The sequence below is a fragment of the Muntiacus reevesi genome, chromosome 1, assembly GCF_963930625.1.
Source record: "Muntiacus reevesi chromosome 1, mMunRee1.1, whole genome shotgun sequence".
Classification (NCBI taxonomy): Eukaryota; Metazoa; Chordata; class Mammalia; order Artiodactyla; family Cervidae; genus Muntiacus; species Muntiacus reevesi.
The window spans coordinates 152,630,783-153,143,167 of record NC_089249.1 but is presented as its reverse complement, the minus strand read 5'-3'; the positions used below and the strand labels follow the sequence as shown (position 1 = coordinate 153,143,167).

General features: G+C 38.7%; 9 protein-coding genes, 1 long non-coding RNA gene, 1 other non-coding gene and 2 pseudogenes across 23 annotated transcripts; 7 read left to right on the top strand and 6 right to left on the bottom strand.

Annotated features, from left to right (window-relative positions):
• Nucleotides 1-19,208: 19,208 nt before the first annotated feature.
• On the bottom strand, nt 19,209-49,941 carry TXNDC12 (thioredoxin domain containing 12). The gene is made up of 7 exons (XM_065913294.1): nt 49,701-49,941; nt 34,383-34,443; nt 25,909-25,961; nt 25,046-25,119; nt 23,011-23,080; nt 22,148-22,231; nt 19,209-20,060 (listed from the first exon to the last, which is right to left on the bottom strand). The coding sequence occupies exons 1-7, from the start codon at nt 49,795-49,797 to the stop codon at nt 19,981-19,983; spliced, it is 519 nt and encodes a 172-aa protein (XP_065769366.1). The 5' UTR covers nt 49,798-49,941; the 3' UTR covers nt 19,209-19,980.
• KTI12 (KTI12 chromatin associated homolog) lies at nt 28,873-30,634 on the bottom strand. Its single transcript, XM_065929051.1, has one exon. It carries the CDS (start codon nt 30,574-30,576, stop codon nt 29,392-29,394), a length of 1,185 nt encoding a protein of 394 aa, XP_065785123.1. The 5' UTR covers nt 30,577-30,634; the 3' UTR covers nt 28,873-29,391.
• LOC136164278 (large ribosomal subunit protein eL31-like) lies at nt 36,109-36,492 on the top strand (annotated as a pseudogene).
• Nucleotides 49,942-51,027: 1,086 nt separating the features above from the next.
• On the top strand, nt 51,028-73,126 carry BTF3L4 (basic transcription factor 3 like 4). 2 transcript variants are annotated; one of them, XM_065913303.1, is made up of 6 exons: nt 51,064-51,150; nt 54,336-54,402; nt 57,957-58,070; nt 70,949-71,150; nt 72,004-72,063; nt 72,592-73,126. In XM_065913303.1, exons 2-6 carry the CDS (start codon nt 54,349-54,351, stop codon nt 72,636-72,638), a joined length of 477 nt encoding a protein of 158 aa, XP_065769375.1. In that variant the 5' UTR covers nt 51,064-51,150; nt 54,336-54,348; the 3' UTR covers nt 72,639-73,126. The 2 variants fall into 2 exon arrangements, with proteins under 2 accessions (XP_065769383.1, XP_065769375.1); XM_065913311.1 differs by lacking the exon at nt 54,336-54,402 and having other exon boundaries at nt 51,028-51,150.
• Nucleotides 73,127-74,388: 1,262 nt separating this feature from the next.
• On the bottom strand, nt 74,389-74,804 carry LOC136151881 (mitochondrial import receptor subunit TOM7 homolog). The gene has a single exon (XM_065913321.1). The coding sequence runs from the start codon at nt 74,778-74,780 to the stop codon at nt 74,613-74,615; it is 168 nt and encodes a 55-aa protein (XP_065769393.1). The 5' UTR covers nt 74,781-74,804; the 3' UTR covers nt 74,389-74,612.
• Nucleotides 74,805-121,091: 46,287 nt separating this feature from the next.
• On the top strand, nt 121,092-302,057 carry ZFYVE9 (zinc finger FYVE-type containing 9). Of its 3 annotated transcripts, none has more exons than XM_065913216.1 (19): nt 121,092-121,418; nt 191,474-191,579; nt 204,147-204,252; nt 207,755-209,850; nt 233,160-233,259; nt 235,678-235,854; nt 237,609-237,670; nt 242,678-242,798; nt 247,303-247,425; nt 248,996-249,151; nt 255,813-256,037; nt 257,126-257,208; nt 266,803-266,907; nt 289,995-290,145; nt 292,248-292,328; nt 294,622-294,784; nt 297,670-297,775; nt 300,161-300,337; nt 301,782-302,057. In XM_065913216.1, the coding sequence occupies exons 3-19, from the start codon at nt 204,183-204,185 to the stop codon at nt 301,941-301,943; spliced, it is 4,158 nt and encodes a 1,385-aa protein (XP_065769288.1). In that variant the 5' UTR covers nt 121,092-121,418; nt 191,474-191,579; nt 204,147-204,182; the 3' UTR covers nt 301,944-302,057. The 3 variants fall into 3 exon arrangements, with proteins under 3 accessions (XP_065769288.1, XP_065769279.1, XP_065769296.1); XM_065913207.1 differs by having other exon boundaries at nt 237,501-237,670; XM_065913224.1 differs by lacking the exon at nt 235,678-235,854 and having other exon boundaries at nt 237,501-237,670.
• On the top strand, nt 162,125-162,265 carry LOC136156550 (U2 spliceosomal RNA; annotated as a pseudogene).
• Nucleotides 302,058-302,821: 764 nt separating the features above from the next.
• CC2D1B (coiled-coil and C2 domain containing 1B) lies at nt 302,822-321,118 on the bottom strand. Of its 3 annotated transcripts, none has more exons than XM_065913124.1 (25): nt 320,982-321,118; nt 319,332-319,418; nt 317,996-318,140; nt 316,840-316,943; nt 316,311-316,469; nt 315,745-315,870; nt 315,382-315,541; nt 314,986-315,167; nt 314,754-314,829; nt 314,546-314,656; nt 314,337-314,467; nt 314,055-314,127; nt 313,719-313,855; nt 313,176-313,293; nt 312,926-313,098; nt 312,421-312,546; nt 311,824-311,882; nt 311,620-311,736; nt 311,174-311,247; nt 310,984-311,042; nt 310,734-310,785; nt 310,174-310,273; nt 309,923-310,013; nt 308,676-308,805; nt 302,822-306,265 (listed from the first exon to the last, which is right to left on the bottom strand). In XM_065913124.1, the coding sequence occupies exons 2-24, from the start codon at nt 319,395-319,397 to the stop codon at nt 308,677-308,679; spliced, it is 2,568 nt and encodes an 855-aa protein (XP_065769196.1). In that variant the 5' UTR covers nt 319,398-319,418; nt 320,982-321,118; the 3' UTR covers nt 302,822-306,265; nt 308,676. The 3 variants fall into 3 exon arrangements, with proteins under 3 accessions (XP_065769196.1, XP_065769203.1, XP_065769188.1); XM_065913131.1 differs by having other exon boundaries at nt 302,822-303,152; XM_065913116.1 differs by adding an exon at nt 320,619-320,825 and having other exon boundaries at nt 302,822-308,805; nt 320,982-321,092.
• A 1,694-nt stretch (nt 321,119-322,812) lies between these two features.
• On the bottom strand, nt 322,813-358,732 carry ORC1 (origin recognition complex subunit 1). Of its 2 annotated transcripts, none has more exons than XM_065913254.1 (18): nt 357,986-358,732; nt 353,619-353,693; nt 352,846-352,945; nt 351,930-352,057; nt 350,155-350,333; nt 348,668-348,986; nt 344,123-344,492; nt 342,897-342,998; nt 340,792-340,987; nt 335,487-335,584; nt 334,590-334,691; nt 334,018-334,189; nt 333,212-333,319; nt 332,801-332,950; nt 331,997-332,116; nt 327,380-327,549; nt 326,336-326,423; nt 322,813-324,533 (listed from the first exon to the last, which is right to left on the bottom strand). In XM_065913254.1, exons 3-18 carry the CDS (start codon nt 352,938-352,940, stop codon nt 324,339-324,341), a joined length of 2,592 nt encoding a protein of 863 aa, XP_065769326.1. In that variant the 5' UTR covers nt 352,941-352,945; nt 353,619-353,693; nt 357,986-358,732; the 3' UTR covers nt 322,813-324,338. The 2 variants fall into 2 exon arrangements, with proteins under 2 accessions (XP_065769326.1, XP_065769318.1); XM_065913246.1 differs by having other exon boundaries at nt 358,594-358,732.
• Nucleotides 358,733-359,087: 355 nt separating this feature from the next.
• Nucleotides 359,088-380,308, top strand: PRPF38A (pre-mRNA processing factor 38A). Its single transcript, XM_065913107.1, has 10 exons — nt 359,088-359,222; nt 360,723-360,882; nt 362,410-362,531; nt 364,552-364,637; nt 371,882-371,992; nt 374,378-374,490; nt 375,093-375,119; nt 375,231-375,328; nt 375,747-375,795; nt 376,667-380,308. The coding sequence occupies exons 1-10, from the start codon at nt 359,093-359,095 to the stop codon at nt 376,707-376,709; spliced, it is 939 nt and encodes a 312-aa protein (XP_065769179.1). The 5' UTR covers nt 359,088-359,092; the 3' UTR covers nt 376,710-380,308.
• Nucleotides 380,309-382,799: 2,491 nt separating this feature from the next.
• TRNAE-CUC (transfer RNA glutamic acid (anticodon CUC)) lies at nt 382,800-382,872 on the top strand. Its single transcript has one exon. It is a non-coding gene; the product is annotated as a tRNA-Glu (tRNA).
• A 149-nt stretch (nt 382,873-383,021) lies between these two features.
• TUT4 (terminal uridylyl transferase 4) lies at nt 383,022-502,119 on the bottom strand. Of its 7 annotated transcripts, none has more exons than XM_065913178.1 (30): nt 501,952-502,119; nt 481,294-482,169; nt 477,184-477,347; nt 469,884-470,000; nt 450,443-450,620; nt 448,787-448,875; nt 447,416-447,467; nt 445,163-445,232; nt 443,640-443,766; nt 437,449-437,568; nt 437,069-437,281; nt 433,923-434,097; nt 431,191-431,891; nt 429,089-429,239; nt 425,678-425,764; nt 420,878-420,981; nt 418,140-418,197; nt 417,955-418,058; nt 417,572-417,661; nt 412,301-412,414; nt 407,168-407,245; nt 406,851-407,028; nt 406,303-406,350; nt 406,132-406,214; nt 394,076-394,191; nt 392,956-393,179; nt 391,996-392,096; nt 388,994-389,441; nt 384,589-384,747; nt 383,022-383,742 (listed from the first exon to the last, which is right to left on the bottom strand). In XM_065913178.1, the coding sequence occupies exons 2-30, from the start codon at nt 482,078-482,080 to the stop codon at nt 383,675-383,677; spliced, it is 5,004 nt and encodes a 1,667-aa protein (XP_065769250.1). In that variant the 5' UTR covers nt 482,081-482,169; nt 501,952-502,119; the 3' UTR covers nt 383,022-383,674. The 7 variants fall into 7 exon arrangements, with proteins under 7 accessions (XP_065769250.1, XP_065769215.1, XP_065769242.1 ...); XM_065913143.1 differs by having other exon boundaries at nt 383,022-383,653; XM_065913170.1 differs by having other exon boundaries at nt 383,022-383,653; nt 389,012-389,441.
• Nucleotides 502,120-504,689: 2,570 nt separating this feature from the next.
• Nucleotides 504,690-508,532, top strand: LOC136164269 (uncharacterized). The gene is made up of 3 exons (XR_010662328.1): nt 504,690-507,109; nt 507,618-507,694; nt 508,459-508,532. It is a non-coding gene; the product is annotated as an uncharacterized lncRNA (long non-coding RNA).
• The last annotated feature ends 3,853 nt before the right edge of the window (nt 508,533-512,385 follow it).

The following is a 512,385-nucleotide window of genomic DNA, read 5'->3' as shown; positions in this document are numbered from 1 at the left end:
AGGTGGAAGCGAAGCCAGAAACCTGGGCATTGTTGTATACCCTATGCACTCCTTCAGACCCTATATCCCATACGCCTGGTAATAACGCCTCCATAAAGGTATCCCATGGAGAAGGGAATGGCAACCCACTCCAGTATTCTTGCCGGGAAAATCCCATGGACAGAGGAGCCGGGCAGGCTACAGTCCCTGGGGTCGCAAAGAGTCGGACACTACTGAGTGACTTTCACTTCACTTCACTTCACTTCAAGGTATCCTATCCCTTTCCTTCCTCTCTATCGCTCTCACCTTTGTTCAGGCCTCATCACTTCTTGCTTGAACTAAAGCAACAGCCTCCCAGTGGGTCTCCCTGCCTCCACTCTTCAATCTACCGTCTTCATCAGGAGGTTGAGTGATTGTTCTATATGTCACCATGTTACCTTCAACCCTGATGAAACAAACAAACATTTCCAATGGCTCTCCATTACCAGCAGTAGCCTGGAGTGAGAAAATGTTCTTTCCTTGTCAATAGACAGTCCCAACTCTGCCAGAGAAGGCAGGTGTAACAGGTAAATAGCATCCCATCCTTCCATACAGACCTGGACTTCAAGTTTTCCTGAGGTCACAGGAACCAGCTGCCACGTTTGGTTTAGAATTATAATCCCTCCCCATGGTCGTCCCCCTTCTCAAATCTTAGAGGTTTATTGTTGTTGTTCAGTCGCTCAGTCATGTCCAACTCTCTGCAACCCCATTAACAACAGCTTGCCAGGCTTCCGTGTCTTCACTATCTCCCAGAGCTTGCTCAAACTCATGTCTACAGAGTTGGTGATGCCATCCAACCATCTCATCCTCTGTCGTCCCCTTCGCCTCGTGCCCTCCATCTTTCCCAGCAACAGGGTCTTTTCCAATGAGTCAGGTCTACACATCAGGTGGCCAAAGTATTGGAGTTTCAGCTTCAGCATCAGTCCTTCCAATGAATATTCAGGGTTGATTTCCTTTAGGACTAACTTGTTTGATCTCTTTACTGTCCAAGGGACTCTCAAGAGTCTTCTCCAGCTCCACAGTTCGAAAGCACCAATCCTTTGGCACTTGGCTGTCTTTATGGCCCAACTCTCACATCTGTACAGAACTACTGGAAAAACCATAGCTTTGACTATACAGACCTTTGTCAGCAAAGTGATTTATATATATATGTAACTGAATCACTTTGCTGTACACTTGAAACTAACACAATGTTATAAATTAACTGTACATCAATTTAAGAAAAAAATCTTAGACAACAGAGTCAGATATCAGAACATTTTTTCCCTACATTCCATTATGACTTTATCTACAATTTGTCTCTCTGGGCCAAGGAGCCACCCAAAAGACAGTCCCTCTGGTTGTTGGACTTCTCTCTCAGACTCATCTTTGAGCTCTTCTGAGCTTCTCCACCCCCTCCCTTTCACTCACCTTCCCACCATCCATGTCCTGACAGCCCTTCCCACTGTGCTGTCTAGAATCCTGTTCTTTCACCAGCAAACTTTCCTACACCCTCTGCTTCTTCAGAGCATACTCAGGTTACTTCTTTGCCTTTATTAATGCTTGACACTCCTCCAGGACTTCTCTTGCAGCCTTCTGCAGGAAGGCTTCTCACTTCCCTCCTCTCTGCACACCACAGAACCAAGAGGTGGGGTTGGCATTGCCACTTCCACCCTTGTACAAAAATTCCTTCTCCTTTGGTCTCTGGACACACCACCTTCCATCTCTCCTATCAATGACATCACTGACCCCCCAGTTGCTCCTCTGTATTGAAGATTCCAACCTCTGACTCGTGGTCATTCACATTAGCTCGGTCCTTACACCCTCCCGGTGTTTTTGGTAGCCATGTGGCTTCCTGATCCTTCAGTCCTTGGTCTCCTCTTCACTTTCCCTCCTATGGTCATACCTTGAACTTAACACAAAACTAGTGCCTCTGTGATCTTACAATCAAACATCCTGTGCTGCCTGCTACCTCACTGTCTTACTTGAGTTTTCTCATTTTCAAAATGCGTGTCATGATAATGACTACTCATTCTTCACAGGAATAATGACATAACACCAAAAAACCCCCCTTTGGAGTTGAGAAACAATAGGAGAACAGATGGTATTGGTTTACATCGCCTCAGATCTTATCATCACTTTCTCTTTCTTCCCTTGCATGTAGTAAAGTGGACAGAGCACACACTTAGAACCAGACTGATGTAGTTTTTAATACTTGTTCTACACACTTACTTCCTGTGTGACCTTATGTAAATTATCTCATTTTTCTGACACATGCACCTCATTGTTATTTGTAGAAATAGTAATAACGCTGTGAAGATCAAATAAGAAAATGGGATAGCTACTGGAAAGCACTTGACTCAGTGTCAGGGACATAGTAAGCCCTCAATAAATAGGAAACATTTTGGTTATAACAGAACAAAAAACACTCTTTTTTAACCACAACTGTCTTCCAAGAAGGATAAACTTTAATGTACAGAGGTCCTTTTGTCCTACTTAGGGCCTTAAGAAGTGTGGATATGTAAGTGTGAGAGGAAAAGGGAGACACTAACTTACTCAGTGCAAAAAGGAAAGGAATTTGGAATTTACTTAGCAAAATGGGTGGGGGAAGTAATAAAGAGAGCTGGGAAGGGGAAAGGAAACAAATGAGTAAGAAAATCAGTGTAAGGGTAGGTGTTGCATGGATAAAAGGGTCAGAAGTAACCTTCCCATGGTAGGTAGATGGAGAGTGTAAACAGAGGGTTTTTAAGCACTGGAATGCATTAAATGGGAGAAGTTGTTACACATATAATGTAACCATCTTCTGTGACTCTCAACACTTCACAAAGGCCATTACACTCAGGAATGGTTACCGAGAGAGAAGAGTTGTATGAATAAGTGAGTAGGAAAATTGAGCAATGGGCTTTGTTTTTCTGAGTTGAAAAGGAGAGTAGAAGAAGAGACTATGGGAGCACTAAGTCCTTGTGGAATTTGCAGAAAACTTCAGGATGTCTTCCAAAAGACAAGGGCAATAAAATGTAAAAACTGAGGTTCAGACTCATTACATTTAGATCTTAAAGGGGCAAGGAGGTCATATCTGACATTTGGGCTATATCATTTGTGCCTCTCTATTGATTATCAAATGATTACCAGAGAGAATACAGAACAAATCGTATTATACTGGGCTGTCTCCACTTCTAGATCTAAATGCCAAGTAAGAATAGGAAGAAAGACAAAATTCTACCTTTTGCCTGGGACCAGACTGGCTAACAATCATAATCAATTAAGGCTTTAAAATATACTGGATTCACTCATATCTTTGTCTCGTTTAGTCCTCAGTGCAATCATGCAAGGTATGGATTGCCATCCTCTTTCTATAAATGAGGAAATAGAAGTCAGAATACTTAAATGACTTTCCAGGGTCACACATCTGATAAATGGAAGAACTAGATCTGAACCAGGTCTGTCTGACTCCAAGTCAAGAGCTCTTTCTACTAGATTGCAGAATCATGGTTGCTCGGTGAACACCATTGTGGTTAAGAGTCCTACGAACAAAATTTCCTTATATCTTTTCTAGTTGTCAGAGTAGTCAGCCTTCTCTAGCTCCCAATTTGCACATGACATATACAAGTGATGCTTTTTATTGAATGAGAATCAATCACTTAGCTTCATTTTACATCAACTATACTTCAATTTCAAAAAGAAAGAAAGGAAAAAAGAAAAGGTGAGAAGGTAGTAGCCTAAGTGTGGATGTCACTTGGAATGTTCAAGTCTTTACAAGGTTCAGATCTGTACCCCAGTGTGAGTCCCTCATAGCCAGCCTAGAAATGTAGATCTGTTGGCAAGTCAAGTGTTTTTCTCTGACCTCTTCAGCAGGTTGCCTCATATAACAGAGAACCTGGTGCAGGTGCCTAGAAGTCACCAGAATGTGTAAAGCAGCTCTAGAAACAAGATTCATGAGAGGAATGGTGGAAGAGAGGGCTAGAAAGAGAAGCAGAGGCTGGCTGGTCTGAGGCCTTAGAAATCACATTATTGGGAATTTACTTTGCAAGCAAAAGGTTTGAAGCAATGGAGTAACCTGGTTATTTATACATGTATGAAAGACAGCTCTGGGGCTTTGTGGGTTGCTCAGAGGTAAAGAATCTGCCTACCAAAGCCAGAGATGCAGGTTTAATCCCTGAGTCAGGAAGATCCCCTGGAGGAGGAAATGGCAACCCACTCCACTATGCTTACCTGGAGAATCCCATGGGCAGAGGAGCCTGTCAGGCAATAGTCCATGGGGTCTCAAAGAGTCAGACGTGACTGAGTACACACACACACTTGCACAGGCTGCAAATTACATTAGAAAAAAAGAAAAGAAAGATAGCTCTGACTGTGGTGGGTGTGATAGATAGAGTGGGAAGGGTAGGGGGCAGGGAGAAAGGAGAGAGGGAACCCAGTTAGAGATTGCTGTAATAATCCAGGTGAGAGATGAAGAGGACCAGAACTCATGTCAAGGCATGGGGAAAGTGGAAAGTAGAGGGATCCGATGTGTATTTAGGACCTGGTGGAAGATTAAATATAAGATGTTGGGGAAAAAGGGAATCAGCAGAAACAACCAGGTAGGCAGTGAAGCCAGTCACTGGTAATGGGAGTGGAGAAGATCCTTCAAGTTATGTATTCCTGCATAACAATCACTCCCAAAAGTTCAGTGGGTTAAAACAGCAATAGTTTATTATTTCTCACAATTCTGTGGGTGGCTGGATGGGTTCATTCGCAGATTTTTATTAATATCTCAGATCGTTTGTGAGCAGTGTTCAGCTGGAAGGTCACCCCTAGGTCTGGCAGTTGGTGCTGGCTGAGGGCTGAGTGCCATCGTTCTTTCCCACGAGGCTTCTAATCCACTGGCAGGCCAGGCCAGTTCACATGGTGGTCTCGGGGCAGTGTTCCAAAAGAGCAAAGCGGAAGATACAATTTATTGAGGTCTAGCCTCAGAAACTGCAAAACATCCCATATGCTGCATTCTATTGGCCAAATCAAGTCACAAGCCTGGCCCAGATTCAAAGGGCTTTGACTGAGAAGAGCAAAGTCACTTTACAAAGAGGCATGAATAGAGATGGGAGGAATCTGTGGCCTTTAACCAGTCTACCACAGGGATGGGAACAGATTTGGATAATGAGAAAAAATGGTTAAGTATTTCAAACACCACTTCTTGCACTAATCAGCTGTTCTTTCTGCTCTGTGCCTCAGCTTTTTCATTTGTAAAATAAATGAAAATGTGCAATGAGGACACCGCCCCATCACCAGGGCACACTGCTGTCCCCATGGGTGGAAGCACACACACACACACACACACACAAAGCTTTCATCATGTGAACGGTCAGAACCCAGGTCCCACCCACCACCCCTCTCTCTTGCCCATCCTACCAATCCTTCACCAAAACCTATCTGTACTACTTCCTGAGAGTGCTCCATTCCATCCCTTCCTTGCCACTGCATGGCCACAGCCTTCTCACTGTCCTAGACTCACAAGAGCCTCCAAACTTCTCATGTAACCACACTCCAACACTGCAGCAGAGGACTCTTCCTAACCCAGCTTAAATCTGTTTAATATGCACATATGGCTTCTTGTGATCTGGCCCCTATGACCTCCTAGGCTCATTTGTGGACACTCTCCCATCTCGCCCTAAGCTCCAGCAACATTAAATTACTTTTAGTTTCCAGAGTGTGACCTGTTCCATAACATTGCCTTGAATTTGTCTTAGTTTCTCCCAGTACCTTGAATTCACTCATTCATTCACTCCCTCACCCACACAGCAAATAGTCCTTGATCCAAGATACTCAGGGTCCATGCAAGATAGCAGGTTTTAAGACCCACTGACCTGAGTTCACAAAGGCATAGGCCAAGCTGCAACCCAACATGATCTCCTAGATCATTCTTAGAAGGGGTTAGGGATATTTGCTGAATAGATAGGCATATAGATAGTCACAAAAGATTTCTCACATCTACCATCTCATTCAAATTTCATGAAGCGGGGATTGATTCATACCATCCTGGATGAGAGGAAGAACTAAGTAGCTGACGCTTTCTTAGCTACTGAAAGTAGGGAAAGCCAAGATTAAAATCAGCCACATTTGGCAAGACGTGGCTATTTTCTCACTGTGGAACACATCAATGGGGAGGAGCCTAAGCGTTAGACCCCATGCTGGGATGCAGCGTTGAGACTTAAGCTGAGTCTTCATGGATAAGTAGGAGTTAAACTCAGGGAGAAAGAACCCAGGCAGAAGGGTCAGCCTTGAGCCAAGGCCCAAAGGTATGAAATCATATGAAGGCTTCAGGGAACTTCAGGGATTGTAAGTCTCTGGAAGCACAGACATGATGAGCAAAGTACAGGTGATGAATGAGGTAGGAGGGTAAGTCAGAGCCAGAGGTGAGCCAGGGCCTGGGGAGCCATCCTGAGGATGATGGACTCAAAGATCAGGGCAAGGTGGAGCTGTTACATTGCTTTCTCCAGAGGGGACATTTGGTCCACTTTACACTTTAGAAAGAACTCAGCTTGGAGGATAATTACTTTATAATACAGTAATGGTTTTTAGAAAGAACTCAGTTTATACAGTGGAAATGGATCAGAGGTTCCAAAATACAGAGGACAAGGAGACCAGAGAGAAAGCTGGTGCAGTGACTTCAAAAGAAATTATGAGAGGACTTCCCTGATGATCCAGTGGTTAAGACTCCACACTTCCACTGGAGGCGGCACAGACTCCATTCCCGGCTGGGGAGCTAAGATCCTACATGCCATGTGGTGTGACCAGAAAAAGAGAGAGAGATAATGAGCTTGAGCTGGGAGATGCAGTGGGACATAAAAGGATGAAAAAGACAAGATTTGGCAACTCATTGGATATAGATGGGGGAAAAAGAAATGGAGGCAACTAGGGGAGTTTTGTGACTTGGGTGGTGCCATTCCCTATGAGAATGGGAAGAGAAATGACAGACACATGGGAAGTGGGGTCCAGAAGAAGGAGAACAAAAGCCCAGTGGTAAAAGCAGCAACTGAACTGGAAATGATTATTCATAAACATCTTCATAAGTTTTATTTAGTTTTAAGCATGCCAACCAGAGGATCAGATGGTTGGATGGCATCACCAACTCAATGAACATGAGTTTGAACAAACTCCAGGAAATAGTGAAGGACAGGCAAGCCTGATGTGCTGCAGTCCATGGGGTCACAAAGAATCAGACGTGACTTAGGGACAGAATAACAACAATCAGCATCTCAGGCAGGCCTTTCCCATGAAGCCCAGAAGCAGAATCTAGCACTGTCAACTCCCTCATCTCTGCCTCCCTTGCCCTATGGCCCTTCCTTTCCCTAGCTGTTAGAGAATACTTAGCCCATAATTGACACAGTCAATGACTAGACAGCATCCTGTTACCAGGGATTTGGCTCAAAATCTAATTAAGATTTTACTGAGGAGCTAAATGAACCTCAGATCATCCCTCCCCCACCATCCAACATGGGCGCACCCTCTGTAGCCTTGGGATGCTCACTTCCAAGGATGTGAAGACAATCTCCTTCAAGGAAGACTGCTTTGTCTTTGGACAACTCTTGTTGTGAAAAATCCTCTTCTTTACTGACATCTTCCTGTTCACATCTTTCATTCTCTGCAACTAGTTCTTCATCATTATGCATTCATTCATTCTTTCTACAAAGATTGGTTTGTATGTGCTAACACTTAAGTGTTTCTGGCACAGAGTACACAAATGTGAACTAAACAGACAGAACCCTTGCTCATATGGAGGTTATGAATCCTAGAAGGACAGACAAACAGTAAATAAGGAAATAAAATCTAACATAATTCAGTTAGTGATGAGCACATTTAAGGAAATAGTCCAACAAGGTGATGGGATAGAAAATGACTGGCTGGGGGTGGTTTAGTCTCTGAGTCTTGCCCGATTCTTGTGACCCCATGGACTATAGCTTGCTTAGCTCCTCTGCTCATGGGATTTCCCAGGCAAGAATTTCCCAGGCAAGAAATTGCAACTGGGTTGCAATTTCCTTCTCCAAGGGATATTCCTGACCCAGGGATCTAACCTGCATCCCCTGTATTGGCAGGCAGATTCTCTATGCTGAGCCACCAGGAAAGCCCGAAAGTGACTAGGGGAGGGGCTATTTTAGAAAGAATGTCTCTCTAAGGAAGTGACATTTGAGTTAAGACCTGATGGAAGAGGAGTCAGCCCATTTTAGGGATGAGGCACTTAAGGGGCAGAGGACAGAAGATTCTCCAAGAGTGAGACCATGGCTAACTGGTCTCACCAGAGCCTCCCCCTCTTGCAGAGTGCTTATATGGCAGTGGCATTGGCTCATTTATGGTCAGTGGCCGGTGGTTCTCGTGCCCACAAGCACACCCTAGGGACAAAAAAATCCCCCTCAGTCTCATCAGTTATTACTCACGACTGACCAGTCTTCTTTCTGAAACATTTCTGTTAAATAAGGGATTTAATTAAAATGAACTCAAAGGCTTTCTAAGATGACCAGTGTGGAATAATCAAAAGGACACACACTTTGGAATCAGAGAGTTTGTTGTTGATGTTGTTTAGTTGCTAAGTCAGTCTGACTCTTTTGTGACACCATGGACTGTAGTTCAAATCCAACTTTCACCATTTGCTAATATGTGATTGAAGTACTGTTGATCATACAGGTTGCTGATCTGTAAAATGGGGGTCAGAATTATTTCATTGGCTCCTTAAAAGAGTTCAATCAAAAAATGATAGTGTATGTAATTTAGGGGGTGCTCAATAGGATATTCAGTAACATCAGGTACTTTTAGGGATCTGACAACTCTTACACTAGGTATATCGTGCTTGCCAGTGACTTTTCTCATCAAATACATGTCTATGGAACTTAAGAACAGTTCCCACTTTCTTAGAAGCTATAAAATGTCAGGTTGCCTCTCTATTCTTGGGAAAATATCTACATCCTCTTTCTCAGAGGGCTTGCTGAAGTACTACTCAGACTGCCGTCTGACCATTTGCAAAAGTCCAGTCTCATACTCCCCCTTGTGCTTTAAAAGGGAAATGCATTCTCTCAGGACTGATCAGTCTTTAGTCAGGCCTGAATATAGGGGCTGAAAGAAAGGGGATTAACATTTGGTAAGCACTTAACTTAAGGAAACTTAAGCAGTTAAGGAAAGATATACCCATCTGAATGCAGAGTTCCAAAGAATAGTAAGGAGAGATAAGAAAGCCTTCCTCAGTGTACAATGCAAAGAAATAGAGGAAAACAATAGAATGAGAAATACTAAACATCTCTTCAAGAAAATTAGAGATACCAAGGGAATATTTCATGCAAAGACGGACACAATAAATTACAGAAGTGGTATGGACCTAACAGAAGCAGAAGATATTAAAAAGAGGTGGCAAGAATACCTCGAAGAACTATACAAAAAAGATCTTAATGACCCAGATAACCATGACGGTTTGATCACTCACCTAAAGCCAGACATCCTGGAGTACAAAGTCAAGTGGACCTTCGGAAGCATCACTATGAACAAAGCTAGTGGAGGTGATAAAATTCTAGTTGAGCTATTTCAAATCCTAAAAGATGATGCTTTAAAGTGCTGCACTCAACGTGCCAGCAACTTTGGAAAACACATCAGTGGCCACAGGACTGGAAAAGATCAGTTTTCATCCCAATCCCAAAGTAGGGCAATGCCAAAGAATGTTCAAACTACCACACAATTGCACTCATTTCACATGCTAGCAAAGTAATGCTCAAAATTCTCCAGGCCTTGCTTCCTGGACAGACCTAAACAAAGAACTGAAAAAATCAGTGATGTTTATTCATGATAGGATAAAATGCAACCTTATTAACAAATTCAACCAAGTCCTTTTCTCTCTACATTTATCTCCCACCACCAACCCCCTTGATCCTTGTTCCTGGATATGCAGAATGACTTACAACTTCCAGAACATGCTTTATCACTCAGCATTTTGCATAGGCCTTTGTTTCTACATTGAGTGCCTTCCTGAATACTCCTCCTTTATAAAGAAGACTCCTCCCTACTCATCCCTGTATCTATCTCATTCTTTCTTGGAGGGAATTTAATCACTCCCTCCTTTGTACTACTTCTGGACCTTAGGATTGCAGTTGGTACATGATAGCTAAAGTAAAATGCTCAGCCCTAGGAAATTGGGCCCACGCTTTAATACAAGTATTCATTTATGGTATACTCATGGATTAAGGAGCCTGGCAGGCTGCAGCCCATGAGAGTTGCAGAAGAGTCAGACACCACTTAGCGACTGAGCACACATGCACAGGCATAGCTAAAGGTTCTGAGCACTGAGACTTCCTTAGTGGTTAAAACTCCATGCTCCCAATGTGGAGAGCCAGGGTTCAATCCCTGGTCAGGAAACTAGATCCTGTGCATGCGTGCTAAGTCGCTTCAGTCGTGTCCGACTCTTTGCAACCCTATGAACTGTAGTCTGCCAGACTCCTCTGTCAGTGAGATTCTCCAGGCAAGAATACTGGAGTAGGCTGCCATGCTCTCCTCCAAGGGATCTTCCTGACCCAGGGATCGAATCCATGACTCTTAGGTCTACCTGCATTGGCAGGGGTTCTTTAGCACCAGCACCACCTGGGAAATCCAGATCCTGTGTGCCACAACTAAAACCCCGTGCAGCCAAATAAAAATAAAACAAAGATACTGAGCACTAGAAATACAATAATAAGCAAGTCAGATACAGTCCCCAGTCTCACAAAACTTACACTCTGATAAGGAAGGCAGACATTCACAACTAACCACATCAGTAATTATCATTGTCATCATTGTTTTGAAGGGAAAGTGATGAGAGATATAAAAGAAAGAGCTGTATTGGTGCCGTGATCATGGAATATTTCACAAAGCAACGTTTAGGTGGGATTTCTGAACAATGAGTTGGGCAAATATATGGGGAAGGACACTCCAAATAAAGGGAAAGGCATGTGTAAAGATCATTGAGTAACTTGGAAAAATGGAAAGAAAACCAATATGGCTGGAATTTGTGATAGAATGAGAGAATGACATGCAGTGCAGCTGGAGAGAGACTTGGGAGCCAAATTATACCACCCATTTAAACAACATTATTGATTTTGGACTTTGTCCTGGAACTAATGGAGGAGAGTCAGCAAAGAGTATCAAGCATGAAAAATGAAACAATTAGAACTCTGTTAGAAAGAGAGCAGTCCCTGTGGAGAACATCTGGAGGGAGGGGCAAGGATGGATGCAAGGAAACCACCTAAATAGCTATTCATTTATTCAGCCATCTCAGTAATATTTATTGAATGCCTACCACATGCCAGATTCTGTCCTAGGCCTTGAGAATACAGCAGTTGACAAGATGGATAAAAGCCCTACCTTTTACGATGGATAGTACGTAAACGTCTAGGTGACAAATGATGGTCATTTAGATGATGGTGGTGATGACAGGGATGAAGAAGAGTGTGTTAGTCAGCTTGGGCTGCCATCATCCAGAACCACAGACTATGTGGGTTAACAACAGATTTGTTTCCTCACAGTTCTGAAGGCTGCAAGTCTGAGATCAGGATTGATTTCTTAAGGTCTCTCTGCTTAGCTTATAGAGAACCGTCTTCTCCCTGTATCTTCACGTGCTCCCTGTGTGTATCTGTGTCCTAACCTCTTCCTCTGAGAATATCAGTCATATTGGACTAGAATCTGCCCATATGACCTCATTTTAACTTAATTACTTCTCTAAAGGTCCTATCTCCAAATACAGTCACCTCCAGAGGTTGGGGGTTAGGTCTTCAACATATTAACTTGGAGGTAGATACGATTCAGGCTATGACAAGGATTTAAAAAATATCTAGGAAAACGAATGAACAATAATTGATGATTAAGGAGTAAGAGAGAAGGAGATGTCAAGGATGGATCTCAGGTTGCATGTGTGTTCGGTCCCTAAGTCATGTTGGACTCTTGTGACCTCATGTACTGTAGCCGGTCAGGCTTCTCTGTCCATGGGATTCTTCAGTCAAGAATATTGGAGTGGGTTGCCATTTCCTTCTCCAGGGTTTCAGGTTTCTGGCATGGAAAATAATAGGGTGATGCTATTGACTTATTTGATAAGGAACACTGAAAGAAAGTTCACTGTTCACCAGGATCCATTTCCTGTTTTTTAGTTTTTTAGTAGTTGTGGTTCTCTTGGAGTCCTGAAGCAAAGTACAAAAATACATAGTTTGGCCAGCAGCATATCACAATGTTTATTGGCACATGATATCAAATACAGGGTGGAGGGATAGGATCATCCCTGCAAGTCTGAATGAGAAAGAGCTTTCAAAGATGACTTTATCAGTCAAACTTTGCTCATTCACTTCCAATCTCGTATCTCCTACCGTTATCTTAGCAGGAACCATTTAGGTGGAGTTGCCAAAGCCAAAGTGTAACACGTAGAATGTTAAGGGAGAATGAGGTGAGGAAAGCTTGACCATATGTGTGCTGAGTCTCTTCAGTCGTGTCTGACTCTTTGCAACCTACGGACTGTAACCTGTCAGCTCCTTTTGTCCATGGGATTCTCCAAGCAAGAATACTGGAGTGGGTTGCCATTTTTTCTCCAGGGGATCTTTCCAACCCAAGGATGGAACCCAGATCTCTTATGTCTCCTGCACTGGCAGGTGGGTTCTTTACCACTAGCACCCCCTGGGAAGTGGATCAGGCTAAATAGCACATAAGTCCACAGATGGTTTGTTTTTAGATAAGAAATACCAATGCTTATTTACGTTTGCTCAGGAATAACCCAAGAGGGATAGAGAGATTAATTATATAAGAGAGAAAAGGGAACATTTACAGAAAAAAAAAGAAGTCTGAAGAAAGGGAGGGGATGACTCCAGAACTCAATGGAAGGATTAGCCTCTGAAAAGTAGAAATTAGGCTTCCCAGGTGGCGCTAATGGTAAAAAATCTGCCTACCGATGCAGGAGAAGCAAGAGACCCAGGTTCAATCCCTCTATCAGGAGGATCCCCTGAAGTAGGCAATGGCACCCCACTCCAGTGTTCTTGCTTGGAAAATTCCATGGGCAGAGGAGCCTTTTGTGCTTTAGTCCATGGGGTTGTAAGGAGTTGGACACTACTGAGCGAATGAGCACAGGACAGAAGTAGAAATTATCTCTTTCACTGGAATAAAAGGGTAGGATAAAAGGATGAGACAGATGCAGGGAAGGTGTGTAGATTTACCAGTAAAAAGTTGAGGGAGTTATATTAGAAGATCTGGATAAGGTTAAAGTGTAAGGGAAGATACTGATCAGTTAGGTTGAAAGGATCAACAGTTGATTGGAATCAGAGAATATTTCTGAATTCAGGGTTTCAAAGGTAAAAGAGTTTTGAGTGATAACACGATGAGACCATTGGAGTGGGTGGGTGGCTGAAATAGAGTGGAGATTATTGATGATAAGGAGGTCAAATAAACAAGAGGCCAAGGTATTAGATGATGTTTTTTCATGGATTTTCATGGCAAGTAATGGGAAGCCAAACTTCAATTGACTTAAATTATTGGGATATCAGCTCATATATCTTGAAGTGCATGAAGGGGAATTTCAAGGTCGAGTGAATCCACTGCTCCAACCATGTTTCACTTCAATTTTCTCAATATTTCATTCCCTTCAGGTGTTGGTTTCACACTCCATCTAGTAGCAACTAAGAATATCCTGTGAGACCTCTCAGAGCTTCTAAAATATTAACTTGAGTTATAAATCATTCCAAGAGATAAGTTGTTATCCAAACTTATTTAATCATGGACAGTCTTTCTAGGGGCACTAGTGTTGCATGGAATATACCTTGGGAAATGCCGCTATAACCTTGTTAAGCAACAGTTATTGACTCCAACGGTGGCTAGCCACAGAAGCTTATACTCTGATTTATGTAAGAAATAAAAAAGAATTTGTTAAACGACACTGACTAGATCACAAACTACCTGGGGAGGCTGGAGTACCAGGCTTGGGAGTATATATTGAAGACTTGCTGGGGAAGACAAAATTGCTGTCACCACTAAGCCCTACATTTGTACTGCTGACACCACTGGCCTCCAACACTGGACACTCTATGGGCACTGTAACCACCACTGTCCCAAGAACTCAGTCTTCCTGCAAATGATGTTATTTTGTGCTGCATGAAAGTGTACCTGATTGGGCGAGCTGGGGTCATTTGCCTATAGTCTAGCTGCAAAGGAGGCTGGGAAAGCAATTACCTGGTATTTCCAACTTCTAAAATGGAAAGGGTCCCATCTCCCTCCAAAACTTAAAAGGTAAAGGATTTTTAGAACCTAAGAAAGACAATTTAATGCAATAGCTAAAAATAATTTTTAAATATCTATATAATATACTAATTTCTTTGCCCAACCTGAACTATATTATTTCCCACCTAGTCATATTTAAACTTAAAAAAAAAACCTCAATATAATGCAACTCAAAATACAATTACCCACTCACCAAAAGCAGTACAACCCAAAGTCTCATCATTTACTACATCCAATTACAAATGTATAACTTCTAAGTGATATTTTTGAAATATCATTTAGATATGACATCTTCTCTAAAATATGTGTGTATGTATGCATGCATGAATGTACATATTTGGCCACGTTAGGTCTCAGTTGCATCAAGTGGGATCTTTAGTTGCGGCATGTGAACTCTTAGTTGTGACACGTGGGGTCTACTTTCCTGACCAGGGATCAACCTCAGGCTCCCAGCATTGGGAATGCAGAGTCTTAGCTACTAGACCACCAGGGAAGTCCCCTGTATATATGATATCTTAATTAGGAAGTTCACCACTATAGTAAGCTAGGTCCTGTTGTAGATAATAGGAATCATGCTAGCTATTTTAATCAGAAAGCATTTAATATAGGGAATTAGTTACTGAAATGATCAGAGGAACACACATTAGCCTGGTCCCCAAGGAAGGACTCCAGGGACATCTGTCCTGACATGGGAAATGAAAGTTGACATCAATCTGGAAGGTCGAGAATCAGGAATCTGCTCTCCAAGTTTCTGGTTTTGGAATCATACCATCTTGGCCATCACATAATCTTAGCCATCATCTGGAATTAAGGAAGCCGTTGTCCTCCTGGAACACACTATGATAGCTATTAATACCACCTGAGATCAGGAAGCTGCTGCCAGAATAGTTGACTCCGGGGCCACGTCACACCTGCAAGGTCACACCAGCAAAATGGAGGCCTGACACTCTGCAACTCTTCCCCAGCAGTTCCATCTTCAGATCTCACATACAAGCATCACTGTAAAGTGTGTTCACTGCTCAGAAACTACTGAGTGAGACAGCATGATGGCAAGTAGGGCGGTCAGCAAGTGGTACAGATGGTGGTACCAAAGCAGGAACTTGGTGGAAGGGAATTCCAGATTAGGATTCCAATAGAGTCAGATCACTGCTTCATCTGAGATCAGAGGGATCCAGTGTAATTAATCTGACATGAGCAGGAATTCCCTGGCAGTCCAGCAGTTAGGAGTCAGTGCTTTCACTTCCAGGGGCCCAGGCTCAATCTCTGGTCAGGGAACTTTAATCCCACAAGCCGAGCAACCTGCCTCCCCACCCATAAACAAAGCAGAACAACCAAAACCTGACAGGAGGTACCTTGCTGGAGTGTCTGGATTGTGTCGCCAAGTCTAGAGATTCACAGTTGTTTCCTGCAACTGACAATTTGGGCACTCAGCAGTGACAGGTGGAAGCTTATCCTTGCAGAGGTTGTATAACTGTGATCCGTGGCCCTGATGCTCATGGCCTAGGATGGCAGGGGAGAGCTGCCCAATGAAGGGAACAGAAGCGGTGCTGAGGAACTGCAAGAGCCACCTAGAAGGGCCTTACTGACAAGATAAAGGGGCCACGTGCATGGACTGAATAGTGGAAGCTGATAAGAAAATAGACATCCCAGTAGATGCCTTCATGGAAAGATGTGCCAAGACCAGGTAGGGTGCATTATACCTCAGAAGATGCTAGCCTGAGCACTGTCTCTTATCTGAGGTCATGATATCATATAATTCTCTGAGACTTAATGCTATCCAGGCGAAGAGGAAAAAGAAATCCTGAAGTTGACCCAGTTTAAACCTCAAATAACCTAAAAAACCTTGAACCTGACTTTAAGAGGTTTCGCTGTCTTCATGCAGAATGACAGTTTAAAGCGGGATTGTTATTGGAATATACAATTGTTTCTCTTTTTTTGTAATTGTATTTTTTTGTAATTGTATTAGTTGGTTTGAAGATTTATACTTGCTACACAGCCCTAGTCATTGATGCAGTCCTTGAGTTGGTTGACTTGAATACAAATTACCTAGTATGGTGCAGTAGTTAAAGGCATAGATACAGGGGCCAAATTGCTCACATTCAAATCCCAACTCTGATCCCAGTAGCTTAGGTGAATTACTTACCCACTGTGTGCCTCCATATCCATATCTATTATTTTATAAAGCACAGAGGATGATGGAAATAGAACCAAATCCATCAGTTTATTGTTAGGATAAAATGAATTAATGTGACTGGAGGATTTAAAACAGTTCCTAGCACACAGTGCTATATAAATATTTGCACCTTCAGATGAATGTTTGAAACCTTTAATCTTGAAACTTCTATGGTTGCATGACCCCTGAAAGAATTTTGGAAAACTATGTACTTTCAAGTTGACATCTAAAAGCATCACCATTTAAATAATTGCAAAGGACATAATTTTTACTGTACTGTAAATATTAACATTTAGAAAAAGTTGTTATGTCACTTTTTAAAAATATATCCATTAGAGCCTAAGTACCACAGAAATTTTATATCCACTTACCCACTTAATTTTTTTCCACCTTATTCACTTAAAATTAATAGATGGACAGGCTCTTAACAATTGGGAATTTTACATCATTCTTCTTTTTGAATTTGTATTTCACTCTATCCACAGAATTATAAACTAACATAATGTATTTATTGGAGTAGGAAATGGCAGTCCACTCCAGTATTCTTGCCTGGAAAATTCCATGGACAGAGGAGCCTGGTGGGCTGTAATCCATGAGGTCACGAAGAGTTGGACATGACTGTGTGACTGAGCACACACAAAGGACTTATATGCTTAAAACTCTCTTACTGACCATCACCATGTCATACCTCTCAGTAGTAAATATATATATTTAACTGGAATTAAAATGCTAAAATTTCCTTTGGCTATAAGAATCTAAGATATGTTAGACAATTTTTGTGCCCTACTTTACAACCTCGATCTTTTTCCCGCTTTGGCAGTCACTGTGGTAACCAGCTACATTTGGAGGTTGAGGATACCACCATAAAGCTGCATTCCCTTATCTCTTGATTTATGCTTCCATGGCTCTTTGTCGCCTCTGTGTCTGTTCTTCCAGGAAATTAGCTCCTCGGTGCAACGCTGGACCAATGAGGTAACCAGCTCAATAATATACTCTATGTTGGTTCTCCCTCCTGTGCTTCACTTTTACCAGTCCCTCAGGCCCGTTCCTTAGAATCTCTTCCTAAAATATATTACCTGTATAGGCCTTATCTCAGGCCCTGATTTTAGGGGAACTTAAGCTAAAATCCCAGAGTTAAAATTTTTCTTCCAGATTCAGCTATTGTTACAAGAATTATTATTAGTATGTCAATCAAAACCACACACATTACAAATTATAATAACACTAAAGTTTTATTAAAACTTTAATAAAACTACATCTCAGTGACATGACTTTTTAAATATGTCATCATGTATCTGCGGGAAGAACATTACTTACAGTTATAATGAGACAGGATTCAGCATTAACTCTTTTTTATATCGAGTATTTGCAAAATGTTAAAAAAAGTTTCAAACCGATTCTAAGCATATGCAAAAGTTTTAGCTTATTAATAAGGACCAGCAAGATGACAAAACCAATTCAAAGTTGAAATATGATTATTAAATCAGATACAAAACTGGTTAATCATTTGCTTATTAGTTTTCTGCAAGTTAACATATAGCTCAATAAAGTAGTAAAATGTCTGAACCCTAATTCATAGTAAATTAAGGACTTCCCTGGTCGTTCAGTGGTTAAGAATCTGCCTTGCAGTGAAGGGTTGAGAGTTCGATCCCTAGTCGGCAAACTAAGAGCTCACATACTAACAGAGCAACTAAGCCCGAATGCCGCAAAGAAAAGATCCAGCATGATGCAATGAGGATCCCTTGTCCCACAGCTAAGACCTGACACAGCCAAGTAAATAGATATTTTAAAAAACAGTAAATCAAACTAAGCTATATTCTCTCAGAAAGTCAGTTAACCTTTTAGGCAGACTTGTTACAACAATGCTGTGTGCTTGCCTGCTCAGTCACTAAGTCACGTCTCTTTTGTGACCCATGTAGCCTGCCAGGCTTCTCTGTCTGTGGGCTTTTCCAGGCAAGAACACTGGAGTGGGTTGCCATTTTGTAAAATTCTCCGACTTATTCATTTAATAAATATTTATTACCTAAATATCTCCTTTGTGTCAGACATTTCAAGAATCTTGTCATATACTCCGAATAACACTGAAGTACTTGCCCTCCTGCAGCTTACATTCTCAAAGAAAGAGGTAGAGAATGAACTTGTAACTTCAGCATGGTTATGAACAGTGCCTCTGTCACTCTCAGTGTTCCAGTGGAGGTGATACCTTATAAGATCCCTCTTTTTATACTGCTGAAATAATATACAGGGTAAAGAGAAAGAGAGTGTGGGGGAGGGTAGGCTGTTACTACTAATAAAGTCAGTGAAGCTTTAATGAGAAATGATGGTGCAAACCCTGTAGATGGCACAGGGAAGAGTGGCCCAGGCAAACGCAACAGCAAATGTAGACTCTGATGCAGGGAGGCCCCAATATTTTCTGTTAACACTATTTTCTTGAAGGAGGCAGGAAAGGCTTTAAGCAGGGGAATGACAAGGTTGCATCTGTGTTTTAGAAAGATTACTCTGCGGGAAGTTAAGGAGGATGGATGTCAGGAGAGAATATCGGAGACAAGTAGTCAAGTCACAGGCTGTAACAGTAAACAGGAAGTGGAAAAGGCCTGTCCTGTACAAACAGTGACAGTGAGGATGGAGGGAATTTGGGTATTTGAAAAGTAGAAGAGACGAGTTCTGATGTCCATGAGAATGTGGGAGATGCAGGTGTGGGAACAGCCCTAGATAGAGCTCCTGGATTAGGCCTGAAGCTAAGTTTTCTTCCTGAAGTGCTTTCCCCTCCATTCCCCAATAAGAAAAAGGCCATCACAACACATTTACTTTTAAAGTTTCATTAAAGTTTAATGGAACAATTAATATTTTTTCTTTGTTGTTAATCCCAGTACAAAAATACAGTTGACAACTTGACAAAAATGGCTCCATCTAGGGCTAGAAGATTTCTTCAACAGTTAACGGGGGGAAAGAAAGCATGCTTCCAGCTGGGGCCAGTCCAGAGCACACAGCCATTCCTGCACACGCATGCGCGCAGACAGGGAAGCCAAGCCAGAAAAGAGGAAGGAAGTTGCAGGCATTCAGGAAGAAGCCCAAGATTATTCCCAGGAGAAAAAGAAGAGACAGGCTGAGCTCCTTGGTGGGGCAGAATTACAGCTTTACATTTAGAATTTGTTGTCTTAAATGACAAGCTCCTTCCGCAATTTTTAACATTATAGAGAAGATGCTTCTGGTCTCTTTTCACCACCAAGGTGAGTTAAGCAGGAGGAATGGAAAGATTCAAATACTGCAGTGTGAGGAGTAAATCTCCAAATGGCTCAAGTTTTATGTCAAAAGGTGTCATTCTTTACCTTCAATGACAAAGAGATATTTAGGTGAGAGGGGACAGGACAAGGAAGTCTGCCACACTCTGCTGGATCACAAACATGGAGACCAGTTTCTGGCAGCAGAACTCTTCCAACAGTGAGAGGGCCCCTTCCCATGTGGGAAGGAGCAAGGTTTCCTGATCCATTCAATTGTTCTGATTCCTCAGTATTCCCTTCCCTGCTGCTTTCTTCCAGAACAATAACTTTGAGGAAAGAAGGGATGCATTCATGTTACAACTCATCTTCCAGATGTTTCTCTCTGAAGGCATCACCCGTCAGCCTTTCCTGAGCTTCCTTCATCCCCTGAACAACTGTGAAATAAAACATTGAGGGGAAAAGTATGAAGCAGGTTTTTCATATCTGACAATCAACACATAATTTTACATTTTAGGAAACATGTAAGAGGAGCACAGGATCTGGATTTAAGATCTAATTCTGGATTTCGGCCCAGGAGGGTCTCCTGAATTTGTTTTCTCATCTATAAATAAGGTGATGTTACTAACTTCAAACAGATTATAAAAATTAAATGAGAGAATGAATAATAAATATCCTTTGCAAACTATGAGGTCCCACAAAAATGTTATTTAACAGTTACTTTGGCTTACCCTCCAGGATTAGAGTTGAACCCCTGTCATAAGCTGGAAATACACACGACACTAAGGGGATAGAAAGCATCTTCCTATCATCTCCATCACCTGTTCAGGATGAATGCTGCATTTATTTCATTTTCTGTGGGGGTTACACTGCTATGTGAACAAGTATGTGTGCTTAGAGGGAGAATGGCCTTCACGGAAAGAGGTGGTCATGTCCCGGACCAATTATGTATGGAAGAAGTCAAGTTCTCAGGCAAAAGAGAAACCTGGAAGGCAGGCCCTGGGTAGACAGGAGATGAATCTTCTTGTCTGTCTCAGGAATCAAGGAGGGAAGCTGGGTATAGGCTCCCTGTACAATGGCAGGCCAGGTGTTAGGGTTGAGCCACAGTCTGTGGATCTCAGAAAACATAGCAGGTAGTAAAGTTTGTTACACCCCTTTAGTTTTGCCCAAGCATTTAGTAAAGCCAGGTTTGAATATTTCAGCCTCATGTCAGCTGAGCCATGGGGAATTCAGGTAAGGGTTCTGTGTCCATATCTGGACTAATATATTAAAGGATGATGCCCATGTCAAGACGGCAGGGGTAACTGCATGAAATTCTAAAAGGAAGGTGAATTTCAAGGGTCAAGAGTTGGGGACCTAAAGTTCAGTTGCCCTTCTCCATGTGGAAAACTTCCCTCCAATACCAGCCTCCAGGGATGTGCTTTTGGGTAGGGAAGATAACATTCTCCTTACCCATGGGAAGGAGAGGATAACCTCTCCAGATCTTTTCTCTCCCTATTCTGAGAAATAAGAGTGCTGAGGACTCAAAACATAAAATGATCAACAAACTGGCAGCATGGCAAAGGAAGACACACGGCAACCCTGGCAACCCAAGAAATAACCCTCTTTTACAGATGGCAGGGAGAATTCAGAAGGAAAACAGTGACAGTATGTGGCATGAATTCCAACTTCTGCCTCTAGAATGGCTGCACTCAGGATTAGAGAACAAAAAAGCATGACTGACTTATTATTTAAATCTTCCCTCACATGTTTGTGCTGACGCTGTTCCCTCTGCCTTAAATAATGCTTTGCACATTCTTCAAGACTCAATCCAGTTATCATCCCCTCTAGCATGACTCCTGCACTCTCCATGTTGGGCTACATCACACACACACACACACACACACACACACACACACACACACACACACACACACACACACACACACACACACACACACACACACACACACACACACACACACACACACACTTACTTTTCCCTTGCTTCCTTAGTTTGAAATGTCCTCTTCATATCTGACCACACACACACACACACACTTTTCCCTTGCTTCCTTAGTTTGAAATGTCCTCTTCATATCTGACCAAAGAGACAAATTCTTATCCATCTAGATCAAGTTAGTTCACTATCTATGAAACCTTTCAGAATTGATCATCTAACAGCATTCCCCTTCCCTTGAATTCTTACAAGAATAGTGTTAATGCAGTGAAAAAAACCAAGTTGTAGACTGAAATCCTGGCTCTGTGACTTATTAACTGTGAGTCCAAGGGCAAGCAACTGTTTCTGGAAGCCTCAGTTCTCCAGTTTCCTGGGGGTCAGTTAGCTTCCTACTGGATTGTAAGCAGCTAGAAGAGGGGCTCGCTCTTCTCTTTCTTCTATATCCTACACAGCACCTAGCCAAAAGCTAGATGCAGAAGATGCTTAGTTCACCTGCTGAATTAGTTTCCTATAAAACCTTGCATGTGGTTCATTCCAGTTAAATCTAGCAGCAACCCTCCCTCTTCTCTCTCAACATAACCATACCTTGCTCAGCACTGATGTAGAAATACTTGTAGCTGGGGTTTCCATTCTCATTGATGATTTCAGGACGTACTTTGCCACTGGGATCTATTGTAGACAAAATGGCAATAACTACAACAGACAGGTACTTCAAGCATTATATGATATACTAGGGCTTCTGGAAAACGAGACCCGCCCATCTTTGCAGCCCATAACTCACCACCCTCCCCCTGTGTTTCACATCGCAATCAAAATGAATCCCTTGGAATTCCCTGGACACAACCCACCCCCACCCCCACCCATGCCAATATGCTGTTCCATCTTTCTGGCATGTTCCTTTTCTGCTTGATGATAGTGGGATCCTAGATTTTTATTTGTATTCCCCGTAGAATCTAGCAGAATGCTGATCAAAGGCAAGGTGGTCATTAAATCTCTCCCAGGAAACTGTTTCTGAAAAGATATTTGCCTGGTTATGGTATCCCACTGCCTCGTGCTACAGGGCAAGGGTGGGAAGTATGGCTTCTCTCAGCCCCTGTAGAGACTAACTTGTGGCTGACAGTGCTTAACTTGTGGCTGATGCACAGATGATTGCTAAACGAATAAACAAATGATCAGTACTCTCCCACTGCTCACAAAAGCAGTTAGTTCGGGTGGGTGGGGGGCGCCAGGGGGGGTTGTTTTATTGTTTATTACAAAAGCAGCTAGTTAATGGGAAAAGTTTGCCTTCAGACCTGAGGCTCTGGCATTTTAGAATCCATCACTCCCTTTTGAAAATGGCTTTTGTTTTTAACCATAACAACATAATTTCACTAGGTGGAGTCAGTGTCTTGATGCAGTTCTCTCTCCTTCTGTACCATGGATCCCCAGATTAAGACCTTTCACCTTACCCAGGAATAGGATTCGTGGAATATAACCCCCATCAGGGCTAAAATCTTCATCTTTGGGCTCCTCTTCATCCTATTAATTGTAAACCTCAAGTCAGATCAAGTTCCTTCTCTCCTCAAAACCTTTCAGTGGCTTCCTCTCCCACTCAGGGTAAGTCCTTGAAGTGGCCTGAGAGGCCCTACATGACCTCCTACCTGGGCACTTCTCTAACGTCACATCCCACCCCTTGTTTAGTTTTTCCCAAACACACTAAGTTGCCTGTTGTTGCTATCATTAAACAAGCCAGGCATGCTCCCCACTCAGGCTTTTGGACTTATTCTTACCCTCTGCCTGGACATACTTCCCCCTTCATCCAGGTGGCTCACTCCCTTTTCTGCTTCAAATCTTTGCTGAAATGCCATCTTCTTTTCTAATCACCTAATTAAAACTGCAAATTGTCCCCTCTAGTCTTCATTTTTAGCCACAGGATCTACCACCATCTGACATATTTTATTTTACTTATTTGTCTGCCTCCCCATATTCAAGTTCTCATATGTAATTTAATGCCAGCAAAGAAATTTGTTTGTTTTGTTCATTGCTTATTCCCAATACCTACATCACTGACTTGCACAGTTTTTCTTGAATGCATGAATTGGTAAGATTAACATTTTAGTACAATTGTGAAGTTACCGTCCTCCTAGGAGACATGACCACACAGCTAGCTTTCTTTTTAAGAAACCTCTCAAGTTGGGGAATGCTAATTGAACACATTTGTGTTTTCTTTGAATGGTGATTCTAACTTACCACAGAAAATGGTGAGGAGTTCAGATAGATAGGAATCAATAGTAACTTTGTCATTTATGGTGTGATTCCCATTTCAGAAGTTATACCAAAGAATATAACTTTGCCTTCAGTGAGGTGTGTTAGCATTCAGGCTATCTACTAGCTTCATTTTTATTTTTTAAAATTATTTATTTATTTTTGGCTGTGCTGGATCTTCATTGCTGCGTGGGCTTTTCTGTAATTGTTGTGAGCAGGGGCTATTCTCTAGCTGCGGTGCGCAGGCTTCTCATTGTGGTGGCTTCTCTTGTTGCAGAGCACAGACTCTAGAGTGTCTGGGTTTCAGTAGTTGTGGCACATGGGCTCAGGAGTTTTGATTTCTGGGCTCTAGAGTACAGGCTCAGTAGTTGTACTGCATGGGCTTAGTTGCTCTGCAGCACGTAGGATCTTCCTGGATCAGGGATCAACCTGTGTCTCCTGCATTGGCAGGTGGATTCTTTACCACTTAGCCACCAGGGAAACCCCTATCCACCAGCTTTATAAGCAATCCTTTAGCTACCTCAACATTAACTGTTAATGTGTTCAGATTTACAGTCTTGTGTTCAAATAAACATCATTTTACAGAAACATAGGGCTAGGAGGATCATCACAGAGCATCCAAGAATCCCACATTTGAAGAGTACAGCCTAAGAGGCAGTACAAGTAGATCACAGTACCTATTCTTATCACTTACTCGGCTCTATGATCTTGACTAAATCACCTAACTCCTTCAGGTCTAAGACGCTCTATGTGTAAAATGGGAATGGTATCAATGGCCTAAAAATCCCTTTTAACTCCAAGGTCTGATATTCTGGCTTGGGATTCTAAGACCTCTGGCCAAAGTGAAGTACAAAAAAGATATCTAACCAAGAAAAAGGAGGCTGTACATATAAGCCCAGCACAGAGTAGGATTTCAACTGAATCCTATTTTTCAGGGAATTGAGGCCTGCATGTATGACTACATCTTTAGTTATACAAGGATGTAAAACCATCACATAATCACAAATTAAAAATGAAAGAATCTTAAAAGTTAGTCATTTTAACCAATCTTTCTTCTCCTACTTCCTGTCACAAATGTACCTTATCTGATACAAGTCTTAGTATTAGAGTTCAGAAGAAAAGCACATACATACAAGTAGATAACTCTGCTGAGTAAGATTTTATACCATCAATGATGTTAACTCTAAAACAGTGAAGACTTAAAATCACAGCAGAAAGGAGAAACTCTGGAATTCTTACCTCAAGATTTACCATAACAAAATTATGGGAAAGTTCTGAAATTTCTGTAGATTCTGCAAATTTGGGCTTTAAAGCTGCGGGTGGGGAGGAACAGAAGAAAACATCATTGTCATATCCAAACCTTAATTTGCTGAGATGATTCATGTAACTGACAGTTTTTCTAATCTTAAGACCTAGAAATCGGATCTGAATTCTGGTCCTGCTTCTGCCATTGACTTGCATAGCTGTGTATCCTTAAGTGATTAACTTCATTTCTGTGAAACTTTCATCTCATTTATAAAAAACAGATAATGAACACTGATGAAAAAATTACCACTATTTGCTTTTTTACATATTTCAATAACATCTACTTAAGAACAGATGTAATAAAGACAATAAAGGAACAATACTCTACCATTAATGCACATGTATTACTAAACTAATAATTTACACTAATTTTGTGCTTTTTCCAACAAGATTTTATTAAGTATAGCATACCAAACAAAAGAAGAAATCCGCCTGAGAAGTTGCAGGGTGGTATAACAGAGAACACATGCTACATAGTAAGAAAACCTTACTAACTCAGTTCCCACCTCCTCCAGGAAGACTTTGCTAACCACGCCTCATATCTCTTTTTGTATATACAACTGTTAATACAACTACTGTAGCACTTAATCCCATAATCTATATAACCATATCTTAATTGCCACATCCTTCAATCCCTTGCAAATACTACTGTCAATTTCTTGAGAGCAGGGAATGTGTTCCATGTATTTCTTTGGTACTCCTACAAGCAATAAACAGTACTGAGCTAAAGTCAGTGCTAATAGTTTTAAAATGTTAACATTTGAGAACACATCTGAGGTTTGATCATTTCCACCTACCTTTGCAAGCTCCACACCAGGACTTATGGATAATCACCATCAGGGGCAATCCACTTAAAAACAAAATAAACAAATTATAATCTAGTAATTCCACTTTTTGAAAGGCACTCTAATAAAATGACCAACCAATGAAGACAAAGATTAATGTACAAGGATGTTCATGTAGCATAATTTCAATAAAAAGAAATTTAAGACAATCTATTCAATAATACTGAACTATTATAACAAAATTATTGCTAAGTTCTGATGTTCCAGTAAATTGTGCAAATTTGGGCTTTAAAGCTATGGAGAAGAGATTAAAAAAAGAAAAAAACAAATTACAACACTTTCAAATGTTACAGTTATATAACCACTAAAATGGCAACTAAATTTTTCATTGGTACACTGTTAAAATAAAATCTAGAACACAAAATTATTATCTGTGTTGTTGTTTTGTCGCTAAGCCATGTCCAAATCTTTGCAACACCATAAATTGCAGCACACTAGGCTTCCCTGTCCTTCACTATCTCCAGGAGTTTACTCATACTCATGTTCATTGAGTCGATGATGCTATCCAACCATCTCATCCTGTCACTCCCTTCTCCTCCTGCCCTCAATCTTTCCCAGCATCAGGGTCTTTTCCAATGAGCTGACTCTTCGCATCAGGTGGCCAAAATACTGGGGCTCTAGCCTCAGCATCAATCCTAACAATGAATATTCAGAACTGATTTCCTTTAGGATTGACTGGTTTGACGATCTTGCTGTCCAAGGGACTCTCAAGAGTCTTCTCTGTGACATGTCACAGGAAAAAAAAAAAAGAGTCTTCTCCAACACCACAATCTGAAAGCATCAGCCTTCTTTACGGTCCAACTCTCACATCCATACATGACTACGGGAAAAACTATAGCTTTGACTGTGGACCTTTGTCAGCAAAGTGATGTCTCTGCTTTTTAATGAGCTGTCTAGGTTTGTCACAGCTTTCCTTCCAAGAAGCAAGCATCTTTTAATTTCATCGCTGCAGTCACTGTTCAGTGTTTGTGGAGCCCCCCAAAATTATTACCTATAGTTTCAATTATACAAACATGTAGAAAATAAAGGAAATGTTTCAAAACTTAAGTTACCTCTAGATGATGGGATTGTGGATTTTACTACACTTTTTCTGTATTTTTCAACTTTTCTAGAATTAAGTGTAATTTTTTTTGGTGGGGGCAGACCTGTGGGATCTTAGTTCCCTGACCAGGGACTGAACCTGGGCCCCAACAGTGAAGGCATCAAGTCCTAACCACTGGAATGCCAAGGAATTCCCAATTAAGTATAATTCTTTTATCATCAGGGAGGAAAAAGCTTTTTCTTTTATAAAATAATAAGCACCATATTCCACCTGAGTCAGTCTTGGCCAGCTGAAGCTCCAATACTCTCAAGGCTCAAATGCCAACTTGTAGAAGGGTCCTATGTCAGCAGCCACTGGCTTTCTCCATCATCCACCCCCATGTCACCACATCATCACAGGCGTATAATACTATCAGAACATTCAGCACACTGAACTGTATCTATTATTTACTCATCTCCCCTCACTGGCCTTAGAGCTTCCTAAGGCAGGGCCTCTTAGCTGTCTCTATATACTCTACAACTAGCACAGTATTATCGGTAGCCAAAACGTATATAGTGTTTACTATGTACCAGGCACTACTCTACAGCAGACTGGTTCCAAATTGTGAAAAGAGTAGTCAAGTCTGTATATTGTCACCCTGCTTATTTAACTTATATGCAGAGTACATCATGAGAAACGCTGGGCTGGAAGAAGCACAAGCTGGAATGAAGACTGCTGGAAGAAATATCGATAACCTCAGATATGCAGATGACACCACCCTTATGGCAGAAAGTAAAGAAGAACTAAAGAGTCTCTTGATGAAAGTGAAAGAGGAGAGTGAAAAAGTTGGCTTAAAACTCAACATTCAAAAAAACAAAGGTCATGGCTTCTGGTCCCATCACATCATGGCAAAAAGATAGGGAAACAATGGAAACAGTGAATGACTATTTTTTTTGGGCTCCAAAATCACTGGAGATGGTGACTGCAGTCATGAAATTAAAAGACGTTTGCTCCTTGGAAGAAAAGCTATGACCAAACTAGACAGCATGGTAAAAAGCAGACATTACTTTGCCGACAAAAGTCCATCTAGTCAAAGCTATGGTTTTTCTAGTAGTCATGTATGGATGTGAGAATTGGACTATAAAGAAAGCTGAGCGCCGAAGAATTGATGCTTTTGAACTGTGGTGTTGGAGAAGACTCTTGAGAGTCCCTTGGACTGCAAGGAGATCAAACCAATCAATTCTAAAGGAATCAGTCCTGAATTTTCATTGGAAGGACTGATGCTGAAGCTGCAACTCCAAAACTTTGGCCACCTGAGGCAAAGAACTGACTCACTGGGAAAAACCCCTGATGCTGGGCAAGATTGAAGGCAGGAGGAGAAGGGGATGACAGAGGATGGGATGCTTGGATGGCATCACCGACTCAATGCACATCAGTTTGAGCAAGCTCTTGGAGTTGGTGATGGACAGGGAAGCCTGGCGTGCTGCAGTCCATGGGGTTGCAGAGAATTGAACAACTAATCATCTGTTTACTACTAATTTCTCAAGGGCAAAGATTATCTAAACCATCTTTCAAAAATATAAGCACTTATCTATTATTTGTTTAATGAGATAAATGAAAGACAAGCTTAAAGGGTTTTTGCTTTGAAGAACAGAATGAAGCACCCAGTTAGGGAAGTTGTCATGATAGTGACTCCATGTTAAGAACAAGACATTGAGACTCACTGAGCACTAGCAAAGTACTTTTGATAGAAGGCATAGAGGAATACATACATTTGTATCTAAAATGTTACATTAAGTAAATTATATGAAGAATATAAAACTACATTAAGAGAAAGAGATGCCAGCACATTATCTTTTTATAAATGATTTTTATTAAATGAAATAATCTAGTGGTTTTCTCTTTCAATTCCACTAGAACCAAAGCTTCCCAAGGATAGAAACCAGTGGATCTGTGACCCCGGGCCCCAGGTCAGAGACTAGCCAAATGTAGGCAAAGTACTTGAAAAACTGTGGTATGAAAAAAGGGCCAGCACAGATGCAGAATTGTGCTATGTTCAGTTCTGTTCACAATTATTATAAAATAATTCATCCATCCCATCTGCTCTCCCACACTCCAGATGCAAGAAATCAGTGGTGTGTGACAGACCAAATAGAACTCAATCTATGCAAGCTCTGTCCACTTGAGTTGTCCTTTAGAGAAATTTGCCTAGATCCTCAGACAGTTCTCCATTCTCTAGTATCAAGTTTGCTTTAAACTCAAGGCCTGGCAGAGGGATCCAGGAGGTATGAGTGAATCAGTCACAACAGCTCTAGCACCACACGTCAATATATTCTGCAGAACTTTATTCTTCCCAGAGAAATGCTGTAGTGGTTAGACAAGAAACCGCGGTTTTCCCCCCTCACTTGTTCCGGTTAGTGCAGGCTCTGGCTCAGATACTGTAGAAACATGTTGGCCAGTTGAGGCAGGTTCTCATTGTTCGGATGCATTTTGGTGTAGGAAATAAACTGACGACGGAGGCGACTCAATTCTGCCATGGTCAAAGGCCTGGTAAACTGCAGGTGCTCTGTGGTGCCAGGAAGCTTAAGCAAGTCTCCGGGGACTGCACTCTTCTGCGCTTCCATCAGTCCTGCCAGCACCTGGCTGGTGACCTGGTCCAACTGGTGCAGAAAGCTGCTGGAGGCAAGTGGTTGGGACTGTGTAGACTGATGGGGTGGAGGGGCCCGGTTCTCAAACAGGGCAGCTCTGATCTCTGCCAGGGGCAACGGTTCCTCTAAGCCCACCAAGGTGAACAGGGGTCGGTCCCAGCGGTTCCGAGAGTCGGGAGCTTCGAAGCGCAGCGCTAAGGCTTCCAAAAGTTCGGGAGGGTAAAAAGCACCAGACACATGCTCGGCATATTCCGAAGCCACAAGAGCTGGAAAATCTGCCGCCCTGGTTTCCTTTTCCTCGGATTCCATAGGTACTTCTGCCTGGGCTCGCCTATTTACTACAGAGGCCGCTGCCTGTGGTTCCCCGAGGATATCGGTGCCCACCGCCAGAGGTCTCCCTCCCTCCTCAGCTCGCGGTCTCCAACTCACACTGACATTCGGGTTCGGATTCTCCACGGCGCCTGCCAGCTGCAGTCCCCCACTCAGACTGCCTGGTCGAACGCAGTAGACGAGGCAGAGCGGAGTGCGCGCCGCCCGCGCCAAGCAGTACAGCTCATAACGGAAGCCCTTGATGTAGTTCAGCGAGTCGAGGATGACCACGTCCTGGCGACTCAGGCGCCGCTCCACAGCCGCTCGCAGGGCCCCACGCAAGGCCTTCTCACGAGCTGAATCGCCATACACTGTTGCGTCCTCCGCGCCCAGCACCGCCGCATCGTCCACCACATGCACCGCGCGGCCCTCACCCGCCAGGGCAGCGCGGAGCTCCTCCACGCGCCGGCTCTTGCCGCTGTACGGCAGCCCGCAAAACACCACCAGCGGCATCCTTCCAGGGCGCGGCCATGTGCAAACGCGCCGCGTCAACTTCCGGGTTGCCGGCCGCTCTGACGCAAACCGGAAATGAAAGCGGTACTTCCTGTATCTCTTTACTCTTACAGGACCTCTTGTTGCCATGGAAACAGGCGCTCCAGGCCAACTAGAACCAGGTCCTGCTCTCTGCAAAAGGAGCTGGAGCTTAGAATGGCATCAGTTATCTATGTAAAATGTTTTAGGTCTCGAGAATGTGACCTCCTGATGGCCAATGACTGTGTCCATCAATTTACAGTGGGGGCCTTAAACAGCATTCAATATTGCTCAGACATCAATGCAAAGAAATAGTGGAAAACAATTGAATGGGAAAGACTAGAAATCTCTTCTAGAAAATTAGAGATACCAAGGGATCAGTTCATGCAAAGATGGGCTCAATACAGGACAGAAATGATATGGACCTGACAGAACCAGAAGATATTAAGAAGAGATGGCAAGAATATACAGAAGAACTGTACAAAAAAGATCTTCACGACCTAGATAACCACGATGGTGTGATCACTCACCTAGAGCCAGATATCCTGGAATGTGAAGTCAAGTGGGCCTTAGGAAGCATCACTAGGAACAAAGCTAGTGGAGGTGATGCAATTCCAGTTGAGCTATTTCAACTCCTAAAAGATGATGCTGTAAAGTGCTGCACTCAATATGTCAGCAAATTTGGAAGACTCAGCAGTGGCCACAGGACTGGAAAAGGTCCGTTTTCATTCCAATCTCAAAGAAAGGCAATGCCAAAGAATGCTCAAACTACCGCACAATTGCACTCATCTCACATGCTAGTAAAGTAATGCTCAAAATTCTCCAAGCCAGGCTTCAACAGTACATGAACCATGAACTTCCAGATATTCAAGCTGGATTTAGAAAAGGCAGAGGAACCAGAGATCAAATTGTCAACATCTGCTGGATTATCAAAAAAGCAAGAGAATTCCAGAAAAACATCTACTTCTGCTTTATTGACTATGCCAAAGCCTTCGACTGTGTGGATAACAATAAACTGTGGAAAATTCTGAAAGAGATGGGAATACCAGACCACCTGATCTGCCTCTTGAGAAATCTGTATGCAGATCAGGAAGAAACAGTTAGAACTGGACATGGAAAAACCGACTGGTTCCAAATAGGAAAAGGAGTACGTCAAGGCTGTATATTGTCACCCTGCTTATTTAACTTATATGCAGAGTACATCATGAGAAATGCTGGGCTGGAGGAAGCACAAGCTGGAATCAAGATTGCCAGGAGAAATATCAATAACCTCAGATATGCAGATGACACCACCTTTATGGCAGAAAGTGAAGAGGAACTAACCTCTTGATGAAAATGAAAGAGGAGAGTGAAAAAGTTGGCTTAAAACTCAACATTCAGAAAACTAAGATCATGGCATCTGGTCCCATCACTTCATGGCAAATAGATGGGGAAACAGTGGGAACAGTGGCTGACTTTATTTTTGGGGGCTCCAAACTCACTGCAGATGGTGACTGCAGCCATGAAATTAAAAGACGTTTTCTCCTTGGAAGAAAAGCTATGACCAACCTAGACAGCATATTAAAAAGCAGAGACATTACTTTGCCAACAAAGGTCCGTCTAGTCAAGGTTATAGTTTTTCTAGTGGTCATGTATGAATGTGAGAGTTGGACTATAAAGAAAGCTGAGCGCTGAAGAATTGATGCTTTTGAACTGTAGTGTTGAAGAAGACAATCTTGAGAGTCCATTAGACTGCACGGAGATCCAACTAGTCCATCCTAAAGGAAATCAGTCCTAAATATTCATTGGAAGGTCTGATGCTGAAGCTGAAACTCCAATACTCTGGCCACCTGATGCAAAGAACAAACTCATTGGAAAAGACCCTGATGCTGGGAAAGAGTGAAGGTGGGAAGAGAAGGGGATGACAGAGGATGAGATGGCTGGATGGCCTCACTGACGGGATGGACATGAGTTTGAATAGGTTCCAGGAGTTGGCGATGGATTGGGAAGCCTGGTGTGCTACAGTCCATGGGGTCACAAAGAGTTGGGCACAACTGAGCAACTGAACTGCACTTATTGCAAAACAATCAACATTGTATATAGTGTATAGAGGACAATTCACAAATACTAGTTCCCCTTCATTCCTTATGGGCAGTGACATTCAGTAACTGTTTATTCAATAACAATTTCAATCATTCAGTATCTTCACAAATATGAATACAGAGATGAACATAGAAGTTTCCCCACAGGCGATCCAAGGGTCTGAATGGGAAAAGTCAGGCACCTACAAGCTGAATAATACACACGCTAATGGATAGAGGTAGGCTGGGTTGTAAAAGTACAGAAGAAAAAAACATACTGCCCCAAAAAATTGCTGAAAACTTTTAGAAGTAGTCATTTGATTTAGAACTTGAAAAACGAATAGGAATTTTTCTCCTTGGTAAGGATGCCAGATAAAATATAGGATGCCTAGGGCTTCTTTGGCAGTCCAGTGGTGAAGACTCCGAACTTCCACTGCAGAGGGCATGGGTTTGATCCTGGTCAGGGTGCAAGATGTGGCATATATATACACACACATATGTCGCATGTATATACATATATATATATATATATATATACACACAAATATATCATATATATATACACACACACAGAAGATGCCTAATTAAGTTTGAATTTCAGATAATTAATACATATTGTTTTTAAAATAAGTATGTCTCAAATATAACTTGGAGCATATTTAAAATTACTTATTGTTGGGAATTTGCTGTTATGACTCGGGGAACTCAAACTGGGGCTCTGTAACAACGTAGAGGAGTGGAAAAGGGTGGGAGGTGGGAGGAAGGTCAAGAGGGAGAGGACATATGTACACCTATGGCGAATTCATGCTGATGTATGGCAGAAATCAAACCAATATTGTAAAGCAATTATGCTTCAATTAAAAATAAATTTTAAAATAAATGAACAAAATTACTTTTTATCTGAAATTCAAATTTAACTGGGCATCCTTTAAAAATTTTTTTTATTGAAGTATAGTTGCTTTACAATGTTGTGTTAGTTTCTACTGTACAGCAAAGTGAATCACCTATAGATATACATACACCCCCTCATTGCTGGATTTCCTTCCCATTTAGGTCACCACAGAGCACTCAGTAGCGTTTCCTAAATTGGACAGTAGGTTCTCATTAGTTATCTATCTTATAAATAGTATCAATAATGTATTTATGTCAACCTCAATCTCCCAATTCATCCCACCACCCCTCATCCCCTTGGTGTTCATAAGATTATAGTCATCCTCCATTTGTATTTGCTAAATTTGGCAACCCCACCTCTGCAGAAGATATGAGTCTCAGAACCATGAAGCTATAGGATCTGTTCTAGCAAAAGCAAGCATTATCATTTGGTAGGTGCAGAAGTATGAGTGTTTCTATGCAAGGATGTGTGTGTATAAAGTAAATGCAAACATACTGGATTTTTGTATCTCTCTAGTATAGTATAGCAGAGAATGTGCATTTCCTCCTCCATTTGTATGTTTCCTGTGCATAGACTACACATACTTGGAACTTAAGACTATTCAATTGAGACTATAAGGCAGTATGTTTTACTGGCTGAGTGTAGGATTTGAAGTGTCTGGGTACAGATCTTGGCTCTACCACTTAACTAGCTATATGATTATGTAACTGCTCTGTGCCTTAGTCTGCTCATCTATAAAATGAAGATAACAACAGTACCAACCTCAGAAGAGTTATTTTTAGAATTAAATGAGTTAATTCACATAATAAATGTCTGGTGCATAGTAAGCACTTAAAAATGTTAGCTACTTTTGTTGTTGTTATGCAACTACTCCACCGCTTTGCCTTGGCATAACCCTTCACCTGAAATTAATGGTAAGTTGATGGCTGGAAAGTGTTATAGATAAGCAAAACCGTATCTTGTACCTGGCAGCTGCTTCCTTCTTCCCATCTTCTAGGGTCCTCCAATGAATGTGATCTCCAAAACCTGGAAGGAAAGAGCCTCATAAATATTCACACATGAACAAAGGGCAAAGACCCATGAAAGAAATGTAGCATATTCACAAGATACTCATTAAAAAAGGCTTTCCTTTGTCAAGAGCATGGTGTTCAAGTCTCAACTCCACCGCTTTCTAGGTGTATAGAACCATGGACAGTCCCATACCTCAAGTCTCAGTTTTCATACCAGCAAGATGGAGATAACGTCACCTAATTCAGTTTTTAAGGAGATTAAATTATTAATGGCTATGAAAAGCTTTGTAAACTAACAGAGTATGCAAATAATACTATAAGAAGGAATGAGAATTTTCCACAGTTATCATAAAGCAGGTCCTAACAAATCATTGTTAGTTGGAGTCAACACAGCAGTATAGTTTAAAGAGTCAGAAAGACATTAAATGTGTGAATTTTGTAAATGACGTAAGTTCTTGGAAGTCCCAATTTCTTCATCTATAAAATCAAGAATAATACCCATACCTCCAAGTGGTGGTGTAAGGATTTTAAGACATTATATTTTGAGACAATATAAAGTTATTCTTGTTATTATTCCCCACACTTCAGCTAGAGTGATCTTTTAAAAATCACATCTTTGCTTGGTAAAATATCTTTCAGAGGCGTTTCAAAGCCCTAAAAGGAAGGTCAAACTCTTATAGCAGGGTTTCTGAAGCAGAATATGGCTCCTATCCACCTCTCCAGGCTCACTTTTCATACTTTTCTTAAAATCTTACACAAAAAACTAATTTTCAAGAGCAGTTCTCTCAGGATTACTTGAGATGCTGTCTCACAGGCTTGAAGTCCTAAAAATTCCCACCAAATAAAACATAACTCTCAAAAAAAAGAAAAACTAATTTTCATTTCCTTAAACACAATATGCACTCTCTCTCCCTTTCAGCCTTCATAATCACTGCTTCCCTTGCCTTTCCTCCCATTGTCACCTCCAATTCATTCTTCAGGTATGAAACGAGCAGGCATTCCTTCTGGGAAACCTTCTCTGACTCCCCAAGCACTCTATTCTTGCCCCATCACAGCACTTCCCAGGCTGAATTGTAAATGTTTATGTGTGTCTGCCTCCTGGGCTGGGACCGTATCTGTCTTAGTCCCTCCTGTTTCCCTAGCATTTCGCACTACACAGGGTTTCCCTGGTGACTCAGACAGTTAAGAATCTGCCTGCAATGCAGGAGCCCTGGGTTTGATCCCTGTGTGGGAAAGATTCCCTAGAGTAGGAAAGGTCAGCCCACTCCAGTGTTCTTGCCAGTAGACTCTCATGGACAGAGGAGCCTGGCAAGCTACAGTCCATGGGGTCGCAAAGAGGTGGACGTAACTAAGCGACTAACATTTTCATTTTTCATGGCTATAGTAAGTGCTCCACAAAATATTTATTGATCAGATGAATATTGTTTAGGCCATTTCACATAAATGACTTAATTTTGCATCTTGAAAATGGTGACCCTAACAATGCTAGCTGTTATTTATTGACCAATTTACACATGTCCTGCATAACACACATTATCTTATTTATTTTATTTTTTATTTTTTTATGTTATCTTATTTAAATTTATTCTTAACAATAACCCTTACCCTGAACCTCTCTATATTTCCATTAAAATAGACATAATAATAGCTGTATCTTGCCTTTCCAACCCTGGCCGGCACGATGGCTCCTGCATAGAAGGATGGTGAGAAGGGCTGGGCCACTATCAACAGAGGTGGTAACTAGAGAATACACTGTGAACATTCACAAGCATCCATGGAGTGGGTTTCAGGAAGCGTGCCCCTCAGGCACTCAAAAGAAAGCTGGAAATTCACCATGAAGGAGATGGGAACTCCAGATGTATGCATTGACACTAGGCTCAACAAAGTTGTCCGGGCCAAAAGAATAAGTAATGTCCCATACTGTACCCATGTGCCTACCTGCACAGGGTTGTCCAGGAAATGTAATGAAGATGAAGATTCACCAAACAAGCTCTATATGTTGTTTACCTATGTACCTGTCACCACTTTCAAAGATCTACAAACAGTTAATGTAGATGAGAACTAACTGCTAATGGTTCTATAAAGTTATAGAACCTCAAAAACAAAACAAAAAAAACCAATAGAAAACCTGTATCTCGTAAGATTTTTGTTGAACATTAAATCACATATTATATATATATAAATCTTAACACAGTGCTTAGCAGATTGAAAATGATCAGTAAATAGCACCTTTTGTCATTCTTTATAGTTGAGACTTTTGAGACTCAGAATACACAGCCTATCAGCTTAGTTCAGTTCAGTCGCTCAGTCATGTCCAACTCTTTGTGACCCCATGAATCGCAGCACGCCAGGCCTCCCTGTCCATCACAGACTCCCAGACCCAAACCCATGCCCATCAAGTCGGTGATACCATCCAGCCATCTCATCCTCTGTTGTCCCCTTATCCTCCTGCCCCCAATCACTCCCAGCATCAGGGTCTTTTCCAATGAGTCAACTCTTCGCAGGAGGTGGCCAAAGTATTGGAGTTTCAGCTTCAGCATCAGTCCTTCCAATGAACACCCAGGACTGAACTCCTTTAGGATGGACTGGTTGGATCTCCTTGCAGTCCAAGGGACTCTCAAGAGTTTTCTCCAACACTACAGTTCAAAAGCATCAATTTTTTGGCCTATACCAGGTCACATAACTGATAAATGGCCAAGTGGGGGTTTTACGTTCAATTTTATGACTTTTGGTTACTATACATACTGTCCTTGAGGCCTTTCTTTCCCAGAAATTTCCATCAGTTTAGCACAGGGAAATAAACAGCTTATCCAGATTAGCACTGAGAGGCAGTATCCAAACTAACCATCACTTTTCATTCCAAACAGCAAGGGATACCGGCCAAGGGAAAATGTGTCACTTGCCTACAGCCCAAAGTCTAATCCTAGAGAGAGAATGACCAAGTTGACAGTGAAACTGGGAAGATGCCCAGGAGAACTGGAAGGCGCCTTACTATGACCATCATCATGCTACCCGTCAAAACCTAAACTCAGGCAACAGAACACTGCTTAGGAGAGATGCCTAACTAGACAGCCTGGAGGGATATCCACCTACAAAACAATGAAATCCTACATAAAACAGACTTTCCAAAAGGCAGTCACTGGGTTCAAAGTAATAGACACAAACACAAAATAAGCTTAAATCAGACAAGGAACAATGAGCAACGAGCAAAAGGCAAGGCTAACCTGAAAGCAAATGTCCATCATCATGTGGCAAGATGGAGGAGATGAATCTGAGACTCCATTTTAACCCAGCTGTCAAAAGCAACTAGAGTGATTCCAGGGAAGTAATTACTAGCCCCTGGTTTCCAGATGAATCAAATGCCAAACCTTCCTAGAGGAAAGCATTGCTAATGTTAGGCCTCCAGGATAATTTATACAAATAACCATTATGAGCTCACAATCATAGATCACGAAACCTGTAAGCAAAGAAGTCACCACAAGTAAGAGTTAGCAGAAGCAACAAATAGATAAGAGGACTTCCGATATTAGAACGATCAGGCATAGGATACAAAAATAACTACTATATAAACATTTAAAGAAATAATATATGGCAAGACAAAAATATGCATATAACAAAACACAAAATAGGCAAAACTGTAAAGGCACCAAATAGAATTTTTTTTTAACTAACGTGATTTTTGAAATACAAAATCAATGAATATTCAGTGATACACAGAAATGAGTCATTAAGTCATAAAAAGACATAAAAGAGCCGACTTCCCTGGTGGCTCACACGGTAAAGTGTCTTCCTGCACTCGGGTTCGATCCCTGGGTCGAGAAGATCTCCTGGAGAAGGAGACGGCAACCCACTCCAGTATTCTTGCCTAGAAAATCCCATGGATGGAGGAGCCTGGTAGGCTACAGTCCCTGGGGTCGCAAAGAGTCAGACATGACTGAGCGACTCCACTTTCAAAGTGCGTACTGGTAAGTGAAAGATGCCAATCTAAAAAGGCTCCATAATGTAGGATTCCAATTATATATGACTGGTGTCTGGAAAAGGCAAAACCATGGAGACAGTAGAAGACCACACTAACGCGGGGGAAACTGGGATAGGGAGAGGTGGAGTGGTAAGGGTTCACACGGGAACTCTGCACTTTCTGCTCAATTTTTCTACAGATCTTAAATTGTTCAAAAATAAACTCCACTAATGAAAAAACAATTCAATGGCTAGGTTAAAATAGCAAATTAGAGACAGGTGGAAAAGTGGATCAGACGTTATCCAGAATATAGCACAGAGATAAGAAGAGGGAAAATGTAAAATAAATAGACAGTAGATTAAGAAAAGATCGGTATATACAAAATCGGAGTCTCAGAATGCAAAATTGAAGGAAAAAACCTTATCTGAAGAGATAATATACTGGAGTGGGAACTGGATGCCTGAAAAACAAGAGTGGAAGGAAAAATATACCTCTTAGAAGTATTAAACCATGATAATGTATCATATCTACTTAAAAACACATTTGCATTTTTTAGAAAGAAAAAAAGATGAATGATAGCATTTTCAAGAACCAAGATAAAACATGAACCTGCAGATAGTAAGAAGCACAATGTATAACTGACAAATTACAAAAACAAAACACCCACATATAAATCGTAGTGAAACTGCAGAACAAAATATTAAGATCTTAAAAACATTTCAAATAGAAATGACATAGTTCCATTAAAAGATCGACAATTTGACAGTAACAGATTGGAAATCAGAAGATGGCAAAACATCACTTTCAACATGCTGGAAGAAAATATCTCTAAATTTAGAATTATGTACCTAGCAAAACTATCTTTCAAGAAAAAGGGCAACATAGACATTTTTAGATAAACTGAGGTATTTTTCTACCATCAGGTAATCACCACTCATTATTTCAGTAAGTATTTATTGAGCAGTATTATGTAGTGGTTAAGAGCATGGACTATGGACTTAGACTCTCTGGCTTTGATTCCTCTAGTTCTGTAGCTAACTAGCTGTGTGATTTTGGGCAAGTTACTTAAACCCAATCTCGTCGGCTGTAAATGAGAGTAACAATAGCACCTACCTGGTTGGGCTGCTTTGAGGATTAAATAAGTCAATACATTAAGATCTTAAAATACACAAAAGATCTTGAATTGCCAAAACAATATGAGAAAAAGGAACGAAGCTGGAGGCATCCTGTTCTCTGACTTCAGACTATACTGCAAAGCTAGTCATGAGAACAGCACAGTAATGGCACAAAAACAGATACACAGATCAATGGAACAGAATAGAAAGCCCAGAAATAAACCCACATTCTTATGGTCAATTAATCTATGACAAAGGAGGCAAAGTATACAAAAAAGAAAAGACAGTTTCTTCAATAAGTAGTATGAGGAAAACTGGACAGTTACATGCAAAAGAATGAAATTACAACATTTTCTCATACTACATACAAAATTAAATTCAAAAGGGATTAAAGACTTAAATAATAGACCTGAAACCAGAAAACTCCTAGAAGACAGCATAGGCAGAACACCTTTGACACAAATCACAGCAATATTGTTCTGTATCTGTCTCCTAAGGTGAAAGGAACAAAAGCAAAAAGAAACAAATGGTACCCAATTAAACTTAAATGCTTTTGCACAGGAAAGGAAACCATAGACAAAACAATAAGACATCCTACTGAAAGGGGAAAAAAATGTTTGCAAATGATATGACCAATAAGAGGGTTAACAACCAAAAATACACAAACAGCTCATACAGTTCAATATCAAAAAACCAAACAACCCAATCAAAAAGTGGACACAGATATTTTTGCTAAGAAAACAATAGAAATTACCAACTGGCATATGAAAAAATACTCAAAATCAAGAGAATGCAAATCAGAGCCACAATGAGATATCACCCCATACCTTTCAAAATGGTTATCTTGAAAAAGACAAGAAATAATAGATATTAGAGACTAGGTGGAGAAAAGGAACCCGTTGCACACTGTTAGTGGGGATATAAACTGGCACAGTCACTGTGGAACATAGCTTGGAGGTCCCTTAAAAAACTAAAAATAGAACTACTATATGACAGCAATTTCACTCAGGAATATACATCTGGAAAAAACTGAAAACTAATTTGAAAAGATACACATACCCCAATGTACACAGCAGCTTCCCAAGTAGTGCCAGTGGTAAAGTGGTGTCTCCTACATTGCTATACCGGCAATGTAGGAGACATAAGAAACACTGGATCAGGAAGATTCCATGGAGGAGGAAATGGCAACCCACTCTAGTATTCTTGCCTGGGAAATCCCACGGACAGAGGAGCCTGGTGGGCTACAGTATGTGGGGTCACAAAGAGTTGGACGCGACTGAAGCAACTTAGCATGCACTCAGTGTTGACAGCAGCATTACTTACAATAGCTATGATATGAAAATAACCTAAGTATCTATCAACAGATAAGTGGATAAAGAAGATGGGTATATATAGGGGAATCTGCTGGCGGTCCAGTGGTTAGGACTTGGCACCTTCACATGTGGTGGCCGGGGTTCAATCCCTGGTCAGGGAACTAAGATTCACAAGCCACATAGTGTGGCCAAAAAACCCAAAATGGTGTGTATATACATATATACAATGGAATATTCCTCAGTCATAAAAAAAGAATGAAATTTTGTCATTTGCACCAATATGGACAGACCTGAAGGATATCAAGCTAAGTGAAATAAGTCAAAGACAAATATTATGTTTTCGTTCATACATGGAATATAAAAACTAAAAGAAATGAATGAACATAACAACAACAACAAAGAATTTAGAACAGAGTCTGGGACTGAAGATTTGCTACAAGTATTTGCTATTAACATACCAAGCAGTATTTTAAGCACTTCACCAATATAGATCCTCATAACAACCCTAGAGATAGGTACTCACTAACCCCATTTTATAGATGAGAAAACTGAGGCAAAAAGTTTACATAACTTTCCCAAGTTCACACAGCTAATGAGTATCAGATTTGGAATATGAACCTACACACTTAGGGTCCAGACTCCTTGCTCGAAAGCACTAAACAATGCTGTCCTTCACAATAGGAGGTAAGGACAAAAAGCAAGGGAAGGAGCAGGCAGTACAGGACCTGATAGGCTACTATAAAGACTCTGGCTTCTAGAAACTTTTAGAGGGTTTTGAGCATAGTAACATGATGTGATTTGTAATTTAACAAAACTGCTCTGGTTTCTGTGCTGAAAGCAGATTATAGCGGGTGTTACCTGTTGAACTGTGTGTCTCTAATCCCCAGTGCCTCAGATTGTGACCTAATATGGAAACAGGGTCTTTACAGAGGTAATCAAGTTAAAATGAGGTCATCACGGTGGGGCCTAATCCAATATGACTGCTGTCCACGTTAAAAAAAGGGAAAGTGGACACAGACATATACACAGGGAGAACACATCCATCTCTAAGAGGCCTGGTACAGATCCTTCTCTCGGCCTTCAGGAGGAACCAATACTGCCAGAACCTTGATTTCAAACTCCTAGTCTCTAGAACTATGAGACAAAAAATTTCTGTTGTTTAAGTCACTCAGCTTGTGTTACTTTGTTATTGCAGCCTTAGTAAACTAATGCAGAAAAGGCAAAAGCAAAAGAGACTAGGAAAGTGGTTATTGCAATAATTCAGGCATGTGATAACAGTGGTTTGGACTAGCTGTGACAGTAGAGGAAACAGATACTATCAGATTCTGGACATATTTTGAAGGTAAAGTTGAAAGGATTTTGTCCTGGGTATTGGGTAGAAGTTAATGATGACTCTAAGGTTTTTTGGCCTGAGCAACTAGAAGAATGGAGTTCTCATTCTTCTAGATGAGAACTAGATGAGATGGGGAAGAGAGTAGGTGGACTAAGTTTTTGAAAGAAACATTAAAGTGCCTGGATATGGATACGTTCATCTTGAGATGCTTGAAGTGAAGTGAAGTGAAGTCGCTCAGTCCTGTCCAACTCTTTGCGACCCCACACACTATAGCTTAACCAAGCTCCTCTGTCCATGGGATTTTCCAGGCAAGAGTACTGGAGTGGGTTGCCATTTCCTTCTCCAGAGGATCTTCCTGACCCAGGGTTCGAACCCAGGTCTCCCGCATTACTGTAGGCAGACACTTTACTGTCTGAGCTACCAGGGAAGTCCAACTTGAGATGCTTACTAGACATCAAAACAGAGATGCTGAATAAGCAACTAAATATCTGAGCCTGGAATTCAAGGGTTAGTTATCAGCATGCAGAAGTTACTTAAAGCTTAACAGTGAATGGATCACCAAGGGAGTGAGTGTAGATAAAGAGGGAGTTCAGGAACCCTGGAGCACTACCAGATAAGGGAGATAAAGAACCAACCAAAGACCAGCTGGTGACAAAGAACTGCCACCAGCAGCACATGGAATTCCAGAAGTGTTTCCAGGATGTTTCAAGAAGGAAGGATGATCCACTGATTCCAATGCTCCTACTAAATCAGAGACTTCTGGATTTGGCAAGTGGAGAACAATGCAGACCTTGACAAGCCCAGTTTCAGTAGGAGTGAGAATGAAAAGATGATTAGAGCAAATTCAAGACAGCCCAGCGGAAGAATTAGGGAAGAAGCACACACAACTCTCTCAAAGAATTTTGCTGCACAGGGGCAATTGCTAGAGGGTGCTGTGAGTTCATGAAGGGTTTGTATTCAATACAGAGGAAAGGATAGGATGTTGAAAGCTGATAGAAATGACATAATAAAGGTAGGAAAATTGAGGATACAGGACTAAAAGGGAGAGTCAAAAATACTGAGTAGGTGAAAGGAGATGGGATTTCCTACTCAAGTAAAAGGACTAGCCTTTGCTAGGAGCACTGATAGTTTATCTAGTAAAGACAGAAAAGGAAGAACATATGGACACTGGTGCTAGAAGGTGGGTAAAATCAGTAAAATCATGGTGACAATTTTTGACAGATCTCTTTCAAGTCCTTCAACCTTCTGTTAAACAGGAAGCATGGTGACTGGCTGAAACCAAGGATTGTGGAGAAAGTACTACTTTTGAAGCGAAAAAAGTAAATATGAGATAGTCCTCTAGGAGAGAACCAGAGAAACTAAAAGGATACTAAAGGGCAAGTTTCAGGAAAGAAGTGATTCCATAATAAAGCCTACCTACAAGGAACAGTGAGCCAATTAACTGGTAAACATGTAGATAGATCTAAATACATTTGTATAAAAATTTTAATGCTCAATTTATAGTTAAAAAAAACAGAGAGAACTAAAGTGTTGGACAACATAGCTTATAAAGAAAGAGGAAGTGACTGAAATTAGAATGCTCTAAGGTCCACTAACCATTGGGGGTGTTAAGATATTAATGTTAGATTTTGTTGTTAAATATGTGAGTAAAATTCCAGAAGTAACCACTAAAAGAAAAGGGTGCCAACTTCCAAACTAAATAAAGGCAATAAAGCAATACAAGAAAACCAGCAAATATTCAACCCCCAAAGAAAGGGAGAAAAAGAATAGAAAAAAGCAGTAGCAATAGAAAATTGGATGAGAGAAATAAGACCAGCTCTGTCAATAATCACTACAAATATAAGTGAACAAAACTTGCCAGGTAAAGTTAAAGAAAGAAATTGTCAGATTTTGGTTTTAAAAAAAAAAATCCTCTATGATGTTTACAAGAGCACCTAAAACAGAAGGACTTGTAAAAGTCAAAAGTAAAATGACTGAAAACTTCATCCCAGACAGACGAAAACTATGTCCCAGACAGACATCAGGCAAAACAAAATTAGGCAAGCCAGATTACTATCAAGCAAAATAAAATTTCTCCATAAACATGGACTACTCAGAAGCTAGCTGACAAAGCATACAGTCATAGGTTATAGCTAAGAGAGACCCTAGGGTTGGGGCGTCCCTGGAGGCTCAGATGGTGAAGAATCTGCCTGCAATGCAGGAGACCCGAGTTTAATCCCTGGGTTGGGAAGGCCTCTGGAGAAGGAAATGGCAACCCACTCCAGTATTCTTGCCTGGAGAATTCCATGGACAAAGGAGCCTGGCAGGCTACTGTCCATGGGGTTGCAAGAGTTGGACACAACTTAGTGATTAAACCAAGGGCAGTGCTGTTTAATTGATCTTTCTCCAATGATGGAAATTTCTATATCTGCACTGTTCAATATGGTAGCTACAAACTGTTGAGTACCTGAAACACGGCTAATGCAACACAGAAGCTGGACTTTTTAAGTTTAATTTTGATTAATTTAAAATTTGAGTGGTAAGGGCCTAGCACTATTTCATTGGACAGCACAAAGTTGCAGATCAGTCCAATCCTCTCACATTACAAAGGCCTGGAAAAGGGAAGAGGCTACCAGAGACCACAAAGGAAGCCACAACCAAAATTTAGTCTGATTCATAATTAAAATGCTTTCCCAGAGCCCAACACTTCCCTGGCTGCCTTAGTGCATTGTTCCCAAGCATAATTCTAGAGGTGTAATTTGAAACAGTTCACTATGTGTAAAAAATTTCTTTGAAAATTCATATTAAAAAGTAAATTAGAATTTTTCATAAGTAATAATCACCGCCATCATGTTTTGAGTGCTTACTCTATGAAATAATGACAATAATATGTTGTGTGTTAGCTGCTCAGTTAATTCTAACTCTTTGTGGCCCCATGGACTATAGCCTGCCAGGCTCCTCTGTCCATGGAATTCTCAGGCAAGAATTCTGGAGTGGGTAGGCATTCCTTTTTCCAGGGGATCTTCCCGATGCAGGAATTGAGCCTAGGTCTCCCGCATTGCAGGTCTATTCCTTACCTTCTGAGCTAATAGGGAAGCCCCGATTATGATAATATAATATTAGTAATGACTAACACTTATGTGGCATTTACTATATGCCTGGCATTGTTTTTCATGCTTTTACATGTATTAAATTATTTAATCCTTACACTTATGAGGTAGAAACTCAATTGTCTTCATTTTACAGACAAGGAAGGTGAAGTGAAATAGCTTGCTAGTAAATGCCATAGCTGGGATTAGAACCCACGTGGTGGAGTTTCTGAGTCTGTAGTTTACTCACCATACTTCACTAACTCTCCCGCAAAGATAAACATGAATAAATGAATAAAGGAACGTGGCTTTCCCAAAGCGGAAGGAAAACACAGACTTCAGGTCTGGAAAACCTGGGTCCTTATGTTTCCCTTCAAAAATAACTTGAAAACTTGAAAAGGCACAGTGCTTACCTTGTTGCTATACCTACTCCCTGACACCACCCACACTCACACCCATGCCAGCATGGAACATAAGAAGACAGTCCAACTTCCTCAAGTATCACCTGCACAGCCACTTTATTTATGCCAGTTATCTACAGGGTGAGCTGGAAGTTCCCACATTAGCAGCTCCTTCCCTAACACATTAATTTAAAAGGTGGGCGAGGAAGGAGAGTGACTGTTTCCAAACACAGGATTTACATCAGAATTCCCAAGTCCTTCAGGCTAAAACTGTTTTCCTGAGGGTAAGCTAAGGACATCAGAAAAGTATTATCCACCCTTTTGCAGCTGACAGAACAAAAGGTTAAGTGTCAGAACTGGCAGTCAAGCCTCTGAAACAGGAACACTGTACCTGAGAGGTAGAATAACACCATGGCTAAATAAAGTCTGTATGCATCAAACAAGTCCTAATTCAGCCACTTGCTGTTTTCATGTATGTGAAATATGCCTAACAAAAATATCTGTCTCTTAGGCTTGCTGTGAATGTGAATAGGATACAGTATGGAAAGTAAACACTCCATATGTGTCAATGCCAAATGGTCATTTCAGAGACTTGACAAAGTCATCCATTTCTGTTTCAGGCAGGAGAGTGCATGAACCACCCCCATTGATAACTTTCCCTTTTCTCCTTCAAAGGAGTCTCTGCACTCATAGCAGGAGAGGTGTACTGTTGAGGACAAAAGCTCTGAAATCTGCATCTCAGCTGGTCCACTTACTAGCTATGTGACTCCTGCATCCCATTCTAGGCTCTTCATCTGTGTAATGGGTAATGTAATAGATAAATGATTACATCCTTTATCTACCTCAGTGGCTTATTATGAGGATTTAACCAGTCAATACATGAAAAATACACAGAACGGTTCTTGGAATATAGCAAAATGTACAGTAAATGTTAATTACTACACTTCTTCCCACAGGTGGTATGTTCCAAATGCTGAGCACACAGAGAACAAGATTATTTCAGAACTCTGAGATATTAGAGCTGGAAGGACTCTTAGGAATCATTTCTAGTCCAACTTTCTCATTTAATAAATAATCCCCAGGGAAGCCAAGAGCTGGCTATATAGCCTGACCAGGATTAAAACTCAGGCTTCCTGATTCCTATCCAGCGCTCACACCACATCACTGTACTTCCTCTCTGCAAACTATCAGGGCATCATCTGGAAAGAGTCAAATCTACTTAAACTTCTGGGAAGAAATCTTACTTATCACTGCTCCGGGTAGCACTTTTCTGGGAGGTGGAGTGGGTGAACTATAATCTGTTTTCCAAGAATCCATACCCAGGAGATACCAAAAAAAAAAAAAGTTAGTTTGATATCTTATTAATTCCTTTCAGGTCAGGAACAAGTCAATATTTTTCCTTGGGTAAATATAGTAATAAGCATTAAATAAATACTTTCTAAGTTTGTGACACAATATTAAATGCCTTTTTTTTCATTTAATCCTCACAGCCCCTGCACCACCAAGTTGCCCTTGTATGTACTCCTACCTTTACCTGACATTTCCTTGCTGACAGTACATCCCAGTGTACGGCTTATTTGTGCTGATAGTCTTCAGACTGTGAGCTGAAAAAAGACAGGGACCCCAACGATCGTGTGTACCATTCATTTCTTCTTTCAGCAAATATTCCTGAGCATGAATAAGACAGAAATAGTCCTAACTTACTGGGTAGACCATACTTTCCAAAGATGATTGCAGTAATATCTCCCATTCCACAAGCTCTTTTTACAACGTGACCTCACCATTCCTCCTGTGGGGGATGGAAAGGAGGTAGTTAATGTCCCTTCCCCTTGAACAGGCCAGTAGAGTACAGCGGAAGTGATGCTTCATGACTTTCATGGTTAGATGACAAAAATGCCATGTATTTTCACCTTGTTCTCTTAGGGTGCTCACTCTTGGAATCCAGCTGTCATACGGTGAGGAAGCTCACACTAGCCCATGAAGACGATGCACGTGGAGAAGTAACCAGTTCAGCTGAGGCCCCAGACTTGGAACCAAGGGATACACAAGGGGTACACTGTGCCTTGTTTGACTTTCTGGCCCACAGAATCGTGAGCATAATAGAATGATTTCTTTACACCACTTAATTTGGGGTGGTTTATTATGCAGCAATGGTAAATGGAACAACCACACAGAGCTTAACATCTAACAAGGAATACTGAATATGTGACTCCAAGATATTGCCTACACCTAACACATGCTTTTGAACTGTGGTGTTGGAGAAGACTCTTGAGAGTCCCTTGGACTGCAAGGAGATCCAACCAGTCCATCCTAAAGGAGATCAGTCCTGGGTGTTCATTGGAAGGACTGATGCTGAAGTTGAAACTCCAGTACTTTGGCCACCTCATGCGAAGAGTTGACTCATTGGAAAAGACCTTGATGCTGGGAGGGATTGGGGGCAGGAGGAGAAGGGGGCGACAGAGGATGAGATGGCTGGATGGCATCACTGACTCGATGGGCATGAGTTAGAGTAAACTCCGGGAGTTGGTGATGGACAGGGAGGCCTGGCGTGCTGCGATTCATGGGATCGCAAAGAGTCGGACATGACTGAGCAACTGAACTGAACTGAACACAGTTAACTGGAATAACAACTGGGTAATTATTTGTTGCATGTGTGAGATAGCTGTTATTATGCCCCTTTGGCACATGAGGAATTGAGCTTTGAGAAGTTTTAGCAACTTGCCCTAGGTCTCTCAACTGGTTTGTGGCAGAGTAAATTAAAACTCAAATCTAAACCCATTCCTAATACTACATGCTAATGTCTCCTTCACTACTTACAATTTTACATGAATTTTACAGTAATCTGCTTTAAAATGGGACTGTCAGTACTTAAAACATTTTGGCCCAACAGAATTCCCTGTGGTTTTATCACTGAGATGGAAACCCACATATCACCTTCTCAGAGAAGCCTCCCCTGACCTTCCTAGCTCAAGTAATGTCAGCTCCCTCATCCTTTCTCAGTCTTTCTACTCCATCAGTTTCCAGAACTCATCCCTAGCTGAAATTATCTTGTCTATTAATTTGTTCATGTACCTACTCTCTTGTCTCTCTGAATTGAAAATAAACTTCATGAGAGCAGGAACCTTGTGTGTCCTGTTCACTCCTATATCCCTGGTGCCTAGGATCATGCCAGGAATATGGTAGGTAATCAAAAATTATTTACTGAATGAAGGCATGACTGCATTCAGGTGCACTGAATGTCCACCCAATCTCATCACCCACCAATAAATGTGCAAATAGGGAGGATAAAACACAATTTAGAACAGCAGGGCTGTAGTAAAGACATTTCATACAGTTAAGGTCAGTACAAAAACAAACAAAAAAGGAAGGGAAAGAAAATACACACTACCACACAACCACCTAGAAAAAGCATAAACCCTGAGTTCCAATAAAGATGTAGACAATGGCATGGATGGAGTATGGGGGTCACACCTCTTGTTCTCCATTCATAACGACTGTCCCCTCACTCTTCAAAAAAATCAGTTTCTTCAGACACACTCACTGAACCACACCAAGGACAATTTTTGATGACTGTCTAACATCAGACCTGTGACCCTTCATCCAGTCCTTCCTTTGTATCAGTCACTGCTCCCTGGGATGCAGGTGCTGTTCCCTACAAGGTAAGGAGGCAGTAACCTAGCTCTTCAGGGAAGAGGTGGGAGGGAAATCTTCAGACCCAGGGCAAAGGTCCAAATATGCAGGTCCCCAAAGGTCCTATTTCTCCCGGGAGGGAAGGAAACAGTGCCCGAGGACCTACCAGGTGTTAGGCAGTATGCTGCTCTCTTAAACATGTTTTTCGAAATATAAAAGCCATTTCTTATCCCAACCCAAGAATTTAGGGAGGCCTCAAATAAAAGTTCCCCATCTCAACATTCCCCAGACCACTACTCCTTACCCCAAACTCCAGGAGCAGTTGGAGAGGATATAAAGAAATCTAGCGTGGCCAAAGAGACAGAACGGGAAAGGAATCGTATTAGGACAAGAAGAGGGTTGTATTGGGCTAGGGCCCAGGATAAGTAAAGATTAAGAAAAGAATGCAGTCTGACCCTTTCCAAGCCCATTAGGTCCACCAGAAGAGGTGACGAGGAGCAGGAAACTGAAGCCCAGCAAACAGGTGGCCCCGAGACGAGGCCGCAGCTCCATCGTGGTGGGTGCGCGGAGCCGCTAGGCAGAGCGGACGTAGAGCCGACGGAGTCCTAGAAGGTCCGAGCGGTTTCCCAAGTGCGGATCAGCCCAGCCGCTCGCGTTCCCAGATTTTTTTTTTTTTTTTTTCTCCTCACTAACCCTGAAGGAAGTGATGTTAGACGGATGTGGGTGGTGCCTCCCGGGTCCGGTTTGGGACGGAGTGAGACTTTAAAGGTGCAGATCACGTAGAAGGTTGCGGGAGTTGCTTTGGGGTGCTATTTGCTTCGCCCCGGGTTCTAGACATTTAGTCCGAGGACCAAGAAAGAAAAGATGGGCCGAGATAGTGGGGGTGGGGAGGAGGCTCGGGAGAACCGTTGCTGGTTAAGTTCCCCAGCAAGCTAGCCCCTCCCCCTCAAGAACCACTGCACTTAACATTCACTACGCAAATTACTGATCGGTGAAGTCAGCCGCTCCCAACCGTGGGCGGGTTGCCCATTGGCTCCGAATCCCCCTTTCCCCACCGCAAAAAAAAAAAAAAAAAAAGAAGAAGAAGAAAGGCAGACCACTGGACTTCATTCTCGGGTTACTGCTCAGGTCTGGCACAGGTCTGCCAAACCTGTTTTGCGGTGCACGGTCTCGTGCCTGCAAGAATGCCCCTTCCTGCTAGAGAAGAAGCACTGGACTTTATTATCCTTTGTAACCTAAATTCTTCCTCTCAGGGATGATGCAACCAACTGACGCAAGCTCCGAGAAAACCAAACTTGGAATCTCTCATTGCAAAACTGACCTAGCTCTTCAGGGCGCCAGGTCATAATTCACTGCAGGTACTTAGAAGTGCAAAGCTTCTTCTTAAATCTACTTGTTTTTGTTGTTTTAAACTGGGTTATTTCTGTTTTCCTCTCTGATGCATAGCAAGGTCCCGTCTCTCCTCCGGAATGGAGGCTAATTGAGTCCCCACACTAGTGAGTTCGCCCTAGTTAAGTTTGGCAGTGCGTGTGCGTACTTAATGCCTAGTGAAAAGACAACCGGCAAAAGGACAAACCTAAACAAAAATACACACCTCCCCTTTATCAGGTTCCCTACAAATTGCAGGCACGGACACAATGGAACTCCGGGGGGACTGCAAGCTCCAGAATGCAGCGCGGCCACCTGCACCTGCCGCGTTTCTATTGGGAGGCGCAGAGCGGCTTGGCCTTTGTAGTTCGTATATGCGCTCCCAGGATAGGCTGCTCTGGTGAGAGAGGCGGGGCAGGATGTGTCACGTGGGTCCCACTCCCGCCGCCGCGGCCGCCTTCGTCTTTCTCTGTCTCGACTGAGGCAGCCATCTTGCTCTTGCCGCGTGCTGGTGTTGGAGGACCCTCCTTGCTTCAGGTGAGACCCCCGGCGGTCCCGCCACTCCACGGCCATAGGCCGCTGCGCACGGTCTCCCCCCGCCCTCTTCTTCCGACACCCGCCAACCGCTTGGGCTGCCACTTCCGCCGTGGCGCGCCGAGTGGGGGCGGAAGCGGCTGGCTTGGCCTGTCGGTTACCGGCGGCGCAGCTGGGGGTCTGCACCTGAGGGAAGGTCCCCAGCACCACCGCTTTCCGTGGGGGCGAGCGGGCCAGCGCTGTTGCCGCCCAGATCAAGTCCCAGGAGGCAGGCGGTCCCCCGCCTCTGTTCTGTTACTCCTCATTATTCACAACAATAACGCTGTGAGCTTTATACCACCTATCTGCTGTCATCTGATTTGATCCTCCCACTCGACAGCTAAGGAAACTGAGGCTAGCAAGCCCCGCCCCCAGGCTCTGGAGATCGTATTCCGTTGCATTGCTCTTCACCTTGTAATGGCAGGATTTGTTTACAAGGCTGCCACCCTCTCTTAAACATTGCCTTGCCCATCATTCTAGCCCTATCACACTGCCTGGTGCATAGTAGGCTGTCAAGAAGTTGATGATTGACCGACAGGCAGTGTTACACTTCTAGTGAATGGTGGTTTCAACTTCCATTCCCACGGCCTTTCACTGTACCAGCTCTGTCCCTTGAGTGGTAACAATAGTTACCAGTTTTTGAATATCTGCTGTAAGCCATACCCTGTGCTTGATAACTTAATCTTTAACTCTGAAAACAAAAAATACTGTGAAGTATGTGGTGTTACACTTTTTCTAATACTGAAGGAATACAAGTTCAGAGAAGTAAAATATGTTTCTGAAGCTCTATGTAGTAGACCCTTTATCCTTCCGATTCCAAAGCCTGTGCCTCTCTTTGAGGCCACATAATAAAAAGTCAGGGTTAAAGATTGAATTTATTTTATCTCTTGTGTAAAAATGAGGTGTGCGTAAGTGCCTACTCTAATGCTTAAAACTTAGGCACTCAGTAAATGTTGGTTATAACCTCATTATTTGCACCATTTCTTGCATCCTTGAGGAAAAGACTAAAAGATCCTAGGATCCCCAAGGAAGAACTCACGAATCATGGTCTTAAGAAGTTACTTCTCCCTTCTGGGCCTAGGAGGACTTTTATTTCCAACTGTTAAATTGGAAGGAATGTGAACTGTTTTGTGTATTTCTGATTTAAACCCTGCTCCTGCTTTCAAGTATTTCAGATGGCATCCTATACAGGACAGAAATAACAGGTACAATAAAAAGAAAGGTTGATTGAGGAACAGGGAGTTAAAGCAGGTGATCTTTGAGGTCTATTCCAGATTCTGAGCTTGACATCTCTTCTCTCATAAACTGAATCCAGTCCACTTTCTTACTTGAATTCCATGCACCCCAACCTGGTAGTAGACAAAAAACCACTTTTTTTCTTTCCCTCCCAACTTTGAACTTCCAGCCTCCCTAGAATGCTTTTTCTCTGAGGTACTCCTTAAGAACAAGTTTTTGATTATACTTATTACCTAGAATGGACTCTGTTCTTGTTTGTACATTGATTTAAAGAGTTAATCTTGTTCTGGCTTTGTTTCAGACAGATCAGGGCTCTATTTTGACTTGCATCTCTTCCATCTCTTCTCTTGGGGATTGATACTTCAGAATGCAGAATAGTCCCAAAAAGTTTATCTTGTATCTGGTTCTAATATTTTCATTTATCCCCTTTTTTAATAAAAAATTCCTTAGGCTCTTTGTTAGTTTGCTACACCTTCATGGCCGCATTACTTTGAGAACAGTGAATTTTGGTCCTTTTCTATAGAAACTGACTGTAGAGATTGGGATTTACATCAGCAAATTTAAGTCAGTGTCAGATTTAAGTGTCAGTGTCAGATTTAAGTTGAGATTGCCACACACTTAAGCTTTTTGATTTTGTACTCTATTCACACTCCTATAAAAGAATTTTTTTAACTGCTTGAGCATTGTGATAGTTCTGAGTAAAGATTGAAGAATTGTAAATTCTAAATGTTATTTAGGAACTTGACTTCGCCCTTAAAGCAGAAAGATACACAGGTTTGTATCTTAAGTACAGTGTCAGAATACAGAATGATTAGTACTTACCTAATCTTTGATTCTTTCATCTCTAAAATGAAGAAAGCAATATCTTTTTCATCTGGAAGATGTTAAGTTTAGAGAATCAACCAAAAAGTTTTGACAACAGCCTTACCCTTTATTCCCTCTGCTGTATCTCAGTAGTGATCTGTTGATCTAAGAACAAGTAAAATAAGACTTTTAACATTGGCTTTTATTTGTTTATATAGTATGGAATGTTATGACCCATTATAAACTGAAGAACTTTTTTTTCCTTAGTAGGAAAGGGCTGAGCAGACTAGGATTCTTGACTTTATAATGAACTTAGAGTTTTCAAAATCAAGATTAGCCTTTAAAAGTTTATTTTTAAGATTCCCCTCTTCCCTGCAAAATTTCGTATTAATGTAGCAGAGATAGGTTTTTGTCAAATTGTGCAAGGAGGCATTTTACCTTATGTGCAAGACTGTCTTGACAGTTATGACATACTATGTTAGTGCGAGGTGTTGAACGAACTCTGTAGAAAGTGCTGCAGAAGCACCGAATGTCTGAAAATCTGGTTCTCTTTTCCTATTATTAACATACCACCTAACCTTGAATATAGGATGCCATGACTACCTCATATCTTGACAGCTAGATAGCCTGTTGAATTTTTTTCTTTGTCCAGATTTTTCTTTCTTCTTCTATGATTTAAAAAAATAATACAGAATATGATTTGAGAGAAAAAAAAAGTTGTGCTAATTTGCTAACAGCTCTCTTCTGTAAAAATCTGTGGGGAAGAAACTGGTGTACCTACAGAGATTTTAGAATTGGTTAGGTTTTATTGAGTACCAAAGTACCGAATTACACTTTTAAGGAGGGATCTTCAAATAAGTAACTTTGAATCTCAATTCTGTTTTCTGTTTGTATATACAGCTCCCTCTTGGTATTTCTTAATTTTGGTTCTTTTGCTATCTGACTTATGAAGCTAGAAAAAATTGTTAATATTTTTAAAAATATAGACAATATTATCGTGGTGGTGCATATTACAGGTTCAGTGAACCAGAAGGTACTGTTGTATAAACAGTTATTTTGTTTTGGTAAATAAAACAGTGACTTTAACAAATTTATTTTTCCCCCCCTAGATTTACCAACAGCATGAATCAAGAAAAGTTAGCCAAACTTCAGGCTCAGGTCCGGATAGGGGGCAAGGTGAGTGTGGCATAAGAAAAATTGATAGGAGAATGTGTTATTACCAGATAGTATTATTATTTTGGATTTGTGGTCATTGAAAATCTAAAATTTTTTAAATTAATCAAGATTAAACCACATTCCAATTTGAAAATAACTTGTCTAGATCTAAAATAGGTAATTAGAAGATATCTCTCTGATGGGTACAATTGAAATAGCCACCTTTGACACTTTTTAACATTCTGGTGGTTAAATGATATGAACAAATTATTTAATCTTGCTAAGCTTCCATTTTTGCATCTGTAAAATAAAAATGATCCTACGTAAGATGCTTCTAAATATTAGAGTAATATTTTTAAAACACCTCAAACAGTGTCTGACACAGACTAGACACTTACTAAAAGACAGCTATTATTATGTTAGACCCACCCTCAGATATTCCTGGATATTGAGGTTACCTTATCTTCACTTGATACCCCTACTGCTTCAGTTAGGTTTACAATGGGAGATGCAAAAGCTAATGGTACCTTTGTTCATTGCTAGGTTTTCCTCCCAAATTGTTACTTGTTTTTCTGTGCTGGTGAATGTGAACATGAGCATTCTTATTCCATGTACTTTGAAACTTAAGGGAGAGTTAGTTCTGATCACTGAAAATCTTTGATTCCCTTCAGTTCCAACCCTGGGCTCAAGGAGAATATTCTACCTTTATCTCTGCTCAATACAATCTTTGTAAAAGGAAAAGCAAGAATAGTATTTACCTCAGACCTAGGGAGGGGATAGGTGGGACAGTGTGTAGCAGCCCCACTCTGTCATTTACTCTGATAATAATTGTAGCTCCTGGGGATAGGAACAGGAGAGGGGGAAGGGAAGAAACAACTAGTATTAATACTTTCTCCTGCTTTCTTAGTAATAACAGTTGTCTGACTCCAGAGTCATAGCAACAAATTCATGTAGCTTAAGTACTAGTCACATTGTAGCAGGAAGTAATGTAATGTATCAGTGCAAAAATTAGGACTATTCAAGAAACACATACCTGGAAGAGCTTGATGCAGCACATCACTATTGTATATTTTAAGCCAGAAGGTTGGCACAGTCAGCCAGCTAGTTTATTGAGCAACTGCTATGGGCCAAGCACACAGTAGATAAATAAGTCAAGGTTTCCTGCTCTTGATACAGTTCAGCTTGGAAGGGAGATGCACTCACAATTACACTGCTACTGCTGCTAAGTCACTTCAGTCGTGTCCGACTCTGCGAGCCCATAGACGGCAGCCCACCAGGCTCCCCCATCCCTGGGATTCTCCAGGCAAGAATACTGAAGTGAGTTGCCATTTCCTTCTCCAATGCATGAAAGTGAAAAATGAAAGTGAAGTCACTCAGTCGTGTCCGACTCTTAGCGACCCCATGGACTGCAGCCTACCAGACTCCTCCGTCCATGGGATTTTCCAAGCAAGAGTACTGGAGTGGGGTGCCATTGCCTTCTCTGCACAATTACACTACAGAATAGTAAATATTAAAATGAAGTTTAAGGTGCACCTGAGTCAAGGAAGTCATCACTGAGCAGAGATTTGAAGAATAAACAACAGGTATGAGAACAAGTAGATAGGGTAAAGGGGGAGATTGTTATTCTCACACATGCAAATGCATATAGGATGCTAAGATGCTTAGTGGATGGCATGATGCTTAGTGGAATGGCTTGCTTTAATTTGTTACAACTAGAGTTTATAATGGATAAAGAATGGCAGCAAATGAAACAGGTAATGTAGAGTCAGATCATAGTTTTGTGTGTCATACTAAGGAGATTAGGATTTTATCCCATAGGCAAGGTCAACTACTGAAGAATTTTAAGAAAAAACAGTGATTTTAAAAAGTAGATACTGGCATTGTGGAAAATGAAATAAAACAAGTTGGCATAGAGAAGAAGCTACAGCTTGTAGTATGTGGGACACAAATTTAGGGGTTGTATATGACACAACTTAATGATGGATAGAATGTGGGGAACAGAGGTGAGAGAGGAGTCTAGGATGGCCTCCAAATTTCTAGTTTTAGAGCTATGAAAATTAGGAAGTATAGGGAGAATATTTTGGTGGGCTGATGAGCTTATAGACAAGTTGATTTTAAGGTACATAAGGATCATTTAAGTTGTAACCAGCAAGCAGTTGAATCCAGAACACTTCACAGATTAATGGCCATCTATCTTAATAGTCTCTCTTAGTCCATCCCTTAACTTGATTTCATCACAACCTCTATTGCTACTCATGGGGCTCTCTTCCACTCCCACCGGAGTTTCTGAGACTAAGCCCCCTGCCTACCCTTTATAAGGCTGATTTCCTGAGTAGTGTTGGCTCAGGAGTTTAATTCATTGTCTTAAATAGTTTTTCAATGGAAAAAATTATTTAGAGTTTCAAAATATCCATTTAGAAGTGAAGTTTTCCTATCTCAGTAAATAGTATAATTTTCAACCCATTTGCTCAGGTCAAAATTCTAAACATCATTCTAGATTCCGTTTTTCCCTCATATCCCATATTTAGTCCATCAGCAAGTCCTTTTGGTTCTTCTGACTATCTTAGCCCTATCTCCACTGCCACAACCCTCATCTCTCGTCAGGACTTCTACAGTAGCTTCCTGACTGATCTCATTATAGTTCATTTTCCACAGCAACCTCAGTCATCTTTTAGAATCATAAATCAGAACAAACCATTCTCGTGCTTAAAACCTTCCAGTAGCTTCCTATTGCAGTTGATATAAAGCCCAGTTCCTGCTCATGGCACATTAGGCTACGTGATCTGGCCCTTATCAGTCTTTCTGATTTCATTTTCCTCTACCTTTCCCATTATTTATTCTAGTCATACTGGTCTGCTCTGTCTAGAAATGACAGGTTCACTCTTGTTTCATTTTTCTTGGATCCCTCTTCCTGTAAATCTTTTCATAAGTCTCAGCTCATACGCCACCTCTTCAGAGGGACCTTCCCTGAGCATTCTAATAGTGCTTTGCCCTGACCCAGTATTCTTGTTGCTATGTTATTTTTTTTTCTTAATACATATATCCTGTTTGAAATAATCTAATCTGTTTATATATTGATTTTTCCTTCCCATTGTAATGTATGCTCCTTGAAGTAAGAACTTGATCTTTTTCATTCCTAGGTTCTAGGACTCTAGAACACTCACATAATAGGCATTTACCTGTTAGGTCATCATCTCCAAAGTTTCAGAATATCTTTAGAGGGTGGTAGATAGTATAAAAACCTTTCCTTATATTGTTGGAAAGTTGAAGTAAAGCATACTTCAGGTTATTTTGAAGTTAAAAATTTTTTGTTAGAAAACACTTGAAACAATGTGTTAAAATGACAGAGGCTAGATATTGGAAAGAATGAGAAAAATTGGCTAGAAACTAACCTTCAAAAATCTGAGTTAGGCTGACAGTCACAACTCTGTGACTATGAGAAGTCTTTTTAACCATTACTATTAAGTCTGCAATTTTTTATATGAGGTTTAGGAAGAATATTATGGAGAGGAAGACAGGTGATTACAATCATCAAATGCATGGCATGCTAATACTTTTGTTTGGTTATCTTTCAGGGTACAGCTCGCAGAAAGAAGAAGGTGGTACATAGAACAGCTACAGCTGATGACAAAAAACTTCAGAGTTCTCTAAAAAAACTGGCTGTGAATAATATAGCTGGTATTGAAGAGGTATGATCACTTTGAAAATTGTTATGTGGATAAACAGAACATTCACAAATGATTATCCAGACTTTCAAATGTAATATATCAGCTTAGATGAATCGTATACTCACTTTTTGAAGGACTGGAGCTATTGAATTTGCCTACTGTATAAAATTGGATTGTCAAAAAATGATTTTACTAGATGGTTAAGGAATTCCATTATACTTTTCAGACTCAAAGAACTAGGTTGGCCAAAAAGTTCGTTCAGGTTTTTCCGTACTGTCCTACCGGAAAACCTGTACGAACTTTTTGCCAACCTAATATTTGCATATATGACAAAATTATGGACCTACTCTTTAATTTTAATGTAAAATAAGATTTTTTTCCTAATAATACAGAAATAAGGAAACCCAAAGATTTATTCCAATAAGGTGGACTTTTTTCCCATAAGAGTACCTTTCTGCTCTTCACAGACTCTCAAATTATTACTCAGAAAGCTCTCACAGTAGCTTTACATGAATTGCATTTCTTATTAGACCATTTAAAAAACTATTAATTTTAAAATTATTTTGATGATACTACTTTTCTCAGATTGGAAGCCAAAGATTGATATGCAAGAAAAATCATCATAACACCAACTATTTGTGATCTGTTACCATCTAGATCTACTTCTACCTGATGATTCCATTTTTGATAATAGTGTTTAAATTTTAACTACTATCAGATTTCATTACATCATTACCAGGTGTAGTACTACCTCACAAGTCTTAGTAGATTGTTAATGCACATGTGCTGTAAAATGTAGATCAGAAACAATGCAGGAGGTGAGGATCACTATTAAAGAAATAGAAGAGTAACAAAGAAAAGGCAGTGAAATGGCAAAGTGCCACATATTCTTTCCATCACGGATATATGAACAAATAAATACATTGTTTAAATCTACTTTATACTTTCAAAATTAATGTACTGATAAAATAGTAGGGAAGGTAAGTCACATGTATCTTTTTTCCTTATAGCTTGATATGGCTCTGCATTCTTACTCTGATAAGTCTTAAAACTTTATTTGCAAGTCTTGAAATTAAGCATTTAAAATGCTTTTTTTTCCCCTGAGCTATTAAAAGCTTTCATATATTTTCATTGACCTAAAATAATTTCCAGAGAGAGCATTCTCTATCTGGGACATAATTGAGAAAAAGCAAATCTAAGCTTCTCTTTAAAAATTACAGCTTCACTAAAAAAAAAAAGTTGCAATAATGGACATGAACTCTGATAATATTAAACCTAACCTACTAATAAGTGTTTAGGCAATCTTATATCTTTGCCTATCTTTCTACCCTTCCAACTCCTACCCCTCCCCACTCAATCTCAACACTATTGACACTTTGAACCAAGTAATTCTTTATTGTGAAAGCTGTCCTATGGATTCTAGGATGTTTGGCAGTATTCTTGGAGTCTCCCCACTAGATCTTCAGTTACGACAACCAAAAATGTCTCCAGACTTTGATGCAGGTCCTTTGGGGGGCAAATCACCCTTTGTTGAAAACACTTCTTTAGAGAGAGGAAAAGATTTTATTTACCTCCTTGAAGTATAGATTTTATCTCCAAGGACATGCTTTTCTAAATGTTTGATTTTGTTCAGATTTGGAAAACTCTCTGGCTCTTATAATTAATAAAACTTTTAGTGTTTTATAGTGAAATAAGAAACCAGTCAGTTAGCAGTCTTTGATCTCTTCTGAATATAATCAAACCTAATTATAATGCTGTGCTGAGGTCATAGTACTTTTGTAGTTCAGATTATCATACTGAATATTTAATGGTAGTGAATATCTGCTGTATGCCAAGCATTTTGCTAGGCAGTGGTGCATAAGGTATTATTCATAGTCTCTGTCCTTTAGAGCCTAACATCTAGTAGGGAAACTAATTAGTCAGCTTAGCCAGATAAACAAAATATGTATTATGCATTTCAGCTCCACGGTATCTCTTTGAATTAGTTATTGTTGGTTACAGATAAGAAAGTTGAGACTTAAGAGAGTCAGGTACCTGCTCAAGATCACATAGCTGGTAAGTGTTGAATTCCAGATTTGAGCTAAGTATGTCAAAACGAGAGTTCATTTTATTCATTGATTTATCTTGCTTTGGTCTTCTTAGTTTCACTTAGGCCCACTCTTGACCTTTCCCTCTCCTCCTGCCCCTCTTTCCTCTCCGTTCTTCCAAAGTCCCACCAAAGAAAGGGGCAGTACCTGCCTTGTCCTGTATTATTGAGTACCTGCCATGCAGAATTCATTACTTACACCATCATAGAGAAATTCCCAAAAGTATTTCTAAGGACATTGCTTTTTCTCCTTTTCAGGTATTAATGTAGGTGTTATTTTGTCCCAGAAGTCTTCCTGGTAGCACACATACACATTTATGCAAAGAGAGGTTAGATGCCTTTCTTACGTACCTCCATAATGCCCTGTATTTAATTTTATTACAGCATATATTAAACTATATTGTTAATTCATTTTTGTTGGTGTTGCCAATGCAATTCTGTTTGGGGAGTCATAGCTCCAAAATGTTGTGCAGAAAATTAATGGTACATATAGGCATATACCGATGCAATGGACGTGAACTTGGCAAACTTAGGGAGATAGTGAGGTTCAGGGAGGCCTGGTGTGCTGCAGTCCATGGGGTCACAAAGAGTCAGACACAACTGGATGACTGGAAACAACAGCAACAGTAGACATGTACACACTCTTGTTGCACCCCTACCTCCCTATGGGTACACAAGTGACGTCTTCCAGTCCTCACAGACTAGTTATACAGAGAAAATACAGATAAAGAAAATTAACAACATGAAGTAACAGCTATAAAATTTCTGAATGGTTTAGCCTAAAATGGGAAGTTTTACTTTTTTCCTTCTTTCCCTCTTTTCTAAAATTGATTTTTTGAGAACCAAGATATTTGTACTTTATATAACACTTTGCAGACCTAAAATAATTTTATTTAGGCATATCTAGTATATAATCTGGTTTGCCTCAAACATTACATTTGTGTTACTATAATTAAACAGTTTTTTTCTTCAAGAAAATGATGACACACACTTTAAAACTTTAAAAACAGAAAAAAGAAACTACTACCTTAAATGTATACATGAAAACATGCAGTTTTCAGAAACATTAAAATAGGAAAAAATATATATGTCTTAGAATAAACACATTAATTACAGTTTGGGCTGTTTTGAACTTTTTCAAAGTGCTAAACTCTGGAATATACTATCTTCTGGAGTTTTGACAGTTTAAGGAAAGTAGATAAAAACTTTTGAAAAGAGCAGATAGGAATGGTAAGAGAAGATAGCAATGGTAACATTTTTAAGACAAAAATAACATTACTATGTTTTCTATCTTTTGACCTTCAAAACATCAAACCAGTAGAAAGTAATCAGTTTGGTGGCTTGGGCACAGAGAGATCAGTGGTGGGTTTCAAAAACTCATTGCACTTTTGCCTAGTAAAATTCTAACCATACTTTCTCGGCCTTCAGTATTGGCAGTTATTTTTTCCTCTCCTAATGCTTAATTTATGTCCTCTTCAAATATGTAAAAGCTAAAGGACTGTTTGAATTAAGAGGGACTTCACTGATCTTTATATATTAATTAGTTGTTGATTTGAGGTAATAAGTTTAATTGTATGTAGATTTCTTTTACCTGTCACCAAAGACAGAAATCCAAAGCTGTCAGAAAGGGGCAGGGGAGTGTCAAAGACTGTTTCATACAAAAAAGCCAAGTAACCAGGTTTTAGGAAGGAATGCCTATGTGAACTCTGAGAGTATAATCCAGAACTCAGTTCCTGAAAAATTCTTACGTTCTATGGCAGTTGAAGATACTTAGATGTACTGCTTCTTTGGTAATCTGATGGAATATAGAGATGGTGTTGTCACCCTGGTGATAACATGAATCTATCAAAAGTAGAATCTGTTTTCTTTTCTCAGAGACCATTGATTTTATCTGATGTATTTGGTAAGAAATGTCACCAAAAATCTGCTTCTCTGGTTCAGATGGTTTAGTTGCTTCATGGAGTTTTACTGTTATCTTCAGAGGACAGCTTCTATCTTAATTAAGGTATACTTTTGTCTCTGTGAAACCTTCCTTTCCTTCCAGGCATAATAATCAACACTTTCTCTGTCCTTCCACTCCCCTTAACTTAAGTTGCTCTGCTAGAATATGTTTATTATTACAACCTCATATTGTAAGGTATGATTACTTTCTTATTAACCAAGTAGTCTGTTTGCCGTAGTCTCTTGATTACAAGAGTCTTGACAGCCGGAACTGTGTTTATTCATCATTTATAGTCTATAGCATGCTGACTCCCATGGACATCCCAAGTTTTTTGGGGCCTGTTAAATGTAAGAGATATTGATTATTCTAGGTGAAATTGTTTAGCAAGAAGTTAGTCTTAGAGAGCTGGAGCTCAGGAGAAAACTTAGGACTGGGAATTTAAATTTTGTAATTGTACACATAAGTTTTACTGTTCATGTTTTCCTTTTCTTGAACCACTTGTACAGCAAAAGGACTTAAAGTTCCTAAAGTTACTGGTTGACCCTTACTGTAGTTCCTTCTTCCTTCAACCTAGAGCGTCAGGTGCAATGGGTGTACAGCTCTGAGTGCAGGAGAATTAAAGAGGAGCACTCTGTCCCATCAACCTTATTATTACATGGCAGTCTTAGTTTCTTTAGATATCTTGCTTTTTTTTTCAGCCATGCTGCCAGCAGGTGAGGTCTTAGTTCACTAAGCAGGGATCGAACCCATACCCCTCAGTGGAGCATGGAGTCTTAACAATGGGACTACAAGGGAAGTCCCAGATACCCTGCTTTTTTGGTTTTATGTTTTTCCACATTTTTATGTGGAAATAAACATAGCATAAAATCTGCCATTTTAACCTTCTTCTCCGTTCCCTATGTGCAAATCCTTTTTTAACCATTTAAAATTAAAAAAAAAATTTTAGTTAACTATTTAAAATTGTTTAACCATTTAAAAAATTGAATTATAGTAACTTACAACATTGTCTTAGTTTCAAATGTACACCAGAGTGATTCAGTCATATATATAATGACTGAATTACTTTACTTAATTTGATAATTTCTAGGTCTATCTATATTGCTGCAGATGGCATTGTTTCATCCTTTTTATGGCTGAGTAATATTCCATTGTGTGTATATTCCACACCTTCTTTATCTGCTCATCTGTTGATAGATGTTTAGGTTGTTTCCATGTCTTGACTCTGGTAAATTGTGTTCCTTTGAACATTGGGATACATGTATCTTTTCAAATTAGAGTTTTGTCCAGATATATGTCCAGGAATGGGATTACTGGATCATATGGTAACTATTTTTAGTTTTTTGAGAAAGCTCTGTACTGTTCTCCTTAGGGGATGCACCAATTTACACTCCCATGTAGGAGGGTTCCCTTTTTCTCTACAGCCTCTCCAGCATTTATTATTTGTAGGCTTTTTAATGATGGCTTATGCTGGCTTCATTGTAGTTTTAACTTGCATTTCTCTAATATTTAGCAATATTGAACATCTTTCCATGTGCCTTCTGGCCATCTATATATCTTTGAAGAAATGTCTATTTAGCTCTTCTGTCCATTTGTTGATTAGGTTATTTAGTTTTTGTTTTGGTTTTGATATTGAGCTATATATTTTGGAAACTGATCCCTTGTTGATAACATTTGCAAATATTTTCTCCCATTGAGTAGGTTGCCTTTTCATTTTGTTTATGGTTTCCTTTGCTGTGCAAAAGTTTTTGAGTTTAATTAGGTCTCATTTGTTTATTTTTGTTTTTATTTCCATTACTCTAGGAGACAGATCCAAACAAATAATGCTGAAATTACGTTGAGGAGTGTTCTACCTGTGTTTTCCTCTAGGGTTATATAGTATCCAGTCTTACATTTAGATCTTTAATCCATTTTGAGTTTATTTTTCTATATGGTGTTCTTTTACATGTAGATGTCCGGTTTTCCCACTGTCTTTTTTCCCATTGTATATTTTTGCCTTCTTTGTCATAGGTTAATTAACCATAAGTGTGTGGGTTTATTTCTGGATTTCCGATTCTCTTTCATTGATTTGTGTGTCTGTTTTCTTGCCGGTATCATGCAGTTTTTTTTTTTTTAATGGCTGCACTTGGTTTTCGTTCTATGTGTAGGCTTTCTCTAGTTGCAGTGAGCAGGGGCTACTCTGTGTTTGCGGGGCACTGGCTTCTCATTGTGGTGGCTTCTTTGTTGTGGAGCATGGGCTGTAGGTGCACAGACTTCAGTAGTTGTGGCGCATGGGCTCAGTCATTGCAGCTCATGGGCTCCAGAGTATGGGCTCAATAGTTGTGGTACATGGGTTTTGTTGCCCTGTGTCATGTGGGATCTTCCTGGACCAGGGATCCAACCAGTGTCCCTTGCATTATGAGGCAAATTCTTAACCACTGGACCACCAGGGAAACCCAGTATCAACTGTTTTGATTACTGTAGCTTTGTAATGTAGTCTGAAGTCAAGGAGCTTGATTCCTCCAGCTCCATTCTTCTTTCTCAAGATTGTTTTGACTATTCAGGATCTTTAATTCCCATACAAATTAAAAATTTTTTTGTTCCAGTTCCATGGAAAATACCATTGTTAATTTGATAGGGATTGTGTTGAATCTATAGATTGCCTTGGGTGATGTGGTCATTTTGACAATTATGGCCTCCCAATCCAAGAATATGATATCTTCCCATCTGTTTGTGTTATCTTCCATTTCTTTCATTAGCATCATAATAGTTTTTAGAGTATAGATCTTTTGCCTCCCTAGGGAGGTTTATTCCTAGGTATTTTATTCTTTTTGATGTGATAGTAAATGGGATTGTTTCCTTAATTTCTCTTTCTGATATTTCATATTAGTGTATAGAAATGCAACAGATTTCTGTATATTAATTTTGTATCCTGCAACTTTAGCAAATTCATTGATGAGCTCTAGTAATTTTTCAGTGACATCTTTAGGATTTTCTCTGAATACTACTGTCATGTCATCAGCAAACAGTGACAGTTTTATGACTTTTTTTCCATTTTGGATTCCTTTTTTTTCTCTCTTTCTTCTCTGATTGCTGTGGCTGGGACTTCCAAAACTATGTTGAATAAAAATGGTGAGACTGAGTATCCCTTTCTTGTTCCTGATTTTAAAGGAAATGCTTTCACCTTTTCACCATTGAGTATGATGTTAACTGTGCGTTTATCATATGTGGCCTTTACTATGTTGCAGTAAGTCACCTATATGCCCACATTCTGGAGAGTTTTCAATGTAAATGGATGTTGAATTTTATCAGGAGCTTTTTCAGCATCTGTTGAGATGTCCTATGGTTTTTATTCCTCAGTTTGTTAATATGGACTGCCAGGGAATGCCCTACCCTTTTTTCTTTTTTCTTTTTTTTTCCTTTTTTCTTTTACAGATGATTTCACCTGTTATCCTGCTTCCTCTTCATCATCATTTCACTGATACTCTGTAGCATTTGCCAACACTCTCCTTAAAATTTTGTGCTTTGCTTCTTGCCCTTTCTCCTCCTTTGTTTTATCCTTATTTCTTTTGGTGTCTCCTTTTCTTTCCCACCTACTGAAACTATTATTTCCACAAAATTTTGTCTTTACTATATTTGCTTCATTAGTTCTCAGATTGGTCTTGGGACCACTTTTTTTCAGAATCATATAGGTTGCTTTTAAAAGTTCAGACTCATCAGTCCACTGGAGAACTCCAGAGTTAGATTTCCATTTTAAGCATTTGTAAGTATACAATTCAGTGACATTAATTATACTCACAGTGTTTTACAACCAGCACCTTTGTCTATTTCCACAATTTTTCATAATCCCAAATAGAAACTCTGTACCTGGGGACTTGCCTGGTGGTCCAGTGGCTGGGACTCTGCAGTCCCAATGCAGGGGGCCTGGGTTCGATCCCTGGTTGGGGAACTAGATCCCACATGCGGCAACTACAGATTCCACATGCTGCAACGGAGACTTGGCACAGCTCAATAAATAGATTTTTTTTTAAAAAAAGAAGAAACCCTGTACCCATTAGAAGTAATAACTCCTCATTCCTCTTTCTCCCAGCCTCTGATAATTTCTAACCTACTTTTTCTTTGTACTTACCTGTTACAGATATTTCATGTAAGTGGAATCTTAAAATAGTTGTCCTTTCATGTCTGTCTGACTTCACTTAGCTTGTTTTCAAGATTTATGCGTGTTTAATGTGTATCAGAACTTTACTCCTTTTATTGCTTCATAATATTCTATTCTGTGGGTAATACCACATATTATCCACTTGTTTATTGAGAAACATCTTTTGGTTTTAAAACAGCTTCCTCCCCAGTTATAACTTTTACAGAAAGTTAGGGGTATACATAAAATATGAAAAAATATTAATATTCAATCATAACTCCATTACTCAGAAATAATTATTAGTTGTGTCTTTATTATTATTATTATTATTGTCTTTCTTTCCCACCTTTATATGCATATATACTTAACATATCTGAGACTACAGCTAGATGTACAATTTAAAACCCTTCCATTTTTGAATAGTATTATAAAAATTGTTTCCTGTCAGTAAAAAACTCTTAAGCATCAGTCTAAGTGTCTGTATATATTCCAATATATGAACATAGCATATTTTAACATTTTTTCTTATTTATTATGCATTATAATGCTGTGATAGTAAAGAATCCCATATTAGACTCATATATACATAAATATTTATCTTCATTTCTGATTTCCTCCAGACAGATTCTTGGAAATGTAGTTACTGACTGAAAGATCATTAGTATTTTTAGAACTCTTCATCCATATTGCCAAATTGATTTTCAGAAAGGGTATGCCATTTTACACTATCTACAGCATAGCTACAGAGAATCCATCTCATCAGATTCTTGCCACTAGAGCATAAGGGAAAATGATCCCAGTGTTATCATATAGTCTAATGATATCTGTTAACTTTCACTCTTATCAATAATAGGTTATGCCTCATACTAGCCAGAAATAAGCAGGAGTTTAAAAGGATTCAATGTGAAAGATGCTGACTTATGGGAATGCAGAGGCCATAATCTTCAAAATCTGACATCCTTTAGCCTTACAAAATCCAGACACTTATGTGCCTTATTCTTAAAATGTTTATTATTTCACCTCCATTAAAATATAACAGGAAGACAATAGAAGATTAATTTTCTGATAAACATTTAAGTACCACTACATGTAAGAAGGAGTAGCAATAAAACTTGATATTAAGACAGCTGTCAATTATGAACTGCAGCTAACTGGCCTAATGGGGACTTGGAGACACACACACAAAAAATCACATAGCAGAATTTAAATTTCCTCTCTGAATTGAGAGGGCAGTTACCAGCAAGAGCTGTGGGGTCAATTATAACTTTGTAAGCTTCTTTATAGCCACAAAAACTTACCCACTGTGTAGTTAAGCATCTTGAAGGCTGCTGTGGTTAATGTATGTACCCTATTCAAAGGTTAGCAGTGGCAGGGGTTACTAAGGTTTTGATAGTGTAATTGGGCCATCCAGCAGTTGCCTGGATTCTGTAGAGCATTTGGGCTCACTCAGAAAGAGAAGAACAGTAGGAAAAGACAGGCCTAAAAATAGCCCCAGAGGTTCTGGGAATCTCCATTGGAGGAACTACTGTTGCTATTTCTAAACCTTAACATGACCCCTCATCTAGCATTTGAGGTATTGAGGTCTGATAGCATCCATGATTTCAGAATAAGCTGTATAAGAGGTGTTGATTCATTCAACAAATTTGAGTGACTGTTATGTGCTGACACTTGAGGGAATGCTGTGTCTCATAAGACAGTGACCTCTAATCTCAAGGAATTCCTCTTCTAGTAAGGTCAAAGATTACAATCACAATTATACTACAAGATAATTTTGTATAGTATCAGTTTTCATGAAGTCAGAAGGTACATAAACCACCTTAAGTTTTCACGTGTCTTGGATAAATGGGAACTTGCAATGTGGAGAAGCAGGAAAATGTTCTTCTGAACAGGGAAAACAGCATATGTAAATACACTATACATGGGAGGACGTAGTAGTTTCTGGTAACTTCAAAACATGTCAGTATTATTAGAGTGAAAAATAAGAGCAAGGGCATCTAGAGTTCTGAACTGGGGTCAAAAAAAAAAAAAAGCCTCTTCCTCTATAATTCAAGTAGCATTCTTTACCTCAGCTACCTGTTAAGTGGAAAAAGCACTGTGACATAAAGGGGATACTTGATTGATTGAAAAAGGGACCTGAGAGCTGGTATGGTATCTAGTTTAACAGTCAGTTCCTTGTCCTTATACTATATATAGGTTGTATGATTTAACGTAGACCAAACAGCAGTAAAATCATTGGAGAAAGTGAGGTCTTCATATGAAATGCATACAGTTTGCTTTGTTAATTCAACAAATTCCTTATCCTTCCTTTTGCCTCTAAAAGAGTTGGGAAGAGTTGTTCATCTTGCTTGCTCAATAATTAATCCTTTGATAGTTCTAATAACCTGTATCTAGGAGCCTTATATAACCATGTTATTTGCTCAGTAGAGGGGAAGGAATGTTAGACTGAAATAAAAGATTCTGGCCTTTGTAACCTCTAGTATTTCATTCTATCTACTCTAAAATTAAATTCTCCACCTGTTTCTGGACCTTTCTATTCATGGAGTTACATCTTTTACACAACCTCATTTAAAACAACCATTAATAAATTTCTATTTTACAATCTGACATGGAATAGATATGGCATATATTATTCATATATCTGCTGTTACTTAACCTGTACTCTGAGATCAATAATTCTCTGACAAGCTTTTATGGTGCCACACAATTAAATTTTTATAGACAAATATGTGTTTAAGAATGTGAATGACATCATAGAAAAGAAACTAAATATAAAGTTGGGAAACCTAGGTTTAAGTTCTGAGTTTGCACATAATCGGTTATTTGTCCTTGGGTATATTGCTTACTGAACAACAGTATTGCTTAACCAAGAACTCTTATCATTAGTATTTATTTCTTTAACAAGAGATTTGAACTAGGAGACCTCTAAGTTCAACAAATGTATGGCCTGACTTTTCTTGAGCAATACTGATTTTAAATCTCTTGTGACTGTAATGTTTGTAAATAAAATAAATCTCATATTCCAATGTTGAGACACTTTTCACCCCTGGTAGTGTTATAGAAGTCATTTATTAAGTTAAGTGATGGGTCTTGATTTGGAAAAACATAGTCCTACCATATCTTTATTCTTTTCCCATACTAAAATTATGTAATTCTGGGACAGATCCAGAAAACCATCCCATTTCACATCTACTGTGCCACTGCTGCCTTCTCACGCCGTTCCTCTCATACTTTAAGCTACTTTTCCATTGAACTTTTCTACCTACACAATAATTATCTTCAGAAGTACACAGTTTATTTTTTTCTAAAGTTAACATAAATTAATTTTAACTCATGATTTTTGTTCAGTTGGATTGAATGCTTACTCTGTATAGTATTTGTGGGATTTAGTTACAGTTTTCTAGGGGACTTGCCTTTATTTTCTCTGTGTTCCAGGTCTTGCCTGAAATTTAGAAGCCCCTTTCTTCCCCTTCCTTTCTGGTGCTGTGTGTCAGTGGTGGTGATCACCTCTGAGGAAGAAAAGCCCTCTTCCACTGACCATGGAGAACACTCAGCATCTCTGCTTGATTGTGACAAGGGCAGTTTTTGGATGGACCATGAAATGCTTCTAAAGTAGCCAAGAATTAACTCTCCTAATCTTTTTGTTTAATAAGCATGTTACCACCAAGGTAACTTACCCAGTGAAGTCAACTGCATAGTGTAATCACATTATTTACACATTTAACTTACATGCAGATATAATACATAGGACTCTACTAAAACACAGCAAGAGTGAGAGAGAAAAATAACATTTTACATAGTGCACACACATTCAACCTTCCTTTTCAGTGAGTCCCAGGCAATGGATGAGATTAAATCTGAAGCGGTTCATATTGAAGAAAGCTATTGAAAGAATATGGAGATGAATTTAAGGGTTTCCTAGTAACTGATAAATGTTCAGATGGCTAGACAACTGAGTGGGAGAACTTCTTGTCATTTACAAGGGTTATTGAAGGTTGTTGAGAAGCTTTACTTAAAAGGATTAGAGGAACTGACAAAATCTCCTACAAAGAATGACATGAGGAAAACAAGTTGAAACTTTTGTAAATTTACTAGGTATTCAAGAGTAAAACCCTGATTGATTAAATTTCTGAGTGTTCTTTATGGGTTTTCAGTGGTTATTTTTACGGTACACTATTATCTCCTTACCACCTGTTCCATAAGTAAGATGCTAACTATTGTACAGATACAGTAGTATCTGTATGGATTTAGTTTGATAGTGTAAATTGAGTAACGGGTAATTTCACTAAGAAGCCAATTCTTGGCTGATAACTCCCTTTTTTAAAAAATGTGGGCATGATCTTCCTTCTCATAGTAGAAATCTTTGAATTTAAAATCTAGATTCTAGGGAATCCCCTGGCAGTCCAGCAGCTAGGACATGGCATTTTCACTGTTTTGGACCCAGGTTCATTCCCTAGTCAGGGAACTAAGATCTTGCAAGCCATGTGGCACGTCCAATAATAATAACAAAATAATAGAATCTAGATTCTATAATAAAGTGATTATTTCTTTACCATCCTAGTAATTTGTGCCATAAACACCATTTTACTTCGTTGCTAGGGTGTTTTTCCACCCAAATTCACTGCTTAGATAATTATTACATCGGGATTGCAGAACCACCTACCAGGTAAAAAACAAGAATTGTTTTTAATTGTTTTTTAAACAGATTTTTTTGAGTTGTACCAAATATGTGAAATACATTTTTTTCTGTGATCATACAGGTGAACATGATTAAAGATGATGGGACAGTTATTCATTTCAACAATCCCAAAGTCCAAGCTTCCCTTTCTGCCAACACCTTTGCAATTACCGGCCATGCAGAAGCCAAACCAATCACAGAAATGCTTCCTGGAATATTAAGTCAGCTTGGTGCTGACAGCTTAACAAGTCTTAGGAAGTTAGCTGAACAGTTCCCTCGGCAAGGTGAGTATTTCAGTTTAGTGCCTTTTCCCCTTCTCATCTTACTTAAAGAACCTAATGATTTAAAGGTATCTATGTCATGCTGAAAGGATTTGCCTGCTCATAAATTTTGCTTTTATAATGTTACTTGTATGCTTCATAAATTTTTGAGTTTGTTCCTTTAATGATTAATGCAGTGCAGTCTATAGACTCTTCGGATACATTTGGTAGTAATATAGAGAGTTGGGAGGTAATTACCTAAAAGGAAAGTACCAGGATCTGCAGGCTATTTTATAAATAGTTGATTTGGTATTTACTTCTGACTAATAACAAGAAGATAGTGATATCACAGAACTGTATTTTCATTTAATATTGTTGATTATACTACAAATGCAGCAACTGTTAGTTCTGAATGTCCAAGATAGTCCTGGTTTCAAATTTGTCTTGTCATTCTTGAAAATCAGAGCCTTTTATTTCAGTGTTCATTCTACAAAGCTCAATACTTTTATGCCAAATGAGATAGAAAAAAATCTTGAATGTTGAATTTTTTATTTGAAGAATATGGAATTTGGAGAAGAAATTTAACTATAGTGTTTTTATTTAAACTCGCCTAAATTATTCCATTTTGCAAGGTGTACCTTCACTACACATTGAGATTGCCAACCATATTTAGTATATATCTAAAGAAGTAAAACTTCTATTAATTTTTGTTTTAAATAGAAATGGCATTTAGATTAGACAATATTTAGCTTCTCCTGAACAGCTATGTAAGATTTGTTTCTATAAACTGTGTAGACAGGCAAAAAAGATAAGCATTGTAAGTGTTGCATGAAGGTCTTTGTTCTCAGTGACTAATTTTAAAGTAAACTTTTTGTAGTGCTGGATAGCAAAACCCCAAAACCAGAAGACATTGATGAGGAGGAGGATGATGTTCCAGGTAAGTGACCTTTCTTTAGTTTTAAGACTTCTAGCATCCTGTTTATCTCATTTAATTCACTGTGATGATATTTCAGTTTTTTGTTGATGGTGAGCTTGTGAATTTAAATGGATTCATAATGATGTGCATTCAGGCTAATGAAAAAACCCTCCTGTTTAGAATGTGGAATCAGAAATCGTCACACAAAGCTCTGCTGCATTTACTGAGTTAGAATATACCTTTATTAAATTGGAATCACTGTGATTATAAATTTACGTTATAGCATTTCTGTAGGAATTATGATTGACATATGAAAACGCTGTTCACCTTAGTAGTTTGCTTAGGCAAAAAAGGATTAACATTTCCTTAAGGTTTCTATTTTAAGCAGAAATTGAACCATTATTAGTGAAATGCCCCCAATTCGTTTCCGCCTCTTGTCCTGTGTCTTTTCAGGCTAATTCTGGTAGCAGTATTTGTTGAGCCAGAAGATAGGGATTGCATTTACATTTTTTTGTATATTTAACTCATTAACTTTTTTTTTTTTTTCAGATCTTGTAGAAAATTTTGATGAGGCATCAAAGAATGAAGCTAACTAAGATCTTTTCTGATTTTTGGAAGCTGGCATGGACTAGATTTAACAAATCAGCTATGTGGTTCCAAAGTTTTACAGACACGGAGAACATCAACTGTTACTAGTTCAGTAATATAAATATTTTGTATATTAATAATGCTGTTTATTCAGCAATTTTTGGTCATTTAATTTTGCATTTTGCACTTCCTCCCAGGATCTATTCTTTTGGTCAAAATATGAAGTGTTGGTGCAGTTTGAGGGTCTTTTGGTTTTTGATTCATGGTTTTTTTTGTTTTTTGTTGGGGTACTTTAGGTGTGTGTATGTGTGTATGTGTGTGTTTGGGTATGTGTGTATACAGTGGAGAGCAAATTGGAAAACAGTTTTATTTATCCTCCTCCTTACCCCAGTAGAAATAAAACAAATCTTTACATTTGTTACTTTTTATTTTTTGTAATGATGCACAGAATTAATAAAAAGTGAGGGTCTTGGATTTCAAATCTGAGAAGATTTTACCCTTGGAGGTTTTGGTTTTAATTTGCTTGGTTAACATATTTCTCATATATTTTTCTGGGCTTAAAATGTCTTGAGATATTTTGCCACCAGCTACAGGCTGGCATGATGGGTAGCATATCTTTGGTGCAGTTGCCTTAGATTCACTTACCTAGTTAGACCCAGAAGAATTTCTTCTACTAGCTTTCTTTCTGAATGCCTTGTTTCCTCTCCCCTCGGTCTCCAAATGGCCTGGTCAGCCTGTAGCAATGCTCTTCCTCATCTTCCATCTAGCTTGAGAAGGATGTTCTCCGTATAGAGTTAAGTGAGTGCCTAATCCCTCTTTTTGTAAGATGGTTTCTTCATCTTTGAGAAACAACAGCTCCGTCTTCAACTTTTTAATTTTTTTGATTTTACAGTTTGGTAGATTTCAAACTGGAATAGCTAGCATGTGCTTGCTAAATAATTTTATGCCAGCCTTATCCTGTGTTCTAGCTGTTCTTAATAGCAGGTGCAAAAATGCCTCTTTTTCAGCAAGGTTGAAGTTGGGAATGTTCTTTCGAATCAGAAAAAATAGGCCATAGACTCATTCCCCAGCACAAACGCGCATTCTGTGAAATGGTACTGGCCCCAGGAGGACTTCTCCAACCGTTCCTCTACTTTTGGCCTTGAACCTACCTCTGGATTGGATCTTACTATTGTAGCTGCTCACAGCATCCTCCTGCATGCTTAGGTAATGCTTTGGGGGAATACTGATAAAACACAGTATTTATTTTTTTCACCTCCTTTCAGAGGACTTGGAGGTAAGTTGCATTCATTCACTGAAGCTTCCTTCCCTCTTGCTGTCTGATGATAAACGCTTGCACTTTGTTATATCAGCTTTTGTTAGAGCCAATATTTAAGAATAAGATTTAGAAAATCTGTCATGACCCATCATCAAACTATGGCTTAACCTTGCAGCATATCAAATCTTGTTTCAAGCTAGATATCTTTATTTGATATCTCTAGTGCAAGACCAACAATATATCAAGAGCTCTATAGACACAAAGGCAAGGCTCTTGTGTTTTTTTCCATCCAGACACCTCAATTTATTTTATACATTTGTTGCTTTTTCCTGTTATGTTTTATATAATATATGGACTTAACTACAAAATAAAATAACAGTAATAAAATAACAAAAGAGGATAATACTTCCTCTTGTGCTTCTCTTTTTGTTGTCTATACAATTTCCTCCTTTTGTATTTCCTCTCTGCTCCTCACCCCAAAATGAATTGCAATCTAGTCATTTTTTTTTTCATTGTTAAAAACATTTATTTTAATACAGTCTATCATAAATAAGTCAGTAGAGGTTCCACTCTGCCACAGATGTATCTGAGAAGTAAGAGCCCTGTGCCATCCAATTGGTGACCGTCTGAACGATGTCCCATCTTTTATCCCAGCCAGAGAGCACACCTTCCATGTTGTTCCTCTGCATTGACTGCTTCCAAAACCAGATGACCAAACAGTCCTTTATCCCCAAAGTAAGCTCAAAACAGTTGGTTCAGGCATTCCAGGATCTGCACCCCTCTTAAATCCCAGGTAAATCACGAGAGGAATAAAACCCCAGCGGATGGCAAATTGTCCTCCCTTGAAAAGCTGCTGCAGCCTCTGCTTGGCCTCTTTGCTCAGCTTCACCATTGCGACAGGGCTGGCGACAACCGTTAGTCATTTTTTTATATACTGCTTCCTACATTGTTAGATCAGCAGGTCTACATAGTCTCCATAGTCCAGAATGGTGTTCTTTTGACTTTCCCTAAAGGGTACATTGTGGGGGCAAAGAGAGTTAAAGGGATTTCAAGTGGTTAAGAACACAGAAGAGATGGGTAGTATAGCAAATGGTTGGGGGGTGGGGAGGTCTCATTTGGAATTCAGGAGAATTAGGTCCTAGTCCAAACTGTGGCATTAACCATATGACCTTGGGCAGATTCCCTAACCTAACAACTTTGAAATTCATCTGCAGTCAAATGAGATGTTTCTGAATTAGTATTTCTTATGTTGCTATAGTTTTGTGAATCTCATTTCTGAAAATCCTCAAGTAGGTGTTTTATCATCTTTTCAGAGTTGTCTTTGTATCAATACCCATAGAAGTGTTTTGTATATATATACTTCCTCTTTTACATTTTGATCACATTTTAACTACTCACCCAGAGGAGCTCTCCTCAGTATTTCCTTTCATCCTGTTGACAATTCTTAATGGCTGGCCTCTCATGTGTAATGAGCCAATATTCTTTTTGTTTTATATTTTCATACCTTCACTTTTTCTGGACAAAGCATACTGAGATCCTGATTCAACCCAAAGAAATGTTCCTGCCTTCAGAGTGAGTAGGTATAGGTAAGAATGTTGATGGAACTTCTGTAAATTGTAGTGTTCTTGGCATAAATATGAATTATATAGTTTTTTTTAAATATATGAAGTAGTTATTCAGCGTTTACTTTTTACTAAGTTTATGTGTTTACTGACAAGATAACTATAGAATTTTCTGGGGAAATTCACCTTAAAATTTTGGGATAATTCAAGAAATGTCTGCAGAGAGTTGATTGATAATCTTGGTTTTTGTGGTTAGTCCTTACAGTTTTTATAAAGGTCCTTATTTATGTTTTGGGGAAGCCCAAAGTAAATAATTGGAACCTTATATTTGTTTTACCCCTGTTAAGTAATGGCTTAAGAATACATCAAGCATCTTGATTTGTTGTTAAGTAACTAGTGTTTATGGGATTCCATTAAATTAATTTTAATAAGCTTACCAGGTTCTTGTGAAAACCCACATTGGGATGTGTTTGATTTGTTTCTTTCAACTCAGTGTTTAATCCTAAGTGTGTTATATATCCACAAATAAAATATTACGATAAAGACATATCAATAGTATGGGATAGTAGAAGATGTACAGCTTTTTAGATGGAGGTCAGTTCCATTGCCTGCTATGTTATATATTATCTTTTCAATAAGACTGCTGTAATGCACAGCTCTAGGGGTCACCATTCATATTTGTTGTGTTCCAGTGGTTGCCATTTTCATAGAGTATAATGTAACTAGTGCCCCTATATTAGTATAATGATGGCCTTGCTCTCTGAGCCTGTCTCCTCCCCTGTAAATGGTCTCTGAGTCAAACAGGGTTCCTTAGAACCCTCTAAATGATTAAGGTGAAGATGAAAGATTATTATAAAGTGTGTTATCTCCCAAGCCATGGCAGAAAGGAGCTTATGGTTCTAGGCATAGCAAGGCCCCATCCTGCACTGCCCCCCTCCCATTCAGGCTGCATTGCTCTGCCACACAGTTTGCCTAGATTATTATAGCCTCCTTATTGGGCTGGCTTATGAGTCACTTGCTCCAATCCATCCTTTAGAACCTAAATTTCATATCTGAGCATGACAGCCTTACATTTGTGACCATCATACCACTCTGTTTCAAGCTTTCATTGCTTTGCACATGTTTTTAGTGTAGTATAATATTGAGATTGATTCTCTTCATACTTCTCCCGTCTAGACTGTGAGCACTTTGATGGCAGATGCTGTGTCATACGTCTTTATTCCAGTATCTTGCATAGTGACAACATGTAGTCTACTTACAGTCATAATAACCAACACTTATTGAATCCAGAGTTATCTCATTTAACTCTCACACTCCCACTCTCAGTGGGGCAGATGTTATGGTCTAAAGCAGAACAAAAATGGTGTTGAGAAGTACCAATGCAACTAATTGGTGAGAGAACCAGAATTCTAATCTAGAGCTGTCAAATTCCAGGGTTTAAATTCTAAATATCACCCCACATCACTCAATGCTTATTGAAATGAAAAGTATGTATATGTGGCCTCTTGATAGAAATCTTCATTAAATATCACTCAATATTAGCCTGGAAGTCAAACCTTAAGGATTACTCAGTAAGTTTGAGAGGTTTTTTCTTTTTTAACAAGTAGGATTCATAGTTTTTGTATATATTCAGGAGTTAACTTTTACAAACTTAATAATTAGATATTCTGCATACCTGGGACGGAATCTTTGGTCATGGTATTTGGGCCAGAATTCTTAGGTTGCATATGTTGATTTCCTTGGTACTGGTGTTTCTTCTCAAAGATTTGCCTCCTCTTAGGGATACCTTATCAAAGAAAACTATAAACTTGAACGAGGTAGTGATGAGTTTATCCTGCAGTAACACCTTTTTTTAAAATGTGTCTAAGAAATCAAACTAGCCCACCAAAAAACACTAATTAATAAATTCGGGAAAGCTTCAGGATACAAAATCAACACACAAAAATTAGTTGCTTTTCTATACACTGACAATGAACAGTCTAAAAAGTAGATTAAGAAAGTAATTCTGTTCACAACAGGATCAAAAAAGAACAAAATACTTAGAAATAAACTTTACCAAGAAGGCAAAAGACTTGTACACTGAAAGCTACAAAACATTGCTGAGAAATTAGGACATAAATAAACAAACTGACATACCATGTTAATGGATTGTTGTTCAGTCTCTAAGTCGTGTCCAACTCATTGCAGCCCCATGGAATGCAGTATGCCAGGCTTCCCTGTCCTTCACTATCACCTGGAGTTTGCTCAAACTCATGTCCATTGAGGTAGTGATGCCATCTAACCACCTCATCCTCTGTTGCCCCCTTCTCCTGTCCTCAGTCTTTCCCAGCATCAAGATCTTTCTGAATGAGTTGACTCTTCACATCAGGTGGCCAAAGTATTGGAGCTTCAGCTTCAGTATCAGTCCTTCTAATGACTATTCAGGGTTGATTTCCTTTAGGAGTGACTGGGTTGATCTCCTTGCAGTTCAACAGACTCTAATGGATTCATGGATTGGAAGACATACTGTTAAGATGTAAATACTACCCAGAGAGATCTACTGAGTCAGTGCAATCCCTGTCAAAACCCCAATGAAGTTTTTTGCAGAAATAGAAAAACTCAGGACTTCCCTGAATGTCCAGTGGCTAGGACTCCATGCTCCTGATGCAGGGTACCTGGGTTCAAACCCTGATCAGGAAACTAGATCCTGCATGCCACAGCTAAAGAACCTGTTGTGGACACGAAGACCTGGTGTAGCCAAATAAATTTTTTAAAATAGAAATATTAAAAAAAAAAAAATAGAAATATTAATTCTAACTTTTGGTGGGGATGTAAATTGGTGTGATCCTGTGGAAAACAGTATGGCAGTTCCTTAAAAAAACTATTCTACCATGTGATCCAACAACTCCACTCCTGGAATATATTTGAAGAAAAAAAAAAGAAACTAATTCAAAAAGATACATATACCCCAGTGGTCATAGCAGCACTATTTACAATAGCCAAGACATGGAAACAACCCAAGTGCCCATCAGCAGATGATTGGGTTAAGAGGATGTGATACAAATACAATGGAATATTAGCCATAAAAAAGAATGAAATGTTGTCATTTGCAGCAACATGGATGGGCCTCAAGAATATGCTTAGTGAAATAAGAGAAAGACCTGCTATATTACATCACCTATGTATGGAATCTTAAAAATAATACAAGTGAATCTATATACAAAATAGAAACAGTCTCATGAATGAAGACAAACCTTGCCAGAGGGGAGTGGGAGTATTAGGAGTATGAGATTAATGGACACAGGACTTCCCTGGTGGCGTAGTGGTAAAGAATCTACCTGTCAATGCAGGAGATGTGGATTCAGTCCCTGGTCCAAGAAGATCCCACATGCCATAGAGTAACTAAGTCCACAGACCACAGCTACTGTGTTCTAGGGCCTGAGAGCCACAACTGTTGAACCCTTGTGTTGCAACTATATCTAAAATAGATAAGCAACTATAACTAACTATAAATAACTATAAGCAACTATACCTACAATAGATAATGCAAAAGAATGAAGTTATACTCTTACTTTACACCATAGGTGGCTCAGACAGTAAAGAGTCTGTCTGCAGTGCAGGAGCCCCAGGTTCAATCCCTGGGTCAGTAAGATCCCCTGGAGAAGGAAATGGCAACCCACTCCAGTATTCTTGCCTGGAAAATCCCATGGACAGAGGAACCTGGCAGCCCGCAGTCCATGGGGTTGCAAATAGTCAGCTATGACTGAGTGACTTCACATAAACCATAGCCAAAAGTTAACTAAAAAAGCACAGACGAAAAAGTAAAAAATAAATTTAACTACATCGAAATTAAAAATTTGTGTATCAAATTAACTACAAAAGAATGAAAAAGCAGCCCACAGACTGGGAGATAATATTTGAAAATCAAATATCTGGTAAGGGTATGTACAATACCAACTGAACAAAAAAAAAACAGCCTAATTGAAAACTGAGCAAAAGATTTTAATAGACATTTCTCCAAAGATATACAAATAGCCAATAAACTGAAAAGATGTTCAACGCCATTATTCATTAGGGAAATGCAAATCAAAGCCACAGTCAGCTTCCACTTCACACCTATCAAGATGACTATTAAATGTTGGCAAGGATGTGGAGAAATTAGAACCCTTGGGCAATGGTGGTGGTAATGTAAAATGGGGCAGCCATTGAGGAAGACAATATAGTGGCTCGTCAAAAAATTACATACCAAATGGTCCAGCAATTCCACTTCTAGGTATGTGCCCCAAATCTGAGATACAGAGACTCAAACATATTTATAGAGCTAAGTTCATAACAGCGTTGTTTACAATAGCCAAAAAAGTAGGAACAACACAAATGTCTTATCAACAGAAGTGACCAACAGAATGTCTATACATACAACAGAATATTATTGAGCCTTAAAAAAGAACCTAATTCTTATACGTGTTTAAAAAAGAAATGAACCTGGAAATCATGTTTAATGAAATAAAGCAGACACAAAACTACAAATATTATAGATTCCATTTGTGTAAGTTGTCTTAGAATAGTCAAATTTAGAGAGACTGAACAGTGAATACTAACGGTTGGGAGGAGGCAGAAGTGGGATATGTCTGTGCTAAGTCACTTCAGTTGTGTCCAACTCTGTGTGATCCTATGGACTGTAGCCTGCCACGTTCCTCTGTCCATGGGATTCTCCAGGCAAGAATACTGGAGTGGGTTGCTGTGCCCTTTTCCAGGTGATCTTCCCAACTCAAGGGTTGAACCCGTGTCTCTCAACGTCTCCTGCATTGGCAGTCAGGTTCTTTACCACTAGCACCACCTGGGAAATCCCACAGGAAATGGGGAGTTACTGATTATTGAGTACAGAGTTTTAGCTCAAGATGATGAAAAAGTTCTAGAGATGGATAGTAGTGGTGGTTGCAGTAAATGAATATACTTAATGCCACTGAAAATGTATACTCAAAAGTGGTTAAAATGGTAAATTTTATATTGTGTATATTTTACCACACACACAAAAATCAAACTGTCAGCAATGCCTCTCAGTATTCTTAAGAGGTCAGCCAACAGTCGGTAAGTGTATCCCATCACAAAACTGTTCACCTCAGCATCAAGTTGATCCAGGGCACAGTGTTGAGAGCCCTTGGAAAAAAGTTTTGAAGGGTCAAGGATGGATAGGAGCCAATCCCTGCCTCCATGGTACTTAATTAAGTTAGAAAAAGAGTGAACAAAAAAATAAAAGATCAAGCATCCAACAAATTCAACTGCATCCAACAAATTCTGGTAAATTCTCTTTTCATTTTTATTGTTACAAATTTTTTCTAATTTTCCTTGTTATGGCTTCTTAGATACACCCATCCTTTAAAAGTGGACATTTAATTTCCAAATACATGGGGTTTTTTAAGTATCTTTGATATTAATTTCTCATTTAAATGCTTTCTTCTCTGCAATCACCCTCTGTGTTTTTTCAGTCTTCTAACTTTCTTGAGGCTGTCAGTGGCTAAGCTAGATATCTCTCTTGGTAAATGACACATTGCACTTCAAAAAATATGGGTTATTTTCAAATATCTTTTGATGTTGATTTCTAACATAATTCCACAGTGATAAGAGTACAGACTCTATAATTTCAATATCTTTAGACCTTGAAATTTTTGTACCTTGTTCTATGTTCCTAGGTATGTTCCAGTGTCTCCTACTTTATAGTCTATGGAAACTTGAATAGAATTTGTATTGTATCCTACTGTTGTGTGAAAACTATAAATCTTAATTATGCTGAATTGGTTCATGGTGCTTTTCATGTCTGCTGTATCCTACTTTTCTGTCTTAATTTTTGAGAGTTTGATTTTAAAATTCCAACTAAAAATCTTAATTTATCTACTTAAAGATAGCTTTCATAGTGTAACTAACTATATGTAACTTTGTTGTATATTTTCTGAGTCTCCTATAAATATGTTGCCATACTTTAAAAAACAAGAAAGAGAAAAAATAAAATAGGCCATGGACCAGGTAAGTACTGTAGATTCTGTTTAAGTGTCACAGAAAAAGAGGCTATTCATCCCATTGTTATGTTTTTCTGAACAAGATTGTTAACACAAGCCCAGTTCATACCCCTACTGAAATTATTTTACATCCACAGATCCTGCTTAAACCCAAGCAGCCATGTTTTCAGGGTGACTTCACTAAGGTTAGAACATGATCCAAGATCCAACCCATATATTAAATTCTGTCAACCCATTTATTTCTAAGGATTTTGTATTTTAAAAAAGATTGAGTCAAAGAGAATGAAATATGAAGGGTCAAGAACGATAGCGCTAAAACACTAATGTTGGGTCATGAGCAAGCAGTGGGAGCTGGTAAGAATAATATGGAATGAAGAATGAATGAAGTGGAAATGACAGCTTCAGAAAATGGCTTCAAAATTCTTGTCCCTATGATGCCCAACTATCCTTTTTCTGGCCCTGGGTTACTAACTTGCCAGTGAGTTTTTTGTGTTCTTAAAACATCCCCCTTGGGGACTTCATTGGTAGCCCAGTGCTTAAGACTCCACACTTCTACAGGGTGCACAGGTTCCATCTCTGGTTGGGGAACAAAGATCCAGCATGCCTCATGTTGTGGCCAAATAAACAAACACCTCCTTCTGCCACCATTACTGTTTGCTTAAGTTAGCTTGAGTGTTGTTTGCAACTAAATGATGCTAGAGAGAGAACATTTGAATTTCCTCTATAAGAATCTCTCGATTATAGATGAAAAGGATCACTTTGGAGAGCTGCTTGTCACTGGAGGGCTTCAAACGGGAATTTAATGTTTATTGAAGGAGTTGGAATAGATCAAGGTATTTTCAGACTATTCGATCACTGGAAGTAGTGTGAAGGTATATGATAGAGTGGTTAAAGAGGATTTTAAGTGCCTGCAGTACTTCTACTTTCAAGTCTTAGCTCTAACATTTCATCTCTGTCTTGGATGACTTAGCTTCCTAAACCTCAGTTTTCTCATATGGGGAGAGATAACATCTTGTAGAATTGTTGGGGAAAATAAATGTATATGAAGTATGTGGAACTCAATAATTGAGTTTTTATTGTTACAGCGTGACTGATGTGGCTTGTTCAAATCAAATCATGATGATCTTGGCCCAATTCATGGTAGATTTTTAGCTAATAGAATTGTTCTCAAGTTTTTCACGTTTGGCCCTACTTTGTTACTACCTGAATCCTAGGAAAGGCCAGGGTAGAGGAAATAGATGAATCAAATGGCATGCAAATAGTAAGAGTAAAATTACACAGCTACTTGGGAACAGGGAATAGGTTTTATTACATCTCTGTGCTTTCAGTGTCCAGGACAGGACTTGGCATATGTTAAGCACATGTTAAATAAACTAAGCATTAGTTCACTAGCGTGTGAGATGAGTGGAATTGTGCAGTAGTCTGAGCATTCTTTGGCATTGCCTTTTTTGGGCATAGGAATGAAAACTGACCTTTTCCAGTCCCATGGCCACTGCTGAGATTTCCAAATTTGCTGGCATATTGAGTGCAGCACTTTCACAGCCTCATCTTTCAGCATTTGAAATAGCTCAATTGGAATTCCATCACCTCCATTAGAGATCAAATTGCCAACATCCGCTGGATCATCAAAAAAGCAAGAGAATTCCAGAAAAACATCTATTTCTGCTTTATTGACTATGCCAAAGCCTTTGTTTGGATCACAATAAACTATGGAAAATTCTGAAAGAGATGGGAATACCAGACCACCAGACCTGCCACTTGAGAAACCTGTATGCTTGTCAGGAAGCAACAGTTAGAACTGGACATGGAACAACAGACTGGTTCCAAATAGGAAAAGGAGTACGTCAAGGCTGCATATTATCACCCTGCTTATTTAACTTATATGCAGAGTACATCATGAGAAACACTGGGCTGGGTGAAGCACAAGCTGGAATCAAGACTGCTGGGAGAAATATCAATAACCTCAGATATGCAGATGACACCACCCTTATGGCAGAAAGTGAAGAACTAAAGAGCCTCTTGATGAAAATGAAAGAGGAGAGTGAAAAAGTTGGCTTAAAGCTCAACATTCAGAAAACTAAGGTCATGGCATCCGGTCCCATCACTTCATGGCAAATAGATGGGGAAACTGTAAACAGTGGCAGACTTTATTTTTCTGGGCTCCAAAATCACTGTAGATGATGATTGCAGCCATGAAATTGAAAGACACATACTCCTTGGAGAGAAAGTTATGACCAATCTAGACAGCATATTAAAAAGCAGAGACATTACTTTGCCATCAAAGGTCCGTCTAGTCAAGGCTATGATTTTTCCAATGGTCATATATGCATGTGAAAGTTGGACTATAAAGAAAGCTGAGCACCGAAGAATTGATGCTTTTGAACTGTGGTGTTGGAGAAGACTCTTGAGAGTCCCTTGGACTGCAAGGAGATCCAACCAGTCCATCCTAAAGGAGATCAATCCTGGGTGCTCATTGGAAGGACTGATGTTGAAGTTGACACTCCAATACTTTGTCCACCTGATGCAAGGAGCTGATTCATTAGAAAAGACCCTGATGCTCAGAAAGATTGAGGGCAGAAGGAGAAGGTGACAACAGAGGATGAGATGGCTGGATGGCACCACTGACTCGATGGACATAGGTTTGGGTGGACTCTGGGAGTTGGTGATGGACAGGGAGTCCTGGTGGCTGCGGTTCATGGGGTTGCAAAGAGTCGGACATGACTGAGCAACTGAACTGAACTGAACTGAAGTAAACTAAAATCAACTAAATTTAGAAGTGTGTGAAAGTCCATATGTTTAATCCAAGTGGTGACCAGGGGTTTCATACAGTGTCATTCTCTGTCCCAGATAGCTCAATTATTATGAGATCTGTTGTGATAGAGCCCAAGCAGCAGTGGTGTTCATAAATCGGTTTTGATCTTTCAGTCCTTTCTTCTGGGTCCCCATCAAAAGTACCAACCTGCACAGTTAGGCCACTCAAGATGGTGGTTCTCTTGTTCTCTGTAATACCCTGCTCAACCAGTGCTTACTTCACCTGAACCTATTCACATGATTGATCTTCCTACATACTTGCCCCAGGTCCCAGCTATGGCTTGTTGTAGCTTTGGATCAAAACTCTCCATTTTGCTTATCAAAGGTGTGATTAAGGGCATACCTTTCTGTTGCTTTCCCTGGTAACTGAAAAGCCAACCTGACATCAATTTCCCCTATAACTGGCAACCTCCCTCTCCTGCCAGAAATGAAGACTGCTGCCATGTCCTGTCTGCTGCACACAGTGGGGTGCTGCTCCAGGACCTTGCTTCAGACATGTAAGTTCCCCCATTCATTAAACTGTTGAAGTCTCTGTTGCTGACTTTGGTCTTGAAGTTGGACAAGTACAGGGCTTTCAGGCTTGTGGGATGGAAACCAACAAACCTGTACCTGCTGATAAATGGATCTTTGCAGTGTTTCCAAGTGTAGAATATGCTGCCTCCAAAACCCAAAGAGGCTTACCAAATATACTTCCTTCTTGGTGTTTAACAGGTTCATTGTGCAAATGGCTTTTTTTTTTCCAGATGTGGAAACAATGTGCTGGATTGTTCCAGATAATTCAAACTGTAAAAACTTCACTGATGTGGTTGAACTCTAAATATTTATATAGTTTCTCCCCCACATTCTAGAGTAGCATATGCCTTACTAAGGCATCCAGGATATTTGCCTCTTACTTCTATCACATCTGATGATATTGATATACTGGATCAATACGATGTTCTGCAAAACTTTCAGACAGTTCATATGCCTTTGGACTACAATATGACAGAGACTAGGACACTGATGGATGACCGTGAATGTACAGTTGCCCATCCTGTGTGATCCTCTTTCTATACGGGTGTGGAAAAGAACACAGTTTCTAGATGGATGTTTACACACCATGTACTATAGGCTCTGTTAAGCGCCTCTAGAAAGACATCACATCTGACGCAGCAAGTGTAGTTGGAGCCAAAGCTTGATTAAGTTTGCATTGTTTATCTTCTGCCTTGATCCATCAGTTTTTGCAGAGGTCAGACTGGTGAATTAAACAGGAATATGACAGGGACCATCATTCTGGTATTCTTTAAAGTTTTGAGGGAGGTAATAAACTCTTCCATTTCCCTAAAATGTGGCAGATTTTTTATTTATTATTTTGACCATTGTTGAGGAGCAGCTTCAGGGGCTTCCACTTGGCCTTTCTTATTACCACGTAGCAGCTCTTATTCTATAGGTCAAGAAACTAATGTGAGGATTCTGTTGTTTCTATGTACACTCATTCAAATTATACATCCAGGAACAGGAGAAATAACTGGGTAGATCCATGCACCTAGTGGAACCACTGTGAGACAGACCTGGCCCAAGACTTCATTTATTATCTAACTCATATATATGCTCCTAGTCCAATGAGGAAACAATGCTAATACTTTATGTCCCCAGGTATCAGTGGTAATTTGGACCCTCTATCCAACAACCCTAGAAATATCTGGGTATTTTCCTAACTTCAGTATAGAGTTTTCTGAATAAATGGCAATAGACTCCTGTGGGGAAGGACTGCAGGAATCACTAGTATGTATACTTGCTGTGGTTTCATAGGGTCCTTCCTCATGGGAATCTGGTCTTCTTCAATCAATAACTTCTAGGTTTGATAATAGGCAAAGATTTGTGACTATCTATCTCCAGTAGAGCAGCAGAGCCTAGCCTTCTCGTCCATTTTTTTTCTAAATAATTAAAAAATTTTAATTGTGGTAAGAAGCACACAACATATAATTTGCCATCTTAACCATTTTTAAGAGTACAGTTCAGTAGTATTCAGATTATTCACATTGTTGTGCAACAGATCTCTAGAGTTTAAACATCTTGCCAAACAAACTATCCATTAAACAACTCCTCATTTTCCCCTTCTTTTTAGTTATATACAAGGGGCATTCCATCTACCTTGGCCCTAAGGACACCATGTTCTTTTTCTTTTATTGCTGTGATACCTAGCTTGCAAGATCTTAGATCTCCATCCAGGGATTGAACCTGAACCTCCAGTAGTAGAAGCTTCAGAGTCCTAAGCACTGAATGGCCAAGAAATTCCCGAATGTGATGTTCTTTGAACCATTGCCAAAATCGTATTGGCCAGACCCTCCTGGTTACCATTCTAACATTATGCCCCACCCTTCTTCAGGTGGTTAAGGACTGCCACCTAAGTCAATTCACTTCAGTCGCTCAGTCATGTCCGACTCTTTGCAACCCAAGGGACCGCAGCACACCAGGACTCCCTGTCCATCACCAACTCCCAGAGTTTACCAAAACTCATGTCCATTGAGTCAGTGATGCCATCCAACCATCTCATCCTCTGTTGTCCCCTTCTCCTTCTGCCCTCAATCTTTCCCAGCATCAGGGTCTTTTCTAATGAATCAGCTCCTTGTATCAGGTGGACAAAGTATTGGAGTTTCAACTTCAACATCAGTCCTTCCAATGAGCACCCAGGACTGATCTCCTTTAGGATGGACTGGTTGGATCTCCTTGCAGTCCAAGGGACTCTCAAGAGTCTTCTCCAACACCACAGTTCAAGAGCATCAATTCTTCGGTGCTCAGCTTTCTTTATAGTCCAAATCTCACATCTATACATGACTACTGGAAAAACCATAGCTTTGACTAGATGGACCTTTGTTGGCAAAGTAATGTCTCTGCTTTTTAATATGCTGTCTAGATTGGTCATAACTTTCTTACCAAGGAGTACGCGTCTTTTAATTTCATGGCTGCAATCATCATCTACAGTGATTTTGGAGCCCCAAAAAATAAAGTCTGCCACTGTTTACACAGTTTCACCATCTATTTGCCATTAAGTGATGGGACCGGATGCCATGACCTTAGTTTTCTGAATGTTGAACTTTAAGCCAACTTTTTCACTCTCCTCTTTCACTTTCATCAAGAGACTCTTTAGTTCTTCTTCACTTTCTTCCATAAGGGTGGTGTGTCATCTGCGTATCTGAAGTTATTGATATTTCTCCCAGGAGTCTTGATTCCAGCTTGTGCTTCACCCAGCCCAGTGTTTCTCATGATGTACTCTGCATATAAGTTAAATAAGCAGTGTGACAATATGCAGCCTTGACGTACTCCTTTCCTGATTTGGAACCAGTCTGTTGTTCCATGTCCAGTTCTAATTGTTGCTTCCTGACCAGGATACAGGTTTCTCAAGTGGCAGGTCTGGTGGTCTGGTATTCCCATCTCTTTCAGAATTTTCCATAGTTTATTGTGATCCACACAGTCAAAGGCTTTGGCATAGTCAATAAAGCAGAAATAGATGTTTTTCTGGAATTCTCTTGCTTTTTCGGTGATCCAGCGGATTTTGGCAATTTGATCTCTCGTTCCTCTGCCTTTTCTAAATCCAGCTTGAACATCTGGAGTGCATGGTTCATGTATTGCTGAAGCCTGGCTTGGAGAATTTTCAGCATTACTTTACTAGCGTGTGAGATAAGTGCAATTGTGTGGTGGTTTCAGCATTTTTTTGTCGTTGCCTTTCTTTGGGATTGGAATGAAAACTGACCTTTTCCAGTCCTGTGGCCACTGCTGAGTTTTCCAAATTTGCTGACATATTGAGTGCAGCACTTTCACAGCATCATCTTTTAGGAGTTGAAATAGCTCAATTGGAATTCCATCACCTCCACTAGTTTGTTCATAGTGATGCTTCCTAAGGCCCACTTGACTTCACATTCCAGGATATCTGGCTCTAGGTGAGTGAGCACACCATCATGATTACCAGGGTCGTGAAGATCTTTTTTGTACAGTTCTTCTGTGTATTCTTGCCAGCTCTTCTTAATATCTTCTGTTTCTGTCAGGTCCATATCATTTCTGTCCTTTATTGAGCCCATCTTTGCACGAAATATTCCTTGGTATCTCTAATTTTCTTGAAGAAATCTCTAGTCTTTCCCATTCTATTACTTTCCTCTGTTTCTTTGCACTGATCACTGAGGAAGGCTTTCTTATCTCTCCTGGCTATTCTTTGGAACTCTGCATTCAAATGGGCATATCTTTTTCTCCTTTGCTTTTTGCTTCTCTTCTTTTCACAGCTATTTGTAAGGCCTCCTCAGACAGCCATTTTGCCTTTTTGCATTTCTTTTTCTTGGGGATAGTCTTGATTCCTGTCTCCTGTACAGTGTCACATACCTCCATCCATAGTTCATCAGGCACTCTGTCTATCAGATCTAGTCCCTTAAATCTATTTCTCACTTCCACTGTATAATCATAAAGGATTTGATTTAGGTCATAACTGAATCATCTAGTGGTTTTCCCCACTTTCTTCAATTTAAGTCTGAATTTGGCAATGAGGAGTTCATGATCTGAGCCACAGTCAGCTCCTGGTCTTGTTTTTGCTGACTGTATAGAGCTTCTCCATCTTTAGCCAGCCTTAAATTTCACCCCACATATCCAGTCCTCAGGCACACTTTCCTGGTAATTGCCATACATGTAAGTCAGGTCCTGTAGCTATCTGGGGATATAATCTTGCCTACTTGGGCTATTTGATCCTAGGTATGAGTCTGGGGTCAGGAGGAGAAATCAGAGTAGGTCCTAAGGAGTACTTATATTGTCTTCTAAGGTACCTACAAAGTTGGGAGACATGGGCCTTTATCTTCCTACCTGGGCCAGAGGATTCAGAGGAATCTTGGGGTTCAGGCATCCCAAATGAATCTACCTAGATATCTTCACCACAGATCTTAAGGTCCTACTTCCCTTCCATCAAGACTCAACTCTTATAAGGAGACTTTCTTACGCTGAGAATTTGGCCTTTTCTAAAATTCTCTCTTTCTTAAAATTCTGCCTGATAATTAACTAACTCTGATCACTGACTGCAAGAGATGAGGGTCTCTTTAAAAGCTAACAGTGAGTTCCTTTGCTTTAAATTGTTGGTTAATGGATCTTAGGTCATTTTCTTTTATCAGTCTTTCATCAGACTCTTAGCAACAGTCACCCACTTCCACAATCCTTATAGTTGTTATTTCTCATATATTTGTTAAATGTCTTAGACATCGCTCCACTTAGACTGAGCATCCCCTTCCTTCCACCTATGCATGCTGTCGCTTCAGTTGTGTCCGACTCTTTGCAACCCCAAGGACCATAGCACGGCAGGCTCCTCTGTCCATGGGATTCTCTAGGTAAGAATGCTGGAGTGGGTTGCCATGCCCTCCTCCTGCCATGCCATGCCCTCCTTCCTGACCCAGGGATGGAACCTGGGGCTCTTCCATCTCCTGCATTGGCAGGCGGGTTCTTTACCACTAGTGCCACCTGGGAAGCCCTCCTTCCTCCTCCTGTATTCCACCCCAATTGACTACAGATGAAAATCTTTGCTGGGAAAGATTGAAGGCGGGAGGAAAAGGGAACAATAGAGGATGAGATGGTTGAATGGCATCAGCGACTTGATGGAGATAAGTTTGAGTAAGCTCTGGGAGTTGGTGATGGACAGGGAAGCCTGGCATGCTGCAGTCCATGGGGTCACAAAGAGTCAGACACAACTGAGCGACTGAACTGAACTGATGCCAGGAAATCTCGTACTCCATCTGCCACATTGCCATCCAATCCTTGTGTCATCCAACTTCAGAATCAACATCCATCCCTAGAATCTGCTTTCTAGGACTACTCTTGGCTCCAAATCTCTTAGGTTAGGTTCTCTAGAAGCAGAACATGAGGGATTTGCTAAAGGAAAAGAGAGAGAGAAGCAGCATAGGAGAGGGAAGAAAAACTAAAGAAGGATGTGGATTCAAAGACTGGCATTGTTCTAATTCCACAGAGAAACTCTGAAATAAGAACTGTGCCCCATTAGTCTTTTGAGGCAAAGGATTATGTCACTCATTGACAGTTCTCCCCACTTCCTTTACCTCCAAGAGAGATGGCTCCTTGCTTGAAAACAAGTTCCAGAAAGGGGACAACCATGAGTTGTTATCAGCCACCACTGGCAGGAGCTGGAGGATGGTTGCATCAACTGGTGAAAAAAGGATTTGAGTTGGTACTAACACCTCATAAAAAGTATGTAGTTTTCTTGAGCCATGGAGACCTGCATATATTTAGCACTCATATTATCTTCAAATAATAATAATATATATTTACAGTCCCTTATCTACAAGTCCAAAACCCCAACTAAATTCAAGACAGTTTGAGAGAAAGGTATATTTTTAATAAACTTGGTTAAAATGCTGCAGAAATATAAAAGTGTTCTATTATAAGGTATTGCCTCAGATTTAGCTGGAGTGTTACTTATAAGACATATGTCCCATATTACAATTTTTTATCCCAGAATACTAATTCTGAAAAAAATCTGGCTCCGAGCACTTTACATATGAAATTATGGACCTGTGGTTACCATTTGTCAAGGTGTTAGCATTACATCTGTCAAAAGTAATCCTTAACAACCCTGAAATGGAGACTTCCCCATTTTTCAGATGAGGGATCAGAGACACAGAAAGGTTAACTCACTCATCCAAGGTCACAAACTAGCTAGTAGAAAAGTCAGATCTGTGAGACTTTAAAGTCTGCTCCTTCCCACTACACTATGGCATCTGCTAGTGACTATCATTTCTAGTTTATGTAATATTAGCTGTCAGTAATCTGTGATGTATTGCAAAGAGCACTGTGAGTTCTAGCAGTTCTACTACCTGAACATATTTCCCTAGATTTGATGATTTTAATGATCTTTTCTCCCTCCAGGGATTTCTATAAATTGTTAGCACACTGCCATAGGTGGATTTCTATCATTACTATTTAACATTTATGGAGAGTTCTGTGCTTTAGCTTTGCACCAAAATGATAGTTGTCTATTTTACTTACTAGCATTTATTCCTCTGACAGAATAATTTGCATGGGATTAGAAAAGGACTGCTTATAAATACATCATTGTTGTCGTTGTTCAGTCGCTCAGTCATGTCCAACGACCCTTTGCGACTCCATGGACTGCAGCACACCAGGCTTCCCTGTCCTTCATTTCCCAGAGCTTGCTCAGACTCATGTCCATTGAGTCAGTGATGCCAACCAACCATCGCATCCTCTGTCATCCCCTTCTCCTCCTGCCTTCAATCTTTCCCATCAGGGTCTTTACTAATGAGTTGACTCTTGGCATCAGGTGGCCAAAGTATTGGAGCTTCAGCTTCAGAATCAGTCCTTCCAATAAATATTCAGGATTGATCTCCTTTAGGATTGACTGGTTTGATCTTCTTGCAGTCCAAGGGACTTCAAGAGTCTTCAACACCATAATTCAAAAGCATAAATTCTACACTCAGCCTTCTTTATGGTACATCATGGTCAGGTGAAAGGAAAACTTGTTTGGGAGTCAGATATAAATTCAAATCTAGTTTTTGCTGCTTCATTCATTCATTCGAGCTTCAGGCTTCTATTTTGACTGTCAGGCTTCTACTATGACTGAAATCTCTAAGGTGGATTTTTGGCAAAACATGTACCAAGCAATAAAAGAAATCAAAGTTCCCTTATGTAGATAACAAAAAATGTTTGTGAAAGTGTAATTTTTTTTCTTTCACAAAATGAGTATAAGAACATTCATATCTGGTATATCCTTTGTGGACTGACTGATCGCCAAGTTCAGGTTATCTTGATGGTGACTGTATCCAGGGAGCCAGAATCTAGGCCAAAGGTTAATTTCCCAATGTTCATTTTATATAATTAAGTCTTAAAGTGACGTTGGGATATCTTTCCCACACACAGCTCCTGGAGCAAGTGGGACAGTAAATAGGACACAGAGATGGCTCTGTGTCGCATGGCTTCCTTTGTAAGGCTCTGTGCTATCTGCCAGAGGCAATTCTTTCCTACACCGGGGGCCACCCAGCCCTGACATTCATAAAGGGTACAAGAGTATTTTTACCTTGCCACCTGTATTATTTTATCTTTTTTAAAAAACATTCTTGGAGGATTATTTTTTTAATCTATGTATTTTTAACTAGACGATAATTACTTTACAATGAGAGTTGCATTGGTTTCTGCCATACATCAACATGAATCAGTCATAGTATTTTACCTTTTATCTTATTTTTTTCCCCCTCAGAGGCTTGAGGTATATTTTGGGCAATAATGAAGAACAATGAAACTCATTTGGCAACTGGCTTGAGATTCATTTCCTCAACCTTATTGCCTGGGTGGCGCTAGTGGTAAAGAACCTGCCTGCCAATGCAGGAAACATAAGAGATCCAGGTTCCATTCCTGAGTTGGGAAGATCCCCTTGAGGAGTGCATGGCAGCCCACTTCAGTATTCTTGCCTGGAAAATCCCATAGACAGAGGAGCCTGGCAGGCCACAGTCCATAGGGTCGCAAAGCGTCAGATGCAACTAATGCAACTTAGCACACATGCACAATAAAATACATAGAACCAAAACTCAAGGCAGGGACTTGTGGTTCAGTGGTTATTATTACATGCTCCCAATGCAGGGGGCCAGGATTCAATTCCTGGTCAGGAAATTAGATCCCACATGCTGCTCCTAAAAGACCCTGCATGCTACTAGGACTTTCCAGATGGCGTTAGTGGTAAAGAACCTGCCTGCCAATGAAGGAGCATAAGAGACTTGGGTTCGATTCCTGGGTCGGGAAGATCCCCCGGAGGAGGGCATGGCAATCCACTCCAGCATTCTTACCTGGAGAATCTATCTAATGGACAGAGGAGCCTGGTGGGTTACAGTCCACAGGGTCACAAAGAGTTGAACACAACTGAAATGACTTAGCACTCACACACCCTGCTACTAAAGACCCCATATGCCAAAACTAAGACCCAGCACAGCCAAATAAATTCAAACAAAACACCCCCAAGGCATAAGAATGTGAAGTTTTCCATAGCTTTGGTTGTGTTCTGTTCACCAAGACATCATCCAATCATGATCCTAATTTATATATCTTTTTATATCACTGATGAGCTTGTTCAATGGATTAGAAGAACTTAATTCTGGCTAATTTCAACTCTCAAGTTTGCATATACTGGTCTCCAAGTGTAGTGGGAATTCCTAATAATGTGCTTTTACAGCCTTGAGAAATTTCACAGAAATAGCACTTGGAAAAACAGTATAAGTTAAGAAGCTGTGTTATGATTATTCTTCATGTTTTTCTTAGAATAATAACCTTGTTACAAACCCCAAGGCCAGACCCAGAAGGGATTATCATTGGGATCATGAAAGCATGGATTTTGGAAAACAGGGTCAGGTATGAACACTGCCTTTGCGCTTGCTGATTGTTCCCGAGACTTTCCCAGTGAGGAACGGCTTGGGGTAAAAACAAGGAGAGCTGGACTATGTCAGTGTAGGGTCTTGGGAAAGAAAGACCAAAGAAAGTTTTGTAGTCTGCAATTAGAAATAAAAAGCTGGACTCAGAGTGGACTCTGCACCTCAGTCCAATAGAGACTGTGGGTACCCTGACCCATTGCACGGATTTAGTGTTCTGTTTTCATACTCGTTGCTCACTCCTGGACCTTTAGGGCAACATCCAAGTACTGTTTCGGAGGCAAAATGGGAAGTGGCACTAATAGCCCATCTGCACACACACCCTCACCAACCCTGACTCCAGTTTTTCTCCTTCATTCTATATAGAACACTTTTTAAGAGCTAGGAATTCTCCCCTTCTGGATGGCTTTGTTGGTTGGAGTCCTCCTGGAAGCAAGACAGAGATAAAATGCAATAAATCTATTGGGGGTAACATCTGTGGAAGATAAGCAGAGGAGCAGGAGTAGAAAGTGAATGAGGGTCAGACCTTTTACAATCTGTCTTTCTGAGTCATTTTCCTTCCAAAATATTCAGCCAATATCTGGATTTAAATATACTAATCATGAACTCCAGCATTAAAAAGGCATATACTCACCATGTTTAAGTGAGTAAATCCCGTTTTCCAAGGCGGTTATTGGTGTGGGTCTTCAAAGAATCCAAGATGGGATTATCATACACAAGTTTTATTAGGGGAGATTCCTCTGTAAAAGTGAACAGGTAGGAAACTGGGACAGGCTGGGATTGCTGTCAGACTACCATATAAATCTGACCCTAAGTGAAAGAGAGAAGAAGAAAAGACTGGGTGCGAGCATCCCAGACTTCCCTACAGTTAGGGAAAGGTTTGGCAAAGCCATATGGAATCCCCAAGTCAAAATCAGTGATCAGAGGAGTCCTATGTCTTTCAGATACAGATCTGCCTTTGTATTCTGTCATACTCAGTAACTGGGTCAGCCCCTGGAAGGCAAAGACTCCGTACAAATGTGGCAATGGATTTCACAATTCAGCAACTGGAGTCTTGGTCAATTACCCTCTCTGGTTGAAATTCTCCAAGTCACATTCTCATGGCTACCACCTGAATATACTCATAAAAATATTTTGTAATGCATACATACAAGGGTAGCCATCAGCTTTACTTTTTAAAAATCATCATCGAGGGTGAAATTGGATAGCTTTACACCAATCATTCTATTTAATTGCAACAACAACTTTGAGATAGATACTAATATTATCTTTGTTTTATTGATGAGGAAAATATGGACCAGCAAGGTTGGAGAACTTGTCCAAGATCACACAGTTTGCAAGTGTCCTGGTTGGAATTTAAACACAAATAGATTTGTCTAACTCTAAAGCCAGTGTGACAGGCATTGTGTTTGGGCCTGAGTTAGTGAACAAGATAAAAGTCAACCTTCAGAGAGTTTACAGTGCCAATAATCCTTCTCTGCTCCCTAGTCTTCATAGCTATAATTTATTGATTATTTCTCTGTGCTAGTCACTATGCTCAGTGCCTTACAGACATTAGTTTCCTTAGTCCTCAACACACTTCCTGTTGAATGAAGTTTAGAAAAGTCATAGCTATAAACTATAGCTGATATTTATTGAGCTCTCACGACAACCTTATGTAGTAGGTGCTCTTTTTATTTTCATTTTACAGATGAGAAAACTGAATTAAAGCACCATTGGTTTAATAGCTTCCCCAAGGTGGAGTGGTGGAGTCAAACCAAGGTACACTGGTCTCAGAGCTTGTTTACTTACCTACTATGCTAAACTGCCCAATGACAGGAGAGCTGGATTTGCATCTCTAGTCTGTTTGACTGACTCCAAATAATTGTCTGCCCAAATGATATATTGCTCCGCTACTTAATTGTTCCCCATTCACTTACACTTTTTTTTTCTTTTGGATCATGCACTTCCTCAGCACACTCACTGAGCACCTACTCACATGCTACATGCTGTGGCTGCTGCTCATGTGTTCAGTCGTGTCGGACCCTTTGCGACCCGATGGACTGGAGCCCACCAGGCTCCTCTGTCCATGGGATTCTCCAGGCAAGAATACTGGAGTGGGTTGCCATTTCCTCCTCCAGGGGATCTTCCTGACCCAAGGATTGAACTCGAGTCTCCTGCATTGGCAGGAGGATTCTTTACCACTGAGCCACCTGGGAAGCCCCCATAAGCTACATATATGTACTATATGTGACATACCCAAACAAAGAAGGATTTTGGAGCCATTAAAAAAAAAAAAGTAAAGAAGGGACTTCCCTAGTGGTCCAATGGCTAAGACTCCACACTCCAAATCCAGGGGTCCCGAGTTTGATCCCTGGTCAAGGAACTAGATCAGAGCCTACATGTCACAACTAAGGATCCTGCATGACGCAATGAAGATCCTATATGCTGCAACTGAGACCCGGCATAGCCAAGTAAATTAAACAAATAAATATACAATTTTGTTTAAAAAAAACAGAAGAGCTTATTATGATACAGTATAATCTCCGGGATATATTGTTAAGTGAAAAAAAGCAAAGTACAGAAGAGTATTGTTGGCCCTCCCTAATCTTATAAGAAGGAAGGGAACCATGAAACAAATGGTCTGAACTCTTAAAAAATGTCAGTGTGATGAGCAACCAAAAAAAAAAAAATTAAGAGGTAAATATGAAAAGACAATAAAGAGACTTGACAAACTAAATGCAACTTGTCATTCCCCAATAGGTTCCTGGATCTGGGGAGGGAAGAGTTATAAAGTGTTAAGTCCGGAACTATAAAGGGTCTGAAGTATTTCCCTACTTTCAGTTTTATACACATACACATACACATACACACACACACACACACACACAGACAGGAACATGATACCTCTGGATATGGATCAGAAATAGAACTGTTTTTACTGACATAACAATCTTAGCACCAGTTTTCTATGTCCTGTTTTCCCATGGGGTGACAGAAAGAGAGCCTGATGTAACCTGTACATACAGTGCAGTTTGTACTATGTAAGAGAGACTTCAAAATTATGAATCCTAGAGCTTATCTAGCATGGCCTTCACAGCTGCCCATCCTTCCCTCCAGAAGTGAAGAGAGATCTTGGCTCTGGAATGCAATAAATCCTATTTAGGGAGAGGTTGGAGTGATCACTAACTTTCTGGAAAAAAGAACTATGAGGAGAGAGAAAACTTTAATTCCCCAGAAGTCTCTATCTTCAGGGTTGCTATTCAATCATCCTTTAACCCAGGTTGCCAAAATTTGTTTTCTCAGCCCTAACCATGCAGAAATGTGAAAATATTTGTGGAGAGGTTGTTTCTTAACCTAAGGGACTTAGTGGGACAAGGAGTGAAATTTGTATTTGAACTATATATTTGACAAAAATTTGGAATGAACGTTAAATTTCCTGAAATGGATAATTGTATTATGATCTATTTTAAAATGTCCTTTTTCTTAGGAGTAAAGGGTCATGATGTCTGCAACTTCCATGCAGTTAAAAAATTTATACAAAGCAATAAGTCAAAATGTTGATTATTAAACCTAGGAAGTTGAGTTCATGGATATTTATTTAAACTTTCTGTATGTATGAGTTTTTCTACAAAAAGAAGTTTGGGGGGGGGGGGAGACATAATTTCTATTCTCATGGAGCTCAAAGATTAAAGGAGAGGATCAGTAAATGTAAGTAAATTTGATGGGTGAAACATGGGAAGGATTCCTAACTCTAAAACCCAACCTTTCCATCTATGCTTATGTTGCTATTTATCTTTCTTCCCAGCTAAATTTTTGTAAGGTATATGTAAGCAGAGACATCTTTCCTACACTAGTCTAATTAGTATTCACTTAGGCTCTAAGCCTGTTCAATATATTTCTATTGAGTGAATCTTTCCTATTAACAACACTTCAGTGCTTCACCATAACCTAGAGGCAATTAGCCTGGCACTACAAATCCTTTACTCAGCCTCATCAACGAATGGGTCTTTCAAAATATTGTTCCCTCTCATGCTTCCATACTTTTATAATTTTTCCTTCCTCTTCTGAAATGCTCTTTCCCTTCTCTGATTGCCAGATGCATCCTACTATTATTCAGGAGTTAGCCGAAATGCCACTTACTCTGTGTTTTCATAACACTTTGTATGTGACTCTGAGCATATCATCACTATCATCATCATCATTATAGCATCCCCCATGCCTCTTTACACACACACATACACATACACACACAAAATTATGGATATTCTGAATCCTTAGACAACCCCTGAGGAAGGAATCATTATCCACTTTGTATAGAAGAAGAGACTAGTTCAAAGATATAAAGGGGTTTGCTTAGTTGCATAACCACTAAGTTAATGAGCCTGCTTTCCAAACCCAGGTGTGTCTAATGCCAAAGCTATTATAATTGTTTTTTCCACATAATTTCCTCAGAGGAAACTACTTGTGATTTCTTTTTATTTCCCCAGGGCTTACAATGTAACTGGTGAGTAGTAGACACTCCATAATATATCTTTGTGGAAAATTGTTGGTGCACACCATGTTAGATCCTACTTCCATAAGCTCTTAGTATTTTCCCACCTAAATACCCTACCAGCCCTCTGCCTATTTAAATTCTATCTATCCTTTGAAATGCCTACTCTGTGGATCCCTCCAATTGTTGCAGTCTACACGTAGCTCTTTCATCTGTTTCAATATTGCCAGCCTACATATTTTTGCCCTGGATTACATTCTACCCTGCATTGGACTTGTATTGTCTTATTCATGGCTAGCTTCTCAGGACAAGGACAGAATCTGCTCTTTGAAATGCCTCAGAGCACATAACACAGGTCTAATCACTAGGCTCTTTGCTTAGAAGACTTCTTTCATCTACAGCCAAATAGCCTTCAGTAACATTGGGAGGTTACATTCAGTTCTACACATATCTGAAAGTGGCAGTTGAACTCCTACTCTCTGAATAAGATCCTTCCCTCATTAGACAGAAAACTGACTTTTGTGGAGGCACAATCCTGTTATTAACATAGGATAAGGATTGAAAACTAACTATATCGAATCCACCATCGGAAGTTCAAGTTCTACTTTAAGTTCCAGAATCCTTCAATTCTAGATTGTTCTACTGAAATCCCCAAGTTCTATTTTGTGAACTCCAAATTCTAACACTGGACTTCTAGGCCTACTCCAAGCATATCTGATTCTACTAATGCAAATCATACTCTACTATCATTCCATAAAATTAATCCATCGAACTATAGATTCTACTCTGGGAACCCAGTTTATGTTTAGAATTCCAGATTGTATTCTGTGAGTCCTATGTTCTCCCCCTGGGCAAACAGATTCCAGTATTAAATAAAGCCTAAGATGCTGCTTTTGGAATTATAGCATCTATTTTGGCAATACTAGATTCTATTCCTTAGATTCTAGATTTAAATATTCCAGTAATCCCAGAGTCTCTTGTCAAGGCCCAAGATTCTAACATTAGAATTCCAGGTTCTATTCTTTGAATCACATATCCTACTTTAGGAATGTGATATTGTACTCTCTGAACTCAAGATCTTTTTAAAAATAGGTTTATTTATTTATTTTTATTTTTTGGCTGTGGTGGGTCATCATTTGCTGCATGCAGGCTTTGTCGAGTTGCAGAGAGCAAGGGCTACTCTCTAGTTGCAGTGCATGGGCTTCTCATTGTGGTGGCTTCTCTTGTTGCAGAGGACAGGCTGTCGGTGCACGGGCTTCAGTAGTTTCCACACGTGGCCCAGTAGTTGTGGTGTACGGGCCTATTTGCACTATGACACGTGGAATCTTCCCAGGCCAGGGATGCAACCTGTGTCCCTTGCATTACAAGGCCGATCTTTAACCTATGAACCACCAGTGAAACCCTGAACTCAAGATCTTAATATTGGACTTTACATTCTACTACTTCAACTTAAGATTTCATTATTTGAATCTCAATTTCTAATCTTGGAACTCAAGGATCCACTAATTTTGGATTCTGCCATTAAAACCCTAGGTCTACTGTCTCCCCAGAAAAATTTAAACGTTAAAACTCAAGGTTCTACTCTCAGAAACTAAAATTATACTATAGAAACATTACTTGCAGAATAGATTCCATTATCAGGATTAAAGCTGAAGGTTCAGAGCTGAGTCTGAAATTCTGGTTGTAAAATTTTGAACTCCAATTATTGAGATTAAATTGAGGTCTTCATTTGAAGCTCTAAATTCAGGATGAAATCATTTATGTTTTATTCAGTTTTTATTGCATGAGTCCCTTAGTCTACCATTGGACATAAAAATCACTCAAGATGCTGTTATTGGCATAATTTCTATTAGGGTAACTCAAGTTTCTATTTGTTAAACCTCAGGTTTTACTAATAGAATTTAAAGTTCTTCTAAACTCTAGAATCTAGACGTAATCTCAAAATACTTAAAAGCATGAGCTCTAGAGGCATACTTGCTTATGGTCAGATACCATCTTTGTGCTTCCCAGGTGTGACCTTTGGAAAATTATTTAACCTGTCTATGCCTCAGTTTCCTCATTTGTAAAATAGGGATGATAATAATAGTACTCAGCTGACAGGTTTTTTGTGAGCATTCACATGTAATAACAACAACAACAATAACAATACAGGTAAAGGACTTAGAACAATGCTTGGCACATGTGTCTGTGTGCTGCTCCGTCATGTCTGACTCTTTGTGACCCGATGACTGTGGCTCCCCAGGCTCTGCTGTCCATGGGATTTTCCAGGCAAGAATACTGGAGTGGGTTGCCATTTCCTTCTCCAGGGGATCTTCCCGACCCAAGGATGGAACCCAGATCTCCTGCATTGGCAGGTGGATTCTCTACCAACTGCACTACCCGGGAAGCCCAATAATAACAATGACAATGATCATACAGATAAAGGACTTAGAACAATGCTTGGCACATAGTAAGCACTTAATTAGCATTAGCCATTAGCATTATTACTATTGAAGGCTGATTCTAATACTAATCTAATGTGCTAGATTTCAATTTTGGAATTTCATAATTCAATATTATACCTTAGGTTCCACCAGGACACCTCAAGATTCTCTATTGGAATGCAACATGTGCTCTCTGAACCCTGTATTCTGTGCTTGGATTTCAAGCAAAGACTTCAAACTTCAATACTGTGTTATCGGAACTTAAAGTTCCAATCTCAAAGACCAAGATTCTAATAATATTGTAAATTCCATATTCTATTCTTGGAACCCCACATTCAAGTTAGGAACCATCAGTTTCTTTCTCTGAAATTGAAATTCTGCTACTGGATCTCTAGATTTTACTCTCATAACTGGAGTTTTGTTTTATTTTTTTTCCAGAGATTTTACTATTAGAACTCCAGGCTCCAGATTCAAAGTCTGAGACTTGAGTACTGAATTCCTGTACCTACTATTGAAACTTCAAGTTCTATTCTCTGAACCTGGGCATTCTACAGTTAGAACTCAACTGCTATTTGGAAACCCAAAATTCTACTACTGGAAGAATAGGGTTTCTTCTTGGAACTTGAATCTACAATTAGATTCCAAAATCACAATCAGAAATTCTACTTCTGGGGAATTCCCTGGTGGTACAGTGGTTAGGACTCAACGCATTCACAATGGTGTCCTGGGTTCAACCCCTGGTCAGGGAACTAAAATTCTGCAAGCTCTGTGCAGTGCAGCTGGAAAGAAAAAAGGAAAAAGAAATTCTACTCTGAAATTTCAATAATAGCAACCTAGGGTTCTATACAGGAACACAAGTTCTAACTTGCAAATTTTATACTTTATTTTTGACCTTTCAGTTCTATCAAAGTCTGAGATTCTAATACTGAACTCCAGGTACCAAATCTGGAATTTCAGATTTTACTACTTTACTCCAGATTTCATTCTTACGACCCCAGATTTGACTCTTGGTTTTCTAGCTCTCTCTAGAGGATGCCATGAAATGTTTCTTGAGAATTTTCTAGGCATTCTTACTTGACTCTACACTGTCCTGAACTGTACTGTCAAATTAGAATTCCTGGGATAACAAATCCCCTAATGAATAGAGTCCTCTGGCAATGGCTACCACAACAAAGAACTAGTTTAGCCTATGGAAAAATTCAGTTAATGACACTTGCTATAGTTCCTTTTCCTTCCCCTATCTGCCATCTCATCTTTGTGGCTCTTCTTCAGGTCCCCTGGCTTAAAACTCAACATTAAAAAAAACTAACATCATGGCATCCGGTCCCATCACTTCATTGCAAATAGATGGGGAAACAATGGAAACAGTGACAGACTATTTTCTTGGGCTCCAAAACCACTGCAGAGGGTGACTGAAGCCATAAAATTAAAAGATGCTTGCTCCTTGGAAGAAAGTTGCGATAAACCTAGACAGCATATTAAAAAGCAGAGACATTACTTTGCCAACAAAGGTCTGTCTAGTCAAAGCTATGGTTTTTCTAGTGGTCATGTATGGATGTGAGAGTTTTACCATAAAGAAAGCTGAAAAAGCAGAGACATTACTTTGCCAACAAAGGTCTGTCTAGTCAAAGCTATGGTTTTTCTAGTGGTCATGTATGGATGTGAGAGTTTTACCATAAAGAAAGCTGAGTCCTGAAAAATTGATGCTTTTGAACTTTGGTGTTGGAGAAGACTCTTGAGAGTCCCTTGGACTGCAAGGAGATCAAACTAGTCAATCCTAAAGGAAATTAACCCTGAATATTCTTGGAAGGACTGATTCTGAAGCTGAAGCTCCAATACTTTGGCCACCTGATGTGAAGAGCTGACTTATTAGAAAAGATCCTGATGCTGGGAAAGACTGAAGGCAGGAGGACAAGGGGACCTCAGAGGATGAGACGGTTGAATGGCATTACTGACTTGATGGACATGAGTTTGAGCAAGCTCTGGGAATTGGTGATAGACAGAGAAGCCTGGCATTCTGTAGTCCATGGGGTCTCGAAGAGTCATCGGATACAACTGAACAACTGAACTGAACTTCAGGTCCCCATTGCCCTGTGCACTCACTGCATCCATCCAGCCCACTTAGGTCAAGTGGTTTTGAAGAATGTATTTTAAACTTTTTACACTGAAGTCAAACGAATTAAAGTACTTAATACATCCCCCCATCCCTACCCTCCATTTAAATATTTAACATTTAAAATCTCAACCAAAGAGATGAAGCTCCTAAAGTAATACTACACACATTTTCAAAAAAGGAGGGAGGTAATTTGGAAGGAAAATCAGAGTCTCTGGTGGACCCTTGAAATCAACTTACCTAATTGATTGATTGGTCTTTCCAGGCGGTGTTAGAGGTAAAGAACCCTCCTGCCAATGCAGGAGATAAGTGGCAGCCCACTCCAGTACTCTTACCTGGAAAATTCCATGGACAGAGAAGCCTGGCGGGCTACAGTCCATGGGGCCACAAAGAGTCAGACATAACTTAGTGACTGAAATTGATTGATAATGAAAAGATTCTGGGATTTGGGAAAGCTCCCTTATTTCTCACTTCATTTTTAAAGTGGGAATTAAAAATTCATGTAGATAATATACATAAAGTGCTTTATGAACTTTACCCAAGTATTAGTTGCTGCTGTCCGTTTTGTAAAGAACACTTCCTTGACTGCCTTGATAGTGACTACTGTGCCACCTGGTGGACATGGCTTGAATTACACCATTGTTTTTCTAAGTGTCACTCGACAATCACTCTAGATTTTCTTTGGTACACTCGAAGATCCTTAAGATTAAAAAATATATATATATATATTCCCTTGATTGGTTTCACTGAATTTATAATAAATGATTTAAGATTAATGAGTTCAACAAATATCTGCTGAACTTTTATCAAGTGGATAGGGCTAAGGACACAAAGAGGGAGAAGTCCTAATGCCTACCACCAAGGGAATGAGAGATATGCCAGTGTATTAGGGAAGACATCACAAAATAGGTGATCTCCTACCTACTCTGTGCCAGGGAACTGAATCGTGGGAACTAAGAAGTGCTGATCCCACACGAGTAGAACTAGCAAGCCCCTCAGAAGTTATGTTTAGTACCCTCACTGTGCAGATAAGGAAACAGGCCCAGAGAGAAGCAGTAATTTGCCCAAGGGTCACAATGTATTAAAAAGCAGAGACATCACTTTGCTGACAGTATAGTCCATATAGTCAAAGATCCATCTAGTCAAAACTATGGTTTTTCCAGTGGTTATATATGGATGTGAGAGTTGGACCATAAAAAAGGCTGAGCACCAAAGAATTGATGCTTTCAAATTGTAGTGTTGGGGAAGACTTGAGAGTCCCCTGACCACAAGGAGATCAAAGTAGTCAATCCTAAAGGAAATCAACCTTGAATATTCATTGGGAGGATTGATGCTGAAGTTCCAATTCTTCGGCCACCTGATGCAAAGAGCTGACTCATTGAAAAAAACCCTGATGCTGGGTAATAATGAGGGCAAGAGGAGAAGATGACAGAGGATGAGATGGTTGGATGGCATCATTGACTCGATGGACATGAGTTTGAGCAAACTCAGGGAGATAGTGAAGGACAGGGAAGTCTGGAATGCTGCAGTTTATGGAATTGCAACGAGTTGGACAAGACTTAGCAACTGAACAACATATAGCAGTGAGGCAGACTTTAGGGACCCTGACTAACTGGGATTTGCTTCTCTTTAATTCATGACAGAATATTCTTTCCTAAAAGCATGCATTTAAGAGTAGAGATCACCTGGAGAAGGAAGGGGACAGAGAGGGAGGAATAGGAGTCTCGACTCCTGAGGACAATCTGACCCTCTCTCCAGCTTTTCTGGGAGGTGGTTTGTTCGGGGACTTAAGAGGTTGTTAGTGGGAAGACAATAGTTTCTGACAGGAAACTCCTAGGAGCAGAAATGAGATTTGCCTCCCTTCCTCTACTCAAAATTCCTTTACTCACATGGAATTCATTTGATATGGTATATTCCAATATTGTTGGGCCCATCAAAGAAATAGCAGAGTCCAATTCTGTGAAAACTGTAGGCTGGGAGTCAGACGACCTGGTTCTACCTCCACTCTGACACTATCATTCTGGATGATACTTGCAAGCTCCTCCTTTTCTCTGAACTTTAATATTTAGTTTTCTCATCTGTGCAGTGGGATATTTGTACCCAACCACCTGTAAGGAGTCTTTCAATCTGCAATCATATTTTTTTTTAATTGTTAAACATTTTAATTAATTAATTCATTTATCTTTATTGGATATAATTGCTTCACAATGTTGTGTTAGTTTCTGCTTTACAACAAAGCGAGTTGGCTATATGTATACATATATCCCCTCCGTCTTGAGAACGACATCTTTCTAGGGCTTCAATTTTTCATGTTGCCCAATAGGAAGCTCCCTACTAACTGGCATCAAGGGGTTCTGATGGCCTGGTCCTGTGCTGAGTCAAACACAGTTTTCTAGTTGACATAACCTCCTCTAACCATAGCAGTTCCGTACTAGACTGATCTCTTTCATCTGAAAAAAGAAAAAGCCTTTTAGACAGGAGCTTTATCATGCTAATCACTCTGACACCAACTCTGGTTTCCTTACTCAGCATAATGAAAGTGAAAGTGAAAGTTGCTCAGTTGAGTCTGTCTCTCTGCGACCCCATGGACTACACAGTCCATGGAATTCTGCAGGCTGGAATACTGGAGTGGGTAACCTTTCCCTTCTCCAGGGGATCTTCCGAACCCAGGGATCGAACCCAGGTCTCCTGCATTGCAGGCGGATTCTTTACCAACTGAGCGAATGTGAGATGATCATTATTACACAGAGGGAAGGATGATATGGAAGCTGAACCTCTCTGAATCTCAGCTTCTTTATCTATAAAATTTTAAAAAATTCTGTAAAATACCTACATCATGCAGCTGTTGTGAGGCCTAAATGAGAGAGTATATTTGACAGTAACAGGCATGTATTTCAAATTCATCCATCTTGTTTGGATTTCCGAGACTCCTGTTCCCAGTTTCAAATATTGTTTCTACAATTCCAGTGCCTCTCAGCAGTCAGTGATATTTTAAACATAAGTTGGGTCATATCCCTCCCCTGGTTGAGAACCCTTCAAGGCTTCCCACTGTCCATAAGATGAAACCCCAACTCCTTATCATGAGCGACACGTCCTTTGTGATCTGACGTTTGCTTCTTTCTGGTCTCACCTCTTGCCACTCACTCCTTTCTCTGGCCACTCCAGCCACACTGGCCAACTCAGGTTCCCAGGTCATTGTGCACATGGCTTCCTGGTTAACTGCTCCTGCAGGTCCCAACATATATGCCGCTTCCTCAGTAACAGTTTCCTGGGCCCTCCTGAATAACGGTTTCTCAAAGATCTTTTTGCCCCAGTTCTTCTCTCTCCTAACAATCCAATTTTTATTACAAATGACTAACTAGTAATAATCCTCTGAATATTTCTAGGCCTGTGCTGTGGTACTTTTACACCATGGAAGACAACTCAATTGTGTGTCAGTATATTTGGGCTCCAGTCCTAAAATTTGTTTCATGAACATGAGCACCCTGTCTCTTGGAGCCTCATTTCCTCATCTATAAAATAGGTTTACTAATCCCCTACCCTACTCACCATACAGGGCTATTAAGGGGCTTAAACAGGATGGTGCATGTACAAAGGCCTTGCAAATTGTAAAGGGCTGTATTTAAAAGTAAAGGTCTATTATTATTAATAATCCTCTCAGGAGAGACTCTGGGTAAATAAGATAATACTGAAGTAATATTCCAAGTGATTGAGGCCAAGGAGAGAGCTTTGGCCTTGAGGCCATGTTTGAACCTGATCCTCTCCCCTGGGGCCAGGTCTCTTGTTTAATCCCTTATTGAAGAGAGAAGCCTGAATATCTCCCCAGTCTCTTGAATGCCTCAGGGTGTAAGGAGAGAAAAGTCCAAAAATAAGACATGGCTTGTTTGCCTGCCCTATTGCTGTCTGCCAGGATAGGGAGAGGCAACTGGCAGGTCTCTTCTTGTGTCCTAATTCTCGTGCCTCCTTCCCCTAGGGGAGGTACACAGCATTATTAGGACTCTGGAGAAAAAGGGCTTTCTTATTAGCTAAACTGATGACAACTGTTTTATACACCTTCGCTGCCCACAGTCACTCTGCCATGCCATGGAAAATATATTTTCCTGGATACCCAGGGATGTGGTGTCAAAGTGTAAAAGAACAGTACATGATTCAAAGGTTGACCATCCATTCATTCACTTGTCTGTAACCTTGGGCAGGTCCTGGGTCTCATGTCCCTAAATTGTAAAATGATAATAGATTATAGGATCATTGGTGTCCTTTCTAGCCTGTGGTGTGCTGGATAAAGTCCAATTTATCTATTTTTTTCCTTGGACTGCTTGTACTTTTGGTGTTACAGTTACGCAGTGTTAGTCACTCAGTCGTAGATGTAAATCTTTGTGACCTTGAGTTACGGGGTGATGTCTTAAATATACAAGGTCTCAAAGATTTATATCTATGTTTGCTTCTGAGAGTTTTATAGTTTTAGGTTTTACATATAGGTCTTTGTTCCATTTTGAGTTCATTTTGTATGTGATGTGAGGTAGGGTCTGACTTCATTCCTTTTCATGTGGATATCTAGTTGTCCCAGCACCATATGTTCAAAGGCTATTCTTTTCTTGTTGAGTGGTATAGCACATTATAATTTAAAACATTCAAAACATTGAGAATTAAAGTGTTTTGTTTCTTTGTAAAAAATTATTAAGAGTAATTTAAACAGTGCTTGCCTTCCTGTTTTATAACTTAAAATATGAGTGAGCAACTTTTTTATAAGTAGAACATGGTCCTACTTCTTTCTAAGTTTGGATTTACTTTCAACATTTCATTCTTTGTACTTTCAACATTGTAAAGTATCTCTAAACTTTTTAAAGTGAAGTTTTTTGCCAGGGTTACTTTCTCTAAGACATCTTCAGTCTTTCCCTCACAACCACTTTCCTCAATGCTATCAATAAGTTTCTCTGGGGACACACACATCTAGTGCCTTGTAAATAAAAGAAGTATCAGTATTTCCATGCTCAACTATTTCTTCTATAATTCCACTTATGTTCAATTAAAGTTTCACTTTTGGTCTTATTCTTTGTTACCTTGCTTCATTTTTTTTTTCCGGTTAATTCCCTTTTTTAATTATTAATTTCTGTTTTTTTGATTATTGATTTCTGTAAAATGTCTTGTGGGTTTTGTCATTAGTAAAAGAGACAATACAATACACACTTTTTTGTCTGTGTAAGAACTGAATAACAATGGCTGTACAGTGATCAATTCCCAACACTTTGAAAGAAATGATGTGATTGATCACAAGTCATAAAGTGCATCTGTTATTTATATAGTGATTTGTGAACCAAAGAGACAGCAGCAAAGTTTGTACTTCCTGCAATTACTTGCAGTTAATATACTGTGATAAATGAAATGTGAACTGTCCTGATGGACTGATGTTATTTAACTAAACTGTGGGAACTAAAATTTGCACATTTCAGAACTTTGCAAAGCAAGCTGCCTGTATGGATTACTCTAACATCATGCTTATATAACTTTTCAAAATGGCCACATTTAACAACTAGCTCACATAGTTTCTTAAAATTTAACAACTGGCTCTCATGAGCCAATAAAGCTGGCTCCACCCCATCACTGTTTTCAGCTTTTATATTCCTCAGCTGTATGAATCTAATCCTTCCTTTCCTCAGCCAAAACACATATTAACACATACATAAGGTGTGGTGTGGTTTAGTTGCTCAGTTTCCGACTCTTTGCAACCCCATGGACTGTAGCCTGCCAGGCTCCTCTATCTGTGGGATTCTCCAGGCGAGTATACTGCAGTGGGTTGCCATTTCCTTCTCCAGGGGATCGTCCCAATGCAGGGATAGAACCTGGCTCACCTACACTGCAGGCAGATTCTTGTTATTTTTGGAAATTTTTTTTTGTTTGTTTTTTGTTTTTCTTTTTATTTTGATTTTTTGCAGGCAGATTCTTTACTGACTGAGCCACCAGGGAAGCCCAACACACACATATAAATACACTTAAAACTAAGTAAAATGGCCTTTTTTTCCAACTCTGTATCCCTATAACTTCTGGATCATAGTTAAAAATCAGTGTTTGTAGGACTGAGGTGAATTCATATGAGAACACAGACGTTATTCGCTCATATGCACAACGGGGGTGTAGCATGCTCAAATAAAATAAACCTTGTGAGTCATCAGGCTATCATGGATACTGACTACTTGGCTGGTCTACTCTGCTGCAAAATGTTTTTTCTTTATTTGATTTTCTGACAGTGAGAGGATACATGTACATTGGAAAGAAAAGGAAGGGGTATAAAGAAACTATTAACTCTCTTCTGGAGCTGATAGAGATAGGAAACAGTGTTTGAGGTTCAAAAGATGAGAAAAGACAAGGGAAGATAATTTACCTTGAGTGTTTACCACATACTTGGCACTTTCTTGATGACGCTTTCAACCACATACTATACAAATGAGTAAAATAAGACTCAGAGTAAGTGGCTACCTTCAGTCAAATAGCCTGAAGTCAGTGGAACTGTGATTTAAACTCAGATTTGCCAATTCCAAAGTGCAGGTTCTTTCCACGATACTATACTATCTCTGTACATGGCCAGTAGTATGGGATAGGCTGGTATGCTGAAGCAGCCCTGATTGAACTGGACACCCTGAGGTAAGGCCCAGAGATTCAAAGGCCTAAATAACAATTTTCTTCTTCAGTCCAGTCCATGTTTACATCATTAGAACCCAGGTGTCCAGTCTTTAACCCAGGCTCTTTCCATTGTACATACCTGCCATGTTGCCTCATATGTAATCCTTATGAAAGACACATAATAAACATTCCCCAATCTCAAATGTATCTCCAATATTTCTTTCTAGGACCAGAGAATGGTAGTGTGAGTCATCACAGGCAGAGGCTTAATAATTATGCTTAGGGAAACACACTCTTGTGTTGTTATTCAGTTAAATTTGACTCACAGGAAGATATTTCACTCACATTATAAATGTTTCCAGTGGTTTTCCTCTGGTGGTTGGTGCACATTCCCAATCTGAGTGTGGGAGGAGGTGTGGTGGTGCTGAAGCAACAGGGAACATTGTAGTCAGATGGACCAGACTTGGTCTGCCACTTACAGTCACCTGGAACAAGTAACCTCAGTTTCTTAATTTGTCAACATGTTGAAACAGCAGTCATCATTTTTTTTCTCTCAAGCCCGCTATTTCCCCACAGTTGTCACCCAGTCTGATAGCCATAGACCGACCACCCAGTTGCCAAAGTCAGAAATCTGAGTCACCATTGACTTCTCCCTCTTTTTCACACACCAATCCAATCATGAGTTTGATCATTTTGCCTTGTGAAATCTCCATTCTCCCTACTCTACCTTAATTCAGGTCACCATCGCTTTTGCCTAGATTATTGAAATAGTGAAAGTGAAAGTGAAAGTGAAGTCGCTCAGTCGTGTCCGACTCTTTGCCACCGGTGGACCCACCAGGCTCCTCCGTCCATGGGATTCTCCAGGCAAGAAAACTGGAGTGGGTTGCCATTTCCTTCTCCAGGGGATCTTCCCGACCCAGGGATTGAACCCAGGTATCCTGCATTGCAGGCAGACGCTTTAACCTCTGAGTCACCAGATTATTGCAATAGACACTTATAAATGGCTTCCATGTCTCCAAATTTGTATCCTCTAATCTATTTTCCTTTTATTTACCTTAGTATTTATTTTGGGGGATGTGCTGGGTCTTCGTTGCTGCCCACAGGCTCTCTCCAGGTGCAGCAAGCAGGGGCTACTCTCTCTCTAGTTGCGGTACACGGGCTTCTCACTGCAGTTGCAGAGCATGGGCTCTAGGGTGCTCAAGCTCCGCAGCTGTGGTGTACGCACTTAGCTGCCCTGTGGCACATGGAAACCTCCTGCACCAGGGATCAAGCCCGTCTCTGCATTGGCCAGTGGATTCTTAACCACTGGACCAACAAGGAAGTCCCTAATCTATTTTCTACACAGTGTATAGAGTGATCTTCTGTAAAATCAGACCTACTAATCCCACTGACAGCTTAAAAGCTCTAATGGCTTTCCCTCACTCATAATAAATGCAGAGTCCTTGATATTGACTATAAAGCCTTTCCTGACTTTGCTTCTGCTCTGGCTGTCATCCCTCCCCAACCCTGTCCACTCTGCCTCAGACAAAACTGTCTCTTAGTTCTTCAGACACACATTTTCTCTTGCCCCCAGCATGTCGCACATTCTACTCCTGCTGCCTGAAGCACATCTTCCCTAATTACCCACTTCGTGCCCCTCCACCCAATTTACCTAGCTAAGTTCTAGCCATTCTTCATGTCTCCATTTAGGTACTATTTCCTCTAAAAAAATCTTGCCCAATCTTGCCCAAAAATCTTACTAAGTTTTAGTAAGATGCCCTGCTTTTTGTTTCTATATAACACACTGTGCTTACCCTCTAAAATTCTAATTGCCTATTTTCTCATCTGCCTCTAACAATCGTCTAAACTTAAGGGCAGAGATAATATCTTGTTTACCATAGAACATAGTATCTCATACATAGAAGTGTTCAATAAATATCTGATCAACTGAATGAATTAATGAATTGTTCAATGCTCTCACTGCCTAGATTCCTGGCTCTGTACCCTAGATTTTAGGATCTGTTTCTAGTCCTCTTTTCTGACTCAGGTGCCCTATGTCTCTTCTTGTCCAAGGAGTTGGAATATCCAAGGAATTAGGATATTCCAAGGAATCCTGGGTAACTGGGCTGATCAACCCTGACCACAACTCACACTTGCCAAGAGAGACTCAGATAAAAACAAGTTACCATAAATGAGTGCCTACTATATGCCAATCCTTGCAAGTATAGCAGACATTAGCCTCATTTTATTGATGAAAAAAATGGTCCTGTGTTCATTGTTGCTGTTCAGTTGCTAAGTTGTGTCTGACTCTTTGCGTCCCCATGGACTGCAGCATACCAGGCTTCCCTGTCCTTCACTATCTCCTAGAGTTTGCTCAAACTCATGTCCATCGAGTCAGTGATGCTATCTAACCATCTCATTCTCTGCCACCCTCTTCTCCTTTTGCCTTCAATCTTTCCCAGCATCAGAGTCTTTTCCAATGAGTTGGCTTTTCACATCAGGTGGCCAAAGTATTGCAGCATCAGCTTCAACATCAGTCTTTCCAATGAATATTCAGGGTTGATTTCCTTTAAGATTACTGGTTTGATCTCCTTGCAATCCAAGGGACTCTCAAGAGTCTTCTCCAGCACCACAATTCATAAGCATCAATTCTTTGGTACTCAGCCTTCTTTTGGTCCAACTCTCTGATTTGTACATGAATACAGAAAAAGCTTTGACGATATGCACCCTTGTTGGCAAAGTAATGTCTCTGCTTTTAAATATGCTCTCTAGGTTTGTCATAGCTTTCAAGGAGCAAGTGTCTTTAAATTTTATGGCTGCAGTCACTGTCCACAGTGATTTTGGAGTCCAAGAAAATAAAACCTGTCACTGCTTCCACTTTTTCCCCATTTACCCAGAATTTGAACCCAGATCTGTCTTGTTCCAACGCTTTTTGTACAACAGATCATTTAAAGTGTTATTCTTTTATTGTAATCTCTTACTGTATCAGATTTGACAGAAAAATACATGTGTTCCCTAGTGGTTCAGTGGTTAAGAATCTGTCTGCCAATGCAAGAGATGTGGGTTTGATCCCTGGGTTGTGAAGATCCCCTGCAGAAGGGAATGGCAACCCACTCCACTATTCTTGCCTGGAGAATCCCATGGACAGAGGAGCCTGGCAGGCTACAGTCCATGCGGTTGCAAAGAGATGGGCATGACTGAGTACAAATGCAACATTGGTAGGGGAGACAGACACTGGTAGCACTGAGGCACAACCCTTTGGTAGGGTAATTTGGTGCTATCTTTTTTTTCAAATTATTTTTTATTGATGTATAGTTGCTTTACATTGTTGTGATAGTTTCTGCTGGACAACAAGGTGAATCAGCTAAATGTACACATACATTCTCCGTTTTGGATTCCCTTCCCATTTAGGTCACCATAGAGGATTGAGTTCCCTGTGTTATACAATAGACTCTCATTAGTTTTCTATTTTACACACAGTTGTGTATATATGTCAGTTCCGATCTCCCAATTCATCCCACTTTCCCACCCCATCCCTGTATCCATATGTCCTTTCTCTGTGTCTGTCTTTACTTCTGCTTTGCAAATAAGTTCAATTGTATCATTTGTCTAGATTCCACATGTAAGCAATATTATACAATGTTTGTTTTTCTCTTTCTAACTTACTTCACTTTGTATGACAGTTTCCAGGTCCATCCATGTCTCTGTAAATCGCACAGTTTTCATGGTTGAGTAATAGGTGCTATCTAATAAAACTACATGTGCATTTATCTCTTGAGCCAGACATATCAATTCTTCTAAGAATTTCCCCTGAAGATACATCTACATTATAAAAACATAGATGAACAAAATTATTTGTTGTAACATTGTTTGTAATGCAAAATACTGGAAACAACATAAATCCCCACATGTAGGAGAAAGTGTAGAATAAACTATGGGCGAATAAACTATAGACATGGTTCTCAAACATTTTGGTAACAGATCCCCTTGACTCCCTTATAAATTATGGAAGACTGCAGAAATCTTTTGTCTGTGTGGATACCTGTTAATATTTATCATCTTAGAAATTAAAATGGAGAAAATAATTTAAAGAATTATTCATTTATTTAAAATAACAGTGAACTCATTATATGTTAACATAAGCAACTTATTTTAATGAAAAAATAATTGTATTTTTCACAACAAAAATATATTATGAAAACTGGCATTATTTACATTTTTGTAAATTCCACCCCTGCCCCCAACCAGAGTACCCATCCCCCTGCAGTGGAAGCTCAGAGTCCTAACCACCAGACTGCCAGAGAATTTCCTTTAAATCTCTTTAAAATCAGTCAATTAGAAGACAGCTGGATTAAAATATCTACTTCTGCACTCAATCTCTTGGGATATGTTTAGTTGATGTTTGTGAAGAAAATCTGTCCTTAAAGGATACATAGTTAGAAAAGTGAGGAGTACATTAACAGTCATTTCAGATAACAGTGGATATTTTCTTTGACACTACTTTAAAACTTGGCAAGTGGTAATTTCTTTTATATAACATATACATATATATATACACATATACATATATATGTATGAAAAGTGAAAGTATTAGTCACTCAGTTGTGTCCAATTTTCCAGGAGCACATCGACTGCAGCCCTTCAGGCTCCTCTGTCCATGGAATTCTCCAGGCAAGAACATTAGAGTGGGTAGCCATTCCCTTCTCCAGAGGATCCTCCCAACCCAGCGACTGAACCTGGGTCCCCTGCATTGCAGGCAGATTCTTTATCGTCTAGTCACCAGGGAAGCCCATTCATGTGAAGAACAAAATATTTATATATACATATATATATATATATATATATATATATATGTATATTTTTTATTTGGTTGTACCACGTCTTAGTTGTGGCATGCAGGATCTTTTAGTTGTAGCATGTGGGATCTAGTTCCCTGATCAGAGATCAAACCTGGGCCCTCTGTATTGGGAGCCCGACCACCAGCAAAGTCCCGACAAGTACTAATTTATTAATGGTTAGCTACAATATGGAATCTGAAACCATATCAACTAATTTTTTGCATTCGTTTCCATTAAAATTTTTTGGTCTATATTACACTTTAACAGGATATTTTACCCACATATGTATTTGTAACATCATGCATTGGTCATCTGAAAAAAAATACTAGTACACTGAGTTATATAGACCTTCCAAATGTTGACATATTTCATTACACAATTAAAAAAAAAAACTCTACAACATTTGTTAATAATCACCCATCTCTTCAGAAAAGTTTGGGAAGCTGTCAAGTTTATGTTAGTGGAAAGCTTGAATTTTATCCTTGGCAACAAATACTGTTAGTTCCTTTCCTTGAAGTGACAAGCTCACTTCAGCCATTTTCTAGAAAATGACTGCCAAATTCCCAAGTCTGAATACCAGAGTTAATCTGTTCTTTAAAATAAAAATGAGGTTCAAGTAAAAGCGGAGTGGGTGTGTTTGTATGTTTTCTAGCTCTACTTACTGAGAGAGCCTAGAAGCAATGGCATCATAGTGGCAGTGAGCATACCTACCACCTAGATTCTTAATTTCTAAATACCTTCTTTCACTAAATAGAACTAAGGTTTTTAGAGGAAATGGGTGTTTCCAGGGCTGGGACTAGGAAAGCCCAAGGCCAGACTGGGTTATATATAGTGCCAGAAAGTAAAGTAAATGCTTAGAAGACGATGGAAAGATGATAAACGAACACAGAAGCCAACCAAATCTGAAATAATTTTTCCATTAAAATAAACAGTGAAGGTAATGATTATAAAATTCATAGAGTAAAATAAAAATTGATGAGCTTATTCTGGTATAAATCAACAATTTGATTGATAAACGGGGGAGAACCAAAAAGCTCGCCCATACTGTAGGGAGGCAAATAAAAAAATGTACTGGGAATGATAATGATGGAATTAGAAATTTGGCAATGATTAAATTAGTAACTGTTTCAAGTAAGAGTTATCAACACATGTTAAAATTTGTAATCTCTCTAAAAGATATTTATTAATTACAAAGAGCAAAATAGTTACTGACGCAGGATAAACCTGGCAGATACCATCTTAATCAATCAAGTGATCATCACTAGTCATCAGTTCAGTTGCTCAGTTGTGTCTGATGACTCTTTGCGACCCCATGGACTGCAGCATGCCAGGCTTCCCTGTCCATCACCAACTCCCAAGCTTGCTCAAACTCATGGCCATCAAGTCGGTGATGCCATCCAACCATCTCACTCTCTGAGGTTCCCGTCTCCTCCTGCCTTCAATCTTCCCCAGCATTAGGGTCTTTCCCAGTGAGTCAGTTCTTTGCATCAGGTGGCCAAAGTATTGGAGCTTCAGCTTCAGCATCAGTCCTTCCAACGAATATTCAGTACTGATTTCCTTTGGGATTGACTGGTTTGATCTTCTTGCTTTCCAAGGGACTCTCAAGAGTCTTCTCCAACACCACAATTCAAAAGCATCAATTCTCTGGCGCTCAGCTTTCTTTATGGTCCAACTCTCACATCCATACATGACTACTGGAAAAACCATAGCTTTAACTAGATGGATGTTTGTCAGCAAAGTAATGTCCCTGCTTTTTAATATGCTCTCCAGTTTGGTCATAGCTTTTCTTCCAAGGAGCAAGCATCTTTTAATTGCATGGCTGAGTCACTCTCTGCAGTCATTTTGGAGCCCAAGAAAATAAAGTCTGTAACTGTTTCCATTGTTTCCCCATCTATTTGTCATGAAGTGATGGGACCAGATGCCATGATCTTTGTTTTTTGAATGTTGAGTTTTAAGCCAGCGTTTTCACTCTTTCACTTTATAAGGGTGGTATCATCTGCATATCTGAGGTTATTGATATTTCTCCCTGCAATCTTGATTCCAACTTGTGCTTCATCCAGCCTAGCATTTCACATGATGTATTCTGCATATAAGTTAAATAAACAGGGTGAAATATAGTCTTGACGTACTCCTTTCCCAGTTTTCAACCAGCCTCTTGTTCCATGTCTGGTTCTCACTGTTGCTTCTTGACCTGCATATAGATTTCTTAGGAGGGAAAGGTAGTAAGTGAACAAAACTGCTATTACTACCAGTGATGGGATGTACAGTTAGCATATGACTTCTAACATGATGCATTGAGAAGGACACAACATCAATTCTCTAGTACTCCTGCCAAAAATGCATAATCTGAATCTAATCAAGAAGAAATAGCAAGCTAAAATTGAGGGATACTTTACAAAATAAATGGCATATATTCTGTAAAAATGTCAAGGTCATTAAAAACAAAGACTGATAAAGAGTTCCAGATGAAAGAATATTAAAAAAATTTGACACTAATTATAATGTGTGATCCTGCACTGAATCCTGGGCCAGAAAAAAATTATTTTATTTTTCTATAAAGAATACTAGTGGGACAACTGGCAAAATGAATAGAGTCATAGATTAAGTCACAGTGTTGTATCAATATTTTCTGATTTTGATAATTGTATTGTGATATCTGTACTATTTTGGGGAAATACACTTAAAATATTTAGGAATAAATGGATCAGAAAATAATTATAAAACTTACTTTAAATATATTTATATCCATCTCTCTGTAGAATATGAGAATAGGAGTCCTGGGTTCGATCCCTGGATTGAGAAGATACCTGGCGGAAGGCATAGCAACCCATTCCAGTATTCTTGCCTGGAGAATCCCATGGAGAGAGAAGCCTGGCAGGCCACAGTCCATAGGGTAGCAAAGAGTCAGACATGGCTAAAGCGACTTAGCACCCATGCAAAATAAAATATATAGAACCAAAACCCAAGGCAGGGACTTGTGGTTCAGTGGTTAAGATTACATGCTCCCAATGCAGGGGGCCAGGGTTCAATATCTGGTTAGGAAATTAGATCCCACACGTTGCCCCTAAAAGACCCCGTATGCTACTAGGGCTTCCCAGATGGCCTTAGTCGTAAAGAACCTGCCTGCTAATGAAGGAGACATAAGAGACCCAGGTTCGATTCCTGGGTCGGGAAGACCCCCTGAAGGAGGGCATGGCAACCCACTCCAGTATTCTTGCCTGGAGTATCCCCATGGACAGAGGAGCCTGGCGGGATACAGTCCATGGGGTCGCAAAGAGTCAGACAAGACTAACCAACAAAGCACAGCACAGCACAAGGGTGAAAGATATATGGGATCTTTTTTGGTAGTATTTTTGCAACTTTCTTTAAATATAAAATTATTTCAAAACAAAAAGTTAAAAAAATCTCACAAACATACATTTTGTATTACTTCTTCTAAATATTACATGTTTCAGAAATATATAGAAAAATGATTGGCATCATCAATGGTCTTTTTTTAACACTTCATTTGATATTGAATCACAAGCAGTATTAAATGTCTTTTAAAACTCTTCAAAAATGCAATTAGTAGATGCATGATATTTGTATTGAGATACTGTAATTTTATTTAAGGTTTTCCTTACATTTTTGTGTCATAAACCTACAGTAAAATCTATAATAAATACCTTTTTGCACATATCTTTCTTCAAATATTTGATTACTTCCTTAATGTACTTATTCGGAAAATGGGAACTGCTTTGCTCCTTTTGAAATGACTCAAGTGACATAACCCAAATGTTCCCAATTTTCTTTTTTGCGTTGCTTTACTGACCTGACTTCTGGTTTCTTCTAGGGCTCTCCTGTTTGGTAACAAGTAACTCTGAATTTTGGTTTGAACCTTGGACAGAGAAGCCTGGTGTGCTGCAGTTCTTGGGATCACAGAGTCAGACATGACTGGACAGAACAATAATATCCCCTGAGATGTACTCTGCGCTGAGACTGGTTATGGGAACACAGAAATGAATGAAACATTCACAATCTGATAGGGAAAACATACAAGCAAACAGATATTGACAGTGTAGTAAAGCGTACTTATAAATTGGAAAGCACAACGATTATCAAAAACACAGAAGACATTTTGCGTTCTTTAAACAAACATTTATACAGTAATACTCCTGTACACAAGTATAATATTACTTTCTCCTTCTTCCTTCCCTTCTTTCTTTGTATTCAGTGCAGCTACAGAAGCGGAACTGGAGAGAAGGAGAGAAAGTCAATGATTAAGTAACAGATAGAGGGACTTCCCCCGTGGTTCACTGCAGAGGGTGTGGGTTTCATCCTTGCTCAGGAAACGAAGATTCCTCATGCCACATGGTGAAAAAATTAAAGTTAAAAAAAAAGTATAATTTATCAGGTGTAGTGACCAGTTGTCCAGGACAGAGACACAAAAGTTAATGACGATTCCTATGCCATTCACCAAGCCAGAAAATGAATACCTTTTTGTTCTGAATTTTCTTTTCTCAGCCTATAATTGGCAAATAAAAGGACTGAATTTTAAAGAACAAATTTTAAGGAGCAAGGAAAATTTTGTTTGGGGTGCTATACTTTAAACTCACTTGAAACCATTCTTAGAAATAAGGGCTTTCTATAGGCTGTATGAGGTATAAAAGCAAAAGTGTGTTTACCAGGCTGGGAATAAGGAGGTATTTTACTGTCACTGGATAGGAGTGGGAATCAATGAAAAATTGAGGGTAGGGTAACCAAATCAATTGACAGCAGGTCAATGTAGATTAAAATGAAAGAGATTTACAGTAGAGAAGAGAACAGATGAAAGACATTTCAGAAGCAGAGAGCAGATTGGGTAGGAAGCATTGAAACCATGGAATAAAAGTGTAGATGAAAGGATTTAAAATGGACTACTATAATCAGAGAAATGGTAGTGATGATCAGGGCAGCCTCTTTGAGCAACATAATTTGAATAGAAGGGGAGAAAGTGTGAAGCAAGAGGAAATTGGTCCTGGGAACAAATGAATCATCTTCGCGTAGTACCTACACCCTGTGTAGCATGATTATTCATAAACAAATGCAGATTTCCTGCTGGTGGTAGTGAACTAGGCTTGAAAAGCACAGTGCTAATGTTAGGTTGCCAAACTAATCTTAATTAAAGAGCCCATTTCTCTAGATTGAAAAGTTTTAGCAACTGTCGTAGCCTTACAGCATTTTCAGAATATTGCAGAAAAGACTGTTAGAGCATCAGATGATACCTGAAGAAGGAATTTCGGGGTCTACTTCCAACTTTTCCTTACACTGGATGTATTTCACATGTAAAATGGTGGTAGTGTAATACTTAATTCACAGAGCTGTTGTGAGAATGAATCACAGTTTCCTTCTGAGCCCCAGTTTCTCTTGTTATAAAAAGGGGATAGTGACTTTTTTGCAATGTGACTCAGAAGTAGGTGGCAAAGGCACATGCTGGAACAGCTTTCATTGATTGGAAGAGAGCTGTTAGGTTATATTTTCTCTGAGGTGGCTGCTCAATTATTATTTGAAAGTTCCCAGAGACTTTATATAATTTTCTCATTAAGATTTATTATTCTTAGGACATAACCTAAGGTAAGGTGAGATTGCCTTATAATCTTTTTTCATACAGAAAAATATACTGGTTCTATGCTGATATCTGCCATGCAACAGAACATCAAATGATCCAGTATACTGGCTCTATTAGCCTTCTGTGGAGGGATGTTATATAAATTCAACAGTGAAATTTAGGGAGATTTTACCCAGTCCAAGAATGTTGCATCTTTTTTTTATACACCCAAGAAAGACTGCAAAGGTGTTTTGGAACCAATCATAGTAGGAACTAACATTTATTGAGTATCTTTCATGGGCTAGTTCCTTTACATAAATTCTGTCTAAGCTTCACAACAACCAGCAAGGTAGGCATCAGAAAACCAAGTTTCTGAAACATTATATAATTCGTACAGGGTCATAAAGTTACACGTGACAGAACTGCAATGGGCAGTATCAGGACCTGTCTGCCATCAAAGTCCCTACTTGTTCCACTATACCACTTTATGCAAAATGATCTATTTGGAAAAATTGGGGACCAGAGGATTTAAAGAATTTCTCAGTTTCCCTATTTTCCTTCTGATAGTTTTTTCGTTTGTTTTTGGTTCTGATGTTTGCACCCTAGAGTTTGAGTGGGATCGAATGTGGGGTGTCTGCAAACAGAACAATTCCACAGCCCTTCCACAGTCCCGGCTATGTAACAATTTCCTTCCTACAAAACCTCACCTGGGATTTGGCAGGGGTTGCGGGAGGAAGAGCAGAGACGGAGGCTGGGGAGTAGGTTAGTTAGAATAGATGGATAGTTCTTCTCTTACCTTTAAGTTACTTATGAATTTCCGGACAACTCATTGGTTAACTCTTCTCTTGCTCTGGATATTATTGTTTTCTATTGTGGGGGAGGTTGGGGGTTAAGGGTTTGGAATCTGAAGGAAATTCCTCAGATGATCTGCCACTAGATCGAAAATAAATTAAGGTCAAAGACAATTCCTTCGTGTGTTTTGGGAGAGGACTGGGTGGAGGTGGGGTTGTGGGGAGGGAGGTTGATTCTGGGTCACTTCTTATATCCAGACACACTGAAGGGATTAGGAGGGATCCCCCTTGAATCACGAGAGATGAAAACGAGAAGACCGCCTCACATTCCCGCTCTCAGGTGAAGGTCCGAGTGCCAGGATTGTTCACGTACCTTCTGGAGAGAAGGAAAAGGTGCAAAGATGCTCAGGGCCTGAAGATTGGGAAGTGGGGAGGGGACCCATCAAGCTCGGTGGGGACCGAGGGGCTTCCGGCTCCCGGGAGGCGTCTTCGGGGGCGGGCCGGGGACCCGAGGGCGGCGCAGGGAGCACCCGGCCCCCGCCAACCTCAGGCCGCGCTCCCTCGCGTTCCCTACCGCTCGTGCCCGGGCGGCCGCCGCAGTCCCGGCGCCGTAGCCGGGCGTGGGGTCCAGGGGGCGCTGTGGCCCAGCGGCGCTGGCGGCAGGAGCGGCCACGGCGACGCTGGAGGCTTCGCGGAGGATCCCCGCCTGCAGCACCTCGGTCGTCCCGACGCAGCCTTGCGCCCCCGGCCCGGCTCGGCGGCGCTCCTGCGGGATCCGCGTGGCTGCGGCGGCCGGGGAGCCCGATGCGGTCTGGCGGGCGCCGGGCCTCAGCAACAGCGGCGACCGCAGCCCCTGTAGGAGTGGGAGGCTTCGCGGCGGCGCCTGGGGCCGGGCCGGTGCCCTCCGGAGGAGGCTGTCGGCTCAGGGACGACCCCCCCGGCCATGCTGAGGCGGCAGCGGCCGCTGCTCGAGGTGAGTGTGGCGCGGCGCGGTCCCGGGCTCGCTGGCCTTCGGCCGCCCAGGAGGGCCCTGGCGGCAAGTCCTCGGGCCGGGCGGACGGGGCGTCCTGTCGCGGCGGCCGCCTCCCCACCCCGCGGCTGGTGGAGGGGGGGTGGGCGGCTCAGCCCTTCCTCCTCGCGTCCCCCGAGAAGCTGGAGGCGCGTGGGGGGCGACTAGGCCCCGCGACGCCGGGAAGCCCTCGCTCCGGCCTGGGCAGCGGGGCGGCCGGGTGTGTGGAGCCGGGGGCTGGCAGGGTCGCTGGCAACCTTTGGATTGGCCGCGGGCCCGGGAAAGCGCAGCCTCTCACCCAGGGCCCCGCACGTACATCCCGGAGGGAGGCAGAGGACGCCTGTTTGCGAACAGCCTGGGCTTCTCCGCGCCCGGTGCTAAGTCCCGCAGAGTCCCGGGGGGAGGGGCGGGAGGGCAGGGTGAGAGAGCCCGCGCCGAAAGTGCGGGGCCCCGAAAGCCCTTGGAACTCCTGGAGTGTCATTCCCCCACCTGACTGGGCTGAAAACGACCGTTTGCGTCTTATTTGAGGTGAAATTTCATCACCTACCGGGAGCTCATCTCTGCCTTCTTCTGTTACATTTTGCTCCTGAGCGTGGTCTGCCTTGGAGAAAGCCCCATTCCAGCTTTGCGATGTTAAGTTTCCTAGATAAATACTCACAATTAGAAAAACATCTTTTTTTTTTTTCCTTTTTAACAAAGGTCTGACCCCCCATCCCCACCCCTGCCATAAGAGAGAGTAAAGATTTTAATGCCTCAGTCCTCGTTACAAAATAGTCTCCCTAAATAGATCCATAGGATGAATGACAAGAGGATTTTAAAGTCATGCTAACTATCCTAATAACAGATACCTGATAGAAATAGGACATATTCTAAATTTTAGTAGGTAAGTGATTTGCCCTAGTATTAATGTAAAAAGAAAAGTTAGTGATCATGATTTGATACCTTAGTCAGGTATTTGAGTATTTATAGTTAATGATAAACGTGGTTCGGATTATTGTTTTCTATTATGCATGTGAAGTTGTAGAATTAAGTGCTTATAAAACTTATAGCCCTGAAAAAAATATGCTTATTGTAGAAAATTCAGAAAGTACACAGAGGTGCGTGCCAACCCTCAGTAAATATTTAATAATGGGGGCAAATTCATCCATAATCTGACAGAACATTTTGATGGTCATTTAAAGTTTAAAAATGGGCTTGTATTATGGGTGATTTTCAAGTGATTATTTCTGTGTTAGGTTCAGAGTTAACCGTTCCATTTTACTGTTGCCAGCCATTTGTATTAGACCTGTAAACATGTTTTACTAAATTACATTGCAGTCATAGTTGATTTCCTCAATTAAAACAATTTAACATAGCTAACTACCTAAAAGACCCCTAATTTACCTCCTGTGCAGTGTGTGAAGCTCCAGGTGGAAGGAGGTTTTGTGTGTTAAATGCTTTTGTTAAATATGTTAAATAACCTATCCTATTAGATGCCGTAGTCTAGTATTGTTTTTGGAAGATTTTTGCTTAAATATAACTGTAAAAAAATGGCCTTCATTAAAACATTTTGGGGAGGTAGATTAAGTTTAAACAAATCAAATTCATTTCTTAATGTGTCTCTAAAGACTACCAACATTATAATCAGCTAAGAGTGCTTATTAAAATATGCAGATTGCTGGCCCCTTGAATCAGAATTTTTAGAGATGGTGATGATCCAAGAGCTTAATTTTTATCAAGCTAGTCAGTTCTTAGTCCTTCTAAAGTTTAAGTATCACTGGTAAAATTAATTAACCTTGTCAAGCTGAATGAAGGTATCTGTTTTCTAGCAAGTCTATAAGTCTTAAGTGGCAGTACAGTCATTTCTCATAGCAACAGATCATTCATTATGTCATACATGATGTGGTGTTATACTCTTAGAAAAACAATACTTTGAGGGACAGCTGATTCAATCAAACACATTTTGAGAGCCTTTTCTGGTAGCTGTGGTGTTACTTCAGAAGGATACCTGCCTACTTACCTTGGCTCTTAATCTTGGATTTCAATGTCATTGTCTGTAAAATACAGATAGTTATTATACTTATGCAAGGCTTTTAGGGTAAATGCGTTTGGAAAAGTTTTGTAACCTGTAAAGATCTTTATAAAATTTTAGCTACCAATATTAAGTGTGAGGTCCTGTCTTTGGTGTTCTAAGAAACAGGAAATGACCAAGGTCTCTGTGAGCAACTAGGTAATTGTGGAAGCAGGACATGTTTAATTAAATGTTATAAGGCAGAACCAGACAAGTGTAATCTGGGGGAACATGCTGGATCTCTCTTTAAAGCTTCTGTGTTTAATCCAGTAGCTTGCCCTTTACAGATATTAATAATTTTTATATATGTTCATTCCTTCTTCTATTTCCTGATTCAGTGTTTTATTTTTTAAGGAAAAAATCATATATGTTACTTGTGAGCAATAATTTTACATTAGCTCCTTTAGAAAGATGGTGTGTGTGTGTGTGGGAGGTTCAAGAGGCAGGGAATATATATTACATGATTCTTTGGTGTGTTTATGAGTGAGTGAGTGATAGTCGCTCAGTCGTGTCTGACTCTTTCCAACCACATGGACTGTAGCCTGCCAGGTTGCTTTGTCCATGGAGTTCTCCAGGCAACAATATTCAAGTGGGTTGCCATTTCCTTCTTCAAAAAGAAAAATTAAAAAGAAGATGTGAGTGCAGTTGATCCCATTTCTTCCTCTGTTACATTCCATTCAATAAACTTTTGTTTGGCACTTTTTTGGTACTGGCCACAGACTAGTGGCACAGACACAAGGCTTATTTAAAAGATAACTGCTTGAATTTTAACTTAAATTCTCATGTTCCTAAATGGTGTGTTTTCTGGTTGTTAATTGCATGATGTGGTGCAGAGCATGGAGTCAGATGTGAGTAGGAATCCTTTCTGCCGTGTTACTACACCCTAGAGCAATGTGACATTTAGATCCTGAGTTTTTTCTTATGTGCTGCTGGACTAACAGTACCCCTTAGTACTCAGGCATTCCGTGAGATGAAAGTGATCAAAAGCAGTTAGTTCAGTGTCTGTCACATAGAAGGTGCTCAATAAATATTTAATTCCTTTCCTTATTTTGGGGAAAACGAGAACAAAACCAGGCATTGGAATTTCTGTGTGCCTTAAAACTTGGTAGCTTTAATTTTTTAGAGAATGCGTTTACTTTTGGACTTTAAAAACAAAATTTTTTTTGATGGAAAACTATTTTGATTTTAACTATTACACATATTTTCCATTTCATTTTTAGCTAACAAATTAACTATTCCCTGTGTTTAGCTAAAAATTAGCCATTCTCTGTGAAAATATATACATGTTACATTTTCAGAATTTTGTTGATTTTCAGTTATTCATATTCAGAGTTTTGCATGATCTTTGGTTTTACTTGCATTATATAGAACAATATTCTTAGTATATAATAATTAGTGAGAGGTACATAGTTGCAGTTACTGAATAGAAATAGTTCTTATACTTTGTTTTCAAAAAGCAGCATCAGTTTATTGATGAATCTTCAAAACAGACTTTTCCTTACATACTGCTGTAGATTAGAACTAGATTTTTGTAACAAGTCAGATATGGGGTCCAGTCTTTTCTTATAACCCATTAACCCTGGACAAGTTTCTTACCCCTTATAAGCCTCAATTTATTCTCCTAGAAAATAAAGCTGATAATGCCCACCTTATAGGATTATAGCAAGGATTAAACAATATAATGTGTAAGTCAGAGCTGTAATTCAATCCCATGAGTCCTGGTAAATCAGTGTTACCCTGGAAGTGGAAAATATACTTCTTGTTTACGTCTGTTTGAAAGAACTTGAAAGGTGATTATTTATAGAGTTTACTATAAGAAAATAAAATCAATATAGTCAATATGTAGCTATTAGATGTTGCTAAATTAGGGAGAAGCTAAAGTATCAGAGTTAGTATATTAATTGTGTAGTTAGTGGAATGTCTTATACTTTATAATACTGTCAGTCTTATTTAATAAAATAATTTAAATGTTGTGTGTGCATGTGTGTGTGTGTTCAGTCACTAAGTCGTGTCCAACTCTTTGTGACCCCATGGACTGTAGCCTGCCAGGATCTTCTGTCCATGTGATAGCCCAGGCAAGAATAATGGAGTGGGTTGCCATTTCCTTCTTCAGGGAATCTTCCTGACCCAGGGATCGAACCCACGTCTCCTGCTTGGGCGGGTGGATTCTTTACCACTGAGCCACATTGTTTTTGCTAAGTTGTGTCCGACTCTGCTGTCCCGTGAGCTTCAGCATGCCAGGCTTCCCTGTCCATCACTGTTTCCTGGGGTTTGCTCAAACTCGTGTCCGTTGAGTCAGTGATGCAATCCAGCCATCTCGTGTTCTGCCGCCCCCCTCTCCTCTTGCCCTCAGTCTTTCCCAGCATCAGGGTCTTTTCCAGTGAGTCAGCTCTTCGCATCAGGTGGCCAGAGTATTGGAGCTTCAGCTTTAGCATCAGTCCTTCCAATGAATATTCAGGATTGATCTCCTTTAGGATTTACTGGTTTGATCTCCTTGCTGTCCAAGGGACTCGCAGGAGTCTTTTCCAGCATTGAAGTTAGAAAGCATCAATTCTTTGGCGCTCAGTCTTCTTTATGGTCCAGCTCTCACATCCATACATGACTACTGGAATACCATAGTTTTGACTATCTGGACCTTTGTCAGCAAAGTGATGTCTCTGCTTTTTAATATGCTATCTAGGTTTGTGATAGCTTTTCTTCCAAGGAACAAATGTCTTTTAATTTCGTGGCTGCAGTTACTGTCTGCAGTGATTTTGAAGCCCAAGAAAATAAAATCTGTCACTGCTTGCATTTTTTCCTCCTTCTATTTGCCATTAGAGTGGTATCATCTGCGTATCTGAAGTTGTTGATATTTCTTCTGGCATTTTTGTTTCCAGCTTGTGATTTATTCAGTTCAGCATTTCACATGATGTACTCTGCATATAAGTTAAATAAACAGGATGACAATATACAGCTTTGATGTACTCCTTTCCCAGTTTTGAACCTGTTTGTTGTTCCGTGTAAGGTTCTAATTCTGTCACTGTTTCCATTGGAAGAAAAGCCATGACAAACCTAGATAGTATATTAAAAAGCAGAGACATTACTTCACTGACAAAGGTCCGTCTAGTCAAAGCTATGGTTTTTCCAGTAGTCATATATGGATTGTGAGAGTTGGACCATAAAGAAAGCTGAATACTGAAGAATTGATGCTTTTAAACTGTGGTGTTGGAGAAGACTCTTGAGAGTCCCTTGGACAGCAAGGAGATCCAATCAGTCCATCCTAAAGGAAATCAGTCCTGAATATTCATTGGAAGGACTGATGCTGAAGCTCTAATACTTTGGCCACCTGATGCGAAGAACTGACTCATTGGAAAAGACCCTGATGTTGGGAAAGACTGAAGGCAGGAGGAGAAAGGGACAATAGAGGATGAGATGGTTGGATGGCATCACTGACTCAATGGCCATGAGTTTGAGCAAGCTCCGGGAGTTGATGATGGACAGGGAAGCCTGCCGTGCTGCAGTCCATGGGGTTGCAAAGAATTGGACGTGACTGAGCTGAAGAATATTCCACAGTTTGTTGTGATCCACACAGTGAAGGATCCACACTATGCTAAAGTCATAGTCAATGAAGCAGACATAGATGTTTTTGTGGAATTTCCTTGCTTTCTTTATGATACAACAATTGTTAGCAGTTTGATCTCTGGTTCCTCTGCCTTTTTTAAACCCTTGTATATCTGGAAGTTCTTGGTTCACGTACTGATGAAGCCTAGCTTGAAGGATTTTGAGCATAATTTTACTGGCATGTGAAATGAACACAATTATTCGGTAGTTTGAACATTCTTTGGTATTGCCCTTCTTTGGGATTGGAATGAAAACTGACTTTTTCCAGTCCTGTGGCCACTGCTGAGTTTTCCAAATTTACTGCCATATTGAGTGCAGCATTTTAACAACATCATCTTTTAGGATTTGAAATAGCTGGAATTCCGTCAGCTCCACTAGCTTTGTTTGTAGTAGTTTTTCCTTAGACCCACTTGACTTCACATTCCAGGATGTCTGGCTCTAGGTGAGTGACCACACCCATCGTGGTTATCCTGGTCATTAAGACTTTATTGTATAGTTCTTCTATATATTCTTGCCACATCTTCTTAATATCTTCAACTTCTATTAGGTCCTTGCCACTTCTGTCCTTTGTTGTGTCCTTCCTTGTGTGAAATATTCCCTTGATATTTCTAATTTTCTTGAAGAGATCTCTAGTCTTTCCCATTCTATTATTTTTCTCTATTTCTTTGCATTGTTCAGTTAAGACCTTCTTATCTCTCCTTCCTATTCTCTGGAACTCTGCATTCAATTGGGTATATCTTTCCCTTTCTCCCTTTCTTTTCACTTTTCTTCTTTCCTCAGCATATTTGTAAAGCCTCCTCAGGCAACCACTTTGCCTTCTTGCATCTTTTCTTCCTTTGGGATTTTTGTGGTCATTGCCTCTTGTACAGAGTTATGAACTTCTGTCTATAGTTCTTCAGGTACTCTGACTACCAGATCTAATCCCTTGAATCTACTAGTCACCTTCACTGTCTGTTTATAAGGGATTTGATTTAGGTATACCCGAATGACCTTGTAGTTTTCCCTACTTTATTCATTTTAAACCTGAATTTTGCAATAAGGACTCATGATCTGAGCTATAATCAGCTCCAGCTTGTTTTTGCTGACTCTGTAGAGCTTCACCATCTCCGGCTGCAGAGGATATAATCAATCTGATTTCGGTATTGACTATCTGATGATGTCCATGTGTAGAGTTGTCTCTTGCATTCCCTATGACCAATGTGTTTTCTTGGCAAAACTCTGTTAGCCTTTGCCCTGCTTCATTTTGTACTCCAAGGCCAAATTTGCCTTGGTATCTCTTGACTTCCTGCTTTTGCATTCCAATCCCCTATGATAAAAAGGACACTTTTTTTTTTTTTGGTGTTATATCTAGAAGGTTTTATAGATCTTCGTAGAAGTGGTCAATTTCAACTTATTCAGCATCAGTGTTTAGGACGTAGACTTGGGTTACTGGGATGTTGAATGGTTTGCCTTGGAAACAAACTGAGATCATTCTGTTGTTTTGAGATTGCACCCAAGTGCTGCCATTTCCGACTCTTTTGTTGACTATCAAGTCTATTCCATTTCTTCTAAGAGATTCTTGCCACAGTAGTAGATATAATAGTCATCTGAATTAAATTTTCCCGTTCCCATTCATTTTAGTTCACTGACTCCTAAGATGTCAGTGTTTACTCTTGCCATCTCCTGCTTGATCATGTCCAATTTACCTTGATTCATGGACCTAACTTTCCAGGTTCCTATGCAGTGTTGTTACTTACAGCATTGAACTTTACTTTCACCACCAGACACATCCACAAGTGTACATCGTTTCTTCTTTGGCCCAGCTTCTTCTTTCTTTCTGGAGTTATTAGTAGTTGCTCTCTGCTCTTCCCAAGTAGCATATTGGACACCTTCCAACCTGGGGGAGCTCCTCTTCTGGTGTCATATCTTTTTGCCTTTTTATATTGTTCATGGGGTTCTTGGGGCAAGAATACTGGAGTGGTTTGCCATTTCCTTCTTCAGTGGACCATGTTTTGTCAGAACTCTTCACTGTAACCCATCCGTCTTGAGTGGCTCTGCAAGGCATGGTTCATAGCTTCATTGAGTTACACAAGCCCCTTCGCCACAACAAGGCTGTGATCCATGCAGGGGTTTATGGATAATACCAGTTTAATTTATCCATTCAGTTTGGGTTGTTTCAGCTTTTTCACTATCATGAATTATGTTGCTTTGGATATTTTATGTGGTTTCATTTCTCTTGGGCATATACTTAGAAGTGAAATTGCCAGGGTCAAATGGTAACTATTTAAACCTTTTTGAGGAACTGCACCATTTTACATTACCACAGATTCTTCACATCCTCAAAACACTTGTTATCTGTCTTTTAAATTACTGTATAGCCATCCTAGTGGGTGTGAAGTGGTAAGATAAGGCTTTATTTGAGATTTGTAACTTTTATTTACAGTCATTAGGTAAGTTGTTGAAACTTAATTGCAGATAAATTGCCAGATTCTTCGATGAGAAGGGGTTTTTGGCTTGAGGATGAATGGCATGAACTTTTTAGTTTCATGTTTAGTAAACGGTGAGCTGGTTAACCACACTGGGTGGTGATGAAGATAGTGGTATGGGGACTTCAACTAAAAGATTGAATTCTAAGAATTTTTGTCAGTAAAATGCAGTTGTAACCTTAGGTTTAGTTTTCTGCTAACTGCTAAAATATTTCTTAAAAGTTAAGAGTACAGTTGCAAATTTACCTACTACGTTTCTAAGCACTCAGTTCTGACAGGTTTTAAGGATTGTCATTACCTCCCCATGAGATGTAATTCTGCATAAATACAGATTAGTCAAAAATACATGTGAAGTAATTGGCCTCCAACTAATAAAATAAAATTTAAAAAAAATACAAATTATTTACAGCAAAGTTCTTTATACTTGTATGTAGGATGGCCCCCTATTGTTTGTTCCCATTCAGGGAAAAGGTTATTAAAACCTTTTCTGTGAGGTTTTGTAGGACACAGTTCAAAGTCAGCAGTAATGACTTGATTATGTTTCTAAAGTTTTTTCAAACTAGTTAGGAAATTCTCCAGGGAACCATTGTTTGAGTAAACAGAATGCATGTCTACATACAGTGGATCACCTTCAGTATTTTCCCATTTGATTATGATCACTGTTAGATCTTTTAATGCTAACTTTGAACTGAGTGAGCTGAAAGTTATACAAGATTATATAACTGGTTTTTACACAGTCTTATAGTTGCTTTGGATGCCATAATTTCTATATAGTTATTAAAAAAAACAGTAGTTCTGAAGTCTTTTGCTGGGATTAATGAAAATGTAAACATTTCTGTAATATAGTTCTTCTTTAACCTCTCATGGTAGGGTTTGGTAGCTTATCTGCCAGAATTCATTTTATTTAAATGAAGAAAGATAAATGGTAAATGTTTACATTATTTTTTTAAACCTCAGCAGAGCCTATCTTAGAATTCCCTTTTAAAATAAAGAACAAGCAGTATCAGAATTTTGTGAAAATATTCCCTTAAACTTTATGTAAACATTAGTCTCCATTTCTCATTTTAAATTGAGAGAAACAATCTGTAATTATTTGAAGTAAAACACTGCCACTTTGAGAAAAAATTTTTAAACTTCAGAACTTCATCATTTAGACCATCTTGTGATTCTGGTGATATAATAGCTGTCCATGGTTTTTTGTTTGTTTGTTTTTAAATTAGTAGCTAAGTTAAATTATTTTTGAGATTATTCTGAGGTCACTCTTAGAAATTTTTGCTCAGAGGTTAAAAAGAAAGATTGAAATTCTTTATTCTGGCACAGCCCTTCATGGTCTGCTTCCAACCTGATCATTCCTTACTCTTATTTCTGCTTACCCCATTATCCAGTGTTCCCAGGTTAACAAAATTTTCCTTGATTTCTTTTGCCTTTTATTACTTATTTGTGTAATGAACAAAAATTTTGTCAACAGTGTGCTATCTTTCTAATAGGTGTTTCATGTCTGTTATTTACAATTCTTTTTTTTTTTTTTTTTTTTTAGAATTCTTAGAATGATCCTGTAATATCCATGGTGTCATGGATGTTCTACAACTGAAGAAACTGAGGCTTAGAGTTTTATTGACTTTCCTAAGCCCACATCCACGGTTCAGACCATATAACTGACTACAGAGTTCAGTCTTTTTCATCAAGTGAACTTCCACATGTGTTCTGTATTTGTTTTATCCTAAGATTTTCCATACTGCTTAAGGGAGTATTCAAATTAGGAGAACACAACTTTAGTTGATTGATTTTGGTGGCTATTTGCCTTTGAAGTGTGCTACTGGCACGTAGCTATTTGTATTCATTTTTAAAAATGTATATATGCATGTATTTGGGGAATTTCTGCTTTCATACACTTATTTTTGAAGTAGATAATGTGCCTGCTTTGTGATTAGTAGATAAGTATAACTGACCTCTGGACCTCATTTCTCTGATCTGAAATTGAGTGATGGGCTAGATGTTAAAGCCGTTTCCACACTTAATAGTCTGTTCAATATTTCTAAAGAAGAGCTCAATGAAAAGATAGTTGGTATGTGAACAACTCTAGACAATGGTGACTAAATGTCATTAATGAAGTAACAGGATGGGTGGCAGTGGTCTATTGGTAGTGGCTGAGGAAGATAGGAGAATCAAGGTCAAGGGACTCTGATTTACAGAGATGTTTTCCCTGAATGATTAAAGAGAATGTCGTTCTGAATAAAAACACAGAAACTCTGGAAATTAGCTGGGTGAATAGTTTGTGGCTAAGGTCTCTTCCCTCTCTACCTATTATTCCCCTTCTTTTGCCCCCTCCCCCCTTTTTTTGTTGTTGTTTTTTTATTCTTTTTTGGCTGTGCCTTGCAGCTTGTGGGATCTTAGTTCCCCAGTTAGGGGTCAAACCCACACCCTTGGCAGTGAAAGCAGTGAGTCCTCACCACAGGACTGCCGGGGAATTCCCTCCCTCTTCTGCCCTTTCTTGTGATGTTTATATTTGTGGAAAGTGCATGTCAAACTGTGTTATGTGAAAATAACCAGGTCACCACTAGCACACTTGAAATAATTAAAACTTTCATATTGCTCATAAAGTGGGAATTCAGTAATTAAAATGTGGACCCATTATTGTGGATCTTAAGATAATTTGTTTATAAAGCAAAGTAGGGTGTGTTTTGCATTCAAAAAGGATGGAATGCATTTTAGTGACAACTTTTATACAGCCTACCCACCCTGAAGGTATTAGATATGCTAATATTGACATGTAGATAATCAGGTAATGTTTTGGCTGGCTGGAAAATTGTTACCCAGCTAGAAAACTATCATGCTTTTCCTTGTCAGCTTCTGGAGTCTTTGAATCAGTGAATCTTGACTTAGCAAAGAAATAATCCTAGACCAAGAGCAAGGAAGTGTTCTTTAGTCAACTACATTTTTTTTTCCCCAGCATACTAGATCCCTCAGAGATTTGTAACTGCACATTAGTATTTTAAAAACTGAAGAGTAAAAGTAAAGAATTTGTTTCACTTTATTTAGTGGTCTGTTACCCAGACTAATTGACTGTGGAACCATTTTTTCCACATGATACTTAGTAGTAAAGCTTTCACTGATCTAGATCAACTTTTATCTGCTTTGTAAAGCCTCACTCTTCACAATATCCATGGCGATTTCAACCCTCTGGTGATTGGCTCTGATTATTTCTGAAGGACTTCATTCTGTTGTTGGTTACTGCTGATTATTAGAAAATTTCTTTTATAATTAAGATCTGCTTTTCTTTAGTATCTATCCTTTTTTTGTTTACCTCTAAAATTATACAGGATAAACATTTGCTCTCATTTTAATATCTGAAGATGACAAGATAATTTCTTCTCTTCCCTGGTATAGTGATTCAAAGCTCTCAATGCCTGGGTTCATATTTTAGTTTCACTGTTTTTGCTTTGTGATCTTGCACAAGTCATCATCTCTGTGCCTCACTTTCCTCATCCTTAAAAAGGAAATAGCAGTAATACTTTAGTAGGCTAAATGGGATAATCCATATAAAGAGCTAATTGCATAGTGTGTTGGTTTGGTCCCCTGGGAATCACTGAGATGGACGCCCATGACGGGAAAGGGAGAGGAAACTGAACTGACCAAGGAGAGCCTCAATCTATGATGCAGATCTGGGCAGGGGTTGGGGGGGGTGGGGGCAGAAACTCAGTCAACTCAGTAAGAAACTCAAGAGCAAAAACTTCTTAATAGAAGAAATGTCTAGGTTCTAGAATACCCACTGTGTTTAGTCACTGGCTAGGAGCTGCCCAGGCTTCCCTGGTGGGTTAGCAGTAAAGAATCTGCCTGCCAATGCAGGAAATGCGAGTTCAATCCCTGGGTGGGGAAGATCCCCTGGAAAAGGAAATGGCAGCCTACTCCAGTGCTCTTGCCTCGGAAAACCATGGACTGGGGAGCCTAGCAGAATACAGTCCATGGGGTTGCAAAGAATCGAACTGAACAACAAGGAACTGCCCAAGAAGAGTATGGCCTCCACTGGAAAGCTGAGATGAATTCTGATATGCTGCAGCTGGAGGCTGTTAGCTAATTGTACCCTTTGCCTGTGAAAGCAAGTTATTTTTTGAAGGGAGAGGCAAGTGAATGTTATAGTCCTTTTTTTTTTTTATGTTTATTTATTTAATTTAATTAATTTATTTATTTATTTAATTTTATTTTGTTAGTTGGAGGCTAATTACTTCACAACATTTCAGTGGGTTTTGTCATACATTGACATGAATCAGCCATAGAGTTACACGTATTCCCTATCCCGATCCCCCCTCCCACCTCCCGGTATAGTCCTTTTTTATGTTGTATCGATCTATGTCTCTAAACATTTTCTGAGAGCATCTCCTCCCTTTTCCATGGCCTTCTCTTCCTGATGGGAAAGTTAGAAGAAGTAGGACAGTGAGACAGGCTTCAGCCTCCTTCTCTGTAGCTGGTCTTAGGGTCACAGTGGTTCTCATTGTCTCCTCCACTATCTAGTCTGAATTCTTGCCATCAGCTATCATTTCTGAAGGTCTTGGTGGTTTATCTAGTGATATGACCCAAACCTTTCTGAAGAGTCTGAAAACCATACTCTTCTAAGGGTGAAGTGGTTGTGTTTTTCCATTCACAGTCCCAATTGGGCAGGGGAGTATCAAGTGGTACCCTGTAGATCATCTGAATTCCACACATACTTCTTGATCCCATTATGTAACAGCAGCCCTACTTCTCCTGAGGATGAGGTTTAATTAGCTCTGCCATGGTAGTGATTCTTCTTGTCTCCTGGTCCCTGGTCACACAGAGTCCCAAATGCTCAGGTATGATCATTGATATATCTCCTGGCAAGTGTGCCCAGGACCTCTAACTCTGTAGAGCCCAGTGTTTGGGAATCCACTGGAGACCTCCAGTGGATCACTGGGGATGATGGTAAGTGGGTGGTCATTTTGGCTTCTACCTTTTGGTTCTTGAATCTATGGGTTCTTAGACCCAACTGGAAACATAGCTTTGAATCAGTACATATACTGCATGCTAGAGGATAGCACACCATTCTTGCCTCTGAGCTGCTACACTGGCTGTGTCCTTAGTGGGTCATTCCAATAATCTGTAAGCCTGGCTGCCTTTTTGTGATAAGACCACTTGGTCCCATGGATATGGGCCCACTGCCATATTTCCTTCATGATGAAGTGGTTCCCTTGGTTGGATGCTCCATTATGTGGGATTCCATGTTTGTGGGTCAAGTACTCTCTAAGTTCTTTTTTAGTCGTGTGGCTGGAGCTCTGTTGGCAGGAAACACAAACCCATACCTGGAATAAGTATCTTTTGAATACTCGTGAGGATCAGTCACTGGCCCTTTCAAGAGGGAGTAGCACAAGTGGTGAGCTTGTCATCTAGAGCCAGTTGGTCAGCGTGAGGTATAGTGCTGTACTGGGGGCTCGGTGTTGGTCTCTGTTGCTCGTAGGTTGAATATTCAGAGTCGGCAGTAGCCTGATTAAGCCTTGGTAAGTGGGAGTCCATGCCTCCTCCTCCGCATCCGTCTTCACTTCTGTTAGAGTGGCTTCTCTGTTCCTGTCTCCATGTGCCAGTTCTGGGGTGGCTAATGTCAGCTGCCTGAGTCATTTTGTCTGCTTGGTTGCTTGCCTCTTCTGCGTTGGATGCTTTCTGGTGGACATTAACACCTGGAGAAGATTTTCACACTTTATGTTCACTCCCATATATTAATTCATTTGTCTCCACTCACATCTTTTTGCATCCATTATACAGTCTTTTTCCTTAAAGACCCCAACCAGGTACTTACTCCATTTGCATTGCTCATAAGTCTGTATATTCTCGTCTCAGGCCACTTTTCTTTTTGCACAAAGTGTATCAAAGCTAAATCTTAGGGAGACTTTCCCTTTCCACTATCAAGGTCACCCCTAAGTGTAGCTGTAATGAAGCTATTGGGTTTTTGTTTTGTTTTTTAATTTTTATTTATTTATTTGGCTGCATGGGGTCTTAGTTGTAGCATGTGGGATCTAGTTCCCTGACCAGGAATCAAACCCAGGCCTCCTGCATTGGGAGCATGAAGTCTTAGCCACTGGACCACCACGGAAGTCTCTGAAGCCTTTTTTTTTTTTTTTCCCAGTGTGCATTCACATACTCACCTGACCTGTTGTAAGCGAAACTTTGCTTATGTCCTCCTTAAGTTTATTTCATGCTGCTGCTGCTTAGTTACTTCAGGTCATGTCTGACTCTGTGCGACCCTCTGGACTATAGCCCACCAGGCTTCTCTGTCCATGGAATTCTCCAGGTAAGAGTACTGGAGTGGCCATGCCCTCCTCCAGGGGATCTTCCCAACCCAGGGATCGAACCGGAGTCTCCTGCATTGCAGTTAGATTCTTTACCACTGAGCCACCAGGGAAGCCCCAAGTTGGTTTCATAGGATCCCCCAAACAGTTATAGATGTGAGCTGAAGAAGGGTGCTGGCACAGCTGTGGTAGATGTCAGGGAAGTCTTGCCTGCCTACTTAGATAGCTTACTTGCGCCCTTTGGTTCTACTTGGGTTTGATTTTTGTTATACTATTTCTGCCTCATAATGGATTGTTGCTGAGCTCATTTGACTTTACGACTTGGAGAGCTTCCTGTTGAACCCTGCTTATGGGCAGTTCTGGACAGACGGTGCCCAATGGTCAAGTGTTCTATCTCTTCCAGAGCCCAGTAGCACACCAGAAACTGTTTTTCTAATAGCATGGCTTTTCTGCAGAACTCCAGGGGCCTGCATTGTATCTCTCCCACTGGGGCTTGCTATATAAATGCTATACTGCAACTTTCCCCACCATTTATACCTCCAGTGGCATAGGAACTCCTTGCTCTACAACAGAGTTGTTTATGCCACTCAAAGCTGACAGCCTTTCATACTACTCTGTACATGGGCCAGAGCAGTGTATAGAATGTGTTGTATCTAGAATCTGAAGAAATCTATCAGACCTTATGCTTCCCTTTCTTTTTTTTTTTAAAATAGTGGAGATACAAGGTGCAGCAGTTTGTCTTTTGCTTTGGGGAAGTGGGTGTTGGCATAACCTTAACCATTGGATTCCCAAAACTTCATTGAAATTGCAGACTCCTGAATATTTGTAGTTTTTCTCTCATCCTTTGGATATATCTCCTTGGGAATGCTAGCCATCTCTTGTTCATCTTGCATGAACAACATCATATCGTTGATTTAAAAGGTTAGTGGTCTGTTCTGAGTTCAGGTCTCTTCAGACTATATTATGACAAGGTATGACAGTTAATACAACCCTGAGGCAAAACTGAGTGTATCCTGTTGTTCCTCCACATGAAAGGAACTGTTTCTAATTGGGATAGAAAAGAACTCATTAGCCAAATCAGTGACTGCATGACATGTTGTTGTTGTTTGGTCACTAAGTCATGTCCAGCTCTTTTGTGACCCCATGGACTATAGTCTGCCAGGTTCCTCTGTCCATGGGCTTTCCCAGGCTAGAATACTGGAGTGGGTCCCCGTTTCCTTCTGCAGGGGATCTTCCCAACCTAGGGATGGAACCTCCATGTCCTGCATTGGCAGGTGGATTCTTTACCACTGAACCACGAGGGAACCTCATGTGCCGTGTACCTGAGGCTTCTATCTGCTGTAGCAAACATTACGTCCTACATGGTGGCTGCGGGCTTCCACAGTGGCTCAGTGGTACAGAATCCACCTGCAGTGCAGGAGATGCAGGAGACACAGGTTCGATCCCTGGGTTGGGAAGATTGCTTGGAGTAGGAGATGGCAACCCACTCCAGTATTCTTGCCTGGAAAATCCCTTGGACAGAGGAGCCTGGGGAACGATAGTCCTTAGCGTTGCAAAGAGTTGGACACAACTGAGCATAGCAACATGATAGCTATGGCCATGGCTACTACTTGGTTGAACTTGCGTTAGTCTCTAGTTCTCTAGGATCCAGCCAGTTTCTACACAGAACAGACTGGTGAATTAAACGTATGAAAGGGACCACTACCCCTGTGTCTTTCAGACCCTTAAGGGTGGCATTAATATCTGCCATTCCTCTTACCTCCACCCCAACACAATATTTTTTTGATTTACTCTTTTGGCCAAGAAGTAGGGAGACATTTTAAAATCTCATTTGGCTTTGAACTGCTAAGTATGCCAATCCCATTTATATGTTCAGGGCCTGGGAAAATAACTGCTGGGTGGGTCAGTGGACCCACTGTAAACTCTTCTTTGGCCAGGATTCTATTAATTGCTTAGTTCCTATATTCCTTCCCCTGTAGTCGAGCCATGATGTTCCAACGATGTTCCAGGTTTCCAGATATCAACACTAACTTAGACTCTGTGGCCTGTAGTTCTTCAAATGCCTAGGTATTTTCCTTCTCCCACTATACCTATATAGTCACCTGAGTAAATAGTCATAGATCCTTTTGGGGAAATATATATATATAATATTTGTTTCAGGGTCTTACTCCTGGGGACCCAGCCATCTCTTTAAATCTGTGGGTCTGGATCTGAAAACTGACTCAGGTCCAGGAATTAGGCAAGGAATAGTAGCTATTTATTGAGGCAGGCACTCTCAGTTTTGTTTTTATCTGTTCTTGCTTGCTTTGATTGTGAATGTAGTAATAAGCAGAACTGTTGTTGATTGCCTGTTTTGCTCTTGTGACACCAAGTTTTGCTAACTATCTCCACAGCTCCCTGTGGATTAGGCTTTATTGACTGTCTCCTACCTTGCAAGTTACGATGATAGTGTGGTCCACTAGCTTCTGGTTTTTAGTGCTACCACCTGACCGCTGTTGCTTCCGAACCCCATCATTGCCTTCATCCATGAACCAGTTTCCATGACAGCCTCTACTCTAGAGGAGAGCCACCCCTTCTCAGTGATGCTAATGCTAGTCTCACCCGTGTATTCTAGTGGCCTTGGTCAGTGGTGTGTCTAATGGACCATCTTATGGAACATAACTGGTGATTCTTCTGACCTCACATAATATATCCACTCCAGCATTCCCCCCTTTCTGGAGCCTTTTAATCCCATCATCCATTCTCTGCCATGTTAATTCAGGCATTTGAACTTCATTCAGTGTGGGCTATTTTTTCCAGGCTTCTAGGAGTCACTAGTAGTGAGTTAGTGATTAGTGAAATAGCCCAGTCTTGTCCCACTCTTTGCGACCCCGTGGACTGTAGCCTACCAGGCTCCTCCCTCCATGGGATTCTCCAGGCAAGAATACTGGAGTGGGTTGCCATTTCCTTCCCCAGGGGATCTTCCCGACCCAGGGATCGAACCCAGGTCTCCCACATTGCAGGCAGAGGCTTTAACTGCTGAGCCACCAGGGAATTGTCACAGTGGTAATCCCCATATTCTGCGACAGTGGCTCTCCTCCTAACCAGACTTTATCTTACTCAGTCATGTTTGACCTCCTTGATTAAATACTCTCAAAATCCATCACCGTGGGTATCCCCACTGATCCAGCTGGTATAGGCTGGCTAATTCTTGTAGCACCTTTGGGGTGTTGTCTCTCTTCTCTCTTATCAAGCCCAAGATGTCCTTAACAAGATTAACATCAATTATTATCATGGCAACCAGGAATGGAGGTGGGTGGCAGATTTTGAGGGGAGCTCTTGTTGCCTTGCAGGAGAGAGACCTCTGAAGTGTGTTCCTTTAGAGGGGGAAGTGCCAGAGTCAAAGTCTTTGGAGGCAACCATCTCGTTTATCCCTTCACCATCTATCAGGCCTCCATGTTTTCCAAACCAGGGCCTTGACCTTAAGCATAGCAAACTTGCCCTGAATGAGATTCAGTCCTCTTTGAAGCCTTGCAGCCTTTAATTATCTCTTTCTGCTCTTCACTGTAAATGATAAGGACTTCTTTGTGAGCTACCAGAGAGCCACACTTAATTTCCAGTAGTCAGTTGCCCATGCTAGCAAGTCAGTGCCACGTAATAGCCAGCCAATTCCATTGTTCTTATTCGTATTGTTCCCCTTAAACTTTTCAGTCATCACAGTTATTACACCAGATGGAATATTCCTCTTTGGAAACATTTTCCCAAGAAAGTTTTAGCATTTTCCGAGGAAAGTTTTAACATTTGGGCCATTAGCTTGTTCCAGGGACTGCCCATGCCTCACACATCAACTGGTTGAGATCCTTATTGCCAGCAGGAAGTGATCTAGTTTCCAAACCCCATTTCTTACCTTCTGCTTTCTCAGTCCATTTCTGGTACCAGCTGTGCCAGTTGGAGTTCTGGAAGTGAACGTCAAGACAGAGTTAGGAATACAAGAGGTATAAGGGAGAGGGGTTCCCTGGTGGCTCAGTTGGTAAAGAATCCTCCTGCAATGCGGGAGACCTGGGTTTGACCCCTGGGTTGGGAAGATCCCCTGGAGGAGGGAACGGCTACTCACTCCAGTATTATGGCCTGGAGAATTCCATGAACTGTATAGTCCATGTGGTTGCAAAGAGTCGGACACGACTGAGCTACTTTCACAAGGGAGAGGGAGAGGACTCGTATGAAAGGCCAGAGGGAGGAAACAGAATTGGCAGGAAGAGCCTCAGTGTGATTCTGATCTGACAGAGTCTCAGACCCAGTGAGGGCTCCATCAAATATTCTTCATTAGAGGGTCCTGTATTTGACAGAAATGTCCAGGCTTTAGTGCTGTGCTATGATCAACTATCCAGGAAGAGAGTGGTCTTAGCTTGAGAGCTAGGGATCCTCAAGGGACTGTAGCTGGAAACTGCCATGTGACTTCTAGGCTATGCTATCAGTTATTGGAGGGCTGGAAGCATATCTTGTAGTATTTAACCCATCTCCTCTGAATCTCCTTCTGCTATTCACACTCTTTGTTATTCCCTCTTTTCTTTGAAGTATGTTCCATGGAATAAGGGGCTAGTTGAGTCTGCATGTCAAATGATTGTGCAGATGCTTTCATAAGACAACCATTACACTTTGGTGTGCAGCACAAGTGCCTTATTCATACTTACCATTTTTTTACACAGAACATTAAAAAGACATTTACTCAAGAGTTGATTTAACAAAATTAATAATTTTTATTGCTTCATTAATCATGGCATTTTTATTATTTTTTTAAATTGAGAGTACATGGCAGTGAAGAATATGACTACTAAAACAATTTGGTGTTGCTGCCTTGATTCTCGCCCAAGTGCAGACAGCTCTTCCCACTTCTGCTTTTGCCCCTCACAAATATGTCCACCAGTGCAAATGTCAGTACAGTGAAAAAGGCATTCTAAGCTGTTATATCTTAGTGTTATTATGAAAATATGTGTGTGCTTAGTCGCTCAGTCATGTTCGAGTCTTTGCCACCCCATGGACTGTAGCCCTCCAGGCTCTTCTGGTCATGGAATTCTTCAGGCAAGAATACTGGAGCAGGTAGCCATTCACTTCTCCAGGGGATCTTCCCAAGCCAGGGATTGAACCTGGGTCTCATGTATTGCATGCACATTCTTTACCGTCTGAGCACAAGGGAAGCCCATTATGAATTTTATTTTTAATTGAGGGGTATAAACATTATATTAGTTTCAGGTGTATAACAGAATGATTCAGTATATGTATGAAAATAGTTTTGACCTCATATACTTTCTGGAAGATCTCCTGGAGTCTGTGGACTGTGCTTTAAGAACTTACTCAACTCATCCCATATTGTGTTTAGATGCCTTCAGGCAGCCCGAACTTTGCTTATAAGATTACCTAGCTTGTTTTTAAACTTCCATAAATTCAACAGCATTGTTAGATAAAGTCCACTGAGTATTTGACTGACTTAATCAGTCAAGTCAATTTTAGAAGTCAGAGAGTACTTAAGAGATTTTCTAGGCTAGTTTCTTCTTTGGATAGATGAGTGAACTGAGATCTAGGTTAGTACTTTTGTCTTTTAAGCTATTAATTTTATTTATTTAAATTGATTAAATTCTTGAATAGCCTTTCTCAGGACCAATTTTGTTACACGTTTGTCTAGATAGAGTACTTTCAATTTTTAAGATATTCTAATTACACATGAAACTTTAAAAAATAACAGAAGACCAGCCTAGACAAGTCAACATGCGTACCTTGAAAAGAATAATTTATGCAGCAGGCTTGTTCCTCAGATTCCACATTTATCTCAAATATCTCTTTCAATCTTTCTTACTTTCTCTCTGCTGAACTAAATGCTGTGTCTCTGTATACTCATCTCTCATGGAAAATATTGTTGTTAGCCCCCTGATCCCCATTGGGCTGGAAATTTCTTATTTTCAGAGTTCTTAGAATAACTGTTGAGCATACATAGTAGGTGATCTGTAAATTTTTTTTTTTTTTCTTTTGGCTGCACCATGTCGCTTATGTGATCTTAGTTCCCTGACCAATGATCGAACCTGGCACTTGGCAGTGAAAACATGGAGTCCTAACCACTGGTGGAGAATTCCTAAATATATTATTTTAAAAAAATTATTTACTTATTTACTTGGCTGTGCTGGGTCTTCATTGCTGTGCGTGGGCTTTCTCTAGTTGGGGAAAGCAGGGGCTACTCTTCAGTTGCAGAACACGGGCTTCTCATTGCAGTGGCTTCTCTTGATGCAGAACACAGGCTCTGAAGTAGTTGCAGCTTGCAGACTCTAGAGTGCAGGCTCAATAGTTGGGGCATATGGGCTTAGTTACTCTGCAGCATGTGAAATCTTCCCGAATCAGGATTCAAACCCATGTCCCCTGCACTGGCAGGCAGATTCTTAATGACTGGATCATCAGGGAAGTCCTAAATATATTCTTGAATAGACACATGCTTGGGTGAATTCACAGACTGGCCAAAAAGATAGACTTTCCTTTTTGTTCATGTATAAATTTACCAGTGTCCAAGGGAAAGAAATACCTTAAACCTGCAGATATACCACTCTTACTGTGGATGAGTTGCAGCAGTCTTTGAGTTTATGAGCTTTATTTTCAGTATTTAGGTGCAGTAGTAGTCGTCCCCCCCCCCCCCACACACACTTTGAAGCTTCATTATGACATATATTTGTTGAGGTATCTCCCCTCAACCTCCATATTTGTTATACTGGATGTTTCAAAGACAGAACTGATGCATACCAGTGTCTTCCTTAATAGTTATGAGTTGTCTTTTATTGTGAAGGTTAATCAGAAGATGTGTTTTAAGTTTTTGAAAATTGTGAACATACTTTCAAAATTCCTTTATTGTTATATGCTTTCCCTCTTCTGTTGCTCTTTCAGCTTTGTCTTTAATACAAGTTCTTCAGAGCTTTTCCTTTTTAAACAATTCTTAAAAGATAGTTAAAGTATGGGTGGATGGGGCTGCAGATAGGACGTCATGAAGTTTTACAAACTCATGCAACTGTTGGTAATTTAATACAGGTTTTATCTTTGGGAGAATACCTTTCTAGCTGCCAACTTTAAGTTAGGTTATTTTATTTTTCTGTTTGTCCTTTTGGTGTTTCTTTAATGACAAGTGTGGATGCTCCCTAACATGGGGTTCCTATTTTAGATTGCTTAGGATGGTGTTGGAGAGAGTGTTACTTTTGCTCAAATATTTTTTGTAGTATTTTAGAAGCAACAATAAACAGGTCAACATGACATTTTTGTTTAAGGAAAATACTTTTGAAGTCAGTTTACAAAAACATTTTTTTTTGTCCTGCTCAAAAATAAATTCTTTCTTTACTGTCTAGGAAGATTATCACTGATAATGACCCCTTAGATTTAAATAGTTACTAATGTTCAGTATAAAATAATTGATAAAATGCTTTATAAATCAATTGACATACTATTTTTTTGTTTTGAGCAACTAGAAGCTTTTAGGTTTGTTTCCTTGTAGTATAGCACCACATGTCCGTCCCCAGATTTATGCTCCCCCTAAGAAGTGTTTGATATTTTAATCATCTGCTTGTCCATTTAGGAGATAATAATTGTACTTTACAGAATGCTTTCTTTTTTGATTTTCATAGCAGTCAAATAAATGGTTAGGGCAGATAATTTTATTATAAAGAATTAAAAAACAAGGTAAAAATAAGTCAAGCAACTTTTGTAAGGTCACACCATGCTAAAAGATTGTAAACTCATGCATAGAGTTTTTGAAAATTGTGAACATACTTTCAGAATTCCTTTATTGTTAGGAGCTTTCCCTCTTCTGTTATTCTTTCAACTTTGTTTTCAATACAGGTTTATCAGAGTTATTCCTTTTTAAGCAATTCTTAAGAGACGGTTAAAGTATGGGGCTGCAGATAGGACATCATGGAGTTTTACGAACTCATGCAACTCAGAATAAGGTTGGAAACTTACTCTGACAGAATTCTCAATGCTTAGTGGAGGTTGTTATTGTTGTTTAGTTGCTAAGTCGTGTCTAACTCTTTGTGACCCCATGGACTGTTGTCCACCAGACATCTCTGTCCGTGGGATTTCCCAGGCAAGAATACTGGAGTGGGTTCCTTTTCCAGGGAATCTTCCCAACCAGGGATTAAACCCACATCTCCTGCATGGCAGGCAGTTTCTTTACCACTGAGCCACCAGGGAAGCTCTTAGTGTAGGTACTTTTTGTGAAATTACAAACTGGGAAATGTTGTTCAGGAATGTCTAAAATTCCTTTGCTTAGCTCTGTTAGACAATTAGTACTAGTTCTTGATAAATCAAACAAATAAAATATGCTGTTTTTGAGTTGGAGGTTTTAATATAGAGCTTTGCTAAACACTTTAAAATCCTTTGTTAAAAATAAAATTGCTTAATTTTTTCAGCATTTATCATAGTTGGCATTTGATGACTGTTTTAAAGAATATGATTTCATTAAAAGTAATAGTTTTATCTTTAAAAAATGGGCAAAAAAGGAACCTACTTCAACATAATAAAAGCCATATATGATAAACCCACAATAAATATTATTCTCAATGGTGAAAAACTGAAAGCATTTCCTTGACGATCAAGAATAAGACAAAGGTGCTCAGTCTCACCACTGTTATTCAGCATAGTTTTGGAAGTCCTAGCCATGGCAATCAGAGAAAAAAAGAAATGAATCCAAACTGAAAAAGAATAAGTAAAACTCTCAGTTTGCAGGTGACATGGCACTATATATAGAAAACCCTAAAGATACTATCAGAAAATTACTAAAGCTAATCAGTCACAGAACAAAATCAATACACAGAAATCACTTGTATTCCTATGCACTAACAATGAAAAATCAGAAAGAAAAACTAAGGAATCAGCCCCATTTACCACTGCAACAAAAAGAATAAAATACCTAGGAATAAATCTACCTAAGGAGACAAAAGAGCTGTATACAGAAAACTGTAAGAAACTGATGAAAGAAATCAAAGACAGCATAAATAAACAGAGAGATATTCCATGTTCCTGGGTTGGAAGAATCAAATATTGTGAAAATGACTATACTGCCAGAAATAATGCAGATTCAGTGCATTCCCTATCAAATTACCAACGGCATTTTTCACAGAACTAGATATGCAGATGACACCACCCTTATGGTAGAAAGTGAAGAAGAACTAAAGAGCCTCTTGATGAAACAGAAAGAGGAGAATGAAAAGGTTGGCTTAAAGCTCAGCATTCAGAAAACTAAGATCATGGCATCCGGTCCCATCACTTCATGGCAGATAGATAGGGAAACAGTGGAAACAGTGGCTGACTTTATTTTTCTGGGCTCCAAAATCACTGCAGATGGTGATTGCAGCCATGAAATTAAAAGACACTTATTCCTTGGAAGGAAAGTTATGACCAACCTAGACAGCATATTGAAAAGCAGAGACATTACTTTGCCAACAAAGGTCCATCTAGTCAAGGCTATGGTTTTTCCAGTGGTCATGTGTGGATGTGAGAGTTGGACTATAAAGAAGGCTGAGTGCCGAAGAATGGATGCTTTTGAACTGTGGTACTGGAGAAGACTCTGGAGAGTCCCTTGGACTGCAAGGAGATCCAACCAGTCCACCCTAAAGGAGATCAGTCCTGGGTGTTCATTAGTAGGACTGATGTTGAATCTGAAACTCCAATACTTTGACCATTTGATATGAAGAGCTGACTCATTTGAAAAGACCCTGATGCTGGGAAAGATTGAGGGCAGGAGGAGAAGGTGATGACAGAGGATGAGATGGTTGGATGGCATCACTGACTCAATGGACATGGGTTTGGGTGAACTCCAGGAGTTGGTGATGGACAGGGAGGCTTGGCGTGCTGCAGTTCATGGGGTTTCAAAGAGTTGGCCATGATTGAGCGACTGAACTAAACTGAGAACAAAGAATTTCACAATTTGCATAGAAATACAAAAGACCCCGAGTAGCCAAACAATCTTTAGAAGGAAGAATGGAGCTGGAGGAATCAACTTTTCTGACTTTAGACTATACTACAAAGCTACGGTCATCAAGACAATATGGTACTCACACAAAAAGAGAAATAAAGACCAGTGGAACTAGATAGAAAACCCAGAGATAAAAACACATCTGTGGGCACCTTGTGTTTGACAAAGGAGGCAAGAATATACAGTGGAGAAGATAGTCTCTTCAGTAAGTGATGCTGGGAAAACTGGACAGTGTAAAAGAAGGAAATTGGAACATTTCCTAACACCATACACAAAGATAATCTCAAAATAGATTAAGGACCTAAATGTAAGATCAGAAACTATAAAGCTCTTAGAGGAAAACATAGGCAGAACACTCTGTGACATAAATCACAGCAAGTTCCTCTATGACCCACCTCCTAGAGTAATGGAAATAAAAATAAACAAATGGGACCAAATTAAACTCAAAAGCTTTTGTACACAAAGGAAACTGTAAACACCATGAAACAATCCTTAGAATGAGAGAAAGTAATAGCAAATGAAACAACTGATAAAGAATTAATCTCCACAGTATACAAGTAACTGGTACAACTCAATACCAGAAAAACAAACACCCCTGTCAAAAAGTGGGTCGAAGATCTAAACAGACATTTCTCCAAAGAAGACATACAGATGGCTAATAGATGAAAAGATGGTCAACATTGCTCATTATTAGAAGAATGCAAATCAAAACTTCAATGAGATATCACCTCACATTGGTCAGAATGGCCATCATCAAAAAAATCTACAAACATAAATGCTGGAGTGTGGTGCTGGAGAAGACTCTTGAGAGTCCCTTGGACTACAAGGAGATCAAACCAGTCAATCCTAAAGGAAATCAGTCCTGAATATTCATTGGGAGGACTGATTCTGAAGCTGACGCTCCAGTACTTTGGCCACCTGATGTGAAGAGCTGGCTCATTGGAAAAGACCCGGATGCTGGGAAAGATGCAGGAGGAAAAGAGGGAAACAGAGGATGAAATGGTTGGATGGCATCACTGACTCAATGGACATGAGTTTGAGCAGGCTCCGGGAGATGGTGAAGGACAGGGAAGCCTGGTGTGCTGCCGTCAGTGGGGTCGCAAAGAGTTGGACACAACTGAGCAACTGAACAACAAATGCTGGAGAGGGTGTGAAAAAAAGGGAACCCTTTTGTACTGTTGATGGGATTGTAAATTGATACAGCCACTATGGAAGACAGTAAGGAGATTCCTTAAAAAACTAGAAATAAAATTACCATACAACCCAACAATCCCACCGCTGGGCATATCCTCTGAGAAGACCATAATGGAAAAAGACACATGTACCTCAGTATTCATCGCAGTATTATTTACAATAGCTAGGGCTTGCGAGTGAGAGTCAATTTTTAGGTAGCTTGGTAAGAAGCCCAGGGTCCCCAGGAGGAGAAAGGGGTCTGGAGTTCTCAAGGAGGGTAAAAGGACAAACTTTTTTCCTACATTCCTTAGTGTTAGTCACATAAAATGTTTTTTTTTTTTTTCTTTAAGCCCAGAACTGATGATTACACAACAAAACAACTCAGCTTAAACACTGTACTAAGGATTATATAACAACATGTATCATGCTTGAGGACATGTTTCTTCTCCTTGAGAACTTTTTGACTAATCCTGTTATTTTACAATGTGGGAGTGGGTTTGATAAGATTTTTACAACCTTGAGACATTCTTTTGATTTACTGTAATAACCAACTGAAAAAGCTCCCTTTTCAGTATATAGCTCCCTTGCTAAGACTAGTGAGTGGGGCACTCGCCATCCCCCTTCTGATGTTTATGTCAGAAACTTGCTCTGTCCCTTTTTGTAATTTAATAAAACTCTACTATACAAAAGGTCTTGAGTGATCAAGCCCTAGTGCCTGGTCCCTGGTCCTGAAGCTGAATCTTCTTTGGAGATCATGAATCTGAGAACCTAGATGTCCATTGACACATGAGTGGATAAAGAAACTGGTACATAAATACAACGGAATATTACTCAGCATAAAAAGAAACACATTTGAGTCAGTTTTAATGAGGTGGATGAACCTAGAGCCTATTATACAGAGTGAAGTAAGTCAGAAAGAGAAGAACAAATATCACATATTAACATATGTATGGAATCCAGAGAGACGGTACTGATGAACCTATTTGCAGGGCAAGAATGGAGATGTAGACATAGAGAACAGACTTGTGAACCTGGAAGGGGGAAGAGAGGGTGGGACAAGTGGAGAGAGTAGCATGAAAACATATACTTTGCATATGTAAAACAGATAGCCAGTGGGAATTTGCCGAATGAGCAAGGAGTGAGTGCAAATCTGGTGCTCTCTGACAATCTCTAGGGGTGGAATGGGGTGGGAGGTCGGAGGGAGATTCAAGAGGGAAGGGACATATGTATACATATGGTTGATTCATGTTGGTATGTGGCAGAAACCAACACAATATTGTAAAGCAATTATCCTTCAACTAAAAATGAAAAAAAGAGTTTTGGAGTTTTGTACAAAAATTTGGTCTTGTAGCTCTTATAATGAGAGTACTTTGTTGAAAGAATACTGGTTGTTAATTTTTCCATCTTACAATTGAAGATTTTCCATCTTATAATTGAAGATTGACAATGGCTTTTATGTGGTAGATTGATGGACATGACAGAGCATGCATATTACGATCAGGCAGGTTAAAAATAATACTTATTTCTAGTTTTGTTTAAAAAGTAGCTTTATTGAGAGATTTCCCCCATGGTCCAGTGACTAAGACTTTGCACTCCCAATGCATGGGGCCCAGGTTCAATCCCTGGTCACGGAACTAGATCCCACATGCCAAAACCAAAGATCCTGTATGCTGCAATGACGATCAAAGGTCCCAGATGCCACGGCTAATACCCAGCACAGCCAAATAATAAATAAATATTTTAAAAACAGCTTTATTGATTTATAATACACATAGCATAAAATTCACCTGTTTAAAATACACAGTTCAGTGGTGAGAGTCATACAACTATTCAGTTCAGTTCAGTTCAGTTCAGTCGCTCAGTTGTGTCTGACTCTTTGCGAGCCCATGAATCTCAGCACGCCAGGCCTCCCTGTCCATTACCAACTCCCAGAGTTTACTAAAACTCATGTCCATCGAGTTGGTGATGCCATCCAGCCATCTCATCCTCTGTTGTCCCCTTCTCCTCCTGCCTCCAATCCCTCCCAGCCTCATGGTCTTTTCCAATGAGTCAACTCTTCACATGAGGTGGCCAAAGTATTGGAGTTTCAGCTTCATTATCAGTTTTTCCAGTGAACACCCAGGACTGATCTCCTTTAGGATGGACTGGCTGGATCTCCGTGCAGTCCAAGGGACTCTCCAGAGTCTCCTCCAACACCACAGTTCAAAAGCATCCATTCTTCGGCGCTCAACCTTCTTCACAGTCCAACTCTCACATCCATACATGACCACTGGGAAAACCATAGCCTTGACTAGACGGACCTTTGTTGGCAAAGTAATGTCTCTGCTTTTCAATATGCTGTCTAGGTTGGTCATAACTTTCCTTCCAAGGAATAAGTGTCTTTTAATTTCATGGCTGCAGTCACCATCTGCAGTGATTTTGGAGCCCAAAAGAATAAATTCTGACACTGCTTCCACTGTTTCCCCATCTAGTTCCCATGAGATGATGGGACCAGATGCCATGATCTTAGTTTTCTGAATGCTGAGTTTAAGCCAACCTTTTCACTCTCCTCTTTCACTTTCATCAGGAGGCTTTTTAATTCTTCACTTTCTGCCATAAGGGTGGTGTCATCTGCATATCTGAGGTTATTGTTATTTCTCCTGGCAGTCTTGATTCCAGCTTGTGCTTCTTCTAGCCCATTGTTTCTCATGATGTACTCTGCATCTAAGTTAAATAAGCAGGGTGATAGTATACAGCCTTGACGTACCCCTTTTCCTATTTGGAACCAGTCTGTTGGTCTGTGTCCAGTTCTAACTGTTACTTCCTGACCTGCATACAAGTTTCTCAAGAGGCAGGTCGGGTGGTCTGGTATTCCCATCTCCTTCAGAATTTTCCACAGTTTATTGTGATCCACACAGTCAAAGGCTTTGGCATAGTCAATAAAGCAGAAATAGATGTTTTTCTGGAACTCTCTTGGTTTTTCAGTGATCCAGAGGATGTTGGCAATTTGCTATCTGGTTCCTCTGCCTTTTCTAAAACCAGCTTGAACATCTGGAAGTTCATGGTTCACATATTGGTGAAGACTGGCTTGGTTAATTTTGAGCATTACTTTACTAGTGTGTGAAATGAATGCTATTACCATTGTTTAATTTTAGAACAGTTTCATCACCTCCATAGGAACCCCTTTCCTATTAACACCCATTCTCTATTTCCTTTTATCACCCTTTTTCATTAGCCAACCACTAATGTATTTTTTGTCTCTATGGATTCCTTTTCTGGATATTTCATGTAAGTGGCATCTGGCTTCTTTCACTTGGCAAAGTATTTCCAGGGTTCATTCATTTGTGTATCACTACTTCATTTCTTCTTATTACTGAATAATACACTATTGCATATACCACATTTTATTTATCCATTTGTCAGTTAATAGATGTTTGAATTGTTAACACTTTTTGGTTATTGTACACAGAGCTGCTGTGAGCATTTTTGTATAAGTTTTTATGTAGTCATATTCTCTTGAGTGTTTACCTAGGAGTGAAATTGTTGGGATGTTTGGTTATCTCTATGTTCATCTTTTTGAGGAACTGCCAAACTGGTTTACAAAGCTATTGTACCACTTTACCTTCCTGTCAGCAATGTATCAGGGTTCCAGTTGTGTTTTTCTTTTTGTTTTTCATCTTACCAACACTTGCTGTTGTTTTGTCTCTTTGATTACTTTGTCAACAAGGGTCCGTCTAATGAAAGCTATGGTTTTTCCAGTAGTCATGTATGGATGTGAAAAAGAAAGTGAAGTCCGACTCTTTGCAACCTCATGAACTGTAGCCTACCAGGCTCCTCCATCCCTGGGATTTTCCAGGCAAGAGTACTGGAGTGGGTTGCCATTTCCTTCTCCAGGGGATCTTCCCAACCCAGGGATCGAACCCAGGTCTTCCCCATTGCAGGCTGACGCTTTACTGTCTGAGCCACCAGGGAAGCCCCAGGTTGAGAGTTGGACCATAAAGAAAGCTGAGCGCCAGAGAATTGATGCTCTTGAACTGTGGTGTAGGAGAAGACTCTTGGGAGTCCCTTGGACTGCACCGAGATCAAACCAGTCAATCCTAAAGGAGATCAGTCCTGAGTATTCATTAGAAGGACTGAGGCTGAAGTTGAAAGTCCAGTACTTTGCCACCTGATGGGAAGAACTGACTCCTTGGAAAAGACACTGATGCTGGGCAAGAGTGAAGGTAGGAAGAGAAGGGGATAGCAGAGGATGAGATGGTTGGATGGCATCAGCGACTTGATGGACTTGAGTTTGAGCAAGCTCCCAGAGTTGGTGATGGACAGGGAAGCTTGGCGTGCTACAGTCAATGGGGTTGCAAAGAATTGGACATGACTGAGCAACTGAACTGAACTGATCCTAATGGTTGTGCAGCAATATCTCATTATCATTTTGATTTGCATTTCCCTGGCAACTAATGACTTCAACCTCTTTTCTTGTGCTTATTGGTCATTTCTGTATCTGCTTTGGAGAAATATCTTGTCAAATTCTTTGCTGGTTTTTAATTGGGTTATTTGTTTATTTTTGGCTGTAAGAATTAAAAAAAAAATGCATGTCTTTATATATTCTGTAAGTCTATTAGATTACAAGTATTTTCTCCCACTTTGTGGGTTGTCTTTTTTACTTTCATGATGATATCCTTTGAGGCAGAAAAGTTTTTAAATTTTGATGAATATTAATTAATGTAGTTTTTTCTTTTGTTTCTTGTTCTCTTGGTGTCATATCTAAGAAATCATTGCTGAAACCAAGGTCCTAAAGATTTGCTTTTGTGTTTCTTTTGAGAGTTTTAGCTCTTAGGGTTTGTCATAGAGGGCATTTATCAGGTTGAGTAAGTTCTCTTATGTCTTAAGTTTGTTGGGTGTTCTGATAAGATTAGGGTGTGTTCAGTGCTTACCCTCATTTCATCTGGTCTCAGGTAATCTTTTGATGAGTTTCTCAGGTTTGTTTAATATGGCCTTGGTAGTCTTCTCTGGAATGGATGTTGACATCTATTTGTTGGGCATTTTAGTTCTATAAGGAATTTAAAGATATTGTTATGTATATCCCTTGAGACAGAACCAGGACCCTGACCCAAGGCTGCACTATTGCTTCTTGGCTGCTCCTCCCTTGTTTCTGCATCTCCTTCTGTGAGAAACATGCTCACCAGCGCAAAACCAAGGAATGGACTCAGAGACAGGAAGCAAAGCAAAAGGAGACTTTTAATGAAGGTCTTACAAGATCAGGAGTCTGATGGGCACGCACACCCAGGACAGTTACAACCAGCAACTTATTCTCTAGCTCACAAGTCCCTCCTGTAGTTACTCACTGGCTGAGTACTATGGAGTGAACAATCTTCCTGGACGTCCGCTGAAGTTTATTCCCTTCCTCTTTATGGGCTGGCCCCTCCCTGACATCTTTTTTCCCTGTTTGCTGTGCACTTCAGTGCAATTCAGTCGCTCAGTCACGTCCGACTTTGTGACCCCATGGACCGCCACATGCCAGGGTTCCCTGTCCATTACCATCTCCCAAAGCTTACTCAAACTCATGTCCATCGAGTTGCTGATGCCATCCAACCATCTCATCCTCTGTCCTCCCCTTCTCCTCCTGCCTTCAATCTTTCCCAACATCAGGGTCTTTTCCAGTGAGTCAGTTCTTTGCATCAGGTGGCCAAAATATTGGAGTTTCAACATTAGCATCAGTCCTTCCAATGAATTTTCAGGACTGATTTTCTTTAGGATGTACTGGTTGTATCTCTTTGCAGTTCAAGGGACTCTCAAGAGTCTTCTCGAACACCATAGTTCAAAAGCATCAATTCTTTGGCACTCAGCTTACTTTATAGTCCAACTCTCACATCCGTACATAACTATTGGAAAAACCATAGCTTTGAATAGACAGAGCTTTGTTGTCAAAGTAATGTCTCTGCTTTTTAATATGCTGTCTAAGTTGGTCATAGATTTTCTTCCAAGGAACATGCGTCTTTTAATTTCATGGCTACAGTCACCATCTGCAGTGATTTTGGAGCCCAAGAAAATAAAGTTAAGTACAGAATAGACTTTAGAACTCTGTGGGAGAAGGTGAGCGTGGGATGTTTCGAAAGAACAGCATGTATATTATCTGTGGTGAAACAGACCACCAGCCCAGGTGGGATGCATGAGTCAAGTGCTCGGGCCTGGTGGGCTGGGAAGACCCAGAGGAATCGGGTGGAGAGGGAGGTGGGATGGGGGACCGGGATGGGGAATACGTGTAACTCTATGGCTGATTCATATCAATGTATGACAAAACCCACTGAAAAAAAAAAAAAAAAGAAAGAAAAGAAAGTTATTCACTGTTTCCATTGTTTTCCCATCTATTTGTCATGAAATGATGGGCCTGGATGCCATAATCTTATTTTTCAGAGTGTTGAGTTTTAAGTTAACTTTTTCACTCTCTTCTTTCATTTTCATCAAGAGGATCTTTAGTTCTTCTTTGCTTTCTGCCATAAGGGTGGTATCATCTGCATTTCTGAGGTTATTGCTATTTCTCCCAGAAATCTTGATTCCAATTTGTGCTTCATCCAGTCCAGCATTTCTCATGATGTACTCTGCATCTAAGTTAAATAAGCAGGGTGACAATGTACAGCATTGACGTACTCCTTTCCCGATTTTGAACCAGTCTGTTGTTCCAGTTCTGTTCAGTTCTAACTGTTGCTTCTTGACCTGCATACAGATTTCTCAGGAGGCAGGTGAGGTGGTCTGGTAGTCTCATCTCTTTAAGAATTTTCCACAGTTTGTTGTGATCCACACAGTCAGAGGCTTTACTGTAGTCAGTAAAGCAGAAGTATATGTTTTTCTGGAACTCTCTTGCTGTTTCAGTGATCCAGTGGATGTTGCAATTTGATCTCTGTTTCCTCTACCTTTTCTAGACCCAGCTTGAACATCTGGAAGTTCTTTGTTCATGTACTGTTGAAGCCTGGCTTGGAGAATTTTGAGCATTACTTTGCTAGCGTGTGAGATGAGTGCAATTGTGCGGTAGTTTGAGCGTTCTTTGGCATTGCCTTTCTTTGGGATTGGAATGAAAACTGACCTTTTCCAGTCCTGTGGCCACTGACAAGTTTTCCAAATTTGCTATCATTTTGAGTGTAGCACTTTCACAGCATCATCTTTTAGGATTTGAAATAGCTCAACTGGAATTCCATCATCTCCACTAGCTTTGTTCGTAGTGATGCTTCCTAAGGCCCACTTGACTTCTCATTTCAGGATGTCTGTCTCTAGGTGAGTGATCACACCATTGTGGTTATCTGGGCCATAAAGATCTTTTTTTGTATTGTTCTTCTGTGTACTCTTGCCAACTTTCTTAATATCTTCTGCTTCTGTTAGGTTCATACCATTTCTGCCCTTTATTGTGCCCATCTTTGCATGAAATGTTCCCTTGGTATCTCTGATTTTCTTGAGGAGATCTCTAGTCTTTCGCATTCTATTATTTTCCTCTATTTGTTTGCACTGATCACTGAGGAAGACTTTCTTATCTCTCCTTGCTATTCTTTGGAACTCTGCATTCAAATGGGTATGTTTTTCCTTTTCTCCTTTGCCTTTAGCTTCTTCTGTTCTAATGTTTTGAATTCACGAATAGAATGAGCCCCTGGGAAGCCCTAGGCATCCCACCTTCCCTTTGTTTGCCTGGACTACAAAACTGGAGTTCCAGTTTTGTAACTCCTAGGGTTGCTACATTAGCAACAAATCATTAGAGAGAGGCAAGTATTGGTTTGAAAATGTATGAATGCTTTATTCAGGAGGCTGACAACTGGGGGAGAAGGCGAACTCCAAAACCAATTCTGAAGATTCTGCTCAACCATCAAAGGTTTTAAAAGGAGAATCATTTGGGGAGGGGGTCAGAGCCTTTATTATCTTCTACTGTGTACAGACTTACTTCTGATTGGTTGGTGGTGAGGTAACAGAGTGGTGTTCCAGGAATCTCGTGTTTAGCGTGAAGTTGCCATCCACCACCTGTATGGGGGCTTTCGTTCCTACAGAAGAACTTGAAGGCATTGTTATATATATGTTCCTTGAGGAGGACCCAGGACTCTGCGCCACAGCTGCACTATTGCTTCTTGACTGCTCCTTTTCCTTCTGCCCTTCCTTCCCGATAAGCAACTGTTTGAATCTGCCCTTTGGAACTCAGGGAAGGCCAGGGAGGCTGAATGAAACCTCTTTCCTACAAACAAGAGATGGGAGACCCTTTTGAAAGGATTTGTATCCGAGAGGGCCCCACAGGGTCATGCTCTGTTTATTATCTTTATTATTTCCTTCCTTCTGCTTGCTTTGGGTTTAGTTTGCTTCCCCCCCACCCTTGTTTTATTTTTAGTTTCTAAAGGTAGAAAGTTACTACTTGTAATTTTGCTTTCTTTTTTTTAAAGTAGATGTTTATAACTATAAAATTTCCTCTAAGCATTGCTTTCACTGTACCCCATAAGTTTTGGTATGTTGTATTTGCAATCTTAAAGTATTTTCATTTCACCTCAAAGTATTTTGTAATATTCCTTGTGATTTATAATTTCACATGTTTATTCAGTGTGTTGTTTAGTTTTCATATATTTTGGAATTTCCTTTGTTATTGATTTCTAATTTCATTCCATTGTGGTCAGAAAGCATACTTTGTGTGATTTCAGTCCTTAATGTATTGAGGCTTGTTTTATGGCTTAACATGCTCTCTCCTAATCATGTGCACTTGGGAAGAATGTATGTCCTGCTGTTGTTGGATGGAGTGTTCTGTAGATGTCTGTTAGGTCTAAGTGGCATACAGTGTTCATGTGTTCGTTTTCTTTACTAATCTTCTCCCTAGCTGTTTTATCCACAATTGAAAGTGGAGTAGTGAAACATACAACTCTTATTGTTGAATTGTCTATTTCTTACTTCTGTCAGTTTATGCTTCATGTACTTTGGCGCTCTGTTGTTAGGTGCCCTAGCTTTAATTCTGCTGCATGATGTGAATTGGATGCTATGTATGTGGACACTGTTGATAACTCAATAAACTTTATTCCCATTTTATGTCCAATAAATTGAATTTGTTTTGATATGGCTTTGATGCTAAAATGATTATGACTAGTAGTAAGTTATTTTGTCTTGGTTTCCCAGGTGGTGCAGTGGTAAAGAATATGCCTGCCAATGTGGGGGACACAAGAGACGGGTTTGATCCCTGGGTCAAGAAGATCCCCTGGAGAAGGAAATGGCAACCCACTCCAATATTCTTATTCTTGCCTGGAAAAGTCCATGGACTGAGGAGCCTGGTGGACAGTCCATAGGCTCACAGAATTGGACATGGCTGAGCATAGGAGATTATTTTGTCCGGGTTACATAAAGATGCACTTGTGTCTGAGAAGACTTAACTTTACTAGGGCAGTAGTTCATTTTAAGGGTGTATGTATGTGTGAGTTAGAGTGAACTGAAGCAGTTTAAACGTGGCAGAGATAAAGTATTTAGTAATGACTTTGCCAGTACTGATTTTTTTTCCTAAACAACTTTTTATTTAAGTATAGCTGATTTATAGTGTTAATGTTAGTTCTAGGTATACAACATAGTGATGCAGTTTCAAAATGTGTGTGTATGTATATATATATATTTTGTTTTGTTTTGTTTTTCAGATTCTCTCCATTATGGGTTATTATAAGATAGTAAATATATTTCCCTGTTCTATACGGTAGATTCTTTTTGTTTATTTGTTTTATATATTGCAGTGTGTATCTGTTCATCTCAAGCTTCTAATTTATCCCTCCTGCTCCTTACCCTTTTGGTAACCATAAGTTTGTTTTCTATGTCTGTGAGTCTATTTCTGTTTTATAAATAAGTTCATTTGTATCATTTTTTGATTCCATATATGTGATTTCATATGATATTTATCTTTCTCTGTCTAATTGAAAGTGAAGTTGCTCAGTCGTATCCAACTCTTTGCGACCCCATGAAGACTACCAGGCTTCTCCGTCCATGGGATTTTCCAGGCAAGAGTACCGGAGTGGGTTGCCATTTCCTTCTCCAGGGGCTCTTCCTGTACTAATTTTTAGTGAGATTAGAGGACAGATGATAGTATAATGTTCCTGACTATCTCTAGAATAATTTGAGTCAGTACCATTATTATTAAACTACTAAGAGTATCTACTTTTTATACAACCAGGTCCTAAAGTATATCTGGCTTTGGAGGAAGAAGGAAATAGAAAAGTATCTTTTATGTTACATCTTTTGATATAAGTGGTATTGCTCTCACTTTACAAATGAGCAAACTGAAACTCAGAGATTTATTAATTTGATGAAGGCACTGGTAGGTGCTCTTTTCATTTTCTTTTGTTCTTTTAGTTGTCCCTTCAACAAATATGCCAGGCTTTGGAGATGCAGCCGTGACCCAGTCAGACATCATCCTTGCTCTCATGAAGTGAATTGTCTGGTGGAATTGTTTTAGTGTAGTCTTTGAGTCCTATTTCTTATAGTAGTGACATATATTTGTAGAGCACTTTATAAAATATTTCTGCATTTTAATCTAATTTTATAACTCTTATTGCAGTCTTGTGGCCCAGGTGGGTTAGATATAGTATTGCTGTTATTCCCATTTGAAAACTTAAGGAAACTGAGACTTAGGGATATTTAGGTGATGTAGTAAATGGCTGAGTTAATACGCAGACCCAGATCGTCTGGCTCCAAGGATCCTGCACTTCTTCCATTATGCCACATTGTCTCACTGTTTCGCGTGAGACTACAAGCCTAGATCACCAAGAGTGATATTCCGGAAAATAATCAGCCTAAGAGCACTTAGCGAAGCAGAGCTCTGTCAGGCAGGGCATGTGGGAAGAGGAATCAGGAGACCCAAACAGCTGTGTCTAGTGCACTGGACTGGACTTATTTCTAAGTAACACATTGAGAAAGAATGATTTGGAGAGAGACTAAAGCTTGAGAAACCTTGCACAGACGTGGTCTCAGCAGCACCTACCTGGACTCACGGCATGGTAGCTGCCAGGGACGGTTTTTTTTTCCCTAGAACAAAGACTTGAAACAGATGGTGAATTCAAGAAGTGCCCTAAACAACACTAGAGTCCTAAACAACAGCTCCATACAGAGCTATCTACAGCTGCAAATCAGAGAATAATCTTTATATGAGGAAGGGATTGTTTGTTTGTCATTGATTACCTCAGCTGCTTTCACACAGGTTCAGAGATAGCAGTCTCTTCAGTAAAAACATTTGAGTACTTCCTCTGTGTAAAAAGACTATTAGGCATTGTGGGAGTGATACCAACATAGGTATGATGCCCTCCTTGCCCACAAGGAGCTTGTAACCTAGTAAGGTTTTTGCATTCATTCAAACAATATGTGTTTATCCAGAGTTCATTATGTGTCAGGCCCTGTACCACATGTTAAGGAAACAAGAGTAGATAAGATAGAAACCATCCCTTTGCCTTTAGCTTTTACTTTCCATTGCCTGGAGAGTATTCCTTACCTCCTGCCCCTGAATCTAAGCACTCAGAAATCTTTTTAAAGTAGAGAGCAGAACGTGAAATTCTCTTAGCAAAATAGTAGTCAGCACTGCTATTCTTGTAACTTGGCCACAAATAGAACCCGATAGCTTATGGGTCAGAGCTTAGGTGTTGTGCTATGAAATATTTGCATCACATTTAGTGTCACATTAAGAAAAGTACAAAACATCCCAATAGAAAAAATGGATAAGAGATTTGAACAGATCATAGAATAGAAACTAAAAAAGATAAAACATATGTCAGTCTTACCAGTAATCAGATAAATGGCAATTAAATAGTAAAATAATGTTTTTGCCTCTCTCATTGGCAAAAAAGTAAAAGTTGGTTAGAGCAAATTTAAGCAATAACTACAAGAGAACTTCACTGAATACTTTCTCTGTGGCAGGCACAACAGTCTTTACAATAATCCTAGTGAGGTGGGTACTATTATTATTATTGTTCTATTGTTAAAGTACTTGAGGCACAAGGATAGAGAAACTTGTCCAAGGTCAGACATTTAGTACTTACTAAGCCCAAATTTGAAATCAGGCAACCTATATCTAGAGCCTTGCTCTTTTTTAAAAAACTTATTTTAATTGAAGGATAATTGTTTTACAGTGTTGTATTGGCTTCTGCTGTACAAGAGTGTGAATCAGCCATAAAGATACATTTGAGCCCCTCCCTCTTTCTAGAGCCTGAATTCTTAATCACCAAAGTGGTGCCTTTGTCTGAATTGGTTACCATTATACTATATGCTCAGCCTCTGGAAATGTCTGCCACATAAGCTCTTAACTATTTGTTGAATGAATTCTTAAAATGAAAATGTATTAGGCATATCATTTTGGAGGGTAGTTTATGAATAGCAAAGAAGACACATACTAATAACTCAATAATCCTATTTCTTAATGTGTATCTTAAAAAAAACATGTGTATAAGGAGGCATGTCCATGGCAGCATTCTTGGTACTTGTTGAAAAATAGGAGAAAATGTAAGTGCTCATCAGTGCTATAAATAACTAATAACTAATGTATAACTCTATATAATTGTTAAACAGCTAAATAAGCTATGAAATAGGACTATTTTAGAATTCTATATGCATAGTTAAATGAAGTATGATGTGGTAAGTTATCTAGGATATATTATGGAATGAGAAAAGCAAGTTACAGAACTTTTACTGCCAAAATAGATTCTAGACAATGAAAGAGTGAAACAAACAAAAATAGCCATGAAAATAGCAGGGAAAACATATGTTAACATTTTTATAATATTGGAATGAGAAAGGCTTTTCTAAGTATGATGTGAAAAACCTTAAAGGAAACTGATGAATTTGATTTACAAAAAAATGGATGACTTCCAAGTAGAAAAAAAAGAATAAGCATTAAACTGAAATAAAGATCCTAGTAAAGTGGATAAACAGGAGCCTATTATACAGAATGAAGTTAGTCAGAAAAAACCCAAATATCGTATGTTAATGCATTTAGAAATATGGTACTGATGAAGCTATCTGCAGGGCAGTATTGAAGATGCAGACAGAGGACAAGCTTGTAGACACAGTGAGGGAAGAAGTGGGGGATGGACTGACAGAATAGCATTGAGACGTATACATTACCGTGGGTAAACCTACAGAGCCAGTAGAGATGTGCTGTGTGACATAGCACGCTCAAATCTGGTGCTCTGTGACAGCCTCCAGGGATGGGATGGGGTGAGGTGTGAGGGAAGCTCAGGAGGAAGAGGACGTAGGCATACTTATGGCTGATTCACGTTGCTCTGTGACAGAAACCAACACAGTATTTACGGCAGTTATCCTCCAATTAAAGATAAATTAAAAAACTCCACAAACATTGTGTGTGTCTGTGTGTGTATATTGTGTGTGTGTGTGTGTGTGGTGTGTGTGTGTGTGTGTGTGTGTGTGTGTGTGTGTGTGTGTGTATAGGCTTCCCTGGTGGCTTAGATGGTAAGGAATCTACCAGTAGTATGGGAGATCCAGGTTTGGTCCCTGGGTCAGGAAGATCTCCTGGAGGAGGAAATGGCTACCCACTCCAATATTCTTGCCTGAAGAATCCCGTGGACAGAGGAGCCTGGAGGGCTACAGTCCATGGGGTCGTGAAGACTTGGACATGACTGAGTGACTAACCCAACCTATATGTATATATAGACAAAAAGGCCAATTAGCATATGACAGATAAATAGATGTTCAGCTTTTACTCATACTTAAAAATACAAATTAGAAGGATGTCCCTGGTAGCCCAGTTGTTGAGAGTTTGCTTTCTCTGGTCTGGGAAGATTCCACATGCCACAGGGCAACTGAGCCTATGAGCTGCAGCTGCTGAAACCCACATGCCTAGAGCCTGTGCTCTGCAACAAGAAAAGCCATCACAGTGAGAAGCCCACACTCGCACAACCAGAGAAAGCCCACAGGTAGCAAAAAAGACTCAGTGCAACCAAAAATAAAAAATTAATTTAAAAAATACTAAGTGAAATATCAGGTCCCATTGCTTCTACCTGTGAAATTGGCGAAGATTGATAATAGTAATGATGAACTTATAGAAAGAATTTTACATAGAAATAGAAATAAGCCCAGCATATTTGGAAATTTTGGCAACATTTATTAAAATTTAGTCTGTGTAATACTTTTGTCTAAAATTCCACTTGTAGGGGTTTATTGTATATTAAAGTGTAAATGTATGTGTACAAAGATATTCATTATATTGTATATAGCTATAAAATATGGAGACAATCTAGACGTCTGTTGAAAGGGATGAGAGTTAAATTTTAATACATGTAATGGAGTGCTATTCAGCTGTTTTAAAAGACTGTGGCAAACCTCGGTGTATACTGCCCCATTTTACACTGCTTTGTGCAGTGCTGACTGATTATAATGCTACATTAAATAACCTTTGTGTGAATATAGTCCAACAGTAGGCCTGTGTGTATTTTAAAAATCCATTATAGTAACCCACTGATATATATCTCTTTTTCCTTGCTCTGCTCTCAGTACTATTACCTGTAGTGGGAGCATTAAGTAATTCAGACATATTATGGCCTAATATTTAGATGTTATTAAACTAGAGTTTCTCTTTCTTTTATTAGCAAAACGAATAAGGACAACTTATAGCTCACGATAGCATTTTTATACTGTAAGTACTTCTAAATGCCAAAAAGCGAAGTGAAAGAGGAATGTTGTTTCCAAATATATACATAACTGGTGGCTAAGACTCTGGGATATGAAACCAGGATGCCTGGGTTCAAATTCTGGCTTTGTTACTGTGTATGACTTTGTGCAAGTTATTTAGCTTCTTTTTGCCTTCATTTCCTCATTATTCATCCAACAAATATTTGAGTGCTTTCCATATGCCAGACACTATTCTGGATGCCAATGATAAAACAAGGAGGATTAAGACATTCTCTACCTTCTTGTGGTATATGTACATTCTGAAGGACTCAATTCTATACCTTACTATTTAGTGTTCATAAGAGGATTAAGGGTTTAATACCTCTAAATCACTTGCAGTAATGTCTGGTACATAGCAAATGGACAATAAATAATGTTGTTCATCCTTCCCAAATAAATAGGTACATGGAATGTAATTTATTAAGTATTTTATGAAAATTTTTGTTAAATAAAATGACATTCAAAGATTTATAATAATCGCTTCTCGGCCTTTTGGCTAAGATCAAGTGTAAAGATTTATAAAACACTATTTCAGTATATCCTTATATTTGTCCGCATGCTAGTTAGTCACATACATTTTTAGTCACTGAACTCTAGCCTGACAGATCGTACTGTCCACTACCGGCCACTGAACTTTACCTTATACCGTATACCATGTTGCAAAAGCTCTTAGCCCAAGAGTGTTCTCCTACTCTATTTTGAGTGTACACAATGTTGAAGTGCAAAATTGTCAGTAGTTCTTTTAAGGAATCTTGATGGAGATGCTACAAAATCAAGAGAGTAAATATCAAAAAGCTATTAACATTGGTAAATTGAAGGTCATCATAAATATCAGTGAAGCCTGGGATGATTGACTAATAATTGTATAACATCTACTAGGAGAAATTATATGTTATATTTATTGTGAATATACAAAATTTCAGCATATAATCTTTTTGTTGTTGTTCAGTGGCTCAGTTGTGTCCAACTCTGCGACCTCATAGACTGCAGCATGCCAGGCTTCCCTGTCCTTCACTGTCTCCCAGATCTTGCTCAAACGCACGTCCTTTGAGTTGGTGATGCCATCCAGCCATCTCGTCCTCTGTCGTCCCCTTCTCCTCCTACCCTTCAGTCTTTCACAGCATCAGGGTCTTTTCTAATGATTGGCTCTTGGCATCAGGTGGCCAGAGTATTGGAGCTTCAGCTTCAGCATCAGTCCTTCCAGTGAATATTCAGGGTTGATTTCCTTTAGGATTGACTGGTTTGATCTCCTTGCAGTCTAAGGGACTCTCAAGAGTCTTCTCCAACACAACAGTTCAGGAGTATCAATTCTTCGGCGCTCAGCCTTCTTTATGATCCAGTTGTCACATCCATATAAGACTACTGGAAAAACCGTAGCTTTGACTATATGGGCGTTTGTCAGCAAAGTAATGCCTCTGCTTTTTAATATGCTGTCTAGGTTTGTCATTGCTTTTCTCCCAAAGAGCAAGCGTCTTTTAATTTCATGGCTGCAGTCACCATTTGCAGTGATTTTGGAGCCCAAGAAAATAAAGTCTGTCACTGTTCCCACTGTTTCCCCATCTACTTGCCATGAATTGATAGGACTTAATGCCATGGTCTTAGTTTTTTCAGTATTGAGTTTTAAGCCAGCTTTTTCACTCTCCTCTTTCACCTTCATCAAGAGGCTCTTTAGTTCCTCTTTGCTTTCTGCCATAAGGGTGGTGTCATGTGCATATCTGAGGTTATTGATATTTCTCCTGGCAGTCTTGATGCCAGCTCATGCTTTATCCAGCCCAGCATTTCGCATAATATACTCTGCATAAACGTTAAATAAGCAGGATGACAATATACAGCCTTGATGTACTCTTTTCCTGATTTTGAATCAGCCGTCGTTCCTAATGTTGCTCTAATTGTTCCTTCTTGACCTGCATACAGGTTTCTCAGGAGACAAGTAAGATGGTCTGGTATTCCCATCTCTTTAAGAATTTTCCACAGTTTGTTGTGATCCACACAAAGGCTTCAACGTAGTCGATGAAGCAGAAGTAGATGTTTTTCTGGAATTCTCATGCTGTTTCTGTGATCTAACTGATGTTGACAATTTGATCTCTGGTTCCTCTGCCTTTTCTAAATCCAACTTGACCATCTGGAAGTTCTCAGTTCACATAGTGTTGAAGTCTAGCTTGGAGAATTTTGAGCATTACTTTGCTAACATGTGAGATGAGTGCAATTTTGTGGTAGTTTGGGCATTCTTTGGCATTGCCTTTCTTTGGGATTGGAATGAAAACTGACCTTTTCCAGTCCTGTGGCTGCTGCTGCGTTTTACCAGATTTGCTGGTATATTGAGTGCAGCACTTTCACAGCATCATCTTTTAGGATTTGACATAGCTTAGCTGGAATTCCATCACCTCCACTAGCTTTGTTCGTAGTGATGCTTCCTAAGGCCCACTTGACTTCGCTCTCCAAGATGTCTGGCTCTAGGTGAGTGATCACATCCTCGTGGTTATTTGTGTCTTTAAGATCATTTTTGTATAGTTCTTCTGTGTTTTCTTGCCACTTCTTCTTAACATCTTCTGCTTCTGTTAGGTCCATACTGTTTCTGTCCTTTTTTGTGCCCATCTTTGCATGAAATATTCCCTTGGTATCTCTAATTTTCTTGAAGAAATCTTTAGTCTTTCCTATTCTATTGTTTTCCTTTATTTCTTTGCATTGTTTACTTAGGAAGACTTTCTTATCTCTCCTTGCTATTGTTTGAAACTCTACATTCAGATGGGTGTATCTTTCCTTTTCTCTTTTGCCTTTTGCATCTCTTCTTTTCTCAGCTATTTGTAATGCCTCCTCAGACAACCATTTTGCCTTTTTGCATTTCTTTTTCTTGAGGATGGTTTTGATCACCACCTCCTGTACATTTTTACAAACCCCATTCATAGTTCTTCATGTACTCTATCAGATCTAATCCCTTGAATCTATTTGTCATTTCCACTGTATAATCGTAAGGGATTTGATTTAGGTTATACCTGAATGGCCTGGTGAATCATACTTGAATCATAGAACAAATATTTATTTATTTATTGCTTTCTCTCTATTATGTTAAATCCTTTCAGTTCTTTAGTGAACTACATAGTCATGGAACCTACCCTCATATAGCTGATATTTCACAATATTACAGAAATAATTATAGGGTTATGAGAGAGCAATGCAGGAAATCTAGTCTGAGGAATCACAGGAGATCTTCCTTGTGGAACTGAGATTTAATCAGAGACCTGAAGGTTGAGTGAGTTTTTATTAGCCAGGAGAGAGTTACAAGAAATGGGTGAGAAACAGTAATGCAAGGAGAAGGGATAGAATCAAAAAAGAACCAGAAGTGGAAAGGACATAGTACTCTTGAAGAATAGGAGGATGTCAGCGTGGGTGGAGAGAAGTAAATGGAAGGGGATGTGGCAAAAGAATAAGCTGCACAGTTAGGCAAGGATTAAGCTATGCAGACCTTATAAAGTCAGAGTAAGGAGCTTTGATATTGTTGTAAGTGCAACAAGAAACAGTTGAAGAATTTCAAGTTGAAGAATCACTTGATTAAACTTTAAATTGAGGTATAATTGATGTATAACATTTTATTAGTTTCAGTATACAGTATAATGATTGGATATTTGTTTGTAGTAGTGTGAATAATCACCACAATAAGCCAAGTTAACATGTAGCTGAAAAAATTTTTTTATTTTGATTAAGCACTTTTAAGATCTGCTGTCTTCAGAAGTACAGAACAGACTTTTGAACTCTGTGGGAGAAGGTGAGGGTGGGATGTTTCGAAAGAACAGCATGTATATTATCTATGGTGAAACAGACCACCAGCCCAGGTGGGATGCATGAATCAAGTGCTCGGGCCTGGTGGGCTGGGAAGACCCAAAGGAGTGGGGTGGAGAGGGAGGTGGGAGGGGGGATCGGGATGGGGAATACGTTTAACTCTATGGCTGATTCATATCAATGTATGACAAAACCCACTGAAAAATAAAAAAAAGAAAAAAAAAGGTCTGCTGTCTTAACAACTTTGAAATATGCAGTATAGTAATATTAACTATAGTCACTACAGTGTACATTATGTCCCATGACATTTATTTTATACCTGGAAGTTTGTGCCTTTTGATCCCTTCACCCATTTCACCACTCTCCATCCCCTCACCTCTGGCAATCACCAATTTGCTATGAGTGTGATGGTTTTTTTTTTAAATTCTGCATATAAGTGAGATCATACAGTGTTCATCTTTCTCTGACTTATTTCACTTAGCAAAATGCTCTCAACGTCCATCCATGTTGGTGTAAATGGCAAAATTTATTTTTTATGGCTGAATAATATGCCATTGTCTATACTACATTTTCTTTATCTGTTTATTCACTGGACACTTGGATTATTTCCCAATAGTTTTATTTTTAATTTTTTGAGCAACCGCCATACTGTTTTCTGTGGTGGCTGCACCAATTTATGTCACCACCAACAGTGCGCAGGGTTCACTTTTCTCCAAGTCCTTGCCAACAGTTATTATCTCTTGTCTTTTTGATAGTAGCCATTCTTACAGATGTGAGGTGCTATCATTGTGGTTTTGATTTGTATTTCTTTGATAATTTGTCATATTAAGCACCTTTCCATGTACTTGTTGGCTGTAAATATGTCATCTTTGGAAAAATATCTATTTAGACCTCTGTCCATTTTTAAATTAGATTTTTGTTTTCTTGCTATTGAGTTGTGTGAATTCTTTATTTATTTTGGATATTAAACCCCTGTTAGATATATGGTTTATAGGTATTTTCTCCATTTTTTACAAGCATTTTCATTTTTTTTGATGATTCCCTTTGCTATTCAGAAACTTTGTGGTTTGATTTAGGCCCAGTTGTTTATTTTTGCCTTCGTTACATTGTTTTGGAGTCAGATCCAAAAAATCATCAAGGCAAATGTCAAGGAGTCTACTATTTATGTTTTCTTGTAGGAATTTTATGATTTCAGGTCTTACTATTCAAGTCTTTAATCCATTTTGAGTTAATTTCAGTATATACTGTAAGAATAGTTAGATTCTTTTGCACGTAGCTGTCCAACTTTCCCTATTTTATTTATAAGAGAGATTATCCTTTCCCTGTTGTATATTCTTGCATCCTTTGTTATATTAATTGACTATATATTATATGCATTTATATATACATGGGTTTATTTCTGGGCACTGTTTCTGTTCCATTGACCTATGTGTGTTTTTGTGCCAATACCATACTGCTTTTTTTTTTTTACCATACTGCTTTGATTACTATAGCTTTGTAATATAATTTTAGTGTGATGCCTCCAGCTTTGTTATTCTTTATCACAATTGCTTTGGCTATTTGGGATCTTTTGAGGTTCCATCCAGATTTTAGGATTGTTTGTTCTATTTCTGTGAAAAATGTTGGAATTTTGGTTTTGATTGCTTTGAATCTGTAGAATGCTTTGAGTAGTATGTAAATTTAAACAATATTAATTCTTGTAATCCATGAACACAGAATATCTTTCTGCTTGTTTATGTCTTCCTCAACTTCTTTCACCAGTATCTTAGACTTCTCAGTTACAAATCTTTCACCTCCTTGGTTAAATTTATTCCTAGGTATTTTAATCTTTTTGATGCAATTATGAGTGGAATTGTGTTCTTAATTTCTCTTTCTGATAGTTGATTAGTGTATAGAAATGCAGCACATTTTTGTATATTGATTTTGTATTTTTCAACTTTACTAAATTTATTTATTCTAAGTTTTTTCGTGAAGTCTTTAGGATTTTCTGTACTGTATATAATATAATGTCATCTGCAAATAGTGGCAGTTTTACTCTTTCCTTTCCAATTTTGATGCTTTTTATTTCTTTTTATTGCCTGAATGTTCTGGCTGGGCTTTCCAATACTGTGTTGAATAAAATTGGTGAAAGTTAACATCTTTGTCTAGTTCATGATCTTAAAAGAAAACTCTCAGTTTTTCACCACTAAGTATGATATTAGCTATGCACTTGTTATGTATAGCCTTTAATTATGCTGAGGTACATTCTCTCTATTCCCACTCATTTGAGATTTTTTATTATGAATAGGTATTGAATTTTGTCAGATGGTTTTCTGCATCTATTGAGATGATCATATGATTTTTATCCTTCATTTTGCTAGCATGGTATATATCACCTTGATTTGCAGGTGTTAAACCATCCTTGCATCCCTGGAATAAATCCCACTTAATTGTAATGTGTGAGCCTTTTAATATATCATTGAATTGGTTTGCTGATATTTTGTTGAGGATTTTTGCATCTGTGTTTATCAGGGATGTTTGTCTGTAATTTTCTTTTCTTGTGATGTGCGGTCTGGTTTTGATATCAGGGTAATTCTGGCCTTGTAAAAGACATTCCCTCCTTTTCTGTTTTCTCAAAGAGCTTGAGAAGGGTTGGTGTTAATTCTTCTTTAAATGTTGCTGAGATTGGACTTTGTTGTTTGGAGTAGTGTTATTACTGATTTAATCTTCTTACTGGTAATCACTCTACTCGGATTTTGTATTTCTTCATGATTTAGTCTCATAAAGTTGTATGATTCTAGTAATTTGTTCATTTTTTTCTAGGTTGTTTAATTTGCTGGTGTATAATTGTTTACAGTCAGCTCTTTTGATTCTTTTTATTTTTGTGATACATTGTTAACATGTCGTCTTTCATTTCTGATTTTGCTTATTTGAGTCCACTTTTTTTCTTGGTGAGTCTAGCTTAAAGTTTATATTTTCAAAAACCTGGCTTTAGTTTCATTGATATTTTCTATTGTAGTGTCTATTTCTTTCTTTCTTTTTTTTTTTAATATTATTTTATTAGTTGGAGGCCAATCACTTTACAACATTTCAGTGGGTTTTGTCATACATTGACATGAATCAGCCATATAGTTACATGTATTCCCCATCCCGATCCCCCCTCCCACCTCCCTCCCCACCCGACTCCTCAGGGTCCTCCCAGTGCACCAGGCCCGAGCACCTGACTCATGTATCCCACCTGGGCTGGTGGTCCGTTTCACCATAGATAATATACATGCTGTTCTTTCAAAACATCCCACCCTCACGTTCTCCCCCAGAGTTCAAAAGTCTGTTCTGTATTTCTGTGTCTCTTTTTCTGTTTTGCATATAGGGTTATCGCCACCATCTATCTAAATTCCGTATATATGTGTTAGTATACTGTAATGTTCTTTATCTTTCTGACTTACTTCACTCTGTATAATGGGCTCCAGTTTCATCCATCTCATTAGAACTGATTCAAATGAATTCTTTTTAACGGCTGAGTAATATTCCATGGTGTATATGTACCACAGCTTCCTTATCCATTCGTCTGCTGATGGGCATCTGGGTTGCTTCCATGTCCTGGCTATTATAAACAGTGCTGCGATGAACAGTGGGGTGCACGTGTCTCTTTCAGATCTGGTTTCCTCAGTGTGTATGCCTAGAAGTGGTATTGCTGGGTCATATGGCAGTTCTATTTCCAGTTTTTTAAGAAATCTCCACACTGTTTTCCATAGTGGCTGTACTAGTTTGCATTCCCACCAACAGTGTAAGAGGGCTCCCTTTTCTCCACACCCTCTCCAGCATTTATTGCTTGTAGACTTTTGGATAGCAGCCATCCTGACTGGCGTGTAATGGTACCTCATTGTGGTTTTGATTTGCATTTCTCTGATGATGAGTGATGTTGAGCATCTTTTCATGTGTTTGTTAGCCATCTGTATGTCTTCTTTGGAGAAATGTCTGTTTAGTTCTTTGGCCCATTTTTTGATTGGGTCGTTTATTTTTCTGGAATTGAGCTTCAGGAGTTGCTTGTATATTTTTGAGATTAATCCTTTGTCTGTTTCCTCATTTGTTATTATTTTCTCCCAATCTGAGGGCTGTCTTTTCACCTTACTTATAGTTTCCTTTGTTGTGCAAAAGCTTTTAATTTTCATTAGGTCCCATTTGTTTATTTTTGCTTTTATTTCCAATATTCTGGGAGGTGGGTCATAGAAGATCTTGCTGTGATTTATGTCGGAGAGTGTTTTGCCTATGTTCTCCTCTAGGAGTTTTATAGTTTCTGGTCTTACATTTAGATCTTTAATCCATTTTGAGTTTATTTTTGTGTATGGTGTTAGAAAGTGTTCTAGTTTCATTCTTTTACAAGTGGTTGACCAGTTTTTTTGTAGTGTCTATTTCATTTATTTTCACTCTAATCTTTCTTATTTCCTTCCTTTTACTAACTTTGGGCTATTTCTGTTCTTTTTCTAGTTTCCTAGGGAAGTGTAAAGTTAGGTTGTTTATTTGAGATTTTTCTTAGTTTTAGGTAGGCATTTTTTGTTATAAACTTCCCTCTTTGAAATGTTTTTCCTGCATCCCATTAATTTTGGCATGTTGTATTTCCATTTTCATTTGTCCTAAGGTATTTTTAAAAATATATTTTTTAAGTTCTCTTTTGATTTCCTTGTTGGCCCCTAATTAGACCTTTTTAAAAGATTACTTTAGCTGCTGAGTGAAGGATGGATTGGGGTAAGTGACAAAGGTACTATGAGATGATCATTGAAGAGATTATTTCTGTAATCCAGATATGGTATAATAGTGACTCAGACCCAAGTAGTGGTTGTTGATAGAGAAAGTGTATTTTTATCAATTTTAGGACATGATTGAATGTTGATGATGACCATCATGGAGAGAGAGAGATGGAGAACAACTATGTCCTGAGCATCTGGGTAATTGATGATAGAAAAAACAGAGAAGCAGCAGCATTGATTATTGTGAGACTAGATGTGCATATTAAGTTTGAGATGTCTGTGAGACACAAAGACTTAAATAAGCACTTTATATATAGATTTAGAACCCAGAAAAGAGGTCTGAAGTAGAGAAAAGGATATTAGGACTTGTTAACAGATAGTGTTTGAGGCAATTGTAGTAGAATTCTCTTGGAAAAGAATATAAATCAAGAAAGAAGAGGGCTAAGTATAGAACTTTGAGGAATTTCAGCATTTTATTGTTATTTAGTTGCTAAGTCATGTCTGACTCTTTTGTGGCCCCATGGACTGTAGCTTGCCAGGCTCCTCTGTCCTTGGGATTTTCTAGTCCAGAATAGTGGAGTGGGTTGCCATTTCCTTCTCTAGGGGATCTTCTGAGCCAAAGATCGAACCTGTGTCTCCTGCATTGGCAGGCAGATTATTTACCACTGAGCCACCAGGGAAAGCCCCATTTCAACATTTAAGATTGGGTAAAGGTGAAGGAGTCAGGGATGAAAGTGTGAGGGAGATATCAAAGAAGTAGGAGAAAATAAAAAATTTTAGTGTCACATAAGTCATGGAAGAATGGTTTCATCAAGAAGGAGGATGTGATCTACTACAATTGAGGGTTGCTAAGATGGGAAAAGAAGCCGGAAAAGAGTGGGGCATGCATGCCAGGTGAAGGGGAGACATTGAGAGTAGACAAATCTTTGAGAAAATACCTCTCCTGGGACTTCCCTTGCAGTCCAGTGGTTAAGATTCTGTGCTCCCAATGCAGGGGACATGGGTTTGATCCTTGGTCAGGGAACTAAGATCCTGTATGCCACACAGCAAGACCAAAAAAAAAAAAACGATAAAAAGAAAATAGTCCTTTTGAATGTGAAGGGTTAACTATTTGAAATTCGAGGTATAGTGAAATATCTAAATGGGGAAGGATTGTATGTTGGGTGGGTGAAGCAGCTGTGTCCCTGGAATTTGAGTGAGAGATGAGGGTTAGAGAAATCGGAGAGCCATTCACATGGTAGTTGAAGGCTTTGGAAGAAAAGGGGGCCAAAGATAAAACTGGGAGATCATGTGTAGCTAGAGATTTTCTTTGGATTGTTATTAAGTAGTGTTGTCCTGTTCCCAGTACAAGTAATCTGAGCATGGGCTTGTTTCCTCCAACTCAGTTATCCATGCTTTGGCTGATACAACTAAGTTTTGCTTTTCTTAAGTTTGACATTGTTAAAAGTAAGATACAGAGCTCTAAATTGCTTCCCTTCAAGGTTGTCAAGACAGGTACAGCATAGGATTTCATTTTACTGCAGATGTTAGGGTAAACATTTTATGAACCTACCTATTTGGCTAGGTTTTCAATAGTTGGTAGTTTGTACATGAAATACATAACTTGTAGTGAGTAGGTTAATGGTGAGTCGTAACTGTTCTTTACACAAACTCTTGTTATTACTTTTGGTACATACAATTTGTGCTGTACAAATTATATCTCCTTGTCAATCTTTTTCCTGAAGTGATCTAAAAAAATAAGACCCTTCCCCAGTGAATTTATCTCTTTTATTATCTACTGTAGCTCATAGAATTTCTAAGCTAGTGTCTGATCTTTGAAATTTTAGATATGTGATTAAGGTTGAAACTCTGTTTTTTTAAAGATTTTTTTCTTTTGATGTGGACCATTTAAAAAAGTCTTTATTGAATTTTTTACAACTTTGCTTCCGTTTTATGTCTTGACTGTGAGGCATGTAGGATTTTAGTCCCTGGCCAGGGATCAGTCTGTACCCCCTGGATTGGGAGGTGAAGTCCTAACCACTGGGAAGCTTCACAACTCTGATTTTGATGTCATTTGTCTCAGTTTATATCATTCTGTGCAGATGTATTTGTTAAGATATTTGTTGTAAGTTAAAGCAACCAATTAGAACTTACTTATGGAGAATTTTATAAGGGTACTAGCATATCTCACAGAAAGGCAGGGATTGCAGTTGTCTCTTAGGAATAGCATAGGAGTCTGTAATTCGTTAGTTTAGTCCAAGAGCCCACACCATATTAATAAAGTGGTTAAATTGATTAGTTTCCCAAGAATATGGCTTTTTATCTTGCAATAAAAATTTATGTGTGTGTATGGAATGAGAGACAGGCAATCCTAGAGTTCTAACGACAAAGATAATACAATAGGTACCTACTACCTATTTAAAAATTAAAGATATGGACTTGAACTACTGTAGTGTTCATTAGTGGTTCTAGTCATGGACCATCTATTCGCTACTTATATATATATATGTTGTATATCTGAATAATATACACAAATTTGTTTTTATGTCTTGAGTCTTATTACTCTAGACTTGAGAATTATGCGTGTTACTTGTTTCAGTGGCAATCTCAGATCAGTTTTTGTTCTAGAGGTTTCAGTGAGTGTGTATATTTGATACATCTGTTACCATGTTTTCCAATATTTGTTCAACTCTGTTTTTTTTTTCCCCAGTGTGTACTAGGTGAAAGCAACTACCAGGTCCTAATAGCTCTTGACCAAGAATTCAATGTTTGTGAAAGATGCCAGGTTGATATCCTGGAAATTGAAACCCTGTGTGAATGTGATATAGCAATAATGTCAACTTCCCACATCTTCCTCTCTTAATGTACTTTGGTCTTGATCTTGCAGGAATAAAGCTCTTCTCAAAGATTATCTCATTCCTTTTTCTGCCACTGTGAGTGAGATTGTTTAAAGCATGTTTTTATAGGATCAAATATACTTAGCCTCTTCAGAAAGTTGAATAGTCAAGTTACTTTTTGTTCCTGTGTTTCTTTTCATTGTTCAAACTTGAATCCTTCACTTAAGACCAGTGCCTCTGATGGATTACTAATTGTATAAACAGACTAGTCCACTGTTGGCTTTATGGTTCATATCACATTCTGGTTTTCTGTTGTAATTCTTTCACACAAATTGCATTTTGATGATGAATAGTAATAGCAACCACTCATTGAACACTTAACATATGAGACCTAGGGAAGGCACTTTATATATAAATACTTTCTTCATTTTTAAAACTGTCCAGGCAAGATTAGTGTTCATACAAAGTATAAAGAAACTAAGACTCAGAAAGTTTAAGTAAATTGCTCAAAGCAACAACAGTTGTTAGATGCTGCTGCTGCTGCTGCTGCCGCTAAGTCACTTCAATCGTGTCTGATTCTGTGCGACCCCATAGACAGCAGCTACCAGGCTCCTCTGTCCCTGGGATTCTCCAGACAAGAATACTGGAGTGGGTTGCCATTTCCTTCTCCAATGCGTGCATGCATACTAAGTCGCTTCAGTCGTGTCGAACTCTGTGCGACCCCATGGGCAGCAGCCCACCAGGCTCCTCCATCCACAGGACTCTTCAGGCAAGAATACTGGAGTGGGTTGCCATTTCCTTCTCCTTCTTAGATGCTAGAGCATGAATTCAGACTTGGATTTGCCAGAGTCCTGCGCTAGTGTTCTTTCACCAAACTCCAGTGATGCTCATAAAAATGTTCATTTGATGATTAAACATCAGAGAAGCAAGTCTGTTACTTATTGGTAATCATTGATTTGAAATTCCAGTCCCAGTTTTCTAGATATTCCATTGCTGTATTTATGGATACTCTTGAATCACACTTTTTTTTTTTTAAGGTGAGTCATCAAACTAATAGAAGCTATTTGAAGTTGTGACTAGGATAGAAAGCCCTGATAAAACGTAGTTTAAGTTTGAACTTCATTATGTAAACTAATAATTTTATGTTGGCGTTAGTGAACTTTAAAATGGTAATTACATTAGAGCCCTAGCAGTCTTAGCACAACTCTTGGGATCCTTTGTGGGTGGAAGTACTTTAAAAGTTTGCTTTTTGGTTATTTTACTTTGGATCACTAGTAAGTTAGTGAGCACTTATTCTGTGCCACATATTGTCACACACACACACACACAGACAGAGAAAATATAGTGATCAATGCGTCAGAAGCAGTCTCTTTTCTGTAAAACCTCAGTAGCCTGGAAAGAGGAGATAAACAGTTAAAAAAATTCATAATTCATATGAGTGCAGTGATAGAGGAAATGAAGATATATGAAAAGAAGAAGCTCTTGTCCTAGACCTAGAGCAGAAGGACTTCATGGAAGATATGATGTTTAGGGTAGGAAAAGGAGGATAAGCAGGAATTAGTTGAGTAATAGTGGTGGGTGCAGAGTATTCTGGGCCTAAATATTAATATGTGAAGACCTGTTTTTTTCCTCAGTAGTTTGGAGATATAATTCACATATCATAAAATTCTCTCTTTTAAAATTCACATTCAGTGGTTTTCAGTTATATTCAGAGTTTTCCAACCATCACTACTACCTAATTCCAGAACATTTTCATCACCTCCAAAAGAAACACCATACCCATTAACATTCACTCCCTATTCCCTCCTCTCCCTGGCCCCTGGCAACTACTAATCTACTTTCTGTCTCTAAAGAGTTGCCTGTTCTTGACATTTCATATAAATAGAACCATACAATATGTGGTCTTTTGTGACTGGTTTCTTTCACTTAGCATAAGGTGTTCAAGGTTCATCCATATTGTAGAATGTATCGGTATGAAGGCCTGTTTTGAGAAATGGAGATGAGCAGTATCGAGAATCTAAAGTTCGGTTGATCAGGATGATCAGTGCATAGAGCAAGGATTTAAAACTAAAGAGAATGTTTCATACTAGAGAGGTAGGCAGAAACCAACTCAACAAAGCTGTGTTACAGAGGTATGGGCTTTATCCTGAGGGCGGTAAGATACCATTGAGTATGAAAATAACATCATCAAATTTGTGTTTTCTATTTGTGTAGAGGATAAGCTGGATGGACACAAAATGGGGGCCAGGGAGATTAGTTAGGTTTCTTGCAGAAATCTGAGCAACAGAAAGATGTTGATCGTGTGGGATATGGCCTGGGAATGGAGAGCAGTAGATAGATATGAGAGGTTTAAAAGGCAGGATTGGCAATACTTGGTGTTAGAGTGGATGTAAAGGTGAGGGAAGAGAGGTAGAATCTAGAACGGCACTGAAGTTTTAGGGTTGGTGGGCCAGGTAGATTGTGATTCATAGATTAATTAAGGAACTGGCTAGGTAGATAAATTCCCAGGGTGCCAATCTATGAGAAGTACTAAAGTAGCACTGGAAAGCTAAAGAGATGAAAAAATGCATTTATGAGAACTCTTGTGGAGGAAAACTTTGGTAAGCTTCTAGAGAAGGAGATAAGACTCCCCTCTCTCACCTGCCTTCTTGTTTGAGTAATGAATGAGATGTTTTCTAAACTACTCTTGAGAATCCCAAAGGCTTTTTTATTGAGTGGCATATGTAAATTTGGAACTAGAGCTAAAAATAGGCCAGTAGTGGAGAGGCTGCCATCAGGGGTCTTCTTTTTTGCCTGTTCTTACGTTTCTTACCCTTTTTTCTTGGATTTTTCATATGAGATTGGATTGAAGAGTGTCAAATTACTTACTATTGTTTATATCTATTGTTATGTAATAATTTGCACAAAAACATAATGTCTCACCCCAATAATGTAATTCTCTCTTGTGATTCTAGGGATTGATTGGACTAGCTAAGTGGTTCTCTTTTAAGGGTCTTTATGAAATTGTAGTCAGATAGTGACTGGGGCTAGGGCCATCTTGAGGTTTGCTCATTCACATATGGGAAGGTTCATGGGCCAAATCACCTACGTGTAGCCTTTCCCCTGGGCTCTCTCAGGATAACTGGATTCAAAGACTGAGTGTCCCAAGAAGAACAGGCAGGAACTCTATTACTCTCCCCCCACCCCCCCAGTTCTGATTTCTTTTATTTAAAGGAATAGCAATTTTTAAAACTTTTAATTTTGTATTGGAGTATAGCCAGTTAACAATGTTGTAACAGTTTTAGGTGGAGAGCAAAGGGACTCAGCCGTATCTATTATATTTTATGACCTAGGTTTAGAAGTTGTCTCCCTCCTGTTTTACTCTGTTAGTTGAAGCAGTCATGAAAGTTTACCTCTGTGTAGAGGAAGGGGATATAGATTTTACTGTTCTTGAAAGAAGATTATGTGGGATGGAATGGCTACTGCAGCAGCCATCTTGGTAATTTTTGTTTTTTGAGCTGTACTAACGGACTTGTAGGATCTTAGTTCCTGGTCCAGGGATTGAACCAGGACCCTCAATAGTGAAAGCATGGAGTCCTAACACTGGACTTCCAGGGAATTCCCCATCTTTGGAAATATAATATGTCATACCTACGGTGTGGACCTAATAGAAGCAGACGATATTAAGAAAAGGTGACAAGAATACACAGAAGAACTATACAAAAAAGATCTTAATGACCTGGGTAACCATGATGGTGTGATCACTCACCTAGAGCCAGACATCCTGGAGTGTAAAGTCAGTGGCCTTTAGGAAGCATCACTATGAACAAAGCTAGTGGAGGTGGTGGAATTCCAGTTGACCTATGTCAAACCCTAAAAGATGAAGCTGTGAAAGTGCTGCACTCAATATGCCAGCAAATTTGAAAAACTCATCAGTGACCACAGTACTGGAAAAGGCCAGTCTTCATTCCAATTGCAAAGAAGGGATATCCCAAAGAATGTTCAAACTAATGCACAGTTGCACTCATTTCACATGCTAGCAAAGTAATGCTCAAAATCCTTCAAGCTAGGCTTAAGCAATACATGAACTGAGAATTTCCAGATGTTCAAGCTGGATTTAGGAAAGGCAGATGAACCAGAGATCAAATTGCCAACATCTGTTGGATCATACAAAAAGCAAGAGAATTCCAGAAAAGCATCTACTTCTGCTTGGTTACTTCCTTGACTACATTAAAGCCCTTGACTGTGTGTATGACAACAAACTGTGGAAAATTCTTAAAGAGGTGGGAATACCAGACCAGCTTACCTGCCTCCAGAGAAACCTGTATGCAAGTCAAGAAGCAACAGTTAGAACTGGACATGGAACAATGGACTGGTTCAAAATTGGGAAAGGAGTACATCGGGGCTGTACATTGTCACCCTGCTTACTTAACTTCTATGCAGAGTACATCATGTGAAATACTGGGCTGGATGAAGCACATGCTGGAATCAAGATTGCTGGGAGAAACATCAATAATCTTAGATATGCAGATGATACCACCCTTATGGTAGAAAGCGAAGAGGAACTAAAGAGCCTCTTGAAGGTGGAAGAGGAGAGTGAAAAAACTGGCTTACAGCTCAACATTAAAAAAACTAAGATCATGGCATTCAGTCCCTTCATGGCAAACAGATGGGGAAACAGGAGAAACAGTGAATGACTTTATTTTCTTGGACTCCAAAATCACTGTGGACGGTTACTACAGCTATGAAATTAAAAGATGCTTGCTCCTTGGAAGAAAAGCAATGACAAACCTAGACAGCATATTAAAAAGCAGAGGCATTACTTTGCCTACAAAGGTCCACATATAGTCAAAGCTGTGGTTTCTCCAGTAGTCATGTATATAAGAGCTGGACAGTATAAAAGGCTGAGTGCAAAGAAATTATGCCTTTGAACTGTGGTGCCGGAGAAGACTCTTGAGAGTCACTTGGACAGCACGGAGATCAAACTAGTCATTCCTAAAGGAAATGAACCCTGAATATTCATTGGAGGGACTAGTGCTGAAGCTGAAGCTCCAATACTTTGGCTACTTGATGTGCAGAGCCCATTCATTGGAAAAGACCAGATGCTGGAAAAGATTGAAGGCAGGAAGAGAAGGGGAGGACAGAGGATAAGATGGTTGGATGGCATCGCCGATTCGATGGATATGAGTTTGAGCAAACTCTAGGAGATAGTGAAGGAAGCTTGGCATGCAGCAGTACATGGGGTCACAAAGAGTCGGACACAACTGAGCAACTGAACCCCACCATCATCTTCCTTGAGAGCCCTGCCCAGACTGAGATAGGAAACCAAGAATGAGGACTTTGGGATGTTAAATGTAATTTTGTATATATTGAGTTAGGCTGTTTGTCAGACTTCTTGGTGGAAATATTATTAAGAAGTTTGGATGTTAAGCAGATACTGAATTTGTTCTGAGATGAATAGTATTAACCAGAGACAAGACAGGAAATAATATTTAACTGAGAATGTTTTCTAGTTTATTCTTTTTCTTTTTTTAAATGTATGGCCAGGATTTTGGAAATTATTACCTTAATCTCTTATGTTGTAAACAAGCCCACATCATAGTTTCCTGTAAGTTGCTTGTATTTTATATTTTAAACATCATCTTTATTCTTGTCATTTTTCATTATAGGTTTTTTTTTTTTTTTTAAATCTTGGTTTCTTAATTTTAGATGATTCTTCTTTTACTTCCCCTATATTATAATTAAAATTTTAGTCATCTGTTGTACATCCCAGGGAGATAATCTTTTAAAATACTTGTCTTTCCTGCTTCCTTCCTTTTTCAGTTTTCATATTTAAAAGTAAAAATTTTAGTAGTTTGGTTTTTATTTGTTGAAATTCATGAATGTGCCATTCTCTTCCCTTTTATTAAGAAATAATACACATTCATCTGAGAAAAATTTGGGTTATAGATAAACTTGAAGAAAATAATAATCACCCAAACATTATTGAGACTATTACATTTTAGTGTATATATATTTAAAGACTTTTATGTTTTTCCCCAAATGTGGAGTCTTACAATTTGTACCATTTTATAAATTGATACTTCTATTTGACATTTAGATTTTTCTCACTATACACTGGGTTAAAACATCATCTCACAGTTAACATGTTGTCAGTTCAGTTCAGTCGCTCAGTCGTCTCTGACTCTTTGCGACCCCATGAACTGCAGCACGCCAGGCCTCCCTGTCCATGACCAACTCCTAGAGTTTACCCAAACTTATGTCCATTGAGTAGGTGATGCCATCCAACCATCTCATCCTCTGTCGTCCCCTTCTCCTCCTGCCCTCAATCTTTCCCAGCATCAGGGTCTTTTCATATGAGTCAGCTCTTTGCATCAGATGGCCAAAGTATTGGAGTTTCAGCTTCAACATCAGTCCTACCAGTGAACACCCAGGACTGATTTCCTTTAGGATGGACTGGTTGGATCTCCCTGCAGTCCAAGGGACTCTCAAGAGTCTTCTCCAGTACCACAGTTCAAAAGCATCAATTCTTCGGTGCTCAGCTTTCTTTATAGTCCAACTCTCACATCCATACATGACTACTAGAAAAACCATAGCCTTGACTAGATGGACCTTTGTTGACAAAGTAATGTCTTTGCTCTTTAATATGCTGTTTAGGTTGATCATAACTTTCCTTCCAAGTAGTAAGCGTCTGTTAAAGTTTCATGGCTGCAATCATCATCTGCCGTGATTATGGAGCCCCCAAAATGAAGTCAGCCACTGTTTCCTCATCTATTTGCCATGAATCAGATGCCGTGATCTTAGTTTTCTGAATGCTGAGCTTTAAGCCAACTTTTTCACTCTCCTCTTTCACTTTCATCAAGAGGCTCTTTAGTTCTTCACTTTCTGCCATAAGGGTGGTGTCATCTGCATATCTGAGGTTATTGATATTTCTCCTGGCAATCTTGATTCCAGCTTGTGCTTCTTCCAGCCCAGCGTTTCTCATGATGTACTCTGCATAGAAGTTAAATAAGCAGGGTGACAATATACAACCTTGACGTACTCCTTTTCCTATTTGGAACCAGTCTGTTGTTCCATGTCCAGTTCTAACTGTTGCTTCCTGACCTGCATATAGGTTTCTTAAGAGGCAGGTCAGGTGGTCTGGTATTCCCATCTCTTTCAGAATTTTCCAGTTTGTTGTGATCCACACAGTCAAAGGCTGTCGCATAGTCAATAAAGCAGAAGTAAATGTTTTACTGGAACTCTCTTGCTTTTTCGATAATCCAGCAGATGTTGGCAATTTGATCTCTGGTTCCTCTGCCTTTTCTAAAACCAGCTTGAACATCTGGAAGTTCATGGTTCACATATTGCTGAAGCCTGACTTGGAGAATTTTGAGCATTACTTTACTAGCATGTGAAATGAGTGCAATTGTGTGGTAGTTTGAGCATTCTTTGGCATTGCCTTTCTTTGGGATTGGAATGAAAACTGACCTTTTCCAGTCCTGTGGCTACTGCTGAGTTTTCCAAGTTTGCTGACATATTGAGTGCAGCACTTTCCCAACATCATCTTTCAGGATTTGAAATAGCTCACCTGGAATCCCATCACCTCCACTAGCTTTGTTCGTAGCAATGCTTTCTAAGACCCACTTGACTTCACATTCTAGGATGTCTGGCTCTAGGTGAGTGATCACACCATCATGATTACCAGGGTCATGAAGATCTTTTTTGTACAGTTCTGCTGTGTATTCTTACCACCTCTTCTTAATAACTTCTGCTTCTCTTAAGTCCCTCCCATTTCTGTCCTTTATTGTGCCCATCTTTGCATGAAATGTTCCCTTGGTATCTCTAATTTTCTTGAAGAGATCTCTAGTCTTTCCCATTCTATTGTTTTCCTCTATTTCTTTGCACTGATTGCTGAAGAAGGCTTTCTTATCTCTCCTTGCTATTCTTTGGAACTCTGCATTCACATGGGTATATCTTTCCTTTTCTCCTTTGCTTTTCGCTTCTCTTCTTTTCACAGCTATTTGTAAGGCCTCCTCAGACAGCCATTTTGCCTTTTTGCATTTCTTTTTCTTGGGGATGGTTTTGATCCCTGTCTCCTGTATGATGTCATGAACCTCTATCCATAGTTCATCAGGCATTCTGTCTATCAGATCTAGTCCCTTAAATCTATTTCTCACTTGGACTGAAAAATCATAAAGGATTTGATTTAGGTCATCCCTGAATGGTCTAGTGGTTTTCCCCACTTTTTTCAATTTAAGTCTCAATTTGGCAATAAGGAGTTCATGATCTGAGCCTCAGTCAGCTCCCAATCTTGTTTTTGCTGTCTGTGTAGAGCTTCTCCATCTTTGGCTGCAAAGAATATAAGCAGTCTGATACCAGTGTTGGCCATCTGGCAATGTCCATGTGTAGAGTCTTCTGTTGTGTTGTTGGAAGAGGGTATTTGCTATGACCAGTGCATTCTCTTGGCAAAACTCTATTAGCCTTTGCCCTGCTTCATTCTGTACTCCAAGGTCAAATTTACCTGTTACTCCAGGTGTTTCTTGACTTCCTACTTTTGCATTCCAGTCCCCTATAATGAAAAGGACATCTTATGCGTGTTAGTTCTAAAAGGTCTTGTAGGTCTTCATAGAACCGTTCAAGTTCACCTTCTTCAGCGTTACTGGTCGCGGCATAAACTTGGATTACCATGATATTGAATGGTTTGCCTTGGAAACGAAAAGAGATCATTCTGTCATTTTTGAAGTCACATCCAAGTACTGCATTTTGGACTGTTTTGTTGACTATGATAGGTACTCCATTTCTTCTAAGGGATTCCTGCCCACAGTAGTAGATAATAATGGTCATCTGAGTTATATTCACCCATTCCAGTCCATTTTAGTTCGCTGATTCCTAGAATGTTGACGTTCATTCTTGCCATCTTCTGTTTGACCACTTCCAGTTTGCCTTGATGCATGAACCTAACATTCCAGGTTCCTATGCAATATTGCTCTTTCCAGCCTCAGACCTTGCTTCTATCCCCTGTCACATCCAAAACTGGGTGTTGTTTTTGCTTTGGCTCCTTCCCTTCATTCTTTCTGGAGTTATTTCTCCACTGTTCTCCAGTAGCATATTGGGTACCTTTCGACCTGGGGAGTTCATCTTTCAGTGTCCTATCTTTTTGCCTTTTCATGCTGTTCATGTGGTTTTCAAGGCAAGAAGACTGAAGTGGTTTGCCATTCTTTTCTCCAGTAGACCACATTCTGTCAGACCTCTCCACCATGACCCATCTGTTTTGGGTGGCCCCACACACCATGGCTTAGTTTCAATGAGTTAGACAAGACTGTAGTCCATGTGATCAGACTGGCTAGTTTTTTGTGATTTTGGTTTCAATCTGTCTGCCCTCTGATGCCCTCTCTCAGTGCCTACCATCTTATTTGAGATTCTCTTACCTTGGACGTGGGGTATCTCCTCACGGCCGCCGCTCCTGACCTTGGATGTGGAGTATCCCCTCTCGGATGCCGCTTCTGAGCCTGGACGTGGGGTGTCTCCTCTTGGCCGTCCCTCCTGACCTTGGACATGGGTATCTCCTCTCGGCCGCTCCTGGGTCGTGCAGCTGCTGCTTCTGTTTTATATCCTTTCTATTTATTTCCTTAAGATAAGTGTCAAGAAGGGTAATTGTTATGTCAAATGGCCTATGTTTGTTTACTAACATTAACATTTCCCAATTATTTAAATCCCTGACACTTTTTCTCTCTCCTACTAGAAAATTTCTGTTTTTTGTTTCTCTCTTATATTTGCTTACTGGCCCTCTCTCTTCCAACACACAGATATTCATAAATATTTATTTCTTAGGAAGAAATCTTCATCATGAAGTTGATTGGTTAAGTATGAACATTATTAGTTTCGTTTGATTTACTTCTTCATGAGACATTTATTGAACACTATGGGCTTCTCAAGTGGCTCAGTAGTAAAGAATCTGTCTGCAAGAGATGTAGGTTCGATCCCTGGGTCTGGAAGATGCCCTGGAGAAGGAAATGACAACCCACTCCAGTATTCTTGCCTGGGAAATCTCATGAACAGAGGTGGGCTGCAGTCCCTGAGGTCACAAAGAGCCAGACAGGACTGAGCAAGAGCATGCATGCATATGTTCCATGCCCTGGCTTAAAGAGAATGAAGACATAGTCCTTTTCTCAGTGAATTCACAGTCCAATGGGGAAGACAGACAGGATTACTCACAATGTAAACTAATTTGGTCTGTGCTGCCATTAGTAAAGAGATGCATGACAAGAACGTGGGTGACTCTTCTAAAACAGTAGAGAATCGAGGATGGCTTCCCAGGTTTAGCTGAAGTGAATTGAACCTTGGTAATGCAAGTTAGGCAAAGCAAGAGTAGTTCAACATAGGTATAGAACATGCAATGATAAAGAAGCTTGGTAGAGTGTCTCACAAGAAATATTGGTAGTTTGGTATGATTGGAGCTTGGAAAGTAGTGAAAGACCAAGTTCTGAAGGGATCTCTATGCCATGTTAAAAAACTATACTTCATTTTTGGGGGAAAGGAGGAAGAGGATCCATTCAGTTAGCTAGGAAAGTACAATCAATCTGGCTAGTATATATGGTAGCAGATGAAGACCTATCACTGTGACATCCAGAGATATGTCCATTAAATAGGTGAGATGGAGAACTATCTAAGTATTTTTAAGCAGAAAAATAGCATGACCTGATTTTCTTTTAAAAAGTTACTTTGCTAAGACTATGGATCGATATATTTTCTAGACAAAAGGAGATAGTGACGTTCGTTTGGAAACTATACTGAACCATTCTGGATGAGAACTAACGAGGGCCTAAACTAAGGCAGTTGTAGAAATAGAAGGAGGGGGATACAGTTAGGAGCCATTGATTTGGAATCTTTGCCGTGCTGTACTTAATTAATTATGCCATGTATTTAACACCTACTTTATGACAAGCACGGTGCTGAAGTGTTGGTATAAAAGGATGAATAAAGAGGTCTCCCTTTCTTGAGTGGTTTTTTGTTCAGTGGGGTGTAACAGGTTTATAAAGAGAGAAATTACCATGTAATGTGAAAAGTGTTATTGATAGAAATGTATTGTGAGAATGTAGAGTTAAGTGACTGTTAATGTCACGTTGGGAGGTGACATTGAACAGAATATTGAAGGATACATTTTTTTATCCAGAATAAAAAAGATACACTTTTTTCTGTGTATATTGAAATGTATTTAAAGCACTTTATACTGTATTTTATACTGTATATCTGTGCATTTACTGAATTTCTTTTGTTCCTTCCAAAAAGCCATTCTGTGATGCCATAAGTCAGTGCACTAATATTTGCACTTTAGGGGTCCTAGAAGGAGAAGAGAGAGAGAAACAGCCTGAAAGATAGTAGCTGAAAACTTCCCAAACTTGGGACAGAGAACAGTCACCTGAGTATATATAGAATCTCGTATACGGTGAATCCAAAGAGGAACACATCAAGACATATTGTATTAAAATGACAAAAAATTAAAGAGAGAATATTAAAAGCAGCAAGGGAAAAGCAAAAAGTAACATACAAGGAAACTCCCAATAAGGCCATCAGTTTCAGCAGAAACTGTAGGCTAGAAGGGAGTGGCAGGATATATTCAAAGTGATGAAAGGGGAAAGCTTAAAATCAATAATAATACTTTACTGGGAGAGATCAAAAGCTTTATGGACAAGAAAAAGTTAAAAGAGTTCAGCACCACCAGACCAGCTTTGCAACAAATGTTAAAGCAACTTCTCCAGGAGAAAGAAACTAGAAAGTTATGAAATGAAAAGACTCACCATCAAAGGCAGACATACAGTAAAAGTAGTGTATCATGCACACACGAAACTAGTAGGGAGGTTAAGCGACAAACACAGTAAAATCATCTGTATCCACAATAAACCATTGTGGTTTATACTAATCAATTTGATGTAAAACGTGATATCAAATACAGTAATTGTGAAGGGCAGAGAATACAAATGCGTACTATTTTTTTTTCCATAATAGTAAAAGATGTTTATCAGTTTTCACAATCAGTAGCCAGACAAGAAATAAAAGATAATTGCAGTTGCAAGCCATAATGGGAACATGATTAACCTAACAGTATAAAATAATTACATACAGTTTGGGGGAGGGTCAAGCAGAGTGATGTGATAAGTAGAAGTGCATACATGACATGTTTGCATCTGCCCAGCCAGTCTATGTCTTTTGGTTGGTGCATTTAATCCACTTACATTATTGATATGTATAATCAAATAAGCAACCTAACCATATATCTAAAAGTAACTAGAGAAAGAACAAACAAAATCAAAATTAGTAAAGGGAAAGAAAGTATAAAGTTCAGAGCAGAAGTAAATGAAATAGAGACGAAGAAAACAGTAGAACAGATCAAGGAAAGTAAAAGTTGGTTCTTTGAAAAGATAAGACTGATAAAGCTTTAGCTAGACTCATCAAGAAAAAAAGGGGAAAGGGCTCAAATTGATTAAGTTAGAAACTAAAAAGGAGAAGCCACAGCAGACACACAAAAAAATACAAAGGATTGTAAGAGACTATTATAAGCATCTATATGCCAATAAAATGGACAACCTGAAAGAAATGGACAAATTCTTAGAAAGGTACCATTTCCCAACACTGAACCAAAAAGAACTAGAAAATATGAACAGACCAGTCACAAGTACTGAAATTGGAACTGTGATTTAAAAACTCCCAACAAACAAAAGTCCAGGACCAGATGGCTTCACAGATGAATTCTATAAAAAATTTAGAGAAAAGCTAATACCTGTCCTGAAATTGTTCCAGAAAATTGCAGGGGAAAGAACACTTGTAGACTCATTCTGTAAGGCCACCATCACCCTAATACCAAAACCAGACAATGACATCATAAAAAAGGAAAATTACAGACCAACAGCACTATGATGAACATAAGTGCCAAAGCCCTCAACAAAATGCTGGCAAACTAAAATCAAATAAGGCATTAGAATGATCATGTACCATGATCAAGTGGGATTTATCCCAGTGACATAGGGATTTTTCCATATCTGCAGATCAGTCACTGTAATACACCACATTAACAAATTGAGGAGTAAAAAGCATATACTCATCTCAATAGATGCAGAAAAAGCTTCAGATGAAATTCAGTGTTCATTTATGTTAAAAAAAAAAAAAAAAACAACTCTCCAGAAACAGGCATTGAGGAACATACCTCAACATGATATAGGCCATATCTGACAAATCCACAGCTAACATTATACTTAATGGTAAAAAGCTGAAACCATTTCCTCTAAGATCAGGAACATCTGAAACTGAGGATGCCCAGTCTCACCATTCTTATCCAACATAGTTTGGAAGTCCTACCCATAGCAGTCAGAGAAGAAAAAGAAAAGGAATAGAAAGTGGAAAGGAAGAAGTGAAACTGTCACTGTTCAAATGACATGATACTATACACAGAATATCCTAAAAACACCACCAGAAAATTACTAGAGCTCATCAGCGAATTCAGTAAAGTTGCAAGATATAAAATAAATACATAGAAATCTGTTGCATTTCTGTACACTAACAACGAAATAGCAGGAAGAAAAATTCAGGAAATGATCCCATACCCACTCCAGTATTCTTGGGCTTCCCTTGTGGCTCAGCTGGTAAAGAGTCCACCTACAATGCGGGAGACCTGGGTTTGATCCCTGGGTTGGGGAGATCCCCTGGAGAAGGAAAACGCTACCCACTCTAGTATTCTGGCCTGGAGAATTCCATGGACTATAGAGTCCATGGGGTCACAAAGAGTCAGACATGACTGAAAGACTTTCACTATCAGCATTGTATCAGAGAGAATAGAATACCTAGGTATAAACCTTCTGGAGGAAGCAGAAGACCTGCACTTGGAAAACTGTGAGATACTGGTGAAAGAAATTGGAGACAACATAAAGAGATGGAAACATATATTGTATTTGGGGATTGGAATGATCGATATTGTTAAAATGATTATACCACCGAAGGCAATCTGTAGTTTCAGTGCAATCCATATCAAAATACCGATGGCATTTTTCACAGAACTAAAACAAATAATTTTTAAAATTGTATGGAAACACAAAAGAACCTGAATAGCCAAAACAATCTTGAAAAAGAAGAATGGAGCCGGTGGAATCAGTGTCCCTGATTTCAGACTATACTACAAAGCTGTGGTAACCGAAACAATGGAAACTGGCACAGAAACAGACTTATAGATCAATGAAACAAGATGGAAAGCCCAGAAATAAACCCATGCACATATGATCAGTTAATCTATGACAAAGGAGGCAAGAATATACAGTGGAGAAGACAGGCTCTTCAGTAAATGATGCTGGAAATATTGGACAGCTACATGTAAAAGAATGAAATTAGAACATTCTCTAATACCATATACAAAAATAAACTTAAAATAGATTAATGACTTAAATGCAAGACTGGATATTATAAAATTCCTAGAGGAAAGCATAGGCAGAACATTCTTTGACGTAAATTGCAACAATATTTTTTTGGATCCATCTCCTAAAGTAAAGGAAACAAAAGTGAATAGGATCTAATTAAGATTAAAAGCTTTTGCACAGCAAGGGAAACCATCAACAAAATGAAAAGACAACCTACTGAATGGGTGAAAGTACAAATCGCTCATAAAATTTAGCATCATATAAACAACCTGATTTAAAAACGGGCAGAAGAATTGAATGGATAGACATTTTCCAAAGTGGAAATACAGATAGCCAACAGGCACATGAAAAGATGCTCAACATCATTAATCATCAGGAAATGCAAATAAAAACCATACTGTGATACCACCTCACATTCTGAGTTTGTGTGTCTTTTTAACCTATGATGCAAGTCCAATAAGATTATGTAACTCTCAAAAATCATAGGTTTGTCAGAATCACTGTTATTGAAAAGACACAAATAATATGTGTTGGAGAGGGTGTGGAGGAGGAGGAACCCTTCTACACTGTTGGTGGGAATGTTAATTGGTACCACCACTGTGAAAACAGTATGGAGTTTTCTCAAAGAACTAGAGATAGAATTTCCATATGACTCAGCAGTTCCACTCTTAGTTATATATATGAAAAAGCCAAAAACACTATTTCAAAAAGATACACGCACCCCAATGTTCATAGCAGTGTTATTTACAATTGCCAAGATGTAAAACAACCTGAGTGTGCATCAGTAGATAAATGCATAAAGAACATGTGGTAAGATGTACATTGGAATACTACTCAGTCATAAAAAAAAGAATGAAATCTTGCCATTTACAGCAACATGGATGGACTTGGAGTATGTTATACTAAGTGAAATAAGTCAGAGAAAGATATTATAGGTTACTACTTATATATAGAATCTAAGAAACATAGCAAATTAGCAAGTATAACAAAAACAGAAACACAGAATAAACTTGTGGTTCCCAGGGGGAGAGAGACAGGGGCAATGTAGAGGTAGGGAAGTGGGAGGTATTAATACATACTATTGAGTATAAGATAGGTTCAAGGATGTATTGTACAACATGGAGAATATAGCTGATATTTTGTAATAACTATAAATGGAAAGTAGGCTTTAAAAATTATCTAAATTAAAAAATAGAATAAATTAAAAAATAAACTATAAAAAAGAGGAAAAAAAAGAAAAAAAAGAGGAAAAGTAAAGAAAGGTTTTAAAACAAAGACTATAAATTACCTGCAGCAGGAGCTTTGATGAGAACAAGTGTGTACCACCATAGAACCTTAGACAATCTTGTGATGTGGAGTCTTTAGGGACCTCTAAAAGCTTAGGTGAGGTGTGGTGTTGAAAACAGGTTTGGTTGGAAGTCTGTGTTAGGAGTGGTTAATTTTGCAGGTATTCCACCTTATCTTTTGTGGTCAAGTAACTTTCCTTCTTGCTCCTGCAGGAGACTAGAGGTTTATCTTCTGGTAGAATTGAATTGTGAAAGCTTTCAACTCAAGGATTTAGGGCATATCAGAAAGATGAAGATGAGATATAGGGTTGAAAGTAGATTAACTAAGGAAAATGTACTGTGAAGTCATAAATGTGAAGTTGAGAGGAGTCACCATCTCGTGTGGGTTTTCCTTTAGCCTTGTTTAAGCTGGTTAGGGGAACATATGGAGTAGGTAGATAGTTGAATTTAACCAGGCTTGAGATTTTACCAACTGAGGCTAGATCAGAGGGATCCAGAAGCAAAACCTATATTTGAGACAGTTACATCATATTATTGGACTTGCCTCACACATTAAAATAGACACAAATACTCAGAATTTGACTTTGAATTTAGATATTTCTTTTTTTTAAATTTTAGCTAGTTATTAGAAGTACTTTGGTCTCATTCTCATTTTGACCTTGGAACTTCTATCCTATATAGCTCTTACATACTTCTGGTATGATTTTGTCCTTTATTTGATAGATGGAAGTTGTTTCTTAACATCGATAGCTCTTCTCATTTAGAGTATGTAGCATGTATATATTTTTCCAAGTTCTCAAGACAGGAAATTTTTTCATCCGTGATTTTCATTCCACTTTTTAGAATTGTTCCCTGGAAACTTGAATTCCCAGCGTTTTAGAATCAGTTCAGTTCAGTCACTCAGTCGTGTCCGACTCTTTGTGACCCCATGGACTACAGCATGCTAGGCTTCCCTGTCCATCACCAACTCCTGGAGCTTACTCAAACTCATGTCCATTGAGTTGGTGATGCCAGCCAACCATCTCATCCTCTGTCTTTTCCTCCTGCCTCCAATCTTTCCCAGCATCAGAGTCTTTTCCAATGAGTCAGTTCTTCGCATTAGGTGGCCAAAGTATTGGAATTTCAGCTTCACCATCATTCCTTCCAATGAATATTCAGGACTGATTTCCTTTAGGATGGACTGGTTGGATCTCCTTGCAGTCCAGGGGACTCTCCAAGAGTCTTCTCCAACACCACAGTTCAGAAGCATTGATTCTTCAGCGCTCAGCTTTCTTAATAGTCCAACTCTCACATCCATACATGAGTATTGGAAAAACCATAGCCTTGACTAGACTTTGTTGGCTAGGTTCTTTGTTGGCAAAGTAATGTCTTCGCTTTTTAATATGCTGTCCAGGTTGGACATAGCTTTCCTTCCAAGGAGCAAACATCTTTTAATTTCATGGCTGCAGTCACCATCTGCAGTGATTTTGGAAGCCAAGAAAGTAAAATCTCTCACTGTTTCCATGTTTCCCCATCTATTTGCCATGGAGTGATCAGACCGGATGCCATGGTCTTAGTTTTCTGAATGTTGAGTTTTAAGCCAACTTTTTCCACTCTCTTTCACTTCCATCAAAAGGCTCTTATATAGTTCTTCTTCATTTTTTGCCATAAAGGTGGTGTTGTCTGCATATCTGAGGTTATTGATCTTTCTCCCAGCAATCTTGATTCCAGCTTATGCTTCATCCAGTCCGGCATTTCTCATGATGTACTCTGCATAGAAGTTAAATAAGCAGGGTGACAGTATACAGCTTTGACGTACTCCTTTCCCAATTTGGAACCAGTCTGTTCTAACCGTTGCGTCTTGATCTGCATATAGATTTCTCACGAGGCAGATTAGGTGGTCTGGTATTCCCATCTCTTTCAGAATTTTCCACAGTTTGTTGTGATCCACAAAGTCAAAGACTTACACTTTGACCTTCTAGAATACTTATTATTTTAGTAACCATATCATTTTCACATCAGATAGGATAATTACATTTGTAATAATGTCAGAAGAATTTCTTTTATTGCCAGATAACTTTAAAATTAAGTGATGTTTACTAGATCATGTCTAAGATACTCTTCTATTTTGAAGCTGTTTTGATCATAGGTTAGGTAGTTTATAGAGATAATATGAGATACTTAGTTTTATTCTGATTAGTTTCAACTGCTAATCAGTTGTTTCTAAGCAGCAGAGAAGGGCTGAAATCATAAGGGACTCCATTTGGAGGAGAAACAGTTGTTTGGCATTAAAAAATCTTAACAGAAATCTTTTGATCTCAGTTTAAGAATTCTGTACGTGTAGGAAAAAAATCACTAACAGAGGACTTTCCTGTGAAGCAGCAGTTTTGTTAGCTTTGGATCTGTGGAAGGCCTATTGAAATATAAATAAAGAGTGTTTTTATGAATTATCATAGTCATTGGATAAAAAGTACCTGCCTTTGATCTCTCATTTTGTATTACTCATTGAAAATAAGAAGTGTGTGGAAATTTTTAACTATTCCTTGAAACATTTAACTTTGGGCCTTTTTAGACAATATGATGTGTCTGCTGCTGCATTCCATGCTGGCCAGGTCTTTGAATCTGAAGATATAATTGGAGTAGCTTTAATTTGTCTAACTATGATAGATTGATTGGAGAAGGAAATGGCAACCCACTCCAGTGTTCTTGCCTGGAGAATCCCAGGGACGGGGGAGCCTGGTGGGCTGCCGTCTATGGGGTCGCACAGAGTCGGACACGACTGAAGCGACTTAGCAGCAGCAGCATGATAGACTGATATGAAGAAAATTGGGGCTTATTGCTTTAGCAGATGTAATGAGCAATGTGTTTTTTCTTTAGGATCAAACAGAACATACTGAAACAGCAGGACTGGCTGGTAGTGCAGCAAGCATCATGAGTAAACACATAGAAGTTCGTTCCTTATCACGTGTGTAAGGGAAAAAAGGTAAGCAATCTAGTGATCTTATTTCTTTTGAGAGCTTGAACTTGGGAAAACAAATAGCTTTATAGAAACTAATGCTCATGAATATATGTTCTAATTGCTTCATTTATGACACTGCCTCTTATTAAATCAGGAATATTGCTTTTTTTTACAAAAAAGATTTGGCTTAAGTCCAAGGAAAAAGAGGATGTTTTAAAATTCCTATTGAATTACATCAAAATGCTAATTTCTGTGCCAGTGCTTGGCTTCTTCCTTTTAGAGTCAACTTCTACCTTGAGCATAGAAAGGTAATTTCAGCATGACAAAGAGCATGGACTTGAGCAATATTATTAAGAGGAAATCTACCCAATTAATTGGTATATCTACCCAATTAATGTTATGAATACTTCTTAGCTAATCACACAAGTGCTAAATAGTTAAATCTTACTTTAGGATAAGGAATCAGAAATACAGATTTAATTACATTATTTTATTTTGTATGTTTAGATTAGTTCTGAAGAGAAGTCATTTCCAGCAGAAAATTGGAAGTATTTTATTAATTCTGATAGAGCAATGCTTCTTAATCATTGACATTTTTCTGACTAGGAATCTTCTTTGTTTTCTTTCAAGTCTTATGATTATTTAATGCGTAGAACATGGTGGTGGGAAGGGAAGGTATGTGGGTGAGATTGATTTCAGAGACTGATTATGCCATTCCCTATTGGAGTGTTGTGTGCTCTGGTTGAGTGCTCTGATTTTCCATGTACGCTTCAAGGATAGAGGCGTGGGTCTGACAGTGTGTGGCAGACTGAGTTCTTAAGGCACCTAGCGGTAGTACTTTCCTCACCAAAGCTTCTGGACTTGGAGTTGGCTAGGTATTTCTTGTCCCCTAGCTTTCTCACATATGAGTGTGAGAAAAGAGTGCTTCTGTCTGCCTTCATCTGGCAAAATCTTATTTTTCAGGCATCTCCTCTTTAGGAAGTTTTCAACCCATTGCAAAGACCATTAATGATAATAAATAATAATTAGCAATAATAAATTATTGGAGTATTTCTTACAGTAGCCCATCCTACCCCAAATAATATACCCCTGCTCTAGTCTGATTTGGAGCCCCATCTTCTTTGGCTCCATTGTAAAAGCAGGAGGATAAAGGGAAATCCTATATATTAAAGAGAGGCCCTTCCCATCTTCTGTTCTTCTTTCAGACAGTGATTACCTGGTGTTACATCTCTGCACCCCCTTATAGGAGATTATATGACTCTTCTTGGGAGTCCAAAGAAAAGACCTAGATATGCTGACATTTGGAGGTCTCTCAGTGAAATAGCTTTGTTCCCCCCCAATCACCGTGCAGTGGAAGCCTTCCAGCTGAGAAGCCACACATTCAGAGCTTCCAGTTGGCTTTTGGTACTTCATTTGTTCAATGTGAGGCATTTGAGGAAAGCATCCAATGTGAAAGACAGAGATCAAAACACAAAACAGGAACTTGGAGGAAATAGTATTGGAAACAGAAGGTTTAGGAAAAAGAAAAAAAGTCAGACCAAATTGTAGGTAATTATATTAAAGAAGTAAGAAAAGAATTATATCCATGAAGTAAGATCAAGATGTCATAAAAAGGATCAGAAAAAGAAAGTACCCTGGAAATTTAAAATATCATAGTTTTAGTGCATTTAAATTAAAAAAAAAACTTTCTCAGGTTTATAGAAAATTTGCAAGTATAGTACAGAGAATTTTTTTCTTTGAACCATTTGAGAGTAAGTTGCTAGCTGCATCCCCTACTGTGTTTGAAACTGTGCCCTTCAAAAAAGGATTTTGTACATAACTATAACACAGCCATCAAATTAGGGAATGAACTTTGATGCATTACCACCATCCAGTTGTCAGATCTTTCTCATTTTGCCAGATGTGCAAATAATGTCCTTTTTGGGGAGTACTGAGTTTGGGATCACATGTTTCATTTAGTTGGGAAGCCAGCCAGTGTTTCATGCAGTTTCAATCTGACCTCCCCACCCTGTTGTGGGAGTAAGCAAGGGTGTGCGTGCTCCCCCCTGTGCTTCCCACAGCCCTTCTGTTAGTACCACTGGCCCTTCAACCAGCCAAGGGGACTTGTCTTCCTGGTGTCGAACCCCTGGCTGCGGCTCCCAGTGTGTGGCTTCAGTGGCTCACTCCCCAGGGAGTTTCTCCACCCGTGAAATCCCCTTCCTCTTCTGAGTCCCCTCCCGAGCACACAGGCCCCAGCCTGATCACTCTTCTTCCTTTCCTACCTGATTCCATGTGGATGTTTCCTATAACCTTGATTGTACAAGAGTCTTTCTGCCAGTCTCCAGTTAGTGTTCAATGAGATGGTTCCACATGGAGATGTATTTTTGATGTGTTTTTGGAGGGAGGTGAGTTCCACTCTTTTCCTGCTCCACTACCTTGATCTCTCTTCAGTAAACTTTATTTTTTAAAGAACAGTTTTAGGTTCAGAGAAAAATTGAGCAGAAAATACAGGGAGTTTCCATATACCTCATTTCGCTCTATCCCACCCCCCCAAATTCTCTCCCAACCTCCCCTAGTGTGGACATTGCTGTTTCTTTTTATTGCGATCTATCAGGGAGCATGAAGTTTGTTTGTCCTATTACTGATGATGTTCATTCACTCTGATCACTCATGTAAGGTGACATCTGCCAAGATTTGCCTCTGAAGTGACTCCTTTTTTTTTGTAATTAGTATTTTTGTGTTTCAAATTTTTAGTTTCAAATACCCCATTCCTCATTACAGTTGGAATTCATTCATTTATGTTGTAAAGACTCATGGCTTTCTTTTTTTAATCCAATGGTTATAATCTGTTGCTACCATTGTTTACTTTGATGTTTCGAATGTCCCTGGTTAGGTCAGTGGAAGCTCCTTCAAGCTGGTTTCTGTGTCCTTTGATATGTCCCCATCATTTTTGGACACTTTTTTCTTTTTTGTTTAATTGAAATGTAATTCACATACCATACCATAAAATTAACCCTTTTAAAAATATATAGTTCAGTGGTTTCTATATATTTGCAGAGTCTTGAAGTCATCACCACTATCTAATTCCAGAACATTTTCATCACTCCAAAAAGAAATTTTGTATCTGTTAGCAGTTACTCCCATTTCCCTCCAATTCCTCCCAGCTGCTGGCAACCCACTAATTTACTTTTTGTTTCTGTGCCTATTTTGGACATTTCATATAAATGGAATCCTGTAATCTGTAGGTTTTTGTGTCTGCTTGTTTCAGTTACCATGATATTTTCAAGCTTCATCTATGTTATAGCATATGGCAATAATTTATCCATTTAAATTATCATACACTATTATATTTTGTTAATATATAATACTACATTTTATTTATCCATTTATCAATTAATAGATCTTTGGATCATTTTCACCTCTTGGTGTTATGAATAATATGGTTCTGAGCATTCACAGATAAGTTTTTGTGTGAATATATGTTTTCATTTCTCTTGGGAATAAGCCTAGGAGTGGAATAGCTATGCCATGTGGTTAATTCCTTTTAAGTTTTTGAGGAACTGCCGAACTGTTTTCCAAAGTTGCCACACCGTTTTACTTTCTTCCCAGCTATGTGTGAGGGTTCATGTTTCTCTCCATCCTCATCAAAGTTCTTATATTTTTTCTACTTCAACTTTAGAATCAGGCATTTTTCCATGGAGCCCTTGCTCTTTTTAGTGAATAACAATATTTACAAATCAAATCTGGTGCTAGGTATGCTCATTGCTACATGGAGTGGAGGTGGGGATCTGCTGCTCCAAGGTTCTTTGAATATATGTGTACACACACACTTAGATCTGTGTTTATTGCCATGAATACAAAAACTGTGTTTACTTGTTACTATAAGTATGCTTATTGAAATCCATGAGCTCAAACTGACAACTCAGATTCCAAACCAACACTGCAGGGTTCTTTGTATTTTTCTCTTTTTCCACATTTACATTGCAGGGTTCTTTCTAGTTCTCTGTTTTCCCCTATTTTAACCCCTTCTCCACCAATGAGAAACCTTCCTCCTAATACCCTTTGCATCATCGCTTCTCTGATCCATCCCTCTGCATGTAATCTGGGCCCTGTCACTGTCTCCTCCCTTTGGTCCTTCTAGTCCTGCTCAGACTGTGAGCTGCCACCCTGGACTGCCCTCTTATATCTCCTCCTCACCCTTCCTGCATGTGAAGCCATCCTACCCACTGTGCTGTCTCCCTGCCAGACCATCCCCTTCATGTGGGCGCCTTCCTCACCTCTCTGGGACTCTTAACAACTCACGCTGGGCTGTGCTGCATGGGCAGTTTCCTTCCTTCTTGGGGCTGTGACACGTTATGCTGGGCCACCCCTATGTAAGGGCATCTGCTTTGCCACACGTGGGCTCTGACTCCCCCCATACACAGACGCCCTCTTCATCTGCTGCTTATTTATTGAATTGTTAATAATTTTTTCCTTTTATTTTTATTTTTTCAAGTTTTTATTTTAAAGTCACTATAAATTCACAGGACATTGCAAAAATAGTATAGTTTTTTGTGTATCCTTCATTTACAGTTTTTCTCATTTGCTACATTTATGCAACTAGAGAAAATGTAAAATCCAGGAAATTAGTATTTTATTTGTCCATTCATCAGTTGATGGATATTTTGGTTGTTTCTACCCTTTTGCTCTTATGAATAATGCTGCTGTGTGCATATTCATGAGTGTATATAGTTCTGTCCCATTTATCACAGGCAGATTTGTATAACCACCAGTTCAATTTAAGATACAGCACGGTTCTATCACCACAGTTATCTCCCTTGTGCTTCTCCTTTATGGTCATGTGAATTCTTCTCTCACCACTGTCACATATTTAATGACTTCTTAAAATTAAAAACATTATTACGAGTCACAGGAAGAGAAGAGCTGAGCAAGGATAGAAATAAACTATGTTTTGGATAGCAGCCATCCTGACTGGCGTGTAATGGTACCTCATTGTGGTTTTGATTTGCATTTCTCTGATGATGAGTGATGTTGAGCATCTTTTCATGTGTTTGTTAGCCATCTGTATGTCTTCTTTGGAGAAATGTCTGTTTAGTTCTTTGGCCCATTTTTTGATTGGGTCGTTTATTTTTCTGGAATTGAGCTTCAGGAGTTGCTTGTATATTTTTGAGATTAATCCTTTGTCTGTTTCCTCATTTGTTATTATTTTCTCCCAATCTGAGGGCTGTCTTTTCACCTTACTTATAGTTTCCTTTGTTGTGCAAAAGCTTTTAATTTTCATTAGGTCCCATTTGTTTATTTTTGCTTTTATTTCCAATATTCTGGGAGGTGAGTCATAGAAGATCTTGCTGTGATTTATGTCGGAGAGTGTTTTGCCTATGTTCTCCTCTAGGAGTTTTATAGTTTCTGGTCTTACATTTAGATCTTTAATCCATTTTGAGTTTATTTTTGTGTATGGTGTTAGGAAGTGTTCTAGTTTCATTCTTTTACAAGTGGTTGACCAGTTTTCCCAGCACCACTTGTTAAAGAGATTGTCTTTTTTCCATTGTATATCCTTGCCTCCTTTGTCAAAGATGAGGTGTCCATAGGTTCGTGGATTTATCTCTGGGCTTTCTATTCTGTTCCATTGATCTATGTTTCTGTCTTTGTGCCAGTACCATACTGTCTTGATGGCTGCTATCCAAAAGTCTACAAGCAATAAATGCTGGAGAGGGTGTGGAGAAAAGGGAACCCTCTTACACTGTTGGTGGGAATGCAAACTAGTACAGCCAATATGGAAAACAGTGTGGAGATTTCTTAAAAAACTGGAAATAGAACTGCCATATGACCCAGCAATACCACTTCTGGGCATACACACTGAGGAATCCAGATCTGAAAGAGACACGTGCACCCCAATGTTCATTGCAGCACTGTTTATAATAGCCAGGACATGGAAGCAGCCTAGATGCCCATCAGCAGATGAATGGATAAGGAAGCTGTGGTACATATACACCGTGGAATATTACTCAGCCGTTAAAAAGAATTCATTTGAATCAGTTCTAATGAGATGGATGAAACTGGAGCCCATTATACAGAGTGAAGTAAGCCAGAAAGATAAAAGAACATTACAGTATACTAACACATATATACGGAATTTAGATAGATGGTAACGATACCCCTATATGCAAAACAGAAAAAGAGACACAGAAGTACAGAACAGACTTTTGAACTCTGGGGGAGAACGTGAGGGTGGGATGTTTTGAAAGAACAGCATGTATATTATCTATGGTGAAACAGACCACCAGCCCAGGTGGGATGCATGAGTCAGGTGCTCGGGCCTGGTGCACTGGGAGGACCCTGAGGAGTCGGGTGGAGAGGGAGGTGGGAGCGGGGATCGGGATGGGGAATACGTGTAACTATATGGCTGATTCATGTCAATGTATGACAAAACCCACTGAAATGTTGTGAAGTGATTGGCCTCCAACTAATAAAATAATATTTAAAAAATAAAAAAATAAAAAAAGATCCATCTAATAAAAAAAAAAAAAAAAGAAATAAACTATGTTTATGTTATGTTCATGAATGGGGAAACTTAGTAACATTACCAATCCTGAGGGAGGGGCAGGCTACGAATTCTAATTTCTGAAGATTGATTTTTATTGGCATTTTTTTCCATCGGGCACCATTGCTGAGTCTTGGGGTCACTTGGGGCAGTTTTTCCTTCAGCTCCTGGCTTTATGCAGAGAGCCCAGTCTGGTCCTCTGTAATGCAGAAACTTCTAGAAGTTTACAGCCAATGGTTCCCATCCTACTTTCTAGCTTTCAAATCCTGGGTCTGAAGGTTGCTGTCTAGTTTTGTAACCCCTGTGACTGCCACCCTTCAGTTCTCACTCATTGCTGTGGCTTGATCTCTTCTTTGTTAATGGCGTATTTCTCTTTCTTGGTTTTGAATTTCACTATATAAACTCTTTAAAAATAGTGTGTTTTATCTAGAATTTCTGTATTCAAAGTAGAAAGGAATGTTTTCCACCACAAGCTCAGTACACATTTTTTCCTTTTCTTTTGAAAAATTTCAAGCCTGTAGAAAAGTTGAAAGAATAGTATAGTGAAGAATATACAATGAAAGAATAGTACAAGAAATATCCATCACCAGGTTCATCAATTTCTACTATTTTGCCTTTTTGTTGGCCCTTTTCTCCTCTCCCCCTCACCCTTGCCACTCACTCACACTGACATTCACATATTTTTTTTTCTGAATTATTTGCAAGTTAGTTGCAAATAACATAACACCTTTTTTCCCCAAATAGATACAGTAGGTGTCTCCTAAGAGTAAAGACATTCTCCTACAAAATTTAAATACTTATCACATTCAGGAAAATGATTATTTATTCATTGTATCACTAATGTATAGTCCAAGTTCCCCTGATTATCCCCTAAATGTCATTTTTTTGCTGTGTATTTTATACGTATATTTCCTTGATCCAGTTAGTATTCACGCATAACATTTGGCTCTTTCATTTCTTTAGTCTGTCTTAATTCAGAATTGAATACACTGAATTTTTTGGAGAATTCAGGACAGTTGTCTTAGAATGCCTCACATTCTATATTTGTCTAATTTTTCATGATTCAACTCACGTTGAACAATTTGAGAAAGAATACTTTGTAGGTAAATGTTTTAAATTTATCGTATTGCATCAGGAGATGCGTACTGTCGGCTTGTTAAACTGTTGGTGATGCTGAACTTGTTCATTTGGTTAAGGGAGTGATTGCTGCATCTTTTCACTGTAAATGTACATTTTCTCCCTTGGGAGTAACAAATCGTCTATAGAATGATATTTTGGGGCATTGTGAAAATTTTCTCCCCCACTATTTACCTAAAGGTTTTAGGCATCCATTTTTGATGCTTGACGGAATCAATAGTTACAATTGGAGTTCAATACAATTTCTTGAATGGCTGTTTATACTGTTCATTTATTTATTTCACAGGTGTTTATGAAATAGGTGCCACATTAGGCTCTGTGACAGTCACATGGTGAACACTGTTTAGTGGGTGTCTTGGAGTTATAGCTCAGGGATGGAGCATTTGACCGCAGTTTAGTGGGTGCCTTGTGGTGTCTGCAGTGTGGTAGGAGAGACTGACATTAATCAAATAATCACACCAATGTGTATTTATAATAAGACTGTGATAATTATTATAAAGGGAAAGGTAAGGGTGCTTTGAGAGATTGATTATAAGGAGAGACCACCTTTTCTAGGGATTCAGGGAAGACTTCTTGTGAAAGTAGTATTTGAGCTAAGAACTAAAGATGTAGAGTTGACCAAAAAGTTCCTTCAGGTTTTAAGTAAAAAAAGAAGACACATTTGCATTTTCACCAGGAAATTTATTGAGTAACATATTCACTGTTTAGTTTTATTACCCTTTGCCATTTTTCTGGCAACTTCATAATTCCATCTTCTCAAAACTTTATCTCTTTGAGTAAGGAACTGTTCCAGGTGCCTTTTATGCTCTTCTGGGGAATTAAAATTTTTTCCATTAAGAAAGTTATGTAAAGACCGAAATAAATAGAAATACAAAGGTGCAATATCTGATGAATACGGCAGGTGAATCAGAACTTCCCAGCCAAGCTGTAACAGTTTTTGCCTTGCTCAGTTGTGTCCAACTCTTTGTGACCCCATGGACTGCAGCATGCCAGGCTTCTCTGTCCTTCACCATCTCCTAGAGCTTGCTCAAACTTCTGTGCATTGAGTTGGTGATGCCATCCGACCATCTTGTCCTCTGTTGTCCCCTTCTCCTCTTGCCTTCAGTCTTTCCCAGCATCAGGTTCTTTTCTAATGAGTTGGCTCTTCACATCAGGTGGCCAAGGTGTTGGAGCTTTAGCTTCAGCATCAGTCCTTCCAGTGAATATTCAGGATTGATTTCCTTTAGGATTGACTGGTTTGATCTCCTTGCAGTCCAGGGGACTCTCAAGAGTCTTCTCCAACACCACACTTCAAAAGCATCAATTCTTCAGCACTCAGCCTTCTTTATGGTTCAACTCTCACATCCATACATGACTATTGGAGAAACCATGACTCTGACTATATGGACCTTTGTTGGCAAAGTGAGGTCTCTGTTTTTTAATAATGCTGTCTAGGTTTGTCATAGCTTTTCTCCCAAGGAATAAGTGTCCTTGCTCCTAGTTTTTGCCTAGTCATCAAAGAAACATTCACTCTTATGTTGTCCTGATGGAAGATTACGTGTTTTGTGTTGACTAATTCTGGGTGTTTTTCATTGAGTGCCGCTTTGATTTGGTCCAAATGGGAACAGTACTTGTTGGAATTCATTGTTTGGTTTTCTGGAAGGAGTAGAAGATTCCCTTCCAATCCCACTATATACACAATATCACTTTCTTTGGATGAAAACCATCTTTGGTGTGGTTAATGGTCCATTTCTCTTGCCCCACGATCTCTTCCATTCCATATTATTGTACAGTATTCACTTTTCATCACCCGTCACTATTTGTTTTAAGACCATAACGTTTTATGTTTTAAGTAGAGAATCACACACAGAAGTACAGTCAAGAAAGTTTTCATTTACCTTACGTGGAACCCAAACATTAAAGTGATTAACATAACCAAGCTGGTGCAAATTATTTTCAAGGCTTTATTTGGATATTTTGAATATGTTGGTTTATCTCCTGTATGGTATTAACATTTGTTGGTCTCAGTTAATGCCTCGTTTTGGTTGACATTAGCTTCAACTGATCTACCCGACTGTGGAGCACCATCCAGCGAGAAAGCTCCAGCCCGAAACTTCACCGACCACTTCTGATATGATTGATCAGTCATAGCATCTTCTCTGTATACTGCACAAATCTTTTTTTGCATTTCAGTTGTGTTTTTATCTTTCTTGAAATAATAAAGCATAGTATGCCAAAAATGTTACTTTTTTCCTTCCATCTTCAATGTTAGAATGTCTACACAAAAATTCACCAATTTTGATGTTTTTTTAAAGTGCACTGTGATATGACAGCTGTCACAATACAATTTAACAAAATTGTTTTAAATGAAGTTAAAGACAACTAAGTGCTACTAGAGCCATCTTAGAGAAAAAACTGAAAAAACGTTTTGGCCCACTATTTTGGCAAGGAGTGTGTGTATTGGAGACAGATAAAAGGTCTCAGAGAGAAAAGGACCATGAGACATTGAAGAAATGTATATTCAAGTAGTGTTCCAGCACAAAGCATAGCACATAATAGATGCTCAGTAAATATTAGTGGAAGGAGGATAGGGCTGAAAATTAGCCTGTGTAATCACTGTTGCTAGATATTTTATAATAAAAGGATCAACTCCAAGGCTTAAAAACTTAAATAATTACTGATGAAGCATTTATCATGTGCGAGACAGTATTTTAAATGTGTTATCTATGTTAATTTATTTAATCTTTAGGTATGTACTGTTATTACTCAATTTTGCAGATGAAAATTAAGTCACAGGTAAATTGAATACTGGACTTCCCAGGTGGCTCAGTGGTAAAGAATCGGGAATCAGCTTGCCACTGCAGGAGACGCAGGAGATGTGATTTCAATCCTTCGGTCAGACAGATCCCCTGGAGAAGGAAATGGCAACCCACTCCAGTATTCTTGCCTCGGAAATTCCATGGATATTGGAGGCTGGCGGGCTGCAGTCTACGGGATCAAAAAGAGTCGGACACAACTGAACAACTGAGCATGCACGCAGGCACGAGTTGAATAACTTCCCTAAGGTCAAGTAGTTAGTAAGGTCAAGTGGAATTAGAAACTAGGATTAGAAGTTGAATGGTCTAGTCCTAGAGTTTATGTTCTTGTCCATTATGCTGTAATTCTTACCATTGCTTAAAGTATAAATAATACTTTTCTCAAATTTACATTCCGGGGCTTCCATAATATAATACCTATCACTACAGCTGTGTCCTGCTGTTGTTACCCATGTAAATAAATCTTTGTTCCAATTTCACTGATTCCTCAATAATTGCCCATTCTTAGTATGTCTCTCCTTGTTTGAAATTTCACTTGTGCATCTTCCCGTGTAGAAGACTATTACAATTTTGTCCATCCTTCCAGACCCAGCTCAGATCCATAAATTATGCCTTCCTTGACCATCCAGACTGATCAGCTGGTCCATTTCTTGAACTTTTATAGTACTTACTCTGTAATACTTACCTGTTAATTTTGACAGATTAACCGTTTAGTTTCTTGTGCTGTGTTGTTATTAAAATTGTTTTGATTACTATTTAAATTTCCTCATTTATCACTGTTTATCATTAAGTAAATGATAAGATTCTTGATGTTAGGGATCGTATCTGAGACTTCAGTTGATCCCAGTACCCTGCATACAGTAGATGCACTGTAAATATGTTGATCTGATTGTTTCTGTGTCTTAGCTATTATAAATAATGCTGCAATGAACATGGAGGTGCACTCTCTTCCAGCTAGCAATTTTATTTTCTTTGGATGTATGCCCGGTGATGAAATTACTGGATTATATGGTGGTTATAGTTTTAATTTCTTAAGGAGCTTCCATACTTTCTGTAGTGTCTGTATCAGTTGCATTTCCACCAATAGTACACAAGGATTCTCTCTTCTCCACATTCTCACCAACACTTATTATTTGTTTTCTTTTTTGATGATAGCCATTCTGACAGGTGTGATGATATCTTTGTGGTTTTGATTTGCATTTCCCTGATGATTGGTGATGTTGAGCAGTTTTTCATGTACATGTTGGCCATCTTATGTCTTCTTTGGAAAAATATCTTTTCAGATCCTCTGCCCACTTTTAAATGCGGTTGTTTATTTTTTTGATGTTGAGTTATATGAGTTCTTTGTACAATTTTGGATATTTACCCCTTGGTGGATGTATCATTTTCTAGATCTTCTCCCATTCAACAGTCAGCCTTTTTGTTTTGTTGATAGTTTCTTTTGCTGGGCAAAGTCTCTTTAGTTTGATGTAGTTCCATTTGTTTATATTCGCTTTTGTTTCTCTTGGCTAAAGGGCCATATCCAAAGGAATATTGTTAAGGCTGATGTCAAAGAGCATATTACCTATGTTTTCTTTTAGTTTTATGGTTTCAGGTCTTATATTCAAGTATTTTTTTCTATTTTGAGTTTATTTTTGTATATGGTAAGAGATAGTAGTCCAGTTTGATTCTTTTGCATGTAGCTGTCCAACACCATTTATTGAAGAGCTGTCTTTTCCCCATTCCCTTTGTTATAGGTTAACTGTCCATATAAGTGTGGGTTTTTTTCTGAGTTCTGTGTTCTGTTTCATTGATCTATGTGTCTGTTTTTGTGTGAGTACTATACTGTTATAATTACTGTAGCTTTGTAGTATAGTTTGGCATCACAGAGTATATTATGGGGTGGTTTTTAAATAGTGATCTAATCAATCACCTTATTAGTAATTGGTTTGTTCATATTTTCTATTTTTTATGATTTCGTGTTGGTAGGATGTATGTGGCTAGGACTTTATTCATTTATTATGAGTTGTCCAATTTATTAGAATATACTTATTCATAGTAGTCTGTTGTGATCCTTTGTATTTCTGTTTTATCAGTTGTAATATCTATAAATTATATTTTAATAATTGGGAGTATAATAAAATTTGATTTTTTTTCTAGATTTAAATAAGTCTCTTGAGTGGTGTTTTCTCACCGATGGAGAATTACTTCCAAGCAGAAGCTTACAACCTGGACAAGGTGTTAGATGAATTTGAACAAAACGAAGGTGAGAATTTAGTTTGGTGACACTATTTGAATGTATGTATGATATAGAAAATATCAGATTATAAGAGGATGCAGTACTAAAACAGAGAAAGTTGGGTCCAATGCCTTATTGATGAGAGTATTATATATTAATATTCAGAGGAAGAACTAACATTTTTTCAGCCATAACTATGTGCCAGATACTAAGCTAACCCATAAGCCTAGGCTAACTCCTGATTCATGTAAATTTGAAACTTATTATTTTGGGATTTTATTAGATGTATGTAGTTGGGCTTTATAAACATGAAGTGGAAAGTGTATTGTCCTTTCAGTTTGGATCATTTATACAAGTATCTTCTCACTCTCTTCTCTGGTTTCTTCCCTGCTTGTATCACAGTTTTTTTGTCATCTACACAAATGTTACACTTAATCATGTGAATACTGTCTCTAGAATACCACTGGCTCTCATTAACAAATATATAGTTCTTTACCTTGGTCTCTTTGCAACTTCTGTAGGTTCTAGTAGAATATTTTCTATATATTTGATGTGCAAAATATTCCTGTTGAGTAAGTAAAAGTTGTCACTTTAGTTGAAATATAGTGTTTGCTTACCAAAAATAACTCCTTTAAAAGGAGAATGATTTCAGAAGCCAGATTTTTTGCAACTATGCTGATCATTTGTTTTGAACTTTTTCTTTTTTTTAATTTTTGGTTGCTCTGAGTCTTCATTGCTGTGTGTGGACTTTCTTTAGTTGCGGCGAACAGGGGCTACTCTTCACTGCTACTCTTCACTACTCTTCACTCACAACAACTCTCTTGTTGAGGAGTGCAGGCTCTAGGCATGTGAGCTTCAGTAGTTTCAGCATGCAGGCTCTGTAGTTATGGCGCATGGGCCCAGTCTCTCTGCAGCATGTGGAATGCTTCTGGACCAGGAATTGAATTCATGCTCCCCGCATTGGCAAGCAGACTCCCATCTACTGTACCACCTGTTTTGACTTGTTTTTTAAAATCTCAGTTGTTGTTGTTTAGTCATTCAGTCGTGTCCGACTTTTTGTGACCCCATGGACTATAGCATGCCAGGCTTCCCTGTCCTTCACTGTCTCCCGGAGTTTGCTCAAATTCATGTCCATTATGTCGGTGATGCCATCCAACCATCTCATCTTCTGTTACCCCATTCTCTGCTTGCCCTCAGTCTTTCCCAGCATCAGGGTCTTTTCCAATGAGTTGGCTCTTTGCATCAGGTAGCCAAAGTATTGGAGCTTCAGCTTTGGTGTTAGTGAATATTCGAGGTTGATTTTCTTTAGGATTGACTGGTTTTATCTCCTTGCTGTCCAAGGGACTTTCAAGAGTCTTCTCCAGCATCACAATTCAAAAGCATCAATTCTTCAGTGATCAGCCTTCTTTATGGTCCAACTTTCACATCCATACATGACTACTGGAAAAACCATAGCTCTGACTATCTGTACCTTTGTTGGGAAAGTTAAATAGCTCTTTTAAATTTCATCACCTCACTAGCTTTGCTTGTAGTTATACTTCCTAAGACCCATTTGACTTCATACTCCAGGATGTCTGGCTCTAGATGAGTGACCCCACCATCATGATTATTCCAATCATTATGATCTTTTGCCACCTCTTAATCTCTTAAAAGAAGTACAAGTTACCAAATCTCAAGTCTCTGCCAGCACACATTTGGGGAACTCAGGATTTAACATTTAGCAGTCAGAGCATATTCCCATTCTGCATGCAATCTGAATTTTTTTGGGCTTTTGCAATCTGACCTTTCTAGCTTCTTTTCACTACATTCTTACACTAATTCTTTTTTCTTTTTTCACCTCAAACTGATTTACTTAATTGCTCTTTCAGATCCTTGTGCTTGGGGCTATACTTTTCCTTTTTTCTCTTTTATATATGTCCTGTTTCCAAGTTTATGTAAAATTGTCTTTGAAGCCCAGCACACATCCTCTTGCTTCCGTGAATGCAAGTTTGCTGCATCAACCTGTAAAATAGCTTCTTACTAAATTTATTTTCTACTACTACATAATAGTTTTCAAACACTTAATCTGTCATATACTGCTAGTTAGATATTCATGTTTGCTTTATTTATTTCTCATTTTTCCAGCTATATTATGTACTTTTTGGAGGCCAGAGCTATCTTTTTAATCTCATATTCCTCAACCTCAATGCTTTTACTGTGGTATCACTTAGCATGTTTGTATTGTGTACCTACTGCATATTTATCAGCATGTTTTTATTGTGTACCTATTACATATCAAGTGTTCTGTAAGGCTAGGGATAACACTGATGGGAAGAAATGGTTTCTGCCTGAAAATGTCAGGTAAATCATTACATTTCAGTGTAATAAATGCTTTGATAGAGATATGAACAAAGTGCCAAGGAAACCTTAAAGATTAATGTTGCTACTGAGAGGAAGGGGCTTCCCTGAGAGCAAATCGTATCTATGTAATTTCAGGGCTGTGACTATCAGATTTACTCTATAGGAAGAAAGCAGGAAAGGCAGTCATTGCAGAGTGCTTGGTTTCTTACTTCTCTAATTAGACATACACATAGCACATAACTTGGGAAAGTAGCTATCATGGTTATGATCTATTAAAAAATAAACATTGAATGAAATTTTGATTATTGATAGAGTATTAAAAACATTGATTTCATATGGGAAATGCATAATTTCTGCCAAATTTCCTCAGTATAATTAATGAACCTCAGAAATAATGTATTGTAACATTGTTAAAAGCAGAATTTCACATACTGTAGAAACTTTTAAACTTGTTGCAGACAAATTTCAAATATATACAAAAGTAAATAGAGTAGTATAATAAATTCCCCTGTACTCATTACACAACTTCAGTAGTGATTGACATGCTGCCATTTTTCATTTATATATCTTCATTTATTCCTCACTCCCTGCTTCATTGTTGTTGTTGTTGTTGTTTTTTTACAGATTTTTAAAGGTAAAATTTATACATTAAATGTATAGATCTTAAATGTACAGTTTTGACCAAGAGATATATCTGTATAACCCACATCTTAGTCATGATGTAGATTATATAACTTTCTGTCTCCACAGAAAATTTGTTTCCTTTCCACTCAATTACTATATCCTCATCACTGTTCTGATTTGTTTTTCACTTTAGATTAGCCCCTACCCCATACTGTGCTTAGCCTATCCAAGGCCTACCTGATTACTGTGCTCCCCTGCTCAGCTCAAAGGACAGCCCGCCAATCGCTTTAATTATGTTAACTAGATTGAGGTAGAATTCTTTCATTGTTTGAAATGTTCTGAGGTATTACCGTTTGGTGATATATAACTCAGGGAACTGTCTTAAATGTTTTCTCTTATCCTTAGCTAAAAATCAGAAACTTCATATCCTGGGAATATTCTCTTTTCACATATCCTAGGTAACCGATTTTACTTTCAGAGAATATTTGCAAGTGTATTTCAATAACTTAGTCCTAACCTTATCAGTGTTACCAACAAACTTACTGTAATTATTTATTTTTTTCAGATGAAACCGTTTCTCCTATTTTATTGGATACAAAGTGGAATAAGATTCTAGATCCCCCTTCTCGTCAACTGTCATTTAACTCTGCACTGACCAGTGTGAATGAACCTACAGTTTCTGAGTCACAGCCACAACTGAAAGTCTTCTCTCTGGCTCATTCAGCTCCTCCTAACACAGAGGGAGAGGACCACTGTGCTAATGGACAAGACTGTAGTCTGAATCCTGAGATCAACACAATGTGGATTGATGAAAATGCGGTCACAGAAGACCAGTTAATTAAGAGGAACTGTAATCGAGATGATCAATGCAGTACTGTCGAAGTGGGAGAGAAGAAATGTGGAAACCTAGCTTGTCTGCCAGATGAGAAGAACGTTCTTGTTGTAGCTGTCATGCATAACTGTGATAAGAGGACATTACAAAGCAGTTTGCAGGATTGTAATAATTATAATAGTCAGTCCCTCAAGAATGCTTTTAGCTGTTCACTGGATAATGAAAACAGACAAACTGATCAATTTAGTTTTAGTATGAATGGGTCCACTGAAAAAGATATGAACTCAGAGAAACAAATGGATCCATTGACTAGACCAAATGCAGAGGGGGATTCTGATAAGTATATATGTACTACTTCTGATAATCTAGCCAGTGTTTGTTCCCCTTCACAGCTACAGGATGATGAAAATATAGATAGAGACCCCTCCATGTCTGTGATTACAAGCTTAACACTAGATTCAGTAATCTCATCCCAGCGAACAGAGGAAGGTCCTGCTATAAAGCAAGAGGACTGTACCCCAGATAAGATTCTCACTGGCAAAACCAGCTCTCCTAGGACAGACCTGGGGAGTCCAAACTCCTTTTCTCACTCGAGTGAGGAGATTTTGATGAAAAAAGAACCAGCAGAGGAGAGGACAGCCGAAGAATCCGCCCAGCCTGCTTCACCTTTACTTCTCAAAGCTGACTTGCCTAATGGGTCTGGTAGGGATGATAACTCTGAACAGGTTTCAGCTTGTCTTGTGCCCAGTGAAGTTAGAGCTGATGACAAGGAAGGTTGTAAACATGAAGAAATTCTTGGCACTAAAGAACTTCTTAATATGACAGAGCATTTCTCTGAATCTCAGGAGATGACTAACTGGAAATTGACTCAACCAAACAAGATGAATGACAGCCAAGTGAAAAAAGAAAATGAGAAGTTCCTGCGGGTGAATCAGCCTGAAGACACCTGTGATGACAGTGGAGAGTGTGATAGAATGGCTGAAGCAGGTCTAGATTTAGAAGGAACTTGCATGAATGAAAGTGAAGGATGTGATTTCTCCACTGTTAGGGATACACCAGCAGCAAGTTCACTGTCTAATTGTTGTGATTCCTATGGAATGCAGAGCCCGGCTGTTTGTTTTGTTCCAAAGACTCTACCCTCCAAAGAAGATTCCGTAACAGAAGAAAAGGAAATAGAGGAGAGCAAGTCGGAATGCTACTCAAATATTTATGAACAGAGAGGAAATGAAGCCACAGAAGGGAGTGGACTACTTTTAAACAGCACTGGTGACCTAACGAAGAAAAACTATTTACACAATTTCTGTAGCCAGGTTCCATCAGTGCTTGGGCAATCTTCACCCAAGATAGTAGCAAACCTGCAGTCTATCAGTGTTCCTTTTGGTGGTGCAAGACCCAAGCAACCTTCTAATCTTAAACTTCAAATTCCAAAGCCATTATCAGACCATTTGCAAAATGACCTTCCTGCGAACAGTGGAAATACCACAAAAAACAAAAATGATGTTCTTGGGAAAGCAAAATTAGGGGAAAACTCAGCAACCAATGTATGCAATGCCTCTTCGGGAAACATCTCTATTGCTGATACAAATGGGGACCATTTAGAAAGTTATGAATCTGGGATATCCAGTAGACCGTGCCTTGCATTAGCTCCAGAAAGCCCAGATAATGATCTCAGAGCTGGTCAGTTTGGAATTTCTGCTAGAAAGCCATTTACCACTCTGGGGGAAGTGGCTCCAGTGTGGGTACCAGATTCTCAGGCTCCAAACTGCATGAAATGTGAAGCCAGGTTTACATTCACCAAAAGGAGGCATCATTGCAGAGCATGTGGGAAGGTAAGCTGTGTGTGTCAGAAATCTGGCATGTGCATTTTACAACGCTCAAGTTGTAAGTTTATTAAAACTTAATAAAGGTAATATAAGGGAGCATGCTTAAGGCTGAGATGAGATTACAAATAGCTTTTGAATATACAGTTCTAGTAAATTTCCAAATGAAAAATGGCCTCGCTGATTCTTAGTGTTTATATAATTTTCTTGTTGTTGTGAAGATTTAAGCCAAATCAATTTTCATAAAGAGATGAAAACTGCAGAAGTGGTAACTTTGATTTCTATGTTGATACTTTGCTTAATGGAATAGCTTGAAACGAGGAAGTTATTCTTTTGAATAAGATTTTAAGAAATTTAAGAAATGTTTATAATTGAGGTCAATATTTTTTAATTCTTGAGTAAATTGAATGTTATACTTAGAATCCCTCCCAGTTTTTGCTATAGAACTTTTGCCATTGTACTAGACATTCTGGAACTTTCTGTACACATATTTTTGTCTTTTCCCCCTATATAACTTTGACTCAAAAGACTTGAAAGCTATTGATCCTTGTGACAATGTAATAAGGGTAATTGATATTCCTTAGTTCTCCCAAAATTCTGTTAGCTAGTGACACATCAATATACTAGTGTTTCTTTAAGCAAGAACTATAAACAAGGAGGAAATAGGGTTTTGTATTTTTTAAAGAAATGTAAGGTTTGGTGTCAGGTCTGGATTTGAACCTCAGCTTTATCACTATTAACTGTATAACTTTATTAAGCTTTGTGTGCATGCTGAGTTGCTTCAGTTGTGTCTGACTCTGTGTGACCCTGTGGACTGTAGCCTGCCAGGCTCCTCTGTCCATGGGATTCTCCAGGCAAGAATACTGGAGTGTGTTGCCATTTCTTTCTCCAGGGGAATCTTCCCAACCAGGGATCAAACCCATGTCTCTTAGGTCTCCTGTATTGACAGGCAGGTTCTTTACCACTAGTGCCATGTGCCAAGTTTGTCATAAGAAAACAAACCAAAAGATAACTTTCATTGGGCTGCTCTGAAGATTAAATGAAATTACATGTAATAGTAAGTGCTCAGTAAATGACCTCTGTTTCTCTTCTTGCCTGATTTACTGGTCTGTCTTAATTAGATTGCCATTAACTTCAAGGGACAGACTATCTGGCTCTCAGTGACTCAAACAAAAATAACATTTATTTCCCATAACAAGAAGACTGAAAATAGAGACTTTGCTGTGTCTGGGTGTAGAGTCAGGGTTACTGAAGTTCTCTTGGTCTTCCCTTCATGGTCTCAATATAATGTGGCACAACTTTAAGCACCAAGTCCAACCGGACGACTTCCTAAGTACAGAGAAGCTGGTCAGTGGCAAAAAAGCCCATCTCTCTTGCCACCCTCTCATCAGGGAGGAAAGAACCCCCAGCAACTTCTTGCACTTTATTGGCCACTTCTAGACCACAGGTCCAGTTTAGACCAATGACTGACAGCAGGGGACAGAAGTGCCAGGATTGGCAAAGATCAATCCTGGCTCAGCCCCAGGGGGTGATATGGCAGCATTAGCTCCAGAAAGCTCAGATAATGAAAAGGATATCAAAAAATACAAAATCCCATTTCCTCCTTGTTCTCGCTTTAAAAAACCTAGTATGTTGATGTGTTACTAGCTAACAGAATTTTGAGATAACTAAGGGATATCAATTATCCTTATAACATCACAAGGATCAATAGCCTTCAACTCTTTTTTGAGTCATAGTTATATGGGGGGAAGACAAAAATATGTGTACAGAAAGTTCCAGAATGTCTAGTACAATGGCACAGGAAAAGGGGAAGAATGGTTCTTGGGTGGACATTCAACAAGGGCTACTATAAAGTCATAGAACAAGTGAACCAAATAATGGGGAGCAGAAAGTTGTTAAAATTGTGACTAGTCTGTTAGTCTCTGATTATTAAAATTTGAAGAAAATAATGTGTCTAACTCCTAAATATTTTGCAGTCTGAAGTAAACCTGTGGTCAGTAGCCTGAACAGTTAGTTTTTTGTTAGGGGATTAGAGGCATCATTTTTTTTGTTTCTGTTCTATGTTTTGCTTACTGTGTGTAACACTTTGTGAAAATTTTGCTTTCTTAAGCAAATAATAAAAATGCTTTTGTTCTAGGCCAGCATATTCAGATGTAATGACGAAATAGGTAACTTAGGTGGATTCAGAAAGAAAATGGTGGCATAAAAATGCACATAAACTGAAAAATTACATGGAATTTTTGCTGAGTAGAATTTGTAGAGTTTATAAATTTATCATTCATATGGACTATGGATTCATATTCCATATTTTTTTCTTTCCATCTCCATTTTTCTCATGGATATTCTGAGGATTGTTGAGATAATGTCTGTGAAAATCCTTGAGCGTCTCAGAAGAAAGGGGCTTATAAATGTGGGTATAGTTTTTCTAGACAGTAAATTAATCAAATGATACTTGGAAGATAGCTGGAAAAATACCCTAAGCAATGTGATTTTGTAAAATAGTGTTTACTGTTGAAAAAAGAAATTTAGTTTGTACCATTCTAATATTTCTACTATCCAGTAATTTCCAATACTTTTTAAACTTAATATCTATAGGCAATAAATTTTCCTTATTGTAACAAGCATATATTAAGCATCTACTATATGAAAGTTTCTGGGCTAAGTGCTGGAGATTCGAAGATAGAATGTATGACCTCATAAGAGCTTATAATCAGAAGGATTGATTTCAGTGAGTGAGGAGTATCTGGATTTCCTGTAGTTTTGTAAAAATCCTAAAAAAAAAAATAGTGAACTGCTGTTCTGAGTAGAAAATTGAACCTTCCCATACAATTTATAATACAGTATTTTAAGAGCCAGTTGTGTATGTTTTATATTCATTCTCATTTAATTCCTATCACCATCTTGTAGAATGGGTGGTTAATTTTTTTCTACTTGACAGATCAAGAATTAGAGTCTCAGAGAGGTCAAGGAAGATATCCAAGGTCACGTGGCTTGAAAGTGCCAGAGCCTCCTTTGGAGGAAAAGCTAGGACTCTTTCCTTCCGTCATAGCTGCTTCTCCTAGCATGTCTCCTCATTTATAATAGCAGTATGAACAAAATGCTTTAGGAACAGTAAGAAAGGGGAGCTTAATTTTTCCAAGAATGGAAGAAGGAGTCAGGAAAATTGTAATATAAAAAGCAACCATTTGGGCCTTCTCTGGTGGTCCAGTGGTTAAGACTCCTCTCTGTTTCTGCTGCAGGGGTCTTGGGTTCCGTCCCTGGTGGAGGAACTAAGATCCCTCGTGCTAATCCCGCATGCTGCCCGGTGAGCATACTGCCCCCCACCCCGCTTGTGCCCCCTGCTAAAAGATAAAATGACTATTTGGAGAAGGAGATAAGAAAATGGATATAATTTATGGATCAAAATTCTAAAGTACGTGAAGAGACTGGGATCACAGCAGAGCACAGGTGGAGAATTAGCAATAGGAAAAGGGAAATCGTTTTACAGAAGAATGGGCTGTGATAAAAATACACTTGAATATAGAAGGAGCTAATAGAAAATTGTGGGAAATTATTTAGCAAAGCTTAGGGCATATATTCAGCTCTTGATGAGTAGTATTACAGATATTGTTACATTTATCTTGATATATTATCATTAAGAAGAATATAATTATATTGAATTTAGGAAGGTATTAAAATGTTGCAGTTTATTTCTGAATTGTTATAGTGGACATCAAAACACCTGGATTCCATTCTTGTCTTCATTGTTAATTGGAAAACTATGTCATGCTCTAAAATGCTTAGCAAATGGGTTTTGTTTTATGATTTCACACAATATTTATTCATATAATTGTTCCATGCTATAGCAGCTCAATCTCTACTTCTCCTGTATGATAAGTGATAAATTACAGAATAGAAAGAATACAGAAGAGAGTTTCCTGCTGGTCCAGTGCTTAGGACTTGGGGCTTTCACTGCTGTGGCCCCAGGTTCAATCCCTGGTTGGGAAACTAAGATCCTGAGAGCTCTGCAGTGAGACCAAAAAAAAAAAGAGTATAGAGAATTCCTTCCCTGAAAAGTGCCCTCTAAGTTCAAATGATCATTGTTATTATGTACCTATATTTATTTCCTATGGGAAACACTGAATCTAGTAGATCATGGTTATTCATCCTCTGTCATCTTCCATTTGCCATAAATATTTTGCCCCTTTTTTATTTGATTATTTGACTTGAAAGGCCTGAAGGAAGCTATTGAGTTTAAGAGTACAGGAAAGAGTTTTTTGAAAGTGGAAAAGAATTTCTAGAAGAAAAAAGTTTTTTATCTTTTATTTGGTCATCCACAAGGTTTTATCACACTTTATCCATTACCATCAGTTATCTGGCTGGTTGTTATTTATGAGATGCTAACTGCTTAATGACTGTTCTATCTACTGAAATAGACATAAAAATAGCCTTTAAAAGTTCTTGAACTGATCCTCACAATGTAGATAACTGTATATTTGTGTAGGACAGTATGCAAGATGAGAATAACATTTTTTTTTTTCAAACTTCTACTGTATGCTAGGTTTATTTGGTCTAAACTAAACACAGTTCTCTGAGGTACAGTTAAAGGGGAGAAAAGTGCCTCAGAAAGTAGAGTTTATAAGCAAGAGTGCATGAATTTTAACACAGATTTATTCAGTTCCAAAGCCCCTTGCTCTTTTTACCACACTGGACATAATAGCAAAATTTATCTGTATTTGGATTGCTTACTAGAAATAAAAATCATTGTCTTTGGGTGAACATTAGTTTTGGATAGTGGTAAAGGACTGGGAATTTGAAAGGAAGACAAAAATGCTAAGTGATTGGTGCTATCAGTGGATGGGAGAGTATAGCAAAGACAGCAGGATTTTAGGTTTTACTTCACTGTTAGGTCTTGGACTACAAATTAGGAAAAGAACAATGTGGGTGCCAGGTCATAGAATGAGGAGAGATATACCACTCCAGTTTACTCACTACTTTTTCCACATTAATTGACTTTAACAGTATAACTCAGAATTGATGGATTTTTACTGTGTTTGGATAGATGGTGGTTTGAATAGACAGACCACAGAAGAGAGCTGTAGGAGGGGTGGTATGGAACGAGCCCTGGAATGGGTATGAACCAGCTCTGGGCTTATGTTTCCTCTGCTGTAAAAGGAGGGGATTGCATGGATTTTATTTCCTTGCAGCTCTGAAATCTTGTGTGAACTTCTGTGTTTAAAAAAGAAAGAAAAGGAAATGATAAGGTTTGTGCTAGCACTGATTTATCTCTGTAAAGTTATTATTAAACATACTTGATTAGCCAAGGTCACTTTGTGGGAAAAATATGCCATTAAATATTTTGTAATGTGCTGTGCTAGAAGTGTGTTTTCTGGAAGTCATCTTAGTTTGATTGGAATGCTGCTTATTACAGTACCACTTAATGGGCTAGGGATTGTTTTTTGCAATTACAGTTATTTTTTATTCATTTCCAATAGTACTAATCCTTTTACATGCAAATGACCATTGCATATAGTTTAAAGCAGATAGGTTAATGACATGTATAATGTCAAAATGGCATTTTGAAAACTGATTGAGATTATTTTTAATATTGTTCTAGAAAGGTACCTCCCTCTACACACTGGGGATTATAGGTATTTAATGTATACAGGACATTTCTAAATGTAATTATAAAATGTTATGTTTTGCATAAATTTATATTTATGAAAGTGATTTCATATATAATGAACATTTCTAAATATAATTATAAAATTTTATGTTTTACATAAATTTATATAACATAAATATGTTTATATAATTTATGTTTATGTATAAAATGGCAATCTACAGTTAGTATTTAATGCCATACTTTGAATTACTGTTCCACAGTAGTTATGAGTAATTTTGCCTATAAATATATATAAAACAATTATATAATAATATTTTGATATTTATGTCTTTATAGCATATTTTTAGTTTAAGTGAAAAATATTTTAAAGAATTAAAATAATTTTTCAAATTTGAAATTGAAAATAAAATACATTTTTAGTTGAGAAGAAGAGGCCTGGTACTATTTTTGTTTTAACCAACGTAATAGTTATATATTAAAGATGGCAATCTTCTACCTACTTTTACAAATCCCAAGTCTCTAATTCAACTCCCTGGAAATACCCACTTTAAGAAATTAAGAGCCTGTTTCTTAAGTTAAAGTATAGTTGGTTTACAATATTACATTAGTTTCAAATGTACAATATAGTGATTCAGTATTTTAATATATTATACTTTTTTTGTTTTCTGACTGAACCATACAACTTGTGGGATCTTAGTTCCTCAAACATGGATTGAAACCACACCCTTGACAGTGAAAGTGTAGAGTCCTAACCACTGGACTGCCAGGGAATTCCCTATATTCTATTTTAAATTATTCTAAAATAATGACTGTGTTTCTCTGTACTGTATAATGCCTCCTTGTAGCTTATTTATTTTATGCATCAGTTCAGTTCAGTTCAGTTCAGTCACTCAGTCATGGCCGACTCTTTGTAACCCCATGAATTGCAGCTCGCCAGGCCTCCCTGTCCATCACCAATTCCCAGAGTCTACCCAAACTCATGCCCTTCGAGTCGGTGATGCCATCCAGCCATCTCATCCTCTGTCGTCCCCTTCTCCTCCTGCCTCCAATCCCTCCCAGCATCAGTGTCTTTTCCAGTGAGTCAACTCTCCGCATGAGTGGCCAAAGTATTGGAGTTTCAGCTTCAGCTTCAGTCCTTCCAATGAGCACCCAGGACTGATCTGCTTTAGGATGGACTGGTTGGATCTCCTTGCAGTCCAAGGGACTCTCAAGAGTCTTCTCCAACACCACAGTTCAAAAGTATCAGTTTTTCGGCACTCAGCTTTCTTCACAGTTCAACTCTCACATCCATACATGACCACTAGAAAAACCATAGCCTTGACTAGACAGTCCTTTGTTGGCCAAGTAATGTCTCTGCTTTTTAACATGCTATCTAGGTTGGTCATAACTTTCCTTCCAAGGAGTAAGCGTCTTTTAATTTCATGGCTGCAATCACCATCCACAGTGATTTTGGAGCCCCAAAAAATAAAGTCCATTGCTTCCACTATTTCCCCATCTATTTGCCATGAAGTGATGGGGCCAGACGCCATGATCTTAGTTTTCTGAATGTTGAGCTTTAAGCCACCTTTTTCACTCTCCTCTTTCACTTTCATCAGGAGGCTTTTTAATTCTTCACTTTCTGCCATAAGGGTGGTGTCATCTGCATATCTGAGGTTATTGATATTTCTCCCGGCAATCTCGATTCCAGCTTGTGCTTCTTCCAGCCCAACATTTCTCGTGATGTACTCTGCATAGAAGTTAAATAAGCAGGGTGACAATATACAGCCTTGATGTACTCCTTTTCATATTTTTTTTTTTCCTTTTCCTATTTGAAACCAGTCTGTTGTTCCATGTCCACTTCTAACTGTTGCTTCCTGACCTACATATAGGTTTCTCAAGATGCAGGTCAGGTGGTCTAGTATTGCCATCTCTTTCAGAATTTTCCACAGTTTTTTTTTTTCCCCCACAGTTTATTGTGATCCACACAGTCAAAGGCTTTGGCATAGTCAATAAAGCAGAAATAGATGTTTTTGTGGAATTCTCTTGTTTTTTCGATAATCCAGCGGATGTTGACAATTTGATCTCTGGTTCCTCTCCCTTTTCTAAAACCAGCTTGAACATCTGGAAGTTCACGGTTCACATATTGCTGAAGCCTGGCTTGGAGAATTTTGAGCATTACTTTACTAGTGTGTGAGATGAGTGCAATTGTGCGGTAGTTTGAGCATTTTTGGGGATTGCCTTTTTTTGGGATTGGAATGAAAACTGACCTTTTCCAGTCTTGTGGCCACTGCTGAGTTTTCCAAATTTGCTGGCATATCGAGTGCAGCACTTTCACAGCATCATCTTTCAGGATTTGAAATAGCTCAACTGGAATTCCACCACCTCCACTATCTTTGTTGGTAGTGATGCTTTCTAAGGCCCACTTGACTTAACATTCCAGGATGTCTGGCTCTAGGTGAGTGATCACACCAAAGTGACTATTTGTGTGGTGAAGATCTTTTTTGTACAGTTCTTCTGTGTATTCTTGCCACCTCTTCTTAATATCTTCTGCTTCTGTTAGGTCCATACCATTTCTGTCCTTTATCGAACCCATCTTTGCATGAAATGTTCCCTTGGTATCTCTAATTTTCTTGAAGAGATCTCTAGTCTTGCCCATTCTGTTACCTCTCAATCCTCTATTCCTATCTTGCCCCTCCCCTTCCCTCTCCTCAGTGCTAACCACTAGTTTGTTCTCCTTATCTGAGTCTGTTTTGTCATATTCATTTGTTTTATATTTTAGATTTCATATATAGAGTTTTGTCTTTCTCTAACTCTTCACTAAGCATACTCTGTAGGTCCATCCATGCTGTTGTAAATGGCAGAATTTAATTCTTTTTAGTGGCTGAGTGATATTCCAGTGTGTGTGTGTGCGCGTGCGTGTGCGCCCATCCGTGCATGCACATGCACACGTGTGCTGCATATTCTTTGTCCATTCTTCTGTTGATGAACATTTAGGTTGTTTCCTTATCTTGGCTCTTGTAAATAGTGCCATGATGAACATAGGAGTCCATATCATTTTCAGTTACTGTTTTCATATTCTTTGGCTGAATGATCAGAATTGGGATAGCTGGATAATACGTTAGTTCTGTGCTTAATTTTTTGAGAGATTTCCATATTGTTTTCCATCGTGGCTATACCAATTTACATTCCCACCAGTGGTTTATGAGGGTTCCCTCCCATGTCCTTGCTGACATTGTTATTTGTGGACTTCTTGATGATAGCCATTCTGAAAGGTGTGAAGGTGATACCACATTATGGTTTTGCTTTGCATTTTCCTGATGATTAGTGATGTTGAGCATCTTCTCATGTGGCTCTTGGCCATCTGTGTGTCTTCTTTGGAAGCATGTTCATGTGTTCTGCCCATTTTTAAATTTGGTTGTTTATTTTTTTGATACTAAATTGTTTGAGTTCTTTGTGTATTTTGAATATTAATCCCTTACTGATCATATAACTTGCAAATGTTTTCTCCCATTTTGTAGGTTGTTTCTTTGCTTTGTTGATGGTTTTCTTTGCTGTACAAAAGCTTTTAAGTTTAATTAGATGCAATTTATATATTTTTTATTTTTTTCCCTTTGTCTTAGAAGATAGACCCAAAAAATATCAATACAGTTTGTGTTAAAGAGTGTTTTCTATGTTTTCTTGAAGTCTTATACTTTCCAGTCTAACATTTAGGTCTTTAATCCATTTTCTTTTTGTAAGTGGTATGAAAAAATATTCTAATTTTATTTTGTAAAATAAATGTAGCTGTCCAGTTATCCAGCATCACTTATTGAAGAGACTATTTTTTCTCCTTTGTATATCTTGCTTCCTTTGCTATAGGTTAATTGATGTAAGTGTATGGGTTTATTTCTGGACTCTATTCTGTGTTGATTTGTGTGTTTTTTTTGTGCCAGTACTATGCTATTTTTTTAAAAAAACTTTTGATTTTGTATCGGGGTATAGCCAGTTAACAATGTTGGAATAGTTTCAGGTGAACAGCAAAGGGATTCAGTCACACATATACATGTATTGATTGTCCCCAAACTTCCTTTCCATCCAGGATGCCACATAACATTGAGCAGAGTTCCATGAGCTGTGCAGTAGGTCCTTGTTGGATATCCATTTTAAATGTAGCAGTGTAGTACAATGCTATTTTTATGACTGTAGCTTTGTAGTTTAGTCTGAAGTCAGGGAGTGTGCTAGCCCCAGCCTTGTTCATTTTTCTTAAGATTGGTTTGGCAAATCAGAATTTTTTGTGGTTCCATGTAAATTTTAGGCTTGTTCTAATTTGGTGAAAAATGTCATGGTTATTTTGATAGGGATGGCATTAAATCTGTAGATTGCTTTGGGTAGTACAGTATTTATCAGTATTACTTCTTCTGATTCATTTCTTCAGTGTTTCAATTCATTTCTTCAATATCATCTTCAATTTCCTTCATCAGCGTTTCATGGTTTTTAGAGTCTTTTACCTCCTTGGTAAGTTAATCCTAGGTATCTATTGTTTTTGATGGCATTTTAAGCAAGATTATTTTATTGCTTTTTCTCTCTGGTAGTTCATTATTAGTTTATAGAAAAGCAACAGATTTCTGTACATTAATCTCATATCCTGCAACTTTACTAAGCTCATTTATTCTAATAGTTTTTCAGTGGAGACTTTAGGGTTTTTCTATATGTAGAGTCATGTCATCTACTAATAATGACAGTTTTACTTTTTCCTTTTTAATTTGGATTCATCTTATTTCTTTTTCTTGTCTGAATACTGTGGCTAGGACTTCCCATACTATGTTAAATAAAAGTGATTGAGAGTGGGCATCCTTTGTCTTGTTCCTGATTTTAGAAGAAAAGCTTTTAGCTTTTCACCATTGAATATGATGTTAGTTATGGTCATGGGCTTCCCTGATGGCTCAGTGGTAAAGAATCCACCTTTAGTGCCGGATACTTTGGGATTTGTTTGTTCTTCTTTTTCTAATTGTTTTAGATTGTAGTTTAGTTTGTTTGAGGTTTTTCTCATTTCTTTAGATAGGCCCGTATCACCATAAACTTGCCTCCTAGAACTGCTGTTGCTGCATCTCAAAGATTTTGGAATGTTGTGTTTCCACTTCATCTGTCTAGGCTGTTTTCTGATTTTCTGTGTGATTTCTTCATTGATTCATTGGTTTTTCAGTAATGTGCTGTTTAGTCTCCACATGTTTGTTTTTCCAATTTTTCTTTCTGTAGCTGATTTCTAGTTTCATACCATTATGATTGGAAAAATGCTTGAAGTCATTTCTTTTTTTTTTTTTTTTTTGAAGTCATTTCTATCTTACATTTGTTGAGACTTGTTTTGTGACCTGGAATATAATCTGTCCTGGAGAACCACACTTGAAAATAATGTGTTTCTGCTTTTATGGATTGGATGCCCTGTAGTTGTTTGTTAAGTTCAAATAGTAAGACTGATGCTTGCTTATTGAATAGACTTTTCTTTTTTTATAGCAGAAAAATTGGGCAGAAAGCACACCTCCCCTCAAGTGGACCTCATTATTGACATCTTGTACTAGAGTAGTACATTTGTTGCAATTAATGAACCAATATTGATACATTATTTTATTAACAATAATCATATAAAAGAAATACACTCCAACTAATAAAAATAAATGAAAAAAAAGTCAATCTGAAAAAAAAATACATACTACAGTTTTTGTTAGCATTTGCTCGTTGAATTTTACAGTTCTATTGGTTTGATAAATGCATGTTATTACCTTATTATTATCATATAGAATGGTTATACCACACTGAAAGTCCCTTGTGCCCTGCTTATGTATCCCTCCCTTACTTTATCTGAACCCTGGCAGCTACTGATCTTGGCCCTGTAGTTTTTGCTTTTCCAGAATGTCTTTTATCATTAGTTGGTATTGTATATTATGTTGGTTTTCAAACTGGTATCTTTGACTTAGAAATACACATTTAAGATTCTTCCCTTTTTAAAAAATTAAGTATAATTGACATATAAGGATGTATTACTTTCAGGTATACAACATAATGATTAGGTATTTGTATGTGTTGTGAAATGATCACTGTAATAAGTCCAGTTAACATCTGTACCATACATAGTTATAAAATTTTCTTATGATGAGAACTTTTAAGATTACACTCATAGCAACTTTCAAATTTGCAATATAGTATTATTAACAATAGATGGGATGACAGGCACTACACCCTATGATTTATGTAGTTTATAACTTCAAATTTGTGTCTTTTGAGCATCTCATCTCTTTCACATATATTGCCACAAGACTATTCTCTGATTTAACGAGCTCATTATTTGTTGTTTTGTTTGGATAGTTTTTAGATTCCACATATAAGTAAGCTCGTCCAGTATTTGTCTATCTCTGACTTATTTCACTAGCATAATTCCCTCTAGTTGCATCCATGTTGTTGCACATGTAAAGATTTTATTCTTTTTTGTGCTGAGTAATAGTCCATCATGTGTGTGTATATACATATACATACAAATATACATACCAGAATTTCTTTATTCATTTATCTGTTAATGGATACCTAGGTTGTTTCCATATACTGACTATTGTAAATAATGTTGTAGTGAACATGGTGGTACAGGTATCTATTTGAGTTATTGATGTTGTTTTCTTTGGTTAAATAACTAAATGTGGAATTGCTGGGTCATACGATAGTTGTATTTTTAATTTTTTGAGCATCCTGTATACTGTTTTCTGTAGTGGCTGCACCAGTTTTCATTCCCACCAACAGTGCACAGGGCTCTCTCTTCACATCCTTCCCAACATTTGTTATTTGTTGTCTTTTTGATAGTAACCATTCTGACAGGTATGAATTGATATTTCATTGTGGTTTGATTTGCATTTCCTGATAACTAGGGAGCATCTTTTCATATACATGTTGGCCATTCTTATGTCGTCTTTGGAGAAATGTCTGTTCATGTCTTTTACCCATTTTTAATTGGATTGTGTATTTTCCTCCTATTGAGCTGTATGAGTTCTTTGTACATTTGCAATATTAACCCCTTATCAAATACATGACTTGAAAATATTTTCTCATTTTCCATATTGTCTTTTCATTTTGTTGATGGTTTCCTTTACTGTGTAGAAGCTTTCTAGCCTGATGTAGTTCCACTTGTTTATTTTTACTTTTTTGGTCATTGCGAAGACCAGAGTCAAGGAAACTCCATGTCTTTTTGTGACATGATGACTCATTTCTTTTTATTGCTGTGTAGTGATCTGTTGTATAGGTACACCACAAGTTTGTTTATTCATTCAGCTATTGAAAGGCATCTTGGTTGATCTAGTTTTTGACAATTATAAGTAAAGATGTTATAAATATTTGTGTGCAGGTTTTGACTAGATGTAAGTTTTTCATTTGTATAAATATACAGGAGCATGATTACTGCAGGGCATGGTAAGCCTGTGTTTCTCTTCATAAGTGTTAGTAGCTCAGTCATGTCTGACTCTTTGCGACCTCATGGACTGTAGCCCACCAGGCTCCTCTGTCCATGGAATTCTTCAGGCAAGAGTACTGGAGTGGGTAGCCATTCCCCTTTCCAGGGGATCTTTCTGACCCAGGAATCAAACCCCGATCTCCAACATTGCAGGCAGATTCCTTACCATCTGAGCCACCAGAGAAGCGCTTCTCTTCATAAAAAACTGCCAAATTGTCTTCCAAGGGGGCTGTGCCATTTTTGCATTCCCATCAGCAGTTGAATGAAAATTCTTGTTGCTCCACATCCTCACCAGCATTTGGTCTTGTCAGTTTTGGATTTTTAGACCTTTTAATTAATTTATTTATTTGGCCCTGGTGTGTGGCTTGTGGGATGTTAGTTCCCCAACAAGGGATTGAATCTGGGCCATTGGCAATGAGAGCTTGGAGTCCTAACTGCCAGACAGGCTGGGAAATCCCAAATTTTAGACATTTTAATAGATGTAGTATCTCATTTTTGTTTTAATTTGCAACTCTAATGACATGATACTGAACATCTTTTCTTACACCTGTTTCCCATCTGTGTAGCTTCTTTGGTAAAGTGTCTATTTAAATCTTTTGCCTATCTTTTAATTGGGTTGTTTGTTTTCTTTTTAAAAATAATTTTATTTATTTTTTGCTCTGCTAAATCTTTGCTGCTATGAGAGCATCTTCCTAGTTGTAGTGAATGGGGGCTACTCTTTAGTTGTGATGCACGGGCTTCTCCTTGTGGTGGCTTCTCATTGCAGAGCACGGGCTCTAGGCACGTGGACTTTAGTGGTTGTGGCATGTGGGCTCAGTAGTTACAGCTCCTGGGCACTAGAGCACAGACTTAGTGGTTGTGCCACGTGGGTTTAGTTGCTCTGCAGCACGTAGGATCTTCCTGGACCAGGGATCAAACCTGTGTCCCTTCATTGGCAGTCAGACCGTTTACCACTGAGCCATCAGGGCAATCCCATTTTCTATTTGCTTATTTGTTAATGGGAAACCATAGATATAAGAGTAAGAAACAGATGCTTTAAATAGAATATTGCATAGTAAGTTAGTTTCCCTCATACTCTGCCTGAAAACCTGCCTGTCCTATCTTTTCACTGACATTATGAGTTTAACTGTTCTGGTGTGGTAAAACCAGATCAAGCATGCTGGTTTCATCTTGAGTTCTAATGAAGCTAGGAAATGTTTTCCATTGAAAAGACTGTGAGGACTAAAAGTCAGCCTCACCCATGTCATAGCACTTATCATACAGTATTGTCTTTGTCCTTCTCAAGACCCCATTGGTCTGTAAGGATCTTGTGATTATGATTCTTTTTGTATCCCCAGCATTTGGTGAAGTACCTGCTACCTACAAAGTGCTCAGTGGATGTTTGTTAATGAATAAATGAATCCCAGACAATTATTTTATTCGATAAACACCGAGTGTCTGTGCGGGGTGCTGGTTTATACTAATGACATTGTGATCTGTATTATCATGTAAAGATTAGTGGGAATAGCCAAAAGCAAGCAAACAGAATTGCAGATTGTGATGAGGCCTATTTAGGAAATTAACAAGGAGGGATACTGTATAAAAGGGGAGGAAGGTCTGGGTAGTCCTCTGAGAAGTGGCATTTTAGGTGATATATGAAATTTGAGGAGTCAATCATCAGAACAGGGAGCAGAATGCTTTAGGAAGAGTGAACATTACAGACACAGTCTGTGAGGTAGGAAAGCACCTCGTCAAGAAACTGAAAGGAATACAGTGTGGTTAAAGTACAACAAGTAAAAGAAACCGCCTAAAAAGAGCTTAGAGAGGGACTCGGGGAATAGATCATTGGGCTTTGCAGGTTATGTAGGGAACTCGGTGAGAAGCTATGGGGATGCATGAGCTCACCTAGGGAAGAGTGGACAGAGGGAAGAGAAGGGGCCCAGGGCTGAGCCACTGAGGTCAAGTGGAGAAGAAAGACTCAGTACACGTGCCTGAGAAAGAGTGGCCAAAGAGACAGGTGGGAAACAAAGAAAATGTGTTGTCTTGAAAGTCAAAAGAAGAATGTAGTTTGTCAAAGAATGGGGACTATCACCTATGTAAAATGCTGATCAAGGTCAATAAGATGTGGACAGAAAAAGGACCATTATACTTGACTACAGTAGGGTCACTTTAGCTGTCTTGACAGAGAATGCTTTCTTCTGTTCTGTCAATGCAGAAGCAGAATGGGTCAAAAATGGGGAATTGGTTGAAAATGGAATAAGAAGTGAAGGGACTGAGAGATCCTTTTTAGATTTTACTGTTAAGGGAGAACAGAAAAGATTGGAGCAATTATTAAATGAAGGTGGTGATTATGGGTGAATTTTTTTAAGGATGGAAGATTCTACTGTATTTATATAACATCATGAATGATCTTCTAGACAAGTTGTTTTAGAAGAAAAAGGGTATTAATCAAAGGAAGAGAAAAAATTTTGAGAATGCCAAAGAGATGACATCTGTGCATTTATTGAGTGTTAGGTTTTCAATGAGGGTAAGAAAGAGAAGATAGGGAATTTTTTTTGTATTTAGGTAAATTTTTGTATTTAGTGGTGAAAGCATTAAGAAATTTCTAAATCCTTGGCTCATATTTCACATAGAAAATATAAACATTGAGAGAAAGTGAAATAGGGATAGATTATGAAGGTTTCAGAACATTGTTAGTTATTTTGGAGTGGGAAAGTAAAGCTTAGTAGAAAATTGAAATTTTCATAGCCCTGTAAGACTTGGCGTTAAACTTTCAGCTAATTGTACTGGTCCAATCCATTCTTGGGATAGGGTTAGAATTTGTCTTTGGAGACCTTTTTAACTTGTTACATTGTCTTTGCAATAAAAACACTTTCTATTGAAAAAGCAAGGGAAGTCCTAAGGGGCCCATCTATGTTGCCATTTGTTATCTATTTCCATTTATTTGTTTACTCATTAATTCGTTCAGTGAGCATTATTTATTGCTTACTGTTCTGTTTTTAATTAAAGAGAGGCAAAAACAGTATAAGAATAGTCACTATATTAAAACATACTGCTCATATTTCTGTAGATGACAAAGTTTCAGTATATGAAATATAATAAGTAACAACAATTACAAAGTTGCAGATGCTTTTCAGATTGATGATGATGGTGGTAGTGATGGCGAGGAGAATGAGATAATGTTCTCATTTAATATTTATTGAATGTTGACCACGTGCCAGACACTTCTAAATGCTGATTATATGATCTTATTTAGTACATGTTAACTCTTTAGGAGATAGCTAGTGTTATAATCCATATTTTGCAATAGGTTTAAAATGATTAACTTGTTCAAAATCACACAGCAAATAACTGTTTGAGTTAGGATTCTAACTCAGACTTGCAGAGTCCAAACTCCAAAGCAATTTGCAATGGTTTTAGGAAAAAACAGAATAAGAGAATGGTGAAATTGAAGTCCTTAGTTCTAGGGCCACTTCTCTAGCAACACCTGGACTATGACCACACAGTTCCTGGGCAGCCAGCTAAGAGGGAATCAGAAGGGAGTTAACATTTATTTAGTACATGCTCAGTATTTTGTTTATTATCTAATTTAATCTTTCTAGTAAACCTGTGTAAATGGTGATATTATCCCTACCTTACAGTTGAAGAAACTAAGTGGAACTAGAAACCAACCAAGGCTTTTTTTGGCTGTATAACTCATGCTTTTTCCCCATAAATGTGATGGAGAGGGTAAAAATTAAAAGCCCAATAGGTTTATTGCATAGACATCACCTGTACCTTTGAGCATTTAAAGGTAATAATTTTTGTCCATTGTTGTTCCTTTTTTCTCTGTTTTTCCCTGCAGAGTTGAGTGACAGTAGTATCAATACAAAAATAAAACACTTCCCCTCAAAAAAAAAAAAAAAACCTATTAAACTTAATACATTATACTTTATACACTTTTATACTTAATTCAAAAAGAAGGGTGAAGAAACCCTGATTTGTATTTTTCTAGATGGTAATTTGTTATTTTAAATAAAAGTATACATTAAGTAGCAAATTACTTTTGAATAGCTTGACTTACAGTAAGTTTTGTTTATCAGTGAGGATTTTGGTGGTGAATACAGCATAACCTTTATAAGACCCTGAATTAAAAGAACTTTAAAGTAATCTGTTGGCTTACAACCTCAGAGATCAATTTCTCAAGATTTTTTTGTCCTCTGGTCTTAAAACATATTCATTTGGTTATGCTTCTTGGGAAGCAGAGAGGTAGTTAATTTCTCAAACTGCAATTGTGTTGAATTGTGGTGTTAAGAGCATTGTAATGACCTGTTGTTTTTCAGTCATTAAGTTGTGTCTGACTTTGCGACCCCATGGATTGCATCATGTCAGGTTTCCCTATCCTTCAGTATCTCCGGGGGCTTGCTCAGACTCATGTCCGTGAAATCAGTGATGTCATCCAACCATCTCATCCTCTGTCATCCCCTTCTCCACCTGCCCTCAGTCTTTCCCAGCATCAGGGTCTTTTCCAGCGAGTAAGCTCTTTGCATCAGCTGACTAAAGTGTTAGAGTTTTAGTATCAGTTCTTCCAATGAATATTCAGGATTAATTTCCTTTAGGATGGACTGGTTTGATCTCCTTTCAGTCCAAGGGACTCTCAAGAGTCTTCTCCAACACCACAGTTCAAAAGCATCGATTCTTTGGTTCTCAGTCTTCTTTATGGTCCAACTCTCACATCTGTACATGACTACTGGAAAAATCGTAACTTGACTATATGGACGGCAAAGTGATGTCTCTGCTTTTTAATATGCTGTCTAGGTTTGTCAGCTTTTCTTCCAAAGATCAAGTGTCTTTTAATTTGTAGCTGCAGTCACTATCCACAGTGGTTTTGGAGACCAAGAAAATAAAATCTGTCACTGTTTCTACTTTTTCCCTATCTGTTTGCCATAAAGTGATGGGACTGGATGCCATGATATTAGTTTTTTGAACTTTGAGTTTTAAGCCAACTTTTTCACTCACCTCTATTCATCCTCATCAAGAGGTTCTTTAGTTCCTCTTTGCTTTCTGCCATTAAAGTAGTATCATCTGCATATCTGAGGTTGTTGAGATTTCTCCTGGCAGTCTTGATTGTCTGGCTAGTGATTCATCCAACCTGGCATTTCCTATGATGTACTCTACGTAAAGAAGTTAAATAAGCAGGTTGACAGTATACAGCCTTGATGTACTCCTTTCCCAATTTTGAACCAGTCTGTTGTTCCATGCCCAGTTCTAACTGTTGCTTCTTGACCTGCATACAGGTTTCTCAGGAGACAGGTAAAGTGGTCTGGTATTCTGTTTAAGAATTTTTCACGGTTGGTTGTGATCCTCAGAGTCAGAGGCTTTAGCTTACTTAGAGAAGTAGAAGATGTTTTTTTGGAATTCTCTTGCTTTGTCTATGATCCAAAAGATGTTGGCAATTTGTACTCTGATTCCTTTGCTTTTTCTAAATCCAGCTTGTAGATCTGGAAGTTCTTGGTTCACGTGCTGTTGAAGCCAAGCTTAAAGGATTTTGAAAATTACCTTGCTAGCATGTGAAATGAGTGCAATTGTACGGTACTCTGAACATTCTTTTGCATTGCCTTTCTTTGGGATTGGAATGAAAACTGACCTTTTCCAGTCCTGTAGCCACTGGATGAGTTTTCCATTTTTGCTGGCATATTGAGTGCAGCACCTTAAAAGCATCATCTTTTAGGATTTTAAATAGCTCTGCTGGAATTCCAGCACCTCCACTAGCTTTGTCTGTAGTAATGCTTCCTAAGGCCTGTTTGACTTCACACTGCATGTCTGGCTATAGAATAGTAACCACATCATTGTAGTTATCTGGGTCATTAAGACTTTTTTGTATAGTTTTTCTGTGTATCTGTGCCACCTCTTCTTAATCTCTTCTGCTTCTGTTAGGTCCTTGCCATCTGTGTTCTTTACTGTGCCCATCTTTGCATGAATTATTCCCTTGGTATCTCCAAGTTTCTTAAAGAAATCTCTTGTCTTTCCCCTTCTGTTGTTTTCCTCTATTTCTTTACATTGCTCCCTTAAGAATACTTTCTTATCTCTCCTTGCTGTTCTCTGGAACTCTGCATTAAGTTGGGTATATCTTTCCCTTTCTTCTTTGTCTTTCACATCTCTTCTTTTCTCAGCTATTTGTAAGGCCTCCTCAGAGAACCACTTTGTGTTCTTGCATTTTTTTTTCTTTGGGATGGTTTTGGTAACTGCCTCCAATAAAATGTTTCGAACCTATTATGTAGCTTACTAGCTGTATGGCAGAGTAGTTTTACTTCACATTTATTTAACTGTTAATTATGAATGAATGCTTTCATAGAATTTATGAGTTTAGATGAGATAATACATGTATGTTAAGTGCCTAGTATTCCTGTGAACTTGAGCAAGTCATTTAACAATCCAAATTTAGTTTCCTCTGATAGAAAATAAGGTAATATATCCCCAGTTCTCCCTATATCACAGAGTTATTTTGATAATGGGAAGCCTCTGAAAATGTAAATTGGTAATCATGGTAACTAGGTAGATTAATTATACCTAGTAGAAGAAGAGGTGATTGCTCTCACTTTGTCTTTGTCTTTGTCTCATTTTGTCATCTCTTGTTTCAGTTATGTAAGATACAGGATACTTATTGGCCATAAAAACGGGATTGGTAAAATTTGCACTGCTGGGAACACCTTTCTGCCTGTATGAAGTTCTCTCTGATAGGGATTAATGAGTTCTCAAGAAAATAAATCTTAACAGGGAGCTAAGGATATTCTTGTTGCCTGGTATGGAAGGGAGAAGAAAGTAAGATTGTCGGGAACCAACCCTGGAAAGTGGAAATAAGGTGCTGGAAATTGGGAAGGCCAATTTTTGGTGGCCTAGTTTGATTCCCTGTAGCTGGGGCTGTGCTTACTTTTATGGTTGAACTGTGTATTTTGATCTTTCCTGGCTTGCATAGCAAACCAGTGAAAGCAGCTGGTATGATTATTATTCCACACATAAGGGTAGTAAAAAAAACAGAAGTGAAAGCCCAGAATTCTCAGTCTTTGTTTATTTCACCTGCTATATTGCCTCTTCAAACAGAAATAGCAGATGTTACTAATCTAAACACCCATGTTATGTGTTTGTGGATAGGAATTTTGCCTAAGAACAGCTTAGATTTTTTTTTTTTCCTCCTATATATTTGCTTCCCTGGTGGCTCACCAGTAAAGAATCTGCCTGCAGTGCAGGAGATGGAGATGCGGGTTTGATCCCTGGGTCAGGAAGATCCTCTGGAGGAGGGTATGGCAACCCACTCCAGTATTTTTGCCAGGAAAATCCCATGGACAGAGGAGCCTGGCAGGCTACAGTCCATGGAGTCACACAGAGAGAATGCACTGGTCATAGTAAACACCCTTTTTCAACAATACAAAAGATGACTTTACACTTGGATATCACCAAATGGTCAGTACTGAAATCAGATTGGTTACATTCTTTGTAGCTAAAGATGGGAAAGCTGTATATAGTCAGCGAAAACAAGACCTGAAGCTGACTTTTGGCTCAAATCATTAGCTCCTTATAGCAAAATTAAGGTTTAAATTGAAGAAATTAGGGAAAACCACTAGGCCATTCATGTATGACCTAAATCAAATCCCTGATGATAATATACTGGAGATGACGAATAGATTCAAGGTATTAGATCTGGTAGACAGAGTGCCTGAAGAACTGTAGACGGAGGTTCATAACACTGTACAGGAGGTGATGACCGAAACCATCCCAAAGAAAAAGAAATGCAAGAAGGCAAAGTGGTTGTCTAAGGAGGCTTTACAAATAGCTGAGGAAAGAAAAGATGTGAAAAGTAAGGGAGAAAGGGAAATGTATAACCAACTGAATGCAGAGTTCCAGACAATAGCAAGGAGAGACAAGAAGGCCTTCTTCAATGAACAATACAAAGAAATAGAGGAAGACAGCAGAAGGGGAAAGACTAGAGATCTCTTCAAGAAAATTGGAAATATCAAAGGAACATTTCATCCAAAGATGGGCACAATCAAGGACTGAAATGAAAGAAGCAGAAGAGATTAAGACGAGATGGCAAGACTACGCAGAAGAACTATACCAAAAAAAGATTTTAAATACCTGGATGATCACGATGGTGTGGTCACTCACCCAGAGCTAGACATTCTGGAGTGTGAAGTCATGTGGGCCTTAGGAAGCACTGCTGCCAGTAAAGCTAGTGGCAGTGCTGGAATTCCAGCAGAGCTATTTAAAATCCTAAAAGATGATGCTATTAAAGTGCTGGAGGAGGACATGGCGACCCACTCCAGTATTCTTGCCTGGAGAATCTGCATGAACAGAGAGGCTTGGCAGGCTGCAGTTCTGGGGTTGCAAAGAATCAGACAGGACAGAGCAACTAAGCACACAGCCCAGGAAGCATTACCACGAACAAAGCTAGTGGAGGGGCTGGAATTCCTGCAGAGCTACTTAAAATCCTAAAAGATGATGCTCTTAAAGTACTACACTCATTATGCCAGCAAATTTGGAAAATGCAGCAGTGACCACAGGACTGGAAAAATCAATCTTCAATACTAAAGAATGTCCAGACTACAGGCCAGTTGCACTCATCTCGCATGCCAGTAAGGTTATGCTCAAAATCCTTCAAGTTAGGCTTCAGTAGTACATGAACCAAGAACTACCAGATATTCAAGCTAGACTTAGAAAAGACAGAGGAACCAGAGATCAAATTTCCAGCATTTGCTGGATCATAGAGAAAGCAAGAGAATTCCAGAAAAGCATCTACCTCTGTTTCATTGACTATGCTAAAGCCTTCAGCTGTGGATCATAACAAGCTGTGGAAAACTCTTCAAGAGATGGAAATACCAGACCATCTTACCTGTCTCCTGAGAAACCTGTATGTGAGTCAAGAAGCAACAGTTAGAACATTATGTGGAAGGAAGACTGGTTCGAAATTGAGAAAGGAGTACAACAAGGTTGTTTGTTGTCACCCCGTTTATTTAACTTGTTTGCATAGCACATTATGTGAAGTGCCAGGTTGGATGAGTTATAAGCTGGAATCAAGATAGCTGGGGAAAATATCAATAATCTCAGATATGCAGATAATATGACTTTAATGGCTGAAAGAGAAGAGGAACTAAAGAGTCTCTTGATGAGGGTGAAAGAGGAGAGTGAAAAAGCCAGCTTAAAACTCAATATTAAAAAAGTTAAGATCATGGCACCTGGTCCAATTACTTCTTGGCAAATAGAAGGGGAAAAGGTGGAAGTAATGACAGATTTTCTCTTCTTGGGCTCTAAAATCACTACAGATGGTGACTGCAACCATGAAATTAGAAGACGATTGCTTCTTGTCAGGAAAGCGAAGGGCTTCCCAGGTGGCACTAGTGGTAAAGAACCTGTCTCCCGTTGCAGGAGACTAAGAGACCTGGGTTCAATCCCTGGGTTGGGAAGATCCCCTGGAGAAGGGCATGGCAATACACTCCAGTATTCTTGCCTGGAGAATCCCATGGACAGAGGAGCCTGGCAGGCTACAGTCCATGGGGTCGCAAAGAGTCGGACACCACTTGGTGGCTGAACAACAGCAATATTGACTCTTTTTTTTTTTCAATATTGACTCTTAAAACAGAAATAACAGATGTTACTGGTCTAAACACCCATGTTGTATGATATTTTGAACAGAAATTTTGCCTAGAGACAGCTTAGATTTTTTCCCCTGCTATGTATTTGCTTCCCTGGTGTCTCAGCGGTCAAGGATCCTCCTGCAGTGCAGGAGACACGGGAGATGCGGGTTCTGTCCCTGAGTTGGACATGACTAAAGTGACTGGGCATGTATATATTTGCTATATAGTCTTGGCTAAAATTTTTGTTCTCAATCAGCAATTTAGCTTTCCTTATTTTTGACAGACATGTTCATCTCTTTCTTGTTTTTGAATAGGGTCTCACACCCGGCTTTCACAATTGCATTTTCCTTTGAAGTTTTTAGGACTTCCTTGGTGGCTCAGACAGTAAAATGTCTGCCTACAATGTGGGAGACCTGGGTTCAATCTCTGGGTTGGGAAGATCCTCTGCAGAAGGAAATGGTAACCCACTCCAGTACTCTTGCCTGGAAAATCCCATGGATGAAGGAGTCTTGTAGACTACAGTCCATAGGGTCACAAAGAGTCGGCATGACTGAGTGACTTCACTTTGCAGTTTTTAGTGTTGTATTAATATGGTTTCCTGACACAGTGTTGATCAGTATTGGTTTACTTCTTTTATACTGTGATCCTAAGTAAATTTAGTATGTTCTTTTTCCTGCAGGTTTTTTGTGCTTCCTGCTGTAGCCTGAAATGTAAACTGTTATACATGGATAGAAAGGAAGCTAGAGTATGTGTAATCTGCCATTCAGTGCTAATGAATGGTAAGTATTAAAGCAGGTTGAATTCACAGTTACTGAGACAGAACAAGAGAATGCCAATGAAAAAACTCCTGATTTTTCCTGCCTTGCTCTTCAAGTTGCTCACCTTCTCAAATGTCGTAACTTCAACAGAAAATTTTGAAAATATCTTAGTATTTCAGAATTCCTGTGCCTAGTTTAATGAGTAATTGCTAAATTCAGGTAAGTTTTGCAGGAAGAATGGAAATTTTTGTGGAAATCTGGTGCTACATGACTGTTCACGTTCCTGTGAAGGAAGTAACTGGAATGGGAGGGGGAGGGCACTATTGACCACTAAGTTGATGAAATATTGGAACTGGGCTGAGGTTTTCCTTTCGAGGGAAGAATTCTCTTTCTAGGGAATACCTTAATGACTGAATATATTCTTATTAACACCTTGGTTCACTCATCTTGTGAAAAGTAAATATTTTTAGCATCTAGGATCAAAGAAAATTTCATTTTTCTATCATGTATCACCTTAGTACCACTTAGATTTGTTATGAGGATATTGATTTTGAATTTACTTATATGTTAAAAGAATATGGCCAGGAAAAGGTAAATATAGCTTATCCTGTGTTCACGTTTTGCAGGACTGGAAATAAATCCAAGGGCATTTTAGTTAAAACCGAACAAACCAACCAACCCCAGAGTATTCTTGTAAAAAGATAAGATAAAATTGATCAGGCTATTTGGTGTTTTCTCTTTGAGTGCGTCTCTGTACAGTTGCTAGAACAGTTGCTAATAGACGTGAAATGCTGGAGTTAGATGCCAGTGCTGCCTCTGCCGGGATAGTGTGTCTCCTGGAGGCTGAAGCTTATCTGCTCAAAGCCCCTCCTGCTGTCTGTGTCTGCCTTGCTCATAGTGATGTTTTCCTGTTGCTGGCTTATTAACCTGTTGCATGTTATTTAATCTGATCTTTTCTGATTTCCTATGATCCACCCGGTTTCCTCCCATTTCTGAATTCTTATAATTTTGATCAAATATGAATTCATTCTCTTTACTCTTAAGGGTCATTTTTCAGATGGTGGTTATTTCACTCAGTGATCATTTCATTTTCAGATGTTTATTCACAGATAATAGCATGCTGCTTAATTACAGTACCCAGTACCTCTTTTATTTGATGAGGTCTTCCAACTTGATAGCTTGTTTTTTTAACTTGGCATAGCTAAAGATGAAGGAAATGGCAGAGGATTCATATGGAATACTTACTTTTTTAATTAAGCCAAGGATGCCCTTAACAGGGGATCCTAAATTCTTCTTTTCCTGGTTTTTCCAGCATCTTTCCTCTCGCATGGCTTAGCCTGGTCTTTTACTGAATATTTAATTTGATGCTTTTCAGTGTTCCCTGTCCCTTTTTCCCTTTCTCCTTTTCTCTTCCTTCCCTCTTCCTGCCAGTGCTTTCAAAGGAACATAACTGTTGTTTCTAGCTTTGTCCTGCAGTTTGGAGGCAACATGTATTCAAAATCTTATGGATCATTCTTTGATGCAGAATGATATTTTTTTTTAAATGCTCCAAAAATTGGGTGATTTTATTCCTGAGCGTGTGATATTACCTGAACCTAGATAATACAATTTATATATTTCATTTCTGTAGCATCTTTCATCCTATTTACTTTGAAGACAATAGTTGATATGTCAGTATTTAGTTAGTAAAATTATGGAGTATACAGAACCTTAACACATTTGTGATCATTCGTACTGGTTGATGGCACTTATATGATATTGGCACATTTTCATGTTCAAATGGGTCCTGTGCTTTTGAGACACACCAGAGATGTGAAATGGTTGTTCTTGCTGTATACTTTTACACAGGGTAATGATTGCACAAAAGCAAAATTCACAGAAATGTTGAGATGCTTTCTTCTGAACTTTAGGCTTCAGAATTTTTCAAATGAGATTTTACTTCAGCTGAGAAGAGCCTAAAAATCTAGAAATGAAACAAAAAACATCATACAACAGAGTTTTGGTCTTTTAGCCCCTGAGTTTTTTTTTTTTTTTTTAATGCATTAAATATTAAACCTGCCCCACCACCAGAAATGTCTAAATGCTATCCCAATTTTAAATTTTTAATAAGTTTAAAATTATTTTACTCCCTCTTAAGGGAATGTGTGGTCCCTTTTAAAGGAGCCGGGAGCCTATCATTAACCTCAAGACTGGTCTGCTATCAGGCTGTATCAGAAGTATCATGTAATTCTTATTTGTTGCTTCCAAATAGCTTACTTAACTACATGGTCTCCTTTACTGAATAAAATCATCTATCTCCTTAATACCTTTATTAGCTGGAAGAGAGACATACTATGAGTGTTAATGAGGAGGAACTACATTATTTATCCAATATTGTGGAGGTCTTGATGTCCATATTTTGCAATCCATTCACATTGATTGTGTCTGTATTTGCTTTAGCTCAAGCCTGGGAGAACATGATGAGTGCCTCAAGCCAGAGCCCTAACCCTAACAATCCTGCTGAATACTGTTCTACTATCCCTCCCTTGCAGCAAGCTCAGGCCTCAGGAGCCCTGAGCTCTCCACCTCCCACTGTGATGGTACCTGTGGGAGTTTTAAAGCACCCTGGAGCAGAAGGTAGGGGATCATGTGCTATTCTCTCTCTTTTTCCTCACCAAGTTCCTCTGAAAAGGTGCTGATGTGATTTTACATCACAAGTCTTTAACACACTGCAGATAAGTCCCTTTGGGTGGTTATTAAAGTGGAAGAACAAGGTGAGAAATGTCTTGAGACAATTTCTGGGCAAATAAGGAATAATATTGTATTGCCTGATATTTTGGAGGCACCTCTAAAAATATGCCAATACCCTCTCCCACTTAAGAATGGAGTAATTACTTTGTTTTTTCTTGAAGAGTTGAAGAATTTGAAGTCAGCCTGAAAAATTTTAGCCTCATGCCTACCTTAATATTCTTTGTAGGACTTTAAGAAGTGATAAAAATGAGAATTCTTTTTTTCTGAGCAGCCCATTCTAGTATCGATTTTTGGAATATATATTGCCATTTTAAAAACTCTACCCATATAAAAATATGAAAATACTGTGTTAGGTGCACAGATCTTTATAAAATCCAAAACTTTAATTCTGATGATATCCTATGATAGGTGGAAAATTATAGACTCAACTTATTTTAGTTTGTTATATCTTTATGATAATAGTATTATTAGATGAAAGGCACTTTGTTACGTTCAGGGGATTATGAATAGCAAAAATAGCAATTACTTATTTCTTTAAAATGATCTTGTCAATGAATCTCCCTTGGTAATTAAACTCTGTCTTCTTTCATTAATTTTATAACTTTTTTGTCTAGCAATATTCCCTTCCCCTTGCTAAATAGCCCTCCTCTCCTTTTGAAGACCAAAAACTTCTATTGACATTATCATACTTTTCCCCATTTCCTCCTCTTTTCAGATCATCCCTTAGTCATTCTCCTTGTGTTTTTATGAGCTCAGGTTTTCTTTCTTAAAATCTTTATCCTCTTTACTTCTTTTGTTGTTTTTGTTGTTCTTCCCTTGTCTCTCTTTGTTTTCACTGTTTGAATTGATTTTCAAAACTGGATTTGAAGAGATCATTTTTCTGGACTTCGTTTTCCAGCTTTTCTCCATCCTTTTACTAAAATGCAGACTACTTTCACACTGCCAGATCAGTCTTTTTCTTTCTCAGCAACACTTCAGCCAAAGATCTGGTCAGTTTGCTTCCCAGTTCTTTCATATCTGTGCCAACTCTTCTTTTATTAGTTAATGATTCTTCAATATTCTTTAGGGCATCTTTTGCCGTTTCAAAATGCTGTATCACTTTTCCAGATAGATACTTTATTCCTACAGAAACTTCATACTTTCTGGAGATGTGGATGTCTATTTCTAGATATTTTCCCCCTGATGTTTATTTCCTATGCACTTCAAACATTTTCCTTAGTTTATCTGTTTGTGTTAACAGGACAGAGTATGTGACTCATAGGCATATTTAATATTTTAAAGCAAAGTGTTTTAAATCTTTAAGACTATGTTTAAAGATTATAGAATTAAGGGATTATATAAGTAAGGAATATATTTAAATTTGTATTTTATTAACTGATAACCACTTTTATGCAGTCACAATTATGTTTATAATTATAAAATGCTAAATAGTGGTTTCTTTGTACATCTGAAATTGGTGACCTTCTCTTCTTGGTGTTAGAAACCCTACCAATGTCACAGTGATGCCTGTTTTATTTTTCTGGCTCCTCAAGTGGCTCAGCCCAGAGAGCAGAGGCGAGTTTGGTTTGCTGATGGGATCTTGCCTAATGGAGAAGTTGCTGATGCAGCCAAATTAACCATGAATGGAACTTCCTCTGCAGGAACCCTGGCTGTGGCACACGACCCAGTCAAGCCAGCAACTACCAGTCCTCTACCAGCAGAGGTAAGAAAATAAAACAACTAAAAGTGAGTACTTTCTTTTCTCAGCGTTGTGCTGCCTCTGTCTTGCCTTTTTCTGGATTAAGTGACCTTTCTGTGGAACCCTATAGACTTTTGATACAGTTTCGTACATGTGTGTGTGCCTGCTTCTGTTGTGCATTTAGGGGTGAAATAAATGTGGCAAAATCAGTTGGTTTTGTTGCTCTATATTTGCAAGTTTTTTCAGGAGAAAGATTCTTATAAAGGTTGTTCTTGGGTGAGCTCAGCCTACCACTGTTGCTAGAGGTTGTGCTGGAGGGAATCTTGGTCCCTTGATACATATATACATGTGTGTTCAGTCACTCAGCCATGTCTGACACTGCGACCCCGTGGACTGTAGCCTGCCGGGGTCCTCTGTCCATGGAATTCTCCAGGTAAGAATACTGGAGGTGGTTGCCTTGTCCTCCTCCAGGGGATCTTCCCGATCCAGTGATCGAACCTGCATCTCTTGCATTGCAGGCAGATTCTTTTGCTGTCAAGGCACCAGGAAAACCCTGGTCCCGTGATACACAAGCTTTTTAAAAGCATATCCCCCAGGTTCTGTGATAGCCTCCAAGAAATTGCCCTGGTGAGGAAGGGCCAGGAAATAGGAAGATGGCTGAGGAATTAACCTGTCCTTTGTCTTCGGTCTGAGTATCTCTACTTTTTTCTGGTCTACCTGTAGTGTTTCCATGTAAGATTTTTTAAAAGGGATTCTAAAGCTTAAAAATAAGTTGAAAAATCCACTGACTTAATGGTTGAAAGATTAGTTTATCTGAGGAAACGAGCTCATACTGTATGGTCACATTTACTTTGTCTCTATAGGATATACTGGTCACAATTTGGGGGTTTATTTTCAGAATGGGACAAATACCATCTTCATTATTTTTGAGTCTGTGAAAGAATAGAGCCACCTAGGACCATAATTAGAAAGTATCCACATAGGATTGTTTATACAGTGGGTCCCGATCTTATTACTATTTGCCCATTTAATATGGTAGTCAAGATTATAATAAGGTGATTAATTCCAGCTATGTGTGTTTGTCTTTCTTTTTTTAAAATAAAGTAAGAGGATCAGAATTTGGATAATGTTGCTGCTTTTCAAGTTTTTATGGTTACTGTTTATTTATATTTATGTTCTATAATATTTTTCTAGAAATTTACATGATTTTTTGATTTGGTTGTAGTTGAAATTACATGTTGTTAAGATTAAATTTATTGATATACAGAGCTAAATTTCCTTTTTGATGAAAGTACAGTAAACCATATCACTGTCTTCAAGTATTTCTGTTTTGGGGAATTTTTCTATGGCTTCAGAGGACAATAGCAAGAACTAGGACTGATTCTTCTTTGTATCTAATCAATGACTGTCTAGAAAATTTATTTTTTCTCCAATTGTTGATGTGGAAAAATTTCAACCCACAGAAGAGTTGCAGGAATAGTACAGCGGATGCTTATATACTCTTCATCCATATTCACCTGTTGTTGCCATTTTGCCACATTTACTTTACCTCTACACACACACATCCTTTTTTTTTGAGGAACCATTTGAGGATTAGTAACAGTTTGTCACTTTAATACTTCACCTTATGTTTCCTGAGAACAAGTCATTTTTTTTTTTACTTAAGTACAATTACATAAGAAACAAATTTAACACATAATTCTATTATCAAACATATCGTTTATATTCAGATTTCTCCAGTTGTTCCATGATGTTCTTATTCTTTCCTTTATACATACATATGTGTATATATTTTATATATATAATTTTTATTAAAATATTTTTAAAAAAATTAGGATTCCATCAAGGATCACAGTTCTGTTTAGTTATGTTTCTTTGATTTTCTTTCATTGAGAACAGTTTTCCCACTTTTTTTTTTGTCTTTCACATCATTAATATTTTTGAAGCATGTAGGCCATATTTGGCATAAAATCCTTAATTTGTGTTTGTTTTTGCCCTCATAAGTAGTTTCAGATTAAATATTTTCAGCAAGAATGATACTATCATAAGTGATGGTCATTTTTTACTGGAACACATCAAGAAGTATCAGTTTGATAAATGGTTAAATTGATGTTTCTTGTGTATGTCCACTGCAAAAGTAGCTTTTCCTCTTTGCAGCTAAAAAGTAAAATGAGGGTGATACTTTGGGACTCTGGGTGTTCTGTTCTCCTATAGTCTTTCAAGGTTTTACTGCCCTTTGAGACAGTCTTACCTGAATCAGCAATAACTGTAGTGATTATACAGTAAAGATTATAGTGTTTTTCTTTCTATGAAACTTATATGATAGGTTCTTAAAACATAAAATTTTTGAATGAATGAGCTAGCTCTAGTGAATGACTGTTTTAGTGAAACAAAACTCAGGTCATTAAGAGAAACTAAAGCAAGTTAGTTATTTTATTTCTGTGCTCTCACATTGTTCAATACTCTATTTTAATGTTTGTCTGATAAAATGAAGGGAAACAAATTCTTTAAGGCCAGAGTTGAATATACTTTTTTCATTTTTATGATCTAGTAGAGTGCCTGGCACTTATTTAAAATATGCTCAGGAAATGAAACAAATTTCTTTTCATAGATATTTAAGTAGAGGCCAGATGACTACTACTTATAATATTAAAAGGTAGATTTATGCATCATTAAATAACAAGTTGGATTAGGTTACTTTGTTTCCTGTATTAATCCTTTAGATCAATGATGTTTAGCCAATAAAATTTTCCAAATTTCATTATAGGGTGGTGTCCTGAGAACACTCCAAAATTTTTAGCAAAAACCCACTAAAAACTTATAGTCCTAAATTATAGTTAATATAGACAAAAATATGTTAACACCTGGATGTTTTTTTAATAATTTTAATCTTTATTTAAGTATTTTATATATATATATAGTGAAGTACTTAAGGAGCATTAATCTTTAGGAAAACATTGATGAACATACACATATGTGTGTGTATCTCTGTATATACATATAGACACACACACACATGTAACCACCTCCCAGGTAAAGATACACATATTTCTGTCACCGTAGAAGTTTCCTTTATGCCCTTTTTCTGTCACTACCTCCCCTCTTCCCCCCCTCCCCGCCCCGGAAAAATAAACATTATTCTGACTTGTATCACCATAGATTTGTTTTGCCTGTTTTTGGATTTCATATAAATGGAAAAATATAGTATATAATGTTTTGTGTCTAGCTTCTTAAACTCTAATTAATGAGATTTATTCATGGTGTGTGCATCAAAAGTAAATATTTTTTATTGCTGAGTAATGTTCCATCATATAGCTATGCCATAGTTTATCTGTTTTCCTATAATGGGCATTTGGATTGTTTCCATATTTGGGCTATTTGAGTAAAGCTGCTATAAGCATTTTTAAACATGTTAAACAATTTTTATATGCTTTTTCTTTAACTCTTTTAAAGCTTTCTTTTTTAACAGTTGAAGTATTATTGATTCACAGTGTTGTATTATATATAGCAAAGTGTACAAAGTGTACAACAAAGTGATTCATTTGTGCTTATTATATATTTATATATTCTTTTTCATATTCTTTTCCATTATAGATTATTACAAGATACTGACTATACAGTAGGAACTTGCTGTTTGTCTATTTTACATAAACTAGTGTGTATATGTTAATCCCAAACTCCTAATTTATCACCTCCACCTTTCCCCTTTAGGGAAGGTTTGTTTTCTAAGTCTGTGACTCTATTTCTGGTTTATAAATAAGTTTATTTGTATTACTTTTTTTTAGATTCCGTATATAAATATGTGACTTTTGTCTTTCTCACTTACTTCGTTTAGTATGATAATGTCTAGGTCTATCCAAGTTGCTACAAATGGCATTATTTCATTCTTTTTTTATGGCTGAGTAATATTCCTGTGTGGGTGTGTATGTGTGTGTGTGTGTGTGTACACACGTGCGCATGTGTGCATGATTCTTTGAGACCCCATGTACTATAGCCCACCAGACTCCTCTGTCCATGGGATTTCCCAGGCAAGAATACTGAAGTGGGTTGCCATTTCCTCCTGCAGGGATCTCCCTGACCCAGGGATCGAACCTGGGTCTCTCATGTCTCCTGCACTGGCAGGTGGATTCTTCACAACTAGCACCACCTGGGAAGCCGTGTGTGTGTGTGTGTGTGTGTGTGTGTGTGTGTGTGTGTGTGTGTACATCTGTATCTTCTCTATCCATTCATCTGTTAGATGGATGCTTAGGTTGCTTCTGTGTCATGTCTTGGCTACTGTAAATAGTGCATAAAGCTTCTGTTTCTTGCTTAAGTTGTGAAGAATATAGAGAGTAGAGCATCATTTTAATAGCTCTTTGAGCATATTCTATTAAATTGTTAATTAAGTGGTTTAAACCCACTCAAGATGTATTCTGCAACATTATACTTTATTAAGTTTAGTTAATGTGACCTTCATATTGATTCAAAGAAAAAAGAACTTGAAGTTTAATTTCATTACAAAGTAAATGAAAACTGTATGTTATCAAAGTTAATTTTTTATAGTACAATATATATAACATAAAATTTGCCTTTTTAGCCATTTTAAATTACATTTACATTGTTGTATAACCATCACCCCAATTCTCAAAGTTACTTTGAAAAAGCCTATCATTAAGACTTTAAGTAGATCCAAATGTGTAAATGTTCAGACAGTATGAGATAATATTGAAATTTTGTTTCTGTTGCCACTGCTGGTTTAAAAAATATTTTTCTTTTATGGTAAAAGAAACCTTGGTTAAGGAAGCTTTCTCTCATTACTAAGATTTGATGATGCCAAAAGGAGAAACTATACAACAGTAAACATTTTCACATTTTCATTTATAGTTTAAGCCCAGTCCTTGAGACCCACAGGTTAATGAGTATCTTATGTGCTATGTTTCAAAAAGTATGAATTTGAAGTTTTCACTTAAATTCCCATTTGTAGTCTTGACTATATCCTGCCAAATTCTTGAACTCTCTGTAATGCTGTCTATGCCAATTTACTTTTCCTAGACGAATATTTCTCTATTCTCTGGAAGTATAACTCAGGTCGGAAGTCCTGTTGGCAGCGCGATGAACCTTATTCCTGAAGATGGTCTTCCTCCCATTCTCATCTCCACTGGGGTAAAAGGAGGTATGTGGACTTAGATGTTTAAACAGGGATAGTTATACATGCAAAATGTTGCCTTCCAATTAAGGGAATGAGAGAGAATTCAAGTAATAACCTCCTTTCTCTTTTCTAGCAACAAAAAAGTGATTATTAAGTGCCATGAAAAGCACTGTCGCTGTTAGTGATTGTTTTAGAGAATATATTTTATAGTATAATTTCATTTGTTGAAAGGATATATTATTTTTAATTGTAATGTAAATGTAGCTTATTGGCAGTTCTTTCTTTGTATTCCAAAGCATATAATACTCTGTGAAGGGTTGCTCATAGTTCTAGGATTGACCCACGTTATAGTCAGTATATTCATTTAACTTTTTGTTTTGAGTAGAATACATATTCAGAAATGTATATATAATAAGTGGAGAGCACAGAACATAAGTAGCAATTTTCTGTTAAAAAATATTTTTAGTGAGCCCTGGTAAGAAGCAAAGTTACTACTCAGTCAAAAGAATGCTTTTCTTTATGTGAAAATTTCTTGTTGATAGATCCAGATCAGCATCCAGTCAGTACATTTTCAGGAGATGGTTTTTTCCAATAATCTTTCCTCACTTTTGTCCTAGTCTTTTACCTTGTCTCCTTGCCTTCAGTTTTCCTCACCTTTATTTAATCTTGCACATTGGTGCCAGTTATCTTTTATTTTTTTAAGTACAGTTGATTTACAATGGGTTAATTTCTGGTGTGCAGCAAAGTAATTCAGTTATACATGTGTTTGTGTGTATATATATATGTATGTGTGTGTGAGCGTGTGTATATATATACACACACACACACACACATATATATACTTTCTGATATATTTTCCATTATGATTTGTAACAAGACATTGAATATAGTACCCTGTGCTATACAGTAGGACCTTGTTTTTTTATCCATTCTCTATATAATAGTTTGCATCTGCTAGTCCCAAACTCCCAGTCCAACCCTCCCCCACACTCCCATTTCCCTCGGCAATGACAAATCTATTTTCTATGTCTGTGAGTCTGTTTCTGTTTTGTAGAGAATCTACGTATAAGTGATATCATATGCTATTTGGTTTTCTCTTTCTGACTTGCTTCGCTTAATATAGTAATCTCTAGGTCCATTCGTGTAACTGCAATGGCATTATTTCACGTTTTTTTTTTAATGGCTTAGTAATATTGCATTGTATATATACACACCATATCTTCTTTATCTGTTCATTTGTCAATGGACATTTAGGTTGTTTCCATGTCTTGGCTATTTTAAATGTTGCTACTCTGAACAGAGGGGTGCGTGCATTTTTTCAAATTATAGTTTTGTCCAGGTATATACCCAGAAGTTGAACTGCTAGATTATGTGGCAAGTCTATTTTTAGTTTTTTGAGGAATCTCCATAGTGTTCTACATAATAGCTTCACCAATTTACATTCCCACCAACAGTGTAGGAAGGTTCCCTTTTCCCCACAGCCTCTCCAGGATTTGTTATATGTAGACTTTTTAGTGATAGCAATTCTGACTGGTATGAGGTAGTACTTCATTGTAGTTTTGATTTGCATTTTTCTATGAGTGATGTTGAGCATCTTTTCTTTCATGTGCCTGTTGGCCATCTGTATGTCTTCTTTGGAGAAATGTCTCTTTAGGTTTTCTGCTCACTTTTGATTGGATTATTTTTTGTTACTGAGATGTGTGAGCTGTTTGTATATTTTGGAAATTAAGCTCTTGTTGGTTGCATCATTTGCAAATATTTTCTCCTAGTCTGTAGATTTCCTTTTCATTTTGTTTATGGTTTTCTTTGTGATGCAAAAGCTTATAATCTTGCATAGGTCCAGTTATCTTTTTAAACATAGATATTATCATATACTATTCTTGCTTAGAAAATTCAACAGGTTCCCAGTGCCTTCCATATAAATTACTTCCTTTGACATATAGTGTTCCTGGTAACCTTATCTCAATTTATCTATTTCCAGCCAGCACCCTAGTACTTTACAGGCATACTACAGATTATTTGCTGTTTTCTGAATGTTCACATTTCATACTTCATTCTTTTTCTTATGGTGTGCAATAGTGGGAAGAACATGGACTTAATTAAGAGCTGGAAAAGCCCGAGTTTTAATTCCAGTACCAGTCCATTCTAGCTCTATGATCCAGTGAAAGACGCTCATTCCTGTCTTACTCTTTGCAACCCCATGGACTATACAGTCCATGGAATTCTCCAGACTGGAATTCTCCAGGCCAGAATACTGGAGTGGGTATCCATTCCCTTCTCCAGGGGAATCTTCCCAACCCAGGGATCAAACCCAGGTCTCCTGCATTGCAGGATGATTCTTTACCAACTGAGCCACCAGGGAATCCCAAGAATACTGGAGTGGGTAGCCTATCCCTTCTCCAGCAGGTCTTCCTGACCCAGGAATCGAACCAGGTCTCCTGCATTGCCGGTGGATTGTTTATCTGCTGAGCTACCAGGGAAGCCCTTATGATCCAGGGGGCAAGTCATTTATCTCTCTGAATCCTTTTCCTACTTTTTTGTTTTCTTTTAAATTATGTAACTATACCTACTTAAGTATCATTATGAATATTAAATTAGATTTCATACCTGAAAATATAAGAAAATTAGTACAAAGTAGGCATGTAATAAATATTTTCATTATTTTCCTTTCTTCTCTCTAGAATAGAATACCCTGCTATATGCCAGTCTCCTTGAATAACTCCTCAATCTTTCAAAATCCATATTAATGGAAAACTTCTCTGAATCCTACGTTGGATGTCTTTGTAGTAGTGTTTTACATCCTCATCTCTGTTTAAATAGAAATTCTTATAGACTATTACTATACTAACACATTTATCACTGTAATTTACATACTGTATAGGTCTGATTCTTTCACCTAAACCATGAGTTCCTTCAGTCTGAATTCATGTTTGTGTCTTCTGTTCCTGTGATGGTGCTGGGCTGAATGTATCATACTGTCAAATCCAGCTTGTATCTCAGATGCTTCAACAATGAACTTTCACATAAAGTTAAGCGTTCTTTTGATTGGATAATGCTTCTTTACTAGAGCCATCTAAAAATATTCTTTTGTAAGTAAATTTGCCACTTAGGTTTCAAATTTGGGTTATTTTAATAAATCTTAAATTAATAAGAAATTAACTTGGCTTCTGTTGTTAATTAAGATTGTGTTTTCATTAAAAGTTACATCCATTAAATCTAATTGTCAAAGCCTCTCTTGCCAAGAAGCAGCAACTAGTTATGTGTATTCACTTCCTTAAACCATATTACTATCTCTGAGCAGAATTTTGCTATTTTGTATTCCAGTGGAAAAAAATTTTTAAAAATTTAAGTCACTTAATGTTTCTCTTTTCAATAAATATTTTCATTGATAGGATATACATTTCCAAAATACATTTTCGCTTCTATTGGTTAGTGAGAAATGGTGTTACTTTGTTCTATCTTGCTATCCCTCAGTGCATTTTATATAAGACCAAACAATATGGACTTCCCTGGTGGCTCAGACGGTAAAGCATCTGTCTACAATGCAGGAGACCTGGGTTCAAACCCTGGGTCGGGAAGATTCCCTGGAGAAGGAAATGGCAACCCACTCCAGTACTCTTGCCTAGAAAATCCCATGGACGGAGGAGCCTGGTGCAGGCTACTGTCTATGGGGTCGCAAAGAGTCGGACACGACTGAGTGACTTCATTTTCACTGAACAATATGCAGCGTTTAGAATTTTTCATTCTGTCCCCCTGTTTGTAGATTCTGCAATAGTTATCACCCAGGGTTTTGACTTCAAGCTGAGAGGACTACCATCATTCAAAATGGTGTGGCTGAATTTTACATAATATGCTTGCAAAGATTAAATGGGGAGGGTTCTGTGCAGCCTCAAGTATTAACTTGTCATGCTCAGAATCTGATATGTGGTTTCCTGCTGATTTTGGTGATATGTATACTAATCTCTTTCTTGACTTATTCTTAGAGGCATTTTTTTTCATAAAACCAGTCACTTATGATACTTTACTTTCTAGGTGCATTTTTAAAGTTTGACTTTTAATGGTAAAAAATCTCAACAATACAAAAGCATATAGAGTGAGAAGTAGGATTCCCCTCTGTTTCAACTCCTATACATCCTTTCCAGCGGTAACTAGTATATTACCACTTCCTTGTGTATCACAGATTATTTTATATTTTGATCTTAGAACATGTCATATGCGAAATTCTTATTATGATGGTTGGAGGATTTTTGTTAAATCAAAGGGTTGTTTTTAGACTGTGATATAAACCATTGTGTGGAGACGTCTAAGCAGAGGATAACTGTGTTACCATCCAAACTGGACTGGATCACTTTTGCGAATGAAAGGGGCGCTAGTAATATGACACTAGGGTAGCAGATATAAACCTGTATTTGCCTATCTGTAAATCAGTTGCTTTTTTCCTATGAATGATGAGGCCGTTCCTCTGTCAGATTTCTCTCTTGATTTGTCTCTTTAACCAGTCTCTTAACATTGTTTTCTCCCTTTACAGACTATGCTGTGGAAGAGAAACCATCACAGATTTCAGTAATGCAGCAGTTGGAGGATGGTGGCCCTGACCCACTTGTATTTGTTTTAAATGCAAATTTGTTGTCAATGGTTAAAATTGTAAATTGTAAGTTGAAAATTTGTTTTTTTTTTTTAATTAAAATGAGGTACTGAGTCATAGATAATAAAGCTTTTAGATTCATTACACACAAGTAATTTTAATGAAAGAAATCCTTAATGAAAACTGGTTGCTCAAGAAGTACATCTTAATGAAAACTGGGTACCGAAGAAGTTGGTTTGTATAAAATTATATATCGTTGAGGACAACTGTGGGACTGAGACTCTTGTTTTTAGTCAAAGGAGTGAGATAAGTGAATTCTCCATGGAGGAAAGCCAAACGGAACTTCTGAGTTAAGTTCTTCCTAAGATGGGTATACTAAGTCACAACTCACCACTCGGATAACTAGAGGTAGATAAATTATCCAGAGGGATCAATTTGTACATGCTAGGTTTAAATCTCAGAAACATTTAATCATGGTGCAAAACCTTATTTGGGAGTAGTGTTAACTAACACGTAGTAAAACTTCAGTGTATCACAAGTTAGGATTCAGAAGAAACTTCTCAATTCTTGGTGCTAGCTTCTTAGGCAACAGAATGAGAGAGAGGACAGTAACTTCAAATCTTGGTTCCAGTATCATACTGGAAAACGGAGAATTCATTTATCCTGGATAAATGTTAATAGGCAGAGTTTTGGAGAGACAAAGAAAGCATTGGGGAACAGTCCTCCAGTCTCACTGTGTATTTGTCTTAAGTTGTCCTTGAAAACCAGAATCACCAACATACTAAATTCTTTAGAGGTTCTATATACATGAAATGCAGTTCTGGTTTGTTTGCTAATCACACCCTTGTGTGTTTCGCTAGTCACTAATGCTTGCCACCTTTCCTTCTAGGATCAAATTTTTAAATAATTTGCTTGTAATTTCAATTTACCATATCTAGTTTATATACTTAGAAAATAGCTAGTCTAGAATTCCTTAAGTATGCACCATCTTAATATAGTTGGATTGGGCACCTTTTGTTTGGTATATAAAGAAACAATTCCCAGAGGGAAAGAAAGATCTTTTATTAGTGTTGATTTATATCATGATATCCATAATTTTATTTGAACCCTCTTTCAATTCCATTGAGAATCTTGTGTTGAAGTACAAATAATAAAAGTATGATGGACTGAACATTGTTTTGAGCTACATATAGCTTGTGTTGTTGTGACTCTGCATAGCCTTAAAGTGAAGAAGTGGAAGTAATTAGTCCAGAAAAGCTATCTATTTCACCACTTTTTACAGGATGAAGTCAGTTAAAGTTCTCTTGCTGGTTATCTGGAACTTTCTTCCAGGAAAGACTATAAATAGCTAGACTCTTTCAATCACAGTTTAAATTCAGTAAGTGTACATCAAAATATATTTTCTTTAGGCCACAGCCTGAATCCAATCTAAGTGTTTGCTCAGAGTCAGAGGCACTGGTATGTTTTATTTTCTGCAAAAGTCCTTTGGCTCAGTAGTGGCAGTTCACAGTTGAATTATACAAAGTCAGTGAGATCTGTTTTATTCTTTGGTGTGTTAAAACAGAGTTCTGTGCATTTCTTAAGAGTAAGGATTGAGAAGAAGGTCTTCATTTGTATATTTTTATTTAATCTGTAGATGTGAACAGGAAGTGCTGGTGTTTCACAACAAAGGGAATGCATGCAGTTGGTCAGTCTGAGATAGTCATTCTTCTGCAATGTCTACCAGATGAAAAGTGTTTGCCAAAGGATATCTTCAACCATTTTGTGCAGCTTTATCGGGATGCTCTGGCAGGTGGGAATACTGTATGAGTTTGTCTGCACCCTTTATAGTTGATAAGAAATTCTGCACTCAGATGCAAAATAATAGTCTTTAATTTGGAAGCCTGGCATTGGACTTTGGAATTATTGGCAAGTTAGAACTTGGCATGGTTTGAGGAGGTTATAAATTTTAATACTTTATCTGGTGTAGTTATTATTTTACAAAGACTGTAATCAGAGTTGTAAGGTAATCCACTGACCACAATGATGTAAGAATATTTTCCTTTGATTGGTTTAGGACATGGTATTGTTACCTGGTAGAAGGAAGGATAATGATAACTTGCTAACTTGTTTAATAATATTCATATAATCATAATATAGATATTCATTTAATTTTCAAGTTTCAAAAACCACTAGCATGAATGACTTTATTATGATTTCACAGTAAATTATAAATATTACTAACTGTAACAATATGAAAGTAAATGCATAGCTATTAGAAGTTCAAAAGACTAAATATACTAATATAAAGACATACTATTAAAAATTGGGAGAGAGGGAATATTTTTAAGTATATTAATAGGATAGAAGTTTTTTTTAAAATGTGCATAATACTTTATGTGCTATGTCTATTTTACTATGAATCCCATATTTAGATAATCAAGGTAGAAGTTTAGTATATTATTTCACTGTGATATTTTAAAAATAAATGGACACATTATAAGTGTTCTAAGATGATCCTGATTCATTATTTTTCTTCTCTTATGGTACATTGTGTGGAATTGGCAAGTTATATGTTAAATTTCCCTTCAGTGTAAAAACCTTAAACACTCTATCTCCAGCTTAGTGATTTCTCTGCTATATGTCACTCAAAAGACTGCAGAAGCCCTTATATGAACTGTTTTTATAATTCTTTTATGAATTTTTAATCTAAACTACATGTATTAATAATAATGTATATATGTATATGTGTATTTATATATGTTTCTCTTTTAGTGTATATAAAATTTTTGGTCACACATCACTGCTTATCCTTTCCACGGTGAAGGGGAAAATGGTGGTTTGTGAGAAGTGATATTCTGAGAGTTTCAGGATGCCTACTGGTTATTGCAGGGCATGGGAAAGTTATTTCTCCCCGTCTCTCCTCCCTTCCTCCATGTCTTATTGTTATGTTTTATAAACAGACACTCAGAACATGAATTTGAATGAAACAGGAATTATATGTACCAGATTATTTTTTCTGGAGTTAGTCTTCAGTTATTTCCCTCTTTTACTCAAAAACCTTTCTTGGCTTCATGTTACCTTTAGAATAAACTGTGTACTCTGACATTCAGTGCTGTACATATCTGATCCTCTATTTTCAATCTCATTTCCCACTAGTAATCTCCTCATACTACCATTGAAGTCAAACTAAACATTTCTTGGTTTGTTATGTCTTGGGTTGGCCAAAAAATTTGTTTGGGTTTTACAGAAACCTGGCTTAAAACTCAGCATTCAAAAAACTAAGATCATGGCATCTGGTCCCATCACTTCATGGCAATTATATAGGGGAAAAAGTGGAAACAGTAACAGATTTTATTTTCTTAGGCTCTAAAATCACTGTGGACAGTGACTGTAGCCACGAAATTAAAAGATGCTTGTTCCTAGGAAAATAGGATATATGTCATAGAATCTATGACAGACCTAGACAGTGTATTAAAAAGCAGAGATATCAGTGTTGGACAAAGGTCTGCATGGTCAAAGCTGTGGTTTTTCCAGTAGTTATGTTCAGGTGTGAAAGGTGGACCATAAAGACGACTGAGCACTGAAGAACTGATGCTTTTGAAGTGTGTTGTTGGAGAAGACTTTTGAGAGTCCCTTGGACAGCAAGGATATCCAACTAGTCAGTCCTAAAGGAAATCAAGCCTGAATATTCATTGGAAGGACTGATGCTGAAGCTGAAGCTGCACTATTTCGGTGAAGAGCTGACTCAATGGAAAAGACCCTGATGCTGGGAAAGATTGAGGGCAGATGGAGATGGGGGTGACAGAGGATGAGATGGTTGGATGGCGCATCGATTCAATGGACACGAGTTTGAACAAACTCTGGGAGATAGTGAAGGAAAGGGAAGCCTGGCGTACTGCAGTTCATGGGGTTGCAAACAGTCGGACACAACTTAGTGACTGACCAACAGCAACCAGTATTCTTGCTGGGAAATCCCATGGACTGAGGAACCTGGCAGGCAGTATAGTCCGTGGGGTTGCAAAAGAGTCAGACACAGCTTAGTGACTAAACAGCAACAATGCTTAGGAGAAGAATTGCTTTTCTATAGGGTATGGATATCTTCAACATTATTAGGTGATGTTAAACTGTTTCCCAGAGAGGTTTACCAGTTTATATCTATCTGTGCCCATCTCCAGTGTATAAAAGTTGTCAACACTTGGTATTATCAGAGTTTTAATTTTTGCCATTCTGGTGGATATAAAATAATATCTCACTCTGAATTGCATTTCACTGACTATTAATGAGACTGAGCATATTATCATGTATTTATTGGCCATGTATAGTTTTTCTTCTGTGACAGATACATCCTTTTTATGTCTCACTCCTGTTTCTGTTGCGTTAGCATTTTCTTTGGGATTCCTTTAATTTTTTCAACATAAGTGTTAACTATAACCATTTTCTGACAGAGTTAAATTCAGTATGTATTAGTTTTTTATTACTATATTCCTAAGCCACAAACTTAGTGGCTTAAAGCAACACACATTTTTTAATCCCAGTTTCCATAGGTTAGAAGTCCAGGCACAACTTAGGTGAATCTTCATCTCAGGGTTGCCTTAAGGTGTTAGCTATGCTGGGCTTCTCATTTGGAACCCAAGGTCCTCAGGTTGTTGGCAGAATTCACTTTCTTACAAATACCCATTTTCTTATTACTACTGGTTGGAAAGTACTCTTGGCTCCTCAAGGCTGCCTGCAGCTCCTTGCCTCATAGATAATTTACCACATGAGTGTTTCCTTTCCTTCAGGTCAGCAGGAGTATGTCTCTGCTTTGAATCTCTGACCCCTAGACCTAGATTTAAAGAGCTTATGTCAGGCCAACTCTGATAATCTCCCTGTTGATTAACTCAAAGTTTATTGATTAGTAACCTAATCATGGGAGTGACACCCAATATAGTAATAGGTGTTATCCCCACGGAAAGGTAGGGAATTAAACAAGGTGTGAACAGGAGGAAACTGACAGTTCTGCCTCAGAGCATTTCAGTCCTTCCAAACATGACACAGACCTCAGCATACTTCACTCATACTCACAACATTTGTTGTAGTTTGTTTTACCTTTTGTAAAAGAAAAAAAAATTACTTGTATTCAATTATATTCAGTTTTTAATTCCAGTGTTAAAAATCAAGATTGATTTTCAGTTCAATCAAAATTATTAAATTTACCACTATATTTTCTTGTTATCTGCTATTTTAATATCCCATGTTTCCATTAGGACTTGCTTTTCTTGCTGAAATACATCTCTTAATTAGTTCTGTTGATGACGGTGTATGGTTGTTAAGCTCCATTAGTCTTTGTATGTCTGAAATGTTTTTATTTTTCCATCATTCTTGAATAATTAGTTGGCTACAGAATTCTAGGTTAACAGATTTTTTCCGCTCCCTTCCTTCTTTCGTTCATTGCTTCATTTCACCTTCCCTTACCAAGTACTTTGAAGGTATTACTTCACTGTCTTCTGGCATTTTCTGCAATCTGAAAGAAAGTGAAAGTGTTAGTCTCTCAGTCTTCTCCTACTCTTTGCAGGCTCCTCTGTTACTGGAATTCTCCAGGTGAGACTACTGGAGTGGGATGCCTTTTCCTATTCCAGAGGATCTTCCTGCCCCAGAGGTTGAATCTGGGTCTACTGCATTGCAGGCAGATTCTTTGCCATCTGAACTACCAGAGAAGACCTGCAATCTAGCTGCTTTTTTTGAGCTACATATGTTATGAATTCTTAGTTCCCCTACCAGGGACCAAACCCTTGGCCTGTACAGTGTAAGGGGAGCATCCTAATCAGTGGACTGCCAAAGAATTCCCCCTTTCTTCTTTTTTAATAAATAATTATTTGTCTTTCCTCTTTGGCTTTTAGAACTGTCTCTTTCTCTTTGATTTTCTGTAAGTTCACTACTAAAGTTCTCTGAGTTTTTTTTAGTCAAGTATATGAGGTATAATTTCTATACAGTAACATGCCTTTTTAGACATATATTACTGTATATAAATACACATAGTTCATTGAATCTAGGACAAACCAATAAAGTCCGGTAACAGCTACTGGTATCAAATATATAATATTTTCATTATCTTTAAACCCTGCCTCATGTCCCTTTGTATTTAATCCCCTCACTTTACCCTCTGCTCCTGGCAACTAGTAATTTGATTTCTGTCCCTATAGCTTTGCATTTTTGAGAAAGTTATATCAATGAAATCTCACTGTTGTGTTTGGCTTAGTGCAGTGCTTTTGAGATTTGTCTGTATGGTTGAATGGATGCTGTTGTTGTTCAGTGGTTCAGTCGTGTCTGACTCTGCGACCCCATGGACTGCAGCACGCCAGGCTTCCCTGTCCTTTAGCATCTCCCAGAGCTTGCTCAAACTCATGTCCATTGAGTTGGTGATGCCATCCAACCATCTCGTCCTCTGTCATCCCCCTTTCCTCCTGCCTTCAATCTTTCCCAGTATCAGAGTCTTTTCTAATGAGTCAGCTGTTCACATCAGTTGGTCAAAGTATTGGCACTTCCGCTTCAGCATCAGTCCCTCTAGTGAATATTCAGGATTGATTTCCTCTAGGATTGACTGGTTTGATCTCCTTGCAGTCCAGGGGACTCTCAAGAGTCTTCCAGTACCACAGTTCAAAAGCATCAATTCTTCGGCACTCAGCCTTCTTTATAGTCCGACTCACATCTATACAGGACTAGTGGAAAAACCATATCTTTGACTATATAGATCTTTGTAGGCAAAGAAATGTCTCTGCTTTTTAATATTCTGTCTAGGTTTGTCATTGCTTTTCTTTCAAGGAGCAGGCGTCTTTTGATTTCATGTCTGTAGTCATCATCCATAGTGATTTTGGAGCCCAAGAAAATAAAGTGTGTCACTGTTTCCCCATCTAGTTAACATTTTTGAGAACATGCTGTGTGCAAGATGTTATTTGGCATTTTACATATATTCTATCATTTATTCACATCAAGTCTGAAATTTAGTGTAATCTTCCCTATTGTCACAGATGTTGAGATTCACAGAAATTAGGTAACTTGCCCCCAATCTCGTAATAGTAAATGCTCAAGCTAGTGTTCAAACCCATGTCTCTGTGACTTCAAAATCTGTGATTTTTTTTTTCCAAAATAACATTTTCCTTCCTTGATATGGGGATTATTCTGTTCTTATAGATCTGGCCCAGCAGTTTAAATGTGCAGCCAGATTTGGTTAACCCTGGGGAAAAAGTTGTTGTTCAGTTGCTTACTCATGTCTGACTCTTTGTGACCCCATGGACTGCAGCATGCCAGGCTTCCCTGTCCTTCACCATCTCCTGGAATTTGCTCAAACTCATGTCCATTGATTTGATGATGCCATCCAACCATCTCCTCCTCTGTCACCCTCTTCTCTTTCTGCCCTCAGTCTTTCCCAGCTTCAGGGTCTTTTCCAATGAGACAAAGGTACTACCTCGAAGGTATTTGGAAGATGATGATGCGCAGGTGAATGTGACTTTCAGCCATAAAGCTTCTCTGGATTTTGTGGGGTGGTATTCTCTCCACTTGTGGTCCCTGCTGTCAGTATAGCTTCCACTTCTCTCAAGGATCCTATGTTCCATCACTGAACTGTTCTGCAAATAGACTCTTAGTTTCCAAGGAAAGTAAGCATTAACTTGTCTGATGGCAGTTTCTCTACTTGCTGTTATTTCAGAGGTATCAAAGGAAGTTTTCACATGTCTCAGAATAAATCTTCTGTTAATTGAACAGCTCTTATCAGGAAGTTCTTTTGTAATTCTAAACTGAGGAAACTGTCTCCTTAAGGAAGGGTGATTTGTTACTATTTCATTCAAAAAATACTTGAATTAGAAAGTGCTTAGTTAAGAGCATTTGCAAGTAAAAGAAAAAAACCTGCCTGATATGAGATCAAATAAGCCCTCGGTTGTTTCTGTTTCACATTTATCTCAACTGTTAATAAAATTAGAATAAATCCAATCTGTCATTCTAGTTTCTCCATAAATTTTCTTCCCTTAAGTGTCTCTTATGTATCTGTACTTAATGTCTTCATTAATTATATTCATGAATTGAATTTATTTACTCAATGGGACTATAAACTGTGTGAGAGCAGGTACCTAATCCTAATACTTTTTCATGACCTTTGAGGTAATAATTCTGATCCTGAGATCTCTAAAGTAATTCATACAGTAAGTTATATAATCTAAAGCAAGGTATCAATATCTTTTGATGTCTTTTAGCCAGACAAACTAGAGTGTGCTAATAATACAAGGTATTTTATGCTCACCAGAAGCCCTCATCAAATTGAAAAACAAATTTTCGTTTAATAAGTACCATTTATTTAAAAAACAACTTTATAAATGTGTGTCTTTCATAGTGAAAGGTTGGGAATTAATGTTTGGTAATGTCTGGCCCAGTGCTGATAATAATGATTATTAAAATATGATTGTTTTATTGATAGTAATTAATGTACTTTTTTGTTTTAGGGAATGTTGTAGGCAACTTGGGACATTCCTTCTTCAGTCAAAGTTTCCTTGGCAGTAAAGAACATGGTGGATTCTTATATGTGACATCTACCTACCAGTCACTTCAAGACCTAGTACTCCCAACCCCACCTTACTTGTTTGGGATTCTCATTCAGAAATGGGAAACTCCTTGGGCTAAAGTGTTTCCCATCCGACTAATGTTGAGACTTGGAGCTGAATATCGACGTAAGTAAAAAATACCCTCTTCTAAACCATATGACCAAGACCAAGACGTAAAAACTAAACAATAAAGTTTAGAGATAGTTTTGAGATATTCAGAGCCCCATGGTGATACAATTAAACAGAAGTAGTCTTTTAAAATAACTAAGCTAAATATGGTCAGTGTCTCTACTTTTCTTTGAGACCTCCTCCAGGGATTTTCTGGACCCATGTCTCTTGCATTGCTTTGGCTGTAATGGGAAGGACTCAAAATAACAAGTGAGGATGTTAGTGATTATTTATTGCCTTGTAAACGTACTGATTTTATAGGTTAATTTATAGGTTTTATACAGGATCATCTTCAGAAAAAGTGATTATCAGCTTAACAAGTAACTGTATTTTTTATAGTATCCATATATAGTGAGCATATTTTTTGTCACTTGCTTGGAAAATAGTTATGACAAATTATATTTTATATAATGTAACAGACTGGAAGCTAGTGGTATAGAGAGAACTCTCAGCTGGTGAAGTAAGCAATAAAAGAGCCTCTGTGCCCATGGTTGTAGCAGTGCAACTAAGCTGCTATTGTTTTTAAAGACATTGAGGCCTGAATGCAAGCCTTATTTTAAACTTCATATCAAAGTTGCCCTGGTCTAGGAATCAGACCACTGGAATAGGTTTGTAACTTTGCCACTTACTAGCTCTATTACTTTGAGTAAAGTTGTATAAGTTGCTGTCAGTTTCTTTGCCTTTTCTGTTGCATGGCATTATTAAGAGGATGGTATTATGAATCAGCAAAATAAAGTAAGGAAAGGAAAGGATTAAATTTAGAGGAAACAACATTTGTGTCTCCCTGGCTTGCACAGACAGTTGAAACCATAAAGTTCAAAGAGACAGCTAGGATCACCTGGTGTTTGGCTTATCTAAGGAGTGTCCTGATTCAGACATGTCTAAGAGTGAACCCTTTTAAAAAAGACCCCCTAACCACAGAGGAAGGAATTCAGTGCTCTAATGAGTAACTACAATTATATTTTGAGAACTTTATGAAACTTGATATCTCTTTTACCAAAATTATAAGCTGCCAAACTTAGTCTGTTGATTTCTCATTTGCATAGTTTATCCATGCCCACTGTTCAGCGTCAGATTTCGGAAGCCTTTGTTCGGAGAGACTGGGCATACCATCATGAATCTTCTTGCAGTAAGTTGAGAATTATTATTTTATTGTTCTTCACTGGGATTTGTATGGGAGAAGGAAGCAGATTTTATTATTTTGTTCATACCTTGCTGCTTCAGGGAAGTGAAGATTTATGCTAAAAGAAAAGAACAGAACATGTATATTCTTTGGAAACTACTTGGAGCTTTGGAATGAAATAGTACTGGATTCTGGCTCTTAGTTGTACACTTACTAAGCGTCCTTGCAGGATTATTGTGAGGAGTAGTGCATACTTAAAGCACCCAGCATTATGTCTTGTTTTAATTTTAAGCCTGGCATCCTAGAGATTTCCCCTGTGTCCATGTAGCTTACAGTTTAGCCAAAGATTGATCAGACATTGTATTCACATACCTCAAGCCAGTAAGGCATCTATACTTTCTCGATGTGTGGACTGGGATTCAAATATTATTCCTTTATTTTCCACTGGACTCTCTCATATCTCCTTGGCACATGCATAAGCTCTGACCCTGTTGACCAAGGATTAGTTGGCTTGGGCCCACTAAGGTCTCTGCTGCACATGTGCACAGACTAAGGTCAGTCCTCGGTATGTATGTGGAGAATTTATGAAATTCCCTGTGGCTGTCTCATTCCCAGAACTCCTTGTTAAATTTCTGGCTAGTCTGCCTGCTTATTACTTGCTCCAGATAGACTAGCAGCCTCTGGGTAACAGAGCCACTGGTCTTTTTTCACTAGTCACTAAGATTACCGCTTTAACTGAGACACTCCAAATCAAGCAAGATTCTACAAGAAGCAAAGCTTACTGTTTTCACAAACTACCTTGCCTTAGTTGAACTACAGGGCAAAGTTAGGGGCAGCCCCAGGCCAGAAGATCACAGACTCAACTCTATTCTTCTTTCTTGAAGTTCAGTATTTTTCCTGAAGGAGCACATCTCAGTGTGTTGTGTGCTTTTAGCCTGAGTCAAGGGCACTGAAATGGTTGGGTTTTGATTTCTTTTTTAAATAAATTTATCTAACTTTATTGCTTTTGGGGGACTTGATTTATTACTCTGTCATGGAATTGTTGTTATAGTTTCAGTTATCTTTTAAAGTGATTTAAACACTGAGAAAGATTCTTGCAGGTCTACTCATGTAGCTGCCGTTTGCAGTGCTCTCCATTCCTTTGTGTAAATCTGTATTTCCACCTGGTGTCCTCCTACCTGAAAGATTTCCTCTAATGTTTCTTATAGTGTGGATTGACTGGTAATGAATTCTTTTAGCATCTGTGTTTCTTACAAAGTCCTTTGTATTTGAAAGAAGACACTTTTGCCGGATGTAAATTCTAGACTGACGGTTTTATTCTTTGAAAATTTTAAAAATTTACTCTATTGCTTTCTGGTTTGCATTTTTTTCTGATGAGAAATATGTTTCCCATCTTGCCTTTCTTTGTTCCTCTCTACAGCGATTTGTATGATATCTGGAATGAAAATGTAAGAAGCATTTTTTTCCCCTCCAAATTGAGTAGAAATACTGAGAAACAAGAGCAGATATTGACATCAATAGACAAATACTTCAGACGTAGAGCCATTTTTGTAGTATACTACCTAATTATGTTAAGATACTTTCTGTCCTTCAGCCATGACAAAGAAACTTTTAAGCTATCACCAGTAGGACATTTAACTGTTATTTCACTATTTATGATGAGATTCTGCAAATAGTATCTGACATTTATATGATTCTTTGTAACTCAAAATGCTTTATATTATTTTGCCACCACAATAGTTCTACAAGTTAGTAGGGATGCATATTATTTGCATTTTAAAGATTCAGCAACCTAAGCTTAGAAATTGTATAACAAATTGTAAAGCCAGGGTTTGCATCTTCCTGCTCCATCCTCCTTGCTCTTTCTGCTACATATCTCAAAAATATACAAGCAACTCCTGCAGCTCAATTCCAGAAAAATAAATGACTCGATCAAAAAATGGGCCAAAGAACTAAACAGACATTTCTCCAAAGAAGACATACAGATGGCTAACAAACACATGAAAAGATGCTCAACGTCACTCATTATCAGAGAAATACATACTCCTTGTGTTTTCAATCAGCACTCTTAGATGCAAACACTTGTGAGAACAAGCTTCTAGATTTAAAGCAAACTTGCTTTATAGTATTTATTGAATTTAGAGTGGATCAGATCATTACATTTTTCTCAATATTCTAGCCAAATAAAGCTATATTTCAAATATATGTTGAAAGTAGTACTATTAAATTTGTTTTGAAATGTAGTTATTAGTGTCTCTAAACACTGAACAAAATAGTCTATCAATCAATCTCGAATTATGTTAACATTAACTGGCTCAGAGTACAGAAAAAACAGTTGTAATGCAAATTACCTATTCAAACTGTAGGGTTGAGAATAAAATAGTGGATAATATATGGTGGCCATTATAAGTGGAAGAGGGCTTTCCTGGTGGCTCAGTAGTGAAGAGTTCACTTACCAGTGCAAGAGACACAGGTTCAGTCTTGGGTCAGGAAGATCCCCTGGAGAAGAAAACAACCTACTCCAGTATTCTTGCCTGGAAAATCGCATGGACAGAGGAGCCTAGCGGGCTACAGTCCATCAGGTCTCAAGAGTAGGACATTACTTAGCGACTGAAACAACAACCACAGTGATTTTTAGTGACTTTGGACATTATTTGGAATTAAGCTAAACCTCACAGATTAAGGACACATTTCTTCATAAGACTGCCATTACTTCAGATGCTAGCTGTAAATTCAAAGGTCCCCAGACCTCCTACAGTTGGCACTAACTAGATACAAATGTGGGAGATCCCACTAACCCATCAGGTTTGATGATTCACTAGAATGATTCACAGAACTCAGCAAAGTACTATGCAGTTGACCCTTGAACAACATGGGCTTGAACTGCTCAGATCCACTTATGTGGATTTTTTTTTTCCAGTAAATTTGTACTACACAGTCCATGGTTACTAGAACCTGCAGATTACAGAACTGTAGTTCAGAGAGCTGAGTGTAATGTTGTACATCGATTTTTGACTGTGCAGGGGTTGACTCCCCTAACCCGCATGTTATTCAAGAGCCAGCTGTACTTAAGATAGAGTTTTATTTTAACAGTGGAGATATAATCAGGAGCAGCCACCAGTAGAGACACATAGTGCGGGGTCTGGGAGTTGTTCCAAACAAGTAACTTTTGTGTCTTGAGTTTTTATTGGAGATTCCTTACTATTCCTGATTGATTGAATCATTGGCTATGTGATTGAACTCAATCTTCAGCCCCACTTCAGCATTCCCCAAAAGTCAGGCAGGTATTGTGTACCTCAAAGCCCCAACCTCTCATCATGTGGTTGATGTTTCTGAAATGGCCAGTTACCACCCTGAGTCATCTTGTTAGCCTGAATATCATCAAGTTGACACCGACTGTCAAATGACATAGACATAGAGCCCACCAGGAATAAGAAGAGCACTCACATCACTCAGGAAATTCCAAGGGTTTAGGGGCTATGTCCCAGGAACCAGGGGCAAAGGTCAGCCAAATTCTTTATTATACAGTAAGACTCTACTCAATGCCCATGAATGCCCAAGAGGTCTTTCCATCTGAATTTTGGGAATAGGCATTATTCCCAGACCTGTGTATCAGATAATGCTCCCAATGATCACTTCAGGCATTTCTTTCACTGGCCTCAGGTTTCCTCACACTTATTAGCTAATGAGAGCACTGCTAAATACGTGATGTGACCTGCAAACCTTTGGAGTCCTGTCGGCAGTTTTCTCCTCTCTGTCCTGTCGACTCTAACTACCTACCTTCGTTTTTCAGTTTTCTCTCCTCAGGAACTCTGCCAGCCTCTGCCGGGGTTCCCCTTTCCTGCATCTGAGCTTGGAAGCTCTCCTGAAGCGTGACCTGAAATTCGCTCTCTTGAAAATCATTGTTCCATATGTTTTGTGTGGTCTTCGGTTGTTTAAGACATGAGGCTAATCCAGTCTCCTTTCCTCTACATTGGGCAGAAATGAAAATTTCTAAGTTATATTTTAATGTATAATATCTCTCTATATTCTTCTACTCCAGCCCCCACCCCTTTGTCCCTCCTTGGTAATTTTAGTTTTTAGTCTCATTTTTTTGCAAGATAATTTTTCTTTCAGGTTGTATTCTGTTTTGGAATGAAAAGGAGATATTTGTCCTGTAATCTAGCAACAGCAGCCTAAGGTTTCTATGGTCTCTATCATTTCATTTATACAAACATTTGTTGAATTATCTCCTGAAGCATCTCACTCCACATCATCACTTTCTCTCTAGATTATCAGGATCCTGCAGTCTACTGATTTCAAGAAACCTTTTCACTATTTCTCACTCCTGTTGCTTTTCTGTTTTTGTATATTTTGATTCCATAGTTTCATCATCAAATCACTTTTTTACATAATTCTAGTTCCTTTTTCTCTTTTACTGTGTGTTGTGGTAGCCTGGCAAAATGTAAACCATGCTTAAATCTACCTCTTTCTTTAAAACTTAAAAAAATTTTATGTATGGTAAAAGCCACCTTTTTTTGAGTACATTTCCAAGAGTTTTCACACATGTAATGGTTATGTTACAACCACTCTCACAATTGAAATACAGAACAGTTCTGTCACTCCAGAATATTTGCTGGTGCACTTCTAATGTCTGGTAATCATTGATACTTTGTCCCTGTAGTTTTAGTTTTTTCAGACTGTCCTGTAAGGGAAATTATACAGTATGTAGCCTTCTCAGTCTGGCTTCTTTTACTTATCTTAATGCATTTGAGATTAATCTATGTTATATGTATTGTTGGGAAGGAAATAAAATCTTTCTCGTCCACTCATCTCAGGTTCTTTGGCTGAGGTCCTCTAAACTAGACTGGCCAAAGACTGATTAACAAGAGGCATATTTAGCTGTGGTATACTCTGGTAACCTTCAGTTATCAATAGATGATTGATTTTTATTGCTGAGTAGGGTTGTGTTGTATGTGTGAACTATAGTTTATTCCTTCACCTGTTGATGGATATCTGGGTTTCTAGTTTCTTGCAACTGAATAAAACTGCTATAAATATAAACATTCATGTATTAAATTCTGTGTGAATGTTTAGTTTTCATTTATCTAGGAGTGGAAGAGTTGAGCCATGTTGTATGTTTAGCTGTATGTATGTATGTATGAGCCATGTATGTATGTATGTTGTATGTATATTATGAAAGTGAAAGTCAGTCAGTCGTGTTCGACTCTTTGCAACTCCATGAACTATACAGTCCATGGAATTTTCCAGGCCAGAATACTGGAGTGGGTAGCCTTTCCCTCCTCTAGGGGATCTTTCCAACCCAGGGATTGAACCCAGGTCTCCTGCGTTGCAGGCGGATTCTTTACCAGCTGAACCACAAGAGAAGCACAAGAATACTGGAGTGGGTAGCCTCTCCCTTCTTCAGGGTTCTTCCCGACCCAGGGATCGAACCGGGGTCTCCTGCATTTCAGTTGGATTCTTTACCAACTGAGCTATCAGGGTTTAACATTATAAGGAACTGTAAAATTGTTTTCCAAAATGCCTGCAATGTTTTGCGTTCATCAGGTACAAAAGTCTTTTTTTTTTTTGGTCAACACTTGTTCCTGCCTTAGTTTTTAATTTTTGCGATTCTAATAGAAGTCTAATGGTTTTAATTTTTGTGACTTTAATTTTTATGTTTCCAATGATGAGTGATTTAGAGCATCTTTTAATTTGCTTATTTTGTCTTCTTTATGTCTTTAATGAATGTTCAAATTTTTGCCCATTTAAAAGATATGGTTTTTGTTTTCTTATTGTTGAATTTTGAGAGTATTTCATGTATTCTGAATGTAAGTCCTTTGGTAGATTTATATAATTTTAAAATGTTTTCTTTCAATCTGTAGATCATCTTTTCATTTTTTAAAATAATGTCATTAATAGAACCAAAGTTTTTAATTTTGTTGAAGTCCAGTTTGTTAATTTTTTATGGGGCAGTCTGTTTATATCATATCTAAGAACTTATTGACTAAAACTTAAATCACAAACATTTTCCGCTATGCTTTCTTCAAAAGTTTATGGTTTTATGTTTTACGTAGAGATTTGTGATCCATTTTTAGTTAATTTTTGTTTGTGAGGCATTCCTTGAAGTTCTTTTTTTCCCCATTTGTATGTCCAGTCATTTCAGTATCACTTGTCATTTACTTGCCTTAACATCTTTCAGTCAGTTCAGTCGCTCAGTCGTGTCCAACTTTTTGCGACCCCATGGACTGCATGCAGCATGCCAGGCTTCCCTGTCCATCACCAACTCCCGGAGCTTGCTCAAGCTTGCTCAAACTCATGTCCATAGAGCTGGTGATACCATCCACCCATTTCATCCTCTACTGTCCCCTTCTCCCGCCTTCAATCTTTCCCAGCATCAGGGTCTTTCCCAGTGAGTCAGTTCTTCCCATCAGATGGCCAAAGTATTAGAGTTTCAGCTTCAGCATCAGTCCTTCCAGTGAATATTCAGGACTGATTTCCTTTAAGATTGACTGGTTGGATCTCCTTGCAGTCCAAGGGACTCTCAAGAGTCTTCTCCAACACCACAGTTCAAAAGCATCAATTCTTCAACATTCAGCTTTCTTATGGTCCAGCTCTCATATCCATAATGACTACTGGAAGAAACCATAATTTGACTAGATGGACATTTGTCAGCAAAATAATGTCTCTGCTTTTTAATATGCTGTCTAGGTTGGTCATAGGTTTTCTTCCAAGAAGCAAGGGTCTTTTAATTTCATGGCTGCAATCATCACCATCTACAGTGATTTTGGAGCCCCCCAAAGTAGTCTGTCACTGTTTCCATTTTTTCCCCATCTACTTGCCATGAAGTGATGGGACCAGATGCCATGATCTTAGTTTTCTGAATGTTGAGTTTTAAGCCAACTTTTTCACTCTCCTCTTTCACTTTCATCAAGAGGCTCTTTAGTTCTTCTTTGCTTTCTGCCATAAAGGTGGTGTCACCTGCATTTCTGAGGTTATTGATATTTCTCCCGGCAGTCTTGATTCCAACTTGTACTTCACCAAGCCTGGCATTTCGCCTAATGTACTCTACATATAAGTTAAATAAGCAGGGTGACAATATACAGCCTTGATATACTCCTTTCCCGGTTTGGAACCAGTCTGTTGTTCCATGTCCAGTTCTAACTGTTGCTTCTTGACTTGCATACAGATTTCTCATGAGGCAGGTCTGGTGTTCTGGTATTCCCATCTCTTTCAGAATTTTCCACAGTTTGTTGTGATCCACACAGTCAATGCTTTGGCGTAATCAATAAAGCAGAAGTAGATGTTTTTCTGGAACTCTCTTGCTTTTTCGATGATCCAGCAGATGTTGGCAATTTGACCTCTTGTTCCTCTGCCTTTTCTAAATCCAACCTGAACATATGGAAGTTCACAGTTCACATACTGTTGAAGCCTGGCTTGGAGAATTTTGAGCATTACTTTGCTAGCGTGTGAGATGAGTGCAGTTGTGCAGTGAGCATTCTTTGGGATTTCCTTTCTTTGGGATTGGAATGAAAACTGACCTTTCCAGTCGTGTGGCCACTGCTGAGTTTTCCAAATTTGCTGGCATATTGAGTGCAACACTCACAGCATCATCTTTTAGGATTTGAAAAGCTCAACTGTAATTCTATCACCTCCGCTAGCTTTGTTCATAGTGATGCTTCCTAAGGTCCACTTGACTTCACATTCCAGGATGTCTGGCTCTAGGTGAGTGATCACACCATCATGGTTATCTGGATCATGAAGATCTTTTTTGTACAGTTCTTCTGTGTATTCTTGCCACCTCTTCTTAATATCTTCTGCTTCTGTTAGGTCCATACTGTTTCTGCCCTTTATTGTGCCCATCTTTGCATGAAAAGTTCCCTTGGTATCTAATTTTCTTGAAGAGATCTCTAGTCTTTCCCATTCTATTGTTTTCCTCTATTTTTTTTTTTTTTTGCTTTGGTTCTGAGGAAGGCTTTCTTATCTCTCCTTGCTGTTCTTTGGAACTCTGCATTCAGATGGTTATATCTTTCCTTTTCTCTTTTTCCGTTAGCTTCTCTTCTTTTCTCAGCTACCTGTAAGGGCTCCTCAGACAACCATTTTGCCTTTTTGCATTTCTTTTTCTTGGGGATGGTCTTGGTCACTGCCTCCTGTACAGTGTCATGAACCTCCATCCATAGTTCTTGAGGCACTCTGTCTATCAGATTTAATCCCTTGAATCTATGTGTCACTTCCATTATATAATCGTAAGGGATTTGATTTCGGCCATACGTGAAAAGTCAATTGATTTTACCAGTGCAGATCTGACTCTTCCTTCATTCTTAACTTCCATCCAAGTTAGATATGAGTGAAGACAAAAAGAGCAGCATACTCATGGGTCTCATTTTATTCATGACCAGTACCATTAAGGAAGCTCTTGAACCTACCCAGCAATCCTTCCTGGTCCCTAATACATTCCTAACTCCCCATATGACTTTTTGTATGTGATTTCTTCTCTAATTTCCTGTGCTGCCTCTCCTTTCCTCAGTTTCAGCTGATGACATAACCCCAATTTCTCTGAATAAATAAAAGCAATCAGAAGATAGTTTTCACACAGTTCCATCCAACAACTTACTAGCATCTACACATTTTCTATTCTTAGTTTCCCGGACACCATTCTTTCTCAATTCTTTTCCTGCAGTCTTCTGACTTGCCACCTTCCCCTTCCCATCATATTCTGTATCTCAGTTGGTGGCAGTTCCTGTCTTCCACTTGCCCAAGCCATACCGTTCAGAATCATCTTTAACTCTTTTTTTTTTTTTTTTTTCACATTCCATATTCAACCTAAGGGCAAATATTGTCTGTTTTCCCTTTAAATATATCTAGAATCTGATAACTTCTGACTACCTTTTGAGCTGTTAAAATTTTGGCTCAAGTTATCACTGTCTCTTGCCTGGATTATTTTTATTGTGTTTATCTGATCTCCTTTCTTCTATTCTTGCTCCTTTCCCATCTGTTCTTTACAGAGGAGAAAGTTAGAGAGATCCATTACAGTAGGTCGAAAGCCTTCTCAAAGTAGAGGTCAAGGTCCTTGTGACCTCCAGGACCCTGTGAAATCCAGCTCTGTGCTGTCACTCTGACCTCAGCTCCTGCCACTTCTTGCTCACGTTGCTTCAGCCACACTGGGTGTGGTGTATGTGTGTGTTTTAGTGTATAAGTGTTCACTGAGTTCCCATCATGTTCCAGGCATTTGGGATATAACGAGAACAAAACAAGTGATCATCTCTGCTGTCTTGGAGCTTACCTCACAGGGAGAAGACAGTTAACAAATAAATACAGAAAATGTCAGGTGCTGATAAAGCAGGATAAACATTTATATATTTGTTTAATGTTATATATAGAAGTATATGAAACTTCTTAATCTGCTTCCTTGTGAGAGTTTACAGACTAACTGGAGAGCTAGAATACACACAGTGGGGCTTTCATCATGCATTTTCTTATTATTTAAGTGAGTGAATTTATTTATTTAATTCAAAAGTATTTAATTTTGGCATAACTTTTCCTTTGTGCTAATTTTATTACTGTTAATCAGATCCTGCTGTTGATGAATTCTTTATTCCACTTCAATCTGCTTTTGCCCAGGACTTTAGAAATTACCAGTATACATTGCCAGTAGTTCAAGGTTTGGTGGTTGATATGGAAGTTCGGAAAACCAGCATCAAAATTCCCAGCAACAGATACAATGAGGTAAGACTTACTGTGATTTTTTTAATAATTGAACATTATGAATGAAGATGAAAAATACATGATTGCATGTAAAATTTTAATTTATTGGCAGTAAAATCAGTTCATAATATTATATGAATTAGATCAGTGATAGAGAATTTCATAACAGAAAGGAAGATGTTAAATTTGTCTTACTTTTTGGTTGCGTCATTTGTTGTTTTTTGACCTTTTGGTGCTGACAATCAGTAGCAGATTTGCATTTTGATTGAGGTATAAAATTCACTTTATAATATTAGTGGTGGGATCTTTTGATTTTTCCCTCTTTTGGTAAGTATATATTATTGACTACCCTTAATGTTTAAGCATAGCTCACCTGTGTAAGTCCCAAAATGATTTTTAAGTAAAATTTTGAACGCAAATGATTGCATCTTGAATTAAGCTGTATTTTGTAACTAAAATGAAATTGTGCATACTACACATATATTAACAGAGTTATGTAAGCACTGTTCTTGCCTATTTGCCAAGTGAAGTACTACTTGAATTTTAAAATTTCTTAAAATCAATTCTGAAGTGCAGACTAGTAATCACCGTGATTTAAAAGAGGAATTTCAAAACTTAGTTTGATATGTTAAAATTTGTTGTTTTACTAGGCAGGGTGGTAACTCCCCAATTACATCTTGTACTCTTTCTGGTATAAAATAATTTCTTCCTTCATTCTCTTACTTCCCCTTATTCCTTTCTTTTTTCCTTTCCCATTCTGCCATTTATTCACTTAGTTGTTTGTACATTCAGTAAACATTATTTTTGTATTTGATATACACTTAAAATCACAGAAATGTCTTACTGGACTTATAAGCTCAGGGCTCAGTATTATTATGTGGGAAAGACATATTTGAAGAAAACATTTACATCATGCTTTCTGTCCGATGGCTTTTTTCAGGACACTAGAAAATAGCAGTGAGAAAGAGTGCTTAATTTTTTCTGGGTACAATTAGCTGTTGGATAGTCCTACCTTGAAACTATACCAAACTACATAGAGTCAAATTTTTAAAGAGAACTATTTTTATGTAATTTGTACCCTAAGTAGTTTTTTAAGCTATGCTTTGAAAACTTGTTTTATTTCTCATTGAAGTGTTATTATCTATTTCACAGATATTTATTAAATATATTCTGTGATATGAAATACAAAGATGAATTAGACATCATGAATGCTTCTGGGAGTTCATTGTCCAGAAATGAGATGCTGACACGCATTGCTATGCCTGGTGCTTGCACGGTGATGCTCTGTGTTTGGTAATTGGAACTATTTATACAGGCATATCTGTGAAAGCCGTGTTGTTGTGGTTTAGTTGCCCAGTGGTATCCAACTCTTTGCAACCTCATGGACTATAACCTGCCAGGCTCCCCTGTCCATGGGATTTCCCAGGCAGGGATACTAAAGTGGGTTGCCATTTCCTTCTCTAGGGGATCTTCCCGACCCAGGGATTGAACCTGCATCTCCTGCATTGACAGGAGGATTCTTGACCACTGAGCCAGCCAAGAAGCCGTAAAAGCTATGAGGCCCCCATAACTATTTCAATACTTGACTAAGGACATTCATGACAGCTTCCATTCATATTATCTGTCTTTATCTGAATTCTGCCTCCTAACTTTATGGTTGTGAAGTTTCAAAAATTTTTGTTCAAAAGCAGTAACTATATTTCTTGTAATTTATTATATTTAATTTTCAGTAAAGTTTACCAATTATATATCACTTATTTTCCTTACTTGATTTAGCAGATTCACTTCTCTTCTAATTCAATTTTTGTTTTAACTCAGTGTAATTTTATTTCACGATCTTGGACAGTTGTGTCTATTAGTTGGAAAAGTAATTTCATACACAGTATTTCATTGTATGTTGTTGTTGTTTAACTGCTAAATTGTATCTGACTCTTTTGCGACCCCATGGACTGTGACCCACCAGGCTCCTGTGTTCCGCTTTTTCACTCTCCTCTTTCACCCTCAAGAAGGCTCTTTAGTTCCTTTTCACTTTCTGCCATTAAAGTAGTATCATCTGCATATGTAAGGTTGTTGATATTTCTCCCAGCAGTCTTGATTCCAGCTTGTGAGTCATCCATCCTGGCATTTCACATGGTGTACTCTGCATAGAAGTTAAATAAGCAGGGTGACAATATACAACCTTTCTCAATTTTGAAGCAGTCCATTGTTCTGTGTCCGGTTCTAACTGTTGCTTCTTGACCTGCATACAGGTTTCTTGGGAGGGAGGTAAGGTAGTCTGGTATTCCCATCTCTTTAAGAATTTTCCATATGTTGTGATTCACACAGTCAAAGGTTTTCTTATAGTCAATGAAGCAGAAGTGTATGGTTTTTCTGGAATTCCCTTGCTTTCTCTATAATATAATGGATGTTGGCAATTTGATCTCTGGTTCCCCTGCCTTTTCTAAATCTAGCTTGTATATCTGAAATTTCTTGGTTCACATACTGCTGAAGCCTAGCTTGAAGGATTTTGAGCATTATCTTGCTAGCATGTGAAGTGAGTGCAATTGTATGGTAGTTTGAACATCCTTTGTCATTGCCCTTCTTTGGGATTGGAGTGAAAACTGACCTTTTCCAGTCTTGTGGCCACTGGTGAGTTTTCCAAATTTACTGACATACTGAGTATAGCACTTTCACAGCATCATCTTTTTGGATTTGAAATAACTCAGCTGAAATTCCATCACCTCCACTAGCTTTGTTCGTAATAATGTTTCCTAAGGCCCACTTGACTTCACACTCCAGGATGTATAGCTCTAGGTGAGTGACCACACCATCATGGTTATCTCATCATTAGGCCCTTTTTTATATAGTTCTTCTGTGTATTCTTGCCACCTCTTCTTAATCTCTTCTGCTTCTCTTAGGTCCTTAATGTTTCTGTCCTTTATTGTGCCCATCCTAGCATGAAATGTTCCCTTGTTATCTCTGATTTTCTTGGGGAGATCTCTAGACTTTCCCATTCTATTGTTTTCCTCTGTTTTTTTTTTGCATTGTTCACTTAAGAAGCGCCCCCCACCTTTTTTTTTAAATCCTAGCTATTCTCTGACACTCTGTATTCAGTTGGATATATCTTTCCCTTTCTACCTTGCCTTTTGCTTCTAATATGATAATTTGTAAAAGAGATTTTATAGGTTTTAAAGCAAAAACATGACTTAACCAAAGTAAAATTTTAGAAAACTGAGTTTTGGTAGCTTATATGTAAATTATCGAGAGAGGAGGACTTCTAAGTGTCAACTAAAAAAAACAAACACAACATAAAAGTTGAGAATTATATTTTATTCAGTGGCCTTATTGAGAATACAGCCCAGGAGACAGCCTCTCAGATACTTCTGAGGGACTGTTCCAAAGAGGTAAGGGAGGAGGAGCCAGGACATGTAGGAATTTTTGCTGGGAAAAAATTGAACATCAAAAGATTACTGCTAAGTGTGAAAAATCCAGACATCTCAGGTTAATGATTTTAGTTCTTTCTAAGTATGGAAAGATGTAAGAGTCGGAGTTCACTGAAATTATTCCTTAGATATGCATTTGAGCCATCTTGGGTCAGTATCCTGTCTTTCTCCATCCTGATATCCCCTTATCATGGACTGTTGATGTTGGCTATAGTGGTGATGAATTGATGGCTGGCAACATTCGTTGTTTACCAGAATGACAGGCAGCATGCTTTGTTTACTGAAATGTCAGACAACGTTTTTTTCCATATAAGGAAAGACTTTAAGCTTAGAAAGCTAGAAGGTAGTGTTTCTGAAGTAGTAATTTTAATAAATGAAGTAGTCACTGTATATAAATTTTCTAATTTCCTTCATCAAGGCTATTCAACATCTTTGTTGGTCTAGGTAAAGTTACTCATGTTCTTATGAGACATTATCTTGATCACTGTGTTAGGTAATATCTATTGAGGGTATATTATGTATCAGGCATTATTTTAAGCATATATGTATCTTCATGCTACCTCTATGAAATGAGTAGGGTAAGTCCCTTGTTACAGGTAAGGATATTAAGGCACAGAGCTAGCAAGTGTTGGAGCTAGAATCAAACCCAGGCACTCTAATTTCAGTGTCCCTGTTCTTAAACACTATCCTAAACTGATTTTCATAGACATCAGTTTAATTATTATTTCTGATTGTAGGGCTGATTTTAGAGTCTTTGCAGAGGTAAAGCCCCAATCCAGTATGACCTGTTGTTTAGTCACTCAGTCGTGTCCGACTCTTTGCGACCCCATGAACTGTAGCCTGCTAGGCTCCTCTGTCCATGAAGATTCTCCAGGCAAGAATACTGGAGTGGGTTGCCATGCCCTCCTCTAGGGGATCTTCCCAACCCAGGGATCGAACCCAGGTCTCCTGCATTGCAGGTGGATTCTTTACCGTCTGAGTATAAGAAGGGGAAATTTGGACCTAGACATGTATAAAGAGAAGATGACAGGAAAAGACATAAGGAGAAGATGGCTATCTACAAGACAGGAGAGAGTTCTGAAACAAATCTTTCCTTTTGCAGTCCTCAAATGGAACCAGTACTATTGACATCTTGATTTGGGATTTCTAGCCTCCAGCATTGTGAGACAATAAATTTCTGTTGTTTAAGCCACCACTTAAAGCCATCACAACTTGTTTAAGCTGCTATTTTTTTATAGCAGCACTTGCACACACTAACATACCAGTGTACCTTAAATAGCTAAACATCATGACAAAATATGTGAGGGGAAAAAAGCAAAAACCTAAGAACAATGGGATAGAGAAGGTGAGTCCTATGATTACCCTACCTTACTGTCTGGAGTTAGTTTCCAGGCCATAGTGCAGTTAGAGGGAAGTTAACCTGATCCTAGAGGTCTAGAGGCTCCCTGAGTTGAAGAGAATGTAGAGGCCATCATGGCTAGAATTTACAAGACAGATTATGGAAATAAAAGAGCTCTGGAGATCTGTAAGAAGTTCCTATTGGGTCTTCAGCTGACTACTATTCAATGCATGTATGTGAGAAAAACACTGGAGAGGAGCAGCTAGAACACTTCTCAAAGTTCTAGGAATAGTTTATATTCTTACCATCTAGAGTAAGAAAGGGACAAATAATTTCTAGTGATCAAAGTTGTTCATAAATTTAGTCTGCTCTGATCCTACCTAGCAAGCTTAAAATAAAACTGCAACAAGATGAGGGCCTGTACATTCTAAGGCAAGACATGGAAAATATAAAAAACCCAAATCAAACTTCAAGAAACAAAAATGACAATGAGATGAAAAATACACTGGATGAGAATAATGGCAGATCAGACACTGCTGAAAAAAATTAATAAACCTAAAAACAGAATAGAACCATCCAAGGTGAAACACAAAGATAAAAGGCTGGAAAATGAAATGAATGGAGTATCATTGAGATGTGAGAAATGTTGGATGGCTTAACTCTGTAATTGAAGTCCCCAAGAGAACAGAGAAGTGGGTTGACAGAAAAGGTATTTGAAGAATCAGTGAAGAAAAATTTTGTAAATTTAGTGAGAAGTATAATCATATAGATTCAAGAAGTTCAATGAACTCCAGCTGCAGGATGAAAAGTATTAACATTATAACATTAAGGAATGTTATAATCATCATCATCAAATTGCTTAACACCAGAGGTAAAGAATCTTAAAGGCAACTAGAGAAAGAAAAATCCACTTTATGTACTGAGCAATGGGTATAAGAATGACTGTAGACGTATCATTCAAACAGTGCACAAAATCCTTAAGGTACTAAAAAAAAGATAACCTATCAACCTATAGATTAAAACACCTAAAATAAAATACCCAGGAATAAATTTAAACCAAGGATATAAAGATCAGTACTCTTAAAACCATAAAACATTGATGAAGAAAATTGAAGATGATACCAAGGAATAGAAAGATATTCCAGATTTATGGATTAGCAGAATTAATACTGTTAAAATCCATACTACCAAGAGCGATCTATAGATCTAATGCAATTCTTACCAAAATACTCATGACATTTTTCACAGAACTAGAAGAAATAATCCTAAATCTTATATGGAATCACAGAAGACGTTAAGTTGCCATCCAATCTTGAGGGGGAAAAAAAAAGGACAAAGCTAGAGGTACAATACTTTTTGACTTCAGACTATAGTACAAAGCTGCAGTCATCAAAATAGAATGGTACTGGCTCAGAAAGAGATAAAGATCAATGGAATCAAATAGAGAGCTCAGAAATAAACCCACATACTTATGTTCAATTAACCTACAATGAAGGAGGCATGATATTTACTGGAGAGAACAGTCTGTCTTCAATAAGTAGTGCTCAGAAAACTGAACAGCAGCTTGTAAAAGAATGAAATTAGAACATTGTCTCACACCATATACAAAAATAAACTCAAAATGGATTAAAGACCTAAATGTAAGACCTGAGACCATAAAACTCCTGGAAGAAAACATAGGCTGAACACTAATTTACAGAAAGTGTAGCAATATTTTCTTAGACCTATCTCCTAAGGCAAAAGAAGTAAAAGTAAAAATAAATGGGACCTAGTTAAATGTAAGAGGTTTTTTAATAGCAGAGAAAACTATCTCCAAAATGAAAAAACAACCCCCTGAATAGGAAAACACTGCTGCTGTTGCTGAAACTCCAGTACTTTGGCCACCTCATGCGAAGAGTTAACTCATTGGAAAAGACCCTGATGCTGAAAGGGATTGGGGGCAGGAGGAGAAGGGGACGACAGAGGATGAGATGGGTGGATGGCATCACTGACTCGATGGACATGGGTTTGAGTAAACTCTGGGAGTTTGTGATGGACAGGGAGGCCTGGCGTGCTGCGATTCATGGGGTCGCAAAGAGTCGGATACGACTGAGCGACTGAACTGAACTGAATAGGAAAAAATATTTGCTAATGATATGACTGATAAAGGGTTAATATCCAAAATAGATACATGGCTCACACAACTCAATATTAGAAAGGCAAACAACTTGGGGGGCTTCCCTGGTGGTCCAGTGGCTAAGACTCCATGCTTCCAATGCAGGGGATCTGGGTTTGATCCCTGGTCAGAGAATTAGGTCCCACATGCTACAACTAAGACCTGGTATAGCCAAATGAATAAAGTAATTAAAGAATAATAACAAATAACTTGATTAAAAAATGGTCAGAAGAGAATGCTCTGGAAGTCCAGTGGTTAGGACTCAGCACTCTCACTGCCTAGGTCTGGGTTTGATCCCTGGCCAGGGAACTAAGATCCTGCAAGCTGCACGATGTAGCAAAAAAATAAAGAAGATATGAATAGATGTTCCAAAGAAAGTATACAAATCGCCAACAGGCACATGAAAAGTTTCTCAACATTTCTAATCATCACAGAAATGCAAATCAAAACCTCAGTGAAGAACCACCTCACACTTGTCAGAATGACTATCATCAAAATGTCTATAAATAACAAATGTGGCAAAGCTGTGGAGAAAGGAGGATCCTAGTACAGAGGGGATTCCTGTTAGGGGGCTTGTAAGTTGGTACAGCTACTATGGAAAATATTATGGAGGTTCCTAAAAAAACTAAATATAGAATTATCATATGATTCAGCAGTTCCACTCTTGGGTATATATTTGAAGAAAAAAGAGTAATTTGAAAATGTACATGGACCCCAATGTTGATAGAAGCATAATTTACAAAAACCAAGATATAGAAGCAGCCTAAGTGTCCATCAACAGATGAATGGTATATGTGTATGTATGTATACACACACACGCTTGCATGTGCAATGGAGTGTTACTCAACCAAAAAAAAGAATTTACAACAAAATGAATGGACCTAGAGGATATTAAGCTCACTGAAATAAGTCAGACAAAGACAAATACTGTAATGTTATCACTTACTTGTGGAATCTAAAAGAATAAAACAAGTGAGCATAATGAAATAGACTCACAGATGTAGAAAATAAATTAGTGGTTACCAGTGGGGAGAGGGAAATGAAGAGCAGCAAGATATGCATAGGGGAATAAGGAGGTACAAACTTGTGTCTATAAAATAAATAAGCTAGAAGGGTATGTTATACAGCCCAGGGAAGTATAGTTGTTATTTTATAAACTTTAAATGCAGTATAATCTATAAAAATATTGAATCACTGTGTTGTACACATGAAATTAGTATTGTAAATCACCCATATTTCACTTAAAAATAGTGAAAACACAAAGTCCCATTATGAGGTATGAGAGAAGGGGTATCATTACAGGCTCTATAAATAGTAGAAAAACAATGGAGCATAGTATGAATGCATTTATACTAATACATGTCCAACTTGGACAAAATGGACAAATTCTTTGAACGTTGACTTTCATACCTCTCTCAAGAAAAAATAGGTAACTTGAATAGCCCTGCATACATTGAAAGAATTGAATTTATTATTGTAAACCTCTTCACAAGGAAAAGCCCAGGTCTAGATATGTTCACTGGTGATTGTTACAAAAGGAAGGACAAAATAACACCAATTCTATACAAACTCTTAATAAATAGATGAGGAGGCTTTAATTCCACTAGTATCAAAATCAGAAAAAATTTTCAAGAAATGAAAACTGCAGACCTATATCCCTCATAGTTGGCTGCATAAATACATAACAAGTTTTTAGTATATCCAATTCAATAATATACAAAAATTAAGATACTTCATGACTAAATGGGATTTATTCCAAGAATGCTAAATTAATTTAACATTAAAAAATCAATCTGTAACTCAGCATATTAATAGGATAGAAAGGAAAAGCATGTTAAAATAAAAAGCTACAGAAATCTCATCTCTCTATATATATACATATATATGTGTGTATATATATATCAGCAGTTTAAAATAGAAGTTTTGCAGTCTAATAAAGAGAATTTATGAAAGACCTAAAATTAATATGTCCAATGGTGACTGATTGATTGGTTCTTTAAGATGAGGAACAAGGAGATGATGTCTATTCTTGGTTTTGTTAAACATTTCAGTGGATCTTCTAGCCAATGTAATAAGGGGGGAAAAAACAAAATCAGAGGAATACAGTTGGAAAAAAAAATGTCTTTATTCATGGATAACATGATTATCTATGTGGGAAATCCTGGAGTAGTGTGTGCATGCTCAGTCGTGTTCAACTCGTTGCAGACCCATGGACTGGTAGCCCACCAGGCTCCTCTGTTCATGGGATTTCCCAGGCAAGGATACCGGAGTGGATTGCCATTTTCTACTTCAAGGGATCTTCCTGACCAAGGGATCAAACCCCAGTCTCTTGTGTCTTCTGCATTGGCAGGTGGATTCTTTACCTCTTCTTCACCTAAGGAGTTTACAAAATAGTACTAAATCTAATCAATCAGTTTATCAGAGTTACAAGATCATTGTGTAAAAATCAATTGTATTTCTGTATACTAACAATCAGAAGTTGGAATTTAAAAACTATACAATAGCATCATAAATGTGATGTATTTAGGGGTGAATTTAACAGATTATCAGCAGTCCCTCTATGCTGAAAATTACAGAACATTGCTAAGAGAAACTGAAGACCCAAATAAATACTATGAGGTATACTATGTTTTTGAGTCAGAAGATGCAATATTGTTAAGATGTCATTTGTCCCCAGATTGATTCATAGCTTCAGTACAATCCCAGTAAACATACCAGCAAGCTATTTTAAAATAGAAATTGAGACACTGATTCTAAAATGTATATGGATATTCAAGAGACCCAGAATAGCTGAGACAACTTTGAAAAAGAACGTAATTCTAAGACTTACACTACCTGATGCTTAAGGCTTATTTTAAAGATATATTAATCAGGACAGCATTATTTTAGTGTAATATGTATGTCTAGATCGGTAGAACAGAGTTGAATGATTTCAAGTGCTGTCTATAAGGGTATATACACATACCAAAATTTGTCAGATTACACACTTTAAATGTGTACATTTTGTCACTTATTTTAAATACAGCTAAAAAATATCACAAAATCTTTCAGGAAATGTAATGGACAGTCAAACTTTCATCACATCACTGGGGGAATAGAGCCAAAGAGGTAGCCTCATGTCAGAGTTTCAAGCAAAAAGGAACAAAATTGTGTTGATTCTTTACTAAAAACCAGAGAGAAATAATGTTGGTTGTGATATAATATAAGAATGTATGAAACTGTATATCTATGCAATCCCCAACTTGTATACTTTAGGCTGAATGGCATCTTGAGATTCTTTTTCCCTGAACAGTTCTAAAATAGGAATTTCCGTTTATTTTAGTTCAAAGCTACATATATCCTTCAGAGAATTGTGAAGTTACAAAAGCATAATTTTAAAGGTTCATTGTAGCACAAGCACGAACAGATGGTCCTAAAATCTGCTGGAGGAGTGTTTTATTTTTTGGCCTTCAAGGAATACATTTCTTTTCTCTTAGGGAGAAGGAACTGATAGTCTTCTTTTCAAAAGAATGAAGGGAGTTGGTGAAAGGTGCTCTGGAAAATGGGGCCAAGGAAAGAGGTGCTGTTCCATTGACTGTTAGCATAGCTGTTCCTCGTGTTATACGTGGAAGGCAGTGTTTAACCTCAGGTTGAATGAAAATGTAAGGATCCCCCAGGAGCCCTGGCTGTTACTCTCCAGTGACTGCAGCAGGAGCTGAACACTGCGTGTTCACAGTAAGATTGTCTTTACCCCTCCTCCCCCATGTCCCTGCATGCCCAGTGATAGGGGTGAGCCGTGGCTTCAGAACGTTATTTCTAGCTAAACCCCTGGGTTTCCCTATCTCCTAGCTCTCCCAAGGTTGCTGCTACTTTTAACGTTGAGGCCACCAGCTCTAATCTCATTGTGATTCAAGTACCCTAAGAAACCCTGGTCTCCCTCCACATCCCTCATCTCCCCAAATTTAATTTCTGTCTCTGTACATCCACCTTTCTGACCCCATTTTTCACTCATCTTGAAAAACTCAAAGGCTCAGTCTCTGTAAGTTTTATTTGTCTCTGTCCACTTCCTTGTTGATCTAGCCAGTCCCTTGGTTTTAAATACAGTCTCCTGATATCTTCCAGATATCTTCCTTCAACCTGACTCTTCCCTGTTTTATAGACTTGAGTGTCTTTTTTAAAAATTAATTAATTTGTATATTTACTTATTTTGTTGGCCATGCCACATGGCTTGCAGGAGTATCTCAGTTCCCTGACCAGGGATTGAACCCATGCCATGGCAGTGAAAGCCTGGAATCATAACTACCAGGCCGCCAGAGAAGCCCTCAACTTGAGTTTCTTATTGCTTACTTTGACATCTCTAGTTTTTTTAGGCATCTTAAGCTTAGCATGTTCAATTCTGAACTCCTGATCTTCCCTCAGAATTTCCTCTTGCAGTCTTCCCTAAATTAATGGCAGTGCCATCCTTCCATTTACCAGGCCCAAAACTTTGGAGTTGTCTTTAAGTCTTCTTTCATATCCTAAGTCGAACCTGTTGTTCTATGTTCTGCTGGCTCTACCTATCTAGAACCCAGCCACCTCTCAACCCTTGGGCCAGTCTTGGTCAAAGGTAATCTTGGATTTGTGCGGTAGTCTCCTAACTGGTCTTTGTCGGCAGCCTTTCCCGCATCCGTTTATTCTCAACACAGCAGCCCAAGTGATCCTGTTAAAACTAAGTCAAATCATGTCACTCTTCTGCTCAAAATTCTTCAAAGATCTTTCATCCAGATCAGAACTATACCTGAAGTCTTCTATACCATACGTTCCCCTTAACCCACTACCTGTTTAACCTTACTTCTTATACTTCTCCCTTTTCAGTCACACTGTCCCTGATTAATGTTCCTTGAAATTGCCTGGCTTGCTAACATGCTGCAACTACACAGCCATTGAAGCAGCTGTTCTAGGTGCCTGTAGGGCTCCAGGCTCTTCCTTGGATAGTCCCATGGCTTTCCCTCTCTTTTCAGTAAGAGCTCTCCTAAGTATCCAGTATTAAGTGGCACTTGCCAGTACTGCTAGTCATCCTGCATGCCTTATTTTTCTATATAGCACTTATCAGTGTCTAGCATTTAATGTATTTTACTTTTTCCCCTGCCCCTTTGCACACAAGAACATGAGTTCTGTGAGGTGAGATTGTTCAGTACTGAATAAACCGAGTACTGACGCAATGCCTGGTACACATTAGATGCTCATTTGCTACACAAATGAGTGAAGGTTCGTGGTTCATGATCTGTAGACCCATAGGCCTGGAAGGTGGCTGCTAGCTTCTCCACACAAGGGAACCGCAGCTGATTAGAAGGACAAATATTTGTATCTTCCCTGCAGCCATGAAATTAAAAGACACTTACTCCTTGGAAGGAAAGTTATGACCAACCTGGATAGCATATTAAAAAGCAGAGACATTACTTTGTCAACAAAGGTCTGTCTAGTCAAGGTTATGGTTTTTCCAGTGGTCATGTATGGGTGTGAGAGTTGGACTATAAAGAAAGCTGAGTGCCGAAGAATTGATGCTTTTGAACTGTGGTGTTGGAGTAGACTCTTGAGAGTCCCTTGAACTGCAAGGAGATCCACCCAGTCAATTCTAAAGGAGATCAGTCCTGAGTGTTCATTGGAAGGACTGATGTTGAGGCTGAAACTCCAGTATTTTGGCCACCTGATGCGAAGAGCTGACTCATTTGAAAAGACCCTGATGCTGGGAAAGATTGAAGGCAGGAGGAGAAGGGGATGACAGAGGCTGAGATGGTTGGATGGCATCACCAACTCAATGGACATGAGTTTGGGTAAACTCCGGTAATTGGTGATGGACAGGGAGGCCTGGCATGCTGGAGTTCATGGGGTTGCAAAGAGTCGGACATGACTGAGCAACTGAACTGAAACATCTCCAGGAAAGGACATTCCTCCACCTGTTCTATTGTCATTCAACTCAGTGTTGCTTTCTCAGTTCTGTGTCTCTTCCTTCACTCATGCTTTTTTTCTTTATCCAAAGTGTTCTTCCTCTGTACGTGATTTCATAGCCAATTCAAATGTTAAACCCTTTAGGAAACCTTAATTCTCCATTCTCCAAACAGTATCACTCCTTTTTGCCTTCCTCTGTTTCTCATCTTTCTTTTCTCTTTTCTTTTTTGACCTGCAGCGCTTGCAGGATCTCAGTTCCCTCACCAGGGATCAAACTCAGGCCCCAGCAGTAAAAGCACTGAGTCCTAATCACTTTACCAGAAGGGAATTCCTCTAGAACTGTATTCTTTAATGATGTTTGTGATTGTATGAATGTTAGATTCTGGGGGTGGGAAACACATGGGAAAAAAGCTCTTGTATGTTTCACCTGGTATGCTAAAATGATTCTTTTAAGATAAGAGCACATAGAATTTAGCTCAATGCCTGGCTCATGGTTGGCGCTTCGTATATGTTCTGTGTTTTGCACGTACTGTTGTTATAGAAATTGTCTCCCTGCCTTTTATCAGTATGTCATTGTCACTAATTTGTGAGCTCTTAGAAGGTCTGAATCCCGTTATCTCATAAGATATACTCAATGGAATTATTTGCTGCTGACGAAGATCGCTTTGCTGTTTTATATGCAGAGCAGAGGAGACAAGCATACAAATTTTATTTAACAAATACTTAAACTTATTATGCTCTTGGTGCTGTTCTAAGCACTTTATTAATATTTATTTAATCCTCATAGCTTATAAAATAGTTACTTTTATTATCCCATTTTATAGAAGAGGAAATTGAGATACAGAGAAATCATGTAACTTGCCCAATGTCATACAGCTAGTTAGTAACTAGGCCAGAATTGTACTATAGGCAGTCTGGCTTGAATCCTTGATATTAATCAGATCCAGAGCTGGATGTGGATGATGCCATATAAGAAATACAAAAAATGTGTTATGGCAGTTCAAAAAAGGGGGTGGTCACATTAGTTCTGATGGGGAATTAAAGAAGGCTACTGGTAGGAACTGGTGTTTTTACTAAATCTTAACTTGGGATCAGCTTTTTTCAGCTGCTTGGATATGTGAGAAGAAAAGGTAGGGTGGTGGTGGTGGTAAAGTTGCTAAGTCATATCCGACTCTTGTGACTCCATGGACTGTAGCCTGCCAGGCTCCTCTGTCCATGGGATTCTCCAGGCAAGAATACTGCAGTGGGTTGCCATTTACTTCTCCAGGGGATCTTCCTGACCCAGGAATTGAACCCAGGTCTCCTGCATTGCAGGAGGATTCTTAACCACCTGAGCTACAAAGGAGGCCCAAAAGGAGGGTAAATAAGAGCAAATTCCTCAACTCAGAGATGGGAAATGGTAAGACAGCCAGAGGCAGTCCTCCTTGCAAGGATCCAGTAGGAAGGGAGGTGAAGCACGAGAGCTGGTTTGGAGTTAGAGCATAGGACACTTAGGATCTGAGTGGAGGACAAGTGGGGAAGAAGTGATCAGAGCCGTGCCTTTGGTAAATAGGGAAGCATTCAGTCAATCTGAGAAAGAAAAGAAAATTTTATTTGAGCCAAATTGAGGATTATAGCCTGGAAAAGCATCTCAGAAAGCTCTGAGAACTGTTAACACCCGTTAGAAGTCAGTGCACAGTTATATGTTTTTTGAGACAAAGTGCTATACATTACATGATGTATTATATTAACAGTTGACACAATCCACATCTGCTAGAAATGACCCCCTTACAAGATCCAGAGGAAATGTTATCAAAAGTGGTCTTGTTGGAGCTTGGAGAATGTTGCTTTCATGGTTGAGCAGGTATTTCTGCCAATGGGGAGGCCTGGTGGATGCATAATGCAGATACACAACGCACAGTAGAAGTGGGGAGAGAAGGCCAAAAAGCAGAGAAAAATTTTTTTATGTTTAAAATTTTTCTTATCTTACCATTAAATATGAATTTTTTTTCACATGTAGAATGAATCAGTGCTGCTAGAGATTGACTCTAGGTAAAACAGTTATAAAGTTGTTAAATGTCCAGAAAAGAGGTAACTGGTCTTGAACGACAGTAACAATAGTAATAAATCAACAGATATTACAGAATTTGAGTTGACAGAGCAGAGAAGTGGCTCAACTAAAGTGGAAAACCAATTATTTATATCATCGTATGACAAGTGTAAGTTTACTTTATGTTCAGTAAGATCTTTTGAATATTTGGGAAATTCTCTCTTTGGTATAAATGAACATGGTTTTAAGAAAACAAACCAACCAACCCTGTTCATTCATTTCTAAAGAAATACGAAGTTTTAAGAAAATCTCATTAGCTTTGAAATTGACATCCAGGAAAATGATTTTGTTAGAGGCTAGCTAATTTATTCAGAATATCTAAATGGAAAACTTTTTATATTTTTTCATGAGGCCATTTGGCTTGTGGAATCCCTGACTCCCTGACCAGGGGCTGAACCTGGACCCAGCAGTGAAAACTCTGAAACAGTGAAAACCTGGGTCACCAGGAAATTCTTTTTTTTTTTTTTTTTGAAATTCTTGAAAATATTCTTAATCTGCTCAATGTAAGCAAAATTAGAAATTTTGCTTTAGCCTAATGATTTGGAAGAAATGGCGGATATAATATTTTTTAGAATTCTGTATATGATTGTATCCATTTCTTTCATGTGATATAAATGTAAATTGTAACTGAGAACCTAAATTGGTCTATCTACTGACTTCTTCAAGAAGGAATCTTCTGACTTACCTTATTTGCAAAAACTTATTTAGAAGTATTTTTTAGAAAACCTTGATAGAACTAGTTTGTTTTATTGGGTTGATAAAAGTTAGTGTGAGAGGAATTTTTAATTATTGTTTGGATGCCTCTGGCAATACAGCTGTATATTAGAATATTAACTTTGCAAGAGTTATAAACATAACAAAGTCAAAGCAGAAGATGATGGTATCTTGGCATTGTAATGGTACAGTACCTAGAAATAAATTTACCAAGGATATAAAAGACTTGAAACCTTAAAACTATAAAATCTGTTGAAAGAACTTGAAGAAGACCTAAATAAATGGGACGACATCTCATGTTCATGTATTGGAAGACTGAAAGTTGTTAACATGCTAATACTACTCAAAGTGATCTACAGATCCAGAACAAGCCCTATGAGAATTCCAATGGGGACTTCCCTGGTGGTCCAGTGGATAAGAATCCATCTGGCAGTGCAGGGGAAACAGGTTCAGTCCCTGATCCAGGAGGATTCCCCATACATAGCACAGAGCAAGGAAGCCCCTGTGCCATAACTACGGAGCCTGCAGAGCCTGAGCTCATGAGCCCATGAGCCACAACTAATGAGCCCTCATGCTGCAACTGCTGAAGCCTGTGAGCCTAGAGCCTGTGCGCGCCAACAAGAGAAGCCACTGCAATGAGACGCCTGTGCACCACAGTGAAGAGCAGCCCCTGCTTACAACAACCAGAGAAAACCCTGCACAGAGCAGCGAAGACCCAGCGCAGCCAGAAAAATAAAATAAATTTTTTTCTTTAAATTTCAATGGCCTTTTATAGAATTGGAAAGCCAATACTCAAGTTCATTTGAAATTGCAAGGGACTCAGAAGCCAAAATCTTGTAAAAGAACAAAATTGGAGGCTTCACACTTGCCAGTTTCAAAACTTACTTCAAGGCTACAGTAATCAAAAGTGTGGTATTGGCATGAAATAGAATTAAGGTCCCAGAAATAAATTCATACATTTAATGGCCAGTTGCTTTTGACAAGGGTGCCAAGACTGTTTAATGATGAAAGAATAGTCTTCAACAAATGGTACTGGGACAACTAGATATCCACATGTAAAAAGAATTAAGTTGTCCCCTTACTTCAAATCATAAAGTTTAACTCAAAATAGATCAATGACCTGAATATAAGAGCTAAATTCATACAGCTCTTAGAGAAAAACATGAGGGTAAGTTTTCATGACCTTAGATTTGGCAGTGGGTTTTTAAATATGCATAAACAACAAAAGAAAAAAATACATAAATTGGAGTTAAGAAAAAGTAAAACCTTTTGTGCATCCAAGGATATTAACAGGAAAGTGGAAAAGACAACCAATACAATGGGAGAAAATATTTGCAGTCCATTTAGCTGATATAAAGATCTGTTCTCTAGGTCTAGAATAAAGAAATCTTACAACTCAACAACAGAAGAGAAACAGTCCAATTTAAAAATGAGCAAAAGACATGAAGAGACATTTCTCCAGAAAAGATACACAAATGGCCAACAAGCACTTGAAAGATGCTTAACATGTTGGTGATGCCATCCAACCATCTCATCCTCTGTTGTCTCCTTACCCTCCCACCTTCAATCTTTCCCAGCATCAGGGTCTTTTCAAATGAGTCAGCTCTTCGCATCAAAGCATTGGAGTTTCAGCTTCAGCATCAGTCCTTTCAATGAACACCCAAGACTGATCTCCTTAGGATTGACTGGTTGGATCTCCTTGCAGTCCAAGGGACTCTCAAATGTCTCCAACACCACAGTTCAAAAGCATCAATTCTTTGGCGCTCAACATTCTTCACAGTCCAACTCTCACATCCATACATGACCGCTGGAAAAACCATAACCTTGACTAGACAGACCTTTGTTGACAAAGTAATGTCTCTGCTTTTTAATATGCTGTCTAGGTTGGTCATAACTTTCCTTCCAAGGAGTAAGCATATTTTAATTTCATGGCTGCAATCACCATCTGCAGTGATTTTGGAGCCCCCCAAAATAAAGTCAGCCACTGTTTCCATTGTTTCCCCATCTATTTGCCATGAAGTAATTTGACCGGATCCAACCAGTCCATCCTAAGGAGATCAGTCCTGGGTGTTCATTGGAAAGACTGATGCTGAAGCTGAAACTCCAGTACTTTGACCACCTCATGCGAAGAGTTGACTCATTGGAAAAGACCCTGATGCTGGGAGGGATTGCGAGCAGGAGGAGAAGGGGGCGACAGAGGATGAGATGGCTGGATGGCATCACCCACTCAATGGGCATGAGTTTGAGTAGACTCTGGGAGTTTGTGATGGACAGGGAGGCCTGGCGTGCTGCGATTCATGGGGTCGCAAAGAGTTGGACACGACTGAGCGACTGGACTGAACTGAACTGAATGCGACGAGATGCCATGATCTTAGTTTTCTGAATGTTGAGTTTTAAGCCAACTTTTTCACTCTCCTCTTTCACTTTCATCAAGAGGCTCTTTATAAAGTTCTTCCCTTTCTGCCATAAGGGTGGTGTCATCTGCATATCTGAGGTTATTGATATTTCTCCTGGCAATCTTGATTCCAGCTTGTGCTTCATCCACCCCAGTGTTTCTCATGATGTACTCTGCATATAAGTTAAATAAGCAGGGTGACAATATACAGCCTTGATGTACTCCTTTTCCTATTTGAAACCAGTCTGTTGTTCCATGTCCAGTTCTAACTGTTGCTTCCTGACCTGCATACAGGTTTCTCAAGAGGCAGGTCAGGTGGTTTGGCATTCCCATCTCTTTCAGATTTTCCAATTTATTGTGATCCACACAGTCAAAGACTTTGGCATAGTCAATAAAGCAGAAATAGATGTTTTTCTGGAACTCTCTTGCTTTTTCGATGATCCAGCGGATGTTGGCAATTTGATTTCTGGTTATTCTGCCTTTTCTAAAACCGGCTTGAACATTTGGAAGTTCATGGTTCATGTATTGCTGAAGCCTGACTTGGAGAATTTTGAGCATTACTTTACTAGCATGTGAGATGAGTGTAATTGTGCAGTAGCAATTCTTTGGGATTGCCTTTCTTAGGGATTGGAATGAAAACTGACCTTTTCCAGTCCTGTGGCCACTGCTGAGTTTTCTAAATTTGCTGACATATTGAGTGTAGCACTTTCATAGCGTCATCTTTTAGGAGTTGAAATAGCTCAACTGTATTCCATCACCTCCATTAGCTTTGTTCGTAGTGATGCTTCCTAAGGCCCACTTGACTTCACATTCCAGGATGTATGGCTCTAGGTGAGTGATCACACCATCGTGATTATCTAGGTCGCGAAGATCTTTTTTGTATAGTTCTTCTGTGTATTCCTGCCACCTCTTCTTAATATCTTCTGCTTCTGTTAGGTCCATACCATTTCTGTCCTTTACTGAGCCCATCTTTGCATGAAATGTTCCCTTGTTATCTCTACTTTCCTTGAAGAGATCTCTAGTCTTTCCCATTCTATTGTTTTCCTCTAGTCACTAAGGGAAATGCAAATCAAAACTACAGTGCAGTACTCCTTTATGCCTGCTAGGATGTCTATAGAAAACAGCAACAACAGTGGAAAATAACAAGTGTTGACAAGGCTGCAAGAAAATTTGGAAACCTACATTGCTGGTAGAAGTTTTAAATGGTTCATTCACCATGAAAAACATTTTGGCAGCTACTCAAAAAGTTAAACATAGAATTACCATATGACCCTGTAATTCCACCCCTAGTATATATTCCAAAGTATTGAAAACAAGCCCTCATAACAAGTATATGTACCCACATTTTCATAGTAGCACTGTTCACAATAGCCAAAAGGTAGACACAGCTGAAACATTCATGGATGGATAGTTAAACAAATTGTGATGTATATGCACAATGAAATATTTTTCAGCCATAAAAGAGAATGTAGTACTGATATATGATATACTGATATGTCATATATACATATATGTATATATCATACATATATCAGAATGAAGTACTGATATATGATCACCATGGGTGAGCTCTTAAAACATGCTAAATTAAAGAAGCCAGACACAGTAGTCACATATTCTGTGTTTCCATTTATATGAAATATCCATATTGCAGACAAAATACAGATTCATGTTGGAGGAGGGAATGGGAAGAAATGAGTTAATTAGTAAAGGAGTTTACTTTGGTTTTTTTTTTTTTTTTTTTTTTTTTAATTTTATTTTATTAGTTGGAGGCCAATCACTTCACAACATTTCAGTGGGTTTTGTCATACATTGACACGAATCAGCCATTGAGTTACACGTATTCCCCATCCCGATCCCCCCTCCCACCTCCCTCTCCACCCGACTCCTCTGGGTCCTCCCAGTGCACCAGGCCCGAGCACTCGTCTCATGCATCCCACCTGGGCTAGTGATCTGATTCACCATAGATAATATACATGCTGTTCTTTTGAAACATCCCACCCTCACCTTCTCCCACGGAGTTCAAAAGTCTGTTCTGTACTTCTGTGTTTCTTTTTCTGTTTTGCATATAGGGTTATCGTTACCATCTTTCTAAATTCCGTATATATGTGTTAGTATGCTGTAATGTTCTTTATCTTTCTGGCTTACTTCACTCTGTATAATGGGCTCCAGTTTCGTCCATCTCATTAGAACTGATTCAAATGAATTCTTTTTAACGGCTGAGTAATATTCCATGGTGTATATGTACCACAGCTTCCTTATCCATTCATCTGCGGATGGGCATCTAGGCTGCTTCCATGTCCTGGCTATTATAAACAGTGCTGCGATGAACATTGGGGTGCACGTGTCTCTTTCAGATTTGGTTTCCTCGGTGTGTATGCCCAGAAGTGGTATTGCTGGGTCATATGGCAGTTCTATTTCCAGTTTTTTAAGAAATCTCCACACTGTTTTCCATAGTGGCTGTACTAGTTTGCATTCCCACCAATAGTGTAAGAGGGTTCCCTTTTCTCCACACCCTCTCCAGCATTTATTGCTTGTAGACTTTTGGATAGCAGCCATCCTGACTGGCGTGTAATGGTATCTCATTGTGGTTTTGATTTGCATTTCTCTAATAATGAGTGATGTTGAGCATCTTTTCGTGTGTTTGTTAGCCATCTGTATGTCTTCTTTGGAGAAATGTCTGTTTAGTTCTTTGGCCCATTTTTTGATTGGGTCATTTATTTTTCTGGAATTGAGCTTCAGGAGTTGCTTGTATATTTTTGAGATTAATCCTTTGTCTGTTTCTTCATTTGCTATTATTTTCTCCCAATCTGAGGGCTGTCTTTTCACCTTACTTATAGTTTCCTTTGTAGTGCAAAAGCTTTTAAGTTTCATTAGGTCCCATTTGTTTAGTTTTGCTTTTATTTCCAATATTCTGGGAGGTGGGTCATAGAGGATCCTGCTGAGATTTATGTCAGAGAGTGTTTTGCCTATGTTCTCCTCTAGGAGTTTTATAGTTTCTGGTCTTACATTTAGATCTTTAATCCATTTTGAGTTTATTTTTGTGTATGGTGTTAGAAAGTGTTCTAGTTTCATTCTTTTACAAGTGGTTGACCAGTTTTCCCAGCACCACTTGTTAAAGAGGTTGTCTTTTTTCCATTGTATATCCTTGCCTCCTTTGTCAAAGATAAGGTGTCCATAGGTTCGTGCATTTATCTCTGGGCTTTCTATTCTGTTCCATTGATCTATATTTCTGTCTTTGTGCCAGTACCATACTGTCTTGATGACTGTGGCTTTGTAGTAGAGTCTGAAGTCAGGGAGGGTGATTCCTCCAGTTCCATTCTTCTTTCTCAAGATTACTTTGGCTATTCGTGGTTTTCTGTATTTCCATACAAATTGTGAAATTATTTGTTCTAGTTCTGTGAAAAATACCGTTGGTAGCTTGATAGGGATTGCATTGAATCTATAGATTGCTTTGGGTAGAATAGCCATTTTGACAATATTGATTCTTCCAATCCATGAACACGGTATGTTTCTCCATCTGTTTGTGTCCTCTTTGATTTCTTTCATCAGTGTTTTATAGTTTTCTATGTACAGGTCTTTTGTTTCTTTAGGTAGATATACTCCTAAGTATTTTATTCTTTTTGTTGCAATGGTGAATGGTATTGTTTCCTTAATTTCTCTTTCTGTTTTCTCATTGTTAGTGTATAGAAATGCAAGGGATTTCTGTGTATTAATTTTATATCCTGCAACTTTACTATATTCGTTGATTAGCTCTAGTAATTTTCTGGTAGAGTCTTTAGGGTTTGCTATGTAGAGGATCATGTCATCTGCAAACAGCGAGAGTTTCACTTCTTCTTTTCCTATCTGGATTCCTTTTACTTCTTTTTCTGCTCTGATTGCTGTGGCCAAAGCTTCCAAGACTATGTTGAATAGTAGTGGTGAGAGTGGGCACCCCTGTCTTGTTCCTGATTTCAGGGGAAATGCTTTCAATTTTTCACCATTGAGGGTGATGCTTGCTGTGGGTTTGTCATATATAGCTTTTATTATGTTGAGGTATGTTCCCTCTATTCCTGCTTTCAGGAGTTTACTTTGAATGAATGATGGAAGTTTTTGGAACTAGATAAGAGTGGTGGTTGAAGAGCATTATGAGTACACTGAATGCCACTGAACTGTTCATTTTTAAATGGTTAATATTTTGTCATGAGAATTTCATTTCAATATTTTTTTTGAGTATAGTAGTTACAGGAATATAAAAGGTATCAGAACACTCATCTGCTATTTTTCACACTGCAATTTATAATGTTAAAAGGAGGGTAGTAAAACAAAAGTTTTAAACTAGAGTTTCAAAAGATCAGAGCCATTTAAAAAGATTGAATTAGAAAGTTTAGCAAATGATAAGGATAAATGATAAGAAAAAAATAAGAATAAAAGCAAATAAATAAATTATCATTGACCTGTTTAAACCAGAAGCTAGATTTTAGCATCAAGATGATATAAGCTCAGACTTACTGACTAGATACAAAATGATGGCCGATGAGCTTTTCCATGTAAGGTTCAGAATTATCACCTTAAAATCTCTTGATAAGAATAAAGCAAATTAGTTATTTCATTGAAGATATCAAACATAAGTTAGTAAAACTAAGAAATAATGGAGTTCATATATTTATAGAGGAAAGCACTCCTTTGTATGGATGTGGGAAAAGAAGGCAGATACACTTAAATATAGAATATTCCTCTGACTTAGAATATCAGTGTATAGATATTCTCAGAGAATCCATTGGATAGAAGAAACTACTGTAATTAGGTAAACTAATTTTGAGTTTCAGTGCAGTAGTAAAAAAGACAAAATGAATGCAAAAGGTGTCATGTGCTTGGGTTATAACACAAATCACAAATTATAGAGAGAATTTTTGTGTGTGTTGAACTTTTACTAATGGTGACTGATTTTTCACTTTGTCTTTATTCTTTAGTAGCTCCTTTGTCGCTTTAATAAATAATATTCCCTTTTGTCTTTGAGAAGGTGAAGGAGCTGTGCTGTGTCAGGCACACCAAAAAGTGCTCATTCTTGGCAGAATAAGAAAGTTAGCCCTGTTTTTTGATTGCAGATGATAAAAGCCATGAACAAGTCCAATGAGCACGTCCTGGCAGGAGGTGCCTGTTTCAATGAGAAGGCAGACTCCCATCTTGTGTGTGTACAGAATGATGATGGCAACTATCAGACCCAGGCTATCAGTATTCATAATCAGCCCAGAAAGGGTGAGTGTTTGAGCTGACTGAGGTCATGGAATGGAAGATGATACTGTAACTGGAGAGTGGGTATCTCAACCCCGTAACACTCAGTGTCAGAATAGGTGAAAACAATTGATTATATTAACCTTTTGAAGCTTGTTCTGCAGGAATATGTTGACTGCCCAGACTTAGAATTGCAAATGGAATCTCTGTTATTGAGGGGAGCATCTTGAAAACACTGCCTCAGGACACTGACCGGGGCCAGCGTAGGTATTTGGTGCATTGGCCCCATAGTGAGAATATGCTTAGGCAGATTTAGCGCTTTTTGAATGATCATACCCAAAGAGTGTTAATTAACAGATTGACAGGATTCTGAAGGAAGCCTTCCAGGTTCAGTGGTACTCAGAATGTGATCTCATCACTTAGGAGATTGTTAGAAATGATGATTGTATCCCAGATCTGCTAAATCAGAGTTTGCATTTTAACACAATTGCTATGTGATTCAGATACACATTAGAATTTAAGAAGTGTTGCTCAACATTAGAATTTAAGATGCGCTGCTCAACATGCCATTTTCTAAAATGTCTTACCAGTGTCTATGGTTTTTAAAATATTCACATAAATAAATACAACTTCTGCTTATTATTTTAGACTGAGAAGCCCTGTGTTAAATAAGTTTAAGCAGATTTCTTTACTTCAGGACTTTTCAGAGCCTTTAGCATGTTTTTTTTTTTTTTTGAAAAGGAGAATAGTGCTTAGACCTTCCCAAATTTATTTGACCACAAATCTTTTTCCTTTCAGAATATCTCCTAAAACTAGCTTTCTTTAGTATGCTTCATTAAGCACTTCTCTAGTAGACATACTACTTCTGTCTTCAAGGTATGTTTTTAAAATCAGTTGTTTAGTAAAGCCATAAAAGGTACTGAGCACATGTATATTCAAATATAATATCTAAAACAGGTAGGTGACAAGTCTACTATGCTCCCTATTAGTCAAATCATATCTATAATATTGTAATAAATTCTGGGTGTCATTAATGTAATTGGCGATATCCACTGATAAAACTAGAAGGTCTTCAAAGGATGATTCAAGGCCTGTGAGAAGTTTGAAAACTAGGTCACAGGAAGATCTCTTGAATAAAATATAAATGTTTAACCTAGAAAAGTATAGATTGAAAGAGGGTGAAAAATAGGTATCTCTATTTTTAAGGTTCTCTATTATGTGGAAATAATATTCAACTTACTTTCTATAGTTACAAAAGACCAAAACCAGCCCAGTGGGTGAAGCTACAAGGATCTAGATTTGGGCTCTGTTTGAGAGCACACTCTGTAACACTGAGAGCTATCCAGAAATAGAAATGGTTGCCTTGTGCTACTGTGGGGTCCCTGTCACTAGGAGTCTTTGACAAAGGCTGGATGACCTACCCTTTATAGATGCTGTAGGGCCAGTGGGTAGGGAGTTGGAATATCTTAGTCCAGTGTAAGATGTGGAGAAACAAAACAGTGTAGTGCAGTTTTCTAAAGCAAAATGTAATTAAATATCCTTTCTTTTATGAAGAGGTGCTCATTTTTTAAATACATATTTGTTTTTTAAAAGCTCCACTTGGTAAGTAAAATAGTTGGCAACCATATCTCCATATTCAAAATATATTTGCTCTTAAAAAAAAAGCAATGAATTAGATCCGGGATCAGCAAACTTTCTGTGAATGGCTATATGATAAATATTTTAGGCTTTGCAAACCTGTGGTCTTTGTTGCCAACACTTTGGCATCATACTTCAAAAACTGCCATAGACAATATAGAAATGAATGAATATGGCTGTGTTCCAATAAAATTTTACTTACAGAAACAAGCTGCAGACCAAACCTTAGTCTTGACTACTATGATTTCCTTGCTTCTTGATTGAAGGGAGCTCAAAACAAAATGGAAGAGTGTATCTTAAAACCTCATTCTCTAAGCTCTCATTAGTATTTGAGTTATTGGTTACTTGTATATGGTAGTGTACAGAGTAAGTGTTTTTTATTTTCTGTATAATGGTTTGAGTTCCCAACTACCAAGTGTTTCATTATTATTTTCAGTCCTTCCATCTCAAAATCTTTCTTCACTAACCTATTTCTATTGCTATTTTAGTGACTGGTGCCAGTTTCTTTGTGTTTAGTGGCGCTCTGAAATCGTCTTCAGGATATCTTGCCAAGTCCAGTATTGTGGAAGGTAAAGAATGGGTTATTTACTGCATGTACATAGTTCAGTCTTAATTATACAACTGAAAAACAACGGATATTAAAGGAAAACTTGACACTTTTGCCATAGACTTCTGACTCCACAGAAGTTATTTATTCAATAACCTCTCACTGTACAGCTAATTAAGACTGTCATAAGGATGCTTAACTCTCCAAAGAAGGGAGTAAATGGTAGAGATGCCGTGGGACACCGACATAAAGTTGAGAGAGATGGCTTTTCAGAGCTCTGGAACACGGTATCCAAGGGGACGTAGTCTGAGTTCAGATACATCCTGGGTGCAAATCTGTAAATAAGTAGATGAAGTTCAGCCCCACTTATAAATTTATTTTATTGAAGTATAGTTGATTTACAATGTTAATTTCTACTGTACAGCAATGTGATTCAGCAATGTATATATACACATTATTTTTCATATTCTTTTCCATTATGGTTTATCACTGGATATTTTCTTCCTCAACTATTCTTCACTGTATTTTGATCTAGTTACTCTTGTTGCATAACAGATTAACCAGAATTTAATGACTTAAAGCAACTATTTTATCACCCTCACTGATTGCGCTGGGTCTGCCCTTGACAGGGCAATGCAGGGATGGCTTGATCTTGCTCAGTGATGTCTGGGACCTCAGTTGGGATGACTTGAAGGTTGATGGTTACTTGATAGCCAGGAGCTAGAATTATCTGAAAGTTTGTTGACTCACTTGTCTGGGGCCCATCTTGGGATGATTTAAAGACTAGGAAAGATGACTGGAGTCCATAACAATGGACTGTTTAGCATGCGGCCTTGGGCTAGTTGGACTTCTTATATGGTGGCTTAGAATTCCAACCACAAGTATTCCAGCACAAGGCCAAAGCCGCATTGGTTTTATGACCAAGTCTTGAAAATCACACAGTCACATCCATCATCTTCTGGTGGTGGAAGTGGTCATAAGTCTGCTGCAGGGAGAGGAGTTAGACTCCATTTCTTGATGGGGAAATGGAAAGGTAGCGTTGTAGAAAAGCATGTGAGACAGGAGATGCTATATTATCTTTGGAAAGTACAGTCTGCATACAGAATGACAGATTTTCATTTCCACTGTAGGCTCACTGCAGTGCCCTAAGAGCAGTTCTTCCTGAGGGTGGATTCCTTTGTGTTAATTGAAATACATAGATAAACTTAACATATGTTAACAGAGATTGACTTTGACCTCCTTTATTGCCAAACTCAATAAAACAGCAAGTGAAGAGCAAAGTATGCTAATATTTCGCAACTTAATTTCACAACTCAAAGCAGAAATATTCTATTAAGAAATTAAGAAATCTAGGAGTTAGTTGTTCTACTTCCTCATCAAGAAATCTAGGCATTAAATGACTGATTAATGCCTTTGTAATCAAATACTGACTACCTTTAAACTGTGTCTTTGCAAGATGCTTAAAAAGCACCCCTTAAAAGTCAAAATGATAAACTGAACTGAAAGAAATCCTTACAAATGCTCAGTAATGTATTTAAAAAGTTACATATATGTCTTTGGCTTGGGAATTTCTTAGGTCTTATATTTCACCATGTGTGTCGGTAGAACAGTTAGCTACCTATTTATGAAAATTTTACTGATGGCCTTTAGAAATTATTTCAGTTGACAAAATTCTGTGTCAGAGAAGCAAGATAATTGCTCAGTATGTGACAGCTTACTCCCTCAATTTCAGTATTTTCCTTTAACTTAGGTGGTATCCCCCAAATAGTTATCATCTGTTGGCTCATGGTAGCCCATTTAAACATACATGGTAGATTTGCCTTATTGCCAGTCAATAAATGGAATTACTCCCCAGTTTACTACTGTTGTTTATTCAGTGATTTGTTTAACAAGCACTGGCATTCACTGTATGCAGTCATAGTAAGGTGAGTGATACAAACAAATGAATATGATTGGAGCATGATGCAACAGTGGAAACACGAACAAAATGCTCTGTGTGTCCAAAAGAGGAATGTGACCATGTGTAAGTTTTCCCTTTGAGCAGTCTCAGGACAAACTTAGTTGTGCCTGAAGTGAAATCAACAGGCAGGTGTTTTAAGCAGAATCCATCTTGGCATTTGCTCCTCATAACACTTTCAGTAAGTAAGAGGTTGAGCTCAAAGGACAAAACCTCTTTGTATCTGTCAGCTTTAGAGAACAGAAGTTTCACGTTTAATCCTGGAGGGATTTGCTAGATGCCAGGTACAGAGTTTCCTCTGCCCCTCTCCCTGGCTTTGCATTGTGTCCATCTGTATTGTCTTGGTGCTGATTCTCAGATGGCGTTATGGTCCAGATCACTGCAGAAAACATGGATGCCCTGAGGCAGGCACTGCGGGAGATGAAGGACTTCACCATCACCTGTGGCAAGGCAGAGGCCGAGGACCCCCAGGAGCAAATCCACATCCAGTGGGTGGATGACGACAAGGACGTCAACAAGGGGTAAATGCAGCAAACACCCCCTCGGTGGCATTTCGTCATGGGCTAGCCTCTGGATTTTATCTAGACTGGCATTTTATTACTTTCCTGAAACCCCTTCCTAAAAGGACTGCTTTGTATTATAACATGGATTTTTAAATTTCTGATTTCTTGGCTTAATTCCTGAAGGAGTTTCTATGCATATTTTTGAAGGGAAGGGGAAGGAAGGAGCTGATGAAACACAGCAGTCCCTCTAAAGTTATTGAGATAATAGTAAAACCTAAGCCTTTTTGGTTTCTAAACACTTTTGCTAATATTGTTTCATTTTCTATAACTACAGATGAGTAAATAAACACCAAAAGGATAAATGACTCCACAAAGCGGAAGTGGCTGGGCTAGGACTTAAAAGCCACCTCCTTGGGCTCCAAATTCTTTGTTCATCTCTGGAATATGGCAACTATGTTTCTGATGGTTCAAGCCAAAACCTTGGAGTCATCTTCCTCACTCTGCCTCACACCCTACAGCTTTCCAGCAGTAGAGCCTGTTAGCTTTCTTTTTAAACATGTCCAGAATTGTACTGCCGCTCACTGCTTCTCCTGCCGTCATTCGGTCTGCATTATTGCAGCAGGCTCCCGATCGGTTTCCTTGTTTCTAGTCTTGGCCTCCTTCCTCCTCCTAGCCTAGTCAGTTTCCAGGACAGCAGCCAGAGCAATGTCACTGCTTGCTCAAAACTCACCACGGACTGCCAGGGTCATTCAGGGTAAAAGCCAAAGCCTGCTACAACTTACAAGCCTTACACAATCCCTTGCCCACTCTCTTACTTCTCAGAAACCATCTGGCTTCTTGTGTGAATATATCAGCTGTACTTCTGCCCTCAGACCTTTGCACCTTCACTTTCTCAACAAAGGCTTCCCTGGCCAGCCTACTACATTGTAAGCCTCTCATACACATTTCTTCCCTCCTCCACCAAATACTTCACACTCCCCTTCCCCATATTATATTTAAGGGTATCTGTAACTCACTAACATATATTTTTACTTATCTATTTTATTATGTTGGCTCTGGAATGTCAGATCCATGAGGGCAGGAATTTTTGCTGGTTTGTTTACTGCTGTGTCATCACACCTAAAGCACTGTATGGCACCTGTAGGTTCTTTAAAAACTGATTAATTGAGTAAGTATGTCGAACTTCATTGTATTATGCTTTCTCCCATTCATCCTTTAGGCAATAATTCTATATGTGGGCTTCGGAAAAGACAAAAATGAATTCATGGTCCTTGGTGACAGGTGACTCAGTCTGAGTTTTGAAGATAGTCATAATAAGAGCGCCAAAGTATGGAAGATGCTCATAGAAAACTCTATAGAAGACAGTAAAGATAAAAGAGAAATGAGGAACACAGTAGAGTCAGTAGGGCAGGATTCAGGAATGACTTCCTAGAGGAATGGCTGCCTCTTGAGCTGAGTCTGCTAAGATGGTAGATATTTGCTGCCCAGCTGTGGCAGAGTGGGCCTGCCAGTATGACAGAACGGCAGGAATGAAGGCAGATAGAAGGCGTTTGCAGCATGGCATACCAGATTTTTTTAAAAGAATGTTTTAAAACTTTTGTTATTGAACAAACAGAAGCAGTTTCTAAATCAATGAGTATGTTTGTCTACTTTATAACTTACATTTTATCTTCCCATACTTCCTGGAAAATTTAATTTCAAAATCAATTTGTGTTTAATTCTCTACTATAGTGGGTTGTTAGGTTGATGGTGTGAACTGATATGGGCAAGCATCTATATTTTCACAACAAATTCCATGGTCATTAGGACGAAAAATTGGTCATCTGACAATCGGATGCCATATGGTATTGGTAGCTAATAACAAGTAGGTGGTTCCTTTCTACAACAGTAGCAGCATCTTAGAAAAAAGAACAAGAACTTATCAGGGAAAACTCTCGAACCCAGGAGTTTAGCGTATAGTGTGTAGACAGAATGTTTTCTAGCTTGTCCCACAATGTTAGGGTATCCTTTCTCAAGAGAGTTCTTATCAACTAAGGCTGCTCTACTTTTTATACTGTCTGATGAGTTAGAAATTAAACTTAACAATGTTTTAAATAATTTTAATTCAGTGAAATGTAGCATGTCCCTGATAGTCAGCTATAGGTTAAATTAGATCTTTTATACGCAGAGATTCAGAAACATAAACAGGTTTGAAAGTTGTTGGGAAAAGTTCACAACAATCACTTTGACTCCTCATCAGAATGAGTGTGTACATCCACATATTTATACTTGCTATATTTTGGAGAGGACACAACCATAAAATGTGGCCTTTCAGTTCAAGAACCTAGGAGTGCTATGCAGCACTGAAGGGAACTTGTTTCGATAGATAATAGAGATGCACGTTCATCAGTTCATACCAGCACTGTCATAATTAACATACTTGGTCAAATAATTCCTTTAGTCTGTAAACACTGAACTATGTTGTGTGTCAGACTGTGAGTATAGCACATGGAAATGAGTATATCATGTACCTTCCCCTTCGGAAGTTTGTTTGTGAGGCGGATACACAGATGTATGCAGAGTATGATGTGATGGTGTGGTGGTGGAGCAGGGAGCAGGGTTGGGTGTGGGTCTGTGCAGCCACTGAAGGGAGGAACACGAGGGAAAGACAGCAGGCTTGGAAACAGTTTCTTTACGTTAAATAACCAGCTTCTGCCATCAGGACTCCTTTTTCACACGTGTGTCCTCGGAATTATTTCAGTGCACAGGAGCCTCCCTGAGAGCGCTGTTCATGTACATTTTGGGGCAGTGGCTGCTGCTTTTGTGATGTTTTGCACAGGTGTTTCCAGCAAGGCACCCAGTATATGATAAGAGAGAAGCAGTTCTTCTAAGAGCTGCTTCCATCTCTTTCGTTTCTGTTTTAGTGTCCTAAGTCCCATAGATGGGAAGTCCATGGAGTCTATAACAAGTGTGAAGATATTCCATGGATCAGAGTACAAAGCGAATGGAAAGGTCATCAGATGGACCGAGGTAAGGAAATAGAAACTTGGCATCCTTGACCCCCTCCTTTGAAGACAACTTTTTACTTGACCCAGAGACATTCTGGACTGATTCTGGAGGATAAGGGGGGAAAAAATCTCTGTTACCTCTATACTCCAGTTCCCTCTGGTCTCTCTTAGCTCACTGGAAGGAAATGCACCAAGTGTGGCCTGCAGCAGTCTGACATCTCCGCCCCATGAACTAGCTTTTAGAAATTTGTTCACACTAGACCTCAAGAAGGGTGCATCTCTGAAGGGTACATACTGTCTTTGCTGCATTCTTCAGAAAGCTAGGCTGGTTATGTTGCACTCAGTTATAACTTAGATAACACTTTCTTTTAAAAATAGACTTATCTCACAAATAAGAAAACTAAAGCTCAGAAACTAACTTGTCCAGGATTACATGGCAAATAAGCACTGGTAAAGTCCTGATTCAAACCCAGATATGGCCGACTCCTAACCTGTTTTCTACTATATTGTTTCTTAGAGCTGTATTAGAGGCTTACCGGGGGTGAGAGGAGCCAGGCAGGGACCCTGTATATGTGTATGTGCGTGCGTGCATGCTAATTCGTTTCAATTGTGTCTGATTCTTTGCAACCCTCTGGACTGTAGCCCACTAGGCCCCTCTGTTCGTGAAATTCTCCAGAATCTCACGTGAGATTATCCAAGAATACTGGAGTGGGTTGCCATGCCCTCCTCCAGGGTATCTTCCCGACCCAGGGATCAAACCTATGTCTCCTATGTCTCCTGCATTGGCAGACAGGTTCTTTGCCACTAGCGCCATCTGGGAAGCGCATCAAACAAATCAGAGTTTATTTCTTGAGAATAAACAGGTAGGTCCTGGATCTCTTGATTTCTTTTGAAGCTCATTTATACCTGTCTATAAAAATCAAGTATTAAATTATAAGATCTCTAGGATTTCTGGAAGCTTTAAAAGTGTTAGTTTTTATTAATTTAAGAAGTTCTGTGGCTTCTACCTTTTCCATTTTACACACAAGGTAACTGAGCCAAGGGAGGATAGGTGCCTAGTAACCCAAGTTTTTTAGCTGGTTCCTGACAACACAGAGGCTAGAAGTTCTTGAGCTGTTGTTCCAAGTGACATTTTTCATACCAGACTTGGTAATTTTATATGCAGCTGAGTGGTTTTATCTGCTTGCTTTGTAATGATCATGTTTGACATATCTTGAGTAGTCGAGGGTCTGAAACATGTGAATGTCTTTACTGCTTACAGAGTAGTTTGACCTCTGCTCCCTCTTTTTTGCTCCCCGCTGATCCCCTGAGATAAGGAGATGAGGAATGAGAAATTGCATAATGAGAAAACAGTCTCAGAGAGGCCAGTGACTCTGTGATTTGTCTAATGCTGGTTGCTGGCAGAGCAGGGACCAGAGTCTCCTGACTCCCACTTGAGAGTTCCGTCTATCACTTCACACTGCCATTTTCACTAATGCGTCGGGCACCAGGCTTCAGAGCTACCCCTCTGCAGATTCTTAATATAAGCCACTGCTTGAGCTGTAAGCCAAGTGTTGGTATAGAGAAGCATTCTATATTTACATGTCTGTATCTTTTATGTTTTGCTTTCTAAAAATTTTTAAATGTATTTTTTATTTGAAGGATAATTGCTTTACAGAATTGTGTTGGTTTCTACCAAACATCAACATGAATCAGCCTGTGTTTTGCTTTTATATCATTTATACGATAACCAGAGAAGGTAGGTGCTTCCCGTTTTACAGAGGCAAATCGGCATTAAGAAGCCAGAGGACTTGCTCATGACCCTCCTCTGTGTGATAGGACTCAGGTCTCAGTTCCAGATCTGCTGTGCTTCCGCCTGCGCCCAGCGCGGTGCTCAGTTCACAGTGACACAGCTTTGGCCTCAGCAGTGGCAGAGCTATGTGGTAGGAAGCGCTCTGTCTGTGATGAGGCAAAAGACGCAGATTCTCACCTGGGCTCTGAGTGAGTCCCCTCTCTTCTATGAGTGAGCAGTAATATGCAGGTGTTGGGTGATGTGATCTATAAGAACCGTTCTCTTAGATTCTAAGACCATTTCCTTTAGAAAGTTGCAGTGTGTCCTTTTAGAAGTACAAATTGCAAAATGCAAACCTTTTCCGGTTCTGAACAGAATGTACCATTATGACTGCGGCCATGGCTTTTAGGGAGATAAGTAAGTGGTGGCTACCATCCTGTGGACGCATACACTGTGAGAGGCAGAGGCTGTTCCTTAGACGGGAGATGTCAGCGCCCTGCTTTCGTTGGTGTTCTGTGTCTGGTCTTCCCGCACGTCTCAGGGAGTCAGGGTACTCATTATCCATGAGCTGGTGCACTCACTTCCTCCCACATCTCCTGGACACAAGCTTAAAAATCTCTTTTGTTTGGGGAACAGGTGTTTTTCCTAGAAAACGATGACCAGCACAATTGCCTGAGTGATCCTGCAGATCACAGCCGGCTAACGGAGCATGTTGCCAAGGCTTTTTGTCTTGCTCTGTGTCCCCACCTGAAGCTTCTGAAAGAAGATGGAATGACAAAATTGGGACTTCGTGTGACACTTGACTCAGATCAGGTAAGAATCTCAGCCTTTGAAGCAGGTCTTGGGCAGCATCTTTTTTCTGACACGAGTTTTCTTCCTGCAACCCGGAGAGTACAAGTCTGCACTTGGGCCTTCCCTCTGTCGGTAAGACAGCTGGATGTGCTGCTCGGTCAGCCTCTGAGCCGGGTGGACTCTGGCTCCCTCACCTGAATGTCTTGCCTTGTCTTTCTTTTTAGTGTGGGCTAAGAAGTGTGAGGACCTGCCGCCCTGTGTGAGTGACATGGGGGCCACCCTGCCTCCTTTAGAGAGCAGGTCCCAGGCGGTCCCGCCCCGTTGTTCGCTTGGTCCAGCCACAGCAGGCTTCTGCTGACTGGTCTCTGCAGTCCGTGCTAGTTCGTGGATGTGACTTGAACCATGTCCGCATTGGTGTCCCTGTCAGCGCGGTCTCTCGTGGCCGGCTTTCCTCCCGTCTTACTCGTTAACCTTTTCGTGTGCTCTGAGTAGTCACAATCCAGTCTCAGTGCAGCCTGCCCTCACTTCCTTGTCCCGGTGTCTCTCATATGGCCTAGCACTCTAATCTCTCTATGTTTCCTTTGGATTTTATTTTTTATTATTTTGGCGGCATGCGGGATCTTAGTTCCCTGACCGGGGACCAGCCTGGGGTTCTCTGCATTTGGAGTGCAGATTTGTAAGCATTGGACATCCAGGGAAGTCGCTCTTTTGGATTTTAGATCCCTGTGACGTGTCCCAGTGCTCCTGCTTTGATGCAGTTGTGTCATTATCAGGGAAAATGTGAAACGTCATATGTTTAGCTCCATTTCTTGACTAGTCATCAATCAACAGATAGTTATTTTCTACTTATGGTCTTGCCCAATGCTTTACTAAGCATGTCAGGGTAATACAAATGAGTATTACAACCCTTTTCCAAATGGTACTGATAATCTGACTAGAGAGAGAATTACTTCACATAAAATAAGAACAAGCATTTTTTTCTACTAAATATGTGGGGCTCTTGAGGGCAGGGGCCCTGTTTACATTCATGCTTGAATTCTTGTGTTTGTAGGTGTTTAAAAATGGTATGTGGAGAAATGGATGGAAGGACAGGTGTTCAGTTCCTGTTGAGTTAGGGAGTTTACCCAGTATATTTCTCACTTTAACTTCCACAACCAAAGGTTTATGTACTATTGCTGACATTCCACACCTCTCTGTGCCCCAACTTCCCCTCCTGGGAAACTGAGACCATAACAGGTTGTCTTGCCCAAGGTCTCACAGCTATGAGGTGGTAGGGGCAGGATGAATATATGGTAGGATGCTAAGTGACAGTTCTAAGGAAGAGAAGAAGTTTGTGTTTACTGCCAGTGTCTAGCCCCTAGCCAAAAAGGACATCTCCTTTCCTGCTCAGCCTCTTGGCCCTCCAGTCCTCTGGAGAGATCTTCTCTGTCCAGTAACCTGTCATCCCCTTCTTTCCACGGTGTAGGTTGGCTATCAAGCAGGGAGCAATGGCCAGCCCCTTCCCTCGCAGTACATGAACGATCTGGACAGCGCTCTGGTGCCGGTGATCCATGGAGGGGCCTGCCAGCTCAGTGAGGGCCCCATCGTCATGGAACTCATCTTTTATATTCTGGAAAACATCGCGTAGACAGAGAGGACTTCACTGTTTTCTGTTCAGACCTGTTGCAACAGCAGTCATACCCAAATCATTTGCACTTTAGAACTGGAAAATTTAAGCTTTTGTTAACACTATTAATGGGGGTTGGGGTGGGAGTGGGGGTTTGGGGGACAGGGGTGGGAAGGGGTGGTGGAGGGACAGATGTTCCATAATTCTAAGTCTTCTATGCATTGTCCACCAAGAAGATCTGGGCAGCTTCTGTTACTGCACAACAGTTATGCTATCCTTGCAGCTAATCCCCTTCTGTTACTGTTTAGACAAGAATTCTGCTCCTCTGTTTTAAGACTTACTTTTGGTCTTGTGCTCAGAAATGCTCAAATGGATTCCGCCATCACCAAGGGTGGGTGGGAGGGCAGAAGGGAAATAAAAAAATGAAGCATCAGTCTTGAACTCTCTATACAGAATTGATGTAAAACGGACAGTTTCACACTGATCTTGTCCCAGATACATTACAGCGACCTCACAAAGTCACATTTAGGTATTTTTTCCCCTAGATTATTCATGAAGTGAATCAAAGAACCAAAGGATTATCTCTCTTCTATCCAAAGAAGGGCGACTCAGTATAAATGAGGTCACTTGAATAGTAAAGCCCAGTTCAGGTTCTTTCAAGACCTGCCAGACTGAATGACAGACACTGAACTGGACCTTTCTGTGAAAACTGATAGATTATACCCAAGACGTTTCTAGTTATAATATACACTAGAAGCATTTTATTTATTTTTGGCATCACCACATGGCTTACAGGATCTTAAGTTTCCTGACCAGGAATTGAATCCTGTGGCTCTGGCAGTGCAAGTGCCAGGTCCTTCCTAACCACTGGACCACCAGGGAGCTCTCTACATTGAAGGTATTGTTAAAAATATTTTATTGAGAAATAATTTAAACTTCCAGGAAAGTGACAAGTTAAAAAAACAATCTATGTATGCTTTACCCAGATTCACCTGTTATTTACAGATTAACTTGTTTGCTTTATCAGTGTTCGTTTCTCTCCTTTTCTCTGCATAAAAAACTGAGGCATTGAGAAGTACATACATTGCATACATCAAAGTCCTTCACCCCTAAGTACGTTAATGCTTACTTCCTACAAATAAGGGTATCCTCTCACATCACCGCAGGACAGGCTCCACTTCAGTTTGACACTTTAACCCAGCGTCCTTCCCATCCAGTGAAGCTTCCAGCCTAGATCAGAACATGGTAAGTTTCTGTCATGACTCACCTTTATTTTTTATGTCATTGATATTTTTGCTGAATGTAGGTTCTTCCAACTCATTTAACAGAAAATGCCCCATTTTTAATTTGGTTGGTATTTCCTCAGAATTAGATGAATTATGCATTCTTGGCCAGAATCCTACCCAAGTGATGTTGTGTCCTTCTTGGGACATCACATCATGGGTCACTTAGATGTATGTCCTTCTGCCCCTCATTGATGATAAATTTTTACCCGGTCAAGGTGTTGTCTGGTTTCTCCACTGGATATTTCCCCTCTTAGAACAAATAACTGGTTTGGGTAGACACTCTGTGATCATGTGGAGATCTTACTCATTGAAACGTCCCCTTAGATTTAGCACTCTGATGTTTCTTGCCTGAGTTGATCTTTTACACACACACACACACACACACACACACACACACGACCTGGGTTTGATCCCTGGGTTGGGAAGATCCCCTGGAGAAGGAAATGCTACCCACTCCAGTATTCTTGTGTGGAGAATTCCATGGACTATTCAGTCCATGGGGTTGCAAAGAGTCAGACATGACTGAGTGACTCTCACTTCACTTTCACTTTAATGCCCAACCTGTGGGTGTGTCTGTGGGTGTGGGTGTGTGTGGGTGTGTGGGTGTGGGGTGTGTGTGTGGGTGTGGGGTGTGTGTGGCTGGGGGAGTGCTACACTACACAGTAGGTGGGATCTTAGTTCCCCAACCAGGGATTGAAATCACATCTCCTACTTTGGAAGTATGGAGTCTTAACCCCTGGACTGCCAAGAAAGTTCCCAGAGCCCTTCTTTCTTATTTACTCATTTAATTAACTTTCATTCTGGACTTGGGATTGCTCTTTGAATGGTTCTAATTCATTGTTTAGCTGAGCGCCCACACCCTTGTGACATGCTCCTGTTTCTTAATACTTCCTTTTCTGGCCTAAGAAGATGCCCCAGTGCCATCTTGTGCTTACCCTGCCCCAGCCTTAGAATCAGTTGGGTGTTTTTTTTAGTAGAAGTGGTATTAGAAGGCAAGACTCGGTTTTACCTGTGACATATGTGATGCATGCCGATCATTTTCTCCTTAATGAAAAATTTATTTTAGTCAGACCAAATAGATTTCACAACCCACGGTTTGAAAAACACTGCTCTAGGGCAGCTCACTTCCTCGTCACTGGCATCTTCTAAAACCCCAGCCCAAGCAGGAGGCTGGTCCCTCTGCAGTGAAAGGACAGCTCCAAAAATCCCCTAGACGGCAGTGCAGGCCCAAGACAGTGAGAGGCTGCTCCCCGGTGGCTGGAGCTAGGCCTAGTACTTGGCATTACAGACTGTGGAGCTCCCTTCAGGTTAGTAGCTGTTTTCTGAGGCCCAAAGGTGTCTGTTGTTTTTGTTTAGTCACTCAGGTCTGTCCGACTCTCGTGACCCCATGGACTGTAGTCCGCCAGACTCCTCTATCCATGGGATTCTCCAAGGCCAGAATACTGGAGGAGTGCCATGCCCTCCTCCAGGGAATCTTCCTGATCCAGGGATTGAACTGCATTGGATTCTTTACTGCTGAGCCACTGGGAAGCCCAAGGAGGGGAAAATCCACATTCTACATCTGCTGCTTCATAGGCTTCGCTGATCGTGGCTGCAGAGGGCTGGGATTGTAACCTTTCCCATAGACTGGGAGCTTCCAAAGGAAGAACGGGTGCCCACTGAACACCAGCTTGTGAGGACCAAGCCCTGGACTGTCACCCCCTAAACCTGACGGGCACAGGATGCACTTGTTAACAGAGGTAGTAGGAACTTGGGGTCCAACATCCAGCTTGGTCTACACTGGAGCTTCTACAGGAGCTGGCCCTCTTGCTTCTGTCCTATAGGAGTTACCTTTCTTCCTCCTCAGCTGAACAGACCTTGCAGTTGTACACGTTTCTTACAGATCAGTGCAAACCTTTCTAAGAACAGACTCTGTCCTTGCAGAGTCGGGTCCATTCTCAACTGCATAAAATGTCCTTTATATTTAATGAAATCATCTTGTGGAATTGGACATAAGATAGCCAAGACTAGTTTACTGTTTTCCCTTGTTTCACTTTTGTTTTTGTTTTTTTTCACTTTTGTTTTTATATACTGTATGCTGTATAGAACTGGAAACATCATGTTTCTAAATAAATAAGGCAGATTCTTCTATAATGTAAACTCAGATTGAGATATAGAGATCCTATAATGAGGAATAAAACTGCCATTCTGGTATTACTACATTTTAAAAAAATTACCAAGTTCTCACCAAATGCTAGGCAGTGTAGTTTCTCCAGTTTTTTTTAAATCAACATGTATCTGAGCACCTATTGGACTCTTGTTGGTCAGTTGCTCAGTCATGTCTGACTCTGCAAAGACATGAACTGCAGCATGCCAAGCTCCCTTGTCCTCCAGTATCTCCTGGAATTTGCTCAAATTCATGTCCATTGAGTCAGTGACACTGTTTAACTATCTGCTCCTGTCGCCACCTTCTCCTCCTGCCCTCGATCTTTCCCAGCATCGGGGTCCTTTCCAATAAGTCGGCTCTTCACATCAGGTGGCCAAAGTATTGGAGCTTCAGCATCAGTCCTTCCAGGAAATATTCAAAGTTCATTTCCTTTATGATTGACTGGTTTCTAGGGCTGTAGATAAATTGAACTTTGCCCTGTTTAAGTTCCCATCTAGTGTCTTCCCTCACCTACACTGGTTCCTGAATGCTGGTAAGCCCAGAATTTCCAACTAAATTTTCTTCTATCATAACTAGTCACTTGCAGAATAATTTATGCATTTAATGCATTTCAGACAATAAGAAATCTGCTGAACACTGTTTCTAGAAAAAGTCTGTGATAGTTGTTTGTTTTAATAATAATGCTGAAATAATTTTAGTAATGATGGTAACGGGACTTGGAGGACTATAATGTAGCCAGAAGGGAGAAGGAGCATAAGAGGAATGAGAGTGTCCATTTTAGAGTTTGGGAAGCTGAGGCTAAGAGAAGGGAAGAATCCATCTGTGATGGAACTGAATCAGGTGCAAGCTTCCTGGCGTAGCCTTCTGCCAGTCTCAGCCCCAGAGTTTCATCTTCAAAGCAGCTGCCTTAACTTAAGGGATAAATGAGTGTTTAAAAACTGCCCACAAATATTTGGAAAACAAGCACTAAAAAACTGGGAAGCAACAATATAGGTTTCAGAATAGAACCGTGAGAAAGGAGCGTAATAAAATGCAAACTAGTCTGCCCTTTAATTGTGAGCAAGACTTCCTGATTCTAAGATAAATTCCTTCCATATTGTATTCAGAAGAAAAGTATGTCCTATACAATTGAAATTTTAAAATTTAAAAATGATTTGGGTCATGGCTGGTTCCCAACTGCCCACAAATCACTAATCTGCACTGCTGAATTGCTGTATTTGGATAAATCTTAGCACAAGATGAGGCTGGGCAGGCTCCTCCCATGCCAGTGACCCCTGCATGCCTGGGCTACAACAAAGGCCTTTTAAGAACCTTAGTTTCTAAGTCCAGTGGGTGGTTTTTGCCTTGCCTCTCTCAGCCTGGAGGTTCTGGTTTTCAAAAAGCAAAGGGCAGTGAAGCAGAAAGAAATTGAACAGGTTATGATGAGAAATCGTTGAACCACAGAAAAAAACTTGCTATCCGATTTCTAGCAGAGGACTGAGTTTAGACATTCCTAGTACTGGTCAGAAACGTCAAGCCTTCTTAGCACTTACAAACCCTAAGGGAAGACTAGGTTGAGTCAGGAACCCTCTTCTGGTTCCCTCTCTGCTCTAGGCCACCTTATGAGGGCTGACAGCCCTCCTTTTCATTCTAGATGGCTGCTTGTATGACACACAGATATGACTGCATTTAAGTGTTAAGTCTCACATCTATGGAATTTTTAGTAAGTTAAGATTAGCCTTCTAGCTAGACTAGCTTTCTAGCTCTCAGAAGTTATCTGTTGTCCCTGTTGTTACACTATAAGCTCTGCTCTTAAGGGCAGGGAAGTGTGGTCCAGCTGCATCCCAGAAAAAGACGCACACACAAAAGCTCAATCCCAAACTTGTGTGTTGCAGGACTACAATTATCAGTAAGTTGAATGTATCTGCTTCATGTAGAGCCTTAAAATATTATCTTCAGGAATGCTTTGTTAAACAATGTTTCAAAGAAAGGGGGGAAAAGATGGGGTGTTAAAGTTTATTTTTAAGAGATGTAGACTATTGCAGTTTTGAACATTAAGTCTACTGCAAATATTGATATAAATCCCTCCATGATCTCCATCTGTTCACAAAAATAAATCCAAAGAATTTCTTGGGAAGAAATTTAGGGATTTCCCTAGGTGATTAGATGAAAAGGCAAGGCTTCTCCTGCCCTGTCTCTGAAGAGGAAGCCATAACTGTAGTTTCTGTCAATTAACAAATGTTACTGCCACTCTGGCTTTTAAAAAGTGATGGGGTGGGGGTGGTGGGGGGCAGTGACAGGGAGGAGCAGGGCTTTTGTTTAAGACTTTGATGGTTATTTTGTGAGAACATAAATCCCCCACAATGAATTAGACCTAGTTTCTTAAATCAGTTACATTCTACGTATTTATATATAAATTTTTTTTCTTTCTTCCTCAGTTAACAGTCTCAGTCTCAGGTACATGGACCTAACTCAAGATAACCTGCTCTCACTTCCCACCACACAGTCCTGAACAAAACCCCACTGAGCGCGTTGGGGAGCAGGGAGGCAGCGGCAGCAGCTGTCAGGAGACAAGGCACACGCGGGGCTGGGGCCAACTGAGCTGGGGGGACAGGCGGCTGCCGACCAACCAGTCACAGAACCCTGCCCCGCCCTGTGGGGAGGGGGTCCGATCACACTCGCGCTTTCCCATCCCTTACAGTTTTATCTTTTAAAGGCACGTCTAGAAATGGTGCAAATGGGGGCTGGGGCAGGCTGCAAACAGTTGATTCACAGGGGTTCAGGGGCTGGTTACAAGGCTCCACGGCAGAGCAGTGAGGCTGTCCTTGCCCTGCCCGGACAGAGGGAGGGGGAAACCCTGGAATCCAGCCTGCTTTGGTGGAGGCCTGGGGAGAGGCCAGCAATGGGAAAGACCAGAGCCGTGGTCAGTAATGCACGTGCTTAACAGGTCTTTGGTACTTGTTTAGCAGCATCTGCTTTATGTACAAAGACTTCTGTAGCCAGCGAAGCTCAGGGGGAAAAGCTGGAGAAGAGTCGCCGGCCTGACTCCACTCCAGCGTTGACCCTCTGTTGCACACGGGCACAGAGCACAGAAGTCTAAACTGCATGAGTGTCTGAGTAGGTTTCAGGAAGGGTTTCCTGACAACAGCCTGGGAGAGTTAGCTTCCTTCCCCAGTTCTACTGAATATCGTGAACCAACCTGAGCCCATCCCAACAGTTTTGCCTCTTGGTCTTCCTCACAGATGAGAAATTCCTCGGTTTTCTCCTTAGATATGAGTTGAGTACCGGAAGGGTTCCCATGGGGCCCGGGCAGACGTTCTAAGGGCCCAGAGAGCTGCCCACCTCACAGGCCCCTGGGCTCCAGGACCAGCCAGTTCTCGGTGACCATCTGCACGTCTTGGCCACTCAGGGGCTCCCGCAGCCTCACCTTCACCTCCAGCTTGCCCCCAGTGGGCTTCCTTCCATCCAGGACCTGTGAGGACCGCGGAGAGGGAGATGGTAACTGAGAGGTGGGGCGGGGACCGGCAGCTCCCCGTGCTCCAAGGTGAGAGAGAAGCTAAAGTATCCTGCATGTCAACAGAAGAGTCTCCATTTCCGGACAACCCCAACCTCCTGCTGTTTGGGTTCGGTGGTTTTAGGTACATCTCAGAAGATACATCAATCCAAATAAACGCCAGTGCTCGGAAGTGGGGGTGAGAAGCCTAGAGCTGTGCTGACTCAGTTCGCCCCACGGTCCCCATGGTAACTCCTAGAAGAAATGCTCTGGCTTTAAGGCACAGCCTGAAAACCACTGAGCCCAAACCCTCCGTTCACAGATGGCATGAGGGACACAGTCACACGGTTCACTGTGCAACAAGGTCAGGATATGCCCGCCTTTTCACCCACCATGTGCTTCCTCCTGTGCGGGAGACGAGGCAGCTGGAGTACAAAGCAGTGCTACAGGCTCTGAAGTCTGACCCACCTCACTGGGGCTGACACAAAGCAGGCCCCACTTAAGAACAACTCTCCCAAGCAGGCAGAGGCAATGTAGCAGGAAAAACCTCCCTCTGTGAAGGCACCAGCCGAGGTCTGGGCCCAGCTCTGCCACAGCCCCTTCTCTGCGGATCTCAGTTGCTATCGTCAGGGGCACATCCCTGTGAAATTCAGTGAGTTCAGGGCAGCTTAAGGAGTTGTCTGGGGGTGATTCCTAAGCAGACTAGCTGCATTCTGGTAGGTCCCTCCTTGGAACTACCTTATCAACTTTATGTCCAGAGTTTGTTCTACTTCATCGTGTTGCCAAAACTGCCTCAACAAAAGCCTGCTCCCAGATACCTGGGAATTCATGGGTGCCACATGGACAGCCATGATCAGGCCCCTCAAGGGAACATGAAGAGCTCAGAGTGTTGTGGAAAGAGTATAGCTACTTCCTTTCTGACACAATGACATTTTCTCAGACCCTCTGTATTTCATCATTTGTGAAATGGGAATAGCACATACTCTACAGCACACTTAAGGATATTTTTAAATTAACAAGCACCAAAAAACCTACAACAGGGATTCAGTGAATGCTGGCCCTTTTCTGGCCACGTCCTCCAGTTTGCCCACCTTACCTCCACAATCTCTCTGATCTCACACTCATTCTCCAGCCGCTCCAGTTTCAGGTGGGCTGTGCCAACCAGCTTGTCACTTCTGAAGAAGGATCTAGAAAGCCAAGAGTCAGCAGAGGACTGGACTGGGCAAGGACAGCAGAAATGAGCTGGCTAAAACCAGCACAAGAAAACTGAATAGGGGCAGGGGCAGCAACAGAAGCCAGTCCTTCCTCCCAGCCCACCTTGGCAGTGTTTGACCGATGGGCCCTCACCCTTTGTGGAAGATTTCAAACTTGATTCCTTTGTTTTGAATCACTCTCCTGAAGCCCCGGTGGTTTCGGTTGATATTTAGTTTGAAGAGTTGATCAAATTCTGCGAGAGGGGGAGAAGGAGGGACTTGGCTTGCAGGGATCTCCTGACCAAGTGGAAACTGGCCCACTTGCCTCCACTCTCTTTCTGCCTGCAATTCAGAGTTACTGCCACCAGAGGGAGGCAGAGCATCCAAATCCTGGCTTTGAAGTTCACCTGGACAGTTCTTGTTAGATGCAGATCGTATCAAAATGGGAATGGCCTGGAATGTGGAGTCAGGATTCCTGGACTCAAGTCCCATTTCCACCACCTCTGCTTTAAGGCCCTATGCAAATCCCTTTTCCTCTCTGAGCTTCAGCTTCCCCAACTACATTCGAGACATAGTAGTCATACCTGCCTTTATCTCCCAAGGTAAGTAGACCAAGTAAGATAATAGATCTGAAAGTACTCTGGAAACACAAGTGCTGCACACATTATCAGAGGGGGAGGGGGAGGAGGAAGCAGCCTGCATGTAGGTCCTCACCTGGAGAGTTTGTGTTTTTCACCACAGCTGTTTTGTTTTTTTGAGCCTGGTCCTAAAGCAGTGAGAAGAGAGAAGTCAGGACAGCTTGAAAAAAAAAAAACAGATACAGGCCCAGGAGCTCTGGTCTACATCAGTGCTGAGGGAAGGGACCCCGAGAGGGAATGAGACCGAGGGATGGGGAGAAAAAGAGCACAGGGCCTTGGAAGGGTAGATGGAGTTCACAGGACCCTCCTGCTTATTGGAACCTCACCGAATTAGGGTAGTGGAACTCAAACCGCACAAAAGCATCCAAGTCGTCAGGGGTCACCCCTAGGAAGGAGGAGGACGAGTCAGGGTCACAGGGAGTAGCCAGAAGCCCCAGCACTTGACGCAGAGGGAGAGCCACTGCCTCCTCCTGGCCAGGGCTGAAGCATCTGGACAAGAGTAGGGGTGGCCCCTACCTGGCGGGGCTGGGAGGTTCATTCCCCGGACAACAATCAGATGCATTTCTGTGCTGTTGAGTTCTGCAAAGATCCTAGAGCCAGGAAGCAAGGAAAGCAAAGTGAAGGAGAGCAGTGGGAAAAGGCTCCCTTTTCCAATGCCTGCCTATCCAGCGGGGTGGCGGCCAAGAGGAGAGTGGGCCCAGGGAGGCAAAACTTGCCTGAGCAGCAGAGCTGGAGTGAAGGCCTCTCGGTCTGTGACTACTACAGGGCTCCTGCCCCAGCGACTACACAGCTCCAAGCCCCTCCTCACAAGCAGGCACCACATCCTGCCCCTCTCCAGCCCCAGGGCCTATGTCAGGGCCAAGCCCGAGCAGCCTAACTCAAGGGACCTAAGTCTCCACCCCTGGCTCCCAGCCTCTTGCCCAGTCCTGCATGGAGCCACCGTCTCCCTTAAGCTTTGGCACCTCACAGTCTGGAATGTTTTCAACTCAAAGTGGTGGCTAGGAGGGTCAAGGCCTTGAGCCTGGGCCAGCTGCAGGATCTCAAGCTGCTTCTTGCGGTCTTGAGCAAGCTTCTCAAACCTGACAGGAAAAGGTGTGCACATCAGTGCGGCAGTGCTCACTTCCTGCTCCTCACCCCACAAGCTGTAGCCCCAGCTCTGCACTCACCGGGTGGTCTCAGCCACATTGCCCTGGTGCATGAACTGCTTGGAGAACAGCAGACACTTCTGAAAAGGGGGGTTCAGAGTGACTCCGTGGTCCAGGACAGGACCCAGCTAAGCTGGCCTTGAAGGCCTGACTTCTGAAAGCGCCAACCTTCTGTAGCCTCACCCCTCTCCTTCTCCAACATAATAACCCAAGGTCACTGTTCCCAAGTCCCACTGCACTAAGTTTTTGCTGTTTCCTCTACTGGGGATAGCCATTCCCCCAGATTCCCTTAGCAAATTCCTTTTCTTCCTCATCACTTTAGCAACCAGACTTGTAGGCAGCCATTCAGATAGACACACCATCAGATAGACATACATACACTCCTCAAACACTTCTTTCTCCCTTCAAGGTAATTCCCCCTGCACTCTGTTGTTTGAACTTCATAGCCCTGCAAGAGGGGTATTAATCATCCTATTTTACAGATAAGGAAAATGTGGTTTAGAGAAGAGAAATTCCTTACCCAAGATCTCACAGCCAGTAAGCTGAAGAGCTAGAATCTGAACCCTATCTTGCCTTTCGCCAAGGGGAGGCTATGGGCACTGGAAGGGGAGGACTGACCTCATGTTGCTCCAGAAGCATTTTCTGTAGCTGGGCATACACCTCCTCAGCCTTCTGAGAGAGTCGCAGGTCCTCATGGTGGATCAGGATGAAGTCACCCTCCTCATCCGTTAAGGGTGAAGGTACCTGTCCAGGTCACAAGGCCCCTCAGGGGCCCTCAAGAGTCAAATTATTCCTCTACTGAGCCAACAGACCAGAAGTCTACGCTAAATGTTCCTCCAGCTTCCAGTAACAATGATGGCAACTCACTGCTTGCCACCCTGTCCCAGTGCAATGCTCTGTCACTGGCCTTGCCCGGCCTGGTCACGTCTCACCACAGGCAGGCCCCCGGGCTCTCTTGGGGTCACGGGACAGGGAGACACACAAGCAAAAGAGTTCTCAGCTGTCACCGCATCCTATTCAAGTCCCACCTCCTCCAAGCAACCTTGTTCACGGTCCTGCTCATCAGGACTGCCACCCACCTCTCTGCCTGAGAAGTCCTGCTGCTTAACCAGGCAACACTCACCTTGGAGAGGTCCACGGGGCGGCCAGCTCGCACCTGGGTGATCTGAGCCTCGAGGGATTTGGCCACCCGCAGATGGGCTTTGGCCTTCTCCAGGTCCCGGCCACGCTTGGCCTGCAGGGCTGCCCGCTGGTACTGCAGTTTCCGTGCCTCCAGCAGGGTCAGCTGCTCTCGTGCTGGAGGAGGGGACATAGGTGAAGCCATGCCACCTCTCACCACAGCCTCCCCTCCCTCCCTCTTCTCTGCAGCTCACCGGATGGACTCAGCACCTCCTTAGAACTCGAGGCCTTGGGCTCAGGCAGGGGCCGCGATGAAGGGACGACAGGCTGTGCTGGCTTCTTGGCCGCTGGGGCCTGCGCTGGGGGCTCATCCTGCAGGCGCCCAGGAGGCTCTCACAGGGGTTCTGTTTCCCACCCTGGCCACGGCAGTTCCCTGACTCGGACTCTCTTCATAACACTGTACTCACTCACTGTGTGACCTGAGAGGAATGGCTTTCCCTCATGGACCCTAGAGAATCTCAGAACCAAAAGTCTCAAAAGTTCTCTGCGCTAACCTCCCAACGTGAGAAAGTAGGGGGAAGGGGATCGAACTGGGCTCTGAAGTCAGAAAGACCTTGGTCTGAATCCAGCTCTGTTAATTCCTAGCTGGGTACCTAGCCCAAGTTTTTTTCTCTATAAAATAAAAGCAAAAATATCTACCTTGCTGAGCTTGTTAATATGGGCACCAATGGCTGGGTTTACCCCTTATCAGCTATTTCCCCCCACCAGTCCCTGGAGTCTTGGGCCCTCAGCCAAACCTTGTCCTCATCCTCCTCTTCCTCTACTGGGGCTGTATCCTCTGAGGAGGCCAGTTTCTGGGCAGTTGCTAAAGTAGCTGTCATCATATCCTCCTCAGTAGCCACGGTGGGCTCCAGGCCAGGTATAGGGGGGAATCCTGCAGGAGAGAGACACTGGGAGAGGGTTCAGGGAGCCTTGAGGATGCATCAGGCTGCTGTGGGTCCTGTTGGGGTCTTCTTGGGCATGGCTGGGATGGGTGGTTCCCCCAGGGTGGAGGTTGACGTGTGAGAAATCATTTCTCCCTCCCCTCCATCCTGCTCAGAGACCTCATGAGCCCCAGGCCAAACCCCACTCACCTGGAGGAACAGGCAGCTCGGCAAAGTCAACCTTCCGTCCTGCCTGGTGGGCCCGAATGGCATCTTGATATTGCTGCAAGAGGAGGGAGGGAAGGACCCATGGTGGGCAGCGGTCACAGGCTCCACTTAGGCAGAGGCAGAAAGAGAAAGATGAGGACAGCAGCCCCAGGAGGAAGGAGAGCCCCTGAGACAGCAAGAGCTCCAGAGACACAGACAAGATGAAGACTCAGAGACCAGGGAGCAGACGGACAGAGCTGGTCCAGGAGGGAGGCTGTAGCCCACCTTGGCAATGCGCTCGTGCATCCGGGCCTTGCGCTCATCCCCACTGCCCCGAGCGTGGGTGCCTGCCTCACGGTACTTGTTTAGCCTCTGCTGCAGGGCATCCAGCACTGTCTGTGGCTCAGCAGGGGCCACTTGAAAGGAGAAAGGAGACAGCATTAGCTCTGCCTGCCTCCCCACAGGTCCCCACTCCACAGTGTCTCCAGTCCTACCCGGGGCTGCTGGGATGTCAGAGGTCATCACTGGGTGCATTCGCTCCACTGCCGGGGGTGTATCTGAGGGCGCTGTGGGGGCCTGGGAAGCCTGTGGAAGGGGCTTCAGGTCTGGGGAATCCAGAGCAGAGGTGTAGGTATGGGTAGGGGTGCTTGGCCAGCCCTGGCCCTAGCCTGAGCAGGCTCCCCCCACCACCCCGATACTGACCCTCTGGTGCTGGGGGCATGGCACTCAGGTCCACAGGCTGCCCCTTCTCCAGGGCCTCCAGGACAGCACCAAATCTCTGCAGTAGGAACAAGGTGGGAACATAAGCCAGGGAACCCCAAGGATCTGGGCTGAAAACCCCCCGCAGACCAGTCTCACTGAAGCTTGGCCAGGTCACTGCTCACATCTGTGAAATGAGGGACTGAACACAGGGCCTCTGAAGCAGATGCCATACCTTCCCAACCCTCATGAGCTCTCGGGCACGGTCTAGGTCTCCAGCCCGCTTGGCATTCAGAGCAGCCACTTTGTACTCTCTCTGTCGGGCCAACAGCAGGGCCCGTGGGTCTGGGTCTGAGTCGGGTGGGGCAGAAATACCAGGGCTGCCCAAGAGGCTTGTCTCAGGCTGGGAGGGGTTGTCTATGGAGAAACAAGAGAAAGTATCAAGGTCAAAGAAGGTTTCCAGTGCCTCCAGGTCTGGCTAGCCTGAGAACATCTTAGGGAAGTTGTGACTGACACAGCCACATGTCACTGACAGGGTCACTGACATGGCCATGGACAATGGCAGGATGGCGAGGCAGGCCTCAGGCCCTGACCTTGGGAACTAGGATGGGATCTGACTGTCTCCAGATACCTGGCTCCACAGAGGGGGCAGCTGGAGGTTCTGCTTCAGGGCTCCTATCGGTTGCTTCCTGGGGGGCCAAGGGCCTCCTGCCCAAGGCCACTGGAGGCGGGATCTCATCCTCACTGATCTTCCTGCCTTTCTTCACAGCAGCCAGCTGGGACTCTAGTGTCTGAGGGGGAAAAGAACCAGAAACCTAGCCAGCCACCACGGACTGCAGCCTGCCCAAAGAGAGGCCAGGGGTCCTTCACCTCCACATTCTGGTGGGGAGGCTTCCCCTCCGCTGGACCAAGCTCCTCTGGTGCTTCACCCTCTGCCTTCACTGCCCTCGGCCTCACTCCTCCCAGCCCTGGTGCCCAGCCAAGCCCAACGCACCTTCAGGCCGCGCTCACAGCGCCTGGCTTTGGCCGCTTCGCCTGCCTCCTTAGCACTGGCTGCAGCATCCCTGTAGTTGCGGATTCGATCCTCCAGCAGGGCCTGCAGCCCCGAGGGCCCTCCAGCCTGTGGATACTTCAGTTCAGGGCCTGGCCACTCCAGGGCTACCTAGTCCCCTGCCACTCCCTCCTTGCAAGGAAGCTGTCCCAGAACACGAAGCTCCTGGATTCAAGGAGAAGGAGGGTCTAAAAGCCTCAAGGTGGGAGACAAAGACTTAATGGAGAGGCCAGAGGCCATGTCAGAGGCAAACACAGAGGCCCAGACAATCTGTGGAGGCCGGGAAATGGCTGTGGGGGGCGGTATGGGAGAACAGAGAGGCCTTTGAGGCCGGCAGTCACCAAGGAGTTTCTCGTGCTCAGTCTCGGCTTGGGCAGCTGCTGGAGGAGGGCCCTGGAAAGGGTCATTACTGCAGCGTTCCTATACAAGCTGTGCTCCACGAGTGTCCTACACGGGCACGCAGGCACGAAGGACACAGCCAAAGGCACACTGGAGACTCCAGAACCTACCTGAGCTGCTGGGACTGGGGCTGTCAAGAGAGCTGCCTGCACCGGAGGTTCAATGTTTTCCTGTTCCTTCTCCTCCTCAGGGCCACCCAGGCTGGCTGTCTCATCACCATCCAAGGCCCCAGCCTCCTCATCTGTACCCAGGACCTCCTGCAGCTCTGTCTGGGGAGACACAGGTCCCAAGAGTTTGGAGCCTCATGATCAAACCCACGACAGGACCTGAGAATAAAGGACACTCTCCTCCAGCCGTATTTCCCAGCGTCACTCACTGTGCCTGAAAGTCCCCTTTACCAGAACACTCCTACACCCTTCCAATCTGATCAGGGACAGCCCCCAAAACAGTGACGCCTCCGTATCTGAGAATCCCCAAGTACAGAGCTCAGATGTCAGGAGACGTCTCACACCGTACAGACAGGACAAGGGCCCAGGAAAGGCAAGGCACTCGCTCAACATCAGCGCACACAGAGGGACAAACCCAGGCCTCCTCCACAGCTTGACCACAGAGCCCCCGACACCAGCCTGGCAGACGCACCAGCAAGTCTGCATCCTCCTCCAGCCCTTCCTCCTCTTCCTCTTCTTCCACATCCCGCATGCAGTCCGCCGCCAACTTTTCAATGTGGGCCATAGGCAGAGGGGCTGGGGGGAGGGGGTCACAGAGGGTCAGAGCAACACGGAAAAGGTTTCCAAGGAGTAGAGGACGGTCTTCAATCCACTGCACTGGCAGATACACCCAGGCAGCTTCCTTCCACAGCCAGAGTCCCACCTCTGCAGGGACACTTTTCCAGGCCCTCCAACAAGCATCAGGCTACTGCCTTCTCAGCCCTTTTACTGTGGCAGTTATTCACAGACATTGCCATCCGTTCCCCCTAACCACACCTTTCATAAATAAAGATTTTTAACTTGTGAGCTTCCCAATGATTCCACAAAATAGGTAATACTGGGAATTCCCTGGCCAGTCCAGTGGTTAGAACTCTGTACTTTCACATCTGAGGACCCAGCCAGGGAACTAAGATCAGATAAGCCACGCAGCACAGGTACCATTCCCCCCGCCCCAAAGGTAATATTATCCCCATTTTACATATGAGTAAACTGAGAACTTTATTAATTTTCCTAACATGGCAATCTTGGTAAACAGCAGAGCCAAGATTCAAACCCAGGCTCATCAGACCCAAAGCAGGTTTGCACTGAGAAAGAAGTGATGGCCATGGTTCTCCCAGACCAGTCAGTCCCTTCAGGGTCCTCTCCTTGTCCTCAGCTCAGGGACATGTGGGATGGGAGATGGTTTTCTCTGAGGGTTCCTGGCTCTCTCTGACCTCACCCAACAGGCTTCAGGTCTCTGTCCTCTTCAGGCTGGGGAGGAAGATACCACTTATTCGTTCATTTGATACAATTTCTGTGCACTCAATTGTGTGACCGATTCAGTCTGTGCTGAGTCCCTAGCCTATACCAGGCCCAGAGACTCAGACTGTCCAAAGGGAGAGGGTGCAACCCAGGAAGGAGTGAGCTCCCCCCACACAACACACAGTAAGTGAGCAGAGCAAGATGGCCTCTTGGTGGGAATGCTGCAGATGGGACATGAATTCAGAAGGACCAGGTGATCTGGCTGGCTCCCCGCAGCTGTGAGGAAAGGCCCCTCCAACCACCTGCCTGAGCCCACCTGGTCCCCGCACCAAGTGTGGCAAACTCACCCTGCCCCTTGGGTGCTGGTTTCCTGCCTGTGGTCCCTGCTTCCCCAGTGAGAGCCAGCAACTCAGCCTCCAGGTCCCCATCGTCTTCAGTCTCCTCCACCCCCAGCAGCATGTCCTCAGGGCTGAACTCCACAAAGAGCCCGAGCTGAGAGCAGAGAAGGTTTCTTAAGAACCATACAATGAGGAGAGGGTGGAGCCCAGACCAGAGTCAATCCCCAGGAGCTAAGCGGCTCCCTGTGGGCCTGAAGTGCAGAAAGCGAAACTAAGGCCTGAAAACGTTACTCCTTGGGACACTTATCTCCCTGGTGACTCTACAAAGAACTCAGTAAGATCACACTGCCATTACTATTACTAACAATAACAGCACCAGCTGCCAGGCAGGGTCCCTGGCAGCCTATGTGACTATCTTAGTTTTCAAAATCCTAAGGTAGATCCTATTTCCTTTTAAATTGTGGTAAAACACATGTAACATGAAAATTACCATCTTAACCATTTTTAAGTGTAGAGTTCAGTGGCATTAAATACATTCACACTGTTGCATAACTATTATCACCATCTTGCAAAACTGAAACTCTACACCTATTAAACAACTCCCCATTTCCCCTCCGCCCACCTCGAGGGTAACCACTGCTCTACTCTCTGTCTCTATGAGTTTGGCTACACTACCTAAAGTGGGTCCTATTTTTATCTCCATGTTCAGATGAAACTGAGACAGCCCTGAGAGTGTGGCAGGGCTAGAATTTAAAATAAGGTCTTAAGGGACTTCCCTGGCAGTTCAATGATTAAGACTCCATGCTTCTACTTCAAGGGGAGTAGGTGTGATCTCTGGTCAGAAAACTATAATAAGATCTCACATGCCACAAGTTGCAGCCAAAAAATTTTTAAAATAAATAAAATAAATGAGGTCTTGTGACTTGAGTCTATGCCCTTTATCCTACCACCTCCCTTACCTGCCTCTTTTAAGACAGTAACAATACGCTAAGAAGTCTCAAATTTGGGCCCAAAAGAAATAAAGGGAGAAAGTGAGCACGCAGATCCAATCAGAACACCCTAAATTCTGGTGGTTCCTGAACTCTCTGGATCGTTCACATGGAGGTGGCCATTGCAGGAGGAAGCCTGGGTTGAAACACAAGAGAGTTCAGGCCTTAGCTTCCACATGTGTGTGCCAGGGGCTGGTCCACAGGGTCTCCATGGGTTCTGCCAGCTCCAGGAGGTATGGCTCAAAGTCGCTAGACTTAACAAGGAAACCACACAGGTGACCAGTTTGCCCAAGTTGTCAGAGACCCTTACCCTCGGACTGACTCAGAAGTGAAGGTGAAGGAGGCTATATCCATACCTGCTTGGCAGCTGCCATACCCTGGCCACTGGCCGGAGGGCCCTTCCGAGGTCTTGGCCCTGGCATCTTGACAGCCTGGATACCTGTCTAGTGGGGAGTGGAAGAAACTCAGAAGGGAGCAGCTTACAAGCCCCGCCCCCAACAGGTGTGGTTAGTAAACTCCCAACTCGGAGAAAGAAGGCAATGCTTAATATGCTTAACATCCAAGGCTGAAATACCTAAGCTGGAAGTAGAGCACTGAAGCAAGCAACACAGAAGATGGAAGGGAGAGGACCACCTATTAATACCGTTAAGAGGGGAGAGTGGACACAATAAAGTCACTGAACTGATTTAATCTGGATTAAACCCAAGAGGTTGAGTGGTGAGTGGCCTAAGAAGGCAGATCAGGGAAGTTAACTCCAGGTTCAGGGAGGGTGTAAGGCTTGGCAGGATTCAGAAAGGCTCTAAAACGGTGCTGTTAAGCATGGCTGCGCTATGTGGCTACTGACGTTTAAATTTAATCAAGTTAAATTTTCTGTCCTTCAGTTAGTGGCTACCATGGGCCAGCACAAATAATGAGCATTTTCATCACTGCAGCAAGTTCTATTGGACAGTTCTGCTCTAGAGAAATCTGATTCGGTATTCTGATTCTCTCGGAGATCTCACAACCATTTACTGGACCTACTATGTATCAGACCTTGTGCTAGGCACCCGAGGGCAGGAGTGGATGTGACGTGCCCTCAGCTCTCAAAGAACAGTCACGAGGTGGGGAGCCCCTCACCACTGGACAAAACCCAAACAGGGATGTGCCAGGCGCCGCGGCTGCCCAGGGCCGGCCCTTATCCAGCAAAGAGAGAAAAGGCTTCTTGGAGAAGGTGATGCCTGTGCTGAGTCACGAACATGTTGAGGAGGAGGGAGGGGAATAGGATTCCAAACATAGGGAACAACCTGATAATGGTTCTGAGGTGACAACAGCTTGACTTGCACAGGGCAACTGAGCTGGGATTAGTGCGGCATACAGTGTGAGACAAGCGAAACTGAAAATGTGAGCAAGGGGCAAATGAGGAAAACTCTGAAGCCTCAAGTAGTTTGGGCACGGTTCTGAAGGCAGAGGACGTGAGGGGATGAGGTCGGCGATTCAGAAACATGCCCCCTGTCTGCAGAAAGGACGGACGGGAGGAGGGAGAACGCAGGCTGGACACCGAGCATCGTGAATCGGTCCCGGAGAAAAGGGGAGAGGCTGGGGGACCGTGAAGGCGGTGTTGGGGAAGGAGAGAAGTGGACCTAATCCAGAGTTAGGGGTACAACCAGCAGGACTCCGAGATTAACTGGTTGTGCGCGCGCGGGAGGAGGCGCTCAGAGTGACTCCAAGGCGTCAGATTTCAGTGACTTGGGTGTACGGCGGGTGGTCAACTGAGCGGGGGACACGAAGTGAGTGGGTCGGCGAGACCCGCCAAGTCTGCGGCTCCGGGCGCGCCCGGCTGGGAGCAGCGGTGCTAGACCCAGACGCAGGCTCTGGAGAGAGGAGGACAGGGAGTGCGCAGGCGAGGCGAAGCCGGGGACCCCACTCCCGCGGCAGGACGCGCCGCCCTGCCCAGCCCTGCCCGGCCGCCTCCATCTCCCCCGCCGTCCCCTCCTCTTCCCTCGCCAGAGAGCGGGTTCGCGGCATACCTCGCGGCGGATCCGAAACCGACCCGGGCCTTCTCCCGCCCGGTGCCGCCCAGGCCTCCCGCAGCCCCTGGGCCGCCGAGGCAGCCGTGACAGGAAGCGCCCCCGCGGGAGACGCCTCGCGCTCTAACACGTGACTCCACAGCCGGTGCGGCGCGGATCACGCATGCGCAACGCGAAGCGGGCGTGGCGCTCCAACAGGTGACTCCAAGGGTGGAGTTCTCAGCGCGCAGGCGCCTTCGGGCAGGTAACGCGAAGTTATCTGGGCGGGTCTTTGGGCCGTCCCAGGTTGTTCCGCTTCTGGAGCAAATGCAGCAGCCTCGCCGTCTGTACTAGCCCATTCACAGGTTTCCCGCCAACCTTCCTCCCTCACTCCCCTTCCCGAGGTTGCCTGGGTGCACGCTCACCTATCTAGCTTCAAGTCCTCGTCCCGCCCCTATCGGCGCGGAGGGGAGCGTGGTGCGGCCGCCGCCCTATAGGAGTGATTTGTCTGCCTTGCCATCTCTTTCTGTGTCTTTTATAATTTGAGTCTCTAGGGAAAGGGGCTCACAGATTCCTCTTAATCTTGCAGTATCTAAAGTTACCTTTTCTAATCAGAAGGTGGGTTTAATCCTTAAGATAGGAGAGGCAGTACTCATTGCACCTCTTTATAAAGTCACTTCAGTTCAACACCAAGTTCTTACTCTCCTACCCTGCAAGTGTAAGGGGGTAGTGTAAGGGGGGGTCGGGGGAGAGATGCTACCTTCTGGAACCTTGCGAATCGTTTCCTCCTGCCTGTCTCCTAAACTTCTGAATTATCTTCCAGTTTCCTTGGACAAAGAGCTTTCCCACCTCCTTTTTGGTGATTTCTCCGAGGAAGAGACCGTCTTTACTATTTTATATTTTTTTAAACTCAGCTTAAAAAAACAAAAACAAACTAACAAACAAAAAAACTCAGCTTTTCTTCTTGGCATACCGTTTGGCATGCAGGATCTTAGTTCCTTGATCAGGGATCCATCCAGTACCGCTGCAGTGGAAATGGAGTCTTAAGCACTGAACCATCAGGGAATTCCGCATCTTTATTGTTTTAAAATGGGAATTGCAGGGAATCCCCTGGCGGTTCAGAGGTTAAGACTCCGGGCTCTCACTGCAGAGGGCCCAGGTTTGGTGCGGCAACCAAGATCCCACAAGCCACAAGGGGTAGCCAAGAAAAAAAGTGTTAGAAGTAAATAAAGTGGAAATTTCACTCCTGTATTTCTTTTCATTAAATTTGAATGATAAATAGTTAAGACATTCAAAAATGTACAATATGTAACATTCGCTAAAATGCAAGCTACTTAAAGGCAGAAGTTTTTGTGCTTTATTTAGGGCAGTGCATGGTACATAGTAGGCACTCAATGGTTTCTATTTCTTGTGTGAGTTAAATACATGGGCACTTACCTCAAGTTTGAGAAATATAGTTGAAGCCACCTCTCCACCTCTCATGTTGCAACCCTTTCCCAAAGAGATATCCACTCTCCTGATTTTGGTATTCCTGAGCATTACTACTGCTAGTAGACATATTGTACTATGTATGTGCACATCCTTAAATAGCCGGTAGTATTTTTTGCTAGCTTTAACATTTTATCATTATCACTGCCTGCACATATTTTTCTTTAACTCCTTTTTATACTCAACCTTGGTTTTAAGCTTCATCCATTGATCTTACTTTTCATTTCTGTATGGTATCTCATAGTATGAAAATAATTCACTTTTCCAATGGCTTGCCATTACAGTGCTATGGATGTTCTTACATATTCCTTGTGTATATGTATGTTTCTCTAGGGTGTATTTCTAGCAGTGGAATTGCTGGCTAATAGGATTTTACAGACTAAAAATTACCAAATCATCTCCAATGCAGTTGTCTTAGTTTACACTTACATCAATGAGGCATTTGGGTTCTAATTGTTCTATATTACCACGGAAAGATTTTTTAATAGATATGAAAGTGTTTTGACTTGCAGGCGTCTTTTACTATGTTTCTAATTTGTTGGCCATTCATGTTTCTTACTCTGTGGATGCCTTATTTACCCATTTTCCCTTTTTCTTATTGTAACATACTTTATTCTGATACCCTTGGTCCATTGCATGGTTTTAAACATATGCATGTATATTAGTTGCAAATGTTATATTTCACTCAGTGCCTTAACATGATTCTCCTAAGAACAAGGACATTCTTCTACACAACCACAATAATTTGTCACACTCATAAAACTTGATATTTACATAATCCTATTACCTAATATGAATATAGTCCATAATAATGCTTATAACTGTATTAATGTCTTAAATCCATGACCCAATCAAAGTCCTCACATCTATTTAGCTATTTAGCTCTTTTTATTAGGTAAATTTTGACTTACCTGATAATTTTTTTTATTGGTAAGTTCACAGCAAACATTTCTGGCAAGACTATGACATGGATGATGTGTTTTCCTCAGTACCTGACATCAGGTTTTTAGATGTCAGTTTGTTCAGTTGTTGGTTTATCAGAATTAACTTGCAAAGTTACCAAAAAAACCCTATCAAGATTTTAATCAGAATTTATTTATATTTAGAGATTAATTATCTCTTTATTATTAATAGATTTATTCCTAGGTTCCTTAATTTTTTGTGCCATCTAAGTGATTTTTAAAGATTTTTTTATGATAGATGGTACCTTTTTAAAAATTCCATTTTCTACTATTTGTTGCTAGGGACTATTTATTACTGATATTATTTCCAACAGTTCTTTTTTATACACTAAGTATGTTACACCCACATTGTTCAAAAGTTAAAAGAAACATAATGACATACAGTGAAAGACTTCCTCTAGCCCTGAAGGTAGCCATCTTAGAGGCAACCAATATAACTAATTCTTTATTCTCTTGGAACTATTTTTTTTTATAAACAGTATTTATTTATTTGGCTGTGATGGATCTTACATGTAGGATCTAGTTTCTCGACCAGGGATCAAATCCGGGCCCACAGAGTCCTAGCCACTGGACTACCACGGAAGTCCCCTGGAACTATTTTATATAGATACAGTAATTGTATTTATATACATACAGTAATTATATTTATATACATGGTATGTTACCATTAAATAAATGGCAGGGCTACTAACAGAAATAAAAGCCAGAGAGAGGGCCTACTGTAGGAAGGACGGTGTGTGGTTTTATAATTTTATATTTATAATGACTGTAAAACTTCCCAAACACCCCGGAAAAAGTAAATTGTTTAATGGAAAGTCCCAAAATACATGACAGCCATTTCCATACTTTGGTACAATGATTCCATGTGCTTAGAAAAAGGAAATAGGGCTCCTTAAAAACAGATCACAGTCCTTCCTTGTGAAGCCCTTCACTCCTCTTTCAGCGCATACAGCACATCATCCTGGCTGACGTTGAGCCGCACCCGAAGGAGCACGTCATTCCTGCTAGGCTCCACGAGGAGGAGACGGCAGGCACCGAGGCGAGAACACACCGCCATCGTCTCCGACATGGTGGGGTACGGGAGGCCCTCCATCCTGCACAGAGCCACGTGTTGAACGTATACCTGAAACAAAAAGCAAACCTGAGGTCAGCTAGTCAGAAAGGGAGTCCTGGGTCTGTATCCAATCATTATTTCTTCTTTTGGGAAACTGAGACACTTCTTCCCCAGGATACTCAGGACCCCAGAAGGGAACCAAGGGGTGTCCCACTGGGATGAAAAGACAGGGAAAGAATGTAGTATTGGCCTCAGGATCAGAAAATAGCAGGTCTGAACCCTGGTTCTACCAATTACCTAAATAAGCAAACTGGGCCAGTTATTTCACTTTTTAAGCTTCAGTTTTATCTATTAAATATATGATATTCCTCATGAATTAATAGATATGAAATGCCTAGTAACTGTCACAGCTGTACAAACAGTCCTCATCTCCAGGGGCTGATGGGTCCAATTGAGATCATCATAATTCAAGTCAAATTTTGCTATACGGGCATTTTTCCTTGGCAGAAACAGCGAGCAGGTGCCAAGGTATAACCCTTGGAAAAGTCAAAAGTCCAGAGAGAATACAAGACACTCTGTGCAGAAGAGCTATCTCAGGCTTTGGAAAACCAATAACAGGCAAAACATGATTAGCAACTAAATATTTAAAAATAGAACTTAGGACTTCCCTGGTGGTCCAGGGAAGAGTCCACCTGCCAATACAGGGGACATGGGTTCGATCCCTGGTTCAGAAAGATTCCCCGTGCATCAGGGCAGCTCAGCCCATGCAACACAACTACTGAGCCTGCAAACCTACAGCCTGTGCTCTGCAACAGAAGAAGCTACCACAATGAGGAGCCCGAGCACCGTAACAAAGAGTAGCCCCTGCTCGCCACAAGAGAACACCCAAGAGTAGCAACAAAGACCCAGAGCAGCCAAACATAAATAAATGAAGAAAAGCTGGAAGGGAATGTTTTCCTGACTTCTCTATTTATCTAAAACATACTCATACACACAGACATACAAACTGCTGGGTATTTACTCAAACATCTTTGATAATTCATCTTCAAAGGCAGCTCAGTACCTATGCACACCAGTGTCAAACAAACCTCGCCTCTGCCAGTGCCTAGCAACCAACTTAGAACTGGTGCAGACCACAGGAATCAGACTGTTGAATTAAAACAGAGCATAGCGAAGGCCTGAGGCAGGTGTCGATGCGATGTGATTTCTACCCAGTGCTCTGAATGTCAAAGTGAAGAAGTTCAAAGAAGCACAGGTAAATGGCAGGAGTAACTATGACTCTCTTAAGATAGCCAAATTGCCTTGTCATCTAATTAGTGACTCGCATGAATGGATCAAAGAGATTCCCACTGTCTCTACCTACTACCCATCGAAACCACAGCCAAAGGAATGGGCTTGGCAGAATCAGTGGGGAAAGAAGACCCTACTGAACTTGACTCTAGTGTGGCAAGGTGAAGAGACATGAGAAGTGTAGAATAAGTGGGAGGCCCCCGGCTCACTAAGGCATGAGCCCTAATGATTCCTTTACTTGATATAATTGAAATTATGCTCAGAGCATTTGGGCTGGTCTTTGTGATTTGTTTTTAAACAAGGGTCATTCTGAGAGCCGTGCCTCCCACTATACCATAAGCTGTATCAGGGCAGTAACTTTTGTTTATCTGTGAATCTCCCACTTGAATAAAAGTATCTTGCACATAGTAAAGCTTCAGTCTCATACGCAGAAATCATTTGCTATAAGTCTCTTCTCATGCAATACAATATGGTTTTATTTTCAATATACCAGCTCAATAAAAATAAGCTGGTTTGATATTCCCACATATTTTAAAGGCACCAGACCAAAATCTAGGATTTTTGAAAAACAGATCAATCACCTGTTGAAGTGTTGCTTCCTCCAATCCTGATCGACGGAACTCTGCAAGGATGGCTCTCAGGAAGCTCTGTTCCAGAATGGAGGAATTTCTTAAAGAAAATGAGGAAATGTGAATTCTCCGAAGTGGCTGCACAGTAAGTCCTTACATGTGAACCTTCAAAGATACGAACGTGCATCTGGTTCCACCAAGGAACCAGAACCTGTGCCGTCAACCTCAGGGTGAGTGAAGTGGCAGCTTGCCCTCCGTCTCCTATTGCTGATGATTCTACCATCTCCCACCTCCTCTCCCAGTTTTAGTCAGTAACTCTTCTTGCCTTTTCACTGGTTGCGAGCTCCTGTATGCCAGGTGTTGAATTGTACTATATACTTCTGTAAGATGAAAAAATGTTTTCCTTATTTTGCGGTGTTGTTTTTTATGTATTATTTATGTGAAAATATAAGCCTGTATAAGTACAGTACTATCTAGCCAATTGTGCTAGTTGGGTACCTAGGCTAACTTTGTTGGACTTATGAACGCACTCTAAGAATGGAATTCATTTCTATGTAGGGGACTTCCTGTATCACCAACCTGGAGAAAAGGCAATAAAGATATTCTGTGTCTTTAGAGAAGAGACAGGAAAAAACTTGGAACTGTTTCCTTCTATGTTCCTATATTATTTGGCAAGGATTCCCCTCCCCCACCCCAAAGTCTCAAAATGATATGAAAAATACCACTTTGGAAGTGTGGGAACACAGCAAGTTTATCTGGACATGTCCCAGCACTCCCATTACATGGCTGAGTACATCATTCAAAGTTAGAGAATAGCTACTTCGATCTTATTTCCACAGCACTTTACTTCATAAACACCTATAGTGTAACTCAATGTATCATACTAGGATTACATTTCTGTCTCTCTGACTAGACTATGTCCCTTAAGAAAAAGAACAGCATTGTCAGTAAGTGTAGGTTGAATGAGTAAAAGCTTTGAAAGGAAAACATGCTTCTCTGGCCCTCTTCAGTAGTCCTCTGAGGGAGGTTGGGAGTCAGGAGGCAGAAGGGTCTTACTTGATGGCAGTGATATATGATGATGAAAACATCTCATCTATGGCTTCTAGTAAATGGGCTGTAGTGACCAGGCCAGGCGAGTCGGGCTTCTGGCAGGAGAACTCACAGATCTCTGTGGCACGCCTACAAATGTCCAGGCAGCGTCGTGCATCTCCAGAGAGGGCTGCTACCTACAAGAGGCAATATTTTATTCCTTGAGGTCCCCTTGTCACCTCAACCCATGAGAAAAACCAACTGATTCTGTGTTCAGCTAAAAATGAAAGGTAGGGGGACTTTCCTGGTGGTCCAGTGGTTAAGACTTCACCTTCCGATGCATGGGGTGAGTGTTCGATCCCTGGTCAGGGAGTTAAGATCCCACATACCTCTTGGGCATGGAACAGAAGCAACATTGCAACAAATTCAATAAAGACGAATGGAATTAAGCCTGAAATTAAGTACTTAGCCCTTTCCGGGGACCTGGTGGGAGCAGAGATATACTGTAAATTATTATACTGTGTCTGGAACTCTTCCCCCGGTCCACACCTTTGTCTTGGCTTTACAGATAATTCCAGAATGGAAAAGGCAGAAATTCTCAGCTGTATTTAATAATAGAGAAATGAAGAAATCTACAAGAAGAGACCCTTGGCCCAAGATTATTATTGAACCATCTGGAAAAACAAGGGTCTGTTCCTTGCATAAAGAGAAAAAGCCAAAAGACTGAAGTGGAGCCTATTTTGCCACAGCCTGAGGCTCATAGCACGTGGTGAATTTTGGAAACCACCTGACCAATGGCTAAATGAACCAGAATCAAGAGGGAAGGAAGCCACGAAACTGGAGGACCCAGAGGAATCCGTGATTAGATGAGTCAGACCAATCCCCCACGCCAACAGCTGTACTTTTGTGCCTGCCCTTCCCTGTGCACTGGGGCTGAGGGCCTCCTGGGCTCCCTTCACGGGGAGGCCTGTACTCTCTCCCGAGGTGACATAGGCGGGCACTTGCATTTTAAATTGCACTGAGGGAACTCCTGGACTCAGCACTGTCTGCAGGGACCTCTGTTTCTGCATTCCCAGTGCTTGCCAGCAACGCCGTCATTTGCCTAACGACCACTGCAGGCGATGACATCCTGTCCGATGGTATCCCAAAAGAACTATTTTCTTCCAAAATTTATACAACATCAGGTTTAAAAAAGCAAACTGTAGGAATTTCTCTGGTGGTCCAGTGGCTAAAGCTCTGTGCTCCCAATACAGGGAGCCCAGGAGTCCATCTCTGGTTGGGGAACTAGATCTCACATGCCACAACTAAGTGTTCACATGTTGCAACTAAAGATCCTGTGTGCTACAACTAAGAGGTAGCACAACCAAATAAACAAATAAATATTGAAACAGATCAAAAATAAAGTGATAACACTAAAAAATAGAAAAGCAAATTATATAGGTATATACACATACACCAAACTAGGACATTAAAAAGAGTTATTTCTGGGAAGTGGGATTATAGGAGTGTTTATGTTTTCTATTTGTTTTCAGAAGTCAACTATAAGACATTCAAATACTTTTGGGTCACTTTTTCAGTGACCTAAGACAGAAATATGAACAGCAGTATATATTATTCCCTCCTTCTAATCCCCCATATTCAGCTGGTGAGGATGTCCTGGGGGGGGTTTCCTATCTTTCCTCCTTTCCTCATGTGAAGCAGCTCCATACAGTGGATAATAGCAGGGACTCAAGGGGCTGCTGCAGAGGTCTAGAATCAAGAGTGGGCAGGGGACCCTGGGAAGCAAGAAAACACCCAAAGCAGCTCCCCTCCAAGGGCCTGAGTCTTGGTGACCATAAGCACTCTTTCTGACTGCTGCTGGTGTGAGGGAGTCAAAAGAAAAAGCTGGGGACACCAAACATGGAATCTAAGAAGACACTGCATAAACTTGGGGTCCGAACACCACCACACCCCCAGTATGAGGGTGAATGAGAGACTCTTCATGCAGAAGGGATGGTAAGAAAAATGGCCTGTGTGACTTTGGTGTTGGGAAGGGGTGTAAGGGGAAAAAAAATCCTCTGAGTCTTTGCAACCACAACCCCTCATGTGGATCTGCAGTTCAAATTCATGTTGTGTCTCCTAAAAACCCTCAGTGGAGAATTTTGTTTAAAAATGGTCACCATTGGCAGCGCCCCTCAGTAACTGACAGAAGCGCAAAACAAACTAAATCAATTCAAGTTCAATGCAGGCCTCGATCAACTTCCAGATAAAGCTCTAAGGAGCAAAACACAAAAAACAAGGAAACAAGGCCATATAGACGTGGCCTTGTTTATAGAAGTGATGGAAGTAAACTCACAAAGACGTCAGATATCATAACTACAAGATAAACAATATAGGTATGTTTGTTTTTATGTTAAGAAACAAAAGAGAGGTTTGAAATTATAGGCAAGAGTTTTGGGTAAAAACAGCAGCCAAATGTGAAGCCTTCTGAAGCATTATTTAAAGATCAAGAACCCTAAATAAGCAAGCAACTGGAGAGCAGTAAACAATATAATTCTGCAAGTTAGAAAGAGGTGGCAGGGTAGTGGTTGACTTAGCTGACTGTAGAAAGCCCAGTCCTAAATCAGTAGTGAGGAATCCAAGAACAAACCTAAAGCTACACTAAAAATATTCAAAACACTCAAACTGTTAGTGGTACTGGAACTGGGGGTAAAGGGGGAACTTTGTCTAAAACGAGGAGGACTGTTTGAAAGTTAAGAAACTGATGCCCTAGCTTAGGAGTCACCACGCTATGGCCTGCCACGTTTTTGTAAATAAAGTTTTACTGGAATACAGCTTTGCACATTTGTTTACGTGGCCGCTTTCACAATTTCAGGGCAGGACTGAATAGTGGTAACAGACCATTATGGACCACAAAACCAGAGGGATGGGATGGGGAGGGCGTTGGGAGGGGGGTTCAGGATGGGGAACACATGTACACCCATGGCGGATTCAAGTCAATGTATGGCAAAACCAACACAATGTTGTAAAGTAAAATAAACAAACAATTTAAAAACAAAAAACCAAAGAAGTCTGTTGACCCTTGCCTAGGCCTCCCCCGCGTCTCATGCTGTTGGATGAACATTCGAGCGATGTTCTGTGAGAAAACGTTGTGCCTTGGTAATCTGTGCTGTTTCCATAAAACGCTCTGCCCTGGAGGTTATCCCACTTACACCGCAGCAGGAGACCAGAAATTTATTCTTAAGCAAAGATAAACAAAGTTGATCAACCTGGAACACTAGCAATTTTTGCAAAGAAGGGGATGTCCCTTACTAAATATAGACAGTTACTATTTGCATACTGAATTTGAAGACCTCCCCTGGTCAAAGGAAGAAAACAACCTCAAATAAGTAGGATGGTGCATAAAAGGCCCACTCAGAGGGGAAAGAACTTTTAGAAACTGTATGACTGCGGTGGTAGAACTGATGCTTTTGAACTGTGGTGCTGGAGAAGACTCTTGAGAGTCCCCTGGAGTGCAAGGAGATCAAACCGGTCCATCCTAAAGAAAATCAGTCCTGAATATTCATTGGAAGGACTGATGCTGAAGCTCTAATACTGTGGCCACCTGATGCGAAGAACTGACTCATTGGAAAAGACCCTGATGCTGGGAAAGATTGAAGGCAGGAGGAGAAGGGGACCACAGAGGATGAGATGGTTGGATGGCATCACCGATGCAATGGACATGAGTTTGAGCAAGCTCTGGGAATTAGTGAAGGACCGGGAAGCCTACCGTGCTGCAGTCCATGGGTTTGCAAAGAGTAGGACACGACTGAGCGACTGAACTGAACTGAGGGGTGGAGAAACTCTACCCAAAAGAGTGGGTAGAGAGTAACTTTGAGGCTGTCTCTCCTGGAAAGCATAGCTTGGAGATAAACACCATATCTGGCTCTCTGCTGACCCTAATACTTAACAGAGTGCCCAGCTCTGAGCACACATTATAGACATGTGTTGCTGCTATAGCCATTCAGAATTTACATTGTTTCTGGCAAGAAACTAGAAACAAGTTTACAATTCTTTTAAGTGCTGAAATACTGTGGCTGTGTGATTTCTCTTGTTCAGCCCCAGGTAGACATTTAACCTGCTTTGTTCCTCGGAGAAGTCTTAGTGGAATCTCAGTTGGCATTCTCCCAGTGGGCCTCAAGTGGGAGAATGCCACACGTCATACCCACCACAGAGCATGCACCCTGCTAGGCACATTACAGACACGGTCTCATTTAATTCCCACAATGACCCTATGACATAGCTATTTTTCAGAAGAAAACTGGAGCCCAGAGGTTTTAAAGTAACTTTTCTATAACTTGCCACACACCTATTAGAGTCAGAATTCAAACCAGGTTTGTCTACCACATTGACTATGTTGCCCTTCTAATTATACAAAGCACTCTGAATTACTTAATCTTCATTTATATATACATATAAGCCCATCATACTCAGAGCCTTTTAATAATTAATCATACAATAAGCTTAAGGAATTTTTCAGAATTTTGTTTCTATTTTCTGGAATTTGTTTTTACAGGACTTCCTAATTTTTTCTTCACCTCCAGAGCACCCAGCCTAGGGCCTAACATGGGCAGGTGGTCAGCAAACACTGTCAGTGTGGCTAGGGGCTCCCCAAAGGCGACTTACCTTCCTGGCTACCAGCTGGATGGTATCATCCTCAAAAGCCTTTACATGTCTGAGTCGGGACATTAGGATCTGCTGCAGCTGGCTGTGAGTATAGGGCTGGAAGGACATCCTGGTCAGACCCTGGGGAGTCAAGACGACAGAGGAACAAGTTCATGGATTTCCCACTCGGACAGTCCTGGTGGAAAGCCACTTGCAAATCCCCCAAACCAAGTCTCAGATAACAATTTATACATTTCATCCCAGGACTACCACTGCTTCCAGCTCCTTTTGTTACTGACAATGGTCTGTGGGACCCTGTAGGGCAGTAGTTCTCAACGATTTTTTCATTTAGCTTAAAAGAAACTTTTATTCTACCGGAATCATTTACTAGTAGATCTGAGCAGAGGTGCTCTCATTAGAGTTGGAGGGAGGATCTTCGGCTCTACAACATCGGCTGAGCTTCTGGTTTCACTTCTACTGAACCACAAGGTCCACAAGGCCAGAGACCGGGTCTGCCCTGTTCACTGCCATATTTCGTGCGTCTAACACTGCCTGCCAAGGGGTAAGCACTTAAATATTTTTTTAAAATAATTAAACCTTTAGTGCTCTGTGCAGTTTGAGTGCAGAGGTAGTAGAACCCCAAGAAGATACATTTGCAGAAAACCATGCAATGGTGACATATTTAATTCTAATGTAGAAATTATCAGAATTTCAGAAATCACATTTCTTACTTTTCCCCATCTATTTTAGATCCTATGTATTCATTTTTGCAGAACTCCTTGGCCCAGCTTTGGGACTATAAGAACAGCTTGAGAATGGACCTACCAGTCGGCTGGACACCCGGTTCATCATGATGCGCTCTGGCAGGTCCATGGTGTTAGCAATGGTCAGGACCACAAGGCGGGCCTCCTTGTGAGTGGGCCAGTCAAAGAGATTGTACATTACGTCTTGTTTCTGGGTCCACAAAAGGTCAAGCTGCCAGGAACGGGGAGAGACACAGGGTCAACCACAGAGAATGAGCCGGGACCCCAGAGAGAAGCCGGTTACCGCTGCTTTCGCAGCACGTGCCCTCAGGTCACACCACCTGAGCAGCAAGGATGTGAAGGACACATGCCCCTCCCCACCAGAGAATGTGCCCAAGTGAAGGAGAAGGGAGCCAGGACTTCCCTCCTGCCTGTATCTGCTCCCGAGCCCCAGTCAAGAGTCACTCCGGTCCTCCCGTGGGTGCCTTCTCACCTCATCCACAAGCAGCACGGTGGTTTCCTGAGAGGACCCTTGAGTGCAGAATCGCTTAGCCAGCAGTTTTGCTGCGTGGTTGGCTGTTGCCCTTTTACCTGTCAGCTTCTGCAGTGAGGGGGGAAAAGAATGGGTGTGGTACACTATAAGGATTTGACTCCCCTTTTAAGAGTTTAAAGTTAAATCTGCCTATAGAGGAAGCTATTTAGCCTGAGGACTTCGGTATCCTACCCTCTGTCTTCCACCTGGAGGAGAGAGACGGCCACAAGAGACATAAATTGTGTCTGAAATGCACACGAGCCACAGGGCAATCCCAGAAGCCCCTCCAGAATCATCACTGCATGACTGGACATTACTTCTTCCAGGACAGCAGCTAGTGAGTCAAAGAGTGAGACTCAAATTCCAGCCTACCCTTTTCCAGTTTACTGCCACGCCTGCTGTATATAAATGGTTTTCACCCTCCTGGCTAAGTACTAGCTCCCAGACTTCAGGGTCCTTGAGGGCATGAATTCTGCCTTCTTTGCCCTTTCTACTGCTACACATACGGCAAGTTGAAAACATGTTATATGCACAAAATTAAGTAAACCTTTCCCTTTTCATGTGCCACCCAGAAACTGTATTTTCCAAAAAGCCCAAATTGGAATTCCCTGGCAATCCAGTGGCTGAGACTCTCTGCACTTTCACTGCTGAGGGCCTGGGCTGAATCCCTGGTTGGGGAACTAGGATCCTGGAAGCTGCTTGACCAAAAAAAAAACCACCCCAAACCAAAACAAAATAAACAAGAAGGCCCAACCAGCTCTGCTCACCTGTAAGATCTGCACGTAGACTTGGTGGGGTTCTGTCAGCTTCATGCCATTGACCTCAATGTATTGAAAGGGAGGAACGTCACTGTCTTGGGCTGCCTGCTGCAGGCAGCGCATCACCTCGTGCACAGTGGCAGTCTTCCCTGTCCCGGGGACCCCGGAGATGTACATGCACCTGGGACAAGAGGAGAAGACCCCGGGCTAGGTCTGTGTAGCTGCGTCACGCTATCATCAGTTATGAGTATGAGAATGTATGCTGAAGGAAGGACAGAGACCCCTGAAATGTGGAGGTGGAAGGAGTAATGGTCATTTCTGGAAGCTGACCAGAGCAGGACCTATTTATATACAGTCACTCATTCCATAGGCAACACTGTATGCAAAATGCCTCCCCAAAAAGGCCAGAGTTATTTTCTATGTAAGACAAAATTTCTATAGAAATACTCTGATAACAAAAGTTGCTTCAGCAATGAGCTTGCCTGTTTTTCCAACACTAGGGAAAGACTGGTTGAACTGCACCTATGGTGGGGCACTAGCAGAGGCCTCCTGACCATTCTGCCTCCCTCAACACAACTCACCCTCCAGTGCGGTCAAGGAGTTTGCTTTCCACAAAGTTGTAAATGTCTTGGAATTCCTGCTCCCGACAGGGAAGAGACTCAGGTACAGCAGAAACATGCAGCCTACAGTGGTGGTAAATGAGGGAAAAGGAGGACATTAGAAACAATTTACTATCAACTGCATAATAAAGGAAAAGACTTTATAGTTTCTACTGGAAACCTTAATCACAAATCCATAGGAATGCCTTCATTCTTAAACCTCTTCATTTGGCCCTTCTCCACCCAGACAAATTACCCAGTTCAGTGGTTCTAATCAAGAGTATGTATTCCTTGGGAGCTTTCCCCAGATCATGTGGGTAGACCTCATCTCACATGAGATTATGATTCAGCTGATTTCTGGCAGGATCTAGGCTTACCTATTTTTAAAAAGTCCCCACAAAGTTCTAAAACATACTGCAACTGAGAAGCAGTGTCATGACCTTCCATCCCTGAGAAAAGCATAGCAGTGCACTGCAGACTCCTCCCAGGGCTTGTCCACGGTGGCTCACGCAGACACTGCTTGAGAGGTTTCTCCTTTCTAAACATGCACCTTCATTTTACCCTCTACCTTTATTATATACTGGGCTTCCCTGATAGCTCAGTTGGTAAAGAATCCACCCGCAATGCAGGAGACCCCGGTTGGATTCCTGGGTCGGGAAGATCTGCTGGAGAAGAGACAGGCTACCCACTCCAGTATTCTGGCCTGGAGAATTCCATGGACTCTATAGTCCATGGGGTGGCAAGGAGTCAGACACGACTGAGCGACTTTCACTTTCTCTGGTATTATATACACAATGACTACAAAGTACTGCCAGTTCACATGAATAAAAGCAGAGGTCTGTTTCGGCCTATCCGAAAGGGGCTGCAGAGCGGTGTCACCTTAGCCGGGCCTCCTCCAGCATGTTCGTGGGCTCCTGGGCAGCCAGGTTTCGGCTGCGGATCCGGGGAGTGGCATCACGTGGTGTTCTGGGCTCAGGCTGTGTTCAAAAGAGGGAAATTTGGATAATCAACAAGGACCTACTGTACAGCACAGGGAACTATACTCAATATTCTGTAATAACCTAAATGGGAAAAGAATCTGAAGAACCGTGGACCTATGTATATGTATATAACTGAATCACTTTGCTGTACACCTGAAACAAACACAGCATTGTAAATCACCGATACTCCAAAATAAAATAAAGATTTTTAAAAGAGAGAGAACATATTTTTGAAGGGAAAAACAAAGCAAACTCCATCCAGGATGTATCAGCAAATCTGATTGTGATAATCTGATAAAAGGAAGAGAGGTAGTGAGTCAATTCCTCTTAGTATCTTCCTGTATAAAGTACCAAGATTCTCCCTTTCTCCCCTCACATTACACATATATTTTGTTCACAGTCCAAACAATTTCTTATTTCTAATTTACATATAGTATTAGGATCTGAAAACACTGTCAGTCTGACTCAATGAAACTATGAGCCATGCCATGTAGGGCCACACAAGACGGACAGGTCACAGTGGAGAGGTCTGACAGAATGTGGTCCACTGGAGAAGGGAATGGCAAACCACTTCAGTATTCCTGCCTTGAGAACCCCATGAACAGTATGAAAAGGCAAAAAGATAGGACACTGAAAGGTGAACTTCCCATGTCAGTAGGTGCCCAATATGCTACTGGAGATTGGTGGAGAAACAACTCCAGAAAGAATGAAGAGACGGAGCCAAAGCAAAAACAACACCCAGCTGTGGATGTGACTGGTGATGGAAGTAAAGTCCCATGCTGGAAAGAACAATATTGCATAGGAACCTGTAATGTTAGGTCCATGAATCAAGGCAAATTGGAAGTGGTCAAACAGGAGATGGCAAGAGTGAACGCTGACATTTTAGGAATCAGTGAACTAGAATGGAATGGGTGAATTTAACTCAGATGACCATTATATCTACTACTGTGGGCAAGAATCCCTTAAAAGAAATGGCATAGCCATCATAGTCAACAAAAGAGTCTGAAATGCAGTCCTTGGATGCAGTCTCAAAAATGATAGAATGATCTCTGTTCATTTCCAAGGCAAACCATTCAATATCACAGTAATCCAAGCCTATGCCCCGACTAGTAATGCTGAAGTTGAACGGTTCTATGAACCTACAAAACCTTTTAGAACTAACACCCAAAAAAGATGTCCTTTTCATTATAGGGGAATGGAATGCAAAAGTAGGAAGTCAAGAAATACCTGGAGTAACAGGTAAATTTGGCCTTGGAGTACAAAATGAAGCAGGGCACAGCTAACAGAGCTTTGCCAAGAGAATGCACTGGTCATAGCAAACACCCTCTTCCAACAACACAAGAGAAGACTCTACACATGGACATCACCAGATGGTCAATACTGAAATCAGATTGATTATATTCTTTGCAGCCAAAGACGGAGAAGTTCTATACAGTCAGCAAAAACAAGACTGGGAGCTGACTGTGGCTCAGCTCATGAACTCCTTATTGCCAAATTCAGACTTAAATTGAAGAAAGTGGGGGAAACCACTAGACCATTCAGGTATGACCTAAATCAAATCCCTTACGATTATACAGTGGAAGTGAGAAATAGATTCAAGGGATTAGATCTGATAGAGTGCCTGAAGAACTATGGATGGAGGTTCGTTACATTGTACAGGAGGCAGGCATCAGGACCATCCCCAAGAAAAAGAAATGCAAAAAGGCAAAATGGTTGTTGGAGGAGGCCTTACAAATAGCCGTGAAAAGAAGAAAAGCGAAAGGCTAAGGGCAAAAGGAAAGATATACCCATTTGAATGCAGAGTTCCAAAGAATAGCCAGGAGAGATAAGAAAGCCTTCCTCAGTGATCAGTGCAAAGAAATAGAGGAAAACAATAGAATGGGAAAGATGAGAGATCTCTTCAAGAAAAGTACAGATATCAAGGAAACATTTCATGAAAAGATGGGCACAATAAAGGAAAGAAATGGTATGAACCTAACAGAAGCAGAAGATATTAAGGAGGGGTGGCAAGAATATACAGAAGAACTGTACAAAAAAGATCTTCATGACCCAGATAATCACAATGGTGTGATTATCACCTAGAGCTAGACATCCTGGAATGTGAAGTCAAGTGCGCCTTATGAAGCATCACTACAAAAAAGTTAGTGGAAGTGATGGAAGTCCAGTTAAGCTATTTCAAATCCCTTTAAAAGACGATGCTGTGAAAGTGCTGCACTCAATATGCCAGCAAATTTGGAAAACTCAGTAGCGGCCACAGGACTGGAAAAGATCAGTTTTCATTCCAATCCCAAAGAAAGGCAATGCCAAAGAATGCTCAACTACCACATAATTGCACTCATCTCACAATCCTCCAAGCCAGGCTTCAACAGTACATGAACTGGGAACTTCCAGATGTTCGAGTTGGTTTTAGAAAAGGCAGAGGAACCAGAGGTCAAACTGCCAACATCTACTGGATCACTGAAAAAGCAAGAGAGTTCCAGAGAAACATCTACTTCTGCTTTATTGACTACGCCAAAGCCTTTGACTGTGTGGATCACAACAAACTGGAAAATTCTTCAAGAGATGAGAATACCAGACCATCTGACCTGTCTCTTGAGAAATCTGTATGCAGGTCATGAAGCAACTGGACATGGAAAAACAGACTGGTTCCAAATCAGGAAAGGAGTACATCAAAGCTGTATATTGTCACCCTGCTTATTTAACTTATATGCAGAGTACATCATGAGAAACACTGGGCTGGATGAAGCACAAGCTGGAATCAAGATTGCTGGGAGAAATATCAATAACCTCAGATATGCAGATAATATCACCCTCATGGCAGAAAGTGAAGAACTAAAGAGCCTCTTGATGAAAGTGAAAGAGAGTGAAAACGTTGGCTTAAAACTCAACATCCAGAAGACTAAGATCATGGCACCTAGTCCCATTACTTCATGGCAAATAATGGGGAAACAGTGGAAATAGTGACAGACTTTATTTTTAGGGGCTCCAAAATCACTGCAGATGGTGACTACAGTCATGAAATTAAAAGACGCTTGCTCCTTGGAAGAAAAGTTATGACCAAAACGAGACAACATATTAAAAAGCAGAGACATTATTACTTTGCCAACAAAGGTCCATCTATTTTTCCAGTAGTCATATATGGATGTGAGAGTTGGACTATAAAGAAAGCTGAGTGCCAAAGAATTGATGCTTTTAAACTGTGGTATTGGAGAAGACTCTTCCAGTCCTTTGAACTGCAAGGAGATCCAACCAGTCCATCCTAAAGAAATCAGTCCTGAATCTTCATTGGAAGGGCTGATGCTAAAACTGAAGCTCCAGTACTTTGGCCACCTGACGTGAAGAACGGAGTCACTTGAAAAGACCCTGAAGCTGGGAAAGATTGAAGGCGGGAGGAGAAGGGGACGTCAGAGGATGAGATGGTTGGATAGCATCACCAACTCAATGGACATGTGTTTGAGTAGACTCCGGGAGTTGGTGATGGACAGGGAGGCCTGGTGTGCTGCAGTCCATGGGGTCACAAAGATTCAGACATGGCTGAGTGACCGAACTGAACTTAAGTGACGAAGGAATGAATAAAAGTACGGATTATATACTTTTTCAAATAAACTTATCTTAAAAGAAAGAAAAATATTAAGAAATCCTAAATACTCTGCCCCGATACAGGGTAGAGTAGGAGGCATAATCTAGGTTTGATTCATAAGATCCTCCTCTATTCCACCCCTGTGAGTTGCATTTACTGATTAAAATCATCCCTAAGAAAGAAAGATTCTCCTTTAGACTTTTTTGAAAATATGGCCAACCTTTAGTTCAGAATTTCCACAATTCACTACGTAGTACCCAGAGAAACCGCCCCAGATTTTTCCACTCCAGACCCCAGGGTCACTGTTCAGCTTAGGCCAACAGCCCTATTTTACTATTCTGTTCCTTGCCACTGGCTCACTAGAGCAGGCCTGCTACCCAGCAGTATCCACAGCGTTTTCACAAAGCACTCCCTTTTATGGGGGCTTTTCACCTACCAACCCTCTGCTTCCAGCCAAGCTATAAAGTGACAATCTCTGCACCTTTTCTCAGAAGCAGAGAAGCACTTAAGACTCAAATCAGCTTTACATCTATTAACTTGGAGAAAACAGGAAAATAGTAACAAAACCTTGCTGAGAAGGTATTTTTTTAAAAAGGCTGTCATCTGACCTTTTTTATGCTAAAGAGGGCCCCCCACACCCTAAATCCATTCTTCTGGGTGGGACTCAGAAAATGGAATCAAACCAGAGCTATCCCCTTATATAAGATTGCCTGGTCTCCAAAGGTAATCTATTGCAGAGGTCCCCAAACTCCAGGATCTAATGCTTGATGACTGGAGGTGGAGCTTACATAATAATAATAGAAATAAAGTGCACAATAAATGTGATGTGCCTGAATCATCCCTAAATCCACACACCCCCTCCCCCAACCCAGTCCATGGAAAAACTGTCTTCCATGAAACCAGTCCATGGTACCAAAAAGGTTGGGGGCTGCTGAATTGGATTTATTTCCCTAAAGGTCTTTTGTTGACTTCAACCCAAGCTCAATCACATTTTTCTTGATATGGAGAAATAGAGATCAGCTTTAGAAAAAAGCCTCCTAATTAGGCATTTCTAAATTGCTCTAAGGAACAAGATGCTTTATGAAGAAAAGTTTCCTAATATACTAATAGTCTCCTGGAAGGTCACAATAACATAAGTTAAAGGCCCTGAGAAGTCATGTGACAATGAAACCAATATAACTTTGTTTAATTCAAACATTTTTCAAACATATCTGAACACAGTAGGACCCTCTTTTCTCAATAGTTTTCAGTGTTCTGCTCAATTTCACACAAAGCAGGCAGACGTCCCCATTTTCAGTCCGAGGGTTCACTTAGAACCTTTCCTCGATGAATACACAGGCACACTATTCAATATTCTTTAATAACCTATATGGGAAAAGAATCTGAAAAAGAACTGATATATGCATAGCTGAATCAACTGGCTATACACCTGAAACACACTGTAAATCCACTACCCCCTCCCCCTGCAAAAAAGCTTTCCTCTATGAATATTCCAAGTGGCATAGCTTTGAATTTGAGAGTCGTGTTCTCAAAATCCAGCTGTTACTAGTTGTATGACTTTAGTCATCACAATTTCTAAATTAAGAAAGGAGCTTCACTGGCAATAAACCTAAAAGAACCTTACAGTTTTCTTTGGTGTCTTGGAGGGGGTCTGTAAGGATGACTTCATGGAAGAGCGTAGGTTCCTGGACATACTGTTGGGTGTTCTCCTCGAAAGCGGGGTTGTGGAAGCCTCTTCCTCCTCACTGTCACAGTCTGAAATCTCGGCTGCTGGCAGAAACTCTTCATCACTTTGGTCACTTTTACTGTTACCTAAAAACCTGAACGGCAGGACATGTTATTTTCTGATATTCAGTGTGTGAAGTCTAAATAAGAAGCTCCAGCAGGTCAGTGTGGATGCGAGTATTGCAGTCTCTCCTGCAACTGAGCAATATCAGATGTACTCCAGTTCTTGAGCCCTTGCTACTGAGAAGCTCTGCCAAGGGTTTTATTTATATTATTTCATTAAACCCATCAACAACTTTGTGACTTGTATATTACTCCCCATTTTACAGATGAGGAATCCACAGCTTAGAAAGGTTAAGTAATCTTCCCAAGGTTACACAGATAGTATTAGGTTGATGCAAAAGTAACTTCAGTTTTGTACTGGTGAACTTTGCTGTTGGATATTGTAATACATTCTTAAATACATGTGGTTATGCGATACATCATCTTAATGCGTATTTGTTGCTTTATGTTTTTTTGCTAATGACATTACTTGCTGTTTATTTTATATTTATTTTAGACTAGGGAAATGATGTTAGACAAAAGGCAAATTCAACCAATTTTCTTATTTGAGTTCAAAATGGGTTGTACTTGCTGAGTTGTGTCTGATTCTTTGTGACCCCGTGGACTGTAGCCTACCGGGCTCCTCTGTCCATGGAATTCTCCAGACAAGAATATTGGAGTGGGTAGCCATTCCTTTCTCCAGGGGATCTTCCCGACCCAGGGATCAAACCTTGGTGTCCTGCATTGCAGGCAGATCCTTTACCATCTGAATCACCAGGAAAGCCCCTCATCGAAGCTGATCCTCTTACAACTACACAATAAGTTGCTGAAGAACTTAACACCAACCTTTCTACATTCTACATTTGGCATTTGAAGCAAATTGGAAAGGTGAAAAAGCTTGATACCTGGGTGCCTCATGAGCTGATCACAAATTTTAAAAATCGTCATTTTGAAGTGTAATCTCTTATTCTATGCAACAATGAACCATTTCTCAATTGGATTGTGACATACAATGAAAAGTGGATTTTATATGACAACTGGCGACAACCAGCTCAGAGGTTGGACCAAGAAGCTCCAAAGCACTTCCCAAAACCAAACTTGCACCAAAAAGAGGTCATGGTCACTGCTTGATGGTCTGCTGCCAGTCTGACCCACTACAGCTTTCTGAATCCCAGAGAAACCATTACATCTGAGACATACGTTCAGCAAATCAAATCCACCGAAAACTGCAAAGGCTGCAGCCAGCATTGGTCAATAGAAGGGCCCAATTCTCCACAACACCACCTGACTACACGATGCACAACCAACGCTTCAAAAGTTCAACGAATTAGGCTATGAAGTTTTGCCTCATCCACTATATTCACCTCACCTCTTGCGACCAATTACCACTTCCTCAAGTATCTCAACTTTTTTGCAGGGAAAACACTTCCACAACCACCAGGAAGCAGAAATGCTTTCCAAGAGTTCCTCAAATCCCAAAGCACAAATTTTTACGCTATAGTAATAAATAAACAAACTTATTTCTCGCTGGCAAAAATGACTTGATTGTAACGGTTCCTATTTTGATTAGTAAAGATGTGTTTGAGCCTAGTTATAATGATTTAAAATTCGAGGTCCAAAACTGCAATTATGTTTGCACCAACCTAATAAATGACAAAGCCTAGGTTCAAATCCAAGTCTATCAGAATCAAAGTTCATCTTCTTAGGCACCCTACCAATAGTCTTGCTGGGTGTAATGATTATGGGGCCCTGGGAGCCACCTAAGCCCAAGGCACTGTTTCTTGCCCCTTTCAAACTATGATGTTTATGTGAAATGAACACAATTCCAGACATACTAGGTAAAGGTAAATTTCAATGGATTAGCAAATAACAAACAAGAAATGTTAAGAGGATTTAAGAAATAGGATTATAGATTTCACAGATGGCAGTGATGTTTTTCTGCCTGCCAAGGAGCAGTCTTACCTAAGCTGCTGCCTAATCCGATTCAAAGTCAAGAGAGAACTCTTCCTGCGGATACGGGAAGTAGAGGTAGCTTCATCCTGAACTTCTGGCTCTTTGCCCTCCCTGCAAGATATTACAGCAAGATTGCGGAAAGTGGTTTTGGGTGCCAGCTATCAGCAGCAGGACTGGAAGCGAGTCAGGTAGCCTGACAGGCTCCTATTCTTTCGGCTACTTTGGAAGGAGCTAAGCAAAATTTGCCAAAAAGATTATAATGGAAGTTTGATTCAAACCCAAAGATTAAAGTTTGCCAAAAGCTTATCATTTAAATTAGACTGATCACCTCCCCAACTAGAAATCAGAATATATTAATACTAATTCTACAGAGTTTTTTATTCTTTTTAAATTTCTGATGTATCTGTAATTTACTGTCCACTCAAGGACTTAGTAGCAATGCAGGTATACTCTCAATGCAAAGCATTTATCAAGAAATCTAGGTAAAGGACTTTACTGGAACTCCACTGCTTAAGACTTTGCCTTCCAATGCAGGGGGTGCAGGTTTGATCAAACCAGGTTTGATCTGTGGTTGGTGAACTAAGATTCCATATACCTTGGGGCTAAAAATCCAAAACTTAAACAGAAGCAATATTGTAACAAATTCAACAAAGACATTAAAAATGATCCACATTAAAAAAAAAAAATCTAAAAAAAAAAAGGAAACCAAATAAAATCAGAAAAGCCAGGTGCTAGAGTTTCTGAGCAGGAAACACTGAAATTTCAGGATTGTCAAATTTGTAAAGCCCATTATATACAAACAATGCTCAGCATCAAACTTCAGAGTTGTTCTAGATGCATTATCTTCTTGTATTTTATGTATTTGAAAATGGTTTCCAGTTTAAAAAAAGAAAAGAAAGAAACTGACTAAGAAAATCACTGTTAAAATGTGATAAAGAGCCAAGCAAGTAATGAAATCCAAGACTGTGAAGCAATTCAGAATTATCTTCTGGAGCAGCAATCCCCAAAGGACAGCTGGGTATATCAGAATCATCCTAAAGTGTCTCTAAAATACAGATTCCTGGGCCCAACACTTGGAGACTGATTCACTACATCTGGGGAGAGGCTCAGAAATCTGGATTTTAGAAAAGCTGGTGATTCTATGACACAGATTCACTGGCTGTGACCCACACACTGGACATCATGTGAAGCATCTTGATTTGCTCTGTGGGAGGCAGGGTAACATCCCCAGTCACCTTCTTTCGATGTATTCTGGTTTCAGAATCACAGAAGGCACCACCGAGGATTTCCGTCCCCCGCGGGTAGGAGTAAGTGTTCTTTCTTCACTAGTCTCTGTTGTTTTCAAGGCTGGGACTCGAGTTCTCAGGATCATGCCATGATCAGGTGAAGTCTTCTTGGCATCTTTGGTACAAGAGTGTTGAATCTCTCCAGTTTTCTCTGGGGCTTTCAGAGCTGGAGACAAGGTCTGAGAACCATCAGGCAGAGACCTCTTTGAAGGTGACATGATCTCAGAGAAGGCCACTTTCCGTTTCATTCTTCCAGGAGAATCCAATGAGGCACATGAAGTCGCCTGGGAAATCCTTGTGTTAGGAGTCCTAGGGAAACCTAAGTTCAAGAGAAATCACCATAGACAGTGTGTGAATTTTATGACAAGCACTGTACAGATCCCTAATCTCTTTAGAGATAAATTCTTTCACTGAGTGATACAAAGACATGAATTATTCATATTTGGAATTATTCTATACTTTCTTTTCCCAGGTCAGGTAGCTCTTAATATTTTTGGTCTCTCTCTTAAATTCTATGGGTAATTTTGCTAGCTGGAACAGTTAAATCAGCCTTCACAGATAAATGTTCAATCATCAGGTTTTCCGTGAAGTAATCTCCCAGAATAGTTGTTCTCAACCAGGGTGATACTGCACATCCTCAAACCACATTCAACCCCATCTGAACTTTATTCCAATGGCTCTGTTGAGTAACACCAAGGCCTTACATTTTTCTTAACCCAGATTATACCAGTGGAGAGATGGATCCTGCAGGCAATCAAATGGGTTTTGAGAATACACAGAACCACATTTGGATCTCCTCCAATTTCATCATGATCAAAGGCATCAAGAACCTGGACATTCATTCATAGATGAACAGCTCATCAACTGAGCTATTAAAATGGCAAGGTATATACCAGGTGCTAGGAAACAAAGCCCGAATGAGACTCAGTCCTGGTTTCCATCCGTAAGATACTTTAGTCTAACGGGGCAGATGAGATGCATAACTGTCTATAATATCAAGTTTAATAATGATCCTAAAGCATCTAGTGCTAATAAATAGGGCTTCCCAGATGGCTCTAATGGTCAACAACCTTCCTGCCAATGCAAGAGACCATAAGAGATGCGGGTTCAATTCCTGGGTCAGGAAGATCCCCTGCAGGAGGGCATGGCAAGCCACTCCAGTATTCTCGCCTGGAGAATCCCATGGACGGAGAGGCCTGGCGGGCTACAGCTCTTGAGACAGGCCTTGAAAGAAAGGCAAAATTTCAACAGAGCTGAAAGGGGAAGGAGGGGGATGAGAGAAGGGAATAACTGAGATTGATGTGAGCTCAGACAGCGAGATAGGAAAGCACTGGGCAGAGGAGTTCACTTCAGCCGCAGCACCGGGTGTGTGTGGAACTGCTGCTGTAGACAAGGCAAGAAGTCATCCAGACCTGTGTGGTAAATATGAGGATAATGCGTGTCTGGATTAATATAAAAATGTCCCAATACCCTAGTCTCCCTTATGCCTCATTTCTCTATCTTTCTGTCAAAAACAATCTGTAATATTTTCCTCATAACTACCATACCTAATTATTTAACTGTGTCGTTTAAATTTCTTACCCTAACTTTCAAGGTGCTACAAAATCAACAGTGAGAAAAATACCACAATTATTTCTAAATGGTGATTGTACAAATTATTTCTTTAGTAGTCGTTTGCATGTCCAGAAAGTTTCATACGTTCATATTCAGTGCCTAAATATACAGAAACTGTGGAAAATTCTAAGAGATGGGAATACCAGACCACCTTACCTGCCTCCTGAGAAACCTGTATGCAGGTCAAGAAGCAACAGTTAGAACTGGACATGGAACAACAGACTGGTTCCAAATCGGGAAAGGAGTACGTCAAGGCTGCGTATTGTCACCCTGCTTATTTAACTTATATGCAGAGTATATCATGAGAAACGCTGGGCTGGATGAAGCACAAGCTGGAATCAAGATTGCCGGGAGAAATATCAATAACCTGATATGCAGATGACACTACCCTTATGGCAGAAAGCGAAGAACTAAGGAGAATCTTGATGAAAGTGAAAGAAGAGAGTGAGAAAGTTGGCTTAAAACAACATTCAGAAAACTAAGATCATGGCATATGATCCCATCACTTCATGGCAAATAGAAAGGAAAACAATGGAAACAGTGAGAGACTTTATTTATTTTTTTTTTTGGCTCCAAAATCACTGCAGATGGTGACTGCAGCCATGAAATTAAAAGATGCTTGCTCCTTGGAAGAAAAGCTATGACCAACCTAGACAGCATGCTAAAAAGACATTACTTTGCCAACAAAAGTCTGTCTAGTCAAAGTTATGGATTTTCTAGTAGTCATGTATGGATGTGAGAGTTGAACTACAAAGAAAGCTGAGTGCCGAAGAATTGATGCTTTTGAACTGTGGTGTTGGAGAAGACTCTTGAGAGTCCTTTGGATAGCAAGGAGATCCAACCAGTCCATCCTAAAGGAAATCAGTCCTAAATAGTCATTGGAAGGACTGATGCTGAAGCTGAAACTCCAATACTTTGGCAACCTGATGTGGAGAACTGAATCACTGGAAAAGACCCTGATGCTGGGAAAGATTGAGGGCAGGAGGAGAAGGGGACGTCAGAGGATGAGATGGTTGGATGGCATCATCAACTCAATGAAGATGAGTTTGAGTGAACTCCGGGAGTTGGTGATGGACAGAGAAGCCTGGCGTGCTGCAGTCCATGCGGTTGGCAAAGAGTCAGACACGACTGAGTGACTGAACTGAACTGAAACATACATTATACTAAGAAGTTTCAAGAATACTGAATGAACTTGGCACTGAAACAGAAAAACTAAGGACACATAATAGGATGAGGATGAGCTCATAGGATGGCCATGGAGTAGCTGTCAGACATGTTACTAGTGAAGGAAGTTAAGGGCGAAAATGTATCCAGTATGGTACTCTACTGGCTAAAAAATAATGGGAAATAAAATTAGGAGGAAAATAAACCGGAAACTAATAAAATTTATTACCTATAAAAGATGAGGTAGAAGCAGGGCGAGAGGATAAAGAAAGGAATGGGGCTTCTCTGAGGACACTCGTCTTAAACAGTTTTGACTCTGTGCTAATGTTTCACATGTTTTAAAAGTCAAAGATGGGAAAAGCCCTAAAATTAAACATAAATGAAAGAACTTAACTGTTTATCACCAATCAATAACGATTAGCAGAAGAAAAATATTTAATCAAAGTAACATTACTGCCTCAATGGAATATATTCTAAAAATATAAGGAATAACACATCAATTACTATTTGGAATTATGCAACATGGGAAAGATGAAGAACTCTGTGTAGATTAGAAGTATCAGTATGAATTTAAGAGTTTTAACATTATAAAAAATGTATATATTTCTTAGTTCTTCCACTAAGGATCTAAAAGCAATGTCACCTTAGTAGCTGAGCTCCTAAAGAATTAGCTGATTATAGGGCTTAACATCAGTAATCATTAAGAAAATGTTAATAATGATATACTACCTCACACCCATTAGAATAGCCACAATCAAAACCACAGAAAATAACAATATAAAATAACAAGATCTAAATACTTAGTGAGGACATGGGGAAATGGAACTCTAGTGTTATTGATGAGAATGTAAAAAGAAAATTGATGCAGCTGTCATGGTTCCATTTCTGAGTACATACCCAAAATGAAGGCAGGGACTCGATAAGATATTTGTAAACTCAATTTCATAGCAGCATTAGTCACAATAGCCAAAAGGTGGAAGCAACCCACATGTCCATTGACAGTTGAATGAATAAATAAAATGTGGTATATGTGTACAATGGGCTATGATTCAGCCTTAAAAAAAAGAGTAAATCTTACTCCAACAAGCCAAAGCAATCTTGAGAAAGATGAACAAAGCGTGATGCATCATAGTCCCTGATTTGAAGCTGTTATTGGGCTGGCCAAAAGGGTCATTCAGGTTTTTCTGTAAGATGGCATGGAGAAACCCAAATGAACCTTTTGGCCAACCCAATACAAAGCAATAAGTCATCCAAACAGTTTGGTTTTGTCATTAAAAACAGACACACAGACCAATGGAACAGAATAGAAAGCCCAGAAGCAAACCCAAGTATATATGGTCAATTAATTTACAACAAACGAGCCAAGAATATACAAAATGTAGAAAGGTGGTTGCCAGAGGATGGGGCATGAGGGAATGGGAAGTTATTGCTTAAAGGTTGGAAAGACTGTTTTAGAAGAAGATGAGGATGGTTATACAACAGTGTGAATGTACTTCATGCTACTCAACTGTACACTTTACAGTGTAAATGTAAGATGGTGTACATTTTACAGTGTAAAATGATGAAAATGGTCAATCTTATGTGACACATATTTCAAGATATGTCAGTACTTGGCCCACTGCTGCACTAACTCAATGCTGTACTGTAGCATGAATTAATATTTTACCATTTTCCTTTAGCCTCAATATTGCCCACTATCATCCATTTCACACTTACTGCTGAGCTCCAGCCTCTTCCTTGCCCTTGGGGTGACAGGATGGGAAGCAGTGTGACGAGATTTGGAAGTGGAATGCCTTGATTCAATCCTTTTGACTGCATGTTCTGTTGTTGTCCAAGAAGGGCTTTCTGTACTCTTAGTTTTGGCTTCCGTGGACTTCTGATATCTATGATTGTCTTCTTGAAGCTTATTCAACTGAGCAAATACTTCTGGAGGTAGTGGTTTGAATTTTTTCTCATTCCAAGATAGTTTCACAAAGAATGTCTTCTCATTTTTCAGATCTATAGGTATGACTTCATCTGGGGCTAAAGCTACCACCTGAATTTAGGAAGAACAGATGATAGAAAGAAAGGAGAAGCAAAAGAGTCAAGGAATGTTCTAGGAGTGCTATGATTAAAAAGCATGTAAGTCTGCATTCTTACCAGGAACATTACTTTTCTAAACAAAAAAGGCATGAACATGATATAGTATATTTCCACAGACTCCTCCTTGCTGATATGAGTACCTTATGTTATTTTTTCAATCCATTTTATTCACCGAGGCCAGATTTCCCCACAAAAACTTCTCTAAGCATAGTCTACAATGCTTCAATAATCTACAGTAGTTACCCACTCTAGCAAGATTGGATTACTTAAACTGATTTGCAGTGATTTCTAAATTTGATCCCACTTTATCTCTTGAGTCCTCAATACTCTTCAAAATGGCTCCCCACCACTAGTTGACTGGCTTGTCACAGTCCTGCTCGTTCCCACCATGGTGTTCCTGCCCAAACACCTTTTCTGCCTTTCCAAATCCACCCATCTAGCTGCTTCAACTTCTACATCTGCCTTTCACTTCTTCACTCATTTAAATCAAAGGTTAATTATTTTGTGGCACACAATATGCTGAGCCCATAGATTGGAAAAATCTGATTATAGTCCTGCCAAGCCATGGTTTCCTTGTCCTACCAACCACCTAATCACATGATCACATCATGACCTAAACCCATTTTGGAGGTCTGAAGTAGCTTGAGAAATAATCCACACCCTAGTCTCCAGTGTCCCAGCTCAGCCTATACCTCATTAGAACCTGATTTATCATAAAATCCCATAACACATATTTGCCTGTAGCAATTAGCACTCTTTGTACTGATTTACTCAAGGTGAAGTCCTCATTTAAGCAAGCATATTCAGCCTCACAATGCTTTATGCCTGCCACAATCATAGCTAAATATAATTTCCCACTGAGATACTTTTGCCAATTTCTGCTCTTCCCTCAGGTCACAACCTAGATGTCGCTTCCTCCAGAAAGCTCCTAACACATGGTGAGTGCGTTCAGTAAATATTTGTTGAAAGGAAGTAGGCAGGCAAGCAGAGACAATGACAAACAGGAAAAATTCATTTCTGTGAGGTAAACTAGAGCTAGTAACATCTTTGAGGCCATGCAGTTTAGCAGTCAAGTCATAAATAAGCTTCACAACAGAACGGAGGATCAAGGTACCACCTACCCGCACACAGCCAATGATGGTCTCGACGCTAATGTTGCTGTTACAGGCAGGGTTGTCATACCAGAATATCTCTTGTGTGTCAGGCTTCCGGCCCAGCAAGTGCTGTTTACAGACAGGGACTTCACAGAATCGGATAAACCACTGTACTCGAGCACGTTTTTTGGAATAAGGTTCAGAATCTAGGAAGGACAGATGGAAAAGGTAAGGTTAAGAAAACACGATAACATTTCATTAAGCACTTCTTATGTGCCAGACACTGTGCTAAGTACTTGATAACACTTGATTAATACATTATCCTTAATCCTCACAATAATTGTACAAGGCAGACACTAAGGCTATCTCCCTTTTACAGGTAAAGTAATCCCATTACAGAGACCTTAAGTAATGTGTCAAAGGTCACAGGACCAACCAGCTTGCTGACTCCACCCAGCACCCATGTTCTTCTCATTTTGCCCCACTTCCCAATGGTGTTATCAGTCATCAAATAAATTATGAAAGGCATTTGAGAGGAGCAATTCTAATCACAGGTACTGAACAAACTTTGCAAATCTGTGGAAAACTCCCAGTAAGACTCAGACCATAAGCTACTGAGCTGACTTCTGGCAAATGTATGCTTGCAGTCTTCAGCTTTATCATGTAACGCTTTACCATTGTAATGTACTGCTAACATCACTCCACACCAGTCTTAGCTCCAAGTGAAAGCACATACACTCTTAGCGCCACTATCACCATTGCCTCTTCTCCTCCTTAACTTGCTTCAGAGAAAGACTGAAGCCATTTGATGTAGTACGATACACAAATTCTAAAATCGATACAGAAAGGTCCAAACCACAAATACAAAGCCCACCCTGCTGACGTGCTCCCCCTAGTGGACGTTAGATTGATGACGTTTTCCTCCATACTTCGTGAAGTATCTTCTGTCTCTGCAATGTAAAACATCTTCATCCACTCTATCAGTACTTTTAAGGATACAAACTGCCACAGGCTAGGACTAACTACTACACACTCTTCTCCCAGCTTTTGGAAGAAGTAGTTTTATATAGTTTAAATTGTTATCCTTCATCTTCCTTTTGGAATTCTGCCCCATTTCTACTTTTCAGTGCTCTTCTCTACTCTGCAGCGGGTCAATAGCAGAGAAAATCAGCAGCAGCTTGAGTGTGGCCTTCCAGGTCCCATTGAACACTCCTTTCCCTTTGGCTTCTCCAGCTTTAAGGACAGTAGTGGCGTTCTGCCCTTACTGATCTCTGGAAAGCACCAATCTTTGCTCTCCTACCTTCTCAACACTTGTATACAAGTCCCTCTGGGTAAATAAAACACCTCATGTTTTTGTTTTTCTGACTGAACATCAATCAACTAATACACCTTCCCAATCCAACTTAAGAACTCCCTGTTAAAAGTAACTTTGCATTTGCAAAATTACTAACTTCCTGATGCCAAAATAAAGGACACATTTCTATTAGAGTGCAAATCACCTATTTTTTCCCTTCCCCGCCTCTTCCTAAATCATCCTTTCCACTTCATGCTCACCCGCTCCTAGAAATAATGGAAAAGCTAAATTATTGAGACCCCCAATCCCACTCTTTCCCAGTACTGCTCTAGTGAGGAAAGACATTCACTAGGTAGAAGAGGGTGCAGCTGGTGCTTAAGTGACCCCATGTGCACACCCGATATACTGCTCTGAGCAGAGGAATCAGTAACCACCCTTCTTCCCCATCATGGAGTACTTCCCAATCATTCACAACAAGGAATGCTTTTCATTCCAGCCCCAAACTCACCGTCTTCAAACAATTCAACCAATTTAGCAACATATGGATTTTCATTATCATCCCCCTCAATCAAAACAAACTGTCCAACTTGGATGTGAATCTCAGTCGAATAACCTTCTCTTTTCAAACTCATCTCTCTAGGAAATAACAGAGAAACAAGTTAGGAAATCTGGTAGGGTGGGCCAAGCTCTTCAGACCCCTTGGCACAGAAGAATATGCTCTTTAACTGGAAAATCTCCTGAATAGTTTCTCTCTGCTGACCAATTATACTAGAAACCAATATACCAGTCATATGCAAGTGTAGATGAAATGAGTTAAATGAATTGTTTTAGCATGGATGATTAATCCAGAGGCCTCTGTATGAACCCTAACTTCTCTCATTTATTTACAAAGAACAACAAAGGCTTCCTAAGACATGAAAGCTGCCTAAGAGCAACATCAAATTGTTCAGAGAAGTCTTGGGTGAAGAGGCTATAGTTACATCTGATCCTACCCTGCTAGCATGCAGAATTACACAGAACCTATCTGAAATAGGTAAGACATTATCATACATTTCAAATTTTATTAACCTGACATAATGTCTTCCTGTATTACTAGCTGCTCTATTTATGCTACTATCTTCTTCCATCAAACAAACCCCTGCTCCCTTACTGTCAATTCATATTTACTGTCCCTCTGGGTCAGGAAGATCCCCTGGAGAAAGGAATGGCTACCCACTCCAGTATTCTTGCCTGGAGAATCGCATGAACAGAAGAGCCTGGTGGGCTACAGTCCATGGAGTCGCAGAGGCAGACATAACTGAGTAATCATAAGCACACGCATACACTCCTCAAACTATAATAACTAGGACACTTTGGATACAAGCTATTAACAGCTTAGCTTGGAGAAGCTATTAGTTTCGGTACTAAAGAATTCTGTCACTCACTTGTAGGTTTGGTAGTGTAGTTTTTGATCCAACGATGGCCTGCCAACCCACAAATAAGTTTGTCTGGTCCTCAGTCTTGCAGAACAGTATGCCATGGTTCCTGTGTAAAAGTCACTAACTCTGAGTTAACATGACATGTTCTGATGAATTCAAGGGCACAGTTCCTGCCTTCAATGGGTTCAGCCTTCTTTTCTGCCCCTACCACACTCCCACACATTTTAGGCTTAGAAAAAAAACTTTTTGAGGAAAAATTCAGGCTCTACAAAGATCAAACATATGCAATTCAGTATTATCTGGCACTATGCCTTATCTCTTCCTATCCAGGGAAACAGAAAGGTCAATATAAGAAACTACAGATATTTAGAAGTACTTGACACAAGACACAATGAGATAAGAAACATCTGCCATAATGAAACTAAAAACCAGTGATACAGTAGTTTTAAGTGTCTTTATAACATTTATAATCTAGGCAGGGATAAAATAAAAATGCACGAAAGGACAACTAACAGTACAAAGAGCCAAGAGAAAGAGCCAGAAAGGCTAAGGTAGAGGACCGGGTCTTTTGACTGTTCCAGGAGGAAGGGTTTCTTAAAGGGGTTTTCTAAACTGAATATTGAATAATGGATAGCTAATTGATAAGATGGATGAAATGAGGGTTTCCAAGGGATGGAGGGAAAAACATGCAAGAGGCATTTGGGGGAATGGCAATGGATTTTATCAAATGTATCATTCCACTTACATTAAAAACAAAACAAAATCCCAGTGTCACTAACCTGTACTGCTCTGGCAGTTGGAAGGAGTATTTTTCTTTGCAACTGATAGGTCCTAGATATAAGTACTGTGAATAGCTGAAAAGAAACGATTTTATTAAAGTACATGAAAAAGAAAAGACATTTTACTGACAATACTGAAATGTGAATGAAAAATCCAAACATATTTAACAATCTTTACAATTTGGAAGCGGCAATCTATTAGTCCTAATAATAATGCCGATTCATCATCTTAAGTTTGTTTTAAGAAAATAATAACTTTCCTTTAAATTCAGTGCTTTTCTTATACAGCTAAAGTTTGACAAAACTGGGTTTAAAAAAAATTTTTTTTAATCCAGCCTGACAGAATACTCTGACTTACTGAGAGAGGGACCAATAATTTCAGTCCATGTAGAAAACAATAGAATTAGAACAGTCTATAGACATCCTGATTAAATAAGCTGGCTTCCTAAAGTTCAGCAGCATTATGTCCTACATTCTACTTGGGAACATTTTGACCCATAAGATTTTCTGCTTTTAAAAAATGTATTTTTTTAATACACTGTGAGGAAACTAATTAGCAAAAAGAAGATATCGAGTCAGTAAATGCACAGCTTACAAATGATGCCTCAATGATTACTATTAAGAACATTTAGAGTGTAATTCACAACACAGTACTACTAAAATCAATCTAATTTTAACAAAATAATCTAGAAATGAACAAACAGCAGACCGAGGAGTTAACACAGGTTGGAGACTTGGGTTCAAGTAAAAAATGCATTTGTGTTCATTATATCCAATAATCTTTTGATAAAATATTAACAAAAGTGTCTGGATCTCAATAAATGTCCAAGGGAATATATGAACTCCAACTTCCTTTCAATATATGTTCCTTTTAATGGAAGATGTAACATGGAACTATTACAGGTTTCACCTTTTCACCCTTCCACAGTGAAATCAGGCAAAATAGGCTACAGAGGTATAGACAAAAGATCCAAGTAAATAAGTTCCATCATTTTTTAAAAAAACGGAACATCACTGAGAGTGATATTATAGCAAATTAGAATCTCCCAACACATTTTCTTCCCTGGTGGCTCAGATGGTAAAGAATTCACATGCAATGCGGGAGACCTGGGTTCAATGCCTGGGTTGGGAAGATCCCCTGGAGAAGGGAATGGCTACCCACTCCAGTATTCTGGCCCGGAGAATTCCATGGACTGTGGAGTCACAAAGAGTCCCTGGGGTCCATGGGGTCGCAAAGAGGCAGACACGACTGAGCGACTTTCACTTTCATGCAACAAATTTTCTACAATTCTTGAATAATCTAACTGAAGAATAGATGCCCTGATTTGTCACATTATCTATGATATTTGGTTACATTGGCACAAGGATCTCATTTTTTCAAAACAAAAACTGGCATACAGAGGGACTATCTCCATACTCCTCAAGTGTATCTAAGGGCACCAGATCCATGCTTTCAATGATTTTAAATAGAGACCATATTTTAGCTATTAAAGCAGGCATCCTAGTTCAAAAACTAAACCAAGATAAAATTTAACACTCCTTTTCTAGATCATGAGCTCTATACACTGAGACCAGTATAAGCATATCTGTATGCAAGGGTGGATGATTTACCAAAGGCTGAGAAGGCAGGAGTATCAGAAGGCTCTCTGGGCCTGGATTACATAACCTGCCCGTGTTGGTCTATCCCTGCGTTCCAGGACACCTTTTCTAAATCTCAAGCAGACCAAGGTTGTTAGTCCCCTCAGACTTATACAGTTGCTGTTCTCTCTTCTTGCATATCTTTGCAGCGATGGCTCAGATCTCAGTGCCAGTAAAACTTCCTCAGATAGGCCTTCACTGATGCTCAATGGAAAGTTACTCCCCACCCCTTTATACTGTCCTTTGGGGTCACGTTCTACTGCACCACTCTATTATCAAAGCAATAACCATTATATTACTTTCTTATTTTTTGTACATTCTACATCAGAATGTTAAATTCCAAACAAGCAGGCATCTTGGGACCTTGTTTGTCTGTTTATAACTGCATCCCCAGGGCCTAGGTTAAGACTTCACACATAATAGGTAAACAAATGAATGAACGAATGAACAGGTTTTTAAAAATCATTAAGACAATACCAAGTGTGATAAGGATATAGAGTGGCCAGAACTCTCATACACTGATGGACAGCGTATAAATTAGAAAGTGGAAAATTGACAGTATCTACTAAAACTGAACATGTGCATATCTTAGATCCAGTAGTTCCAACAAAATATATCCAACAGAAAAACAAACAAATCATCAAAAGGCACGAGCCAGAATGGTTGTAGCAGCACTACAAAGCAGTGAAATTAAACCAACCACGACTGCACACATGAGGAAAATCTTACAAAATTAACAATGCACTAAAGGAATCAGACACCAGAAGAATACATGCTATATTGAATCCATTTATACAAAGCTCAAAAGCAGGTAAAAGTAACCTACGGTGCTAGAAGTCAGACTAAAAGGAAACCTCAGTGACTGAAAGGAAGTACAGTGAGGGAATAGGGTGCTTCTAGGATGCAGGTTACACAGGTATGTTTTCTTCAAAACAACTCACTGTGCTGTACGCTTATGATGTGAATTTTCTATATGTAGGTTATTTTTCCATGAAAAGTTCAAAAAATTCATCAGGAGTCCTTCTGAAGAGGCAGCACTTTCCTACCCTTGACCCAGCATTGCATCTCATCATCAGCAAAGAGGTTTCCCAACAGGAGTGATGAACAGAGTGGAAAAGCAGGCCAGATTTGGCCCAGCAAAGACTTTGGCTTCTAGGAGATACGCATTACAGGCTCTCAGTGTCGAAGATACCAGAAATCTTGAACATACACACTATTCAGTCCAGGAGCCACACCCAAGAAAAACAGATAGGAGAGTTGCAGAAAAAAAATAATAATGTCTGTGCTCAGGTACATCCGACTCTTTGCAACCCTATGAACTATAGCCCACCGAACTCTGTCACCCATCTGTCAATGAGATTTTCTCAGCAAGACTACTGGAATGGGTTGCCATTTCCTCCTCCAGGGATCTTCCTGACCCAGGGATAGAACCCATGTCCCTGACCCAGGGATAGAACAGGGAAGCCCTAAAAATAATGATAGTATTATTTTTTGATCCACCAAGACAAAGGGTAGAACCAAAACTCTAGCACTTCAAGATAGTAAGTTGTCCCAATGTTACACAGAATGGCACAGCCTTAATTCAAACCTTAAGCAGCTGGATTCCACTGACAGTACTCTTAAGCGCTTCACCTTAGAACACCTTGTGTGAAAGTGAGTAATGTTAATATATGTCTAAGGGGAGGAGGCAATAGCAAACCACTCCAGTATTCTTGCCTGGAGAATCCCAGGACAGAGGAGCTAGACAGGCCAGTCTATAGGGTCACAAAGAGTTACACACGACTGAAAATACAGGCACACAAGAGTTTGCTTCTGGTATGCTTATTACAATAAGCCAGGCTTCTTACCTGCTGACTGAGAGGTCAAATGGGTCTCAATTTCCTTACCCATAAAATGCAAGTAATAATAGAAACTTGCTTTTATTCAACCAATATTTATTTATTAATCATCCATTCTGTGCTGGGGGCATTATTCTATGATCACTGAGGATTAAGTGAGAAAATGCAAAACGGTCGATTTATTTCCCCACTCTCTCTCTTTTTTTTTTTTTTAATTTATTTTTGGCCACAGCATGCAGGATCTTAGTTCACCAACCAGGGATCGAATCCGTGCTCCCTGCAGTAGAAGCACAGTCTTACCCACTGGACTGCCAGGAAAGTTGTTCCCCACTCCCTTAACTTCTTGCATTTATTTATAAGGGAGAGTGGCATTTTTGTTTTTTAATACTTTGATGAATGTTATGAAACACAATTCACACAAAATTCTGCTTTCAATTTCAAGGAATTCAGAAACCTTCTAAAGTTGCATATTGTCCTCTGTTACATTAAAAACTGTTGCAAAAAAAAAAAAAAAAAAAAACTGTTGCAAAGCGACTTGATAAACATGATTTCACAACAGAAACCTTCAATGGCATTCACATGGACCCAAAACAGCAGGGAAGAGGGTACCACTTTTACAGACAACCCTGGTGGCTCAGACGGTAAAGCGGCTGCCTACAATGCGGGAGACCCGGATTCGATCCCTGGGTGGGGAAGCTTCCCTGGAGAAGGAAATGGCAACCCACTCCAGTACTCTTGCCTGGAAAATCCCATGGGAGAAGCCTGCTAGGCCACAGTCCATGGGGTCGCAAAGAGTCGGACACGACTGAGCAACTTCACTTCACTTCAAAATATAAAACTACCATATCTAATCATTGCAATTTGGCAGATAGCCCAAGATAAGAATCTTACATCTCATTTCTCTAAGTCCAGGGCTTTTTCCAATTGCCAGAAGAGAAGGCCCTTCTATTTCGGGGTTAGACTAGAGAAAGTAAAAGACGTGCCACTGCAGTTAAGAGCAGCTCGTCTAGGGGGAAGAAAAGATCTGAGTTGGAGCTCAGGCCCCTTAGTCACGAAAAGGGACTTAAGACTAGTCTCTTTTTCCCTCTGGGAGCAATAGCGACATCCATATCCAGTAATAACTTCTGCTGCTCCGCTTCCCTGTGGTGCCCTGAAAGGAAGAAAGATGCGATTGCTTCCCACGGGCCATGTGGATGTAAGGTTCATGACTCAGGTCACTACTGAGTCTCAAGGAGCTGAGGACAGGAGTATTCACGCTTCTCCGCTGTTGGCTTCCGGTTTCCCACTGCAAGATCGCAATCCCCGGCAGAGGCAGAAAGCTGTTAGAAATCGCCATGTGGAAAGTAAGACGTTCCTAATGCGCTTAGAACAGTGCCTGTCATTTAACAGGCGTTTAGTACATATCTGCTGAATGGATTTACGGCTGAATGAGTCCGCAGAGAACAAATTCCACAGTCCCGCGGCTCAGGTCCCTCTCCAGCCCGGGACGCCACACTCACCGGGCGCCAAAGCTTGTTGGAGCTGGGTGCAAGCCCTCCGCTTTCCAGCGTCCCCGCTTCAGGAGCTCGTGGAGCTGCAGCAAATCTACCTGCCCCAGGGGAACTCCTCTTAAGAGCTGCCAGCCGCGCACCAACGCCGAAACGGAAGCCTAGTTAGGAAAGGAAAGAAGGTGAAGAAAAGGAAATTTCGCGCCAAACGCCGTAGCCCCGCCCCCAGGGTGTCTCCACGTTCCGTCAGCAGCCAGCCCTTTCGCCCCGCCCATCTAAGGAGGGGACGCACGACGTACATCCGCCAACGTGCCGCGGCCATCATTGATTAGGTCTGCGAAGCCGTTTGCCGAAGAAAGTTCCTAACTCGAAAACATTTCCGGGTTCAAGATGGACGCGCGAACCGTTTAGTGAGACTTCCTCCAACCTTATCATTTCTCTCTGGTTTTTTTTTAACCAGGATGTGACGTCTTAAAGGACCCGACGGAAATAGAACGTCAGACGTTCTAAAATGGCGAACCGTACGGTAAAAGATGCGCACAGCATCCACGGCACCAACCCTCAGTATCTGGTGGAGAAAATCATTCGGACGCGAATTTATGAATCCAAATACTGGAAAGAGGAGTGCTTTGGACTTACAGGTGAGCAGGAGCGTGCTGAACACCCCCCATCCCTGCCCCAACCCCTGTCGTTCCATGGCTCAGTTTTCCAGTCCAATAGGACTGGCCCACTGGCGGTGAGATTTAGGGGGAATTTTTCAGTCATTCGGAAGAATCTGAGCGCCTGCTCTGTGCCTAGTGTTGTGTTGGGCTTTGGGAACACAGATCTGATAGGACCTTATTCGGAAGGGTGTCACAGGTCGTTTCTTTGAGGTATTCCATGTTTAATGATAACTTACTGGGTTCCAGTGTTAAACATGGGAACCCTGAAGGTCTTAAAGGAGCGTCAGTATTCCCGAAACCAAATTTATAATGTTACTACCCCCAAATCAGGACCATTTGCAATATTTCCACATCCGAGTCCTAATATAAATATATATTCTTAAGAGAAATCGTCCAGGTCGTCTTTGATACTTGTTTAATTCTGGCTTTTTTTTGTTTTTTGGTACCTGTGTTTCCCTAGTGAACCGTGAGTTCATCTTCTGTAAAACGAGCACAATAATACCTACATCAGAGGTCAAAGGATTAAATGATTTAATCCAAGAAATCTAAGGATTAAATGAAATAATGTATAAGAAGTGTTTGGTATAGTTACAGCTTGTTCAGTCGCTAAGTAGTGTCAGACTCTTGTGACTCCATGGGCCGTAGCCTGCTGGGCTCCTCTCTCCTCCACTGTCTGCTAGAGTTTGCTCAAATTCATGTCCATTGAGTCCCTGATGCTATATATATTTAGCTACAGCTATATATTAATAAAAGTACTAAGTAATCAGTGGTGGTAGTGGTGCTAGTTGTCACCACTGTTAATTACTCCTATGCTGTTACTGCTCTGCCATCACCCTAGCTATGTGTCCACGGAGGAGTGATATTGTTTTTCTGAGTTGCCATTAAATTTAGAGTCATGTAAGACTTACTTTGGGGGCCTTTTCTCATTTCAGAGGTGAAATGACTTGCTCTGGTGTCTGATTTTGATGACAACATCGAAAGTTTATTATCCCCGTTGTCTAGATGAACTTTACTTGAGTTATGTAGTTATTGAGGTTTGTTATGGTTTTCATCCTTCTAACTCTTATTTAATCTGGCAGTTTTTCCCCTAACATGATGGTGACAAGCACAGACTCTGAAGTTAGACTTGTTGGACGAAAATCCAGGCCCTGCCACTTTCTGGCTGTGAATATTGAGCAAATCACTTAACATTTCTTGGCCCTCATTTTCCTTAGCTGAAAACAAGGGCAGTGCTAGAACTTAACCTCATGACTTGTGAAGATTAAATAAGATATTATGAAGTGCTTAGCAGAGTACTTGGCATATAGTAATCTTTCAGTGTATATTGGCTGCTGTTATTTATTACACACTTGTTCTCCTAATATTAAGCTATTAATTCAGGAACACCAAATCTTGAACTAACTTTAACTCTCTGCACTTTATACCTGTAAAAACTTAGTCCTAATATGTGTGCAATACCTCTCTGTTTTTGTTTTTTAGCTGAACTTGTAGTTGATAAAGCCATGGAGTTAAGATTTGTGGGTGGTGTCTATGGTGGCAACATAAAACCTACTCCTTTTTTGTGTTTAACCTTGAAGATGCTTCAGATTCAACCTGAGAAGGATATCATTGTAGAGTTTATAAAAAATGAAGATTTCAAGTGAGTGAAATATTTACTAGCTAATATAAATATTTTAATTTCGTGGTCCAGAATTTGGCTTTGGTTAAAAGAAGGGAAAGCAGTGTATCTCATTTCCAGAGTCCCACTCTGGTATTTTGTTCTTGAACCCCTTGAGTTTTTGTTTTGTCTGTTTTGATTGTATTGACCTTCTTCTTTACTTTCTGAGGCTTGGTGACTTTTCCTCCAAAAAAGTATTTCACAAAACTCACTGACATATATTAAGCAGAAGTTAATGCCAAATATGTTGGTAGCACTGAATACTTAAGGATGAAGAAAGCAACGTAAAGTGTGGCAAAGAAGAGGGAAACATTTGTGTTAATTGTAGGTTCGTGTCCAGACCCTATTACCTATGAACTGTGACCTTGGAGAAGTTACTTAATTTTCTAAATTTTACTTTCTTTACCTGTAAAATGGAAACAATAATACCAGCTCGGGATAGATGTGAGGATTAAGGAAGAAAGAGCTGTAAATCTCTATCGGTGCCTGTTGCATGGTATCTGGCCCCAAAATATAAGCTGCTTGAGGAGCTCACAAATAAGAACAGGAGATAGATGTAATAATAGATTATTATTTGCCACTCTCTATTCTAAGAAATATACATGCAATAATTTATTTAACCTTCACAACAACCCTGTAAAATTATTATCCCCATTATGTACAGGAGGAAACTAAGGCACAGAGAGATTGCTTTCCCCAAGGTCAAATGCTGATAAGTGGCAAAGCTGGTTTCAGAGTCCTTTTTTTTTTTTTTTTGCCAATGTATTCTGTTTTTCATATAAGGAAATGAATTTCAAATGCCTACTGTTTATCAAAATGGAGATTTGAGTAGGTAGTTGGGGTATAGGAGAAAGGGAGAATAAAGGAAACTTACAAATTAATGGCTAGAAAATAGCTAACTCTCATTAGGTACTTATGGTGTGCTATATACCTCGCTTAGCATCCTAACGTTCATTTTTTACTTAATATATCAAACCATCAAATTAGGGACTATCATTTTACAAGGACTGAGAAAGCAAAAGTAAATTGCCTAGTGTTACAGAGTTAGTAAATAATGGAATCAAAATTTGAACCGAGATGACTGACTTTTTTCCATAACCAGCATTCTGCTTTCCAGCAACTAGCAATCTGTGTAAATTATATTGTTAGTAAATAAATCTCTACTTTCTGTTGTTAAATTTAGTACCTCACCTCATTTGATTCTTAAAATAATCCCATGAGGTAAATAGGTTGTATCTTAGTTTTACAGATGATATAATAGACTCGGAAAGTTGAACATTATATCCCAAGTCACTACAGCCAGTAAGTGGTAGAATGAGAACTTGAACCTAGGTTTCCATATTTTAGCTATTTTTTCTGCTGCCCTATGCTGCCTCTAAAAATGTAGCTTTCTCATCTACCAAAGAGAAAAAAGAACTTGTTTGTCCACTGCTGTCATGAGAAAAGCTACTTGTAAAACTCAGGAACTTTTTGGAATGACCTGTTGTTTCACTGTTGTCTATCTGTCAGGTATGTCCGCATGCTGGGAGCACTTTACATGAGGTTGACAGGTACTGCAATTGATTGCTACAAGTACTTGGAGCCTCTATACAATGACTATCGAAAAATCAAGAGCCAGAACCGAAATGGAGGTGAGTATAGTCCTAAGTATCTAGGCCTTCATCCCTGAGCCAGTTTTTATTTCACCGGTATCTCTGGCATCACATAATCCAGATTGTTAGCATCTTCAGTCAGGTCCTCCATCTCTCGTGAGGAGTCATAATACTCCATTAGACTATTAGCTTCCTGTCAGCCTCACCCAGTCTGCCCGTCTGCCTATCTTTCCAGCTGCATCTTATGTTAATCCCTGTTTTGGCATCATGTGCTATATCCCGTAAGATCTATCTCTTGAATGCCCTTTGCCTTAAAATCCTTCCCTAGACCTCCCAAAGTTAGTTTTACATTTGTTGGACCTTCACAGTTCTTTCTACTGGCCTCTCTTACATGATACTTGACCCTGCAATACATGGACTGAGTGTGCTCATACTTAGGTAGGAATCTTGCTAAAACATAAGTATATCCAGGAGGGCCAGCTCCATACCTTTTACAAAGAGACACATTTTATGATAAAATGGGATTCAGAGAATGCAATCAGAACTTTTTCTCACTTAGTGTCATAACAAAAGATTAGTAACATTGGCCTTTACCCTCTAAATATCACATTAAGCAGTACAAGTTTAAGAATTTGGTATTATTCTTCAAACTTCTGTTAGCTTACTCATTCACTTGAATGAATACATACTAAGTGCCAGTGTTGCGCTGGGTACTGTACTATATACTGGAAATAATGTGATGAACAAGATGGACATGGTCCTGGCCATGATGAGATTACCTATTTATTTATGACTATATTATGCTAAACTAAGGTAGAGTTTTTAAACCTAGTGATAATTTGGGCCAGATATTTCTTTGTTATGGGGAGCTCTCTGGTGCTTTGTAGAATGTTTAGCAGCATCCCTGGCTTCTACTCACTGAAGGCCATTAGCACCCCATAGTTGGAGGGGCAACACCCCTGGTTGAGAACCACTAAACTAATGTTTACCATAGAAATTCTAAAAAGCTATTGCTCCACTTACCATGTAAGATACATGATTCTTAAAAATAGCAAATCAGTATCACTTGGAACTAATATGACATCTTAAGTCAGGTTCGCCTGTGTGCTCAGTTGCTAAGTCATGTCCAAGTCTTTGTGACCCCATGGACTGTAGCCAGCCAGGTTCCTCTGTCCATGGAATTTTCCAGGCAAGAATACTGGAGCGTATTGCCATTTCCTTCTCCAGTCCAGAGATAAAACTCACATCTCCTTTATTGGCAGTCAGATTCTTTATCACTGAGCCACCCAGGAAGCCCCAAGTCAATTATATATCCATTTAATAAAGTTTGCTGCCCCACATAGGGGAAAAGATACATATTTTTAGGAACTTAGCAGGTTCACAGGAGATACTGTACTTGAGTTGTAAGTTTTATTCAAAAACATTACCCTTTTATAATTCAGGACTCATTGTGCTTGTTTTTGTGCTTGTCTTTCTTGCTAACTGGGACCGCTTCACTCATCCCATTATCCCTAGTACCTAGAAGAAACATGGCACATAAACGGCCTCAATAAAGGGGAGTTGACTGGATGAAGATTGGTGGTGATGACAAGGCAGTAAAAGCTTGTAGGTTGAGCCCAGGTTTGACAGTAATCTATTCAGTGTTAATTGCCACACTGCAGCAGCTTTATTAGTGCATGTGCAGGCAAAGGGAAGGGGCTTCCCTGGTAGCTTAGATGGTAAAGAATCCACCTGCAATGTGGGAGACTTTGGTTCTATCCCTGAGTCAGGAAGATCCCCTGGAGAAGGAAATGACAGCTCAGTCCAGTATTCTTGCCTGGAAAATCCCATGGACAGAGGAACCTGGTGGACTACCGTCCATGGGGGTCACAAAAGAGTCAGACATGATTGAGCGACTAAGTCACACACACACACACTCAGAGGGAAGCTGCAGAGGATTCACACTTTGTATACCAAATACCCTATTAGATATCGTACATAAAGGCTCTTAAACTTTTTTAAATTTTTTGGCTATTTAAACTTATTTCCAAGTTACTTAAGCTTACGGTTTTTCTTTCAGAGTTTGAGCTGATGCATGTAGATGAATTTATTGATGAACTACTGCACAGTGAGAGAGTCTGTGATATCATTCTGCCCCGGCTACAGGTAAGAGATAAAGGTCATACATACACAGCACACGATAAAATGTGTGTAAAGACCTCTTTATACACATACATTATAAAACACCATGGAATTCAAAGTCTTTTTTTAACTGAAGTGTAGTTGATGTACAGTATTATATGTTATAGGTATATCAGTATTGTGACTCACAATTTTTAAAGGTAGTACTCCATTTATAGTTATTACAAAACAATGGCTCTGTACAATATATTGTAGCTTATTTGATTTCGAATACTTTGTTCCTCTTAGTTCCCTCTCCCTTCCCCTCCTTACTGGTAATCATTAGTTTGTTCTCTGTATCCCTGAGTCTGCTTCTTTGTCATGTTTACTAGTTTGTTACTTTTTTGAGACTCTATATATAAGTGATATCATGTAGTATTTGTCTTTGTCTGACTTATTTCACTTAGAATAATGTCCTCCAGTGCTGTATAGCACAGGGAACTCTGCTCCATTCTCTGTAATAACCTAAATAGGAAAAGGATTAGAAAAGGAGTATTTTAATCTTTCCTCACTTAACATAGTTATTTTGGAATATATCCATGTTTTTGCATATACTAATAGTTTTTTATTTGTTGCTAAATAGGAATAATATTCTTTTGCGTGGGTATATATACCACAGTTTGTTTACCCAGTCATCTATTTATGCAGAATTGTGGGGTGCAAGGTCAGTGTATAAAAGTCAGTTGTTTTCTGTACATGAGCTAAGAACAATTAAATTTGAGATTTTGTATAAAAGATACCATTTATAGCAGCATCAAAAATTAAAATAATTATGGATAATTTTGTCAAAAATGTGTAAGACTTTAAACTATTAATATAAAACATTTCATTACTGACAGAAGTTAAAGAAGACATGATTAATGGAGATATATCATGTTCATGATATATCTGATATATCTATCAGATATATGATACCATGACTTAACAATTGTTGTCAGTTCTCCCAAATTAATCCATAGATTCAATTCAGTTCCAATCAAAATCCAAATAAAATTTGATAGAACTTGACAAACTAATTCTAAAATGTATATGAATATGGAGGGGACCTAGAATATCCAAAACAGCTTTGAAAAAGAACAAAGTAGGACAAACACTACCTAATTACAAGACAGTGTTATAGTGGCATAAAGCTAGACAAGCAAATCAGTGGAACAAAGTGAAAGAACCAGAAATAAGTGTATAATACCTATTTATGGTCAGTTGGTTTTCTGCAGAGATGTTAGGACAATACAATTGAAAAAGGATAATCTTTTCCACAAATGGTGCTAAAATGATTAAATAGCCATATGAGACAAATGAATGTCTTCCCCTAGCTCACATTATATGTAAAAATAAACTTGAAGGGGATAATAGACTCATAAAAGCTAAGAGTAGAAAACTTAAGAAAAACATAGGCGAAAATCTTAGTGACCTTGTGTTTGACAAATTCTTGTAACAAAATGTGAATTATTTATTAAAAATTAATAAATTGACTTTATAAAAATTAAGCACTTGCCTTTCAAGAGATACTCTTACAAAACTAAAAAAGCAAGCCACAGACTGGAATAATACATTTGTACAACATATATCCATAAAAGTTCTTGATTCTGTACTTTATAAAGTACTCTTGAACTTACTAACAAGAAGGCAACCCAGTGGGAAAATGAACAAAAAAATTCTTAACAGACCTTTTACCAAAGAAAATATAGTCGACCAGGAGCACATAAAAAGGTGTTCTACATCATTAATCATTAGGGAAATGCAAATTAAAAGCATAGAAATATGCACTACATACCTAGTAAAATGTGTAAAATAAGACTGATCGTGTCAGGTGTTAGTGAGGATGTGGAGGAACTAGAAGTCTCCGTAGCCTATTGGTGACAACATAAAATGGAACAACCAAACTTGGAAAAGTTTGGCAGTTTCTAAAGAAGTTAACCATTCAATCCAGCTGTTCCACTTCCAGGAATTTACTCAGGAAATGAAAGCATATGTCCACACAAAGACTTAAGCACAGGTAATCTTAACAGTTTTATTTGTAATGGCCAGAAACTGGAAGCAACCCAAATGTCCATCAAGTGAATGAATAAACAAATTGTGATGTGGCCATACAATGATACTACTCAGCAGCAAAAATAAACTATTGATAAATAGCAGTAGCATGGATGAATCATAAAATAATTGTGCTGAGTGAAAAAAGACACAAAATTGTATGTACTGTGTAATTCTTTTCTAATAAATGTAAACTATAGTGACAAAAAAGAACAGTGGTTGCCTAGTTATAGAGTAAGGGATTGGGGAGGAGAGGGAATGAGAAATCAGAAAGGAGCACAGGTAAACTATTGAGTGGGGTGGCTCTATCCATTGCACTGATGTACTGACTTACGTTTGTATACAACACAATACTCATCAAATTGTATACTATAAAAATTACAGTTTATTGTGTATCAGTTATACCTCAGTGAAATTGTAAAATGTATTGCAAAAATCATTGGAATACCTGTAGACTAACAAGAGTCTTTGACTCTCAGATTCTGATATTCTGTGTAAAATTGGTAGCATTGATGAAAGGGTCCCAGAGACAGTGTTTAAAATGGGGCATGGGAACAGATTCTTCAGAGTTTTAAGCAACCACAGAAACCCAAATTGGGAAGACCCAGAACTTAAGATCTCCTTTGTGATGCTGCTGTAACTCAGTAATTCTGAAGCAGTTTGCTGTATCCCACCTTGCCTTGCTAGATAAAAGCCAAGAAGGAATAATTTAAAGATCAAAAGTCACATAGTATTTTTGCTGTTCAGTTGCTAAGTCGTGTCCAAATCTTTGCAACCCCAAGAACTGCAGTGCACCAGGCTTCCCTGTCTTTTAGTATGTCCCAGAGTTTGCTCAGACTCTTGTCCATTGAGTCGGTGATGCCATCCAACCATCTCATGCTCTGTTGCCCCCTTCTCCTCCTGTCCTCAGTCTTTCCCAGCATCAGTCTTTTTCAGTGAGTGGGCTGTTTGCATCAGGTGGCCAAAGTATTGGAGCTTCAACTTCAGAGTCAGTTCTTCCAATGAATAGTCAGGGTCAATTTCCTTTAGGATTAACTGGTTTGATCTCCTTGCAGTTCAAGGGACTCTCAAGAGTCTTCTCCAACACCCCAATTCAAAAGCCTCAATTCTTTGGAGATCAGCCTTCTTTATGGTCCAACTCTCACATCTGTACATGACTATAGGAAAAACCATAGCTTTGACTACATGGACCTCTGTCAGCAAAGTGATGTCTTTACTTTTTAATACGCTGTCTGGGTTTGTCATAGCTTTTCTTCCAAGGAGCAAACATCTTTTAATTTCATGGCTACAGTCAACTATCTGCAGTGATTTTGGAGCCCAGGAAAATAAAATTTGCCACTGTTACCATTTTTTCCCTGTTTGCCATGAGGTGATGGGACCAGATGCCATGGCCTTTGTTTTTTGAATGTTGAGTTTTAAGCCAGATTTTTCACTCCTCTTTTCACCCTCATCAAGAGATTCTTTAGTTCCTCTTCACTTTCTGCCTTTATTTAGTGGTATCATCTGCATATCTGAGGTTTTTGATATTTCTCCTGGAAGTCTTTGTTTCCAGCTTACGATTTGTCCAGCCTAGTATTTTGGATGATGTACTCTGCATAGAAATTAAATAAGCAGAATGATGATATACAGCCTTGATGTACTCCTTTCCCAATTTTGAAGCAGCCTATTGTTCCATGTCCGGTTCTAACTGTTGCTTCCTGACCTGCATGCAGGTTTCCCAGGAGACAGGTAAGGTGGTCTGGTATTCCCATCTCTTTAAGAACTTTTGACAGTTTGTTGTGATCCACATAGTCAAAGGCTTTCAAAGTTAGTGAAGCAGAAGTAGATGTTTTTCTGGAATTTCCTTGCTTTTTCTATGATCCAGTGTATATTGGTAATTTGATCTCTGGTTCCTCTGCCTTTTTTAAATCCAGTTTGTGCATCTGAAAGTTCTTGGTTCACATACTGTTGGACCTAATTTGAAGAATTTTGAGCATTACCGTGCTAGCATGTGAGATGAGTGTGGTTGTGCAGTAATTTAAACATTCTTTGGCATTGCCCTTCTTTGGGACTGGAATGAAAACTTTTTCAGTCCTGTGGCCGTTGCTGAGTTTTCCAGATTTGCTGGCATAATAAGTGCAGCACTAACAGCATCATCTTTTAGGATTTGAAATAACAGCTGGAATTCCATCACTTCCCCTAGCTTTGTTTGTAGTGATGCTTCCTAAGGCCCACTTAACTTCACGCTCCAGAATGTCTGGCTCTAGATGAGTGACCACACCATTTTGGTTATCTGGGACATTAGACCTTTTTTCTTTAGCTCTTCTGTGTGGTCTTGCCACCTCTTCTTAATCTCTTGTGCTTGTGTGAAGTCCTTGCCATTTCTGTCCTTTATCATGCCCATCTTTCCATGAAATGTTCCCTTGGTATCTCCAATTTTCTTGAAGAGATCTCTAGTCTTTCATTCTTCTGTTTTCCTCTATTTCTTTGCCTTGTTCACTTAAGAAGGCTTTCTTTTCTTACCTTGCTATTCTGGAAATCTGCATCCACATGGATGTATCTTTCTCTTTCTCCTTTGCCTTTTGCTGCTTTTCTTTTCTCAGCTGTTTGTAAAGCTTCCTCAGACAACCATTTTGCCTTCTTGCATTTCTTTTGCTTTGGGATGGTTTTGGTCATCACCTCCCGTACAGTATTATGAACCTCTGTCCATAGTTCTTCAGGCACTCTGTCTACCAAATCTAATCCCTTGAATCTATTGGTCACTTCCACTGTATAAACGTAAGGGCTTTGATTTAGGTCATACCTGATTGGTCTAGTTTTTTTCCCTACTTTCTTCAGTCTGAGCCTGAATTTTCCAATAAGGAGCTCATGATCTGAGCCACAGTCAGTTCCAGGTCTTGTTTTTGCTGACTATATTAGAGCTTCTCTATCTTCGGCTGCAAATAATGTAATCAGTCTGATTTCGGTATTGACCATCTGGTGATGTCCACGTGTAGAGTCATTCCTTGTGTTGTTGGAAGAGGGTGCTTGCTATGACCAGTGTTCTCCTGGCAAAACTGTGTTAGCCTTTGCCCTGTTTCGTTTTGTACTCCAAGGACAAACTTGCCTGTTCAGACTAGGTAAATATGTAAGAGACAAAGTAGATATTAGTAGTTACCAGGGGATTCAGGGGAGGGGAATGAGGAATGATTATTTAATAAGTATGGCATGTTTTTCTGGTGTGATGAGGAAGTTTTTAAACTAGTGAAAGGTTGTGATGGAAGAATTTTACACTTGAAAATTGCTAATTGTGTACATTGTGAATTTCACCTCAATAAACAACAGATCAAAGGGACCTGAAAAACGTCAATGTGGAATATAGAATGGATTGTAAATATGATAAATGGGTAAGGTAAACTTTCTTGAGGCAGCAAAGCAGATAGAGATAGTTTGGTAGATGGGCGCTCACAGGTAAGTGCAGTAAACCACTCTTCCTCCAGAGTGACTCAGTCACAGAAAATCCTAGAAAATAATTCTGAAAATTGTATCTTCTTTTCCATATTGATTATTATAGACTGTAGTGAAAAGGATGACATTTCAAATCCAAAAACCTGATTTTAGGGTCCGATTCTCACACTTTTTATCCTTAGCTGTGATTATTATGTTTGCTGCTGCTGCTAAGGCACTTGAGTCGTGTCCGACTCTGTGCGACCCCATCCCCCGTCCCTGGGATTCTCCAGGCAAGAACACTGGAGTGGGTTGCCATTTCCTTCTCCGATGTATAAAAGTGAAAAGTGAAAGTGAAGTCGCTCTGTCATGTCTGACTCTTCAAGACCCCATGGACTGCAACTTACCAGGCTCCTCCGTCCATGGTATTTTCCAGGCAAGAGTACTGGAGTGGGGTGCGGATTATTATGTTTAGAAATACTGTAAAATATTATATACTCCGAACTATAGTCAGGTTGTGACTAAGGGTTCTAAAGTCCAGTCACCTCTGAGCAAGTGTGTTGATGCAAATGGGGTAGTCTGCTGGAGTCTAGAAGATCACAAAGCAGACTTCACTGAAGAGAGGAAAGTTGAAATATGACTGATATATATTATCATATCACTGAGAGGTGTGTTCTGGTGTGGGCCTCTCTATGTGCTGGATGAAGTGACCCTTAAGACTACCTTTAACTTTGATTTGTTTCTTTAAAGCAACCCATAGGGCATAGCTTCTCATGTGCCCTGGCGTTGGCAGGGAGCTGCTCTGGAATGAATTCTAATTTTATCAAAAAGAAATACTGTAAGTTAATACATTGACGTTGATCACTTCCCAAGTCTGGTGAGCATCAGGGATTCTGGATGCCCTGTCTGATGTAGTCCTAGATCCCAGACTGTGGTGATCTTTTCCAAGGAACCCTTTTTCAAGGGATTCACTTCACTGAATGGCATCTTTATCTCATTTCTCCTAACCTTTATAGAATTTTGTTAGGGATGAATGAGAGCAAAGTAAGAGTACAAATGCCATTATTTGTTTTAGGGCTATCCAGTGATCTGTATGTCTTTGGCACGCACACACACAAATACAAAAACCAAACCATAAGGGTCTTATGACCCAGCCAGTCCTTTTGTCTGTTTTGAACTCACCTTTGCCTTTCAGGTCCTTAGTCACTTAGGACTGCTAAGTCACATCTTAGAAGAAAATGAAACTAGGAGGTGGTTTGTTTATGTCCTGAGCCTTGTTCAAAATGCGTCTGTAGACAGCTCCCCAAATCCTGGGTCTGTGAGAGAATTGGTGCTACTTAAGAGCAGGAGGACCCAAACCCCCATACTGGACTGAGTCTCAGTGAATCTCTTAGTGGATTCTGGTCTGAGCCGCTCCTGGAAAACTCCCAGCCAACATTGTCTTGAACTATTGACCCTTGTGTGTGAAGCCCATAATTTTTATTCAGGGCTACAGCTATACTGATTGATATTCTAGTTACCTTAGAGTATAAGGTCACAGGGAATAGAGGCAATAGAAAAGTGATATTCTCTTCATCTTTGTATTTATCTCTTTACAGGGAAACTTAAAAATATATATAGATCCTAGGTATGCTAAACTCTCTAAGAAAATCTGCGTCTAGGATATCTTTGAAATGAAATTGCCTCGGCTGTTGTGCCATAGGTTTTCTGCCACTTGCAGAAGCCCAGTGTTGGCGCTTCAGGACACAGAGGAGATGAAGGGCCCTCTCTGACTCTCGCTGTGTTCCCCGTAGAAACGCTATGTGCTAGAGGAAGCCGAGCAGCTGGAGCCGCGGGTTAGCGCTCTGGAGGAAGACATGGACGACGTGGAGTCCAGTGAAGAGGAGGAGGAGGAGGATGAGAAGGTCAGGCACCTGGGTGCTGAAGGGTTGCAGGAGGGAGAATTACAGGGAATGGGAATGTCTTCTTTGTTTTGTTTTTAAACTTTATTTAGTTTTAACCAAAAAAGAAAAACCCCAAAATACAGTATTTCATCATTGAGAGTGTGGGTCCTAGAGTTAAATGGACTTAATCCGAATCTCAGCTCTCCTGTTTACTATTGGCATTATGTTATGTAAATTACATAATCTCCATTTTCTTTTCTATAAAGCAAAGATTATGATACCTTTCTTTTAGGACTTTTATGAGTATTAAATGAAATTACATACATAAAGCCCTTAGCTTTGGGACATTATAATTGCATAATAAGTGGTAGCTATTAAATACGTGGGACAAAAATAATACTGATCATAATTGAATGCATACTAAGAAGTAAACCTAGTTTAGGGAAATAAAAACCTATTGCATAGTCATGTTCTTCCACTATTTGTTAAAATGCTAAAAACTTGAAAACAAGCAAATTGTCAGGGAGCAGTCAGGTAAACTATTGCTAACAATTCAACAGAGTATTAGGCCACCATTAGAAGTATCATGAAAAGTAACAGTGAACTTCCTTGGAGGTCCAGTGGGAAAGACTCCATGCATCCGCTGTGGGGCAGGGTGGCATGGAGAACTAAGTTATAACTAAGTTCTCCCTGGTAGGAGAACTAAGATCCTCCGTGCCACTTGGTGCACCCAGAAAAAAAAATGTATGTGATGTTAACGTGGAAATGATTACAGTAAGCTTTGTGTTTTTTTGTTTTTCTTTTAAAGATTTAAAACATTTGTGATTAAAATTATATGTGTAAAAAAGCTAGGGGGAAATATAAGAAATTCTGGCCTGTAGATACTGAGGTAGTGCAGATGAAAGTGTAGCTCTGAGCTTAGTAGACTCCATTTAAGATAAGAGCTAAGGGAAGCACAGTCATTCATGAATGGAAAGCCAGGCGCAGCTGAGGGGCTTTTCTGTGGTGAGTGAACCAAAAATATGCATTCTTTTTAATGGAAAATTTAATCACATACCAAAATGGAGAGAATAAACTTCCATTTACCCATCACCTGGCCTCAACAGTGATCAACTCAGCTATTTTGTTTCCTCCACATCTACTCAGTTCTCCTTCACCAGTTATCTCAAAGCAGATCACAGCCATCATATATCTCATATTTCAGAAAAAAAACACGGACCCCTTTATAAGGCACAGCCATATACCATCATCAGCCCATAAGTCAGTGGTTCTTTAATATTAAAATGTCAGGTCATAACATTCTGTACAAATTTTCATAATCTGTTTTTGTGATTGTGTCCCTGTGGTATCACTTAACATGTTCATTTGTCTATTTTATTTTCTGTTAACTAGTTCTTGAGTCTTTAATTGGATTTGGAGTTTTTGAAGTAGAGCAACACTACTTCATAGGTATAGTGTATTTCCTCCAGGATGAACAGTCTGCTCTCTTTTTATAATACTAGGATCCACTGATGATCTCTGCATAGACCCATTAAGGATTGTAAAATAATGATATTTTTAAAAAACCTCCCAAATCAACGTTTAGTTTTTTTATAAAGTTTATATAAGAAAAGCAAGATAAATTATTTATTTCCCTTTGTCAGTTTTTAAAATCATGAGTTGATTTTATAGTATTCTCCTAAGAAGGTATGCCCTTGGTAACATTTGAATTTCTCAATTTAAGTATATTTGGTGTTCTGGACCATTATTGTCTTTGTTGATGCTGAAATTGTCCTATGTCTGGCCATTGGGGGCCCCTCAACTTCACCTTTGGATACAATCCTAGTAGTTTCAGCCGCTTGCTATCTGATACAGTGATATGTTCTAGGTATGTTACAATGATATGTTCTTGTTATATTCTAGCTTGGACCTAAAAGTAGCCATTTTTCCAAGAACATCTTAGTTCCATTAAGTGAGATACGTTATTTAGAGACCACAATCTGGGGCTCATTGCTACATGGTATTTCTAGGACTTAACAGTTGATAAAGCTAAAGGAAAAAGAAATTTTAAGCTTAAGATACACTGTATTTAACCTCATCAGTTTTACATCTCTATCTCTTCTTTCACATTAGAAATCCAACTTCTTAGGAGATAAGCATACTTACCTGTCATTACTCTTACATAGTTCCAGAATAATGGTACCAGCACTAGAACAGTAATGGGATTATTAGAAAGATTTTAATTTTTTTATTTGGTAGTGGGTTTTTTTGTCCTTAGTGTTATCCCATACATATTCAAAGTACTGTGTTTTAAAGTCAATTGGAGGTGGAATTTGGGATGGGATGGGGAGGAAGGTAAAAGCCACTTTCCTAGTGGGCTCTCTATCAGCCTGTGCTCATCACTGACCCAGGCCATCTCCTCTCCAGTTGGAAAGAGTGCCATCACCTGATCATCGCCGGAGAAGCTACCGAGACTTGGACAAACCCCGTCGCTCTCCCACACTACGCTATCGGAGGAGTAGGAGTCGGTCTCCCAGAAGGTAAGGCCTTAGTCATTGGCATCTTCCAGGGATACTTTAAGCACTGTAGTGTAGAAGTTTGGACTTCATGGAAGGAAAATGCTAACCTCTGGAGAATGTGTGCTTGCCAATGTATTAGTTGCTACAAAAACACCACCCACAAAACCTCAGTGGCAAACATTTTAATTCACAGGTCTGTGGCCCATGATTTAATCTGGGCTTAGGCAGTTTTTTGAGTATAAGCTATGGTCACTCACTTGTTTTGCAATATTCTCTGTTGGCTGGTGTAGGTGGCCTTAGCTAGGATGACTGGAGCAGCTCCTCTCTATGTGTCACATTCTAGGCTAGGTTAGGCCTGTTCCCATGGCAGTGGCAGAATACAAGACTGAACAAGCCCAATCATGCAAGTAATCTTTGTAGCATCTGCATCACATGTACAAATACCCCTTTGGCCAAAGCAAGTCACATGGCCAATCCCAGACTTGGGAGTCAGAGGGTCTTAAAGTTACATGACAAAGGACATGGATAACAAGAGTTGGGTTAAGAATTGGGGCAATTTTTGCAATTTACAGTGTCCAGGGCACCTACTAAGGTTCTTCTTTCTCTTTTTTCTTTCCATATAGGCGGAGTCGGTCTCCCAAAAGGAGGAGGTAGGCCTTTAGTGACTTGTGATGAAGGGTAGAGATTTGGGGGAGTGGGGGTGGTGGTGTTGTGTTTGTGTGTCAGGACAGATATGGGAGTCTGACCAGTCATTTCCACAGCCCCTCCCCTCGCCGAGAACGGCATCGGAGCAAGAGCCCAAGACGTCATCGCAGCAGGTCCCGAGACAGACGGCACAGATCCCGTTCCAAGTCCCCAGGTACAGCACTGGGGCCTTTTGCTTGCTGTTGGTTGTCTTAATAAAGAAATGTAATAGGAGCAATTAGCCTCCTGCAATACAGGAGTACCTTACTCCATTACTGCCTAGAAAAGGAAGTGGACATAGAATTTGAAAATTAGAGTTCACATTTTAACTGTCATGTACCAGCTTTGTTGATAGGATGGTGAGCTTCAGTTTTCTGAAATTACAGGAGTAAGACATGACAGAGTAGTGGTAAATACCCAGTGTGATGTTAGTGAAATTTAGCCATAAAGCCCTGAAGGCAAAGTGGGTTCAGTTCTTCGCTACCAACAAGCTGTCCCTATCACAAGCCAAAAATGAAAGGAACTAGGGGAAATAACAGCAGAGAGTATGAGGGTGGACACTGGTACACTCAACAGCCTTTTTTCTTCTCCAGGTCATCACCGCAGTCACAGACACAGGAGCCACTCAAAATCTCCTGAAAGGTATGGATTAACTTCTGTTCTGACTGAAATCTTTATTCACAAATTAAAGTCTTAATTACAACTCAGTTGGACTTGATATTTTATATAATCTCCATCAATACAATTTAGGAATTCTCCTTAATTATAGGACAAAGTGGTCTCTTGCCCTGAAAATTACTAGAATTTTATATATATATAGTTATTTTGTTTTTCCTGTAGGATTGCAGCTTTGAATAAAGGCATGAGCCTTAATCTCAGGAGACCTGGGATTCCGTCCCAGCTTTTAAGATTTTTAAAATATATTTACTTCTGGCCACACTGGGCCTTCTTTGCTGCTGGACCCTGTCTAGCTATGGCGAGTGAAGGCCACTCTTCAGCCGTGGTGTGGGCCTCTCACTGCAGTGACCCCCCAGTTGCAGAGCACAGGCTCTGGGGCTCATGGGCTCAGTAGTTGCAGTACACGGGCGTAGCTGCCCCATAGCACGTGGGATCCTCCTGGACCAAGGATTGAACCCGTGTCCCCTGCATTAGCAGGCAGATTCCTAACCACAGGACCACTAGGGAAGTCCCAGTCCCAGTTTTTAATACTTTGCAGTTGAGTGACATTGGATAAGTCATTTTCATTTGGTAAGCTTCCATTAGATACCTCTAGATACTGTACACTGTTGGAGGCACTCCATCTCTCAGAGGTCATTTCTTCAATGGTAAATTTTGGAGAGTAATGCCTAACTCACTGTTGCTCTTAAACATAAAAACACCAAGTACTTTTAATGAACATTGACTGTCTTCTCTGTCCCCATCAGTGTTAGCATGTATCAGTCTTTCTCAAAATCCTTGCTCAGCTCCTAAAACAGCTGGTAAATTTAATGATTTGTATGTGTCACCATTTCAGGTCTAAGAAAAGCCACAAGAAGAGCCGGAGAGGGAATGAGTAATGGACTTAGTTTGGTTTTAATACAAGTGGCCTTCTGTGGAGACGAAGGCATCTGTCTACGCGGAAGAAAGATCTACTCAGTCCCAGGCAGCTATGAGAGTATTTTAGATTTTTTTTTAAACCAAGTTTTCTTCACTTTGTTTTTTTTTTTTTTAACATGAAAGAGGTGCTGACGTAATCCACACATTTGAAAGATAATGCTTCCTGAACTGAGAGCTGCTTTTGGCCTCTTTGTACAATCAGCCTTGTTTGTACTCAAATTTATGAGGGTAGAATGGATTCGAATAGAGTGTATAAAACAAGGAGAGAATGTGGCCCCCTTGTTATTTTTGTTATTAAATTTGACACACCCATTTCCTGTTTTTCTGTGGTTTTAGTTTCGGTTTACACTGAGATTAGAACTGTTTTGAGAATTCTGAGATATGTGCTAATGCTTGCTGTTCCGTAAAAAAAAAACAAGTTGGTAAAATATATTAGCTCTAGGTTTTACTTCCAGCAGCAGCAAATGGTAATAAACATGAAAACTGACCTGTTATCAGCAGCTTTATAATAATTCAGTTGTAAGGCTTTTTCTGGATCATTTAGTCCAGTTGCATCGTTCAACAAACAGTAAAACTTGACACCTATTACGTAGCATTACTGTATAGTGTTGCTGCTTCTTCCCTCCAGCCTTGAATTCCAAATTAAGGTGCTCAGCACCTTTATGCTGTATTAGCAAGACTAGGCAGTAGCAGTAGGGAAACCAGGGTGAAAATGTTCAGTGGAGAGAAAAATACCTGATGCCACTCAAGGTTTTAACCTGAGTTACTGGACAACAGCACCATTCACAAAACCAGAAAATACAGCAGGAAGAGAGCAGGCTTTAGAGGGGCAGGTAGTGAGAATTGCGGTAGTAGGGAGAAAAGAATGCATTCAGTTTAACTTGAAGTTTACTTTGAGACAGCTATGGTATGTCTAGATAAAGCCCTGACATTATAAATAAGAACTGGAGTTGAGCTAGTGATCTGACCCTGAATTGACAATGTTTAGGTAATTGTGGAAGGTGTAGAATTGAATGCAATGCCCAGGGAGCGTACATTTGTAAGGAAAACCAGTAGTAGAATCATAAGCAACACTCACACTGTTGAGGAAGAAGTGCAAACACTGGTTGAAAATTGAAATGAATCATTTCAGAAAGTTACAGAAAATAGGAGTGGGTTAAGGAAGCTAAGGACAAAGAAGCAAAATAAGGATTAAATAGTGCCCATGGATATTGATAATCAAGAGGGTGTTGGATCTTTGCTAGAGGAGTCCTCTCTACCTGTACTTACCTTTCCTCCTTTAAAATGGAAAAATATAATTGATTTCCTGCAACTCTCCCCCTGGCAACAATTGTGAAGACCAACTGCCTCACAGGATCCAGTTTCTTGGGAAGTCATATCTAGTCATAGGCTAAACATCCTATTACTTGTTGAACTTAAGGACTTTTGCATCACTATTAAAGCGTTTGGGGATCATATTTGGAGATTTCATGTTCTTCAATAATTGCTCTCCTGATAATATTTGAGCTAATAAAATCATAACAGTTACTATGGTTCATCATACAACTATATATAGGACTGTCTTTAAAAATTAAATGTAAGCACCTCTATTGGTATCTGTTATAGAGAGTCCTAGCAGTTATTTCTTTTATCAAAGTGTTCTAAATGGGAAAAAAAAGAAAGTGTAGTCTGGCTGAATGACCTATCGACCAACCAAGTTATCATCCAGTATATTAGTTTTATAAGTATATTTTTAAAGTATAAAAATGTAGAAACCCACCCTAAACCCCAGTAATATTTAATACCAAAAATAAACCTTCCCAAGCATAAACTACAAACTTAAAGCCCACTTGAGAGTGGGACGTGTCAAACCTCTCTCTCTGGAGATCACTTTGATAAACTACAGAATTGGAGAGCAGATGAATTTAGGACAGACCTTGCTGAAGGACCATTTCTGTCATTTGTGTGCTAGCCTACTGCATGAGTGAGGCCTTGGAACTAAAGGTTTATAACTTTCTTTGGCCTGTATTAAGAGACATATTTTGCATCCTACCTCTATACTTATACATACTCTGCACTAAAACAGATTTTTAGAAAATATTCCTTATGCAAAATACATTCTGATATTTCTATGTATTATCAGTTTTACCATTGGGTGTACAACCACTAAATTGTTTATACTCCCCACAATTTGAATTATACTGCTTTAAAAGCTTTGCCATTGGGCATGATGACCTTTTAATACTAAAGAATGGGCAAAGGAAACAATGGATTTGGTGAGAGGCTTCCAATGTAACAACCCAGCTTAAAGTTCATTCCTCTAGCCCCTTTCCATTATTTTTGGCAGATCTAAGTTTAATTAAGCACTAATCAGAAAAGAATGCTCACATGCTGGTCATTCTGAGCCAAAAAAAGGAACAAGTTTCTACAGATTCAAAAAAGATAAAATGATCTGTTTTTTTAAAATGCAAGAATACAAGTTCAAAGAGATTAAAAGATAAGAGGTGGAAAGTAAGCATGGCAGAGCTTGAAGAAATGAAGATTTGAAAACTGAAAATGAAAGCCTCACAAAACGCAAAATAGACAAGGCACAGAGAAAACAGACTGGAGGAAATAAAAAATGGAAAAAGCTGTCGAGATAAAAAGATATGGAAAAAAATCTTGCCTATGATTAACTGATATTTCTGATAAAGAGAATTGAGTGAATCAACTTAAATTCAAACAGAAGAAAAATCACCTTGATTTAAAGAGATAAAGAATTATATGGGTACCCAAGCAGAGAAATCAAGTCATGTATAGTGAGGGAAAGGATCAGGATGGCCTCAGGTCTCCATTAAGGCAGTGAAGCAAAAGGCTCCAAAGGTGTAAGGAAAACAGTGTGCCAGGAACTTTATACCCAGCCCGGGTTGTCCTTAAAATATAAAGGGAATAGACATTCTTAAGTATGCAAGTACTTATAAGCATACAACCACTTGGGGGAAAAACTGCCTAATGTTACTGAACAAGAAATGAATCAAATTAAGGACTTGGGAAAAAAAAGCAGTAAAAGAATTGGCAGTAAACACTAGAAATTTTAAGTAAAAATAATGGGAAATCATTAAGAAAAATGAAATATTTGAACACTGTACAGAAATAATGTAAGCAGGAAGTAGGAGAACTCACTTTTTTATGACGAGTCATATGATCTCTAAAACATACATTAAGCTAGGAGAAAAAAAAAACCCCAGCCTCTCTAATGTTCTCTATACTTGTCCTTAATTTTAGGAGTCTTTAGAACTAGATTCTCTTGTAGAAAAAAATTTTTTATAAGTTGAAAATTTTACACTTTTTTCTTTGGTTAAATTGAAGTAAAATTAATTTGCTATTATGTACTAAATACAGCATATGAACCCACTTTTGTAAAACTTGTCCTATGTATGTGTAACTATATATATGATACATGTATATTAAAGAGATGGTTTGAAAGAATGAAATTCACTGGATATTAATAGTATTTCTGGCTTATAGAATTTTTAGTGATTTTTATACTGTTATTTAATGCTCTTTTTGTAATAAACAGATTATTCTTTACAAGGAAAAATTGTGTTTGGCGTTTAGGGCTTTTTTATAAGCTTACCAACACATTTTATATATTGTTTATTGGAATTGCAAATTAGTAACCACTTTCCAGCAATAGAGCAATTTTGTAGTATGTAGCTTCCCAGGTGGCAGCTAGTGGTAAAGAACCTGCCGGCCAGGAAATGTCAGTGCAGGAGACGTAACAGACATGGGTTAGATCCTTCCGTCCAGAAGATCCCCTGGAGCAGAAAAAGGCAACCTACTCCAGTATTCTTGCCTGGAAAATCCTATGGACAGAGGAGCCTTAAGGGCTACAGTCCATGCAGTCACAAAGAGTTGGTCACAATGAAGCGACTTAGCAGAGCACAGCAGGAACCTTTGAACCTTTATCCTTTTTATCTAATAATCCTATTTATAAGAATTCACCGTAATAGAATACAGTTGATCTTTGAATAATGTGAGTTTGAACTGCATGAGTCCACTTGTATGCAGATTTTTTCCCAATAAACATTACAGTTCTACATGATCAAAAATTGGCTGAATCTGCAGATGTGGATATGGAGGGCCAACTATGGGATTTGAGCACCTGGGGATTTTGGTATCTGCCACAGATCCTGGAACCAATTCTCTGTAGATACTGAGAGCTGACTATAACCAAATACAAGAGCAGCCTATTCTATCATCATTTTACATATGTATTTTATAAATGAGAAGAGCTGGAAACAGCAGAAATGTCTATCTACAGGGGACTGAATGAATATATAGTATGTTATTGTTCATATTTTTTAATAATCTTTAATGACAAGGGAAAATGTTAATTACTCCATGTGATTAAACACTATACAAAAATTTCAAAGCAATGTGATCTTAAGTGTTTGTGTGTATGTGTATTCTCTGCAGAAGACTGAATTTCAGACTTTTCAATTGATCTACAAGAGATTTGAATTCATAATTTTATATTTATATGAAAACTGTAAATTTTAAAACTCAGCTACTACCACATAAATTACAAACTTAAAGTTTTCTATTTTTCAACTTGGAACATTTCTACAGTTGAAGACTAGCAATTACTGAAGGAGGGACAAGTGAGATGCTGAAAATGACTACATAGGAACACTGTTATAGAAGTAAAACTTAGGTGACTGGAGTTTATTGCCCCATAAATACCTTTTGCCAGATGGTATACTACCTACCTTTGAGACGGAAGGCTGAACTGGGGCAGTCTCTTGTAGATTAATTTTGGAGGCAAGGGGTGCTGCACTGCACAGCTTTTGGCATTTTAGCTCCCCGACCAAGGATTGAACCCAGGCCCTTGGCAGTGCAAGTGCAGAGAGTCTTAACCGCTGGACCACCAGGGAATTCCCAAATCATTTTCTTTTTAATGAATAATTAAAATATGTACAAAAGTAGAACAGAAAAACCAGCACTCTATTCTCTAAGACCTGAAAGGACATGAAATGCTTAGAACACTGACTTTAAAGAAAAATCTTGAATTCCCTTAAGTCATATTTTAACAGAAAAGTGTACGTTGGGCCAATTACCTATCTCATTATTAACAAAACCAAAAAGCTAAACTCCACCACTTAGGAGGATTCCACGAGACTGTGAATGAAGCTTTTTTTAAGTTTAACTGACCAACCAACACTATGTTAGTTCCAGGTGCATAGCATAGTAATTCATAATGATCGCCAAGGCATGCTGAAGCTTTAATATGAAAAACTAACAGCTTAACATTTAATAAATTCCTTTCCAAGGCTATAAGTATGGCAGGAAAGCCTTCCAACCACCTGCAATAGATTTCAAGCATCTTCCTTCCATATTGGAAACTGTGGCAAAAGCCCACATGCTCTCCTATTTAAGGAACACATATCTGTGAGGAAGCAAAACAAAGATACTGTTCTTAAAAGACATTTATATTTACTTATTCTGCAGATTTCCAAATAAATCTATAGCATCATTTAGTTTGAACTCTCTGGCAAGTCTCTCTCAGTTGTTCATATACCTCACTTCAACACAGAGTATCAAGAATAGTTGAGAAATCTACCACTAACAATACAAGTTTGAAATCCAACAATAATCACCAATCACGAGGTATTATTGGTAAACACCATCCTTGCAAGTGTACTTTCCAGGCAGTAATATAGGACTCAAAACAGTCTGGCATATGTTAGTTCCTCAGTAAATAAGGATTACTTTCCCTCCATTCTAAGTGTCAGTATCAGTTTCAGTGGTTTAAAAACTGCTTCAAAAAAAAAACAAAAAAACAAACTCTGCTTCAAAGATCTGTTTCAATTCTATTCCCAACATGTAACTGTCCTAACTTTAGAATTCATTGTTTTGCACCTCCAGTTTTTTCAATGACAAAATGAGATAGTATCTGTGTCTATCAATCTCATATGGGTGTTGTGAAGATCCAATAAAATAAAATGAAAAGATTCTTATATCTTTTTCTAAAACTAAGTCTGTGATTTAGAATAGTCTATTCACTGGGAGTAAAACAAATCTCCAGGGCTTCCCTGGTAGTCCAGTGGCTAAGACTCTGTACTCTCAATGCAGGGGGCCTGGGTTCGATCCCTGGTCAGGGAACTAGATCCCACATGTAGCAAAAGAGTTCACATGCCACAACTAAGACAGGGTGCAGTCAAATAAATAAATAAATACTTTTTAAAAAATCTCTGAATTGTAACATTATATTCCTATCATCTAAACAACTAGATGAATTAACCAAATTTGACTCTTGTCAAAAAGATTTATTAACTTAAAATAGAATTACTTCAAATACAGACAAAAGCAAATTTCTGTTCAAGTATGAATATTTTCAATATACAAGAATGTAAAAGAAAAAAATTCTAAATCTTCAATCTTGAGGTTTTATTATTTTTTTACCTTTTAAAAAGTTTTTGGCACTACAAGGTTCTGTAAAGAATAGAAGTGACAAATTTAAAACACATGAAAGTCTTTCCTAATTCTTAAGAACAATATATATAAAGTCTGAAGCAACCAAAGTATGAATACAGCTAATAGAAAATAAAGAATGTAATTTTTAAATTCTCTCTTTATACAATTCATCAAGGTTAAACAAAACAAAATTCCCTTAAAAATAGGGTAATAAAATAGATGAAATTTGTATCACTCAATTTGGTGATACTAGTAAAAACTATAGTTCATATTTATATACAAATAATACAGTCTTTAAAAACAGTCTTAGAATTTAAATAAGCTATCTAAACGTTAAAATTTTAAATCAGAACCTGATTTGTTTTATTTTCCATTAAATGTCACTTTTTCTGCTGAATGTAACTGACACTGAGGTACGGATACCCTTGAGACAGCAGGATTGGCTGGTTGCTGTGCATCTGTAGACCAGCTGAAAGAAAATGGACTTGCATTACTCCGACACGTTTCCTCTTGGTGGGTGGGGACAACGCTCTCTACACCGACGGGTGGCACATCTGTCTGTTGGACACAACACAGACAGGAAACTGAAAGGCTTGTGCCTATTTACCTGACAACCTCTTAGAATTAACTTTTTTCCCCTAGACATTCCCTGTTTGAATTGAGATAAACTGTGGAAGCAAATAAGACTAGATAAAATGCTATTCATTACTTAGATCAAAGCCATTACTGATACATAAGTACCAACAGAATATAATCAATTCAAATGTCATTCAAATCTGTTTTACTACACAAATCGACTATTACACTACTCAACTCAAAAATTCTACTACATTCCATTGCTTACTAAACTAAATCCAAACTCCTTTATAATATGACCTCAGCCGACCTTTCTAGCCTCATTACCCACACATTTTTCCATTTAACTCATCTAATCCTATTATTTTCTCTTTTTTCCTTTTCTTTTTACTGAGGTAAAACTCAGTGATTTTGCATATATTTTTGCCTCAGCTGAGAACACTCTTCTCTAATCTCTACACAATCTCTAGGAAAAAAAATTCCGTATGTTTCAAGACCTAATTCAAATGTAAAAATCTTAGGCAGTTTGATCCTTGGTGTCCATATTCTTGCTCTCTCTGCTAGGGCAAAGTTAATGGATTCCTCTAAGCTCCTATCCTTGTCTGTTTTACATGTCTAACTTTCCTAATAAAATATGTATTAAGTGTAGGTGTTATTATTTAATTCTGCTTGAGCAATAAGCATCTAGCACAGTCTGACATACAGTATGCTCTCTCAGTAAATATTTACTGAATTCAGTTTCACTCCCAGATCCTGGCCTTTACAAAGGCTCCACTGTCCCATAACAAAACCCACTCAGCCTTGTAACAAATATGTAAGCAATGGTACCTTGTGTATAGAAAGGTTTGTTGGGCTGGAATCTGGCATTTCCCTGATGCATGAAGTTCTGATGCAAACCATAAGGCCACGAAGCTGGGACAAGAGGGAAATGGGGTCGTGGTGCATGTTCCCAAGGAATTGGAGGATTCAGTCCTGGAAATCCTGGCTCTGCATTTCAAAAACAAAGGAAAGATATATGTTAAAACATCACCTTGTTCATTCATACATTCCTTCATTCCACAAAGATTTACTGGTCATCACTGACCAAGAAATATGCTAAACGCAGAGGATACCTTCCTCCGAAATTTTTTTAAAAAATTTTTATTGAAGTATTCCTGCTTTATGATGCTGTGTTAGTTTCTGCCATCCAGCAAAGTGAACCAGCTAGATGCTACACATATACCCTCTTTTTTGAATTTCCTTCCCATTTAGATCACCACAGAGCACTGAGTGGAGCTCCCTGTGCTATACAGTAGGTCCTCATTAGTTATCTAAATGTCTTATTTATGAATAATTTGAGAATAATTACAGTGCTTTATTTCTTAAAGTTTTTTTGGTTGACATATCTACACAATTAATACTATATATTAATAGCGTAGGACTTCCCTTGTGGCTCAGACGGTAAAGCATCTGCCTACAATGTGGGAGACCCAGGTTCAATCCCTGGGTTGGGAAGATCCTCTGGAGAAGGAAATGGCAACCCCCTCCAGTACTCTTGCCTGAAAAATCCCATGGATGGAGGAGCGTGGTAGGCTACAGGCCATGGGGTCGCAAAGAGTCGGACACGACTGAGTGACTTCACTTGACTTGATTAATAGTGTAAATCATATCAGTTGTGTATATAGAACAATAGTGGACATATGTCAATATATGTATTATGTACAGTGTATATATGTCAACCAAAAAAAATTTTTAAGGAATAAAACACTGTAACTGTTCCTAAATTATTCATAAAGGAAATATTTAAGAAGACATATACAATAGTATGTGGTAATTGCTGTGACAGATTGGTAGATGGTGTCTAAAAGGGGACTACTCCAACTGTTCAAAGTCAGAGAAGGTTTTCCTAAAATGATTGACTAAATTGAATTTTAAAGGACAAGGAACAAGTTAGGCAAAATGGGAGAGGGAGGGAATTTCAGACAGAAGGAATAGTGTGTTCAAAAGCCAGGAAGCAGAAAAGTACAGCCAGCTTGGGAAGCTGCAGAACAACTGCAATACAGAGACAAATGCAAAGGAAAGCAGAGGTTAGAGGAAAGGCTGGACGGGTGGGCAGAATTTATATTTCACAGAACCTTAGTATGTCATTAAGCAGCTTACATTTTATCATAAAGACACTGCCAATCATCCTAGAATCAATTATATATTGGCCTGGAAGATTTTATTAGAAGCTGAGACACTGTGGTGAAATGGTTGAAAACAGACCTTGGTGCCAAACAACTTTAAGTTCAAATACTAATTACAAAAATTACTAAGGTTTAATTATGAATCCCAGGTTGTTATGAGGATTAAATAAGATAACAAAAATAAAGTGGCTTGCACAAATTCTGGCATATAACCAGGAATTAAAAAAAAAAAAAAAAATCAGTCCTATTCTATGGTAAACCACCCCCACCAATCTACTTCCCTTTAAGACCTATCTTAAAGTAAGTCTTTCAAAATGCAGTAACCCCTGAATCTTCTGGATCATTTCTGGAGGCTTTTCTCATTCAGGATCAAAATGTGGCAGAAAATAATCTGAAAGACACTGACCCTTATTTACTAAACTTCCAAGCAAGAAGTAAGGAAGTACAGGATAGGGAGGAAGAAAACCAAAACCCATACTAGCCACGCTCCTAACAAGATCAGTCTTCTCAGGAGGCAGCTAGGTAAATAAAGCAGCTGGTTCACCACAAGTTCGTAAAGTCAAGTTACAACTGAGAGCTGAAGCTGCAGAGCTCAGAGTTTACAAAAAATAAGACTGGGTATACATTACTGAGATCCTTACTGAGGAACATTTTTATATAAAAGGTTATTTTTAGGATATAGTTCAATCTCTCTCGGTCATTTTTCACAACCAAATATTTTTATAATTAGAGATAGTCTGAACAATTACCATTAAAGACAATTTGAAAAATCGGTGAAAAAACTCATACAACTCCCTATTCTAATACAAACACTATTATCATTTTAAAATATCCCCATCTGGTTTTGCCATTTTTAACATAATGTTAATTTTAGCAGTAATAATAACTAGAAGTTGTACACCCATCCAACAAATAATAAACATTTGCTAAAAAAATAAAAAAATAAGAGATTTGGTGAGTAACAGTTTGTTATATAATAAGTTAAGTCACTCAGTCGTGTCCGACTCTTGGTGACCCCATGGACTGTAGCCCACCAGGCTCCTCCGTCCATGGGATTCTCTAGGCAAGAATACTGGAGTGGGTTGCCATTTCCTTCTCCAGGGGATCTTCCCGACCCAGGGATCGAACCCAGGTCTTCCAAACTGCAGGCAGACGCTTTAACCTCTGAGCCACCAGGGAAGCCTAGAAGTATACAAATAGCATCTATCTTACAACAGGCACTACACTGGACACTAGGGAGACAATGATAGACAAGAAACAATTTACAACCTCTAAAAGTTCAGTCTAATGCATTATGCAGACAAGTAAACAGGCAATTTCAACACAGTAAGACAAGTCTTATAATATGGATATTAAGGAAACATGAAGGAGAGAAAAGAATACGTAATACAATTGGAGGAGAGGATCTATAAGAATTAAGAGCCTTCCTAAAGAAAGTGATCCAAATTTTAAAGTGAAGGGTAAGTAAGTTAGCCAAGCTTTTGGAGAAAAGCAGAAGGAGGTGAGAGTGAACAGCAGAGTTATTGGAGAGGACATTCCAGGCAGAGGGAACCAACCACTTAAGTAAATAATCAGGGGTAAGAGCATGGTGTGCCTGTAGGGTGTTAATTAATTAGTTCATTAAGGCTAAAACAGAGATCAACTAGTGGTAGAGAAAGAAAGAAGTTAAAACTGTTAAAACGGAATCAATATATCAAAAGGCAAAGCATGTGTCTGTCTTCATGGTTATATAACTCAGTGACTATCACAGTGTTTATCATGGCATGCATACAATAAAAATTTGCTGAATGAGAAAAGCAGAGGCCACATTAGAATGGCCATGTATGACGTATATCCTTTGATCCTTGAAATCTAAATAAGTTCCACATTCTGGAATTTCTGCTCAGCAAAATATACTATCTGTATTATTTCAAAAGAGGTCAGAGATTCCTCCATTACAGTGCTTTAAGGAATAACATATATTCGTTTAAAACTATCACTAAAATTATTCTGAAAATTGATAAAGGTAAATAATCAAGCTTTTAGTCTACATTTCCTCTACAAACAATATATAAGGATAACCAAGTAGTTAATAAGAAAAGGAATCAGAGACAGTAAGTTACAGAAGAATCACAAACAGTAAATAGAAAACACAGATAACTTAAATCTGGGTAATGGGAGGTTTATACTTTACTCTCTCCTACTGTGTTCAAGTTTTCCATGATAAAAGTTTTAAAAATAAATATAATGTAAAACTAGTTTTACAGCATTTATCAACTATTTTTAAATACACAAAAATGAAAAAAATGACTGGCTAGTAATAAACCAAAATATTTCTGAACAATTCTGCCCAGGAATTAAGATTATATATGGTCTTCTTTTTCTTTTTAAAATGCTCTACAAAAAAAAATTTTTTTAAAGAGAGAACAAAGAAACAACAAAAAAATTTTAAAAAAAGATTAAAAAACGCTCTACAAAGAATATGCATTATTTAAATATCAGTAAAAAACTATTCTTTGTTAAGCTATAAAGTGTTACTAATCTTTTTCTTTTTAGAAAACTGCTTCTTAGTAAGTAAGGAGATAGTAAGAGTCCAAAGCAAAGATTACAGGTTTTGAAGAAAGAAATTGGTTTAAATCCTGGATCTACTATGATTATAACAGCATGACAGTTATTTTTAACTCTTCACAATTTCCTCAACTGTAAAAATAAGTGCTAAAAATACCTATACCAAATGAGACTGCAATGAAATTTTTAATAATAACAAACATTTATATTTATTACCTCACTTAATATTCAAAACATTCCTGTGAGTTAGGTTCTATTAATACACACTTATTTCACAGACGAAACCAATGTACAAAGAGATTAAGCAAATACCTGATGCCACATAATAAATGGCAGAGCCACGATTCAAATCCAGGTGGTCTGAATCCATAGCCCATACTCTTCACCTTACCTTATACTGCCCCCTCCACAAATAATGATTGCCATATTTTTACTCACATTTATCTCCCCAGGTTCAACCAATAAAACAATTCATCCAACCTTTCTACAGACAGATACAAAAGAAGAAAAGAAAGGGTTACCCGAATTCCCCACTGTACCATTGTTCACCAGGGAATTTGGAGCCACAGTACGGGGCCAGTGTCCATCATGAGAGGAGCTAGGGATCGCCACAGGTCTGGCAGCAGGCTGTGCAAAGATGATGCTGGGATCGTTCAGGCCAATATTGCTGGGCGCACTGCCTGGTGCAGAATGGATCACTGGGCCGTGAATAGGCCAGGACGGGGCAGGGATTTGGAGGGGGTGCATTGGCAACAATCCCATGTTGTGCATGGGAGAATACTGAGCTGGTGGTGACTGAGGGAAGTTATACATAGGCATCTGGACCTGATGGGGGTGCTGGGTTCCCTGCTGAGGTGGGCCAAGCTTGGGTTGGGATCCTGGCTGGGATGGAGGCTGGGTAATGGCAGTGGACTGGGAAGAGTTCTGTGGAAATGGCTGGGGCTGAGGAGAATAAGATGGCGAATCAGACTGCAGAGAAAAAAAAAAGATATATTTTAAAATTATTTTATGAACATCTTAATTTTATAAAAGCAGAAATTATAAAAATATAAAACTATGGAGTTACTTCATCAGAATACTATAAACAGAATTCTATGATATACATACTAACAGATAATAACAGAACCTCATTTTATATGAAGGTAGAGTTTTTCCCAAGGTTCTCAAACCCTCTCTCACATAGGTTTTATCTATAAATCTTTTTATTGCCCAAAGAAGACAAAGTCCAGACAACATATTTGTCACATAGAACACACAACTCCAACTGTAACTAGAAGTTTACATCTAAATCTCTCATACTCTCTGTCATTTAGCTCCTCAACAAGTATTTATAGGGTGTCAGTTATGTACTGGGCATTGTTATAGGTATTAAAAATAAAATACTAACATGTATGCCCTCATGAAGCTTAAAGTCAATAAGGAAAAAGAGGAGGAAGAGATAAAGATTACATAAGCAATCACAATAAAGTATAACAATTACTATGATAAAGACTGTATAATGTATAATGAAATCCCAGAGCAGGAACACCTAAGCCCACTTTGGGAGAAGAAGAGAAAACAAGACTAAAGAAAGTGGAAATCAAGGAAATCTTCCTGAAGGAAGTGACTTTTAAGCTGAGACTTAAAAAGAAACCAATATGATAAAAAAGAGTAGAGAAAAAGGAGAAGAGAAGATTCTGTTAGAGCGAACAACATAACTGAAGGTATACAGAAACAAAAGCACATAGCCTTTTAAAGTAATTGGAATCTGAAATGATGGTTACCTAGGCTAGGGAAGCAAATGGATGTGAGCTCTTTGTTACAGATAGAAACAACAGGAGCTAGTGACTGACTGGATGTGGAGGTTGAGGGAAGAGTAGTAGTTCAGGAAACTAGAGACAGTGAGATCATTCAATGAGATGGAGAAGACAGGAGGAAGAGGCAAACTTGGGGAGTTGGAAAGAAATATAAGCTACATTCTAGACATGTTGAAGCTGAAGTGCTTTGCAGGACCTTGAATAGCAAAGTCCATCAGTCAGACTCTTACCCGATCTCAGGTGGGGTGAATGCTAGAAGCAGAGGATGAAAGTTAGGGGCACCATAGGAGAGTGGTTAGAGCACAGGCTTTGGAAACAGAACCTAAGGATACAAGTTCTGGTTCCAAGTGTTTATTGACCTCAGGCAAAAAACTTAAATCTCAGTTTCTTCACCTGTAAAGTATAAATAATAGAATCTACATCACAGGTTTTTGTGAAGATTAACTACAACAATACATGTCAAAAACATAAACACCAAATTCAGAATAGTAGATACATTTTAGTAGCAAGGAAGGGATAGTAGGAAAAGTTTTAAGAAGGGAACAGCATCCAAGAGGAATGCATAGGGGTTGTCAACTGTGGATACTCTTTAATAAAACCAAAATAACAAAACACTGAGAATTGTTAAAGCCTCGTAGTAGTGCATGGTTATCATTTTCTATACTTATATATAACCATGGTTATACCCTAACCCTAACCATATATAACAATGGTTATAATTTTCTATATTATTCAGTATTTTAACAATATTTAATAAGAAACAGGAAAAATGCATATATAGCAAATAGCAATCAATAAATGTTGTTACTGTAATATAATTGTTATTATATAATTTTTATGAAAATGTCAGACCCACAGTAGTACATATTCAAGTGTTGGAGGTAGGGTTAGTGGGATCCTAAATGTTTTCTTAAGACAAGTCCTACTATTGCTCTTCAAATGCTCTAAGAAATTTTTCCAAAACACAGATCACATCTGATTTAGCATGTTTAATAGTTAACAGCTTTGAAGTGATGTAGACCTGTGTGTGAATCTTTCAATTTCTCTTATTCTCAGCTTCCCAATTTGTAAAATTTGATCATACCAATACTTATCACTTCACATGACCATTTGAAGGATTAAATGTGATAATAGGTGTGAAGCACTAAAGCACAACGTCAAGACTTAAAATAAGCATTCAATTAGTATTTACCTAATTTAAAATGTGCACATTTAAGTACTCTTTTACAGGATATGTTTCACTAGGTATCCATATCAGTGATGAGAAGCCACAAAATTTCAAGCAAATGAAGTATCATGCATGTACTGCCTTAACAGTACTAAACCCTTAATACATGTCAATTTTGGGGTCTATTGTTAATTAACAGTGTTCTTTCATTATAGAATATTCTTCCATATTCTTGCGTTATGCAAAACCTAAAGCCTCAAAGTTAAAGTTATTACCTTATTATAATCCAACCAACAACCTTATTTGGTAGTTACCTTATTTTACAAATAAGAAATAGGTTCACTGAAGTTAAGTATCTTGCCCATAGATTAAAACCCAGATCTACATTATTCCAAAAATAATGCTTATTCTAGCTGATGTGCCTAGCAAGGACATCTCTATAAAGCATTATGTAATCTGAAAGACTGAATTTGCCAATCTCAAAGATCAACCTTATCACCCACCAAAATTAGAGCTGTTTTCCTGCCAAGACCAACCCATCTGCAAGCAGAGTACTCACGCATTCTGAAGACTGCCTAGTCCTTATGGGCTGATCACCTTGTTGCTGGGCTGAACCAGCCACCTGCTGGGCATTTACAAGATTGCGGACCAGCTGGGCTGCTAAGAGAAGACATCAAAAAGAAATTCAATAGATAAAATAACAGAGAAATGATAATCAATAAACTCCCTTCTTCAGTACAACAGTCTCAAATCTGCAATTTTATAAACTTGGACTTTTAAACTACGATTATGTTAGTAAAGAACTTTTTAACAACTCATTTTTAAATTTAAGCCATTTCTCAACCCTTAGAGCATTAAAAAAAAAAAATACAGTGATTCTGGAAACAAGAACAAATATCATGCTGTTTTCTAAAGAAGATTATACATTTATTTAAGAAAATAACTCCTGCAACAAGAATCTGAATAACTGGAAATCATCACTTATATTTTGTTTTTTTCTTTCAATCAACTCTATCTGGGTTTCTAATTCACAAAATTCCCTATGAAATATAATAAGAACAGATATCCCTCTCTCATAAAAGACATGGGAAGAGATATAATTTCTCCTATATGTTCCCAGAAAAACAATCTCTCATTAACTTTTGGGGGTTGGTAGTTAACTTTTGTTAACTTTTCATAGCAAGAGAAATAAAGAATATGACTCAAATCCAAAAAATACTTAGAGGGAGTTACTGAATACAACAGACTGCTAAGACCTTGATAATAAACATATCCAAATACTATTCAAAATAAAAACCTAAATTTTCTCTTTACTGAATACAACAGACTGCTAAGACCTTGATAATAAACATATCCAAATACTATTCAAAATAAAAACCTAAATTTTCTCTTTAATAAATTAAAAGGCCTGAAATCATAAAGTTATGTTTAGAATAGAGAAGAATCAGGGTCCTTAAAATGACATCAACATAAATGACACTATTTCCACCAGAAACTATTTTTGGCTTTTTCTATTTACCTGCCACACTGCTATTCCTCTGACGGGCCAGCTTGACCTCTGGGCACTCCCTTCGCACATGTCCTGCATCTCCACAGATAAAACATCTGAGGTCTCTGGGGTCTCTAAAGTCTCGAGTGTCGTGGAGGTCTCGGGGGTCAAGAAGGTCTCGGGAGTCTTTCTCCTCTTCATTCCCTTCTTTCTCTTCTTCACTGTCTTTCTTCTTTAGTCTAAACAGTAAACTGCTGATACCAATAATGTGGGGCTAGGGACTTATAAAATAACTACAAAACAAACTAAACTATACAAGAGCCTCACAATAAAGGGATTAACATGCCCATTGTTTCATGCATTTTTTTGACGGCAAGGGTTCTCACATACCTACTCATGTGGCAGACACTGGATATTCTAGTAGTTTCATAATACAATATCAATTTTTAATGTTTAATAGCAAATTTTAATTGTACAATCCTTAGTTGGCTACTTGTTATGCCCATTTTATAAAGAAAGACATTTGAGGCTTGGAGAAAGTAAGTGTCTTCTCTAAATTTAATAAATAGCAGTGATGGAAACTACGAATTTGTTCTGTATGAAAAGTTCTAAGCTCTTTACATTAAGTAAAGCTTGATGACTAAAAAAGGAATTTCCTGGACTATTAAACAGTATAAAGAACACAGGAAAGTATCACAGACATATTTTCAGGGAGCACAGAGGATGTTTATTCCTTAAGGGAAAGAGTATATAGGCATATCTTACAATATATACCTCAAAGATTCATTTAATTATTTTTTAATTATTTGTTTTCATAATAGTGAGGTTCTCAGCAAGAACCTCGTATCTTGGTCTCTTTTTTTTCCCCCTGGATCCTAGCATGGTTTCCAGCATACAGTAAGTGTTAATAAATACTTCTGCAGTTTAAAAAACCTTAATGAATAGATGAACAAATAATAAATATCATGAGACACCAATGTACCAGGAATAAATCTCACTCTTTCACAAAACACCACTCAAATATACATTTACCTAAGAGTCAACTGCAAGCTCTAAACTTTCTCAATTTAAACATATCTAAACACATGATACCTTCAATTTGCCTCATATTTATTTTCCCTACAATGCTGATACATAATAATTTGCCAACCTTCTCCTTTTGGGGCAGTCTTTCATATAGTGGCCTATTTTTCCACACACACGGCAACATCGATCATTGGGAGCCAGTTCTCCATCTGTTAATACTCTGGAATCAAAGAAGTACTCCTAGGAAGAAAATACAACTTTACTAGGAAAAAAAAAAATCACTGTAAACTTTTGAATCCAAATGGAAAGCAGACCAGGACCCAAAAGTAATTTTTTAAAAAATGAAATAAATATCAACAAGTATTTCACTGTAACTAAAACCATGACATGACAACAAGATTCAGAATTATCATCATCAATATCACAGCTGCTAACAGTACTAATCACTTCACATTTACGTTTTTTTCTCATTCATCTGTAACATCTTTGTGTAATATCCCGATAAAGCAGATACTATTTTCCTGCTCATTTTATAGATGAGGAAACTGAGGCTCCAAGGCTCAGAAAGTTCAAGCCGTTTGCCCAGAGCAAAAAAAACTAATAAGTAGGAGATAAAGTATTTCAAGCTAAGTCTGATTACAAATCTCATGCTTTCTGCCCCACCAAGCTACTTCCACAAAGGAATCAATATCTTTACAAAAGAATTCTGTGTAAATATATCAATCCTCTGGTTTATTTAAAATATCACTGGATTTACATTCAACATTTCAAGAATATGTAACATTTACCATACAAAGTAGAATATACCTAAAAAGAACACTGAGAACCAATAAGAATTAAATCATTTTTCCAAGTCTTCAAAGAATCAGGCTCATTTTTGCTTACTACCTTTGTTATCTTTCTAAGCTTTAGTTCAGGTTTGCACTATCACAAAGACTAGTTTATCCTGACAATACCTGTTATCTTTGGATGGCAAGAGAACATGTCTACTTAGTACTCTCTGATTTCTTCAAATGTATCTAATGTCAGGGATAAAAGTATAAGAGAGACACCCACTGCATGGCTATTAGGAAAGAAAAAATATAGCAACAAGTATTATAAGGATGTGAAAAAACTGGAACCTTCATATATTGCTGGTGGGAATATAAAAAAGTCCAACTCTTTTAAGAAACAGCTTGGCAGCTCCTCAGAAAGTTAAACATAAACTTATTAAAACGACCCAACAATTCTACTGTTACGTATATGATCAAAAGAAATGAAAACACACATCCACAGGATATTTTGTACACAAATATTTGTAGCAGCACTACTCAGTGTAGCCGAACAGCAGAAAGAAGACAAATTTCCAACAAACTGATGAATGAAAGAATGAAATGTAATATGACCATACAGTGGAATATCACTCAACCATAAAAAAGAATGAAGTACTGATATATGCTACAGCTTGAATGAACCCTGAATACACTCTGCTAAATGAAAGACACCAGTCACAAAAGGCTACACATACTCTGATTCCATTTTCATAAAACATCTACAATAGACAAATCAATAGAGTGAGAGGAAAAAGGAAGGAGGACTGACTGTTAATTGGGACAGGAGTTTCCTTGAGAGAGGACAAAATGTTCTAATTAGATGCAGTGATGGTTGCACAATCCTGCAAAAATACTCAAACACTGAATTACTCACTTTATATAGGTGAACGCTAAAGTACATGAATTCTCAATAAAACTGTATTTCTAAAAAAGAAAACAATATAATCCTTTATATTTACTACTGATGAAGTCAATATAGTTTATTAAACTCTTCATTATCATTTTTTCTGATAAGACAAAAATGAAAGTCTTTCTTAATTTACCTGGTTGTTTATGGCAAAAATCTAGGAAACCACCCTGAACTTATTCTCGACTCATCCCCTCTAATTAACCACCAGGTTGTATCCATTCTATTCCTGAATATCTCTTTAATCAATTTTTCTTTATCCCACTTTCCTAGTTAAGGTGACCTAGACCTGGGGTCAACAAACTTTTGGGAAGAGCCAGATAGTTAAAATTTTAGGTGTTGAGGTAAAATTGAAGACATTATATAGGCACTTATAAAGTGAGAGAAAATTTCCACAAAAATTTTATTGAAGAATTTTAAAATATATTAATAATAACAGTATAATGTTTTTATAATGTAAATTTACTAATTCAAACAAAGGAACACTTTCTGGAGGAGACATTTGCTTAATTGGAGTTCAAAGTTAGTGCTGCCTATCATTAAAATAGAAGGCAAAATAAAATAAAATAGAAGGCAAATAGTTAATCCTAACCTGCAGATACATTTTATCTACTTCATCTTTGAAAATATTTTTCACAGATAAAAAGATTGAATATTTAAGGTACAGAAAATAATGAATGGATCTAGAGTACCTAGGGAAGGACTAGTCTCTGATAAAGAAGGTATATCTGGTGACTGGCCAGCAAGATGGTAAAGTAGAATGATTGAGTTCACCCCTTCTCAGTTGTGTCTGACTCTTTGAGACCCCATGGACTATACAGTCCATGGAATTCTCCAGGCCAGAACACTGGAGTGGGTAACCTTTCCCTTCTCCAGGGTATCTTCAAGACCCAGGAATCAAACTGGGGTCTCTTTGCAGGCAGATTCTTTACCAACTGAACTATCAGGGAAGCTCCCTTTTTAGAGAAACACCAAAATAACAACTAACTGCTGAACAGCCATTGAACAATAAAAAAAAGGCTGGAACCTATGAAAAAAGACACCTATATCCAAAGATGAAGAAGCCACAACAAAATTGTTGGAGAGGCACAATTCCAGTAAAATCAAATCCCATACCTGCTGTGTGGGCAACTCATAAACTGAAAAATGATAATACCACAGAAGTTCTACCACAGGACTGAAAGCCCTGAACTTCGTGTCAGGTCTCCCAACCTGAGGATCTGGTAACAGGAAGAGAAGCCCCCAGAGAATCTAACTTTGAAGGCCAGTGGGGTTTGATTGCAGGAATTCCACAGAACTGGGAAAAACAGAAATTCCACTCTGAGAAGGAGTACACAAGGACCTCTATATACCAGGACTCAGGGGAAAAAAACAGTGACTTTGTAAGAAACCGGGCTAGATCTATCTGCTATTATTGGAGGGTCTCTGGCAGAGACGGGGGGGGGGGGGGCTGTGGCTCACTCTGGGAACAAAGACACTTGCAGCAGCAGTTTTAATGAGCATGCATTGGTGTGAGTCCTCCTGGAGGCTATTATTTCCTCCCCACAACCTTAACCCCACTCAACAGCCTGAAGGCTCAAGTGCCAGGACACCTGAGGCCAAACAACCAACAAGACTGAAGCATAGCCCCACCCATCAGCAGACAAGTCTTACTTCAAGTCTTACTTCAAGTCTTCCTGAGCACGGCTCTGACCACCAAAGGGACAAGACCCAGCACCACCCACCAGCTGACAGGAACCAGACCCTCCCACCAGGAAGCTTGCACAAGCCTCTTAGACAGCCTCATCCACCAGATGGCAGACAGCAGACACAAGAACTACAATCCTGCAGCCTTCAGAACTGAAGCTGTAATTACAGAATGTTAGACAAAATCAAACAACTGAGGACTATGTCCCAGATGAAGGAACAAGATAAAACCCCAGAACTAAATGAAGTGGAGATAGGCAATCTAGGGTAAAAAAAAAAAAAATTTAAGATTAATGGTAGTGAAGATGACCCAAGATCTCTTAAAAAAAATGGAGGCACAAATTAAGAAGATGAAAGAAATGTTTAACAAAGACACAGAACTGAAGAACAAACAGAGATGAACAATACAATAACCAGAATGAAAAGTACACTAGAAGGAATCAACAGCAGAGTAACTGAGGCAGAAGAAAGGATAAGTGATCTGGAAGTCAGAATGGTGGATATCACTGCCATGGAACAGAGCCTCAAACATTCACATCATGCAGTCCCATAAGGAAAAGGAAGAAAGAAGGGACTTGAGAAAATATCTGAAGAGGTAATAGCTGAAAACTCACCTAACATGGGAAAGGAAACAGTCACCCAATTCCAGGAAGGTCAAAGAATTCCAGGTAGAATAAACCCAAAGAAGAACACACCAAAACAAATGAGAATCAAATTGACAAAAATTTAAAAAAAAGAAAAAAAATATTAAAAGCAACAAAGAAAACCAACAAATACAAGGGAATCCCCATAAGGTTATCAGCTGATTTCTCAGCAGAAACTCTGCAGGCAAGAAGGGAGTGGCATGATATATTTAAAGTGATGAAAGGGAAGAACCTACAACTAACAGTACTCCATCCGGCAAGGCTCTCATTCAGATTTGATGGAGAAAGCAAAAGCTTTACAGACAAGAAAAACCTAAGAAAATTCAGCACCACCAGACCAGTTTTGCAACAAATGCCAAAGGAACTTTAAGAAGAAAAGAAAAGGCAACTACTGGAAACAAAATTGTGAATGGAAAAGCTTACCAGTAAATACAAAGTAAAGGTAGGAAATCATCTGCACACAAATATGATATCAAAACCAGTAACTATGAGACGAAGAGAACACCAATGCAGGATAATTGGAAATAAATTTGAAATTAAAAGACCAGCAACTTAAAACAATCTTTTTTATATACAGAATGCTATATCAAAACCTCATGGTAACCACAAACTAGTTGTGACCAACCTAGACCGCATATTAAAAAGCAGAGACATTACTTTGCCAACAAAGGTCTGTCTAGTCAAGGCTATGGTTTTTCCAGTAGTCATGAATGGATGTGAGAGTTGGACTATAAAGAAAGCTGAACACCGAAGAATTGCTGCTTTTGAACTATGGTATTGGAGAGGACTCTTGAGAGTTCCTTGGACTGCAAGGAGATCCAACCAGTCCCTCCTAAAGGAAAAAAGACCTGAATATTCACTGGACGGACTGATGCTGAAGCTGATATGCCAATACTTTGGCCACCTGATGCGAAGAACTGACTCATCTGAAAAGACCCTGATGAATATCAAAACCTCATGGTAACCACAAACTGAAAATCTACAATAGATACATACACAAAAATGAAAATGGAATCCAAATACAACACTAAAGTTAGTCATCAAATCACAAGACAAGAGAACAAAACAGTTCAGTTCAGTTCCGCTGCTCAGTCATGTCTGACTCTTTGCGATCCCACGAACTGCAGCAGGCCAGGCCTCCCTGTCCATCACCAACTCCTGGAGTTTACCCAGACTCATGACCATTGAGTTGATGATGCCATCTAACCATCTCATCCTCTGTCGTCCCCTTCTCCTCCTGCCTTCAGTCTTTCCCAGCATCAAGGTCTTTTCAAATGAGTCAGTTCTTTGCATTAGATGGCCAAAATATTGGAGTTTCAGCTTCAGCATCAGTCCTTCCAACGAACACCCAGGACTGATTTCCTTTAGGATGGACTGGTTGGATCTCCTAGCGGTCCAAGGAACTCTCAAGAGTCCTCTCCAATACCACAGTTCAAAAGCATCAATTCTTCTGCACTCAGCTTTCCTTATAGTCCAACTCTCACATCCATACATGACTACTGGAACAAAACAGGAAGGGAATGAAAAAGACCTACAAAATAAATCCAAACCAATTAAGAAAATGGCAATAGGAACATATATATTGGTAATTACCTAAAACATAAATGGGTTTAGTGCTCTAACCAAAAGAAATAGAGGTACAAAAACAAGACCCATATACATGGTATCTACAAGAGACCCACTTCACATCTAGGGACACATACAGACTGAAAGTGAGGAGATGGGAAAAGGTACTCTGTGCAAATATAAATTAAAAGATAGCTGGAATAGCAATATTCTTCTCAGACAAAAGAGACTTCAAAATAGACAAAATAAGAGCGACAAAGAAGGACACCACACAATGATAAAGGGATCATTCCCAGAAGGAGCTATAACAATTGTAAATAAATACTTACCCAACACAGAGCACCCCAACAATAAGATAAATACTAACAGTCATTAAAGGAGAAATCAACAGTAATGTAATTAACAGTGGGGGACTTAAAAATATCCCATTTATATCAATGGACAGATTATCTAGAAAGAAAATTAATACAGAAACACAGGCCTTAAATGACACATTAGACCAGACTACCTTCACTAACATTTACAGAGTATTCCATCCAAAGGCAGCAGAATACACACTTTTCTCAAGAGCCCATGAAACATTCTCCAGGATTAATTACTGGCTGGGCCACAAAGTAAGCTTCAGTAAATTTAAGAAAATTAACATCTTATCAAGCATCTTTTCCAGCCACATTGCTATGAGATTAGGAATCAACTACAAAAACTAAAAAATGCAAATACATGGAAGCTAAAGAATATGCTATTAAACAATCAATGGATCACTGAAGAAGTCAAAGAGGACAAAAAAATTACCTGGAGTCAAATGAAAACAAAAGCACAATGATCCAAAACCTAGGGACATGGTAAACACAGTTCTGAGAAGTTTATAGCAATACAATCTACCTCAGGAAACAACAAAAATCACAAATAAGCAACCTAATCTTATATATAAAGCCAACAGAGAAAAAAGAATAAACAAAACTCAAAGTTAGTAGAAGGAAAGAAAGAAAGATCAGAGCAGAAATATAAACAAAGAAAATCAACAAAATCAATGAAACAAAAAGCTGATTCTTTGAAAAGATAAACAAAACTGATAAACCTTTAGTCAGACTCATCAAGAAAAAAAAAGGAGAGAGCTTAAATCAACAAAATTAGAAATTAAAAAGGAGAAGTTACAATAGACACCAGAGAAATACAAAGGATCATAAAAGACTACTACAAACAACTATATGCCAATAAAATAGACAACCTGGAAGAAATGGACAAATTCTTAGAAAGGCACAGTCTCCTGAGACTGAACTAAAATATAAACTTCCAAAAAACAAAAGTCCAGGACCAGATGGCATCACAGATTAATTCTATCATTTAGGGAAGAGTTGACACTTATTCTTTTGAAACTATTCCAAAAAAAAATGCAGAGAAATGAATACTCCCAAACTCATTTTACAAGGTCATGACCATACTGAAACCAAAACCAGACAAAGATACTACCAAAAAAAATTTTATAGGTCACTATCACTGATGAACATGGACACAAAAATTCTCAACAAAAAATACTAGCAATCTGAATCCAACAATATAGTAAAAGGATCACACACCATGATCAATTGGGATTTATAACTGGGATGCAAGGATTTTTCAATATCTGCAAACCAATCAGTATGATACACCACATCAACAAACAGAAGACTAAAGGTCACACGATCATCTCAACAAATGCAGGAAAACCTTTTAACAAAATTCAATACCTATTTATGATAAAAACTCTCCAGAAAGTGGGCAGAGAGGGAACATATCTCAACATAATAAAGGCCATATATGACAAACCTGTAGTTAACATACTCAATGGTGAAAAGCTGAAAGCGTCACCTCTTAGATTTGGAACATGACAAGGATATCTGTATTCCCACCACTCTTATTCTACATAGTTTTGAAAGTCCTAACCATGACAAATCAGAGAAGAAAAAGAAATAAAAGGAATATAAATTGGAAAAGAGGTAAAACTGTCACTGTTTTAAATGACATACTATACACAGAAAATCCTAAAGATGCCACCAGAAAACTACAAGAGCTAATCAATGAATTTGGTAAAGTTGCATGATATAAAATACACAGAAATCTTGCATTTCTATACACAAACAATGAAAGATCAGAAGGAGAAACTAAAGAAACAATCCCATTTATCATCACATCAAAGAGAAAAAATTACCTAGGATTAAACCTACCCAAGGATACAAAAGACCTGTACTCTGAATCTATAAGACACTGATGAAAGAAATCAAAGATGATACAAACAGATGGAAAGATATACCATGTTCTTGAATTGGAATAATCAATATTGTCAAAATGATTTTACTACCCAAGGCAATCTACAGATTCAATGTAATCCCTATCAAATTACCAATGGCATTTTCCACAGAACTAGAACAAAAAAATCTTAAAACTTTTATGGAGACACAAAAGACCCAGAATAGCCAAAGCAATGTTGAGAAAGAAAAACAGAGCTGGAGAAATCAGGTTTCTTGACGTCAGACTGGACTACAAAGATACAGTCATCAAAATAGTATGGTACTGGCACAAAAACAGAAATATAGATTAATGGACTAAGATGTAAAGCTCAGAAATAAACCCACACAACTATGGTCAAATAATCTATGACAAAGGTGGCAAGACTATACAATGAAGGAAAGACAGTCTCTTCAACAAATGGTGCTGCGAAAACTGCACAGCTACAAGTAAAAAAATGAAATTAGAACATTCTTTAACACCATACACGAAAATTGATTAAAGACCTAAATGTATGACCTGATACTATAAAACACGTTAAGAGTTTCCTCTTAACACAGGCAGAACACACTTTTACATAAATCGCAGGAACATCTTTTCTGAGTTGTCTCCTAGAGTAATGGAAATTTAAATATAAACAAATGGGACTTAAATAAACTCAAAATCTTTTGCACCACAAAGGAAACCATAAACAAAATGAAAAGACAACCCACAGAATGGGAGAAAATATTTGCAGACGATGCGATGGACAAGGATTAGTCTCCAAAATTTACAAATAGCTCATGCAGCTCAATTAAAAAAAAAACAATCAAAAGAAGACATATAGATGACCAAGAAGCACAAGAAAAGATGAGCAACACTGCTAATTATTAGAGAAATGCAAATCAAAAACTACAATGAGGTATCATCTCACATCAGTTACAATGGCCATCATCAAAAAATCTACAAACAATAAATGCTGGAGAAGGTGTAGAGAAAAGGGAACCCTCCTACAATGTTGGTGGGAATATGAACTGGTACAGACACTATGAAGAACAGCACAGAGGTTCCTTAAAAAACTAAAAATAGACAAATTGAGAGAGTAGCACCGAAACACATACACTGCCATGTGTAAGGCAGAGAGCTCGTGGGAAGCTGCACAGGGAGCACAACCTGGTGCTCTGTAAGACCCGGAGGCACAGATCTGGGGTGGGGGTGGGAGGGAAGTTCAGGAGGAAGGATGTATATGTATCCTTAACCGCTGATTCACCTTGCTGTATGACAGAAACCAACACAACACAGTAAAGCAATTATTCTCCAATTAAAAACAAAATTAAAAAAACAAAGAGAAACTAAAAACAGAGATACCATACAATCTAGCAACTCCAATCCTGGGCATACACTCAGAGAAAATCGTAATTTAAGAAGATATATGCACCCAAATGTTCACTGCAGCACTATTTACAATAGCAGACATGGAAGCAACCTAAATGTCCACTGACAAGGGAATGGATAAAGATGCAGCCATACATACAATGGAATATCAGCCATTAAAAAGAACGAAATAATGCCATTTGCAGCAACGTAGACGGACCTGGACGTTTTCATACTAAGGGAAGAAAGTCAGACAGAGAATGACAAATATCATGTGATATATGTGAATTCTAAAAAAAATTATACAAATGAGCTTATTTACAAAACAGAAACAGACTCACAGACTTAGAGAATGAACATATGGTTATGGAGGGGCAGGGGGAGAAAGATAGATTGAGTTTCAGATTGACATGTACATACTACTATATTCAAAATAGATAGCCAACTGTATGTATCTGTACAAGGACCTACTGTACAGCACAGGGAATGCTGCTCAATAGTCTGTAATAATCTAAATAGGAATTCAAAAAAGAATAGCTACATGTATATGTATAACTGAAACACCTTGCTATATATCTGAAACTGATACAACATTTTTAATCAACTATGTTCCAATATGAAATAAAATTTTTTTTAAAGAACAGATATCTGAAGATACAAGCAGATTTATAGATATGGTAGCAGAAAGTTGAAGGAATATCTATTTAATACCATCTCTGTCTCAAAAGGAAAACATCCAAGTGTGAGAAAGGCAGAGAAGAAAGATGGGACAAAACAAATTGGGCACTGAATTTTGAGTAAAATAAATAAAACTTCAAATAGTCCCTATTGAATGGGAGACAGAGGTAACTAAAGAAATGTAGTAAGAATGTCAGAAAGTATTGAAAGTCCAGTTGAGGCTGGTGAACATTAATTTATAGTTGTGCTATAAACTGCTTATGTTTAAGACTTTTTTCCATTGGTGCTTAGTCCAAGCATCAAGAGATGGTGGATGGCTGAGTTCATGTAAAGTTGAACACACAGCAATGCAAAAGAAAGACAATGGTACAAAGGAATATAAAGTATATGCCAGAGGTAGACCAAGAACATGAGTTAAATGGAGAGGAAAAAATGAAAACAGGAGATAACTGACAGATTGGGAGAAAATGGATTAATATGTCAAAGAACCTAATGAATAGAATAGTTGAAATGGCAATGTTTCAGTGAGCAAGAAAGGTGAAAGTACAGAAAATATACTTGGTCTTCATTTTCACTAGAATCTAAGGGGATGAAACACATCTATTCTATATGCTGTACATAATCTTAGTACATATCAAAGAAATAGGTACAAATCAGGAACTCATTAAGTGTTGAAAGAATGAACTTTACTAAGGAAAATATTAAGCATGAAAGACTATATAACAAGGTTATTTTTCTACAATATCAGTCAGAACACTGATACCAACTTAAATGTCCATTTAAGGAGAAGAGTTAAACTGGTATACCCAAGCAATAAAATACCATATATTGACTTTTAAAGTAGAATAAAGCAAATTAAAAGATGATTGGGAGAATCATAGGCCCCTTCTGATAGGCTCTTTTGCCAAATCACATTCAAGAGGACTCTATGTTAGTTAGTATTTCACTAAAAAGTCTGACTGCATGAAACTGCTAGGTTTCTACCAAACACAGGCATGCACACATACTAATAGAATTTCCGTGATTTTCAGGTAAAATGCTTTATCAGTGTGTCACCATATTTGTTGTGATTTGACTATGCTTTTCATTTATTGCTATTTTAATATACTAGTAAAATTATCACTGTATTTTTGTTAGATATTTTGCTTCTGCATGACTTTTGTGCCATTTCAAATTTTACTGTTACTTTATTTTGATTACAATCATTATCACCCCCACCATCTATGAATCAGGACTATCAAAAATGCTTCAAGGGAAAAAAGCTCTAGACTTTTTCTGGTTTCTCATCCCAACAAGAAAAAGTGATGAAACTGAACAAGATCAAAGATATTCATTATGCAATAACAGAGACATTGTTTCTCTTTTGAGACTTCTTTCTTTCTCTGTGAGACTGTGACATCCTCCCATTAGAAAGCAACCTAAACCAGAGTAAGACCAAGAGGAATAGGGGACACTACACACCCCAGTTCAGGTAAAAGGAATCCTCTTAGTTCCATGCCATTAGTTCAGCTTACCAAGGGCTGTACCACAATTAAAGCAGAAAGTTCAGCAAACAATAAAGTTTTATCAATACTTTGGGCTTCCCTAGTGGCTCAGACAATAAAGAATCTGTCTACAGTGCAGGAGACATGAGTTTGATCCCTGGGTTGGGAAGACTCCCTAGAAAAAGAGAATGACTATGCACTATAGTATTCTTACCTGGGAAATCCCATGGACAGAGGAGCCTGGTGGGCTACACACAGTCCATATGGCTGCAAGGAGTCAGACATGACTGAGCAACTAACCCTTTCACTTTCACACTGATACTTGGTACTGACTTCTCTGTTTGTATTTTCACCAAGATTTCTAGAGATAGAAGAGAGGCAGTAGGGAGCACCTCAGATTCAAAATTAAAGGATCCTGAGTCCTGACTATCACCCCTCACTTGTTTAATGAATGATTATTTGATGCATCCTATGTGCCAGAAATTATGACAAGCGCTGGCAATAAGATGGTCAATCTCACAGACATGGCCTCTGCCCTCATGGAGCTACTCAGTCTAATGGGAGAGACAGAATTTAACAAATAGATTAAAAAAACAGATAAAATATAGCCAAAAGATATCTCACTATAGACTATGGTAAGTGCAATAAGAAAAGACAGAGGGAGTTATAACCATCTTTTTCCCTATTCCTAACACCAACTTGTAACAGGATTAGGTTTCTTGTACTACAAAAAAAGTTCTACAGAAAAACAGAAAAGACTCAGAATTCGAATTATGTAAACTTACAGCTTCTCTGCCAATGAGTGGGTAAAAAGGGGTACCAAAAAGTTTCCTTCCATTGATAAATGCTTTCATGATGAAATTGGTCACTATTGAAGAAAGAAGAAAAACAATGAAGATCCAGACCTTAAGGTGTAAGAGCTTTAAAAGCAGGGTGTTTCTATATTTAAAACTTACTTTTTCTAGAAACTCCAGCACCAAGGTTATGATTCAAATCAAAAGGATCTAGAAAAGAAATATTTTATTCTTTAATTAAGAAGCTCATTGTAACATAAATATACTTAGTAACCATAACTAGAGTCTAATACTAAGCAACACAAACCAGTCAGAAATTATTTTTTTATAATTATAGATTAAAGGATGGAAACGGATAAAGAAAAAAAAGAAGAAATATCTTCCAAATTCTAATGTGTTTCAGTTTCCCTCTCAATTTCATTGGCCAAATAAAATTCTAGCTTTTCAAAGGAAATTTGCTATATGACTCAGAGAACTCAAACTCAGGTTCTATAACAACCTAGCAGGGTGGGAAGAGTGAGAGGTGGGAGGAAGGTTCAAGAGGGAGGGGACATATATATACCTATGGTTAATTCAAGTTGATGTATGGTAGAAACCAAAGCAATATTATAAGCAATTATTATTCAATTAAAAATAAATAAATTTTTTAAATTCTGCCTTTTGTCTTGTTTTGCTTTTTGTTCCTGAATTAATATCAGCTGAATGATTACCTTCAATGGCAATACATTTGGATGTCCACTGCTTCTCAAAAGTTGTCAACAGTTTTTTCTGCCGAATGCTAATTACATATTCTTTGAAATCAAATTCTTCAGTATAGAAGCGAAGCAGTCCCAACCAAAGCTCTCCTAATGTTTCTGTGTTCTTTCCAAGTGAAGGTAAACGTTTTTTCTAAGGTGAGAAAAAAAAAAGAGTGACATATCTAACTTATCCAAATATAGATCCCAAATCCAAGTAAAATTATTAAATTATGCAAATCCTAACATGTATCAGTGAACATTCCACAACATAAAAACTATGAAGAAATTACCAGTTCTTCTGTTTTATCAAAGAAAAAAGCATTCCATCCATCAACCATTCTCTGTGGAATCTGTTTTCCATCAAAGATCTGTATTAAGAAAATCAATTTTATTATTAGATTTTAAATCATCCAACTCAAAGCCTAAATACCTTCACATCATTTTAGAATTTACATATAATAGACATATTGGAATATTTATTCCAAAAGGAACATGTCGAGATGATATAATTTGATGTCAAGTTATTAATGACTTGATATCTGAAAGACCAAAGATGGAAAGGGTGTCTTGAGCATCAGACTCTTCAAATGATCCATCTGATATTGCCTATTTGGTCTATCAAACACAGCCAGCCCAAGTTTAATTAAGTAAAACTAAAGAAAAAAAAATGAAAATGGCATCTTCATCAAAGGACCACAGATGCAGAAATCCATAAGAGATAATATTCATTGACTGTAAACCTTAAAGGAAATCAAAGAAGCTGGTGTAGGGAATAGCTCTAGTACCTTTAATCAATTATCTGTACCAGATGAGGCTGAAAAGAGTCTGGACACTGATTCTTTTTTAACAGAATATTAGATAGCTTTTCTTGACATTTTGATAAATATTGTGAAATCTTCATGATTAATTATGAATAGTAATTCTCTGTCCTAAGGAAAGGGGGGAAAATAATGCTATTCTATTAGAAGAATTTCCTAAGATGATTGTACAGGTATAACTGATCTCTATAAGCAATTATGAGACATTTCTTACGGGAGCTTTAAGAAAGAGATGCAATAAAGTAAAAAGCTGGGATAAGTGCAGAGTCAGCAGACCTCATTTTTAGTTTTAGTCCTGCCAAGTAATAATTCTGGACAAGACAATTATCCTTCCAAATCCTCAGTTTTCCCAATGGGGAAAAAAAGAGTTAGATTAATTAGGTCAGTTATTTTCTAATTTTATTTTTCTTTCAAACTGTTAGAACCCTTTCTAAAATGGATTCTTCTTGGAAATTCAATAGTAAAACAGAGGTACTCTGATAAAAGCCTGAGTGGAGAAAATTACAGCCTATCTTTCCCTTCCTCCACTCCTCACACACACTTTAAAGAGCTCGTAGAGCTTGTCAGGGCTTCCCTGGTGGCTCAGATGGTAAAGAAACCGCCTGCAATGTGGAAGACCTGGGTTAGATCCCTGGGTTGGGAAGATCCTCTGGAGGAGGGCATGGCAACCCACTCCAGTATTCTTGCCTGGAGAATCCCCATGGACAGAGGAGCCTGGTGGGCTATTGTTCATGGGGTTGCTAAGAGTCAGGCATGACTGAGCAGTCTGACTAAGCACAAAGTTTATCAAAATATACTTTAAAACCACTAGATAAGGTGCTCCCCATGACTCCTTCCATTTTAAATGAGACAGTTAATTATAAAAATTAAATGAGACAGTTAATTATAAAACTAACTGCATGTCTGTCTCTCTAGTTTTACTCTTAGATTTAAGTTCCTTGTGGGCAAGGACTATAACTGACATCTACAGCCAAAATTTCTACTACATCAAAGCCTGCCATATAGAGAATACTTAATATATGTCTGTTGGATGAATATATTTACTCTGTAAGCATGTTTTTACATAAAGGTCAGGTTTCCAGGGACCTAATCTAATACCTGGCTTTTTAGTATTTACATATAATTTAAACAAACACAGTTACCAAGAATCATCTAGCATAAATTCCAACATTCCATAAATCAAAAAAGAGAAAGTCCAGCAATTACAGCTATTAATACCTAAAATAAGAGACATGGGAGCCTACACTCAAGGAAGAAAAAAAAAAGTTTCAAAAAGGCCAAAATATAACATTTTGCCTTCATAGATTAAGGTGCTATTTATTACACAAGCTGCCTCTTTAGACCTTGATTATTTCAACAGATTCCTACTTTTGAGAAATAACCAACATCCAAATCCAATCATGTTGACTAATAACACAGTAAAGTGAACCTGAGGGCTCTGGAGAACCTTTAATCACTGATTTGCCACCTGTTTTAATGAACTATCATGTTTCATAATGCCTAACTTTTCACTGTTTCAGCCCTTAGAAGTACTAATATTGTCCTCTCTTTCTCTTAAACACACACACACACACACACACACACACACACACACACACACACAGAGATAAAACACATTTACCTTCTGTTTCTTTTCTTAAAAATTTATCATTTATTTGGCTGCATCAGGTCTTAGTTGTGGCATATGGGATCTTTAGTTTTGGCATGCAAACACGAAGTTACAGCATAGGATCTAGTTCCCCACCTAGGGACAGAACCTGGGCCCCCTACATTGGGAGCGTGGAGTCTTTTCCACTGGGTCACCAAAGAAGGTCTCACCTTCTTTGTTTCTTTTTCTTTCTCTCAATACCAATCATCCTCTACTCAAGCACTCAAGTCTTCCCTCTAAAACCTCATCAAACAAGTCTTTCTTATTTTGTAGTTTGATATCTTAATATCTACTGGAATATTTAAACTGTAATTTTTTAGTTGTGGTAAAATACACATAAAGCTTATCATCTTCAAGCATTTTTAAGAGTACAGTTCAGTGGCATTAAGTACATTCACATCACTGTGCTACCATCACCATTCTCCATCCACAGAATTTTTCTCATCTTATATAAATGAAACTCTGAACCTATTAAACAATAGTTTCCCATGCCTCTCTCTCTCCAGCCCTGGCAACCATCATTCTACTTTCTGTCTCCATGTATCTGACTATCCTAGGTACCTCCTATAAACGGAATCATATAGTATTTGTCCTTTTGTGACTGGTTCATTTCACTTAGCATAATGTCCTCAAGGTTCATCCATTTAATTTCAATTTTTAAGCTGACAGAAGCTAAAAAAACAGTTCATAATATCAATTGTGACTAACACTCCCTAATCTTCTCTTGATATTAATTTTTATGTGAAAATTTACTTTTACTTACAATGATTGCTAGAATATAGCAAAATCATCTTGCCTAGGAAAGCTCCTTTGACCTTAAGAATTCTGTATTGCTGATCATGAGTAACACTCTTAGCAGAGCCTTATTTATTATATCCAGTCACTTAAGTCTAAGTTCAGTTACAAATGGAGTCAAAGATCATCAGCTTCATTAAACATATCCTTACCCTCAAAAGTTGATCGATGCCAATGATCAATACTTAAATGATGCCAGAGCAATGGACAATGGGGTCCCATATGACAAGCAAAAAAGGCCAGAAGCAAAAATCCATTTATCATCAGTTCATATGTATCACAAAGCCCCCCAACAATCAGAGTTCATTATGATGGAAAACATTCCATGGACTGTCTCTCATTTCATCAATCACTGTCTGTTAAGCAGATAATGGAACAGTTCTTGAAGTTGGCTATAGCAATCCTACCTACAATTTTCCAATAATAATATTAATAAAGCTGCTAATAATAATAAAAGTAATAATAAAAGCAACCACCATTTATAAACTCCTACTTAAGCATCTACTACATTCAAAAGTATTTGATGTCTCTGTTCCTTATATCAACACTGAAATAATACTACTATTATTACATTTTTACAGAAGATAAAATTAAGACTAGTGTTAGTCAGGCAGCTTATTGAAGGCTACATGTTAAAATCAGGATTCAGATCAATTAACTCTGACTCCAAAATCATGGTCTGCCCAGTATATCATGGTCTTTCCATAATATCATGCTGCCTCAATAGTGCCTCATCCACAGGTAACATAATGAGAGAACAGAGACCACAATGAAAACAAAATTTGTGTTCCATTTGGGTTAATCGCAGTATTCTATCAAAGGCATAGCAAAGTATAGCAAATAGCAGCTATAATATTATTGGGGCAATTATGCAAAAGATCTCCAAATTTAAAGCCTTAACAAGAATTAGACTAATATAGAGAATAACCTTGGCTTTGGCAGGCTTAACTAATTCATGCAAAATTTTAAATATTCTATAGTGAACAAACTTGGTAAAAAATAAACTTCACTCAACATAGATTCAAGCAACTTAAACTTTTCTATTAGAAAAAGATATTTAAATTTTTTCTCTCCAACTCTTTGTTTAAGAGGGAAGGAAATGCTATTAAAACCACATGGCATTCATTAGAACTTTAAAAAACTTACTAAGGCCATCTGGCACACAATATGGCTTATTATTTTGCAATATACTTCTTTGCTATGATGATCAAAGTTTATGTGAAATGAGAATATGTGATTTTCCAAATAATTCTGATGGTTATTGCCTACCTCAAAATAACCACCTTTCTAAGAAATTAGACTTTGATCCACCCCAATGCTTGCACATTCACTTTGTGCCAAGAAAGAGGAGGAACAGATGGATGATTAAGAATTCTTTTGGTTCTCTTTTAGAGAGTATAAATGGGCTATAACAAGCCTCTATGAGTCACCAAATCTGAGTAAATATGAGTATAATATGTTTCTTTTGATGTACAGTCTTATGCTTAATACAACTGACATGACCTTACAGAGATAAGAAAGAATTTCCTTGAATTTTTTTCTCAATCAAAATTCACAAAGTTGACCAAAATATATACAGGAATAAATTAAACTTCAGGCTTCCCTTCTCAAGAATCTGCCTGCGATGCAGGAAGACCCGGGTTGGATCCCTGAGATGGGAGGATCCCCTGGAGAAGGAAATGGCAACTCCAGTATTCTTGCCTGGAGAATTCCATGGACAGACCACAGAGTTGCAAGGAGTTGGACAAGACTGAGGGACTAACACTTTCAACTTTCAACAAAATCAAGCTTCATTGCCAAGCACAAGGAGGGAAAATACTCTGGAAAGAAGAAACTGTATTTTCATCTGAGAGACTGTATAAGTTTTTGAATGGTTACAAACTTCATAATCATTGGCAGCATTCTAAGACTGTAAAATACAAAAACGTTGCAAAAGGTATTCAACAGTTCTATTCCTCTAATATTCTTTCAGTAGTCTATATTCCCCCATAATAAACTTTCCCAAAAGGTTCATTATTTGATTATACCATTAGTGGAAGAAGAAAACTTAGGCCATTAATGACAGAAAAATCCCTCATGATCTCATGAACTCAGCATGATCTACTATATTTAGATCTATTGTTGTCACAAGAAATGACTTTACAGTTTTCTTAAACACTTACCTCTTGTAGAACTGGGATAACAGGCGGTTTTCTCTGCTGCAGAAAGTACAGCACCATAAGGATATAAGCATATGAAGATAAACTTCCCCTAGAAGCATCCCCAATGTCACATCGCTGAAAAAACATAATGATTGAAAATAAAACTTCAGAATCTTATTCCATTCACAAGTATTGGCTACCTTAAAACACCATTTTTAAACTCATCTAACTGTCAAATACCCAAAAGTTCAAAAATAAACTGTTACAGAGGGTATGGGTAAATAGGCACTCTTACACATTACAGATTAGAGTATATATCAGTATAAATTTTATGAAGGATAATTTGACAATATCAAAATTACAAAAGCACATCTCCTTTAATATATCAATTTTCTTCTAAGAAGTTATCCTATAAATACGGCAAAAACACATGAAATGACTAAGATTTTTACTGTAGCACTATTTTAATAGCAAAATATGAGAAAGAACTTAAAAGCTCATCAGTAAAATACAGGTTTAAAAAACTGATGACTATCCACACAATGGAATAGTATGTGACCATTTAAAAAACAACAACAAGGAAATCCTTAGTATACTAATAGGAAATAATTTCCAATATCTATTGCTCAGTTAAAAAAGCAAAATACAAAACAATGTTTTCAGTATATTATATCCATAATAAAAAAAAAGAGGTAGGAAATGTATATATTTGCTTGTACTGGGATAATATATTTATGGAAGCATACAGAGGAATGTTTAACACTGTTTGCCTCTAATAAGAGGCAATGGCTGGTTAGGAGACAGATAGGGAAGGGAGATTTTCTGACATAAAGGGAGGGAGAAGAATGATTTCTCTGCCATGAATCACATGATTTCATTACCAAAACGCCACAAGAGTGAGGATTTGTCATATTGGAGTTATTTGGTGAGATGAATACAGACTAACTGTACTGAATATGATCTGTTCTATGTCGCTGGACGCCCTCCTGTTGTAAGATGGTCCATAAAGACACGTATAGGAATATTTAAACAAATATGTCTCCCTTCTGGAAGAATGGACTTTATGAAATGAAAACGTAACTGAGTCACTCCCCTACTAAAACCCTTCCACCAACACATTTACAAAATTAACTATTTACTGAGCAGTTACCCATAAAGCAGATGTTCAGCTCAGTTCAGTTCAGTCGCTCAGTCGTGTCCGACTCTTTGCGACCCCATGAATCGCAGCATGCCAGGCCTCCCTGTCCATCACAAATTCCCGGAGTTTACTCAAACTCATGCCCATCGAGTCGGTGATGCCATTCAGCCATCTCATCCTCTGTTGTCCCCTTCTCCTCCTGCCCCCGATCCCTCCCAGCGTCAGGGTCTTGTCCAACGAGTCAACTCTTCGCATGAGGTCGCCAAATTATTGGAGTTTCAGCTTCAGCATCAGTCCTTCCAATGAACATCCAGGACTTATCTCCTTCAGGATGGACTGGTTGGATCTCCTTGCAGTTCAAGGGACTCTCAAGAGTCATCTCCAACACCACAGTTCAAAAGCGTCAATTTTTCGGTACTCAGCTTTCTTCACAGTCCAACTCTCACATCCATACATGACCACTGGAAAAACCATAGCCTTGACCAGACGGACCTTTGTTGGCAAAGTAATGTCTCTGTTTTTTAACATGCTATCTAGGTTGGTCATAACTTTCCCTCCAAGGAGTAAGTGTCTTTTAATTTCATGGCTGCAGTCACTATCTGCAGTGATTTTGAAGCCCCCCAAAATAAAGTCTGACACTGTTTCCACTGTCTCCCCATTTATTTGCCATGAAGTGATAGGACCAGATGCCATGATCTCAGTTTTCTGAATGTTGAGCTTTAAGCCAACTTTTCCACTCTCCTCTTTCACTTTCATCAAGAGGCTTTTTAGTTCCTCTTCACTTTCTGCCATAAGGGTGGTGTCATCTGCATGTCTGAGGTTACTGATATTTCTCCTGGCAATCTTGATTCCAGCTTGTGCTTCTTCCAGCCCAGTGTTTCTCATGATGTACTCTGCATAGAGGTTAAATAAGCAGGGTGACAACATACAGCCTTGACGTACTCCTTTTCCTATTTGGAACCAGTCTGTTGTTCCATGTACAGTTCTAACTGTTGCTTCCTGACCTGCATATAGGTTTCTCAAGAGGCAGGTCAGGTGGTCTGGTATTCCCATCTCCTTCAGAATTTTCCACAGTTTATTGTGATCCACACAGTCAAAGGCTTTGGCATAGTCTATAAAGCAGAAATAGATGTTTTTCTGGAACTCTCTTGCTTTTTCGATGATCCAGTGGATGTTGGCAATTTGATCTCTGGTTCCTCTGCCTTTTCTAAAACCAGCTTGAACATCTGGAAGTTCTAGGTTCACGTATTGCTGAAGCCTGGCTTGGAGAATTTTGAGCATTACTTTACTAGCATGTGAGATGAATGCAGCTGTGCGGTAGTTTGAGCATTCTTTGGGATTGCCTTTCTTAGGGATTGGAATGAAAACTGACCTTTTCCAGTCCTGTGGCCGCTGCTGAGTTTTCCAAATTTGCTGCCATATTGAGTGCAGCACTTTCACAGCATCATCTTTTAGGATTTGAAATAGCTCAACTGGAATTCCATCACCTCCACTAGCTCTGTTCGTAGTGATGCTTTCTAAGGCCCACTTGACTTCACATTCCAGGATGTCTGGCTCTAGGTGAGTGATCACACCATTGTGGTTATCTGGGTCACGAAGATCTTTTTTGTACAGTTCTTCTGTGTGTTCTTGACACCTCTTCTTAGTATCTTCTGCTCCTGTTAGGTCCATACCATTTCTGTCCTTTATTGAGCCCATCTTTGCATGAAATGCTCCCTTGGTATCTCTAATTTTCTTGAAGAGATCTCTAGTCTTTCCCATTCTGTTTTTTTCCTCTGTTTCTTTGCATTGATCACGGAGGAAGGCTTTCTTATCTCTCCTGGCTATTCTTTGGAACTCTGCATTCAAATGGGAATATCTTTTGTTTTTTCCTTTGCTTTTCGCTTTTCTTCGTTTTACAGCTATTTGTAAGGTCTCCTCAGACAACCATTTTGCCTTTTTGCATTTCTTTTCCATGGAGATGGTCTTGATCCCTGTCTCCTGTACAATGTCATGAACCTCCGTCCAAAGTTCATCAGGCTCTCTGTCTATCAGATCTGGTCCCTTAAATCTATTTCTCACTTCCACTGTATAGTCATAAGGGATTTGATTTAGGTCATACCTGAGTGGTCTAGTGGTTTTCCCTATTTTCTTCAATTTAAGTCTGAATTTGGCAATAAGGAGCTCATGAGCTGAGCCACAGTCAGCTCCTGGTCTTGTTTTTGCTGACTGTATAGAGCTTCTCCATCTTTGGCTGCAAAGAATATAACCAATCTGATTTCGGTGTCAACCATCTGGTGATGTCCATGTGTAGAGTCTCTCTTGTGTTGTTGGAAGAGGGTGTTTGCTATGACCAGAGCAGTCTCTTGGCAAAACTCTATTAGCCTTTGCCCTGCTTCATTCTGTACTCCAAGGCCAAATTTGCCTGTTACTCCAGGTATTTCTTGATTTCCTACTTTTGCATTCCAGTCCCCTATAATGAAAAGGACATCTTTTTTGGGTGTTAGTTCTAAAAGGGCTTGTAGGTCTTCATAGAACCGTTCAACTTCAGCTTCTTCAGTGTTACTGGTTAGGGCATAGGCTTGGATTACCGTGATATTGAACGGTTTGCCTTGGAAATGAATAGAGATCATTCTGTCATTTTTGAGACTGCATCCAAGTACTGCATTTCAGACTCTTTTGTTGACTATGATGGCTACTCCATTTCTTCTAAGGGATTCCTGCCCACAGTAGTAGATATAATGGTCATCTGAGTTAAATTCACCCATTCCAGTCCATTTTAGTTCGCTGATTCCTAGAATGTCGACATTCACTCTTGCCATCTCCTATTTGACCACTTCCAATTTGCCTTGGTTCATGGACCTAACATTCCAGGTTCCTATGCAGCGCGTCGGCTGCGACGGACCACGCAGAAGCATGGCTGTGAGGAGCTACCCCTCACCCAAGGTCAGGGGTAGCAACCGAGAGCGCCAGGCTGCGATAGCGCAGGAGCGGCGGCCCAGAGAAGCTTCCCCACTCCCAAGGTCAGGGGCGGCAGCCGAGAGGAACTACCCCACCTCCAAGGAGCAGCTGCTGCGTGGGCGCAGGAGGGCTGAGAGGAGCTACTCCACGTTCAAGGTCAGGAGGGGAGGCCATGAGGAGATACCCCTCGTCCAAGGTAAGGAGCAGCGGCTGCACTTTGCTGGAGCAGCCGTGAAGAGATACCCCACGTCCAAGGTAAGAGAAACCCAAGTAAGACAGTAGGTGTTGCAAGAGAGCATCAGAGGGTAGACACACTAAAACCATAATCACAGAAAACTAGCCAATCTGATCATAGGACCACAGTTTTGTCTAGCTCAATGAAACTAAGCCATGCTGTGTGGGGCCACCCAAGACTGTCCGGTCATGGTGAAGAGGTCTGACAGAATGTGGTCCACTGGAGAAGGGAATGGCAAACCACTTCAGTATTCTTGCCTTGAGAACCCCATGAACAGTATGAGAAGGCAAAATGATAGGATACTGAAAGAGGAATTCCCCAGGTCAGTAGGTGCCCAATATGCTACTGGAGATCAGTGGAGAAATAACGCCAGAAAGAATGAAGGGATCGAGCCAAAGCAAAAAGCAGACATTACACTGAAATAAAGATACAGAGGTTTCAATTCTCATGGAGTTTATACATGGAGTAGAACAACCAAGAAAACATAATTGAGTATTTTAAGTGTGATAACAGAGAAAAACTTAGGTTTTATTGGTATTGCTTTCCACTAAATCCAAATGAGTTTGAGCCAGCTCTGGGAGCTGGTGACGGACAGGGAAGCCTGGCGTGTTGCAGTCCATGGGGTTGCAAAGAGTCGGACATGACTGAGCAACCAAACTAAATCCAAATGCCAGATCTCCTAATCCAGAACTTTTTAACTTTGCATGCCAACTCTCACCTCACGCCTGGGGCTGAAAATCATGCACTGAGAAATTATACTATGAGAAATTTACTAGAATGTTACCCTTGACAATACAGCAAACACAGGAAAAAAACTAAGAATCACCCTAGTCTAACAGGTATACTTTCAAACCAATTAACATTGACAGTCTCTTCTTAAAAGCGCAGGTAAAGAAAACTGAGAAAACATTTTTCACAAGTCTGACAACAGTATGTTTTATCTTAATATAAGTATTATAACAAAGTGGACCACAAATACCTTAGCAAATACTTTCATTGTATATCCCAAGTACTGTACTCTAGGATCAATAGCTGCATATGTAGCTAGCATTCTTGTGTTATGCTGAGCCTGAAAAATAAATTACATATTTGAAAGCACTTATATTTACTAAAATTAAACTTACAGATCAGATAAAAAGATATAATAAAGTCCAAACAGATGTTAAACTTAAAATACCTGTATGTGAGTCAAGTAAAAACTAACCTTCAATCTGAAGGAAATGTTAAAATGATCAATAAAATTTTTTCCCTTATATTGCTCACATTCATAAGTTTTAAACATAGAGGTATAGTCAGTGATCTGTAAACTTTTAAAATGACAACTGTAAACATACCTGGGTCTTTACAGACATTGAAACTTACCAATGTATTATATAAACTGATATCACCTTCTAAACCACTTCGCCTGTGTTCAAATTTTACTATAGGCACTTTGGCAGTAGTTATAGGCAAAATGTTTCTTAAACCTGATTAAAAAAAACAAAACTTTACTAGGTTAAACAATTTTCATAAAACTAAAAAAAATTCTTTTGTTTTAAAGTTCATACCTGGATGTCTCTTAAGAATTTTCGCCAAATTTTCAATTATTTCCTTACAATTTAATTTCTAAAAAACAAAAATAAATAATTAAGTTAATAAATAAATAAGTCTGTCTGACTTAATTTGGCCTTGTACAAATTCTATTTTAATCTAGACATTTAATACTAGCATATAAAATCTCCAGCCAGAAGGTCTACATAACCTCGCTGGTCAAAGAACATGGGTCCATAGACCTGCAGTGTCACCAACAAACGGAAACCTGATAGAAATGCAGAATCTAAACCCCCACTGCCGTCTACTAAGTCATAATCTCCATAGTAACAACATCCCCAGGTAATTCAAATCTGCATTATAGCTTGAGAAGCATAAAAACAGGAGAATAATGTTTTAAAATACACCAATAAACAACCAGAGATGGATTTGGTAAAGGCAAAACAGTATAGTGATTAAGAACAGACTCTAAATTTAGACAAACTTGGATTCAAATCTTGAACCTAAGTACTGACTAGATGTATGACTTTGACCAGATCCTTAACCTCTCTCAGTGTCATACTACTATTTTATAAAATCAAGATAATCATAAACTCATACTCTATAAAGTATCTGGAAGATTACATGAGACACCTATGTAAAGCATTCAGCAATGTACTTCGTACACAGTTGCACTTTAAGTCTGTCATTTATGATTGTATGTTGATGAGGAGAAGAAAAATAATCCTACCATTACCAACACCTACTTCTTAAAAAAAAACCTCCTACCTCTGCCAATTTAAATGTGTTGGTTATTTAAAAACTAGACAGCAAAGCTGATACGGTAACAATAATCATAATATAAGGAACAGGAAGATAATGGCATAAATTAACTGGTTTAAGCTCAATGCCTACCTACTACTAAAATTACTTTTGCATATCCCCAAAATGTTCTTTTTAGCTACAAGAAAAGAGGAGCCACTACAGCTTAACCTGAGGATTTCAAGGGAATCTTTAGAATTAATCCATAATAAAAGATGTTATTTTTATTATACAAAAATACAATTTATGCTAAATTAAAAGTTTCAATTATGGCTCATCTGAAAATAAATTTAGTATTTCTCATTGTTTCAACTTTCCCGTGTGAATACCACAGACACTATACAATATACAAACCCTTAGTGATTAGAGGTCTGATTATTAAATTTTACATAGAAGAGATCTAAAACTCTAACCTCCTCCCTGGGTAAAAACCATTTCCTATTCCCTCAATTCCTGCCCTTCAGAATGGAAGAGGGAATTCTGCCCTTCAGAATGTCATCTTCCCAAGTAGATGCCATTGAGTATAAGTTAGTTAAAGAGAACTAAAAAATTTACAACTTTTCAGTTTATTTATAGAACAAAAAGATACTAACGCCAGAAGCAATTTCTTGGGACAAGAAATAAGCATCTACCAGGCATCACTGCCATCTTTTCTTTGGTTTTAACAATGAAAATTTTTTTGGAAAAAGCTATGTCACAGATACACTATTTTGCTGAATTCTTTTATAATACAACAGAGGGTAGACTGACACCACTAAAGATGCCAGAAGCTCGGCCTCACCCCAATCTTGCAAGCAGTCCCTGAATTGGAAACATAAATCCCAACAGCTATGCTGGTAAAGAAACAAGCAACTACAGGGATACCCTCCTTTTCTAGTTGTTGCTAGGAAGGCCTGGGACACTTCTTTCCTGTCCATTCAGTCTCTTTCTTTACGGAGTTTGGACAATCTCATTCCCACTGTTGAGGCCTGGTACACAAAGGAAAACATAAGTACCCACTCCCACTGCTGAGACTGCTCTGGGGGGAAGGTTTGCTCCTGGCATCTCATGGTGCAACTCAGAAAGCTTTCAATCTCAGAAAGTAGTGGTTAGGTTCTACAGTACTATTAGTACTATATTTCAACTACATTATGGGTTAAATAAATTATAGAGAAGCAGTGGGATACAACAGAAAGAGCATGAACTCTGGAGACAGACAGACCTGGGTACGAATCCCGGCTCCAACATTTACTAGCTGTGTGAACTTGAGCAAGTCAGTTTATCTCTCAAAGCCTCAGTTTCCTCATCTGTAAAATGGGGGAAATTATCTACCTCGAAGGTGGTTTTAAGAGTGAAATGAGAAATGTATGTAAAAGTGTATACTGGGGACTCAAATGTTAGTTCCCCTTCCCATCCCAAAATGAGTTTCTAAAAGCTATCCTAGAACACATCATTTATAACAATTCTTCTATAAAAAAAAAATGTGCTTTGAGTGCCCCCAAATCATAATTAACTTGCAGAACACAATTCATTTATAAATTAAATGTCCACCTTTATTTTCTATCTTTAGTGATACAGAGACATAACCTAACAGAGGAGATATGAAAAGATAGTATAAGTGAGATCAATGTTCCCTACCCAAACTAAAGCAACATTTTCTCACTGGCTCTAAAGAAAAAAATTACAACTCTATGGCATTTTTTTTCAAAAATTCATTGAAAAGCACTGGCAATTATTGGTGACATGGTTTTTGCATTATAAAATCACTTAAACAGTATATTTACTCAAATACTTGAATGTCTTTTAAAACAATAATGCTAATGCTTTTACATTTCAAACACTGCTACTGCTAACATATTTATACAGAGAATGATTTCATACGTTTTTTTAATTCTATGTACAAAATTTAAAACAGATTCATCATTGGAAGAAAATAAACTTCCACATCCCTTTCCAAACACTAAATAACTCTTACCTCTGCGTTTTCGTGGCCTTCAAGTGTCATACAAATATCCAAATCACTATCACGAAATCCAAATCCATTCTTAGAAGAGCCAAATAAGCACAATCTTGCCTTTTCTAAGTAAAGGAAAACAAAAGTCAAAAGTTGTATCATTACCAGGAAAGACAAATCTATTAACTACTAATGGCCTACCACAGGATGATCTTATCCAATTCCACAGCTTAAATTACCTACCACTGGCAGATGTACTGAAAAATTCCAAAACACTCACCTAAAGTCCAAATGTTCTAACCAAAATCCTACACCTATGTGTCAAACTGCTTTTTCCATTTTTCCACAGACGTCATAAATTCAACATGTCCAAACTAAACTAGCAGCTTCACCTCAAATCTACTATTATTCCTATAATCCCTGTTTCTCAGCAAAGAGGATCATCATCTACTCAGCTGTCTACACCAGAAATAAACATGTGGTTCTTAACACTTCTCAACTTCCACATCCAAACTCTTACCAAGTCCTTTAGTTTCTTCCAACTTAAATATCTCATAAATTCATCTACTTTTATTCATTTTCAACATCAATACCAATAGTTAAAATCAACATTTAGAGATTTAGTTCTTGGAAATAAACTGGTTTTTTTAGGGCACAATTCAAATAACAAACATCACCTCAGTATATAGAATTAATCCCTCTCTAAAAGTGAGGGATTAATCCATTTGATATAAATTATAATAGGGTTATTTCTTCATGCTTTGTTGTTGTTCAGTCGCCCAGTTGTGTCTGATTCTTTGCAACCCCATGGATTGCAGCACGCCAGGTCTCCCTGTCCCTCACCATCTCCCAGAGTTTGCCCAAGTTCATGTTCATTGCATCAGTGATGCCATCCAACCATCTCATCCTCTGACACCCTCTTCTCCTTCTGCCCTCAATCTTTCCCAGCACCAGGGACTTTTCCAATGAGTCGGCTGTTTGTACCCAATGACCAAAATACCTGAGCTTCAATTTCAACATCAGTCCTTCCAGTAAATATTCAAGGTTGATCTCCCTTAAGGTTGACTGGTTCAATCTCCTTGCTGTCCAAAGGACTTTCAAGAGTCTTCTCCAGCACCATAGTTCAAAGGCATCAATTCTTTGGTGTTCTGCCTTCTTTACAGTTCAGCTCTCACAACCGTACACAACCACTGGTAAGACCATAGCCTTTATAATATGGACCTCTGTTGCCAGAGTAATGTCTCTGCTTTTCAACACACTGTCTAGGTTTGTCATCACTTTCTTGCCAAGAAGTAATCATCTTCTGATTTCATGGCTACAGTCACCATCTGCAGTGATTTTAGAGCCCATGAAGAGGAAATCTGTCACTACTTCCACTTTTTCCCCTTCTATTTGCCATGAAGTAGTGGGGCCAGATGCCACGATCTTAGTTTTTTAATATTTGGTTTTAAGCCAGCTCTTTCACTCTCCTCCTTCACCCTCATCAAGAGGCTCTTTAGTTCCTCTTCACTTTCTGCCATTAGAATGGTATCATCCACATATCTGAGGTTGTTGATGTTTCTCCCACATATCTTGATTCCAACTTGTAACTCATCCAGCCTGGCATTTCTCATGATGTTTCAGCATATAGGTTAAACAAACAGAGTGATAGCAGACAGTCCTTCAATCCTTTCTCAATTTTGAACCAATCAGTTGTTCCATATAGTGTTCTAACTGTTGCTTCTTGACCTGCATACAGGTTTCTCAGGTGACAGGTAAGATGGTTTGGTATTCCTATCTCTCAAAGAGCTTTCCACAGTTTGTCATGATCCACACAGTCAAAGGCTTTAGTGTAGTCAATGAAACAAGAGATAGATGTTTTCCTGAAATTCCCTTGCTTTCTCTATAATCCAGCAAATATTGGCAATTTGATCTCTAGTTCCTCTTCCTTTCCTAAACCCAGCCTAGAGATCTGAAGTTCTTGGTTCACATAGTGCTGAAGCCTAGCATGCACGATTTTAAGCATGAGCATACTAGCATGGAAGATGAGTGCAACTGTCCAATGGTGAGCACATTCTTTAGTACTATTCTTCTTGGGAATTGGGATGAGGATTGACCTTTTCCAGTCCTGTGGCCACTGCTTGGCTTCCAGATTTGCTGACATAATAAATGCAAAACCTTGATGGCATCATCCTTTAGGGATATGACTAGTTCTGCTAAAATTTCATTGCATCCACTAGTTTTATTAACAGCAGTGCTTCTTAAGGCCCACCTGACTTTGCACTCCAGAATGTCTCATTCTGGGTGACTAACCACACCATCACAGTAATTCGGTTCTTTTGAGATCTTTTTTACACAGTTCCTCAGTGTATTCTTTCCATGTCTTCTTGATCTCTTCAGCATCTACTAAAGGTCTCTACCATTTTTATCTTTTACTGTGCCCATCTTTGGGCAGAATGTTCCCTTGACTTTTCCAATTTTCCTAAAGAGATCTTTAGTCTTTCCCCTTTTGTTGTTTTCTTCTATTATTAAGCACTGTGATTGAAGAAGGCTTTCTTGTCTCTTCCAGCTATTTTTTGGAACTCTGCATTTACTTGGATGCACCTTTCACTCTCTGCTTTGCTTTTCACTTCTCTTCGTTCTTTATAAAGCTTCCTCAGATAACCACTTTGGCTTCTTTTCTTTTTCTTTGGCATGGTTTTGTTCACCACCTCCTGTACAATATTACGGACCTCTGTCCATAATTCTTCAGGTACACTGCTAACTAAATCTAATCCCTTGAAACTATTTGCTACCTCTGTGAATTCATATGGGATTTAAGTCATATCTGGCTGGCCTAGTGTTTTTCCTGGTTTTCCTTAGTTTAAGCCTGAATCTTGCTAGAGAAGCTGATGATCTGAACCATAGTCAGCTTTAGGTCTTGTCTTTTTTTTTTGCTGACTGAATAGTTTCTCCATCTTCGGTTACAAAGAATGTAATCTATTTGATTTCAGTATTGACCATTTGGTGATGTCCATGTGTAAAGTCATCTCTTGTGTTGTTGAAAAAGGGTATTTGCTATGACTAAATGCATTTTCTTGGCAGAATTCAGTTAACCTTTGCCCTGCTTCATTTTGTTCTCCAAGGCCAAACTTGCCTGTTATTCCAGGTATACCTTGACTTTCTACTTTTGCATTTCAATCCTTGATAATGAATAGAATATCTTTTTTAGGTGTTAGTTCTAGGAGGTCTTCTAGGTATTCATAGAACTGATCAACTTCAGCTTCTTCAGAATCGGTGGTGGGGCATAGACTTGGATTACTGTGATGTTGAATGGCTTCCTTTGGAAAGAAACCAAGATTATTCTGTCATTTTTGACCTTGTACCCAAGTACTGTATTTCGGGACCCTTTTGTTGATTATGGGGGCTATTCCGTTTCTTCTATGAAATTCTTGCCCACAGGAGTAGATATAATGGTCATCTGAACCAAATTCACCCATTCCCATCCATTTTCGTTCACTGATTCCTAGGATATCGACACTTATTCTTACCATCTCCTTCATGCTCAGTGTCACTCAGTAACAGTTGCTACTTCAAACAAGTTGTGGCTTACCAGGATTGGATTATCCTCCCTATTAATTCTTATAGCCTGCACATTTAGATAACAAATTCTGTATTTTCAAAACTTAATCCTCCTATTCAGTTCTGAGGCCCTACTTGAAATCAATGACAGCTGAGAGACATACAAGAACCTACATTCATCAGCAGATAAAAATGTGCATGGGTTTAATATAATAGGAACTTAGATTTGGTCAATATACACTAGCAAAATATAATTAAAAACTAGAATCTTGTAGCACAAAACAGATCACCTTGTAAAGATATAAGTTCATTCTGATTATATATCAACTCTTTACCCTTTTCTAAAATATATGACCATAGAATTCTTGATGCTTTACCCCATGCCCAAAACCTACTCTTGATAATTTTTGTCATCTCAGTTAAATAGCACCACCCAATAAGTGAATGAAAATCTTTGAAACTGTCCTTGACTCCTTTCTTTTTCTCACATCTAACACGTATTGCATCAACAAATCCTGTTCACTCTACATTCAAAATATATCTCCAATTTGTTTCTCACTGACTCTTTCAAATCACTATTATGTCTCATCTGAACTTATGCAACAGCTTTCTAAATGTTCTGTTTGCTTCTATCCTTATGGACCCTGTACTCTATTCTTTCAGATCAGGTCTTAACACATAAGCTTCTCATGAGACATTCAAAATAAAATTTAAAGTCCTTCTTCCCAACATCTGTAAGACTCATTATCCAAACTCTAGGTTAACTTTCTGACCTAAATTTTCTAGACAATCTACTTCACACACTCAAGTCACACTGACTTTCAAGCATGTCAAACATAATTCAGTCATGATATATTTGCACTAATACTCCTTCCTCCTTTTTAGAATGTTCTCTCCTTAAGTATTCAGAGTGACTTGCTCCTTCATATCATTCACGGCTTGGCTCAAGTGTCACCTTACCAAAGAAAACTACCATAATAACTCTTCACTATCCTTTTATCCTCTGTATTTACCAGTATTTATATTTCCTGAAGTTGTGTTATTTACTTGTCAGTTGATTATCTGTCACCCCTCTTAATATAATAATATAAGCTTAATGAAAGCAAGCTTCACCTCTTTTATTAGCACTGTATCCCCAGCAACTTGAATAGTATCTGACATATAACATGCAATATACTTTCAAACAAATGAATGAAGCAATAAACACTTTTATACATATGAATGAAACTCAAACCAGGTGACTACAATAATGAAAGCAATCAATTTTGACATACAACATACCATCATATTCTTTTTGAATAAACTTTTCCAAGCCAATTAAAATTTGTTCCCTGTTGTGTTGTTCAGAAAAAGGTGGTGACAATTCATCTAAGTTAAAAAAAAAAAAAAGGAAAAAGAAAAGTAAGGAAAATGAAATCTGAAAACGTTTTCAATTTTTTACCCTAAAAATTTTATTTTTCTTCATAATTTGTTGACTTTTCTGACACTAAAATCATAAATGTTACTGGTAAGGAAGGTGTAGAGAAAGTGCTTAAAAATAATTTTATAGATCTATGTATATTTCACATGATCATTCTCCCTATGAAACAGCTACAAGATATAGTTTCTTCTACAAATTATTTAATATTTTGTCATACAATCCACTCTCTCCTGTATACAGGCTGTTTTTTTCACTTCTATTAAGGCTATTCTCATAGTTACACTCGATACCCAATTCAATTAAATCTAACAGTTCCCTCAAATGCCTGGTCAAGACTCCTATCTTCCTTATAAGCTGCTCTGACCAATCATAGCCTTCAATGACCTCTCCTTAACTGAATTTCCTTTGTTCTCCAAACCACTTGTCAGTTTATACTTTCAGTTTTCCAATGATTTCATTTATATTCATCTTATTTATTTTTCCAAATAAAACCACACAATCCTTAAGAATAGTCTTTTTTTCCTATTTCCTCCTCTAGACTCAAAGAGTCAATATGGTAAAGAATTAAACTAATATTCAGCTTTTGAAAAACAAATGCAGCATCAATGGTTGCAAGCTGAATAGCTGAAATACAGGTGATTTTTTTTTAAGAGTGGAGAAACTATTCTGTAGATACTCTAATGGTAATATATGACATGATGCACTTGTAAATACTAACAGAACTTTGCAGTACAAAGAAAGAGTCAACTTTATGGTATGCAAATTTTAAAAAATCATCTAGGAGGTCAGGGAATCTCAGGATGGAATATAGTCTATAGCAAAAGAATCCTGCTTATTATAAATGTATAAGAAAACTTCACTCAAGGGAGTGGGGGGAAACAGTACTAATCTAAATAACTTCAAAAATAAGTGGAATCTTTAAGACTACAGGTTAAAGGAACTGCACATAAGCATTGTACTCTAACTGACAAAATTGCTTCCCATTGGGGTAGAGGATAATAGTTCTGATAATGCTATACATGTGTACTTAAATGGAACAATTAAATAAATGGGTGGCACATAGTGGGAGCCAGGTTTCTCCCTGTTAAAGAGTTGGAGATTTACAGATAAGCAGGAAAAGGAGGCTAGAAAGAGCCACATGGTAACGTATTAGAGTTGGAGACATCAGTACAAACTCCTACTTAGCTTGATAAAGGTTAAGATGGTCACAGAGAAATATTTATAAATATGTGTACATACATGGGTTACTATACACACAAATTTTCTTGCTTGGAGAGGATCTAGAAACACCACCACCCAGTAATAACAAGCACTCTTAACACCCAGATCTTGGTTTCTAATACCATTCTCCAATAAAGGAACCATAGGGCTCTTTGGGAAAACGTCTAATTCTAGGACTGGAGCAGAAATTTACATGATGATCCTGAAGTATCTTTCAGGGCCAGAAAGTAAGGAAGTGATAAACTACAAAGGAAGAAACTAACAGCAAAAACTCCACACACTGAAGGGAGTATCAAAGGATCACAGGAGTCAAACGAAAGCACTCTCAACAGCCAAAATCTGGAACAACTTGGGCAACAAAAATAGTAGTATCGGATTAAGTAGTAGCATTGGATTATATCCCAAAATATAAAACATTCATGAGTCTATATTGAGATAAACAACAATAAATGAAAACAAATGCAATGAAAAAAATGTAGTGACGTCTACCCTAATTAAGTTGCTAAGGAAGAAAGTGCCATGGTTCAGCCTTTCAACTCCTGGCTATTTATCCAAAAGAAATTATAGTATATGTTCATACTTAAGACTCATACATGAATGTGCACAGGAGATTTAGTTATAAAAGCCAGACTTTAGAAACAAACAAAATATTCATCAACAGGTGAATGTTAAACAAAATGTGGTATAGTCACCCAACACAGAGGTTTCCCTGGTGACTCAGCAGTAAAGAATCCACCTGCAAAGCAGGAAATGCAGGTTCACTCCCTGGGTCGGGAAGATCCCCCAGGGACTGAACCCACGTCTCTTATGCCTGGAGGAGGGCATGGCAACCACTCCAGTATTCTTGCCTAGAGAATCCCATGAACAGAGGAGCATGGCAGGCTACAGTCCATATGGTCGCACAGAGTTGGATATAACTGAAGTGACTAAGCATGCACGCATACACACAACAGAACACAACTTAGCAATAAAAAAGAATGAACCAATGATACACACTACAAGACCACAACACAGATGAATCTCAAAATAATTATGCTAAGTGAAAGAAGCCAGATCCCTTCACCAAAAAAACAAGAAGAACACATTCCATGTGATTCTATTTACCCAGAACTGTAGAAAAATCAAAATTAATCTATAGTGACAAAAAGCAGATAAGTAGTTGTGTGGCAGAAGATGAAGACAGGGAAGAGAAGAAGGGGGAGATTACAATGGAGAACTAAATGTTATGACATCAGAAACTTGATCTTACCTTGAACACAGCAAGTACTTAAAAAATGTTGGCTGAGTGAAAGTTTACTCCAGGTACACAATAAATGTTTGTTGAAAATGGCATGTAAGGCTTTACTCAAATCTTTACAGCCTTATCTCCCACTATTACCTTTACTCTACTAAATGTAAGATCATTATTATCCCAAAGTATACACTCTATGCTTTTATGAATAATTTCCTAAGTCTGAAAATGCATTCCATCTCAAATGTCACATCATTAATTCCAATTTCTCTGATCTACTCCACTTAAAAATTAATTGCATTTCAACTGCATTTTGTTTACCACTACTACGAAAGGTAACACATCCTGCTTCCAATTATGGCAAGTTTCACACACGTCTTATACATCCATTTAGAGCAACACTGTGCAAGAAAACTGCAATGATAGCAAAGTTCTCTAACCAGACTGTCCAATGCAGTAGCCACTAGCCACATGTAGCAGCCACATGCAGGCTGGTACACATCAGTACTTGAGGTGTGCTAGTTTAACTGAGGAACTGAATTTTTTATTTTAGTTAATTAAAATAGCCACATATATTTAGTGACCACCAAACTACAAGCACAAATCTAGAGTCTAAGGCGCCTTAAAAGCAACACTATGGACTCTGCATTCCCTTTGGCATTTAGTAGGCAGTTAATAAATACACGTGATTGGGTGTCTAAACTATTTAGAAACTCTACTCAAACAAAATGTAAGCAAACTATTTTCAAGTAAAAAAATAAATATTCAAAATTAAAGAAATAACCTAGTCTCAGTAAGTAGCTCTAGTAATAAGACTTACCAAAACATCTTTTACATACTAAATCAAGTATTTCCCGAAACCGATTTGTCATTGGTGGTAGAGGTTTTAAATCAATTTTCCTGAAATCCTCTGGGCAATCATTTTTTGAATGGCCATCTTTTTTGCAGATGCTGCATACTATTGTTGGCGGCTATACAAAGGTGAAAAAAAAAATCTAATAATCAAACAAGCTATTGAGGGACTTCTTCATCGCTTTCAAAGTAGTACAAAAAGAAACTTGTTTTGTAACTCAGTCTGATAGCCTGCACTTTCAAGAGGTTAAAAAAAAAAGCATATTAATGAAATTTAGTATTAAATGTAAATAAACATATTTTGAGCCAACATTTTCTTCTTCACTAAAATGATATTACCAAGGATTAGATTTACCTGAAAATGAAGGATAAAGGAAATAGCAGGAGATACAAAAGCAACAGGTTAATTCAAAGAGTTTGATCAGCTCCCAAAATGAAATGTATGTATCACACTTTAATCTATTAAGGTCTTTAACAAAGTAGATTATAAAAAAAGTTCAAGTGGCACCTTTCATTTCACTCTAAACATTTTCTATCGTTAGAGTCAATCAATTATAGAACCTTGACTAGTTGGTTCAATTTATTACATTAACATGGTACTCAAGAAAACAAACTAAAGGGCTGAACACTGAAAGTAACTATATACAAGAAACAATTCTTAGGCAATAACCACAAACTTAACTTTCAAACCCTGTCAATATCATTTTAAATGTATTCCAATGGACTACCAGACAGGTAATCAAAACAAAAAAAATTCAAGCTTGGAGGAAAAAAAATATATGATTAACGAAGAGCACTACTCTTTTCTTTATTGTAATATGCTTGGGAACTTAGCTTCTTTCTCCAGGATTAGTCTGGACATTTACCTAGCCAAATACACACAGAAATTTCTATTTGTGAGAATACTGTGCTCCTAGTGCCACAGAAATTTTTATCAGCTTTAAAACCTTTAAAACATGACATATTTACCAGAAAACTCTACAAATTGCTACAGATAAATACAGAGAGAAATAAAATTGGAGAAATAGTTACCCTAAGATAAGTTTCCAGGAAAAAAAGTGTAAGAAATGTAAGCTGCAGTTATATTATTAAGAGGCTCTTCTAAAAATCTGCCATTTCTTTCATCTTTTTAACAGTCCATTATGCCCTAAATATTACACCTAAACAAAATGGGACAGAGTATCCTTAAAAAGGATGAAAATATACAGTTTAGTAATTAGGTTAAAATTTTTAAAGCTTGTTAATAAATAATTATTGGTCAAACAATAAAACTTGATGACTTTTCAGGGTTTTTTGTATTCTATTTGATTAATACATTATCTATATAATCATTTTTTCATACTAGGTGCTGATAATATGTTCAGTTACATACCCTGCACTTGAAGCAATGTAAAACTTATCTAAAACTTTTATTCACAAAGTAATTATTTTCTATTACAAAGTAGCTTATTTTCTGTAATTCATCAAGTTAACAGTTCAGACTACCCCACTTTAAAAGTAGAAAAGTTAAAGACTCATGGAAATGTGCCAAAATCCAAAGAGAAGCTCAGTGGCAGACACTGAGTGGCAGACTGGTTCTGAATTCTTTTTTTTTTTTGGTTCCTGACCTTACGTAGTTTTAACTCAACTATCTTTAGTTAAGTTTATATAACAGCTCCTGAGCCTCATCAAAAAAACTTTAAAATACTATTAAAGTTTACAATGTGTTCTCCTTTGTAGAAGGAAATATAATCACACCTATAAAAAAACAACAAAACTTAAAATATATGCTGCCTTTACCAAACTCACTTTTGTAACACATCTGTAACAAATCCTTTCATATATGAGAAAGTTAAGCACACCAACCAGAAAAAGAGTGCTTTTCAGTGTTTCATGTACATTCTTATAAGGCAAATACACAAAAAGTAAAATATATATATATATATATATATATATATACACCAAAATACCATTCCAAAACAAGTCTAACATCACAGAAGCTATTTTTACATTTCTGAATCTAAAAACCATAAATACAGAGTCATACAACAACCACAAAATCTTACAGAGTGTTTACAAACTGTATCCTACCTTGCCAGAGGTTAAAATAAACTTATCAAACACATAATATAATTCCTGGATGGGGTGGTTATCATCATCATTAGGGTCAGAAGCATCTTCTGTAGCTTTGCAGTTGCAAGAGGTAGCAGATGTGTCAGTGCACACAATCTGATGTGAACTTTCTGTTTCTAAATTTGACCTACAGTCTGTACCAGCAGATTCACCTGGTTCAGGGGATTTATAATCAATGCAATTATACTGGCTGAAATCCTTTTTAAAACAAGTTTCTGAAGGTGCTAAAACATCTTGATTTTTAATTGATTTGGGCTCTAATTCACTGTTTTCACTGGTAGAAAGAGATGAAGATTCCTGTCCATGTTCAGCCAAATCTAGTTCATTTACCAACAAATTATCAGCTTCAGTAATACATCGCTGTGATGTACATTCCATTTCATCATATTTAGCAGGTTGACCTCTTCCTGCATTTACTTTTTCTGTGCTTTCCCCAAGTAGAGTGCAACAATTGGATGCCATAGTTTCAGTCTTCACTGGTTTCTTATTGCTTATTTTCCCCTTCTCTTTTTTCATGGAATCCACTGTAGATTTATTTCCACCCTTCTTCTGAGGACAGGCAAAGTACCGATAAGCTGCCCTGAATCTCTCCACAACATATTCATAGACAAGCTGGCTGTTTAAGCTCCGTGCAACATTTCTCTTGATTGAAAATGGATCTAGTAAAAAAGAAAATGGTCAGTAGCTAAGTATTTACTAACAAACTACATTTCCAAGCTTAGATGAAGAGCTACATTGTCAGCAGAGTGCGTTTCCCCCCCAATTTTTCTAAATGTAAACTCCCAGTGAGAGTTCCTAACTAGAAATGAAAAAGCAATGTCTTTCTTCTGTTTCTATCATAAAATAAAAAACTAAAAAAAAAGAGAAAAGAATAAAATAAGGTAATTAATGATAGAATGGCTGAGGAGGCCAACTCAATAATTACAAAATTGCAGTGATGAAATTGGTAGAAAAAGCTATACTAACATGTTTCACTGTAGTCTTTGAGTGAAATTTTTCAAGCTCCAGGATCTATTTTATTAATAATTTTCAAGTCTTGTCATAGTATTCTTTAGTTATATACTCTTTGCGATTTAAACAAATAACATACAACGTAAAACTCTCAAGGCTTCAAGTTATGCTTATTTTAAGATTAACTTCAGTAATAATTAGAAAATTAAAGACAGAAAGAAAGAGAAATAATAGAAAGAAAAGCAGAAACCCAAGAGTAAAGATTAAACCAAAATTTAAATTCTGATCCAGTCTAAAATGTCTATGCTGAAAATGCTTGTGACAACTGAATCCTCATTACTAGGAGCACAGAACAGAATTCTCAAAATGTTTATGGGTATTTGGATTTTATAAGCCTTAATACAAATATGCCCCAGGAAAAAAGAATGATGCCAACCAAAAAACAATACACATTTTCTCCACTACTGAAGATCATTAAGTAAAAGGATTAATAATAGGCCAGGCTTCATATTATTAAGATTGGGGCATCTGTTACTTTTTTTTTTTTTTTTTTTTTTTTAACCTGTTATCAAACTCCATAGGCTTTAAAAAGCTTTACCTAGCCTCTTTCCCTTTTCTAGGGGAGAAAAAGGCAGAGAAATTATGATGGTTGCAGACTTCAGACCTCTTTTATTTACCATATGTAAGAGAGTAAAAGATGTGAGTGTATGAGAATATCTGTAGGTCCAACTGACAGTAGATAAGCCATACAGAGGATGAAGGGAACAGAAGAATGTGCAGTCTAAACAGACTAATAATAAAATGACAGAAATTCAATTTCCTATCTATAAAAGCTGAGCAAAATGTTGTAGAATTTAAATTTTTTATTAATAATTTGGAAGCCATATTATTAATATTATTTACTATTTGTTAATATTTACTATTAATTTCTATCTTAATGTTCTTGAGATTTCATATGAAAGCTTATTTGTCAGTATCAATTGCTCTTCTTTCCTTTAGCTTAGCCACCTTTAACAGATGAGGTACTTTACAAGACAATGAAAAACTGAGTTTGAAAATTATACTTTAACATAATTTTATGGCACAAATCTATTCAAAGCTATCTTATTTATCTATATAACTATTCTATTTTTCTATATTTTGAAATTTTTTACAATAAAAAATAAAGGCATGTAAATAAGCTAATAACCCAAGCCATTATAATATTTACAGATTGGAAATTTTCAAATAAGCATTAATCCTATAAAGCTATCGTGGACTTTATAAAGAATTTATCCAAAATATTTAGTGACAACCTGGTGGCATATAGTGCTACAGGTGAAGCGATAAAATTTACACTACTACTTTAGAAACAGATGATGAGGGGGCGTCCCTGACTGTCTAGTGGTTAAGAATTTATCTGCCGAGGCAGGGGACACGCGTTCAGTCCCTGGCCAGGAAGATCCCACATGCCGTGGAGCAACCAGGTCCCTGCACCACACCTACTGAGCCAGTGTTGTGAGAGCCGGTGAGCTGCAGCTGCTGAAGCCTGCATGCCTAGACCCCATGCTCCCCAACAAGAAAAGCCACAGCCTCGCACCCCAACAAAGAGCAGCCCCCGCTTGCCACAACTAGACAAAGCCTGTACATGGCAATGGAGAACTAGCAGAGCCAAAAACAAATAATTTTTTTTTAAGAAATAGATAATAAGTAGCACACACACAATAATTCTCCAAATGAAATATAACATATCATCTCACCTTCAATGGCTATCCGCCTTTTAGGCCAGTTTTTGTTTTCTCTTGTTAAAATATCTTTTATTCGTACACATATGACATATTCCTCCAAAGCAAAATCCAGTGTGTAAAATTTTAGCAGCTCTAACCATAACTGTCCCAGGGACACCTGATTTGGTGTTTCCAATGTTAAAGGAGACTAGAAAAGAAAAATTACCTTTAAACTTCACAAAACTATAGAATCACTTAATTTTCAGCTTAAAAAGACCTTAGAGATGGATCACCTTTTCAAAAACTGAGGCATAAAGGGGTCAGTTGCCAAAAAGCAATTTGTGGCACAGCTGCGAACAGTGTCCCAGATTACTAACTCCTAGAATTTTGTGTTCTTTCCACTAAACCAGTGATTCTCAACCTTGGCTGCACATTAGAATCACACTGAGAGCACTAAAATTCACTAATTTTAGTTTGACCCCATTCCCATCTCCCATACCCTTTCCAAGACTGTGACTTAATGGACAGAGATTTTTAAAGCTTCCTTCCTAAGTGATTCTCCTGTGCAGCCGACATTGCTAACCACTGTGTAGCAACTAGTATAACTCTTCCATTACAGAAATTACTTATAAAATCTATGTAAAGGTCCAGGGTTTTCAAAAGCTAATTCTTTCATTCAACAAACATTTTAGAACCCACTAAGTCCATAGCACTGTGCTGGGGATAAAAAAAATAAAATAAAATAACAGGAGCTCCCATGTAAACCATGCATCACTCACTCTTCTAAATGTACACATAAATAACTATTAATTCAACAACTATGAAGTTGGATGTGACTCTGGACCACGTGCGTCCATGCTGCTAATCATTACTGCATACTGCCACTCAAACAAGGTGAGGTCCTATTTCACAGACCATTAGGAGAGGAAGAGACCATTTAACATTTACAGTAAAGGCTATAAGCTAAAATGGGCCTCTAAATTAGAGGGGTCTTAACAGAAAAGGTAGTTTCTGAATTCTAAAGCAATTAGTTAGATGAATGCTGGCTAAAAGTGACCAGTAAGGTATATAAAAGCATAAAACAGTCATTCACTCATTTCATTCTACAACTATTCATTGAGTGCCTACTACGTGCCATGCACTGGGGATATACCAGTGAAAAAAAAACAATTTTTTTTGCCTTAATGGAGTTGACATTCTAGGAGAAGAAGATAATAAACAACAAATTTAATAAGTAAATTACACAATAAATTAGAAGAAAAGTGCTGTGGAAATAAAAAGTTGAGCATGTTTAGTAAAGGAGATGGGATATGGAAGCAGGAGACTGCAGTGTTAAAAAAGAGTGGTCAGGATAGGACATGTTGAGAAGGTTTGATTTGAAAAAGAAGAAAAAGTATTCTAAGAACAGGAAACAGAGCAAACACACTAAAGTAGGATAAAGTAGGAGTGTAAATAGCTTTAAAAAGAAAACTAGTGTGGCAGCGAGAGAAGGAAACAGAGCTAATCAATAAGAACTCTTTGACCTTTATTCTAAATTAAATGAGGGGTAACTGGAGGGTAGGGAAGGAGAAGGGCATGATCTGACTTAAGTTTTAGAAGAACAATTCTGATTGTTGTGTTGAGAACAGACTATAAAATGGGGAAGGAAGGGTAAATTCAAGGAAACTTATGAGGCTGTGGTAGTAATTCAGGACAAAGATCATATGGCTAGGATCAGGATGGTAACAGGGGAGGTGGCCAAACTGTGTATTTATTTTGAAGTAGAGATGACAGGATTTCCTGATAGACTTGGTATGGGGTATGAAAGAGAGAAGTAATCCATGGGATTGAATGAGACCATCAAGGGAGTGTAGACACAGAAAAAAGGGGGATTGAGGACATTAAAGTGATTGGAGAGGAAAGGAGGAACCAACAAAGAGACTGAGAAGAAATAACCAGTCATGGGTGTGGTATCCTGAAAGTGAAGTTAAGAAATTTTTTAGAGAAGGAAATGATCAACTGGCAAATGCTGCTGACAAATAAAAAAAGATAAAAATTAAGAAATGACTATTGGATTTGGCCATGCAGAGGACACTGATGATACAAGTTTTGGTAGATTGATGGGGATCAAAGCCTGAGTGGAGTGAATTACAAGGAGACAGAGAAACTGGGAAATAGCATACATAAACAATTCTTTCAAGAAGGTTTTCTTCAAAAGAGAGCAAGGAAATAGCTGGGAAGGGAAGTGGTAGCAAGACTTTTCTTTCAAGTGGGAGAAATAAAAGCATGCATGATTCAATAGAGAATGAAAAATTGGTAACCTAGGATAGAATTGCTAGGGCAATGTTCTGAAATAGACAAGAAGAGATGAGACTAAATATACAAGTTAAGAAAATGACTTCAGACAGCAACAGGGGAAGTTCCTTTATGAAAGTAGGCAGCAAGGCAGAATATGTGAGTGCAGAGAGTGGAAGCTGGTGGTAGGAATGGGAAGTTCTCTTTTCATTGCTTCAGTTTTCTTAAGAGAAATAATAATAAGCAAAATCATTAGCTGGGAGTACTGATGGTTTGAGGAAAGGGTAGAAGGTAGTCTAGGAAAGTGGAAGACTTGAATATAAGTTTAGGGAACTACATACAATTCAGTATAGCTAAAGCAATGATATCTGTAATGTAGTTTTTGTAATAACATGTCTGTCTGCTTCAGAAGACTACACACTTTAAGAGGACATAATCCATGAATATTCATCTTGGGTTATCTAGCACTCAAGATAATGCCAGCACCTAGCTGGTCCTTAATAAATGAATGCTGAATGATTAAATAAGCAAGCCACCCTCTAAAGAAGCATAAGGTCTTCATTTATCCACCAATCTGGCAACATAATCAGTATAATCATATACTACAGTTTTGGTCACAGCCCATCTCTGAAGGAAAATTTTTCTATCTAAATGAAAAGAATACAAAGAATTACCTTGATATGATTCAAACAATACAAGTCTTTCAAAATGAGGTATGAATTCATTAAGGAATCTTGGTACTGAAAAACTAAACCAGATCAACCCCTCACTTTACAGATGAGGAAAATGAGGCCAAGAGGCTTACTTAAGGTCAGTCAGTCAATCTACTATTAAAATAGTTTTAATCAAAGGCATCACAAATTCTACAGATAGAAAAGTCAAAAGCAAAAACAAAAAAAGCTTACTTTGCCATATTTTTCCTTCCTGGCATTACTTTGGTTGGTTGGTTCTGTCTTCTTGGTATCATCTTTTGGTTGGTCTGCCTTAGCTTTGTTTTCTTCAGCAATTGAGTTTCTCTCAGTTGCACTACTTGAATTATATTCCCACTTCACAAACTTCTCTTCTACTATGCCTTTCAGCTGATAGTCATCCATTCTTTTTGGGTCAAAGCCTTCAATCTGTATAAAAAGGCATTCCAGATTGGTAGTGAAAAAATTATTAAAAGAAAAAACCAAGATGGACAAACAGACAAACCAGAAATCCAGCTTTAAATGTATGAACAGAGTACTCTGCAAGAGCAAACTACATACATACATACACATACATGTTGCAAACTCATGCTTACCCAACTTCCAAGTAAGCAAGGAAGAAGAGGGGGTTTTCTTTGTTGTAGAAAAAACATCACCATTAATGCAAAACAGTAAGAAGGGATTCCACCATCAGTTTGGGAGTCAATATAGCACAACTGCAAAATGAAGAGGGGAAAAAAGAACCACCATTTAACTTTCCTTCTGTTCTCCTCAAAATAAAAGTAGCTTTTATTTCCTTCCATAATCATTGTTAAAAGTTCAAATAATGAAAAATATAAGGAATGACTTGAAATCACACCACCCTGATTTATAAATTGGTATTAACTCATTTCCTTATTGCATATGAAGACATATATTTTTTAATTAAATGAAATTATATCACCCATAGTGCTTTTACTGTAGACATCTTTTAAAAATATTATTTTCATATTTCCCACTTCTGTCTCAATGTTAACAATCTTCTGTGTACTCTTCCATGCCTTTTTCTATACTCAACCATACACAAATATACATATATTCCAATTTTCTATATAAATACAGGGAAGATTTTATCATTTCTGTCACTGTTTTACTAAAATTGTGTATTACAGATATCTCTCTGTATATTATAATTCTTCCTTAACAATGCACCAAGAAAGTTCTTGTTAGTCAATTGTGTGCTCAGTTGCTACGTCATGTTCAGCTCTTTTCAAGAGAGACCCTATGGAATATAGCCTGCCAGGCTCCTCTGTTCATGACATTTCCCAGGCAAGAATACTGGAGTGGGTTGCCATTTTCTCCTCCAGGGGATATTCCCAACCCAGGGATTGAACTGTGTCTCCTACGTCTCCTGTGTTGGCAGGCAGATTCGCCACCACCGAGCCACCTGGGAAGCCCCTTAGTCAATAAGCATATGTCTAATGCATCTTTTAAAATGATTAAATTATAGACTATGGTCTGGATGGTTATTCAATAGTTCCCCCACCCAAGGACTTTTACATTCTGTTCCCAGTTTTTGCCACTTTAAAACAATACTGTAGTATTTATCCTTCTACATTTTCCTGAGTGCTGGTGCTCATTTCTATGTGCTATATTACCAGAAAAGTGTTTGCTGGATTTTAAAATGTGATATATTTAAATTCTAATAGATACTATAATACTGTTTTCCAGAATCAGTGTAAAATTTTCTCTTTTCATCTGTAACAAGAATGTATACACATGGTTTCCAACACTAGGTGCTACCACTTTTTAATTAAAATATAGTTGAATTACAAAGTTGTGTTTGTTTCAGGTGTATAGGTGTCATCACTTTTAAAAAATTTGTCAACAGGATGGGTAAGATGTAATATCTAATAGTTACTTCAATTTGCATTTCCTTGATGCTACAAGGTTATGCAAATTTTCATGTATTTACTAACGATTTGAATTTGCTCTTTTCTGAACAATTAAATCTTTTGCTAGTTTTTCTGTTTTCAACAATACATATCAATTTGTATGTGTTTTTTTACATTACAGATAATAAACCTTTATATATGTTATATACATTTGAAAAATGTTATCTTTCCTAATCTGCTTTGGTATTATTTATGGTACTTTTATCCTATAAAATATATTAATGTTCATATAGTTAAAGATGCTTATAGCTTCTAGGTTTCCTACCACAGTGAAAAGATTTCTCCAATCCACAGGTTTTATATATATATGTATGTATACACTTAAATTTTCTCCTAAAATTCTGAATTTTCATTTAAGTGAAATTTATTTTTGCATTTAGTGTGCTAAGGGTCCAACACTATTTTCTTCAAGAAAGATACAGTTGTGACAGCACCATTTATTAAATAAACCATTGTTTTCTCACTGATAAGAAATATTTTATTTTTTCATAGACTAAAATTTCATTTACACTAGGATTTACTTCTGGGCTTTCTATTCTCTTTCACAGATTACTTGTCTATCCCTATGCCAATGGTATATATTTGACTAAAGCAGTTTTATAAGGTAAAGTACATATTCCTCCACTAGTTTTCTTTTTCTGAATTATTTTGGCTACTCTCATTTATTCTTCCATACTAAGTTAAAGTATTATCTTATAATTTTTTACAAAATTCTTGGTAATTCTAATTTAAACTACCGTACACTTGAAAATTAATTTAACAAGATTTTACATTTCAGGGATGCCATCTCTCTATCCAAAAACTTAGTATCTTTTTGCATTTTCCAAAAATTTAGGAGATGTCATCACTCAGCATTTCCCTCAATTCCTACATCATTTACCTCTGCAAGTCCTACTAGTAACATTTATCCCAAATCTGTCTCAGTTCAGTTCAGTTCACTCAATCGTGTCTGACTCTTTACGACCCCATGGACTGCAGCATGCCAGGCTTCCCTGTCCATCACCAACTCCTGCAGTTTATGAAAACTCATGTCCATTGAGTCGGTGATGCCATCCAACCGTCTCATCTTTTGTCGTCCCCTTCTCCTCCCGCCTTCCATCTTTCCCAGCATCAGTGTCTTTTCCAATGAGTCAGTTCTTCACATCAGGTGGCCAAAGTATTGGAGTTTCAGCTTCAGCATCAGTCCTTCCAATGAATATTCAGGACTACTTCATTTAGGATGGACTGGTTGGATCTCCTTGCAGTCCAAGGGATTCTCAAGAGTCTTCTCCAACACCACAGTTCAAAAGCATCAGTTCTTCGGCACTCAGTTTTCTTTATGGTCCAAATCTCACATCCATACATGACTAATGGAAAAACCAAAGCTTTGACTAGACGGACCTTTGTTGGCAAAGAAATGTCTCTGCTTTTTAATATGCTGTCTAGTTGATCATAACTTTTCTTCCAAGGAGCAAGCGTCTTTTAATTTCATGGCTGCAGTCACCATCTGCAGTGATTTTGGAGTTCCCAAAAATAAAGTCTGTCACTGTTTCCATCATTTCCCCATCTATTTGCCATGAAGTGATGGGACCAAATGCCATGATCTTATATCCACTAACCTAACACAGGTCATTATCCTCTCCAGCTAATCTACCACAAAATCCTGTTCACTTGGTTCCCCATTACTACTCTTTACCGCAGAAATACCTTCTCCAAACATAAATCACATCAAGTCACACACTGCTTACAAAACTCATCCAATGCCTTCCCACTGCAATTAAAATATAAATTCCTTACTACTACAAGGGTCTGCCTAACCTCATCCGCTACAACTTTCACTCTTACTCGTTTCATTCCAGCACTCTTGCCTTGTTCTGCTTCTCAAGAGTTCATTCTCACCTTCAAGGCTTTGTATGAGCTATCCCTTGGATGCTACTCCCTCAGATGTTCAAGTGGTTAGTTACACTGGTCTGAGTTTATATATCATATCCTCAAAGAGGCTTCCCCGCCATCCAATGAAATGTCACTCTTAACACATCATCTCATTTTAATGGCACTAAATTCTACCACATATTGTGTTATTTATATATTTGTTTACTGTCTGATTCTTCCACAAGTATGTAGGCTTCATGACAGGAGGACTCAGTTCATCCTGTTAGATGTTTCCAGCATCTAAGAACAGTATGTAGCACACAGGAAGCATTTAACAAATGCTTTCTCAATAAATTTGAAAATAAATAAATAAATATATTTGCTGAGAGTTTTCACCATTCAATAATTCTCTTCCTGTAACCTTTCTAATTAAATTTATTCCTTAGTATTTTATAATTTGTATCACTGTCATGAAGGTAATATTGTTCCCTGTGTCTATTCTATAAGGTTATTTTTATGACAGAGAAAAGTTACTGGTTTTTATACGTTTATATCATATTTAGTCATCACAAATTCTAGTAGTTTTTAACCCGGGTTTTCTAGGTGTACAATCATATCATTAGCGAAAAGAACATTTTGTTTTTCCAGTATTTACATTCATTACTTTGTCTTCTTTCCTTGCTGCATTTTTTTTTTATATCTCCAAAACAATGTATAACATCCCTGGTGAACATCTCTGTAATATTCCTTATTTGAACACATATGGCTTGAGCAATTCACCTTTTTGATGGTGTTTGCTTCTGTTTTGTTTGTGGGTTTTAGAAAATAGTCATTAAGTTCCATTTCTAGTTTACTCAAGAATTTTTTTTAAGGAAGAATATGCCTTATCAGCATCTATGATGTTAGTTCCACTTCAAACTGTTAATATAACACATTACGTTACCAGATTTCCTGAGATTAAACTATTGTTATATTCCTGAAATAAACCCTACATGGTCACAGTATATTAGCTTTTGTTACAATGGTATCTTCCATAGATTTCACTTGCTTATATTTTATTTAGACTGGTTCACCTCTCCCAGTCACTCCAAGGGTTAAAAATCTTTTTGAAGAACTAGTTCATGTATTCAACAAATATTTATTAATGCCTACTCTGAGCTGGCACAGGAAAATGAGAAGCATTGGGACCAGCCATGAATAAATGAAACAGACTAAAATTCCTAACCTCACAGTACTTATAATTTCATAGAAGAAAACAGATTATAAATAGTACATGAATATACTTATGGCAGGTAGTAAGAAATGATATGAACAAAATAAAAAAAGGAAAAGGCAGAGAGAGTGATGGAGACAATGTTATTTTATACAGATGGGCCAGGAAACTCTGGTAAGATGACATTTGAGGAGAAACTTGAAAAAAAAGTAAGAGAGTGAACTATTCTGGATATGTGGAAAAAGTGAAAGTCGCTCAGTCATGTCCCACTCTTTGCAACCCCATGGACTATATAGCCTGCCAGGCTCCTCTGTCCACGGAATTCTTCAGGCCAGAATACTAGAGTGGGTAGCCATTCCCTTCTCCAGGGGATTTTCCTAACCCAGGGATATGTGGGGGTTAGAACATTTTAGATAAAGGGAATAACAAACACAAAGGCCTTACATATGAAGACACCCCAACTTCAGGCTTCTGATGGTTTCTTATTTTTTAAGCTGTTCCACTCAGCTGGTTCTGCCCCAACTATGGGGAGATTCCTCCAATTAAAAGTTGAGGCAAAATATTTAAAAAGAATCCTGTCTGTTTTTGTTCTCAAGTTATCACTCCACCATTATCCCTTTAATTCATCTTCTTTGTGTAAGACAGAGAATTTACTCATCACTAGTCTAACAAGTCAGAGAAGGAAATGGCAGCCCACTCCAGTACTCTTGCCTGGAAAATCCCATGGACGGAGGAGCCTGGTAGGCTGCAGTCCACGGGGTCGCTAAGAGTCAGACACGACTGACTGACTTCACTTTCACTTTTCACTTTCATGCATTGGAGAAGGAAATGGCAACCCACTCCAGTGTTCTTGCCTGGAGAATCCCAGGGACGGGGGAGCCTGGTGGTCTGCCGTCTATGGGGTCACAAAGAGTCAGACATGACTGAAGCGACAACAGCAGCAGCAGCAGCAGTCTAACAAGTGGGATTTCCTGGTGGCTCAGACGGTAAAGCGTCTAGGGTTCAATCCCCAGGTCAGGAAGATCCCCTGGAGAAGGAAATGGCAACCCACTCCAGTACTCTTGCCTGGAAAATTCCATGGATGGAGGAGCCTGGTGGGCTACAGTCCATGGGCTCGGATGGAGGAGCCTGGTGGGCTACAGTCCATGGGGTCACAAACAGTTGGACATGACTGAGCAACTTCATGAATACTGTACTGATGAATAGTATACAAAAAAGCCAAAATTTCTCTCTCCTGTCATTTGGACTGATACTGGTAATTACCACTCCTTGCTACCTTCAAGGGTAGAAAGGGGGAGCAGAGCGGGAACCACAGCCTTTAACAATATAAGTTAATTCTAATTTAGGAAACTCAGATACCTAAATCTTAGCAGTTTCCCATTCAAAAACTGCAGCAGGTTATCAACAATTTAAGAGGAAAGAGAATAATATTCTAAGAGATTGGAAAAAAACATGCAAACATAAGAATCTTAACTTGCATAACCATATCTTACAACCTTCCAACTTTAACTTACAGTAAGAGTGAAAACCTGAGTCTAGATATATGAGAATATTTCTACATGGCATAAAAGAGAATGAAGTATAATAATCAAAAATCTAAAATCTATAAATAACTCTACATGCCTCTGAAACGTTACTTTCATTCCATTATCAGAACCTGCCATACCACTTTCTGTCCAGCACAGATACTATTTTGTCCCCACAATACTATGATTTATGTTATATATTAGTGTAAGAAAAAGCCTGAGTTATCTAAATATTAGGTACTTTTCCCTTCTGTTCCACATACCTTAGCCCAATAGCGAAAGGCTAACACCAAGGGAGTAAAGACAGGTTCCATTTTGCCAAGAGCAGCAAGCAAATCAGTAGTGAGGCATGCCATATCATTTCCTGCACTCACTCTACAAAGTAAACCACTGTGAATGAAAAAGAAACAAATTTTACTGTACTAATACCTTAAAAATCAGAATATTTCAAATCCTGTGGCTATACTTTCCAGGTATCCATAGTTAACACCTAAGAAATCATAATAGAAAACAAATATTTTAATAAACTTACAGCTAACTGAAAAACTATGTATCATTTCCATCACTAGAGTTCCACATAAATTAAAGATGTTTTATTTGTTCATTTATACTTCAGAAAAAAATAATCTTAAGTAATTAGTACTTAAGATCATGAAAAATTAATCTCAAAAGTTGCATTATGATTCATCAAAATTTGATTTATGTGAGTGAAAGACACTGATCACATCAATGTTAAACAATGCAACATATCTTCCTAGTCCATTCTTTTTGCACTGCACATAATAAAAACAAAATATGAAATACTGAACTAGCTATACTTCTTAAATCTAATTTTTACTATCCAACTTTTAGGATTTTATTGTTAGGCTATTTCCAGATTAGAGATTAGAAAGAATTTATCTATTAATCCACAAGTAATGTTTATATTTAAGTGAAAATAAGAGATACCTTAAACAAAATTATAGCAGAAACATTTTGGTGGCAGGGAGAATGTGACTGAGGTTGTCACAAAGGCAATTTAATACAATGTGGTAGAAAAAGCACTGGAAATCGTTAATACCTCTATTCCAATTTTAACTTTCCCCTGAATAATTTGAATTTGGACAAATCACTTACTCACTCTAGATCTCAATTTTCAAATTTAGAAAATAAGGAAGTTGAACTAGATCTTCATAGATCTTTCTAGCTTTGAATAAGAAAGCACAGTAATCTTGAAATACAAGAAATAATGATAAATAATCAATAAAAGAACCCTTTATTACTTCTGTACTGTTTCCATCTCTCCCACATTGGTCTCAAATAGGATTATTTTAGTTTCCTTTATCAAAGGTATGTTGCTGTCTCCGTCCTATAAATATCTGAATAGAAAGTCATCTCCAATGACACCTCAATTTCAGTGAACTAAAAACTAAACTCTAATAGTCAGTGAGCTCCTTGACAAGAAAGACTATTTCTTACTTTGAAATAAAAGTAAGAAAGCAAAAGCTTGAAAGCAAAGCAGTATCTAATATACAGTAAGTGCTCAATATTGTTGGGTGAATAAACAAATGAAAAGTTTTGCATTAGAATGCTTTATTTCCAATTCTCTGGTAACTCATTTCTTGTTCAAAAGCTTGTAGTAAGCTTGTTATTTTTAATAAATAGAAACTAGCTTAATTAAGTTAATCCAAGGAGAAATCTAAAACAAAAATGTTCTCTCTTAGAAATACTCACTGCATACTTGGTTGCTGTTATTTAAAAAAAAAAAAAAACCCAACAACTTTATTTTCTCTTCACTGTTACCAACCTTTTCCGATCTTTGCACACCACAACAGGAACTTTAGCGTGAAAATCAGATTCCACATCTACATATAATACTAATAAGGAAAAAAAAATAAAACAGGTAAGCTAATGTCAGCAACTCTCAAATGTTTACTCTATGGTAAACATGTAATAGTCTCCTTCTAAAAATCACTCTCAGTGCTTCTGTGGATAATCCATAAGATGATTATGTATTATCTTGCTCTTGTATTGAGTGTCAACCCAACAGAATCTCTTATCTCTCTTGATGTCATCTGCTGTATTATCACAAACCACAGACAGGCAGAATCCCAAGTACTATCAGAACATTGTAATTACCTTAAGAAGAAAGGTTTGAATATTTCTAAGTACGTATACAATCTAGTCAAAGTTGTTAAACCTTCATATAGTAAACAGAGGAGGACATCACTTACTTCTGAAGGCTACTTCCACAGGAGTCACGAAATGAGAACCTACAATGCTTTGACAATATAGTTCTTTTAAATTATCCATGGCAGTAAAAGGCTAACTCTACTGGCCTCATTTGCTGTTAATATATGGTTCTGCCCAATCAAAGCTCCTAAGGAAGGACTAACAGGTGAAGCACACTTCCACTCTGAAGTCTTTCTCTACATCTCCAAGGTAGGCTCCATGCCATAAAATATCTAATCTAAACAAAAATAGATGGATTAACATTATCTCATTTGAAGTTTAAAGAAAATCTCTTAGTAGTACTTGTTGGAATTAATTTATTCAAAACAAATGTGCTGAAGAGCCATATATCAGGAATTGTATTATGAATGGTGAATATGACAATGAATAAATACAAAGATCAGGAATTTGGAAAACAAATATATAAACAAATAAATCCTGTAGATAACAGGATAGGGTCCTGAAAGAACACAGAGGGCATATAAAGGAGGGAATCATCAATCAATCAGACTAAATCTTGAAAACCTATGCTATGTGACTTAAGATGTACTATACATGTACTTCAGCGGAAACATGTATTTTAAATATTTTTCCTAGGTTGACAGTGAGTTGCAGTGAGTCTAAAAAGGTAAAAGTTCTTATCAATAATATGCTTTAGAGCTTTTGCACAATGAGAGTTAGCTATTTATTACAAAAGAAAATATTAAATTCCCTTCCCAGGGTAAATTGAACCAGAATAACTCCTTAAAAATTTCCCTGAAAAATGGCCAAAAAGCTGATAAATAATGGAGATCTGACAGGGCAGACAGAGAGAGGAAAAGAGGTTTAGAACTGACACTACAGCGAATAAGAAGGTATGGCTAAAGTCAATAAGCTATCTCTGCTAAGTCAAAATGCAAATAGTTTTGACAGGGAATTTTGATTCATAAAATTTAGGATGATAATAGGAATAATAATGACGACAGCAGCAGAAATTTAATAAGAAGTTATTGTATACTGGGTACTTTTCTAAGCTATGGCTTAATCCATTTCATCCTCATAAACAACTTTTTTTATCAAAAAGATACTAAATTATTGCCATTTTACAGATGAGAAAACTGAAGCATTAACACTTCAGTAATTTGTCAAAGGACACACAACCTGTAAGTGGTACAACTAAAATTTGAGTCTGGAAAGTCTGGCTTCATATTCTAAGCTCTTGAGCATTTACTTTATAACAAGAAAAGCAGCAAATAAAACCAAGAGATTAGTAGTCCAGATTGTACTACATGATCTGGGATTTACTTTGAAAAAGCTGTAATTTTCACAATTTTTATTTAAAAAGTATTTTTACCTACATGAATGTCATTTTTACATAAAAATTAATCCAGACAGAAGGGCCACATATGAAAAACTTTTAGGTATAATTTGGTTGAGGTACTATAAATGGTTAATATTGTTTAAGTGGGGGAAAAAACATATTTACTCAATGCATACACGTATTTTTCCCCAAGTCTCTCCCTAAATCTTCCTTCATCAACAATCTATTGACTGTAGGTTTTCTGTCTCCTTCTACACAAGAACTGTCCATAATATTCAAAGGTAAAATTTTAAAATTACCCAAAAGGCAATAGTTTTTAATGTATTGATTTTAAATATGATGTTTTTTATCTAACCAACATGTAAATGTTCTAGTAACCTATTAAATATATGTATATGGATATATCTGTATTTAGTCAATGACTCAAACATGCTAGCAGTTTTAGTTTAACTTAAATAGCCATACATAAACAGCACAATGCATATATCTTTAGAGAACTTTCTCTAGAAGGCAACTTGTAAAACTCACCACTTTTTTTTAAAATTCCAAGCACCTGTATCAGAAGATCTGGATGATTCATCTAAAAAAAAGTTTCAAATTAAACCAATATATTAATTTTAAACTTCAAGTTGCAAAACTTTAGAGATCATTCATTAAACATAAGTAAAATAATGCTTTGCATTTTAAAATAATGAAAACAGAATAGTGTTTTACTTTTATATTAAGAGATCTTATTCATGGAAGTAGAATCTAACAAATCATGTACTGCTATTATTCTAGCAACACTCCTAGAATTAATGAGTTCTTAGAGTGACAAAAGTCTGCAATTTCGTATCAAAACAAATGAAAAGGAAATTACCACATGATTTCTAAAGAAAAGTTGTTGAAGTAAGAAATTTAAAGATATTGACAACTGGCAGCATGGCTAAAAGGCTTAGATTAAAATACTACTTTAAATAACAACCATGTCAAATATTTACCTTAAATGTGTTCTTTGCTGCTATTTAAAAAAAAGTTAACAGCTGATTCAGACTAGAAATCAAACATCAAAAAACTTTCACCCAAATCAAACCTCCTTGAGCATAAACTTATTATTAAAAAAATTCAAAACACAAAAAATGTCAACTAATTATTTTAAATGTTTGGTGTATCAGTAAATAAGCAATGTTAGTAACGCTGAACAACACTGGTATTTTGCTAATGGCTCTTAAGTGAAGTCGCTCAGTCGTGTCCAACTCTTTGCTACCTTGTGGAGTATAGCCCACCAGGCTCCTCTGTCCATTGGATTTTCCAGCCAAGAATACTGGGGTGGGTTGCCATTTCCTTCTCCAAGGGATCTTCCCAACCCAGGGATCAAACCCAGGTCTCCTGCACTGCACGCAGATGCTTTAACCTCTGAGCCACCAGGGAAGCCCCAGCCACTATTTATTAAAAGTACCCATAATGTACCAGGCACTATACAAAAATATATGGTACATATCACCATATTTAATATAAAAGTTATTATTCCTATCTTGGAAATTAATAACTGAAGCTCAAGAAGGTCAATGAACTTGCTCATTGAAGCCAATATTTGAACACAGGGGTATGATTTCAAAATTCTTTCCTCTTTCTATGCTGCTTACCATAAGCAATAACTGTTCAACACAGTCAAACACAGCATTTTTCCTTTCTCTTTTTTTTTAATGCCATCCTCTTCTTCCTTATTTTCTGTCTCATCTTTCTTTAACACTATCTATGCCTAACACTTAAAAAGTACTTTCCAAAAGCACTGTTAAATCATCATGGTAACATTTTTCAAGCCAGAGTTTCATATTCCCCTATATCTTCTCTAAAAAGATAATAAAAAACACTAACTACTAAAGACTACACGGGAAAGGTTCTTTTCTAATTACTTACCTTGGGAGGAAATTTTATATCTATATTCACATCACTACTTTTCAGAGCAAACTTAGTCAGAGATGAGCCATACAACCTAAGTGAACACTCTGGAAATGAAGGAAAAATGTCAAAGTATGAAACAGCATGCAAATATGAGAACTTTTAAAAATAAATAGTGGTAGGAAAATTGCATATATTTCAATTCTGTGTCTTCCAATTCTAATACAAGAATTATAAAACAATACTATCCTTTTCTAACTGATCTACAAAAGAATAAAAATGTTTCTCATTTACAGGGTTCAGGAAGAGAGAAATAATTCATACAAATTCAGTGTTTAGACAAAATTTTAGTAATAATTCATTTAGGAATGACCAGAAGTATGTTTCATATTTAATATTTAACAGTAAAGAATGTACTAACCTAGCTATGGCTACTGTCACAAACTACATTTTTAGATATTTCTATTTACACATGCAATAGCACTTTAAATGGGGAAGGAATCACAGACGTTCAGCCAATGCTCTTAAAAACACAAAATGAAGCCAACTCAATTGATATTGCAGACCTAAAACCAAAAAACTATGGTTTTCAAGAGTTCATAGGACAAAATAAAGGAAACAATAACATGCCACCTACATCTTTTGCAAACTAACAAACATGTTATTTCAAAAATCATAAGGCAAATATTATGGACAGAGTTGGAAAACTCTGAGGACAAGTTGAAAAATAACATAATTAGGACTGACAGGCATATTTAGTATGTTAGAAAGTGTAAGTTTATACTCAGTTATACTTATAAAACTCTACTTTTCATGTTCACAAAATGTCTAAAAGTCATCCAAGTCATTAAAATCCTAAATATTTCATTCTTTTTTATAATAATAGTGAATTATTCCTATATGTAATTTAAATTAATACCAACGTGTTTTAGGTATAAAATTACATTAGTTTTATTATTAGTTATTAGAAATAATAGAGAAGTAAACATTTTTCAATTTCAATTTATATTCTTTCTTACAAATATCATAATGGTTTCATATAAAACTATAATTTATTAACCAAAATTCCTTTGGTGGTAAGAAACAAATCATATTTAATATACATTTATTTAAATTCAGTATTAATGGAAAAAAGTAAGGGCTAAGCAAATAATCTATACATAAATGTCTATAATAAACTTGACCCAATTCCCCTTTGAACCTAAAACTTAAGCTTTCTGTAAAGAAAGAAAAGTGTCAAAAAAAAGAAATGAAAGTGCAAATTTTGCCTCTGACATCCTTAATTTTCCCCACAATCAAGCAAAAGAAATTTTATTTAGTGAGTAGTATGAATACATACAACTGAAATAAATGATTAAAATGTCCATTCAGAAGTCAATGACAACAAAAATTTAATATGAAATACAATATTCAAGCACTAAGCAATTATTTTAAAGTGTATCTGACACTTTAAAAATCTTTTTTTCTTATTATAAAAATTATACCATACTATAATTTTTCATTTTCTTTTTCTGAACTATCTCCCACCAAAAAGTTCATTTATAAAATAATGAAATTCATCTACTTTTAAGTAGAAAAAAAGAGAAAAAAATTGAAAGAAAAACATTAAGTTTAAGGGGAAGCAAGAGAAAGAGTTGTATCATTTTAAAAATTAAGTATAAAATGAAGTTGTACCTGGTAAACATGTTGTTATAACCTTTGACATTTCCTCCACAATTTCCTGACGGACTTTGAGGTCATCATCTGTTATTCCTTGTTCTTTTGCTAATTCAATAACTGCAACACTTAAAGCAGCCAAGTGGGCAAGGGAAGGAGGCGGCAGAGAACGAAGCTCACTTTCTTCCTGTTTTTCCTGTTAGTGTAACGTTTAATAACAACAATACAAAAAGAGACTTCTATTTTAATGTCCTCATATTTAGGAGAGCAGGACATACTCAACATATATTCATCTTCAATTGCCAGATTTAAGACATCTAGGAAATGAAACTGAACAGAAGAGACAGAGATCCCTGCCTCTGTGAAACAGGATTGAAAAAATGAGAGATGCTATGGGGGGAGCTGTTATTAAACATTTAAAAAATAAAACTTGTTTTACTTTACTGTCTGCATAAATTATGAAATGCTACAAGCCAAGCTTCCACACGTACAACATTTAGCTGATAATTCTGTTGTAGCCAAAAGAGACTATCTTAGGTGTAGCAGAAGGTCTTGACTGTGTCTGACTGGCATGTACAGTATCAGATTAAATCACTGCAGGAAAACATCCTAAACACTATCATCATGTATTTTATATACTACCTCCCATTAAAAAATGATTTCCCTGTTATTTTATACAAAACTAGGCAAAATGTTTTTAAAAAATCTTTATTCTGCTAAGTTTGAAAGCCAATTTAAAACAAGGAGCTAAAGAAGGACTATATTATATATATGCACAGTAACTTTTTAAAATTAATATTGATTTTAAAAAATACAGAGTAACTGCAAAAGCTACATAAATTACAGGAAAAGAAGAAAATAATCTACTAGCTCCCATACTATTCTGTTCATTTTTTTTAACATAATTGAAGATTGTGAGTGCGTACGCGTGTGAGGCATGCGCAATCACGTCCAACTCTGCAACCCCATGGACTGTACCCCACCAGGCTTCTCTGTCCAAGGAATTTTTCAGGCAAGAATACTGGAGCAGGCTGCCATTTCCTACTCCAGGGGATCTTCCCAAGCCAGGGATTGAACCCGCATCTCCTACATTTTTTATTTAATATTATAATAAAAGCATTTTCTATTATCACATTTCAGTCAAGAAACAATCTCTTATTTTTTTGAGATAAGGAGCTCCCAAAAGAATAATCAGAAGTAGTTTGTTCTTTCCCCCTCCCATATTCAATATGGCTAAACAAAGACTTTGCTTTATTCCTAATTTTATTGTTATCATAATCAGTTTTAACCTATATAAAGTTTACCTATAGTACAGAATAGTTAAAACATAGAAAGTAAGACAACTTTGTTTTTATAAGTTTCTGTGATCGTTTTTACAATCTTAACTATAAACTAAATAGAAGTTAGATGAACAGATATATCTGTTTTCAGGACTTTTTGTTTTCAGGATTTATCCAACGTATTAACAGCAACATACTTAGTGGGAAAAATGATATAAAATTAACATGCAACAAAACTATCTTTATATACATGGAAGTATTTCTAGATTGAAAATGGATAAAAGACAATCAATGAACACACTCCTCTATGCTATTAATAAGTCTATTCTACCTTCTTTAGGATACTGTTCCATCAAATATTGTCATTTATATCCTCATATCATTGATCATCCTCATTTCAACATGATATATATCCTGTCATAAATATGATCAATTAAGTCCCTGCTCTTCTGTAACATATATTCTAATTAGAGAAAATAGACAACATATAAATAAACAAATATTATAGTGTCAGGTAGTGTTATTGAGAAGAAACAGGGTAAGAGGCTACAGACTGATGAGAAGAGGGTGCTACTACAGAATACAGTAGACAAAGAAAATCACTCTAAACAGGTAAAGAAACTTGAAAGAAGTGAAGAAAAGAGACATTCAAATTTCTGGGGGAAGAGCATTCAAGACATAGGAAATAGGCTTGGAAAACTTGCCCAGGAGGCAAAAATCTCCTAATTATTCTCCCATTTCTAATCTATGACTCTTCATCCAGTTCCCTGTATTTTCCAAGACATAGGAAATAGTAAATGCAAGGACTGAGAAGCAAAAAAAGCCTAATGTCTGAAGCTGAGTAAGAAAAAGGTAACTATGAAATGTGATGAAGTTGAAAAGTTGAGTAGCAGTCAAATACTGTACAACACTGTAAAATCTGATAAGGGTTTAGAATTTTAAGTTGGGAAGCCACTGATGGGCTATGAGCAAGAAATAACATGATATATTTTAAAAGAACAATTCTGAAAAAAAAAAAAAAGAACAATTCTGGCTGCTAAGTGAAGAAGATTGTGGGGGGAAAGAAATGGAATAACTTGAAAATAGTTCAGGTGACAGATGGTGGTAGCTCAGATTACAGCACAAAAAGTAGAGATATACGACAAATGACTAAATGTGAAATACACAATATTTTGAAGGCATATTCAATAGAACTTACTAATTGTTTGAATGTGGGGTATGAAAGAAAGAGATGAACCAAAGATGACTCAAATGTGCTTTTGCTAAGGACAGGGCAAATCGTGGTGCCTACTACTGAGATGAGGTAAATTATGGAAAGAACTAGTTTAGGCTTGGAAAATTTGCCCAGGAGGCAAAAGTCTCCTAATCATTTTCCTATTTCTAATCCCTAACTCTTCATCCAATTCCCTGTATTTATACCAGTTATTGGGCTTCCTGGGTAGCTCAACTGGTAAAGAATCCGCCTGCAATCCAGGAGATTCTGGTTTGATTCCCAGGTCGGGAAGTTCCACTAGAGAAGGAACAGTATACCCAATCCAGTATTCTTAGGCTTCCCTGGTGGCTCAGACGATAAAGAATCAGGCTGTAATGTGGGAGACCTCAGTTCGATATCTGAGTTGGGAAGATCTCCTGGAGGAAGGCATGGCAACCCACTCCAGTATTCTTGCCTGGAGAATGCCCTTGACAGAGGAGCCTGGCGGGCTACAGTCCATGAGGTCGCAAACAGTCAGACATGACTAAGCAACTAAGCATAACACATACCAGTTATTCTTCTATTTAAAAACTTCCAATAAATCTTCAACTAAATACTAGCAAACTGAATTCACAGAATATTAAAAGGATTATACACCATGAACAAATGTGATTTATTTTTAGAATGCAAAAATGGTTCAACATAAAATAATCAAGATGTAATATATCATCTTAACAGCATGAAAGGGGAGAAAGGACAAAGAACCTGAACTGATGCAGAAAAACCATTTGACAAAATACAATACCCCTCTGTGGTAATAAAACACTCAAAAAACTAGGAACAAAATGAAACTACTGCTATATAAGACCATGTATGAAAAACCTACAGGTAACATCATATCTGATAGTGAAAAACTGAAATTTTTCTTCTGAGATTAGGAACCAGTAAAGAATGACCATTTTACCACTTCTATTCAACACTTCTAGCCAAAGAAATTAGGCAAGAAAAAGAAATAAAAGGCATTCACATTAAAAAATAAATAAATAAATTATCCCTATTCACAGATAAACATAATCGAGTATATAGAAAACCCTTAAAAGTCTAAAAACAGACATCAGAACTACTGAACAAACTCAGCAGGATACAAATCAACACTCAAAACTCAAGTGCATCTCTGGGCTTCCCTGGCGGTAGAGCAATAAAGAATCTGCCTGCCAATGCAGGAGACATGGGTTCAGTCCCTAATCAAGGAAGATCCCACATGCCATGAAGCAACTAAACCCATCCACCACAATTACTGAGTCTGTGCTCTAGAGCCTGGGAGCCATAATTACTGAGCCCATATGCTGCAACTACTGAAGCCTGCACACCTAGAGTTGTGTACCACAACAAAAGAAGCCACCACAATGAGAAGCCTGCTCACCACAACTAGAATAGCTCCCACTCACCACAACTACAGAAAATTCTGCACAGCAACGAAGACTGAGCTCAGTCAAAAATAAATAGAATTATTTTAAAAATCAGGTGCATTTCTATATACTAATAAACAATTTTAAATAGAAATTAAGAAAATATTCCACCCAAAACAGCATCAAAGAGAATAAAAGACTTAAGAATGAATTTAACCAAGAACATGAAAGAGGTATGCACTGAAAAAGACAAAACGCTGCTTAAAGAAATTAAAGTTCTGTAAAAAAGAAAAAAAGAAATTAAAGAAGACATGAATAAAAAAAAAAGAAGATATTCCATGCTGGGGAAACTCCTGGACAGAGAAAGCTGACAGGCTACACAGTCCATAGCATCACAAAGAGTCAGACACAACTAAGCAACTGAGGAGTCCAAGTTCATGGATTGGCAGACTCAATATTGTTAAGATGTCAGTGGTATCCAAAGCAATCTACATATCCAATTCAATCCCTATCAAAATCCCAACAACTTTTTTGTAGAAAAAGAAAAAAAAAAATCCTAAAATTCACATGAACCCTCAAGAGATCCCAAACAGCCAAAACAATCTTGAAAAAGAGTAACAAACTTAGGGGACTCAAATTTCCTGATTTTGAAACTTAGTGCAAAGTCACAGTAACCAAAAGAGTACTGTATTGGCATAAAGATAGACACAGAGGTCAATAAAATGAGGGCCCAGAAGTAGATGCTCATATATAAGGACAAATTATTTTTAATAAAAATACTAAGAACATTCAATGTGAAAGAACTGTCTTATCAAAACATGGTACTAGGAAAGCTGGATTGTTGTTGTTCAGTCACTAACTCACATCTGATTCTTTGTGAACCAATGGACTGCAGCACGCTGGGCTTCCCTGTCCTTCACCATCTCCCAAAGTTCACCCAAGTTCATGTCCATCCAGTTGGTGATGCCATCCAACTATCTCATCCTCTGTCATTCCCTTCTCCTGCCTTCAACCTTTCCCAACATCAGGATCTTTTCCAATGAGTTAGTTGGCTCTTCCCATCAGGTGGCTAAAGTATTAGAGCTTCAGCATCAGTCCTTCCAATGAGTATTCAGGGCTGATTTCCCTTAGAGTTGACTGGTTTGAACTCCTTGTTGTCCAAAGGACACTCAAGAGTCTTCTCCAGCACCACAGTCTGAAAGCATCAATTCTTCAATGCTCGGGCTTCCTTATGGTACAACTCTCACATCCGTACATGACTACTGAAAAGACCACATCTTTGACTATACAGACCTTTGTGAGCAAAGTGATCTGTTCGCTTTTTAATATACTGTCTAGGATTGTCATAGCTTTCCTTCCAAGAAGCAAGCATCTTCTAATTTCATGGCTGCAGTCAGCATCCACAGTGATTTTGGAGCCCAAGAAGAGAAAATCTGGCACTGCTTCCACATTTTCCCCTTCTATTTGCCCTGAAGTGATGGCAACGGAAGTCATGATCTTAGTTTTTTTAATGTTGAATTTTAAGCCAGCTTTTGCGCTCTCCTTCACCCTCATTAAGAGGCTCTGCAGTTCATCTTCATTTTCCAGCATGAGATATGCAGAGTATCATCTACATATCTGAGATTGTTGCTATTTCTCCTGGAAATGTTGATTCCAGCTTGTAACTCATCCAACCCAGCATTTTGCATGATGTACTCTGCATGTAAGTTAAATCAACAGGGTAACAATATACAGCCTTGTCATACTCCTTTCCCAAATTTGAACCAGTTAGTTGCTCTATATAAGGTTCTAACTGTTGCTTCTTGACCCACATACAGCTTTCTCAGGAGACAGGTAAGACGGTCTGTTATTCCCACCTCTCTTTAAGAATTTTCCAAAGTTTGTTGTGATCCACACAGTCAAAGGGTTTAGCACAATGAAGCACAAGTACATTTTTTTTTGTTTGTTTTACAAGTACATTTTTTTTCTGGAATTCCCTTACTTTCTCTGTTATCCAATGAATGTTGGCAATTTGATCTCTGGTTCACCTGCCTTTTCTAAATCCAACTTGTACATCTAGACATTCTCAATTCAAGTACTGTGGAAGCCTAGCTTGAAGGATTTTGAGCATAATCTTACTAGTACAGGAAATGAGCACAATTGTCCAATAGTCTGAACATTCTTTAGCACTGCCCTCTTTGGAACTGGGATGAAAACTGACCTTTTCCAGTACTGTGGCCACTGCTGAGTTTTCCAAATTTGCTGACATACTGAGTGCAGCACTGTAACAGTATCATCTTTTAGGATCTGAAATAGTTCAGCTGGAATTCCATCACCTCCACTAGCTTCGTTTGTAGTAATGCTTCCTAAGGCCCACTTGACTTCATATTCCAGGATGTCTGGCTCCAAGTGAGCATCCACACCACACCAGTCCTTACTATACCTTTTATGTATAGTTCTGTGTATTCTTGCAACCTCTTCTGACTGTTAGGTCCATCAAAAAAGGGGCAGACCTAAATCGATCCTTCTCCAAAGAAGACATACAGATGGCCAACAGGCATATGAAAAGATGTTTAACATCACTAATTATTAGAGAAATGTGACTCAAACCTACAAGGTACCAACTCACACCAGTCAGAATGGCCATCATTAAAGAGTGTACAAATAAAAATGTTGGAGACACTGGAGAAAAGAGAACCCTCCTACATTGTTGGTGGGAATGTAAACTGGTACAACCAGTATGGAGAACGGTATGGAGTTTCCTTAAAAAACTACAAACAGAACCATATGAACCAGCAATCCTACACCTGGAATATATCTGGGGGGGAACTCTAATTTGAAAAAATACATGCTCTCCTATGTACACAGTAGCACCAGTCACAGTGACCAAGACATGGAAACAAACTAAATGTCCATTAACAGGATAAAGACATGGTACACATATACAAGGGAATACTACTCAGTCGTAAAAAAGAATAAAATAATGCCGTCTGCAGCAACATAGATGAACCTAGGGATTATTATACTAAGTGAAGTAAGTCAAAAAGAGAAAGACAAAGTATCATGTAACATCACTTATATGCAGAATCCAAAATATGACACAAACAAACTTACTTTTGAAACAGAAACAGAATCACAGACATAGAAAACAAACCTGTGTTTGCCAAAAGTGGTGGGGAGAGATGGACTGGGAGGCTTGGGATTGAAAGATATTCAAACTATTATATACATAGCATGGATTAACAACAAGATCTTGCTTATAGCACAGGGAACTATATGCAATGTCCCAGGATAAACGATAATGGAAAAGAATATTGGAAAGAACGTAGGGCACTCTCCAGGTGGTCCAGTGGCTAAGACTTCATACTTCCAATGCTAGAGGCCAGGTTCAATCCCTGGACAGGGATCTAGATCTCACATGTTGCAACCAAGATCCCACAAGCCACAACAAATATCAAAGACCCTGTGTGCCTAAACTAAGATCTGGTACAGCCAAATAAATAAATAAACTTAAAAAAAAATAATGTATACTGGGATTCCCTAGTGGTCTAGTGGTTAAGAATCCACCTGCCAATGCAGGGAACACAAGTTCAATCCCTACCAGGAAGATTCCACATGCTGCAGAGCAACTAAGTCCATGCCACTACTGAGTCCATGTGCCACAACTAGTGAGGCCCGTGTGCCTAGAGCCCATGCTCTGCAACAAGAAAACCACCACAATGAGAAGCCTACACAGCACAATGAAGGGTAGCCCCTGCTGGCTGCAACTAGAGAAAGTCTACATGCACAGCAATGGAAACCCAGCACAGCCAAAAATAAATAAATAAGTTACTGGCTTATAAGACCATGTGTCAATGATTTAAGAAAAAAGAATGTGTGTATATATATATATATACATATATATATACACACACAAACACACACACACATATATATAGAGAGAGATGTGAATTATTCTGCTTTAGAGCAGAAATTAACAAAACAGTGTAAATCAACTATACTTGAATAAAATAAAAATGCATGTGTGTATATATATATATATATATTCTGTGCTCACTATTGTTAGACAATTTCACTGGGTATAGAAATATAGTTTTAAAAAAAAAAAGTACTTCCCTGGTGATCTAGTGCTTAAGACTCTGTGCTTCCAATGCAGGCGGCATGGGTTCAATCCTTGGTCAGGGAAGTTCCTCATGCCGTGTGGTGTGGCCAAAGAAATAAAAGAAATAAATGTTGACAGATTTTTCCTTTCTCCAGAACTCTGAAGATACTATTCAACTGTCTTCTGGCTTCTATTGCTGTTACTGATAAGTCAGCCAACATTTCCATCCTCTGTACCTTTTATCTTTTTGGTTGCTTGTAAAAAAGCAACTTTACTGTGGATATGATTTATATAATTTATATATATATATATATTTATATATATTTAATATATATTATATATAAATACATATTTTATATATAAATTTATAAATTTATATAATCTATAAAATAAATTGCACATATTTAAACTTTACAACTTGGTTCATTTTTGACATATGTATATAATAAAACCATCACCACCATCAAGATAATAAACATATCAATCTCTCTAAAAAATTTCCTCATACCACTTTGTAATCACTCCACCCCTCTTCTACACCCATATTCTGGAAACTACCAATCTGCTTTCTATGAATACAGCTTAGACTGCATTTTTTAGAATTTTATATATATGGAATTGCACAGTATATAGTCATTTTTGTCTGACTTTTTACACTCATGATACTTAAGATCCATCTATGTTGTTGTATAGTCAATAGTTCACTCCTTTTAATAACAAATAGCATAACAAGATATGGATATACCACATTTATTTGTTCACTTCTTTGGCTAACTATTAAACATAAAACTGCTATGAACATTCATATACAAGTAAATGTAGAGACATATGCTTTCATTTATCTTGGATAAACCCATAGGAATGGAATGGCTAAATCATGTATTAGTTGTATGTTTAACTTTTAAAAAACTGCTGATATGTTTTCAAAAATGGATGTGTTACCAAGTAACCAAGTAATTCCACTTCTGGGTATTTATCCAAAAAAAATTAAAACACCAACAGAAAAGAAATCTGCACCTCCATGTTCACTGAAGCTTTATTTATAATATTCAAGACATGGAAACAACCTATATGTCCACTGATTGATGAGTGAATAAAGAAAATGTGGCCCATACACACAACTTAACATTACTCAGTCATTAGAAAAAGAAAATCTTGTCATGTGCAGCAACATGGATGGACCCTGTGGGCATACTGTTAAATGAAGTAAGTCTGACCAAGAAAGATAAATACTGTATGATCTCACTTGTATGTGAAATCTAAAAACAACAGCAACAAAAACCGAATACAGAAAACATAATGGACACTGCCAGAGGCAGGGATTAGTGGTTGGGGGTGAGCGAAATGAGTGAACATAGTCAAAAGGTAAAAGCTTTCAGTTATAAAATAAATCAGTTCTTAAGATTTATAAATACTTCTTGGTAATTATAGTCAATAATGCAGTATTGTATATTGAAAAGTTGCTAAGCATAAATCTTAAAGTGAAGATTGAGGTGAAGCTCTCACCTCAAGAAAAAAAAACTTATGTGTCGTAGTTGGTATTAACTAAATTTATTGTGGTGATTATTTCACAAAATATATATATGTTGAATCATTATGTTGTACATGTGAAACTAACATGTTGTATGTCAACCAACTCTCAATTTAAAAATAAATCTTTAAAATAAAATGGGGACTACTGGATTGGCCAAAGAGTTCCTTCAGGTTTTTCTATACCATTTTATGCTATGGAAAATCCCAAATAAACTTTTTAGCCAACACAATACTATTTTACATTTCCACCAGCACTGTTTTAGACTTGCCATTCATTCACATCCTTGACAACACTTGGCACACTCAATCTTTCTAATTTTAGCTGTTCTTATAAGTGCAGTGATTTCCCTAATGATGAATAATGTTGAGCATCTTTTCATGTGTTTGACTTCTGTATGTCTTCTTTAATAAAGTGTTGGCTCAAATCTTTTGCCCATATTTTTATTTGGTTGTTTGTTTACAGTAGTTTCCCCTCATCCTTGGAGGACATGCTTCCATGTGGAAGCCTGAAACCACAGAAAGCACTGAACCCTGCAAATGCTATTCTCTTCCTCTGCGTACATACCTATGATAAAGTTTTACTTATAAATTAGGCGCATTAAGAGACTACTCAAATTGCCTGCATCACTACTCTTGCATGTTGGGGCCATTATTAAGTAAAATAAGGATTACTCAAACACAAGCACTGTGATACCACCAACAGCCAATCTGATAACTAAGATGGCTACTAAGTAATTAACAGACAGGTAGCATACACTATGCAGATACCCACATCCTGGGCAGGACAAAGCCAAACAAGAAATTTCATCACACTATTCAGTCAGAGCCAGACATGGAACAATGGACTGGTTTAAAATTGGGAAAGGAGTTCATCAAGGCTATATATTGTCACCCTGCCTATTTAACTTATATGCAGAGTACATCATGTGAAATGCTGGGCTGGATGAAGCACAAGGTAGAATCAAGATTGCTGGGAGAAATATCAGTAACTTCAGGTATGTAAATGACACCATCCTAATGGCAGAAAGTGAAGAGAAACTAAAAGAGCCTCTTGATGAAGGTGAAAGAGGATAGTGAAAAAGCTGGCTTAAAACTCAACATTAAAAAAAACTATGATCATGGCAACCAGTCCATCACTTCATGGAAAATAGATGGGGAAACAATGGAAACAGTGACAGACTTAATTTTCTTGAGATCCAAAATCACTGCAAATGACTATAGTCATGAAATTAAAAGATATTTGCTCCTTGAAAGAAAAGCTATGATGAACCTAAGATAGAGTATTAAAAAGCAGAGACTACTATTCCAACAAAGGTCCATATAGTCAAAGCTATGACTTTTCCAGTAGTCATGTACCAATGTGAGAGTCTGGACCATAAAGAAGGCTGAGTGCCAAAGAATTGATGCTTTTCAACTGTGGTGTTGGAGAAGACTCTTGGACACCAAGGAGATCCAACCAGTCTATCCTAAAGGAAATCAACCCTGAATATTCACTGGAAGGACTGATGATAAAGCTGAAGCTCCAATACTTTGGCCACCTGATGCAAAGAACTGACTCACTGGAAAAGACCCTGATGCTGGGAAGATTGAAGGCAGGAGAAGGGGACGACAGAGGATGATATGGCTGGATGGCATCACAGACTCAATGGACATGAGTTTGAGCAAATTCCAGGAGACAAGGAAGCCTGGTGTGCTGTAGTCCATGGGCTGACAAAGTCAGACATGACTGAGATGTTGAACTGAACTGAATTCAGAATGGCATGCAGTTTAAAACTGTACATTTTTTATCTGTGGAATTTTCCATTTGATATTTTCAGACATGGCTGACCAAGGGCAACTGATACCATGGAAAGCAAAACCATGAATAAGGGGTGATTATTGTACTTATGACTGAGTTTTGGAAGTTTTTTATTTCTTCTAGATACAACTCATTTACCTGATATGATTTGTGAATATCTGCTCCCAATCTGCAGCTAGTATTGTCTGTCATTCTTTATTTTTTTTTTTCCATTTATTTTTATTAGTTGGAGGCTAATTACTTTACAATATTGTAGTGGTTTTCGCCATACACTGACATGAATCAGTCATGGATTTACATGTGTTCCCCATCCTGATCCCCCCTCCCGCCTCCCTCACCATCCCATTCCTCTGGGTCTTCCCAGTGCACCAGCCCTGAGCACTTGTCTCATGCATCCAACCTGGGCTGATGATCTGTTTCACCCTTGACAGTGTACTTGTTTCAATGCTATTCTCTCAGAACATCCCATCCTCACCTTCTCCCACAGAGTCCAAAATTCTGTTCTGTACATCTGTGTCTCTTTTTCTGTTTTGCATATAGGGTTATCATTACCATCTTTCTAAATTCCATATATATGTGTTAGTATACTGTATTGGTGTTTATCTTTCTGGCTTACTTAACTCTGTATAATGGGCTCCAGTTTCATCCATTTCATTAGAACTGATTCAAATGAATGCTTTTTAATGGCTGAGTAATATTCCATGGTGTATATGTACCATAGCATCCTTATCCATTCGTCTGCTGATGGGCATCTAGGTTGCTTCCATGTCCTGGCTATTATAAACAGTGCTGCGATGAACATTGGGGTGCACGTGTCTCTTTCAGATCTGGTTTCCTCGGTGTGTATGCCCAGGAGTGGGATTGCTGGGTCATATGGCAGTTCTATTTCCAGTTCTTTAAGGAATCTCCACACTGTTCTCCATAGTGGCTGTACCAGTTTGCATTCCCACCAACAGTGTAAGAGGGTTCCCTTTTCTCCACACCCTCTCCAGCATTTATTGCTTGTAGACTTTTGGATAGCAGTCATCCTGACTGGCATGTAATGGTACCTCATTGTGGTTTTGATTTGCATTTCTCTGATAATGAGTGATGTTGAGCATCTTTTCATGTGTTTGTTAGCCATCTATATGTCTTCTTTGGAGAAATGTCTGTTTAGTTCTTTGGCCCATTTTCTGATTGGGTCATTTATTTTTCTGGAGTTGAGCTGCAGGAGTTGCTTGTGTATTTTTGAGATTAATCCTTTGTCTATTGCTTCATTTGCTATTATTTTCTCCCATTTTGAAGGCTGTCTTTTCACCTTGCTTATAGTTTCCTTTGTTGTGCAAAAGTTTTTAAGTTTCATTAGGTCCCATTTGTTTATTTTTGCTTTTATTTCCAATATTCTGGGAGGTGGGTCATAGAGGATCCTGCTGTGATTTATGTTGGAGAGTGTTTTGCCTATGGTCTCCTCTAGGAGTTTTATAGTTTCTTACATTTAGATCTTTAATCCATTTTGAGTTTATTTTTGTGTATGGTGTTAGAAAGTGTTCTAGTTTCATTCTTTTACAAGTGGTTGACCAGTTTTCCCAGCACCACTTGTTAAAGAGGTTGTCTTTTTTCATTGTATATTCTTGCCTCCTTTGTCGAAGATAAGGTGTCCGTAGGTACGTGGATTTATCTCTGGGCTCTATTTTGTTCCACTGATCTATATTTCTGTCTTTGTGCCAGTACTGTACTGTCTTGATGACTGTGGCTTTGTAGTACAGCCTGAAGTCAGGCAGGTTGATTCCTCCAGTTCCATTCTTCTTTCTCAAGATTGCTTTGGCTATTCGAGGTCTTTTGTATTTCCACACAAATTGTGAAGGTATTTGTTCTAGTTCTGTGAAGAATACCGTTGGTAGTTTGATAGGGATTGAATTGAATCTATAGATTGCTTTGAGTAGTATACTCATTTTTACAATATTGATTCTTCCAATCCATGAACACGGTATGTTTCTCCATCTATTTGTGTCCTCTTTGATTTCTTTCATCAGTGTTTCATAGTTTTCTATGTATAGGTCTTTTGTTTCTTTAGGTAGACACTCCTAAGTATTTTATTCTTTTTGTTGCAATGGTGAATGGTATTGTTTCCTTAATTTCTCTTTCTGTTTTCTCATTGTTAGTCTATAGGAATGCAAGGGATTTCTGTCTGTTAATTTTATATCCTGAAACTTTACTATATTTGCTGATTAGCTCGAGTAATTTTCTGGTAGAATCTTTAGGGTTTTCTATGTAGAGGATCATGTCATCTGCAAACAGTGAGAGTTTCACTTCTTCGTTTCCTATCTGGATTCCTTTTATTTCTTTTTCTGCTCTGATTGTTGTGGCCAAAACTTCCAAAACTATGTTGAATAGTAGTGGTGAGAGTGGGCACCCTTGTCTTGTTCCTGATTTTAGGGGAAATGCTTTCAATTTTTCACCATTGAGGATAATGTTTGCTGTGGGTTTGTCACATATAGCTTTTATTATGTTGAGGTATGTTCCTTCATTCCTGCTTTCTGGAGCGTTTTTATCATAAATGGATGTTGAATTTTGTCAAAGACTTTTTCTGCATCTATTGAAATAATCATATGGTTTTTATCTTTCAATTTGTTAATGTGGTGTATTACCTGTCATTCTTTAAATGATATCTTTCAAAGAGCAAAAGTTTTTAATTTTGAGTAAGTCCATTCATCATTTTTTTCCTCTTTAGTATCATATCTAAGAAATTTTGCCTAATCCAAGGTCATAAAGATTTTCTACCATATTTTATCCTGGAAATTTTATACTTTAAGGTTTTATATTAAGGTCTGTAAGTAAGGTGTGGATCAAGTCTTTCTTTATACATGGATATTTAACTATTCATGTTTAAGAGAGTAAAATTTCTCCGCTGAATTGCCTTTAATCTCTGTTTAAAAAAAGAAAATCAGTTGTTCATACAAGTGTGCCATTTCTATTCTCACTATTCTGCTCCACTGATCTATTTGTCTACTTGATGCCAATACCACACTGCCTTATTACTGCAGTTTAAATCTGTAAAGCAGGTGGTGTTAGTCCTCCAACTTTGTTCTTTTCAAAGTTCTTTTGTATTTTCTAGGGCCTTTGCCTTCCCAGATGAATTTCAGCTTTTCTCTTCCTTCTTTTTTTGTTTTCCTTATTGAAGTATATTGATTTGCAGTGTTTTGGGTTACAACAAAGTGATTCAGTTATACATACATACATACATAAGTACATGCAGATATATTCTTTTTCAGATTCTTTTCCATTATAGGTTATTATAAGATATTGACTATAGTTCCCTGTGCTATAAAGTAGGTCCTTGTTGCTTATCTACTTTAAATATAGCAGAGTATATTCCAGATGAATTTTAGAATCAGGCTTTCAATTCAGTATTTTGTTCAGGATTGGGCTGAGTCTATAGATCAGTTTAGAAAGAAATTTAATAATATTAGTTCTTCCAACACATACACAAGGTTTTATTTCTGCATTTCTTTAGCTCTTCTTTAATTTCTCTCAGGAATGTTTTATAATTTCTGTGCATAATTTTGCATATTTTTATGATATTGTAAATAGTTTTTTGAATTTCACTTTTGTACTGTTCATTATTAGTGTGTAAAAATACAGCTGACTTTTGCATACTGAGTTTGTATTCTGCAACCTTGCTAAACTCATTAACTCTAATAACTCTTTTCTGACGTCACTGAATATTCTATATAAATAATCACACTTACCTACAAATATAGTTGTACTTCTTCTTTCCCAACTTAGATAGCTTTCCTTTCTTTCTCTTGTCTGAATTCACTGGCTAGAACTTCAAATAAAACGCTGAATAAAAGTGGCAAGAGTGAACATATCTACCTTTTTCCTCAATTTTTTTTTTACTGTCATAAAATATACATAACATAAAATGTACTATCTTAACCATTTTTACAAAGACAATTCAATGGAATTAAGTACATTCAATTGTTGTGCAACCATCACCATCACACATCAGCAGAATTCTTTTTATCTTGTAAAACTGAAACCTTTCCATTCCTCCATCTCCCCAGACAACCACCATTCTACTTTCTGTCTATGATTCTGACTACTCTAAGTATCTCATATAAGTGGAATAATTACAGTATTTGTCTTTTTATGATTGGCTTATTTCAGTTAGCATTAACTTACTCAAGGTTCTTCCACGTTGTGACATATCAGAATTACGTTCCTTTTTTAAGGCAGTATATTTCAATGTATGTACATGTAACATTTTATCCATTCATCTGCTGATGGACAGCTGAGTTGCTTCCATGTTTTAGCTATTGTGGATAATGCTATAATGAACATGGTGGTACAAACATCACTTAAAGACCCTGCTTTCAATTCCTTTGAGTTTATACTCAAAAGTGTAACTGCTGGATCATATAGTAATTCCATTTTTAACTTTTTGAGGAACTACAATACAGTTTCCCACAGCTATACCACTTTCATACCTGTCTTTTTTCTGTCTTAAGGAGAAAACATTCAGTTTTTCACCATTAAGTATAATGTTAGTTGTAACCTCTTAACAGATGTTCTTTATGATGTTGCAAAAGTTCCCTTCTATTCCTAGTCTGCTGAGATTTTTTTTAATCAGGACTTTTTAAAATGCTTTTTCAGCATCTACTAAGATGATCACATATTTTTCTTTTTCTGTTTGTTAATGTGATGAATTACAGTGATTCATTTTCTAATGTTAAACCAAAAATGCACTCCTGGAATAAATTCCTATTTGGTCATTTTGTATTTCCTCCTTTAAACATTGTTGGATTCAATTTTCTAAAATAATATTCAGAATTTTTGCAATTATTCTAATGAGGGATATTGATCTGAAGTTTTCTTTCATTGTAATATCCTCTTCTGGTTCCTGTACTAGAGTAATATGGTCCTTATAGACTGGGCTGGGAAGCATTCCTCCTCAATGTTCTGAAGAGTTTATGAAGAAATGGTACAAATATCAATTATATCCAAGAGCTCAAGGGTGCTCTTTTCTTTTTTCCAAGTTCTTTTTTCTTTGTTTCATTACTTACTTCCATTCCTATATCTTTAAGTTCACCAACCACTTCTTTTGCAATGTCTCATCTGCCATCCTACATACTGTATTTTTCATCTTAGACATTATAGTTTTCATTTCTGTAAGTTCAATTTGAATCATTTTTATATCTTCCATGTCTCTGCTTTTAGGAACATCAAGAGTAGTTATATTAACTATTTTAATGATCAGTTCTACCAATTCTACTGTGTCAGTTCAAGGTCGCTTTTGATCGACTGACCTTTCTTCTCTTCACGATTTCTATCTTCCTGCTGCCTTGTACACCAGATAATTTTTGACTGAACGGCAGACAACATGAACTTTCAGGGGATGATGGACATTTTGTATTCCTAAAAATATTCTCAAGCTTTTTTCTATAATGACATGAAATACTTGAAAATAGGTTATTTTTTGGTGTCTTACCTTCAAAATTTTTTAGTTGGCACCAGATTTAGTTTAGGGTTAAAGATTCCCCACTATTGAAATAAGGTCTTTCTGATTACTCTACCCAACTTCCCACAGAGTATGAGGTTTTTCTTTTTGCTTTTCCATTCAAAAATATATATTTATTTATTTATTTATCCAGCTACACTAGGCCTTTTTAAAAATTTTATTTTCTTATTATTTATTTTTGGCTGTGCTGGGACTTCATTGCTGCACACAGGCTTCCTCTAGCTGCAGAGAGCAGTGGCTACTCTTACTTGTAGTGTGCAGGCTTCTCTTGTTGCAGCGCACAAGCTCTAGGCATGTGAGCTTCAGTAATTGCAGCCCGCATGTTCAGTCATTGTGGCTCACAGCCTTAGCTGATTCACAGCATGTGAAATCCTCTGCGACCAGGGATCAAACTCATGTCCTCTGCAGTAGCAGGTGAATTCTCATCTGCTATATCACCAGGGAAGTCCAAGAAGGCTTTATTTTAAAGCAAGATTCTGTTCATATTATCAAGAAAGTTTTACTTTGGAGAAGACCCTAGTAGCAGTCTGCATATCATTTTAGATTTCATGTGAAGCTGTTATATATACGGGTAAAAATACAACTCTTCCTTTCAAGATTTTTCTTGTTCACGGATTAGCTATTTGAGTTTGGGGTTTAGCTCATTTTAATGCATTCACTGTGTGTGCTGGGACTTAGTTTGGGCACACAGGATCTTCCATTTTCATTTCAGCATGTGGTATCTTTGCTGCAGCATGTAGGATCTTTAGTTGTGGCATACAGGACCTAGATCCCTGACCAGGGACTAAACCTAGGTCCCCTGCATTGGAAGTGCTGAATCTTAACTACTGGACCATCAGGGAAGTCTCATGATGTTTTTCAATCTGGAAGATACTATTCGCAGCTTTGGAGGTGCACCAAGCACTATTCTAATCCCTTCGGATGGTTCTTACCCTGACTTCAGGCAGCTTTCTCTCATCCGTGCGCCAATCAGTATTGCACTAGATATTCTGACGAAACTGTTCATAGGTCTTTGAATTTCTGCCTGTATAGCTTTCTTTTTGCTTTTCTGTCCTACAAACTGTAGCCACACTGTACTACCTGAAGAAAAGTTCATCTTCTCATCTCTAGGAGCCCATTGCATTCTGCTCCCTATAGAACAATCTGAAAACTCTCAAATTGGAGTAATCATTGAGCTCATTTGTTTTCACTGTCAAGTCCTTCATTGCCTAAAGAAAAAAAATTATCAGTAATAGTTGTTTCTTTGTTTTGTTGCTTATTTCAAGAACTAAAAGTTCAGGATAGCTGATTTTAAGGTTGGTTTGGGTTTTTTTCAACTATTCTGAAATTTCTCTATAATGTATATAATGTGTAATGACTTTCTTTTAAAGTTTGTTGGGAATTCCCTGAGCTTCCTGCAACTAGTGATCAGCATCTTCCAACATTTCTTGAAATTTCTCAGTTACTATCTCTTAAACTACCACTTTGTCTCTATTAACTCTTCTAAAATGCTAACTGAATAAAAATAGGCTGATAAAATTTGAGTGATTTCTTTTCCTTCTAAGTTGCTGAATTTTTTTAATGCATTTTTCTTCCAATAGAAATGTACTGATCACCAACTATGCGTCAGATACTGTACTTAGGAATGAAGAAAAATAAAAAAATAAGAAATCAAATCTGTCCTTGAAAATATTTACATACTGAAGTCTGCAAGAGGAGAGAAGCACAGATATTTATAATACATAAGTATAAGGTTTTCTGATCAAGTCACTATGGGAACACAAAGAAAGTATCTGTAACACAGACTTGCTGGAAAGGTCAAGTAAAAGAGTATTTCTCAGAGAGGATATCTTAGAGATAAGTGAGAAGTTATACAGAATATTACAATTTTGAAAAGAAAAAAATTAAATAGCTAATATACTAATGGATTTAAAAAAGAAAACATTCTAATAAGTGATCACATATGAATTCCCAAAGTCTAAACTTTATCAGGCCCTACATGATCTAGACTTCTCTAGCTTCATCTCATACCATTTTTCCCTTAGCTCTCTTGCTCCAGTCATACTAGACTCTTTCAGTTACTCATATGTCACGTCCTCTCACAATTTAGAGACCTTTATTCATGTTGCTTATTTGTGTAAAATGCTCTCATCTCACCCCTCTATGCCACTTAGCTTTCTGCCTTTTAAACCTCTACTTCAAGGTTCAACAACTCAAATGTCATTTTCTTAAAGAAATCATCCCTCCTTTACATTAAGTAAAATATCCTTTGTACACTTCCTTAGTATCACAATTCCCCCTTTAATGAAACTCATCATACGTAAAATCCTTATTCATTGTATGCTTTCACCAATACTTTAGAAACTCTGAGGGCAAGAACCATGACTATCTTATTTACCACTCCACAGAGGTAACACATAAGAACTCAATAAAAATCAGTTGGACTGACTGTACCTGGCTTTTAAGCTTAGGAAACACAACATACTTTAGGATGAGCAAACTGGTCACTGAGAAGGTTCCCATCCAGACCATCTAACAGAAGGAGGGCAATCACAGCTTTCAACACTATCATATCAGTTACTACTATAAGAATGGACAAACACTTGGTTTTTAGATTCATTAATAAAAATATTTAATATAGTTTTATCATTCAATAAATAAATAAAATATTTTCTAAAAAGACTTACCAAAATGTTTTTCTTATGTCGTTTCTCTTTTATATGTTTATGAGCTCCTTGGATGTTTTCAATGTGAATTAAGCAAAGTTTGCATAGATATCGGCAATTGGTATATTCTGGTGAGCGCTAAAAAAAAAAGTTAAAAACACATTTCTTCAGAAAACAGAAACAGTAAAAATTTTTACTGTATGTTAATACAACAACTATGTAAATATATGAGGCAAAAATAAGCAGTGAAGTAATACTTTTTAATAAACAATTCAATACTCATACACTCAAGAGGTAGGTGTCCTTTTAAAGTAGTCATCATAGGAGATAATATACTAATTTCAAACAATATCATGATAGTCCTAAATATGTTTGATATTCATCTAGTATAGTCTTTAGAATTCATTGTAAGATAAGAAAGGCAGTATTATTATTTAGTGTTATTCCAACACTGCCAAAAATTGGTTACAAAATTTCAGTCTTTTTGATTCCTATAAAAAATAAAATCTACTCTCAAATTGGGGATTTCAAAAGAATCTACAAATATGGGGCTTCCCTGGTGGCTCAGTGATAAAGAATTTGCCTGCCAATGCAGGAGATGTAGGTTTGATTGCAGAATCAGGAAGATCCCTGGAGAAGGAAATAGCAACACACTCCAGTATTCTTGCCTGGGAAATCCCAAGGACAGAGGAGCCTTGCAGGCTTCAGTCTATGGGGTCACAAAAGAGTCGGACACAACTTAGTGACTAAACAAACAAATACTATAAATACAGAAGACAACTCCAAAAGATGAGTTGTGAAAACACTCTAATCAATCACAATCACATGGGAATAAATGGATAACCTCATGAAGTAACTATTCTGAAAGGAAAAACAATTACGACACATGGAAAGTAGCAGTCACAATACTTAAACCATACTTTATACATGCCTTCTTGAAATAATAGTTAAAAATTTCAAAGTGCCTGTTATATGCTAGGCACTATGCTAGATGTTTGACATAAAATTTATCATTTTAACTCCCCTAATAATCCTATTACATTGGTATTATCTTCATTTTATACAACTGGGGGGAAAAAAGTTCACAGAGCTTGTAACTTTTACAAGGATACAACAGTATTACAAGGTAGACACTGATTTAATTTCATGTACATCTGAATCCAAAGCCAAGAGGAAATCCAAAGACCCTAAGGTGATACAATAAAAAATTACCAAAACACAATGAATCTATGTTGAATTTTAAAGCACTGTTTCCAGTTCCTTACAGTGAAATTGCAGCAATACTTAATTTTTACCTCATACTGACCTTCAATAGGCTGCAACTCCTGACAAAAAGATTCTCTTACTTCAGAATATATCACAATTTCCTTTAAATAAGAAACCTGCCCCAAATTTAGCAACAGTTCTGCCACAGATCAAAAATAAACATAGCTTTCACTTATAGAGTATCCATTATTAACCTTACAATACCCCTATGAGGAATTCCTCATTTTACTGGCAAAGCAACTAAATCCCTAGAATTAAGAAATTTGCGCAAGGCAATAAGCAAGTAAGAAAAATAAGTTCAATCTAGTCATTTCTTTACTTTAAAATTACTTCAAATCTGTCCTTACTGGGGAATGAATTAAGCCCTCACAGAGACTTCTCTTAGTTTCCGACCATAACTACTTCTTAATTCACCAAATATTTTCTGAACTCATACTATATGTCAAATATTCTCTAGAAGCTGAAGATAATAATATAAGCAAAATAGATGAAAATTCTTGTCCTTATAAATTTACATTCTAGAATAGAAAGACAGGTAATAAATAAATGCAGATTAAAAAATAGGAATTTAAGGGAGGTATCTTCCTTTTAAAAATAGAATCATCATTTACTGATAAAAATGACTTAAAGGAAGTGAAGGACTGAGTTGTATGGATGTATGAAGACATTTCAAGTGGACAGAAATGTGAATGCTAAGACCCTGAGGCAGGAATGTGCTTAATTTGTTTGAGAAACTTCAAAAAAAAAAAAGTTACTATGACTGAAGAGAGAGGTAATAGAAGTCAGATCACAAGGCCCCTTATAAGGACTCTAAGTTTTATTGTAAGTGTGAGGGGAAGGTACTGAAGACTTCTGAGCAGAGAATTATAAGATCTTCTCTAATTTTACAGGGATCACTTGCCTTCTTTATCAAGAAAAGAAACAAAAAGAACTTATTGCCATTATAAGCTCACTGCAATAACCCAGATGACACTGACTTGGTTCAAGCTAAGAATTGTGGAAGTGGCAAGAAGGGCTGAACTGAGGAGTTGAAAGCATAAATACAAAATACCTAAAGCCATGACTACTGATGTCACTAAGGAAATCATATGCCCACTTATCAGACAACTTTTTCAAATGTAAAATGTGAGTAGACAAGGACATGTCTGGAATCTTTCAGTAAGAAAAGCTTGGTTATAACACTGAATGGGGAGACAAAAGGCCTGAAATGACATCTCAACTGATCCTGGATAAATTTCTAGCACTTAAACCTGCTTCTATGTACGTAAAAATGAAGTAATAAAAAATTGCCCCATTTGGTAAAATTACTCATTCCTACAAGTAGTTAATCTTTATTTAGTACTTAGCATACACCTGGCGCTGCACCAAGAACTTTATCTCTACTATCTAATTGTCTCAGCCCAATAAGCAAATTTCTATCAACTCCCTTTTAATGATAAACCGAGGTTTAAAGCTAAATAACTTCCCAATTCTAACCACTTACTTAATCAGTAAGTGGCAGAACTAAGACCCAGTGACTCCAAAACCCATTTACTTAACCAGGAAGCTAACTATCTCTAATTACTAACCAACTACTATGTACAAGGTACTGTATTAAGCGTAACAGTAAATAAGACAAAAATGTCCTCATCATCATGAAGCTTCTAGTTTCACAGAAGGGACACATGAAAAATACAACGTTTAAAAATTTCTTTATTACTGTTATAATATTTTATTTTACCATTAACAAACACATTGGTAAGTTTACGTAGACCAGTTAGAATAAAGATTTGTGTCCTGAACAATCAATGGATCAAACAAAAAATTAAAGGGAAATAAAAAAGTTTCTTGAGACAAAGTTGGAAAAATAACATACCAGAACCTGTGGGATACAGCAAGAGCAGCTCTAACAGGAAAGTTCATAGCAATAAATGTCTATATTAAGAAGCAAAGAAAATGGAAGTGAAAGTCGCTCGGTTGCGTCTGACTCTTTACGACCCCATGGACTACACAGTTCATGGAATTCTCCAGGCCGGAATATTGGAGTGGGTTGCCTTTCCCTTCTTCAGGGGATCTTCCCAACCCAAGGATGGAACCCAGGTCTCCCGCATTGCAAGCAGACTCTTTACCAGCTGAAACACAAGGGAAGCCCAAGAATTCTGGAGTGAGTAGCCTATCCCTTCTCCAGCAGATCTTCCCAGCCCAGGAATAAAATGTCATAAAAAACATGAGAAAATCCTACCATTTGCAACAACATGGATGGACCCTGAAGGCATTATGCTGAGTAAAATAAATGAGATAGAGTAAGATTAATACTCTATGATCTCACTTTTATATGGAATCATTTTTTTTAAATCCCTCAAAGAAAAAGAGATCAGACTTCTGATTACCAGAGGTGGAGGGGAGAAGATGGGAATACTGTAGAAGTGTGGATAAAAAGTACCAACTTCCAGTTATAAGATAAATAAGCTCCAGGAATATAATGAGCACTGCTGTTATGATATATAAGAAAGTTGCTAAGAGTAAATCCTAAAAGTTCTCATCAAAGAATATTTATTACTTTTTTCTTTTCTTTTTATTGCATCTATATGAGGAGATGTTAGCTAAACTTACTGTAGTAATTATTTCAATCCATGTAAATCAAATCATCATGCTATATACCTTAAATTTATACAGTCAATGTATGTCAATTACTTCTCAATAAATCTGGAAAAAATAAAAGCTGTAATTTTAAATTAAAAAAAAAAAAAAAGATTCCTGGGCATGGAGAGTCTAAGTATTTCCCAGTCACCATTTAACACTTACTATCAGGTGGCAGAGTCATAAAGAATCCACCTGTCAATGCAAGAGACACAAGAGACTGGATTTGATCCCTGAGTGGGGAAGATTCCCCGGGAGTAAGAAATGGCAACCCATTCCAGTATTCTTGTCTGGAAAATTCCATGGGCAGAGGAGTCTAGTGGGCTACAGTCCGTGGGGTCACAAAGAGTTGGACACGACTGAGCATGCATGCACACATGGGGAAATTCACTCTTTTGATCTGTATTGATCCCCAACCTTTCTGGAAACAGAGATGGGTTTCATGGAAGGTAAGCTTTCCATAGATGGGGCAGGATGGTTTTGGGATGATTCAAGCACATTACATATATTGTTCACTTTATTTCTATTACTATTGCATCAGCTTCACCTCAGATTATCAGGTATTAGATCTTGGAGGTTGGGGACCCCGATCTAACAGTTTGGGTTTATTCCTTCTTGCTACAGTTTAAAAAGTCTACATCTTTACTCTTCAATTAGATAATGCATAAGTAAATTGTGAACCAAACATCTGATGCAATCAAAAGCAAGCTGGTAAGAATATTCTTAATGAGTATTTAAAATTGGTAAAGAAAAGTTTTATTTAAGAATATAATGGATTGAAAACAAGAGGTTTTGGAGGGCATGAAAACCAAAAAGGTGTCAGAAAAAGAAGAGTTTATAGACATCTATGATGGTACTGGCACGCTGATTTTACATCATTACTATTTAAATTCAACAACAATATGTTTTACATGCTTTCAAGATTTCTTTCACCTCAGGACCTTCTTTCCTATTACTATCAAATATCTATTCCACCCCAACTTCTTCCTTTTCACAACAAGTAACTTTTCCTACTTCATATACTACACATTTTCACATCTAGTCCCCTGCTTATATTTCTTGAAAACACATTTCACCTTTCCTTTATACATGTCATACAATTTACCTACACCACCATTCTCCAACCCACCTACTCAACTCCTAGCCATTTCTGCAAACTCAGTTCCAATGTCGCTTTCTTATAAAGCATTCCCAAATTTATGCCTCTACACCCCAACTCAAGTTGGGATCCCATTTTCAAACAATATTGTTACTATTATTATTTGCTTACATGTCTTTCTCTAAAAGAAATCCTAAAAAAGCAGTATAATGAAGCCATGTATGCCCCAATTCTAACTTTTTATCACCAGATCATGGCACACAAGTACTCAATATTTAACCTGTAATGCACAGATCCAGACTAATTCCAGACTTAGGAAAGAGAAAGTGAAAGGAAAGACAGAACTATGTAAAACAGCAAATTGAAAAAAAGACTTCCATCTAACTAGGATTGTGTGAAACTATGTAAGCCAAACTCTTTCCTATTTTACATACTCTTTCATATTCCTTCCTACTTTCACAGGACAACTACTTTGTCATAAGTTTTACTAATGACTCAGGATTGCCTTCTTCAATTTAGGTATGACCTTTTTTCTAAGTTATACAAAATCACATCATTTCTTTCTTCATTTATCAGAAATGATGACCTATTTATTATATTAGGTTGGTGCAAAAGTAATTGCAAGTCTGCATTGTTGAAATGTGCCATTTGATATTAGAATACATTCTTAAATAAATGTTATGTTATACACCATTTGAATGCCCATTTCTTGCTTGTTTTTTGCTAATGAATTATTACCTGCTGTTTATTTTATATGTATTTTAGACTACAGAAATGATATAGACAAAAAGTAAATTCCAGTGATTTTCTTATGAGTTAAAAATGAGTTATAAAGCAGCAGAGACAACTCACAACATCAACAACGCATTTGGCCAGGAACTGCTAATGAAGGTTTAGTGCAGTGGTGGCTTGAGAAGTTTTGTAATGGAAATGGGAGCCTTGAAGATGAGAGGCATAACGGCTGGCCATCGGAAGGTGACAATGACCAACTGAGAGGATCGTCAAAGCTGATCCTCTGTAACTACAGGAGAAGTTGATGAGTGATCAAAGAAGACGTGATGAAAAGTGGATTTTACACAACTAGCAACGACCAGCTCAGTGGCTGGACTGAGAAGAAGCTCCAAGCACTTCCCAAGTCAAACTTGCACCAAAAAAGGTCACGGTTACTGGTGGTCTGCTGCCAGTCTGATCCACTAAAGTGTTCTGAATCCTGGAGAAACCATTACAGGGAAAATGCTTCCACAGGATGCAGAAAATGCTTTCCAAGAGTTCGTTGAATCAAGCATGGATTTTTATGCTACAAGAATAAACAAACTTATTTCTCATTGGCAAAAATGTGTTGATTATAATGGTTCCTATTTTGATTAACAAAGACGTTTCTGAGCCTAGTTATAATGATTTAAAATTCAGGGTCTAAAACCGTACTTACTTTTGCACCAACCTAATATTTCCCTGTATGCATACTCACAAATATCCCAAGTATCTATTTAAGAACAAAATGATTTATGGTTCTTTCCTTCAACATCTAGCAGTGTTTTTATTGTTAAGGCTGGGAATGTGTGTTTCTAGGTCAGGAAATTAATAGAAGTACTTAGGAACAAGATACTGATAGCTAGAACAGTTCCTAATACATAGAAGATACTCAGTAAATTAAGGGAGAAAAGAAAAAGAGAAAACCTAGGGGGAAAGGAGAAAGTTTAGTATATGCTGTAGTATTTACTATTTTATTTGGCACTCCAAACAGACTGTTAACTTCTAACGGGCAGAAACTGTGCCATATTCACCAATATACCCCCAGTGTTTAGCCCAGTATCTAGAATGTAACAAGCTCTCCATATCTATTTGCTAAATGAATAAATCAGGGGTCAGCACACTTTTTTAAAGGGACAAAGCAATATTTCAGTAAATATTTTATGCTTTTGGTAAAGAGTAGATATTTTATGCATAGTGATCCAAATACTCTACAGCAAGTATTCAAAACTAAACTCTGCCACAGGAGCAAGAAAGCAGCCATACACAATAAGGATGACATGGCTGTGTTCCAATAAAATTGTTTATAAAAACATGAGGTATTTTACCACAATTTTAGAAAACAAAAACAAGGTGATAGGCCATAGTTTGCCAAGCCCTGGAATGAAAGAATGAAGTCAAGACTCACAGATGAAAGGATTTGCTGAACAAACGGAGCGAAAGACAGGGAGAAAAGAAGAAAAGAAAGAGGGAAGGAAGGGAAAATGAGTGATATTTCCGCCTAAGGAATACTGTAAGAAAAATAAAAAGAGCTGTACTTGGTAGAACATGCATTTTCCTCCAAATAACTAAAACAACATGGTATACTTTTTCAAGTCGAAAGATGTGATCTCTTTCTAAGCGTTCTTCTGCTTGTTTCAAGCCTAGCCTCTGCTCAGGTGTCAATGTAGATTCATCTATCACAGTGGCATTTTCTAAATAGTCCATCTCTGAAGAATTTTCTTTATTAGATTCATCACTCTTCATTTTACCTAGAAAAGGAAGCAATCACTTAGTTACCATCAACAGAATTGGTAAATTAAAAAATTTTTAATGAAAAACAGACATTCAATGTATACACATACAGGAAAAATATTTTTCCTTGGTAGTACAAATTGGTATACCTACTTAAAATATTAAGTAAAAGATATACATGGTATCAAAATTCACACACAAAAAATTATTTCATGGGTCAAATGCCTATCTCCTTCTGACCTACCTATATCAGAAAAGACAACTATGACTAAGACTTACTATACAAGGCTAATATAACATACTATCTTGCAGAATCTCCAAAGTAAATATGATATACTCTGACGTGCTGCGATTCATGGGGTCGCAAACAGTCGGACACGCCTGAGCGACTGAACTGAACTGAATGTCTACACAATTTTATAAATACACTAAAAAACACTAAAGTGTATATTTTTAAATGGCAAATGTTATGGTGTATGAATTGTATCTCAAAACATAAAAAGGTAAATGGGAGAAACTTTAAATATGACAGATGATAACAAGAACTTTGGAGAAAACGGTACAAGGAATAAGGAGTGCCACAAGTAGAGGTAAGGGTTATAAATTTTAGATAAGCAACCCAGCAAAAGGCTCAATGAGAAGGTGAAGGAGGTAAGACAGCTAGCCATGTGGCCATCTGGAAGAAGAGTGTTCCAGGCAAAGAAAAAGCAAATACAAAACACATCAGGTGACCACTTGCCTTCACATTTGAGGAACTGCAAGGAAATCATGCTGTTGGAACAGAGAAGGATAAGTAGATAAATGAGAGCATAGAAGCAGGGGGGAGTGTCGAAAATCACAAGGTCACAGCAAAGACACTAGCTTTTACTCTGATTTATTAAAAACCACTGAAACATTCTGAATAGCAGTAACACAATCTGAATAATTTTAACAGGATCATTCTGGCTGCTATGTTGAAAACATAGGAAGGGTGGTATAAGTGAAAAGTAAAAAGATAAGTTACTAATAGGTTCTGCTGCCCAAAACCATGATCCTGACCACCAGCAGCAGCAGTTTCATTCAGGAGCTTGTTAGAAATCCAGCATCATCAGACTCTTAACTTTCTAAATAAAAAAATCCCAGAGAATGGAGCCCAAGAACCTGAATTTTAACACACTTCCCAGGCGATTCCTATACACATTAAAGTTTGAGAAGCTCACATCTAGAATATACTCCCTTCAAATATTTACCAGGCGCATCTCTCACCTCTTAATTTCAAATATATGCTCTAATGTCACCTTCTCAGTGACAATTTAAATGTGAAACACCACCACCAGACACAGCAGCATCATTCTTTCATTCTTTACAACCTTTCCTATTTTATTTATAATATTTATCACCATCTAACTTATTACATACTTCTGTTACTTACTATGTTTGTCATCTATTTCCTCCCACTAGAATATTAACTCCGTAAGTGTAGTATTACCTGTTTTGTTCACTGTCACATTCCCAGCGACTAGATCAGTAACTGGCACATAGCAGATATAACTCAAAATATTTTTTTAATTTATGAATGGCAAAAGGAGAAATTGTAGGAGCCAAAATTGGACCTAATGAAAATTAATTCACTAATCAGGTAGGCCTGAGATTAATCAAAAGTCTATAAACTATGTTAAGTCCAAACAGACAATGACCTAGACAAAGATATTTTATTCTATTTAATTTACAAAGGGGAAATCTATGTAAAAAGTTAATTTACAAAATAGAAAAAAAAGTGCTACATAATTCTGTATCAACAGGACTTCAAGGCCAATATTATACATATTGAAGAGAATTCTTTAAAATAAGCCCTTATTTATGAAATAATTACTATAACTCATTCCCATTACTTTGTTAAAACAAGTTTCTCAAAAGAACCTCTACTCAGTCTACTATCTTCCTGAAGCTAGTTCAACTCGTTCTCCACGTTAACAAATAACAAAACTGCACTTCATTGGAGAAATAATAACAACAAAGGATATTCACTGCAATTGTGCCTACTGTATCAGGGACTACCTGAAACATTCTATGAATTATTTCACTTAACCTTTGTAACAAAGGCAGCAGCATCTCCACTTTTTAAAAAAATGAGGAAACTGAAGAACATATCTTGTAAAGGATGGGCAGCTTATCCAAGATCACAAAGCTCTTAAGTGAGGAAGATAAGATTCAAAACCTATGAAATTTTACTCCAGAGCTCACTAGCTTAACTACCTCACTCTGTCACTTTATTTTGTCACCTTAAAAAAAAAAAAATCTTTAAATCATAGCTTTAACTAATTAAAGTGATCAGACCCTTGTAAGTGATCTCATACACCAGTATTTCTCAACTTTAGTCACATACTATCATGTTTAGATTTGCCATATCCAAAAACTTTCAGTACTATTATTTATTTGATATTGTCTTTAATTTGACTTACTTTTGGAGGTCTTGTCCTAAGCCATATCTATGAAAGTATTAATACTGTTTCTTACATACATAGAGGTACCTCTACTAAATTAAAAAAAAAAAAGGTCTGTCAATAAACCATTATCTATGTACACTAGAAACAAAAAGAAGCTATTTCTGAACTCTTTATTAGCATTTCTCAAAGAGTGGTAAATAATGACTTAAAAATAGCCTTTTCTATTTAAACATCAAGAAAAGGTTTTATTCTTTTAGCCACAGAAACAGCAGGAAAAAAGACTGCCAGGGAAAATTCATTAATTTCAACAAAATTAAGATTACTCAAGAGACATGGACAATATTTATAAGAAATTAATTAAAGTGAATATCAAGATCCTATTAGAAAATTAATTTTACACTGATAGTTCTCAAGTAAACTGCAACAGTGTCATAACACATCTGTTTCCAGTTTTGTTCCTGTCAAAGAATTTGCTGCATTGTATCCCCAAAAATATACACACACATATATATGTGATCACAGTGCTACCTCTTTAGGGGCTTCTCAAAACACTCATAAAGTCCTATCATATCCTAAAGGCCCCTTACTCTCTAATTCTTGTGTGCCTTTTTCAGCTCCATCTTTTGCCACATTCCTCCTCAAGTCCTTGGTTCAGTCATAATGAACCTCGGTCACACTTGCAGTCTCACATTTGCATCACGCCTTTTCTCAACCCAAAGTCTAACTGTTATTGATGTTTAGTTACTAAGTTGTATCCGACTCTTTTGCCACCCCATGAACTGTAACAGTCTGCCAGGCTCCTCTGTCCATGGAATTTCCCAGGCAAGAATTCTGGAGTGGGTTACCATTTCCTTCTCCAGGGGATCTTTCCAACTCAGGGAATGAACCTGTGTCTCCTGCGTTGGCAGGCAGATTCTTTACCACTGAGCCACGAGGGAAGCCCCAAAAGTATAAATACCTCAATTAAATCATGTACTTTCTCAATTCTAAGTTTTTGGCACTGAACTAAATTATCAACTTACTTATCTGTAATACCTTCACCTAACTAGAAGCTTCCTTGAGACCTGGGGCTGTGTTCTTTTGGTTTTCCATTGTAAATACCTGAACGGCATATAAGAGAAACTCAATACATGCATACATGTTTGGTGAATGAATGGGCATTGTATTACCAGGACCATTTAAAAAGAGTGTATGTAAAAATAAATAAATAAAGAGTATATGTGCCTGTGTGTGTACCAACCACAGAAGCCACTAAATTCGTATTTTCACAAGCTTTGTCCTATCATAATAAATGTTTTTCTATCTAAAGAATGTCTTTGCATAGTTAAAATTGTTAAAATCAAACTAGGAAAAAATTTAAAGAACACATATAGTTGAGTAAACTCCGGGAGTTGGTGATGGACAGGGAGGCCTGGTGTGCTGCGATTCATGGAGTCGCAAAGAGTCGGATATGACTGAGCGACTGAACTGAACTGAACTGAATATTAAAATATCTCTCCAAAAATGTGAGTTGTGGGATAATCTAAGTTTTACTTACTCAAATCATCTGATATGTCTTCAGTTCCTGAAGCACTATCATCAGAATCACCAGTATTATCTGTACACGTTTGCTGCTTCTGAGATCGTTGTGAGTTTTCCATAGCAGATTTTTCTTCTTCTGCAACACCAATATTCACTTTATCCAGAGAAGTAAAGGAACTTGGAATTTTTTTTCCAATGTGCTGTAATTCTGTCTGTCTCATGTTTTCTTTCAACAGTAAATTGGGTACCTTCTCAGCTTCTGCTGGCAGGCTGGGTACCTTTTCTGATTTCGTCTGAGAACCAGGTACTTTTTCTGCTTTCCTCTGTGAATTAAGTGTCTTTTCTGCTACTATTGCCTGTGAACTGGGTGTCTTTTCTGTTTTCACTGGTGAATTAGGTGACTTTGATGGTTTTTCTGTTTTTGCCTGTAAACTGGGTGCTCTTTCTACTTTTGCCTGAGAAACAGGTAACTTTTCTGCTTTCGCTGGTGAATTAGGTGATTTTTTCGCTTTGCAGTGACTTTGATCTCGAAGGACTAATCCCAAATCTTTACCTGGAACACTGGCAGCATTTACTTTACATGATTTAACTTCTGTTTTTTCTATACAAATATCATTTTGCTTATTTTTTTTACTATTATTTCTATTTGGAGAGTTGGTCCCAATTTCTTTTATGGATTTATCATTTTTAGCTTTCAAAGTCTGATTAGTTATAACTTTAACTGCTTTGCTTTCTTCAGAAAGAGCCCAAGCATTCTTCTTTGGTTCATGATTTTCATTTTCAGAGGTCTTAGACTCTTCCATTATTTGAAAACCAGCTTCTTTCTATGATATTGTAATGTGGCAGATCTCCAGTAGTTTGAATTACTTCAAATTCAGTTTAGGCAAGCAAACTATTGGGTTAAGAAAACAAACAAACAAACAAACCAAAATCTGTTATTTAAAATGCAAAAACCATTTTTAAAAAATTGATTAGACATTAAAAAAGCTTTTATAATTTACTTTCAAAACTGAATAGTAAAAAATAAAAAATTTAAAACTCTGAAAACAATATGAGAAAGAGTTAATGCCCACTTAGTAAATAACAGCAAAATGCCCATAAAGGAGGTTCTAATGTAATTCTGGCAAATGACATCAAAACATGGGAACTTTAGAAGTAAAATGCTGTTGTACACTAAGCATTTCAACTAAAAGGGAAATAAAACTTGCAACTGATGTACCACAATTAACCTAAAAGAAAATGGAGCAAAAATAACACAACAAATTGGAAAAGACTCTGATTCTGGGAAAGATTTACAGCAAAAGAAGGGAATGGTAGAGGATGAAATGGTTAGATAGCATCATTAATTCAATAGACATGAATCTGAGCAAACTCTGGGAGATAGTGAAGGACAGGGAAGCCTGGGATGCTGCAGTCCAGGGGGCTGCAAAGAGTCAGACATGACTTTGCGACTGAACACACACACAGGTGGTAAGATCTTTCCCACATGACTTTCCTACTAAACACTACCTGTTTATGTCATTAATCTACTTCTAACTTGGCCCTTTAAACATGGGGAATCACGTCAACAGACTTTTTCCATCTCCAAAGAACAAAGGAGTTTAATAAAATCTTCTGAACTAAGAAAATTTTAAGAAACCAATGGGAACTCAGAGTTTAAAAATGATAGTAATATTCTGTATGATGATATAATGGTGGATATATGTCATTATGCATTTGTCAAAAGCTATAGAATGGATATCTTTAAGACTGAACTCTAAAGTAAACTATGACTTTGGATGATAATGATGCGTCAGTGTAGGTTCATCGATTATAACAAACGTACCACTCTGGTGCAGGGATGTTGATAGTGGGGGAAACTATTCCTATGCGGGGGAAGGGAGTTACATGGGCACTATGGTTGGATGGCATCACCAACCCAACGGACATGAGTCTGAGCAAGTTCCAGAACATAGTGGAGAACAGGAAGCCTAGTGTGCTGCAGTCCATGGGGTCACAGAGTCGGACATGACTGAGCAACTGAACAACAATGTACTTTCTGCCCAACTCTACGGTGAAACTAAAACTGCTCTAAAAGAATAATAATGTTTACAAAAAGATAGTAATAATGAACAAAAAGTCGGAACCAATTTTTTTCTAAAATATTAAAAGAACTATTACACTTTTACCACAAACTATAAACAAATAAAAATACTGCATTTTATAGCCCCTCTATACGAGAAATAGCTTGTATACTATGTATTAGGGAAATCAGGATTTTTTTTTTTTACTTTTCAGTTTGTCCTATATGCCTCAAATTGATACTTAAATTTACACCTCTAAACAAAGATTAAAAACATGAGTAAAAATTAGTCACCAAAAGCAAATTGCATGTAACACTTTTGATTTTACTTGGTTAATTTATTAAATATCAAATTTGGGCAGTCAAACACCTCTAATCATAAAACTCTCCATCGTTTTAAAACAAAAACACTACCTAATCATATATCTATACATCATTTTAAAACAAAAATTGTGTGATCAGAACACAATTCATTTACTCCAAACTATCTATGTTTATGTCAAAGCATATTTCCAAAAAAAAAGAAAGATATTAAACTTACCCAGCTATGTCTTCACTGAAACATCTTACTCAACTTGGTATGCATGCATGCTCAGTCGTGTCCGACTCGACCCCACAGACTGTAGCCTACCAGGCTCCTCTGTCCATGGGATTTTCCTGGCAAGAATACTGGAGTAGGTTGCCATTTTCTCCTCCAGATGATCTTCCCCACCTAGGGATCAAACCTGAGTCTCCAGTCTCCCGCACTGGCAGGCAGGTTCTTTACCAATGAGCCACCTGGGATTACTAATTCTACAAACCTACTTGGACCTAGCTTTTATAATTCCCGTTGTAGTACAGTCCTCTACGTTCTCTGCCTTCATCTCTGTTCAGATTAATCTTATCTTTTATTTTAGAAACCTACTAGATAGATAAGCAACAAGGACATATTGTATAGCACAGGAAATTACAGCCATTATCTTGTGATAACTTTCAATGGAGTATAATCTCTAAAAACACTGAATCACTATGCTGCACACCTGAAACTAATATTGTAAATAAAATATATTTTAATTTAAAAACCTTTACCAGGTTTTTCTTTTTAAATTATTTTTTTTCTTTTTCCCTCCTGTGTCCTCACATGGTTGTCCCTCTGTCTCTAAATTATTCTATAAGATAATATTTAAAGGAATGAATTAAAACTTGAGCCAAAGCCATATTAGATTTTCACCATTAATTTCTTTTTTGACTAACATTATTTTCCAGTAAAAAGCTGGAAATAAAGCACTTTTGCCTATAAAAGAATGTTTTTGCACCTGGATTTTTTATGTTTAAATTTAACACATTTTTCTTTTATTATTCTTGATAAAGCTTTTTTTACATACCTGTCAAAACAGTTGTCAAATATATATAATTTCTTGTAGAAACTGCTTCAGGTTCCTAATTTTAAAAATAAAAATGGGCTCTATTCTAAATTAATAGCTTAGCCTTATCCAGTAACCAAATTATTTTAAATTTTCTTTTCCTATTCTATGATAACAACTTTAATAATTTTGTAGATGTCACCTTACTGACAAAAGCCTAAACAATAAAGACCTGATATAGCAAAGGTGATCCACAATTCTGTTTATAAAACTTTTTAGACACACTATTCCTCTACTCAAAAAGAAAAAAAGAACAGAAAAACTTCTATAAATCAAGTTTGTATGTATAAATAAAAGCTACAAAGATTTTTTTAAAAATCAATCTACTGAATATAGATAAATGCAACCGAGGAGTTAAAAAACTCAAAAACTGCCAGGTTTCACTTTACGTGAGCAATCTGTTTCACACAACTGAAGCAATATTTACATTTTTAATAGGAATAATGTGTTATTAAAAAACATACCTTAGTTATCTTCTGATCTTCCCCACTTTTTCTTATATGAGTGGCAAATGTCCTCTTGCTTCCAAAAAAAAGCTGAGGTAATTTGACAGAAAAATAGCTATTTTTAACTTTTTCTTTTAAGCTATCAACAATATGGGTTTCCCAGTTGGCACTAGTGGTAAAGAACCCACCTGCCAATTCAGGAGACTCAAGTTTGATCCCTGGGTTGGGGATATCCCCTAGAGAAGGAAATGGCAACCCACTCCAGTATTCTTGTCTGGAGAATCCATGGACAGAGGAACCTGGAGGACTACAGTCCAAAGAGTTGGACCCAACTGAAGCAACTTAGCATGCATGCATCAAGAGTATAAAATTCTCCCCAAAAAGCTACAGTCCCTAGAAATGAAGTTCTCTCTGAGAACATAGTGCTTTGAAAATAAGATTCACTGCTTCCCAGTGCACATTCAGCAAAACTGGTTGAAACAAATAAAAATGTCCGACTTTCCAGTTCCTGGTTATATTTTTATAATGCAGTAATGAGTATTAAATGAGAGAAGTCTGTTCAATATGTAAAGAATTAACATCAATCCTTCTCATACTTCCAAAAAACTGCAAAGGAGGGAACACTTCCTAACTGATTCTATGAGGCCAGTGTTACTCTGATTCTATGAACACACATGCAAAAAATCATCGATGAAATACAAGCAAACCAAATTTAGCAGTATATTAAAAGGGTTATATACCATGACCAAGTTAAGACCAAGTAAGATTTATCTTCGGAATGTAAGGGTGATTGAACGTATGAAATATCAATCAATGTGATAAGCCACATTAACAGATTGAAGGAAAAGAAAAATTACATGATCATCTCAACTGACACAGAAGGAAGCATTTGACAAAATCAGCACCTTTTCATGATGAACTAGTAATAGAAAGGAACTTCTTCAACATGGTAAAGGCCAACTAGCAACAACAACAAAAAACCTAAAGCAAAATAAAAAACACACAACTAATATCATAACCCGTCAAAGATTTTAAAAATTTCCCCCTAAGATCCAGAAAAAAACATCTGCTTTGTCACTTCTATTTAACAAGGTACTAGAAGTTCCAGCCAGAGCACTTAGGCAAGTAAAAGAAATAAAAGAAATCCAAACTGGGAAAGAAGTAGTAAAATCATCTCTGTTTGCAGATGATATGATCTTAAATCATAAAATAATCCTAAAAATACACACAAAATCAGAGCTAATAAATAGAATAAACACACAAAGAATGCTATACAATAGCAATGAAAAATCCATAAAGAAATTTAAAAAACAATCTCATTTACAATAGCATCAAAAAGAATAAATACCTAAGAATAAATTTAACCAAGGAGGCAAAAAAAATTAGTATACTGAAAACTATGAAACATTACTGAAAGAAATTAAACACTTAAATGCAGCGACATCACAGGTTCACAGACTCCTTCCAGTCTACCTTCCCTGTCTACCTCTTTCTTGCTCTTCCCTTTTCAAACTCTGATCACTACCTATGGTAACTAAGGAGTCAGAAACAAGAAAGAAAAGTCTAAGTTCACATGTCCTACAGCCCAAGGGAGCAGAAGACTGGAAAACACACATTTTACAATGTTTATCATTCACTTTAGAAGAATTACATACTCCACCCTGTGGTGGCTCAGACAGTAAAGTGTCTGCCTGCAATGCGGGAGACCCAGGTTCGATCTCTGGGTTGGGAAGATTCCCTGGAGAAGGAAATGGCAACTCCTGCCTGGAAAATTCCATGGACTGAGGAGCCTGGTAGGCTACAGTCCACCAGGTAGCAAAGAGTAGGACACGACTAGCGACTTCACTTTTTTTCTTTCTTTCCCTTTGTTATTGGGCTTCCCTGGTGGCTCAGACGGTAAAGAGACCTCGGTTTGATCCCTGGGTTAGAAGATCCCCTGGAGAAGGGAATGGATACCTATTCCAGTATTCTTGCCTGGAAAATTCCATGAACAGAGAAGCCTGATGGGCTACAGTCCATGGGGTCACAAAATTAAGGTCAAGAGTCCCCAGAGCTGCCAAAAGCTGGAGACTGACAAATATAAACTGCAACCCACTGTGCACTCACCCATTTGTTTCCTCAGTTAAGTCAATGCCAATGACTTACATTGTTAACCATACTGTTAAGATGCCAATACTACCCAAAGTGATCTACAGATTCAATGCAGTCATTATCAAAACCACAATGGCATTTTTTGCAGAAATAGAAAAACCCATCCTAAAAGTCATATGGAATTTCAAAGGACTCTAAATAGGCAAAACAATCTAAAAAAATAAAAATAAATTGGAAGAGTAACACTTTATTACTTCAAAGCTTTCTACACAAAGCTATAATAACCAAAACAGTCTGATAATTGCATAAGAAAGACATACAATGGAACAGAACCAATAAATAGATCATCACACACATGGTCATTCAACTTGACAATGCTGATAGTATTGAATAGGGGTAAGGACAAATGGTGATGGAAAACTGAATACATTCATTTTCCTGAATGTATTCCTGTATTTCCTGAATTCATTTCTGTTCAAAGGAATGAAGCTGGATCCTGACCTTCTGCCAGTTACAAAAATTATCTCAAAATGGATCAAATAAAACAAGACACTAAATGTAAAAAGAGCAGACAGGGAAAGAACACAAATGACCATTTGAGTCACTTGAAAAATTACAGAAAAACTATCATAAAACAAAATATATAACCATACAGATGTAAAACAAAATGAGGAAATCTCTATTCTGCTATGGAGCGATACTGAAAATACACTGCTAAGTGAAAAAAAAAAGTAATATACAAAGGCATGCATAGTACACTAACTTTTTGTAAGAAAAAGAATATATATACTTGTATTTTCAGAAGTAAACAATTGAAGGATAAAAACAAAAACAAAAGGACAAAGATCTAAATTTAACCCCTATACTAAAACTATACCTTATACACTAAGTTACACAAACATATACATACATATAACCACATAAAAACTATAAATCTTCATAGTTTGGCAACATTTTCTAAATATGACATAACGGCATGGACAAAAGAAAAAAATAGATAAATTGGACTTCATCAAAATTTAAACTTTCATCCTTGACACCCACCTTGGCAGTGATTTTTTGGATTTGATACCAAAAGCAAAGGCAACAAAAGCAAAAACAAAACAAGTGGGAATTCTCATGCAACTGCTGATGAAACTAAAACAATGCAGCTGATGCAGAAAACAGTTGGAAGTTCCTCAAAAACTTAAACATGGAATTGCCATATGATCCAGCAATTCTGTTCGTAGGCATATATTCAAAAGAACTGAAAGTAGAGACTCAGATATTTGAACATCATGTTCACTGCAATACTATTCACAACAGCCAAACGGTAGAAGCAAGCAACCAAGCATCTATTAACAGAAGAATGGATAAACAAATTGGGATATATACATACAATGGAATATTTCTCAGCCATTTAAAGGAAGGAAACTCTGACACATGCTACAACATGGATAAACCTCAAGGACATCATGCTAAATAAGCCACTTACAAAAGGACAGACATTGCATGATTCCAATTGTATAAGATTGAGAATTAGTAAATTCATAGGAACAGAAAGTAGAACAGAAGTTATCAGGGGCTGGGGGTGTGGGAAATAGGGAGTCATTGTTTAATGGGTAGAGTCTCTGTTTGGGATGATTAAAAAAAAAAAACTCTGGAAATAAATAGTGGTGATAGTTACACAACAACGTGAATGTTCTAATGTCATTGAGCTGTACACTTAAAAAGGTTGAACAGTAAACTTAATGTTATGTATCCTTTACCACATTATGGCTTCCCTGATAGTTCAGGAGGTAAAGAATCCACCTGCAATGCAGGAGACCCCGTTTGGATTCCTGGGTCAGGAAGATTCCCTGGAGAAGGGATAGGCTACTCACTCCAGTATTTTTGGGTTTCCCTTGTGGCTCAGTTGGTAAAGAATCCGCCTGCAAGGTAGGAGACCTGGGTTTGATCCCTGGGTTGGGAAGATCCCCTGGAGAAGGGAAAGGCTACCCACTCCAGTATTCTGGCCCGGAGACTATACAGTCCACGGGGTCACAAAGATTCGGACACAACTGAACCACTTTCACTTTGATCCTTTACCACAATAAAAAAAAAAATTTAACTCAAAAAGTCAAAACAATGTGTATTAAGCTTATATAAAGTATCACAAAACTCGATTTTTAAACGTTAATCAACTCTAAAATAGCTAAAAGTTAAAAAAGCATAACTTTTTATATGGGTAAATCAACTGACAGAGATCTTATGATCAAAGGCATGTAGAACCACACCCCCTTCTCGAAAACTCAGTTTTGTAAATAAATGGGATTTCTAAACTAAATTACCTAAATCCTCATCTAAATCCCCATTAGCTAGGTTTTCTAGATTACTCAAGTCTTTTCTTTCTTTTTTATTTTTTTCATTTATTTTTATTATTTGGAGGCTAATTACAATATTGCAGTGGTTTTTGCCATACATTGACATGAATCAGCCATAGATTTACATGTGTTCCCCATCCTGAACCCCCCTCCCTACTCAAGTCTTTTCCTTCTATGTTCATCTAGGTAAGCTTTTTTGGCCACTGGTCAAAGAAGCTGAGGTCATGCTTCTTTTCACTAGCAATTTGTTGATTAAAATAGCCTGAGGTCGCCAATTGTTTTTTGAGTTTTTTCCCCTGAGATATGGAGATCATCTGGATTCCCTAATTACCCAAGCCAGCCTTTCCTCTTTTTCCTTATAAACAAATAATCCAGAATGAGCTCTATCTATAGGAAGAGTTCTGTGATGCTACATACACCAGAAAGTTCCTCATTCCTCCAGTATCAAGCAGCTCTTGGGTATTCGTGTAAATAATGTAGCTAACACTTTTTAAGTGTTGTTTGCTAAGGAGACTTAGCTTGCCCCATAGGTCCAAAAACTGTGATATATAACTGTGCTGGCCCTCCAATGCTTGTGCTTCTAACATCACACTCATTTTGAAATTTCGCATCCATACCATTTGGAATGGGCCAGGTTATGCTGTGATAACAACTCCTACAACTAATGCTTATCATAACATAAACTGATTTAACAACTCATGCAAAATGCTTTTGGAATTAAGGTAACTCTCTAAGGCAGCTGTCCTTCATGCACTGGTTCAGCACACCAAGTTGCTTTAATCTCATCTCACCTCCCATATTAGCAAAACAGAGGCAGAAGGAATAGCACTAGGTTGCCTTCATTCACATTTCATTTGCCAAAAAAAAGGCCACATGGTTACACCTAATTTCAAGGCACTAAGGAACACAACCCTCAGAATACCTCAAAATAAAGTAGTAGCAACAGGGCTTATTACAAGGTGAAATAAGGCAATCTCTTTGTCTCCACGCATGTTACTATTTCCTCCAGTCCTTTTGTTCCGGGCTAATTTCATGGTCATGTGATCCGTGCAGTTAAACAGGGCTCCATACTCAGAAAGACACTATGCTTGATTTAAAGCTCTCCTGTCATAAACTTGATATTCTTAATAACTTTATCTTTGAATTTGTGTTTGGTAGTGAAGTCTAGTGGGACAAAGGAAGAGGCAAAAGAGCAGAAGAGATACATGTGAAGTGTACATGTGAAGTGTCTATCCGCCATTCCTTTCTACTTTGCTCTTAGAGCCTTGGTGATGCCCTGTGAACACAGAGCAGCAGTGGGTCCATGATGTGTGGGAGTTTAGCAAAATGCAAAGGGACATAAAGTAAGCATGTTGTCTACCACCAGGTAAGCAAGGATAATAACAGCCCAAGAAGTCGTATTTCCTATTTAAAATATAACTTTCTTCACAGAGGAAAGGCAATCGATTCTAAGAAACATGAATTACCAAAAAGTCTATCAGGTCTTTTCTTACTCATGTTACTTCCCTGTATTAACTAACCACTTACGATAAAAGTGACAATAGAAGGAAAGGGAAAGACAGAGGGAAGAAGCCACAGGTCCTTTACCTTTCAGTTCTGCCAAATCAAAGGTAAAGACTGTTGGCAGAATGTGCAAGTATAAGAAACTAAATAAAAACACTTGAGTAAGTTTTACACAGTGTTTTCCCTGTTCTGGTAAGAATGAAATATACATGTATAAGCTATGAAATACCATCAATTTCACATAAGAGCTAAATAATCATATATTTCATTTAAAACTGGCATTGCACAATATAAAGATGAAGAATAAAATTCATGTTTAATATTGATTATTCAACAATTTCAACTGTTCTTTATTTAGAATGACATTAAAAAGTAAATAAACATGACAAGCTAAGAGAAAGATCAAAGAAGAAAGAAAAAAATTTTATGTTTTAGTAACTTTAACAGCATTTTTCCTGCCTTCTGAACTAGGGACTTTATATTTTTATTTCTCAATATGTCCTGCAAATTATGTAGCTGGGCCTGCACTTGTTCAGATAAACAAATATAAACATGGACTGTGTTTTAAGAAAGATCGTCAACATTAACACAAAAGGTGTTCAGTTAAAAGCTAGGAATACAAAGATAATAGAATAGTCTCATGTATAAAAGAGGAGACAGTCATATAAACAAATAATGAGAATATTACATGACATACGTTAAGGAAACCCTGAGGAAAGAGCCTAAGACAAAGTGTTCATCATAAAGGTAATTGAGCTGTGAAAGAATTTTTCACTTGAGAAAGGGAGTAAGAAGGAATAAGATCTGTATATACTAGAAAAAATACATTTATAAAATTTTAACAAGTTGTTTAGGATGCAAAATAGCATGCATAATGATGAATACAGGAGATGAACTGGGAATGTAAATTAGTACACACATTTACATACCGAGTCAAGTTTAGACTTTAGCAAAGAGAAGCCATAGATTATAAGCAGAAGAGTGGCACAATTTCTGCTTCAGATTAACTTCTGCAGAAGAGGAAGACAGAGATGAGAGGAAAAAGAGATGCTACTAAAGTAAGTAAAAGTAATTACCGATTATTATTAAGTATTAGCAGGTTATTCAGGATCTTATTACAAGCAATTTTGCTGGGATTGTGGAGAGGGAAAAGCTGTGTTGAAGGTAAATGAATTTCTTCCCAGAAGATGCTTTGGTATGGTAATAAGCACTGCAAATCTCTAAGAGAAAGATCTAATTTGCAACATTTTCCAGATTTATTTGACTAAAAAAAAATTTTTCCCAGGACAACCTATTAACATCTGAAAGAACTGTGGGGAAAGTAAGTTTTATAACACTGTTCTATGAAACAGAAGGCCAGCACTAACTGAGAAAGGCAGAGGGCGGTAGAGGACTTACGATCAGAGAAAAACAATACCAAAAGTGAGAACAGGAAAGAAACCTGACTGCAATACTGCCAGGCTGGGTTAAAGGCCTAACTACATATATAAAACACCAGTCTACTAGTTTATACAATTTGCAGATATTTAAGTTCATTCTGGGTAGGGGATTAACAGAATGAATATTTCAATAGGGTATTGGATGGCATCACCAACTCGATAGACTTGAGTTTGAGTTAAGCTCCGGGAGTTGGTGATGGACAGGGAAGCCTGGCATGCTGCAGTCCATGGGGTCGCAAAAATTCAGACATGACTGAGCGACTGAACTGAACTGAAGAGAACACAACAGTGATGATACTGGTGAAAGGGAGGGATAAAAACTCAAAAGAGGTTATATAAAAAGATCAGGGATAGATGAGAAAATTAAATAAGTGAGGAAGATGTATACAGATATTCAAGGAGATTTTGGTCAGAAGTAGAACCATTTCTGAACCATATGAGTAGCCATGTCAAAGAAAGTTGAATACCACTGGAATACAGAAATTAAGGAAAAATAAAAGTTAAGATGTTAGGTAACCTTCAATGTTACGCTTCCAACTGCCTGATATGATATGAAGAATTATACCAAAGTATCAGTGAATACAGGCGAGTGACATAGAAGTTCCTAGATTGAAATGACAAAGTCAGGTAAGAAAGAGCCAGTAGAGTACCAGTCTTAAGAGAAGTTGTAGAGGAGAATAGAAGAATAAACAGACACTAATTAGAAAAACATGGGTCTGGTTTTCTGGCTTTAAGGAAGCAGGTATGAGGAAAAAAAGCTACAGACCTCTTAAGAGGATTTAGAATAATGGTTCCCAGTTTTTTCCTAACACATCCAAGAAATAGAATACATGTCCAACAGAAGTAAAGAGGAACACAAGAATGGGGGATGAGAAAGGCTAGCTGTGAGTGGTTTAAAAGACCTTTCAAAGCAATTATGAAATACCTTCCTAAGGAAGTGTACCTCTCATATAGCGAGAATCATTGGTTTAAAACTGGTACTATTAAAAAAAAAAAAAACTGGTACTATCAAAAAATAAAATAAAATAAAACTGGTACTATCACAGAAAGCGTAAACACAATTTACAAACACAAACTAGCCATTTTTTACCTCTATGACAGAATACAAGACACTCATAACAATACCATAAGTGGCTATAAAAGTCCTGCAGCTCTTACAAAATTTTCAGTTTAAAAAAAGATTTGTTTTGAAGATATAGCATTAGCTAACATATATATGTCTAATATGCCCATTCATTTATCTTTTCACATCTGTAAAGTTAACACAGTCTGGTAGTGTTTTCACTTTATTTATTGAGACACCTTGAGTGTATGACTTGAGTAAAATGATACAAATGGGACTGGTTTATGACAAGAAAGAAGAGACTATTTTTTGGTTCATTGCTTGGGCACTAGGGTATGTCTTTAGCCTAAACCAGCAGTTTTCAAACTTTTTGACCTCAGGATGCATTTATACTTCAAAAAATTACCAAGAATCCAAAGGACTTTTGTTTTTGTGTATTTAGCTATTGGTACTTAATACCATTAGATATTAAAACTGAGAAATTTTTCAAATACAAGAACACACTATTAACTTACTCTATAAGGCCAGTATTACCCTAGTACCAAATCCAGAAATTACAAGACAACTATACACCAATGTCTCTTATGAATAGATACAAAATCCTCAACAAATTCTAGCAAATCAAATCCAGCAATGAAAGGTTATATACCAGGATAAAGTGTATTCTAACCTAGGAATACAAGTTTGGTTCAATATGAAAACCAATCAATGTAATGCACCATATTAATAAAGGACAAAAACCACACAGTTGTTTGAACTGACAGGAAAAAAGGATTTGATAAAATCTAATATCCTTTTACAGTTGAAAAAAAAAAAAAAGTTCAACAAACTAGGAATAGAAAGAAACTCTCGTCACTCTGACAGAAAAACCGCATGTGACATTACACTTAACGGTAAAGGACTAAATGTTTTCTCCTCTAAGAACAGAAACAAGACAAGGATATCTGTTGTCTTCACTTTGTTTTAATGTTATTTATTTATTTTGGGGATCTTAATTCCCCAATTAGGGGTTAAACCTGGACTGTGGAAGTGAAAGCACCAAGTCCTATCTACCGGACCACCAGAAAATTCCCTACTGTCTTTACTTCTATTCAATAGTCTACTAGCCAGGGCAATTAGGTAAGAAAAAGAAATAAAAGACATCCAGAATGGAAAGGAAGAAGTAAAGCGATCTATATTTGCAGATGACATGATCTCATATATAAAGTCCTAAGGAATCTACAAAAAAGTAATTAGAGCTAATAAATTAGGCTAGCAAGGGTGCTATCCAGGATCAACATACAAAAATCAATTGTATTTCTATCCACTAGCAATGAAAAGTACAAAATTCCATTTACAATTGCTTCAAAAAGAATAAAATACTCAGGAATAAACTTAACAAAAGAAATACAAGGTTTTCTTCAAAAACTGACAAACAGATCCTAAAATTCACATGGAAATGCAAGGCACTAAGAACAGCCAAAGTGTCTGCCTGCAATGCAGGAGACCTGGGGTTTGATCCCTGGGTCCGGAAGATCCCCTGGAGAAGGAAATGGCAAACCACTCCAGTACTCTTGTCTGGAAAATCCCATGGACAGTGGAGCCTGGTAGGCTACAGTCCATGGGGTCGCAAAGAGTCAGACATGACTGAGTGACTTCACTTCAAGAAGAGCCAAAACAATGTTGAAATAGGAAAGCAAAGTTGGAGAACTCACAACTTCAACTTCAATTTTCCAACTTCAAACTTTCTACAAAGCTACAGTAATCAAGACTGGGGGAGTGGTACTGGTATAAGCAGAGACATACAAATCAATGGAGACTCCAGAATCAATTAAACAGAGACATTTGTGGTCAACTGATTTCAACAATGATGCCAAGACCATTCAACAAGGGAAATAACAGTCTTGCCAATACATGATGCTGGGACAACAGGACAGTCGCATGAAAAAGAATGAAGTTGGACCTCTACCTCACAACACATATAAAAATTAACTAAAAATGGGTCAAAGAACTAAATGTAAAAGCTAAAACTACAAAACTGTCAGAAGAAAACATAGGTGTAAATTTTTATAATCTTTGCTTATCTTATACATGACTCTGGAAGCACAAAAAAAATATATAACTTTATCAAAACCTAAAACTTGGGTAGGTGCTTGAAAAAACACTCCAGAAAATGAACAAAATGGCAATTCCTCAAAAAATTAAACAAAGATTTACCACATAATCCAGCAATTCCACTTCTAGGTATATTTCCAAAGAACAGAAAGCAGGAACCCAAACAGATATTTGTATGCCCATATTCACAGCAGCATTATTCACAAAAGCCAAAACACAGAAGCAACCAAAGTGTCTATCAACAGATGACTGGAAAAACAAAATATGGTATATACATAAAGGCAATAAAACATTATTCAGCCTTAAAAAGGAAGGAAATTCCGACACATACTAGAGCACAGAAGAACCTTGAAGACACTGTGCTAAATGAAGCAAACAAGTCACAAAAGGACAGATATTATATGACTCTAATTACATACAGTAGTCAAAGTCATAGAAACAGAAAGTAGAATGATGGCTGCTAGGGACTGAGGGGAGGAGGGAATGAAGAGTTATTGCTTAGTGGGCACAGAACAGGAAAAAGGAAAAAGCTCTGAACATGGATGGTGGTGATGATTTGTGCAACGCTGTGAATGTACCTAATATCACTGAATATACACTTAATAATGATTAAAATGGTAACTTTTATGCATATTTTGCCACAATTCTTACATTTTAAAAAGAAAATGAATAGACAATTCACAAAAGGAGAGAACATTTTTGCATATCATTTATCTAACAAGGATCTAATATCCAGAATATATAAAAAAAACTCTTTATAACAATAAGACAAATAATCCAATTTTTCAAATAAGCAAAGAATTTAAATAGATATTTCTCCCAATAAAATATACAAAAAGCCAACAGACATATGAAGAGATGCTCAACATCGTTAGTCATTAAGGAACTGCAAATCAAAACCACAATGAGATACCACTTCACCAATTAGATATCTATAATTTAAAAGATGGACAATAACAAGTGTTGGTGAGGTTGGGTAGAAATTAGAACCCTCATATATTACTAGTGAAAATAAAAAATAGTGAAGCCTCTCGGGAATAGCTCGGCAGGTCCTCCATAAAGTTAAACATAAATGTATCAAAACCCTCAGCAATTCCACTCCTGGGTAGATATCCAAGAGAAAATAAAACATATATCCACACAAAAACTTATACATGAATGTTCAAAGCAACAGTATTTGTAATAGCCAAAAAGTGAAAAAAACCCAAATGTCTATAAATGATGAATGGATAAACAATATGTGGTATCTCCACAGAATACATTCCATACAATGTAGTATTATTCAACCATAAAAAGGAATGAAGTGCTAATACACGATATATTATGGATGAACCTTGAAAAACATTATGCTTCAGTGAAAGAAACCAGGCACAAAAAGCCACATGTTATATGATTCTACTTATATGAAACGTCCAAAGTAGGCAATTTCAAAGACAGAAAAGCAGTTCAGCGGTTGCCAAAAGCTTGAGGGGGGTGGGGGGTGGGGTGGGCGGAGTGCAGGGTGATTGCTAAAGGGCACAGGGTTTCTTGGAGGAAGATGAAAATGTTCTGCAATTAAATAATGGTGATGGTTACATAACCTTATGAACATACACTGAAAACTTCATGCCTTTTTTTTGGGCCACACCTCGTGGAATGTGGGATCTTAGTTCCCCAACCAGGAATCAAACCTGTGTTCCCTGCATTGGAAGAATGAAATCTTAACCGCTGGACCACTAGGGAAGTCCCTGAACTGCATGTTTTAAAAGAATGAGTTTTATGGTACTGAAAATTATATCTCAAAGCAAAAGCAAAAAAATATATACGATTACACATTCCAATAGCCATCAAAGCAATAATGTTTTCACATGTATCTATCATTCTACATTCCAGGTGAGAAAATGAAAAGGGAAAAATCTTCTTAACATTACTATGAAAACAATTATGACTCAGAAACCCCAAAAAGATTCCCCACACATAGTTTGAATATCACTGACCTAAACTAACACTCAGCACAAGATTGAGCTTAAATAGTTAATGACCAATCAATTTTAATGATTAAATTATTTAAACTACAATGTACAGCTAAGACTAACAAAATGCAATTAAATTTCATCATCATGTATAATTCATACCCTGTGTTCTTACAAGATAGTTTTTGACAACCTATGTGACTATTTTGAACTTAACACTCTCTGCATACTAAATGTTGACAACCTAAGCTTGAGGTGCAACATAGCATAATGGTTAAGAGCTCTAACTCTAGACTTAGACACCAGAGTTCAATTCCTGGCTCAGCAGCAAATTATCTCTGAGATCTCATCCAAGCTATTTAGTCTTTCTGCAGCTACCTTCCTCACCTATAAATGCTGATAATTTATAAGCTGTTGTGAGGACTGAGTTAATAGTCTAAGATCTTTGGAAAGAAATTAACAAATAGTAACTATGCAGTAAGTTACTTATTATCACTGTAAATCAAATACCCATTTAAAACTACCAGACTATTGTGTGTCTGCCTCTTGAGAAATCTGTATGCAGGTCAAGAAGCAACAATTAGAACCAGACATGGAACACTAGACTGGTTCAAAATTAGGAAAGGAGTATGTCAAGGCTGTAGTGTTGTCACCCTGCTTATTTACTTTATATGGAGAGTACATCAAGCAAAATGCCAGGCTGTTTGAAGCACAAGCTGGAATCAAGATTGCTGGGAGAAATATCAATAAATTCTGATATGCAGATGATACCACCCTTACGGCAGAAAGCTAAGAGGAACTAAACAGCCTCTTGATGAAAGTGAAAGAGTGAAAAAGCTGGCTTAAAACTCAACATCCAAAAAACAAAGATCATGGCATCTGATCCCATTACTTCATGGCAAATAGGTGGGGAAACAGTGGAAACAGTGACAGACTTTATTTTGGGGTCCAAAATCACTGCAGATGGAGACTGCAGCCATGAAATTAAAAGACACTTGCTCCTTGAAAGAAAAGCTATGACCAACCTAGACAGCATATTAAAAAGCAGAGACATTACTTTGCCGACAGAGATCCGTATAGTTAAAGCTGTTTTTCCAGTAGTCATGTATGGATGTGAACTGGACCATAAAGAAAGTTGAGTGCCAAAAAATTGATGCTTTTGAACTGTGGTGTTGAAGAAGACTCTTGAGACTCCCTTGGACAGCGAGGAGATCAAACCAGTCAATCCTAAACTAAAGGAAACCAGTCCTGAATATTCATTGGAAGGACTGATGCTGAAACTCCAATACTTTGGCCACCTGATGGAAAGAACTGACTCATTAGAAAAGACCCTGATGCCGGGAAATAGCGAAGGCAGGAGAAGGGGATGACAGAGGATGAGATGGTTGGATGGCATCGCCAACTCGATGGACATGAGTTTGAGCAAGCTCCAGGAGCTGTGATGGACAGGGAACCCTGGCGTGCTGCAGTCCATGGGGTTGCAAAGAGTCAGACACGACTGAGCGACTGAACTGATTATGTGATTGAATTCCCTGAAGCAAGAGACTATCTTCAATAAGTTTATACCTCTAAAATGTAGCAATGTCTAGCATAAAGTACAAACGCAAATGTTTGATGATTAAATGATGAATGAATGAGCAACCTCAGGCAGTTCCTCCTATAAAACTGGGAGAACTCTTGATACATCTGAGAAACAACATGGCGTATGTAATAAGAAGAGTACTCAAGAGATGCTTTCAATCTTTCTATGATCTTAAGCAAATTAACCAACATCTGACTCAGAGATTCCTCATTTATAAAACAGGTTTCATTGGGGTGTTACACTGAACAAGTGAAAAAAATACATGGACATATCTAGCACAATGCTGAAATAAAACAGGTATAAACTTAGTTTATTGTAAAAAAATTCTATTTACTTAGTTCAGCAAAGCAATCTTAATTCCTCTAAAAATAAGAAGAGAAAAAGTCTACATATCCTGCTTTACTACAGTATCCCTTCCCCTTCTCTGTTAGTCTTTCTAGAATTGTTCTTTTTTAGAACATATTTCTATCTGCAGTAACAACTTAATTCAACCATTTGCTGTTTACATTAGGAAGTAATACATCTCACTGAATTTGTTTTATCAAAATGGTCTTTTTTTAAAAAAAGGATAAAATTTACTGACATCAGCATTCATAGGTAAGTCTTATTTATAGCTTTTCTGACACCAGAAACTTTCTGCAGAAATAAAATTCATAACTTTTCCTACCCAAAGATCCTGATTTGACATTATATAAAGAATACAACATAATTAATCCTTCTTATTATGCATGTCAAGGTTAACTTTGAGGTCAAAAAGTTCTCCAACTACTCTTAACTAAAATGACTTTACTCAACTAAAAAAAATTCTCTTTAAACAGCTTTTTATTAATCAGAGACATTTATAATTACAAATATAAACTTTTACTTAAAAAGGTCTCAAATTATAATGTAGACACTGTTCTGTTCCAGTTACATTAGTTAAAATTAAATGTAATGTTAGAAGTGACTTACAATACTGAACTAAACTTATGTTCATGATAACATCTTGTTAGTTTATCTGTTACTAACAACCTAGGGCAATGAACAGATTTTAATTTCTTTTTTGTATTTAGATTTTGCTAGACTTAAAACATTAAATGTTAATAACTTTTCACTTCCTGTTCTGTATTATTTCAAGAAAGCTTTGTTTTTTCATTAAATATCATCTTTTTAAAGCCTAAAACAACTTAAAATTCCTATCTGCCCCAAAGTATACGGTTTTTAAGATGCACTCTAAAATTTGTTTATAAAAGGATCATAGTACATTAGATACTAGTAAATTCATTGTCTTAAGCAGTTTTCTAAATGAATCAATATTTCATAATTTTACAAGTTGTGACTAATCAATATTAGGATGCAGTGTAGAGCAACTATATCTAAGGATACATATATACAAGGGTTCTGAGCCTAAAGAAAATTTCAGCGTACATTTTACTCACATACAGAACATGCTGATTGATAGTAACCAAAAAAAAAACCAACTTAAAAAAAAAAACTATCCCACAATTCACCACCCTGATATAGCATTATGTCCAAATTATCATATCCAGGTGGGATTACCCAATTTTAATAACTAATAGTTCTCATCACTTTAAAACAGAAAATGGATATGTTCTGCTTCACCCAGTGTTACACATTTCGGGACTACAAGACTTGTGGGGGGGGCGGGGGGTGGGCGCCGATCTTTGGAAACAAAAGGTAACCTGATCCATTCCAGCTAATTACTAAATGCATGCCAACAATACAAAATTCGAATTGCATTTCTGGACACTAAGAAGATCACAAAGGGAGCAGAACGTCAAATGTGTAAGGAACTACTTTTGTATTAAAAATATATCAAAACGGAGAAACATGGTACACTGAAACTAAGATCTCGCGCAAGGTACAAAATTCATCTGATTAAAAATTTGATCATCTAAAAAGAATTTAATCAATGTTGTTAACAGTAATTCATCGCATCCACATACGACCTGAAATCCCGATGAAGTCTTTCTTTCAGGTCTAAATATCTCATTATTTTGCAATCCGGATACCAAAAGGACCTGAAATCTCTCGCGGAGGCGTACAACACACTCGGCGAGTGCTGTGTTTACAAATACGAATCTCACAGTTTCCCACGTCAAAAGCGTTCATTACCACCATTCGACTGGGGGGCGGGGAAGAGAGAAGGCGGGCGAGCAAGAAACGAAATCCTCACAGACACCTCTGCCTTCTCTCCTCCCGACAAGGGCGATCCCGGAATAAATATTTATTATGTATTATATGCGTGTTGTGTGTCTATAAGTTATATACGTAGTCTATATCAAAGCCAGGGTGAAAGAAAAGGCACACAGGACAGGGAATACTACTGGACCCCAGAGAATATTCACTCCTATCCCGTTAACTCAAAATCCGCCGCCTGGGTCTACAGGTTTCGGCTCGGGGCCGAGAGCCCCAACCTCACCGTGGAGTTCGGTCCCAAAGCGCCCCGGTGCCCTGCTCAGGAAGCCCAGGCCGCCGCCCCTACCTCCCTCATCTCCGCCTTCCCCTGGGACACCCGATGCCCAATCCAGCAAAGAAAGAAGTGTCAGGCCCCAAGAGGGCGGCTGATACGCGCTCGGGCCGGGACCGCGACACCTGCGAGGCGCGGCACCTGAGGGCAAAGAGGGGGCCGCCCGGCCTGCCTCGAGCACACCCCCTCGGGCGCCGGGTGCTACGCCGCGGCCGGAACCTCCGTACCTGCGAGGCCCGCGAGCTACAGGCGCGCGCGGCGCCTCCTCATCTCAGTGGCTCCCGCTCCCCCTCCGCCTCCCGCTGCCGCCGTCACCGCCGCCGCCGCTGGAGGCCAGGACACGACGAGCTCAGGGCTCCACCGCCATGTCCGCCGCGCCGCGAACTGCATTGTGGGGGGGAAGGGATGGGGAGGGGGAGGAGAGAGGGGGAGAGAAAGAGGAGGACCCGCTGAGGGGAGGGGGCCGAGAGAGAAAGGGAGCCAGGGGAGGGGGGGAGGGGACAGAGGGACAGAGCCCTGAATGGAGTCCTGATCCGGGCGGGGGTAGGGAACAAACGCTTAGGAGACCCTGGGTAGAAGGCGCGGAGGAAAGGGTTTGGGGGTGCCCCTTCCTTTCGTTCTAGGGGCCCCAGGGCACTGGTTAAACCGGGGCGGGAGGTAGTAAACACCAATGGGAGAAGGGCTACATTCAGGGGCTTGTGGTGAAGACGGGAAACAATGGTGAGGGGGCCGAGGTGGGAGGATAGCTCACTCACACTCACGCTGTGGGAAGGGGCGAGCGCGCGAGGACACTCGTTAGCCCGCGAGAAGGGGGCGGGGCGGGGCCCCTCTAGCGTTGGGGGAGGGTTGAAGTCACCGCGGGCTGGCGGGGAGAGGCGGGGCGGGGCTGCCGACCGGGGGTCGCCAAGTCTAGCTCCCTGCCGGGGCCCCACGGGAGAGCGGCGGGAGGACCCCTTATTTGCCTGCGGAGGCCGGGGTCGCGGGCACTGCCGCCCTGCTTAGGTCTGGTTTCTGGGTTGTGGACTTCCCCGCGGAGGCCCCCAAGCGTGAAGAGGGCCCGAAAGCCAACCCCCAAGGGTCCGAAACCCCGGCCTTGGACGTGCACCTCCGGCCTGTGTGCGGACCTGGCCCGGCCCGGGCCTCCGCGGACCCGTGGCGGTTAGCCCGGGCTTGTGACCACCAGCGAGTAGGCAGACAGAAGAATCGAATCCTCTGGGTCTCCCCCACCATTCCCCGTCTATTCACCTTTGCCACCAACCCACCAAAGCTGAAATCCTTTTCTTTTAAAATGCAGCCAATTTCTGGAGTTAGGAGCGCAAGAGAAATCTTAAGAGTATCCCCCGGCTCCGCGCGCCCCCCGGAAAAAGATTTTAGAAATCACTTATTTAGTTTTACGTGGGTTTGGCGTCAACTACCATCCATGAGCCTCCTCCCCCTTTTGCTTTTAATATAGGCTCCTCCATATAGTTATTTAAAGTCCCGTTAGGAAAGGATTTATGGTTTGGTTAATTTTTTTTAGTCGTGTCCGACTCTTTGCAACACTTTGGACTGTAGCCCACCAGGCTCCTCTGTCCATGGGATTTTTCAGGCAAGAATCCTGGAATGGGTTGCCATATCCTCCTCCAGAGGATCTTCCCCACGGAGGGATTGAACCCGTGTCTCCTGTGTCTCCTGCATGGCAGGTGGATTCTTTACCTGCTGAACCATCTGGGAAGCCCAGGTCCTAATTTTTTTAAGGTCCCAGCCTTGGGAGATTATTCAGCCAACCTCTAACCTCAAAGCTGGACAACTCACACAACTATAGTCCTTGCAGGTGACACATGCTAAGGAAAAGTATATGAAAATAGGGTGGACGTGAGGGAAGATGCAAAATCTTAAGTCTTTACAAGATGTCATTTATTTGCTAAGACGTGTCGGACTATCTTGTGACCCTGTGAATAGTAGCCCACCAGGCTCTGTCCATGAGATTTCCCAGGCAAGAATACTGGAGTGGGTGGTTATTTCCTTCTCCAGGGGATCTCCCCCCACCCAGAGATGGACTGGCATCTTCTGCATTGACAGGCACATTCTTTACCCCTGAGCCACCTGGGATACTGCCTGATAAAATTTCTCATGATGTGACTCAGAGGCTGGAACCTATAAAAGTTTACAGACGGGGCCTTCCTGTCTGTAGGATCCATCTTCTTTGCACTCCCAAACTGGTTACTTCTTATTTATCTTTTTATATGTATATGAATCTGAAGTTTGATGAGAAGGGACCACTAAGTGCTAGTCATTGAGCTAGAAATTTCATATGTTTTTCCATTTAATTCTCAGAGAATTCTCTCTGCTGATGAATGGTTAGAACTCTGAGCTTCCAATGCAGGGGATTAATGTGTGATCCCTGGTCAGGGAACTAGGATCCCACAAGTGGCACAGCACCCCACCCCTGCAAAAAAATTAGAACAATCCCATGAGGTCCGTTCTATTACTCCCATTTATAAATGAGAAAACTAGAGCTCTGAGAATTAAGTATTAATACACTTTACCCACCCCCCACCCCCCATTTCATGCCAGGGTGTATAGGTGTAGTGCACAGAGTAAGTGTGTTGCTTGCTCAGTCCTACTCCGCAATCTCATGGACTGCAACCTTCCAGACTCTTCTGAAAATGAAATTCTCCAAACAAGAATACTGGAGTGGGTTGCCATTTCAAGTTAAAAGAGCCCTACCCAGGTTCAACACTTACCAGTTGTTTGATTTTAGCCAAATACATTCTGAGTTTCTTTATATGTAAGTTTTCAACAACAAAATAGCTACTTCACAGAGATGTAAGGAAAACAGCAGATCCCAAATTTAAAACCTGTAGAGATATTAAGATGATACTAACATGTCCTTCTCTTTGGTGAGTGATGTCAAGGTCCCTGGAGCAAGTTCAATGGAATAAAATTTCCCGATTACTTAATAAGAGCAAAACACAGAGTTACAAAGCCAAGCCAGATTCCTATCTCCAAAAAAGTTCACCATTGAGCAAGGAAGTTTACTATTGCACTACAAAAAAGGCAACAGGTCTTATCAAGAGCTGGACTAATACAGAGGAGTGGATGATAAATCCCACTTGGGTGAAGTTTTAATGGAAAAGGTAGAAGCTGAACCCTGAAAGTTTGCTTATTATGTGCTGGACACATGTCTGTGATCCTGAGAACATTGTTTTGTCTGGAGTGGGCAGAAAATAATGATTCTGAAAACAAAGGTGGGGGCCAGACTGAGAATCCCAGTGCCTCTCTGCTCTTATCCCTTCCAGATAACTCTCTTCTACCACTTTTCCTATTACTCAAAATCCAGTTTAACTCCTACCTCCTTTATTAAATCATCTTCATCACCACCACCCCAATAGGCCACTGAATGAGATTCCTTCATTCTCTGAATCCCTACATATAACTTTTATGAGTCTGATTCCAGTAAGTTATAAACTTGAGTGAAATACTTAACATTTGTATTCCTTATAATGCCTACATGCTTGTTGAAGGAAAACTCTGGCAACTAGACTCCTATTATCATCACAATAAAACACATATAACACAGGTATTTCTATGTGAAAAATGAGGGAAGTTAAGGTATAAGAGACTTCACTAGTGGCCAGGGTCACATAGGAAGTCACAGGCAGTTCTAGAATACCAGTTCTGTGTTCTTTCCTTTGAATCACCCATTTAATGAGAAATTAAATGGTAAATATCTGACTGCTCTGTATAAATACTCTAAGGACTTACATCTGATACTTGCAAGAAAGACTTCATGCTTGTGGTTAAGCCTCTAGTTCGGAAGTTCTGGGAGTTCAGTTTCACCCAAACTCAGATGAAAATTACTTACAGTAAAAGTCATATTTCATCATAAGTAATTAGAAATATAATTGCCCAGTGGATCAATATTCATACTCTATTATCTTCCTAGGTGATCAGTTCAGTTCAGTTCAGTCACTCAGTCATGTCCAATTCTTCACGACTCCATGGACTGCAGCATGCCAGGCTTCCCTGTGTATTACCAACTCCTGGAGCTTACTCAGACTCATGTCCATCGAGTTGGTGATGCTGTCCAACCATCTTATCCTCTGTCGTCACCTTCTCCTCCTGCCTTCAATCTTTCCCAGCATTGGGATCTTTTCTAATAAGTCAGTTCTTCAAATAAATCAGGTGGCCAAAGTTTGAGTTTCAGCTTCAGTATCAGTCTTTCCGATGAATATTCAGGACTGATATCCTATAAGATTAACTGGTTTGATCTCTTTGCAGTACAAGGGACTCTCAAGAGTCTTCTCCAACACCACAGTTCAAAAGCATCAATTCTTCTGCAGTCAGCTTTCTTTATGGTCCAACTCTCACATCAATACATGACTACTGGAAAAACCATAGCTTTGACTAGATGGACCTTTGTTGGCAAAGGAATGTCTCTGCTTTTTAATATGCTGTCTAGGTTTCTTCTAAGGAGCAAGCATCTTTTAATTTCATGGCTGCAATCACCATCTGCAGTGATTTTGGAGCCCCCAAAAATAAAGTCTATCAACCTTTCCCCAACTATTTGCCATAAAGTGACGGGATCGGAATGTTGAGTATTAAGCCAGCTTTTTCACTATCCTCTTTCACCTTGATCAAGAGGCTCTTTAGTTCTTTGCTTTCTGCGACAAGGGTGGTGTCATCTGCATATCTGAGGTGACTGATAATTCTTCCGGCAATCTTGATTCCAGCTTGTGCTTCATCCAGTCCAGCATTTCTCATGATGTACTCTGCATAGAAGTTAAATAAACAGTGACAATATACAGCCTTGACATACTCCTTTCCCTATTTGGAACCAGTCTGTTGTTTTATGTCGGATTCTAACGTTGCTTCTTGACCTGCATACAGATCTCTCACGAGGCAGGTCAGGTGGTCTGCTATTCCCATCTCTTTAAGAATTTTCCATTTTGTTGTGATCCACATAGTCAAAGGCTTTGGCATAGTCTATAAAGAAGAAGTATATGTTTTTCTGGAACACTCTTGCTTTTTCAATGATCTGAGAGATGTTGCCTATGTGATCGCTGGTTCCTCTGCCTTTTCTAAATCCAGCTTGAATGTCTGGAAGTTCTCGGTTTTGAGCATTACTTTGCTAGCATGTGAGATGAGTGCAATGGTGTGGTAGTTTGAACATTCTTTAGCATTGCCTTTCTTTGGGATTGAAATGAAAACTGACTTTTTCCAGTCCTGTGGCCACTGCTGAGTTTTCCAAATGTGCCGGCATATTGAGTGCAGCATTTTCACAGCATCATCTTTTAGGATTTGAAATAACTCAACTGGAATTCCATCAACTCCTCCAGCTTTGTTTGTAGTGATGCTTCCTAAGGCCCACTTGACTTCACATTCCAGGATGTCTGGCTCTAGGTGAGTAATCACACCATCATGGTTATCTGGGTCATGAAGATCTTTTTTGTATCGTTCTTCTGTGTATTCTTGTATCCTAGGTGACAGGAAAACCCAATCCAAAAATCATCATGTTGAGTGAAAAGGTGATTTGATGAGTAAATTATATCAGAACAAAAAAGGTTCCTTAGAGATAAGTGTGCTGAAACCAAGATCTACTGGTAAATCATAAAGAGAACAAATCATAACAGACCATGCATGTATGTTATTTAAAAAAAAAAAAAAAACAGGCTTTATCCTGTAGTTAATGGAAACTTACTGAACATTCGTAAGTAAGAGAAAGATACAATTAGATCTGCTAAAGTTTTTTTCTAAGACTCCTTTTTTTTCACCCAAATAACCTGATTTCTTCAAGGAGAGAAACTTCAGTGCTTGGTAATCTTTTATAGACTCTGGATGATGATACTCTCAAGTCAAAAAGAGTCCCATGATATGGTCCTAATATGTCTTCTTCACCTGTGTATTCCAGCATCCAGAACAATTCTGATACTCAGAAAGTACCTAGAAATTGCTTGCTGACACTCTAAGTCGTCTGTAAAGCAGAAGGTAGGTTCAAAGTTTAAAATTTTGTGATTCTTAAAAACAGCATGCAATACCAGAGCCTCTAATGCTCACCTCAAAGATAGTGTGAAGAATTGATTTCTTTTTATCTTTTTGCATTCTTGGAATTAAATAAGCTAAAATATGTTAAAATGCCTATCCTAGTAAACATTCAACAAAAATTAGTTCCCTTTATCCTTAAAGTCAAGTTTCTTCTCATCTGCCCCAGACTCACACTAGCACATGTGACTACTTGCTATTCATTAATTCCATTTAATTTGTTCTGAAGATTCGATGTGTGGAATTTTTAACTACAGCCACACCCTTTAGTGTACTTGCTTGAAGTGTGTTAAAATGATTTGTTTCTTTTTTTTTTTTGAGGGTGGCTTTTTTCTTTAATGTAAATAAGAAATGAGAATTAGAAAAGACACTGGAGTTCATATAGTTGTATATACCAAATACTTATATACAGGCCAAGAGATGATGCTGTAATTGTAACCTAGGACCATATCATAAGGGCCATGTGTGCCATTTTAAAGGGCAGCCTTTTTACAATGAAAGTTAAAATGAATTTAATATCACAGAACATTTGCAAGCAAGGCAGAGAGATCATCAGATCTATGTCCTCCAGCAAAATTTACTTACATGCTATGCAACTCGGGTCCCAGGCATAGAAACTGTTCATTGATTTTTTATTTTTTTACTATATAGGTATTGTATTTTGTGTTTTCTTTACTATATGGGTATTGTAAGTTGTATTTTATCAACAGGATGCCACAAAGGACCATGATTAAACCAGAGTGAAACACCTAGATCCAAGATGGTGGATAAAGTAAGCTAAAGGTCACTGCTTTCCTTGTCTTGATTTATCTCTTTGTTTCCATACCAACCTCTGAAAGCTGAAATACACTTGCCCTGATTTATCTCTGTGTTTGTGTCAAGTTACCTCCTAGTATTGGCAGAGATGCTTTGCAGCTGTACCATAAGAGATAAGTGCTTTGAGAAATATACAATGGTCAACCACCCCCAACCAGCTCTGACTTGATCACAGGAATGTTCCAGCTCAGATGAAACCCAGAGGTATCTGAAAATTACCTTTGCTTCATTACCTTGCTAAGGACTCCACCCAAAGTGGGGGTTTGTACTCTGCTAGGCACAACTCGTGCTGCATGCAAAGAAATACGATAGACTGTGCATGCCCTGGCTGCCCGTGAAAATTGCTGCTCCTTTCCTAGAGCCCTGTTGACCTGTTCACTTAAAAAGTGCTTTTAGAGCATGAACTCCCCTTCTCCTTCTCTGGCCATTGGATAAAAGCCTGGCCTGCGTGTACCAAACTCAGTTTCATTATTGGCAGTGCAAAACTGATTGAAAAAGACCCCCCTGACAGCCAGGGGATCTTCAGTTCAGCTGGAGCCCCAAGAGGGGGCCTTGCTTCTAACTCAGCAACACAACCTCTGTTTGAATATTTGTGCTTAATACAGAGCTCATTTCTTCCCATGTTTATCTATGCTATATGTTAGAAATTCTTCCTTTACTGCGGTGAAATCTTCCTACTATAATGTTTTTTGTAAGTTCTTACCTCAAGAGTAACACCAGGCCACTTTTTCTTCATATATAAAAACAAGGATGTGAACTAGATGAACTAAAGCTGAATAGGAGTCTAAAGGTCTATAATTCTGATATAAACTCCCTTTAAATGAGCTATTTTACTTCCTCTAAATCATATCTTTTCCCCTTTTCCTTCAAAACAAAAATGAGATCCAACTTTCATTCTAATGATCTCCCTGTGACCAATTCTAGTGTGTTAGCTGACTTTTTTTTTCCTGTCCTCCAAAATCACTGCAGATGGTGATTGCAGCCACAAAATTAAAAAACGCTTACTCCTTGGAAGGAAAGTTAAGACCAACCTAGACAGCATATTAAAAAGCAGAGACATTACTTTGTCAACAAAGGTCCGTCTAGTCAAGGCTATGGTTTTTCCAGTGGTCACGTATGGATGCGAGAGTTGGACTATAAAGAAAGCTGAGCACCGAAGAATTGATGCTTTTGAACTGTGGTGTTGGAGAAGACTCTTGAGAATCCCTTAGTCCCTTAGATCCAACCAGTCCATCCTAAAGGAGATCAGTCCTGGGTGCTCATTGGAAGAACTGTTGTTGAAACTGAAACTCCAATACTTTGGCCACGTGATGCGAAGAGCTGACTCATTTGAAAAGACCCTGAAAGATTGAGGGTAGGAGGAGAAGGGGACAACAGAGGATGAGATGGCTGGATGGCATCACTGACTCAATGGGCAGTGTTTGGGTGGACTCTGGGAGTTGGTGATGGACAGGAGGACAGACTTGCTGCAGTTCATGGGGTCGCAAAGAGTCGGACATGACTGAGCGACTGAACTGAACTGAGGATAATCTATACTCTGATTCATCTTTGAATCCTCTAAAATGTCATGCGTTCTTTCCAGAAATAAATCCCAGATAATATATGATCAAATGATTTTCAATGAAAGTGCTAAGACTATTCAAAGGCAAAAAGTCTTTTTGCCTGGGAAAATAGTACATGGATAGTCATATTGCAAAAGAATGAAGTGAGATCTTTACCTAATACCATATTAAAAAATTAACTCAAAATGGATCTGAGACCTAAGTGTAAGACCTAAAATAATAAAACTCTTAGACAGAAATATAAGGCAAAAACTTCACAACATTGGATTTGGCAATGACTTCTTAGATATGACACCAAAGGCTCAGGCCAAAAAAGAAAATATGGACAAATTGGACTTCAAGAAAATTAAATACTTGTGCATCAGAAGACAGTATCAATGGAGTAAAAAGGCAACCCACAGAATGGGCAAAAACATTTCAAATCATATATCTGATGTCTACCGTATAGAGTGAAGTAAAACTCAACAACAAAAAAACAAACAACCTGATTCAAAATGGGGAAAGAACCTGATACACATTTCTCTGTAGAAAATATACAAATGACCAATATGCACATGAAAAGATGCTCAGCGTTGCCAGTCGTTAAAGAAATGCAAATCAAACCTACGAGATATCATTGTATCTCACTCTCATTAGTATGGCTACCCCCATAAAACAAACAAATAAACAAAAAAAAAAAAAACTAGAACATAGTGTTTGTGAGGATGTAGAGAAATTAGAACCCTTGTGCAATGCTGGTTGGAATACAAAATGATACAGCTGCTGTGGAAAACAGTAAGTGGTTCCTCAAAAAAATCAAACATAGAATTATAATACCATATAACCCAGCAATTACATTTCTGGGCATATACTCAAAAGACTTGAAAACTAAGGGATATTTGTACACCCATATTCTTAGCAACATTATCCACACAATAGCTAAAAAGTGAAAGCAATCCAAATATCCATTGATGAATGAATGGATAAGCAAAATGTGGTATATACATACAATGGCATACTATTCAGTCTTAAAAAGAAAGGAAATTCTGCATATGCTACAACACAGGAGAACTTCCGATGACACTGTGCCAAATGAAATAAACCAGTTACAAAAAAAACCAAATACTGTGTGATTCTATATACTTAGAGTAGTCAAAATCATAGACAGAAGGTAGAAAGGTGGTTACCAGGGGCTGGGGGAAGGGAGAATGAAGAATTATTGTTTAATAAGTGTAGAGTTTCAATTTTACAAGATTAGAAGAGTGGCAGAGATGAATGGTGGTGATGGCTGCACTTTATGAATGCATTTAATGCTAACTGAATTGTACACTTTAAAATGGTAAAGATAATAAATTTTATGTTATGTGTACTTTACCAGAACTTTAAAAAGTTGTAAAAAGAAAAAAAAAAAAAGACATGCTCTGATGAGTTCTGGAGCTGCAAATCTCTCTTCCCTCAAGGAGCTCTCAGAAACATAAACAAATACTAATAGAATGTGATAATTACCATAAGTGTATGTATAAACATTATGAAAACACAAATAAGGGGTAACTAATTTTGTCTGGGAGAGAATAATTTGTTAGGGAAGAATGATCAAGAAAACTTTGGAAAATAAATATTCTTGAAGTATCTTTGAAGGGTGAGTGAAATAGCCATCTAAAGGGGAGGAAGAGCATTCAAGATGTAGAGAAGAAAAAGGGCAGGGTATGTTACAGAAATTTGCAACTAGTTGGCACAGTGGAGGGCAGGGTACAGGAGATGATACTGGAGCGCCCGATCATGAGGCCTACAGTACCAGGCTAGGCACCTGGCCGTACCTGAAAGGTAGTCCTTAAAGAGTTTCAACCAAGAGAATGATGTAGTCATACTTGGATATTAGAAAAGACTAATTAGCAGTGCATAGATAAGAATAGAGGAGCCAAAACTGAAGGCGGGGGAAACAGTTAGGGATTGTTGTAGAAAATCAGGTGAGAGATTATGAAAGCTTGAAATAATCAGAAGAAGTAGGACAGAAAAAAGGGACAGATCAGAAAGATGTAACACGTGTACAGTGTTAGAATAATAAGACCTAAATGGTTTATTAAATGTGTTGTTCATGGTACAGATAAAAGTTCTCATGTCGAAGAGATTGTTCTTGTTCAGGGAGGTTTCACTATCACCAGCTCTGAACAACCAGTAGCGACTTCTGGTATACAGTTTAGAAAGTGAGCCTTAAAAAAAAAAAGAAAAGAAAGTGAGCCTAAAAACTCAGTCTAGGTACAATAAGAAAGAGTGATGGGG

Excerpts from the sequence above, each read along its gene's own strand:
- KTI12 (XM_065929051.1), bottom strand. The coding sequence starts at position 30,576 with ATGGCAACAAGAGGTCCTGTAAGAGTAAAGAGATACAGGAAGTACCGC.
- TXNDC12 (XM_065913294.1), bottom strand. The coding sequence starts at position 49,797 with ATGGAGCTGCGGCCTCGTCTCGGGGCCACCTGTTTGCTGGGCTTCAGT. Across the intron at positions 25,962-34,382 it reads AAGAAGGAAGCAGCTGCCAG|TGGATTGCCCCTGATGGTGA; the intron begins GTACAAGATACG and ends TTTGTTTTTAAG. Across the intron at positions 25,120-25,908 it reads CTGGTGTGGAGCTTGCAAAG|CTTTAAAGCCCAAATTTGCA; the intron begins GTAGGTGGAAAT and ends CCCCACCCGCAG.
- BTF3L4 (XM_065913303.1), top strand. The coding sequence starts at position 54,349 with ATGAATCAAGAAAAGTTAGCCAAACTTCAGGCTCAGGTCCGGATAGGG. Across the intron at positions 54,403-57,956 it reads AGGTCCGGATAGGGGGCAAG|GGTACAGCTCGCAGAAAGAA; the intron begins GTGAGTGTGGCA and ends GTTATCTTTCAG. Across the intron at positions 72,064-72,591 it reads GGAGGAGGATGATGTTCCAG|ATCTTGTAGAAAATTTTGAT; the intron begins GTAAGTGACCTT and ends TTTTTTTTTCAG.
- LOC136151881 (XM_065913321.1), bottom strand. The coding sequence starts at position 74,780 with ATGGTGAAGCTGAGCAAAGAGGCCAAGCAGAGGCTGCAGCAGCTTTTC.
- ZFYVE9 (XM_065913207.1), top strand. The coding sequence starts at position 204,183 with ATGGAGAATTACTTCCAAGCAGAAGCTTACAACCTGGACAAGGTGTTA. Across the intron at positions 242,799-247,302 it reads CTCCACTGGGGTAAAAGGAG|ACTATGCTGTGGAAGAGAAA; the intron begins GTATGTGGACTT and ends CTCCCTTTACAG. Across the intron at positions 247,426-248,995 it reads AATGGTTAAAATTGTAAATT|ATGTGAACAGGAAGTGCTGG; the intron begins GTAAGTTGAAAA and ends TTTAATCTGTAG.
- CC2D1B (XM_065913124.1), bottom strand. The coding sequence starts at position 319,397 with ATGCCAGGGCCAAGACCTCGGAAGGGCCCTCCGGCCAGTGGCCAGGGT. Across the intron at positions 318,141-319,331 it reads GTATGGCAGCTGCCAAGCAG|CTCGGGCTCTTTGTGGAGTT; the intron begins GTATGGATATAG and ends CTCTGCTCTCAG. Across the intron at positions 313,294-313,718 it reads AAGAGGAGGATGAGGACAAG|GATGAGCCCCCAGCGCAGGC; the intron begins GTTTGGCTGAGG and ends GGGCGCCTGCAG.
- ORC1 (XM_065913254.1), bottom strand. The coding sequence starts at position 352,940 with ATGGCATACTGTTCTGCAAGACTGAGGACCAGACAAACTTATTTGTGG. Across the intron at positions 342,999-344,122 it reads CCAGAATACATCGAAAGAAG|GGAGGGCAAAGAGCCAGAAG; the intron begins GTGACTGGGGAT and ends AATATCTTGCAG. Across the intron at positions 326,424-327,379 it reads TCATATATCACTGCCATCAA|AAATTCCTCCATTCTGGAAC; the intron begins GTAAGACCCTTC and ends ATTTTCTTTAAG.
- PRPF38A (XM_065913107.1), top strand. The coding sequence starts at position 359,093 with ATGGCGAACCGTACGGTAAAAGATGCGCACAGCATCCACGGCACCAAC. Across the intron at positions 359,223-360,722 it reads GGAGTGCTTTGGACTTACAG|CTGAACTTGTAGTTGATAAA; the intron begins GTGAGCAGGAGC and ends TTTGTTTTTTAG. Across the intron at positions 362,532-364,551 it reads GAGCCAGAACCGAAATGGAG|AGTTTGAGCTGATGCATGTA; the intron begins GTGAGTATAGTC and ends TTTTTCTTTCAG.
- TUT4 (XM_065913143.1), bottom strand. The coding sequence starts at position 482,080 with ATGGAAGAGTCTAAGACCTCTGAAAATGAAAATCATGAACCAAAGAAG. Across the intron at positions 443,767-445,162 it reads GTGTGCAAAGATCGGAAAAG|TGGTTTACTTTGTAGAGTGA; the intron begins GTTGGTAACAGT and ends TTTCATTCACAG. Across the intron at positions 437,569-443,639 it reads CCTTTCGCTATTGGGCTAAG|TTGTGCTATATTGACTCCCA; the intron begins GTATGTGGAACA and ends TTCATTTTGCAG.